Source organism: Colius striatus, chromosome 17 (assembly GCF_028858725.1).
Source record: "Colius striatus isolate bColStr4 chromosome 17, bColStr4.1.hap1, whole genome shotgun sequence".
Taxonomy (NCBI): Eukaryota; Metazoa; Chordata; class Aves; order Coliiformes; family Coliidae; genus Colius; species Colius striatus.
In genome coordinates, this window is record NC_084775.1 from 14,151,997 (window position 1) to 14,706,510 (window position 554,514).

Below are 554,514 nucleotides of genomic sequence, written 5' to 3' on the forward strand. Positions count from 1 at the left end.
TGAGATGAAGATGTTCAGGAAGGATTTATTCATATTGACTCAGGCAAATGTGTTCTGGTTTGGGGCAGAGCCTGAGAATTACTGAAGACAATTGTTCTTGTGTTTTACTGTGACCAGTTGTGGAGGGCTCAAGTAGGGGACAGGGGTTTGTGGAGGAAATGAGAGAAACCCACTTGTGGAGCAAGGTCCCAGCAGCTACGATGCACCTCATTTATTTTTTTTCAGTTTAGAGAGTAAGATTTTAAAGAAAAACCCAGAACCTCCAAAGGACCTCAGTATTCTGCATCTGAAACCAATCATTTTCCCAGTGAAAGGAGACAGCTGCTCTGAGCAGAGTTTGCTCTCATAAAACTTGGGGAATTACCCAAGTGAAAAGCCCAAACCAACTGAAAACTGTCAGACTCAGTAATTTTATTCTGGGAACTTCATAGAATAAATAGAAAAACCCCAAACCACTTAGAGAAGCATATGTTGGAATTCTTTAAAGGTGAAGAATGTGACAACAACATATTGTGGAAGTAGGATGCTCAGATGTGTGCTTGATTGATGCTACATTCAAAAGAAGAGCCAGAGGAAGAGGTGGGAGGGTCTTGGACTTGGACCAAGCGTGTTTGGATGAGCATAGAGTGGGTGCAGAGCTGAAGGAGCTTCCCCACCACTCTGTTTTTTTTTTTTTTTAAAGATAATTATTATTAGTAGAATTTAGAAGGGATTGAAGGGAAAAGTTTGAACTGGAAACCTCACTGGCTGACTTTGGCTGAAGAGGCAGCCTTGTGGGAAGCCATTCCTTTAAATCTCTTCCTTTATTTTTGCTGGAAGTAGGTCTCTAGATAAAAAAAAACAAAACAAAACCCTGTTGGTTTTGCATCATAAAGAAGAACCCGAGGTTATCTGAAAGGTTGGAGCACTCATGTAAAGTGGAATGTTGAAGTCCTTGAAGCTGACAGCTGGGAGATATCCTGGGATATGTGATTTTTTTTTTTTTTTTTCTGCAGATTTACAGCTAATCAGCTAATAATTACCTGCAACAGACTATTCAAAGGTAGAGTTACTAACTAGCGAAGTTACCCAAAGGTGAGAGTTATTTACTGTCCACTGTGGAGTGCTTTGCAGGACCCTCAATATTGCTTTAAAACAACAAGAATGTAGCTGCATGAAAGATGGAGGCAGATAAATTGGGTCAAGCTAATGCCTCCCTTCAAGTCCTTAACCGAGGAATAAATCCAGATTAAATGATGAATCAACAGCACCAACTTCCAGGTGAAATGCGTGCCAAGTCGTTTATTTATCGTTTATTACTATTGTCAGCTGATGTTAGAACATGGACCTATCCATTCACCTTTATATTTTGTCCTTTCCCACTTGTACTGTGCTAGAAAGAATCAGTATTTCTAGGAGAGGGGGGAAACATCCAAGGAAACAGGCTCAGTTATCTGTGAGAATGGAATGAATGGAATCTGTTTTCAGAAGGAGCCTAGAGGGTGAAGGAAAGGAGCTCACATCTGACTACACAAATATAACTACAGGTACTCCAACAAAATTCGGCTCTGGCAGAACAAAGAGCCCCAATTTCGCTGTGATCCTTGATTTATTAGCTCACTTTCTGTGATACATTTTCTGGCAGTGAATGGTCAGTGACTTTGGGAATAATTAAGGTAAAGACAAAACAGAGATTTGATACTTATAGATTTGCTGTGCAAAGGTCTTAGAAGGTCACAGAAGCACAGAAGGGTAGGGGTTGGGAGGGACCTCTAGAGATCATATTGTGCAAGCCTCCTGCTAAAGCAGGTAAAACCCCAGGCAGCAAAGGGCAGCCATTCAAAAGCTGGAAGGTTAGATCTGCAAGATACCCAAGGATTTAAAAAGTTCTCAGATTCAGAGGAAATGCACAGTTTGTCACATGATGACACAAGTGAAAGGCTTTTAAAGCCTTAAATCTAGAGCTCTGCTCTGGAAATCCCGAGTGATACAGTGATGTTGGGAAGCAGTCCTCAGAAGTCCCCTCCAGGCCAGCCTCTTGCTCAGGGACAGGGCAGAGATATCCCACTGACCAACTTCATGCTCAAAAGCAGATGACGAAAGAAGAGCCTGTGCAATGCTTCTGGCCCAGGTAAGACGGTGCAGTGCTGTGAAGGTGTCTTTCTGGACATTTTAACTTACTGGGTAAGTTGTGTTTAAGACACTTCAAGAAAACCATAAACCCTCTTTTAAGAAGCCTCTCGCTTCTTACACCTACACAGCAGTATTTCTTACCTCTGTAAAATGACAAACTGAATCCAAACCTCATCTAAGTTGTGGAAGCAGAGGGAGGGATGGGGGTGTAGACAGGGCAACTGCCCAGGTTTTGTTTGCTATGCTGGGTTTGAGGCATCCTCAAACCGAATAGGAGAACTATATGCGACTGGGTTAATTGGCTGTTGACTAAACAGCACATAGGGGTTGTTTAGCAGGCCCTGCAGGCTCTCCTGACATAAACCAGGCTCCATGAAACAATGTAGGGCTGTGAGAGCCCCATCCTGGGTATTTGCTGGGAGGAATTTACCCTGCATTCCAGCTGAGCTGCAGAACCAGCTGTAGTGCAGTGCAGGAGAGGAGAGGTGTGGGAAGCCCCTGAGCGGCAGGAAGCTGCCAGGGCTCTTCTGGGCTCTTAAAGGAAAGTTTTGGATAAATGTCTGGTGATCCCTAGTTGCAAAGCTGTTCCAGGAGAGCTCCAGGGCTGACATGGCTCCAAGTGGGAAATGCACATTTCCTGCCTTTGTGTGTGCAGTGCCTACAGAAACAGACCAGGGCCCTAGGAGTGTGTCACCAGGCTGCAGAACCACAGCCCAAGTGATATTAAGAGCTTTCTTCTGTTCTTTTGAGGCTTATAGGTGTGAAATGAACAGTTTTAAGGGTTATTTGCAATTTATGCTGTATTCTGTAAGTACCTTCTCTTGTATGTTAGGATTGACCTGAGCAGTCCCACAAATGTTCCAGAGTTTTTACTGAAATGTTCTTACTTAAAGGAAATAAGGGGACATGCACAGAAACACCTGCTCCTAAACTGACCACTGTTTGCTGTGGTAAAACATGTAGTGTAATGATCAGAGCAAACCTTAAAATGCAGCTACATTTTAGGTGTGGCTCTGTGATAAACTGAGCTGAGGTGACAGAGTAAGTGCAAAGGTGGAGAGATTATTCCCATGTGGAAAGGAAAAGTAATTTTGCTGGTAGGGAGTACTCCAACCTTGTGGTGAAGTGGCACGTTTCAGCACACATCCAACTCAGAATTAAAGCTGAGATCCAAGATGCAATTCTTTCTCTGTAATCCAAAATCCTGCAGCCGTCCTGTAACAGAAGGTCCTGTAATAAAGGATTGTGGACAAACACAGAATCTTGGAAGAGAATTAATATAGACATAACCAGCCCCTCTGACATTTATACTATGTTTATCAGGTTTTTAATCTACTTTATCAGGGCTGTCACATTCTTAGATCAGTAGAAATCCCCAGCCACCTCAAGTTCTGAGCAGGTTTCTCTGGAAACAGCAGGTCACCCACTGTGTTCCAGGTGTCCACCCACTCATGTATGAAACGAACAAGCAGGCAGCACCAATATAAACCTAGAAAAGGGCCATGTACAGCAGGCATGCTGAGGAGTCTCCACACCAAACCTTTTGGGTTGTTTGTACTCAATCCAAGGAAACTGGATCTCGCAGATACTCATTGTATGAGAAGACAGCATTGTGCTTCAGTTTTTACAGTGGCTTCACTCCTCCCTTTCCCTTTGTACCTTTTTAATCGCTTCCTTTCCCATTCTTTCTGCTTTTCCCCACCGTTTCAAAGCAAACCCGTGGCACCACGAAGAGCCCTCACACCTCCCGTGTCTCGTGTGTTCCTGACCCAGAGCAGGGCCCTGCGCTGTCCCACAGCCCCGGGGCCGCACTCCCGGTTTGCCAGTCACGCGTTTACAAGCGGGTTTATGAATATTATAGTCATTAACAACAACAACAACGCGTTATTGTTTGAATCCGACGCCGCGCTGTGCCCTGTCCCCAGGCCGCTGCCGGGCCCCGCCGCCTCAGCCCGGGCGTGCGGTCGCCTCAGGGCGCAGGTTCCTCTGAGGGAGCGGCGGCTCCGCCAGCGCCACACGGAGGGGTTTCGAGTTTTATCTCCCGCTCCCTCGGAACGCTTCAGGCTCTGCCCCAACACGAAGGGAGCCGGGAGAGGAGCGAGAGGCGCCACGAAGCGCCCGGTGCCCCGGCGGCCGTGCGACCCGTCCCCTCACGCTGAGGGGAGGCGAGGCGGGGGCGGGGCGGGCGGCGCGCGCCGCCTCAGCGCCGCGCCTGAGCCCCGCGCGATGACGTCAGCGGCGCACGTGGCCGGCGGGCCCGGGTGCGGGCTCGCGCCGGCGGCCGCGTCCCGGCCGCGCCATGAGGCTGCAGCTGGAGCGGTGCCGCGGCGAGTGGCGGGAGCTGGAGGAGGAGTTCCGGCAGCTCCAGGTGAGCGGGGCTGCGGGGGGCACAGCGGGGCTGCGGGGGGCACTGCGGGGCTGCGGGAGGCACTGCGGGGCTCGGGATGCCGCTGCGCTGCGGGATCGCCGGTGCCTCGCCCGGCTTCGCCTTCAGCGCTACGCCGCGCTGTCCGCCGTCGCCTCTGCTGCTGCTTCTGTCGCGCTGCTCTGCCTAACCAAGCCCTGCGCTGCCTTCCTCGGCTTCGCAGCGTGAGGACGGGCTCGGGGGCCACTCCCCCGCCGCGCTCTCTCTGCTTTCCCGGGCGCGCTGCTGCGGGCTGGGAGGGGGCCTGGCAGAAGCGGCGCCGGCAGCAGCGGTGCGCACCCCCGGGGGTGTCCCCGGCAGCCTTGGAGCAGCCTCAGCAAGAGGCTTCCAGGGGTGCGGAAAGGCTGATCTCACTCCCCGCTGCGCCCGGGAGAAGCTCCGGGTGGGCTCCGGGCAGAGCCACGGCGCCGTCGCCGCAGGCCCGGGGCGTACGCACGGAGCACAGCCGTGCATGGATGCACAGCCTGGCACAGCATCCCAGAAACAGCGCGGACTCCCAGCCAGGTGCTACGATGGGACATCCCAGACCAAACCACGGCCGTGAGGCACCCGAGAGGAGATGGGTCCTGCTGCTGTGGGACCTGGCGTTTTGGTGCCCTCGTAGCATTGCACAAGGAATGACACAGGCAACACCTACGCTGCGAGCATTGCCTGGCTGGAGTTGAATGTTATGTGCTGGGATACGAGGTGTCTAAGGGCTGCTTTTCCATCTTGCATTGAGGGACAGAATGAACTCAGAGCAGGGGCCAAGAGCGGGTTTTGCAAAACGCTTCTAGCTCCAGAAACATTCTCCATCCCGTGTGTCATCAATGCTGTGAAGCATACGCGTGCTTTCAAGCTTTAAGCCAGCTTTAAAAGGCAACGGGGTGCTCTGGTGCTGCGTGGCTGTTTGTCTCTGGGAGACTCCTAAACGTGCACTGCCAAAAAAAAAGGTGCCATTCCAGATTTAGCTAGTTGTCTTAATGAAAAGTCAGGTCAGGTTGTATGCTTGTTAACAGAAGGAAAGGTGGTGGTTGGGTGTTGAGGGGGATCACCAGCTGCTGTGGTTTTGTTGATCATATGTTTGCAGTAAATCCCATGTGTGCTGACCAGCCTTCTGGCAGAACATGCTGCTCAAGTCTGACCTAAACCACAGCAAAATGTCAATGGCTTATCCCTGCCTCGGTTTCCTCATCCACAAAGGGAAAGTAGAAGTGCGTCTCAGTGGGGTGGCAGCTGCTGGTGGCATGAGGTGTCATTGCCCAGTGGTTAGTACTGTAGGGGTGAAAAGTTGGAGTGGTATCTGTTATCTAAGAGCTTCAGGGCTCATGAGCAGAGTTTGTATCTCAATGCAGTGTTGCAGAAGAGGGGATATGGTTCTGTCTTGAGGATGGGACTGTGCTCCAGCTCCGTGAGCTGCTGATGGTGCTTAAATGTGCTTTGGAGAAAGACTTCCAGACCAGATTCAAGTCAAACCTGTGATGTGTTGGGGTAGAAACTCAACTGTCCAGTTAGAAAGTGCTTCAATGCGGGTGTCTGTTCATGTTTGCACTTCTACGTGGCTTTCTGGACACACTTGCAGCATCTTTTGCTCTGAGGAGCCTGGTTTTCACACCAGCTGTGAGATAGGATTGGGGTGCTTCCAGCTTTGCAAAGCAATTCTGGCCAGCCATATCTGCAGATTTGTGTAGTTTGGGTTGCCAGGGCAGAGCTGGAGCAGCAGCCTGAGGAAGCTCAGGGCTGCAGGGCATTGCAGTTTTGGGGCAGGGATATGGGAAAATACAGTTGCCCTGTAACAGCTTATTAATTTAAACCTTGCATATGAACATACAAATCAGATTTGGATTAGAAAAACGCCCTGTGAGGGCTCCTTGTGAACGTGGTGCAAGTCCTGCAAGTGAATCAACACTGACCACAGGCAGGGCTGTTGGGAGCGCAATGGAAAATAGACCTCGAGGTACCTCCAGAAAACACGAAGCTGTTGCAGCGTGGGGCTGCTGTGCTGAACTGCTGCCTGTGCTTCATCTGCGGGCAAATGGAGTGGCACAATTTCCACCTGTAGTTGTGGTCCTGGCACTGTGAAACTTGTATGATTCTATGATGATGAAGTGCAGAGACAACTCTGATGTCTCATGCCTTGGAGCTCTTCAACTCGAGGCAAAAATACACCCCTGGTGCACAGGTCCTTCCTGTTGTTTCCTGTGTGGAGAAAGAGCTTGGCCAGACCTGACCGTCCACTCAGGTATTTGTCCCAGGAGCTGTATGTGTTAATGAAAAGGGAGTGCTGAGCTCCCTGTGCTGGTGGTGGGTCCCTTTGTCACCAATCACCTCTCTTGATGAATAAATAACTTCCCTGCTAGCAGATGTTACATTCCTCTAAATACCAGTGTAATTTTGAAATCATTACCCAGATGTTTTGGGCCAGTGGTAGAACCCAGGAGCTCTCAACTCCCCTGTTTGTGTTTCCAGCGGAGCACTCAAACATTTTTTTGGTGAAGAACTTCTTACCCCCTTTGAACCAGCCTTTTAAAAGACTCTCTTGCGTGACATCTAGAGAAGCAGAACCAGTTACTGTGCAATCCAACGAGCCCTGAAGTCCTGCCCATGCTAAGCAAAGCCAAACCAATCCTGAAGCAGGGAGAGCTGCACTGCCTGGATGTGGTTAGTTTGGTTATTAAGGTTTTTAAATTGGATACTGGAGTTTGTTTTTCATTGCTCCTGTAAATAATCATCAGCTAACAGCCAGATCCTGATATATGAGCAGGAGGAGAGTAAAGATTTAGTTTGTATGATTTTAGCACCATGTTTGTGCTCTGAGAAAACTGGTGGTGGTCATTGCTGTGGAGGCAGACAAAGCAGGCGTGCAGAGAGCCGTTTCACCTGTGCTGTCTCTTGGCACTAACTCTGTTTTCCCAGTTATCCTAGGTCTTAAAATTTGCCCAGAGGGCATTGCTCAGTGCCTGGTTAGCCATTCCTGAGGTCTCCCTGCCCTTGGGAAGGTGGTGGAATCATTGCAAAGGGCAGAGAAGCAGAGCACGTTTATTCTGAGCAGAGGGAGGGGTGTGAGAGCAGAGGCACCTCTCGATGGGTTTGCAGCGGTCAGCATGTCCTTGTTATGGATGGTCAAACGCTAATTCAGGGCTTCAGGAGATCAATGAGCTGTGATACAGAAGTTCCTCTTCAGGAGCATCTAATGCTGCAGGAAGGGGATGGGTTAAGCTCTTAAACCTGAATATGGTGGTAGGTTGCTTAATCATACATGGAGTGAGATGGCAGCGTTGGCCAGGAGGCATCTAAACCCTCTGGTGTGGATTTGTGGCTGACTTTGTGTCTCTTTTCCCCCCCCACTCTGCTTCCTAATCTTTCTCTTTTTTTCCTCTAAATGTAATCTGACTGTGAAATCAGAGTTCCTGCTCTGTTTGATTTCATTAGTGTCCATTTAAGCCGTGTTGGCTCCATGCTGGTTTGGCATCGCCCCCTCCTTGCTTGTTTGCAGGGGTGCCTGTTGACTCCTGTAAAGACAGGGGTTTCCTTCAGAGGTGAGGATGAAATGTGCAGCCTAGAAGGGCTCTTCCTACCAATCATCTCCTCTTCTCCTGCAGGAAACACACAAAGTTTACCGGCAGAAACTGGAAGAAGTCACCAGCTTGCAGACAGCCTGCAGCAGCTCCATACACCGGCAGAAGAAGACACTAAGGGACCTGAAGCACAGTCTGCAACGGTAATGGGAGACCTGGAGAGTGGAGGAGGCAGAAATGGGATAGTTTTCCTTCCCAAAGGGCTGAAATGTTTGGATATTTAGAATTTTAATACACAATCTATGTCAAGGGGCTGAGTTTGCTCCATATTGTTCACAAGTCACTTCCATTTATCACAGCCAGGTAAAGCGTTTGCAACCCCATGAGATGGGGTCCTTTAAATAAAGACTTTTGAGGAAGCCTGGTATGGGTTTGCATCCTTGCAGTATGTGCTGTACACTGCAGGACTGTACAGCTTTTGGTCTGCCTGTTCTGCTTTGTTCCATAAGCCATGCTGGAAAAGTATCATCAGTCCTTGAAACTGAAGGTGTAACTCGCTCCTGGGTGGATTTACAGGAAGGATCTGTCTCTGGTTGCTCAGCTGATCCCCAGGAGCCATGGGCTGAATTCCTTGTGTGCAGGTCTGAATGCACCACCCCTGACACCACAGACTGCTAATGCTGCTGTGCACTGCTCCCTGTTTAACATTAATTGATAAAACCTCAGATTGTTGGTAAATCATCAGCTGTGTGTTTTGTAAACACCCTGAAAGGTTTCATCCTAAAGAGCTGCAGCCTCTGCAAGGGCAGTGCCTGAAACTGCACACAAAGTTCCCAAAGCAGAGGGAGTTCCTGCAAAAAAAGCACAATGTTCCCTAGGGAAGAAGTACAGGATCCTGTCACTGAGCTGAGGTGAAGCTGGTTGAAGTAACCTACAGTAGCATAAACCAGGCAGGGTAATAAAATCATGGTAAGCCAAATGGTGCTGCAGAAATACAGGAGCAAGGTGTGCAGTGGCATTGAGTCACACAGTTAGCTTTTCAACAGCGTGGATTTTATGACATTATTTTCCTTTAAAGGAGGTAAAAGCATGAACAGGTATATCTTGTTTCTGTGTTCTTGCAGGTGCAAGCCCAGAGCTAGTCCTGAAGAGTTTGATCTCATTCAGGAGATCAGCACCCAGATCAAGGAGAGGCAAAATGCCTTCTTTGACATGGAAGCCTACTTGCCAAAGAAGAACGGGTACGTGCTGCACTGGGGAGGTGTGTGTGTGCTCCAGGAGGCTGGTTTTTAAGTGTCTGCAGTGGTATTGTTCCTGAAGGATGATGTGCATGTGGAAGAAAAACCTGTAAAACTGAATTACTCATAAACCTCTTGCTGAGCTGCTGTGTCAGTTGTCCACAGCATGCATTAGCTGTGTGTGTATGTAGATGCAGTGTGTGGAGGCAGTGCAGGTGTTCTTGCAAAAATAAAAGTGACCCTGTGTTGGTGAGAGATTGTGCAGTTCAGTGTCACTCTGACGTTTTCCTCTGATAATTAGTTTAAGGCTAAATCAGCAAAAGAATTCTCTCTGTCCTTTTTTTTATAAAAAATAGTGTTTTCAACCAACTTAAAATGTGCCCTTTGCTTCCAGAGGAGCTGCTGGGACAGACTTCTGCCCGGCACCAAGGGCTGGGACAGACTTCTGCCCAACACCAAGGGCTGCATGATGCTGTGGCCCTTTGCAAGTTTCTCTCAGAAACCTTTTCTTCTGAATTCTTCCTGTTATTTTTGGGTTTGGACAGTGCACACCTCATATCTCAGACTGTAGCACAGAGAAAAGACCAAGATGATAAACCTTTTCTGTACCTTGTTGGAAATGCTGACCAATGGTCCTACATTTAAATGCTCTTCTGTAGTCTCTCTCTCCAGTTTGCCTTAAGCACCTACAGCAGAGGTGGCTTTGGCAGATATGCCAGTCTCTTCATCTCTGATCTGAGTCATACAGTCGTGTACAAATACAGTTACTTAGTGGGATCTGCTCTTGTTTTTTGTCTTCCAGCTTGTACTTGAATCTGGTGCTGGGAAATGTGAATGTAACTCTCCTGAGTAACCAAGCAAAGTAAGTGAGTGTTTCCATGCATGTGAAATTGTGTTTCTCTAGGGTCAGCCATGGACATGGGCTGAAGTCCAGAGACAAGAATGGGTTTCTTTTAGATCTGATAAAATGCTGACGATGGCCAACTCAGACCATGACAAAGGGCCATGCTGATGCTTTGTGTAGCTCCAATGGATTCTGTCCATCACTTGCTTTTAAGGCCAGTCCACCCTATTGCCTTATCATCAAGGGTTTAGGGGTTTAGTTTTTCAATGAAAAAAGGTACTGTGACTTCTAGGCATGTGATGCTCCAGAAAATGGAGATTTATTTTTCTTTAAATCTTACCATGGTAACCCAGAAACCAGCTCTTATGGGCTTCAGCCTTTGTCTTTCAGCATAATGGCTGTGCAGCCTGGATGGACCCTGCAGGCAGAGCGCTGCCTTTTGCCACTGGCTGCCGAGTTTCTAAATGTTTCAAGCAAAACTTCCATCTCAGGGCTTGACATGTGCAATTGTTATCTGGTTTGAAAAAAAAGTGAAGCCATGTTCTGGGAAAACACTTGTTTGTGCCTCTAAACAGTGGCTGTTCCCTTCCAGATTTGCCTACAAGGACGAGTATGAGAAGTTCAAACTTTATCTGACGATAATCTTGTTACTCGGGGCTGTCACCTGCAGGTTTATTCTCCACTACAGGTAAGGCTGCATTTCTACTTTTAATCAAGTGTTTTGAATGAGAATGTGCTGGCTTCAGACCAACTGTTCCCTTCTGTTAATGACAGTGAGAGGAGAGCTCTGGCAGTGTTTAGACTTTGAGTAGCTGGACAGCAGAACAGCTTTTGCACTCTTCAGCACTGGCAGAACCTGTATTTTAGCTGCTTGCTTTTCTTTGGGGTTTTTTTTTGGAGTCTCTTGTAAGCCAAGAGAAGTCCCATATCGTGTTCCCTGATCTGTTGTTTATCTAGCATCGTGCTGTGCTTGGGAATGAGCAGTTGGTTTGGCTCACAGGTTGTCCCAGGTAGGGACCAGCACCAGGCTGCAGCTCGGGGGTTGCAAAGGCCACAAGACAGGATTTGCATGAAATCAGACGTGAAACATTTTCTCTAGGTTGTGGTAAAGTGTCTGAGCACCAACAAGCTTCTGCTATTTGGTGGAACCAGGAAGGTGCTGGGAGTTGGGCACTCCCACTGAGGCTCCTGTGGGTCTGGGTGAATTCAGGACCACAGCAGGGAAGGATGGTACCAGGTACAGAGGTCGCCCCTTTGCTTCAGGGGTTTGGAAATGGCAAAATAAAGGGTTTTTTTTCCCCCCATGGAGTGTAATGCTCTTCTGCTCTTTTAGTTGATTGGATTTATATAGATCTCATAGAATCTCCTCATTGTATTAGCCTGGAAACACTTCTCTAAATTGGATCATCTACTGCTTCCATGGTGCTTTCTCTCCTTTGGAAGGAATTAATGTCATCTCTGCATACCTGCTTATCAGCTCAGGATCTGCAGTGTTGTGTCACGGGGCACTTCCCAGAGGAAAGGACTCAGAGTCTGGCTGTGCTGCTGCTGTGTGTAGTCCTGCAGGTGGATCAGAGATGTTGAGGCTTTGTGTCTGTGGCCTCACTTGGGCAGGTTTTCATTCACCCAAGGAGAAGGTGCAAAAATAGGCTTTTTTAAAAATTTTTGAGTGTGTCTTTATAATCAACAGGATAATTTTTCACTCTGTGTTCCTTCTGCTTGGCAGGGTGACAGATGAAGTGTTTAACTTTCTGTTAGTGTGGTATTACTGCACGCTGACGATACGGGAGAGCATTCTCATCAGCAATGGATCAAGGTACCGTGTCACCTGCAAAAACTGTTTAAACCATGAAACATCCTTAAAAGAAGAAAAAAAGCAACAGGAAGGGATTCAGCTTGGCACTAAAATCCAGTAAATCTGAGATGCTGATGCCTCTTTGTAGGGCTTCTTGTGTCCATCTCCCTCCCTGGTTGCTTCCAAGAGCAGATGTGGCCACTGGAGGTTTGGAGAGGGAGGAGAAGCTGCAGTTCCTAGAAGTCCATAAGCTCTTAGCCCAAGGTGTTGTTTTGTTAGCTATGGGTTTGTTGTAGCTGTGGCCTGGGGTGCAGCTGTGTATTTTTTGGTCCTGGCCATCAGCCCCGTGGGTCTCTGCTGCATCTCATCAAGTGTGAAGCCCGTTGCTTCCACCATCTCAAGATGAGGGCAGGAGGGAGTGTTTCTGGGAGTCTTGTCTCAGCATTGTTGGCTGGATGCTTCTGACCCTCAGTCCTGAAGCAAGAAGGGGTTTGTGAGGCAGACACTGGTGTGGTGGGAGAATCAGGGCCTTCCTGATGTTAAAAATGGGCTGATTTCTGGGAGCTGCTTGAGGATTCAGTTCCCAGTGCTGTATCCCAGCAGAGATGAAGCAGTCTCTTCTTCAGGCATGGCTGTCCCCAGGACTGCTGGATGTCTTGTTTTGGGGTGCTTTCCAAAGAGGGGAGGGATTCCTGTGGGACTGGGGATGAAGTGGTAAGAACAAAGCATGGGGATGTATAATTGCTTGCCTAAGGCCAGCAGAGAAACCTTTGAGCCTGGGCTCACTGCTTGGTGGAAGTGACTCAGGTACTGTTTTGTGTTGGTCACACACTTCTGGTTGGAAATGCCTCAAATTAACCCACTGTGTTGGCGTAATTTCCAAAGCAGCACTGTCTCTGAGGCAGCTCTTCAATTCTTGATTCTGTCTCACTGCAGCCCTTGTTCACTTGAATTTTCTGAGCATTTTGAGGCATTTGTGTCTAAAAGAACCTGGCACCTCATAGGAAGGAGTTGGTAACGTCACTTACTTGTGTGGCACGGAACAAAGAAAGGGTGTGTGGGCTGCAACTGGTGCATGGTTAGTCACTGTGGTACCTCATGCTGCAGGGGCTGCTGCTGCTGGAGAGCTTGTAAGATGGGCCCCAGTCCTGAGCAGCTGCAGATTCTTGCCCCCATCTCAACCATATTACCAGGACAGTGTCCCACAGCACCCCTTTTGCTTGAGTTAGGCTGTCTATTTCATTCCCTGTCCTTCTTCCTCTTCCCAAATCAAGATCATTTTTTGGCTAAAGTCAGACTTAAAATACCAAAATCCATGCTGCTTGTCTAACTGTTGCTTTTTTCTGTTCAGGATCAAAGGCTGGTGGGTGTCTCATCACTATGTTTCAACATTCCTGTCTGGAGTAATGTTAACGTGGTGAGTCTGCTCTTGCCTGCTCAAGGTGCTTCAAGCCTGTTCCATGGTATTTTCATCATCTGAGCATTTAAATCCAGCATGACCATGAAGCTGTGGTCACACAGGCACATGGCAAAGCATAAAGCAGCATTTGCCTGATGTTACAAATACGTTAGTGAGGTCTCTCCTCAGCCTTCTCCAGGCTGAACAGCCCCAAGTCCTGCAGCCTTTCCTCATGTGGAAGATGTTCCAGTCCCCTGATATTTTGATAGCCTGTCTGTCTTGAGCCAGGGAGCCCAGAACTGGACCCTTGGCCTGTGTCATGAACTACCTTTAGTTCAACCAGCCCCTGCTCCAGCCCCCAATCTGCCCCATCAGCCCTGCTTAGATTCTTAAAGCAGGCACTGCTGAATGGCTTTGATTGCTGCAGAGAAAACTGAGATAAGCAAATGAGTCAGAAGGGACAGCATTTATAGATGGTGGAGAGGGGAAATCTAACCAAGAGCATTTGCCACACAGCAGAGTTGTGGTGTGTGGCTGCAGCAGCCTCCAGGCTCCTGCTGGGGTGGAGTGGGCTGTGTACCCGCTGCTCTTGGCCTTTGCTAATGGGATCCAGCCTGAGAGGGAGGGGAAGGGCACTACATCACATGCTTTTTATCAAAGAAGTAAGACCTGCTTTGTATTTTGCTTTCAGGCCAGATGGACTCATGTATCAAATGTTTCGCAGCCAATTTTTAGCGTTTTCAATATTTCAGAGTGAGTAATTCTTACCTTGCTAACTCATGCCATGACATAGTTCTGTGTCTTACCTGCTCAGAAAACACTTCTGCTTGGTCAATACTGGAGTATTAAACTGTAGGGATATAAAGATAGCATAGACATACAAACTGTAATGAAATGCTGTTGGATTAAAGGTTATAGAAGTAGTTTGTCATGGTTCTGGAGAGCCGGTGCAATGATGTTTTCTCTTTCGGTCTCCAGGTTGTGTTCAGTTCCTACAATATTATTATCAAAGGGGCTGCCTTTACAGACTCCGTGCTTTAGGGGAGAGAAACCACTTGGATCTTACAGTAGGTGAGGTTTTCTGCAGTCCTTTCTTTGCAAGGTTTTTGTGTGGGTTTCAGGTGCAGTGACAAGGAGGGCTGTATGGTCTGAGGGCGAGTGCTGCAGAGCTGCCAACCCCCTGCCCTGCTGCCCGTGTCCAAAGGCAGGAAGGGGAGGGAGGCTTTTGTCCCCCTCCTCAGGCCCTGTGGAAGTAGAAGGCTCTTATCTCTGTAAGCTCTTGAGAGAGTTCAGATGGAGGTTTTGGTCATCCCCATTTTCATCCTCTTTCCATTACACCTTCAGGTCTATATTTTACATTGGCTGGTTACTGTGGGGCAGGATGGGAGTAACCCTTATAGGGTGCTCTGGGTGGGGAGGGCTGCAGTTCTGGTCCTGGCTCTTCTGTGCTCACTCTCTGCCTCTTCTGTTGAACCTTTTCCAGAAGGATTTCAGTCCTGGATGTGGCGGGGGCTGACGTTTCTCCTTCCCTTCTTGTTCTTTGGGCATGTAAGTTGGGGAATCCTGATCATCCCTCTGTGGAACGGGCCCTGCCCCCATGGTTCCAGAACCATCAGTGGTGGGTTGGATGGTTTGGATCACATGTATTAGCCAAATGGTTCTAAGGGGTCTTTTTTTTTGCCCTTCTTCCCTCTGTAGTTCTGGCAGCTATATAATGCAATCACACTTTTTGGATTGTCAAGGCATAAGGAGTGCAAAGAATGGCAGGTGAGTATTGGTTCTGCTTAGGAAAAAAACAAGGAGCAGGGGGTGAGGGGGTGTTTAACCACATCCTGAAAGATATTTGGGCATCTGACCCCATCCAAATATCTCAGGATGATGTGGCACAGAGTCTATACAAGAGAACTCAAAATAAATGTGAGTTACTGTAGGGAAACTTGCACCCACGAGTGACCACATGAACTCAGTGGCAGAGCATGTAAGGGGAAGAAAATACACATGGGTGAAGATCTCTCTCCATATTGTTCATATATCTGGGCTGCTGTAGGTTCTTTATGGCTGATCCATGGCTTACACATACAAAAATACTGTGACAAAAAATAATGACAGTGAATCACTTTAAAAACGTATTTATCCACTTTCTTGCCCCACTTGTAGGGATCCTTCCACTTGTTTTCTCAGTTGCTGTCACCTATCAGATGTGTCTATCCATTTTCCAGTTGCTCCTGTAGACCCAGATGAGGGCACACCATGCATGCAGTGGTGCAGATAACCTCATGGTCTTTACTTTGGTCATTTTGTTGAGGACAAACACATCTTCCTGCAGAAATGTGCCATTCCCCCATACCTGTGCCACTGAATGTGCTTGTAACAGAATATTAATCCATTAGATTGGACTTAATGGTTTGATTTCACTGGTGGAGTTCAGCAGTGTTGAATAACAATAAATACATAGTAAATACTAGTTAAATGGCCACGGTAAAAACCTATTTCCTGTTAACCCACATAGCTGGATGTATATTTAGCTGTGATCTACTTGGATCCCTGTGCTGATGGATCCCTGGACTTACAAGCCAAGTCCCAGCAGAGCTCACTTTAGTGTAGCCAAAGCAGCAGCCTCAGTTCTCACCTTTTGTTTTCACCTCCTTCTCCCCTCTCAGGTTTTTGTGTTGGCTTTCACATTTCTGCTGCTCTTCCTCGGGAACTTCCTCACTACTCTCAAAGTGGTGCACACTAAACTCCAGAAAAACAAAGAGAAAATGAAGAAGCTGTGACAACCCTTCCCTGTGCCTGGTGTGCAGGTGCTGGGGTTGGGATGGATCCTGCCAAACCCCAGCTACATGATGGATGGGCTTGGAAGGCCTCATCCGTCCCGTGGCTGGTGAAGGACATGGACTCTGCCAGCACAGACTCAGTATTAATGCAAGCATGGCTCTCCAGTCTGCACTCCTGCTATTTATGTATATTTAATACAAAATGTGTTTGCTTTTGAGGGGTTATTTTTCTGTATATAGAGCAGCATGCACCTGCCTGGCCAAGTGCCAGCCACTGGCAGAATGTAGGATCTATTGTAATTCCAATTTTGGAATGATATTGAACATTTTCAGTTTAATTATTTAAATCCTGGGTACTGGATTTGCAAGAGCTTATGAACACTCCAGGTTGATGAGTCCTGAATGCTGTTTTTAAAGGCATTTGTTTAAGGCATATTTTCAGTGGCAATACTGTGTGTACTGTGAAAAGAGGAAAAAAACCACCTTTGTACCATACTGCTGCTATATACATTTTTAAAAGGCTATTTGAAGAAGAGAAATCCTCCTTTGAAAACAAAACCAAGCAAGCAAAACCAGATTTTAAATAGCAGGGAAGTCTGCTCCCCCTCTCCCAGGGAGACCAGGTCATCTGTCCAGGCCTGGAAAAGACCTGAAATAAAACCATTCAATATGCAGCTGCTTCAGACCCTTTTTAATAACAAAGACACTGCCCTTTGGGTTGGTTTTTTGAACCATTTTTCCTTAAAAAGGTTTTGATCAGTGGTAATAAGTGCAGTTGTACTTTGGTTTGTGTTCTCAGTATTTTTTTGTGCTGTTCTGGAAAGGGGAGGACAGTCCCAGCAGAAATATTAAATACCTTCTTTAGATGCTGCACTTGTACCAGTAATTAAGAGAATGTAAACACTTGTTCAGGAGGATGGCAGAGACTGCATCCTGCTTAACTCCCTGTGCTGCTTGAACTTCAGCTTACTCATTGAAACAAGCTTGTTTTGGATGCTGTAACATCTGTAACGATAAGGCAGCTGCACTTGTGTGAGCTGCTCTAGGCACTGTCTTTCCCAACAGTGGGGGCTTCCTCTGAGATAGAAAAAAAGCCCAAATTGGGCAAATGCTTTGGCTGTCATCTGAAAATGATGCTCTTCTCCCAGCAGGTGTACTCATGGAGAAATATAGATGCATTACGGACTTGAAATGGTTTCATCAGTTCTCCTGTTGCTGTGAGGCTAGCAAAATCACCTTTGCAGTGTCACTGTCCCGTGGGCATGAACAATAAATTGCAATTTGCATATTTCGAGCAACTTCCCCACTAGCTGGGCTGTACCTTGCTCTGGTAACTTTTGACTTGCACATGCTGTCAGGGGTTTTTTAAATCCTTTGAACTCTATTTATGAAATGTATTCTTTCTTTTTTTTTCTTGTTGAGAGTGATGCTGGATCTGAGCAGTGGCCCTGGTTCTCCAGGGGTAGGGAACTCTGCACATGGTGACAAACCCAAGCTCTGCAGCATGAGAAACTCAGATTTAAAGATTCCTGCTGTGGAGCTGAGGGTAAACACGGCCATTTCCTCACATTTGATGTTTGTTTCATGCTGGGTAAGGTGAAGGGTGGTTCTGTCTTTGACAAATGCCTCCTCACTGAGAAAGGGATGCACAGTTCTTGCAGAGGTTTTTGATAGTCAAAGATGTGCACAGACTTGTGATTTTAATGTTTTAAATGATTTCCATTTCAAGCTTTGAAGGGAGTCACAAGCTTTAATTGAATCATAACAAATTAGGGGAAGAAAGAAAGAAACAAACAGAAAAGGCAAGATTTCAAGGATCAAGATCTCTTTCCCCTGCATCTAAAGTAATGATGATGGCTCGCTCCAAAACAGAGCTTTTTCAGGGTAAAGTTGTGTGAAATCTGTAGTACAATTCCCAGGCTCTGTGTGTGATGTTTCTCTAATAGGAGATTCCTGGCAGGCACTGCCTAATCTTTTTGGCAAAAGGTTGTGTCTTGTTACTGTTCACAGGTCCTATGTATCCTCCCTTAGGATGGGCTGTAGTTTGCCTTACACAGAAAGCTTTCAACAGCACCTGTACTGCAGAAACTGCCTTCCCCCTCATGGGTTTGGTTTCTGATGGCTACAAACTAGTAATTGTTCCTGAAATCTGACATCTCACTGCACAGGTTGTGGAAAAGATTTGAGAGATGTGTTGTGCAGTAGGAGCATCCTTCATCCTTACAGACAACTGACACCATCACAAAAGGGAAAATTTTAATTTCTAGCAGTAGAGATGAGACTTCATCAGCTCATGTAACATGAGTTAAATATTTCCCCTAGCATGCACCAATATTTGCATGTCATGTATTAAATAAGCTATGTAAGGTTATTGCAAAACTGACTTTACAGATAGTAGCTGCTTGGGAGTACTTCTGACTTTGAGTGCTGTAAATTAAGTATTTTCTATGATTCTCCACTTCTGAATTGGAGCAATTGATGTGTTTCCACTGATAAATATCACTTTCCATTACAGCAGCAGGCCCTGCAAGGAAAGCCCTAAAGCTACTGAGGCAGTGGATGCTCATCTGGGCACTCTGGGGACAGCTTGGGGCTAACTCACACCCCTGCCACCAAGTAAATTGAGACAGAATTTCACTTCTGTTTTTTCAAAGGTGCCTGATAAGCTGCTCTAACATCACTTCTAAGAGATGTAGCTTTTGTGCTTGAAAAAGACAGTAATTGTAGCTACAACATGCCACAATCTTGAAAAGTAAAAACAAACCCCCCAAACCACTAGTTAAGTCATATCACAGCAGTTGCTGTTTGTTGCAATTTCAACAGTGAGTCCAAGACCTGACTCATGGTTGTTTGCAGTGAGGAGCAAAAGTCAGATGGACAAAGGCACACAGCAGCAGTTAACGTTGGCAAAGGGCTTTGGAAACTTGCAGTGCAGTGCAACCCAAGTGCAAAAAATCCTAAAAACAATTAAAATACAAATCCTTCTAGGAATACAAACACATCATGAAAAAAAAAAATAAAGGTCTTTAGACTGTTTTTAAAACCTGCCTCATTTGCCTGTGGCACAGCTGATGCTCCTCCAGCCTGGATCACACCACTGAGCACACTGTCCGTTTCTCCTGGCGCCTGGACCTTTTCATGGCATTCAGTGCAAGGCTTGTGGCTTCTTTAAAAACTTTTTCTATGTTCTCACGACACTTGGCTGAGCACTCCAGATAAATTTCTGCTTTAATCTGCTGACAAGCTGCTTCTCCCTGGAAAGAGTAAAAGGTAAGAGATGATGTAAACCAAATGTAGGAGAGAAGGAAGGTGAGATGGGAAAGAAAGGGAATTATTTTGTATCATGAGGAAGAGGCTGCCTCAGAGTGTAGTGCTAGAGTGTAGCTGCCATTGGTAATAAACTGTTACATAAACTAGTGGTTTTTCCTCTAGGCCTGGCCTAACAGTCCAGTGCATTAGAGACTGAGATGCAGACTGACAACCAGTAGTGTGTGTAAAAATGTTCTTACTATTACATTCATATAAAAGAGATGCTGAGGTAGATACTCAAGATGTCTACATGGAGATGTTTTTTTCTTCCAGACTTGACATTATTATGTCAAAGTACCAGTGATGGGAGCAATGTCTGCTAATAACAGTTATGAAGGGAGCCCAACAAACTTGCCGAGGCTTACAAATTTGTAACAGTAATAACCCAGCTGTGAGAAGAAACAAGTATGAGATGTGTTGAGCCAAGAAGGCATAGTTAATAGTGTCCTTTCAGACACCCCAAGATATGCAAAATGCTCTTTAAATTTCTCTTTAGTACTAAAATTGGGTGGTGATTTGGTCACTTCCAGAAAGGACTACAGACAGCTGTTAGTGCTGGCAGTAATTTCTTTATCTGGACACTGTGATCACCTAATTTTGGAGTTATGTGTGACTGTGAAGAACAATGCCATTGGAGTAAGTGTGCTTTATCTCTTGCAAAGAGGATTTACCTGGTTGTAAGTAATGGGCTCCTGCCTGGAAGCCCTGAGCTTGCGCAACTGTTCTTTGTCTTTCCGAAGGTCTGTCTTGCAGCCGATCAGTACCAGCGGGACCCCTCTGCAGAAGTGATTCACTTCAGGATACCACTGATGGTAGAAAACCAAACTTTTACATCTGGCTTTTTTAAATTTTGTTAAACCAAAACAATACAGTCAAGGAACAGAACAAGCCTTCAATCCACGCTGCAATTTCAGAGTGTTTTAAAGTAGTTACTCTAGTGGCAAGGGCCCAATGTGCACTGTTTGCATTACAGAAACACTTAAAAAACCTACCCAAAGTCAGCAACTTTATAAAAAGACAGGTGGCATTTGTTGCTGTGCCAAAAGGATTATTTAATAGCTGTTTAAATTCAGAAGAGCTCCTCTAAAGTCATATTTAAGAGCAGAATTAGGACCAAGTCTTGCTTTGTTGTGCTGGTTAGCAGGAATGCCAGTAGAGACAAGTGGATGCCAACGCCTCTCCCCTGTGCATGTGATGGAAGTAGACTTGAATCTAAAATGCTGGTGTGCAATGTTGGTCATGTGGCATTTGCTACAGATAAAACAGCAATTTCAGCACTGGTGTTTGACCTTTTTAGTGTATTGCAGAGGCAGTTCCAGTTCTGAGCATTGAGGAGCCATCGAGAGGTGATGTCTAAGGTGACCTGCAGCTGAGTATGTGATGAATGATCTGTGCATCTAGACACCCAGGGTACAGGGCACTAAAAGTATCCTCTTTTTTATTTTATCTTGCCATATATTAGGCAGATGTGATTTATTTAAAAGGCTGAAGCAACTAAGAAAGCCTCTTACCTTAGCTGCTACATTATCATAGCTAGTGGGGTTCATGACATCGTAACAAATTAACACGACGTTTGTGTTCTGGTAAGAAAGAGGCCGTAGCCGATCGTAGTCCTCCTGCCCTGAAACACAGAGGATGTTCTGAATGAAAGAAATCTCTGTCCTTAACAAGCAGGATGATGGGAATATGTAAAGATACATGAGATCAAGACCAATGGTGTAACTGCACAGACTGCAAGTTCTCCATGCTTGTAAAGTATCTTCCCTTAAATGCAGGAGATTCCTCTTCACTGACAAAACTGCTGCTTTAGAATATCAATCATGTCCTTGGCAAGCTTTAATAAAAAGCTTGCTTTGTCTAACTGCTAAGTATTTAGAAGCAGTTCAAATCACTGATTGCCAAGTTGCTGCTCAAAAGCAAAATCAGCAAGAGGAACTGGACGGTCACTGATTAAAACATTTGCAACTTGTCAGTGGCTCCATTCTCCCAAATACATTTCCACATGTGGTTCTGTGAGGAGCAGCACTTTATTTGCTAGACAAGAAAGCTGAGGTAAAATAATCTTGGTGGTAAACTTGCTTTTCCCAGGCCAGTGAGCTGAGAGGAAGCAGAGATGAGCACACCGTGCCTTTCGCACCGCTGCTCATGGCAGCAGCGCACACGTGATTTTACAAGATGTGCTGCAACATGAGCCCAGCTTAAGTGGTCTTTGAAGCAGGACTACACAGCAGATCTTAGGGATGCTGGTGAATTCTGAAAAAGCAGGGGATTTGTCATACTTCTGATAAGGGATGTTCTAGCACATGCTGTGACAAGAGGAAGCTGATTTGCTTCAGACTCATACTCTTCCCCTTGCCCAACACAGGACTTAGCAGTAATTACCACACTGGGGTCTGAAGGTGTCTTGCTTTGAGAGGCTAAGTTAAAGAAAGCAGTGATTACCAGATATAGTTGGTAGCTCAGGGAAAAAAAACCCCAGTCTTTCTCATTCAAGACTTTTTTTCCAGCTACTTTATTAAGGAAGAAAACATCATTTAAGCAGCCAGTGGAAGATCTATCAGCCACCTGAATGCTGCCCCTGGACTTGGGTATGTCTCTGTGTTGCAGCGAGTTTCCAAAATGCCATTCCTTCCCATGACCTCCACAATGTACACACAGCACACAAATTGCCCTACCAGGGAAGTTCCACATCTCAAATCTTTGTAATGATATTTCAAATGAAGGGATGCTGAAAATTTCAGCTTGTCCCAACTTAATACCAATTTTTCCTGCCCTGGCACCTGGCTCAGTCCCATGTCACAGACTCAGCACTCCAGCCCACAGGCTTGTCTCCAGCTGCAATCTGAAGAATTGCAGCCTTATAGAAGGCCAATAATTCCACAATACTTTGGCCTCTTTCTTATTTTAAATGATGGGTTGAAATGCAAGTTATTACAAAGCAATCCTTACTGGATAAGCTATTACTTAGTTTTCCTGAGATGTCTGTAAAATAGGAATCTTAGGTTTGGACCACTCTGTACCTGAGCTCCCACAAGAGCAGCATGCTCGAGTGAGATGCAAAACAAAGAAGGATTGATCCCTCAAGGTTTAATCCAGAAATAATAGACAATTGTTGAAATTATACATGTTGTATAAATATTCAGAGCAAAGACTGTACTGCTTAGCCCTTCTTATTCTCCCAAATCCACCTAATTGTTTGCAACCGATTTACCATTCTGTTGCTGAGATAATCCTCTAAATGCATTAAACACATCAGGTGCCAAACTTCTTTTTTCCTTTCTAACTTCCCCTAGTGTTAGGATTTGTCCTGTTGGGATTCACACCCCTGAGCTTCTACCAACGTAGCTTGCAAAATCAAAAGGTCCTCCAAGTTACTTCTGGCAACTTGTGAGGTGGACAGGAGTGTCTCCTTGGAAGAAACATATTCATTTGCTTGGAATCAGAACATACAGCTAAAACTATACTAAAATATGCTGAATTGCAAGCTGTAGATATATCCCAGTGAACTGCACCTTCATCTTCAATATCAACTGTGCGGTTATGGGTGGTTTTAAGCAAACTGAGAAGATTAATGTATGAGAAAATGCAGCTGAGATATTCAGATTTTCAAATACAGAGCACAGAACAAGGTATGTAGCACACAGACCACAGGGGGAAGGTTAGATGGTGATTGCTTCATTTATATTATGGTCAGATGATTGCAGCAGTCACTTGGAGGGAGAGGAAGCTATTCTTTAAGACCTCAGATGCAGTTCTTCAGTTGCTGAAGTCGTAACAGGACCCAGATCAAGCTGTGTCTGAACACTGACATCCATCTCACTGAAAACAATCCCTTTCACCCCCTGTCTTTAAGTGTGGCTGATGAAATGCAAGAAAGGATCTGGGAGACTTTTCCTCTGTAAAGCTGCTCAGTCTGTGGTCAGAGATAATTTGGCACAGATTTAGATCTAGTAGAAGAGCTTTAAAATGAAGGAACAAGACTGAACCTAAGCAGTAACTGAATGTATATGCAAAGCCTCCAGGTGTGCTTCTTCAAGCACAGGTAGCTGTTTTCTTTCTCCAATTAAGAAAAAGCATTCTGTGGAACAACCAGTTAAATATATGCCTATGTGTGAGCATATCTGTGACTCCTCCCTGCCTTCCTCAATTCATTGTAGCATCAGAGACTCTGTGGTTTTTAAAGAATAAACTCTATGCAGCTGCATTCAGCTAAAATTTGCTAATTCTTTGCAAAGATCACATTCCTGCACACCTCTGTGACATCTTGTGTAACCCACACCACTGCAGCCAAGCCCCATGAAATGGAACCTCACGTGATGGCAAATGGGAAGAAGTGAAACCACAGGTCTCAGGCTCATGTGTGTGTTCGCCTCTGTCTGCTCTTCCTCACCAATTCACCACCAAAGAAGCACCAGCCTGTGTGTTGCTCAGCAGCCATCGCCAGGAAAGGCCAAACGACAGTCAAGACTTCCCAGCCTAGGAGTCTACCACTATGTGCTGTCCATCACCACCAACTGCCAACGGGTAAGGAAGAATGTAATAATATCCTGCCACCCACTCCAGACCAGCCAACCACTTCCTACACGTGACCACAAGTTGTCTGTAACACCCCACACTCATGGGTTAGGATGAAGACAGAACCATGCGACAGTGAATCTTCCCAGGCACACAGAGATGCACCCAGTCCTCTTTGGTTTGTTGTTCTGCAGCCTCCATGGGAGTACCATGGTTATGAGCTTTCCAGATAGGTTTTTTTGATACCTAGTTAAAAAAAAATCTTGAAAATGGACATTCTTGGCAGGAATAAAATGAGCAGAAGACACTTGGGCGGGGGGAGCACAGTTAAATGAAAAAGATGAGGGTTTTTTGTCTTCCTTGGGCACACCCTCCCTTTCAAAGCTGTGAACAATTATTCTGCATCAACTAGCTTTTAAAATTTCTCCTAAGGCCTCAGGCTGCAGTGCATCTGTCATTACAGACTGAAAAACCCTGCTGGAGGCTTCATGTGTGCTTCCTGCCAGTCAGAGCGAGCAGCCACAATGATGAGACATTACTTCCTTCCCAGCCCAGCTCTTTTCTTTGGTCTGTGAAAGTCCTGCACTGAACAGCATCAGAAATTGAACTTTGTGTCTAAGCTGCAGCTAAAGGAACAACACTGCTCCCCGAGTGTGTAAAAAATTACCTCTCAATGCCTTTGCCTCAGTTGAGCACAGCAAGAAATGGAAACTTTTAATTGAACATGCAGCTGCAAAGCCTGTTTGCAGAGGAGACAAGCGATGTTACAAAGCCTTTATGCATTGCATATCTGTACCACCAACTTCCTGCAACAGCAAGAGGTATCTCTGATGAGGAAGACAGAATAGTCTAGTACAGAAGTCTCACAAAAACTTGTTATTCTCCCCTTGCTCTTCTCTTACTGCCCTATTTGAGTTTAGATGACAGGACACAACTCTTAGTCCTAGTCAAACCCTTAAGGACTCAAAACAGGATGGGATTAAAATGTGTGCTGAAGTGTGTTTTTCCTCTAGAATAACTTCCAGCTTCAGAAAGAGGATGAAAAGCTGCTTGAATGACAGAGTATGACACAGGTTTGTAACATAAAACTATGTAAACAGCTTTGAAACAGAACCAAAACTCTAATCTTTGCCCTTCCCCAGCAAATCCCTTCACAAAGGTGGCAATGTCCCCCTCTTCTTTGCACCTGATGATCTTGATGTGAGTCACAAAAAGTGAAAGAAATTTAACAGGAAGGGAGGAGACAAGTGTCAGCAACTTGTAGTCTGGTGGCCATGACACTGCTTTGTGAGGTGAAATGTGTTTGGTTTTCAAGGTTTTCAGATAAGGATGGAAAGCAATTCCTCTTTCATGGCAAAGAACTCCACCAACTAGGCAACAAGGGCATCTCCCCTTCCCAAAGTGTTTTATGAGACACAGAATACACCCCACTGCTCTTCAGCAGGGCAGTATTTATAGCTATGAACTAAATATGGAACTTTCAGCTGAAGTTATATGCCTGAACGAAGAAACAAAGTAAGACAAGCCACCAGCACCATGCTGAATGTTCTCCAAGCCTCTGGTGGCTCTAGGCCTTGCACAGGGCTGATCTCTGTGTGATGCAAGGAGCTGGGCACTTCTGTCAGGCTTGCAAGAGCGTAGTGCTGCAATACCGAACTCACCCCACCTACCACCACTTCTGGACCCAGACCATGTTCCTTAAAGCTTGGAACAGACTCCAAAAGCAAACGTTGGAAGCTGATTTTCAATGAGCCTGCCAAGTATCAAGAACTACGTGACACTCCAAAATTCCACACTGACGGTGAACAAATAGAAAAACTCAACAACGTTCACTGTGGCAAGTTCTTTGTGCCAACAGCACACCATGGTGAGGAAATCCCTCTTTCACACTAGATTTTAGCCCTTCTCTTTTCTGTTAAGGCTTAAACACAAAAGCCTTCCCATTCAGCAGAAGCCACGTTATCCAAATTGCTAGATTGAAGAACACTGACATAAAAAGGTATATTGATCAATTGAGTGCTCAGGCTGTTACTGTACTGCAGTAAGGATTAGTGATAAAACTCACTTTTAGATTAAAAACCTGTAAAATTATCTATTCAGATGTCACATACAGTGTGGAAGATGTGCTTTACTACTATTAAAAATGAATATAGACTACATTTGCTTCTTTTTTGCCTTGGTGTAAATTTGGAACAACTCCACAGGCCTGAACTGAAACAGATGACTTACACTGAGCTGAAACAAAGCACGTGTCAACTTTAGGGTTCATTTAGGAACACAGCTGGATAACAGTCTAGGAACTTCAAATGAAACCATTTCACAAGTACCTGAAATGAACCTGAATGAACTACCAGCATTTTCAAATAACTCTTACTGCTACAGGCTTTTTATTTTGAACACAAGCTCTTTCGCTACGTGATCACACACGGCAGGAGATTAAAATATTTTCCTAGTTGATTATATTATACTTTGCATCCGGGAACTGGATTTTAATACCTTCAGATATGTTTGCTATTTGATACCATTTTCTCAATAAATAAGGTTGTTAGGAAAACGAACAAGTGCATGGCTAGAACTGCCATTAGACGAGCAACCCTTTTATTTCTGCAAGGCACAATTATGCAGGCAACAGCAAATGGCTGTTGTTTTGTTTATACTTCAATCTCCAGCAGCCTTTACTGTGGTATTATCCTACAAGTATGCTACTAAAATGAGACATTTGAAAATGTGTCCAGATTTACAGCCTTCAAATATTAGTCTACTTTAAGCTGACACAGCCAAAGCTGCAGGAATGGAAATACAGGCACGTTCTCAGGAGCAGCACTTTACACTGCTAAAATCAGTTGCTGCTTATCTGTCCCAAGTTATGAAAACCCGCGGCCGGGTTTGGGCTCAGTCCGCGGCCGGTGGCCCAGCGCGGTCCCATCCCAGCATCCCCAGAGAAACAGCCTCTGGCAGCCTGATCCTGTGGGACTGGGAAAATAGAAAGCAAGATGTGAAAACCCCCTTACCTGCGGTATCGTACAAATTTAGGGTGACCTCCTTTTTGCCCACCGTAACGCTGGCTGTATACTTCTCGAAGACGGACGGCGCGTATTGCTGCAAAGGGAAAAGGGACAGTTCTAGCTGGGACAAGCAGCTCCCAGCCAGCACCGGCCGCGTTACCGGGCGGCCGCCAGCCCCTTCGTGCCCCGGCCCGGCCGGGCTCGGCGGCGGGACAGCCCCCTCACCTCGGGGAAGGAGCCCTTAGCATACACCATCAGCAGCGACGTCTTCCCGCAGCCGCCGTCCCCCACGATCACCATCTTCACCTCTTTCCTGCCCGACGGGGCGGCCGCGCTCCCGCGGGAAGCCCCCGCCGCGCCGTCGGGCAGGGCCCCGTTAGCCGCCTCCATGGAGCGGGGCCGGGCGCAGCGGGGCCCACACGCTGCTCCCCTCAGCAGCCGCCGCGCCACGGGCGCCCCGGGGCGGGCAGGCGCCGCCCGCGCCCCGCCGGGGATTGGCCGCGCCGCGGGCGCCGGCGCCTCAGGTGCCTCAGGGCCCCGCCCGGGACCGCGCCGCCGCCGCAGCCGCTTCTCCACGAAGCCTCGACCTTCTCGGCCCCTCACGGCGGTGCGGCTGCCAGGGTCACTCGCGGGGCCCCGGCGTTGGAGTGGGCCCGGTGGGCGCCGCAAGAATAGTCCCTTCAGCAGCCTGTCAGGCCTTCTCCCGCCAAAACCCTTGGGGGCTGCTCACTCTCATCTTCCCGGTGAGCCTGAGGCCTGTCTGTTTTGCATTTACCATCCACCCACCGTATTGTCCACGCTTGGGTTGCTCATCCCTGACCAGTGGTTCCAGCGTCCTCCCCCACACTCCTCAAGGAGCCCCCTTGGACCTCAGGCGCCATGTCGGTTTACCTCAGGTACCTCAGGCCTGAGGGGATATCATCCAGTTCAGTTTCAATGTCTTCAGTGGCAGATCCCAGTCCTGGCAGCCAAGGGAAGAGCGTAGAACATGGCAATGCAGTGCTAGCTATGCAGAGAGGCAGACAACCCCTGAGCAAAGGTGAGTTGCTGCTTCTTTTTACTGTATTTATTGCTCAAGTAGGAACCCACAGCTCTGCTCAATCACTTAATCACCCAGCCCCTGCCATCCAAGGTGAGCTGGGGTGAAAATAAAGTGGAAGTTTACATTTTAATTGCAGAGGCGGGATGGCCTCAAGCACCTCCCTGGCATTGTTTTGTACAACAGCTGGATGTATATTTGTCTCTGATAACAGGTCAAGGGAGGAACTCTGTGTTTGGAGAGACCTACTCAGGTGCCAGTTTACTGCCATTCTGCACAAAACACTCTGTTTCTTTCCCAGCAGAGACTAACAGTGTGCTCGTCTCAAATAAACCCTTATCAGTTCTCAAAATTGACTCTCAGGTTTTTGAAATGTCACTTGTTGGAACAGCAGCAAGGTCCAAAGGCATGCTTGAGCCTGAGTGTGGCAAATCATTCAACTAAGGGAAGAAAAAATCACAACTCAGACAGGGCTTTGCATTTTCTCATGCGCAATTGTGTCACTAGATGGCCTTCTAGACCAAACGCAAACACGGCTGCACTCTGCATCCCGTTCAAGGAATGCCTTGCTTTGTGCAGAGGGCAAACAAAAAGCTAGAAAAGGATATTTTGGCGATATGGAGGAGGGAGGATGTGTAAATACCCAACAAAGTGTCCTATAGTTCAAATAATAATTAAAAAAAAAACAGCTAAATCCAACTCTATTTAAAGCTAAACGTTTTACTGAGGAAAAAGTTGAAACAGACGTGTAGAATACACAGGCTGTCCAAAAGATGCCTTATGAACTGCAATGTTATCTGGAGCACAGTAAAAGCCATCAGCTCCCGCTGACTGTAATGGCTAGGGCATTTCAGCATCACACAGGAATGAATGGCCCAGGGAAGAATTTTTACCCTGAAATGATTTATTTGTACCTGTCCCAAAACCAGCATCACACGATGTATGACACTATCAATGGATAGTATCAGAAGTTACAGACTTTGTAGTCTGTAACTGAGTACTGTAATTCTGGGGTTTGGGTTTTTTTCCCCAGTGAATATTCTAGTTAGCTACGTTCTTCTCTTTGGGGGAACTCTGAATGCTGTAAAAGTTCTTCATTTCCAATTTCAATTAAGCTCTTCTCTGCCAAGAGGAGTAACAGCACACGCCATCTGCTGTATAGTCATATTATTAGTTTTTATATGGGAGCATAAACTAGACAAGAATGGGGACCTGTTATTACTAAACGCCTTTAGAAATACAATTCTGAAACACACTCAAGAATTTTCTTGATCATACAGACCCCAGCTTTACAGAGACTGAAAAACCTCACAATAAGAACAAGTAGCCCCATTTATATCAAAGGAAATATTCATAAGCTTAGTTAAGAATGTGCATAACAAGACAGAGCCTTAAATATTTATTTTTGAACATTACCAGTGATATTAAATATTTGTGTTTTCAGTGATGAATTCCCACTACAGCATGTACAGAGGGAGAGGCAACGCCCTGAAGAGTTTACAATAGGAAAGGCAGACCTTGAAGAATGGAACTTACCCTGTAAGTACAGTGAATTTCTGATACGTTTCAGATGTTACCTGAGGGCAACAATTGTTTGTCACATGCACAGACCCTTACTGAAAGACATCTCTGCCCCACAGGATTTAGTGGGAATGTACAGGGCAGATAGGGAAGGAGAAACTGTGATGTAGGAGAGCTGAACTGTACTTTGCACCCACAAAGAGGTTATGGGTGACAGTATCAGTGTAAGAGGAGAAGCCTATGACAAAGCTAGGTATATGCTCAGGGTAAATCAGTTTATTTACAGAGCAACTATAGAGTTGTTTTGCAGTTGCATTTTTTCTCACAATCTCAAGCTTCTTTCGACTCTTGCTCAACCCTGGAAATACCTTTTTTCAAAATGAGAGCTTTGTCTGCTTGACTTTCAGCTGCATCTCAGTATCCATTTCTGTAGTGTTCCTTGCTGTTTCTCTTGCACATGCAGAGCTCTACCATCTGGTCCTCCTGGCCTGATATTTTACACACACGCCCCCACCCTGAAAAATCCCCTGGGCCACATGATTCACCATCTATTCAGACCTTGCCATGTGCCTGGTTTTTGTGTAGTAGCCCCTACTGATGTAAATCCCTTGTTTCATGAGGGCTCTCAATTGCCATTTTCACTGAAAGGAAGGTGGCTGTGACACCTGCCAGTTTCTAAGACCTCAGACATTATTGTATTGTTTGGCTAAGCAGGAACCACACTTTTTTTTTTCCCAGTGGGAAGAGCTGCCAGAAAGGTATTAACTTTCCAGACTATTGAGTAATGTGGAAAAATTATATTTCAATAAGAAAATTTCCTTTCTGCCTTTTCATGCCTTAGGAATATAGTTTCTGTTTCACTTGGCTAAAGTAGCCCATGCACTAAACTGGTGCAAGAATCTTTCAATAAACTCTACGTAAAATCTGTCCAAGTTCTAGCAATAGAGCTCAGAGGGCTTATGAAAGAAAACAGGACAAGGGGCTGCAACAGGAGGTGATGGCAAAATCAGACACACAACTCAGCAAAATCAGGTAGTGAACATTCAATTACTTTGATGTAGTTTGAATGGATTTACTTTATAAACTACATACTACTACCTATTGGTAGTAGTGATAAATATATATCTATAAATACCTGAGCAGCTATTTATAGGGAACATGGGGTATTTCCTTGGGTATGCTTTAAATCAGGGGCCAAACTCTATGGGCCAAACTGTATGGGCCAAATATGGCCTACCTAGTATATGCATAGCAAACATGCTGTAGTTGTTTAATCTCACTTTTCATTGGAAACCAAGTTTTTGGCTTTACAATATGGGGAAAAAAGCCCCATTTTACAACTTTGAAGAGTGTCAGTATGGTAACATCTTAGCCTGACACAGTAGCTGCTCAGGAGCAGTTTCAACTTTCTGTTCCTCAGAAGCGTGAATTCTCAAGGCAAGTTCTGTTGAAAAAATGGGTAATACAAGGTTAAGATGATTCTGTGCTTTTCTGGAACATCAAACACAATGACTGATCTCTGAAAAGCATGAAATGAACATGCAAATGTCTGCCAACACCACCCTAACTCTGCCTCCATGGATCTGGGCGATATGTGCATCTCCCAGATGTGCTGGCATGGCTTCACAGAGTGATGGGGAGGAATTTGTCAACACAGGCTGGCAGAGCAATCACAGTGCTGCTGGATCTCTACCTCTGTGCTGGTAAGTGAAGCTGGAGAGGGAGGGACTCAAATTGCCTTGTTTCAGGCAAGATCTGCAAGTTGTGTTTGTGTTGGTAGCTGTGTTTGGTTTTACCATGGGAACAATCAGAAGCAGCAGGTTCAGGAGTGATGCACAGGCTTGCTCATGGCTGAGTGAGAGTATTCAGATATGTATGAAATTAATCAGCATCAGATATTTTTCAGCATCCAGATCTGCAGCAGAGAATAAATCCCAATAATACCTGTAGGAAAATGGGCTGTAAATAGCAACACTGTGTTTTTACTAACATCCAACCCATCTCTTCAGTGTACACCCAGAAATCCCTCTGGCTTATGTCTTCCTGCGTTTTCATTACCCAGCACTCCACTTAACCCAGCAAGCACCAAGCTGTTGTTTTCTTCAAAATCAGAATGCTCTCTGCAGTATCTTTCTTCACATTACTTTTCCCTTCTCCCATTCCCAAAGTATGTAATTCTTGGCAGAGATCTTTTTTTCTAATGTACTTGCTGGTTCAGAGACAAGGGAGGGCTGAAAACAATCGGACTGTTAATTAGGGTGATCACAGCACCAGAGCACGAGTTGTAGTCAGCTTCTTTAGTTTATGCAGCAGGGGTAAGTATGGAGTATGTGAGTTTACTGTGGATGGCCAAATCTGGGCTATGCTCCCCAAAAGTTAACTGGTAGGTTCCACTAAGCTTGAAATGTGTGGCATGGCATTGTACTTTTTTGTGAAGCTTTTGAGAACCTCAAGTTTAAATGATCCCAGGTTTGGCTTGCTAAATATGCTTTCCACCATGTGAGCTACAGTGCAACCTGAACAACCATGTGTTTCTCAGTCATCCTAAGTCAAGCTTTGATCAGCACTTCAGTGCTGTACTGGCCATGCAATAGTCATCACTCTTGTACCTGGTCCAGGCAGGAAGCTCTTACACTTTTGGACAAAAATGTGGGGAAACTGGGATAGGATGAGAAGAAAGGGTGGCAGAGTGGGCCATGGGACACACCATAATTTCTGCCTGCTTTCTGTTGAATGCTAGAAGTACGAGGAGGGCTAAGCAGGAAGCACCTGCTTTGTTGTCATCAGTCAGGGAAGAAGCTCGTAGGTAGAGATGGAGGTTTAGCAGGAGACAGAGAGGTCTGTGGCTTGCCAGAGCATTGCTAGGCAAAGGACAGGCCCTGGCTGAGCTTATCTCTAACCTGAAAGTAGCCATTCACCTGGACAGAGCAAACCCTGCAAAGAAACAGCAATGCTCAGAGCAGGCTAATTAATAACTTGGGGCACTGGAAATCAACCCAGTTGTAACTGTGTCATGTTTGCTTTAGAGCTGTGATTTTTGGGCTGTGCCACGTTTGTGGGAGCTGGACAGGTTGATGGTGCAGACTGGTTTGGCTGGAGGTCCTTGCTGTGAGCCACAGGGGTGGGTCAGGAAGGTGTTTGAGCAATCGTGGCAGTGCTGTGGTCTGGTGTGTGCAGGGACACGGAGGGCAGCTCCCAGCCAGCACTGCTCCAGCTCGCAGCTCATCGCCAAATGCTGACTGGCCCACTGCCCTGTGCAAGCTCCACACCACTGTCTTTGATGGCATGTTTCCTGTGTGTTTCTCCTTTCCTACACACATTTCACCCTTCCTGTAACACCAGGCACGCTGTCAGGTTCCCAGTTGCTCATTGGGATTAAGCTAGTAGCTCTCATTTCTTAAGGTGGGGAGATTTCCTGGTTAAAACCGTTCTAATTTAAACTCACGTCTCTCATAAAGCTGAAAGTGCCCCTGTGTGAAAGGCAGATGAATCTACTTGTAAAATGTCAGTGCCCCTAGACCTTTAATGGTCTTAGAAGTCTAACAATAGTCTAACAAAAGTGTCTGTTCAAAGATACAGGACTCCAGACAAACTGAAGACAGACGCAAATATAGCATCCCTCTGAATCAGACATCTTAAGACAGAAATCTTCCAGGTATGAAACACATTGGGATGCATATTTCTCAAGTTTTTTATTGGCTTGGAATACACACACACACACAGAGAGCTCAGAGCAAATCCTTTCCACTGTAGATCTGTGTGGGCACCTCTGTCTTCCTTTTAGGACTCAGTTTTGGCCGCAAGGGAAAATGTTCTCAGTTGACAGGCCTCCAAGCAAGCCAGGGCTGGCCATAGAGGAGGGCAACAGCTGCACGAGCTTTAATTCCTCTCCCCACCCTCTTGTACAAATGTGCCACTCAGTCTTCTGTCTGGAGGAGCCAGGGAGAGGAACGTGTAGCTCCCCTGCCAGCTCTGCTGGCATTTCCTATTACGCAGCCAATTGCATGTTAGGTGATGAGACCATGAGGTATTTTTTAATGTGGGCAGCTGAGCAGTGGCAGAACTAGAATCTCTTTTGGTCACAACGCCCCCACAGATGTTCGTGACACTTTTGTTACCCTCCTTTATGCAACACATCAGGCATTTGTGATAATTTACTGCCACAGGAACCACTTCCTGCATGCTGCTGTTTGCAAGTCTTCTCGGAATGCTGGCAGGCATTCTGCAAGGAAAAGGAAAGACAAAGTGCAGGGGAAGGTGTGGGGAAGCAAAGGGAACTCTGTTTTCCATCAGCAGCTCCCAGAGGAGAGAGAGGGAGAAAAGCAACAATGGCTTTGCAGACTTAGTGGAAACTAACTTCAGTTAGGAATTAGCAATGGCCTGCTCTCTCAGAGGTTAAAACAATCAAAGTATGTGGAAAAAGTATTTTAATTTAAAACTTACCTTGAAAAAAGCAAATGAAAAATCTAAATCAGGTACAAAAATCAATTAGAAGCTAAGCAGAGATAAGAAGAGAGCCTGCAGGAACTGGATCTAAACAAAAGGCACGGGGCTATACAATGAGAAAACCACAAATGGCGGGGGTTGAAATGTAAATCCTACAGTTCACTGCAAAACGTGAAAGATGCTGTTGTATTCCACACCTCCTCTTCACAAGGTGAAGGGCAGTAATGAATCAAGCTCGTTGCCTCTCTTCCTGTATTTTCTATTTAATTATTCACAGGCTGTGCAAGTTCTGGTTTATTTCCCCTCTCCATATGCTGCACTCTCCTCCTCAGGTTTTTTTTATTCTGAACTGTGCATTTGGCCTCTCTCCCATTTCTTTCTCCTCAGTGTGTGCCCCCTGCTCTGCTAAGATCTGCTGTCTTTGTAACCTCTACTGTGCACATATGCTGGCTCTCCCTCTCCTCTGCCACCCCCTGCTTCTGGGCCACCAAGTGTCCTTTTGCTTCACTCCAGCATTTTTGCCAGGGGGCCCATCAGCCAGCCAGAAAAGGCACAATTTTGCTATGGCCACTGCTCCCGTTTTCATGCTGCCGGCTCCTCTCCACTGATCAAGGGGAACCGATGTAGCTCCTGTAGCACAGCTGATTGGTAGCGAAGGCAAAGATGGCTCTGCAGCTGCTTAGCAACTGGGAGCTGCTGTTATGCAGCAACATAGAAAGGCAATAGATGGCATGGCATTCACTAATTCTGCACGTTCTGACCTACTCAGCTGAAAACCATGGCTTGGTGGAGCAGCTGGGGCACTCCCAACAGTCCCATCAAAACATAAATCACGGTGAGGATCCTTCACTGCAGATTTGAGAGCAATGGTGACAATGTCAAGGGCAAAACTGCCTCAGTCTTGTGTCGTACATTGCTTGCATCACACCAGTTAGAAGAAACTGCTCTGATTTGTAAGCTAAACTCATTCCATTTGATCTTTGTCATCACTTCTCTGGCTTCAACCTTTTATACTCCATCACTTATAAGCAGAATGTTCCCTGTTATGTGCTGCATTTGTTGAAAAGCCTCACCACACAGGTCTCCAGCTACCATTGTATCTAGATTCCTCAATGACAGGTTTGCAGGTGCACAAGTATTTTAATGCATAAATGTCCTTTTAGATTACTTACTTATATCCTTGTTTCCTTTTGATGCAAACTCTGTGAGTGCCCAAATTCTTTTAATTGTACTTTTCTTTTTAAAAAACCAATCTGTATTGTTTAGGCTATGAAGCACTGAACTGAAATGTTTACTAAGTTGATGGCTTTAGAATGGTGATTAGACTTGCCAGCCTTCTTGATTTATTTCATGATTTTTATGAGCCTGAAAGTATTCTAAAAAACAACATTCTGTTGTACATTCTGATGGGATCACAGTGGTTCAATAGCAGCTGCATTTCAATAGGCAAGAGGCAACAAAAAACATTCTGCAAGTCAGGTGTTGAAACGGCTTCTTTATTCTTTTATAGCTTAGGAATGATTACATCTCAGAAAGCCCTCACTGCCGATCTTACAGAGGTGGCTTTGTCATAATAGTAGCAGAAAGAAACTGAAGAGATACAGTTTGAAAAGAAACCAAAAAACCCAGCCCTGGCAAATATCCAACATGTCCATCACAAGTTGTATGGATTGTAGATACATGTTTGTGCCTCTGTTGGGTATCACCATACAGCTCTCTGCACCCAGGCAGCCAAACAAGAGAGCAGACTAGTGATTCCCTGCCATTGTTCAGTGCTTACATCCCATACGTCCTCAGAGCATGCTGGGATACAGGTGAAATCTGTCAGGAGGTTGCTTATTTTGGCTGAGAAATCTCCTAGACAGATTATCTGCTGTTCTTAGGAAGAAATGAAAAATTTCATGGCAAAAAAGAAAATGATCAGGCACATACCCTGTTCATATTCCTACTCATTATTCCTTTGCTATTCTTAGCTTGGTTTCTTAAAACAGTCTCATGTGACTGGTGTTAATGTCATTTTTCCTCCTCTTCTTCCAATCTCCCAATCTGGCAGTGGGGAAGAAGTCCCAAATGTATTTAGGCCTTGAATGAACAGCTAAATAGAGTATGTAGTACAGGCATTACCTTGGTTTTGGGGAAGGGTAGGCAGAACTGGGCCCTGGCCCATGGCAAGGGGCACTATTGCAGCCTCTTGGCCCCTGTGAAGCTCCCAGCCAGCATGTTACCCCTTGCTCAGCCAGACAGAGTAAGCAAGCCTGGGAAAATATTGTCAAGGGGTATTTATGGACACAAATCCATGGGAGACAACAATGTTTCAAGAGTTTAGCTGCTGAGAGAGAAACTGTCTGACGCAACTGCAAGGCTCAGTGGTAAATGCTAACAGCAGTAGTGGGAGGTTTCTGCAAGAGAGAAGAGGTACCATACTTGAGTAGGAGAATATAAGAGGAAGAAGGCATAATCAAATGGATTAGAATCTGTCTAACAGCAAGGTCTTAAAATGCAGTTGTAACCACTGTATCCTAGAGCTATCACCTTTCCTTTATGGGTCCTGCAACTACCTTTTTTGGGCCTGACATGATTTAATGGCTATGTGATAAGACACTGTGGCAGGCAAATGCTGCAGCATGCCTCCTGGCTCCCTTCCAGCTCCTAAACTGGGCTTTCTTCCCATGAAAGTGGGGTGTGGTAAGAGGAAAGTGTACATCCAGAGCTCTTCCTCACACAATATTGACACGACTAAGGTCTACACACACCTGGAACCGTGAAACTCCTAGAGTGGAGACAAAAGCAGTTGTTTATCTGGAAGAAGATATAAAATCAGTACTGATGAAGTTTGTAGGTGATGCTCAACAGCAGCAGGAGGGGGGATTAAAAAGAAAAGGCCATTGCAAGCATCAATGCTGTCTAAGGATTTGTCCTTTTCAAGAGGGCCAAACTTAAAGCCTTACATGTAGAACAATGAGCACAAACCAATGGAATGGAGATGCTGTCCCAAGGAGCAGATCTGACAGCATTTTAGGAGCCGTGCTGGGAAACCAGCTGAACATGAGCTGGTGTAATCCCTGGACACCAAACAGAGACATCTCAGCCAGGAAGGCTGCTGGCATGGATATGATGATCGCTGATGACTCTGTCCCCTTCTGCCCAGATCAAAACAGTGAAAAACTAGAACATTCACAGGAAACCACAACAGGAACAATGAGAGATTAGTAAAGATGGACCCAAGGGGGAGCTCTGCAAGCCTGCAATGCGAGTGTTAAATGTTCAGTTGATGAGCCCCCACTCACAGCTACATGGGGACTGAAATCTGGTAATGGAGCATTCCTCCGCCGAGCAGACTGAGACACGGCAACATCAGAAACTGAAAGCAGAAACTAGACATGTCGAGAAAGGCATTTTGATTTCTAGTCTTTCAGGTAGATTTTGATGGAAACAATTTGCTAACTCCTACTTTACTCTTACAGCCCATTTAATAAAGAAAATCTGATATTTCTCCAAGATGCAGTTATGCTGCCATTAAATTACTTCAAATGAGAAAAAGCAAATTGACAAAAATCTTACAACCTGCGTAATGCAGGAAACTGAACCAGATGAACCTAGGTCTCTTTTGTCCTTCATAATCTATTAATCTAGTTTCCTTGCACAAGCAGTGGATTGTGACATGAAAACCTTCAGTATAAAGGATTCTGTGTACAAGCCAGTGTAAAACAAAACGTTGTAAACAGTCACAACCATTGTTTGGCAGAACAGCTGCATTTTTTTTATTTCACTTTGCTTCTCAATCTAATTTGCTCTTGTTGCAACACTTTGCCAAAGAAATTAAATCCCTTCTTATGGATAACAGACAGTGCAATAATTAGCATAAGAGTTTTCCACTTAACAATGCAGAGGAGGGATATTGTGGGCAAGAACAAACCCCTTTGCTTCAAGAATGTGCACAGAGTCACCACAAGCTGTTCAGACTAAAAAAAAAGGAAAGAAATCTTTTCTTTTTTTCTCCTTCTCCTGAAAGATCTCTTTCTTTCTCTAAACAGTCTCATGCAGCAAACCAGGGTCAACCTAACTCGAGTATGAAAGTCTGGTTTGACCTCTCTGGGATTCAAACACGCTGTACCAGAACATTTAGCTTTTCAGATACGCAGTTTGGCCACGAAACTGGTCTCAACTGCCTGGTGACTTTTAAACTACATCGAATATTACAGTCATTTAGAAACTCTAAAAACGGAAATAAGTTTTCAGCTCAGACTTACAAATACCATTCCCAGAAGTGCTGAGGACCCACACAATTCACTGGGTCGGCATGGCGGGCTCGCTGTACAACGCCTGCTGCCCCAGCAATTTCTGGCCCTGGTTTGCACGGCCGCGGCGCCAGGCTCATGCGTTAGGACCTCTCCCAGCTGGAGCACTTCATGGATTCTACCATCGGCAACGGCCGTCCTGAACAATGATTAATTGCAGACAAAGATCACAGTCCTGGAAAAATGCGCAGAGAAGTGCAAGTCCAGACAAAGCTAAGCTCCCACAGTATTATGGTCTGGCTGAATGGTTTCAAAGCTCTGTATTAGGCACAGCTAGTTTGCTTCAGGGTTAAAAAGATGAACGTTGAGGTTTAACTGCAGATATTACCAATATCCAAATGTCTACTTAACCATACATTTTAAATCCCTGGAAGGTTAACAGCCGATGCTGTTTAAATCTGCTCTTTTTAAAATCACTTCATGTGCTGACTGAACTCATTATGATGCAAGCTGCAGAAACGTTTCCATTACAGTTCAAAAACCCCCTGCAAACCCAAGAACAGATCTATACCGTACTTTGTTCCACACGTCGCCTGCGTCGGCCATTTCCAGGAAGCCAAAATGCTTTTCACCTCTATTGAGAAACAGCAGAGGAGCATTTTAATGGCGTTTAGCTAAGAGTAACGTCACCATTTCTTCCAAGTTTCCTAGCAGGCTATTATTTAAAGCGATTGTAAAGCAGGAGGTCTGTTGCAGGACTGGCGGGAGCAAGGGCCAGGCGTTCACAGACGGTCTGGCTGGACAAGGCGCGTTGTTCAGGCATCAGACTGCCATGGCTCCGACTGCTGCAGCCCTGGGAGTGGGCATGGAGCGCAGAGGTAGCACTTTGCAGCCAGCTTGGCAGTGCAGAGACATTTTTCCCCCCCTCCATGGAAACGTGTTATGTTTTGTGCGAACGGTTTGTCGCTTGTTCTCGACAGAGCCTGACCCGGTGAAGACCGGAGGGGGAGGGGGAGAGGAACGAGAAGAAATGAAGAGGTGAGCATTAAGCCCTCGCGATATTCAGAAAGGCACGGGCTGTGGTGCCTGTTTCATGGTAGCACCCTGCTCCCTCGCAGGAAAACACCCTGAGCCTCAGCACATAACCACAGCACAGGTTTTACAAACCCACGGAGCAGCTGGTCCTGAGCCGCAAGAACTGGCGGGCAGGGCGCACCCTGCCCCGCACATGCCGCTCCCGCAGGCAGCTTCTGCCAAGCAGCACTTACCTTCTCCCTCCCACAGCGTCCGCAGGACGGTCCTGCTCTAGCCTTACCAGGGAGGCCACCTTTCTACAAGTGTTTGCTTTTCCTCCCTGTCCTGCCCTCTGAAGTGGTTGCTCAAGCCAGGCTTTCCTAGCTCACCTAATTTGGGTCTGCAGTGGAGCACAAGGTACAACTTCCCGCTGAGCACAAAGCTCGTGAAGCTCCAAAATAACCCCCACGCCTCCACCCAGAGCGAGCTGCAGGAAAGTCTGCTCGGAAACAAAACAGGAAAAGATAAAAAAAGATTTAAAAAAAAAAAAAAAAGAAGAAAGAAAAAAAACCCGAGGCACATGTAACACCTCAGACGGCCGTGGCGGCTCGCACTGCAGCACAGCAGCCGGCTCCGCGCCAGCCCATGCGGGCCCGCGCAGATCGGCGCTGCAGGCCGGCCGGGCCGGGCCATCCCACCCCAGGCGCGGGCGGGAGGAGGCCGGGCGGCGACTACACCGACGGAGCGGCTGGGCGATGGCGGCGGGGGGGAAGGCCCAGGAGGGGCAGGAGAAAGAAAACAACAAAGAGCCATGTGACGAGCGGCGGGGACCGGCGGCCGCGCTCCCCCCGGCGCGTTGGCAGGGCGCAGCGCAGCCCGCTCGAGGCGACGAGGCTGCCGACGCCGCCCTGCTCCTCCCGCGGCCAGCGCTGCCTGCTCATTTGCCTGGCTTCCCCACTCCATCCCCCACACCCGCCTGGTTTTTTTTTCCTTGCGGGGGGGGGGGGGGGGGGGGGCTGTTGTTTCTTCCTCTTAATTTCTTTTTTTTCCCCTCTCTGCATTAGGCTACCTTCATCTTTTGGTATTTATAAAAGCAAGCGGGCAGGAGACTGCGGCGGGGGGAAGGGAAGAAGGCGAGGGGCGGGCGGCGTTATTTATAGGCACCCAGGGCTTCGCCTGTATTATGCGAGCTGCCTTTGTCCTCCCCCGCCCGGCCACGCCACCTCCCCCTCCCCGGCCAGGCTGGAGCGCCGCCAGCCCCGCCGCCCGCAACGCAGCCTCCCCCTGCTGCAGGGCGCTCCGCGCCGCGGCCATCTTGTGCGCGCTAACCGCGGGGAGAAAAAGCTGCCAGGCGCCCCACTCCCTCCTCGGCTTCGCCTTCCACAGCCCCTCACAAAGCGGTGGGGGAAGGGTGGGCGGGAAAAAAAAAAAAAAAAAGACAAAAAAAGGGCCATTCCCCTCCAGTGATCGGGACGCGAAGCGCTGGCAGGCAGTGGGGAAGAGCCCGCCTCGCCCCAACCCTGAGGAGAACGCGGCGCCGAAGGAGAAGCCATGATGGCGGCTACCCTCACACAACATGGAGCGCGACCGGGAGCGCCCAGCCTGCTGCCAGCCACCGCTCCCGGCGCCCGGGACACGGTGCTTCCGCAGGCTTTCACATAATAAACCCACCAGACTTCGGCGGGGAGGCCATTTCATGGGCTGGGTGGCTGCACTAAAGCACAACTGCTGTGAATATCAACTGCGTCACGGCTCTCCAACTGTAAAACTCAGGCTGCAAAGGGTCCCTCACTTGGAAGGAAACTCCCTCATTTTGGATTTACTTCCAGATCTCCTTTTTTCCCCCCTCTCTCCAAATCACTGCCTGTCGGTATGAAGGATTTTACAGAGCTTTTTAGTATGATATCCGCCATTAGGACTCACCGTTTTGAAAAACACCCTCCCCCCCCATTTTGTTGCTTTTTTTTTTTTTGGTCAAGCTTCTGTAATTAAACGGACAAAACATGTAAGGGATCCCTACTACCACGGCTTTTTTTTTTTAAATCAACCTCAGTAACATCTTACTGTTTGCAGGCAGATTCTTTTTTTCCTTTTTTCGTGCATTTGATTGAACAGCCACGTAACGCCTGCAATGGATTCACGGTGTCTCCGCAAAAAAACCCCAAACCACCAGGGCTGCAGACGACCAAGCACTTAATGCAGAAAGAGAAATCCCTCCCTGAAAATAAGACGTTTCAGAGACACTGGTAGATGTATCTGAAGAGAAGAAGATCGCCTCCGCTCACACAGACGACCATTAGGATCTTTCCACCCAGGACAATAACATTAGCCGCACAGGCCTGGTCTATATGTTTCTCTGCAAGGGCAAAAGGGTTTACTTACCCACGCACCATAGTTGAATGAAGCTCTGAAGGTGAAGTTGTTACTCTTTTCTACAATAATGGCTATAAATATATATGATCTGTATCACCACTTCTCTCGTAAGTTTGCAAGTCAAAGCGGATCCTGTTAAGGTAGTTATGGATTTTTGTATGGCAGTGGTCTAGTATCCAAAAAAAGAAAAAGGGGGAAAAAAGCTATAGAAAAAAGTTGTCCAGCCATGTTGGCTGACTGTACGCAGCGAGGACTCCTACTCGAGGCTTAAATCTACCTTCCTGTGGCAGATTTACTCTGTACATAAAAAGGACATTCAGTGTTTTTCCACAGAGCACGCAGACACTAAAAATATTCTCCTAAATAGGTTTAGGCTGCACATGTTAGTGTGAAATCACCTAGTTAACATTTACTGGTCATAAACAACTGCTAAGCATCTCTTAGTTAGATATTTTGCTTTATAAGTAAAATATTTCAAAAAGCATAAATTGGTTAACAGACAAAAACATAACACATGCAAATGAAGGCTTAGCAATAAGGACCACTTCAGTAACATTAACATGAAAACTACACTTAGCAAGGACAGAATGGATTGGGTACTTACAATGTAAGAGGAAAGAAAGAAAAAAAGCTTATCATAGTCAAATTGCCTCTATTTTTTTGCCAGAATTCACTATTCCTATGCCTAGATTTAAAACGTTACCTTATAAGCACCAAAGGAGTTAATAAAAATGGCCAGGAATCAAGTGTTTAATACAGGAGATACTCTCTAAAATGTATTGCTCAGTCATCAGCCGCATAAAGCTTAAAAACCCCCAAAATAACAACAAAAAAAATCTTTAAAAGTAATGTATTTGTTTTGTTGGCATTCGGAATTGTTAACTGCTGACATAGGGTGTGCCGTGACCTAGTTACACAAGACAAAGATGGATCCCGAATCATAAGGGAAAAAAAAATCCGCATTTGTTTTTTTTAAATTTTGTTTTGTTTTGTTTTTAAAATCTTCCTTTTCTTCAGTGAGTCCTCTAGCATCGTGCATTAACACCACCCCAAAGCGCTCCCCGCGAGTGGACGGTGTGGATTCACATGGCGGATCCCCCTTTATGGAACAAAGGAAAAGCCCAGTTGGCCATTTCACTCCACTGCAGAAAAATGGCTGCCTGGTCTCTTGGCCTCTCCTTAGCTGTCTGCTGAAGGATGTTTTTACACCGCCGTCTAATAACTCAAGCCCCATGGAAGCTGCTCGCCCATTGGCTGCGGCCGCCCCGCTGCCTTTAACCAGCCAATTGCCCGACCGCGGCCGAGCCGCCGCGGCCCCGCAGACCGAGTGCAGCCGCGCCATGCGCCCGCCGCGCTCCGCCCGGCTCCGCGCCCCGGCGAGCGGCGGCGGGACCGCGCCGCCCGGCCTTTAATACCTAAAACAAAATGGAAGCTCCCCGCTGATTGGCTGCCGCCGGCCCCGGACCTTTAATAAGCAAAACTGCTCTCTCCTTACCCTCCCCGCCAGCCGTGTGTCGCTGAACGGCGGCAGCCCCCTTCCCCCCGTCGCCATCTCCCCCCCCCCCGCTGTAGCAGGGCGGTGGGCTCCGCGCTCCGCCCGCCCCCGCGGCCGCCCGCTCCGGGCTCGCCGAAGTCTTCCCCTTACAAAAAAAAAAGGGAAAAAAAAAAAAAAGGAGCCAAACTTGTCCCACCTATAGGTCCATCTTGTTTAGAAACAGTTTGCGCTAAGGTAAATGCAGCGGGCAGATTCCACTCGCCCCCGCGCATGCCGTTAACCCTGGGGCGGGGAGGAAAAAAAATTGAAGGTCTCCCGGCGCTGGCCCATGCGGCGGCGCTCGGCGGCGGGGCGGCGGCGGGCGGCCGCGGGCCGGGGGCTGCGCGGCGCGGCCGCCGTGAATGTGCAGGCGGCGGAGGGCGGTTAGGCGTTCGCGGCGCTCGCAGCGGTGTATTGTGGGAGGCCGCCGCCGCCAGCAGCGAGCACACACAATATGTGGTGGCTCGCGAAAACGGGAGGCAGGAGCCTGGCGGCCAGCCCGCGCCGGTAACCGGCCCCATGTGAGACGGGAGCTCGCCTTTCGCCGCCCGGAGACGATCGGCCGCCGAGCGCGATGTCTTTCCGAGAGATCAAGGCGGGGGAAAAAGCCAAGCACCCTGAAGATCATGGCAAAAAGCAGAGTTCAAGTGAGATTGGGTCTTTTTTTTTTTTTTTTCGTCCTCTTCTTCTCCTCCTCCCTCTCTGCCTCTTGTCTGCCTGGGGTGGAGGGGGGACCCGGCTGGCAATTCCCCCATTTTGGGGCTTGCTTCGCGGTGGATTTCCTCCCTGCCTGGGTGTGTAGAGCGGGCGGCTCGTTTAAAAAAAAAAAAAAAGAAAGAAACAAAACGAAGAGGTCTTTGTTGAATATTTTTTTTTAACTTTATATTTTTCCGTGCGGTTTCTTTTTTTTTTCTTCCCCTTCTTTTTTCCTTTCCCCTTTCCTATCTCTCCCCCCTTCCAGGTTGGATCAACGGAATGGAGAACAGCACACAAGCCAGCACTTCTGTCGAGAAAAGAAATCACCATTGGAGAAGTTACAAGTTGATTATTGACCCGGCTCTGAAAAAAGGACAGCACAAACTCTACCGTTACGATGGGCAACATTTCAGCATGCCTGTGAGTGGGGGGGTCGCGGGTTTCCCCCATTGTGTTGTTTCCTTCCCCCCCCCCCCCCACGCCTCTGTCTTACCGGCGTTTTAGGGGCTAGGGGTCCCTCCGGGTCGTGGTGATCCCCACTATAGCAAATGTGTGTGGGAGGGGAGTCTGGGGGGGTACACACACACAGAGCCACCAAAGTTGCTGCCACCTGACACTCTGTATTCAACTGTCAGGAGCCCGAGAAGGAGCCCAAACCTGCGGCTTTATTTCTGTGTTTCCAATCTGTGTGCATTTCCCAGCAGTATTGCAATTCGACACGTGTGTGGATGTGTGTGTGTGTGTGTGCTTTCCCTTTCCTTTGAGACAGCTTCTGCTTCCTTAGGATTTATTTTTTCTTTTATTTGTGTCTAAAATTTCAAGCCCTGTTATTGCTGGTTTTGTGCTTTCTTTCCTCCTCAGAACTCGGGAATCGCTCCTGTTGACTCTGTCAGGGATCCCAGAATAGGGCGAATATGGACCAAAACTAAGGAGTTGGAGCTGTCTGTCCCCAAATTCAAGGTACTGCCCCAACTTTTTGATTTAGCTTTGTATTCCTGTTTATCTGGGAGCGGAGCTTCACTTGCAAATAGTTTAATGGACCACTTAAATGACAGTCATATTCCTATTAACATTGCTGTTTGTCAAACTGTTTAGCAGTGTTCCTCTTCTGTAAAGAGAATGAGAAATCAATGCATCTGCCTAATGAGACCGCTTGAAGGTTTTGGAGCTGTGTCTTGGGTGCTCCCCGGACAGGGGGCAGGGGAGGGGGACTTTCTTTTGACAGTACTGCTCAAAATATGTGTTTGTAGCCTGGAAGGGAACCGGTTCTAATGAATGACTGCAGCGGTAGAGGCTCTGTTCAGCTCCGGGGTTCATCCCAGAGTCTTGGAGGCAGCTTTCTTTCCCCAAAGTTTGCAGGATACTTTAACCCTCTCCCTCCCATGCCATCCTTATTCCCTCCCCCGTGCTCGTTAAGGATGCTGATTGGTTTTCCTCACCCCCCTGCCCCCCACCTTGTGCCTGTTTCCAGATTGATGAATTTTACGTGGGGCCAGTGCCTCCCAAGCAGGTCACCTTTGCCAAGCTGAATGACAACATCCGTGAAAACTTTTTGACCGACATGTGCAAGAAATACGGTGAAGTGGAAGAGGTGGAGATTCTCTACAACCCTAAGAACAAGAAGCACCTGGGCATTGCCAAAGTCATCTTTGCCACTGTCAAGGGTGCCCGGGAGGCTGTCCAGCACCTTCACAACACCTCTGTCATGGGCAACATCATCCACGTGGAGCTGGATACGAAAGGTGAGGGGGCACATTTCAGCCTCATGCGTCTGTGGTTTGCGGTGCCCCTGCCCGTCCCTCTCCTAAAACGAGAGGCTGTTGCAGCCCTTGAGGGCCAGGTGATGAAACATATGGAAAAAGAGTGCTCCTGTCCTCCTGCGAGCGGGTCTGGTTTCTGGGGCCTTTGCAAGTCACGTGGAGCCAAATGTGTTGTCTGTTGCTAGGAGACAGCCCTGTAATTTGCAAAATGCTGCTATCCTGCCCATCCCCTGCCTGTCCTCTGCCCCGGGAAGCCTCCCGGTGCTCCCCATCTTGTGTCCCAGGCTGGCCCTGCTTGGGGCCGCCTCCAGGAGCTGCTGGACCCCGTGGCACCTGGCTTATGCAAACTGGCGATTTTGGGGCAAACCTTGGCGCTTCTTGGGAGTCACATCTCAGGATTCTGGGGCTGGGTGCTGTGCTCTGCATGCCTGGCATTTCATTGATACTTAGCAGCAAACTCAAAGCTGGCAGCAAAAGAGTGCACATGCAGCACTTGTCCGTGTGTGTGCGAGTGTGTAACTGTGAGACAGTCTCTTAAAGCGACAGGAGCTCTGAGTCCTGGAGGTAACCAACTCTCAGCCCCACACCTGAGCCCTAGGGAGCCCAATAAAGTTTCTGGAAGTACAAAAGTGTGACATTTCACTGCTTTTTCTTTTCTCCAAGTGTGTTAATAAAGGGCTTTGCTAAAATGTGCCTGAGTTTTAGAAAATGTCTAAAGCAGAGGAGCTATAGATCACATTCCAGCTTGTACTTCTACATTGTAAACATGACATTGAAACTGGCTTGCTGCACTCTTTTCTTGGGAAGAGGACATTGTTAACCCTGGTTTCTTAAAAATGCTGACATTTTTGTTCTGTATGTAAAGGTTTCAACAAATTAGTGCACAACTGATAGAGGAATTGGTGTGCCACGTGTGGTAAGAGGGTATAGTAGGATGCCTTTGGACATTACTGATCACTGTTAGAAGAAAAATCACAGCAGCACTATAATGTTTTCTGTTGTGAGCTAAGCTTGACCTGTGTATGCTTTGAAATTCTAGAATAATTAATTTTTACAGACTCCTTCCCCTGTTTGTTTTGAAATTTGAGGGCAAAAATTACAATTAAGAACAAATTAACCATTTGTAGATTCAATAATAGAAGTTAAAGCTGGCTTGTAAGTGGTGGACATCTAAATGAGAGGCATTTTAAACCAGCTGATTTTACTTCCTACTTGTTCTCTGTTTATAAACTACTCTGCAAGTCTTGAACAGGCAGCTGTTGAAGCAGGTTGGCTGTGCATTGGGGAAGTGAGGCTGTTTTATGCTTCTCTTCCACGGGAGAGAACATCCAAGTTTTAGTTTCAAATTGCATGTTTGTTTTGTTTGCCAACTGTATGCTTCTGATGTAGGTTTCTTCCCCTCGGTTGCATCCCTTTCATTAGAAAAGAGTAAGGCTGTCAGTGTGCTATAATCTGTCAGAATCAAGTAAAAATGTTATTCCTAAAATAGCATTATCAGGTTCTTTAAAAAGAAATGTGTATAGTTGCAACATTTCATTCCAGTAGTCAGCTTTTCACAAGAGTAAAAGGTTGGTTATAAACTTGATATTTCATAGTCTAGAAAAAGGAATATTAGGAGCAAAAATGTCACTTCAGCTGTCTGGCCAAAGCACAGGCCTGAGAATCTGGAATTAATACATTCATTTTTCCCCTCTAAGGTGGATTCTCTGCCCCAGTTTATCCATCTACAGAATAGACACTTACCTGTCCTTAGAGGAAAAGATTGAAATCGTTTTGTGATCAGAGACCTCATTGAAAATGAGATCTAGGAAGAACTGTGAAACTTTCCAACAATTACTTTGCAGTTGTTTAAAACCAAGTTTTAAAGTAAGCTCAACAGTCCTGTATCCATATCATTGTCATCTTATGATGGTGGTGATGTGTGTTAATATTTCAAGCTCGTGTAGGGAAGAGGTCTGTTTTGTCATGACTTTAGTTGCACTAGAATAGTTTACATAGTTGAGGATGGGCCTCAATACCTTGTGAAATGAGATTTGATAACCAAATAGCCTCATCTGCAGCATTTATTCAAGATAAATGAGTCTCAGTACACAGAATTATGCAAAAGGGTGCTTTGCTTCCAGACTGCATGGAGTGAATTACTGGGGTTTGATGCTGCAGGACTTCCTCATGAAAGTAGCCCTATTTTGAGGGAGATCTAGCCTGAATGAATTTTTTGGGTTCGGGTGTTAAGTATGCCTTTATTTTTGCATGTGTTCTTTATCTTTCAGAGCAAAATTCAGACAGTTTTGGGGTCCGGTTCTGTTGGCTTTGAAGCTGATGACAGATTTCTTGCAGACTGCAGAATAAGTAGAATTGGGGGTTTTGTAGTAATGAAAAATCCAATATTAAGAAACTGGGTCTTTGTGGAATTTAGGAACAAAAAGGCTATAGCTCAGTAACAATATATTGGACAGTTTGCTTCTTGGCTTTTATTCTTGAAGGATGCCACTGAGCACACCTTAAACTAGGGGGAAAAAAAGGGTTAGTCGGTGTCTTTTTGGAAAAGCAATGTTAGCGGTTTTGTCCTCAGCATTCCCATGCACCGTGTTTGCGTTCGTAACAGTCAGTCTCTGCTGGCAAGGTGTGTTCAGAGAGCTTTCTGAAGTGGCTCTGGGTGTTGGCAAAGGCTTGTCCCTTGGGTGAGAGTTTCACTTCTCAAATCTGCAAGCTATTTGCTTGGCACTTTGGAGAGAAGGGAAGCTGCCTCTCTCCAGAAGGCATGGTAAAGAGCAGAGCTGACAAGGCAGGCTGTGAAGAGACAGAAGGCTTTAGAAACCTCCTTGTGTTGGCTGGAGAAGGGAGTGTCTGACTTCCCTTGCCCAGCAGATTAGGTGATACTTGCTCCTCTGTTGCATGGATGTAGCAGGTTGGAAGTGTCATGTCTGTGTCAAGAATATGTTCTTCTATTGGCTGTGTTACTCCAGTTTAATCGGCTCTTCCTTTGTGGTCTGTGCAGGTGAAACCCGCATGAGATTCTATGAACTCCTCGTTAATGGTCATTACACTCCTCAGACCCTTCCTGTAGGCACCGAACAGGATGTATCACCAACTGTCAATGAAACTCTCCAGGTATGTTTGCTTGGCTCTTTTTAAAACTAACTTTCTAGAAAACTCCAAACAAATACATCATTAAGAGTTTTAACACTTTTAATTTAGCTTCTTTTTTTGTCTCCTCGTAGTTTCAGTGGATGTTGCTAATTCACATTTAAATATAACTTGCTCATAATTGCCATAGCAAATGTAACTCTCTGTGAATGCAGTGCATGCAGCTAATTTGTATGCCAGTGTCTGCAAGGTAAGTGCTTTTTGTCTTTCTGAATGAAAAATACCCATAGAACCCACAGTATGTGCCCTATTAACATTAGAAATTCCTGTACTTAGAACTGGATCATATCTGTCCCCGAGATGAGATTATTCCCTTGAAGTCAGAGGGAATGATTTATGATGGTACAGTTGGCTCAGTGTCTGCAGTATGTAATCCTTAGCATGTATGTTCTTCAGCTTTGCTTAAAGGCTAAAAGATGGAAGAAATCTGATCTTGAATAGTGGCATTAGTTTTCCAGAATCTTAATTAGTCACTGGAATCAGTTGTTAATAAAAGCAGTGGACAGAACTCCTGAGGGCTTCCATATTTAGGGTATGATTCTCTAAATGGCTTTGTACAGTTACCTCCCTCCCTGTGAACTCCACTGGGATGAGAGGACGAGGGGGAAGTGAAGCCTGTGTGAAGTTGTCAGCCTGCCTGGCTTGTCTAAATGTACTTTGTCCCCTGATTGTGGCTTAAGAACCCACTCTGTGGCATCAAATTTGAAAGAGATTTGGCAGAGATTTTTCTCTTCTGTGTCTCTGCTTCTCTGCAGTCTTTTGGCTTCTTAAAAAGCCATAATTTGGTTAATTCTGTGATCAGATGTTTTCAGGACAAGTAGGAGCTGTACACTGAGTGTGAAAATCCCATTGATCTGAAAAAATAAAACTACTCTCACCAACCGCCTCAACAGCAACAAGACAAAATCCCAGTACCCATTTAACATCATAAAGAGGCTGATTCTTCCTTACCTCCCAGCAAGATGTTTTTAAAGGCAGCAGGGAAGCAAATAATGATTAATCTGGGAGCCCCACTACGGCATGGCTTTTCAATTCTGCTGGTTACACATCCCCAATAAAAATGGACAGGTTTGTTCTTACTACTTTTTCAGGGTTAACAGCAAAACACTTAATTGATGGTATCCCCCAAAGTAGTTCCTGCTGTAATTATCTTGAAAACTGTTTCCCTAGATATTGTGTTCGTGTATTATGTTATTATCCTGAATAGATTTTTTTCCCAATTACCTCTAAAATTACTGCCTTGTGAGTCTCTTCAACTGTTTGCATCACGTTCTTGTCACTAGAATCTGCCAACAAACTTGTTTGCTGTTGTCGAGAGTATTTTACTAAAATACATTTGTTTTCCCTGTCATGCAGAGTAGCAAAGGTGACAGTTTTGTGAGACATAGTCCTTGCCTCCAGGCCAGTCCAAACCCCACTGGAAAACACATCTACACCACAGGTGTAGAGATGTAGATTTTGGGAGGAAGCGTGTGGCTGGTTCTAGACCCTTTCTGTGAGTTCTAGAACAGTTGAGGAAGAAACTTTGCGATGTCCATGTGGTCGTGGTCTCTAGGGGGTCACACCAAGAGCAGGTCCACACTACTGAGTCGGTGAGATGTGTGAGTGTAGCAGGTATGTGAGAGCTCAGCTTGAGTTTTATGGTGCTGGCATGTTACAGACAGGTCGGTTTAGGGCTCTCTTTACCTACCAGTGCTTGGGAGAGGAGCAGCCAACCTGTAGTCTCACCAGTTTGCTGACTTGGCATGCTTTTGGGGAGTTGGAGTTCAGTCCTGCCTCTCTTGCTATGAGGAGGATTCTCACTGAACTCTTGGTTTGCATTATGGAAAGCTGATTCTGGTGCTGGTGATTAGTGTAGCACTGTCATGACTCAGCAGAGTCTGAGTTGGAGCAGGGCTGCTCCTAGAAACCCCCTTGAATGTGTGCCTATGAAGTGAGTTGCAGAGCAATTACTTGGCTACTCTGTAGGCTTTTGTAGAGTTTCAGTTTCAAATTGCATAACCAGTAGTGGTCTACCTGAGCACTTGTCCTTGGGAAGGTGTTTAGAAAAGTGTTCATGGCAATAGGGAGCTTCTTACGTGTTTTATACCTGTAGCCTTTTCCCTTGCTGTTACAGATGAATGTTTGGTAGAGAAGGTACAAGGGCCAGCTTCTTCAGCTGGACCAACACAAGCCCCTGCTTCGTAGGTTTGGCTGCAGGCTGTCAGTTTCCTCATTTGTATGTTTTAATTTGTTCCAAAGAAAGATAAATTGATAATTTCTCATCTCAGAATTCTGGTAGAAATTGAAAATGTGTAATCTAGAAGTATTGTGCAGGTCTCCTGTTCACTTGATGCTCCTGAGCATAGCTTATAAGGAATACAATTGTATCCTCTTTCTTCTTCCTCCTCTCATAGACAGTTCTTCTTTGCCTTCCTTTCCATTTTAAATCAAAGAGAACTGTTAATAATGGATCGTGATTTGTGTTTTCAGGGATGCTGTAACCTTTTTTTTTTGCCATGGAAATCAGCACAAACTCCTGGGTACTCAACACCTCTGAAAGCCAAAAGGATGAGACGAATATCTTTTTAAAAGTGTGTGTTTAGGTCCTTTTCTCCTTTGTTTCTACAGTTGACAGATTCCCTGAGGCGCCTGAAAGACAGTAACCTTTCTTCTGCGGGATCATCTGTTACCCCAAACAGCAGCACACCTTTCTCCCACGACACAGCCTACTCCAGCTGTCGGCAGGACACCCCAAACTCATACAGCCAATTTACCCCCCAGTCCCAAGGAACGCCTCACACCCCACGGTTAGGGACGCCGTTTTCCCAAGATTCCACCTATTCTAGTCGTCAGACAACACCCGTGTACCATTTTGGGCAGGACAGTGGGTACAAAGCCAGGAGACACGAAACAAAATTTACAGATGCCTACAACCGCCGACCGGGACATCACTATGTTCATAACTTGCCAGGTGTTTACCGGGGGACGGAGCATCAGTTCAGCACCTACAAATCCCATCAGCAGGAGCCCGTTCAGTTTTCTCACACTCCTCCCCTGAGCCACTCTAGTTCTTCGAGCTACAAATCTGCCTTCTCTCCCTACCAAGCACCAGCTGTATTCCCCCAGTCGGATGAGCAGCAGTTTCCCCAGACTTCAAGGGAAGCAGAGTACCGAAGACCTGCGCCACCTCCCACTGAGATGGTTGTGGAAAGCAGCGCTGCTGCTAACGTCGATTTTGTCCCGGTGAAGGAGAAACAGGAGGAGCCTCCGCCCCTGCCCGATTCAAACTCTGTTCCTGAACCGAGCACAACATCCTTCTCTCAGACTCCAGAGAGAAGCGAGACCCCTGGCACCCCCACCATGGAGTCAGAAATGCAGCATAACAGTTTAGACTCAAGGATTGAGATGCTCTTAAAAGAGCAGAGAACAAAGTTACCGTTTCTTAACGAGCATGACTCGGATAACGAGATCCGAATGGAAGGTAGCCCTATTTCCTCCTCTTCTTCCCAGCTCTCTCCCATCCCAATGTACGGTTCAAACTCTCAGCCCGGTTACAGAGCTCAGACACCTTCCTCACGCCCCTCCAGCACGGGCTTGGAGGACATCAGCCCGACACCCTTACCTGACTCTGATGATGACGAGCCCATCCCTGGGACAGCTTCTCTGAGTCAGAATTCCCGAGGGACGTCGGAGGCCAGCATGACTCCCATTGACCAACTGAGCAGGACTTCCAAAATTGAGACCTCTGAGGCTAAAGAAATGGTGCCTGGTGACCAGACTCCAACGTCAGAGAAAATGGACGAGGTAAGTGATCTGGAAGTGAATGATGAAGCTCCATGTGTATCCCTAGAGCTGGACAAGGCAGGGAATTGCTCTTTTCTTTTTGTGCTGTTAGAGCATGGGCTTCCTGGTGTTTTTTTTCTTCTACTCAAGGCAGATGGAAATGAGTTAGATATGGCACAAAGTGATAGTCTTAATCAATTTGCCAGTCTCCAGCTTTCCTTGTTTGTAATATCAGCCTGCTGCAATTTATAGCTTCGGGAGAGCTCAAGGACTGCACAAGCCACGGAGGTTTGGCCAGTGCTCGTGCTGTGTGAATGTCCTGAGTGTCAACAGACACTTAAGCCACTAGAGAAGTTAATGGAGCGCTTTCTGCCATTGCTTTGGTCCCTGAGCGTCGGGGTGGATGTGTGCACACACTTGCCTAACGGGACTTTCATGTTATACCCAAGTATTGAATGTATACTTTGTTTGATAGCTCTCCAGCTATTTATGCCATCTGGTTTGAATGGGAGACAGTTGCTGGGCTTTAATACTCACTTTGCTCAGTTGAAAGGGGGAGGTAGTTGGGTTGTGGGGGATGTGCTTCACCGAGTCTTCCAATAATAGACCAGAGCTTGCTGCCTCTACTGGGGCATTTGTGGCTGAAGGGACAGCGAGGGCTTAACGCTGTGGAATGGTGCCAGCAGACAGAGAAATTACGTTGTGTGGCGTGTCTGTTTGGGAGGTCTGTTGCAACAAATGTGAGTATCGCTGCAGGGGACATGTCAGTCCTATTCTGCTGTGTCAAGGAACAGTCAAAATACAGATCTTTGCAAATGCCTGACCCTTTTTTCTCAGTGTTTAAAGTAGTTGTGCAAGCAAATTAAACTGTTGCCCCTGGTGTGTAAGAACCCTGCAGTAAGGGGACCTCGACTGTCTGAGAGGATAGGTCTTGTGCAAATGTCCCGTGTGATATGTCAGTTTAACTTAGGAAAATTCGCTGGAGTTAGGTTGGCAGAAAGGATTTCCTTCTGGTCGTCTGCAGTTGTGAGATTTTCACCCAAGGAGTGACTGCATTTCAGGAGAGAAGGAGCTGCTCCTGTAGAGAGAGGCTATGCAGAGCACTTAACTGGAGGAAAAGCACTGCAGCACTAACACAGAGCAAGTCTCAGTGCTAAATAGAAAGCAAATTGTAACTGTACTGGATATTCGGAGATTTGTTACATGCCTTTCCAAACCTGCTTGTCCTTGCAATTGCCAGTTTAGCCTTTGAAACAATTCAGCTGCTTGAGGCCTCATTCATCACCTAGGCTGGCCCAGGCTCCTCTCTTGGGAGGCAAGTCCCTGGCCGGCAGGACCTGATGATGTATTAATTAGGAATGGAGTTTTGATTCCTTGAGCTTGGTCTGGCAGGCTTAAGAGAGGATACTCTTAGCTTGACTGAAAAAATAAGGAAGGCATCCGTCATCTCCCTTGCCTTTCTGGGCTTGCATCTGCTCTTGTGCAAGTGGGTTGCAGCCAGTTCTGTGCATGTTTAAGGAAGACGGATGAATGCCAGCATGGTATGTGGGGTCAGGCACTTTCCATAGCTGAGATCAGTGCTGGGGGACTGGCTGGGATGTTACATTTCTAGGTTGTGATATGGGGCAGCGGCATGCTGATGTTGAAGCCCATGTTAAGTCTTTGTCTCCCCTTAATGAGATGCTGGTGTCAGAAGTTCACGTTGATGGTCCTGTGATACAAAATGATAGAAATGCCTCCATCCTCTGCAGAAGTCAAAGATGGTTGCAAGGTCTCCATGCAGGTCGTTGCTGCCTTAATTGTTTCCACCTCCCCAAAAAAATTGCTGTTTGTTGTTGGAGCTGTTTATTCAACCTCCTTCTTGGTTACAAATCACACTAAGCTATTCTGGCATGTTTGAAAAGTTTCCTGTGCCTTTTATTGCTCCTTCTGATGCACAAAAAATGATCTCCATGTGTTTTTGCTTCCTTCCCGCCCCCTCCCCCCCCAGTTTTTTTGCTTTAGAAAAATACTCTCCTGGCTTCCCTCTCTTTAACTGAAGGAATGGAGCTGAACAGTGGCTTAACATAGGCTGAAATCTGAGCTGCAGCTTTCCAACTGAGTTAGAGAGAGGGCATTGAGTCTGTCTGAGGACTGGAAAGCTGAACCTCAGGCTTCAGCCTATTGTGATACCACTATTCAACTTTCAGTCCTTCAGAGACTCCTCCAGCAAAACAGAGGGAAGGCAAACCCGAATATTTCTAGTGACTTGTGTGGTGTGAGGAGCAGAGCAGAAATGATATATTAGCTTAGGGAGGACTCATTAAGTATCATAAGGAAGCAATAAAGGGCAGAGAGTTTGAACTTATTTACTTCATATTTGGCTCTCCAAGGCTTGGAGCAGCCCCAGGCTAGCTCCCTTTGGGTGGATGCTGTAGCTGGGAAAATCTCAGGGTTCATAAAAATGCCAGCAAAGTTGCAGGAAAGCTTTTCCTGAGACAATAGGTGCTTTTCAAGAATCTACTCCCGTTTCCCATCAAAATAAGCACGTTTTTTGTCAATAATTGCTAATACAGTAACATTTGTTCTATAGGTGAAGCTCTGTCAAATCGTCAGGCAAGTTAATCACCTCAGGCTTGCCATAAGTAAAGGAAGAAGAGCCAAGCTCCAGCAATTGCTCTGATTTATCATGCAAGACCCTGGAGTTTGATTTCAAGATCCGGTGATTCTCCTAAGCCAGAGCTTGGCAGGGAGTTTGGGTGTGGGAGAGGAAGGGTTGTGCATGTGTGTGCAACACCTAACTCTGGCTAATCTCAGAGCAGTGATTTTGGTCTGCTTAGCCAAGGATGAGTGCTGAGAAGTAGAACAGAATGAGATATGGGCATTACAAGGTAAGAGGAGAAAAGGGATCCTTTGCAAATGGCACAACCTGCCAGCCAGGAAGTTAAGGCAGAGAGGACTTTTGCAAGAAAGTAGAAGATGGCAAGGGAAGAAAACAGCTGATCTGCTTTGTGGCTTGAGCAAAAATTTTGAGGGTAGTGATATACAAACTTTTCTTCCTACATTTCTGAGGGATAACAAGGAAAGAATTGTCATAGTTTCTTTTTTTACAGGATCTTTGCTTTTTCAGAAGTGCAAAGGTTAAGTATGTACAGTTTGATGTTCTGACATCCCGTTTGAGCCAGGTCTTGTTTTTGCTTGGCTTGTTACAGGAAGAGGCCCTGCCTGTGTGTGCTGGGGAGGGTGACAGGATCACAACAAGTCACTTTGTTGTATATTGATGATGCCTTTCATGTTTGGGCTTATGAACGTATTGGTTTGTATGTGTAGCCTGTGTGTAACAGGAAGCTTGTATGATTGGCAGTGGTCTGTTCCCAGATTTCCTCCTGTCTTCCTGGTAGTCTAAGCACCTTGTTACTGTGGTGGGAAGGATGCCTTAAAAATGCCAAAGCTAATCATAAACATAAAGATCCTGAAACATGACTGAGGTGAGAGCAGTTCTCTTGCTGCTTGATGTGAAGTTTTGGGGAGCAAACTGGAAGTTGCACAGTAGCCATAAGGGTCCTGAAAGCCACTACTGTCACCAGCACTTCTCTGTCTCACTCAGCTGTTGTGACACTGCGATGCTGTCCAGGCAGAGAGAGGAGCTGCAGGGAGTTTCTCTGCCAACAGTACCTGCAGTGGTTGCCCCGGGAGCAGTTGATGCCCCTTGGAGCTGTACAGTGCAGGAGTGAGTTAGTCTCTTCCTGCAGAAGGATGCTGTCCTCCTCTACCCCACTCCTGTCCCTGGGCTGTGCGGGGTTGGAGGCAGTCCCATGTTCCTGGGATGTTGACAGGGGATTAGATGGAGCCTCCTAAAGATGAACCCAAACATAGTCTCCTAGGGGACGTTTCTAGGTGGGAGAGTGCAGAAGTGATTTATTCAAGGTAAATGCACATTAAGGTTGAGAAGGTAGAGTCTGAAGAGACAGGAAATTTGATACCATGGTTTCCACAGTAACTGTGCAAGAGCCCTTATGCCCATAAGTAGCTGTTATGTATGTATAATATCTATGGGTACACCAGGGCTCCAATTTACAGCTAGAGTGGGATTCATCATTTCTGGAGGGAGATGGGGGCAGTAAATGTTGGGGAATGGTTGCTCTGAATGTACTTTTTTAATTGAAGAAGAGGTAAAAACCTGAAAGCTCTAATTTATACCCAATCTCATAAACGCTTTTTTAAGTTCTCCTGCCTTCTGAGTTGTTGTGCCTGCAGTCATGCCTGACAGAGCCAGCTCCTAATGGAAACTCGAAAAATAGGTATATGTTATGACCATGAATTTCCAGAAATGCAGCCAGCCAATGCCCAGGCAGCAAAGATTTGGATGACTGCTGTGGTTTTATATGTGAATTACACCAGCCCTGCTAAACCTGTGAAGTCTGAAGTTCTGCCCTCTGTGACCCATGCACGGCACCAGTGAGAAGCCACAGGGACTTGAGGGGATCTTGCGGAGTTTAAGCTTGTTCAGGAAAGAAAGGCAACACCCAAATCCTTCAGAAATCCCTCAAAAGGTGATTTAAATACGACACTACAACTGGCCCTTTTTGAGAGCTTGGAGATCTGTTCAGCCTCCACATCCAGAGGAGGGAGTGTGCTGGGGCAGGACTGCAGCTCTGTCCCTTCCTGGGGTTGCTCTGGGCTGAGAGTCAGTTTCCATATAACCTGGCTGAGGTAAGGGTGTCCTGGCTTCCAAAGCAGTGAAAATTCAGGATGTTATCTTCCCTTTTATGTTTTTTAACATCTCTTTTTTTTCCCCCCAAGCTGATACTGTAAGATGACAGGCAGGGACATGATTTTACCACATGACAACCTGCTGCTCCTTCAAAAATGTATATGAAGTAGAGAAGTCTGTGTTTGCCAAGTTTTCTTTCACTTTTGACTTTATGTTTGTCTGCAGTTTGATTCTTGGAGCTCTTGCAGAGCTGTGGTTAGGAGAGCAGAGAGGGCTTGACCAGCCAAATGTGTTTAATATAGGAAGCAGTGAGAGGTAACAAGCACAGTGTCAGTTCTTACAGTGACTTTTTCAGAGCAGAGTTGCATAGGATTCACTTGGTGTTCCTGGTGCTGCATCTTCTAATACGTGTCTGCTCGTGGGGGGAAGAAAATGAAATAGAGAAACGTTTGACTGTTTATGGCTTGGGTTTTTTGGATACTTAACTTCAGTAGAATGACAGAACAGAGCTAGAAATGGTGAAATGCTCTGGAGTGTAACTGAAAAATAGAAAGCAGGCTGTGGTTGGGAGGCTGAGTAGTTCTTTCACTCTCTCATAGCAGGCCAAGACTTTGAGGCTTTGACATTTTGCATACCTGGTAGAAATGACATTGCCATCCTTTTTTATAAATCACTGTTGCTGATGATACTGACACGAGCTCAGTTTGTCTCTGTTTTACCACCAGTGACTTCTTGCAATTTTTCAGCTCCTGGTGGATTGAATATAGATATATATGATATATATTTTATATCATTAAATTGTTTGTTAATAGGTAGAGCACTGCTTAGTTTGTGTGTATGTAAGCTCTGCTTCCCTGGAAACTTAGAATCAATTTGCAATGTTTACCCATAGCATACAGATCATGGTGGACTAATATTTCCAAGTTTGGCCTCTGCAGACCATTTACAGCTAGAGAGCCCTTGGCATCTTTTTTGCTGCTTATGGAGTTCTTTCTGTTCTTTTCAACACTCAGGTTTGAGCAGTGATGACACTGAATGTTCAGATGTCATAAACGCAGGCTGTGGAGCCTCACATTGAAGTGACACATTTTCTTCACAGTTTCTCCAACCCATTATCATTCTAGTTGTGTTTCACATCTGATGGTTGTGAAAAGTGACCAAGGGAATGCAGACAAGTTACTTGGTGGCAGCGTGTGTTGCAACACGCAGTGACACTGAGCAAATGTGCCGGAGTGTTAGGTAATCAGTAGAAATATTGAGAAAATAATTGCTGTTAACATATTGTGCTGGCAGCCTCCAGAACAGCACTAATTTCTGGGTCTGGTTTGGAAGGAAGCAGCCGCTGTGTTCTATATGTGTCTGTGTCTGACACAGAGCAGTGAACAGACGAGCTCTTATTCAAATTTCTGCTGGCTGTTGCCTTTCCTGTACTCCTCTAAATAGGTACAGTTCATCAGTAGAGCCTTTCTTTTCCATATGCGTCAATTTTGAGTCCCGTGACTTTGCCATCCCCTCTTCTATTCATTTTAATTTTCAGTTTGGGGTACTTGTTTGTACCTAGTGAAAACAGGGCAAAACTCAAAATGAAACCCGTGAGTTCGTTAACTCTGCGCTTCACGTACCTGCCCACGAGGGCTCCTTTGACCCAGGCATGTTAACTGCTGGCTCAGGATTTATTATGAAACTGCAGTGCTTGCTTTTAGAAATGCCCATTCATCACGAGAAAAAGGTTGCTCAGATTTTTCAGCTCCTAAAACTAAAGCATTAAAAAAAGTCTTTTAAAATGTGTTTTTATTTGCTTAATGCCAGAATAAAGCCAGTGGCCGCTTTCACACGTCTCCAGCTGTGTAGACCGGCCTGATGAGGCCAAGGTGCATATAAAACAGCAAATTGGGGTTTCTGATTTCTCCCCCCGGGTTGGAAGAGCTTCATTCCTCTGGGCGTTGCAAAAGTGTTGCTCCGGGAGCAGTTTGAGTAAAGGAAGTTGTTCGCGGCTTGGGCTTCGGCAATCGCTCTTTGCATAGAGGGCACTGGGAGTGCTGCGCAGGCACAGCGCGAGGAGGAAATGAAACTGCTGCTCCAACTCAAAGCTGGCAGCAGTTCTTAGGGCTGGGAGGTTTGGTTGCAAAAGGGTCAGCCAGCTGTGGCAAAACTTCCAGTTTTCACTTGTTCAAACTTGGGTGTTTTGACTCAGGTACTTCTTAGTGGGATTTGGATTTGCTGGCTGCTCTGAACGTGTGTGTTTTGTAGAGTATGTAACTTGAGGAATAACTTTGTACTAAATGCAATTTATCACATGCCTGTAAGAGCTCTCCTGCATTCTGCCTGATCTCTGTTTTGGGCAGTAAGTCAAGGATATCATTAGGAAAAAGGCTCTGAGAATGGTGAGGAGGGGAGGAAGAGAAGAAATAGAGGTGGTCTCACCAGCATCCAGTCCTTCCTATCTTTCCTCCTTGCCTGCACCTTCAAGTATTCAAAGTAGGATGCCCTCAGGCTCACCACTGTCCAAATTCCCGCTATCAGTGAGTGCTGTGGCGTGGAGCCTTAGATAGAAGAGGGCTGGAGATGGCATAGGTTGGGTGACATGAAGGAAGGACTGGGTTTTGTTTTTCCTGGGGTTGAAACAGCCCTTTGCTGGCCTGATCGAGGAATCAGGTGTCTGCTGCTTTTATGGAGGATGTGGAGTGAGAGTTGCTTTCTTATATCCAAATTTTCCAAATATATCTGTGTTTCACAGTGTAGTTTTGTGCCTGTATCCAAGCTGATGTGTCCTTCTCCCTCTGTGCAGGATTAACATGCATTGCACATGCTGGGGAGATGTTCTCTCTGCAGCCCAGGAAGACATTGCTGAAGTAGGCGGCTTCTTTCCAGGTTTCCCTTCTCCCGAAGCAGCTTGTTATTTCTGGTGTCTTGCATGTCCCAGGCAAAACAAAATATACATATTTTTATATATTTCAGGCAATAGCAGTACTATTTGGTGGAAGCAGGAACTGGTTTAATGTTGGTGAACAGCTCTGGGAACAGTTTTCCAATCCAGTCCTTGTTGCTAAGCAGTTACCAAATGTGGTATTTTGGTCAGCAGATGTGGCTGAGAGTTTCCAGTGCAGGTGATTGAAATATTGTCTTTGAAGGATGCAGATAAATGAGAGCAACTGTTATCATGGTGCTACAAACATTTTGCTATTGTCTAGGAAAAAGAAAAATCACTTGGAAAATACAAAAATCCTCAGTACTGCACAAAATATTTCAAATGACAGTAAAACATGTTCAACCAGTAGATTCTTATTCATAAGCCATGGAGGTGTGTGCAAAAAGATGCATTTTTACAGGAGGATCTCAATTTATTTGCTCATTAGTACGGTGTCAGGTGGGCTTTATCTCCCAAAGTACATTAGAAAAGTGGTAACAGCAGATGACTTTGCAAACCTGAGGCCTATTCCAGGTCAGTGAGAAGGAGGCAGGGAGGTCATGTGGGTTTGGTGGCAAAGGGCAGCCTGGCCTCTGTAGAGACTTGATACCAGGGTTGCCTTTGAATTCCCTGGGAGTTGGCATTACACGGGGAGCAATGTCCTGGCTGCAAGACACCAGAAGTAAGCTGTGATCTCCACTGGGTTGGATGCTCAGACTTTGGGTTGAGGAAATCTTGATGCATGACTTTGTCTTGACTCATTACTGGGATGCATGTGCAGTAAAAGAGCTGTGGCACGAGGCTGCAGCCTGGGAAGGGCCCTTTGTCATGGCAGCTCTGAGTGCACGGTCCTCTGCGAGGACACTGGGCAGCTTCTGCAGCCCAGCTTGGCTGTCTGTGTATCTCTGGGATCACAGAGAATGAAGAAGCAGGCAAAGGAGATGAGAGGAGCTGCACATTTGGGTTTGTGCTGGTTTTTTGGGGGTCAACCACTGTGGAGTAGCTGCGGTTTCCACATGGCCTCTGTCTTTGCTCTGAAATGGTTTTTCAGTGCCCAAGCTAAAGCAAGCCTGAGCTTTAGATAGTTGCATGCCTTTAAAAAAAAACCCCAAAATCAGAAGGGCAGCTCCTAGTAGTATCAAGATTTCTGAGTTGGGATGGAGACTGTGTGAGGACTCGATTTTATTGTATGTGAATTTGGGGTTAAATGTACAAGTGAGTTATAAGAAGGATGAATGTTGGAACCTTGTTATTACTTGGTTCTTGGAGTATTTTTGCTCTTTTAGCTGAACTCTGGTATAGAGTATCACAGTGTGACTGTTCTAGTGAGACATAACCTTAATATCACATCCACTAAGTCTTGATTATAGTTTGTGGTGTAAGTACCACCATGCAGCTCTGGTGCTTCCAAAGGTGCTGAGGTTAAACTGTCCTAAGTAAAAAACCCTTTTATTTGCAAACCACTGAGCTAGTTGTTCTGGCACAACTGCTGAAAAAAGGCCTGTGCCTTCCAGGTGATCACCTGAATCAATGAGCAGTGCATGAGCCTGGAGCCAAGTTCAGCTGGTTTTGTGCCTTTCTTACAGCTGTTTCACTTGGCTCTTTAAATGAGTAACCTACGTTTTCAAGGGTTCACGTGTAACTTCAAACTAATGAACCAATCTAATGGAAAAGTTGCTTTAAACAGTGAAAATAAAAGCTGTGTGATTGAGAGTGGTTTAGATACATCTCCTCAGGTTAAGGACTGTGGAGATGCTGTACTGCTGTGTGCTTCTGCAGGGCTTTGCACTCATCTTGATCATTTTAGCAAAACTGTTTAAAGCAGGTATTAAGGAAATGTGTAAAATAAGTGTCTCGGGCACAGGGAGTCCTGAAAGAGCCTGAGGGTTGGGGTGGCCAGTCTGAGGAGCTGAGCATGGATTGCCTAGCACTGGCTGCTGCTGAATGGCTGTGCCCGTGTGTGTACAGCAATTCTGCTTGAGCAGTCAGCTGTGGTACAGCTTGATTACAGCTTCACTGCAAGAGAGAACAGAAAGAGACTTTAGACTAACTCATGAGTAAGCAAGGCAAAGGCATGTCTTTACCTTTCCTTGGTTGTCTGTGTCATTGGGGATGATTTTCCTCTAGGTTACCGAAAGACTGTCAGTGAGAGATGGGAGACAAAAAGCCCATTGGCAGCAAGGCTGTGAGGGGCGGTGCTCTACTGCAGTCTTTGTGCTACTGGTGACCAGCAGATGAGTACATGATCTTTTCCAGTAGTTGTCTGTGGACCTATCTTCCACTAAAGTCTGATCCATTTTTAAACCCATCTGCACTGCTGAATCTTTGTGGTATCCTGTGGCAATGAGGTGCACAGCTGAATTTTGCTCTAGGTGAAAAGTGTTTCCATGTGTTTGTTTTAAACCTCCTGCTTGCTAATGAGGAGACAGGTGGGAAAATCAGCATATGTTACCTCTTGACTCTTTTTTTGAATATTTTATGCCTGAGCAAGTGACAGTGAGCATACAGCCCAGCTGTGGCCTGTTTCCACTCTGTTAATTTACAACAGTTGTGGTTACACAATTTGCTTTGCATATAGTGGGCATAGTTTGATAGCAAAAGTTTGATATCTTCTAGAAGGCCATGAGAAATGTCACGTCCAGCACAGAGATTATTTTTGTTAAGGGATCAGTCAACAGCTGGCAGCCACAGGCATTGTGTTTCCATCACCTGAGGAGACTCATATGGGGAAAAATTTGCCTTTCCCCCACTGAGCAGGTTTTGGAGAGGGAGAAGTTAAGGGTATTTCTGGCAGGATATTGCTTTAGGCAATAGAGAAGGAAAATCTAAGCAGGAAATAAAACAGTGAAAATTTCAAGATGCCTCCAGAGAGAAGATCTGTAAGAGAAGAGAAAATGTTACCAAAGGGGAACTGTTTCTTGGTGGCCTCACCCTCATTTTTGAGGAGGAACATCTCTACTCATCCTCTTTAGCTGCTTGAAATAGGTTCCTGGGAGTGAAGCATTCCCTGAGGTCTAGCAGGGTTGTGATGCATCTATGGCACTTTGCTGGGAGGGACTTGTTAGCTTGTGTTGTAATGCTCAGAGAATGAGTGGAGCTTGCTGAGCTCATTAGGGTGTCAGTCATCATTTGTGGTCACTGCTGCAAAGGGCTCACAGTCTGGCAACAGCCTGTTAGAAGTTTTTGTCTTGTGAGCCTCTCATTTCCTGGGGTCACTCTTTGCTGTTGTGTCTCAGCAGGCCTGGAGTACTTGTACCCGCCTGGAAGCGGGGTGGAGGCTTCATCCAAAGTGGTTAAATGCTTTTTGTCAGACAGTCAAGGTCAGGTGGACTGGCTGATGGGTCTTCTCTGCAGAAGTTTTGCTGGAAATGTCAGAAACACAGCATTGTCCTGTTGTCCTATCCTGGCATGTCAGTGGCTGTCTCCAGAAAGACACAAGTTTTCTGCTTTGAAACCATACTGTGTTGCCACAGTGACTGCAGTCAAGATGACAACAAGGTCCTAAAGATCTTATGTTCCCTCTGTATGCTTTCCTAGTTCTAAAATAGTTGGTACTGGGGTAGAAAAGAGCTGCTGGGAGAAGACTAGTGCTAAGGCTGTGTGACCTCTCAGGCCAATGGTGGAGGGCTCACAAAATCTTAGCAGAAGTGTTCATGAAAGGGAAAGGTTGACCTAAAAATTAGTCTTTAACTTTTTTGCCTTGCTTGTTCCATGCTTTTTGGAAAGTAACAGCTAAACTTGTTTGGAGAGGACTGTTCTGAGTTACCTCCATCAGCTGTGGGCTACAGGCTCCTGGGTTTTCTTGCAGGTGCCAAGAGCAGTTGGGCCTCTTTGCTTCCCAGCTGCATGAACAAATCAAGACTGCACCCTAGAAATTCAGGGCAAGAATAGCTCAAGCTCTTGGAGAGGAGAGGGAGAAGCTGAGCTCATCATTCAGGATGCCTCTTGAGAAGGAAAGCAAGTGTCTGAACTGCTGCCTCAGGATATGTTAATGGCATCTGGTTCTGACAGCAGCAAGCAGAACAGCATTAAAAGATACTGATGAGTGATCTAACAAAAGCTCTTATTTTTTTCTTTTATCTGTTGTCCTTCAAAACCTTGATTCCTTCATTTCTGCCCTCCCTTCTGAGGAGACTCAATGTTGCCCAGGTTGCATTGTGGATGTCCAGGTCTTGCACATGAAACTGCTGTTGCTACTAATGTTGGAAATGCAGAACACGCTGAACAGGGCACTGAAAATGCTGCCATGACTGTAACAGCCACGTGGTTTCAGATACTCAGGGGTATAGTGGTGGTACATAAAAGGGGAAGAGTATCAAACCAGCCTATTTCTGCCAATTAGAACTTGTTTAAATACATTATGTGTATAACCAATTCTTCAATAGGTTGATACCAACTGGGAAGGGAGACTTTTCCAGGCTTATCTGCTTTCTTATCACCTTGTTGGTAGCAAGACCTGAATTCATGGCTCCATTTGACCTAAGTATCAACTAAGTATCAGAATAAGCTCAGGGGATGGCATGTGAGCTCCTGCCTGGCACTGAACTGTAAGGTATCTGTGTACTCTGTACTCAGTTATTGCACTTTTTAAAAACTTACAGGTGGACTCTGATCTAATGCTGCCAAGTCCCTTCTTTATCTTTGCTTGTAAAGTATTAGAGCAAAAGCTCTCTAGAAATCTGAGTGCGTTTTTACACATCGGTGTGAAGAGCAAAGCAGAGCACTTCAGAGTCATTTGGGAAACAAGGTCTTCATGTACCATGTGGTTTCTCCTAAATTCATTGCCTTTCTTTGCGTCTTTAGAGAGGGAGATGCTGCCTCAAGCTCTGTGTCTTTTGTGTGTGGACAGATCTTAGAATAAAATGTACTGATAGTAGCCAAGATGGCAGAAAAGGACAGAGAGGCCCCATTGCATGCTTACAGCCACCTTTCTCTTTTTCAGAGAGACTTATTTAGTTCCTCTGTTGGATTTGACTGCTGTGTTCCCAGGACTCTGCATCACTGAACCTGATGTCTGAAAAGAGCTTTACCTGGGTAAAGCCAGTCTGGCTGTATGAAAGTCTTTGGAAGAAGCAGAGAACATTCCCTGACTAATTTATCTGTAGGGGGTATTTTCTTGCCACTCTCCCATCCTTTTATGCATGACTTAGCTTCCCAGCGACTAAAGCCTTTGAAGTTAGATTGCAAATAGCTCTTCAGCTATCCCTTCCCCCCCATCTGAAATTGGGAAACCAGAACAACCTTTGCTGTGGGAAGAGTCTGCCTTGGTACATAGCTCCTCAATGCTAACACCCCTTTTTTTTCCCTCCTTCCTTTTCCCTACCTCCTCCCCCCCCCCCCCCCCCCCCCATAAAGAAACCTTTTGGGTTTTTTTTCCCCTTAAGATCTACTTTAGACTTGAAGGAAAAGGCCATGGTTCCAGGAGATGGTAAATCCAATTTTAGGGTGTTTCATATGTGATGAAAAACACTAGGGCTGCATGACGCAGCCCCTGAATTGGCACATGTTCGCCCTGCCAGTTCAGATTTGTTCACATAATGCAGAAGGGGTGACTATCCAGGCAGGCTTCACATCAAGGCACTCATGGGCTTCCCAGGAAGCCCTGAACTCAAGCTGGGAGCCAGTGACTATCCCTGTCTTGTGCTCTCACTGTATTCTGTGATATACCCAGTTGTACATCCACATTTATCTCGACTCAGATCTGTGCAGTCAGAGAGCCTGGAAGTTTCTAGTCTCAGCATTGATGAATGTGAACCCAGGGGTTGTTGTGTTAACCTCCACTCTTCCTAGAGCTGTCCCTGCAGTGGAGAGCCTCTTGTGTATACTGGAAGCCCAGGGGCAATGTCTGACTTCTCCAAATAACCGTTTGTCAGGGATCTTGCCAACAGGAACAGTATAACCACATCACATGCCATGAAGCTTACAGTTTAGAGCCTCCTTTTCCTTTTGGAAGAGAGAAAGACCTAAATTAAACCATCCCTTTTGGGAAAGCTAATGCACTTGCTAACAAACAGAACAAATTCTTCCACAAATTATTGCCCTCTTTGACAATTCATCTCTTCAGGCTTTTGACTGAGGCAAATCTGGGAGTTGTTTTCCCACTGGCTTAATTCCTGACTCTGAACATTGCAATCCTAGGAAGCTCTTGCAGTGAACTCCTGAAAGTCATGTTGAAAACCAAAGTGTGATGCCCTCTTGTCAAGATAATGGGTTTTTTAAAGTTCTGAATACTGGTTGAGTCTTTTCCCTTTGGGATTACATTTCTCAGGCCATTTTGTTTCTGGATACGTAAAGATCTGCTTACCTCAGACCACTAATCACACTGCACCTACTTCCCATCTCTGTCCTCTTTGCTTCACATCTAGTTGTCTGTCCTTCTCTCCATCACTTGCTAAAAAGTTTTTAGCCTCATGGAGGTGCTGCTTAAGTTTCTGACTCTAGGATTTATCTCAGTTCTTGGAAAGAAGAATCTGCATTGTTTGGTATAGCCACTAGAACTTCTACATACAGTCAAGTGAAAATAGACTGAACCTCTCCTGTCCAATTGCTGCGTTTATTTTTCATTTGTTTTTGTGGATTTCATGCCTGGGTCACATCAGGGACTTTGCTTTGGGATATACTGATTTAAGCTGCTGCTCTCTACCTTTGCTTGGAGACACTGATGTTATTCCAGTGTCCTGTGCAGAGAAGGCAGAGAATAATCTTCTCTGGAGTCTGAAATGGTGCCTTGAAGTGTCAAGACCCACCTCAGATGCTCAAAGCATATGAGGACCTGCAGGAAGCTGGCAGTGCAGATTTGCATGAGTCTGGGATACTGTCTTTGGCACTTCTGCTCACTGTCCAGGAGTCATTTTAGCCCATTTTGTCATCTTAATTTACTGCATTTTCTAATGATGGCATGGACCATTAGGCAGCTTTCCAGCTCTCCTACTGTCCCTAAAACACAAGTCAATTTACTTGTGTTTATGGCATCAGGAGACACTGGAAGTGAGTGAGGAGACCTGTTACCTTTGTAAGCATTAGCTCCATGTGCTGCTCCCTCTTGAGAGCCCTTCCTGCCATGCAATGAAAGCCCAGGTGAGCTCCTTCCTTTCATCCTTACAAATCCCAGCTTCTGGCATGTCCCTCTGTGCAGGATGGTCTAATTAGGGACTGGCACCTGAGGCAGCACATCGTGAGACACAAACAAGCACCGTGGTGGCATTTCTTCACCTTTGTCCCCCTGTTCTGGGACTGATGAGGACTTCTAGGGAATTCTGTGGTTTGAGGTATCGCCTTAAAGTTCCCTCTTGGTATTAGAAGAACTGAAGTGGTGTAATTTAGGCTGGTATTTACAGTGCTGTTTGTTTACAGTGAGCACTTGAATATTATTGCCACTTGTTTTACTCGTTGTGCAGCCCTGTAGGTGTGGGGAGGATTCTCTGTGCCAAAGAAGCCCTGCAAATCAAGTACCAGACCAAAACACAAACTGAGCCAAGGCACAGTGTATGTGTCAGGTAGGATATTGTCTCATAGAGGTTGAATTCTGTTTCTCAAGTAGTGAGAGATACTTTAGCAATGGATAATAAACCAAAACATCCAAATAACATCTCTCTCTCTCTGTGAGAAATCCTTGCTTCCTTTTTGTGGGACAGAGTGGTGAGTCCTTCACCCTGATCTGTTTGTTTTCAGCTCTGTTTGCAACCTTTGCCTGCAAGTTAAATTTACAAAGAGCTGTATAAATATATAGCTGTGTAAAAATCTTGCCATCCTCTGTTCTTGAGGTAGAAAGACACGTTGCTGAGGATATAATCTCTGATTCATACTATGTTAATATTTCCATTTGCCTGTTACTGAGTTGGGCATTTTATTGTAATGCAAATACACCTGAAAGCTGTCTTTGTCCCAGTTAAAACTGCCGTGGTTGCAATCTCATGCTCTGGATGGGTGCACTCTTAGCTGCCCAAAGGAGGTTAAAGACATGACTAACCAACCCGAGGCATCCAGGGAGGAGGCAGTAACCAAACTTCTACATCCAGGCTGCAGTGGTGAATTGCTGGCCAACATGAGCCTCCACAGTGACAGCGTGGTTGTCTGAACGGGCTTGAAAGCTCACCTAGGAAGGTGCAGGACAGTGGTTTGCTCTGTTTTTTTGTGCTATTGTAGCTAAACTGCTGGCAAACTGCCTTGAGTGGCTCTGGCCTCTCCCACTCCACTTCTGCAACACCAGTTAAGTACCATCCTGGTGTGTGCTCTTTCAGAGAGAGCTATAATTACAGTTAGCAAAGTTAAAATATTTGTGTATTGTCAATGCAGTACCGAGTCTGCCTCGTTCATGCCTGACACCATGAGGTGTGAAGGCTTAGCACAGTCCCTCTGCCATGTCATCCTGAGTGTTGAACTCCCAGTAAGCAGAGAGGACAGTTTGGAGGCTCTGCCAAGAATGTGTGGAACCTGCAAGCCCTTCTCTAGCTAAGAGCAGATTAAAAATGAACTCAGCAATAACTGTGAAGCCCTCACTGTGCTCTGGTCTGTACATTTTGAACAACACGAGGTAATTCACTCTGTCAGTGAAGTCAATGGTGGGATTCTCTGGGCCAAACGTGAATGGGCTTGTTTGTTGTTTTGTTTTTTAAAGGGTTTTTCGTTGGCGTTGTGTCTTTGAGGAAGAGTTGCAGGTGACAGGTTTGCATCCTCAGGCTTCCTTCTTGTTCTGGATGGTGTCATAGGAAACGTGGCAGATTTGAGACATCTCATTCTCTTTCATATTGTTCTGCCACAGGAGTCTGAGAAGAGAAAGTTGGGTGTTAAGAGAACTTGGGCTATTTTCACCCTGGGATCCCAGCGGATCACACTAGGGCTATTTCCCTCATCAAACAGAGTGTGGGCAGCGAGGAGCCCGACATGAGCTCAGCACAGGGAGGCAGCCAGAGTGGGGAATAGGAAGTTGGAGGAACTTAGTGTACTCTCAACTCTATCAGCAACTTGCTGTGCCACCTTGTTTGCTCAATTGTCGTCTCTTCCTTACCTCTGAAAGCTTTTCTTTCCCTACTTTTTTGTAAGGATAAAGGGTGAGACTTGCTCACTTGTGAAATTTCTACACCCTTGGATGGACTTAATCCAAAACCAAGTGATGACTGTCTGACCAGGTTATGAAAGCTTTTTGTCCAAGAGCCATTTCTGATTTTAGTTCTAGCTTTATTGAAAAGCTGCTTCTTAACATTTTAAATAGCAAAGATTTTCTGTATTAAATAGAGGGATTTAAAAGTTTTTGGACTTAGAGTGGTGTGGTTTTTGGGGTTTTGTTCTGTTTCTGTTTGGTTTCTGTGAGTGCAAATTGCAGCAGGTTTAAAGGTTTGTTGCTTCTTGCAAGCTTCGCTTCATTAAAGCTAATGACCTTGCCTTGTGCTGAATGCCATTGATCCTGCATTTCATTGTTCTGATGCTCCAGAGCTCAGCCAGGCTATGGGCAGAGTAGTTGATAGGTTCAGTGATGCAAGTTCCTACCTCAAACGTAAGTGACTTGGTACCCAGAATAATATTTAAGTGAATATAGCTTTAAGCTGATGGTATTCAAAATGTGTTCTGAAATTCTGGGTAAATTCTTTATCAGATGACCTTTTTCAAAGGAAATGAGAGCGTGTGAAGTTCCTCTGCCCAGAGGAGAGGTACCAAACGGCACATACAGTGAAGCTCACAACCACTGCACAGCCTCAGTACCCCTCTGGGTCAGGGAGAGAACAACCTCTTCACCTCTGGAAGCTGCCAGTTATGGATGCAGATATTAGGATGTAGTCTCTTTGGTTTTCTTCCTGTGGGTATGAATGTTTGGTTGCTGAATGTTGGGTGTCACTCCAACATAAGACCCCGTGTTCAGTGACTCTCTGCCCTGTCACTCTGCAGACTGATCCAGGAGTTAGATCTCAGGATGTTCCCTTCAGTTAACTGGAGAGACTCTTCCTGTGCTAAAACACACTGTACTGGCATTAAAGGTGGCAGTTAGCATTTTGGGTGAACAATGAGTGAGGCCATTTATAACCAGTTATGCTGACATGAGTCTCTCCCAACAAATTTGCATCATTAAAACACCTTTGGAAAAATGTGTCATGCGTATAATTAAATACCTGTTTTGCTAACTCTTAATTAAGGCAAAGTAAAGATGGCAGCACAAATTAATTTAGTTGGAAGTGGCTTTTCTCTCAGTGGGCTGAAAGGAGATTTTCTGGCAGTGTTGTGTCAGATGACCTCGGAACAGGCAGGTGAACTCCAGGACTGATTGACACAGCTTTTTTGACAGTGATGGCCGTGACATCCTCATTAGCACTATGTATGCCATGTATCAGCTCACTTTTTACACCTTGTGAGAGCAAAGAGGGAGGCCACCTTGGAGGTGGTTTCTTTGGGAAGGCAGTGTAGCTGCTTTTCAGCTCTACCCTGAGAGGTATTTGGTAGCAACCACAGTAAATCCAGATTCAGACAGGTGAATAAAAAGAAATTAATGTAATAGATTTTAATGGCTCTCCTTGGTTTTTCCTTCTGTACCTTCATCTCTTTCACTCAATTGATACCCACCTTTTCCCTCCTTAAATGACTGCTGTCACTGCTCATCTGCTTTAAATATTCATTCCTCTTAACTTTCTTTAAAGACTTCCTTGTAGATGCTCTTTTGGTTTGACCTCTTTCCTAACCTCGTGTATTCTTCCTCCTTTCTCCCCCCCTGTCTTTTTTATCTGTTTCTCCCTGACACTTTATCTTTCCCTTTCCATCTTGCTTGGGATAAAACTGGAGTACAGGTTGTGTTCACTGTGCAAGTGCAGGTGAGTTGTCAGCCCAGCATTGTAGGATGTAGGGAAGCTACATTCCTCAGAATGGGATGTGACTGCAATAGAGCAGCTGGGGAGAGGATGCAGGGTGTGAGACCCACTTAGAAATGTTAGCCAGATGTGGACAATTCAAGGAGTGGGTGATACAAGTTTTGGAAAGATTCAAATGCAACGGTTTGTGGTTTTTTAAAATTCTCCTTATTCAACTGTTGGTTTTAGGGTTTACAAAAGAGCCCTCAGAGTACCTCCCTGTGGGTAGAGATGCATGAAAGCAACTTGGCAGCTGTGGGAGAGTCCCCTCCCTGTCACTGTTAGCAGGGGGTCGATAGCACTCACTGCAGGCTTTACCAGTCTCCTGCTTTCAGCCCTTATATGAGGGTAAATTATGTTCTCCTTGCTGAGCTGAGGGATTGGGGGTTTTCACACCACTAGAAATGGCTTTTTGAGGGTGACCCGTGTGATGCGTGAGCTGGTGAGTTCCTGCTGCAGCAGAGGAATGAGGGGAAGCCAGGGCAAGGGGAGGTGCTAGGAAAGGAGGGTTTGCAAAGCTGCTGCTGGAAGCGTTGTGCTCAGCCTGCTCTCTGGTGGTAGCTGCTGTAGCAGAGATGACCTTTGATAAAACACGAAGCATTTGGTTTGATTTGGACAGTTGTGATTGCTCAGCTTCACACAGCTACAGTTCCTAGCAGAGTTGTCAATTCAACTGCTCTTGCTTTTGTCACCTTATCCCTGTGCAAAATTCACGGGTTAAAAATGAAGTCCCAGCAGCTTCAGGATGAGAGGTGCCAACAAAGCCTACTTCCCAGCAACTCTTCCCAGTGCAGGTTCTCCCCTGTCTGATAGGGCTGAGCTTTATCACTCTGTTCTTTCAGACTGGGGAGCCTAGTAGGAGGGCACACACGAGGCACCTCCTGGCACAAAACGTGGAAGAAATAGACAAATTTGAGATCTTCAGTCAGATTTGGCTAAAACCAGCCAGCAGGTTCCAAAACTCTTGCCAGGATTGGGATACATAGAGTCACCTGAAGATCCCTTGATTATCCTTTCTTACTGCTTCAGATGGGCTAGAGCCCACAGCATCCAGGGCAGGCAGGAGAGCTTTGGTGGAGTTGGAACATTGCTGCTGTGCTCTGGTCTGTGCTGATGAGCATGGGGAGGCTCTTTATTTAGATCAGCTGGTGGCAGTGTACAAACTCTCTGGCTTTTTTGTGCGAAGCTGTTGAGAGGAAGGATGTGCCTGGTGAAACAAGGCTGTCATGCTTGTAGAGAGCCTGGGAGAGAAGGTCGTGACGAATGCTTCTGCTCTTCAGTACTGAAAATAGCTGAGGGATGTTTGCTGTCACAAGAGTAGTGGGGTTTGACATTTTTAGCTGGAAAAAAAAAAGCAAGAATGGGAGAAGTAGTTTTGGAGAAGGTAGGTAGGACCCTGTCCTCTTCTTTGCTGACATCCCACTAGTAAAAGGTCAAACCATTTGTGTTTCCTGTATAAAGTGTCAGTGTTTTGAATACATCTTCCAGAAGCACTTGGTTGCTGTATTTCATACCAGGATTTGTTTTAACAATACCCAAGGGATGAGACAGTCATCTGTGTGGTTTTTTTTGTGCTGGAGGCATCTCCAGGACTGAAGTGCCTGCAGGACATAGGGTGCAGATGTGACAGTTTGCTGTTGAGGATGGAGCTAGCAAGTGAGGCCTTTCCATTGTATGGGACTGAATTAGGCAGCTTTGAGACTTCAGAGCAAGCAGACACCCTGTTTTAATCCAACTTCCCTCCCTTCAACAGTGGAGGTTGCACATCATTTTAGCATTTTCTGTTACCCTATACCTGTGTTTCTTGTGACTGGTACAGTATTTTGTCCAGGAACATGATGTAAGCTATGTCTGAGTACCAGCATTTCTGACTGATTTTTAAAGGCAGTTTAAGCAGATTTGGGCTTCTTTTTTCCCATGTGAATTGCTGTGATCTAGTCAAGACAACTTTTAGTAGCAGCAACCATATGGAAGTATTGTCATCCCACAATTGGAGGTTAAGAGTTGACAGCAAATGATCCAGGGATTATAATTTAGAAGCAGGGAATGTGTGTGGTGCAAATGAAGGAATAAAAACTCGTGGTGCAATGCACCTGTCAGTATTAGATACAAATAACAGATGAAGTGTCTTGCAGTGAAGGGTGTTTGAGTTGTGTGTGTTTTGCTGAGCACGGGAGCAATTCCTGTTTCACAGAAGCTGAGGTTTTTGTTAGGTTGGTACTGATGCTCTTTTAGAAAGCTTTTACCTCTCTGCTTCCCGAGGTCTGACGTGGAAGGGAAAAGCTTCAATAGGCACCAGCTGCTCCACGGGCTCTGTCTTTTCAGAGCATTGCTCGCTTTTCTCTGTTCCCAATTAAAACGTGTGTTAAACTTAGCTTTTGTTTGAAGCAGCCAGCGCTGTGTATTTCATGTAAAAGGAACGTGCTCCTCACCTTTTCTCTCTCTTTTAACACAGGGTCAGCATTCTTCAGGGGAGGACATGGAAATCTCCGACGACGAGACCAACCCTGCGCCCATCACCAGCGCAGAATGTGCCAAAACCATTGTGGTGAACTCCTCTGTCAGCAACTCAGCTGTGATGGCCCCGTCGATCCCCCCCTTGCCGCCGCCAGGATTCCCTCCTCTCCCTCCCCCGCCGCCACCGCCGCCGCAGCCGGGCTTCCCCATGCCCCCGCCGCTGCCGCCCCCGCCGCCACCCACGCACCCCGCCGTCACCGTCCCGCCGCCGCCGCTCCCGGCTCCCCCCGGGGTCCCTCCGCCTCACATCTTGCCTCCGCTCCCTCCCTTCCATCCCGGCATGTTCCCGGTCATGCAAGTGGATATGATAAGTGTCTTGGGCAACCAGTGGGGTGGCATGCCGATGTCCTTCCAGATGCAAACTCAGATGCTGAGCCGCATGATGCAGGCGCAAAACACGTACCAGTATCCTCCTTTCATGACGGGCCGGATGCAGTTTGTGAATCTTCCGCCCTACCGCCCTTTCTCGATGGGAGCGGCTCTTGGCCGTGGTCAGCAATGGCCACCACTGCCCAAGTTTGACCCCTCGGTTCCGCCACCGGGTTATGAGCCGAAGAAGGAAGATCCCCATAAAGCCACTGTGGATGGAGTCCTCTTGGTCATAGTGAAGGAACTAAAGGCTATCATGAAGAGGGACCTGAACCGGAAGATGGTTGAAGTGGTGGCATTTCGGGCGTTCGATGACTGGTGGGACAAGAAGGAACGTCTGGCAAAGGTAGGCTTTCACAGACTCTCTGCTGGCTCCTGGGAAGAGCTGTTTGTAGTCCTTGTGGATAGAGCTTGTGCAAGCAGGGATCTGGAACTGACTGGTTTTAAAAATGCACAACACAACCGTAAAATGTCACAGAAGCAAAAATTAAAGTCATAGACTAGTTTTGCTGTGAGAAATGGCGTTGCTTGAGACTGCTGCAGTGACCACGGCCCTGCAGCATGTGTTTGAAGACTTTCTCTGGCAAGAGGGAGTTTGCACACTCCCGGTAAATCCAAAGTCCACTAAGCAGCAGTCACAGGATGAGGCTGGCTGCTCCTCCAGGCAGAGCATGTGCACATGGAGAGTACTCTCCAGTGTGCTCCTTTCAGGAAGACAACCCAAAGTGCCTTATGCCCAGGGTTATTCACTCTCTGTCTCTCACCTTCTTTCCCTTTTCCCCCTCAGTGCAGCATTTCCAAGGCCTGACATTTTGCAAGTTTAGCTGAGTTTTATTTTGTTGGTCTGTGGCACTGCTGGCTGCCTCCAGGAGGGGGTTTACTGGCCCCGAGATCAGGAGACAAACGTGCAAAAGCTTTTTGCATTTAAGAGGAAGCTGAATTTTATCTCCAAAAAAACCCTAAAGTCAAATGCAACAGGAGTGTTTGAAACCACCAAGTTGCTCCTCTGTGTTCCCCACTTTTGTGTGATGAGATCTGGGGGTATTTCCAGTTCTCTGCACTCCTGCCTCCCCAGCACATGTACGCAGCAGCAAGTCACTCAAAGCCTGAACATTGGCCAAATACATCAGGAGTTCCAAGGATTAGTTAAGAAAAACTTTTTGCATTAAGTCTGATCCTTTCTCAGCCAAACTGTACCTCAGCCTGCAAACAGGTTTTTTATAATTACCATTATAGTCAATTATTGTGGGAAAGAAAAAGCAAACCACAACCTGCAGATCCATCTCCTGTTGCAGATGCCAATTGTCAGAGCAGTACCTTCAGCACCTGCTTTTGTACGCTGGTTGTGTGTTAACTCTAGTGCCTGGGAATACTCCCTGGCTATCAAGTGAGGTTGGTAATGCTGCTGCTTAACAGCTGTTTTATGACAGTGTAATTTGCTCTGGCTTAGAGCTGGCTGGCGTGACGTGTGCTGAGAAGCTCAGTCCCTCTCCTCCTGACTAATGCTCAGAGCTTCTGCCTCCTACCAGTGAGCGTGTGCTGACGGTTTTGGAGGAGGCTGCTGAGTTTCCAGATCCAAGGAGCAATTGCAAAAGCAGCAACTGAAGTGCCCAAGAAATTGTTTTTAAGTCAAACATTCACAGTGAAGAAGCAGGAGCAAGTCCAGGCAGGTCTTTAGCAGCTACTTGAGCTCTTTTGTATCCTGAACTATGGTTGGATTTAGTACATTCCTCCCTCACCTGGAATTTGCAACCCACTTTAGGAAGGGAAGCTGACTGTACCACAGCAGCTTGCCACAAATTATGTTGGGTGTGAGCAGTCTGATTGAAAATACAAAATTGCTACATGGAAAGGACTTTTGCTTTCTGTCCAGAAACAGAAATGCCAGAAGCATTGCTGGGGCAGGGCACTGCCTGGAGAAACCCCAGCCAGGCCCTGTGTTACTACTGCAGGCTGAAAAATAGCACAGATTTCACACCATCCTTCCTGTAGGACTGGACAGCCTCTGATGTTGATGTGGGTCAGGATTCCTTCTCAGGAAGCAAAAGCTGCCTGCTTTTGCCAAAGGAAAACAAAGTATGAATATTCAGCTTAAACTGTACCCTCCTGTTGCTGGTGTCTTTATGCACGTGTGAGGATGAGCCGTCTGCGCTCCTTGGTGGCAGCTGGAGGTCAGTTCCCCATCTCTGCCATCACACTCGTTTTTCTAGAAGGGACCAAGACCTCCAGGCACTGTTTGGGTTGAAATGACTTTTCAGAACAGGCTCTGCATCTCCATTTCCTTGCTTCTAACAGTTTCAATTGGAACTCCTCATATTTTTCCTTACTGATTGACAGTAGTGAAAGAAATCATATTATTCTTAGAGGTTTGGAAGTATAAATAAGACAACATATGTGCTTGTTCACTTTTTTCCCTTTAGAAATAAACGAGGCAGATTTGTAGGGAGAGATAAAATATCTTTTAATATCTGCTGTCCTTGGACCACCAGCTGCAGCAGCCCTCCTGTTATTTCACAGAGATCAAAGCTCATCTTTGGAAGCGCGTGAGCTCCACCATATGCCAGTTCCTACAGGAGGTGTGTCCCTCTTTAGTCACAGGCTTTGCAGGTCTGCTTTTTTCCCTGACCTTCCCCAGGCATAAGAGCAAGAAGCCTTGTGTGTTTTATTTTACCCCTGACTGACTGACAATGTTCAAGTTTAGTAGGACAGCAAATACTTGCTACACAATGCTGCTGGCAGCCCTTGAACCTTCAGTGACGCACAAGAGAGCAACACAATTTTCACCTTCCGTGCCTCAGTTTCTCTCTTTTCTGTGTGATTTTTTTGGGGCCATTATATTCCTTTAGAAGAATCCACTTGGGCAGCTGATTGGTTGATTGCCAAGGAGTATCTTGCCAAGGGTAGAGGGTGGGAAAGCTCAAGGTTAAAGCTGCTGTCCTAGGTCAGATGGGATGGAAAACATCTAGATCTGGGGTGAAAGCTGATAAGGAGCATGTTACTAGGGAATGCAGTACATACCATGGACCTTGTCTGCCTGAGCTAGGGGAAAGCTTTCCCTTGTTCCTGAATCTAGTGATGATTTAGGTGTGAAAGCCCGAGTAATGTGCATTAAGCAGAGTGCCAGGAGTAACCAGCCATCCCTGGCCATGGAGTGCTGCTGCCTGGATTCTCTGCTTGATATTCCCATTAGTCTTGTCCCTTATTAGCAAGAGAGTTGAGCTTAGGCTTCCTCTGTGGTGATTACAGCCAGCTTCAGCAAATTAGCTCTGTTAATGTCTGTAAGAGAAATCAACTTCAGTCAGTGTTACAGCACTGGCTGGTGCGATTCAACGTTACCTCCAGTGCCCTTTGCTCAAGAAGACTGTGACATGTCACCCTGTGTCCCTGCCTGCAGAGGTTTGAATTCCTACTCTTCCTTCACACCTCAACTCTGCTGAAAAGGAGTTTGTTGTGGCTGAGCTGACATGAGGCTTTGTGTCTAGTCATCGAAATTTGTAGACCCTTAGGTTTTCTAAGTATTTTGATGTTCCTGTTTCCCGGGATTGGAACCTTATATTATAGATATGGTTTATAGATTTATATGTATATCCAATTCTGACAGTTTTGTGAACTTAGGCTGTGATTTGTAAGTGATGTGTGTCATTTATTTATTTATTTTACTAAGTATATTGTGCTTGACACTGAAAAGAAGAAAGATCTTCCCAGCTAGAAGGTCTGAAGTTGCTTTCAGTCATGTGGGTTAGCAAATGAAAGCAGATAACACAGTGTTAGGCTGACTTACCTAAAGCATGCTTGAAGTATTTGTAAGAGCTATGTATGTAGCTCTCTTTTTTCACACAGCTGTGACCAGAGCAGATGGGCTCCTGCAGTGTTTGGGGGTTCAGGGTGGGGTGGTATATCCCAACTCTTTAGCTTCCCTTCAGGGTTCTGGAGCTTTGTACAGTAGCTGCTCCGTGGCAGCTCCTCCCTGACTGGAGGAATGCGTTCCCTTGGGCTGTTGAGTGCTGGATTAATGTTTATACCTTTTCTTCCCCTTTTATCTGTCCTTTTTAAGGCCCTTGCTTCAAGTATCTGTATTGGATTCTGATTGTTGGAAAGGTGGTAACTGTGATCCCCACACAAGGTGATTAAGAGACCTGAAATGAGCTGTGGGGTGCTACTGGGTCTGTTCAATTCCTTTGTCCTTTATTGTGAAATACTTTGGCCTATGTTAAGCTGCATGTGAAGGAAAATGAAACCGTAATTTTAAACACTCAGTGGTGGAGAAAGCAGGAGTGTCTGCTCTGCTGCCTGCCAGGGTGATGGCTCCAAATGCAAGATCACTTAGTGTCCCATGCTAAGCCACTGTTCCAGGACTCCCAGCAGTTTTGTCTTAATCGGTTTTAGGGTGTTTTGCAGAGAAAATGAGTTCTTAAAATGCAAAGGAGAGAAGGCTTCTCCAAGATGGAAAGGTCTCATTATCAAAAAGAGCTTTTACACCTTTTTCCTTTCAAGTGTGTGTGGCCATGTGGTGCATCTTTAGATGCCTTTAGCTTTGCCAAATGCCTGGGCAAGACAGTGATGTTTCACAAACCTCAGCTGTCTAAATGGTTTCCAGAGTTTACGTGCTTCACAGGAAACTTTCCCTCTCAAGTGTGCTTGCTTTGTTGCAGGCATCTCTCACCCCAGTGAAGTCTGGAGGAGAAGTGGAAGAAAAACCAAAGCCAAAGGATCGAATCACATCTTGTCTTTTGGAGAACTGGAACAAAGGAGAAGGGCTGGGATATGAGGGAATCGGCCTGGGCATTGGCTTACGAGGAGCCATCCGGTTGCCATCCTTCAAGGTAAAAACAAAGATCTGTCTGTATTATGCTAACATTCCCTAAAGGAGCATTAGGAGGACAGACTTCTTACAGGCTGTTAGCCCCACTCTGTGTTCACTGACAGGGTTGCTTCTGACAGCATCATTCATAACCCAGCAGTACAGGAGAACAAGAATCCTCTTTCCCAGCCTTAGCTTTTCATCTAGCACTTGTGGGGATTGTCTGCAAAGGAACTCCCTGCAGTCTTCATTTGGAATAAAACTTACTATGAGGTTCTTTAAGATGTCATAGTCTCGGGCATTCCTTCTGTCCTGCTACATCTTAGACACATGCATTTGTCTGGAGCTTTCTCTGTCATCTTCAAAGTACCTGGTGATGACTTGCCCCATGCTGGTACACAGAGTGTTTTGATGCAAATTGAAGGGGTAGAATTTCTTTCACAGTGAAATTCTGTTGCAAGAAAATTAAGGGATCAAGAGCTGTGGAAGTGGCCCTTGGTTTCTGGATCTGAAGTGGCAAAGTAAAGCCTTAGCAGTTTGCTTAAGAAGTTGATTTCTGTTCTTTCTATACTTTTAGCAATGCTAATTGTGTCTTTTGTTCAGGTGAAAAGAAAGGAGCCACCTGAAGCTGCCTCAGCAGGAGATCAAAAGAGGATCCGGCCTTCTACCTCTGTGGATGATGAAGATGAAGGTTTGCTAAGCACATTTGTTTCAAACACAAGAGAGGGTGCAAACCACTTGAATCCCTTTAAAATTCACAGCAGTGTGCTCACTTACAGTTAGGTGCAGAGTGAAGGGTCTCAGCCAAAACCCTGCTTCTCACAAAGCCCCGACCAGCTGGGAGATGTCTCCTCCAGATTCAGTTATCCCAGGTTCACTGATGGGAAGTTCAAGACCCACATTTGATGTATTGGCTCGTAACTTGTTTTAGTTCTGCTCATTCAGAGCTGGACACCCAGCAGAGGGAGCTCAGAGGAGTTCATGGACTGTTCAGGGGTGTGCTTGCAGCTCACTGGGTACCTTGTGGGAAAAAGCACCGCAGATGGCAGTTTGCCCTGCATTTGATTTCTGAAAACAAAGGTATTTGACAGAAAAATCTGTTTGAAAGTGTTAATGTTTTTTTTTCCCTGGAAGCAGGGAAGAGCAGAACTGAGAGAAAGCTTTGAACACACTTGGGTTTGTGTTAAAAAGTGGATTCAGGTTTGTTGCACCAGAAAGTTGATTCAGACTAACAGCTGCTTTCGAAGCCAAAGCACATCAGCAGGGTTGTGTCAAGCACTGAGACAGAACAAGCTTTAAGTTTACCAGTTCTGACCTCAGTCAGGACGTGTCTCCTACCTGCTCTGCCTATAGCTTGTCAGCTTTGGCCATCCACATTTTACCATCCTTGGCATTTCAACACCTTGCACCCAGTCTCACCCCCACTTGCTCTGTAAAATCAGTAAGCCCTGTGCTGGGGCCTCACACACCACATGGACACGTTGCTCCCAACTTTGATCTTCCCAATGAAAAAGCTTTTGTTACGTGTTCAACTGTTTCCTCCCCTTGCCAAGGTATTTGATGGCGATTTCCTTCTTGTTTTTGCTCAGAGTCAGAGAGGGATAGAGATGCTTCTGATACAACATCTGACCTGTCAAAGAAGGACGCTGAAGCAGTGGGGCTGAGGCGGCGACCAGCAAGGCCTCTGGAGCTCGACAGCGAGGGAGAAGAGGGAGATGAGACATCAGGGAAAGAGGAAGAGTCCTCCTCAGAGAAGGAAGAGGAGCAGGAAGAAGAGGGAGGCTTGGTGAAAGCAGCACCTGGCAAGGTGTGTTGGGTTGTGGTTGCAGTTTTGATTGCTGTCATTAAAAAGGGGGCTTAATAATTCCAGATGTGCAAAGTTACCTCCTCTAGAAGATGAGTGATCTCCTCTAGGGTCTGTCCTAAGAGAACCTCTGTAAGGTTGTTCCCTCTTTGGGTTCTCTGGTCAGTGTCCCTGGGAGTCACTGGTGATTGCTACAGTGACAGCCATGTCTCAGAGTTAGACACTGTTCATTTTTGGCAATACTGTCTTGCAAAAGGAGGAAGAGGAGGATGAGGAGGAGGATGAAGATGATGAGGATGAAGATGATGATGAAGAGGATGATGAGGACGAAGATGAGGAAGAGGAGGAGACAGGTATAGACACCAGTGACAAGGAGGAGGAGCAGGACTCTGAGGAGGGTAAGTGGTTCTAGCAGAAGCAGCAAGCATAGACTTCAGGTCAGATGTGATCTTCTTCTTGCATTTGTGAGCTGACTTTCTATTTGTGCACCTTCTATCACTGAAGGGGAGTTTTAGACCAGATAATCCATACATAATACACATACAAGCCTGTGAGGCTTCCATCATGCTTCAGTCTTAGATCTCCAGCCTCTGAGTGATCTCAGCCCAATTTGACAGAGGGGCAGAGGTCTTAAAGCCAGCTAAGTTTGCACTCCTTTCATGAAAGCTGTGTGGCTGGGAGAAGGGACCAGGTTTCAAAGAAGGGTAATTTACCTGCTAATAATTTTCTGTCCTGTCAGTCAGTTCCTGCTCTGAATGGTGGTAGTTTCCACATTGTAAAACTGTGTGTAAAGGTAGCAGAAACTCTTAGTACAACTCCAGTAAAGGTGGAATCCACCAAGAGACCCACGTGGGCAAGGTACCAGGCAGCACTGGCCCTGCTGCTCGTGGAGCTGGTGGCTGTGTGGTGATTGTTCTAGGCATCAAAATACATGGCTTATAAGTCTCTGCAAAAATGAATAAATTGAGACTCCTTTAAACCCACACACTGCTGTTGATGCTGTTTCAATGCTGTTAAGAGTGTGGAAGTGATATTTGCTCCTGTAGTAGACCCTGATTGTTTAATGAAGTCAGAAAGCAGAACTGACAGTAATTTGTTCTTGTAGATGTTGCAAGTCCCTCGTCTTCCAAGGCTGAAGTTGAGTCATCTGAGGAAAGTGAGGACTCCTCTGAATTTGAGTCGAGTTCAGACTCAGATGATGAAGATGAGGAGGATGATGATGAGGAGGAGGAGGAGGAAGAGGAGGAAGAAGTGGCTGAAGATCAAGACAGAGAAGCCATGGTTGCTGAGACAGTGCATGAACCTATTGCTCAGGAGCTTCCTGATGATGAGAGGGAGACTATTTTGGAGCTGTATCCTGTGGATGTCTACATGGATGCAACAGGCTTGGGACTCACAGAGCCAGCTTTGGCACTGAAAGATGAAGGCATGGAAGAAATCAAGGCAGGGGAAAGTGAATGTGGTGAAGTCCCAGAGTCATCTATTGCTGCTGAAACTCTGAAACACTTGGTTATGGAGCGAGACCAGGAGACAAAACTTGCTCTGTCTCCCATCTGTAGGCCAGGTATGGCTTTCCATCTTGTTTGGCATTTTAACCAGATTTCCTAGCACAGTATTCTCACAGCATCCAATATGCATGGTTTTATACTTCACTTGCTCTTTCTTCCTCCAATCTTGGCTCTAAGCTAGGAGTTATTTGTATGGGGAAAGAGGTCTGTGCTGAACTTTCCTTCCTAGTAAGGAGCACTACACAGGCTATCTGCTACTAAAAATAATGTGATTATTGTATCCAGAATCATCTCCTGGGCCAGTTTAGTGTCCTACAGGAACTGAACAGTTGTCATCTGACTGATGGGATGGATGGTGTGGTGCCTGAAGCTCAAGATAGAAAAGTCATGGCTGCTAAAACAGAACAGGAGTCAATGATTAGTGACTCACTGTTGACTCCCTTTGGTTTTAATACTAAAGCAGTATATGACTAGAAAGCTATATGGGGCAGGTGAATGGACTCTCAGCATTCTTACTGGTTCTTACTGTTATTATTTGTGTTTTCATTTGTTTTTTGCTTAGTCCTTGAGTGATACTCTGGTTTTCTGGAAGAAGGAAATTGTCTTCATTCAATACAGAGAAACCATTTACTAAACAGGTGCCTAAAGCTTGACAAATCCTGCACCTAGAGTAGTATTAACAGCTTAAAAACTGGAGCCAACAGGGAGAGCACGTGTAGTGTGGCCTGTGGTGTGAGCCTTGGGCAGGACTGGTGTCTGAAGATTGGGCAGTATTTTGCCACTTTGGAGAGCTGGAAATCCAGCTCCAAGTTCAGCATTCTTTTTGTGCAGCCCAGTCTGATTGTACAGGGACTCTGCAGTTTGTTCAGCACAAATGGAGAGTGCTTCCCTCCAGCTCTCTAGGCATTTTCACCTTTTGCTCTCCCAATTACAAGTGTTATTTTGAGCTACCTAACAAGATTCACTGTTGATTCCTTTTGGCCCTGGCCCTAAGGGAGTGAATAAACTCCAGATGAATGAGCCTGCTACAGAGAGAGCAGCATATAAATTGCCTCATTGTTGCCATCTGAGTGTCTCCTCGTTCATTGCAAGGGCTTCCCATTTCCTTCATACATCCTTCAGGAGTTTTACACTCTTCCTTTCCCTGCTTCCTCCTTGGAGAACCGAGGCCTTGCAATGAGTTCACCTTCCCATGCTGATAGCTTGAGGCTCTGACAGCTCTCCTCACCCACCAATCCACTAATTCTTTCTGTACAAAAGGTGGTCAGGGGTTTTGAAAGCAGAAAACCTTTGTTCTGGCCTGTGTTGTAGCCAATTCTCAAATTAATAGTGCATTTGTTTTATAGTCCATTAGGGATGTCTGTGGTAGCATCTAATTACTCCATACTCTGTGCTTCCAAAATGCAAAGCATTGGAGTTTTTAAAGCCTCCCAGGGGAACCGAGCTGTTCTGTAATTGTGGCATCTTAAGCATGCCTTTACTGGCAAGTGGTGAGTAACCAAGTGGAAGCAAAGCTCCTAATTCTCCTCTCTTTTCCACCTTTCAGAGGAAGAGTCCGAACCTGCTACCATGATGGAGCCAGAGGTGCAGGAAGGTCCGAAGCCTGAGTCTCAAGATGAGGGAGAGACGGTCTGTGTCTCAACTCCGGTGGGAGTCTTTGGAGAACCTCTGCCCAATAAAGGCAACTTCTTCAGCAAGGCTGAGGACAGCAGTTTAGAAGCTCATGTTAAAGCAAACCTGCCATCTGCAGTGGAGGAAGACGGCCGGCTGCCTCACACACCAGGGCGGGACGCCACGATCCAGTCGGAGACTGATACTGTTCTGCTTCCAGCCCACCAGGTGCCATCCTCCATCCTTCCTTTGCCATCAACTCCTGGTAAGGAAGAATCTTTAGTCCCTCCAGAAAAGTTCCCTGAGCAATTAATGGTGACCAAAACACCTGTGGAAGAGGAGATTCCCAGGACCCCTGGGCGGGACATTTCGGCCAAGTCTTCACACCCGCTTGCAAAGTCACAGAGCACGGACACTGTTCCAGCCACGCCGGGAAGCGACGCTCCCCTCACGGGAAGCAGCTTGACCCTCAGTTCCCCACAAGTCCCCGGGAGCCCCTTTTCCTACCCATCCCAGTCTCCTGGCATTAACAGTGGCATTCCTCGGACTCCTGGGAGAGATTTCAATTTCACACCTACTTTCCCAGAGGCTGGTGCTACCATTCCTTGCCTTCTGTCTGGCAAGAAGCAGTCAGAGGAGGAGCTGGACGAGAAACCCTTTAAAGAGCCTCTTGGTGCTTCCCTTATGATCAGCATGAACAGTGTTCCTTCCCCTATCCCCTTTGCCAGCCCCCCACAGGCAGATTTCCACACGGACATGAGTTTGCCACCTGATGAGCAAATGCCAGTAGCGGCCCTGCCGTGCATGCATGGAGATGGAAGAATGCCCATCGAGGAGTGCAAGGCAGAAGTAAAATCTGTTTTACTCTCACCAGAAGTACCCACTGGTGCTTCTATTCTTCCTCCCCCACCACCACCTTCTGTTCTTCCCAAAAGGAGGCCAGGTCGGCCAAAACGGTCACCACCTTCTGTCCTCTCCTTGGATATGTACTCGGGCAAAGCCATAGAACCTCCTCCCGTGCCAGTGACCTTGGTGGGAAGTGCTGTGGGCAAAGAGCTGTTGAGTGGACATCCTGACGCTTTCTATGGACTGAAAGACCCTGAAGCTGTCACCCTGGACTTCAGGAATGATGGTTTCCATGAAAAGATAGCAGCTGAGACAGTTGCAGAGAAACTGCCGTTTAAGGAACTGGAGAACCAGTGGAATGAAGACTTCAAGGAAGAAGAAGCTCACGCGAAACCTAAAAGACAGTGGCGAAGGCAGAAGAAGACATCTGAGGACCTCCCAGCAATTCCTTCCCCTGAGTATTCCCCACCCCGACCTCAGTTCAGGCCACGCTCCGAGTTTGAGGAGATGACCATTTTGTATGACATCTGGAACGGAGGCATAGATGAGGAAGATATCAAATTCATGTGTATCACATATGACCGCTTGTTGCAGCAGGACAATGGGATGGACTGGCTCAATGACACCCTCTGGGTATTCCATCCTTATATCCTTTCTCACTGGCACTGTTACACAGCATGTGTAAGATGCACTTGGGTGGTCATTGTGTAGGACTTGCAGTGCCAAAGATCTAAGCTTGTTGGTGGAGGAGGCATTTTGCTTACTAGAATAACAATTGCTTATATCAGCAAAGGGATTTTAGAATGTCTTATTCCCTGCAGCTGCAATACAAAAACACTGCAGAAGCATCTGGTTTTGCTGCTTTTTCAATCTAGGACTGCAGGGAGAATCTGTGTGCACCTCTCCTGGGGAGGTTTCCTTGCTAGTTTGAGAAGCTTCTGCCTGCATTTAAACCAGATTTTTTTTCAGCTTGCCTGTGGAATTTCTGGTCTGCACATACAGGTCTTCAGCTTGGGGCTAAAACTTGCTGTAAAAATAATCTCACCATCTGTGCCCAAAATGATGAGTTAGTGGTGCTAGCAGCTTTAACTTGCTTTGAGTTGGAAGTATTCATCAAGGCAATGGTTCCCAAGCAGCACATGGGGGACTGGACAGGGGAATGAACTGTGAGTGCTGCAGCAAGGAGTGTGTGTAGCACAGGCTGAGGGAAGTGGGGCAGGGTCTAGTCCCCTCCCTGCCCACTGCCTGCTAATCAGCAGCATGTAGGCTGTAGCTTTGAATCTTTCATAGAATCAAATAATTATTTTGGTTGGCAAAGCCCTTGAAGCTGCTGCAGTCCCAGCCCTCCCCTCACCCTACACAGCCCAGCACTGACCCACAGCCGTCAGCCCCACGGCTTTGGGATCCCTCCAGGGCTGGGCACTGCCCCAGCTCCCTGGGCAGCCTGGCACAGGGGCTGACACCCCTCCCAGGGAAACAGTTCTGCCTCAGCTCCAATCTCAACCTCCCCTGGGGCAACTTGAGCCCATTTCCTCTTACCTTGTCATTCATTGCTGGGGAGCAGAGCCCCACACCCAGCTCCCTGCAGCCTCATGCCAGGGAGTGTCAGAGAGTGCTGCTGTCTCCCCTCAGCCTCCTCTTCTCCAGGTTCAACACCCCCATTCCCTCAGCCCCTCCCCAGCCCTTTGTGCTCCAGCCCCTTCCCCAGCTCTGTGCCCGGCTCTGGCCACGCTGCAGCCCCTCAGTGTCCTTCTTGTAGTGAGAGGCCCAAAATTAAACACAGTACTTGAAGTGTGGCCTTTGGAAGCATTTTTGGGAGACACAAGCTGTCTCAGAATTCTCTGCATGTGTAGAACCACCAGTAGTGATCTCCAGAACAGAGCCTAGAAGGCTGTTCTCATAACCTAAGAGCTCTCTGCTAGTGTTGTTAGGAAGGTTATACAGATTGATATGTTAAAGAACACAAATGCACCACGTTGTGTCTTGCTGGAGATGGTGTGGAGTTAAAATATCTCAGCCCTTACTCCTTGCAAAACATGAAAGCAAAAGAAAAAATAAACCCCAAACTGCTTAAAATAGTCAGTGATGTGATTCCAACAGCAAGTGGAGCTCAGTGCTGAGCTGTGCGTTTTTATCCTTTCTTTCTCTGCTCCTCAAAGAGCAATGCCTAAGATTATCATTTCCTCCCTTTTCATACCAGTGCAATAGTCTTGAAATAGATTTTTGTAATTGTTTAAAGGAATGCATCATCACCAGTAATTCTCAGTCTGTGTCAGCCTCATTTGGGGAAGCAGTTCCAAAACCAAAGTAGTGGGAGTAATTTGCCCTGCAGTGGTGGGGGCCCACAGGCAGTGAAAGGCAGAACAGGGGGGCTCAGAGTAGGCCTCACCTCTGACCTGCACTGCAGTGTGTTTGTCAGCTTACAGAGTGGAGCTATTTGACATCTCTTTCCCTGTTGATAAGGATTGTTGTAACAGTAAATTCACAATCACTGTTTAAACCATTTAAGAACCTTCTGCAGGCCGTTGCTGGCTCAGCCCGTGCTGTGCTGCGTGGTGGGTGTGCAGGTGCCTGCAGGGTTCACCTGCTTTGCAGCAAGCTCACATCTCAGCTGCTGATTTCAAGGACATCACCTCTTGGTTTTTTTATGGTCCCTCTGCTTCAATTTTCTTGTCTTAAGGGTATGTTATGCCTCACAGGGAGCATTTTTGGGTAGATCTCAATTGTTGTAGGCTTCCTGGCTGTGTTCTTTGGGATGAGCTGCCAGTAGTACAGCTCTACTCTCCTTCCAGATGCCAAAGGCTTGAAAATGCCTTTTGCTATTGAGTCTGTTCCAGGCCAACTGCAGGCTTTCTTGGCTGATCAAGGCACTGGGGTTTAAAACATCTAAACAGGGTCTTACCCTTCCCCTCAGGGTCTGAAGGAGCTGATTTACTGAGACCAGGGAGACCAGCATTTCTCTTCAAGCCCTTTGGGACGAGGAGCATCTCTTGCCCATCTGTGTTGCTTCTAGTCCTTGTTGGTGAGGCTGATTGCTGCTGAGAGATCAATGCAGTGTCTTCAGGGCTTGGAGTGGCTGCAGGGAGTTTCTAGGGATAGAACAAAAGCCTGTCACTCAAAACAGAGAAAATGATACATCCAGATGGCTGGACAGCTGCTGTCTGTGTACACAGAGGGTGCTGTGGGGAAATACTTCCTCAAACAGGTTTCTCTTGGCAGCTTAACCTTTTTATGTTTAAATTCTCGTATCTTAAAGCATGCAGCTAAGAAGGAAAGACCATGCTTGGTTTTCCTGTGGGTGTGTGTGCTTCACTGATGGCTGTTTGGTTTTCAATAGCATTGTTTTGGGTGTTTTGTTACAATCCCACCCAGTACCTTCCTCATTTCCCAAGCTCCCAGCATTAGCTCCACATAGCTAGAGCAAGTTCTGTCTGATATCCGTTGGTGGCTGTGTTCCTCCTTAACTTCTTCCCACCTACCAGCTTTTCTACCCCCAAGAAAAAGAAGCGGGACGATGGGATGCGGGAGCACGTGACGGGCTGTGCACGGAGCGAGGGCTACTACAAAATTGATAAGAAGGACAAACTGAAATACCTCAACAACAGCCGAGCGTTTGCAGAGGAGCCTCCAGCTGACACACAGGTGAGGATGTGTCCTGTGCTGGCTGCCTGGATGTGAGTGAATTGGGAGTTGGTTTCACGCTGCGTCATGTGCAGTGGATGCTTCCTGCCTTTTGGTAAGGGGACAAGTGAAGCTGTTGCTATGCCTGTGCTGGAATGGTAGTCCAGGAGCTGTTAGGGAAGTGTTAGTGTTTGATGTGGGGTGTTTTAGGAGGCCACACATTCTGCAGCAAGGTGCTGTAGCACGAGGGATTGCTCACAGGGAGGCTGCAGGGTGTTGGGTCAGCTTTGATCACCCATTTGTCCTTTCAGGGTATGAGCATCCCTGCCCAACCTCATGCTTCCACCCGGGCTGGCTCTGAGAGGCGGTCAGAGCAGCGCAGGCTCCTCTCCTCCTTCACTGGCAGCTGTGACAGTGACCTGCTCAAGTTCAACCAGCTCAAGGTAGGTCACTCCGTGGACTGCTGCTTTGCACAGGGGCTGGTTGGGAGCAGGCTGAGGCCAGGGCACGGGGACCTCCTGCCGGTTTGGCCTTGCCTTGGTGATGGCACCGCTGTGTGTGCCAGAGGATCGAGTGGTACCTGTCTCTCCTGTACTTCATGTAACACATCTTGGTTAAAAAACACAGCTTAATACAGCAGGTAATGCAGATAATTAACTAAAGAAATAGGAACAGAGCAGTCACAGGGAAAACGCAACACTTAGGCCAGTGTGCTCACTTGTGAGAAACAGGGACTTGAGCCAGTGAATAAATGGCTTCAAGTCAATCTCAATTACAGAGCTTGAGCCTTAGGCAGAACCAGCAGGGTTATGCAGAGCAGAGACTTATGGCCTCAAAGGGTCTGTTCTTCCCAGTGTGTGGTCAGTGGTAAAAACCTCAAGTACTCTGACTCTACGAGACCTCCCATGGGCTCTGTCCTGCCTTCCTGTCACAGAAGGAAAATCAGTCAGGCTGAAGTATGTCAGCACTGCTTCTGGCTTGGAGCATGCTGCAGGTGCTGGCCCAGGGATGACTTTGCTCTTTCTGTGCTGTGGCTAATTCAGGGTTGGGGTTTTGGGGGGTTTCTCTTCACACAGTTCCGAAAGAAAAAACTAAAATTCTGCAAGAGCCACATCCATGACTGGGGACTGTTTGCTATGGAGCCCATTGCAGCTGATGAGATGGTGATTGAATACGTGGGGCAGAACATCAGGCAGGTAAGCTGGACCAAGGGGTGAGACCAGCTCCAAAAGAAGTGCTTGGGTATGAGTGAGGTTGGAGTCCTTGTGGTAGTTACATGAGCTAGGCAGAGGTTGGCACGTGGTTTGGTGGTACCAAGGGTGGAATTTTCAACAGCCCATAGAAACTAAGCACTCAGATCCTTGGGAGATGAACTCTTCAGAAGCCCATCCTGAGCTTCTGTGTCTTCACTGTGTGTTCTCTGGGGAGTGTGGGGGATCCTGTATCTGTGGAGTGGCACAAGCCCAGCTCAGGTGAGCGTTGTGTAGGTCTTTGCTCATAGATGTTCTGCAGTGTGTCCTGACACCACACATGGGTTTTTAACCTGTAGGTCATTGCTGACATGCGTGAGAAGCGCTACGAGGACGAGGGCATCGGCAGCAGTTACATGTTCAGGGTGGATCACGACACCATCATCGATGCCACCAAGTGCGGCAACTTCGCCCGGTTCATTAATCACAGCTGCAATGTAAGTGTCACATCTTTGCATGCAGTTGTACTCTGACATGCTGATAAACCCATGGAGTCCTTGCTGACTTTGGCTGGGGCCACGTTTCAGCAGCAGCAGGGGCCACAGGGTTATGATTAAGTGTTAATGAGCAGGAGCAGATCACAGTCTAAAGTAGCATAAAGAGATTTGAGAGACCTGAGGAATGAAACGTGCAGGGGCATGGAGTGCACACACAATCCTGATTGTGTTGAGGGACACTGTCCAAACCTATCCCAACTAAAACCAAATGTCAGCATTGTTATTCTGAGGGGACAGACTCCTTCTAGTGTCCACGTGGGTAAGTATTCTCTGCTCCAGCAGGCAGAGAAGCTGCTTTCCCCTCTGCTCTGTGCTGCGTTCTACACTCAAAGACTTGACTGTCTGACCAAGTTATTAAGCGTTAGTTGAGCTGCTCTTATCCTGTGACAACTTGCAGGAGCATCACCCCAGCTCTTTTGCACCATAAATGAGCAGAGTGTGCATACTTTGGGGAGGCACAAGGAGGGCTGCTCTGTTTTCTGGCTTTGTGCCACTCTCAGCTTCCCCTGGGTTCAGACTCTGGAATTGTGGCTGAGACTGTCTGGGGAGATGACTAACTTGGCTCTACTTTAGCTTGGAGTAATTGTGAGGAGTCTGGGAAGCTGTGGCTATGGGGAGCCTAAATCCTTACCTGTTCTGTCACCCTTGCAGCCAAACTGTTACGCTAAAGTCATCACGGTGGAGTCTCAAAAGAAGATTGTCATCTACTCCAAACAGCACATCAATGTGAATGAGGAAATTACTTATGACTACAAGTTTCCAATTGAGGATGTAAAAATCCCGTGTCTATGTGGCTCTGAGAACTGCAGGGGAACCCTGAACTGAACTTGAGGTTTCTCGTCACACTTGCACCTTCGGCCGTGTCAGGACTGTGGTAACCAGGTGTTGGTTGCACTTTGCCAAAAAAAAACAAAGCAAAAAGAGGAAAAAAAACAAAAAAAAAAAGGGAAAAAAAAGGAAGAAAAAAAATTAAAAAGGAAAAAAATAATTTAAAAAAAAAAAAGAGAGGAAAAAAAAACCCAAGAGAAGAAAAAAACCCAAACAAGCAAGTTTCGCACTTCTGCCAGGATCATGGATGAAAGCAACAAGCGCACACGCTTACCAGGACTGTTCATGTTTCAGGTGCTCTTTCCTTTTCAGATCCAACACGCACACAAAAAGGTGATTACCGTTTTGTGGCATGGTCTATCCAAACACTAGCTTCTCTGTCCAGTCCCTACATTAATGCTCCCTCGTGGGATAATGGTACCTTTATTTTTAAAGCTGTTGTTATCAACCTTCATCCTTCCGTAATTGCTGCTACCTTTTTCTCGTCAGTTTTGTTGGTTGAAAAAAGACATTCAACGTTTAAATGTGAAGCAGAGACTGAAAATGCCATATGGGGTTTGTTGGGAGCTTGATTGGCTGAAATTGCACAGATTTCTCAGAGTAAGCTGTAAATAAATGTAAGGTTGGTGTTACAGAGCAAGCCAGAGGCTTGAGGGTGTGTGAGTGGGGGTGTGTGTGTGCTTGGGGGTGTGTGTGTGTATGGAGATGTGTCCACAACAAGACTAGAGGTGAACTTTCCTGCCTTTTCCTTAGGGATGAGCCTGAACAAGTCCCCTCCACCAGACACCCCAGGGCAGAGCCAGGTCAGCTACAGACCTCAACTTAGCGCCTTGGGCTCATCTCTGATTTTCACAGGCCATGCTGGTATGTCGGGGGATCAAAACCTCTGCCACCCATACATGGGAAACACTTGGATCCTGCAATCACTGGGAAGAAGTCGAGTCAGTTGTGTAGCTGTAGCATCGTGGCCCAGCCTGTGGCCTTTGGGGATACCTGTTTCTGGGAGACTGGTTTGTTTTGTGTGCAAAAAAGAAGCGTGAGGCTGAAGTGGAGGACTCAGCCCGTGTCTGCACTGTAGGAATCTCACCTTCCTTGTGAGTGTACGCTGCAGCCCGCCTTTGGAACAGAGTTTTCTTCCTGTAGTTGGGAAACAGGCTGGCGTGTGTCTCATACTCATTTTTCTTGTTGTTTTGTCTGCATTTCCCTGCCCTTCCAGCATTTTTCAGTGGAGTATTTGCTCTGTCCTTGAATGTGGGAGATGCCTCCTGTGATAGGAGCGAGCTGTGCTGTGCCACTCTCCTCCCTCTGTTACTCAGTAACTTGGCAGGGGGTGGTCTCATCCCTCCAGTAAGAGCACGGTAAAAGTGTCCCCAAGAGCAGACTGTGGGAGCAATCCTGTCCCCCTCCCCCCCATCTACAGCATGAAAATGAAATCTTCTCTAAATTTGGAATGATCTGTTTGACACATTTTGTCCTTGCAGATGTGCTGAGGTGAAGGTTGCAGTTCTTGGAGAGGTTCCAGTTAAAAAATGGGGCAAAACACCAAAGAAACACTTCTTTGGGTGTGATCTGGAACTGTTCCACAACAGTTTAGGTACAGACAGGATCAGTGTTTCAACCTGCTTTGAATTTCTCCTGCTTTAAAAGTAGAGGTTAGTTGAACTAAGACATTTTTAATTGGCTTATAAGGGGAAGTTGCAATGTCATTATGAGATGGGAAGATTTTCTGCATAAGTAAATATCTCCCCATGGAACAAATTGCACAGCTGTTTTCTTGTAGCCTTTCAAAATCAGAGATGGTTGCTGTACAACCACAGCTCCATGATCAGAAGTTACAACCTTGCAAAAGAGTTTCCTGGAAGTTTTTTCAGCTGTGACGTGGGCCTGGCAACCCCACACTGCAGAGCTGGGCTCCTCATGTAGGTTAGACCCTGCAGAGCTGAGCTCCTCATGTAGGTTAGACCCCCTCTCATCTGAATTTCTTCTTCAGACAAAAAGGCCTGAGAGAACAGGAACACGCAGACTGCTTCAAGCTGCCTTAATACCACCTGTATTTCTGTCTGAGGGCGAGGAGATTGTTGCTGAGATTGAACAGTCCATAGTCTCATCTCTGGGTTTGGTTTGGTTCTGTTGTTTTCTCCCTGCTCCTCTTTATAAATCTCTCCAGCAATTGGGTAATGACGATCCAGAACTTAAAATTATGAGAAGCACAACTGATTTCTGTGATTGAACGTTGGTTGTAACTGCAGGAGCAGGAGCATTTGGGAGTTAAACCAGCTGCTCAGTTTCTTTATTGTTCAATAAGGTTCATCTTGTTGTGTTGACGCTCCAGTTGGCATCTCTACAGCTTGGCCTTTTACTTTGCAAGCTTTGGAAATGCACAGAAGTGTCCTGGGTCTCAGAACTGAAGCCCCTGCGTGCAGCACTTCTGCTGACGCCGTTGGGTTTCTTCCTCTCTGATCCTTCAAACCAGTGCATTAACGGTGGTTTTGTGGGGGCAAAGACACCCTAAATGGCCCAGCCCCTAATTACCTGCTGACAGCTTTGTATTTCCCAGCATACCTGTGTGCTCTGGATGGGATCAGCCCCTGTAGTTTGCCTTAATCTTTGTTGAGGAGATGTAGGGAGGCAGGTCACGGTCTTCTGAAATGAGATCATTGGGTTGCAGTCCTTCACGGGGTTTTTGGGAGTACCAAAGGGATTTGTGTGCCAAAGACTGTGAGCACCTAAATGACTTGGGTACTTCTGAAACTGCCTGTAAGCCATCCCTTTTTAGGATCTCAGACAAATAATGTGGGTTCTTGGCAGAGCTGAGCTCCTGGAGCCCCCCAGGAGGGAACAAAGCTGTTGGGCCCACCAGCACTTGTGAAAAATCCCATTAGTCTGGTACCAAAATCAAACCCAAGGCTTCTCTTTTCTTCCCCTTAGATCTTGGCTTGCAGAGTCCTACCTGTGCAGTTTTTGTCTCAGACTGTGAAGCTGCCCCATCCCCAAAACAGATAATTTTACAGTGAGAGTTTTAGGTCTGGTTGAGTTGATTTCCACGAGCTGCCGCTGTGGCTGCCCCAGCCCTGAGAGCCAGCGGGTTTCATGGGGCAGGCCAGCCCTGCAGCTTTGGAAGGCAGCCCTCTGGAGATGCCTCTCTAATCCCTCTGGGTACTTTGGCTCATGCTTTGAGAGGGGTGAGATGAGAGGAGAAAGGCAGAAGGTGTGTGGCACACACCAGCCTGGACCAGAGCCCACGGTCAGCACAGGCACCCCATGGAAGTAGTGACAAGGCCTGGAAAAGGAGCTCACCAGCACATGCTGCTTGACAGAGATTGACTGAAGTTTTCTTCACTGAGAAGCCTGTCCCCAGTTTGTTTTCTGTTAAATTGAAACCTAAGACAGGAGAGATATTGACTGTGCTCCCTGTATCTTGCTGAGTGAAGTGACCCAAGAGGATAGTGTAAAAGTTGTGGAAATGGGACCCAAGTGTGTATTTTCCCACCGTGCCACTGGCCTGGGCTCGAGGTGCCTCTGCAGTGAGTGTTTGAGGGAGCACACTCTGTGCTCCCAAATCCCAACACCTTCATCCATCCCTTCAGTTCCCTCCCCTGTCTGCCATCCCAGGTTGGTCCCTGTGAGCGTGCTGTGACTTTCAGGGGGCCAGGAGGGTAAGGGGCTCACCTTGCAGATATTTATATTGTATAGAGCAGCTTCTTTCTACCAGAAGACAAAAGCATTTTTAAACTCCAGCAGAGTATACAGTAGTTTCAGTTCTGGTTTTTGTGACCTTTTTCAGGGATCATTTCAGTGCATTTCTGTATAAAATAACAAGGGAAAAAGAAAAGGATTTTGAAGTATCAGCCCTGCATCCTCTGTACATAGGCAAACACAAGAATCTTCTCTTCAAACACCGTTTCTTGTAGAAACATGTTGAAATTTTTTTGCTGATTTCTTTGTACTTCAAGAGCATGTAAATAATTTATTAAAGGTGACTATTGTAATTTGGAGTTCTTTTTAAACAGATCCCAGCTCCTTAAACTGTTGTCGGGGAGATGGGGAGGAAGAAGGACTGAGGATAGCAAAGGAGCTGGTGGCCTTTACAGCTTGTGTCAAGCTTTGTATAATGTAAATTCTGTACAAATGTGGGGTTGTTTTCCTTTTGTCAAATAAATAGATGGAATTAGAAGCATTAAGAAACTGAAGACAAAAAAAAAACTTGCCAAGTGAAGGCGGCTTCTCTCCCTCCCCCAACCCCTCCCCATCTGAAATGTGCAAAATCTATTTATTTCAAGCGAGGAAATGTGTACAGTCTAATAGACAACCTAAAATGTATTTAAGTGAGTTTGCAACTGGATTCTTTTCCATTTAATATTTGTTTTGTTTTTATGAGTTTCCTCCTTAATTGCCACTGTAGTATTTGTCCAAGGGAAAAGAAACACATCGAACGGGACACTCTAATCGACAACACGGGGCAGTTTGAAAGGCAAACGAAATGGAACAACACCCAGCTCCCCAACCCTTGTGGTTTTCTGGTTCCAGCAACAGGTTGTTTTAATTAAACAAAGGGCCTCCTTTAAAAGGGGGCAGGGTTCTAGAATGGTTTGCAACACGTGGAAAAACGAAAATGCAGTTTTTGTTAAGTTCCTTCCAAACCACCTCTGCTTGTGGAGATTTAGGATTTCTGCTTTTTCTTTCGTTAAGCAAGTTTATGAATTTAGGGATGTTTGTGCATATAGAATCTGTCACCAGTATGTATCTTGTTTTGAAGAAAGTGTTTTTGTTGTGGATGTGTCATGCTGTATATATTTGTTCATATTTTTGTGAATTGAATACTATGTACCATTGTATTATAGTAACTTTTATAAAGCAAACCATAAATATACTGACTTTTCTTACAGAAAAAAAACCAAATCATGTTGTGCTTAATGTGTAGCCAGGGCAGCTCTCAACACCCTGAGAGCTTGATGAACCAGACCCAGGAAAAGAGCAGTCCAAAGAATGGATTTTCAGCAGAGTTTATTCAGTCTGGTGAGCAGAAAGTGACTTTAAGTAATGTTAAGTAAGAAATATGTGAGTGATTTAAGTTTATGAAGTTGTCTCAGTAGTAAAAGTCCTTAGAGCCTTTAAGAGCTGAAGCACAGGCAGACCTTGGCCCCACCTGCCTCAGCAGTGCTGCCTGGGTGGGTGAGGAGTCCCTGCTCCTTCAGCCTCAGCTCTGCTTTTCCTGAGTTCACATCTGTTTTGTTTTGTTACCTTTATGGAGGTGAGAACCCTTAACTTAGGAAGGGAGGTTCAGGTGATGCCATGAGACTGTCAGGGCTGGGAGGCCCTTTGGGTTCTCTTTCTGTTGAAATGAGTCTCTTCAAATCTGAAATGAATTCTGTTGCCCGTGGTTTACAGGAGAGGGGGAGCTGCTGAGGTGGATTAAATCCTCCCAGCCTGGAGCCAGCCCGGTGCCCCTCCAGCCTCCCTCGCTGGGGCTGTGGCTGCCTGAGTGAGATGCTGCTCAAAGTGGCCTCTCTGAGCTTGGTCAAAAGAGATACCCAGAGCAGAGGTAAACAGAGTGGCTGCTAAGGAGGAAATGGAGGAGAGACCCTGTGCTGGAGGTAACTTTTTGGCTCCTGAAGCTGACCACGGTGGCTGGAGAGAGCCAAACCCCGCAGGGCTGGTGTGGGGCAGAAGGCTCAGCCTGGAGAGGGGCCAGAAGGGCTGCTCAAGCCTTGAGCAGCCTTGATGTTGGGAAAGGGGGAGCCGTGGTGGGTGAAGCGGGGCTTTGGAGGGCAGATGTGTGATAGTGGGGAGACCCCTGGGCACCAGAGACCCCAAGATGTGCTTCAGCAGTCATGTACTGAGGTCTGAAGCCTCCTTGGGGAGCGTTTGACCAGCAGCCACAGTGAACAGAGGGGAGAGAGGCTTCAGCCCTGACACCATTAACTTACCAGACACTCGAGCTGTGACAGAAAAGGGTTTTATTGTGTCGGTGGGGAAAGTCCTCGTACAAAGGACAGTGACAACACCAGACCAATGGCCAGAGGGTGACTTTGCACATGCAGCTCCAATCTGAGCCAAGGAATTGCTGCCAAGGCCAACAATTAGGTCCTGAAACATGGGAGAAACCCAAACTCTTCATTAATTCAGGAATGTACAGGTACTGGAGCAAGACTGCGTTGCCTTGGGAAGGCTGAAACATGTAAATTCGATTAAGTCTCATTCCAGATTGTTGTAGTTACCTTAAAACAATGTGTTTAATCTCAGCAAATTCAAGACTGAGTCTACAAGCAATTAAAAGCTTACAAATGGAGATGCACAGAGAGGCAAACACCTCCCTGCTTCCCTCCCGCAGCTTCCCATGGAGCTCAAATTAACAGAGAGCTTGGGACAGACTAAATTTAAGCCCTCTCAGTTGTTTCTTCTGTCTCCCTCCATAGCTGCATGTCTTTGGCACGTGCTTTAACTCTGCCCTTTGTTAAGAATTGGGTGGTTTGGATCTGATTAAACTGCTTTTGAAGAGCGTGTTTGCCATTTCCCACGCTCCTCCTCCCCACAAGTCACCGAGGGCAGCTCCAGAGGTAGGTGGTGAATTCTTTTACATCTCCAACTTGGCAGCAGCTTCCCTGGGTTTATGACACTTAAGTCTGGGCTATTTACCAAGACATCAGCCGTTTCCTGGTTGGTTTGTGAGGGCAACATTGGCTGCCACCCCTCTAGATGCGCTTGGTCTCCCCGTTGGGCTCCAGGACTGTGAGGTTTCCTCTTGCATCCTGATCCATTTCTATCGCTTCAAACAGAGACTTGAAGTTCCCGGCACCGAAACCCTGCGGAGACCACAACGGGGTCATCAGCTCACAAAGGGCAGCACCAAGAGCTGTCTGAGGGATGCTGCTGGATGGCTTTGAGGTGCCAAAGCCAAAATCGATGTGAAATCCCCAAACCAACCTGGTGGTTGTGTCGCTGGATGACTTCCAGGAAGACCGTGGGTCTGTCTTGGACTGGTTTGGTGAAGATCTGGAGCAGATAGCCTTTCTCATCGAAATCCACCAGGATTTTCAGTTCCTGGAGGAAAGACACAGGGCAACAACTCATAAAGAGCAACAGAGGAGCAAGAGGAACCCTCTGCATCACCCACATCTCTGCAAGACATTCTGGGGAGCTGGGCCAGCCCTGGGCAAACCTTTTCCCTCTCAGGCTGGACGGACTCACCGCCAGCTTGTCGATGTTCTCCTTCACTTTGATTTTGGCAGTTTTCAGCCTCTCCCGCAGCAGCTGGTAGTAGCTGGATGGCACATCCATGAACTGCATGCCCCGCTGCTTCAGGTTGGTGATCTGCAAGGCAGGGGAGACCCCAGCACGGGTCAGGCTTGGGGCTTGTTTGTGAAGCCAAGAGGCTGTAGCAGGAGGGCTGGTGTTGGCCAACCTTGTGCGTGGGGACATGTCCCAGCTCCTGACTTTGGGCACTAGGAATGGGAGGGCCCAAGATACTCTCTCCAGGCAATGCTTAGAGTCGGCCACTGAGCAAGGATGCTTCATCCCACTCTGACCCCCAATACTTCTGGAGGCCCTTTGGAGAAGAGCCCAAAACCAAGTTCTCAACAGCAGCTGGGCTCACTCCAGACCAGCCTCTGCCCAGGCTTAAGTGAGTGATGGGCTATGGTGGCTCAGCCCAGTAGCCCAGGTCGCCTGAGCTCCCCACCAGTCACCCCCAAGGACAGCACATCCCATCAGGGTCCCTGCAGACCCCAGTTGCTTTAAGCTGGAGGGACGAGCCTCTGCCAGCAGCTCGCAGGTGCAGGCAGGTCCATTTCCAGTGACTCACTGGGCAGTTGATCCTGGTTATAAGACAGCCACAGCACAAAGCTCAGCCTGCCCGAGTCCTTGTACCCTGATGGGGGTCATAGTCCACCACCACCACCCTGTGACAAGGGCCATGCCTGGTTGGTTGGGGTGAGACAGAGCAGGCTGGGACAGGGAGCTGCCTGGGGCTGCACTCACCGCTGAGATGATGTCAGAGGTGTTGAGGGCGATGTGCTGGACTCCGGCCCCTCCGTAGTAGTCGACGTATTCCTACAGATAAAGAAATGTCACTGCCTGAGCAGCAGCACAGCTACACTGGTGAAATTGGGTAAACCAGCTCTGTCCAGGCAGCTCTCCAGAGTTTGACAGCCCTTCTCAGATCCCAGCCAGAGCCAGGGCTGCCTTCCAGAGAGCCACCTTAGAACAACACATCTGCATTGGCTCTCAATCACTGACCACTAGGTCCTTTTGTTCTTCACCAAAGCCCTGCTGGAGGCAGTGGCAGCCTGATGCATCAACCAGCAGCGTGTGCTCACCTGAATCTGGGATTTCCTCTTGCCAAGGGCTGGCTCATTGATGGGCATCTTAATGGTCTCTTCATAGTTGGTGACCACGATGGAGCGCAGGGCGCTGAACTCGGTGTGCAGCTGCTTGTCATCCACTGACCAGAACCGATGGAAGAGCAGGTTCTTCTGGTACCTGCCCAGGCCACAAAGGGCATGTTCAAGTCCCTTGCTCTGTCCCCACACTAATGAGCCTCTGCTCTGGCTTGATGAGCCTTAGCTGCTGACATTGGAGGGGATGAGAGCAGTAGAGTGGTGCTGCTGCTTTATCCCACCTCCTGCCAGCCCTCCCCGTTCTTACCAGTCTGCCACTGGGACCATCTGGAAGTCAGGCTGGTTCCCCACAACGTGGTCAATGAAGCTGAGCTTGGCACTTGGTCTGTGGGAGGAAGCCAGGGGTGGTTCTCAGTTGGGCTCAGGGGCATCCTGTGGTGTGGGGGGCTCTGGAGTGAGGTGTTGGGGACCTGTCTGGCTCCTTGCTGAGACAACCCACTGGCACATGGTGACAAAGAGCCACGCAGGACCCTCTGGAAAGTACTCACAGCTTTGGCAGCAAGGGGTCCTTGAAGAGGGGTGGTTGGTACCCGGGTAAGAAGAGGCCCTTGTAGTTGATCTTTTCTATCAAGGTGTGTGTGGTGTCACCGTACTGTGAGAGAGGATAAAGCAGTTGCATGGTGACCTCATTTTTTTGGGGCCCTCCTGGGTCCAGCCTGCTCCCACAGACCCAGCTCTGGCACGGGGGGCTCAGCCTCCACAGCTGCCCCGCTGCTTACCGTCTGGATCACCGCAAACTTGACCTTCCCAAATTTGTCCTCCTCCACCCAGGGCTCCTTCACCACCACAGCTCCACGCTCCTTGGCTTTCTGGGCAGAAGGAGAGAGACCCCATCCTGCCACAGCTGTTCCTGGAGCTGGTGGAAAACATCCACAGGCCCTTCCCAGCTTCCCCTCCCCATTTTGGAGTGGGTGCAGGAGGGAGCAGAGGGGCTGCCTACCTGCACAATGAAGTCACAGTCCTCCACTTCAAAGGCAATGTCCTTCACACCATCACCATGCTTCACCAGGTGCTCCCCCATCTCTGCCCAGAGCAAGAGCAGCCATGAGCATTAGCAGAGGTGCTTTGCTCCACCACAGCCATTTCCCCCTCCATCCCCCCATGGCACCTACCCTCATTCCCTGGGTTGAGAGCAGATGAGAGGACAAACACAATCTGGCAAGGAAGAGGAGGAGAGGTGAGGGATGGAGAAGCAGCAGCGTGGCCACAGCCCCAACCTGGGGCAGGAGCACTGCAGGCAGAGGGTTTAATGCTGCAAACTGGGTTTTGTCAGCACCCACGTGCCTGTCATCGGCTCATCTTCCCCCAACCTCTGCCCTGGCACCTCTGCAAGGTGCACCAGCCCCCTTACCTTGTCCTGCTTGATGGCATGTGAGACCACCTCCCTGCTGCCAGTCTCCAGCCCCCGGTAGGCCAGCTCCTCAAACCCCAGCTTGTTGCAGTAGTAGGATGCAGCCTGTGAGCAGGTGAGAGCCACCCCGGGTGAGGCTGCAGTGCCAGAAGCCCCCAGGTCTCACAGGGCTCCCCAGGGACCCCCCAGCCAGGGCAGTACCCACCAGCCCGTGGGGAACAGCCACCATGGTGTGTACATGTCACACATGCACATGTGTGTGTGTGTGTGTGTGGATCCACACTGGGGGAAAAAAACCCAGATTGAGTGGGAAGAGCTGCTGGCCAGGGGCAGGGAGGACAGTGAGCTCAGGGCTGGGACACAGCCATCAACAGGCAGGGACCCGATGCTGAGGGGGAACCTTTCTGCCTGTCTCCTGGTCATCTGCCCATTTGGGCAAAAAGCAGCTCAGGTTAGAAGCTGAGGGAACTTTTAACTCTCCAGTCCACAGCAAGAGATAGAGAGCAGCTACCGTGATGCCCTGTCAGCTCTGCAGCTGGTGGCCACGGCTCAGTGGCTCAGTGCCACGGGTGCCCTTTGCATTTCCCAGCCCCCTCCTGCACACACCCCCGGCAGCCGCCCCTCGCCTTGCGCAAGGCTCCCCGGGGCCGTGCCAGCGCTGTCCCCCACGGCCAGCACCCGCTGTCACACGTGCCCAGCTGCCCACAGCCTCTCACCTGCTTGGCATTGCCGACCCAAAAGGTGATGGAGTGGAAGTGAATGAAGCGGCCTCGCAGGGGCTAAAGGGAATGAGAGAACAGGGCTGAGAGCTGCTGGAGCAGGGAGAAGTGGTGGCTGCAACCCCTCAAACCTCTCTCCTGTCAATGCATCCAAATTAACTGGGCGAAACCTCAGCTGCTGCCCCGAAACAATGATTTTCCAAAGCGCTTTCAGTCAGGTCCCGCAGGAAGGTGCAGCTGCAGGCACAAAGGCCTGGGTCACCCGGGGCTGCGTCCGTCCCAGTGCTCCCCGTGAGCAGCCCCCAGAGCTGCCCACTCATGACCTTTGTGGTGTTAAAGATTAATTCTCCCCTGACACGCTCTTACACAACCAGCAGCACAGAACAAATCCCCCTTTGCTCTGTTCCCCACCACTGTCCGACCCGTGGCGCTGGGCAGCCGCCTGCCACGTGCACCAGCTGCTTGGAAAGCGCTTTACAGGGGGAAAAGGTGGCAAAGAGGTGCAGCATTTGGAAACAAAGGTGGCAGCAAATGAGAGCTCTGCGTAGGCACTGGGGCTGCCAGGGAAATACCCGATGTCTCCCATGTGTTGCTCTCCTCCCGAACCAGAAAGAAGAAGAAAACAGGTCTCCGCTATCAACACTGGTTTACAATGAGGAACCATGTCCTGTGTGGCCCAGCCAGAGAGCAGTTTTGCTTCTGATTTTACAAAGCAATCAAGGAGTAAGGAAGGAATATCATTTGCATTGACATGGCTGATGTTCCAGGCAGCAGGGCAGGACTGTGGACATGAACCAGCTCTTACCTTCTCTCCCTTGTCTGTGTAAGATGTCTGAAAGAAAGAATCAGAAAAGAGAGCTGTTAGTTCAGGAAGGTACCTCAGCCCCCAGGGGGCTCAAATCCAAAGGTCAGTGTCTGAGGCACAGCTCTTCCACACAGCTTCCAGCACAGCCACTAAAACGTCTGAATTCGAGCAGAGATTAAACCCAGAAAAGCTCCCAAGACATCTGTTGAGCCGCAGATGTTTGAATTCATTCCCCTCACCATTTTTTGTGACCTGGTGATGTGACAGCGGCCAAGAGACCGTGAGTCCAGGAGGGCATTTGATATACCGGTGGGACGCCAGAGGCTCCTCCTCAGCTCCACCTTCTCCCACCCCCAACCTGAAGCATTTGTGACCCAGGGACGTGTTTGGTTTACCCTGGGAGCACCGTCCTGTGGGCAGCTTTCTGGAGCCTGTCTGTCACATCACAGGGTTAGACAAGTAGGGTGGTGAGTGTGCAATGTGTGAGGCTCTGTGGTGCAGGAGTCTGCTAAGCCACAGCAAAACCTCCCTGCCCCCGCCATGTGCGTTGGGGCCACGGTGGGGTGATGTAACCACAGCAGCACATCCCTCCCAGCCCAGCCGCCTGCCCCTGCGGGCGTTCACCCCTTCATGGGGGACGTGTCCCGTGGCAGCCAATGCTGAGCCAGGACAGTTTGTGTGCAGAGTCCAGACATGTGTCCAGGCCATGGCTGGGAGAGAGGATGAGTTAGAGCCTGGGTGGGATGGGGGAGGATGAGCGTGGGGGTTTGGGTGGGTGCCAGTGGGACAGAGGACAAACAAAAGGGTGTGTTGGTCATCGAATCATAGAATGGTAGGGGTTGGAAGGGACCTTTAGAGATCATCTAATCCAATGCCCCTGCCAAAGCAAGTCCAACCTAGATCAGGTCACATGGGAACGTGTCCAGGTGAGTTTTGAGGACTGACAGAGAAGGAGCCTCCACACCCTCCCTGGGCAGCCCGTGCCAGGGTTCCCTCACCCTGGCTGGGGTGGAGTGTCCTGACTCTGGTGTGGGGCTCTGTCACCTGCTGCCACACTCCCCAGGGGACATGGGTGCCATGCACTGCCCTGGCACATGTGCTGAGGCACAGGCTGAAGCAGGGCCAGCAGCAGGGCCACGCTCACAGCTGCACAACCCTATGGCAGCGACAGCGCTGTGCCACCACCAGAGCTGTGTCACAGCCACCGCCGTCTCACTGCAGCTCACCGCCATCACGGTACCACTCCATGTCACTGCCATCACGGTACCGTGCCATGGCACTACTGTGTCACTGCGTGTCACCGCCATCACGGTACCACTCCATGTGACCGCCACCGCGGTACCACGCCGTGGCACTACTGTGTCACTGCGTGTCACAGCCATCACGGTACCACCTAACGACACCGTCACTGCTGGCACCTTACACCCGCACCCGCCCCGCTGCCCCGCGCAGCGCCCGTGGCCCCGCCCACCAACAGTAGCCACGCCCCTCGCCCATAGCCCCGCCCACCAGCCATAGACCATTGTAACCACGCCTGCCAGCGTTAGCCCCGCCCCAAGTGAAACCACGCCCACCGATCTTAGCCACGCCCCCGACTGTAACCACGCCCATCTATGTAAGCCACCCCCGATTATAGCCCCGCCCATCGGTGTTGGCCCCGCCCATAACCACGCCCACCCGCCTTATCCCGCCCCCCCCCGACCTTGGCCCCGCCCCCGAGCTCGCTCTGTCCCGCCCCCGCCGCCGTGACGCGACGCCGTTTGTCCGCTGCCGGCCGCCGTCCGCCGTAGCGATGGCGCAGCCCGGGGAGAGCCGTCCGCTGACCGTGCGGGACGTGCAGCAGCTGGTGCGGCGGAAGGACGCGGTGGAGGCGCAAATCAAGGCTTACTACGAGCTGCTGGACGCCGTCAGTGCGGCGGGGGGCGGGGGGAGGGGGAGCGGTGCCGCTTCGCCGGCTCACGGCCGCCTCTTGCCCCGCAGCAAAAGGGCGTCGGGATGCACGAGGCGCTGGTGGACGCGGAGGGGTTTCCCCGCGACGACATCGACCTCTACCAAGTGCGAACCGCCCGGCACAACATCGTCTGTGAGTGGGGGTCGGGCCGGGGCCGGGGGAGCGCTCCCCGGCGGCCGCGAACGCGCCCAGCCGGGCCGCGGGGGGCCGGACGCCCCCCCGAGCGCCGCCTACCGCCAGCTCCCAGCCGCGAGGGTGCGCTGAGGAACAGCCCCTGGGCACAGCCCTGCGCTGAGGAACGGCCCCTGGGCACAGCCCTGCACTGAGGAACGGCCCCTGGGCACAACCCTGTGCTGCTCCGCTGGCTGCCCATGGTGACGCCCCCCCACCTCCCCTGCAGGTCTGCAGAATGATCACAAGGCCCTGATGAAGCAGGTGGAGGAAGCTCTGCACCAGCTGCACGCCCGGGAGAAGGAGAAACATGCGAGGGACGAGGCAGAGGCGCTGGCTGAGGCCATGGGCCACAAGCAGAGCCTCCCCCAGGCCTTTGCCAGGGTGAACGCCGTGACGCCGGGGTCTCCTGCCAGTATCTCGGTGAGCTGGCGGCGTTTGGCAGCCCCTGGGGAAGGCTTCTGGGCACAAAGAGAAATGCAGGTGGTTTTGCTTTAGGGAGGATGTGGGGGCTCTTTCCTGGGAGGTTTCCAAACCTGGGACTGGGGCTGTAGCAGCTCTGCAGGGCCCTTCCCACCCCACCATTCTAGGAGTCTCTCTCTTGCTAATAACTGGGAGTAAGTTGAAGGTTTGATTAGGCTCCTCTGCTTTTATTTCTTTGTCATGCTGTCCCATGAGTAGCCTGGTCACTTGGCAGGTACAGTGTACAGTTCTCAGCTGTATGGCTGCACCACACAGCTCCTACCAGGCCTCACTGAGCATTGCAGCCTCAGTATTTATCTTCCCATGAAACAGGAGAGATGAGTGAGGACTTCCTTCTGTCTAAGGACAGGGGGGAGGTGAGATGCAGTTCAGTTGGCTAAATGGTGAGAGAAGTAGTGTTGGAGCACATCTCTCTCCACGTGGCTGAGTGGAAGGTGAAGCTCCTGTGGTATTAACTTGCTTTGGAGAAGGCAGATGCTCATGTCTCCTCTTTGTCTCTCTGTCCAGGGACTTCAGGTCGATGATGAGATTGTGGAGTTTGGTTCTGTCAACATAAACAACTTCCAGAACCTGCAGAACATCGCCACGGTGGTGCAGCACAGCCAAGGGGTGAGCTCATTTCTGCTCTCACTGCCTTCTCTGTTAGCCACAGCTTTTTGTGTGGAACTGGAATCTCTGGGATCATCATCTCCGTGTCAGAGACAATGTCAGACTCAGTCTGTGCTCTTGTGGCCTTGTTCTCTCACAGCAGTGAGCTAATTCCTGCTGGACAGAAGAGAGCTGAGAGGTGTGTGTGCTCTTTGCTGTGAACATCAAATTGACTGTTCTCCCCTGGGGATGCCCTGCAGCAGGAGGCTGTGTTGCTGAGCTGCCTTTGGCCAGAGCAGCTGCCACAGCCATCAAATGCTTCATAGAGGAATCTCCTGGGGATGTCTCACACAAAACACACTCTTCTTTCAGACCTGGCCGCAGGGGTGGGAACGGGCGCTGCTGAAGAACAGCCCACCCTGGGCCTGATGTTCTCCTGGTGCTTCAGCAAAAGAAGGAAAAAGAGAATTGACTTGGTGCTGGAATGTTGCTATCTATTTTAGTTCTCTTCTTGTTGTTAATCTCCCTTTCAGAGCCCCCTGAGCGTGACTGTGATCCGCAGCGGCAAAAAAGTGCATGTGGGGCTGACTCCGAAGCGCTGGGCTGGGAAAGGCCTCCTGGGGTAAGCTGCTGTTTCACTTCTTGGAAGGGATGAGGCTTTCTCCCTGCTCAGAGCACGTTTCCTGCAGCCAGGTCAGCTCTCTGCTCTGACAAGAGTTTTCTGGCAGGTGCCAGCTGAGAGCTGGAAGCTGTCAGTTTTGCACAGAGGTATGGGGAGGGGAGTTGTGTCAAATGTGAGCACAGAGAGGAAAGGCTCAGTGACTGTTTTGTCCAGGAGACCAATGGAACAGGGTTGTGGTGGATCTGATTGATGCCACGTCAGAGTTTCTGTGCACATTTGAGAGCTGAGACTTTACTGTTTCCTTCTCTTTCAGCTGCAACATCGTCCCCTTGCAAAGATGACCATTCCTTGGAAAACAATAAAGCTGAAGTTTGTGCCTGCTTTGTGGACTCTGAGCTGGTTTGAAGATTTCCCTGTATGTTTTTACTGAAGCTTGTTGCAGAGGATATGGCCTCTGGGTGCCTGACTTGCAGAGCCTTCTGCAGAGGTTCTGACAAAGCAGGGCCTGCCTGCAGTTCAGATCTGCATTGGTTGGTCAGCAGTCGCTTGCAGAGCTGCAAGAGGTGGCTTCATCTCTTAACACCTTGTGTCAGTTTGGCACGAGGCAATAGAAAGACCCAAACCTCATTTGATACAGGCTCTAAAGAGCATGAGAAACTCTTAACCTGGTGATAATAGAACATTCATTTTGTTTTTTTCTCGGAATCCCTCCCTGAGCATCTCGTAACAGATGCTAAAAACTCCTGCAGCTCTTCTCAGTGTCTTTCAGAGTAGGTTACAGTCAGGAATTGCTCAAAGTTGCTACTTCCCTATCTTACCACAAGTTGTGAAGTCACTGAACATGATGAAGCTTTGGAACACCTGATTGTTTTAAGTTAAATGAGACAAGGGACAGGGGTTATAATTCTACTTTGATTTACTTTCAGTAGTTCGTGTAGTTGTGATTACAAGACCCTGAAGCTGGCTCCTCAGTGTTTAAAAAACTTGCTTTGTGTGGGAACTCTTTGAGGAGATTTTGAGGATTGTTGGTTGGTTTGAAGCTTGTTTCCAGTTGAACTTCCCAAAACAATAAACCCCAGTAATGCCTCTTTCCATTCTAGAAGCTGTTATTTTGGGCAATACTCCGGGGCCAGGTTGGGTGGGTTAAACACAGATCTGCACAAAGTCATGGCCTCCTGACCTTCCAGAGCCAAAGCCCAGGTCAGGTACAAGCCTTTCATCAGTGCTCATGAGCAGGGTGTGGTGTAAGCAACACATCAGGAGTGATTCCATTCTAATTGTTATTAACCAGACCTGAAATAACACTGAGAAAGTGACCTAAACCCCAGACTGAAATCACTGGGGGTTCTCTGTTAAACTATGTTTTACTCAGTGTTTGTGTTCCAGCATCCAGTCCCAACAGAGCAAGATCTCACTGAAGTGGTAAGACTTCAAAGCAGAGCTCCCTGCTCAGTGATCCCCCTGGCTGCTGCAGCAGCCCCTGGCCCGGTGCCTTGGGTGAGATTGTATCTCAGTAATCCCTCTCACAGCAGTCTCCCCTCATCTTCCAAGTGACTTTAAAAGGGCTGCAATGTGGCATTGTGTTGCTCCATCTCTTTTGTTGAGGAATAACTGAGCATGGGAGGTGTTTGGGGACCCTGTGAACCCTGCCTGGCTTTCCCAGAGCAGCTGTGAGGTGAAACCTCTGCTGCCCACCTTCCCCAGGCACTGTGACCCACAAAAGCATCTCCCAGATCCCCCAGGAAATCCCTCTGGGAAGCAGTGGGATATCCCTGTCTGGTTACAAGGCAAGAACCCCCGTGGAGGGGGTTGTTCTGCAGGAGGGATGAGGTGAGTCTCTGCAGGGGACCACAGTCTCCACAGATGGGTGTAAAACAAGAATCCTTAATGCATGTGTCAGGCTGGGGAGACTTCTGGGGTTTTTCTGGCAGAAGGGGGAGGGAGATGTGTTTGTAGTGCTGCTGCAGTTCCTGAAGATGTGGCTGTACCCACAGCTGCAATCTGCCCCTCTTTTCTCCCCAAGAAACAGAATGTAGGTGTAAGTATGTGATGAGCTGGGTATGGATTTGCAGCTGGAATGTCAGCCCTCCAAGGGGCTGTGTGCTTGGCAAATGTGTCTGGGGATCCCAGCTCTGGCTGGCTTTTAAACCTGGGGCTAGATACCAGTCCAGGAGAGGAAAAACACTGTTCCAGGCCTTTGTGTTTGTGCCTCCTGTGATGAGATGATCTAGAAAACCCCACCTTTCTGTCCTGCTCTTGAAATGAGGCTGGGGGTCAGGCCAGCCCTGTCAGCCAGGTGATTCCTGCTCTCAGGGAGCTCGTTTCCCTCCCAGCATGGAGGGTGTCTGCATGCCTCAGGCAGCCCTTGGCTCTGCCAGGCTTTTGTAGAAGTGTGTCCCCAGCCCTCTGCCTGGGTGTCCTGTAGAACAGGTTAAACTATCCCAACAGGTCTAATAAATGGAGATTATGCTGCAGAACCTGCTGTGGTAAGTTTGGAGCTTCCACCCCACTCAAACCTTCTGCAGCAGGAGTGGAGCAGAAGAGGAGCTGCTCTGAGCCAGAATAAACAGGAGTTTTGCGCTGGAGAGCTGAAACTCCTCCCTGTACCCTGTAAGGCCAGGGAAGGTGGATGGGATCCTGCAGGGTGGGAACTGCCGTGTCTGAACCAGCTTCGTGTGCAGGTGCTGATGCACACAACGAAGCCGCCTTGTTGCATCTACCAGAGATGGGGCTTAAGGACCAAATCCCTGCTCCTGGAGCCATAAAGCTCCCTCATTTCGAAGCAGCTGAGTTGTGCCGTGGAGGAGGAGCCGAGAGCAGCCGTTTTGAGGCCGTGCCCCCTCCCAGCAGCCTCGTTGGGTCGGGTTGATGATGGGAGCTGCTGTCCCAGCTCCTTCTCCTCTCCCAGCTGGGTCTGAGCCTTGTGCTGGGCAGAAGGAAAAACGCGTCAGGTTTAGAAAGTGTTGTTTGAGCTCAACAGCGAGGCTGAAGGGAACAGTTGGGGGTGCTTAGAAGCGATCCCCCGTGCTGGTGAAGGCGAGAGGCCGCTGTGGTCCCTGCAAGGGGTCCCTGGGCAGGGAGCTGAGCGCCAAGGAGGGACGTGGCGGTGCTGGGGTGCGACCGGCGTCCAACGTCCTCTCTGCTCGCCCTGCTGAGGGTGCCAAGGGAGCTGAAGCCGCCCCAACCCCCTCCCGTGGGGGAGCAGTGGGTAAAGAGCCCTCATCCCGCTCCCCGGGCAGGAGGAGCGTCGGGTCCCAAAGGGCTCTGGCGATGCCGGGGGGGTGAAGGGGTGTCACAGCCACGAGCAGGATTTGGGCTCGGGCAGGGCAAAGGGCACAGCTTCGGGCAGGGGCACGGCCCCGGCTCTGCACGGCAGCCGGGCAGAGGGGCCCGGCCTCTCCCCGCCCGCGGCCTCTCGCGTCCCCGGCGCGGCCCGAACCGGCGCCGCCGTTGCCCGGGAACGGCTGCACGCGAGAGGCCGCGGGGCCGGAGCCACGGTGAGCGGCGCCTCCACGGGCACAGGCAGGACCCCGGGACACAGACAGGATCCCCGGGCACAGGCAGGACCCCGGGCAGAGACAGGATCCCTGGGACAGAGACAGGAGCCTGTGGCGCAGACAGGACCCCGGGACAGAGACAGGACCCCCGGGGCAGAGACAGGAGCTTGTGGCACAGACAGGACCCCGGGACAGTGACAGGACCCCGGGGACAGAGACAGGACCCTGGGCAGAGACAGGACCCCGGGGACAGAGACAGGATCCCTGGGACAGTGACAGGACACCGGGACAGTGACAGGACCCTGGGCAGAGACAGGACCCCGGGCAGAGACAGGATCCCTGGGACAGAGACAGGAGCCTGTGGCACAGACAGGACCCTGGGACAGTGACAGGACCCCCAGACCGGACTGTCAGGGGCTGCCCGGGGCTCTGTTCCCACTCTCCCGTGAACCTTCTGCACACAAGGTTTCGGTGTTGGCTCAGACCTGTGAAGCCAGAGGTGAGCTCAGGAGCAGCCCTGCTGCTCACGGTGACGGTGACAAAGCCCCAGGTCCGTGCCCAGCTCATGGCAGATGGATGGGGACCCATCTCAGCTGCGGTAACTGGGGCTGTGCTGTTGGTGCTCGGTGGGAGAGTTGCTGGGGTTGAAAAGGAGCTCGGGAACCTGTTTCCACGGGTGTCCTTTCCCCTGGCTGTGGTAACTTCCAGGCCCTTGTGCAGCCAAACCTGGGTGGGGGAAACATTTCAGAGCATCTCTGTGCCCCAGCTCTCTGGAGGGAGGGTGAAGGTGAAGATGGATGGTTCACATGAAGTTTCCCTGGAGGAGTCAACTGAGGGAAGAGCAGGAGTAAGCAGCGAGCCCAAGGAGACACCCCAGGATGGACAGACAGCTGAGGAGATGGCTGTGCTGCATGAGCAGGTGAGAGCAGTACAGCAGCAAGCTCTGCCCAATGCAGGCTCTGTGAGTATGTCCTGAAGCTCCGGGAGCAGGGGGTAACACCTCCCAGATGTCCCCAGGCTGTCCCCAGCGAGGCAGAGTCCCCACTGCTAGTGGGGCTGGGCAGATGCAGCATCTCTGCTTTGTCTCAGCCCAACCATCAATATTTACTGAGCACTTGAGCTGCCTGAGAGTTACATGAGCCCAAGGGAACCCAGTCATGCCCCTGTGCTGAATGAGATGTTATCTTAGCTCCCTCAGACACAGGAATGGTGCCCAAACAAGGTTTATACCTTACATGAGAGATTGCTATAAGGAAATCAAGTAGCTCTGTGGGGAGGCAGAAGCTGCTGCCTCTGACACCCCTGGGCCAGGCTTGTTCAGCCTGGAGAAGAGAAGAGTGAGGAGGGAACCTCATCAACACCTGTAAGTACCTAAAGAGTGGGTGTTGGGCTGGGTGAGCTCTGCAGGGCCCTTCCCACCCTCACCATTCCGGGATTCTGTGATTCTAGGGCTATGTAATACATTTATTCACAGCTGTTGAGGGGCCAAGGAAGGCAGTGGTGGGATGTTTTACCCTCACTTCCCATCTGCTCACCAGGCAGCATGGTGAGAGCTGCTGGCAGCAGGGTTGGGATTGCTGCAGAGCCCTTTGCAGCTACTTCAGTCCCAGGACCCGATTTCCCTGGTTTTAACTTCAATTTGCCATCACTCTCTCTCCAACCTGTGCCCCATTGCAGAGATCAATAACCATGGCATGGGGAATAGTTGGAGCATGGACAGTAAACAGGACAGACTCTTTGTGTTCAAAGGAGCTGGAGGTTAGTTGTGGAGGAGAAACTCAGGCATCTTATTCCAGGTAATAGGAGCTGCCTGGGAGAGATTCTGGTGTGATACACAGGATGCTGTGGAGGGCAAGTTTAGATGTGCAGAAAGAGAAGCAGAAACTGGTGGGAAACTTCCAATGGCATTGTTTTCCCTGGAATAAGCCTATAGGTAGTTTGGACAGGAGCAGAGGAGTATCTTGATATTGAAGCCTGCCCTGAGAGTGATGTAGGCTGGATCTGAGATGTGGGGGTGCATTCCCTCTAGCAGCAGGGCAGCCCCTGGCCAGCCCAGCCCAGGAGCCAGCATACACCAAAACCTCTCTCCCTTTCCAAGGACCTTCTTGCTGCTGCCCAGGAGAAGGAAGGAGCACTGGAGGATGCTGGAGAAGATGCAGTGTTGGGTCACCTGTGGTCTCCTTCAGAGACTGGGAGCACCCTGCCCAGCAACTGGGCTGAAACACAGGACACAACCACCTCATGGACTTCCCTGGGGGAAAACACTGCTGAGACACCATGTCTGGAGGATGCTGAACCCCTTGGACCACCCCCAGTGCTGCCTGAGTCCAAGGAGACTGTTTCCAGCCCTCACTCGGGTTGGGGGCAGCAGGAAACACAGCAGAGGAGCAGGGAGGACAACCAGCACGATGGCTCAGCCAGCTTGGTGTGGACAGCCAGGCCAGGGATGCTCTTTCAAGAGGACAGGCAGCCCAGCCTTCATCCCCTCGTGAGTACCAGTGGGCACAGTGTCACCACAGTGGTCTGCACAGCACCCGAGACTCCTGCCCAGTTGTCTTCCATCACTCCAGAGACTTCTTGTGGGGTTTTTTTTCACCCTGGCCACTAAGAGCCAGGAGCTGTCTCTTCCCTGCAGAGCCTGTCCTGGGTGTTGGGCTACAACAGCAGCCTGGCTGTGCACAGCCTGATGGATGGGGAGGACCTGGTGCTCCTGTATGTCTCCTCCCACACAGTGGTCATCCACGACATCCTGAGGAACCGGCAGCACCACCTGCAGGTCTGGCACACAGCCCATGTGTCTCCCTTGCCCTCCTCCTCCCCTTCTCCCACCCTCTCTCTCCCTCCACCTCTTTCCTGCCTGGAGGAGCAGCCCATGCAAAGGAGAGCATCGTTTGCAATTCCCAGCCTGTGTGGTAGAAGGGGCTTTGTGTTAGACTCCCTCAGGGAGTCACGAGAACACAGGAGAGGGAAATGGACTCAGAAGAGCTTGTGACAAAGGGGCCATAAAAGTTGGACTGGAAGGGTGAGAGTGCAGGACCTTTGGGAGAGGAGGCAAGGGGAACTCCTGAGCAGAGCAGTGTGATGGATGCTTTCAACAGCCACCAGGTCTGGAAGGTGTCTCCATGGCACTTTGCTGCTTCTCTTTCCCCAGGGCCACACAAACGTGATCTCCTGCCTGTGTGTGAGTGAGGACAGGCGCTGGGTGGCAACGGCTGACCGAGGGCCAGCTGCTCTGGTCATCGTGTGGGACTCCTTCTCTGGGTAAGATCCCAGGAACCTCCTCTTTGGAAACCTCCCATGTGCAGTAAATTGTTTGGGACTGACTCCAGCCTCAGCTGAGAGTGTATCAGGAGAAACACGGGGACAGAGTAAAGCAGCAAAGGAGCCTCAAGCAAAGCCAGGGCTTCATCGTTCTTGTATCCTCACAGGACACTGAGATGAGGCTGAGCTCCCCCAGGTTAACAATGATGTCACACCTCCAGGCTGTAGTATTTTCTTAAAAGGCCACACACAGGTGATTTGTTTCCCAGAGCCATTTCCTTGGGAGGAAGGGATGGAGAGGACATCGAGCATCAGCTGCAGCAGTGGCTGCTCCTGGGGCTGGTGTTTGCCAGCTCCCTGCCCAGCACACAGGGCTGAGCTGTGGAACCCAGGCTGGGCTGTGCCACAGCTTTTCCCAGGCCATTGTCACGAAGCCCCTGAGCTGCTGTGAGTACCCAAGAGGACTTTTCTCCATAGGATACCGGTCCGAACCATCTTTGAGAGTCGCCCAGAGGAGGGGGTCAGTGCTATCGCTATTTCCCACGATGCAAAGTACTTGGCAACCATTAGTGCTGGGACAGTGCAGGTAAAGGATGTCTCTTCTTCCATGGCTTTGTGAGGGGGATCCCTGGAAGGTTTTTCCCAGTGCAGCCAAGGGGAGGGATGGGGGGGATTCAGATGGAGAGAGGGGGAGTGGGTTTGCAGAGTGATGGCTTGTGTTTGCTCAGCCACTGGAGGAAAGAGCTGGATTTCATTGAAGTGGATGCTGTGGAGCTAAGAAAATGGACCTTAAGTTGAAATAAAAGCTTCTGACCCCAGTGAGCTTTCATTGAAGCAATTTCTAGTGTCATTTTCTGAAATACAGCTCTCCACTGCCATACTGGGGTTTATCCTGTTCCAGCCTTTTATAACCCCTCATCCCCTGCAGCTGGAGGGAATGGGATTCACCTGACCCTGCTGAGCTCCCAGAAAGCCACAATGTCCCTTGGGTTTTCCCTTCTCTGCCAGAGGGTTTGTGTTTGGAATTGGACTTTGCCCACAGAGGAACCCCTGTGCAGTACAGAGCTGAGGCTGGAGTTTGGGTATCAGGTGAGTGACCATGGCTGAGGGGTGCAGAGGAGTGTGACTGGGCTGGGTTGGGCAGCTCCATCCTCCCCTGTTCCCCCCCTGCATCCCCCTGCCCCATGCAGTACAGGGCTGCTGGTACTGGAGATGAAAGAATAAGCAGAAAGCATTGCTCAGCTCAGCATCAACGTGTTTCTCACCTTTTCATTTCAGGATTATGTCGTTTTTAACCCTCAAAATCCCCACGAGTTTGTCAGCAACAGCAGAACCCAGGTGCTATTTTACCTGTGGGTAAGTAGGGAGGTGGGAAGTTGTGTTTCTGGGACCTGATGTGCTCCCAGAGGGTCGGGAGCAGCACAGGGGGCTGGGTGTCTGCCCATGGCTGGGGTCACATCGCCTCAACCCTCTCCACTCCCTGCCCTCGAAGGTGGTCTGGGCAGAGCATTGCTCCTCCTCCTCTCCCACACTGGGGCTTTTGTGTGCCTCAAGCTGGTTTGAAGCTTTTGGGAAAGAAGGAGATAGAGGGAGAAGGTGTTTAGTGCACTCTGGAAGGTCTTGAAGCCCTCCTGCCCCAGCAGCCCTGCTTTGGTCACCACGGAACAAGGCCAGGCCCAGGTGATGGGGAGGAGACACACTGGCATTGCAGTACCACGTCCCAAACTCCTGTCCTGAGTGTTTTCTCTGCTTCCCCAGGATGATGGTGGTTTGCAGTATGGAGCACCACTCCTTAGCAGGAAGGTGAGCATGGGGAGCACCCCAGCATGTCACCCTTTTGTCTTTCCTCCTGGCAGCAGCACTGGCCATGTCCCCAGCCCGTCCCTCTCGGTCTCCTGAAGGGTTAAACCAGGGCTGCCTGAGGCCAGGAGAGCCTCTCCTCCCAGAGGTGTCCACATCTTCTCCTGGGGCTCTTCCCTCTGATGCTCCTGCTGTGGGATAAGGGAGGGAATATCACATGAGGGACCAAGCAGGAATGTCCCTGCTTGTGGAGGGAAGAGCCAGTGCCCAGGGTGAGCCCACGGCCTCGCTGTTCTCTCCACAGACCTTCAGGAGCGTAGTGGGACACTTCAGCCAGTCAGCGTTTCATTTTAACAGCTGCCAAGCTCTGACAGCCACCTCAGCTGGGAAGATGGTGGTGTGGGACACTGGGGGTCCCTGCAGCCCCTCCAAGGAAGCTCAGGCCAAGCCACACCGTGTGAAGGCTGCCAAAGTGGTGCCCCTGCAGCAGCACAGCCTTACCGTGCTCGAGGTGCTGGAGAGGTAACACACAGCAGTTTTCAGTAGCCACAGGTACAGCCCTGGGACCCCTCAGCCCCAGGAATGGCAAAGGTGATGGAGATGAACCATGGGCAGGTTGATGCTGGTTTAGGTCACTCTGCAGCCTGGGAGGACATGGGAAATTGAGGCAGGAAAGTCGCTGCTCTGGCTTCTCCCAGCAAGGAATTTAGCTGAGGGAGCAAAACAAGAAAAGCTCCTGGGGATCTGGGGTAGCTGAGAGCATGGACTGGCACGGTCAGGAAGGATGGTGGGTGAGTCTTGCTCAGCCTTCGGGTGTTTGCCGGCAGAGGGAGCAGAAAAGCCACCAAACGCCTCGACAGCCTTGGGGACGGGGCAGGGGAATCGGCTGGGACACGGCAGAGCCTGGTGTGCTCTGCACAGCCCTGGCCTTTCCCCCTCTACCTCTGCATGGGGCTCTTCTCATGCACTTGTGCATAGAAGAGGGAAAGAGGTTTGCTTCTGCCCAAGGATGCTGTCCAAGAGGTATCTGAGAGTTCCCAGTCAGTGTGTGGATGAAAAGCTTTCCCTTCCTTGCAGCTGCATCGTAACAGGTGATGTGGAAGGTCAGGTTACGCTCTATGACGGGCACCTGCAGCTCCTCACCTGCTGCAGCCACAGCAAAGTGGGTCCCATTCGGTCCATCTCCTTCTGCAAAAGCCCTCCTGATGCTCCTGACACCTCCTCAGCCTGCTCCACCTCCAGCAGCCAGCCCTTTGTCACCAGGTGAGTGCCCCTGTATAAACCCAGGTCTCCTCCTGCGTTTGCCCTGTGGCTTGAAAGCTGGAGGGATGATCAGCTGAAAACTGCCCTATGGGCTTCTGCCTCGACTGAAGCAGGTTTCCAACCCTGTTCCCAGGGCAGGACAGGGTCAGGGAGAGGAAATGCCTTGTCCCTGTAGATTTTCACTTCAGATATTTGTCCCACTTGCCCACCAGAGACAAGCCAAGGAGGTGTCTCCTGGGCAGCCCCCCGCTGCCTGCAGGCTCCAGGCATCTCCCAGCAGTCACCAAAACCCACGTGGGTTCCAGCACACCTTGAATTGATGAAAAGTCTTGTGGCAGGAGAGAAGCATTAACGTGGGCATGGGGAGGATCTCTCAGTCCCAGGACACACAGCTCCTCTGCCACATACCCAGCACACCAGGCAGTGCTAATGCCAAGCCTCCAGCTCCTGCTTGGCCCCTTAATTCCCTCTTTAAACCCTCCTCTTCCATGGATGGCTATCTCCAGTTAGATTTTATCATGGATGAGCAGTGGCAGTGCAGGGGCTGCCTTGGGAGTGATGGCACCAGCTCTGGGTCACACCACATTGACTTGGGACATCCCCAGAGTGGTCACTGGTCCCTCTCTACCCCTCTGCGTGTGATGTAGCTGTGCTTGGGGCTTTATAGGATGTCTGCAGGCCAGATGAAGCTGTTCCATGGCTCCATCCAGCCTGTAAACCATATGTCTGTCACTCCTGTTAAGGCTCTCCTGGCAATGTCTGTCCTTAGCTGCACATGTTTTCCAAAGAGCCATATGGGACAGATTCCTCTCCAGCCTGGAGCAGTGCCCTGGGGAATGCTTTGGTTTTCCCTTCTTGTTGTCTTGTCCCTCTTCCTGGGTCACTGCTGCAGCTCCTCTGGGCAGCACAAAAGGCAGAAAACCCAAGGGGAAGCCTTGAGTCTGCTCGTCTCAGCAGGCTGGTGGGGTCAGGCAGGGCTGAAGAGCCCAGCAAAGGCAAGCCAGCAGCACAGCATCCTGCAGTGCCCCAGCCAGATGTGCACAATGATGGCTGTCAGGGGCCAGCTACCAACAGGGCTGCTGTTTCCCCACTCATGCTGCCTGTGTGATGCAGCCACACATCAGTCTGTGCAGCTCTTGGATCTCTGCGTGGTCCTTTCTTGACCTTTGAACTGGACCCAGACTTTCTGTCCTCAGGTGGACTGAGGACTGTACATATTTGTTCTGTAACATGTATAATGATTCAGATGCCTTCTTTGCACATCAGCAAGTATGCAGAGAGACCCTCTTTGCTGCACTATGGCTGGAGTCAGAGGACTGGCCTCTGACCTCGCCCATGGAAGCACAGTCAACATGGAGCCACTCACAATGACTATTCAAAGTATCTTCAATTGCTCATTTGTCTGTCTCACACACCAGTGACTTGCTAACAGCAAAACCTACCCAGATGTCATTCATACTCTGGCTTGCCTACCCAAGTAGAAAATAGAACCAGCTCCAGTGTCTTCCTGTGGAGATTTACCAGGTCATGAATACAAAGTGCTGCCTGCCTTGAGGTCCAGAGGAGTTTATTGCATATTGCAAAATCTAAGTGGCCATCCAACTAAGTTGCCAAAAAGAAGCTGATTAGTAATATAGCTTGGAGGGACAGGAGCCAGCTAGTCTGATTCATCAAATTCTGTTTCTCTCACGCTATACAGGAACTTTATCCTTTCAACCTCTGATGCAACCGTGCTCCGTGTTGCAACAGACGGGACAAGCTCTGCGAAGGTCCTGGAAGAGGCGAAGGGAGCTGTGAGTGCCATCGCCTGCCACCCCCGGAGGGCACTGCTGGCTCTGGGCACCCACTGTGGGCTGCTCAGGCTGTGGGACTACCAGCACACCCAGTACCTGGTTAGCAGGATATTCCCTGGGGCCAGCATCCAGTGCTTGTGCTATGACCCTGAAGGTACTGTGGCCTCCCAGCCTCCCCCGTGTGCCAAGCTGGGAGGAGCGGCCCTGTCGTGAGAGTTCTCTGGCAACGCTTTTCAGGTTACTCTCTGGCTGCTGGTTTCACTGATGGAAGCATTTACATCCTCGATGCCATTTCCCTTCAGTCCAGCTGCAAGGAGTTCAAGTTCTCCCGTGGCCCTGTAACTCACATCAGCTTCTCTCACGACTCTCAGTACCTCGCCACTGCCGTAAGCTTGTTTTTTCCTCTCGGTGATTTGCGTGCAGAGCTTTTGGTGGGACTGGGAACTCTGGCCATCCTGTGTAAGGCATGTGGGGAGGGTTGGCCTTCCCCTGGGGTTTCATGACTCAAATGCTTTTCCTGGCTGGAAGAATGACTCTGTGAAAACGTCAGCAGTCCCAGGCACTCTGCAGCCCTGCTGCTGGCACCGTCCCATCGCGAACTTCAGGGACAAGCCTTAGCTCTGCATCCATCTGGAGAAAGGGCTGGAGCAGGGATTTCCTCCTGCTGGTGCAGCATGAGGGGAGGTTGCTCCCTTGGTCCCACATCTTGATGTGGAAGTGTTGAAGCCTTTTGGCACAGAGGTTGTAGCAACCTGTGAGGATCTGTACAAAGAAGGAGATTCCCCATTCGTGCACAGACACCAGGGCACAGCAGTGGGAAGTATCTTCCTGGTGATTTCTGGGGACTCACTGAAGTCGATTTGCTGCCCCTCTGCTGTGAGAGCACAGTGGGGAATGGCCTCCAGCCAGGTAGGATGCTCCAGCCAGTCTGAGGGCTGCTACTGCCAGAATCCACCTGCCCTGTTGTTTTAACCTGGCTGTGACTCTTAACATTCCTGGAGGGGACTCACCTTTGCATCGTCATTCCAGGATGAGAAAAACTCAGTGACTGTTTACAAGAGGGTCCTGCAAGAGGGGAGCAGATGCTGGGAACACTTAGCAGGGCTGCACTCCCACCACAGACCCATCCGAAGCATCCTCTTTGGGGTGCAGTTAGACAGCGACGAGCCCAGGCTCCTGAGCCTCGGGGAGGATCGGAGGCTGGTGAGTCCCTGTGGAAGTCTAAAGGGCAAGGGAGCTCTGGGGTTAAAGTGGTGGTGGTGGGGCTGGACAAAGCCATTGAGCAAGACTCAGCCTTTGATTCTGTAGCTCCTAACCCTCTCCCCTGCAGCTCCATCACAGGAGGCTGTTTCTCAGCTCGGTCATAGGGTTGATCTGCCCAGGGTTCAGGGCTGAGGCTCTGCCACTGCAGGCTGCTTGCCTCAGTTGCTGCAACAGATGCTAGACTCGGTTGATCTATGTCCAGGATGCTGACAGATCACAGGGGAGTTGCTGTGTTTCCTTGTTTTCCCTACAGGTTGAGTATGACCTGACCAGCAGCAGCAAAGACCACTTGGTGGTCTTGCACAGGGACTGGGTAGAGCAGACTGCTGTGCCCCTGTGCTTGGCCTGGTACCCACAGTTCAGCAACGAGTCCTTTATCCTCACTGCCAACAACTGCTACAAAATGAAGCTCTACAACACAACCACCAAAACTTGCAGGTAGAGGAGAGATTTATGCTACCTACTACTGCCTGGGAACCTCATCCTGACTGTATTCTCTATCTAATGCCTCCCTTACTCCCACACATGAGCATGTGTTTGCTCACCCACTACACAGATCTTGGGCTGACTTCATCCTTGTGTCCATCCTGCTGTTCACTAACTTGTGGCTGCAGATGGGTCTCAGTCTGCCCAACGTGTTGGACTTGAGACACAGCAGCTGGACATCAGATAGAGAGCCCACAGGAGCAAAGCACAAGGACTGAATGATGACCCCTGAGCACTAAATTCCTCTTTTAGTCCCAGTGTGGTCACTTCTAGCCATAGACTCTGTCCTATGCTGTCCTCAGTCAGTAGTACAAAGCCTTTGCCACCACCACACTTCCCCTTATCTCCCCATCCTTGTGCACAGCAGTTGTTCAGAGAGGGGAAAAAGTGTTGAGAGCCCCAGAATGGATGACAATGTTGTTTGCCTTTAGAATGACCGTTTTGGGACCAACCTATGGCTCCCCGTTGGAGAAGATACAAATCCTTCCATCGACAAACACTACGGACCCCCAGAAGCACTATCTGGTGTACATCACAAAGGACAAGGTTTGGAGCCCTGTCTGCCCCAGCTCTACAAGAGTCCCCACTTATAGAGGTGGTGGTCCCTGAGGGGAGTTCTCTGCAGACAAAACCATGTGTAGGCTGGTCCTACCTGAGAGCTGAGCAAGCTCCTGGGAGGAGACAGTGCTACCCTGGTGTGCAGTCCTCCTGTGGCACTCCCAGGCTGCCTCTTTCCTTACAGGTGGGCTTGCAGATTTTACCTGTTGATGGCAACCCTCACAAGTCCTCAGCTTTCATTTGCCACCCAGATGGTGTCTCTGACCTTGCCAGCTCCTACGATGGCCGCTACGTCTTTACAGCAGGCGGGAACGACTGCACTGTTATGAAATGGGAGGTCAATCTAAAGTAAGTACCACAGAGATCATGGAATGATTTGAGTTGGAAGAGACATTAAAGATCATCTAGGTCAAACCCCCTCCTGTGTGCAGGGACACCTTCCCCCAGATCAGGTTGCTCCAAGCCCCATCCAACCTGCCCTTGAACGCTTCCAAGTACAGGGCAGCCCCAACCCCTGTCCTCATCACCCTCACAGGGAAGAGCTTCTTCCTGACATCTAAATCTCCTTTCTTTCAGCCTGAAGCCGTTATCTCTTGTCCTATCACTATATGCCCTTGTTAAAAGGTGAAAGCAATCTTGTTATGGCCTTCCACAGCTGCTTGGCAAACACAGCTGAAGCAAATGCTCCCCATCACACTGAGAACGAGGCTTTTGTCCTAGAAGGTCTCTGTCCAGAAGAGTTAAAGCCAGGCTTCCCAGTTATTTCTGCACTGATGGGTCAGCCAAGCAGAGTGTACATGGGGGAGCATTTCTTTGCAAGGCTCTCTTGAGCTTGGGTCCTTTTGGGGCAGCTGACAAAGCCCTGCAGCTTTGCTCTCCTTCCAAAACACCGTGTCTGTGACCAGGCCAACAAACTGCATAGGGTCAGCCTAGATTGCATCAACCTGTCAGGTCCCAAGTAGCTGTGTGGAGTGGCAGCTGAAACAGAAGGGATGCACTGTGGGGGGACTTGGCTCCCCTCTGTGTGATGTAGCCACATAGTCAATGGAGGGAATTAACCCAGCAGCCCTCATAGGCCACAGAGTCTGTAAAATACTCCAGTCAGGGGAATGGCAGCCAAAGAGTAAGAAGATGAACAGAGGATTTTCTAGTCTATGTAAGGGCCTGGCCAGTGTGATGGGGGATTGTCAGGGTTAGGCAGGGGATCAGAGGAGAGGCACTGGCTGCAAGAGGAGCATATGGGGCAGCTGCTGAGACCAAAGTGTCTGCTCTCCAAATGGGATAGGCCAGCATTTACTAGGAAATCCCCCCTGCATTTGAGGACTGGATTTAGGACAAGCCACCTTAATCCTATAAAGCTTTGCTTACATGAGTAAATGGACTGCAGTAACTAGGGTGGCTGGAGGAGAGAAGGCTGCTTTTGCAAACAAGGATTTCCAGGCTCTGGCCCAGAGCAACAGTGATAAACCCTGCCAGGCTTCTCCTGCCTTCCTCTGTGAGTGTGCAGTTCCCTCTGCCAGCTCCCTCGGGCAGCGGTGCCAGACGTGTGCTCCTGCGTGGCAGGTGGGTAAGGAAGCAAAGGCAGGATATATGTATTGGTCTCTTTGCATGTGAAGGACTAAAGCTGGAAGCTGCCAGCTCAGCATAGAGCAACTTTTAAGGACTGGAAAGGGAGCTTAGCCCCCGTCAGAGCTAGAAAGCACAGCGTGGCATGTGCCCTGTGAGTCTGTGCTTGGGCTTTTTCTATCCAGCATGTCTCCTGGATTCTGGCAAACCACCCCCATGGGAGCTGGCTTTTAGCTCACTCCTGTGTTTGCTTTTTGGGGTGTACCTGTGAAACACCATTGCCCCTCACCTTCCTAGGACAAAGGCTTCGTGGTTAAGATGTGCACTGGTCCTGTGTAAAACATTTCTTGCAGATACTGCTTACTCAGAGGAAAGCTCAAAGGGTGCTGAGCCAGCTCACCTTCATGTGCCAGAACAAAGGAAACCTGGATGGGAAAGCAATGGGCTTATTTATTTTCTTTTCCACTTTGTGTGGCTGAAGCAGTCGGGGGTCAGAGTAAGCCACACTTTAAGGAAGGCAATAGAATATAAATGACCCTTCCTTATAATGGTTGGCCAGGGTCCAGGCAACATTGAATCTCTATGTAATTTGTTTGGGGAGTGAAGCTCTTGATGAGCTAATGATCATTTTATTGCTGCTTCTGGCATCTTGTGCATCTCCACTGTGTTTAATACCCAAATAACCTAATTATGGAAAAATCTCCACCAAAACCCAAGCACGAAACTCACAGAAACTCCCGTGGAAGCAGCGCTAGAGGTGCCAGGCATGGGGTATTCTGTAGCAACACTACCAGGCTTGGTTTCCTTTTTCATCTGCACAAGCTGAACAGATTCTTTTGGCTCCAACTGCCTTTGAAACTGAAACAAAGAGGTGGCACTGGGACGCTTTCAGTTCGATGTAGGCTGCACCTGCGACTCGGGCACCCACCACAGCAGAGGGAGACTAATGGATTGTACTGAGTTGCTGGGGAAGAGTGTGTTAGCTCAAGGAACAGGGAGCTTAAGTGAGTTGGTTTATTGCAAATACCAAGCCCCAGCCCTCTCTGCATGTTCAAAATGCTGATCTAGCTAATTCATCTCTCTCAATGTCTCTATAAGGAAGCAGAAAAGCTAAATGCCAGACACGAAGCTCAAGTCCATGGAAAAGCTCCTGGCTCCCAGCCCTGTGCTCATTCCACTAAACAAGAGGACCATTCAGTAATAATTAATTCCCACACTGTGCTATTGTATGTAAAACCTGGGGATGAAATACGCTGTAGAAGTGCAGGCTGATGATAAAGCAGTACATGGTTCAAGGCAATGCTTTTCTTTCCTGAATTCTAAGGCCCAGAGAGTTTACTTATCTATTGAAAGTGCCTGTGAACAATGAGCAGAGAGGGAAACGTGAAAGCTCTCCTCACATGAACCCTTCTGGTACCTTCTGTTCTTTGCTTCTGGCAGTGCCTTGGATGCTGCTTCTTTCCTGGGTGGGAAGGACTTGATCCCATTCTACAACCTACTGGATGGTGGCAGAGAGGGCGAATTCTTCAGGGTAATTCCACTCACAGTGAACACTGTCTGACAACATCAGGTTGGAGTTTAAGATTCATTTATACAAGCCTGACATGACATGTCTGTATTGTCCAGCCTGCTTTTAACAGCAATCTCATTGTTATGCCTGTTAGTAGATCTTAAAAGGAGCCTTATCTTCTGTGCCTGTTGGTAACTGAACTTTACAGTGTTTTGCTTGAATCCCTCCCAGGAACTGGAAGATTATTTTTACTATGCACAGCTGCGCAGCCACGGTATCGACACGCTGGAGACCAGACAGGTGTCAACATACATTCCCTTGGAGGAAATCCCTTCTGTAATGAGAGCTATGGGATTTTATCCATCAGAGGAGCAGGTCAGTCAAGTGGTTTTATTGTCCATATTACAGGGGAAAAAAAAGAACACGTCTGATTACATTTAGCGAGTGTCTCGAGGGTCAGATTCTGACCACTGTCATGCTGGGTGGCTCCAGAGTATATTTGCTGGCTTGCAATGTATTTAACCTGCTCTGCATCAATATATTAGTGGTCAGAGTCTGGCAGCAAATTCCTCAAAGACTAATGATTCCTCCCTAGAGAGCTGGGCAACTGCAGGGGCAGGCTGAGCCAAGCTTGAGCCTGATGGTTCACAAGTGTTCAACAACAGATGAACTCAGGGTCTTCTGGAGGTTGAGGGCTCTGTCACCACTCCAGAAGGTGAACTGAGAAAGTTGAGGAATGAATCTTCTTTTGGGTCTTGAGCAACAGCCTTCAACTTTCCAAAGCCCATGAGCTGAAGTTCCCTGTGTGCAAGCAGTGATGTGCTTTGGTCTCTCTGTGACTTCTGCTGGTGGCTGAGCTACTTTCTGTGCAGAGTGTGGTTGGTGGGCTGGCTGTGGGCCATGGAATGAGTCCCTCCAGGTCAGATGGAGACCAACCAGAATGTCCTGTGAGTGTTACCAGCGTGGGTGGGAACATCCATCTCCATGCAGTCACTCATGTGGACATTGACAGAGCCTCTTTTTCTTATTCTGCCTTGGACTGAAGGAATGATTTTAGATGGAGACAGCAGCTTTTATTCCCCTGGAACTTAAAGCTCTTTCATAACTGATAAACTCTGCAGAGGCTCTCTCTGAGCTTGCCTTTCAGGTTGCAGCAGCAGAGCTTCCTATCAAACATTTCTCAAGAGCTTTTTAGATTCAAATTTTACAATAGACAAAGACAACTGATTTAATAAGGGTGCTGCTTCTTCCCCTTTTGTGGCTGCTTCTACAAGGCAGCTTGTATTGTATACAAACCTCATTTGTACTGTTGTAACCCAGTAAAAGGGTAATTAAAGCACATAAAAACCCCCTGAATCTGATGCAAGGAAGATTTAAATTCGAACCTCTCTGCACCAGCTACAGCCCTTCCACACAGGAGGGGTTCTCCCAAGGGAAGCAGTGCGAGCCTGTGCTCCCTTTGTCATTCTGCGGGGGAGGCTGCGTTCATCTCTGCCGTTGCACAGGAACCCCACAGGCTGCTGAGCTGGTGCTGTGAGTCAGTGCCACCCCATCTGCCCGACCATACGCTCTGCCAGGAGAGCCAGCAGATGGGAGGCAGGATTTTTTTGCCATAGCCACCACCTAACAGACTTGCTTTGGAGCCCCTGCAACCAGCAAATGTTCGTCTGAACCGCGATTGCCTCGCCCTGGTGTCAAGCTGTGGTGTTATCCCCTTGTACTTTGTTAGATCTTTTCCTTGGGTTATTACATTTTTGCCTCTTGGGGACAGACAGAACGTATTCCCCTGGGAAATATCTCTGGAAGAATAGCTGTTAACAACCCATCCCCTGTCCTAAATCAAAAGGAAAAGAGCATTTCATGCATGGAAACACAGGTGCTAAGGTGTTGTGAAACCAGGCACCCTGCAGTTTGCTTCTTGAGGCAGGCGGGCCAGGATTAAAATCCAGAGAGAAAGTTCACCGTTCACCTCTCTCGAGTGCTTTAACGAAGGAAAAGAAGAAAGGAGAAGAGGCAGCTTGGGCTGACAAGCAAAGCTTGTGGGAATTGGTGTTTTTCTTTTGTAGTTCAGTGGGGCTGATATAAAACCTAATCCCAGATCAGCCAGAGCTGAGTGAAAATGACTGTTCTTGCCTGGCGTGTCATTCACTACAGGAAAGACATGAGGCTGAGATTTCCCTCTTCCCCAGGCTTCCTTCAGTGGAAAAACTTGTGCCACAAGGACAAAGCCCCAAGGCTGAATGCAAAGTCCTCCCCAGGGAGATCTTGCATCAGCTTCCCTTCCCGGGGAGCAGCAGGCTGGGTAGGTGCTGGCACAGGGAACTCTGCCGGCGTTTCTCTGCTGCCCGTGTCTCTGTGAAGGGGCTGCCCCTTGGAGCACGAGTACAATGAAGGCATGGAGCAGATCCTGCCTTTCAGACACACATCTGCACAGCTGCCAACTGGGCTGCCTCACAGCACCAGGTTTCAGGAAAGCCACCAGTATCCAGCTCTGTGCTGGCCTGTTTGCCTGAGAGATGAGTGAGCAGGATGTCAGCCCCACTGGGCAAAGTTTGGGTTGGGCTTGTGCAGTGGCAGAACTGCACCAGAGCTGTGTGGGATAGGCAGAGGAAACATTGCTTATGGATGTACTGTGTGCAGCCTGCTTATGTCAGGGCTTTAATACACGTGCTTTTGCAGCAGGGTGATATTTTTACTGGTTTGTGGTTTGCCTGCCCACTGTACCCAGAGTGGAGAGAGAGCTGAGGCACAGGTACCAGCTGCGAAGGCAGAGTGCTAGTCACAAGAAAACAGAGGAAATCCAAAATGACTACAGATCTGCTACCCCTGTCTTTAATACCAAAACAGTGAGCACATACTGCTGGCCACATCCATCCTCAGCTAGTGGTGTTCTGGTCAGCAGTGGTGTTCAGTGTTGGGGCTTGTTCTACTTAACATCTTTACCAATGAGCTGGATGAGGGGATTGAGTGCACCCTCAGTAAATTCACTGATGACAGTAACAGGAAACAGCCTCAAGTTACCCCAGGGGAGGTTAAGATTGGAGCTGAGGAATAATTTTTTCCCTGAGAGGGTTGTCAGGGCCTGTGCCAGGCTGCCCAGGGAGCTGGGGGAGTCCCCAGCCCTGGAAACATTTAAAAGATACATAGCAGAGATGCTGAGGGACGTGGTTCAGTCGTGGGCTTGGCAGCGTTGAGTTAATGGTTGGACTTGATGATCTTAAAGGTCTTTTCCAACCAAAATGATTCTATGATTCAGCTGCTGAGTCCTGGCTCATTATTGGGATTCAGTCACAGCATCTGAGGTACCAGCATGCACGCGGTTACGGTGCATCGGCATTCACAAGGCCAGAGCTCACCTGATACCCCCCCAAGAGGAAAACACACAACAATCCGTCTCACCTTGACCTTTAGATTGAAGAAATGTTAAACGAAGTCAAATTCAGCAAATATGTGGATACTGGAGAGCAAGTGACACGAATCAATCTAGAGGATTTGATCAAGCTGTATGTAAACCACCGACCTGCCTTTGGCTTGTCAATGACAGAGATACAGCGAGCGTTCCGGGTCCTTGGGTACGACAACGAGCACGGAGACAAAGTTATCGACAGAGGAAACTTCCTGCTGCTGCTTCAGAGCAGAGGTGAGTTATTTCTTTTCTAATATTAGTTTTATGCTTTCTAGTTCTGTCTTCAATTTCAGAATGTATTCACTGCAGGAAAAAATGAACCTGGAACCAGGGCAGGCGTGTGGAGCCACCTGTGCTCAGGTTTTAAATGGAGTAATCGCATCTATGGTCTCAGTTGCACTTCTTTTCTGCCTCTGGAAATCTCTGCTGGTATCTTGTCTGTTAAATGGTGAGCATGGATCTTGGCAAATTATATCCTTCTTCCAATAGACCCTTTTCCTGAATCATTGTTCCCTCTCCCAGTCACACAGTCTCCAGAAAGGTAGGATAAAACTGAAAGAAGAGATGGGCAAGAAAGGAGGGATGAAATAGATCAGCCCTGGACTGAATTTACAAGTGAAAGGCTGAAAAGAGGGGATGGTTTAGTTCAGATGAATCGGGGAGAACACTGTAAAGGTGTGTAAAAATACCTTATGGCTAATGCCACAGAGAATAACAGACTTGTATTTATTGTCTTGCTCCTGTTGTAGAAGCAGGGAGCATTTAGTGCAACTAAGCATTAAAACAGGTATAGGGAAAGGGTGTTTTACTCCATACATCACTTGGTAAAACTCCTTGCCACAAAGATCCTTGGAAACCAAGGATTCAGCCAGCGTGAGAAGAGTTAGTTATACATGGTGTGAGCTCCCATAGATAGATACATTAGATAGAACAGTTTCATAACACATCTATAACCTCATGCCTGAGGGCATGAGCCAGCCACTAACTGGGAACAAGTCCACATCCAGGATATTGCAAGACACTAGATCAAGACTTTACTGCACCTTCCTCTTCCTCCTCTGTGTGGAAATGGCTACAGCTATGACCGTGGGGCTGGGTGGGACCGTGGTCTGCCCTGTGCCAGGAATTCTTCAGTGGGAACAGAAACTCGAGCCTCTGCAAACACAATGTAGCCTGAACAGCCACCTGCATCACCATTTCTCCCTTTGATAAATATTTTTGCCCAGAATGCAATATACAACTTACCTTGGGATCAACATCCTCCCATGTTGGGATCTCACATTCCAATTGGCAATGTGTGTATCTCTACCTCAGAGAAGCTGAATCCTCTTCCAAACTGTCCTACTGTGTTTGCACACTGTTCTTGTTCAAACTGCCTTCTAGTTTTTGTGCTAATGACATCGTGACCCAAGCTGGTGTTGCTTTGTTGTGTACAGGAGAGCACATGACAGAGGACGAGCTGGCGCAGTGTCTGACCACCCTGTTGGGCAAGTGTCCCAGGGGAGGAGGATCTGACCCAGACACCTGCCATCCCTCAGGTATGGGATTAACATTCCACCCAGCACAGAAGCAAGATCCCTTCACAACTAGAACAACTGAAATTGCAGACCCATTACCCTCTTAGGCCAAGCGCTGTCAAAACCACTCAGATGGGACTGCAGAAATAGTGGTAGATCGTCCTTGATCCGTGCAGCCATTGTACGGGTGTGTCTAAAAATAAAAGGACAACAAAATATAACTGGGACTCGATGACATTGCTGTTTATCCACTGGCTCAGAACTGAAATCAGAAACACACGAGTGGAAGGTTGAGATGCCAAAGTCCACAGGCAAAACTGAATCCTACACAACGCAAACGTCACCCAGGTGGCAGTGCCTGTTGTAACGGAGCTGTTGATAACCACCGTGGTTGTCTACAGTGTCTGTCCCAGTCCACACCAGTTTGTAACAGCAAATTACAGCCTTGTTTTCAGCCAAGCAGCATTGCCTGTTGTAACTGGAACTGCGGCGAAGTGCCACGTTTTGGTACAATCCGTGTCCCAGTGCAGGACAGCATCTGGTTAGGTTGGCTGGCAACAGGCTGCATGCAGCGAAGGGGCAGCTCCTGAAGGGAACTGCCTAGCCCTGCAAAGCAACTTTGGAACCCCTCAATCCCTTGGGATCCTAAAATCACCTTGAAATCTCTAGAGTGTAAAATCCCTGGAGTGAAGGAGACACCTTCACCCTTCTGAGGCAAGGACTTAGTGCAAGGTGAGACTCACAGCCTCAAGGATATGACAGATTCAATCCCTGATAAGAATGCAACTATTAAGCTAGTAAACCAATACTTGGTCATTATTGCTTTGTACACCTTTAAAAGCATTCCTTCCACTTGCTGCTGCTTATACATTTTACTCATCTGGAAAGCTATTTTTACATTGCTAATGTGTGTTTTGTGGTGGTGTTACTGCTCTCCAGGTGCAGCAGCTTTGGCTGAAGAAGAAATTCCAGAGGAAATCACAGCAGAGATATTTGTTACTCACATTCTTGGCTTACCTATTGCTGAACCAGAGAAGCGGGACATAAAAAAAGGAGAAAAAGCTGGATCTTTGGTCCATGAAGACACAGAAGCATCGCTGCCATGAGGTGTTCTGGTCCTTCCTACTTTCCATTTTCCTCTTCTCAAATAGCTTAAAAACTGGTTTATTAAAAATTCAAGATCATATTGTTTCAGATTAATCAAACTCTAGAAAAAGGTCTTGGTTTAGCACATGCCACAAACCTATGGGATCAAACCTATGCAGGGAAACACCGGGGTGGCTCTACAGAATAAACCAGTAGTCATTGCATTGTCTCCTTGCATTGGCCACCTCATCCTTGGCTGGAAACTTCCTAGAGCTCATCTCAGGTGGGTTTCTGCCAGATGCAGTCTATTTTAATTAAGACAGCATTTATTTGTGAGACCCAACAGCAAAAGAGCAACGTTAAAAGTATTGTATCGATTAAACTCATTGATAAATGTAGTGTACAGAATGCCTGGCTAGCTTAGAATGGATTTGTAATGATAAATGCAACGGAGCTCAGTGAAGAAAGGAGCATGGTGTGTGATACACACTAAAACCAGGTTCCCATTTTGGCCTTTAGAACTTACTTTTTCTTTCTGAAAATAGCAGTTCCAATTAGTAGTTTAATACCAATGGGATGGCATCTTAATGTGTTTGTATAAACAGCGTAATGAGGCTGACAGAAGTTGCTGCAGAAAGATCAGTGAAGTGCTGTTGAACAGGCTTCCTTCTTTACATCGTCCTCAGCATCAATTTGAATAATAACGTAGGCCCTTCAGAAGCGTTCCTTTCCGCGGCAACGTTGTTTAAACGGAGCTCGCTGTCAGGTACTGCTGAAAGCATCGGTGCTCGTACAATCAGCACAAACAGCATGGTGTGCGCTGGGTGCCAGTGACCAGAGCACGCTGGATACGTGACAGGAGACGCTTTGACAAGGCAGATGTTTTGCGTTGCCGATGCCCACGCTCCAGGGCTGCAGTGTCACAGGAAGGCGGATAAGGGCTGGCCGGGGTCGTCAGGCGCCAGCCGGCTGCCCGGGAGCGGGGCTGTGCTCCGGCATCCCCGCGCCGAGCTGAGGGCGAGCAGGGCGAGTGGCCGGTGCCCGTCACAGGGAGAGCCGCTTCCTACCCGCACAGCCCGAGCAATGCCGGGGGAAGGGGCAAGTGCGAGCCGCGGGGTCGAGCTCCGCCTCGCATGGGCACCTCTCCTGCGGGAGGCCCCGCCGGCCGCCCTCAGGCAGCTCCTCGGCGGGCTCCGCCGGTTTGTGAGCGCCGCGGGCAGCCTCGGGGCCAGGCGTCCGGGTTTCCCCCGGCCTCTTCCTTCCCCCGCCCTCACTCTTCTTCCTGCCCCTCGACGAGACCCCGGCGCCCGGCTCCGCGTTGCCGCCCCTCGCCGTCCCCTCACGGCGCCCGTCCCGCGCGCCGGCCCTTTCCCGCGCTGCCCCCCCCCCGCGTCGGCCCCGCCGCGCGCGCGGGCTGCCGGCGGCGGCGCGGGGCGCGTGCGCAGTGCGCGGGCCCCGGCGGGCGGGCGGAGCCGAGGCGCGCCGAGCCGAGCCGAGCCAAGCCGAGGGAGCATTGTGCGGGCGGGCGGACGGACGGACGGACCGACGGACGCCGCGAGCAGCGCCACATTCCCCGCTGAGGCCGCTGCCGTCCCCCGTCCCCCCCCTCCCCCAGCAGTATGTCGGGCCGGTCGGTGCGGGCCGAGACCCGGAGCCGGGCGAAGGATGATATCAAACGGGTGATGGCGGCCATCGAGAAAGTGCGCAAATGGTGAGCGGGCCGCGCCGCGCCGGGACCCCGCGCCCGCCCCCCCTTCCTGCGCGCCCCCCTCCCCGCGCCCCCCGCGCCGTCCCCTCACGGGGCCGAAGCTCGCCGGGCGGCCGCGGGGGGCGGGGAGCCGGCGGCACCCAGAAGCCATTTCGCTCTTGCGAGTCACATGAAGGCGGCGGCAGCGGCGTGTGAGGGCGAGAGGCGGCTCCATTGTGCGGCCGAGCCCCCTCTCCCACGACCCCCGCCGCTCCCCAACGACCCCAGCCCGCCGCACGGCGGATCCTGGGCCGGGCCAGGCGGCGACGGGGCGGGCGGGCGGGCGAGTGGCGGAGCGGGCCGGGCTCCTCCCGCCGCCCTCCCCTACAAAGGGCCCGGGGAGCGGGCCTGGGGACGCTCTCCTGCCAAGTGTGTGTGAAACTAAAGCTCGAAGAAGTATTTCTGTAAAAAGAAAAGCATTAAAAATGTCCCTGTGAAGCGCGCAAGAAGGTTTTCTTTCAGTATTACACATGTATTTATTTACCTTGCCGTTCAAGTTGCCGAGGTTTGCACGTAAGCGCAGCAAACCCGAGCGGGATCGTCAGCGGACGCTCAGGTGGTTGTAAATCCCGAGCGCAGCGTGTAATTGTCGCTGGAATTTGTTTTAAATGATACAATTAAAGGTTGTACCCCTAGCGAAGTATTTCCCTTTTGTTAGGCCTTGAACGTGTTTTTGGCATTTTCCCGCTTTTGTCTCTATTTTCTGCTTTTGTTAGGAAAAAACAACACGAGGTGTTTAAACAATACAGCAAAACAGTCGCTGCGATGTTCTGCAGAGTGGGGCCGGGGGTCTTGGGTGGGATAAAGAGCAGTGCCAGTGCGGCTTGAGAGCGAGTCTCTTTTCTTCCAGCAAGTTGACTGTTCAATAGTCTTTGTGTGTGTATCTTGTACTTTCTTTAAACACCTGAAATCCACAGGGAGCTCCCTTGGATTAGCGTTAGTCTGGATAACTCTGCTGTTGCGAACTTGGTAAAATAAGGGGGCGCTTGTATTGCCATCCACAGTTGCTTTCATTAAAAGAAGAGCGAAATAACAGAAGGAAACGTGTTTGTTATTGGGGTGAAAAGGATTGTTGCGTTTTAAATGGCCTTGAGCACATGAATGGGCCCGTTGGCTCGGGCCGGACAAAGAGTCTGGACGCGTGTCCAATAACGCAGGGCACGAGATGGGGATTTCAAAGAATTCAGCCATTGTGCAGGGAGGCAGAGCAGCCCAGCCAGCGCTGTAGGGTGGTTTCAGGAACACTCTTCTATGTGTTGTTTTTAAGTGCTGTTTGCTGACTGCTGGGTTATCTCCAAAGGGGTCAGAACAATGTGTGGTGGTGTGACAGGACTTCTATTCCAACGGGAGAGTTGTTGGATGCGTGGAACTACTTTGTAGGTATTTCATTCACGAGTGCAGCGTGCTTCCTCTGAGTCCTAGTTGGTGGATTTCAGTGAGGAGTAGAGGCAGAAGCCTGGCCATTCAACAAAATGTGTAATTGTTGTTTTTTCTCTTGGCAAGGGTTCTCTGCCATCATGTCAGTTGCTATGGCTTCCTCTGTCAAACAGGAATCTTACAGTATAAATAGATTTTTGTACATTTTAACCCTCCTGAGAGACAACTTGTTTTCAAGGGCTTCTGTACAGAATCATGCAGAATTCTTTTGATTAATGTCAGACTTTTTTTGTGGGTGTGCATCTCAGAAGTATTTACCTCAGCCATTTCTTATTATCTTAAAGGAATCCTAATTTGAAGGTAAATCTCATGGTTCCCCCCTCCCCCCAAATCCAAGTGAAGCACGGTGGGAAATTAGCAAAAGAGATGCTGTGTCTTGGGGTTTTAAATGCTTTGAGAAGACTTGGCTTGTTAAATTGAACTTTACACATTGGCAATTCCTGCATCTTCAGAACAGCCACATAGGCAATTTCCAAGTGTGCAGCTTCATTTGCATAATAGGAGCAATTTGTTGCCATCCACAGCTCTTCTGTGGAAATGCAGCCGCTGAAGATTAAAATACCTTGAGTCTAACGTTGCAGAGAACAGAGTTTTCTGAGACTTGGAGCACAGCGTGCTGAGGGTGAGCAGAGAGGCAGACCGAGCTGTACGCTCTTCTGAGCAGGCTCTGGTGTGTGCTGCCCAAAGCTTTATCAGTCTGCAAAGGTGTGCAGCAGCTTCGCTGTGTAGTGTTACTGAATGCCTGTACTGCCACATCCATGAATGTGCCTGTTGGAAAGCAATTTCCATGAGTGCAGACTTTGTTCCTTAGAAAATGAGTGTTCTTTCTTAGACAGTGAGCCCTTTGATGCAGGTGCCCTATCTTCGTGTGTGTTTGTAGAGCGCCCGGCACTTCTGGTATTACTGGAACTTAGTAGTAAACAGTGAAGTTGTTACGTTTTTATCTTGAGATTAATGTAGTCATATCTCCTTTGTTTAAACTACTCTCATGAATGAACATCTGTTTCAGAAAACACATAGCACGTGTCTTACAGAATACATGGCTGTGTTGTGTTTGTGTGGCAGAAACGTTACATTTCCATGGCTAAGGGGCCAGTTCCAGTATTTTTTAACGTTATGATTTTTCTTTTATTCCATTTAAAAAAAAATAACCTGAGATAAGTTTATCTAAATGAACTGTGAAAAGCCCAGGATTTGGTTTGGTCTTTAAAGATTGATGGGTGTGTGTAGATTGTAAAGGAGTTCTCGGAAAGAGAGAGGCAAAAACTGTTGTAGCTTCAAACAGCATTAGAAAAATACTGGAAACACTCTTGTTTTAGAAAATTCCAATGTATTAAATGAAGGAAAATGCAAACATTTTGTAAAACACAGGTGATGGGCTGGAGGCAAGTGTAAGGTGGTAGGATGTCTTGGAGGGCAGTGAAGTAATTTGCGTGGGTGTGTAGCACTGCTGAGCTTTTGGACAAAGGTGCATTTAAGGATGAGGTATGGCATGGCTGATGGAGACAAGCACCTTGATTTAGAGAACTTGCCTTGTCTTTGAATTGCAGCATCTTTGCAGAAGTGCTCTGACCTTTTTCTGCCCCATCAAAGCCCTGATCTAGGGAGAGTGATAGTACGTTATGAGGAAAAGGTGAACCGGGACAACTGATAAAAGTACTTAAAGAAAGTGCTGTGTGTTTATTATGGCGTGGAATTGGCTGTGAAGGCAGATAGGATGTGCCTTAAAACAAAGCATGTCGTATAAATTTGAGGAGCAAAGTCACCATGGGCAGTGTTACCCAGTACCATTGTTTTGGGATCAATAACTGTGCCTTGTTGGAGAGGAATTTCTAGACCATGCTGCTGTAGCTTTTCAGCTCACTGTCTCCATTCAAGACTTGCTAAAATATTTTTGTGTGGTATGTAATGCTCTGAGACTGAGCTTCTGCAGATTTTGCTGCTCTTGCTTCCTTCTTAAAATAGGCTTTCACTCTGAAAAGCAGCTATGACATAGAACTTCTTAGAGTGATGTCTTTGGAAAAAGACTGCTACTACCAGATTGCCGTGCTAGTTTAGTCTGGCTGCATTGCCTGTGTTTGATTTCCTGCTAAGATTGTAGTTCAAGTAGTGGCAGTTGAAATAAAAATACCCAGTGTATCTGCAGGAACTGTACTGAAGCACTGTAGTGGCCAAAACACGCTGTTGTCATGCTTGACTTGCCATACTTTTTTTTCTGGCTCATGCTGCTTTGTTTTTGAGCCAGGATATGCTCTCTGACTTCAGTGGAAGTTGAGTGTATGTTAAAAGGTAGAGTTTTGTCATGCCTAAGCCACGTTTCTCTGTCCTGTAAGAAAAAGTGCTTGTTGCAGAGGGGAACCTAGTAGCACTTGCTTAAAAACATGCTGGCCTGTCCAAGTTAAAGGGAACTGTAACTTGATGCACCACATTTAGATAAACTGGGAGAGAAGCTGTCCTTAACCATTAGTCTTTGTCCATTCATGCTACATGGTATTTTATTATATTTGCAGTGTGGTCAAGAGACACCATGTATCTTTGGGTCTGCTTGATGTTGGTCACTAGACAAACATCTCCGTGGCAATGGGTGTGCTCTGAAAAGCAAGCCCGTGTTTCAACAAATCTCTCTTCTATTTTTTTTGTGCATCTGACAGCACTTTTTGTGTATAATAATGGCATTTTCTTTCCCATTCCCCTTTCTCCTTTGCTTGATCCCACAGGGAGGTCATAATTCTGTGATTTTCACCAAACTCTGTTGCAATGCAAGTGAGTGTGATGTGATAAATTCAGCATTATGACGTCACTTCGTGATCATCAACAGAAGATGGGGTATGTGGGAGCACATCCTTGTGTCAATACAGATCCCTGTGATGAATGATAGTCACGGTAAAAGGCCATACAAGTGTGAAAGCCTTCCCTTGAATGATAACGTATTGGCAGTAAAGGCTTTCTGTGTCTGCCATCAAATGTTGCTAGCACTCATTTCTGCTGCAGAAGCTGCCTTAATACTTTATGTATAAGTGTAATATACACTGATGTGTTTGCTCACAGGTATATTACTTTTATACGTGGCATTTGATACTCATCTTTGGACCTTTAGTGTTAATATACAAAATATAAATGTATTTAAGAGTCTTGGGCTATTTAGAATGGGGAATTGAGTATCTAATTATGTAAGTTCTAGGATATTAGTATGCCTCAGGCATAGGCACTAAAGAACTGTTGATACTAATGCTTACCCTACGTATCCTTGGCTGTCCTTTAAATGCTGTGCAGATATGGTTCAGAATTTTAAAACACTTTAATGCAATTTGAGATGAATGTAAGGGTTTGTTGCTGTTATATTGATTACTTTCTGAATTTGCTATAACTAAAACACATAGATACTTTGAAGTGTGGAAGATTAAAGGAAAAGCGTTATTGTGTGTATTTTACATTTTGCCCCTTTCCGGTGTTGTTGCTCCTGAGTCATTTTTGGACAATCAGGAGAAGTCTCAAACCAGAGAAAATGCTTTATTTTTAAAAAGCTGTGGAGATTGTCAGCTAGACATGGGCAAGTTAAGTTGATAATTGCCACATTTTCAGCCTGAAAGAGTTCCATCAACCACCTTTTCCAATCCACCAGTCAATAATGAGATCAAAGGTGGAATCAAGGTATTCTGGTGAGGGTCTTGGGATGAGTGGGTTCAACAGCAGATCCGTTTTGTAGACAAGAAAACAGGTGGAGAAACTACTTAAGTTTTCACAATGAGGTGAGCATGGGAGTTCATGAATTCCTCGTTCCTACTCTGGCCTTTGTTCAGCAAGCATACTTTGTAGTTGGTGCAGCATTTAGCAAAGTTACTGTTCTGGGCAGCATCAGTAAATTGTCATTTCTAACTAAGTTAAAAGACAAGTCCCTGATCAGCTTCCTCAGTGTTGGTGTCTTTGCACAAAAGATAAAAAGCAAGTGTTCAGAGCAGAAGTGGTTTTGGGGGTTTAGGGTTTTTTGTTTTGCTTGGTTGGTTGGTTTTTGTTTTGAAGTGGAAAGGCAGTTAAGTGTTACTGATAACATTCAAAGCTTTATTTGCCATAAACATCTGAAATCCTGAAAGTATTTTACCCTGTTGATCTTAAATGTCTGAAAGTCATTACGTCTCTTTGTCAATGAATTTGTATTTGTGCTGCCGATGATTTTACTGAGTTTCAGGGGAGATTGTCTCTTTTTTTTCTTACTAATATTTATATGGTCTTAAACCTTCAATACTGTAAATGCTTACACATGTGAAATATTTGAATAATAGCAGTGTGATGATGGGTTTTCTTTTTAGCAATGAGTGTTTGCAGGACTGGGATGTTGGTGTACTTCCATCATAAAATATCCTTATTCCCGTTGTTTTCTGAATTACTGTTTATTGAACTCAGTAAAAATAAAAATCCCTATAGCTGAGGGTACTTAAGAAGCTCAAAATAATTAAAATGTCAGGGCTAACTTTAATACTAGAAGGAAAAAGTTACTAATATAGGTTTCCTCCTGTGTTCTACAGTCTGTCCAGTGAAGATGCTGTGTGAGGCTGCTTTGAGATGCTAACAGGTATCTTGAACTTTTGGTTTTCCAGTGCAGCATCTCTAAGTAATATTTTGCTGTAGGAAAAGACTAAAATCTTGATATATATATATTTTTAAAGCATTTATTCACCTCTCCCCATACCCAAAGCAAAACCCCAGCTGGTTTGATTACCATAATTTCAGAGGTTTTCCAAAGTAGAAATAAGTTGAGTTTGTCTTGTATTCTTAAAAGAAAGAAATTCTGTCATGATCATCTCTTCACAATTAAGTATGCTCATTATTGACATGCCCTCATCTCCACTGTCATTTTTATCACATCTAGCAGTAGAGCTCCAAATTACTGTCAAATTGGGTTTTGACATACTTTAGCCATCCAGCATACTCAATTGGGTGTATCTAAACATATTGAGGAAAAACTGTGCTGCACGAAGAGCAGTGGGAAAGAAACGAATCTGAAATAGTCCCGTACTTCAATTAAAATATCCTTGTGGACAGATCCCAAACTTACCAAATTGCTAGATATAGCCTATTTTTTTTTTAGCAGGAAAGTGTCTCTAAGGGGAAAGCAAGTAAGATTGGCTTTAGTAGCTAAAACAAATAGTCAGGAGGATGTTTGTGGCATTTGTACAATGTGGCTACTTTTGATTCTGGAAACCCTTTCTAAAAATGGAGCTGTTACATATATATGTTTGGAGTCACATCCAGCTTCTCCCATCCTGCAAAGAACATATTTTTTTAAAGAAAAAGAAAAAATCTATACCTGGATCCCCAACCTATTACTTAGTGTGCTTTTTAAACAGAAAGATGCTTGAGATCTCATGCCAAATTAATTTCAGATGTTCCTGAATATTTAATGGAATTGGTCTTTGTTGTTAACTTTTAATCGATCCATTTGCAGAGCCACATTACAAACCCAGGAACCAGCAGTGGTAATCTGTGACCTGAAAACTGATCACAGAAATGTGATGAAATTTCTCTGGCATCGTGGACCTTCTTTGAATATTCTGATGTAAAGAGCTCAAGGAATTCGTCCCTTAACTAAGCGTTCAGCATCCTTTCCATCTCCTCGCTCTGTGTGACACCCTCCAGCCAAATTTCCTTCACAGTTTGTCAATGTCATGACTTCATGGCTGGCTGGCAGGGGTCTGCACAGAGTGCTGTAGGTTCTGCTTTTTCCCTCTCTGATAGCCTCAGCCTTTCTTTTTCCAAAAGAGCTAGGCTCACCAGAGTCTGAATACTGCATCACGGCACATATTGTTACCAGCGAGGCTGTTAGTTCTAAGGGTAGGATTTCAGAGCTGACTGACAGGAGTGTTGAGTGAATGTTAAATTGCTAGCAGCAAATTTCTACCCCAAACCAAACCTCAGATGGTCAAAACGCATTTAGATTTCTAATACCATTAAACAGCTTCATTACAATCAAAACACACTGGTCTGTTTAAAGCCTCTCTGCTGTCTAGAAACTTAAGTGAAAATTGTAGGCATTAAATCTGCATTTTCAATAGCTATTCTTCTTAACTGTATCTTCAATCCAGATCTTATTACTGCTACTGCAGTTATTCACTTAGTCAAGTAACAGCCCTGAGAAATCTGGAGGTTAGCAGTGCTCTAACAAGTTTTTGAAATGCAAAGAACAATTTGCACAATGCAGTGCTAAAGACCATGTAATAGAGATCATCCTGCTTAATAGCCTATTTAAATCCTTGACAACTTACAATAGTAGATCACTTTCTTTTGAATCCAAGTTTAACTTCTCCTGCATTGTAATTTTATAGGGAGAAGAAGTGGGTGACAGTTGGCGACACATCCCTAAGGATTTACAAATGGGTACCAGTAACAGAGCCTAAAGTCGATGATGTAAGTATCTTGCAGATCTCTTGTTTGTTTTTTTAAGATGTAGACACTCATGTTTAGGGAAGGTTGAAAGAAAAATGCTCCTTGTTCTCTGAGTCTTTTAAGCTGAGACTGATGTGGGTCTTGCAAGCACTTGTGTGGAAGAGCTCTAGGGAAATCGTTGATCTCTACAGAAAGTGATGGTGATGGTTCAGTGAGTAGCAATCTTTCCAGAGTCAGCTTGGATCAATTCTCTGATAACTGTTGAACCATTTGGCTTGAAACTGATTTTTGAAACCATTCTCTCACATAATAATTGGTAGGTGGGGAGGGGAAGCTAAGGCATCGACTGCTTTCCCCCTCTATTCTGCCTGATGCTTTAAAGGAAAGTAGCTTGTTTGGAACAGTGGGAAGAACGTATTCCATCTGTGCATCACTGCTGCTTTACACAAAAATAGGTGCAAAACACTGGACTGTATTAGGATGTCCAGCCCATGCAGTATAGCAAACATGCTTCTATGGCAATGTGTGTGCATGCATCTTGTTTACATTCCTGGTGTGCACTGTTCATGTGCTGTGCCACAATGATGTGGCACAAAAAAAGGTGTAAACATCAAAGTTGATAGGGCTCACAAATAGTTTTTTTCAAAATGAACATTGCTCTCATTTTACAAATGGAAATATTGTTATAGAGAGAAAACTCATCCACTGTACCACAGTAAATTACTGATACAGCAGAATGGATACCCTAAGTTCAGTACTCCTTACCTGGCCTGTCACGTGGGGTTTTTGACTTTATTTGAAATAGGAATTAAGACTTATCTAAAAAGAAATTACTGTGCTAATAAATGTGTAAAATGATGGATTTTCAGAGAAGACAGTGTCGTGATCTTATCTTACTCAAAGTCCAGATTCAAGACCTATTTTTGATTAGTGTTGTTTTAACTGAACTTGTTTCTTTCTGTACCTTTGGTTGTACCACAGATTTCCGTGGCTGTCAGAGCTGTGGTAAGGTTCTTGTATTCTTCCAGTGCTTGAACAGCATCTCTGAGAAGTAACCCTTTGTGAACTGAAGACCCTTTACAGAAACTTGTTCATTCTTTCCAGTTGTCAAATGTTTGGTCTTCATTTTATTATTCAGAATACAAAGAGAGGGAAAGCTGTGCTATCTATGTGTGAGAAAGAGCGTGAGATTTAGGATACTTAGGCTCACAGCTTTTGCACATTGTTTTCCTGCAATTAAGCTGTGCCAGCATGATGAGTACCATAGAACTTTAAAAGAGAATTTCTGGTAAGTTTCTGGGTGAGTTTTCAAGGTGATTGGTACCTGCAGTCAGATTCTCAGTTAAGAAGAATGGCCTTATATAACTACCTCTGTGTGCTGAGTTTAACTGTATTTTTTTGAGCCATCATCTTTAGGTTTAGGCTTCAGATTTGCTGAAATTGGGATACTTGAGTTCAAGATCAGTCACTGTAGTGTCCTACAAGTCACATTCTGTTCATTACAAGTAGAGGCTGTTGTGCAGCTGCAGTTTCTGCAGGTGTGATGTTGTAAGGTTTCTATCTCTTTGCTCTGGAAGTTCTCACAGTTAAAACAAGTGCATCTATTCTAACATGAAGTATCAGGTAGGAGTCCTCTTGGCTATTTAATTTTGTTGTGAACATCCTTTTGCATTTGATTTCATCCACCTGTGAAGGAGCAGACAATATACTTGCTTTTTTACTTGAATTGGAGAAAAGGATCTTTTTTACTGCTTCACGTTCCAAAAGGAAGTTGTCTTTGATTTTAGTGAGCACAGATTAGATTACTTCCTCCCATCACATGTTGTTCCTAAGGCACTGATGTATCTTTGCACTAGAATTAGCTAGGCTATTTCATCCTAGTTTTGGGAGGCTGTTGTAGAACCTCACCACATTGATGGGTGAACCTTTCTCAAAAAACCTTTCCAGCTGGAATTGCCCACAGTCGTGTTTCACTATTTCCCTTGTGGCAGAAGTGTCCCTTTTACCTTGGAAAGAAACCCAACAACCAAACCTGAAAGAGACTTTTGTCCCCTCTCAACTTCCATTTTGCAAAAGTAAAGAAGTCCAAGAGCCAGGCTTTTAATTGTCTTCTCAGCAGGCAAGCAGGATCCTCCAAAAGCAGTGCAGCTGCTCTTTCTCCTGTGAGGCTGATTACGTCACCTCTTAATTGAAAATGCTGCATCCCTTAGCAGACTTTCCACGTGATGGATGCCACTGTCTCTCTTCCTTTGTTTTGATGCTTACAGTCTGTACTGTTGTTGGGTCATGAGCATGTTGTGACCCATTGTTCATGTAGGACCATCTGGCTTGTGCTCTTTGTTCTAGGCCAATCTGTTTTTTCTTAATCCATCTTTTAGTTTTAATGAAGAAACAGCATTAGTTGTAGAGAAGGAGGAGTTCTCTGCAGAAAGAGGTAAAAAGCTGTCTCTTCAGTGTTAAAATTCTAGATCTTTTATCATTCCTGTTGTCCATGCATTGTCTAGGGGTATTCTACAAGCTTTCTCTTATGAAAGGAAAAGGGTATTATTGCCAACTTTTGTACTCTTTACAAGAACTGTGCAGTTGTTTGAAGATGGAAAAACATATTTTTGCTGTTACTAGAATTTTGGGATAAAGACCTATATATCCTGTGCTTTGTGTCATGGAGAATACAAGTAGAAAAACAACCCTGCAGTTACTGGGACTAATGCATTATTGAGAGTGTCAGTTGTTACTCCGTTGCCTTTATTTCTCACTTGCAATGGAGAGAGATGCTTACAGAAGTAATGAGTGGGAAGTGTTTTATGGATTTCTCTTCATGGCAATAGGCTCATTTGTTTGTGGTACCTTTTGTTTTTTTCAGAAAAATAAGAATAAGAAAAAAGGCAAAGATGAAAAATGTGGCTCTGAAGTGACCACTCCAGAGAACAGCTCCTCTCCAGGGATGATGGACATGCATGGTGAGTGGGAGAAGGTCAGCCCCAGTTATCCTGTTACACTGCTGTGGAAGTATAACCTAACAATGTCAAATTCCACATTGCTCAGAGGTATGGACAGCAGTGTTTAAGTCAAAATGAGAACACCATCAGATATTTACTTGGTACCTTGGACTTCTCTTGTGTGGATGTACTAACAGTTGTTTAAATGCCATAGGTGTTTGGATAACAGTTATGGCTGAGAGTGCAGCACTAGTTGAGCTGATAGGAGGGCATCACTTTTTTCAGTTTTATTTGCATTTGTATTGCCTTGGTCAGGTCATTTAATTCTCTTAAGTCTCGTTTCTCCCATCCATGAGGTGAACATACTACTTGCTTTTTTATCATCTATCACTCGTGGTTTTAAGCCATACTGTATAATTTCATGATAAACTCAATCTGATCTGTCTTCAAGCTACTCTGAAAAGAAACGATCCCATCACCAGTTATGTTTTTGCAAAGTCCTTTGAATATAACAATTGTACAGATGCAGAGGGAGGTAGATTGACTTACATGCTGGTATTTTAACTAACAGTGTTTTACTGGGTTAGTTTTCTTTAGGGAGCAGGAGCTTCCTTCTCAGTTAGAGCTTCCTTCTCAGTTACTCATTAGTCTTAAAGATTACAGGAAGTTGCACCCTACTGCTGTCCATAAAGTATTAGCTGAGATACTTAAACCACCATCGTTGGTTTTAACAGGAAGAGGGTACAGGCAGAATATTTCCTGTTAACTACAGAAACATGATCTATGGTGCAGAAAGTTAACTGTGATCCAAGTTTTTGTAGGCTAGAGATTATTCTGGACAATTATCACTTTGAAACTTTTGGTATTGGGACAAGAGTTTACTTGGAAGGTATTTTGTTGTGGGGCATGGGGAGTGGTTCTGGGGTTCTTTTTGACCTTCAGGGCATACTTCAAAAACTGTTCTCATCTGAAAGTTACAGTAATGGGTATTTGTAAATCTGCACCATTAACACCTGATTAGCCCTGTGTTACACAACTACAAAATGAGACTGTCTTCTGTTGATCTGTTTTACTCATGTTGCATCTCATCTCTTTTGGATGAGACCCGAGTAAAACATTCTTGGTGTTTATGTGTGATATTAATTAGAGCTGTTTTACAGCATAAGCTGCCAGAGCAAAAATTGTGGTGATGTAGCAAAAAAATTAGATATAGTCTTAGTCTGCTTGTACTTGATCCCCAACAAGTTGCACTATGTCATGTGTCAACAGGCAATAACACTGGAATAATATAGAAGAATCAAGATGTGTTTTTTATCTTGCCACATTAGATTTCTTGTTTTTAACTTTTCTGTTAACAGATGACAATAGCAACCAGAGTTCAATAGCTGATGCTTCTCCAATAAAACAAGAGAACAGCAGTAATTCAAGTCCAGCACCAGAACAGAACTTGGCAACACAAGCAGACGGCACTGAAGTAAAGTCTGATGAAACTCAGACAGAAGCAAAGGAGCAGCCTGGTTCAGAAGGTAAGCTGAAAAGCCCATCTTCAAAGCCAAAGAAAAAGTACTGTCTTGTAGTATATCCTCTTTTTTGTATACTTTTTAAGAACTGAATAATAACAAGAAGTAGGTGGTTTCTGAATTCTCAGCCTTGGTGTGAAAATGGGCTGTAATTTCTCTGGCCTACCAGTGGTCCTTCCACACAACTGGAGAGGTCAGATTGACATTCAAGGTCTATTCAGAGAGGAAACAAACGAAACAGTTGGTTTGTTGTTGTCATAATCTCAGTCTTAGAAATAATTTAAAATCAATTCTTTAAGATGGCAGCTACCATGTAATCACAGAAACCCTGGGAAGTGTTACTTCTGTAGATCCAGTCATTATCTAGTGTGAAAATAACATAAAGGTGAGATACTTTGGGATTAATTGTGTAAACTTTAAGTGTTCTTTTTTTTTTTCCCCTTAACCCTGCTAGCTGTTCAATCAAGAGTTAGCTCTGATTTCTGTGCCAATTTTCTAAAAGCTTTTCAAGATTGTGCTGCAGTTGTGCACAGATTTAAGATCCATGTGGGTTCAGAGCTTGTTCTAAACTTCACACTGTTTTGAGTAATTGAAACATTCTCTGTACTTTTGAGAAGGTAACTTTCTTTATCCTGTTATAACAGATAAAATATATCCTTAACACCATTCTAATTACTTGGTTACAGAATTCTTCTCATAGCAAAGCAATTAAATTGTGTCCTCCTGATTTAGTTCTTGGCTCAGTAGATCCACTAACCAATTTAAAATTAGAGCTTTTTATCTTGGTGCTACCAGAATGGTTAAGTATGTTACATGTTGTCATTGTTAGTTGTGGTTCATGTTTTGACAACTGAATCATCTCCAGGTAAATCCTTCAAAGAAAATCTCAACTAGCATATTCAGTCATGTTAAACAGTAAGGATTTGCTCCTAGGTCCAATATTGTCTGAACCTGCTTGTGTGAAGTTGTTACATAGCACACATGCTCCCCTGACTAAATTTAGGTTCAGGGAGAACCATGCCAAATTCTCTGGATTAGTTCCAGAGCCAGTTACTGTAAAATGAAAGGGAGGAGTAATGGCAAAAATTACCTGTTATTAATGTGGGGTTTTTCTATTGGTTATATGCAGTGTTTAAAAACCATTAAATAATTCTTTATCTACCACAATGTTGTGATCACTCAAACCCCTGAAATTGTGGCATTGTTCAGCTGGATGGGGTTAAAGACCTTGTACTGGCTCTAAGTTACTACACTGAAGTCAGGGAGGTTCCATGAAGCCAGGGGACAGTTTGGGTGGTCAGAAACTCCTAATGGGAGCTTCTTAAAGAACACGGGTGCACTCAAAACATTTTGCTGTGTAAACAAGCCATTGCAGGCATAGGAGGAGCTTGGCAGTTTGAAATATGCATCCACTTGCCCAAAGGTCAGCAGCAGTACGAGTGGTAGCTGTCAGAAGCAACTGGAGAACACAACAGCTATGAAAGCTGCTTTAGGTGTGTTTTTGTCATGGGGAGATGGGCACATCAGAGTGCTCCCGAGCTCAAGTTGCAACAGACACATCAGAAATTGAAATTGGAAGTTCATTCTGACCCCTGGGACTTGTTTCTTTATCAGCATGAACATGCTTTTCTGGTGAGACGTGGAAAGGAAGATGATTCTGTCCAAATTTGCTGAGTTTGATCTTTGAGACTGCTCATCACAGGCGTCACCTTGTCCTGAATTCAGTCAGAGGAACTTTCAAAAAGGCTTGTGGTGCCTTTTATACACCACAAAAGTACCCATTACTTGCTGGTTGTGTCATCTTCGTTTAACCAAAGTTGTCTAAAAATCTCTCTGGTCTTGCAATTCTCTTCATCTAGAATAAATTCACATGTTTCTTGAGTCAGGGCCCTAATTCATTAAGTCAGAAAGGATTTTGAAATGAGCTGAAGGAAAGAAGGGTTCCAGTCCCTATGCTGCTTATGGTATAGACACTGAAGGAAATGTAACTGACAGTCTATCCCTTCTGGGACCTTTAACCCTGAGTCCTCTCTAAGTCTTGCTTTGAGAGAAGGGTTTAAAAAATCAAACAAAAAGAGCCTCAGTAAAATTGGAAGTGGGTAAGAGGTATTACAAGCTGGAAGACTCCTCTACAAGTGTGCACCAGAATTGAAAGTTCTACAGCTTTAATGGTTAAGGCTGAATTTTAAAATCTTATCTTAAAAGCAGTATTGAGGAAAAAAGGAGTTTAAATATATGGGTGAATTTTGATTCAGGCAACTGTTTTCTCTCTTTAGTTGCAGTTTTAGATCTGTTCGTTATCAGAAGTTGGCTACAAAAAGCAATTGCCTTTTAATACTGATTTAAAGCAAAGTTTTCTTGCATTCAATCCCTTTACAAAAATTCAGTGTTCAGCTTTGCTTGCCGATAGCATGGACACGGGGCTGTGCCAGGGTGTGTGGGAGCTTAGCTCCCTCTACGGACTGACTGCAGCATTGTGTCGTGCTGGCAGCATCTGCCAGCAGCCAGTGGTTGTGGCGCTGCAGTTTGAACTTCACTCATTCATACAGTTGTTAGGTATGTTATCGTCAATGTTTACACGTGGGTGAAATGGATATGTTTGGCATGTTGCTAATAGAAGACATCCTAAGAACTCCCGTTGAATGCTTTCATGTGTTTGTTTACAATCATGCCTTGCAATTTCAGATACGTCTGATGAACAGAATTCACAGTCTTCAATGGAAAATTCCATGAATAGTTCAGAGAAAGCAGAAATTCAGTCCTCTGGGGAAAACGATATAATTACAGAGGCATCTAAAAACTCTCAGGTAACTTGAAACTCAAAAGCCTGATTGGTTGGAATTTGGAAAAGAGTAATTTTTAGCCCCCTCCCCCCCCAAAAAAGGAAGAGGCCAGTTGTGTAGTTAGACTGATTTCCAAAGGTGAGGACAGTGAAGCAGCTGTAGGGTATGAGGTGTACGTCTGTCTGGTTTTGTGGTTGATTTGATCAGCTTTCTGCATTTCACATAATTTGAACAACAAGACTAGGTTGGTCTGATTGACTTTTCAGTTTCCTAAACCTGTGTTAGTTTTGTAAGGGAATACTGGACCTAAGGGGCTGGACAGTCTCCTTTGAGGACCGTTCAGAAGTAAAATACCTTGTATAAAAACAAAGGCCTACATCAGTTAGGAAAGTTAATTTTCATGGATTCAGTGGATGAGATGTTTGAGTGTTTACTCCCCATTATACTGAAACTATCCATGTGAGTGGGTGAAAGGCATCATTCTTGCAGTTGTCCCCCTCACACCACGATCCTCAGGCAGAGCACTGCTCAGTCCACTGTTTCTCCTTGTGTGTGCTTGGCTTGTTTCAGCACGCACCTTGTGTGTTCTGTCCTGTAGCGATTGCTTTGGCTACAGTGTGCACTTGGTGTGGGTTGTGCTCAAGCGTGGAGCTGAGGGAAGTCTGGGATAACCATGCCTCAAAGCTCTCCTTTGGAACATTCACTGTGGTTTTTAACCAGGAACTAGGGTTTTGCCCTTTGTAGATGACAACAAGCGTAAAGATGTCGAGGTAAGATGTAAGTAGAGAAGTGATTGCAGGAAGCAAATCCACTTGGTCACATCATCCTCGTCCAGGGATGCTTTGTTGCATCAGGGAGTTTGTTCATACCTTTTGTTGAATGTCTATGGTGCCTGAAGTTCAGTACAATGATAACGTGGTTGTTTTTCTTTTCCCCCTCATTAAGGACTCTGAAGGAGTGCCACCTTCTAAAAAGATGAAAGTAGAGGCTTCCCAACAAAATGTTGAAGAGATTTAGACTATAGATTTTTCTGGTCAGTTTTTATGTAAGGTACATCAGTGGGCTTAATTATAGAACAACCTTACTTAAGCATCTTCTCTTGGATGAGGACAGAACTCCTAACTTTTCAAGTTACCAAGCAAAAATCCAAGAAAGCCTAACAAAGGTTTGACTTCTCAGACACTGAAAACTTTTTCCTGTGAAACAAACATTGAGAACTTTTAAGTTACTGTCTCTGAAATGGTTGGAGTAAACAACTCAGGAGGGGTCTACGCACTGTTTCTAAAGTCAAAATTACAATTATGTTGCTGCTGTATTTTTTTTTCATTTCTCTATTTAACATTGTAAGATATTTAAGGATGGTACAGGTCAGGTATTAGCTTTCATGTGAAGTTCATTGTTCTGGCGTGACGTCTGCTTTTGTTTCGTGCCTTGTGTTCTGAAAACAGTGCTAACTTTTAAAAGTTGTTTTGCAACTGTCTCCTTTGCCAGTGGCCTATGTTTGTATCATGCCATGTAGTCAGGCTTTCTTCTTTTCTTCTTTTTTTCTCTCTTTCTTTCTTTTTTGTTTGGGATTTTTGGTTTGTTTTTTAATTTTGAAATCCCTGGTGCTTAAATTTTTAAAACAATACAGGAAGCCATTTTCACTCTTGGAGTCCAAGGAGAAAAAGGAGCTTGATATTTTCTTTTAGCAGCTATAGTGGAGATCTTTTATTGAATGCATGGCATTCGCAACTGTAAATTTGGTCTTCGAACTACTTAACTTCATCAGAAGTGAACAAGATCTGTCTACCATTTATAGTCCAGATCTGAATATATACTATAACACAGCAGTTAAAAATACTTAGGTGTTAGGTCCAGATCTCTGTACTGGGTACAACTTGCTTTACAGAAAAGTTCCACTATGTACATAAATAGGATCAAAGGGATTGATGCACAGTGAACTTATTTTCAATTGGTCTTTTTTGATATTGTGTTTTCACTGAACTGGATTTCATTGTACTGTTTCTTTATATGGTGTTTACTTCTGTTCCAGGTTAGCATCACATTTGAGGTCTCTTGTTCTTTTTTCTTTCAGCAAGTCTTGTAAATAAGCCTTGTTTCCATAGTCCCTACATCATGGTTAGAGATAGTCCTTGTTTTTCCATTATGTTGAAGTGTGCTTACGCTAAACTTGATCGAAAGGCACTAAGTAGGTGCAGCTCCCTTCAAATTATGGCACGTACAAGTGCAGAACCATCTGCATCAGGTCACAAGGGCCTGATCTTACAATGGGATTTATACTTCCACGGCAAGCTCTTAGTTAGAAATGACTGGAGTCGGTAGGAACCGCTGATTTCTCCCTTCAGGACACACATGCACGTGCACACGTGTGTATGTACACGTTGCTGGATCGGGCCCTTGCTCTGTCTTCACTTGGTGTGGGAGGTGGAACTTGTAATTTAAAATCCAGTCTCACAGCTATGAAAATGGTTGCATAGAGTTTGTAAGCTAAGAACTGTAAATACTTTTTTTTTTTCTTAAATGAAAAACCCAAGCAAACCCCAAACCTGCTTCCAGGTGATGCATTTTCATAATCAGCTCTTCATTAAGCTTATTTATTTCGGAATTCTCCAACAGTGAAAATGGCTTGCACTTAGACTACTGCATTGCATCTGCAATTACCACTTTATTATGAAAAACAATGGGGGAAGCAGGGGGGAGGGAACAGAGGGAGGGAGGAGAGGGGAGCCAATTACTGACCTTCCGTAAGCTGTTTGTAGGATTGAACTCCAGAGAACCTGTGACACTCAAGTTTCAGAACTTTTCCTTTCTGTTGAAATAAAACTTTTGGGATTTTAACTGAATAAAATTTGATTGCAAATCACTCATGAAAACAGTGTGCTCCCTAATAAGTTATTTTTGTGGGATTTCTGGTCTGATCATGAAGTCCATTAACGTTCTGAAAATAAGGAAATGAGGAGCCAAAAACTATGTTTGCACAATATATGCAATGAAACGGTAGAAATTGACTTGTGTGTATGCCTAAAATGTGGGTAACTGCTCAATGACGACTGATTTGTATGTATATTGCATTCAGATTGAAGTGATATTTTGTGAGAAGTTCTATTGATATATTAAATGGGCAAATCTAGAAGAGATTCAAACTTTGAAACTATTTTTGCTTTACTAACTCTTTGTTGTTGTTTTTGATGCTAAAACAAAACAAACCTGATGCCACCTCCGACAAGCAGTCGTGTTTACTGACCCCTATCTTCGGGTGCGTCGCAGCAAGCTTTTAGTTCTGATTTTGTAGACGTTTCCAAGGGAGTAAATAGACTTTTCATTTAGGAACTTAATTCCTGTACTTTAGGAAGAAATAAAATATATAAATAGCACTAAAAATACCTCAAATTTTTCATTAGATAGAAGCATTTATTGGCATTATTGACATCGTCAGGTTTAATTATAAACTTCCTTTTCTCTCCTATGGCTTCTGCTCAGAACTGTTCATGGTTCTGTGCCTCACAAGACAAGGCATCATAATCATATTCCTCGTGGCTTTCTTTCTAACATAGTAATGCTTTATTTACAGCTGATACAGAATGCATTCAGAACTTTGTTTTTTAACCAGAGATTCTAGTGACAACAGACAACTGAACACGCAGATAGATTTGGGTTCCTTAGACCTGTTATTGTCAGTCTCTAAGGGAAGAGACTTTGACATTATCTGGTATGAAGAAATCCAAAATAGTGTATAAGACTGTTATTAGTCTTTTTTTGAAGTGCCTGATAACATTTATGGGCCAACGGATGTGATTAAACACATTTTAATGCCAGAAAGTACAGATGGGACCAAACCAGAACATGGAATTCAAATCAACTTGAGGTTTGAAACCAGATCTAAATCCAGCTTTTGTTTTGCTTTTTTTTTTTTTTGGCTTGGACCTATCTCTACCAGAAACTTGTTTTATGAACTCACTGTAAAATGGTTTATTGAAAGCATTGAGACGTGGAGCAGGAGGAGAGATGGAATTTCCTTCGAGATGACTGAAAGTTCGCATACAGCTAATGTTTTAGAAATAGTGCAAATATCAAGAAGTGCTTCCTTGCTACAATGCTGAATGTTGGAGCTTCAGTTACAAATAAAGACAAAAAAAAGAGGAAAAAAAATAAACTAGAAGCAAGTGAATTAGCTGAGTGTGTGGAACATGTGGGACGGCCTTCCGAAGAAGAGATTTACTCAGCCAAACATTTTATAGCAGAACTATTCCTTGGAATTTTTATGCTTGGGAAAGTAGTTGTTAAAACATTCCAAAAAGTGCTGGCACTTAGAAAACAACAAAAAAAATGAATCAACAAGGCAGTATAAAATATTGGTTTTGGGTGGTTACCTTCATACATAAACATTGTCATGTTTTGGAATGTTCTTTCTATCTAAGGGCCTGTTAGAAGGTGTAAAGAGTTTTTGTTTTCTTCAGTACCTAATCGTTTTCCATCTTATGATTTGTGTGTGTGTGTGTTGTACAGCAGTATAATTTTTCACTTATTTATTCCATCGGTAGTTATGGTTTGTACAATGTACAATGGTTTCATTTCAAAAATAAAGTAAAAAAAAATCACAACATGAATGTTGTCTGAATCATTTTTTTTAAGCCAAGGAATTTAATCACAGTTTGGTGTGTTTTTAATGCAAAATAAACTTATGGTGTTATAATCTTTCCAATGTGCATTCAGTGGTGGTGCATCGATTGGTAACGTGGAAATGATTCACTTTTGAGTGGACCAAAGGTGTCTTGATATCACAGCAGGACACTGAGGAGTGCTGGAGGTGGTGGTGGTTGTAACAACAACAAACAGATAGGTATGGCCACTGTAATTACAGCAACCTACAGAATAACTTGCTAATTTAAGGTGCTTGGCTAATGTGGTAACTTAAATTGGAGGGAGGAACACAGAGTGTGGAAACACACTTCAGTTTGGAAACATGCCCGAGTCCAGTGCTAGGAAGGGTAAAGCTCCTGAAGAGTTTTGGAAAGATTCTTTACATTCAAGACGGATATAAAGTGTCCAGCTTATTTTTAGTGTTCTGTGTGCTGTGTCCCAAAGTAGCCTCTGCAATTTCGGAGACAGCTGAACTGGTCTGCTGGCTCACTGCTACCAGAAGGCAGCTTGCTTGCTCCCAGCAGTGTCGTTATCTCCTTTGCATTTACTGGTATGCTCACAGCATCCCATCATCAATAAGTTAAACATTTGTTAACCTGAGAAGAAAACTAACCTTTTTCCTTTTCTTTTCTCCCCCCTCCCCTTCTCTGGATTAGTGAATTAAATCAGCAGGTGTAGATAAAGGAATTGTATATAGCATGGAACTGGAGAGAGAGAACAGAGGTAGAAACAAGGATGTAATTCCAGATGGGTCCCAGGAGGAAAGGCATCTGAACAGGTAAGGTCTGTGCCAGGAAGGGGGGAAGGAGTGAGTCACAGCCTAGCCTGGCAGCAGGGCAGGGTGCTGGGGCTGGGCCCTGTGGTTTGCCTGGGAGCAGGACGGGAGCGGAGCGGTGGTGGGATGGCTGGACTCCCAGTGCCTGCAGTCAGCCCCACAGGCTGAGGCTGGAAGATTCCTTCAGCTCTTGCACCTCATCAAACGCTTATCTTCCTGTCTGTAGATTTAGGAGGATAATCTCTTACCACTAAGTGTTGTGGAGTATGTTGCAGGTATATTTTTCAACAGCTTGAATGTCTCTGTGTGCATTCCAGTTGAGTTCTAAGTCAGTAAATGGCAGTCTCCTCCTGTGCTGAAAGCCTGTGCTGTTGAAGGAACATCATCAGAAGACTGTGGCCTGTGTTTCACCTTGCACTGCAGATGGATTAAAAGAAACAGAAAAAGCATGCTCAAAAAATGCTGCTGCAGGGCCTTAGTGTTTCCTGGTGCCTCCTGGATTCCTTACTGGGGAGGAGGAGAGGATAGCTCTGAGTCTTCACCTCTTCCTGATCACCTAAATGCTGATCTTAAAAAGGCAAACCAAGAGGTCTGTCTTCAAAATAACTGCATTTATTTCATTGATTTCTGTTCATTATTTCTTTAATTCTTTCCTTGCATCTGCCTTATTTGCACTGAGGATGACTAGAGGAGAAAACCCTCAGCTGCATCAAACCTTAGTCACAGGTGAAGACTGCTGCCCCAGTTTTAAATGCTGGGCTGGTGAACTGCTAACTCTTCTTAAAAAATGGCATTGCCACCTAGCAACCTTACTTAAACAAGTTACCCCTGTTTTCATACAGGAAGAAGCTAGTGTGGCTTAGAGTGGTGTGAGGTACTGTCTGGCTCAGATCTAGTTCTTCACAAACTACATGTAAAAAAATAGATATTGTAAAACTGTGAATGTGGTTTTGAAATACCTGGGGTTTCTGGTACTGGAAGTTCTCCCAGTGAGAATGCCCTGATGGGAGGTAGCATTGCTTTTGGTGTTTTTTCCTTTTTGAAAAGATTTCTTTAAACCAGTGTTCATGTGAGGTAGCAATAACCAGCTCTGAAGCTGAATATGACAGTAGCCTTTTCTTAAGAATTTTAATCCCATGTGATGCTGACTAAAGAGATGAACATTAGTCTTGGTTTTTAAAGGTTTCTAACAGAGCCCTCACATGATGTGGCTGTGCCTTACTGCTCCTGTCGTGTGTGGGGAAGTATTTGAGTAACCATTCCTCCCCTAAACACAGTGATCTGACTTGATTTCACGCTCTCTGATGGAGAATATTAGATCAATGCAAGGGTGTAATTGTGGTATTGCAGGAATGCCCCTTCCTTCTGTGCACAAGACTTGCTACCTCTGTTTCGAGTTGGCCTTGATCTTATTTCTGGTTTTACAAAGCAGAAGAAAAGTAGCATGTGGCAATTTAATGTTTGGGAGTATGAGAGATGGAACCATGAAACTTTTGTCTCAAAGACTGCTTGCCCAAGTGGAGACGTGCCGTTGTCACAGCAACGACCACCGTTATCACCTGCTTATCAGAAGTAGCACCCTGAGGAATGCGGCTCCAAGGCCAAGGGGCCCCAGACTTGCAAAGCCCCCTGCAGTGCAGCAGTGAACAGAGCCTAAAGAGCAGGAACAGGGCTGCTTGGGGGAAGATGCAAGGCTCATTGGTGGGAGATGGAATCGTGCCAAAACTTCATTGGGCACTGCAACCCTGAACAAGAAATTAAAGGGCCCGTTGAGACAAAGCCTCAGCAATCCCCACTGCTGGAAAGACGGACTGGGAGCCCGGGGTGCCACGGATCCATGGTGGTGACTATTCTTACAATTCTATCCCCAATGCTTGCTATTTAATTTCTGCTTTACTTTTTCTCTATTCTATTGATACAGTTTTCTACTTTTGATAATAAAAAGCTGCTCTGTATATACAGCATTTGACCTCATTGGCGTCTTAATCTCATTCTTGGCATGGCAATAAAACCTTCCTGACATCAGATTGGGACAGGGCTTTTTTTTCCCCTCCTGCAGATGGCTTATGTAGAAGAGTCTTCTTTTTTTTTTTCCTTTTGAAGACGAGGTCCTAGAACTGAGATAAGCAATTTTAGTATAAATGCTTTGGAGTGTGCCACCTAGAACACAAGTGCTCTCCTGGTAATGGAGCTTTGCTCTGCAGGGCAAGCTAGAGATCTTTTAGCTTTGTATATACACGTGTATGTAGATGGGTTGTTGTGGTGTAAGCTGCTGTTCTCTTCCCAGACTAATACATCTACTAACCCTACTGCTGTGCTTTCATATTGACCGTGAAATCTGATCTTTACTTACCCTGGAACAGTTGTGCTTGGCTGGTGAGGTTCATCTCAGTCTTCTGACCACACTGACATGGTCTTTAGCCACCTGGGCCATCCCAGCCTGAGGTGCTGAGGGGCCACCCTGGCTGAGCCTCGCTGGCTGTCCAACATGGAGAGGTTCTTTTTTTCCTCTTTTTAGTATCTTTTTGGTGACTTCCCCTGAGGTAGAGCTCAGCCACCAGAACCAGCTGGATGTATGAAAGTGCTTGTAAAGAGGAGACCTGCCCTTCAGGGAAGCATGGCCTTTCTGACTAGGGTAAGGGAAATGATCACTGCTCCTAAAATTCTATTGATCTGTGACTGAGGTGATGGATTTTGTTTCTGTAGGTCCTTGGCAGACAGGACTCCAGCCTCCCAGCTGCCTCCCACTGCATCCCCTCCCCACCAGGCAGGAGGCAAGCAGGGGCAGGCTGCAGCACGGTGACACTACACACAGTGTGAAGCATCACGCTGGGAGTGCCTTGGCAGAAGGTTCCAAGCATCCCCAGCACTCCCTGGATCTGCTGGACAGGCCAGGATAGAGAGCAGAGGTTAACTGCAATCAGGACCAAGATTTCCACGTCCCTCCAGTAGCCCAGCCTGGTAGTGAGTGTGGGCTCCTAACGGGGAGTGTTTGGGTCCCAGTCCCCTCCCCTGTGACTCTCAGCGAGCCTCCCTGGCTTGGATGTTGTGTTTTGCCATTTCTTTTGCCGGCAGCTCCACCTGCTGGCACCTGCTCTGCCCTGTGACCACCCTGTCCCCAACACCAAGTCACTTCTCTGCTGTCACATCCCTAAGTGACCAGAGACAGGAACACAGGGCTGACCAAGGAAGACATTTAATTTGCTCAGCTGTTGCCAAAGATGGATACAAAGGAATCTTGTACCCACTGAGGCAGGGGAGAAAGTCTTCTACATGAGAGACGAGTGAAACATGCATGGAACATGTTCTCCAAGGACTTTTACCTCCTCTTCATACGGTGCCATCCCACGGGATGTGCCAGTCGTTCCAGCATCTTGGATGAGGAAAGGAAAAAACCGAGAGACTGCCATGAGTGACCCCAGCAGGGAGAGGCACCATCCTACAGCAAACACAGCCCCAGGAGCCCAACCCGGGCGTTCCCTGCACTTGGGAGCGAAAAGGGGCTCCGGTAGCTTCATGTGCATCGGCAGAAAGCGGCCTCGGGCACGGCAACGGTGGGACGGGCCGTCGCTGAGGGCATGGGGAGGCGGCCCGCGCGGCTGAGGCGGCAGCGGGGGCGCTCCGGCGCCTTTAAGCGGCGCGGCGGGGCCGGCCCGGGGCGGGGCGGTGGCGGCGCAGAGCGGGCGGCGGGTTTGGCCGGCGGCGGGCGGCAGCGGGGCCATGGCCGCCGACGTGTTCATGCGGCCGGCGCGGCTCCTCGGGGCGGCGGGGCCGCTCTCCCCCCGCACGGAGCCCGACGAGGACTCATCGGACACGGACGATGGGGGCACCTCCCCGGGCGGAGGGCGGCGGTGCGGGCCGCGGCGGGGGCAGCCCCCGGGCCCCCAGATCATCCACTCGGGCCACTTCATGGTCTCGTCGCCTCACAGCGAGCACCCGCCCAAGAAAGGCTACGACTTCGACACGGTCAACGAGCAAACCTGCCAGACCTACCAGTTCGGAGCGGCCCGGGGCGGCGGCGGCGCCGGGGGCCGCCTCAGCATCGACGCCTCCCTCACGAAGCTTTTCGAGTGCATGTCCCTGGCCTACAGGTACCGGCCGCCGCCCTTAGTCCGGGGGCGCGGAGCGGGGGCGGGCCGGGCCGGGGGCTGAGGGCGGCGCGGAGGGGCCGAGAGTCTCCCCCAGTGAGTCACGGCCGCGGGGAAAGCCCCGGCGCTGGGCATCGGCGAGGGGAGACGGGAACCCGAGGGTGCGGTGAGGGGCGGGGGCGAGGCAGGCGAGCGTGGCCCTTCGGCCGTGTCTCCCCCTCCACCCGCCCCACGCGTGGGTGTCCGCGTCGCTTTTGTTTTCAATGAACTTTGGGGTCCTTGCGGGCACTTTCCGTAGGCCGTGAGAGCAGGGCGGCAAAGCTTCGCCTCAGCCCTCGCCGCAGGTGGGTTTCGGGTGCGCGCAGGGGCTGTCAGCGCGGTGTCGCCGAGGTCGGGTTGAGCGTGTGGGGCGAAGCGGGACCTCGTCCCCGCGTGGGAGTACGCGCCGCCCAGGCACGCTCAGCCTGGCCCTGGAAAACGCTCAGCATCTCACGGCCAGGCTTGAAGTTAGTGGAAACATCTAGTGCTGAGGAGTCTCAGGAGAAATCCTTAAAGGGCAAAGGAAACGTTTGTGTCCCGGTCTGTGTGGAAACGGGCCAATTTTTGGCTTTTTCTTTTTTTCTCCTTGCCCAAGTTGAATTTTTGTGACAAACTGAGGGAAGCGGGATCTGTCATTGTTCCCTTTGTTCCGGTGGTTGCAGCTGGCAGTAGCACTTCCTGGGTTTATCTGCGCCTTTTGCTCACACTTCAGTTTTGCTTTTCATCTTCTTTAATAAGGCGTTATATTCACGTTTACCCCCTTTGTCTGTCGTCCAAAATGGAGGCACAGCTATGGAATAGAAGTGTTTTTAAAAGATGTATGCCTGCCTGAGCCTTTTGTTCCATGTGATACAGCAGAAATTGGATCCAATCTGATGTTCTCCGTTGAGCGTATTTTGGAAGTTGATTAAAAGGAATGATGGATAACGCCTCTGAGCATATCAACAGAAATATTTGCTTTCATTTATAGGAGCCGTATTGGCTTGCTAAAAGAAAATTAACATTGCTCCCTCCAATTTCCTCTATTTAAGTATTGCTCAATTAAGAGGAAACAATAGAACTGTCTGTTCTTTACAGTTAGTAAGAAAATGTTGTGTAAGTAATCTCATTTTGATACTCTTTACTAAGCAAGTTATTGGTTACTTGCAAGAGAGCAAGTCTTGGGTAAGGTGTGTACAACAATGGGCATCAATTCTTTGTATTTATGAAAGAAGAACAAGTATAAACTGAAAAATATCCAATCAGCCTCTATTGTACAAGCTGAGAGGAACGTGCAAAGGAAACACAAGTATTAGGAGGGGCAGAACTGGACTTCTCATGCATATTGTCTCATCAGCCTCTTATCAGCTTTATGTTGTGCTTCCACTAGTGTATCCTTGGGGTTTTGAAACAGGATCACATGTAATGCAGAGGAATAGTTCAGCGGTGTTAATTTGATAATATCTAACTCTGATGTAGATGCATAAATTGAGAACTAGGTCTAGTGTAGCAGAAATAATTTGTTGATGGTAGTATGAGGCAAGGTGCAGAAAATATCTTCTTCAAGGAAAAGCATCCTTAATACCTTGGAATAACCCTTGGCTACCTTAAGGTTTGCTTAGTTGCAGCCATGAAGGATCGTGCCCGGATTCAGCCTGATTACTCGATGGCTTTGTGGTAGATTGAAGAAATTTGCCTAACCAATTGTGAACTAGGGTCTAGAAAGGATTAAAATAATTCTGGAAAGTCTTAATTTGTGGGATGGTGAGCAGGGTACAAAATGAGGAGTCATTGCTATGTAACAAATGATTGACTAAGCACATAGGGTGAACCTTTGTACCTTAGAAGGGGTCTCTCTGTCCATATCCTCCTCAGAGAACACACACCATGCAGATAGGCAGCAACTGCCTTTTGTGCTGTGCTTCCAGTTTGATTTGAACTTGGCTTATAGGGCTGTTTTCACTGCCGTTGCCTCAGTTGTATCTTTCCATTATTGTCTGTCTGATCTAGCACTGACAAAACACGCAGATTCTGTGTTTACATTTTTTGTGCTGCCTTTGCTGCCTAGAAAGGTTGGGAGTATGGAAACCAACACTGAAAACTGTGAAACAGAAAGGTGAAGAAGTGTGGCTTTTACTTACTCATCATTTTACTACACCTGGGGTAGTGCAGCTCTGTTAAATACAAAACCAAGGAAGTTGCTGTAACAGAGCTCTGTGTGTAATGTTTATTTACATTTGACACCCATTGGTAGCATTTCAGTGTTTGAAGCTTTAAAAAGAAGCTCTGAATAATGAAATATCCATTAGCTTCACCATTGAGCTGAGAAGCAAAAGTTTGTGTAGATTCCCTTGGTCATTACCTGTGGGATGGGTTATGTTTGACCAGATTTATGCTGGATCAAGTTTGGGTTCATGGTGTAGCTTTTAATTGTGCTTTAAATTTGTTAGAAAAATGTGGATTTGTGCTGTTAGCTGCCAAACTTTATGATAAAAAAGGCTATTTCTGAACATGGTTATTCCCTCATGCCTTTGAGCAGTTCCAGCTAACCTGCTTGTGGTTTTCGTCATAGCTGTGTCAGTCACGTACCCAGTTGCACAGGTTTAAAATCCTGATTTCAGATGAGCCATTTCACAGGAGAAAATATGACCATAGCATATTCCCTTGTACAGTTAGGAGATTGTTTTAATCTTCTAAATCAATAAGTTACTTATAAACACTAGGGTTTACAACAGGTATCACGTGGGCTGTGCATTATCAAAATGTCACCTGTTTTTTCATGAGATTGATTGTGGGAATCGTACCACACCGAGGAAGGTGAAAGAGGCCTGGTTTTCCTCTTTTGACCCCTTCATCTCAGCCATTTAAAACCATGTGACCTTGCAGATGTTGATGTGTGTAGGTAGCTGGAATTGCTCTATGGCAAACAGGACACTTAAATGTACAAGGATTTGCAAAAGTATGCTTTCTGAAAACGGTCTTTGCTGTTCATTCTAAAGAGAATCTATGCCAATGGGTATATGGCCTACCATGGTTGTTAAGCAGAATTAAGTCAAATGATACATGATCTGGATATTTAATTTAGTAAAGCCCTTTAATATCTTTACAATGATACAAATAATTCCAGTACCCAGTAGTAACTTCCCAAAACTGACCTGTGTTCTGAAATGTTCCAGCCATAGCATATCGTGAAGTTTCTTTTCATAGACTGGGACAGAATGCTTTTTTCTCTTTGTTTTGGAGAGCTCTTGTCTTCAGCATAAGAATAAAGTTCATCTCCTTGTAGAACTGAGGCTGAAGGCTTATGTGAAGTGAAAGTTACGTTTTCTGAAAGAACACTGTAAACTGTTTCTTGCCCTAAGAGGCTGTAATATGGGGACGTTAGATTTCCCTGTGGAAAGCTCTGCTTTGGGGACAAGGACCTATAATTTGTTTAAGGTCCAAACCATGAAATATGCACTTGGAAATGCAGATCTGTATAGTCTGAAGTCCACGTGTGGAGCTCTGAAAAACGTCTGGTGGGAGTCTTGTGCTAGTTCACCTCGAGGGTTTTGATGCTGAGGTGGTAGAGAGGTAAATCATGCTGGAATGACTGATGGAGTCATTGCAGGGAGTGGGAAATACAATGTATTACTCCTGGAAAAAGTAGATTAGAGTCGATTCTTGAGCTGTTTTCTCTAGGTGTTAAATGAATGTGACAGTGCAGACTTCAGTTAGTATTTACCCAGCATGTCTTATCTGTGCCCTGTAAGAAACCAAGGTTGATGAGGCCCTGAGACCCTACGTCATTAATTTTCCTTATGAAGATTACCCTCTTGCACAGTGCTGGGGAGATGATCTCTGCAGCTTAGACAGTAGGCATTGCGTGTGGTGATGTACATCACGTAAACAAAGCACAGGCTTCGGGAATTCTTGCAGTTACTGCTCACACTCGGTGTGAGTGGTGGTTTTATTAAACCTCTGTTACATACTATTAAGTCAGTTGATGTCCATCTTAGGGGTAGGGTATGATGCGGGAGATGAAGATGACTTTGTAGGCTCATTTATTAAGTAGTCTCTGAGTTTTCTCACCTTCTAATAAGAGCTTAAGGAGCATGCCAGGTGCTGTACTTTAGGTAAGAGTGTTAACATTGGCATCATATATGTTGTCTAAAACCATCTGGATTCTCCTTGTTAAAGTTGCACAGAACAGAGGAGTAGGGTCAGAGAACTGTGACAGCATCTACCTTTTGAAAAGCCTGCCAGGTCATTTCTAGATCTCATCTCTCCTCTTTAGCAATATGACCCCTTCACTTCATGTAGATGTAAGCCAAAAATATTCCCTTCCTCCATGGGCTGACATTAGGGATCAACTTGTTTCCAAAGCACCTTTGCCACATATTCTTTGTTAATGCAGCATGTGTTTTGGGAAGTTCTTGGCAATGGTGATAGGAGGTTTGAGATGAAAAACTTCCAGAATGTAGTTATATATTTCACATGCTGCTTGTAGACTGCTCTGATAAAAACACTATATTCATCCTATGAATTAAGCCTAACTTGAGCAGAGTTCCATGTTAAACATGGTTAAGGGTCACTTCCAAACAAGGATGTTGTATTCATAGTGCAGTGTGAATCAGGACATTGTTACTGAGCCTCTTACCTTGCTTATGTTAAATGCTTGGTATAGTCACAAGCTTTTAAGCTCTGTGTAAGACACACTTTTGAATTTCACCTTGACAACCTTGAACCTCAGAAAGGTTTACAGAAAGATTGCTGAGCTGTTCTCATTTCAAACATATATTTATTTTACCAAAGCAAACATTTCATGGTAGTTTGAAAGGGCCTTGATTGAAATTAAGGTTTTGATGTCTTCAGGGCTACACATGATTTACAGGGAGAAAAGACAAGTTCTGTACACAGACATCTCCATATGGGGCCAATTTTTTTTGTTCCACTTCTGGGTATTTTGGTGACTGTGAGACCACAAGGTTTTGGTGGTTTCTTTGCACCTGGCTGTGTAGTGTGTTACCACAGCAGTGTGGTGTACAGTGCTTTTCATTAAAAAGCACATGGTTGATAATCATCTTTTGATGTACCATTTGGTCTGCACGTTTTGGTTTAGTTCTGTTGTGTTTTCAACAGCAAACAGATGTTATTTTTCTGACTTAAATATGATGTGGGTTTCGTAATCATGAGTCTTGATGAGTTGTTGAAGTAGGGAAGAGGGAGCTAGTTTGTCCTCAGATTGCCAGTTCTCAATAACTCTTGAGAGATCTGAACAAAAGCTTGGCTGAACTGTGGAGTTACTTTTAGTAAAAACTTTGTGTTGCATGATTATGATGTGCTTTGAATGGAGTTTGACAGTGACAGAAATTAACACATTGATTTCCAGTTCTCTCCCCTTCACCTGTTTTAATTCCTCTTACCACTGAGCAGAAAGTAAGTAAAGCCAAGAAACCCGAAATTCAGCTCTTAGCTTTACTCATGTTTTTCCACATACTCCTTTAGTAGGTCACTGAATCATTCTTGTTTGTTACTTTCCATGCAAGAGGGGAAAAAGAAATTCCATTCTTTTGGAAGGCAGAGTTGATACACAGTCACTTGAGCAGCTGCTTATCTGTGTGTCCTTAAGCTATGATTAGTCTTAATCAAACAAAAGGATATCTAGTGGTGCAGCAAGCAGTGGTGGGGAGGAATAAAGGGAGCTTTGTAGCCATACTGAGCTGATGGCCGGGCATTTCTGAGATGAGAGGGGCGTTTCAAATTTGCACACAGAAGTACAGAGTGAACTGTTCAAAGTTCCTCTGTGTGAATGCAATTTTGCCCCTAATAGCAGTACTGAGATACATGTTGCAAAGAAGGAAGAGTTGAGAGGGGAAGGAGCAAGGTTAGAAGCTCAGTGAGACTTGGAGTAAAATTAAGAAGATCTTTGAGGAATGCATTGAATGAGTTGGGAGGGACATGGTGTGCTGGATAGTGTTTACAGAGGAGGTCACAGGGATGGAAACAGGAGGAGGGGAAAGAGAAAGATACTGTGAAGTTCAAGTCAAAGAAATGATCTTTCAGCTGATTGTGTGGGTTTGACCCAGGTTACAAACTCATGGAACACGTGTGAGTGAGGATATGTTCAGTAGTAGAGCTAGATGGGATGGCAGCAAGGAGAGGGAAGCCTTCTGGGATGTTGTGGAGAGGAAAAGAGGTTACAGTTGTGTTTATAAGAGATCTGATAAAATAGACCAAGGTGAATGGATAATGATGGGCTGGGGAGAAAAGACCCTGCCAGGGCAGTACTGTTCAGGACAGGACAAATAGGTATGAAAGAAAGGATGGTATGGAAGGTAAGAGTATATGACAGAAGGTGTGTCTGAAGTCAGAGAAGTCCAGCATTTCTTCCCTGAGCTTTGATCTGTGATGGGAGAGTAGATACAAAACACTTGATGAGGGTGTGCCTGATAGAGTGTGAGCTAGATGGACTCAGTTACAAAGATGATTGTGCAGTAAAATGGGGGCAGGAGAACTGGGGTTCCTAGTTTGGTTCTTAATGCTACCTTGTTGGCTCTTAATGCTGCCTTGCTTCCTTCTGCTGTTGGAGAGGAAGGTGTGTGTTTTTAAAACATAACAAAAACAACACAAGTATCAGCTTGGAAACTTGGACCAGTGTGGATTTAACCTGGTATTTCATTTTTAATTAACAGACTTGAGGCTATATGCTTGCTACTTCCTTTCCTTTGTATGCAGAAATTAATTGCAGTTACAGTTTTCCTCATCAGTCCTTTGATAGTTCAGCGTCACTGGCACAAGCAGTTTCTTTAAAGACAAAACTTCTAAGCTACTTCTGAGGACAAAGACAAGCTTTTAAAAGTCTTTGATGGCTATAGAAATATTTTACAGCTTTCATACAATTTTCCTTTCACTCTGGAAAGGAAACCTTTAACATGTCTATAAAACAATTATGAAGATGATTAGGAAAAAGTACTTGTTTCAGTTGCCTCCAAAGAAAATAGAGTTGGTTCTTTGTGTTTGAGACAGTGATGGAAAAACCTGAATCTGATTGTTTTTAGTGCAAGCCAGAGCTACACTATTGTCACAGTTTCTGAAGCAGGAAGGCTTGAAAAATGGGGTTAGGAAAAGCTAGGTTTTCCAGAAATTGCTCCTAATATTCTAAACATGATCTTTTCAAAATCACTTTTTGTTTGTTTGCTCAAGTGGGAGTTGGAAGGTCACTTTTGAGTGTTTGTTTTTAATGTAAAACTTTCTGTCTTGGTGCCATTCATAATATAATTAATATAGACATGTCTTTATAAGTAAAGCAGCAATCACCATTGGAAATGTTCTAGTGTGTATTTGTCACAGCTTATTTACTTGTGACACAAACACAAAACTTTTCACTAGCCCTCAGTTTCTTGGCTTGTTGATCCTAGATAAATCAGTTAACTGCTTTTTCTTCCCTTTCTCCTTTCTAAAAATGACTAGAATAGTCTCAAAACTTCAGAGACCCAGATATGTGTACTGGCCTTTTTGAAAGGGGAAAACACAGGCATGAGGTTTAGAAGGGAGCTAACATAGGAGTCTAAGAGGAATCTATATCAAAGATGTCACCAGTTACAAACTTAAATAATACAGGAAAGGAGACAAATGGAAGAAAGAATTTATGAGGAGAAGACGAAGATGTGCAGCTTACTGAAACCTCTGTTAGAAAAGCTCCTGGCTATTGTAACTGATGAGGAACCCTACAGATGCAAATTACAGGGTAATAAAACCAGACTGGTATTTTAATGGTAACCATAATGCTTCTGGAAGGCAGAGTTCTGCTGACTGCCTTTTGGCATTCGCTGGACTGCCTTCACCTGCTCCCTTCCGTGACTGGTAGTTGTGGTTCTGAGGCATCATTCATCTCCTCATGCGGTGGCCAAGGAAGCAAATATCTGAAGCATCAGCTCTGAGTTCTTGAGTCAGTTGCTGATGTTGGCCTTCCAGAGAATCTAGAAAACCTTTCTGCTTTTACAGCAACAGGAACTGTATTATTCATAGAGGAACTTGGATTTTTCACCTGTGGAGAATTGTTTTGTTAGGCTTGGAAGTCCAAATGGCATCGGCTTCACTGAGCTGTCAAACCCTTAATTGCCACGTGAGACACCAAAAGGTGGTCTTGTTTTTGTTGGTGTTGAGTGGCATTTACTTGTATTAGAGATGGCTTGTGAATAAGAAGTGTTGAGCCTCAAGAGTGACCAAGGGAATGTGGAGAAGATCCAAATAGCCTTGCTGTTGTGCAACACATTCACCCTTCTTGAGAAAGAGGATTGCTGTTACTAGTTTTGGAAGTGAGGCAGCAGCTGCATTGTTTATACTTGGGTCTTACAAATCTGAGGGGAAGGTGACAGCTTGCAAGTCTGTCCTGGTCTGAACCCTCTGTGGTCCTCTGCCCTGCTTGCCTCCTATAAAATATCTACCCTGGTATTCTTCTAAAGGGTTCCTGCTTATGTGGGTGCTTCAAGAGCTTGTGTGAATGCCAGAGCCTTACTGCCATTAGAATAGCTGTGGTAAATACAAAGACTTGGTCCTGGGGCTGTGTTCTGCCAGGCTGGGTGCAAGAGGTGTACCAGACTCTTCTGTCCTGTTGTGTTGCATCTTGTTGCTGCTTAGAATAGATCTGCAGAAACAGGATGAGGCCTTTTCTTTTCAATGATCTTTCCAACAGTGAGGCCTGTTAGTCCTCGTATATCAGCAGGGTTTTTTTAAGTTATACATCTGTGTCACGAGATCCAAGCAAACATTGCAGAAGCATGAAGGACGCTTTTGCTGCTGGAATCTGTCAAGTTCATTGTTTTCAAAACTCTAGCATGGGATGTTTACTCGAAATCCTGGTCTCTCCCTCTGTCACTTTGTTTGCCCTCCCTTCTCTCAAGGTGCCATAGTAACGGGTCCTCTGTCTCCAGCAGTTCAAGGACGCATCAACTGATGTGACCTTGGCCAGCATGAACTGTGAGAACTCTATCAGGGCTCCAGTGACTTCTGTGTCCAACAGCCAGAGCACTTCCCCAGCACACGTGAGCTAGTTGCCCAAAACATTCTTCTTGTCTGCATCAGCCTGTCGGTGCCAGGGGCTTTGTCACCTTGGCAGCAAAATTCTAGTATAGGGCAAGGGTTAGACTCAAGCCATCAAACTGGGAGTGGTGATACAGAGTCCAGGCCTGTGTGATGGTGGTGGTTTATCTTGGAGCAGCTGGAATAAAGTGACATTGGGATTTCATGATAAACCTAAATATAACTTAGACCCTCTGTGTTTAGTTACTATCTGGCAACTGTGTGTTGATGTGAATACGCCTGGGAGTCGTCACAGGCTGTTCTGTTGAATTCTTTTTGCTGCATCTTGCATCCAGATTTTAGGGTGCTGTTAAATCTTTTCACTATTGACACCATACCCAAAGGGACAGGGACCAAACAGAGCATGAGTTGTGGAAGAGCCTCTCAGTTCTTTTTGATTCTTCTTTGAAGTCCCAGACCATTCTTCACGATCTTCTTCTGCAGACTGATGCTTTTGGTGCTGTGGTATGATGCTTGGTGTAGCTTGTGTTTGCTGTTGAAAACTAATACTTTTCAATGTGTGAGAAGCAGAAGTGACCAAGAAGGTAAAAAAAAAGAAAGAAATGCAGATAAAAAGGAAAACTAAAAGTTGAAAAGGAAATCTCTGGGCTATGGGCCAGGCAGCTGTTAGAGATGAAGTGGCAAACAAGAAGAGGCCAGTGGAAGATCATGTTGGCTTCCTTTTCTGCTGATCAGTGTATATGGATATTATCAGCTACCACATTTCCCAGAGCAAAGAATTATGTGACTTGTAATTTTCTAGGATGGTTGGTCTCTGCTCATTCTGATTAACTTCTGAGGGTATGGAAGCTGTAGCCATGTGTATAAACTTATCCAGGGTAAGCCAAAGTCTGCTAATAATATTTACAGTGATAACTGCCTACAGCAGGAGAACTCTCACTTGAGTGAGAGGCAGCACCAAAAAGTACTGGTTCTGCTAAGCTGCATTGTGGATTAAGGAATGGGCTCTACAATTTGTTTGACTGTTAGCAGCACACAAAGGTCTGGATGTTAATGTCATGCTTCTCCTGTCAGCTCATTGTGTACAGCCTACAAAGAAGGTATAAATGTTTCCCTGTATTCATTCAGCCTCATGCATGTATCTGCATGCATCCTTCAGCTTACTCCAGCTTTCTGTTTGCTTGGTAAATATCTGTTCCTGACAGGGAGGAGGCTGAGAGAACTTGAGTAGAAAATATGAAGGTGGGATGTGTGGGAAAGCGTGAAGCAGTGAAAGGGAACAATCTACTTGCTTCTACTCTTTTAACACAACTTTTGAGAAAGAACATTGAAGGGAGGTGTGGTGAGGAGGGGAACAGGTTAGTGACTTGGGAACACACACAGAAATTACTTTTCTGGGTTTTAGGATCTGGATCTTTTAGAAAGGAAGGAAATACTAGGTCAAAGGAGTTGAATGTGGTTGTGAAATACTTTAAGCTGCTGCAGAGCCAGAGCCATGTTGTCAGCTTATATCAGCTAAAGCTAGTGTTGGGATGGGAGAGGTGACTTGCTCAAAGGTGCAAATATCCGCGAGGAGGAAACTGCACTTATTTCAGGTAATTAGCAACCATGGTTGACACCTAAAACCTGTTGAAAACAGAAGCAGAGATTGTGAAATAGCCAAGTGCCTAAAGCAGCCTATCCAAAAGCTGCAGCATCTGAATTGTTGCAGTAGTCACCATTGTGGCTGCTCTCTATTAAAAATGTCATTATCCTTCTTCAAAGCACAGACTTGCCAAACCAATGCACATATCCAATTCACACAGATTTGGGCGGGGGGGAGGGGAAGTGTCTGTAAATACAGCAAAAGGAGAAATAATGCAGTTCTTCCAATTCACTTTTAGAGAGTTAGTATAGTAGTTAATGTAATTTACAGCTGCAAGGGACTGAAGAGGGCTTCTCCTTAGGGCTGGAGGGAGTGTTGTACAAACACTCTTCCTCAGGCACCTACCTGTGGCCGCTGCTGGAGATCGAGTATGGGGAAAGATGGACCTTTGGCTCAACCTGTATTCTTACTGTATTCTTACAGCTAAAGCAAGTACTGGAGTAAGCTAGCCAATGTTTTAGCATCCTCTGGGAAAAAGCTCCAGGCAGCACTTTTCCCTGTTGGATAACTGTTTTTTCTTCAAAATAAGAAAAAAATCAAAACTACAGCTTCAGAGTGCTCTCATTTGATGGCTCTTGCTTGCTACAGAAACATGTTTTCTTCAGGACAGCAACGTATATTAGCAGCATTTGGTCTCTGGAAGCTGCAGATAAGCCCAGTTGGTGTTGCTATGTGGCTGCTCTCTGTGATAACAGCTTTTGTGCTGCTGCCTTCCCTAACCAGCTCCCTGAAGGTGCTGGATATTCCGCTGTATTGGCCAATATGTTTGTGACTTGAATGACTCACATCAGAGTGACAGAGGGGTAATCTGAAGTCAGACTGCATGGGAATAAGAAACATTCCTGTGTTCTGGTCCGTCTCTCTTGCTACGTGAAATAGTTAACCCTTCATAGGAACCATGTGATTAAACTTCACTCATTTACTTTATGAAACCAGCAAATGTTACTGAAGAGCACAGCTCAGCTGAGAGACTGTAAGCAGATGCACACAAATCTGCAATAAAAGGCAATTCATTACTGTTTCTAGTAAAAGTTTTGGTCTGTGAAGGCTGTTGTTTAGGGGCCCAGCATGGATCCCATCTGTTTTCAGTATCCAGTCATATAAGTAGAACACTTAAATCTCCAGTAAAAATCTTAGCAGAGCCTGAGGAGCCTAACATTTTTATTAGCAGTTTTTATTAGCTCATCAGTAGCCTTGAGGTCTGACCTCTTCACGTGGTGATTATGGCTGTGTGGATATAGCAGGGTTTTTAAAATGGGAAGATAGGGCGTAGGAAGTTTGGAGAGATTGCTTCTCTCTGTAGCAAAGAGCGTGTAAGAAAATGTTACTTACCTTTGTTTTGAGCGTTTGAAAGGACTCTACAAAGTGAGGATTGGGGCTGGTTTGTTACAGTTTTTGCCCATGAGAAAAACATGACTCAAAGAAACTTGTGTGAGGGTCATTTAGTGATGGGGTGGCTTTTTGGTTTTGTTTGTAGTAAGATTCGGGAAAGTGCTGATATTGTCATGTGTTTTACTCGGGAAGTCATCACTTGCTTTGGGATATAAACCATCTCGGTCCATTTGAAAATGTGTTTTTGGTAAGGAAAGGGGCTAAGTCAGTCCAGCTGTGTCTTTTAACTAGTGCCCAGGTGAATGATGTGAGAATTTCCGAACCATTGTGCTGGTAGATGTTGAACCATGGTGGAGCAAAAGAGTGACTTCATAAGGTTATACTGCAATAAACCCAAGATCTTTCTCAGACACTCACTGCAGAGAGTGAGGTTAAATACTGCTTTATAAAGTTAATTGCTATGAAATATTTGTGAGTGCCCTGGCTGTGGTGAGCATAGTGACCAGAACCACCATCATTGTAGTCACAAGCTCTACTCTTCAGCATGTCTGTAGCCACTTTCCTAAGGCCAGGGCTGATCCCCTCTCCATCTGTGTGTGGGAACCAGGCTTCTCCCTTGGCCTGCCAAGAACAACAAAAGTCATCTGGGAAAAGTGTGGTGACAATTGTGTCAGGAGCATTAGTATCCTTCCCCACACACACCCCTGTGTCCCATTTAATTAATGAAGGGTTACTTGCACAGCCTTTCCTGAAGGACAGATTTTCACAGCTCCTGCTTGAGCTGGTGACCCAGAGGCAAAGGTCTCTTTTCTGCTATTCATTCTCTGAATGTTCAACCTTCCTGGGAGGCTGTGGTCTTTGCCTGGTGAATCCCAAGACGTTCATGGCTGTACTTTAAGATGTGGCTGCTGCTGGAGCAGGGGCAGGAGGAGCTGCCACTTCACAGGTCCATGTGACATTCGCTTCTAATTGAAGGGCTGGTTTTGGCGAAGGCATTGTCAAAGCATTTGTTTGCACTTTGATCCAGCAAAGCTGTAAGCAGAGGCTTTTCCTGTGGGGTGAGCATGTCCTTCTAGAGGTGCTTAGATATTATTCTTTTTTTTTAACTTTTTTCCCCTCATTCCACTTCAGTTTTTGTTAACTCTAGAAGGGATATTCTCTCTACATTATTTTTCTATGGCATTTTTTTGATCTTTCAGTAGTAACACAACAGTGCCTTTAGTCTGCTTTTGTCTTTTGTGTAGTTTCTGGTTCAGCTTTTATGTAAACTTTGAATAAACTGTATGTTCTGTTTCAGTCCTGATTCATTAATAACTGAGTTTGGTAAGAAGTCTCCTGTTTTCGTGCTGCAGGGAGCTGGTTGCAGACAGCTGGTATGAAAGCTTTGTTTCACAAGAGGACTGTCTCTTCTTTTAAAAACCCTTCAGTTGCTTTCAGAATAAGATCCCTGAAGTCTAGCAGTATATTTATAGGCTAGTAATGTTGTGCAGACCATGTTACACTATCCTCCATGGCAGAAGTGCCAGTTTCGGGTTTCTCTGCCTGTTGAGCATGGTAAACAGCTCTGGGCTCCTGTGTGCTGCTGCTGCTCAGAGCTGTGCTGATCTGCCACCCTGATAGGGTTTGTTTGGGTTTTTCAGAAGCTCTGCGTGTGAAAAGTCTTTCAACCATAATTGAGGTGCTTAAAACAAGGTCTTAGATCACACCTTGATCAGTTTATTCATCTAGGCTAAGGCCTCAACGTTCTGATAGATCTCGACTTGTTCATAGCTCTGTCTGTACAGGAGGGCCCTTGCCTGCAGCCATCCTTTTCAATGAGAAGGAAGGTGCTCTGGGCCACCTGTGTCAGTTGCTGATCACCTGGGTCAGGAAAACAGCTCCTTGTAATGAATATTCTGGTTCTCAGAAGTTTGATTAAAAGCCAGTGGCAATAATCAAGTTTTAGTAAGAAGTGGAAAGACTATGAAAGAAGCAAGTAGGATCGCTTCCCATTGTCATGAAGCTTTTCTGAAAATGGACAGTTCCTTTTCATCATGTGAGAGTGCAAGAAACACTTAAAAAACCAAGAAAACACCAGTGTATTTATCTGATATGAATCTGTTGATGTATTTGTCAATACAAGATGTTGATCATCATCATCATAACAGTTGATAGCAGTAGGAAAGCTCTTCTGCCTCCTGGCTGAGATTTTCTAAGAAAAGATCATCCATCGTGATAGCCTTGTCATGCCATCTGCAGCATCATTGGATAGATAATGTTTCTGTCACCAAAATTCTTTCAACTTTAGTCAGCAGGAAGGTGAGATGGAGAGAAGGAAGTGATGGAGAGGAGGAGCGCATTGAGTGCAGTGGCTTTTTTTCTGGAAGAGGAAGCCTGCAGTGGGGCAGGATGGTGGTGCTGGAAGGAAAACTGTTGGTAGAGATGCTGCAAAGAAAATTAGGTAACAGCCCTGACTGCTGCTGATCACAGTGTGTTATTAGCTGCATCACGGTGTATTACAAGGTCGCAAGGTATGCTCAAGCTGATGTTTGTCTTCTCCTTTCAGGGAGAAATTAGAGCATGTGTTCCTTAAACTAAAGTTCCCAAGCTGGTTGTGTTAATAATGGTTTTGACAACTCTGTGAATGATGCTGGATACTTGTTTTCTGATCATTCTGGCCCAGGGCAGAGCCCTGGCTGAGCTACAGGGACCTTGCAATCCTATCACCAGAGAGAAGGGGAACTGGAGAGGGAGCTGGATTTGAAGTTTTGTGTCTGTAGCAGCTTGGCTTCAATACTTAAGACTGCAAGTTGCTGGCCAAGAACAGCTGTCTGAAATTCTAGCAGTGGGTTTCATGCTTACTGTTTTAATCACAGAGATGATATGATTCTTTTGTTACAAGGGTCAGTCCTTTAAAACAGGAGACTACACTGTAGAAAACATTGAAAAGAATTGACTTCTCACCCTCCTACCCAGCAGTTACTGCTGGCAACACTGGTAGCACCTCTTGTTCTTAAAGTAGCCCACCAATCCCTAATGTATAGATGTACCTTTGGTTAACTGTTTCATCTAAACTTTCCCATGTCTGAGCCTGTGTTTTTGGATGAGAAGATAAAGTAGTTTCATCTGTTCCACAAATAAAACTGAAACAAAATGTATTGCTCATATTTATTTTTAAGTGAAAACAAAGAAGTTCCAGTCATTTTTCAAAGATTACATTACCCCAAGGGCTGGAGCAGCAGGGCCTTGGTGAGGAGGTGGCCTGTGTTCCAGTGGAGTGTTCTGTCCTGCAAAACTGTTTCTAAACTTGGTGAGATTATAATTTTCTAAGAAACTGGAGATGGCAGCTAGTCAAAACAGTGATCACAGAAGTGGTCAGCAGGAGGTCAGGGAAGGGAATGGAATGCAATGTTGCAAGCAAATGCAGGCATGTCCTCTCACATTGGTCAAAGCAGAGAAGTGGATAGTGGAATGTTAATAGATCTGTGCCTCACTTTCCCACATGCATAATAAGGGTAAAAGCACCATGGAAAAGCTTATGAGGAATTTAAATAATGATCTATATATCGAGGGATGAGCACTGAAAAGCAAACAACATGAGAGGCCACCAGTGAAAGTGCTGAACATTCAGAATGTGCTGTGTGCTTAACATTCTTCTTTAAACAGAGGCTTAGGATATAGACCTAAAATAAAGGCTTTTAGCAACAAGAAACCTGTAAAAATACCTACCTATAAGTTCAGATGCTTCCTGTCTTTTGTACTGATTATCTATACTACCATAATTTTCCTTTTATGTAGGATTTAATTGAATGCCAAACATGCATCGATGGTCACTTCCAAATGAGATTTGAACTGCTCTGTATAGAGCACATGGTAAATATGTACAGTGGAGGTTCAAGCCCATGCTTAACCCACTACTTCTTTCCAAAATAGAACTTTTTTTGTAATGGAATGCTTAGAAATTGGGATAACTTTCACTTTGGATGCTTTCCACATCTACGTCTATTCAGCCAGGAAAATGACTGACAGATTGTGTGTCTCAATGTTTTGTAGCAGAACAGAAACTTTGGGTTGCAGTGTTTATTTAAACAAAAATCAGAGCAACTTCCTGTGGAGTTTATTTTTTATATAATAAGCCTATATTACAACAAAAGTTTCGTAACTTTCTTAACTGTAAGGTTTTAACTACTGATGATGTTTACAATGATGCTTGCTTCTAAAGGAAGGTTTGAAGAAGACAGACCCAAGGATCAACGAGAGATTTTGCTTGAGAGTTAGCAGTGATACCTGGTGATGATGAGGCCTATTTCTTAGCCTTTTGACTGAAATATTAGTGATGTTACCTGTGAAGCTTTTTCTGTTATCTTGCTGTTTCAGTTCTGTAGTAAAGTGAGTCGATGTGGAACAAATGTCTGAAAAGCAGGAACATTCTAGAAATATCCTTTGATTTCTGACTGGAAATGAGAAACTATCTAAACATCCTGGGTCTTTAAATAGATGCTGGCTGAAGGACGCTGTAGCCTCCAAGTCTCCTTGATATTTGTACTTTTCTTTATGTTCCCATTTGCCTTGTGCTGTTCCAACACTCTTCACCCTTTCATAACTTGCATGAGAGCAGCTTCTGTTGAAAGCATTTCTCCAGTGGTCCTTCCCAGCTTACTGCAGGTCTTCCTCTTCATATAGCATATCTTGGCCATGTTCTATTTGGCTAAAACTGCAGCACAAAACTCTTTTCCATGATAATGATGGTGTGAAAAGCTCTTGGTGTAGATGTGATAATACTCTCAAAGTATGAGTTTTTTCAGCTCTTTCTTCTCTCTGAAGAGGCTGCAGTACATTGTCTTGGCAAAGCACAGGACTTGCTGGTGTAAGCCAGGGTAGTGCTCAGCATGCCACAGTACTTACTGGGGTCCATTTGTGAGTTGGCAGTGTAGACACAGTGTGTATCAAAGCACGAGCCTAGACACTGCAAACCTTTGTTTGTGCAAATTAAGGTGAACTTTCAAACTTCACTTTAAAATAACTTTCAATTTGTAAAATAAATTAATTAAGGCTTACAGTGCATTTGTTGGGGCAGGAATGTTTGTTTCTGGTGTGAGACTGATCTTTTACTTTCCTGTTACTTTTCAAGAGGCGCATACCTCAGCCTTCCTGGGTGAAATCAGTCTAGATAACACGTTCCTTGGCAGGTGTTTCAATTCCAGTTTGCCAGTGGATAACTTGGACTTTTGGTTTTTATTTTTCCAACACTACTTAAGAGGTAATGCTTATGATGGAGGAAAAAGGTTTTTCCATTCAAGTCTCTCTGTCTTCAAGATTGAAGTGTAATTTTTAGGAGGAGATGAATCAAACAGTGGAGAGGGTTTGGTTACTTTGAAATGTTTGATGTAACTTTAGCAAAAAGATCCCTACTGTTGTTTGTGGAGTGTGAGCAATGTAACATCCTTCCATGAACTTGGAGTTTGCTGCTGCAGCAGGATTTCAGGTAAGGAGGATGAACTAAATAACCAAGAAAATGAGCTGCCCTAATGCTTGCTTTTAAAATGAGCTCTGTCTGGGATTAGTATTTTAGGGCTGCAGCTGGGATTAGCATTGTAGGTACAAATAATAAGATGCTAAAGAATGGCTTCCTTGCAAGTCCTGCAGACATTCACTTAGTGTAGAAATGTTTTTGTTTCACTTGCCTGCCTCTTTGCTCCAACACACAATACATATAATCTGATTCTCTGAATGAACCTTTGTTTGGGGAAATACTGTTAGTTTTGGCTCTTGGAGAGCTGAGCTGACAGACCCAACTCCCCAACAGAACAGATTGGAGATTAAAAAACAAACTAAAACCACGCCTTCAAAAAAAAAACCGCTGGGAAGAAGCCAAAAAGTTCCTTTTACATGTTGCTGAAAAAGCTAATCTATTGAGCTACTGTAACATCAAATTGGATTTGTTTTCTCTTGCTTAAATTAAGAGCCTCATTACCATCAGCTACAATAACATGAAAAATGTTAGACTCTGTCAAAAGATTGCATGATTGTGTACAGGAAGGAAAGGGGAGAAAAAGGGCCAGAGGAAGTGGGTTTTGAGGCAGGAGGTAACAAGGCTAAAAAGAATTACTTTAGCACAAAGGCACTGGGAATCTGTTAACTAAACAGGAAAATGCAGTTCATTTCTGTAGCTTGTCCCTGTCAACTGAACTTACTAAACTCAAATTTGGAAACAAAATAAATTGCTCACAGCCATAGTACCACAAGACCCCTCTGGGCTGTATGAGAAGTGATTCTTGCATGTCTGTAGTAGCTCCTTTTCTTTTTCTTTGCTGTGCTTCTGAGAATATATTTGGGCAGCAGGGTCAGGCCTGTGGAATCTGAGCTGTGGCGCTCAGAGGTTTATGTTTAAATTCCATGTACGATAGATCTAGGCCAGGTGTTATCCGAGCACACAAGAGAAAAAACAACTTCTGAGCTAGAGAGCCAACGCTAGCCAGGGATTTTCCTCGTCCCTACATACCAAAACAAGTGAAAGATGAGAGGGTGGAAATGAGGAGTTTACATGCAGAGTATGGTGAGATGTCAAAATCTGTGTCCCACTTCCAGTGCTGTCACTCACGCTTCATAGCTGTGGGCATATAATTCCATCTCACTGTTTCCTTGCTTTCAAGCAGAGATCATGCCTTTCTTCCCTCACAGGGTACTTTAAAGACTTCTTATTTTGTGCAGCATTTAGTTCACTACAATTGCAAGCAAGAGAAATGGCCAGCTGAAATTCCTTCCTTAGCAATGTTTACATGTCACAGTGTGGGGAACGATCTTGGTTTCTTCCTGAATGGAGGAATCACAGAATCAAAGAATCTAAAGGGTTGGAAGGGACCTCAAAAGTTTGGGTTGTGGGTTTTTTTCAGGCAGATATTTACAGCAAAATCTTCCCTATCGTCTTCTATTAGAAAAAGATTTGAAATGTGATGCAGTGGTACTGTTTTGACCATCCTGAGATCTGAGGTAGATAAAAAGTGGGGAACTGCAAGTTGAATCAGAAATGGCTTAATAAAGCATTCAAGCTGTATAAAAAAAATGTAGGTTGTACCATACTATGTGATATAAGATGTGTTCAGGTCACTTAAATCAAGGTTATGCAAGCTGACCAGACCAGCTTTCTGAGATTGTCTTGTTTTGAGTGGAATTTATCTTGATATTTAAAACCCTCATTCTCTGCTCCTTCAATGCTTTGTGTAGAAATCAGTATTTCTTGCTAGCATTTCTTAATGTTAGCTAGTAATGAAAAGCCTTCAGACTTCTTCTGAGTTTGCACACAGATAAGTGTTCATATCCAGAGGGTGGTTGTGTCATGTGGTTTTAGGCTGACCGAAGCCCATCTTAAAAATCCTCAGATTTAAGGGAGGAGAACAAGGATTCTTCTGTCATGAATCATCTTATATTAGAGCTTGATCATGCTTCTACTGCTGTCTGCAGGAGTTTTTCCATTGAGTTTATTGAATGTATTTTTCAGTGTTAGAGAGCTACTGGCTCAAAGTCATCTTAACAGCTGGGAATGGCATCTCACGTGCCTCATGCTTGTTAAGGAATACAGTCATCCATTTGCCTTGTCACTACTGAGTCAAAAGCCTCTTTTGGCTCGTTCAGGACTCAGAGGTGAAAGCTGCAACATATGGAAGTGGCAGCCTAAATTGTCTGCAGCTTCTCTTCTGAAAACACTGTGGCTCCTCCAAAGCACTTCAGGTCTCCTGCATCCAAGGGGAATTCAAGCTCTCTTGTCTGTTCAGCTGGAGTTTCTTAGTTGTTGGGCTGAGATCAAGTCACTTGAGGACATTTCACCTCAGGAGGTGGAGATTTCTACATGGGAGACTGATCTGAGCTACTGCAATGTACCGCACGTTATCCAGCAGATGGCTTTCAGCCACTTTGATTTGATCTGTGTTTGACAGCGATGAGAATATGGAAGTTGTATATTCCTCCATCATTACTTACATGAGCCAACACATCCTTGGTAGCACAGGCTGTGCTTCTGGCAGCAAAGACCTCTGCAGAATGCAACTGATAGCCTAGTTCCCTCTGAACTCCTCTCCTTGGGTACCATCTGTCAGCACCAGCTTCCCCTAGGTCATGCCACTGGCTGGTGTGGATGCAGGATTTGTTGCAAGCCTCCCTTGGGATGCTCTCCTCCTCCCCTCTTTGGAACCAGCACTCCTGCAGAGTTGCTGCAGTCATTGTAGAAAGAACAAGGACCGTGTGTGCATTCACATTCTGTGTTTGCAGGTACATTGTGACCATCTAGCTGGTTGACAAGTTGCTCTGCATTTCTTGTAGGAGCTGGTGTGGGTTTAGGAGACAGGTAGCTGACAAGAACAGAAGCCTCTGTATTATGTTTTTGCTATTGTTGTCATTTTGCTGATTTGAAATCTTAAGATGGTTTGCAGTTAAGCAACTGCTGTAAGTCACAGTGTTGTTCAGGGGAATTGACTTTCCATTGACTTTGGAATTTGGAGTAGTGTCTAAATATTGTTGTCAGCTTCGTGCTGATTCCACTGCACTGAGGCTGAAGTCTTTTCACTTATGACCTCAGTCTGGGCTTGTGCTTTGCTCCCATGGGAACTAAAAATAATAATTATTTTAAGAATAGTTTCTTAATCACTTCCTTCTTTTGATGTGCTACTTTTGTTTACCATTTTGTAAGAATGTAATAGAAAAAGTTTTAAACTATGTGTATGTTGCTTCTAGTTTTAATTGACTCTTTGATGATGCAGAGAGTGTACAAGAATTCATTACAGTTCCCCTAGTTTTTTTGTAGAAAAGCACATGTTATTCTGAGTGAAGATTATTAGAGTTTTGTTTCTTTGACAAATTATCCAGTTGCACAGAGCTATGGAGAGATGAACATTAAGTTGACAGATTTCTTAGTCAAAGGCATGTGGGTATTTCGTCAGCGTTGGAGATGCATCAGCATGTTAATCTCCTGTCTCCAAACTGTTAATGTACATAGGAGAAACAGGAAAACATGTGTTTTAATCTGCATTTAGAAGGAATGATAACAGAAGGTATGCAATAATTTTGAGACAGAGCTGACTGGGTGGTGAACACTGGGAAGGTGATGAGAGAGTTGGAGAGATGAGGGAAATATTAAACAGATGGAGATCCACCCTCTGCTCTGACCCACAGCAGCTGGATAACAACGAGATAAAATACTTTATAGATTTGGAGATGTTTCCATAAACTGAAAGTGTCTTAAAACTTAGAAGTAGGCTAGAAACAGAAGAGCTTTCCTAGACTGCAGTGAGTTACAATGTGGTTATACTGAGTGTCTTGGGCCCCTGCTACAGAGAATACACAAGTACATTAGTAGTTGTTTTTCCTATTCCTTGCTCATAGTTTACATTGTTTGTTATCACTTCCAGTCGGTGAAATTGCTTGCTCCAGCAAGTTTATATGCCTTAGAGGGAGCCAGTGTTCTGTCTTGTGTACCAAATTTTGTTTGTCCTTTATTTCTTCTCAAGCACAGGATCCCAAAGGCTGCAGCAGAGCCTTACACTGAAGGGGCAGCTGGGCCTCAACACAAGACTCACAAGCTCATCACTTACCTGTGCTTTCACTGCTGTGAATTGTCCTTTTAGTGCAGTTGGTATCTGGTCTCTACCCTTGCACACAAAAGCATAATGATTTACTTCTAAAAGAGGATGAGGAGGGGGAAAAAAACCCCTTTTTACTATTGGGCAGCAGCTCATTTGATGGTGATTTAACCCATTACTGCAGCTGGGATTGTTTGGCTGAGGTGTGGCATTTGCTCTTCTATTAGCAGTTGTGACAGTTGTTAGCAAACACATGAAAACATGAAATATTGCAAACTGGACTTGTCTCTGGCACCTAGATCAGGAAGCTGTGGACAGCATGTGGCAAAAGTCACTGGCCACACATGGCTACTTGTACTCTTCCCTGTTGAGAATTTTAGGGGGATGCTTTGCCTTGAAAGGTGTGTGAAGAGGAAGAAATGAAAACAAAATGATGTGCTGTCTGTTTTGTTTCAGTGGAAAGCTCGTTTCACCAAAATGGAAAAATTTTAAAGGCTTGAAACTTCAGTGGAGAGATAAAATCCGTCTCAATAACGCCATCTGGAGGGCATGGTACATGCAGTGTAAGTATCGGCCTTGGTTGTGTCACTTGCTATGAAATATTTGACTAGAGACACGTATGTAGGAAGCAAGAGTATTGAAATTACTAATGCAAAGCTGCTGAAGGCTCAGAGGCTGTCACAACAGTGCCATTGGGTCAGTGCTGTCTACACAAAGTCTGCGCTGAGCAGTCAAAGCACAGCCTGAAATCTGCCCGTGTCTTTTTGGTTATCTAGAAGGAGCCATGGCTGGATTTCCCCCCCCCCCCCACATGTTCCCATCACCGTGACAGAGTTCCCTGCAGAGCTGAACGTGCTGAACACTCACCTTTCTGTTGCAGACCTGGAGAAGCGCAAGAACCCCGTGTGCCACTTCGTGACTCCGCTGGATGGCTCCGTGGATGTCGATGAACATCGGCGGCCAGAGGTGTGTAAAACCTGAGGAGCAAACCAAGGAGCTCCAGAGTTTATAACGAGATTTGTCTGCCAAGTGTAAGAGCAGCACAGCAAGTCTTTGATCTGTTGTCTTTATTTAGAAGGAATCATTTAATATAAAACAGACTGAACCTACTTTTGTAAGTTCATCACACTGAGATGATCAAGGTGCAAGCAGAAGGACATTTGTTGTCTATGTAACTTATGTCTATGTTCTAGTTTAATGAAACATAAGTCATAGAAGTGCAATTTGAATAGTTAAGATTTTAACAGCCACTGCTCTTGTCTGGCTGGAGATTGCTGAAGTCAGTGGGAGACCAGAGTGTCAGCTGCTTTCAGGACTGAATCAAAGTCACTCTGTGAGAGTTTCTTGTGATTTATTTAGTTGATCAAGCGTTATTTCAAGACAAGAAGCAGTTTCTTTGTCTAGGTAACTTCACATAACTTCCCCAAGAGTGAATATGAGTTTGTGTACTTCTATTCTTGTGCTCTAGTAAACATAAATGAAAACTAATGTCTGCCCTCTGGCTCCTTGCAGAAAACCAGTGAAGCCCTTGGTGTGACAATATGTGACTGTACAGTGTAACTCTAGAATAGTTTATAACTCTTAAGGAGTTCCAGATGAGTTTTTGGAACCAACTCAGGTTTTTGAATTAACAGTATTGATGTTTGTGTTGAAGAATGACCCTTGAACCCAAGAAAGTTGCGTTAAGTCTTTCAGTAGTCTGTTGTCTGTAACTTTTACACTACTATCTGTAAAACATTAAGACCCACGTTGTTCTGGCCCTTTTCTTGCTATTAGTATGTGACTTGCAAGGTCACTCAGCTCCCCAAGCTGGACATCAGATTTCTATTGCTTTGTATCATTTTTAACAGCTATTGTTTATGTGTGTGCATGCTCGTGTAGCCTTGGGAAATTCTTTGCTTGTTTTCTGCAGAACAGGGTATTGTATGATTCATATATTATGTTTTAGTAAATTAACTTTAAAGGGCTTTTTACCATTTCTTAACTACTGGTAATGATTGAGCTCACATGGGAGATGCTGACAATACAGTCAGACATCATTTCTTGTTTGTTTATTGTGGGAAAGATGAAGTTAGTACTATCAGATTTGCTCTGTTATAACTGAACTCTGGGGCTGTGGAGGCTGCTGATACATGAGCTCAAACAGAGTCAGCATGCTTTCTTTTGCATTTTTTATGCCTGAATATTTGCTTGGAAAATTGTTGAACATTAAGCCATTGTGTGATTCTGTGTAATTCCTGGTATGTGTCTGTGTTCTCAGGCCATTGCAACAGAAGGGAAATACTGGAAGAGAAGAATCGAAATAGTTATCAGGGAATACCACAAGTGGAGAACATACTTCAAGAAAAGGGTCTGTTGGTTTGCATAATGAAAACAACTTAATTGAACTTGATCAGTATGTTGTTGCTTTTGGAGTTTGATGTCACTTTTGCTAGCATGCAAGAGTACTTGGATGATAAGCTAACACAGGCATACTCATCTCATTAGCCCCCCTTAACTAAAAATTGTTGTACATGGACATGATTGTGTCTTAAGTTTTGCAAAATCACATCTTCTACTGGCATATACAAGACCTATTCTGACTTCAACATCTGTTTTGTTTTCCTTTTGCAGTTACAGAAACATAAAGATGAAGATCTTTCAAGTTTGGTCAGGGTAGGTAATCCCAGTGATAAGTGGCAGCATTTATGCTTGTAGGAGCTGCAATAAGTAACAAAGCTGTAACGTGCAGTAGCTTGTATTGATTAAAGTCTAAAGACAAAGATCTTGTTTAAGTCTTAATTAAGGTTAGACATCTTAATGCTTCTGTACCTCAGAGTAATGTAAGATTTGTAGCTTAAATTGGGTGGAGGAGAGGTTGGATGTTAAGTGCTGTGACAGAAGGAATGATAATCAATATTGGGTACCCAGAAAGATGAATCTCTGAGGAATGGCACATTATTTCATCTTATAACTCAGTTGCAACTGGCACTACTGCTTTGCTTGTCTAACTGGATCTGTGAAGATGTTTGTGTGCTACACATTGCAGATCTTCCTGCTGCCCACAACATGAGCAAATAAATGCCAGGATCCTGAAAAAGGCGAAGTGTTCACAGGAGCAATAGTATCACCATTTAGTATGCCCCCAAAGCCATTAGACCTACTTTGGGCATAGAAACTGATGGTCAGAAGTTCTGTTCTGGGTTTTTGGTTGGTTGTTTTTTTTGGAGCTAAGCATAAGTTTGGATCTGTTCCAGTTTCACACCTCTCAGCTGTTTTGACTGTGAGCTCCAAAGCACCACCATGGTATGTTGGTTTAGTTACAGCTGCATGTTGGCTTAGCCACAAGAAGCTGACTGTGTGCCTTTAGTGTGCAGCAAATGCAAGGCAACACAATTCAGCTTAGCCCATAGTGAAGGACAGGTAAGACAAGTCACATCATGTTGTTTTTCATGGGCTAAAAGTGCCCACAAGAATATCAGCATACCTTCTGCAAAATCAGATTACAATCACACTTCACTACATTTCAGAGATGCAGATACACTTCAAGATAGGAGTTGTTTGTTTTGAGTTTTTGCTGGGCATGTTATTTTAAACCTTTACTCAAACCATCCTTAAACTGTGGGAGCAAAACCAAACATACAATCAATGAAACAGAGTGTTGATGAAGTTATTTTGTCTTATATCCTTCTAGTCAGCACCTGGTTTTTGGGCACAAACCTTTCCCAGACTGTCATGGTGTTCTACTGAGGTTTTCTGTTGTTGCACAAATCGATGAGCTGAAGTTGTTGATGTGTTAGAAGCACTGCTCATCTGTTTCAGTGTGCTTGCCTGGCTCATAAAGGAGAGCTGCTTTCTCTTAAAATGTGAAAAATAAAGACTATACCAGGCTGCTTTAGTATCTTCTAGGCGGCCTGACTTTTCTTCCTTTCCTTTGGCAGGATGATGACGTGGTTCTCTGGCAAAAAAGAAGATATGGCCGAGAAACGCCGGTGCCAATGGAGGAAGGCAGCCTCTTGGATGCAGATATGCTTATGTCCGAGTTCACCGACACGCTCTTCTCCACACTCTCTTCACATCAGCTGGTTTCTTGGCCAAATTCCAGGGACATAGGTATTTGTTAACTGTTAGCTATGTTGCAGTGGAAATCTCTAGGACAGGTCTGGTTTGTTGCTTTGCTGCTCTTCTGGTCTCGCCGAAGAAATATATCTTGCTTTGCTGATACAGATAAAAATAGGTCAGAGAATGAAGCTGTCTTAAACTTTGTAGGTTATGGAATCCCAGTTATTAATCCAAATTGAATTTCTGTCTTAGCTTCTTACTTGTTGCTCTATCATTGTCTTTTAATATTGCTCTGAAGAGCAGCATTTACCTTTAGCAGTGGTGAAGGCATTGTTACTTACCTCAGAGCATGTCTGTGTGTGTTTTTAAAGGAGTGCCTGTGAATTTCTCTTTAGATGTATACCTTAGAACAAGTGCAAGCCACATCTCCTGTACAACAACCCCAAGAGATATACAGTTCTGTCAAATGCTCTCTAACTCAAGGCTCTGACTGTCTGAGAGGACAGCATCATCCTTCCTGCGTGGATGTCTAGGCTGTCTGAGCAACTCCAGAGCAACTGTAGTTTACATGAAGTACACTTGAGGCACAATTAAATTGATGATGGTTTATTCTAAAATAGTGTGCTATGGTTCAGATTGTGCTTCCCAGATAATTTATATGTTGTGCAGCAGGGGCAGGACAGGAGGTTGGGGAGCAGGAGGCATCCAAGCTTGGCAATCCCTAGTTGTTTGTCAGAGCCTTCAGGTTTCACCTTGTTCCATTTCACTAACTGAAGGTTTCATTCCCCGATAGTTTTGATTTCAGAACTGTGCTGTAGTTTCTGAAGAAAAGCAGATGCTCAGTTGATTTCAGCAGCAGTTTTTCTGTAACTGTCTTGGCCAAGCCTGGCTGTAGAGAGTGTGTTGGTGTTCTAGCCCAATGCTGTATTCCTACTGTTGTTACTGTGCGAGTGATGTGAAGCTAATCTAACCTGTCTCCTGATTTTTGCAGCACACTTAGGAAATGCTGACATGATTCAACCAGGGCTTATTCCTCTCCAGCCAAATTTTGATTTTATGGATACTTTTGAGCCTTTTCAAGGTAAGAGTCATCTATATAGTAAATTAGTTTCTCTAAAACTGCAGTGGTTTATGAAGTAGTTTTTAACAGGAGATTAAATGTTGCAGATACACTGTTAAAAACAGCATTTAGACCTTAAATCATTGAGTAGTTAAAGACAGAACATCAGATGTGGGCAGGAAGCCTCACAGAATCACTGTAAAGCTTCTAACTTATAGTGATCACTATAAAGTATTTAACACTTTTTAAGGATGAAGGAAATTAACACTTTGTTTGCCTTGGAACGTTTTCTGGTACTCTCAAGATTTACACATGACATTAAACTACTACTGAAAACTGCATTGAGAAGCAGCTCTTGGCTGGCTGTGTGTAGGTGACCCTTAAACAGCAAACTGAGTTGTTGTTGTTGTTCTTAGCTTGAATGAAAGTTAAGGAAGTCTGCCCTAAAGAGATGAGTTCCTCTGGAAGACTCAGTCAGTGACAGTTGTATGAAGCGAAAATCTTGTGATTTCGTTGTTTGTTAAATAATATTGATATTCCTGTGAATTTTAGTATGTGTTGTACCTTGAGTATGAAAAGTAAGAAATTAATAGGTGACTCTTCATATTCCAGATTTATTCACGCCCAGTCGTTCCAGTAATTATTTCCCTTCTGTGTCTGCTGTCAGCTCAGCTACAACAGACAGCAGCAGCCATTCTTCCCAGGTAAGGCAGGTTCTCGCTGTCTGACACTGACTCATATCAGACATATGTGCTACCAAGGCTCTCAGATGTGAGCCATGTCCTTCTCAGAAGGAGCTCAGCCAAGAGTTTCAGGGGTCATGTCTGATCCTGCGCTGTTTCCCTTTTGTGCCAGTCTCCCGTCCCGCCGTCGGGTTCGCTGCCCAACACGCTTCCGGCAGGGAACATCAGCGACGGACTGATCGCTTCCTCAGTACCTGCTCCTGTCATTCCTGATGTTGGCACTGACCAGTGTTCCAGCATTAGAAGCGGGGAATCTTTCATCCAGCCAGCAGACTTCACTCCCGACTCGCCTCTCAGCGGGCCACAGACGTTTATGCCAGTGTTTCAGACACCCTTGCCACTGCTTCAACCTGCAACACAACAGCACCAGTCCCCGTTGCCTGCGGTGCCTCTGAACTCTAGCTTAAGCTCTCCACCACCTGCATTTGCTGCACCAGAAACCCAGAAGTCTGGCCTCTGTGAATCTACAGTTATCACCCACACAGCTTCTGCTACGTTGACCCACAATGCCCCTGCCACCACCTTCAGCCAGAGCCAGAATCTTGTCCTGGCAACGCAGCAGCCAGGTGCAGGAGTGCCTTGTAACCTGGCTTTCCAGACTGCTGTCCTGCAGTGGCAACCCCGGCCCCAGGTGCAGTCCCAACTGACATTTGCACTCCCCAAAGCTGTTCCTCTGGCCAGTGCTGGGACAAGGCCCAAACAGTCACAAAAAATAGTGCCTGCTCCGAAGCCTGAAACAGTGTCCTTATTGGTAAAGAATGCCTTTATCACCCCAGGTAAGAAGCACTAGTTGATGATTCTATGGTTTTGTTTTCTGAGTGGGACTAGCAGGAGGGAAAGACCTTGCTTTACAGAAGAATTAAAGGTACAGCTTTGAGGGTGTCCAAGGAACCCCTGAATCCAGGGGGATGTGGCTATAGTGTTCAGTGGGGTGCTCTGGACTGCTGTGAGGATTGGAAGCAGTTTAGTTGTGTGTGGAAATCTGACCTGTGAAAGAGGGTATCTCCTTGTAGAATATGTGCTGGGCTGTATAGATGCATCGGCACATGGGATGAGTAGAGCTTTGTGCTACTGCCCCAAAGAAACCTTGTTTTTCATGTTTAATGTTGTTTCTGGTTAGTTGTGCCCCTCAGAGAATTCAGCCACAGTAGAGTTGGAGATGGTGGCTAAATAATGTGAGATGGAGAATGGCAGATCTGTTTGTGCCATTGTCTCACCTGGTTGCCCTGGACAAATCATTGTGCCTGCCTGTGCATCATCATACTCTGTGAAACCAGGGGCACTGGTTTACATCCTTTGGTAATAACTTTGGATGTTTTCTGACGTTTGTCTCAGATGTGCCTGTAGCTCTTTGGGTACAGTGTTGACTAGAGAGAGGCTGTTCAAGTGAACCACAGCACTGGTCCAGATGGAAGTGTGAGACTGTGCCTCTCATCCACCATTAGTGCTCCCTAGCAGGACAAGGGTGATGAGAATCAGCCCTTGCAGTGGGGAAAGACTAAGAACAGACAGAGGGAGCTGGAGATCTTTTGTCTCAAGCAATCTGCAGACTCTGGAGATGCTGTCAGGAGCACGTGGCTTTCAGTTCTTAACTAACATGCTGAGACCTCCACATTGGTCATGATTGTAGCCATTGGCACTGCACAAGGCTAAGAATAGCAAGAGGGAGCAGAGAGAGCTTTGCTTGTGGTGGTTCTTGTGGGAAAGCTCCCAGCTAGAGCAGGACAGGCAGTACAACTTTTTCTTGAGATTATTGCACACTGTTTTTAGACTTATGCTGGCTGAGGCCCAAGTGACTTCAGACACCTGAAATGTGCAACAACAATCCAAGAAAAACCCTGCCTGGAGGAGTATTGTTAAATAGGCTTTGTCCAGGAGTAGGTGTGTCTGCCAGGGCCTGGCTTTGTGGTAACCCACCAGGAAAAAAAAAGGAATGACAGGAGAACAAACCCAAGGATCTAATTCTAGCACATCACTGGGAACAAGTCAGTCCAGGATTAACAGCACTAGGCTGCTAATGGCAGTGTTTCTGTCTCTAGGATGTTATAAGGTAAGAGACTGTGTATCTTCAGCAGTCAAGGCATGCATTTTTCACCTAGCATTGTAGGCAACTCTCATTTTCAGAAAACCTTTGCTCCTCACTTTCTTAGTGCTTCTTAAGTTCTTTGTGATCCCCATATCACTTTCCCAGTGCTTCATCAGTTACTTCTGGACTGTCACAGTTAAGGTAATTCACACCACCCAGGTGTCCAGTTCAGACTCGAGTCACCCATCCCTCATGTGCTCTTTCCTACCTTTCATGCACTTTTCGATCCAATAGTGATTTCTGGTGTGGGATCTTCTAACATCTTATTAGATTCCTTCTCTGTCTCCAGGCAGGTCATTAACTGTTCATTTACCTTAAATAAGCTTTAAGTAATTTAGCTTAAATAAGTTTTAAATAGAGCGAATTGCTCAGAGTCAATCATTTAGCATTAGGGCACAGGGATTAGGCTTAATGTTGTGTGATTTGATATTCTGTTTGGTTTGCATTACCTCCTTACCATGTGTAGCTAGAGTAGCTGAAGTCTTAGGCCCCAAGCTGTGAACTTTCACCCAGACATGCTGAACTTTTACCTAGTTAAGCAAAAGAGGGCTTCCAGAACCAGTGTGAACCAGAAGATACAAAGGCCACAACTATCAGCAGAAGCTGCAACTTGACAAGATAAGAGTGACCTTCCTGGAGACAGAGAAGGAATCCAATAAGGTGTTAGAAGATCTCAGACCAGAAATCACCATTGGACCAAAGAGCACATAAGGGGTGGATGCAGAGAGTGTCAGCCTATATTGCCCAGGGATTTCTTTGTTTGGGATTCCTCTGCAGAGGCACACAGCTTGAGCTGCTCCTACTGCTGTGCTACTCAATTAAATGTCTGTCTTTATGGAATCTGGTCCCTGAAACTCTGCTGTGGGAAACTTTAGAGTGTGAACTGCAGGGATAATACCATCTGAACCCATGGGTGAGTGTGTGTCAAGGAGTCACTTGGGGCACTCTTCTGTACACTGGAACTGCCCCCTGCAAAGGGACTCGGGTCCTAGCAGTGAAATCTCAGATGGTATGAAAGTGACTCCCTGAGTTTGAACTGGCCATCTGTACAGTGTGAATTTCCTGAGTAAGCTTGGTGTAGTTTTCTCAGAAAGCATACAGAAGCTGTGTCTGCACAATTGTTCTCTTAGTAACAACATAGGATGGTTAGTCTCTAAAGTCTGGGCAAAGAACAATGTCAGCATTAATGCCATGTCAATAACTGTACATCTGCATTGGTTAAAATGAGATGTTAACAGATTAATGTTAAACTTGAATGCTGTAGTGGTGAATAAAACTTTAGAGGGAGGATCCTGATTCCTGTCGTGGGGCAAGCTTCCTCCAGAGCTTGTTTGAGAATTAGGACTTTCTCTGTAGAGACAGCTGCTGCTGTTCACAATGATCTCTAACTGTAACACCACAGAACTTCTGTTTTTTTAGCCTATTTTCTGGAGTTTTGGTGCTGATTCCAAATCACATTTGCCTTGTGCTTGTGTGTGATGTAAAGCAGCTGTAAAACCAGACAGTGGAAGAAGCTAGTAGAGTGAAACTGTGTGGAAGATAGATGTAGATATCCAAGGAACCATGAAATATTGAATATGCATCCTTCATCCTTGGTTTCTGTCACTGACCCTTTCTGGGTCAGCAGGACAAGCCTGAAATCCAAAAAGTATAGATGAGAGGAGGGGTGAAGATGATCCTCCTTCTGTCAAATCCAGCTCTGATAGAATGAAGACACTTTGCACCTTCCTGATTTGCTAGATACCTCTGTAAATTCGCCTTGAAACGGTGACAGTGATGATAGAAGCATCAGAAGTACCTGGTGTGTTGGAGTCCTGAGTACTGGGTTGATGGGATTGAGATTACCAGAAAACTGGCAGCACTTTATTGCAGTGAAATAGTCTGAGAAGGGCACCTTAAATCCTTCAGTCCATTCCCTTATTGAATAAGAAGTTATTTCATACAAAATAATCTTCTTTTTTTGTGTCTCATTAACTATTCTGACTTGTGTTCTTCAGCTGCCTTTCAGGGACAGTCCAGAGCTGTGATTGTAACTCCAGCACCTATAAAAAGAGAGGGGATTTTGACGCCAGCCACGTCTCAGTCTAATGTTGCAATTGCACCAGCTGGAATTGTCAGAGTAAGGAGAAGAAAAAAAACATGTTTGTTTTCTAGGCCTGTTGTTTGCAAGTAGTCAGAGCCTTAATGCACTCAGGAGTGTAACTAGTCCACTAAACCTCCCCTATTACCCAACGTATGCATTTGTGCATTCAGCATCGTGGTTGAGTTTTTTTTGAATTGAGCTACTTTATGGGCCTGGAAGCATTATCTAGTCTTCACAGACTCTGTGCCACACAACAGTGAGGTTACAAAGAGGCATGTGTACACAGTACAATGAATGGGGATGGTTTGTGCCTTTAAGCTAGAAGGAACTCGGGATGCTCACCTTTCCATTGATGTGTTGGAAAGCATGCCTTGAGTATATGAATGGGTTTCCCAGTGTGTTGGATGCAGGAAGATGGGGATAGTTTTTAGTATATTGTGCTGTTGATGTATTGTTACACTGCTTTAAGTTATGAAAGGATACTGGTCTCCTGCCAGAAGTCTGACTTTAGTGCCTGCCAGTTCCATACGTGTTAGCCCTTGTTTCATGTCATCAGATTGTTAATCGTGTATTAATTTGCTACTTTTAGTGAAAGGCAAGGTAACAAATCTCTCTCTCTCTCCCCCCTCCCCTTTCTTCTTTCTCTCATCCCTTCTCTACCTCCACCCCTGCCCTTGCTGCTTCCTTTTTCTTTCTCTCTGTTTTTCTCTGTGCTATTTCTGTGCTGTTCCCAGGCTCCCAGGGTGACGGAGTTCCGTAGTAACATTCTGGTTGGTCCAGCACAGCGAGCACCAAGTAGTCAACAAACCCAGTCCACAGTCTCACATCTCTTCTCTCCTAGTATAGTCCAGGATGTGTTGGTAAAAGGAGAGCAAATCCCTTCCCACAGTAGCAGTTCACAAGTTCCCTCACCTACACCTAGTAAGTTAGAAAGCTGTAAGCATTCTCTCTCTCCTCCACATGTCAGTGTGTTTCAATTGGTTAGGCAGGGCATAAATGGGCCTGGATAATTTTTGAAGGAAAAGCTTTTTAGGCCCTTCTACCCTCCAGCTTTGGATGCATCCAGTGGTTTGCAGTTTTTGCCTTGAACTACTGTGCAGCATTCCCACATTTTGTGCTTCCTGTAAGTGACTCCTTTCTAAAAGAATGTGCAGTCATAGTCACCAACAAATTAAAGCTGTCTGAAAGGTATCTGTGTAAAAAGTGCTGAATAGATTCTGTTGTTCGGTATCTCATAACTATAGTTTGGTTGGAGGATCTCAGACACAGTCTTTGTTAACAGTAGGTAAGTGCAAAGACTCCTTTTGCATGCATGTTGATAGAGAGGTATCTGGGCTGGTTTGAGACATATGCTGGTTTTGCTGGTAAGTGGTTTGGGAGTCTAGCAGGATGATGGATTTGCATCCTGTGTGTTCAACGTGCCTTTGAAATGTGTGTGTGAAAGGAGTGTTAACATATCACCATTAGAGATGTGTTAGCCTTGTGCTGTGAAATACTAAGCTTTCTCAGCAGTCTTGACATTTTCTAGCACGTGGTTGCTGCATCAATGAGTATAATCTGGTTGCTGACTGCATTTCAGTTCTGACTAGAAACTTCTCAGCTTTTACACTTGCTACAGAAAGTTGTTTGTTAATGTGATTTGTCTTTCTTCCTTTGTGAAGGCCGAGACTGTCAGAATTCAGGCCAAGCTTCCCCCTGCACCTCTGAGCAGAGTCCCAGTCCACAGTCTCCCCAGAACAGCTGCTCAGGAAAACCTGCCACTGACTCCAGTGTGGCTGCAATTAAGGTGTGTGTCCTTTCCTTTGAGGTGCTTTTTTACTTTGCCTCTGTAGCTACTTTTCTGCCCTGATGTCTGAGCATGGACTAGAGAGTAAGTTATGCATCAGGAACAGTGGAGTGTTTGTGCCTTAGGCTTAGCTTGCTCTGCATCTCTGCTGCTCTGTTCAGTTTTAAATGTCAGACTAGCACCTACTCTTCTCAGGGATGTTGCACTAGAGGGGCCGGGCTCTGCAGGTCCTTATGGTCATGACAGCAGTTCCTTCTATGCCTCACAGGAGTGTTATGACAGGTCTCAGTTGATTTGGTCAAAGGTTTCAGGCTTAGTTTTCTAAACTATGGCTTTTTGCCATTGTTCTGTTGGGGCTCTTCAGTCTGCAGGGCTCTGGCCATCGCTGAAGGGGGAGTTCTTGACCTGCTGTATTACTTGCATGTCTCCAGTGATGCTATGCTGCTCCACAGAGAAGCAGCTCCACAGACTCTCCCAAGTTACAGCTGTAAAACACTTCGAGAATTATTGGGGTAAGATCTCGGCGGTCTAGAGATAGAATCTGAAAGCTTGGTTGTACCTCATACACAGCTGACCTTGTCAGAACACTTTCTGTGATGGTATGAGAAACATACCCACAAAAACCAACCAATGCAGGACCATCAGCTGTAATTCATTTGTTTGTGAGAGTGTTACTGAACCATTTTGTAAGTGCCAACCCCTTTTTTGGCTTCTCTGCCTTGGAATAGCTTGTGAGTTGATGTCAGCTTAATTAGAAAGGTAAGTTTAAACACTTGCACTCAATTCTAGTTCTGTAGCAGAGCAGAAATAGAATTGCCCCTTGCTCCACATACTGCCAGTTACTGAAGTTTGCAGTTATTTGCTCGGCATAAATGCTCACAATCAGTAGCTGCATCTTGTTCTTCCTGCTGGAGAGCAAGGAAACAAAAGAGCAAACCATTAGGGCTGGCCGGTGGTGGGAAAGTGGCCACTAGATGGAGGACTGTTCTTAAAAGTGAGGACACTGCAACGAGATAGGCTTTGTAGCCGTTCAAACTCGCCTGCTTTCACAGGGCTTGCTTTGGCTGTGTACTCTTGGTAACACTTTGGTACAACAAGAGGGAAATATTGATGTTTGCTAGCCTCTAGGTGTCTGTTCTTTTGCTCCTCTGCTTTGATAGGTAGGCTAAACAGTTCTGTATTGCTGGGTAACGTTGCTTTTTTCAGTTTGGCAAAGCATAGATCTGCAAATCTCAGTTCTGCTCTTGAACTTGCATTTTCTGTTGTTTTAGGCAGCTGCTTCACTGCTTTATTATATTGTTTTCCTCCATTATAAAATGGGGTGATGGTGAGCTACCCCCAGAAAGCTTAGCATTCTCAAATGCATTCTCAAAGTGCAAACTCATTGTCTTGCAAGGATTTAGGTGGAAATAACTTCTGAGTTTACAGTGCACAAATGAAGAAGCTAATTCCTGACAAAGCCTTTATCCTCAGGGCAGGATAGAGCTGTAGATTCTTGTTTCTTTTTGTGTTTGTCAGATATTTTTGTGTAGATATTATATATGTATTAGGAATAAATAGTACAGACTGCTTTAAAATTAAAGGCTTCAACAACACAGTGACATGCATCAAAAATGGGAATTTTACTGCAGAAAGGGAAGTTGTGTAACAGTCTTGCATAGGAATTTTTACTTTATAAAGAAAACCTCCAAGGTTTAGAATTTGCTTTAATACACTTGGGCACTTGTTTAAATAACTTAGAGTTATTTGCAAATCTATGGTCATGTGGCTTTAACTGGAAGACCATGAATGCCCCAATCCAGTGAAAATGACACTGGGAATTTGAACAGCTGAAATAGCCATAGGAGTGGAGTGGTAAAGGAGAACAGCATAGACTGAGCTGCCTTTGTTTGTGCAGAATCAAAGAATGAAGCATCTTTCAGAACAAAAACGAAGGTCCAACATCAAGACTGGTTTCAGCACTCTGAACAGCTTGGTTTCAGCCAACTCCAAGTTGGTAAGTACTGTGGCAGCACAAATGGTTTAATCGGAGTATAAAAAGAGCCATTCTAAAAAGACCTGTCAACTTTAGTGTCTTCTCTGTTGCCTGAGAATGCCAGTCAGTGAAAATTCTTGAACTTTGAAAGGAAAGGGTGATAAAACCATGGCTTATAGTCAAAAGAGCATGTGAAAATGGTTCCTTTTTTAGACACTGTTCTTCTGATGCGGCTTCAAATGTTGAACAAGCCATGTCTGATGAGATGCTGCAGCTTTAAAGCCAACAGGGAAAGAAGAACAGCTGATCTTTGCAATCCTTGCTCTTGGGACCCCAGTCATGAAGATTTTTGTCATGTTTGATGCCTTTGCATTTACTATTATGTCATCTTTATTTTCACATACTGGCATTTTATACCCATCCTGGATGTCATCATAGCTGGGCTTGAAAAAACCACAGTCCAGGCAATATTAGAAGCTTATTCTGCCTGATCCATGGGCCAGCCAAAAGCCAGGTAGATGCTGGGCCTGGCTTAATACACCTTGACACTTGGCCTGAGCTAATATACCCACTTATGAGCAGAACTTGTCAGCTCAGGCTTTATGCCACGCTAAGCACAGCTGTGCTGTGTTTGGTCAGCTGAGAGGACAGCAGAGCAACCTCGTGTGCCTGCAAATACTGTTCAAACATGTCAGTGAGCAAAAAGGAGAGCAAAACTGTCCAGTGAAGGTTTTAAAACATCCTTTGCTGATGAGATCTCTTCCTCTGAGTAGGAGTTAGGAGCTTGGCCAGTTCAGATGGTTTTGAAAATCCCTCTAGGACTCTTTACATCTAGTATCACCCAGCTGCCTTAAAGAACTTGGAACTGTGCTCACTCACAGCCTTGTAAATGTTCTCAGAGGGTTTTTTTCCCCTCCCACCTGTCTTTTGTGACATTTACAGAGAAAAATATGTCCCACTTGACTTCTCATTGTCAAAGGACTTTGTCCAGATTCAGACCATATTCTGGCTGCACTGGTTAACTTATTTCACTACATTGATCTCAAAATGCTTGAAACAAACTTGTCTGCACAACAACATTCTAAATGTCCTTTAAATACCAGTAGCTTTTGGAACATGGAAAATCTGAAAGCTTATTGTGCAGCACGTTGATTTGTTTACATAATGTTTATAGGTTTATACATTTAGTACTTGAGTTGTCACAATTCCACTTCCTAGTTTGAATAGTCAGTTTGAACCCTGGCCAGCTTTGCAAATGCAGCTCTAGTCAAATGGCTGCTGCTATTATTTCTCTAGTAGAGATTTTGAATTTGTTCCTCAAAACTGAAGTGTTTTAAAAAAGGATCTGTGACATGCTTTGACTCTCCTTTGGTGACAGCTAGAAGGTGTTACCTTCTGTTTAATTACTTCAGGTTTCCCAGACTAAATAACCCTCTATTGTCAGCTTCAAACAACGCTTCTCACAGCAGTGTGAATCTGTCAGCAGATGCAGCACGTCCTGCGCTACTTGTGTAAGAATTGTGAAGGTTTTTAAGAGGCTGGGTCATGAAATTAAACACTTGAAATTGTTGGAGTATTTCTTTCAGCAAAGTAGCAAAAATGTGATTTGTGGAAGAAAACAACCACTGCAACTGCATCTCTCTGTGTGCAAGCAGGAGTCAGAGAGATGAGTGATTGAGTACTAAGTGTTTTTGGCTCTGCCTGTCTGTGCTTTTGCACACTCTGAAGGAAACTTAAGATGCTGAAGCGCTTTTTTTCTGGGTGTTACAGCAGGTTAGGGGCAAACTCTTCATCTGTCTAGATTTGTTCCAGCAAGTGAGCTCTATGTTTGTGTTTGGTCTAGATCAGCCATGCAATCACGCTCCAGAAAACAGTAGAATATATCGCTAAACTACAGCAGGAAAGAACACAGATGCAAGAGGAAACCAGGCGCCTTCGGGAAGAAATCGAGGAGCTAAACGCTACCATCATGTGAGATCTGGGGAGCTTTCTGTCATGAAGCAGAGCAGCTTGAATGTTGCTTTGGCTAACAACAGGGAATGTTTGCCTGGGATGTCATGCCAAACAACAGATGGATGTTGAACCAGAAGTAGAGTCCTTACCAATTTCTAAACAGAGCACGTGGTTGCTGTGGGATGGCACTGGTAGCAAGTGGTGTGGATTTGCAGCAGGCTCTGAGCATGACTGCACAACAGTGGCAGCATCAGAAAAGATGCATCAGATCAATTAGAGTAATTCTGAGAACAAGCCAGTGGCCATGGGGATTTTTTTAAAGCTAATTTTCAAACACTCCCGTTCTTCATGGTGGCTTTGCTGCTGTTTTCTTTCCAAATGCAGTCAAATTTTATAGGAAAATACAATTGAGTGCATAAGACAGGAATCCTGGAGCTTGCCACTGTCTGAACATATCTCTGATAAGTCACTTCACCTTCCTGGTGCCTCAGTTTCCTCTGTGGGTTTACGATAATTATATACTATTGCAAAGCATGTTGAGGACCCCGGTGGTTTTTCTTCCTTCTCCAGAAGCATTAGGCCTTGACTTTCTGTTAGAATTACCAGCAAATCTAAATTCTTTTTCTTTGAAAGTATTATGATGCCTGGTTTGGTTTTATTTTAAATTGATCTGTTTCCTAAGAATCTGCAACATTTTCTTCTGTAACATGGCTCAGGAGTAACTCTGTACTTTTCCCTGACTCCTCATATTAATTAGATATTGAAATCTACTTTGCTCTGTGTTATACTTTGTTTTCAGTTTTGTTGCTTGTAATGAGAAATGTGTAGCAGCCTGAGAAGTCACTTTGCTGTGTGAATATAGACAAAATTGATGGGAAGACAGTATATATTCCTAGCAACAACAGTTACATTCTGGGGGGGTCATGCCCTGGGAAGCCACCTCTCTCAAGGATGTTGGAGATACATGCTTTTCTCTTGCTATAATTTAGTCTGGAAGAGAAGTGTGTCCTTTCTCATGGTGATTCTGACCTCAGAACATCTTCTTTTCAGTTCTTGTCAGCAGCAGCTCCCTGCTACTGGGGTTCCCATAACACGGCAAAGATTTGACGATGTCAGGAAGATGTTTGATGAGTATGTGAGAAGCAGGACCCTGCAGAACTGGAAGTTTTGGATTGTATCCTTTTCTGTCGACCTGCTGAACTTAAGGTTTGGTACTAAGAGCCAAGAACTCTGGATTCTGATGCTGTAACTTTAAGCCAAGTTATTTAAATGAGATGTCCTCGGTTTTCATTCACATCTCTGTTGATAGGAGTCCTCACCTTATAGGCTGTTGTGCAGCAGAACTTGTTCACCTTACAGCATGGGAGGTAACTTGAAAGTAAAATGCAAATACAGAGGCAAAGTTTTCTCATTGGGTTATACTGCAAGAAGTGTTTAATGGACTGCTCCTGTAACTGAAGCTCTTGTAGTCTTGGAAAAACTGAGCACAGAATAACAAAGACTGGAGGAAAAAAATGCTACAAACAGTTGCTGAAGCTGTTGCAATGGCAGTTTGAAGAACTTGCATGTTTCTCTTATTTCTCTTCTTTTTAAGTTTCCAGTTTGTCTTTTGTTAAAAGTGAGTCAGTTTCCCTTTACTTCTCCAGTGCTAGCAGCTGTGCTTGTCAGGGAATGAGAATGCAGGAGGTAGCGAGACATAAGCTGAATGGAGCCAGGCTGGCTGTGTTTCTGCTGTGCTCAATACATTTAATTAGTTTGGACCAAACATTATTAGCTTGAAGCAGTTCAGAGAGATTGGTAATTAGCAATGAGTGGTAGTGTTGACCTTCCCTTTTCTCATTAAACTTCCCAAGTTCACGTAGCTCTTTATTTGTACTTTATATTCTCTGTGCCTGTGTTCTGTGCTTGCTGTTTACCTGGATAACATGAGCATATATGTGCATCTTATCCATGCATGAAATACAGCATTTTAAATACTTTGATATGTGAAAATGCTTTCTTTGGTGTTCCCTGGTTTATGTTGGCCCTAGAAAGACACCCTTCCTTTTAACATCCTTTTAGGAAACAATTCTTAGCAGTATCTCATTCAGTCTCTGATAACTTAGAGCTGCTGCAGCTATTTGAGCCTCTGGATTCTACAGCACTGTTAACTCTGGAATAATTTCAGGTGAATTATGAAAACAAAGGTGATATAAAAATGGAAATGGTTATTTAAAAACAAACCCACACATGGTTGCTGATAGGAAGGTGTGTTTATTTTACGGTGCTCCAAGATATTCAATAGCTCCAGGATTTGGATGCTTCTAGAAAGTGGCAGATATGATCAGGCATGAAGATGCAATTTTGGGTAGCTGGGCTTTATAGTATATGGGGAACAACAAAGACTTTTGCAGCTGGTGAATGAGAAGGTTGATAGGCAAAGTAGTGTTCCCAAACTTCCCTTTACAAGTCAGGATGTAACTGTGAGGGAACAGTTGTTCTAACAGCTGCATTGAATCCTTAAAACACGCTGACACATTTCAGAATGTCTTGCAGTAAAAGCTGACAAGGTCCAGGGGTGAGTTCTAGTAACAATCCTAATAATAAAACCTCCTCATGAAATGACAGAAAAGGGCAGTTTCATTACAAGTATGAAAAAAACCAAAGTTTCTGTTGCATGTAATGAGTAATTTGTTTTTAGACTACAGAGATAACTCAAGAGCAGAGTACTCTGGGATGTTAGAATGGCATGCAAATCCCCTCAGGTATTCCAGGCAATTGTTGGACCCATCTTGATTGTCAGCCACAGGGAGAAAGATGGGGAGTGCATCACAATGCTACATTCTATTCCTTCTCCTTCTGAAGGAATAGAGTGAAAGGACAGATTCTGAGCTTTCAGATGAGTTCTATCATCTAACCAGCTTCTGAAATAAATATGCCTGTAAGCTGGAATCTAATTGGTGAATTACCATGACAATGTGACAGTAAGCTGGTTTGAGTTGGAATATGGTGACCCTTCCAGGAAAGCTCGTCTGAAAGCCTGGGAGATGGGGACAACTGAGGCTTGTGGTGAAGCTCTGTATGTTTTAATACACTATGGGGTAAGAATTCTGTCTGCTCCTTTTCTGCCAGGAAGGTTATTTCCAGCTCCAGACCCATCCTTCCAAGCTGTGGATAGTGAGCCAAAAGAAAAGCCTGACAGTGCTCAGCTTGCTTGTTCTTCTCCATATAGATATAGATCAGAAAGTAGTCCTTGGCATGAGGATCCTTACCACACCATTAATCATCTCTGAGGATATGTTTATGTGCTTTGAGGTCTTTGTTTAGCTGCAGTAGCAGAGAACTTGAGTGTTTGCTGAGAAATCTGCCTGAGAAATTGGCTGAAGACTTGCACTGTTGGCCTGTGCTGGACTCACTATTGCCAGGCAAGCCTCATCAGGTTTCTCACCCTGGATGCATCTGTGGTGTGCTATGAAAAGTGGTGGGATTACACTAAAATTCCTGTATCCTTTTGGTATGAAAGCATCAGTGTCACATGAAAATGAAGAAACTGAACAAATTACATGTATGTAGAGGTTTCAGATGCTCGTGCACTGGCAGCAGTGCCACAGTGTGCAGGTGGTTTGTAGAAGATCAGGTGAGGTGTACAGGAACTCTGCAAAAAATAACAAGCATCACTGGGAGGTTCCACTTCTAAATGTACTTTAGTGTTACTGGTTCCTTTTTGAGATGTTGCAGTCCCTCTAGGAGTTGAGGTCCATTTAACAGCCCTTTGTTTTCCCTTCAGACCGAGCTGTAGTTTCCTTTCCCATAGAATGTTTGGAGTTCCTCCTTTGTTGTTGACCTTAACATTTGATGATTTGCAGTTCAGCATTATTATAAAGCCACTGTTTGAGTCTTTCAATGGGATGGTTTCCACAACAAGCTTTAAGGATCTGAATCGAACCGTGATGGCCTGGTTGGATGAGCACTGTTCTCTTCCTGTTCTGAGACCAAGTAAGTGAAGTTCTGTCCAGTGGTTATTCCAGATCACAGGAAGTGAGACCATATACAGTCCCATTTCTTGGAAGTCAGAGGGTGACAAAGCAAGCACATGATGCTCAATGTGACTTCCAGTTCCTTTTTGTTATCTCAGTGGAAAAATAAGAACATCTTTTGCCCGTGAAACAGTCGGTTGTGTGCTTAACTCTGAACAGAAGAGAAAGCCAGATTGCTGAATATAGGGTTTTAAACAGCCTCAAGCTGCACTTAAGTTTCAAGTACTCCACTCTAGTTGGAGTAAGTTTGGCAGTGTGATTTCTCTCATTATGAAGAAAGACTTCTGAGGTTTGTATTCAGCTTCGGAATGACCTTCTCTTTGGACATGATTGCTGGATTCTTTCTCCCTTGCAATTCAGTGGATATTTACAGTTCCAGGTGCCAAGTGGCACTTTCTTTTGTAGAAACAGCTGGGATTTTTTGAAGTCTCACATCTCAATTCTTTGTTCCCTGGGCACAGTTGTTGCACGTCTGTTTGTTGCTGTTGCTGACTATGGAGGTGTGCAGTGTGAATTTCCATCATTGTCATGCATAACAACATATCAGTGCCTGCACACCAGCCTGCATGGATCTCTTTGCAGTCACACTAATGGCTTTTCTTGGTACTTCTCTGATTCTGTTTTGTAGTGGTGCTGAACACCCTCCGGCATCTGAGTACAACCACCTCCGTTCTGTCAGATCCCTCGTGCCTGCCCAAGCAAGCTGCTGAGGCAGTTAGCAAGGATGAACAAACCAGCTGGTGAAACCTAACAGCCAAAGACAATGAGTTAATTACACAAGGGGTGGAGGACCTGCCAGTCTGGCAGCCTGGCGAGTCTCCTTTCAGTTGGTGCACTTTAGAAAGAATTCTCTCCATCACCCAAGATGTTCAGGGCATCTGGCTCTGCCTTCAGAATACATGGAAGTATGATGCAACGTTGTCATAACAGTTTGATTCCTCTTCAGTGCTGTGCTGTACTCTAAGTGAGAAGACACCAAGCTCAGGAAAATGTAGCAGGTTTGAGTCCTGCAGGCAGCAATATCTCTCCATCAATGCAGCATGCATCTATATGCAACAAATATTTCTATGAAACACCTTCAAGTACTAAGTTCTCTGAAGTGTAAACCTTGTCCACCAAGGAGTGTTCTCTTCAAGGGGAAGCATACTTTTGATTTCCTGAAACAAACTGTGCTTTTCACTTTGTTTTCTGGTGTTCAGTTCCATTTGTTTTACTTGAATAGTGAAAATTGTTAAACAGGATCATTTTAAAAACCAAAGGAGAAAAAAAATCTGTCAGTGATGTCAACTTGTGGCAAACAATAGTAGAATTGATCTCAGGCTGTGTTCTGTGTCTTTTTATTTTAATGAGTGTATCGTTGCACATGATCAGTTGCAAGACATGCTTTATTTTCTAGCAAATAAAGTAGCTGATTTGTATCATTTTTCCTGCTGTAGCCATGGCAGGTGAGTAGGAGGCTGTGCAGCAAGTGCAAGAAAAACCATTTTGTATTGGATAGGTTCTGCAACTAGGAGAGAGACAGGAGTTTCATGCCTGTGTCATGAGACGGGAGTTTCATGCCTGTGTCATCTGTGAACTGTTCTCTTGCACGCTGCAGAGTTCAGCTGCCTTCCTCATCAAATGCACACATATACAACACACCCACAGGTAAATGTAGTAGTGCTTCAGAGACAAGGATTGAGTGAGGAATTGGCTTTTTTTGTTATCTCAGAAACTATATCAAACCACACAGACTTGTCAGTTCTTTGCTGCTTTGTCTTATGTGCTTGTTCTTTTTGCCTTCTATGTGAAAGACCTGAAGGACTTAGCTAACTTTGGGCTAGATGGGAAGGTTGTGTTCAACAGGAATTACACAACATAGAAGAATGTTTAAAACCTGAAACACTGCATAACATTTTCTGTGACAGTCTCAGCAAGTACTGTGCTGTGCTGCAGATAAGCTTAGTTTCATTACAGCAGTGATGGTCTGTCCATCCTGAGATTCATTCCAGCTGATGGTAGTCTGGAATGGTCCTACTGCCCTTGTAATTCCACTCATTACTTGATTCTGATTCTTAAGAGCTATGCAAACTCTGGGTACCTCCTCTTGTTACCTCTTCTTGAGTAGTTTTCTTCCAGTTTCAAAAGCAGGCTGCCTGGAGGTGATCAGCAGGCTATCCCAGTGCTAAAAGGAGGAGCAGCCTAAAACATTTGGGCATTGCAGAAGCTGAAATTGGGGTCAGTAGATTCTCCTTCAGGGGCTGTAGTTTTTCCTCAGTGCTATCCCCAATCTTCTCCACTTGCTGGGACAAAGTTTAAAAAGAAACAAAAGGCCTGGGGAAGAGGAATAAGCACAGGCAGTAGAGGGGTTTCTCCCCTTTTTGTCCTGGGATTCTGCAGCTAATGGCTCTCGTTGCAGTTTGCTTCCTTGTGAGCAGAACTGCAGCAAGAAGAAAGCATGAAAGCTTCTCTCCAGGATCCTCTCCCTGAGCAGAGATATTGTGAGTTGAGGAACTGGGGGCTCAAGGGGATGACTGGGAGGGGAAAGGAGCTGAAGAAGACAAAATGGCATGATCAGCATGCCTTTCTGCAGCTGTGCAGGCAAATGAAGAGATGCTCTGTTTTGGGGGTTTTTTACAGTGGATCTGACATATCTGAAGTTTGTGGCACATGTGAAAACATGGAACCAGCAAAAGCCCAGGCCTCAGCTAAGGAATAGCTTATTGGAATAGTGTATAAAGATTGTCATAGTGATTAAATAGTAGGTGTTTTTGAGGGGGATCTGCCTCTAGGTCTTCCACACATAAAGTTGTAATCAACTGAGCAGCATCCTTTGGGATGCACCTGGAGTCAAAGTGCTGAGTAAGTGTCAGTTCTTTTTTAAATCCACCCAATTTTTATCATTGTGAACTTGGTTCTAGTAAAGTCATTTAACACTGTGATTAGCTGGGGAGTGTCCCTCAAGTTCCTTCTGTGCTGGGCTGTCTCGTTGAGATGCTCAGATATCAACACGCTTCTGTGCGTGTTAAATACGTATCCGGTCTTCTAGCAAGAAATCAGTAGGCAAATAGCCCAAGAAGAGACTCACTTATGTTTTCACTCTACTTTTCAGATGAACAGATTCCATAACACCTCCCCTGCAATGTAGTCTCCTTGTCAGGCAGTGATTGTACTTGATTTTTACCTTTCAGTGGCATTAAGAGTTTTGTCTTGACAGGCAAAGTGCATTACATTTCAAAGCCCAGGGAAGTCTGGGAACTTCTGAGCTTAAATCCTAACATCTCAGATCTCCCTGAATGTATTGGAAGCTGAAAAGGGACCTTAATGGAGTAGGAAGGGGTAATGTGACTGAACTGCTAAAAGCTTTGTCCATTAGTAGTTTTAACCTGGACGTGGATGGAAGAAACATGGTGTTCATTGCACCGTGAACTGGTTACAACTGAAGGGCAAGTGCTCATTTTAATAACCTGTGGTGGAGAAACAAGCTCATGGCACTATTAAAAGAGCAAATCTTTACACAGTAAAGAGAAAAAAATTAAATCAAAGATTGCTTACTTAGGCAGAAGTGTAGGAGGGAGGAAAGGAAAAGTGAAAAGATACTTTCCATGTAGTGCAATTACCAGAAATGATGTGGCTGCTCTTTGAAGCAATGATTCAGTGTATTTTTGTCAGCCTATTATTGCAAGTCAGAATTCTTTTTATCAGTCAACCTTTGAGACACTTTGTTTGGAAAGACAGGAGGAAAAAGCTGGTTTGTGTCTCACATCTGCACAGTAGAGCTGATGGGGATGAAAAGAGATTGGCCACGTCTGTATGTATTCCTGCGTAGTTTTCTGCTGTAGTTTATATCTGAACTGCTTAGTCTGTTCTTCCTTATTCATTGAGGAGTCCAAATTTCTTTCTTTTTTAAAACCCAGGAAGTCTCACACTTTCTTCCTTAACTGGAGTGGTCTGATTTCTGTCACCAAAGTAAACTTAAGCAAGCGGAATACACGCTGCCTCTGATGTACACACAGATACAGATGGTGCACGTCTGTCTGCACTGAATTGGTGCTAAACCTTTCCAGAATCCCCACAGAGCTGAATACAGGTCAGATTTGGTGAAATCCAACAGATTGCATTCCCTAAAAGGAGTGGTTAGGTGAAATGTTTATGGCCTGTGATACACACAAAGTCGATCTGAGATTGTCTGGTGGTTCTTTCCGAGCTCGAGTTGTATTAATCAGTGGATTGTAGATGGCCCCACTCCAAACTTTGGACAACTTGTGCATTATCTGGGGAAGTTCTTAGATGCTCCTTGTTAGCAGGAGGAATAAATGGTGAAAGTCCAGGAGCCAACTAGAACTAAAGAAATGACTTGAGCAGCAGGAGCAGAGACGAGTGCGTGCTTCATCTTGGCAGTCTGATCTCTGCACAAAACCAAAGGATTCGTGGTGAATACCATTTGACTTGGGTTGAATGTTCTTCCATGCTCTTTCTAGACCCTTTGGGAAGCCTTCACTGAAGGGAGACTTACTAGAATGTTTCCATCTGTGCCTTAGGTGTTGGCCTCGTGTGTGCTTCTCGTTTATCTGAAGTCACACATTCTTCCCCCTAATACAGTTCTACGTGGAAAATTCAGTGAATTGCCAAAGCTGGGGCTTCCCTGGGTTGTGGGAGGATCTTATCTGCCTGACATTACCATGCCCCTTTGAACCTGGGGTTGCAAAAGTGCTGTGTATGTGTGGAAAAAAAATGGTGTCTTTCCTGCTGACTGCAATGTCCTTCCCTGCCATGTACACGAGCACACAGGTACACGCTGCCAGGCCAGAAGCTCGACAGAAACCCAGCACATAGCCAGATGCTTGCCTCTCTAAGCCTGGAATGGCTTGAAAAGCAAAAGGGCTGTCAAATTGCATTGAAAAATAGCATCCCTGGACTTTGTATCTTCAGGGGTTTTCTGTTCCCTACTGGGGGGCTGTGCACATGTGGTACAGGTGATGGGGCAGGTGAAGTTTGTTTTGGTTGCTTTTTAAGCCTCAAACTCCTGAAGAACAGTTTGGGAGCAGGAGAGGGAAGCTCAGTGCAAAAGCACTCAGTGAGGTAATGCTCTTGTAGTACAAATTATTTGAAAGCTCTTTCACTTTCTGTGTTGCTGGTGTAGATAATCCTTGCAATGATATTGACAACTAGAAGATGCTGCTGAGAATAGGATGGGCTGGTAAATATTTACACATCTTTCTTTCTTCCTTTCTTTTTTTTTTTGTTCCTTTCCACATTTATGACATGGAAAACAACCCAAAATCTAAAAAGCTGATGACACTGTTGGATGTGCTTTAGGGATTCAGTTGTAACACTCTTGGAGGACGATGGACAACTGCTGGTGATGTTTAAAGAGGTTTTTGATGAGGGAGACAACAGGGGTTTTGCTGTCACTCGTCCTCAGTTCACACACTTGGGTTTCAGAGGACATCATTTGTTTTCATGTTTTTGTTTTTCATTTGTAGGGCCCCAATATTGTTCCCACAATGTCACTTAAGGCCTCAGGTTCCCTTTTGTTTCATTCTTGGATGGATTTCCTGGTCATTTACTGTGTTTAGAGCAGAAGTGGTAGTACTGAATTGTTGATTGATCCATAAAACTTGATTCAGTGACATAGAAGCACATCTTAGGTGTGTAATAGGATGACTTTCTAGCCATGGTCTGAGCTGCTTTTATATCTGACCTTTTCTGACATGAATAAGGTTTTGAATCAGAAGTTACTACTGTTAGGAACAAGCCTTTTAATTACCAGTACAATGAATCAAATGCTTTTTCTTCATCTTCTAACCTTGTATTTAAATGTGTTTCCAGTGAGTGGAGTTTATCCTTGTTAAAAGAAAGCAAAGGGAAAAGAAAAGCTTGGAGGTGTGAGGAGTTGAGGTTGTGCTCTTGCTTTGCCTAGGCTTCCTGTTCCGTTGCATGACACAACTTCTGTTGTGCTGTTGGTATGTAGCACTTTCAGTAGGTCTGTTCAATTGTGCAATGCATTTTTTTTATATTTACAACCAAAACAATAAAGGTTATTTTTTGGAAGAAACCGAGTGCAGCACCTTCATTTCCACTTGGATGTGGGCAAATGGTAAATGCAGTTGAGGAGCAGCACCCGCCACCCTTTTTGCAGCTCTGATGTGGTGGCAAGGGTTTATTCCCCTATTAACAGTGCCCTTTGGGATCTATGTGTTTGACTTCCCCATTGCAAGGTTTATATCATCTGTTGAGCTTCTGAAGCTGGGTCTCCTTCTAAGAAACTCTGTGCCCTTTAAGTCTTTCTTGACAGCAAGAATCAACTCAGCTTACTTGGAGCTTACAAGTGATTTCTTTTGTCTGTATTGACCACAGCTGGATTTGCTCTGTGCTGGGTTGTTCCCTGACCCACTAGAGTCAGGAAAAATCCTCCACTGAAGCACCTTCGAGGCTGGGAATGTACCAGTGGGTCAAGTACCATCTCTACAGGTGTCTGCAGACTGTACATGTTTCTTCACCTCAGAGAACCACTGAGTCTGCTCTTTCACACTTTGCTTTACATAATTCTCAGACTGTATTGACGTTCTGAGGTGCTCCCAAAGTGATCAGACCCTTGTTGTCTATTGGATTAAGCACAGCAGTGAGAGTGAGCTCTTTTGACAAAGCAGACAAACATCTGTACCTACTTCTAACAGGCCAGTAATGGAGCCTGGTGTTTCTCCAAGATGCACCAATGCCTTGAGCCCTGACAGTCTTATTTTCTCGCAGGCTTGGATTTGGGGCCCTTGGCTGATGAACTGCCTGGACAGTGGACTCCACAGAGCAGCACTGAGGTTGGATAACAAGGTGCTTCCATGGAATCAGTGTCAGGCATTTATCTGCTTAAGTCCATTTAAAAAATGAAAGAGATAACCTTTTACCTTTGCCTTGAATGACTGGTCTGTGGTTTTCCTTGGTAGGGCCCTTGAGCTCGCTGTGCCTCAGCTGCTGCCTCATTGGGGTGCCAGATTCTCTCATCTCGTGGAAGGAACGTTGGGTGACTCAGGCTATAGGTGAAGTGAAAGGTAATAGTGAGAAGAAGGATTTTATTTTAAGGTCATGGCACAAGGGTTGATGCTGGGTAATGTCATCCTTGGATTGGTGGCTTTGAAGTGACATAGCTGATAAGAACTGATGAGTCAGGCCTGTGGTCCCAGGAGAAGGCATAGCAGTGTATTTCATTTGTTTAGTAGCTCTAGCTTGATCTCACATATAAAGCATTTTGATGGGGGGAGGCAGTGAGTAACAGTGCTATTTAAACAATGATAAACCAACACTTCAGCCTGACTTCACTCTCAGCCAGGCCCTTACAAATGCCAGTGTTATTGCAGTAATGCTACCAAAGTTCTCTGGGTGGAAGCTGTGGCTGGAGAGCACTGCTGCTTCACTCCTGATGCAGTGGTGATTTCAGTTAGGGGACACCAGCAGTTGGTGTGCCAAAAGACAGCTATTGAAAAGCCTTCTTTTTGTGGCTGATTCTGCTAATCTTTGGGCATTTGCCAAAAAAATGGACCTGCATTTGCTGCATGGAAATGATGCCAAAGGGTTGTGTGCACTGCTGTAAGGGAGTTGGCACGTCAGTGGGCAAACAGCTCAGGGCTGTGTGTGTAAGAGAAGAGAGAGCAATGTCCACTACATCTGTTTATTTATTGATAAATGTAAACCCTCAGGAGCTCCTCTGTGCCAGTTCTCATCCCTGAGGACTTTCTCCTCCTGAGCATGCTCATCACCAGAAGGTGGGCAGACAATGAATAGTGGGGTGTCAGGGAAGCTCCCTGTGTGCAAACACAGAAGAGTCCCTGTTGTCACCCAGAGAGGTGCTTTAACATGTTCCTGTCTCGGAACAAGGTGTGTGTATCACAGCCCCTAACACCTTTGCATCACTGAATGGAAACAAACCCTCAAAAGATCAGACTCCTCACACCCCTCAGTCCTGCTGCTCCTTGCCTTTTTGACTGTTCCTACACCACCTGTCTGTGACTCCATCTCATTCCTGAAGCCAACAGCTTCATTTTCAATCAGGATAAATGGGAAACACTGATGAAAACTTTACTCACTGGCTCCTCCAGTGAGGAACTTAAGAAACAAAACTACTTTATGTCTCTGAGTAAAAGTAGGTGGGAAAGGAGGATATGTATTCCATGGAGGATATATATTCTATGATATGTGCTGGTTCACATATCTTTAACAGAAGGACCAGAAACAACTATTCCAAATTGCCCTTCCACAAAACACTAAGTGTTCAGTGCAGAAAAAGTACTGTAAAAAAGAACTGCATGGGAGAAAGAATCCAGTGTAGTTATTTAATCTCACTTTAATTAAATTCCAGGTTCTGTTGAAACACAATGACAGAAAATGAGTAAAACCATTCACCTGTTAAGTAGCAAATACTTCATTCATCCCTTTTATGTTTTAATACTCAAAGTCACACAAAAATCTGAATAAATAGAAATGAAATAATTGCTTAAAAACCTTCATAAATACATATAAACTTATAAATACTGCTCACTAGCACAGAGGTACAAAATCAGTCACTGACAAGCCACTTCTCTCCTGAAAGAATAACTGCAAGGTAAAAATAGAGATCACATTGGAGTCACTGGAACTGGGCTCTCCTGTTTGCTGCTTTATGTCAGGTTGGTTGATTAAACCAGCCTGACATTGGTCTGTCCTTTTTGCATGCTGGTGCAAATACAACAGGGTAAGCAGTTGGATAATAAATACAACCAATAACTTAAGACATTAATCCTTTAACTATTAAATTAGGTTGTCTAGTGATAAGGTGTAGAATAGCAAGGACATCATCAGCATTGTTCCTGGCATCAGACTGATCACTGCAGACAGGTCACAGCCAGCTCTCTAGTACCTTACAGTTATTTTTTCACCCTGGCTCATCACATTTATGCTGAAGAGTATTTTTTTGTTGTGTTTCGTGTAAATTGTTCATATTTCTGTAAAACCTGCCAGATGTACGTCGTTGGCTTTTTCATCTCCTGGACCTGGCTGTGATCCTCCTGCAGATCCTTGTTGTTGCAGGTGTCATATGCATCTCGTTCACTCAGCATCACACTGAGCTGGATGATGTTTGCATCCACAAACTGAGTCACGTTCCTACCACAGAACAACTCCATGTCACTTCTCAGGTTTTGCAGAATGTTGTAAAAAGCATGGAAAGCACAGCAACCAGCATCAAAAGCTGGGCATTCAGGTATCTTCTTCAGCATGTCTGTGGCTGGGGAGGGAGTTTGTAGCCAGCTCCTGTTTTTGGTTGTGATGGGGCTGCAGGTGTTCTGTAGGGGAGGAAGGGGAGAGAGAAGTTACTAACCTTTAGTTTTACCTCATTCCTGGTAGTCACTTCGCATTTCAATCTCTAAGACCTGCAGTCTGGGTGTGCTTGGGGGGGTTTTGGTACTGTTCAATAGCTGTCCTGACACCTACACTCCCTTTACCAATCTGGGACTAGGGTTGTGCAGTACTTTCTGTCTTAATCCCCTGCTTGGCTTTGTTTGCAGCTTTGGTAAGTCTTGGTTGGTTTTGGTTGGTTTTTTTCTTTGCCATAAAGGCAACTTTTACTCATGCAACAGATTTGCTTTGGCCTGAGCAAATTCTTGTCTGTTTCAGCAGAGATGGTTTTGATTTCAAGAATGAATTCAGGGGAAATGTTGACACTGATTTACAGGTTCCCAGGAACTGAAGTTTGTCTCAAGCATTGGCACTAGGGTTCAGTGCACGTTCTACCACGTCCCAGGAGAGGATGGGTGAGCAGGACTTTTGACAGAAGTGCTCTTCACTGGCAATTCTCTCAGTATTTCCAACTAGTTTCCTCCAAATCCCAGATCTGACTGTTTTCCTCCTGCTTCAAGCCCAATGTGACTCAGGAGGAACACAGCATTTAGTCTGGAAGATCACAGCTAGCAGCTGGGGCAGAGTTGCCCAGGCTTTCCTCAGCTGTCCTAGACAGTGCTCCAACTCTGCCCTAAAACAGTGCAATGCAAATGCTTTCCTTCTTGTAGGGACTACAGAGAAGAGGCTATTTCAAGTTCTAATCCAAATATGTCTTTTCTGATAGCTTTTCTAGTGCTTTATAATAATTGAAGAGATTTGCCCACAGACATAGAGACAGCAAATGCCCAACAGTACTTACGAAGCTCCTAAACAAGGCGGTTGCTTGCCTTTCTATCACTGATGCCAAGGGCTTGATTCTGGTAGGGAAATGATTCTGCCTCTGTCCTGCAGTTTTGCTTTCTTCTGAGATGGCACTTGGTGCCAAAGAGCCCAAGGAAAGCAGTGAACAGAAGAGGACGACTGCAAACCTGTTGATCTCTGCAGTCGGTCGGAGAGGGGAAAGACAAAAAGAAAGAATACGATGGTTAGTCTCAGGCCTCTGCATCACTGCTGCAAAACTTCCTGGGTCTGTGCTGCATTTCTAAAGCACCCCAGGCATCAACTGGCTGAGCTACTGCTGAACATCAACCCCTGCAGCCTTCCAAGGCAAAGCTGCACCCACCTGCTCGGCGTGGCATGGCCAAAACCTGGCTGGGCGTTGGAGTGGAAGCTGCTGGTTGCCCGGAGTGCTGCAGCTGCATTTAAGCGCCCTGGAGTTCTGCGTCAGTGGCTCCTCCATGGTTTGGGGTTTTTCTTGTTGCTGGCAGATGAGCATTTGGGGTTTTTTTTCTTCTTTGCAGAGATTACATCGAGGGCTGGTTCCGATGCGTCGGCCCTGATTGTGATCTCGGTGCAGTTTCAGGCTGACACAGACGGTGCCGTAGCGGCTATTGGACTGGGAGTTCAGGATGCTTGGCTCAGCCATCCCATCTCAGTCCTTGGGCTCTCCAAAATGTAGGATTTAGAACATCAACTGTTGGGGTTTTTAAGAAATAACCATGAGTGGAGCACACGAGCACATTGGTGGTGCCAAAAGCCATCGACTTGCTCCTGTGGGGTCAAGGTAAGAGTGGGGCAACGCAGAGAGTGCAAAAGCTGTGAGGAGCTTGTGTGCAAGACAGGTCAGGCCTCAGGGAGAACACACAAATCCTTTTGCTGGATGTCTATAGATCCCCATCTCCAAGGTGTGACCTCCTCATGTAACCCAGCAGAGCTTGTCCAGGATCCAGCCTCCCCATCTCTGTGCCCCAGCTCCTGACTCCCCTCAGGGTATTTTCCATCTCCAGTAACTCAAGGCAGGAAATTCTCATCCACACCAAAACGAAGAAAAATCACTCCTGGGCTTTACAAGTGTGAGGCTGTGACCAGAAGAGGCCCTGCAACACTACTGATAGGACAGGAAAGAAGGCAGAGGACACCCCTCTGCCCGTACCTGTGTGAAACAGACACATACACACTTGTGCTTCCCACCTCGGTGCCTGAAAAGTAGCCAGAGATTCAAAGGTGAGTGGGTGCCATGTCAGCAGAAAACTTTTGAGGAGCAACTTCTGGGTGTCAAAATAATCAGTTCTGTGTTCCCTGTGAAATAATCTCAAAGCTTAGTGTGTGCATGAACTCCTCTGTGTGCCTGGGCCTGGCACCAGAACCCTGCTCTGGGATGAACTTGTTCCCAAGGCTTGAGATGGGAAAGGACATTTCCCCTGTACCATGTTACACTGAAACCTCCCACCAGCCAGGAACTTCAGGCCTGGGTTGTTTGCCTGAAGCCATAACAATGGAGAGTCACAAACTGAGCTGCAGGGGAGCCCCAGGCAGTGGAGCAGAGGGATGCAGCCATCCCCCAGGGATGGATTTCTTCTTGCACCACCCATGTCCCCAGGTGCTACATCATGCAAACAAAGAGAATGAGTTATCATGGCCTGTGGCCACAGAGTGCTGGAGAAGAGCCAGAAAAGGACCATTTGGACAGACAGAGTTTTTTAATGGGTATTTTTATGTAGGAGTAAAATGGAGAGATGTTTCTTTGGGTGTCCTTTAGGAACATCCCTGCAGAGACAAGGATCGCACAGACACCTCCTTTCAGGTGGAAGGGTGATCTGGAGGGTTGCTTGTTTGGAAGCACCAAACAAGCAGCAAGGTGCAGCTGGTTAGTGCCTTGCATTGCATTGCAAGACAAGTGAAGGTGTGTGAGCTTTGCACATACAAGATACCACTGGGCATCTTGTGCTGCCAGGCCCCTTCCAGCCAGGGCAGGCAGCTGAGGAATGGCAGCCAGCCTTCCTCCTCGAGCAGGGAGCATCTCTGACTGATGCCAACAGGGCCCAGTCATTTGCAACAGTGATATGAGCAAGAGAAGCAGGATTCTTACAGCTTGGCTTTTCCACCAAACACAGTTCAACCACGGGTGCCACTCTTTCAGAGATTTTTAGCAGCTGTGATTTCTGCAGAGCTGAGCAGAGCAGTTTACCTGGTTATTCCACTCCCTGGCATGCTGCTGTCTCTTGGTGTGTGCACACTCTGCACTTTCCTGTCCTTACACAGCTGTGATAAGCTGCTGAGCTGATAAGGGAGCAGATCAGTGTCTGTCCTGTGGAACCCAACCTGAGTGGAAGTTCAGTTTTCTACCACGTAGCTGTCAGCTGCCACAGAGCATCTGCAGTTGGTTTGGTGAAGTTTTGATGACACAGGCTGCTCTGCAGGCTCCCTGAAATGGAATTTGTAGCCATTGCCTCAACACCTATCACTGGAAAAACCAAATAAACCTCAGAGAGAGGAGACCTGCATCTGACCTGAGAGAGCTGTGGCTTTTGTTCCTGGGGCTCCTCTGCTCTTTGGAAGCGTAGGAGCTGATGATTGCAGGTGTGAGCTTTGTTTTCCGATGGCCTTGCACTGCTGGGACAGTGGTGACCTGTGACTCAGCAGCAGGGCTGTTGCAGCTAATGGAGAACTTGACTGCTTCTTCCCCAAAACCTGAGTGACACTCAGGATGGAGATAAGTGAAATGGCAAATGCCATGCCACGAGCCCTGGGACAGGGCTGATGGAGGATGGAGCCAGGCTGTTCTCAGTGATGACCAATGATAGGACAAGAGGCAATGGGTATAAGCTGGAACAGAAGAGGTTCCAAAGAAATACAAGGATGAATTTGTTCCCTGTTGAGGTGAGGGAGCACTGGCAGGGGCTGCCCAGATGGGCTGTGGAGGCTCCTTCTCTGAGACATTCCAGCCCAGCTGGATGAGTCCCTGTGTGCCCTGCTCCAGGTGATACTGCTCTGGCAGGGGGGTTGTACTGGATGAGCTTCCAGGTCCCTTCCAACCCTTGAGACTGTGACTCTGTGTGCAATGCTGCATGAGGCCACCTGCCCTTTCCCTGTTGGAGAGCAGCCCCCAGAACCCAGCAGGAGATCCCAAACCCCAAGGATTTATTGCCAGCTTGGGGAGCTCAGCGTCCTCCTCAGCTCCCTGCCGTGGCCTCCCTCACTGAGCTTGGTCCCAGTCCCCAGGGCACCCGCGTCCCTGCCATCTCCTAGCAACAGGGACACAGGCCTGAGGCAGGGCAATCCCTGCCTGGCTGGGGCTGGATGGCGGCACCTGGCCGCTGCAGCCTCTCCGCTGCCGTTGTGCAGCACCTGCAGCGCCTGGGGCTGCAGGACTTCCCCTGCGGCCTTGGCAGCTGGGTAGGAGGCTGGAGGGGTCTGTGGGACGTGGCAGAGGGGGGCTGTGATGTGTGGGACTGTCACTGCCTCTCTGCTGTCCCTCTGCAGAACAAGTCTCGCTTCAATGCGCGCGGGAGGCCCCGCGGCAGGCCGCCGGGGCCAGCGGGGCAGGAGGAGGCTGTGCCGCCGGGAGAGGAGAGCCCTGAGGCACTGCTGCAGCTGCTGAGGGACAGGCACAGCCCCTGGGCCCTGCCTCCAGCCTGCAGCCCCCAGGAGCAGCTCCTGCGCGAGACGGCCGTGCTGGCCCCCGAGCTCAGCCGCCGCTCCCGCCTCGCCCGGCTGCTCCGCGTCCTGCGCCTCGTCGGCAAGGGAGTAAGTGTAGCTGCTGGTGCTCAGAGCTCCCCAGCTCCAGGCCAGGAGGGAAAACACCCTGGGGAAAGGACACCTTCCCCGTGCCAGGGGCGTCCCGGGTGCTGCTGTTGCACCCGGCGTGTCTGTGTCACACGGGCATCACGTGCGGTGATGCTCTGGGACGCTTTGGGCAAACCTCTGTCTTTTCAGGTGGAGGAGGTGGATGAGGGTCTGTTGCAGTTACAGCAGCTGGAGGAGCTCATCCTCAGTGCCAACCACATCAGCAGGATAACCTCAGCCAACCTGCCCCGAGGGCTGAAGGTGAGAGAGCAGAGCAGGGCAGGACAGGAAAGGAGGCGGCATCCAGAAACACAGCACAAGATGTGGCTCAACGGACTGTCAGCAATGGCTCATTGCAAAGGGTGTTTGTTGTTCCCTCTGTCCTGGGCAGGTCCTGGAGCTCTGCTGCAACGCTGTGGCTGATCTGCAGGACCTGTGTGTTCAGCCTCCTCCGGAGCTGCAGCACTTGGGGCTGGGGTACAACAGGCTGAGCAGCCCTTTGCAGGACAATTACCTCACTGCAGTCTTCTGGTAACGCCTCAGGCTGAGCCTGGGCTTCTGAAAGGGAGAGGGGCAGATGGGAACAGATGATCTCAAGCCACCAAGGTGGCCCATGTTAAGAAATTGCAGCCCTTCAGCAGAGTTGTTTCTCTGCTCTGCATTTGATGCTCTTCCTCTGTTCACTGTCTCCTGTCTCATGCTTAGTCCTGGTCTGCAGCCAAGGTGTGAAACAGGGAGATCACCTGGAGATCACCCTGCCCACCACAGTTCCTCTGTCCCTGCCCTTCCCTTCACTCCCTTCCCAAAGCCCCTGCTGGGACCCTGCCCTGGGAAGGATCAAAAGCTTCATCACCAAATGTTGCAGTGGGATGGTTGATGAATGCTGAAGGAACATATTTTTGAGTTGTGGGGCAAACTGACAATGGGACCACGTGGCTCAGGAACCTGGAACTGGCTGCTTAGGACTGTGTCACTGGCTTTCCCAGTTTGACCCAGTTTGTGCTCTGTTTTTGACCCAAGGCAGTAGCTCTCTGTCCTCAGCTGGATGCTGTTTGCCTAACCTTCTTCTCTGGGTTCTCTCTTTAGGCCAAATCTTGTCTCCCTTGACCTGAGCTTTAACAGCCTCACAGATCTGCTAGGGCTGGTCTCCCAGCTAACCAGTCTGCAGAAGCTTCGCATCCTGGTGCTCCAAGGGAACCCCCTGGCTCTCATTCACACTTACAGAGGCTTCCTCGTGGACAGCCTGCCCAAGCTCTCCATCCTTGATGACATCCACATAGGGCCTGAGGAGAGGCAGCAGTTCTGTGGTTTGGCAAGGCAGCCAGGTGAGCCTTCACCTTTGAACTCATCTGTGATTCAGGAGCTGATTTCATTGTGGTTGAGCTACAAGTCCTCAAGGCAGACTCTGGATCCAATACTGACTTCCCTCTTGCCTCAGCTCACGTGGAGATCTTTCTCTGTGCCTTTTTATCCGAGTAGCTCAGGTGGGGAGGCAGGCAGAAGTCGCTGCAGCAGTGTCATTACAACCATCATAGTTTTAGCTTTACTTGGGTCCCAAGATTACAAGAACTGCCCAGTCCTGGCCTCAGTGTCATGGCCTCCCTTCAGCTTTGCTTCCTAGACACCATCTGGTTTCAAACCAGATGTGCATTTCCCTCTGGAGCTGCTGAAAGAGGAACATCTCCAGTGGGGAAGATGCTCAGATGGGTGCTGCACTGTCAGCACAAGCGATGCCATCTCTGCACATCGCTGACTGCCAGCAGAGCAGCGGGCTGGGGACACCTGGGGGTGAGAGGCCTCTCTTGATGGTTCCTGCTCGTTGAGTTTATGTGCTGGATGTGCTCTTGTCTGAAATGTTAACCAGGGAGGCAAAGCAACCAAGGCAGGAGATGTTTTGTGTGGCTTTGGAGTGACCTCGTGTGGCAATGGCTCGTCACAGCGGTAGCACAGGTTGGCAGGGAAGGATGCCAGGCGGTGGGATATGGAGGTTTCTGCATGCCCTGTGCCTTCCTTGCTCTGGCAGGAGCACCCTGCAGCTTCATAGCAGATTGTTTTCCTTTTAGAGCTGATCAGAAGCGAAGCACGAGTGGTTGTGAGCATTGGGGAGGTCAAGGGAGTCCCTGATCCCAGCACTCGTCAGCAGCTGGAGGTTGGCTCCGGGGCTCCGATGGTCACCTACAGCTACTGTGTGACCTATGAGTTTGCAGAGGGAGAAGAGATGGAGGACAGCAGCAGCACTGAGGTTTGTGTGTAACTGAGCTCCTGAAAGCAAGGGGGACTTCACCTGCAGGCTGCAGAGCGAGGCCGCTCATAAGGACCTGGGGAGGGCAGCAGCAGCACCGGGGACAGAACTGCACAGCCACATCTGGCAGGACAAGTCCCTGCTGACCACATTCCCTGTCCCCCTCAGGGACATGGCCCTGCATGTGGGAGTGCATTCACAGCCTCCCTCCTGCTGACTGCAGCACACTCCTGGCACTGGTGCCCCTTCTTCCCACCATGAAAGGGGGCTGGGGAAGGGCATTTCGGGGACAGCTTTGCCCCCTGATCCTGATGCACAGACAATCAGATGTTCTTTGCCAAGAGCTCCCTCTCTGTTCCAGGCAACAGGACTCCAGCAGCATTCTGTGGTGGCCATCCTGGATGTGGACAGTTCTGCTGGGGACAAGAGGGAAACAAAGGGCCATGAGGAGCCCAAGACCCACTCTGGTAACGAGGAGTTATAAATCCCCTGCCCCATGACTCAGGGCAGCTTTATGGCTCTTCCTGGCATGAGACATCCCTCAACAGTGTTGGCTACAGCTGGGCTGTTACAGAGTCTGAGGGGTAATTAATTGGCACTGCCCATGTCCCAGGGGTTCCCTTCTCCCCTGGGGAAGGAGAGATCTTTCCTCAGAGGGGTTTTTTTGTGTCCCTGCACAGCAAAGGTGTTTGTCACTCCTGGGAAGCCCTGGGCAGACACCATAGACTGCAGCTACAGGAAGGAGCACACTGCCAAGGACTTAGTGGGACTGAAGTCCTACCTGGAGACTGGAACGATGGTCTCAGTTGTGGAGGAGAAGGTGAGTGTGTGGGTGAAAGGGGAAAGAGCTGGTGGGAGGCTCAGCAGGGGCATTGTGTTCTCTCTGGGAGGCAGCTGGGATGGCAGGGACCCCAGACCAGGGTCCTGGGGCATCCCAGCCCCTGCAGCACCAGCTCCTCTCTCTGGGCAGGTGCTCTCATGGCCTGTCGACGCTATTCCAGAGGAAAACGTTGTCAAGAAGGGGAAGGCGAAACAGGGACAGATGTCGAGACAGAAGGACGGTGCCAAGGTAGGATGCTGGAAGAGAACAATGTCCAAACACCATCTGAGCTGCAAAAATAATGATGGAGGAACAAAGGTCCTTCTCCTGGGCCAGTCTGGTGTGTCAGAGAATCTCTCCTCCATCCCAGACCTCTCACCAAAGTCCCTCCTTGCTATGGGAAGAAGGCAGCAGCAGTTTTACACACATCTCAGTCTGGATGCAGTGGGGGGCAAAGGGCTGGGTCAGGGTTGCTTTCTGTCTGATAAGCAACAGACAGAACCAACCCTCTGCTGAGGCTTGTCCTGGTGCTGGGGCCCTGCAGGTTCCTGCACCCAGGGACAAGAAGAAAAAGAAGGAGAAGCCACGTGAAGTCCGCAGTGACCCTCCCATTCGGAGGACCCTGGGCAGTGGGAGAGTGACCCTGGAGGCCCTGCTGGCCACCACAGACCTGCTGGCAACTGTGTGTGACTTTGGCATCCTCATCACTGAGCAGCCACTGCAGCCACCAAGTCTGGAGGAGAAGGTAAGGGGCAGGGCACTGAGGGAGGGCTGCCAGGGCCCGGCAGTGCCAGGCTGGGCTTCAGCACGTGCTGCCCTGCAGCTGGCACGGGCATCCCTCCCATCCATCCCTCTCCATAAAATGGGACTAAAATAACCCTGCCTGAGCACTGACCATCACTGCTGGGAGCACTGTTTAGTGCTGGCATTAGCAGTGAGGACTGCTAGGTTCTATAAGCCAAGACTGAGAAGAGAGATGAGTTGATTTTTCCATCTGAGAACGTGAAGGCAGCCGCTCGTGCTTCCTCTGGCGCTTTCTGTCTCGACACAGCAACACACAGGGTCTGCACTGACACTTTCTGCTTCCTGGATTCTCTTTTCTGAGCAACTCCACCATCCCACTTTCCCTCTCCCCCTGTCCTTCGCCCTTTAAATCCCTCTGACAGAACCCAGATGGCGGCGGCAGTCACAGGACTGGATGCAGACACGGATTTCAACACAGCCTGACTGCAGCAACATCTCTCTCCACAGGACAGGAAAAAAGGCAAAGACAAGAGCAAAAAACCAAAAGCAGAAAGCCAGACGGCCAGCAGGAAAACCACAGCGTCTGCCAAAGGTGAAGGAGGCTGGAGCTGGGGGATGGAGGCGGGTGGTGAGCGTGAGAGCGGCCGGGGCAGTGCTCACTCACATCCTGAGCCCCGGGCTCTGAATGCAGCCATTGACTGCAGGGGCTGGGAGCTCACACACCTTGCTGACTCCGGGTCTGAACAAGCACTGCTGGCCATCCTGGGAGCCACACACACGGCCTCCCAGCTCTGTGTGCCAGGGGAGAAGGGCAAAGCAGCTTCTCTGGGTGAGAGCTGAGCTGCTGGCTGTGCCAGAGCCTGGGCTGGCGCTGGGGACTCTGCTGTCTGACGTGCATAATAAACCCCTCATCCAGTTCCAACTCACATCTCAGAGTACTTTGCAGAGGGGATTATTCTTTCTGGTTTAGAGATGAGATGCAGAGAGAGCCCCAGCCAGCCCAGGAACAGCCCCTGCTGTGCTGTCACCCGTGATGAGCCCATCCTGACGGGTGTCCCCTGCTCCCCAGGGCAGAGCCCACACTCTGCTCAGCCAGCAGCATTGCTTAAGCCACTGGACAAATACCTCACCCTGCTTCTTGCAGGTTATTTTTCCAGCAATCTTGTTTTGACTACAAAAAGAGCAGTGCCAGCACATTGGAGGGGTAATGCAAGAGCAGGAGGAAGTGGGGGAGGGAAGGGGTGGCAGGGCAATGCTGAAGAAGCTGCTCATGGATCAAGGAGAGCCCTGAGCAAGCCAAGACTTCCCCACCACCACCCAGAGCTACCAAGGGAGCCTTGTGTCCCCACTCTGGTGTCAGATTTACTCACTAACTTAAGGGAGCAATTAAACCCCTTCCCCAAGAGCTCTGGGATGCTTCTCCATGCCCTGTCACCCATGGTGAGGTCCCCATCTTTGGGGAGGTTCTCAGAGCCCAGGCAGTCCTTGGCTGTGTGAGTGCTTGAGGAAGCCTGATGGCTGTCCCAGCTACCTGAAAAGAAGGCAAAACTCCTTCAATGATTGTTCCTCAGGAGGAGATGTGTGTCTGCAGTATGTGCTGAGGCTGCTGCTGAAGCAGGGGGCTGCTGTCAAACAGCCCAAGTGCAGCAGTGGTGTTTGTTACTTCCTTTCCCCCGCAGTGCCTGTGGTCAATGTGTGTGCAGGAGGTTCTTCCCTTCAGCCTGAGAGAGAACAAACCCCTCGTGCAGGGGGTTGTGTGGCCAGAGAGTGGGGTTGGGTGTGCAGAAAGCTGCTGCTGATGCAGGAAACCCAGAGTGATTAGACACTCATGCTTCATTTGGTGTCCCCTTCTGCCTGTGCAGGTGGAGGCCACCCAGCTGCACTGTGAGGCCACTGAGTGCATGGCTCATACAGTGTGCACCCAGAGCTGTCACCCGGAGCTGTCAGTGTCCCGTGGCTGCACACGCTGCCGTGACTCACGGCTCTCACAACACCCTGACTGCAGCTGGGGGCCCTGGGCTGGGACAGCCTCTGCCTGCTCCCAGAGGCACCTAATTCCATTGTGGCTGTTGGGCACTTGCTCATCACCCAGAGAACAGGAGCTGCAGCAGTGGCCGTGCTGCCAGGCACAGGGCTCCCAACCCTCGCCCCGCTCCAGCCCCATGTCCAGGGAGGGTCAGGGACTCACAGCCAGGAGCTGAGGCTGATTTGCATCCCTCAGTCAGCAAATGCACACAAATAATCAGTCCTCTGAGAGGGATTGGGATCCCTTCCAGACAGCTCGGAGAGGAAAGGCAGCAAGCTTTGTCTTGGGCAAACACTTTGCAATGTCTTCCTAAGTAGCCTCACTTGGGTCTCATTTTACCCCACACTTGGCTTTCCAGGATCTTTGAAATTATTTCTCTCTGCAGCATTTTTCCTCTCCCCTAGGAAACAACAAAAAGCCCCAAAGTTCCACCCAGAGGGGTTGCCTGCTTAAAGATGCTTTTGGGCTTCTTACCCCAAGTCATATTCAAATAGGTTTTCCCTCCAGGCCCGGAAGTTATTGCTCAGGGGTGGGCATTCCCCTCTGCCAGCTGCTGCTGATTTACTCAGCCCAGACACTGACAGATTTACTTCTTTCCCCAGGAAAAAGAAAAAGCAAAGACTCTGCTGAACTGGAGGAGGGTCAAGGTCTGCAGCCCGTGCCGCTGACGGTTCAATTCCAGATGCATCTGCTCCGGTGGCCCTCAGCAGCCGCTACCCAGAGCCAGGAGAGCATGGCCAGGGCAGCAGGGAACGCTCAGTAGCAACAGAGTGAGTGGGAAATAAAACCGGTGGGAACACAGCCGAGTCTCCAGGGCTGGGAGATGTCACAGGGCTCATGGCTGTGTGGGCAGGAGCTGCAGCGTGTGGGGGCTGCTGTGCATGTGTGGAAGGGGGGGGGGTGCAGGATGGGGTGTGCAAAGTGTTATGAGTGTGTAGGATGGGTGTGTAAGGTGTGGGGTGTGCAGGATGGGGTCTGCAAAGTGTTATGAGTGTGTAGGATGGGATGTGCAAATTGCTACTGGTGTGAAAGGTCCTAGGGGTGTGCAGGATACGGTGTGTAAGGTGTGGGGTGTGCAGGATGGGGGGCTGTGCATGGTGCAGGGCTGTGCAGGATACAGTGTGCAAGGTGTGGGGTGTGCAGGATGGGGGGCTGTGCAGAAGGGCTGTGCAGGATACAGTGTGCAAGGTGTGGGGTGTGTAGATACGGTGAGTAAAGTGTGGGGTGTGCAGGATGGGGGGCTGTGCATGGTGCGGGGCTGTGCATGGTGCGGGGCTGTGCAGGGTACAGTGTGCAAGGTGTGGGGTGTGTAGATACGGTGAGTAAGGTGTGGGGTGTGCAGGATGGGGGGCTGTGCAGAAGGGCTGTGCAGGGTACAGTGTGCAAGGTGTGGGGTGTGCAGATACGGTGAGTAAGGTGTGGGGCGTGCAGGATGGGGGGCTGTGCGTGGTGCGGGACTGTGCGTGGTGCGGGGCTGTGCAGGGTGCGGGGCTGTGCAGGGTACAGTGTGCAAGGTGTGGGGTGTGCAGATACAGTGAGTAAGGTGTGGGGCGTGCAGGATGGGGGGCTGTGCATGGCGCGGGGCTGTGCAGAAGGGCTGTGCATGGCGCGGGGCTGTGCAGAAGGGCTGTGCGTGGTGCGGGGCTGTGCAGAAGGGCTGTGCGTGGTGCGGGGCTGTGCAGAAGGGCTGTGCAGTGCCCGGAGCCGGTGCGCAGTGCCCGGGCTGAGCTCAGCCCCGCGGGGCGGGTCCCGCTCCTCGGGCGGCGGCTCCGCGGAGGCTTCGCACCGGAGCGCCGGGCTCCGAGCCCGGGCTGCGCGTTCCCGGCCGGGCCGGGCTGGGCTGGGCTGGGCTGGGCTGGGCTGGGCTGGCTCCCCCTGGGCTCCCGACCTCGCCGGCAGCGCGCAGAGAACGCAGCCGCGAGGGAAGCGCCGGGAGCCGTCCGGGCGTGAGCGCGGCCGTGGGAGCTGCGAGCGCGAGTGGAAAGCGTAAGTGTTGCGGTTCACAGAGGGCTTGTCTCCCTCCGGCGGCACAGGGCTCTGCACGGCAGCTCACCATGCACCCCCGCGCTAAAAACCTGGCCCTTTACGCCTTCTCCATCACGCTGCTGGGCTGGGTCTTGTACATGAAGAAAGAGGCAAAGCTGGCGGCGTCCTCAGCGAGCCAGAGACTGGATCCAGCAGGTCACAGCCCCACTTTGGCTCCGGGCAGGGCTGAGCCCAGCAGGTGTTTGCCGAACCTGGCCCTGGCCAATTCTTCCGTGGCCCTCCCGGAGCTTCACCGTGTTTTCTTGACGTACAAACACTGCCGGAGCTTCCCGGTGCTGCTGAAGCCTTCGAGGTGCAGTGAGGACACCTTCCTCCTGCTGGTGATCAAATCCTCCCCCATCAACATCGAGAGGCGAGCGGCCATCAGGAACACGTGGGGCAAGGAGATCGCCATCGCCGGCAGGAGCATCAGGCTCGTGTTCCTCCTGGGGCGCTCGGAAGCCAACGTCCAGGTGCAGCCCCTGCAGCAGCTGCTGGCTTACGAGAGCCAGGAGTTTGATGACATCTTGCAGTGGGATTTCCTCGACAACTTCTTCAACTTGACCCTGAAGGAGCTGCATTTCCTGCGCTGGTTCCAGGAGGGCTGCCTGCACGCCAGCTTCGTGCTGAAGGGCGACGACGACGTCTTCGTCAACACTTACAACATCGTGGAGTTCCTCCGGGAGCTGGACCCCGGGCGGGATCTCTTTGTTGGGGATGTGATCAGCAACGCCCGGCCCATCAGGAACACCAAGGTCAAATACTTCATCCCAGAGTCCATGTACACAGCCTCCTTCTATCCCCTCTACGCTGGTGGAGGGGGATACGTGATGTCCAGAGAGACCGTGCGGCGGCTGCAGAGCACCGCGGAGCACACCGAGCTCTTCCCCATAGACGATGTGTTTGTGGGGATGTGTCTGGCAAAGATGGCAGTGACCCCAAAGAACCACCCTGGCTTCAAGACTTTCGGGATCCAAAGACCTTTCAATCCCTTCGACCCCTGTTTGTACAAAGAGCTGATGGTTGTGCACAAACTGAACCCCACCGAGATGTGGATCATGTGGACCCTGGTGAAGGACGAGGGCATGAGGTGTGCGGCGGCGGTGACACGCAGCCACAGCAAGGGCTGGAAAAGCAGCTCCTGATGGGCACAGAGGGATTGGGACTGGTGACACACACGGGGTACTTAAACTAGAAATGAGCAGGGGTAGAAATGTATCCTTTACTAACAGACTGGGCTTGAGCAGGGGGGTTGTTTCGCAGTGAACCTTTCTCGGTGGGTTATGGAGCAGTTGAATTGGCACGGGGTGGGGATGGGGCCGTGGCACAGGGGGCTCAGCTCGGTTCCTGGGGCCAGAGGAAGCCACAAGTGCCACAGGGATGTGAGTGAGTGGCCACCTGCCATGGAGGCTCTGCAGCACCAGGGCTGGTGTCTGACCACCAGCCAAATGCAGACTTGTGGAGGGAAGTTGATGACTAACGAGTGACAGAGCACTTGAAATTACTTGGAGGGGTGGAACAAAGGCCAGTGTGTGCTGCTGGGTCCACTGCAGAGCAACTCCAGTGTCCCAGGCCAGCAGTCCCACAGGCCCTACCCAACAGCAGGAGGAAAGGGAGTGAAGTGGGGAAAGGAAAAACAAACCACCTCAGGAACATATTGCCTTAACACAGCCCCATGATCCAAGGGACTGGGCTCTGGCTCAAGCCCTTTGGAGTTTACAGGAGTTTATTACAGGTTTATTTGCACTGGAAACTTTTGCACAAACACTTTGTGATGAGGTCTGAGAGGAGCAGTGTGTCCAGGATGATCATGGTGATAGTTGCTTTTGGTGTTTTGTTGTTGTAACGTGGGGTACAAATAAAACACAGTGCTGAAAAGTGTTTTCACAGGAGTATTCTTTGATCTCCTGAAAGCTAAAAAGCAGAGAAGGCTGAGATCTGATGCTGGGCATTTGCATTAAGGAGTCATTGATATCAAAGAGGATAAGGCTTTGTGGCCATGGAAACTCACCACTTCCTTTGCTGTGAGCAGCTGCCTTTCTCTGCCCCGTGCACAGTGTATTGATAGAGAAGGGACTCCCTGGTTAGTGCACTGGAGTCACTAGTTTGAGGAATGATCAAATATGAGGCCAAGATTTGGTGATGCTTTTGTAAAGCTTGTGAGCGTGAGGGAGCTTTGCTGCTGGGTCAGGAGCTGCTGTGCTGGGTGGGAGCAGGAAGCAGCTGGGAAGCTGTAGGTGAAGGTGGTGGGTAGGGAGGAAGCATGTGATGGCAGAAATCAGGGCACTTGGTGGTGTGCTGTTGTCATTGCTGTCTCTAGTGCCAGCTGCCCAGCATTCACCACCCACCAGATGAGAGCTGGGGCTTTCAGAGGTGCCTGAGAAGTGCTTCCAGGAGGTTCTTGATTGCAGGCAGAGACTGAGAGCACCCCAAGAGGAGGGGTGTGAGGAGCTCCCAGGGCAGGCTGAGGTGCTGGGGTGGGCTGGTGCTGTACCTCAGCCTGAGGGACTCTGGCACCACTGCTGCTCCTCCTTTGATCACATCCTTTGGGGCACCTGGTTCTAGGTGCCACTCACCTGAGCTGTGTCTGTGCCAGGTGCAAGTAGGTGTTTGAAAAGAAATCGCTCTTCCAAGGTCCAGCCTGTGTGTCCATCCCCAGCATGGGCCTGTACAAGTTGCTGCTGTGTTTTCTCTCCCAGCAGCCCTGACAGGGATTAATTAGTTGTACCTGAGAGATTGTCTGCAGCTGGTCTCAGTTGGGTTGGGTTTGTAAACAAGGCTGAGGGAGGAGCTGCAGCAGAACCTCGTTGCTGGGCAGTGCTGCTTGTTCCAGACACAGTGAGTACCCTGCTACCCTGGCAGCTGCTGGGACAGCACTTTTCTGATCCTAACCAGATGATTCCAAAGGCAAACTCAGTAACATAATGTAGAGTTGTGATGTTATGTCTGGTGTGGGCTCAGGGGTGTGGGCCAAGCCCTGGTAGCTCCCAGTTCCTGGTAAAGGTGTGGGGCTCTTTTCCACCCTGTTTTGGAGGTGATACAGAGCCACTCGTGCTCCTCGCTCCTGTTTGGACTGAACTGCTTGGTTTCTGTAACGTCTGAAGCTTTGGTGTGTGTGGGTTGAGCCTGTGGCTTGGGAAGTAAGAGCAGAGGCCTCCAGTGAAACAAGAAGTGGGGCAAAGAGGGGGCTGGGAGCAGGCTCAGAAAGGGGAAGAGTGAGCTGCTCTGCACTCCATGCTACTCTGTCTCAGGCCACCTCTGAAGCCTCCTCTCTGCCATGCAGGCTTTGCAGTGCATTTGGGGCCGTGGCTTGGCAGACATCCTTAGGCTGAAGTTTCTGATAAGTTGGAGCAGCTGTGGTTAGAGGCTGATCTGAAGTTGTATTTGGCTTTTGAGGGTGTGGTTGTGATGCTGCTGCAAAGAATTCTCTCATGGCAGTGGGTTCTGGGGGTTTTTTCCCTAATACTCCAGCCCACAGGTGGGTTTGGGACCCCCTGGCTCCCACACAGCAGCCTTTGGCACCCTCCTGTGAGCTTGAATTGTGGGCTGTGCTGTCTGCCTTGGATACAGCAGCACCCAGTGAGGAGCAGGAGTGAGGAAGGAGAGGTGGTTTGTTCATTCCTGTGCTATTTAATCTATACACAGAGTGCTGGGCAGCTGAGATTGCCTTTGTTCAAGAGCTGGCAGAATGAGACACAAGCACAACTCAGTTTAGTCAGCCTGGACAGAGATGTAGTGATGTAGTGCATCAGGTGTCAATCTGTGGTGAAAACACTATGACTGTGTGTGTTTTCTCACAAAACCTGATGAATAGGAATTGACTCAAATCAGCAGTGACAAAGGTCTAGTGGATGCTGTTCTCCAAAGCAAAGCTTGTATTGGCTGTGCAGTTTGTATTGCAAATGTCACATTCAGCTGTCAAGTTAGAAAATGAAGATGGTGAAAGACACTTGTGGTTCTGAAGCCTGCAGTGAAACATTAAACTTGCAGAAACAGAGAGCTCAGATCACCTTCCTGAAGCCTCTGCTGGAAAGCATTCCTAAATGTAAACCTCACTTTTGCTCACTTCTTTGTAAAGGTGGGGGGAGCAGCTGCTGCACAACTTTGTTTGTAACCACAGTATCTTGACAATCAAATCTCCCTTTGCTTCCTGGGGAAGGCAGGTGCATTGCAAGGGGTGACTCTTAAGTGCAAGAAATGACTGTAGGGAACTGCAAAACCTGATTCTCCTGATGGCAGTGAAGTGTCACTTGGTGCAGCTGACAGACTCGGGGCTGGGACAAACTTTGAAGTTCAACACAAAACAGTCCCTAATCTCTTACCTGAATGGGGACACCCACAACAGATGCTTTTTGCACAGTTTAATAAAGGTGTCTCCTAACAGACATCATTTACTTCACAGGTTTAAAAACAGTGACTTTTAACTACACTTCTTTGGCTGATGCCTGGTCTCTAAGTTAGAGCTCTCACAAACATGTCCCAGGAGCAGCAGGACCCTCCCAGCAGCGACACAATTAACAACAAGCTATCCCTGACAGCCACTTTCACATTTGCATAGTTAAATAATTGGATCCTTAGGTATTACAAACATGATAAGTTATAAACAACATCAAGGCCTTTCTGGAATCGACCTGATTCATAAAGCAACCCTGTTTGGGGGAAAAGAAATGGAACCACAGGCTTATTTCAGCACTATCCCACTATCCCATGCTTGATCACCCTTCAAGTGATCAGCTCCCGTGTGTTCTGTGGTGACACTGAGGTTCTTCTCAGTCCTCCCGTAGATATGGGTCCTCAGCTGCCTCTGGGCTTCCTAAAACACCCTGTGACAATGAGGGGTCCTCTCCTTGAGCTTTGATGAGCTCTTCTGTCTGAGCTTCTGCCAATTTGGTCTCTGCTTTCTGGGAGAGCTGCCGCACCTCCTGCACCTGGGACTTCACCAGCTGGATGTGGCTGCGAGCTGTCACTGAGGCCTGGTCTGCACCTGGGAGGGAGGGATTTAAATACCTTGGGTGAGAGGAGCACAGAGCAAACCTCCAGTTAAACAAGCCATTGTCTGTAATGATCATCTGCTTTGCAAAGTGTTTCAATGCCTCTCAGGCTGTATTAATTCTAAATGCATTTGCTGGTTACCTTAACCAACAATAGGAGATCTTTTTGCCCCTCTGGATTCTTCCCACCCCAGTGGGTTATGGGCAGTGTCTGGTCAGAGCCATCAGCCTGTGCTGGTGGGTTTGAGAATGAAACCCAGCCCAGCCATTGTGTGCCAGGAACTTTCAGTCCTTGTCCTGTCCTGGCACCTACCAGCAGTGGGAATGGCTGTGGCACTGTGCAACTCAGAATCCCAACACGTTCTGTGTCTTCTTCAGGCAGGTTTGACACCTGTATACTCATCACTTTCCTCCCCTTCTCCACTCAGTGTTGCCAACTTAGCCCATAACTCAACCTCAGAGCTATCAAGTCTCTACACTTCTCTGTGGAAGTGTGTATTGAGGGAGAAAAGACTCAAACTGCTCTGTTTCCTGAGTGAGAGGCAAATACTCTCCCTAATAAAAGTGAATCCAGCTAGAAAGACCTGCTGGGCCCCCTAGGTAGCCTTATTTCTGTGGCTCCCAGAACTGTGTTTGAACACTGCATTAAAAAATGACCAAATACTTCCCTCAAGCATGTTTTAGCTTGGCTGCTCTCCATCTACACCACGTGTGAAGCTCCCAGGCCCAGTCCTCAGAGTGCTTCTCCTAGAGCTGCATCCAGTAAAAGATCAGAAGTTCTCAACATCTCTAAAATCAAGGAACTAGTTGTAATTTGGTGTGTGAACAATTTACATTCTGTGTCTCTCTCAACTGCATTTCCATTCCTAAATGCCTGGGGAAGGAAACTCAGCTGACTTCTGCTTGTGCTTACCTGACTGATAGGCAGCTTCTGCGGCCATCTCTGAAAGCCGCACGGCCGTCATCCAGCTGGACTCCAGCCTCAGGTACTCCTGCTGTTTTGTTGTCATCTAGAAGGAAAACAAAGATTGCTTAACTAGATGGAACAGTATCTGAATGCTCTTGCAAACAGTGTCTTTGGGGGAAGGTGAGGAAAGGACTTTGTGAGCAGAGCTGTGAGTGGAGGGAGGTGAATGCTTACATCGACTCTGGCTCCTATCACCACCTGCCAGATTGCATCCACCTCTTCCGAGTTCAGTTTCCCAAGAAGATTGGCATATTGCTTGTAGAGAGACACCAGTGTATAAACTGCCTGCAAAGGAATCATTTCACACAAGGAGCTGACAGTCTGGTACAGCTCTGATGTTGTCTCAGTGTTAATGAGCAAAATTGCTGAATGGTTCCAGAGGTGCTTTGCTCTTGAGTTCACTGAAGGAGGCCCTGGCAGCGTTTGCTGAGCCTAGCACCTCTCTCTATATGGGTATCTATAGATTATACAGAGCTGTGGATAGCATCTCTCTACATACCTGCTGTACAAACAAGGACGTGAACTGGAATGCAAATGCTTTACTCACGTTGTCAGTTTTAAATTAAACACTCTTGTTTCAGATTGATCTCACTGATGAAACTCAGGGTCATGGCCTTAGGTGTGGGCACAGAAGGTAAAGAAAATACCTAAGAATGCAGGGTGGTGTATCCTACTTTGTACACAGGTATTCAGTAACTATTAGAGGAGTTTCTTTAGCCCCACTTCTGAGACATGGATCATTTGGCTTGAGTTCAAGCTCAAGCTGCAGTCTAACAGAGTGAGCCCTACTCCACTGTTTCCCAGGGGCCTCACATCTTCACCCCCCTTCCAACTTCTATTTTAAGCCCATTTTAAGTGAGTTTGGCAAGTGCAGTTAGTGCTGAATGATTCAGCATCTCCAGTATGGACTTGCTAGCAAGGTGTGTAACCTGTCACTTACCTTTGTGTATTCTGTCAGTGCTTCAATCAAGGCGTATGTTGTTTGGGAGAGCAGGGTAGAAGTACTGTCTGTTACGAGGGAAACTGCTCTTTTAATCAAGGCCTCGTTACTGAGAGAAGCTGAGCTCTCTTTCTGAAAGAGAAGGGCATTCTGTGGGATCTTTACACTGACTTTCATATGGATGTTATGAGTAATAACTAACAGAAGCACCACTGTTTGCTACAAGGCAGCCCAGCTTGATTCTCACTGCTGCTTTGCCCTTGTAAAACAAAGCAACTGTTTTTGTCAGGTGTTATTGAAGGTGGATGTTGCCTTTCTCATTTCTCTTCTGTGACAATGACAGGTTTTTTCTGTAGTGGCCAGTGCCAGGACAAGGGGTCAGGGGCACAAGCTGGAACACAAGGAGAAACTCCTTTGGTGCTGAGGGGAGGGAGCCTTGGCCCAGGCTGCCCAGGGAGGGTGTGGAGGCTCCTAAGGATGTTTCCACATTCCTGTTCCCCCTGATTGAGGGGAACCTGCTTTAGCAGGGAGTTGGGCTGGGACAGCTCTACAGGGCCCTTCCAGTCCCCACCATCCTATGATATGGTTTCAACATCTGTGATCCCCAAAAAGGATCAGCATTCTGAGGGCAAGCAGCAGTTCCTAAAATGCCTAAGCAAGTGGCTTTGAACACTAAGCTCAGATTTGTAAGGAGCTGGTGCTGTGTGACACGTTACCTCAGCCACAGGGACTGCACACAAGGCCACTCCCAGCCCCACGCCGGCCACTCGCTGCCCAGCTCTGCTCAGCCCAGCCAGGCAGCGCCTGCCAGGCCCGGCCAGCACAGGGAGGCTGTGTCTGGAAATGCAAGAAACAAAGTGAAATGCAAGGAATGACCCGTGTGTGGTGGGAAATGGGTCTCCCAGGGGAGAAAAGCACACATAGAGGCTGTTCTGGGTGAGCTTGTCTAGTACAAGCACAGTACTAGTGCATCATTAATCCTTTGGGAGAGGAAATGTATCTTGTAATGAGACACTGCTACCAGCTAAAAGCTTCAGGGTGGTGCATGGCACATGCAGGTGGGACTGGCCATGGTTTGCTGTGATCCACGTCGGGCCTCCTGCAGCCAGTGTATTTACATCCGCGGCGTCAGGGCCCGTCGCTGAGACACTCGAGCAGCAAAACACGCGCTCTCAGGCACGAGAACGTTGTTGTCTGTGGTGGTTGCACAGCAATGTGCTGGACACAGCCGGCCCGTTTCCCTCCTGTGCTCTCTGACCCACAGCCCAGCAGTGGCGAGAGCTGAGCCGCTACCACAGCTCCGCGGGCCGCGCCGCTGCAGCCGTGCCGTGGCGGCTGGACACGGCTGAGGCGCCTCCGGGCGCCGCGGCACGTCGGGGCAAACAAGGCGGGCACGGGAGGGCAGCGGCAGGGACCCCCCCAGCGCGGACGCTTTTGCCTCAGCACTGCAGCCCGGTGAAGGGGAGCCGGAGCGGGGAAGTGAGGGGGGGAGCGGCCGCGGTACCTGAGGAGGGAGCAGCAGCCGCGGAGCCACCGGCTGCCCGCCGCCATCTTGGGAGTGGGTGCGGCGCCGGAGGTGACGTCAGCGCGGCGCGTGCGGCGGCCGTTGGCAGGAGGCGGGAAGGGCGCGCGCGCGGCGCCGTGAGGGCGGCCGCTGCCCTGAGGGACATAACGGACCCACACAGCAGCTCATCAACCCCCCTGCCAGAGCAGGGCCACCTAGAGTAGGGCACGCAGCAACCCGTCCAGCTGGGTTGGAATGTCTCCAGAGAAGGAGGCTCCACAGCCCATGTGGGCAGCCCCTGCCAGTGCTCCCTCACGATGAAGTTTCCCCTTGTGTTTCTTTGCAACCTCTTATGTTCCAGTTTGTACCTGTTGCTCCTTATCCTGGAGGGAAATTCCCCAGGACTCTATTTCGGGGTTTTAGAGAGCAGGTATTCCTTATTGCTGGATGCACAGGGGATGGTTCCTCCCCTGGTTCCTCCTATGGTGTATGCCGTGTTGCATCAGGCAGCGTTCATGTTACTCTGTTATTTATATATACACCCATTTTCCTTCAGAGTGTTGATGCATAGTCACTGTTCTCTCAGAAATTACTTATGTGGGGTCCATCCCCGTGTGCTCTTCATTACAAAGAGGGGCTTTGGGGGTCTTGAGGACCCTCTGGGGGTTGTTGGCTTGGTGTTCCTTCAGTCCAGAGTCTGCATGTTGTCAGTTCATTTAACTCATTTCTTTCTCACAATTAGCAATCCTTGCCCACAAAGTTTTGATGTTTTAGGTTGTGTCTTAGTTTGTGTCTACATCTACACCCTGGATGCCCTGAGGTAGCTGATGTCTGTATTTTGGATGTTAAGATAGCTGAAGCTGGAGCAAGCACAGCTTAAAGCTTATGAAATTAGGGCAAAACTGAGTATGCTATAAAACCATATGCATCCCTTCTTCCCTGGGGTCAGCAGCTGCTCTGCCATGCAGATAACAGTGTCTTGGTACCTGCTGTCGTGGGCCTCAGAAGCAGCAATGGTGTTGGGAGCTCGCAGCTCAGGCCACACTCAGCCAGTGCCTCTGTGTTACTGTGCTCAGAATCACCTGTCAGGCCAACCTGGCTCAGCAGAAACTAGCCCTCAGCTGTGTGTCAGTGAGATCACACTCACTGACTTGCCTAGCTTCTGCTCCACATCCCCCTGGGTTTAATTTGGATTATCTTTTCAAGAGCATGCAGTGCTGCTTAGCTTTTAGCTAGTGAGGCCCCCCCAGCTTCTTCAGCAAAGGTTTCCTGGAATAACTTTACCTGAAAGGCCTTGATCAGTTAAATCTTACTATCAGGAATTCCTGTCTATTCTCTGTGAAGAATGGTTTAGTTTGAATGAGGCACTGCTGAATCACAGGCACATCTTTTGGCTAACTCCATGTTTTAAGCATTTACTGAAAAGCCTTGCACATTTGTTTGGTGTCTCTCCACCCCATGACCTGCCCCTTATAAAAGTGCAGGGAAACCTTGTGCTGGTTTGAAATGTCTTTTCCCAGGAGTTCTAAAAGGAAACCCACCCCAAATTACAAGTAATCTCAGTGATTTCAGTATCTCTGCCTTCACACCTTTAATGAGGCAGAGTTAGACAAGGCAGGACTTGTTTATTGGAGATGTTGCTAGTGTTTGGTTTGAGTTGCATCCCTCAGGTGCCTCTGCTGTGCTCTGCAGGCAGGGTGTGGGGTGGAAACCTCAGGAGAAAAAACTACTGGGAAGCTTTGAAATATTTCAGGGAACAGGGGCAAATGTCTGAGAGAGATTTGAATCTGCAAGAACCACAAAGATCAAAGTGTGTGCATGGGGATGCTTCTCTTTTTTGCCTTTTTAATCATTATTCGTTTTACATAAGAAAATAAGATTGTAATGAAAGCAAAGGCTTGCAGGAGGCAGGGACTGCCATCCCGTGTGCTGAGCAGATGCAGAGAGGAGCTGCGTGGTGCAGGCTGCTGGCCCCGGCCAGCGTGTGGCTGCGGGAGCAGAACAGGAGCTCTCATTTAAGCACCAAGAAGTATGTTGTCCAGCCGGCGAGCAGCAGTGCCCCGACGAGCACCGTGTAACTGAACAGCACGAAGGCCAGCAGCTCCTTCAGCACCTTGAGGAAGTGGATGGTGAAGGAGTCGGGCATGGTTCTCCCCAGCACTGCGGCAGGTAGGGTCTCTGGGGCTGGCTGCTGCCGTGCTCCTCCTCGGGCTGTAAGCAAAAGGATAGGATGAGGCTTTTTGAGCGAGGAGACTGAATTTCTCTGTGCTGCGTGGAGAAACAGCTGTGTTCAGGAGGGTTAATGGCCACTTGCCCTTCTAAGAAGGTTGTCAGCATCAGGCTGGACCTGCATGTGCTTGTTGAGAGCCCTGTATCAGGTTGCTGGGCTGTAGTGTTGAAAATGAGTTTGGATATCTGATCAAAGTCTCCAAATCAGGACTGGCAACTAAGCAAATTGAAATATAGGCACACAGGCAGCAGTGTCCTGTCAGTAAGGGGCCAGAGGCCCATTGCAGAGTCTTTGTCCCTGTGTGAGTGGCTGTGCATGCAGGAAGCATCACCCTCAGAGTGGTCGCTGATGGTGCATTACCAAGAGCGTGTTCTGATCAAAGTGGTCAATTCCTCCAAGGAAGCCACCGTTAATATTTAATGATATAATTGCATCTAATGGAGATCCTGGCACAAACTGAGCCTTTTGTTTGGGACTGATGAAAACTGGGGCTTCAATACAAGTCTTGCACAGGCAAATATTTATATCTGATGTTAATAATAACCTTTAAATGAGAGGCAGGGATAAGGTGCTTTAGAATTCATCTTCTAGCTGGATTTTAGAGTCACACTTACACATACATCACTTCAATGTGACTGCTCGTTTGCTAGTTTAATATAAAAGCTGAACTCCTTGACAAAAGTTGTTGTCTCTTTAGACTTAAAGCTGTGACTTTAGACCCATGTAAAAAATTCTACCCTCCAATTTACATGTTCTTTTGCTCATTGTGATCATAACTGTGCCTGATAACAAAACTATTCCCACTCTTGGTCAAGCACCTACAAGGAATTTAAAACTAGACTTGAGATAACGCTAACCTAGAGGGATTAGTACCCTTCTAAACAGTCAAAGTAAACTGAATTCCCATCCTACCACTTGGAATATTTTCTTTAGAGAGCTCTTGTGCTAAGGAGTTCACTTTTTGGTGTTAATAAAGAGTTGAGCTGTTGCATTCCGAGCTCAGGCACAGGGACACACAACAGGAGCTATTTCATTTTAAAAGCATCATGGCTTCCCAGCTGGGCAAAGCATTGATGGTTCCTGGCTGTAGGCTTTGTGTGGCATCTGAATAGCTAAAAAATAAGAGAAGTTGATAAAGAATAAGCTGCTTACCCAGGTAGATGATGGACCCTACTTCGTAAAGTTCCTGTTTCTCTCTAGTTTTGTTCTGCAGCTGTGCCTTGAATTTCTGGCTCCTCAGCAGTTTGTGCCGTAGGTCGATCCCCTTCTGAGCCGCTCGCCGGGGAGCCAGGAGTAACGAGGGTGTGTGTGCAGCCTGCACGAGGACTAATGCACTAGGTGTGGCCAGGACCAGTTATTATATGACATAGCTGCTCTGTACAGCGTGGAGTGTGCCAAACAGCTCCCTGCCCCAGAGGGCTTCTGGCAGTGGGAGTTTGTGAATTTAAGCACCATGGCTTTGTGGTGCCAGGTCAAAACATTCATTGGTTTAAATTTGGGGGGTGGGGTGGGGGGCTGAGTTCTAACAAAGCATCGTGGCACTTTACAGTTTGTATTCTTGCAGGCTCTCGTGCCTCCTGCTCCATCCTCAGCCCCTCTGCTCCTGTGGGCTGCTCGAGGAGGGGGATTCCCACATCCAGCTGGGGATCGGTGCACATCAGCAGCACAGCAGTTACAGGAGGGAGCTGTGTGGGCTGACGCAGGCTCTTATCAAAAGGACAGCCTCAGCTCTGTGCCTTCACTACTTGGCTGCTCTAGCTCTCCCTTGCACACCCAAGAAGTCATCCCTGCCTTTCAGAGAGCAAGCACTACACCTCCTTTGCAGCAAGGAAGGAGGTGTAAGCTATCTATCTTGTTTATTTTTAGCAAAAGTGCTTTCTGATGCTGCTGGATGAAAAGTGAAAGTCCTTTGGGGTGGAGGTTGGATGATGTGTTGGGGTGTTTTTTCACTTGTAAACCAGACAAATGCAGACAGCAGAGACAAGGAAGGGTACATATTGCAAATCAAATCTCTTACCTACAAAGATATTATGATGTAGAAAATGGCCCCTTAATTTAATTAGGCCCTCTCGTTATCAAATTATTACCCACATGGTCAGCAAGGCCTGAGACAGCAGCAGAACATAATGAAGCTGCTCAGGAAGCCTGTTAAGTAGTAATTGCGTCTCCAGAGAATCCATCAACGTCAAGATGGCTTTTATCTTTGGTTGTTGTTGTTGAATAGTTCCAGGAAAAGACTTTTTTGTGGTGTCTAGGTTGAGTGTCCACATGGCTCCATCTCCATGGTGGTGCAAGCTACAGTTTGCAAAATAATCAGCAGCAGTGTTGTTGGTAAATAAAAGTTGACCAAGTGTCTGGCATAAACTGAGTAAGTTTTGCCTGTGGTCCAAGTGAAAAGGTAAGCAGGCTGCTGAATTGGTGCTTTGTGTGGTTTCCTTTACTCACTTGTGGGGTAGGTTTTATGTGTCATTAGCTTGGTTCACTAACTAGCTGTCCATTTCCTTGCCATTAGTTCAATTTTTAAGATTCAAAGTAAAAAGGAAACTATGACAGCACAGAGAGCCTTGAGGCCAAGCCCAGGCCACGCAGTAAGGATCACACTGTTTCCTCCAGAAGTCAGGACATCAGAGATAGTTCTGCTGTAGTATGTCGGGGCACAACTGAATGTAATGAAGGGAGAAGCTTCTGGAAAAAACATCCAGTTAGTAGAAAAATAGTTTAAACTGAAGTAATTCAGTTGTCCTGGGGCAGGGAGGATTTGGCTAGTCCAGTGTGTGGGTTTGTTTTTCTCTTCCAGGACAGTGTAAACACCTTCAAAAAGAGCTCAAATACATGTTTATTTTATTCTGAGAAGCCAACTGGAGTTAAACAGCCAGAGGGGCTCTGGAAATGGGGTGACTTGGCAGGACTGAGTCTTGCAAAAGAAAAGAAGAGTCCAAAACCCCCACTCACAAGTGGAACAACTTCAAAAAGTGAAGGGTTTTTTTTTTTGGGGGGGGAGGTGGAGTGAGGGGAGATGACACAACACACAGTTTGCATTCTGCAGAGTTACTAAGAGCAGAAAGTCTCTTTGCTAAGAGAGTGAAGCCAAAGTGTGAAGTGGGGTATCTTGTCAGTTGTTTTTAACTATGAGTGAAATGCAGTGAGAAACTGTTCCCCCAGCCTGTTTGCTTTTCAAGCAAGTGAGTCTATTGCCAGTGCCCAGGGAAGGGGCTGAGGTGCAGCAGCAGAGACCCTCCTCTGCTGTCCCAGCCTCTGGCCATTACCAATCCTGCATCTTCTGGAGCCCGAAGCTGCCCCTTCACACAACAGCTCAGCAGCACCACAGCCCCAGCCATCACAACCATGGAAAATTCCATGTTGTAATTCTGAGCTCTACACCGGTTTGTGGCACCAAGCACCACAATTTATAAACTGAACAAGGGGGGGTGGGGAGGGGGTGTGGAAAAAGTGTCTGTTGTAAAGCCCCTGTTTACTGGGTCACTGCAGGAGCTATTTTTGGCCCGAGGGCCATGCAAGGAGTGGCTGTGTGCCTTCAACCATCAGCTCCTGCCACGCTGATGCAATTCATACTGTGGAGTAGCTTTCCAGACTCAGGTGGGTATACCCAGGACAAATAAGCCACCTCACACCCATCCCTTCAGAGGATAATTGAAGTAAAAGGCTCAAGTATCTCCCTCATAACTTGGGTGAAGCTTCTAATCCAGTGCAGCAAAAAAAAAACCCTTTGCTGATTCCCCTTCACAGCAGTTTCCCCTGTGCAAGCACAGATCCAGTGCAGTGATGGAACACATCAGGCATCAGAAAAACAGACTGGGAAGATTGGTATGAAATGAGGAACAGAAAACATCCTGCCTGCTCAGCACCATGGGAGGGTAAAAAGTAATCACATCCCCCCCTACAACTAACCTCAAAAAAGCAGCAGTTTGCTAACCAGATGGCCCAGGGCTGATCCATAGCCTCACTGCTTTGTTTGCCAATTCAGACCATGAGCATCTCTTTCTCCCAGAGTTTGTTTCAGGGGTAGTCTTTCAGCACTGCTTGGCTACCAGGAAGTCCCACCATCAGCAGGAACACAAATGCAGAGCAGGATGAAGGTAACCACAGCAGGAGCTGTCTCAGGAGAGCTTCTTTCAGTGTTGTGTTTCTCTGACATCCAAGCAGCCGTGCCAGAAGACAGAAGCTGATGAGCCCGTCTCTCACCACAGAGCCTAGAAAGGGGCAGGCTCCAGTTTTTCCATCAAGGATTTGATCCAGCTTGTTCCATTGATCAGTTTTGTAGTGGCAATGACATATTCTGTGCCTCCATCTTCCATTTGGGACAGAAATCTCAGGGCAGCTATTTCTGCATAGGTCACACCTCCCAGGAAGAACACCAGGGTGACTCGGTTCTCACCCTGCTGACCTGTGTATTCAGAGACATTCACAGCTTGGGTTAGTTTCCTTTTTTCTGTTTCCTATCCATCAACTGTCAGTCAAACTCAAAATGACCTTAACCTAAAGACAGCAGGTGAATCAGAGGAGAAACCTATTGGGTGGGATGACAGGCTGGGGCCTAGAAACACAGACTCAGCTCCCAGCACTTGAGTCCCTGCAGGATGTGCTTCTGCTGGCCCAGGCTTAATAGGAGAGTGATGCTGAGCTCTGGAAAGTAATGCTCCTGATTAAAATCACACTGGAGGGTCTGGGGTTCTTTTAGTACTCTGATGAGGAGTTAAACATTCAGGTCTCCAGTACTTTCAATGCACATGGTGCTGTGCATTAACAGTGGGCTGAGTCTGTGAGGATGTTTCAAAGAGACCAGGGCTGTCAAAAATGAGTTAGGTAGGTCTAAAACTGCAGTGGGAGGGGGAGGTGAGAGATGCCTGGACTCTGCCAACCTTCATTTCAGTCTGTCTCATTCCAGCCTAACACAGGTGCATCTCCCTCTGAAAAAGGGGGAAAACAAAGCAAAACTTACGCTTTTTCTGAAGGCCAGTGGGCAACTGCTGCCTCTCCTCAAAATGGGGGCCCGGCAGCATCTTCAGCACCTCCTCGATGCTCCTCCAGCCTGGCCGAGCCAGCAGCTGAGCCAGGCGCACGCTCAGCGGCGCGTAGCCACTGTACACGTAGGAGATGTCGTTGGGGTTCTGCAGGAGAGAGCAGAGTGTGAGCAGCACCACAGGAATGCAAACAAACACCACACTCTGGTTAAAAATGATTCCCTGCTGCACATAACTCTGTGGCATTAGGGGTAACGTTCCTTGCTGAGGTGCCCGTTTACCTGCTCGTTAACATCATCCATCCATAAGCGCAGGGTTTTCCTGATGGTTGGGTAGTTGTTCCTGCCACCTGTCTGAGGTTTCAGGAGCCCAGCCTTTTCTAAGTTGTTTAAGGTCAATATATGTTCATAGCCATAAGTCTGCAAGATAAAGAACTCCCCTTTAATACCATGGCAGTAATCCATGGCCAGGGAGTTTAAAACAAACAAAAGAGCAAAAAAGCAAAGATATTATTGAAAGGGGTGGGGTTTTTTTAAGAACTCTCTAGAGTGTATCCCACTTTGTGTCACAATAGCAGAAAGTGCAACAATATAAACCTCTCTGCATCTCTCTACCCACTGTAAAACCCATCTAAGCCCCTCCTGAGACGTTCCCATCACCCCAAGCAGAAGCCCCAGTGCTCTGTGCATAGTGGCCCTCAGCACTACCCACGCATAACGTGTGTCTGTCCACGGTACAAGTGGCTTAGGGCTGGGGCCTGCATCTGGATGTTCCCAGGAATTTCTCAGTCCAACAGTTACAGCCCAACCTGGATAATCTCTCTCTTGTAATGGTCCAGAACCTTCTGCTTCAGTCCACTGTTGCACACAGATTGCAAGCAAACGAGACGCAAGATCTTGATTAATGGATGTTTCTGAGCTATGCAGTCTTCAATGTAATTGTTGACCTATTAAAAAAAGATGTATAAGCTGTTCAAGTGCCTAGATCACCTGGAAAGAAAGATCTAGCTTTCCCCACTATCCCCCAAAAGAGCAAGAAAGGGTGCAGCTGCTCTCTAGGCAGCTGTAAAACAATAATCCAGCACTGGTTCCACCTAGTGTCTTTCTCAAGCACATCCATTCCAGAGCCAATAGTGAAACTGTCTGATGCACTGGAAAAATACCGATTAACAGTCTTAAATGTTTCAGTGATCCCTCCCAGCCCTGTACAAGTCAAAGCAGCACAGCTGGAAACATCTGCATTACAGGCATCAATAGGTAACTGGAGCCTGGCAAAGCTTTGACAGTGCAGCCCCATCTCAAAGTACATTCAGCAATGTGTGTCACTGGGAAACAACTGCACATGTGCAAGGAAACGTGTGTGAGAGCTCACAGCCTCAAGGAAGGACACAGACATTGCCTAGGTCAGGTGTTTCCTCACTCAGAGAAATCCAAATGGAAAAAACCCCACAGAGAAATACGTTGTTTGGTGTTTTTTAAGACAGTAGTCTCCAACTGTCGTTATCTTCTTACCTTATCTGTGTCTATTCCAGACATGAACTCTTGTTCCACTGTTAAATTATCAAAGAAATCTTCAGATGCTTTGAGAAAAGAAAGAAAAAAATCAACCACAACAGCAACTGACAGTGTTTTCTACATTTACATTTTACACAGAGATGCAGCAGGATGGAGCAAAGCCAATTTTTGCCAAGCTGAATGATGGCCATCGAGCTGCATCTTGCTCCATTTAACTGTCAGACACTGAACAAATACTCACTGGTGATGTCTTTGATGAGCTCTGCAATGGAGGTGTGGTTTGCTAGAGAACTTCTTGCTGCCTGCATGTGGGGCAACTGCGAGACAAACTGTTTGATCTCCCCGACCGTTTTCGCGTGGTGTCTTTCCTAACAAAGGAATCCATTGCTTAGCTCAGCTCTTGTTCAGATTAACAACGTCATCAAGATCATTTTATCAGGAAAATGGGGTTTTTATTGTATCCACTGCAACAGCTTAGATATGCAAAAGACAAAAGACTTCAAATGCTTATGCTGAAGTCACAGTGTTACCTGTAACAGCACTTTGATCACTAGAAGATCATAAACCCCAGGAGCATCAGACCGGTTTTCTTCATTTTACCAGTGTTGCCAATCGTTTTTCTCCACCTTTGTCCAATTTCAGCCATCACTGTCTGCTCCTCAGTTTCCCTACCAGCAGAACTACCTTTTTCATGCAAAGATGAATGACCTTGCTAGCTGCCAGTAAAACAGGCAGATGCAGCTGGAGACGAGGGACATTTCCCCTCCAAGGAGCAGCAAAAGGTGCTGAGGAACTGGGTTGGCAGGGCCCATGACCCTTGTGAGCAGGAGCCTCCCATTCACTGTACCAGGCTCCCAGGTTTTGAGCAAGGATCTGATCTGTGTGCAGGCTTCAGCACACAGAGCAGTCCAGAGGTCTGTATCTCATTTGGGCGACTTGTCTTTTGCTGCAACTTGGAATAAAACTAATAACTTGATTCATATGTGAAGGATTTAAATGGGCAAGTGCAGGCAGGAGAGTGATAATGATGAAGGATGAGATTTAAGAAGTCCTGTGCTGGGCAACGTGCTGCTGTTTCATTATCACCTGTTACCTCTGACAATTGCTTAACATTCTTTCTCTTTTTTGAAACAACCAGTATGAATAATCCATCTCTAGCACCCTCAGCACTAATACTGCAGTTAACAGACATTTACTGGGCACACAGGGTACTGCAGCCTCATCTTCAGTGTGGCAGAAGAGGTAAAAAACCCAAGGAAATACAATCAGTGTAATGAATTCTCTTGAGAATCACCGTGAAGTCTGAAAGCAGAGATAGGGGAATCTCGGTTTCTTTTTGAATCAAGAGGATGTTTTCAAACAAAACCACAAACAACCCCCCCTGCACTCTCTGGCTTTGTCCAATGTGACACCAAGCATGAATTCACAGGTCAAACCTTCTGTAAGACAACTGTCTCTTTCACATTCCTATTGTTTCTAATGCCAGGCAGAATTCTCTATGTACATTCTGGTGGTTTGTTTCTCAAAGCCTTTTCTCTGCATCCTCAGAATACAAAGAGAAAGGGACTTTTCAGTTACCAGGTAAGAGCAGCAACAAAGTGCAAGTGATGAGTGTGCTACAATTAACCTTTGCCTGAAGCAGCACCTGACTGCTCTGCAGACTGAAGAAGGCAATTTCTGTGTGGGAACTGCAGGCACACACCACAGAAGTGTGGCTTAGGCTTCCCCTGAGACAGGCTTTTAACAATGAGGATAGGAAAAGCCCCAGAACAGAGAAGTGAGCATTATTACAGGATTCTTAAGAGGAGATCTGACCAACACCTAACTCAGAACAGTCAGAGAGGAGCTGATCTCATCCTAGGGCAGGAGAACAGGCTGAGGGGGCTTCTGAAGACCACCTTTCTCTGGGTGGCAGATTACCGTGTGACAACAGCTTGAGATGCCAGTCCCAGTCCTGTTGAACACAGACTGGGGCTTATCTGGTGACAAGGATGCCCAGGGGACACACAGTTGGATACAGGCCTCACCTCAAAGGCTGCTGAGATGATCTTGGCTTTCTTGCTCAGCACTGACCCCACAGCATTGAAGTTCTTGTCTCGGATTTCAGCGTACAGCTCCTCAGCAGAGTTCAACTGGAGCTTCTTGGGTTCTGTGGGGAGATCCTTCGCACCCTCACCCTGCTTCTTCGGGACAAACTTCTCAGGAGGGAGTTTCACATAAGCTACCAAATGGCAAAGAAACAACCTTTATAAGGACTGGAACTTCACCACCATAAGTTAAACAGGCTGTGAAAATGTGTGCTCTGAGCTGGAAAGGAGCAGCAAAGCTCCTATAAACACCCAGCTGACTCGGTGTGCATGTGTTAATTAAGAAAGAGTCTCCCTGTACTCACCCTGGGACCCAGAGACCTGTACAAACATCCATGATCAGAACCCTGCTTCGGGAGGGGTTTGGAGGCTGCCTTCCAGTCAGTCCCCAGCACAGCAGGAGGCAACAAAACCCAATACACACCTCTGGAGTTTTTCAGGAGAGCTCTCAACGGCCTTTCACGAACGGTTCCCAGGCCCCGAGAGCAGCACGTGAGCCAACCAGGCTGGAGAGTGCAGGCACACACATCTCTACTCCACACTACATTGTGCAGGCCTGAGCCCTCCCCTCTGCAGCACTCACTGTTCTGGATGCCATAGATCTCATCTATCAGCCCCTCGTAGGTCAGCTGCGTTGCCAGTGGCGTCAGCAGGTCCACGTTGCGGTCCAGCAGCAGGAGGGTGTCAAACACGGGGAAGATGGAGTTCTGGCTGCCGGGGAACTCGCGCTTCATCCTCATCATCATGTTGGCCACGTGCTGAAAGCAAATCACCCTGCTATGGTTATGGTGCAGCCCACAGCAGATGGAACTTCTAGGCCTGAGTAGCACACGCTCATGCAGGTATGGGGCACAGCAAGGGAAGGGGATGGCAAGAGGTACAAGAGCGTTGGCAGGTTGGGGCAGGAGAAGGCCAAAACCAGATGGATTTCTCTGCTGCCCTCTGCAGCTTAGCAACTCTGAGACTGTGGCCAAAGCACTGGGTTCATCTCAAGCTGCTCCCTCATTACAATTAAACTGCAGGTTGATCAGAAAGAAAGAAACTAGAGGGAGTTATAGGGAGAGATGAAAAAGGGAAGGCACGAGCAGCAGGTTACACATCGCCCCCTTTTCCAGCCCTTCCAATACCAACAGAGCAACTAAGTGTTAAAACTCCACAGAGAAGTGCTAAAAGCACAAAGGCAGTGTAGCTGTGAGCAAAAAGCATAAGCAAGGAGATAAAATCCCCTGACAGACTTCTAGAGCAGCAAAGATGGTTCCTTTGGCCAGAGATGACAACCACCTGATGGCCACAATCCTGAGATCCCAGGATGACAAGGACGGTTTGCGGCTGGATTCAGAAATCCCCCCAGGTCCCTTTAAGCAAACCCCCCTTCAGGCAGTTCCAAAGGACAAGATGCAACGTGTGTCTCACCCTGGCACACTCGCCCTTGCCAAAGATCTGCGGGATGGTTCCGTAGAGAGCCTGCAGCGTCATCAGCCCCTTGGCTGCGTGGTACAGGCTTGTCTGGTCACTCTCCAGGTAACACTCCTGAGCAAAGAGAAACATCCTGATGGAAGGTGCCAGTCAGACACAGCTGCTGCCACAGCACAATGTGGTCCATGTAAACAGCTCACAGGCTGGAGGAAAACTACGGCTGTTGGCAAATATGGACCTTATCTGGCCTGTCACTGCATCAAACCACTTATGAGACTATTTCTGAACCCTACACACCACTCCTAGTTGGACAGAAAGGAGCAAGAGAGGCAAAAAGTGACTGCAAAGAGCTTCTCCCCTGATGAGGTCAATCTGAGCACTCACCACCTCACCAACAAGCATCTGAAAGCCCCATGTGTCCTCTGGGCTGTGTTTATTGAGGCAGAGAAGCCCAAAGAACCTCTCCAACCTTTCTGCCTCCAGATGCAGCACTCTGAGGAAACAGGACACTCAGCTGGTGTGTCATATCTGACAGATCTCCAGGCAGATCAGTGCACAGCATCAGGCTGGAGGAACCAGGGCACTGCTTTGTGTGGAGATTGCTCCATCAGAGCTCAGCCAGGAAACAGAGCAGTTCAGGCTCAGGGCAGCACTTGAGACAGGCCACACTGGTTGGGCAAGGTCTCTGATCACTGACAAATCCCCCCAGAGGCTCTATACCAACCAGCAACAACCCCATAAATCCACACAGACAAAACAGTTCTTACCTTGAAGGCGCTCTCAGACTCCATGGACAGCAGATCTCCATCGAAGGGGATGAGGTCCAGGCTGTACTGCTCTCGGTGGATGAAGGAGCCCAGCACACCCTGCTCCTTCAGCCACTGCTCACAGAGCAGGCTGCGGCGCGGCACGAACAGGATGTGGAAGTCCCTCTGGGGAGAGCGGCCTCTGTCCTCCCTGGAGCAGCGACAGGCAGGAGCACAGCGAACGTGTCTCAGCCGAGCAAGGAAGCAGCAGGGAGGGGGCACAGGCCGGGGCACCGCATCCAGAGGGAACAGGAACGCTGGTCAGGCCGAGCCCGTGCCCTTCTTCACCGGGAGCCCCGGCTGGTTCGCTCACAGCGACACCCACGAGCCCACCCCCCGGAGCCGCCTTCCCCCGCCGTGCCATACCTCAGGACGTTGTCCGTGATGATGTCCATCAGCTCCAGCTTGGGCCGAACGAAGAAGATGATGTTCTTGACGTCGGCCTGGGGCAGGCGGCCCGGCTTCAGCGTGAACATCTTTTCCACCTCGTGTTCCTAGGCGGAGGCGAGGCCCTTTACCCGGCCGCGGGGCCGCTGCCGAGCCGGGGCCCCGGCGCCCCCCGCCCCCGTTACCTTCAGCAGCGAGTACTGCGCGATCAGCCCGAACGGCCCGGTCAGGTACTCGTCCCACACGATGGCCTGCGGGGGGGCGAGGCGTCAGGCCGGGTTCCCGTGCCCCGCCCGGCTCCCCCCGAGCCCCGCGGCCGCCCCCAGCCCCGCCCGGCTCCCCCAGCCCCGCGGCCGCCCCGAGCCCCGCCCGGCTCCCCCAGCCCCGCCCGGCTCCCCCAGCCCCGCGGCCGCCCCGAGCCCCGCCCGGCTCCCCCAGCCCCGCGGCCGCCCCGACCTTGGAGCCCGCGCACTTGTCCAGGAACTCGCGCAGCTCGCGCCGCCCGGCCTCGCGCAGCGCCGTCAGGTTCACGCGCCCGGAGCTCAGGTGCGCCGCCATCGCTGCCGCTCACGTGACGCCGCGGGACACGTGACCGGGCCAGGCGGGGCCGGGCCGCGGCAGCGCCCCCTGGCGGCCGGCAGCGAACGCCGAGGCCGCGCTCGGAGGGACGGCGGCGGCACAGCGCGACGCGAGCAAAGGCCGCTCCCCGCTGAGCTCAGGGAGCGCTGGCAGGCGCTGCCCACACGGGCTGTGGAGTCAGAGAAGCACAGCATGGTGGGGTGGGAAGGGAGCTCCAGAGCTCATCCAGCCCACCCCCCCCTGCAGAAGCAGGGTCACCTAGATCAGGTCACACAGGAACATGTCCAGGCGGGTCTTGAAGACCTCCAAGGAAGGAGCCTCCACAACCCCTCTGGGCAGCCTGTGCCAGGGCTCCCTCACTGAAACACTGAAATAGGTTTTTCTTATGTTTAAGTGGAACTTTTTGTGTTGCAGCTTCATCCCATCACCCCTTGTCCTGTTACTATCTACTATAGAAAAGAGGGATGTCCCAACCTCCTGACACCCACCCTTTAGATATTTGTCAATGTTAATAAGATCCCCCCTCAGTCTCCTCTTCTTCAGATTAAACAGCCCCAGTTCCCACAGCCTTTCCTTGTATGAAAGATGTTCTGTACCCCTGATCATCTTGGTGGCCCTGCCCTGGCCTCTCTCCAGCACTTCCCTGTCCCTCTGGAGCTGAGGAGCCCAGAACTGGACACAGGACTCCAGATGAGGCCTCTCCAGGGCAGAGCAGAGGGGGAGAAGAACCTCCCTCGACCTGCTGGCCACACTCTTGATGCACCCCAGGCTGCCATTGGCTTCTTGCCCACGAGGACACGTTGCTGGCTCATGGTCAGTTTCCTGTCAATCAGGATAGATGGATTGAATGTAGACATTCAAACACTCCTGGACGAGTTCCTGTGTGACCTCCTGCTCTGCCAGGGGGTTGCACTGGATGATGTCTCAAGCTCCCTTCCAGCCCTCCAGCTTGTTTCTGCACAGGTTTGCCCCAGGCAGAGCCTGTTCCCTTCCTCCCCCAGCTCCAAGACACAAAAACACACCTTGTCTTTTTTTTTCCAAAATATAACTTTAATAGATATCTGCATATATACACACCCACACCACACAGAGAGAGAAGCTGAAATAATGCAGAAACCAGGGCTGCCCCCAAAGCCAGGTGTGGCAGCAGACAGGGGCTGCAGCTCCCGTCAGCACCTTCCCAGCAGGAACCACAAAGCTGAAACATTTCTCAACCCAGTCCAGTGTGAAAAAGGGAAACAAAAACCACCCAAAACAAAAAGCTTAAAAATCTAAATGTACAAATTCAGCTTTCAAATGGTTTAGTGCAAATATGAAAATTAACAGCATAATTTTAAGGTATTTAAATAAGCTTCAACAGAGCTCTAAGTGCTTCCTTCCTGTACACAGCTCCCACGGCAGGAGCCAACAACACGGGGCATCTCCTGTAAAGAGCGGCAACCAACCCAGAACCTGGGGAAAAAACAGCATCAAGCCACTTGTTAAATCCTTTTATTTCTATTTCACTTACTAAAGGGAGATGGGGAGGGTTTATTAGTGGAGGAGCAAAGTATTTCTCCACTCCCTGCTCGTGGAGGGGCCGGGCGGGCGCAGGGCAGCGAGGGGCTGCGGCGAGGCCGGCCCAGCCCTGACATTCAGCACGTGCCGATGCTGGTGGTAGGAACGGTGTGAGGCGGGTGCAGAGTCCCTCAGGCCTCAGAAGGTCTCGTCGTCGTTGCAGTCGGCCGTCCAGTGCCCGAACATCTCGCAGGTGTCGCAGTAGGGCCGTTCCTCCCTGCGGCTGCCGTGGTGCGCCGAGTGCGGCGGCTCCTCCAGCGCCTGCGCCTGCGTCGGACAGTCCTCGGTGTCGTGGAGGTCGAAGCAGCCGCAGATGTCGCAGAAGAGACGAGGTTTCTTCTTTGACAGGCTTTCCTCCTCGCTGCAGGAGTGACAGAGGGGCAAGTCAGTCCCTCTGCAAAGGCGCGAGGCCTGCTGCCTGGCCTGCCCTGGTGACGCCTAATTACCGAGGCTGAGGAAACACCACGGTGCTCAACAAAAAACCCCAAACAAAACCACTTCTGAAGCCCTTGGGACCCCTTTGCAGTACTCCCATATTCCCTTTGACTGTAATTATTTACTAAACAAACTGCTCTGAGGGAATATTTGCAGATGTCTTTTAAAAGAAACACAGGGAATCCCAGAATGGGCTGGTTGGAAGAGACCTTCAACATCACCCAGCCTCTTTGCTCTTGATGGAGGATATCATACAATCATAGACTGGTGGGCATTGGAAGGGCTCTGCAGAGCTCACCCAGCCCCAGCCCCTGCTAAAGCAGGTTCCCCTGGATCAGGGGGCACAGGAACGTGTCCAGGTGGGGTTGGAAACCTCCCAAGGAGCCTCCTGAAGTCACAATAGATAAACAGCTCTTACTTCTATTTCTCTGGACTGGGTTCCCCCCATCTCAGTGCAGCTACCTGTGAGCAGAGACCCTCCTGTTTCACTTGGAAAGGGCCAAGCTCAACAGTATCTGATCACAAGTACATCAGTGTCTGTGATATCTACATCATTTTGCATCACCAGGTACATCTCAGTAATGAACCTAAAACAGAGGCTGGATTTAATCACTAAGTTCAAGAGAAAGCTCTTTTGTCCCTCCCAACAGTTGAGCTCAGGCTGGTGCATTGTGCAGCTGACAGTGACTGCTGCCAGCAGTTCCCTAAACACAAGCCAGGGTTTCCTCTAGGGTTTGTACCTGTCATAGTTATTGATCTCCTCCTCGTTGCCATTGAGGGCTGCTTCACACATTCTTTGTATTTTCAAGTTCAATTCTTCATTTTTCCTCTGCAGATCTACTATCACTGAATTCAGGAAGTCAATCTGTGAGAGTGAAGAAGGACAGTCAGCAGGCTGGGGACTGCCCTTCAGAGCTGGGCAGCAACAAAGGAACAGCCCTCTAAGCAACACCTGCAGATCTCTGTTACCTCTGACAGCACCCACAGAGCACCCAGGGAACTTCCCCAAGGACCTCTGAGACCCTCAGTGCAATTTTCATCCAGGGAGCTGAGCACTCCCACCCAGCCCCATGTGTCTGAGACCTTGGTGGGTCTCAACCCACCCTCAATAGATCAGGTTTTCTTTCTAAGGTTACATTTTGAACATAAATGCAGGAATTCTGATCACACCCCAACCCTAGGGTTAGTGTCTCTGCTCCTCTGAACCTGCAGCTCTGGTGGCTGCTCTCAGCACACAGCATCTCCCAAAGCTAGTCTGGGCCACAGAGATCAGCAGGCCAGCATTGCAGCACCACTGCCCTGAGCAATCAATGCCTGGCAAATTAACACCATGGATAAAAGAAGCCAAGTAGTGGAACCAACCTCGTGCTGATTGGAAGGAAGGGATGTCATCAACAGGTGAATTCAAGGAGGCAGAAAAACAGAGAGATGTTAATGACACTACTTCTGACCCCTGTCCAGACTAGGAAGGACATTAATCAAGATGACTGACATTAGTGATCTAACAAGGACTCTCATATGGAGCTGAAGGTGCTTCCATTCTGTGTACCAAGCACATGGTAACCGAGAAACTTCCTCACCCCACTGCTGCCAACCCTCATTCTGAGTGAAGTTCTGCAACTAAGAACCTGAAATACTTCCCCAATATCCCCCATCACTTGATTCTTAACATCTTCTGTCACTATTTCTGTCACAACAGAAATCTGCCTGTTACAGTCCTGATGTACCAAAGGCAATTAGGAACTGTCTCTGGAAAAACATTTCACTCTGCCTTAGACAGCTGCTGGTTTAGCATCCTGGTGTTTCAGATCAAATACCTGCTTCTCTTCTACAGTTTCATCTTGAAGGAGATGAGCAGCAGTGTCACCTTTAAAGAAAAAGCAACAAAACCAAACAAGGTGTAAGCATCCAGTAATCTAAATTACAACACACACCCCGGTTTAATCAGAGACAGGAAGAATGCCAATGGTCTGTAGTCTCCATAACAATGCCAATGGTCTGTAGTCTCCATAACACTCTCATTGCTTTCTCATCACTGAACATAAGCTCTGGGGTAGGGGCAGCTTGGCAGGGGACTTGTTTTCAGCACTGCATTCCAGAGCATGGTCAAGACTTAGGAGAATACAGAAGCTGCACATGTAGGTGACAGTTGATGTTGGCAGATCTGCAAGGAGCTCAGACTGAGTGGTGCTGAGATTCCCAGTCCTGTGCTCAGGTAGGTGCTTTGGATTTGATGCCTACGTGTTACTCTGCAGCTACAGCCAGGAAAACCAACATCAGCCTGTGAGAAGCTCTTGCACAGAAGCCACACCACAGACAGGATGCAGTTTTGTGCCTTAAGCACGTTTGTCTCCTGCCAAACTGCCTCCTGCCCCAGTGTGGGGGGGTAGCTGGTCAGTTCCTTCATCCCAGTCTCGTGTGTGTGCCCTTCAATGGAAGAGTCCCAGTTCCCAGCAGGTTCAGTTAACTCTCCTTTTAACTACCCGGTGAACAGTTGCAAGAATTGACAAGATGAAAGCTGAAGGCCCAGGCAGTGAAGAGGCTCTCTCACTTACCTGAGGTCATTACAGTTACAGGCTGTTTGTTGTTTTCCTTGAGTTTTTGCTCCAAGTTCTTCACCTTTTCCTCAAGTTTCAGTTTGTCAGACTCCAGTGACTGAACCACAGACTGCAAAGTTTTTGCAGAAGCATTTTCTCCACGGAGCACCGTGATCTGTAACAATGATTTGAGACTGCTTGGGCCTTCCAGAGTAAAGTCAGAGCACCAAGGCAACATCCCCAGGAGTAAGGGCTAAAGAGCCACTGAAAATGCATGCTGGAAGGCACTCAACTAGACACAGATACCTATAGACTTAGTGCTAAGCCTTAACTCTGCTACATTAATACACAAAAAAGAATCAGGCAGCTCTTCAGCAGCAAGAACACAAAGCCACATGCTTCCAGCCATAACCTCATCTGAAATGAAGAATCATCCCACTGCTCCTCATTTACCTCATTTCTGAGTTTTTCCAGTTCCTCATCTTTCTGTGTGATCAAGGCACTAGTAACATTGATGGATTTTTGTAAGGATGCTCTCTCTTCATCAATTTCTTTTTTTAATGTTGATTCTCTAGAAGAAAACCAAATACAACCAGAAATCACCTCAAGAACAGGCTGCTGTGGTTGCCTAAAGGAGCTTTATTTCAAGCATTAGACTACTGGAAGAAGTGGTTCTTCAAAAGCAGATTTCAGTTCTCTACTTGACTAAGGTTTTATATCTCTACAAACATTTCAGGTGTCACAACTGTGGAAACAAAGCAAAAAGTTTACCTAGGTAGTACATGCCAGACTGCTGATCTATCACCGTATCCATTTGAATTTAAAGGAGCAAGTTAATAGACTGGGGAGATACAGGATAAACAGACATGTTGCACAATGTTCCACAAAACCTAACTGCAGAGTTTTGTTACTTCTTGAAAATTGTTATCAAGCAACAAAACACACATGCAAAGCTCATTAAACAAGTTGTCATGCAAAGCGTGGATGATGCTGGAGATATCAGCTGGTCCTCACTAATCCCAGTGACATCATTACCTCCTGAACACGTACTTGGAGAGATTCTGGGCCTCTAACAAGTGCTTCAGCACAAAACCATGTGGGATCTGTTTTACTTCACTCTACTAGGAGACATGACTCCTGCCCACAGATCCTCTCCTGACAGTCACCTTGAGGCGTCACAGCTACAACATCCTCACGCTGATGCTGAGTGTTCCTGCCACGCTGCACAGATGAGTCACTGTCCTGTCCCGACGTGAGGACTGTTGCCACAAAAGTTCCTCACAAGTGTAAAGGCTTTTGTTTAAAAACTAAATAAATCTGTGTTTGCTTATCTAGAGCTTGCTTTCAGAGCCCCAGGCAGTGCCCAGCAGCTCTCTGAGCTCCCACTGTCTGTGATTCCCCACATCGTGGTCTCACGACCACCGCAGCGAGCTGCTTCTCTTCTTACTAGCCAAGTGGGCTGAGGAACCACTGGGCTACTTGAACAGGTATCCACTACAGGAAAAGCACAAAGTAGCAAATGCTTCAAAGGTACCAAGTGATGTACTGATTTAAGTAACTCAACTACACTGCACCCTGTCAGGACTGCTGCAGGAGGAAGAGCAGAGGCGTCCTTGCGTGACCCCGCTCTGTAGGTAGGGGATGGCTGTTAAGTTCAAGTGGAAAAGTTTTCATAGCCATGATATCTGCAGTTAGTGAGAGCCATGATACCCAGACCATGAAATACAAGAAATCTCATTGACTCAATAGGAAACTCAACAATGAGAGCAACAATTAACACAATTCTTTCATTGTTAAGATTATACTCAAGGAATGGAAGCAGCAAGTGGAGAATCTGGGGTTCAGAAAAGCTGATGCAGCTACCAAACAACCACCAAGAAAGTTGGGTTTGGTATATTTTTACAATGAGAGAATTAATAGGAACACAACAAATTGCAGACTGCACAATCTTGCCTTTCAGTACCAGTTATCCCCTGCTAACAAAACCCCAGAGGGCAACAGCGCTGAACGGATCTCACAGAGCACCAAAAACACCTCAGCAACCTCAAGTGCTCAGCAGCAGGACTGCACACAGGCTCCAGCCTGCCCCTTGGTTTTAAATGCTTTGCTGAATTGGATTGAGAGCAACAGGGTGGAAAGAAACATGCCCCCAACACAGGGGACGCTGCTTCCAAGGGAGCTGCCCTGTCCAGTCTCAGCTGCAAATCCAGCGCTTGCTTGAGGCTGGGGAAATAGAGAGTACAGCTGGAAACTGCTGCTCACAAGCTGTCCTGCACCTGAGACCTCACCTGGGCTGCCCCCGGCTGCACAAGCAGCTCTTAAAGGGCAGATGGAAACCTCAGTGACTCACCCCCTGCTCAAGAGCTGGTTTTTATAGCCAATGTTCCCACTTTTTGGTCAAATCTCTAAACATCTTAGAGAGTGAGACCAAACATAAACCTTCTGTACAGAGTTGGGTAATTTGCCACTGATCTGACGTTTTTCAACCACCACAAACACTGAGGTGGCTGAAAAAGGCAAACAGTTTGTGAGCAGGTAAAAACACGTTTGTAAATTCAATACAGGAGCCTGGAATACTGTAACACAGGGGAGAGAAACAGGAGAGGAAAAGAGGAGGGAGAACAAGAGGAGGGGAAAAAGGTCCCTGCACTGTAGCATTGCTTTTACCTTTCCCAGGGCAGTCTCCCCAGGCTGGAGGCCCTTTAAAATGCTGAAACTGGAAAACCTACAACTACTGCAGGTGTCTGTCACTACTTACTTATAGGTAAGTGTGGGTGACAGTTCACTTCCCACATCAGCTGAGATCTTATCCTGCTGACACACTCAGCTCCAGCATCGGCTGTGGGGGCATTCATGAGAGACAGCAAACATCAGGAGCAGATGTTGAATGTGGAACAGCCACAGAGTGAGAACTTGCACAAAGAATCTTGGGGAAACTGTTTGTTTTAGGAGGGGGAGGGAAAGGGGAAACTGATTTGGTGAACTACAACTTTTTCCCTGTCAATTCAAGCCCAAAGAATCTCCTTTTCAGCCAGCAGGGACTGAAGAGATCAACAACTACTCACTCACACACCATTGGAGAGCTCCACTTTCTGGAGGAGGTTAAGCCATGTTCCAGCAGTGTGTGAACAGTCATGGCAGAGGGTGGTTTGTGTTTTGTTTGAACATTAAAGAAATAAAACGACCCAGATTCTTCCCTTACTACCAAAATCAGAGATTCTAAGAATGAAGCAAATACCTTAAAGTGTTACTGGGCAAGCTTTAAAAATGCAAGATAACAGGAACCACGTTAGAAACATGGAGTAGAAATGTAAAATACTGTAAGGAAGAACTACATTTGCACCAAAGGGCTTCTTTTTGTTTTCTCTTGGTAAAAAATAGAGGCTTCTCTTTTTACTACATATCTACATGTACAGCTGAATATTGTACAAAACAAAAGCAAGACACCAAGGGACAAAGGCAGCCAAAATATGTACAACAACTTTACTTAAAAAAATGAAATAATCATTGATTGTAACGTGGATAGACTTTCTTGAGTCTTACCATTAAAGACACACAGATATAGCAAAGGAAGCAAAGGGTAGGAAAGGGAAGAGAGAGGAATGAGATGAGTATCCAGAAGTAGCGCAAGCTCAAAGACAGTCAGACAGTTACAACCCACAACGAACCTAACGAGCTGAAGTAACACAGAACCCCCTTAGCTCATAAATATCAAGCTCCTGTCACCCCCAGCTGGACTGTGCCATGGAGGGAGCTGCTAAAACAGAGGAAGAGAATTCCTGTGGGTGGAAGGAAAGCAGGAAAAGCTACTGCTACAGATTTGACCTCATTGAAACAAAAAGATGTCACTCAGACCAAAGGACATCTCAGCAGCAGCTGCAGTGGAAGCTGGGAACCCAGGGAGACTCTTTTTCATTTCATTTGCTCTTCATTCAGCCTCACTTTGTCTTTAATTAGCAAATAACAGCATTTGCTGGTGTATTTGGAGCCCCAGCCCCCTGCAGCCTGTGTCCATCAGGCTGTTGCTGTTACCTGTTTTATCCTCTCTATTGGAGTTTATTCAACACTGTTGAGGAATGTCCTTAAGCCAGTCACCAACTCAGGCATCTCAGTGTAACCCACTGTTGCAATGGCAACATTCCCTTGAAGGATTTTGTCATTATCAACATTATTTCAGGCAGCTCACACAGAGGAAAAACAGGAGAAGGAAAAACAGAGCAATGCACCTTTCTTTTTATAACTTACTAAAGAATCTGTCTTTTGAAATGTGAAACACAACTGCTGGGAAGCACTGCAGGAATCTTGGGTCCCCACTCCCTCCTTCCTTCCCTCTACCAGAGGGAGTTACACTATTGAAGTGACATGGTTTAAAACATGTTAAATAACAGGCTGTAAACAGAATCCTCAGCTGTCAGCAGTGCTAATATCCTCCTTTCTCCTCCCTTCCTCCACATCAAATCTGCTGGAGGTGATCCTCAGTTAGTGTAAACACACGAGTTATGGTGGATGTCAAACGGTCTTTACACCAGCTGAAGATTTCACACTGTGTCTTTCACCTCATCTTCAAAGAGCAACTTCCCCTTGTGCTATTCTATGGGAGTGATGCAGGTCACAGAGTTGGGTACAGCTGGAGGCCTGGCTCCAGGGATCCCAGGGATCCCACTCTTCTGCTCTCTGAGGAAGCTTTAGACAGCAGCAGCGATGCAGCATGGCCCAGCTCGAGCAACAGGGCATCAGGAATAAAAGAGGGCTTGGGGTCTGGTGCTGAGCAGCTAAGGCTGTGCCTAAATCCAGGGGATCGCAGAGGGGCTGGTTTGGTTTTCCTGGGACACACTCAGTGTCTCAGGGAGCTGTGCTGCCTTCCAAGGGATTACAGAACTGCTCTTGAACAGCCCTGAAGGCACTGGGGCCCTTTGCCAATCGGCTTCATGCACATACTGCAGAGAGGCAGGAAATTCAGTAACTTGGGACCGTTTCTGGGACAGCTGAGTTTACAAATGGATGCCCCCATCAGCCAGGACAAAGCTGGTATTTCAGAACAGTGCTGAATGAACTGCAATAACCACTGCCAGCAGGACCCCAGCATCCACATCATGGCAACAAGCCTCTCAGTGCTGAAGAATGGCTGCTTTGCTTTCTTTTTTCCTCTAATAACAATCCTTAGCATCCCTGTGTTTTCCCATCACCCTTTCAGAACTGGAGGGCTCAGATCTGCACCTGTGTGTTTTTATCAGACTGAGGGAGGATCCAATACTCCAGAGCAGACTAAACCCAAACACTAAACTGGTTACTGACAATGAAAAGGACTACAATGCAAGAGGTGCATAACTGAGGAGGAAATGGCTAATACTGCTGCTCACATCAACAGTTATGTTTCCTTCTCACTTTTAATAAAGCAAACGTGGAAGACACCAACTGTAATCCAACAACCTCAGCATTTCCTACTAACGGTACAACAGGAAAGAGCCACTTTCTTTGCAGTCCTTTTGTATCACATTTTCTGCAGGACTCTACAGTTCAACATGCAGCAGAAAAACCCAACTTACCTCTTTTTCATCTCTAATAACTGGTTATTGAGTACTGATCTTTCCTCTTCCAGCTAAAACACAAATACAGAAAGGCTACAGTTAATACACTAAGGATTGTTTCCTTAGTAAAATACATCAGGGCATCATTATCATCACAAAACAAGCACAGGACAGGCTACAGAGCCCAAAAATCCTCCCAGTAATTGACTTCCTACTAGGACAGCACGGGCACACAAACACAAATTGGTCAGTGACCAGATCTTGCAAGGGACTGGTAAAGCTTTGTACAGAATCTCCAGGTCCTGTGAGGCTGATATTGCCACCTACAACATTTCTGGGTCCTGTGCACAGCCAGGAGAGCCCTGAGCCTCTGTGCCCTGGCTATTCACTTTAGCCCAGTACTGGTGAACAACTGGACTTGCTGCTATTCTGCCCTGGATAATTTTGCTGCTGATCTGTTTTTGTTCCTGTGCTGCTATTTAGGGATAAATTATTGATCCCTAAAGCTGTTGGTCTGGTGTTTGTTACTGGTAACTCAGCACCTTAAGCCCTTACAACCAGTAAAGCCTTCCACTGAAAATGCTGTTGCTGCAGGTTCTGGGGCTCCGAACTGAGAAGCACACAGGGGGCTGGGAAAAGCAAACCAGGACAACCAACTGTAGTTTGTACAACACCAAAACTGTAAAGCCTCACCACAGAAACTGGGGGAACTGAACTGCTGAGGTTAAGGAATTAAGTATTTTCAGGCCAATTCATTATTTTCCTCCCCCTTCCCTCTTACTCAATGGCCAAGTCAGCAATTACTGCCCTGCAGAACTGCTTACAGCAGCAACTACCTGTGCCTTGACTTTAACACCATCTCTGTTTAGATTTCCCAAGCTTCCAGTTCATCCTCAAGGTTAGCAAGAATATAATGGAAACCTCAGAGCTTTAGAGCTTCCAAACCCCTTTGCAGCTGCATCGAGTCATGCTCAAGCCTCAAGCAGCTTTGTGGTAGGAGGGGAGATGTATTTTTTACCTTTAACAAAAGCTGGACCAGCTGGGTTAGGAGATATTTCTACACTTTGTTTCCAATGAAGTGAAAATGCAAGTGTGAGGCTTCCAAAACCCCACCAGAGCGAATGTGAAGCCAAAACAATTCCCTGAGCACAGTATCTATCCAAATGTGAACCTTTAATTACAAACAGCTAATTATGTATGGATCAATATGGAAAAGCACCCCTCAGCATCTTTAGCATAAGACACTTTAACCTTTAGATGTCAGGATAAATCATTCATGAGAGAGTATTCATTAATTTTGCAAAGTGTGTCACATGTAGCCACAGATTCACTAACCCAATGGACTAACACACTTAGGGAATTTATACAGTTACCATAGCAACTGCCCAAAATACTTCACACATATGTGCTGCCTTTTGGGCTGCATTTTCATAAGCACACACACATAGGAACTCACCCAGGCTGAAGCACTGCCACATTCTGTACCTGCCTCCCTACTGTCCACTGCATGAAACAGCTCCACGAGCAGCCCTGCCCTGTGTTAAACCTCCCCAGGGCCACCACAGGCACTTGCTCTAAGAATCAAATCGAGCAGTTCTTCATGGTAACCTTTTCCCACTCCCCACAGGCAGCCTGAGCCAAGGAAGCCCACAGCACACTGAGCCTGGTGCTAAACACAGTGATGTGGACGTGGCGGTGGGGATCCCCCAGCCTGTGCCAGCCAGGTTGTCTGTGGGAGAATCCTCGAGGCTGGCTGCTCTTCTTGCCATTTCATTGAGAGAATCCAACAGAGCCAAAGGTAGAACAAGGGGACTGTAAGTTTAGGTTGAGTAAGATCCAAAGGGAATGTGGTAACAGCCCTGCTCCTTGGGGTAACAGCAGGTTTCCTGACCAACAATGATGGCTGGCACTTCACAGGCTGAAGACAGGCCAGGGATGGATTTTTAGGAGCAATGAGGAAACTGAGAGGCGAGGCAGGTGGAGCACACACTTCACCAAGGAGAGCTGAATAACACTGAAGTGAGAAGAGTTGCACTCAGCTGGGTGACTCTCAGGAGGAAACCTGCAGTCTGAGTGATACCATTTTGCCTTTGTTCCCTTTGCTGTGACAGAGCTCCCTGGAATACCAAATGCCTCTTCCAGCCTTTTAGGTCACAGTTCACTAGATCTGAAGCCACCACAGCTCAAATAGTATGTTTAGAAAATGCAACAGATGGCATTCCCACATTTCCAGAATTACACCATCTTCCTTGCAGAAGAGGACATCATGCAACAGCAAAGGCTGCAGAAGGCAAACAGAAGCCCCAGCAGATCTCCAGATCTTTGATGCTGGAGTTGTCTACTCACAGGCAGAAAGGGCTATGGTGCAAGTGAACTGAGGATACTCCAGTTTGCAAGATGACTGACTAATCCCTGCACTTCAAAGACTGCAGTTTTCTATCCTGGCAATGAGAGGAGGATCCCTGCTGACAGATCCATGTGGCAGGAACGCCAGCAGGACCTTCACAAGGTCACCTGGAAACAAGCAGGACTGAGACTGCAGTGACCACAGTGGCTTCAAACCTCATGGGCCAACGGGTCCCTTCCCTTGGGGACCGTCTGTGTATCAACTCTGGCTACAGACAACAGGCAGAAAGATTTGACCAGTGCTGCTGAATCCTTTTCAAATTACAACTCTTTCTGAAAGTGACAGGTTGCTTCAAAGATTCTGAAGTAATTTAAGCAAGCCTGTGGGAGTGGGGAGCAGAGCTTGCACTGGCTGCTCAGGATGACAGTGTTCTCTTACCACACCACTACTGAGATGCAGCATGAGTCAGTGGCTGAGCCCACACGTCTGGGACTCTTGTTCAATCTCCAAAGGCTCTTTAGGATGAAGCAGCTCGTGCATTACTCCTGTCAGCAGCCAAAAGGGTTTAGATACTGGCCAGATCTGTGGTCACCCATCCTCAGCCGTTCCAAACAAGATCCTTGGGAACAATCAGCCTCTTGGCTCTGAAAGCATTAGGCTTTGTGGCAGGATGGAAGAGATCTGCTCCACTGGCATGGACAGCAGGCACAGCCCTCTTCTGCACAAGTGCCACCTCAGAGGGCAACAAACCCACACCTTCTATGTTCCTGCTTGTGGAAAAGATCTTCCAAAGATGCCTTCATGGTGTGACTGGCACCAGAACTGCTCCACCAGAACCAAACCCACCACATTTGACAGCTGTAATTCCTCTTCTGGCAAGTACCAGTGCCATAAGCTGTGTAGCTCAGCCCATGCTTTCAGATCCCAACAACATGTTCAAAGGCAATAGTAAAAAAGTATAAGAGAATGTCTTTTTCTCCTATGAAAAAGATGTTCCATCAACTGCAGCCCTCCAGCACCCACTGCCTGGCTGCAGCACTGCTCGTGCACACACACAGGATGAAGTTTTAGCGAGTACACACGTGCACAGAGCTTTTAGAGACAGCGCCCAAGCCAGCAGTTTTAAACCTCTCCTGAAATACATCCTCAATCATCTATTCAAAAACCATGTATTTAGTGGGAAGGGAGAGCAGGAATAAGCAGGATTTAACAGCCAGATTTCCTTAGTACTTTGTAGATGGAGATTCTCCAGAGTTGTGTAACACAATCACTCCCGGCAGAAACAGCAAGTGTCTGCCGAGACATTTGGCTAAAGCATATTTCATCTTTGCTCATTCCTGAGCCTCCCAAGTGTCCCTCACAGGTTACATAACCTTCTGCTATCCTGCAACCTCCCAGTGCAGGTGGCTCCCAGAACAAACTCCTCTTTCAACCCCAGACATGCAGCGCCATGTCACCCCGGCGCCCGCGGGCACAGCGCGCGCAGCCCTTGCGCCACGGCTCCCGCCAGCCACCAGCCACTCTACCTTCTGATGACTCGTCACTTCGTCCCTGCTCCTGCCCAGCTCCTCGGCAAGTTTCACGTTCTCCTCTCGCAAAGCTTCGAGCTGCTGGGACTTCTGAGCTGCTGCCAGCTTCAGCGCTTCGCTGCGAGGACAGAGAGTGCATCGTTACCATGGGAACCAGAGCGGCGGCAGAAAACTGGGGGAGAGATGCAGCTCCACAGCTCGGAAAAATACACCCAGGTCACGTGTCTGAGGGGATCCATAGGAACGGTGACGGGCTATACCTGGGATGCACAGGGAGAGGTTTCACCCTGGAGAGCGGCAGCAGCAGCACAGAACTCCTTTTCCTCTATGAGATACTCAGTGGGATGGAAGGGAAGCTCAGGCTGCTGGCTGCGCGTGCTGGCAAATGCCTGGGCTCAGAAATACAGGGCAGGGCTTGAGCAAAGCCTTGGTGAGGTTTATAGCTGAGACTTGCTCAGAAGTGGACTTTGCAGCCAGAGGTAAAACACAAGAATTGCTTGGCAGGGGGCAGGGGAGAAAAAGAAGACAAAAAAGAAGGCAAAATCAAAAAGGTTTGCACAGCTGCACTTATTTAGCTGCTCCCTGCAAGGTCTGACAGCCAAAATGTACCAGAGTGGGTGAGACCACAGGAGGTACAAGAGGAAAGTATCTGAAGTATCTGATCTATCCCATTATTTGATTGTCAGAAAACTGAAAATAAGACAAAACAAAAACTGAAGAAAAAAGGAAAAGTATTTGCAGGTTTCATTGTCAGAGAGTCACAGACTGGTTCTGGTTGGAAGGGACCTGAAAGCTCAATGAGTGTGACCCCCTGCCATGGGCAGAGACACCTTCCACCAGCCCAGCTGCTCCCAGCCCCATCCAACCTGCCCTTGAACACTTCCAGGGATGGGGCAGCCACAGACTCTCTGGGCTTCACCACCCTTGCAGGGACCAGCAGCTTCCTTACATCCCATCTAATGAGCCTGTGTTGCTACTAATGTCTGAAGTTGCCTTAAAGGAAGTTTATTTTCAACAAATTCTTGAAAAAGATGTTTTGCCTGCCTGTAACACAACTGACCAACAAGCCTCTGTAAGGTCTGACAGTGTCTTATAGAACTGAGAGAAGCCTTAGTCACTGAACAGCTTCATTTCACCAACCAGTACATGTATGACTGTTTTGTTTTCATAAGAAACCATCTCAGAGCTCCTCTGGGCCAATATCACAGAGTTCAGCCCTGCCTGGAATATCAGAAGTACTTTCATGACCGTGGGAGGTTGAAGAGCCCCTGAAGCCAGAAACTTCAAGCACTTCAAAATAGAAAAGCTCTAGGGTCTGTTGCTGGGCACATTGAAACACATGGAAGACTGATTCATTTTTCTTCAATTCAGCACATAACAGCACTTGCATTTTCCAACCATTTCTTCTGTCTGGTCTTACCTTGACCAGCTTCCAGTCCCACCCTCCTAGACTGGATGAAACAGTCAGCTCACATCACTGCACACCGACTCAAACGACCGTGGGATGCAGCTACTTGCTGATGCAGGAACATACCTATTTTTAACCCTGATTGTTTGCTGAACTGCAGCACTAACCAGTTCTCCTCTTTTTGCTTTCAGCATTAAAGCACAAGATTCAGGGCATTGTAAAAAGCAGCACAGAAAACACCAGGCTCAAACTGTGAAATGCTCCCTCCCTGTGTTTAGTGCCCAGGAACCTGAGAGCTGCCAGTGTCCTCAGCAGTGTGAATACCCAACTTCCAGACAGTATTGCTGCTCTTCTTCATCCCAGTTTTACAGGGAAGGCGTTTTACAGGGAAGGCTCTTTTACAAAGACACCAATGTCCCTGCAACACTCTCCCACTTCCAAAAGGCACTGCTCTAGAAGCAGCACCACCTCCCTCCTATCACAGCAAAACTGCAAAGGAGAGCTGAGGGGCAAAGACAAGCTGCCTCCACCAGCTGACCTCTCAATGGTGTATTCTCTACCCACGTTGCTGCTGATCAAGAAATGCCTCTTATCAAGGTAATTCTTTACTCTAATTAAAAGAGAGCAACACACAAAATAATTGTGACAACAAAGATCAATTAAAAATCAACTCAACAAGCTTCCACCTGGCCACAGTGTCTCATACCACTGATGACCAGAGACCACATGCAGCAATATACGGCTAAGGTTAACCTCAAGAACAACAACTCCAAACAACAAAGTGATCAGGATCATGGAACACCTTTCAGTGCTGAAGGTTTTCAAGGATCTCTCCTCTATAAATAACCTCTGCCTGACAAATTACAGCCTAACATGTTTTGTTTTCCCATGAAACCAGAGTCTGCCAGCCCTTTGCTGTTCCAGCATTAGAGCAACTTGTCTGGAAATCATGATTTTGCCTTGTCCTTTCCCATGATCTAGGTGAACCTACTTCTGCAGGGGGTTGGACTGGATGATCTCTAAAAGTCCCTTCCAACCCCTACCATTCTGTGATTCTCTGAGCACAAAGGCAGCAGGAATTGCTCACTGAATAACATCCTTCCTCAAAGGAGGCTGCTGTCTGTACAGCACACAGGGTTTGAAAAGCAAGCAACAAAACCTGCCAGTCATACAGAAACTGAGCATTGACTCTGTGTGATTTCCTTCGTGCCCTGTCTTCACCTTGGTTCAGAACTGGCATGAAACGACTGCTGAAACTAACAGGAATAACAATCAGCCAAAGCTGCTCTCAGCTCTCATTCCATGAGTCAAGATACTCTTCTCAGAGTACAGGTGGGAACAGAGATCCTTGATGTCATGCACTGCACCTCTGAAAGGTGGGGGACGTGTGGCTACTGCAGGGTTGCAGTAATCAGGATTTTTATTCATGGTGGCACACTAAAAGCTCTGATACAACCAGATTCCACTGGGGAAACGATTTTGTCTGACACTTTGCAGTCAATTTGATTTGCATGATGTTACACATGATGAGCTTGTGGTACATAAGAGGTAGTTTCTCAAACAATAAGCAATTAACTCCAGCTTTACACACTGTATGTAGCATTTGCATTGTACCAGTTGGAACAGAAATGCAGAGTGAGGCAATGGGAATAAACTCATCAAAGCCATCAGTGAAAAATAAATGCAGCACCAGATGTTCTGTGGAGAAAGTCACCTAAAACCACTTAACGCTGCACTCTACTTGTAAAGAAATCGAAACAGAACTTCTTTATGCCAAAGCTTTTAAAACACCTCAGTGCCCTCAGGTGGCAGAGCTCCACACCTCCTCCAACAAACCACTGCAAACAGTGCTCAGGGGAAAGGATTTGCTTCAACATCCTTCAGCAAACCAGGAGCAACATTCTCATTTCAGATTTTATGCATCTCCAACTAATATTTCATTTTGACCTAATACCTGCTTTATAAAGTGAGGATCCTGGACAGATACTAAAAGACATTTACTTTCAAATGGAAGGCAAGTACACAGCAATGCTTTAACAGATGTAACATTGAAATACTTACAATTCTTTTCTAAGTTCTTCCACTTTCTTGTTCTCCAGATTCAGAAGCTCTTTTGATTTATTGAGTTCCTCTTCATTTCTCAGATTGTTTTGTTTAAGCATGTCCAACTTCAAAAGGAAAAAAAACCCTTGTCACACTAATTAAACTACACAGTTCTTAGATATAGCACTCAGAGAAGACATTCTGTTCCACCTTGTCATCTTTAGCCCTTAAATTAATTCAGTCTCTCTGTACTGAGGAGCATTTGTCTAACAAAAACTGTTACTAGCCTCTCAGCGTTCAAGCTGAGCAGCACAAAGAATTCCAAGTCCACTGAAGAGCAGCTGACAGTAACCTGATGCACAGACCCTGAGAGCAAAGGAAAAGCTCCAAAGTGCCTCCATTTCAATCCTCACACAACTTACAGCACTTGAAAAGAAACATCAAACTGTAAATAAATCCTGAAGTGCTTATTTTACAATCAGCTGCTTTCTTCAGCTTTATTCCTCTAATAAAAAGTTCTGCTTTCCCATACCTTAATATCTGAGCAACAGGAGGTTGAATGTGGGGCTTGCACCCATAAGAAACTGAATTCCTTTCAGAGATCTTCTTGCACAGGACAAACACTGTACATCTGTTTGCTGAGCCTGCATCTACCACATCAACGTGGCAAGCTGGCCAGCCTCATTTGTTCACGTTCAGGGACACATTCTATTACATAAGAGATTATCTTCCACCATTCTCATGGCATTACAGGACCCTGTGGATTTATTGTTTTAATCCAGAGAGGGAAGCCCTGACATTACTGACGTCACTGCTTTTAATTCTGGAGTCATCAGGCCTCCTTGGAAATCATTCCTGTTGCAGCACAAGCTGTGGCATTTAGATTGGCCCAGCTGTTCACTACCTGGTATTATGGGAGCTGCAAAAGATGAAAGAGCCATCAAAGAGGCCACAGGGTGCTTAAGATCTGCAGAAAAGTCACCAGTTAAGGTTTAGACAGAGATTAGTGAGGACATTGTTCCCTTCTTTCAAGCCTGAAGCATCACACAGTGGTAGGAGGACACAGACTGAGAACATGTCCCTGGAGACACTGCTCTACAGGCTGGACTGTGAAGATCCCAGGGACAGTTGTGCCCATGTATTTGTACAGTGCACAGCTGAGGAGAATCTGTGCCCTGTCAGAGCACAGGTCTGATCAATAGGAAGTGGGGAAAACAAGAAATGATAAGGTGACATGTCAAGATCACAAAGGGGATGATGTACAGTGCATTACAGGTGACAAAGGGAATGGTAACCTCTGTGGGGCAGGAGTGCTGGCACTCTGAGCTGTGCAGCACTTCAGAGTGTGAAGCTGCTCCCCACACTTGCCACCACTGGTCATATCTCCACACCTTCCCCAAAGCTGTACAGCAAAACTGATTAAGCCTCAAGTCAAGCCCATGCCTCTTGATTCTGAGCTGCAAAAGCTACTGGCTGTAGCATCCAGAACTCCTGTTCCATAGGTTGGGTGTTTTCCCCTTGCTGCATCAATATTTAAGGGACATGACCTTATATGCTCTGAATGTATTTGAAACCACATGCAAAATACAAAAGAACATGTCCTGTGGCTAGAAAAAGCACCCAGATTTTCCATCAATATGCACTCATCCAGCAAGTTTTCACAAGCCAGCCACAGCTGAGTACTGTGGTGGGAAAATGCCAGAACCCCTTCTTGCCCAACCCAAGTCTCTGCAATTCAAAAGCTGTTCCTTACAAACAAGGCAAAACCTTTCACAGAAAAGCACTGAAATGTAATTACTTCATTCTGCAGCTTCTCATTTGTCTGTCTGGAGCTCTCCAAAGAGGCCAAAGTTTCAATCTTTTCTTTGTGAATGGCATCCTTCTCTTTGGTCACCTTCTCCACAGTCTGGAAAACATCTTCAGCCATTTTGGCAGCCTACATATAAAGGGTGTGGTGAGGGTGGGGAGAAAAAACCAAAGTGTTACCAAAGGGACCTCTGCAAGCAAAAGGTGAGCCACCATACTTTATGCAGAGCTCCAGGCTTTGCCAGCTGCTTTCCAATGAAGCAAAGGCTTCAACTGGGAATATTTGCATTTTGAAGCTGCATAAAGTATAAAAATAGATGGACATGAGGAGATTCAGTTCCATGCAGAAACAGATCATAACCCCATGCTTGGATCTCTTCATTTTCAACCCCTGGATTTCTAATTACCACCACTGTGATTGCCCTTAGATTTCCAACCACTTCAGACAGTAGTAGTTCAATAAATATTCACCTCCAACACTCTTCTATTCCCAGAAAATGTGGAATAATAAAAAGCTGTTAAAGATTTGAAGAAGAATGAAAAATCAGAGGTAAAGCCAATTACTTCAGTGTTGTTCATTATGCCCCCAGAAAAGGAAACACTTAACAAGACTATTCCAAGACCTAGGCAGGCATAGCACATTGCTGTAGGATTTCTATTCCAATTGGTTATTCAAAGTGATTTTAAAGGCTTCATGTCACACGAACTGAAATCCAAACTGCTTTACAGAATGTGTTGGTGGTGAATACAAAACACTTCTGTGAATAAAAAGAACACCAGAGTTGTCATTGTCTTTAACAGATCAAGTCCTCAAGTGCAAAGCCAGATGGTTCTCTTAAGCTGCTTTTTATTCACTTGCACTTACAGGAGCAGGACATTAGTTTCTATTTTTTTGAGCAACTCAGATTTGTATGTTTGTTGTAATTGACCTTGAAATTGCACAAAGATCTGCTCTATAACCTTATCCCTGCTCTAGCTTGTAAGCTGCAGAGTTGCTTCAACAGGAGCTCCTCAGTTCCTCCTACCACACTCAGGAAACACAGCTTCCTTTTATTCACAGTGTCTGTTGTTTTCTTGCAGCATTCAGCAACAACGTTGGGTGTATACTGAAAGATGTTTTTACAGATGGAAGTGTCTATCACACTGTTACAACTGGAAAAACCCCAGAGTAATATATTGAGGGAGACAACAATTTCAGCCTGTTCACAATGAGCTGAAGTGCTGATTGTGCAACGAAGTGCAGAGGAAGCCATTGGGTTAGTGCTCAGTGTTAGTATAACCATACTTGACTGTTTAACTACGTGTTTCGATACCTCAATCTTTTGAGCTACTGTTTGGGCCTGGAGAGTCTCAATTTCTTTTAGTTTCAAAGCCAGATTGTTCATCTCCTCCTGCAGCGTCTGATTTTTGCCCTGAGACACCAGCAATTTGCCTGAGAGGTCACTATTAGTTTGTTGTAAAAGGGCTACTTCCTCGTGCAGTTTATCATAATCCTTGGAGAACTTCTCCCTTGCTTTTCGTATTTCTTCCTTGATGATGGCCAGACTCTCCTGTTCAGCAAGCAGCCCGTCATTTTCCCGAGGTAATTTTATCCTCTCCTCCTCCATCACCTCCTGCTTGGGTTGAGGAGCATCTGGCCTCTCAGAGACACAGCTGTGCACATCCTGGGGCTCTGCTGTCCATGTAGCTGAAGAAACAAAGTCCCTCTGCAGTTGCTGGCTACTGGAAGCAAGCTGCTCTAACTCTGCACGGACAGCTTCTCTTTCCTTCATTGTTTCCATCAGCTTAGTTTTAGATTTTTCTTTCTCCTGAACTAGAAGTTCTTTCTCAGTCTGAAATCCTTTATTTTTCTCTCTCAGTTCTTCTATCTCCTTCTCTAAGCAGCTGATGTTGCTTTGAAGCTCTGCACGTTCCATCATAAATGACTCCTGCTCGTGTTTTCTAGCTTCCTTTTCTATGGTTATATTTTCTTCCATCATTTCAACCTCTCCACTTAACTTCTGACACTTCTCTTGCAATTGATCCCTCTCTCTGGTCAGCATTTCCCTGTCAGAGGAACAGGCCTTGAATGAAGATGACAGGACCTGCTCAGCCTGTGATACTGCAGCCAGTTCACTTTCTAACGCTCTTGTGGCATCCTGGGCCTCTTTCAGAAGATCTGAAAGGTCACATTTAAAGGCTATTAGCTCTTCATTTTCTAGAGCCTTCTTACTTAGTTCTTCCTTGAGGGCTCCAATGGAATCTTGGAGCATTGTGTTCTCTTGGGCCAGAGCTGTCTTGGCTGAGATGTCCTGTTCATGTTCTCTCCTCATATCAGAAAGTGCATTTGCAGCAGCCTTGTTTTCATTGAGAAGCTCCAAGTACTTTTTCTCCAATTCACTCTTCTCTTGGAGAAGAGCTTCATTGTGCTTTTCAAATTGCAAGGACTTCTGACAAATAGATTCCTTTTCTAGGTTCAGTTTGTTAATTGTCTCACTAAGGACACTCTCAGCAACCTGAGCATCCTCTGTGGCCTTAGCAAGCTGCTCACTAATCACCTTCTTGTCCTTTAAAAGTTGCTCCCTCTCAGCCAGAAGCCTTTGCTCCGATGAAGAAAGAGCCTCTTTCTCTTGAAGTAACTGAATACACTCAGAACTGGACCTATCTCTCGAGGCCTTCGTTTCCTCCAGAAGCAGAGAGAGACTAGCAAGGGAATCCTTCAACTCCATATTGTCCTTCACTGCTGTTTTAAGCTGTTCCTGCTCAGCCTCCAGCCGTGTTTGCATCTCTTCCGTCCTCACTTTCAGTGCTTGGCTCTCACTGACTGCATTGTCTAAACTCCCACGCAGCTCTTCCAGGCTTTTGAGGAGCATCTCCTTCTCAGACTGCAGGCTCTGCTTTGTCTGCAACAGACTGTTCACTTCATTCTTTAAGGCTATATGAGCATTGGTAAGATCTGTGTGTTCACCTAGGGCCGAGTCTCTCTCTGCAGTCAGAGTTGCCACTTCTTGCAGCAGCTCTCTCTGTTCTCTGGCCAAGGCCTCACAAGAACGTTCCAGCTTCTGAATAACATTATCTTTGTCTTTAACAGCTGCATCTTTCTCTTCCAAAAGTTTCTTCTGGTAATTCTCCAGCTCTTTCCTTTCCATGCTGTGCTTCTGACACATCACATCCATGGCATCTTTGTTGGCTTGAAGTTCTTTCAGCTCCTGGAGCAAGGCTGACTCTGAGGACCGCAGAGCATCATTTTCTTGAACCAGCTTCAGGAGGTCTGCCTGTGCTGCCTCCCTTTCAGAGAGTAATTTGCTTTGCTCTGAAATCAGTGCCACTTTTTCTGTGCTTTCCTGCTGGCTTTTGGCTTCAGCTTCTTCCTTCTGCTTAAGGATTATTTTGTTTTCTGAATTAAGTTCTTCATTTCTTGTCTGAAGTTCTTCTTGGTCTCGTTGCATTAATGAAACCTTTGATTCCAATTCTAGAAGCTTTGATAACAGGGAACCTCTCTCTATTTTTAAAGCATTCCCCTCCTGTGCCAAAGTCTCTTTTTCTGATATCAAATCCCTCATCTTGTCTGACATTAGTTCAATTTCTTTTCTGGCTGATGCTAACACAGAGCTTAAGGACTAAAGAAATAAAGGCAGGGAGAAGGGAAAACAAAAATGGAGACAAGCAGACAAATGAGAAATGTGGTTTCAGGGCAAACAGACCTATTGTCATCTCAGTTTTAAAACAGTGTATAGACTGACACACAGTCCCTGTGCCAACTGGAGACAGCCACTCTGATATTTCATTACAAAACACCCACCATCCACAAGAACACTTTGCAGTGGTTAAGGAATAAAAGAAACAACCACTGTTTGAAGGTTCCTTCGTACGAGGTTTGATCTTGGTTCTAAAACAACTCTCAACAAATTTTCTGAATGTCAATTGCTTCATGAGAACTTCAGTGAAACAAAATGCAGGGAGTTATATCAGACCCTGACTTCCAGATCTCAAACTCACATTCTACAGATAATTCTCTTTGTGATTCTGACCAAAATACACTGTTAAACCTGTTTAATTCAAACCACCACACCAGTGGTGTATTCACAGTTAACCTGTGTGCCAATTCATACACTAAGTATTTTGCTAAAGCACAAACCAAAGATTCCAGCAAATAACTAATAAGGGATGGAAGCAAGCAATAACATTGAAGGAATAGGAGAAAACCCAAGTTGCTGAAGTCAAGCTACACACCAAACAGTATGTTCCCATATTATGTGCAACTACAGGACAACATTCCCAGTGTCCAGCACTTCAAATGAAGTAGTTCACAACAGATTTGAAAATTCATGTATTTAAAAACCAGGGAATAACATTTGGCTCCAAGTGACTGTGCTGAGCTAGAGATCTTATGAATATTTATGTTAAAGCCAAAGACCTGTATTTCATGGTTTCTGGTGTAATCCAGAGAGCACCAGCTAGCTGTGTGTGCCTCTCTTCCCTAACTCATCTACCCTGGAAGAGTTCAGGAAGGAAACACTGCAAAAATCTTAGTGAAGCCAAGCAAAAAAAATCCCCAGTAAGGCACTGAAGCAGAAAGATTTAAACTTTACACAGCTTGCAGAGTAACTAAGTGTACATACTTTGGCCTGTTCTGCTTCCTTTTTCAGCTCCTCAGCCTGTGCTTCTAACTCCTCATTCTTCTTCTGTGCCGTTTTCAGCGCTGCTTCTGCATCCAGCAAGTTCTGCTTGAAGCCTTTGATGTCTGCATCATGTTTAGTGATCATCTCAGAAGTTTCCTTTTCATACTTTGCCTGAAGATCCTTATACTCATTTTGGCCAGTCTCGATCTGCTTTTTCTGACAGAAGATAAACCAATTGAAACAGAGTTAAAGCAGCAGCAGTACAACACTGCACAGTTACCCGGCTTTTAACAGTCCTTACCATGCCCAGTAGTTGATCCTGCATATTTTTCAGTTCTGCTTGATGCATCTTGAGAGTTTCTTGCTGACTCAGCTCAGCTTTCTGTGTTGTCTGCTCCACATTTTTCTGAAGCTCAACAGCCTTTTCATTTGCTTTTGTAAGCTCAAGCTGTATTTGCTCCAACTGCCTAAAAAGACCGAATACAAGAACATTGCTTTTTGCTGACAGCAGAACAAGCACAGAGATGAAAAGCTCTAAACTCTGCTCAAGTTCTATATTCTGTCCAAGCATTCAGAAAGAGATTTCATTATTTAACATATAGAGAATGCTGTGCTAAATCAAACACACATGAGAGGGATGAAGCATCTGCTCATGTGCAGAGCAACACATCTGCCAGTCACTTTGCCCCCAGTCTGAGGTTTTGTGACAACTATTCCACGTACAATTTGGATTTGAAACAAAACACATTTTCTCTTGTTAGACGAAAGTGTGACTCAAGTCTTTTCCATATCCACATCAACCAAGCTTATCAGGCAACCAAATACTTCAGAAGCACAATCACCAAACATTCTGGATTGTTAAAAAGGTGGTTTGCTGGGAGCCAGGAGAAGCATCTTGTGTAAGAACTTGAGAACTCTAAATGTTAGATGCTCTTCAGATCACTCTGAGGATTGGATTAATTTAGGTTGATGGAGTAACTTCACTTGTCACATCAATGTGACACTCAGGAGCATCTTGTTCAGCTATTTCCAAAAAGATAAAAGGAGAAGCTGGGGAGTGCAGGAGTAGAGAATGAAGGTGGAAGTGCTCTGACAGTGAGGGGATACCTTTCTTTTAACCGCAGCTCGTCGTTCATTTTTGTAAGCTGGGCAGAGCTGTCCCCTGAAGATTTCATGATTTCTGCAATATCATTTTCAAGTTTGGCTTTTGCTTCAGTCAGTTGTTGTTCTCTCTCTTCTCGCTCCTTCAGTTTCTTCTCCATCACTGAGCAAGACAAAGGTTGTTGAGTAAATTTAAGAGAAGGGACATGCAGAGACTAGCTAGAAAACGATAAACAGAGCAACTGTGATGCTACTCAGACCTTGCCAGTCACCCCTGTACAACTAAAAATGATGGCTGTTTGAGCTTTGAACTGTTAACTGCAGCAAAAGGTTAAGAACTTTTCAGAAATAGCAACCAGTGAAGAAATCTTTGTTTCAGAAGTGATTCACTTCAGGCCATGAGCAGTGGGTATAGAGAGCAGTCAAGCAATACAAAGAGAGGTACATAGGTCTTGCAGGTGAGACAGCTCCTCAGTTATTTAGTAGAGCAGGAAGGCAAACAATGTAAACAATATGAAGCTAAGAGGGAAAAAATCACCCAGTCCAAGGCAAGCACTGCCACCAAGGGCAAGAGCAGCCCCTGGGCTGACTTCTGCAGTCCCAATAATGCCACAAAGGGCTTGCTTACAGGGTACACAATCATTCTTCATTTCTTCCTACATTGGTTTTAGACTGAGATGTACAACTAGAAAGATAAACCAAAACTCCCTCCTGCGAGACTGGAAGGAGGAAACAACCAGACTTATGTGTAGTCTTTCTGATGGCCTTAAAAAGGAAACACTATTGATAAACAGCATTTCTATGAATTAACTACCTTAGGTTTGTAATGCTTCAGTCTGGGCCCTAAGCCTTTATCTGGAGTCTGACCATTACAGCACTTGCAAAGCCAAACAAGAATCTCACTACTGATAAGCAATGCAATAGTCTTATGCCTTCCTGCACTAGCTCCTTACCATTACCATCACCTTGCCACTACACACTGTGCCATAAAAGCTGTTTGCTGCCTGGGGAGGAGGCTTTCTGTTGAAGGCATATGCATTTGTGGAAGCATTCTATGTTATGTGGTGAGCTGAGCAGGAGGTGGAGGAAAGCACAAAGCTGAGGCATTTTTCAAAACATTCCATTTTATGACTTCCTTACCAGTCAAACTGGACTTGAGTTGTTCCAGTTCTGAAGACATGAGTGCAAACTGCTCTTCTTTTTGGTTTAGCTTTTTTATTGTTTCTATGCAAGTAAAATTTTGAAAACAAAAGTTAGTGACTACTCAGATGGAAACATCCCACCTGCTTGGAGAGGCTGCAAGTAACTGTCCTTTCCATAGCGGCTGAAACTGCTGGTACCACCAGGCTTGAATTTGAAAGTATATGAGGAAAAACCCCTTTGTTTTGCAGCATTTCTTTCCAGCTCTGTGTTTAGTTTAGCAGCAGACATACCTTGCATAGTTTGTTGCACCTTCTCTGCTTCATCAGCCGCGCTGGTAAACTTTTCTTTCTGAAAAATGGATGCAAAGCTAAGGTCAGGTTTGGTAACAGCAGCATAACTCAACCACTGAGCTTACACTGGGTATGTTTCAAGTCCAAAATAGAGCAGTCTTCACTCCTATCATAAACAGATCTGAAAATTCTGAATGACAGTTTAGTGTAGATACATTCAGCAACATACACCGAGATTTGTCTCTTGCCTTGGTTGCCAGCAAGTCCCTGAACTTTCACTGCAGCCACAGAATCCAGCATAGATATGATTTATAGGCTTCTCAACATAAGAAGCTATCCAAGCTGCTCTCAGGCTGCACAGCAGACATCTGCAACCTTGGGATTCACCTCATATCAGTGTTCTGCAGCTTCACTAGCAGGGCGAGTTGTAGACTGTGAGGAAAGGGAAGGATACTGGGGAAGAGAAGAAGTGAGCCTCTTCCACACACTTCAGGTATTTCCTAGTGCCAGGGACAGGTTTTCTGACAGGGACAGTAAAACCTAAACATGTCTTTTTGTTACTAACTCTTGGTGATGTTTCTCAGGAGAATCTCACCCAACCACAAAATCCTTGCAAACTTAATTGGATTTGCAAAATGCTGCTTATGATTTGGTGGAGTTTTGTTTCAACAAAACACCTGATAACACAGAACTCAGGTGAAACAAACACTCCCCTCATTCTGAGAAGAAGCCACAAACCCTTGGCTGCTCCTTCACGAGTGGAACAGCTTTGAGACATTTTGCTGTCAAGAGCTGATCCTCAGATTTCACTGACACTCTCACCACAAAAACCAAAATCCAAAGGAAAAAGCCAGAATGTCGGGGTGTTACTCACCAAAACTTGAAGTTCCTTTTCCAAAGCATCTTTAACTTGATTTACTGCACTCAAGTTTTTCTCAAGGTCAAGAAGCTTTTGCTCTTTGCCCTGCAGTTCTCTGGCCAGATCACTGGCCTAATGAAGGTGGTGAAATGGAGTAAAATAAAATCACAAACATGAATGGGAAAATCAAAAACTGAACCTGACAGAACATTCAAATCACTGTAAGATGACAAATTAAAAAAGACAGAAGAAAGCAAATGTGATGAATTAACTGAGTGAGGCTGATTTCCACTGATGACTATGCCACATCACAGAAATCATTACAATTTAGTTCTCCTGCAATTAATGGTGAAAACATCCTTTAGTGGCAAACATTGTTGAGTACATTCAAAACTTCTGAACAAAGTTACAGCATTAGTTGACTGACAGCTTTAGTTCTGTTTAAATTGGATAAGTTTAACACTCCTGATTCAACCATTCAGACCAATACATACATGGGGATGAAGTTTTTCACAAGGCTCTGTACCACACTTGAGGTGGTACAGAAATCCAGGGTGGCCTCAAAAATAAGAGTCAAAAGGTCTGCAGAAATGGAGTCTCTTGGAACCACGTGTGAGGAGTTTAGGAAAGCTATTTCCAGTTACTTCCCCACTACTCTCACAATCAGAGCTCTAGCTTGTCAGGTCACACACAGGTTGGGGAGGTAGAGGGACCCCTAAAATGAAATGATAGCTTCACACTTCTATTCCCAGCTGTAGTGGAGGCACAGCTTTCAAGTACTGAATACCATGCTGTCAACTTTCAAGAGTCATTTCATCCAAACCCAAGAAAAATCTTGGTAAGATGTATCCCACTGCAGTCTGTGTTTCAAAAATGCTGTGGAACAGAAATGCTTTGCCCAACAACATCACTGACAGCCTTGTCTTAAAGAAAAGATACATCAAGGTCTTTTTTGCTTGCTTTGGTTTTTCACAGCCTCTTCCATCATCTAATGAGAGACAAGGCAGTGAAGATACAAGGGAAATATCTCTATTGAGTCCCAAGTCACTTTTATCTGAATACCTCTGCCAAAGGCAAAAAGACTTATCTATGAAGAGATTCCTCTCCCAAATAAGCCAAACTAGCATTTCCCTAACAAAAAGCTTCCAGCAGAGGCATGAGGAAGTTTGCAGCAAGAAAACACAGAAATAAGGGGATTTTCTTTTGCTTAGTGGTGCAGACTGAGCAGGAGAAACCTGCTTAGAGACTGCAGGACCCAGTTAATACTTTCTCTAAGCCTCCTCAGACGGTACCACGACACACATTCAATACAACTCTTTCTTTCTGTGATGAGTTTGCCACAGCAGATTAAAACAGTACAAATGTAAAATAAAATCAAAAGTGAAAGGATGGATGTTGATACAAACCTTGCTACTTCCATCAACCTTTTCAGTCTCTAAATTCTGAATCTGTTTCTCAGCTGCCTCAAGCTGCTTGCTAAGTTTCTGGATTTCCAATTTACCTTCAGAATTGGCTTTCTCAAGTGCAGCAAGGTCCAAAAGCTTTTCTTCAGCAGCTTTGATCTGTGGTGTAAGACTATCAATAACTTTGGTTTGTTCATTGCACTTGGCTTGCAGTACCTCTAGCTCCTTTACCTTTATTTCAGCTTCCTGCAATTTGTTTAAAGTGTCTTCCATTTCTACTAGATGCTGATCTTCCACACTTTCCAGTTTGGTCTTCAGGCTTTCCAGGTTTTGCTCTTTCTCCTCTGTGACTGCCAACAGTTTTGCTTTCAGTGATTCAATCTCTTTCAAGTGCTGAGATTTTTCACTTTCCTGCTTCAGTTTTAAATTGGACATTTCATTTTCATAGTCTACTTTCATCTTCTCAATCTGACTCTTCAACTCACATTCTGCTGTCTGAGCCCCTACACCTTTGCTGAAAGAACCTTTTAGTTCTTCCATTGCTTGCTGATGGGAGGCGATTGCAGATTCCAGCTTTGACTTCCACAGCTCTATCACATCTGAGTTCTCCTTGTTGGCATGATCAAGTTTAGTCTTCAAGGATTCATTTTCTTTTGCCATCCTCTCATTTGAAGCTGCGAGTGATTTGATCTCTTTCTGCAGTGCTTCTTCGTTGACTCCAAACTTCTCTTTCAGTGAATTCATCTCATTCTGGTGCTCTTTGCTAACTGTTGCCATTCTTTCTTGCAAAGAACTTATTTCTTGCAACAATGAGAGAGAAGTGTCTACATCATCGATGTGTTTACTAGACTCTAACCTCCCTCGAAGCTCTGCTACTTCCTTCACCCGCAGTGCCAGGTCTCTTTCTAGTTCCATGATGCGAGACTTCTCTGATACTGTGGCCACCTACAATTAACAGTGTTGTAAGAGAAGAAAGAATTACATAAGATGGGTTTAATACAACGGACATTCAGGCCTCACTCAAAAGAAACCACTGAATCATGAGTGTATTCCTAGCCAGCATTTTGGATGAGAACACCTTCCAGTTCCACTGTCAGCTGTTACTAAGGAGATTCTAAAGAAACCTCAGAGTAAAACCAAACGGTGCTTTTCCATGGAAGGCTGTGAAACAAGAACAACTGTTGTTTCCTTTACAAATAAATGATGGCTTTTAAAACCAGGAAAAAATGTCCACATCTTCATATTGCACACATGCTATATTCTTCCTAAAGGTGGAATTTACTTATCTTTTCCCCCTGAAGATACTGGAAAGGATGACTTGCCAACAGCTTACAAACTGTGCTTCTGGGGATGATCATTTAACAAAATGATTCTCAGATTTGAAAAAGGAGAACCTCAAGGTCTTTACTTGTTGCAATAACTGCTTGCAAATTCACCTTAAGCCAGCTGTGAGACTGTCAGAGAAAAATACACACATTTTAGCCTATAAATGCTTTGAAACTCCTTCCAAATCCTCTCCGTTGTTCCCTCTGAAGAAGTGTCCTCATGTTACCTGAGCTTTTCACTGACTTGATGCAGCTTGTGGTACTGAAAACCATGCAAAGCCACCACAGTTATAACTAGTTTGGAAGATATTGTTTCAATCTCCTTATGATACCAACATCCTGAAAAAGATATCACTTACCTGCAGTTCCTTTTTAAAAGCACTTACAGTAGAGTACATTCTTGGTTTTATAGTATTTATCCCTCTATCTGTATCTCTGTCCTTATCAACTGACACCTGTCAAACTTCTGACTTGGGACAAATATGTCCAGTAACATTTTGACAGGTAATTAAACTACTAATGCTGCTGGGATAGCCATGAAAGGATTATCATGGGTAGAAAAAAAGAACTACAAAGCCACTGCAAACCATGATTTAGCAAAGCAAGTAGTACAATAACTATGTAAGACCTCTGAAACCAAGCCTCAAATGCTGTTTGTGTTAAAAGCACTGGCAGCTGATACTACTTTTTTGTTTAATGAGCTTTAATATCTCTAAAAGCAAACCACAGGACGTTCCTTTTTGTTAATTCAGTCCCACTTGCTAATTTTGACTTGGATCCAAGTATTAATTTTGCAGACACCTTACCTGAAATCTGAAGAAACGAGTGTAGGTGCACAGGCATGCACACACACACCACTGAAGCTCAAAATTAAGGCTAATTTGTAGTGTTCCAGCTACATCTCTAACAGGTACTGCTCAAGGCAGGAGCAAGGGTCTGTTTCAGCACGTGTTACACCCAGCAGACTGTGTCATCAGAAATCTTCCACAACACAAATCAGTCTTGTTATTTAAATAGTGAAAACCATTACCCTAGTGTCTTCTAACTCCCTCTGGAGTTTGTCAGCTTTGGTCTTTTCAAAGAGCAGGCTCTGTTCAAGCTCCTTAATGCGGGCATGCTCCAGTTTGGTCTGCGTCTGTTAGTAAAAAGGGAAAGGAAGAGAACACAACGGTGCCACCATCACATGCCAGCACAAAAGGAGGGAGCCACATGCAGGCCGTGCTGCCAGAATCTTCTACCAATGATGAGCAGAGAAGATGCAGTGGATAAAATGAACAGGGAAATGCTATGGATGAGAAAGATGGACTGAAAGTGTAAATGGACTGACGTGTGAAAAAAACCAAACATGAAAAAAACCACAAACGAAGAAATATGAACAAAATAGTTTCATGCAGCTGAGTAGAAGTTATTTATCAGTACATGAAGTTTTCAGCACAAATTAGAACACTTATGTAAAATATATATATGTGTATATACATCTGTACCTGTTCTAAGAGGATGAAAGTCCCTTTCCTTGTCATTCCACTCACTTTAATGAACTGGGCTTATTTTAGAAGTGACTCAGTTATTAACTAGGGGACAAAAACTCACCACTGAAGCTCACGTGACAAATCAAAACTGTTAACCTTTTTTTCTTTAAATAGTAGCTGTATCTCAAATCTCAGCCATAAAAATTCTTGTAGCCAAGACCTGGAACATTAAGGTTCATTGTCACTATTGAACTATTTGATTAGAAAGACAGTGGTTGTCTATAATTGCAGAATCTTCATAGTTTTCCTCCCTCTTCCTCTTTCAGGATGGAAGCAAGCAACAAGTTAAGATTCTCCAAAACCAGGCAAAACAACTGAAGCAGGCTGGTTGCTGTAGAGTTATTGAAGTCTAGATACATTCAACAAGATGTGGAAGTAAAGGTGGGAGGGGGGAAGGTAAGACCTTTGTAATTCTAATAGGTTCCTAAAGAGAAGCAGAAAGCAGATGAAACTGAAGTGAGCAGATACCTCCTGCCTTTTGCTTAGAGGTAGATTTGTTTCAGCAAGAACAGAGATATTGGATATTTTGGCTTGATACCCAGATGCTCCTGGAAGACCTCAAGAACATGAAGTTTGAGAGATGCAGCTAGTTCAGATCTGACCTGCTCCTCTGAACTGGGGAAAAAGGGCAGGGAGAGAAGAGAGAAATACAAAGAGGTAAGAACCAGGTGCCATTGCTTACTTCTGAAGTGCCAACATTTGAGTACTGTGTCAATCCTGCCAGGTTCCTTAGTTTAAATTTACTCAACAATCCAAGTTAAAAGGGTTAGAATGTATCATTGCTTTACTGTGTCTTTTCCAGAAAGAGCAGCTTTTCAGAGCTTACCCACACTGAGAGTAAGGTAGATATCCAGAGGAGACTGAATGAAGTTGAACAAGTGTTTGTTAACCAAAGAAGTTGCATCCATCAGTCTTGATGAAAGTTCTTCACACAGTTTAACTGCCACAGTTCATTTTCTGCAGAACAAAGAAGCACAGTAATCCCCAAACCCTATGAACTACTAAGAACAGGTGAGACTCCTGCAACCTGAACAGCCACCCACTGAACACTGGGCTGAAAGAACTCAAGAAGGCAGGAAGACGTGTAATTCCAATGCCACACACTGCCACAGGCACACAGGCAGTGGGCACACAGCTGGCAGGACACTGTCTCTTCTCTCATCTTTGTAATATGATAGTTCCAAATCCTTACAGAACTGTGTTATTTATAGAGTGACAAGCTGATTAGTACTGCCTCCAAACCAGCTGCAGCAGTTAAACGATCTCATGTAGTTTCTGTGGAGCAGTGGGATGGGGATGAGCCTCTTCTTTCGCGTCAGGCTTGTTCTCCTTCAAACACAGCATTCCTTCTGACAGCATCAAGTTATCTTCTGCATGCAGATGTCTGGCAGTTTAAGTTTCTAAACATATTTTTGCAGCTGAAAACAGCTGGCTGGTTTTCTATGTGGTTAGGAGGTCCAAAATGTTAAAATCCACAAACACTGAAAAGTCGCTTCTTAGATTTGTCTGGTTGAGAAACTCCACAGCACGTTTGTTTCTCTGTTAGTGGAAGACCTTCAGTGTATATGGGGAATAAAACCCCATGAGAACATGGGATTAGTGGTTTTGCCTCCCACAGGCTTTGAAAATGGCAAAAATGCTCTAAAGATAAACACCATTATTCTATAAGTGGCTATAATCCAGTCTCCTCTCTGAGACAGTTCAGTGTTAGTTCTGATCCACAAGAAAACCAAGTCTGAAAAGTGACCTGTTTCAAAAAACTGAGTATTCAAATCTTCCTTGCTCTAATTCATCAAAGAGATTCATTAAAAAGAAACCCCAAACCTGATGGCTGCACAGTTCTCCCTGCATGACTTTGCCAATATGCTATGCTACATAAAACCCAAACCACTCTGATCAGATGCTGCAAAGATCAGATACACTGTCATGGATTTCTGGGGGTTATTTTTTAATCCCATCTCTTACACATTACAAAGGGAAGTAAGTTCAAATCCTATCAAAAGGGAAATAAAATACACATTGAAAAATACTCAGAGATCTTTGCTGGAGACCTTTTTCCTCCATTTAGGGCATGAGGGATTGTCCTTTAAACAAGTCTGATTTCCAAGGGACAGGCTCCAGTTTCCCTGAGGTAAAAATCACTGCAAAATTCTCAATAGCTCAGATTCTTCTCCTGATCACGTAGAGAGAAATAGCTAAATGACTGTTTGCCTTTGAGGAAACCCAAAGCAGAGTAAGTGGAGAAGAGCAGAGTTAACACAAAAAGAGGAGAATAATTTGATTGTCAACTTTAACTTGGATGAAAAGAAAAACAGAAAGGGAAAAAAAACCCAAACCCAAGAACACAGGATGGATGTTCATCTCCTCCAAAGCTCTGCAGTTAGATTAAGAGGGACAGGGAAATGAGACGAGCCTCAGTCTGCCTTGAACCTCAAAGAATTCCACTCAAACTTCAGAGACCAGTCATCAGCTATTTTCAGCGCTTTCCTTTCACTGCACTTAAACCTTACTGCTAAGTTCTCCACCAACAGCTCAAACCGTGACATTGTGCTGAAGCCATAAACACAGAGAATCATTTCTAGAATGGGGCATGACGACCTTCAGCCCCTTTGTGCTGGGATAACAATCACAGAACACGACCGAGATGACAAAGCATTAGCCTAAAAACTAAATGATCACGCGCTTCTCTCCTCTAGAGCATGAAGATGTCCAATTCTTTACAGAAAAAAATCAGAATAGGGAAATAGGGAGTAAAGAGAGGATTAAACAAGGAGTGCACAAAACAAGAGAAAGGAAGGGCACATGCAGATTTACTTCTAACACACCGTGAGCCTGATTGGAAGCCTAGAGGAGACCCGGATCGCTGAAGTAGCTTCGCAAAAGGAACACCTAAGAATGCACAGCAGGAAACCAGTTTTAGTCTTGAGAACTTCCTATCTCAGCTGGGGATGCAGCAGAGGAGGCAGCCTGGGGTAAATTTTCCTGAGTCCAAACAGAGAGGGTGTTTAAGTTCCACTACTCTGAGCTATGGAAGCAAGAGGGCTGCTGAAACATCTCGTAAGGCAATTCCTGATATCCAGTAGCATATGGTTTTCCTACATAACTCAAAGAGAAGCTACATGAAGATACAGTAAATTCAGACAGCTTTGTACAGTGCTGCTTCAGATGCTTTTAATCATCTCTCCCCTTGGCATTTCATGCCAAAAAAATGAAACAAAGGGAGGTGTGGAACACATCATTTTTCTTCCCCTTGGAAAAGTGAATTGGCTAATTGCATCCTGCATCTATTGAACAGCAGTAGGAGCTCACAGGAGGACATGCAGGATTTTGAGAAGAAAACCACTTAAAATCCCATATGTAAATGGAAGACATTTCAACATCCCAGACAAACATTTTCTACAAGCTCCCATGCTCTTCAATTAGTTGCAAAGTTTTGGACCCTAAAGAATTCTAATGACACATTTGCCCTCCCTCCAGTTAATGGGGATTACAACGTTTAGTCATTGCACACATTCTTTTCAGCAAATGTTTAATTGCTCTGAAAGCAACATGCACACAAGTACTAGAGTCAATGTTTCAATAACAGATTATGCAGTTAGTGAATAAGTGTAAGCATTTTCTGCACACAATCTGTTAACGTGGGATGTCTCTGCACATTTAAGTGCCCTCTTACATTTTCTGGGTCTTCCGAAATCTGCCTCTTTCGCTATCAGTAAAAGTCAAAAACAAAAGAAACAAAACATATTTCACCTGCAGACTGAGCACTATCATTCCAACACAACAACAGGAGACATGGCATTAACTTGAATTCACTTGAAACTCCTGACATCACCCAACTTGACAAACCAGGGTCTTTAAGATGGTTTGCCGGGACTATCAGTGGATTTAACAGAAAAATAAATAACTGAAATTATTCCATGGACTAAACAATAAAAGGAGCATTCTATGAAGAGTCTAGATAGGTATCTTAAAATGAATGGAAGACTCAAATAAAAGAAATGTTATATGAAATGAATACTTCCCATAAGGCTAGCACTTCAATCAGAAACTGCACAGAAACACGAGTTAGTTAAGTTTGCACTTTATGCTGCACAAGAAGTTCTAATATTTTTCTGATTAGACAACCAAGTAGAACAACTAAAAAACTACCTTGTTTGATTTGAAATGTGGGTTAAAAACAGTGTTCAAATATCTGAGAGTAATCCTTCACCAAACGCTTTCTATTCTGATTGCGTAATAACATTCTGTTTTAGCACAATGTTATAGTTATACAAACAACACAAAGATAACAATTGCACACATGAACTGCTGTTTACATGTTGTGTGCAGTAACTCTCAGGACAAAATCTCCTTTGTTAATCCATTTGCCCTAATGAAAGCACAAGGATTACTTAAAAACTGAATGGAAGACAAACAGGAGTTGTCTTCAATGTTCATTTTCAAAGGCATAAAAATTATCTTGTAATTTCAAAACATGAACATTATTTTTTTGGTGGTGGTTACTTTTCATACCCACAGGTAGAGTTTTCTGTGAATTGATTTAGTTACTCTAAGCAACTGGAGCCATTCCACAGTGCAGCCCTTGCTAAAGCGTGTGACCGAAAGAAGGCTGCGACCCTGCAGTGTCAGCAACTGGGACTCACTGCCATGTGCTTTGCATGACCAGTATTGCAGCAATCATTGCTGCCTTTCTCTGCTAGATAACAGTACATTTCACCTGAACTGAGTGTATTTCTGTGTCCTGTTCTATATTCTCTCCCCCGTTTACAAAGCTGACGATGTTTTACCTCTAGGTCTCCTTTGGTAATGGATTCTTCTTCCACACGGAACTGAAGGTCTTCAACTTTCCTGTGGGGACAATCCATTAAAATTCATGGAACTTGGAAAGAAAATGCTTTCAAGCTGCCTTTTCAGTGGAAATCAGAACTACAGTGACATCATTCTGATTGTACCAGCAAACTGTCAGAAACGTTAAAGAGAAATCTCACAGGAATCAGACAGAAGGAAAGCCCTGTCTTTAACATACAGTCACTGACACAGTAAGGCATCAGTCTTCCTGCAGCTCTATTTCCTGATGAGTTAAACAGAACACCTTTAAGTCATCACTTATTCTCCCATTTTTCCACCTTCCTGCATGTTCTCCAAAGGGGTGACCCAAATGAAGTGTCTGATCTCACATTCTGTATATTCTGCCGTTCACCAAAGCAGCAGAGTGAGGACACTCACGATACCCACGGGCTTTCTAGGAGTGCACTGGTCAGCTTGCATCAAATTGCTAGCATAGACAAACATATGTTGGGTGTCAACATGAACTGCACCATGCAGAATGGGAGCACAAGCAACAACATTGCCTTGCCTTGCCCATACAGGAACCTTAGGACAAGAAGACAGAGGTGAGAAGCAAACATGTGACTTATAATTAAGTTTGTAACAAACTATTTCTTCCCTCCTCTGACTCTGGTATACCCCAATGATCAAGGGGCCAGATCTCCTTTTCCCCTTGATCCTTGTTGCAGAGGAAGAGTCAAGTCTGTGTTTGTTCCTTTGATTCACACACGTTGCTGATGCCTGCAGCTTGGCTGAGAGATGCAGGAATCATTACATCAAAGGAAGTTACAAGTGATAGATGGCTAAAATAAAAGGACAGTAAGAACTTAATACTGGAAGTGTCTCACCAATGTGCTTTGGGAAACGGAGGATTAAAGATGATTTGACTTCAAGTCACTGCTGAGACTGACTTAATACATATTACAGGGAGCTTTCCAAGTAAATAAGTCTAGACTGGTTGGGAGGAAGGAGAAATACTACATCAGTGAAGCTGTGAAATGTTCTCTTAGCTGCAGGACACCACTTGGGTGAAGGGGCAGCAGGCCCAGAGCGGCCCAGCCGAGCCGCGGCCCTGCCGCGCTGCTTAGCAACGGGCTGAAGGTGAGCTCAAGGCCGTGGAGGATTGCAGTACAACAGCCCCCCACTGACCTGGCACTCAGCAAAAGCAGGTCTGCAGACAGGCTGCCTGTGCTGCTGCAAAGCTGGCCTGGTTGGGGTTTTTTTTTTCACCTAAAACCCTACTGCATTATTTTTGCAGAGAACATACAAATAATCCCAGATCTAACTCAACTGTGTTTCCAGCATGAGCAGTAACAGAGTGAGTCCCACACAAAGGCAGCATGAAAACTGTAATGGCATTGCCAAGGGTTTGCCACTGCATTTTCTCACCTCTGAATTCTAGTTTTAGAGGTTTAGAGGTTGACAGCTGAATGATCTCAGGGGAGCACACAACAGGCACACTACAGGGCAGATGTGAGTGTCTATTAAATAGACTCTGGCTCTTCAAAAGCATTCCAAATCCTCCAAAACAAATTATCAGATTAATTTCCTCACCTGCCCTTGACCCAACAATTTATCAGGTTATTTCCTAACCTCACCTTACCTACTTGGTCATTTCAGTTCCTTTCCTCAAATGGTTAAGAAAGGGAATTAGAAAAGACAGTCACATTAAGAGCTTTAATGACTTTCCTGTAAGAGACAGACCTTACCCAGAAGCATGTGACTAACAGTAATAAATAATTCACAAGAGAACTGTCAATTCCTAATCCAGCACTGTCAGGAAAAGAGATTATCAAGATTTTCACTTGAAAGTGGAAGAAGAGTGTTTCAAGAAATCAGGTATGATCCATTAATCTCATATGAGTAGAAGTAAAATCCTTCATAACAGAAAGCAATCCTAAAAGGAACGAGGTCATGAAATTCAGCTATAAACACTAGTTAAAGTAAGTTCACTCTCTTTGGCATTCCCTCCCCAAGTTTAAGAGGGTTTTAAAAAATGATGAACTTTAAGGAATTGCAATATTATTTTATACAATAATTGCCCATATTGGCACTATTCAAAATTTGTTTCCTATTTGAAAGTCACCACAGCATTTGCTTTTAAACAGTTATACTAATGAAGACTGATTTGGGTTACCTTTTTTCTTCCTCAAGCTGATTGAGCAGCTCCACTTTCTCCCTATCAGCAGCCTCCACCATAGCTCGTAGCTGGTCCATTTTTGCTTCCATCTCCAGTACGTGCTAATCAGCAGGAAGAATAAGAACAAAATCTATTAAGGTGGGCAATATATGATTTTTTTTGCAAGATACCTCAGTAATCACAGTTTTTAAAGTGATGGGCCAAGGGACAGGGATGTTACCACACTCAAACATGTATTTAATAAAAGATTGTAAAGATGTGTAAGGAAGTCCAGCAAAAAATGAGTTGAACAGATTTGTTATCTCACCAAGCCCAAGATCCTAAAAGGAAGATCTCACAGGTACAGACTAGTTTTAGAAAACAATCTCTTACAGACCTTTTAAACAAGAAACCACCATTTGGGACATTAAGTCAATTGTATTAAAGGCTCTATCTTAAGAGTCACTCTTACCCGGTCGTGTCCATCGCGAACAAGTGCTAATTCCTGCTCTATTTCCCCTACGTGACTGGTTGCTTTTGCAACTTCTGCCCTCTCCAGGTCTCTTTCTGCCAGGAGCTGCTCAATGTGTTGCTGCTTCTCTTTCAGTGCCTCCTGTAGGGCTGTGGTACCAGAAATTTTTCTTGCATAGCGGGAAGACGTTTCTGTCAACTTCACAAAGTAAATAGGTTACAAATCATTCTGTATGGAGTGAAACAAGGGCTTATCTCCAGCCTCTACAAACACTGGGTTAGTAAAGCAAATACTTTTTGTAACCTAAGGTACCTTTTCCCTTTCCATTTAAATTGCTTCATTTTCTACAATTTAACAAAGGCCATACATGCCAGTAAGGCTGCTCTGTAGCAACCACTAGCTAGTGTAGGAGACAGAAGGGTTGAACTGAAAACAAAAGGCTGGCCTCAATCGAAGGTTTGCCTAGCAGATGCACACAAAGGCCAGCTCATTGTGTTTCTATGCATTTGTTCTGCATTAAAAAAATAAAGGAAGCCCTTTAGCAGGTTAAAAACATGGTGCTCTAGTTAGTAAGTCATCATCTTGGGTCATCAGCAACAGTCTAACATTTATAAATGCTCTAGCAAAAGCTTTTGGAACTCCATCTAGCTTTTGGCACCTCTGCTATTGCAATAAAACACTCAGGATGAAAAACATTTACCTTGACCTAAAAAGCCAGCCTTTACAGCTAAAGCCCTGTGAAGAACTGGGGTGACAACTGGTATCACTTAGAATTAAAATACTTCTGGGAAAAAAAAATCTGAAAGGTTAAAGATTATAGATCAAAATGAATCAATCTGGACAACTACAGCTAAAATGAACCTGAGGGTTTTCTCTAACCTTGTTTACTGAATGGAACCAGTGTCAGGGGAGATTCAGCACAGCCCTGTCTTTTACTTCCTCAAGAGTTTTTGAGCTAGTAAGGAAAGTAAATAACCTGAAATTATGTAGTAAAAGTGAGTAATAGTTGTGAAAACTGCAAAGACCGTATTAAAAATATATCCAATTCAGAATATAAAAACTGAACTATGCTTAACAGTTCAGAAATTTATCTAAGTATTAAATGAGAATGACATCTCAGTTAAAGCCGTATTTAAAACAAAAATCAATACACAAAGTTTGCTCTGTTTAATGGTATAACCCAGGAATAGGAGCACGTATCTTCCACTATCCTTTTGGAGATCAAAATGTTGAAGAACAGTTGCCATATACAGGCTGGAATGCTGGTACTAGACAACATCCCCAACAGAAAACACAACAGAGACATACTCTCCTGTCATCACAAAAACACACTTCCCCTTCTGTTACCATGATTGCTATACAATCTCTTCAACTTGTCTACTCACAGCCTTGAATAATATGTCTACGATCCATTGCAAACGCTGTATCAAGTGACAGAAAAGGTACAATAGAATAAACCATCTTCCCCTGCGATGATCAGAGTAGCTGGTTCAGATCCTCTCATTCCTGAACACATTCCTTTCTAACAGTTCTAAGCTTTTTGACTCAAATTTAACCTAATCCTCGATTCCAAGAGAAATCAAAAACGTCTCATCAACTTCCTTCAGGTTTGGAAATAAATACAAATTGCATCAGACAGCCCTCTTAAATCATGACATCATCTACTTCTGGCAGTTAGTTGCTTTTCTTACACAGGAAGAAAACAGCAACAGCCCTTAATAATGGAGGTGGCTATGTAGAAGCCCAGTCATTTCCAGGTAAGTTATAATTTTCCTACAAACTGGAGCAAGAAAAGTCTTCAGTGGCAAAACTGATTTCAGGAAATCCTGTTTCTTCAGCACCTTAACTCTTACAGCAAAAGTGTCTGAATCATTTTGATGGTCCTTTTCCCTTGGATGGTAACCAAATGCTCACACTGCCTCAGAGAGTTGGAAGAAACCTGGAATTTTAATTCTAGAAACAACAGACCGCAGAAGCTTTGTATTTTATGGCCCAAAACATGCAGAAGCCCTGGGGAACAATGCAGGGGCAAGAAAAGCAAATATACTGTAGATGTTTACAATGTGTAACTGTATGTTCCTGCTGCTCAAAGTGTCACAGCATGTGGAATAAAATGTCCATATCAATGCCTCACCACCAGCTCAGAAAGGCTGCCCTGAGCTATGGCAGCACCCCATGTCAGTGCACCCATTCCAGACTAGAGGGCACTCAGCAGCTTTAAGTGCAACTTCCAGAATGGATTAAGTAATCACATCCCCATGCTTGTGCCAAATAAAAACCCCTTATGCTTTTTGTGATAAGGTATTAACCCCACTGCCCTGACCAACTGTTGAACTTTGTTTGCTTGTAATCTGCTTCAGTTCTGAAGGACTATGGTAAGTCACCTCTTGCACTGCACCTGCTGGTCAGTGGGACTGTATGCCAGCTAACCAGGTCCAGATTAGAAAGAGGTCACTCCCACTGATGAGAAGTATTTGTGAACTTTTGTTTTAAAAAGGGAAAAATCTGTGTAAAAATACCCAGTCATTTCCATGCTTTTAATTGCCTTACAAGAGAGGCTTTTTAAATTCAGCTTTCCCAGAAGATTTCCGTTTTACTGCTGCAGCCCAAGATCAGGACATTTATATAACAGCAACTTTCACAGAAGCCACAGTAAGTGTATTAGGTGGAATTAGTATTGGGTTACAATTCACCTGAGCCACTGTATTTTGCAACATTTACAAATTCATAGGATTATGAATTCATAGGATTAAAACCAAATCTAAAAGAAAGAGGCTTCTTGTCAGCAGACTTGACAATTGCTACTTCTGTATTTCTCAGTTGACTCATCTCTGTAACAGTAAAGAAAATCTTTTACATTTCAGACAATTTGAAGCTTCCTGCTTAATAAGCTTGATCTATGGAAGCTTTAGCTCATACCAGATCCTCAAACACAGACCCCACATGACAGAGGCAGTGCTAGGAAAATGAACAACTAAATGGAGATTCCAGTCAGAGAACACTGATGCCTTTTCAGTTTGTTGGCATCACAAGCCCCTTTCTTACAGCAGTAACTCAGCCTGAATTAACTGTGTAAGCTTAAATATTCAGCTACTCTTCAGGGCTAGCTAAGATTTCCTTCTTCATGCATGCTTTGAATGAAAAAGAGAGCACAATTAAATGCACATTGTGCTCTGCCGAAGATCTGTTCTATTCTCAATTTACGCACGTAGAGCACAGGCAAGTGCCACGTGGATTCCTGCTTGGGAATGTAAAGCATGCAATAGAAAAAGAAGCTTACTAGTCCTGTACGGCTTGGCTTGCTGCTTACTGAAGATGCCACAGAACTGAGGGAGCTCAGGGAGGATGCACTTGGACTCCGTTTCAGGGCTGTGGGAGTCGCAATCACTTTTCGCACAGTTGTCTTGGCTTTCGCTGGTGTGGTCGAGGGGAATCCAATCTTTGTAACTTTGTGGACTGGAGCAAACAAACCATATCTTGGCTGGCACTGGAAATACCTTTAAAAAAAACCAGTAAAGCAGACAGATGAGAGTACTACATTAACTTCTGTCTTTCCAGACAACATGGTCTGTCTTCGCAGAGACTCCTAGGTCAACAGTCTAGAAGTATTACAGACCAGGGTAACACCCAGTGACAAGACCTGTATTAGACTGCAATTTTGGTTTTAACACTTGATTTGGAAACAGGACTTGAGGCTGAAAAATACAGTAACAGCAGACTTCTGAAATTCAACACAGAATACTCCTGAGCTAGAGCTCTTTGTTTCCTAGACACTTCACAGTTTAACTTGTGTAGCTTTCCTCTTTGATGAGCTGCCTCTCAGTTGCCAACAACAAATGTGACAACAGAGTTAAAAATAAAATCAGATCTTGATTAAGTCAAGGAGCTTTATACTTTACTATAGACATACCTACACATCTATGCATGTGTGATTATACAGAACATATCTTTGGTTACATAGAAACAAAAGCCACTTAACAGTCTCAAGTTGTGATCATCCATGTTAAGGCAGCATAATCCTTGTAAAACCTCTGTTTAATGAGTTAAAGGACTGTTCTTCATATCGAATAAGAAAAGAATATTAAACTGTGATGTGAATTAATGCTTTGAAAGTGTGACATTGGAGGAGGTAATTATACTGCTCCCAGTCTTCACAGTGGGGCAACTATTGGTGTAGGAGCTTTCAGTTCCTGTGATGCAAGATTTCCCTTAAATTCAGCTATTAGATACTCAGAGATATTTCCTTAAATGAACATTCATTCCAAGCTGAGAAACCAAGTAGACATTCAAAAAGCAGGCAATTGTGTTTTCCATTACCAGTCTATGAATAAAATTCACATGGGAGTAGGAGAGAGGAACTAATCCCATGTACATGGGGTTGGTGCAGACTTTCAGAGATGTGTAGGCATCATAAAATTCAAATCAGTGTCTAATGATGCCCCATCATCAGCAGACAGTCAGGTTTACAGCCTACCTACCTCCCTTGATTTTGTTTTTCATTTAAGATATTAAAAAACCAAACCAGAATCTTGATACTACATCTTTCAAGAGGTTGCTTATCTGATGGCAGACTAACCTTGTTCCAGCAACAGCTCCATCATTCTTTCCCAGAGGCTCATCCAGTTCTACTCCACACCATTCCCCTTTAGCAAAGTCAGTTTCTCCCAAGAAACGCACAACTCCAGCTTTTGTTCCACCAACCTGAAGCAACAAGACACACAGTTAAAATGCCAAATAGAGGGGAAAAGCTTTCAGCATAATCACATTCACAAAGCACATTAATGGGGTGAGGAGTTCTTATTTCAAGCTGCACATTCTTTTGCCAATGAGTTTGTTTTCATGTTGAACACATCTTCACAACCAGTTTTTTTACAGAAATGGAGAGGGAAATAACAAACCCCTAAACCCACTTCCCTAGCACTCAGTCCTGTCAAATTTTATACTCATGACTGAAGGTCTCAACTCTATCAGGTGGTTTGATATGGCTATAAGAGTAAAAATGTTTGACAAGTGTACTGAGTGCAACAGATCTGTACTAGAGTTTCACACAAATTTCTATCAGTAAATCACAGATGTGTGAGGAAAAGTAAAAGAAATGAGAGAAAAGTATTATTTTCTCTACAGAATAGTTCTGATAACTACATAGTACAGCCCCTTGCATTTAGAAAAATGATATAAATCATGATGCACAGCACTTTACAAAACTGTAGATGCAAACATCTATTTGGATTCTTAGGTAGGGGAAAAGAATTTACTTCTTCCACAAAAAAAAAAAACCCAATCCAAACCCAACAACACATAACACACCCCCAAAAAACCCCAAACTCAAACACTCCTACATGGAAAGGTAGAAATCAGTTGGTTTATAAGTTACTAAATATTCATGGTCATTCCAATTCCTGGCAATGTCTGCAAGACACAGCTTTTCATAATGCCCTGGGGAGGGAAGAATTAAATTAGGTGAAGAAGCAAAAGGTGTTCAGTGTGGTTGATACTTGCCAAGAAGGGCCACAAGCCAGAATGGCAGGATTCCTGCAGGTCAGAATGACAATTTGTTGTGCCCTATTTGTGTGAAAATCTGTTCAGCCTACATCTAGCATTATGAAAGCAAGCAAATGTTATGAAAACCTCTTCAAGAATTCATTGAATTCAACATGGATGTTTCCAGGGCCATTGCTTTTATTTCCACTTGTGCTTTCCAGCACACATTGTACAATGAAGAATATCTTACAGGCTTGGCAGAGAGTTTGGATGTAACCAGCTAAAACAAAGACTTCCATTTCCCTATTTATATATTGAAAAGTAAATAAGAATTTCATAACAATTTTACATTAGACCTCCTATTTCTTGGGGAGAACTTCCCAGGATTACCAGAGAACAAGCAGCTTCCAGGAATGCAGGACAGTATCTTGCATCCAAGCACTGTGTCCACAAAGTACCAAGTTAATGCTGCCACACACCTTTGTGCTCTAGTTACTGGCTCATCAGCTTCCCAAAGAGACAGCTCTAGTAGCAATGCAGGGCTTCAGCTGACAAGAAAAATAATCCTAATCCACATAAACCTCAGAAAACCTGGAAAGAATATTTTTTTGTCTTATTAAAATAAGCAAGCTGACAGGGAGATGTCTTTTCCCCTTATTTAGGTGGCGGTTCCCCTTCTCTCTCATTAGAGGCAGTCTTGAAACACTATTTAATCTGCAGATCACCTTCATATCTTGCTTTATGTGTCACTAGCTAATTATTACTCTTCATTAAATAAAAATACTGAAAGTTTACAGCTATTGTGACTCAGCCTAATATAGTAACCAGCAGAACACTTGGTATTTGGTGTTCTTGGCAGTGAACAGATAAACTTCCCCTCTCAAAACACAAGCACAGGTACTGCTTTCTAAAGAAAGAATTGTAACCAGGCAAAACAGCCACATGGAATCCAGATCTCCCTGGCACAGTGGTGAAGAGAAAACATACACCACCATTAAAATATTTCCTGAGAACTACCCCTTCAGCCAACACCTTACTCACCTAACCCACAAAACCTACTTTTTCATTAATCTAAGTACAAACATCAAAACAAAATTTAACTGAGTAGTGTGAGAGAGAAATCTGCACATCTGCACTCTCAGCCCATGCTACACCTTACAGGTTGTCCTCATTCATCTTCTAGCAAGTACAGGGATTTTGTGGTTGTTTTTTTCCTTTAAGGATAAATTTGTAAGTCATTTTTAGGTGAAAAGGATGGTTAGTTCTGTATGTGCTGCTCCCCTATGCAATTCTGTACTGTTTTCTGCCTGAATAAACAGAATTAAATCAAAATAAGCTATAAAAAACTCATTCAAGAAATTAGACAGGAAGCTAGAACAATAGCCTAGATAAGGAGCATCCCTTCAAAGACAATGGTGAGTTGCACAGAGGGATTCCTCAGCTCCTTTTACAGAAACCCTCAGCCAGGCCAAGGAATTTTATTACAGCTTTGTGGAGTGGTGTGAGTTGGGGTTTGTTTGTTTGTTTTGGGGTTTTCAGTGAGGGGTTTTGTGTTGGTTTTGATTTTTCAGGAGTGAACAGCGTGACTCTATTGCCAAAACTCACAAAAAAACCTCTTTCCATGGTAGTTTAATGGGGTAGGGAATATGGGAGCTATCTGAAGCGTGGTAGTGCAAAAGGAGAACTACATGCAAAGAGTCCCAGAGACAGCAAAAACTGTTGCAATCTGTTCCCTCCAACTCAGACTGTAAATAAACCTCTAGGTAAGTAAACCTAGCTCCAGGACAAAACACAGTCAATTTGGGTGCTGAATATTCCTTTTTGCTTCATACCTTGTCCCTGCTCATCTTCCACATTTAGGTAAAAAAATGTATGGAATTCATTGTGATGAAACTGCATCCAAGTCACAAACCAGGAGACAGGACCCGGCTGAAAAGCTTTGGCAGTGTCCAGGGTGCACTGAACCTGCTCCAGCAATGGAAGTGGCTGCATATGGGACTGTGACCAAGGCCTGGTGGGAGTGAGCAAATGGAGGAATTCATATCCTAAGAACATATGGGGATGCACATGAGATCCCCAGGAGACACAGCGATGTGACTACTCTTGTAACCATGGTACCAGGGTTATTTTAAAACAAGATGCAAGGAAGAATGCCAAAGAATCTTTGTTTTTTTTTCCAAACCTTCTTTGAATAACCAGCTACTCAATTTCTGCTCTCTGCAAACACTGAAATGTGTATCCTTACCAAGAGTAGGAATCCGAGTACACTGTGGCAATGCTCACAGCATCTAACACACTTCTGCTTGGGTTTAGGCCAAAGTCTTCAGATTTAAAGACAGGGTCAGCATTGCTCTCTAAAGTCTGAATCTACCGAATTACTTTCAGTCATTCACAGACATCTGCTTCAAATGGGATGTTTATCACCAGCTGTAATGAAGTACCCTGCCTGTGACAACACACCCACCTTGAAAGCATTTAGGAAAATAATCACCTAGCCCCTTGGCAGTGCAATGCCAGGTGCTGTTGTACAGCACAGTATGGTAAAGGCTTTCCTATACATCAAAGCTGCTGTACATACACAGACCTACACTTAGTGCTCTAAAGAGGAAAAAAGATTAAGATGTGATTGCACTAAACTATATGGCAAAGAAAAAATGTTCACAGAATGAGAGCATTACAATTACAGAAAAAGTATTAACCACTTCAATTTTGAGAATTATAGCCAAAAAAGGTTAAAAATCCATTCCAACAAACAAACAAACACTCCTAGTTGCATTTGCCATCAGATCTGCTTCCTAGTAGTTTATGAAAGACTAAAATAAATCAATCAATCCCAGTTTCTAAAAGAAACAGGAGAAAAAGGTTTGTTAAAAAGTTTCTAAAAGTGACATGGGAAAATGGGGCAGCACTACTATGAAGACAGTTTTCTATGACCTTCACTCCCACTAAGGCAGGTCACTAAATAATAGAGTAGAGAAAAGAACTGCCAGACCTTTTTTAGTCAGTTATCACACTCAATATAGTCAGGCTGTAAAATACAAAGTGACAATACAGCAGAGAATCTAGGTTATGCTGTGGGTCACTGTCAGGTGAGGAAATTCACTTGGAATTCACTAGTGTCACTTCAAATGCATGGAAAAAGTGATTAGATTTGATCCATCAAACTATAACAAAGTTTACATTCATTTGCTGCAATGTAAAGTGAAGCAGCAAAATGGGTTTGTAAACCTGGAGCAGTTAAAACGTTCCTTATGAAGGCACATCACACGAGCATGCCAAACTTTGTGAGAACCTTTGCAGAGCTGCTTTTCCGAAGACAAGCTGAAGTAGGAAACAAATCAACTAGTGTAATCCAGGAAAAGAAAAAAAGCCAAAGAGATGGTCTGACTCAGAGCAGTGAGCAGCTAAAAGGTGAAAAACAACTGCTTGTCTTCCCTTCTGCACTTATTTATGGTGACTCTTGAGAAGTATCACTTGGCTACTTCTATGTTTGTCACATAGACTGGGCATCTGCAGAACCAAACCACAGCACATGTAATATGCTGCACTTGAAAAAGCCAAAAAACACCCAGACAAACAAACACTGCCTTTGAAAACCCTGGGATCTGCTAATCAGAATCTTTCTCTTGTTTCTCACCATTTAGAGGAACCATTTAGAGATGGCAAAAGCAACTGTATTTAGTTGATTTGTTCACCCATGCAAGGCCAGAGGGAACCATCAGGTCATCTCCTCTGGCTCTCCTGAAACAGGTCTTTAGATCTCACCTGGTTACATCTCTAATTAACCCTGTAACTGTACTGAGCTAAGCCCTATGTGTTGATGTTTTCAGATCTGAGCCACACGCTCCCACTGACAGTCTATTTTCATAGTTAATCACTCCATTGTTAGAGACATATTTAAATTTGAAATAAAACAAATTTGACTGTGGCTTCTAGTCACAGACTCTCATCATGCTTTTATTTGGAAGATTATAGAGCTCTTCAGCAACCATCCACCATGCATGAACACACCTTTTAAGCAAGACACCTCTCTCCAGCAGACAGCTGCCCATGGCTGTTACGTTACACAGCTCATGTTTTGAGGTTTGTGAACTCTGTTGTTGAATGCAAAATGCAACCAACAGCTTGGCATGCTGGACATGAAATAAGTCCCTCCAGATTGCTCCATATATACTGTTATTTGCCCTTCTGACAGTCCGGAGATTTCATCAGGAATGATATAAAACTACTTCCAGAGCACAGATCCAAGTGTTGAATAGTACTAGCACCTGATTAGCCCCCAGAAAAATCACACCAGTGACCATATTCAGTGGTGGTACCAAGCAAACAACATTGGGTCTTTTGGGATGGGGTGGGTAGGGTGGGTGTTTGCCATCTCTTGCCCAGTTTTTAAATACATCTATAAAGCTCAATGGTAATTTTGAAGTCAGACTGTTAGCTAGTTCTCAAATTCTAAGAGGAAAAAACCAAATCCCACCACACAACAGCTTTCTTCATTAAATCCACAGCTTCAGAGACGCAAGTAAAATGTATATGACAAAGCTGCCACAATTTAGCTTGTCAACAACTGTTTGTCAGTTTTCCCCTCATCTTTTTTTTCTGATATCAGGCAGTCTAGCTTCAGATTCTCCTACTTTCATTTAGAAATATCTGCATAACATCCAACACTTAATCAAGGCAAGACTAGAACAGTGCTAGAGTATCTACCAAACTTTAAACTGCCCTCCATAACTCAGCTTTTTCAACCCACCAATTCTGTGATGCTTAATGATGCCTGGTTTCCTGTGGCATTGGATATTATGGTTGAATGACTTTGCTCTCTAAAAATGCAAGGGTGACTACAGCTATTTCTATTGATGGGAAGTATTTAAGCAAGGCCTTGACCATGTGGATTCTCTGACGTGCAAAAATCTGTGAATGCAAATTGCAGCTTTTCCAAAATGGGTGGTTAATTCCCTACCTCCTGTTTGACTGTTTCCATGAAACTTGTAAGAAATTATCTTTGAAATCTCTACCTTTCTACATAGTTTGGTTGCAGTCGAGTAGCAAGTTCAAAGGCAAGGCCAAAGTGGACAAACAAGCTAATGTGCACCAAGACACACAGATACGGTGCTATCACACAACCCTTCACTTCCAGGAGAGAACAGCTTAATAATTAAAAATGATCTGCTATTGAGGTTCAGTTCACTCAGCTCATTCAGTCACAATGGAAGCAAAACAAAAAGCTAACAGCAATCCCATACTACAAAAGTCACATGGGACTCTGCCACCACACAAAAAAAGCAAAGGCAAAGATTAAAATAAGTAAATAAATAAACTGTTCTTTCCCCTATCCTGTGTTGAAATGAGCAAGGACAACATGTTCCTGGATACCACTCCCCCTGGGAAGGCAGGGGGAGGGGAAAGGAGACAGGGAGTCCACACACACCAAAAAACCAGTCTTGCATGAACAAACTATTAACAAAGCATGTGTAGAAGCCACCTATTGCTGCCATTATCCCAGTAACTCGTATGCAATTTTAAGGTCAATAAGGAATTGCCAAAACAAAATGAGTCACAGTTAGATAGAGCTCACACATTAACTGAACGTTTATCTATGAGAAGATCAGCAACAACATATCCTGAAAAATGCTTAGAAGTACCATTAAAAGAAAGCTCTAGTTTGCACAGATTAAAATCACCCAGATAATAAATCACAGACAAAGCCTTTGGACACCTGCTATCCTTCAGCTGCGCCCTCATCCACACACCTCCTGCTGCAGCAACCACTTAGCAAAGTAATGCACATTATACATTACAGTATCCAAAATAGTAGGTCTAAATACACATACATGTAAGAATTACTTTCATCCTTGACTTAACATGACAAAGCCTTCAAAACACCTTACAGTCAACCCAGCTTAAGGATAAAGCAAAAGCATGATTGAGCAGTTAAGCGCTGAGGTACATTTGCAGTCACAATAAATGAGGCTGAGGACAGGACACAACAATTGTGCATTCTCAACTTCCACGGTTTTTTTTCTTTTCTGTCCTCATAAGCTTTGTGCCAAGATGGTTTTGTATTGCTTTAACTGTGACATTGCCAACGAACGTTTGTTTTTGTAGCTTTAAATACCACCACAGATCTTTAAACAGACTGAACTCGGAAATGCATTTTCTATTCAGAATGTTATAGACACCTGAAAGTGGAAAACTTAATACCACATGGGCAACACAGCATTACTTTTAAAGGGAGAGAATTCTCTCTACATGGGAAGTTTCCTTCCCCCCTCATTGCTTTTAAGAGTCCTGGAATTTAATCAGTTGACAGACTTACGTCATGTTTACTTGGAGATAGGTTACATGGGTGGAAACAAATCTGACAATAATCTCCTATCAGTCTCTGCCTGTTACATCACTAAAGAACTTTGAAAGAAACAACAAAGCAAGGAATAACAAAGTGAGCAGTGTAAACCAGACAATAACAAATCAGATGTTGCTCATGCACAGAGAATATCTTTGCAAAAAGGCCACATCAGCACAAGCCTGTAAATCTAGTTTGTGACCTTTTGTGGACATATGGACAGAGGCCCAAGTTACAGCTTTACAGCTCAGCTCCAGAAGCATCAGATCTGGCAGACCATGATGAAGCTGTAACTGGTTAAATGAATGAAAGCACTTTAATCTCTTGAGCAGGCTAAGGCCCCTTAGGTTGATAAGATTTTTTTTTAAACATTTATTTATTTATTTAAAACACAGCATCTGGTCCCTCCAAGGAAAAAGCCTCTCAAAGCTGCTTCAGCCTTTGGTACTGCAATGGCTGTCACACAAAGCACCTTTCCCCCTTGTTCTTCAACTAGTTGGGGTTGTTAGGTTGGCTAGCTCAGGGGGGTTTATTTGTTTGTTTGTTTTTTAAATCACTGGGCTCTTAAGAATCATTTAAGTGCTTGCAATACCAGGGCAAACAGGTTCTCCCTCTGCCACTCAAACAGGAAACAGAAACTGGCTTAGCCTGAAAGTCATTTTCTGCATTAGTTTTCAGGCCTTCTCTCCCCATCTGGTTTAGCACCTAGCAACAACAATTCACTGGCACAAGAAGGAATCACTTTTTGCATAGGAATTCTTATGCATACTAGCTTCAAAATGCTGAACCTGTAGCCTAATTTTCAACAGGCAAATCAAGTACAGTTGTGTTACAGACCCTGCACTCTGTCATTAACCCCGTGGAGGCAGGAGGAGTGCAATGAAGGAAGTGCAGATTTCCACATCAACAGTCCTGCTTCAAAGCAATCTCCAAATAGGAGATCAGTCTGCCCAGAGTTAATGTTCTCTCTCTAAGAACTAAATCATATCCAGATTGCAGAACATACTTCCGATATTAAGAATGGAAATTACAGTTAATACAGAGCTATTTTAATTACTTTCTACATTAATAACTTCTCTTTGGTTTAGCTGCATTTTTTTCCCAGTAGAAGTTGTACATCAATGCAAAGAACGAAAAGCTAATGATAAGGAATTACCCAGCAGAGATCACAACTCTTCACCTCCCCATATTTTCAGCATTTCTGTATATTAAATGAAATATTTCCAAATCCCTGGTCATGAAAGGGAAATTACAGTTCAGGTTCAAGTCAGTTAGGCAACTAAGTATATTCTTGCTGAATATGGCTCAGATATACAGGGATTTGAGGGAGACAGACTTCTCATCAGATGTTTCCAAGACAGCAGAGAGCTTGTGTGCTGTTTTAACCCAATTACTTTTGAGAAGGAATAAACTACAGAAACCTAAAGGACCTCTTGTTTTACATGGGAACACGCATTTTAGGGTATAATACTTCAGCCTGTGTATTCACTTCACTTAGTTTGATTTGCTTTGACTCATCCAGAACGTCAAAGAAGAGGACTCCTGACAATGTGAATTGCTCCCTGATTATTGTGTTTCCCTTACGGACATTGCTGTCTACCACGAGCTATTTTCTTGACGTTTACATCTCGATTTAACAGCCTGGAACACATCTTCAAATTGAGGGGGGTGTGGAAAAAGGGATGAAGTTGTAGCTGACTCTAGCAGCACACCTACTACAAGTATTGTTTTTCTGTAGGCACTCCCCTGAAAAAGGAACCCTGCTGGCTTTTGCATCATTCCATCTCCACATCTGTTGCACTGCTCAGCACTAGCTAACAACAGATACTCTAAGCAAGCCTGCCATTGAGACTACAGGAGTGATCTCCACACAACTCTACTTGGTTTTTGCAGGGGAATCTCTTTTCTCTGACAAGCATCTGAATGAGTGTCCCTAACAGTTTGAATTCAACTACTGTTCTTCCTAATGTTATCTTAATTAAGGAAAGATTCTGTCAGGCACCTGTCATCACACCAAAATAAGTCAGAGGTGGATACATTGGAAGCTTCCTTTATTATTAAACATCTGCACCTTTTTAAAGGCATCAGTTCTCTGATGGGGGGGTGAAATTGTACACAAGGAACCATATAGCATTAAGTAATTCTAACTTTAAGTGCACAAAAGACTGGTGAACCAACTAGAGATCTATCCACACAAAACCAAAGACCCTGCTCTACAGCCTTAAATACCTCTTCAAGATTTCTTTGCACACACAGCCTTTAATCAAACTACCTCATCCCAACACCACTGGCTATGAACACCTGATGCAGCAGTTTGCTGTGCAGAGGCAACTGTGAAGCATTCACACCTTCTTCTCTTGTAGAGCAATAGTACAAACACCTCAGTAGGAACTGAAGAATGTTCCAACAACGCTTAGCTACTGGGAAACATCAGTTTGACAAGCCTGAAATGCTTTGAAGCCAACATTTGAGATCAACAAACTTGTGCCAAATTTACATTTGTGTAATTCAAAAAAGAAGCAGAGTTCAGATACTGATTGGTAAATGCATTTATCTGACATTTAAACAGTTGTCAGAATGGCCTCTTGTTTCTTGATAACTCAGATTGGGCAGAAAAACAGCAGTATGATTTTGCCTTTGTTGTTAAAGGTTGCCAAAACCAGCCAGCTGCCAACTAAAAAACCAAACTGAACAGATCAATTTAAGGTAACTCTTATTAAGTACATTTTAAAAATCAAACTTAGAGGGAGGAAAAAAATGAACAGATTTAAATACTTGAGTGTAACACTCCACACCCTAAGATCACACAACAAGATCAACAAAGTCAAGCCACATCTGAAGTCCATTCTAGAGTGTAATCTTAGCTGATGAGCTACGTCTTACCCATCTATGAATTTGCCCTTAAGGACATACTTTTCCAGTTAAGTATTTTAATCAGACTCCCAAATGAGCTTTTGTCTACCATAAACTCATTGTTCTGCTGAACTGCAATTCTACACTGCTGGAGGCTCAAGATGCAATTCTCAGCAGTTGTTTTCCACATATATCCATAACTATCACGGCATTGCTATTACTAAGAACCTTCACAAAGTATTTGACAGCAGCCAGTCCAAGCTGCAAGAATTGATGAATGTGGGCATTTATTTTTGCAATGGTATGGCCACTTCTTAGTGGGTGTATGTCAAATCAATTATCAGAAATGACCCATGCTCTATTACATTGATCCAACTATACAATGTATTTATGTAATAATTATTACATATAATATTATACGTAAAACAAATACTTGTAAAAATGTTTAACAACACTTAACTCCCTTTTAAAAGAGTGAAATGATACATCAGCAGAAGCATTTATGGAGATTTAGGAAGGGCAGCCAAGTAACATGGCACATCACCAACAGAACACGTAATTCCTGGGTTATCAGTGGCGTTATGTGACTACTTCTGTTCCTGCCTATCACTACTCAGGGGAACAATCAATTATTGAACTGCTAGGTTTCTAGAGACACGGCCTTAAACAGGGCAAAAGAGCTGCAGGGAAATCTCACAAGCTTGAGGATTTTATTAATATGACTGGAGCTCTTGAAGTTACAGAAATATAAACTACAAATATTGTGTTTAACACTGAATGTCTGTCTTAAACACTGACAAAACAGAATAGAGTAAAAGCTGCCAAATTAACTATTTTGTCTTGGTAATGCAAAGATCTTCCTACAATATGCAACTCTGTAGAGCTTGTCTACAGATAGCATTCAATGAAAAGAAAGCTAGAGTATAAATCTACATGATCCTGCCCAAGCTTTGAACATCACCAGAAGTTACAATTCATCAATCAATCAAAAGAAGATACAGAGGCTGCAAAGGAATCTTACCAGAACTCTGTCTCCAATTTTGAGCTCCCTTTCTCCTTTCTTTAGTGAGCCAGCTTCAGAGAGATTTGATATAGATTCACTGGCAGTTTTTGAAAGATTACTAATCTGAGAAGGAGTTGAATGCTCCTTAGCAGCAAGTGGTGAAGTTTTCTGTGGGATTCCTGACGGGGGAAGCGCAGCAGCCGATGAAGACACCACACTAGCAGCTGAAGTGGAAGTTGGTGATGTAGCTCTAGAAGCATGAGCTGTCTGTGTACCATTGGCCTCATCTTCTGTCAGCACTTTTCTTGTCAATTTTGATGGTCTTGTAAATATTCCTCTCAAGGGTTCACACTGGAAGTAGCGAACTCCAGCCACAGAGCCATCATTCTTACCAATTGGTTCATCTAGAACAATCCCTGCCCACTGTCCTGGAGCAAATTGCGTTTCACCAAGGAACTGAATAAAGCCAGGTTTATTTCCATTGACCCAAACACGCTCCCCAACTCTGAAATCATCCACAAACTCTTCATGTGCATCTGCAGTGGTTGTGCTTGTGGTCTTTTCACTGGAAACTGCTTTTTCAGCTGGAGCTGCAATCAAGCACAATGAGAAAGCAACATGAATCAAACACATTAATACTTCAGAGAGCATCATTACTTAGTTTCAGTGTAACAAGCATTTGGAAAAGCATAATCTTGGAAAGGAACAGCATAATTCCAAATGTTCTTACTGATGAAAGCACTGTTATCTCTGGACTACAGTAATTCAGAACCGACAGAGATTGCACTTACCGTAGGTGTTGGTAAAAACCTCGTAACAACTACAAGTCTTACCTCAAAAACTACCCAATCATTTTTATCATGACATGGTTTATGCAAGGGAATTTGCCTTGACTGCATCCAATTACATTCTTGCATGTCATACACATCATTTTTTTAGGTCAGAAATACAAGCAAAAATACTCCAGTGTAAATAGTAAAAACAGTGTCTGCTCCCAGCTTTCAAGACACTTCTTGTTAGAAGATAAATAAGCAAAAAGTTAAGATATTTCAATATTCCTTACCAGCTGTAACAGATGTAGGTGTTTTCAGCAATGTACTCCCATGCTTGATGGTCTTTGAAGGAGCCTTAAGGCCACTTGGTTTTAACATACTCATCTTTTTGCAATATCGGCGTGAATCTTCTTCGTCTGTGACAACTATCTTTTTCCAAACATGGATACAATATATGATTCAAGTTTTTCCAACTCTAGAATAACCCTGTATACAAAAATATTAGACATGAAACAAAAGGAATCAGTATTTTAATTCCTGCAGAAGAGATTTCTATATCTACACAGATTATGTGTATGAAATGAATAATAAAAGATGCTTCACAATAACAACCAGAAGCATTTTCCACGACAGTTATTTCCAAATCCTTATCTTTTCAAGGCCATTTCCTACCAAAAGACCCCAAGTCTGATCCTAAAACATAAAAATAACTCACTTCACTGAATGCTGCTGTATTCCACTTGAGCTTAAACTCAAAGAATGTTTTAAGAAAGAAAAACCAAGCCCCTAACAGCATTGCTGACACTATACTTAGATATAACTACTCTCTGCAGACTACTGTTTTCAGTCACATTTTTCAAGTTGTTGCAATATCCCAGCAAAAACAACTTGAGAGCAGAGAACTGACTGCAAGAGAAAACAAGAGAACCAGGAATCTCAGGATAAGGAAAAAGATAAGTTTTAAAGAGAGATTGGAACTGCAAAACTAAACCTGATCAACAGAGTTAGATGATGAGGGCTAAAAAGTAAACATCCACCTCAGCTGTGTGTGATCTTTTAGATCACAAGATCCACTGGCTCGCAGTCCCCAACACAGTGCCCCAGCTCTGCTCCTCTGGAGAAAGGAGGAGGGACTCTTCCCTGGGTTGCTAGGATAGAGCCCTGCTCTGACTTGGAAGCAAGCTATAAGATTCTCAGGGAACTATGTCATGAGGGTTTTGCCACAGAAGGCATCTTCCTTCTGATTACAAAAGCTTTAGAAAGGCTCTTTCCTCTGTAACAAAACACCTTTTTGCTGTAAGGTGAGTTCAAAGGCAAACTGTAAGGTCTCCCAAACACCTTTGAAAGCACAAAGTGTTCTGCATGAACACAGCTTGGATATTTTCTAAGTCTTACATAAAGGCACTGACAGAACAGCTATGCTCACTTAAAAAGAACCACACAGCACACATCTCAACAAAAACCCGAAGGAAACAAAAAAGGAAACACGGACATGGAGCAATAGACTGTTTGCTCAGAACATGACCAACAAGATCTTGGTCCCGTTGTTTACTCAACATTTTGGCCTCAGTTGGTACACATGCACAGGCAGAAAGCTGGGCAATTGCAAACTTCCCAAACCATTATTAGCAGTGTCTAGGTACATGTTCTAGACACACAGTAAAGGCAAAACAAACACTGGGGAGAGCCTGCCACACTACAAGAAGGAAGACTAAAGTGAGAAGTCAGCTGTATCTTTTACCTACGGGATAAGTTTTATCTCATGAACAGTCAGCACATTAGTGTTCCTAAAAATCAACTGTGGAAAAAAAATAGCAGACACATTGCTTTGTGAGTCTAAATAACAAAGGAAGCATTTCTTCCTGTATTTCAAGATCAGCCATGCTAAATTCGATCCATTTTCTAAGAAGTCTGCAATTCTCCATTGTTTTTGCAAGACGGATGCCAGCTGACTATTAATTTTTAAGTGAGAGCTTTCATGTTCATGAACACAAAAGCAGAGTTAGCTCTCCAAAAATCAAAGCAGAAGGACAGAGATGAAATACGAGTAAGCCATGAGAGAACTAACTGGGAGGCTGACAGCTATACACAAGAACAACTAGAGGATCACAGAAGATGTCACTTCGGACACATCAGGAATGCTGTGGGGGATTTTTTCCTCCCTCCTACTACATACCTGCCCTGCCTGCTACATCTGAATGCATGACATTTCCTCAGATTTTGCTTTAGAAAGAGCCTGAAAAGCCCTCCTTTTCTCTCCTACATACATGCTACCTACCTATTCCCTCCCCTCCAATGTCACAATCTCCATGCATGCCTCCATTACTTTCCTCAACCCATCAAAATTCATGGAATGGAAAAAACTGTACAAGATAAAGAAAGATTTTGTACAAATAGAAAAATACAAGAAGTATCAAAGTCAGTTAATTGCAGTTCAGAGTCTTCTCTGTCACTGCTAAACACCAAATGTGTGGAAATTCAACCACCTCATTGCACATTCAGCTCAGTCATGGATTCACACAGCCAGAGCCAAAGGGGATGGCAGCAATGAGAAACTCTTAAGTCCAGCTTAAGGAATAGTGCAGTTTATCAAAGCAACAGATTCTACAGGTTCTTGTGGATTGCCAGTGATAGTAAACTGTCTGCAAAAGCATGTGCAAATATTGAGATGAATAATACAGCGTGAAATCAGAAAAGCAACTCTACAGAGAGATAGAATTCTAAGTTTTGCAAGTAGACACTCAGTGTAATCTGGATCTTACCCAAAGGCATCCCTATGGAGGCAAAGAGAGGTTCAGCCTGTTGACTGATCCCAGGAGTCAGAGGCAGTCTGACTTCCCTGATTTATTCATCATGGTATTTTCCCTCTTAAGTCATTTTTATAGTATTTTTACCTTCAAAGTGGAGCCTGAGTGACTCTGGTCATACAGACTTTCATTATGATTGGTGTAAAATTCTCTCCCTTCACTTTTAAAGGTATAGATTGAGAACAATTCAGAACACAAGCTTAGTGAGGGGTGGTTGCACCTTGGAGGCAGGTAGCTGTTGGGATGAAGGTGTGTTTTGGTATTGTAATAATATTATAACCAGCAAAGTTCACCTAAAGGACAGAATCTTATCAAAAAATGACAGACTGTTGGCCCAGAGTATCAAACATCCAGATTATCAGTTCCACAGTACCCTGTAGTTCTCCTCTGCAATAACTCACAGAACCTGGCCACAGAGTCACTCCCTCCCAGCCTCTGTGCTGGTTGCCCAGGGAGCTGCTGTGGGATGGATTTCTTGCATAGCAGGAACCATTTTCCATGTTATACTTTTCCTTAATGTATGAACAATGCTATACTTTTAATATAAGTTTAATTTCTAAATTCTTTCCAGTAATTATTCCACACAGCAACCGTCCATACTGTGCAAGGACAGGTATATCTAAAAAGAAAGCCCAAACACTAAATTACCCCCAAAATTACATTTTACCAGTTTCAAAGAATTATTTATTAATAGATGTTTAACAAACCTCTGCTCAATAGACAGTGAGAATGTTCTAACATTGCATTTCTTGGCTTGGGATACTCATTCATATTTTAATCTTGCTCTCCACAGTCATGGGTTATATATTTTGCTGTGTCATTTGCTTCTCTTAATATACAGGCCTGAACAAGGCCACAAGTAACACAATCCCTTGTATCCTGGTTTCAGAGATACTGAAACTGTAGCTTAGTTTTGAAAACTGCTAAATATAGGCAACATATTTTTGTAAATTACTGCCTTATTGCAATAGTGAAAATGCCAACGTTGGGTCTTTGAGATAGGACCTTTATAGTGGCATTTCCTAATAGAATCCATAAAACACTGAGAGTACATAAATTTGCATCAAGTGATTTTAAGCATTACACACTCCAGCATTTCCTAACAGGCTCCAGATGTCAATTACCTCATTTTAGATCTTGAGAGAGCAGCTAGCTACTTGTCTCAATTTGTTCTCTTTCCTTCCTTAAATATGTCTCAGCTCTCCTGAAAAAAAATCTTTATAACCAATAGGCAATAACATTAAGTTTCTCAAGAGACCATATCAGGAACCTAAGGAAACTCCCAGGAAGAATATGATGATACACACTACTTCAGTGTGCAGAAAGCCACAAGTTCTAATAATACCATAACTGAGCATAAAAAAGAGGGTTTTAAACACAAGCTTTACACTTGTGCCATTACTGGGAAATACATGGTTTCAAACAAATGAAAATGCATTACTAAGCTGAGAAGAGATAGGGATTCTGCTGGCAAATATAACTAAAGTGTAACCAAATAAATTCTGAATTAAAAAAGCAGAATATTGTCCAACTGTCAAAAAGGAATTCCTACAATGAAAACAGCTGTCCACCACCGTTTCTTTAAAGACTGTGTTTTCAATAACCAGTATTCCAAAAAGAACTAAGCCACAATTGCATAAGAAAACAGGGGGAAAAAAAGTCTTGTGTCATGCCACTGAAGAACTTTATAGTCACAAGAACAATAATACCAATAGTTCTTCAAGCTTCACTGACACCTGACAAGCATGCTGCCACCACCAACCTCTCCTGTCCTGCCTCAGGACAAGTAGGGCTCTAATTAAAACACCTCATCTGATACAACACTTGAAACAATGGCTTGACAATTTAAGGAAGAAATGTTTGCCAGCATCACTACTTGCAAATACCATGAAGCAGATGTGGTGTTTCCATGGAGAAAAGCAAGTTGTCTGTCCATTTGGGATGGAAACAAAGAGGACATTCTAGAACAGAGCAGCATAATGTTTGAATTGACTCAAAACAGGCTGCATAATCTCTGCTTGCTGCATGCAGACACACGCAGGCTGGCTCTCTGCAGTGCACTTTGAGGCTGGAACACTACTCTCGTGGTTTATTTGTATAATGAAGTGAAACAATTCTTTTACTCGATGATCATCCGCTCTCGGTCACACAGGAGATTGTCACAACATTTCAAATTAAAAAGATCGATATTAAGCTTAGTTAACAACATGAAGAGACTGAAAAATGCCTTTCAACGCCAACACATTTCTAAACTAGAACAAAAAGAGATTACTTCAATTTGCTAATTCTGCTCAACACTGCAGTGCTTTGCAGAACACACACAAACATTAAGACTTACAGAGTAAACATTCTGTAAAGGTTGTGTAGAATAGGTAACTGCTGAAAAATCTCACAGGGATCTATAAACAGAGTAGATCATACACAAGCCCTGTGGCACCTGACTAGTACTCTAGGTATGTAGAACACAAATTCTGACAATACTATGAAGAAAGTCAACTGCACAAAACGAGTAAGAAAATCCCTTCTGTAGAAAAGTGATATGTAAAATAAACTTCAAAGACCACCACAAACCAGCAGCTTTCCCCAGAGAAAAACAAACTCACCACATGAAGCACTATGTTTGAAATAGCAACCTGAACAGCACTTCTTAAATAACTCTTGATGTTCATACCGCTGTTGCCAAGCTTTCAGAAGCCCATGAATCACTCCTCAAATATCCTGGGAATGGTTTAGAGAAAGTAACTCGGAATTTTGAACCTGGAAAGTTTTCTGTTCTGGCCCATGAGGCACTCCAAGAGCTTGGACCCTTCACAGACACAAATCCTAACATTATTGCCATTTTTAAACTTCAAAGCATGTAAGCATCTTCTGTATGATTCAGATATAATTCTTGTTACAAGTCTAAAAGTTGGCTGTATTTGCAGTCTCCTGGGCTACTATTGTGCTTTGTTTCACGACATTCTAATTCAGCTCATTCCAGTCCAATCCTATACAACCATCATATGAATTCTAGAGAGGTTTACACTTCACAAAGGTAAGACTCTATTTTAACCAGACACAACTATTAAATTAATCTTTTGCTCTTCTGAAGTGCCTTCAAAGCCACTACCAGGATGACTCCAGGAAATTACTGTTGTATGCGAGTTGTATATCTCCAGTTTAACTCAAAATACACTTCACTTTTGCTGTCATTAAAACACAAAACCAAAAGCTTGCAGTAAGTTGGGAAGTAAGCCCACTGGAATGACATAGCTCTTTTGACAGTGTCATTGATTTGACTTGACATAATTTGAAAGAAGAAGTGGATGACAAATTACTCAAACTGAATCACATCTACCCAATCAGCAGCAGAGGTACTGAAAAATCTCACTGCTCTATTTTAGAGGGCATTTGTTTAGACAAACATTATTTAATCTGAAGCCACTGATATGTTTGGTGAAACAAAGACACCCAGAGGATATTCAAAACAGCCTCAACACTGTAACACAAACACTATGCCTTGTCATCACTCATTCCACTATCAAGCAGCCATCACACCACAGTGTAAGGACATCCCCATAAATAGTTGCTGGTTTTCTGTAACTTCAAAGAGTGAATCTCTGCTTCTTTAAGAACTCAGAAGACACTCTTACTTTCTTGCACACTTAGAGGAACTGGGGAAGAACATGTTGTTTGGGAATTAATCCAAATGCCTCACGATCCTCATTAAGGATGTGGCTGATCTAGAACTCAACCAGACACTTCAGATTTGTTTCTTAATCCAGATGGACAGCAGATGCTGTATTTCTGTATCATGGAGATTATCTGAACTGTTTTCTGTGGGAGCTCAAAGATCCACAGCATATTCAGGACTAGAGACTTTCCGATTATCTTTCATCATCAGGGCTTTTATGGCAGCCAGTCCTTCATACAAATCTGGGAGGTTTTTTGAGCCTGTTGAGTAATTTCAACTAAAAAATGTAAAAGGAAGGACATTTCTCAAAAGAAGACAAATTCTTCTAAGTGTCACAGAAGTAGGCCAACTGGTAGGAAGGAGACTTGTGTTCAAATAGTCCTGAGTCTCCCGACAACTTAGATCAGACCATCTCACTTCTGAAGCAAAATGGAAAAACAAAGCATTGCCATCAAGACATTTGGTGGAAGGTTATCAGCATGTTTAGAGATCATATCAAATTTGCCTATAATATAGTTCAAAAGGCAATCATTATAAGACACAAATCCACTGAAAATTAGAGGGGTTTAGTGACATTGCCAAGTTGGTAAACAAGACACACATGGCTGTTTTTCTACCTTGGGAAGTGGAAGATATTCACTGCAAACTGGATAAACAGGATTCTCTCTGCATATGCTTGGGAAGAGAAAAGGCAGGGTAAATGCCTATAACTAAGAAACTGTACTAAGAACAAGATGAATCAGATCAAAGATAGTAAGAGGCTTAGGACCTCAAACCATCAGTCAGATATTACAGCAATGCTATGAGGAAGGTTAATTCATTAAAGCTTCTGCTCTGCCTATAGATTTTAATTCTGCATCAAGGACATCTTATTCTGTAACTTGCTATGCTTGCTAAATGCCTTGAGAACCTCAGTAAAAACATATACCACTGAAACACAAAGACTTAGACTGCTGAATACAAAGCACAAATAAGGGAGGATGCCTGTAACAGTAAGAACTATTTTGGACTAGCAGTTTGTGAGCAATTTTTTTCTCCATCTATGTCACTATTTCTAGACACAGTCTGTTCAATTTTTAAAGAAGATTCCCATCTTTAATTAATGAGGAAGAACTGATAACTGTTAAAAAAAAGCTTTTGAAAGAAATCACAGAAAATACAATGTAAACTCTATCACTTGAGTTGCCTCTATACACGTCCATTGTAAAAACATCACTGCTAGAGTCTATAAAAAGATCAGAAAGCACATGATCCTCCTCAGCACACATCATTCTCTACAGGATGAGTCAAGCTGAGAAGTGGAAAAAGTTTCCATCTGAGAAAGTAAGTTACTGCCACCTCTTCTGAGAACCCCACCATCAATTCTTACTACTTTTCCTACTTTTTCCAAGGAAATGCTTGTCTTTCCCAAAAGCCCCCATTTTGATAACAAGAAGAGCAGTTCCTTTGACTGTCTGCACTGACTTCTGGTGATAAGGCACTTGAACCATCTCAGGAAGTGCATTCAGTCCACAAAAACAATGATGATTTTGGAACAATACAACATCAAGTTGAAGTTATTTGTGATCTAAAATTTAAAAGAAAGCTTGAGAAGGAAAATGTAATCTCCTGTCAGCCTCAAAACCAGATGCTTGTAAAGGAAAACACAAGGCTTCTCCCTAATACAATTACAACTGAGAGAGTGGAAATGAAGATGCTGTTTTTATAGTAAGAATTTAATTTTGATAGACTTGGGTGAAACTGTAATTGTTTCACACTCTTTGAAAACATCAAGTCAGCAATCCCTTTTTAGCTCTCTGTGTTCTTAGCCTTTTAAATTAGCACCATGACTGCTACATGGCTGGCATATAATGAAGTAGAAGTCCAAATACAGGTCCTAGATAAATACTACTGTGATTGAGTGGATGCCACTGCCAAGCAGAGAAGCACAGTGTCAAATAAGTTAACTCTTATCAAATACAGAGCTTCTCTCTTTGCCTTACAACTTCCCCTCAAAATAAGCTAAAAACACAGACAGTGAGATGAAAAAGATCAGGAAAACTGAACAGATTTTAGTGCTGTTTCTCCTTGAAACAGCAGAGTGAAGACACGTCTTATAAACTAAAAGAATGCATGGTACTATTCACCCAAGTTCCCTCTGTTTGAGTTTGTACAAACAATTGATGAGACATTCCAGGTGGAAACAGTTAGAAGTTAGGATGCTAACAGCACAGTCTGTTCAGGCTGTTCTCAGATACATCTTCTAAATCAAGGGCCAGAAGCTAGATACCTTTTGTGGGTATTCTTAAGAGTCGTACCGCTCTAAGTTATGCAAGCTGAATATCACTCTGCAAAAATATATGCATGTAGAGGACAGACACAGGGACAAGCACAGATGTATCAGAGGTTTGAAGTCATGCAGGATCATGATGCTGACAGAGCTGGCTTCAGCTCTGCCCATCAAGAACGAAATGGTTTCCCCAGCAGAAACTGGCATCTAGCTGAGGGCAGCTGAGATTACAGCTAATGCAGTATATAATTGCCTTTCATTAAATAACAAAACACCATCCATCTGAGGCATTTCTAAACATGCTGGTCCAATAAGGATTCCAGTGCGTTACTTTTTATACGTGCCAGCAGAGCCAGTAGTCCCTAAGGAATGCCAAAAGATTAAACAAGAGCTGCATTCATTCATGGTCATCATGTTCAAACATTAGAAAACTTGCATTCAACATACAGAGTTAACATTTGACCTGAATGTTTTAGAGAGAGGGAAAGAAAAGCTGTTTTGAAAAATCACATTGGCAAGGCAGACTGCCCTATTTCTTTTGAAGGGAGACCTACTTTGAAAGATTCTCAGTCACTCCCAAGAAAAACTTTAACGGGACTAAAAGGATAAAGGGAGGAACACTGCAAAAATCCTCTGATCTGCCCAAGCTCAGTAAATAAAGGCTGTCCTGGGTATTCACATTCAGGAGATGGCAAACAGACACAGCCTGTAGCTGTAAAAATCTACAGGAGCTCTAGAAAGTCACAGCAATCAGTACCTACAGCATTGTTTCTTCCTAGAGCATAATCCCATGAGGAAAAGGGCTGTTCATTTACTTCCTACCATGTACCTCTCTGGTGAGGATAAAAGACTGCTGCTCCCCACCACGAAAGCTGAGATCTTCTCTTTAAAAAAAACACACCAATTACATAAAGCTATCCTTTTTTCCTCCTCCAAATAAAACCCACCTTTTGATCCTAAAAGCTACAACCATTTGAGGTCACATTTCCAAGCTTTTTTGCTTCAGCCAACACATCCCTTTAACGCTTTAGTGCGCTTAAGCAGAGGCTGAAACTCTTCCAGCACGTGTAAGGACCAGACAGGAAGAGAACCCCAACATCTCACTTAAAAACCCACTAATCCTCTGCATCTTTTTCAACCATTCTACATTCAGCATGGAAATGAAGATGTTCTGTACCTGAAGTTACACATTCCTCAGTCTCAGAGACGTTGCTGCTGGGGCACGGGGAGAAGTTATTTACATTTCCTCTACAGTATCTCGTTTGCTATCTCATTATGTGCCATAGCAGGTGCACAAGACACGTGCTTAAGCCACGCTCTGACATGGTTAGTGCCAGAATTATACACATACTTCTGCTCTTTAAAGAAATTCTTCAGAAGCAGTAGGCACAAAGGCGTTTCCTCTTTTGCACCTCTTTTCTTCTTTCTACTTATTTATACAGATGTCGTGTTTTTAAATCACTCTGCTCAAAGATCTCAGAGTAACCTGTGAACTTCCATAAAACCCTACCCATTCGGCACACTGGGTAAGCACAGTCAGGAGTGGGGAGGAAAGAGTCTTTATTTCACAGTCATGTTTTTAATCACGAGCACACGCAAGCACAGCCTAAATTTTCTTCCCCACGCTATGTTTTAGAAGAGATTTTTTGTGGTGTTGGCTTTTGTTTTTAATTATACACACACACAAAGGCATTACAATGAAAGGGAAAACTCACTCTTGAATTTAATGCAGAAGGAACCATGTTAACAGGTGAGTAACAGCAACAATTAGCTTGTGCCCCATGACAGCTCAGGCACAGAAAAGACAACACTGCATCACCTCTAGTAACAGCACCAGTGATATAGCGGAAAGCAGGAGGGGCCTACAGCATTGCCTGTGCCTGGGGATCCCACAGCTCTAACCGTGGCCATAAACACAGCAGTGAACTCTGGCTGAGCCACGTGGAACCGTGGGGCGATACAACAGCAGGCTTTGAAAACACAGGGATGGGAAGCAGACACAAAAACGCCAACATAAGTTATAAGCCAAATCATAAAGAGGTAAAATATCAGCACGTAGGTGTGTGAGAACTGCAAGCCAGCATTTACCATTAAATGCTCTGACTCCCTCTCCCCAGCATCACCCATTCAAGCCACCCATAACTAAACCCAGCCCTACATCTTTTAAGGGCAAGACTCGAGAAGAGACTGCAGGTAAGACCCTCACGAACCACGGAGACACCCAAGGGTGGCAGGAGGCGAGGCCGAGGAGGGCCCCAGGGAAGCCGCACCCCCACAACCGCCGCCTCCGAGTTCACAGCGAGCGGCCGCCCCGGGAGCAGGGCGGGCAGCCGGCCGCGTCCAACCCGGGCAAGCCGTACAGGAGTGGAATGAGTCCGCCGAGCACACGGCTCGGGAACCAGCCAAACCGGCTGCTGTCACCGCGGCCCCGGCGGGCCGGCGGGGAAGCACGGGCACGTGTGGCGGAGGCTAACTGCGCCCCGCGGGGGTGGCCACCCGCCTCCGCTCCCGGGGCCTCGCCCCACCCTGCCCAGCATCGCCCCTCCGGCGCTGCCCGCCGCCCTCAGCGTCCCACCGCCACCGCCGTCCCCTCAGCGCCGGCCACGCCGCCCCCGCGCTCCCTCACCGCCCGCCGCCGCCCCGCCGCGGGCACAGCGCGGCGCCGGGACGGGAAGCGGAGGCCCCGAGGCGGGAGACGGCCGGCGGGTCCCCCCCGCCCTCAGACGGCGCCATCGCCAGCCGGGCAGCGCCGCCGCCCTCCCCGCGCGGGCCCCGCCGGCGGCCTCACCGCTGCCGCCCTCGGCTCCGCGCCGCCGCCTTCCCCGGCCGCAGCTCCTGCCACTGCCGCCGCCGCCTCCTCCCCTTCTGCAGCGGCCGCGGCACCTCCCCGGCTCGCAGGGGGCGGAGCGGCCACACAACGTCTGCGCCCGGCGGGGTCCGCGGCACCGCGAGGCGGAGACTGCAGCAGCAGCAGGAACCGCGCCTCCGTCCGCGCCCGTGCCTCGCTCCCCCGCGCTCTCTCTGCGCCCCCTCCTCGCCTCTTTCTCCCTTTGTCTGCCCCCTACCCCGCTTTGTTCGCCGCGGGGCAGCCCGCGGGGGTGGCCGCCGCCGCTGGGCAGAGGAACGGAGCAGCTCTCCTGGGTTGGACCGCCTTGCCGGGCGGGGGAAGGGCGGGCAGCGAGGAGCCGCCCGTCCCGGCAGCCCGTGGAGCGCCCAGGCAGCGGGGCAGGGGGCTCCGAGCACCTCGCGGAACGCGCTGCGGCAGCAGGCAGGGGGGAAAGGGTGGGGGGGAAGAGCTAGGGAGGTAGGAAGCACATAGCTCTTAAGGGATGAATAACTTCACTGTCGGCTTTTCTCCATTTTCCTTTTGTGCAATGCCCAGAAATGTATCTTTCCTTCTCTGAAGTACTGCATAGTTCAATTTTGCGTTTGTCAAGTAGAACCTGGCGTTAGCCCCCTGTTAAAGTTTAAACAGCTGTAGGAGTAGCTCCCACACCATCCTCAAACATTTAATACCAGTTTTCAAAGCTCAAGCTAAACAGCTCTGCTTCACTCCTCTACCTCGTATAAAAAGCCAACAAAGCCCAGATAACTGCTGAATTCATCACAAAGCAGACCACACTTTGCAGGCTCGCAGAACATTTAATTTCTGCATGATGCCATTTGAACAAAAGGGTGATGAGAAAGCCATTCCCTTGCTGGAGCCTGATTGCAATTTGTGCTTCATTTTGGATTCATTCTTTGGCATTAATCCAGCATGGTAAAGCACAAAATGGTGTGATGCAGTCCCTCAATTAACAGGTTTCAACTGGATCAGTATTGAGCAATGTTTGTTAGAATTTCACTTCCTAAACATGAAATAGAATCTCATACCCTGGCCCTTAGATGCAGCAACAGACACTCAACTCCATCTACAGCGTTACCTCTCCCTGCAAAATATGACAAAGGTTTCTCTGAACAGGATTTAAATATTGTATTTAGAAGTGCAAGGCCAGTAAGTGACTGCTTAAACAACAAAAAAACACCTTGCAGCCCCTAGCTATGGAAATAATGCCTAAAAATTGCAATTAGGGTAAAAACGAGACCGCCAGACTAACCTCACAGAACATTTGCCCCAAATGCCTGCTTGTTTGCCAGTGTGAGATGTGAGCCTTTGTGCTTGTTTCTGCTGTCACAGATTTGAGCTTTCTGTATTGATCTAATGCTAATATAAAATGTTTACCCCTACACATTGATTCCATCATTTTCCTTCATTAATTCAATACTGTGTCTCAGTTGATTTGTTACCATGTGGGCAGACTTCAAGTGCAGGCAGTGCAATGCACAACACTGCAAGTCTTCATAAGCAATATTAGACTGATGTACCTAGTACAGAGCTCAGCAACTAGAAGTTGGCTTACTCTTGAAGACAGGAGCTATGAGTCACAGCTTTGCACTGCTCCTGTAGAACTTGTAATGAAGTGCAAGCAGTAAGTAACAGCAGGGAAATAATAGACAAAAAAACAGTTCAGTGTGTGAGCAGCTTTTCTTTACTCTGTTGCAAAGCTGAAAGTGTCCTGGTACTAAGGCAAGAATTGAGAATGATGTCACGGACCAAAAGCTTCTACCCATAAAGTGAATGTGCCACTGAGTTTTCACGTAATTTCCTAGTAAACAGAACCATAGCTTCAAGATCAAAGTTGTCTTGTAGGAAACAAGGGAGTTAGTTATCCATCATTCAACCATTATCAAGGTTCTCACCATGAAAAAGTTCCTTTAGAGCAACTGTAACATAAGTTCATCCATAAGTCAACCCGGAGGTTGAGACTGTGATTGTAACATCGAGTGTGTCTGCATCCAGTTTATAGCAATCATTATACAGACAGGATCCTCATACTATAAAGGGCTAAGAAAGCCAGAATAACTTTGATTCCAGACCTAGTGACTCTCTTTTCTGAACTGCATGATTAGATCAGGCAACACACAATAGACAGACACTTTCATAACTCCGTGGAAGCAGGAACTGCTGAATGCTCCAGGGAAGGTCAAGACACTAACATTACTACTGTCATCCTGGCCACAAGTGTAAGGCCCACTTGAGAATTAAAATCATTCTTTCCAGTGATGCAGGAACACCACTTGAAATAGTCTGTGTCCTTCTTTAGATTTGTGAAGGGTCCAAAATCATTGAAGCTTTCAGAATAGCTCAAATGTTGTTCTTCAAGAACTGCATTTATGGATAACCTGACTTAAGGAATCCATTTTTATATCCAATGGGGCATATTCACAAAAGTATGAAGATGTTGAGTATAGGACTATTTTTTTCCCCTCTGAATGATCTGTTCTACATACACATTTGACAATTCCTCTACAGAACTGATGGCTGCACCTACTTTGTCGGTCTGCTACACAAGACAAACTCCCAAGCATTTACACTACTTTTTCTCCCCAACACAGGTAAAAAAACAGAGAAACAGTATTTAAACTGAGTATTTGGAGAATCCTTTCTGCATGTACTTAAATTCACAATAATGTTCATCTTGATGATGAATGTTGAACTTCACAGGCAAAAGAAGCCAGTCTATTAAAAAAGGTGAACTATGCAAATCATTCTACCACTTACATAAATACCAACAAAAGCTGAATTCTCACCTACAGAGAAACAAAGAAGGGGGGCTGTTCCCATTGAGAGTACTGAGTTCTGAAGAAAAGGTAAATGAGTTTTTTATTCAGTCATTGGATGTCAGTTAAGGATATTTAATAACATATATTTAGGTTGAATCTTTGTTACTTGTAGTTAACTGAAGTTAAAGAACTGTCCAGTTGCCACGCGTTCATTACCATGTTATTAAATCCATCCTGTTTGTAAGCTTCTCCAAAGATCCAGGCCAATTCCTGCCTCTGACTCATCCCCTCCCACCCCCCAAAAGGTAAAGATGACTCTACAATGTATTCTTAGGAGCAGCATCAATCTTCAATGGCATTTACTTACCACAGGCAATGCAGCCGTGTTGCTGAATGAAGGCACTACGGAGTTCCACGACAACTACCAACGCGTTCGAAATGCTTCAATTAAATTTGAGTTTCCTCCTCTTCTTCCTTTTTCTTTTTTGCTATCCTGCCTTACAGCTTCTTAGCAGCTAGCATCTCTTTCAGATATCTTCTATCATCTCAGCTATTTCTCTTTTAACGATGTTTTAAATGAATTAGGCTGTAAAAAAGCAAGCTAGAAATTCACACCTTTTTAAGTGACAAGACTGATGCCCTGACTATTTTGTACAGATTAGCTATTTTTAGATGTGCATAAGCATTTTTAAAGACTTTTGCTGTTGCAGATGCTGTAAACAAGCACGAGCACTAATGCCAACAGGAATCTGTGGGAAAAACTGAGTGATGCCTGCTCACACTGTACCCACCTCATTACAAATTCGATTACTCATTCCTTTTAGTAAGCTCCAATCTAGGTTATTATGCCACACCCATCACCATGAGAATGTGACTTAGAAGTACCAGAGATATTTTGCTATTCAGCTTTTTCTCAGACCTTGCAGTGTGATCTGATTGCAGTTTCAATAGACAAGAACCATTTAAGTAGTTACATCTGGCAGATTCAAAAAAATTCCCTGACAAGCATCTTCAGGGCTGCAGCATTATACAGCACTTGGCAGGGACAGTGAGGCATAGATAAATAGCTAGGAGATCAAGATAAATTCCTAACCATGAAAGAAACAGCAGGGATAACATCACATCCCTAATTAACTGTATGTCTTACAGCAGAAGTAAAACCAGGAGTTTTACTTCTTGGTTCTGCTTGATCTTCTCAGAGCATTATCCATACTATGCAGACTGCCACCTCCACAGAAAGGGACAATTAAAAAGACACCTCAGAGTGCCCAATGTTTTGTATGATTGCCCCTATTTCAAATCATACAGTTCCTGCCACTGTCTGTTCTGAGGCCAAAACACATGCATTACAAAAATTAAGACAAAAGTAGGATTACAGGAGCTTTCACCATTGCTGCCCCAAGCCCTGCCTAATCGTGTTTGCTTTAGATACCAGAAGATACCATCTTCCAAAAATGGAAAACACCTCTATCTCAAAGTAGTTTCTGTGAAGCAAACACAAGAGTGGCCAAACTGATAAAGCAATTTAAAATTCAAAGCCTTGTAACATATTTAAACTAGAGTTTACCACTAAATTAAAAGCCATGTTGTTGAAATTACTTCACTTTACTCAAACACCTTCAGTATAAACCTCAGAAGCAAGTTAACAGCCACTTTAAAGGTAAGTCTGAGAATTTGTACAAAGATTGAAGACTCATCTCATCAACTGGGTGGAAAGGCCATTTATTATGAATTTACAGTGAACACACAGAGCACTAAAGGGTACTAAACCTATGAAGATGATTTTCATCTTGTGGTTTCTGTAAGCAAGGCAGAAGCACACAGGTACTCCAGTAAAGTTGAGGCTGCACATCCTGCTAATGAAGCAGCATTTCCTAAGAGCTATTAAAAAAAGATCTTCTGAGGTGTGGAGAGAGAAGGGCGTGTTTAAAATATGAGCACCTCAACACACCCAAAAGGTGTGCACACTTGAAATCATTACCTCATGCCCTGCATCACATTATCATCCACGTGTGAATGATGCAGCACCCAGCACACAATGGCTTGTGTAAACTGTCATTACCAGCTTTTAACTCCATGGCAGGAGGAGGCATGGAGAAACCACAAGATCTTTATATGCTTCCCAATACAGATTTCTTTGCAAGTGTGTAAAAGCTGGAAGCAATGTATGATTTTGCTGCCATTCCTGTTACAGAAAGCAATACTATTTCTCCTACAAAATACATATTAAAAAAAAGCCTTTTGTTTTAGCAGAAACAGCCAACATTTACCTTGGTCACCGATTTCCAAACGCTGCCAGAGAAACTGAATGGTGCAAGATGTTCTTTCAGCCTCTTGAAGCAGTTCCTATATAAAGACACTTTGCTTTTTCCATTCCTGTAAAGATTAGAGACAAAATAGAAAAGCTTTAACTCTCAAAGCCTGGGGTTCTCTGAAGCATTCAAATGCACTCTACTAATATCTCATATTGTAAAGATCTTTAGGAAACAAGTACTATCTGCAAAGCCAAGAATTTAAAAGAGTAAGGTCAGTCTCTGAAGTTACCAAAAGCATCTCTGAACATCCCCACTTCACAAGTCTCTACTTGAAAATACTTTGGGTTACTATGCATCCCACTTGGCTGGGAAGCCCTTTTTACCTGCATCTGTATAAAAGGCAACCAAATATGGTTTAGACTAGATGATCTTTCGAGGTCCCTTCCAACCCTTAGGATTCTGTGAAATGCTTTACCGGCCCCAATGAATACTCTTAAGTCAATCTAGTACTCCCTCTGTTGGCAATGCAAATCATGTACAGCCTTTCACCTACAGGCTCCTATGAAGACAAAATGGAACAAAACAGTGTTAGAACAATCAAGCAACAAAATTATAACTGGTAAGAATTAATTGAAGCTTTTGTAAGTGGGAAGTTCTTTACATTATGAAAATCAAACGCTATGGCAAGGTTCTATTTAAGTAGCTGAAGTGATCTGAACAGTTTGATTACAAAAACCTGAGCCCAACAGCTGTGACCTTTCCTAAGACATTTAGCTTCACTCATCCTCATCAGCTTGTTTTTCTAATTCCAAAAGAAATCAGCAGTTTGATGGCTGAGGACTCAAATTACAAACCCAAACTTTATATAAAAGCTCATTTATTAAACCTCTGTACACAACAATGAACATGTATTGTATGTACAGCAAGTTTACAGGAAGGACCATGTTACAAAAGATACAGTGGTAATTAAAACCGACCCACATAAATAGTTTATAAAAATATCTGAAATGGTCAAGATAATGCTGGTAATCCCTGATTATTTTCATCAAATTGCCAGGATTTTCATGTGGGGAATTTCCATGTTAGGCCTTTTTAAAAACATTCTGAATATATTAAACTTATCTACAGGATAATTAGCAAAATGTATAAAGAACAGATTATTGTACAAAGAACAGATATTAAAAAAAAATCACCAATCCACCTGAAACTCAAGGACAATATAAATCTTAGCCAAAGAAATGAACAGCTAACAACAAACTCCTCTTTTTAGAATTTCACATATTGGCAAGGAAATCGCTCTTAAATCAACAGTCCTGTTATTCCTTAGTGGAAGGATGCAATTAGGGGATATACTTTAGTTTCTGGCTGCATTGGTGGGTCCTGGTCAATATGGAAGCCCTGCACTGACTTCAATTCCAAGGAAGAACGGGGCAGACTTGTATTCATCAAGATTTTCTCCTTCCCACAAAAGGAGGAAGGTTACCAGAGTCTGTAAAAGTAGCGAAAGGAAGAGAAGGAAGCAGGGACTCAGACACAACGAACCAAAGGAAGACCAGTTAAGATGAAGTCTTTTTCTTTTGCTGGTTTCTTGGAGAATTTTTTAACACACTTCTTATTCTCAGATAAACACCTGTTGATTCTGCCATGTTTTCAAATTCAAACGGTGTTATGCCTGCAGCAAACTTGCTCATATCAGGAACAAGACTGGAGTTCTTTGCAGAGGGTTCAGTGCTTGCAACCACTTTATTACTCCCTGTATCTTCTCCATTGTTAATCTCGCTGTTAGGAGCAGGCACGGTGTTATCCAGCAAGCCTTCTGAATCTGCAGTATCAGCATTTTCCTTTAAGTTAAGTAAACCATCTCCTGCATTAGGACTAGTGACAGAATGTTCATTTTCTGGTACCTGTTCACTGATGTCAGAAAACCTAGTTTCCACTGTAATCACCTGCTCAGATGACCGTACTTCAGCAACAGGATCTGCTTCGTTCCTACATGGTGATGATGTAACAGAATTTCCTGTTAGAGGTGTACCAACAGGGATATCAGAGTCACTGTTTGTGCTTTCTGCCTGCTCTAATGCTGCCCAGATTAAACGCTGCTGTTCCTCTAGCTCCTCCAAGGTCAGAGTATCCTCGTCCATGATGGAGTCCACTATTTTTGGCTGAGGAATATCACTAGAGGGATTCACTGGTGGAGTAGTCCGAGGAAGGGGAGGGCGGGTGGGTGTTGAAGGTTGAGGTGGTGTAAGATTTGGTGGAGGTGTTCCTTGAGGTAAAGGAGGAGGAGTTGGCATTGATGGACATCCAGGTGGCAGTGGAGGTTGAAACTGAAAACTGTTAGGAGTTTGAGATCTTTGTGACACTTCCAGATCTGAAAACAGATTAAAAGATACGTGTTAGAATCTGAAATTTGACTAGGACAAGAATCAAAGTGATGCTGTTCTGATTAACCAGCAGACTTATGTCGTCATGTCCTTGGTTTTCAGCTGAGATAGAACAAACTTTTTGAAGGTTTTAACATCCACTGAAATGGTGAGTCTGGGGATTTTAACTCTAAGCCATTCCATTTTATTGTTTCTTTTCAAGGTGACAAAATACTATTGAAGGTACTCAAAACAAACCTTTTCCACACGGAAGCACCTCCTCATAGGAAATCCAAAAGGAAAGACACAAGTTTCCCCAGCTATTCTAACACTTGAATATTAAGTCCTCATGTGAGTTTGACTCATTTGTAGAAAGCTGTGAGTTTGTAACTTCCTATGTCATTTCATCTAAATATTTAAGGACTTTAAGGTCTTCATAACAGAAGTTTCTTTAGGATGCACCTTAAGGGAAGAGATAGGAATTTGTAACCTAACACTCAAATCGCTCTGAGCACATCTGAAACCTCCTGCCTGGTATTGGAAGATATGACAATCACAGCAACAGAAAATGCATACTGTAGAGAGACTCAGATGCAATTAGAGCAGGACACATATGCTGTATGTTACCATTTACATTAATTACCACCATAATGAATACTAACACATTGGTTTCTCTTCATGAACACTGGCATTTCCATTCAGAGCAAGTTACTTTTAAAATGAAAACCTGAAACTAGGAATAAAAGCCTTGCAGAATAACTGTACCAGAATCTAGGTCCATGTCAGCTGCTGGTAGCTCCAAATTGTCCTCTTTCGGTCGTTTTGAATGATGAGACCTTGACTGAGATGCAGCCCTTTTATTGCTAGATTTTGGACTTGGCTGAAGAGAAATTATCCAGGAAAACAAAAGAAATTAGTATTAAATTGTACAAGGCAACATTTGCAGCTGTAAAAACATTTAAAGCAATTACATAACTATCATTTGATGATCCACTGTAAAAACTAGACTCTGAAGTTTGAGAGATTTAGTGCAACTGAATAGAACTGTAATCTTGTTCAGGATTAAGGCTGATCTTGTTGAGGTTTAAGAAAAGACTGTCTGCATTCCTACCACAGGATAACAATCAAGTTACCAACCTAGACATCTAGATCTTACAAGACCATCACAACTCAAGCATTGCATGTGCCTTCCTGGCAGGCTTAGAATTGACTGTTAAACTCCATGTGGCATTACACTTTGAGACTGAGAGCAGAGCATACATCTTCCATCCTCAACTGGAAGCATTCTCTAGTAGGTAAAACTACGCTAGAGTCACATTAGAGAAGACCTAGGAATGATACAGGATAGGACTACCATGTGTTTTCTCAAGACACTATAATAAGATAACTGAAAAACATGACTAAGACTAGGAAGCTTTTCACTTACCAGGGAAGTCTGGAACTAAGACTGGTTTTAGGCTTTTTTCACAAGCATTTATAAAGTGTTGCACAATGGAGATCTGCTTATATGAACTGAAATAATAGAACTTGTTCTAACAAAAAGGAGCCTCATGTTTAGAACAGTTAAGTCAAGCATCAGTATTTCACACCTAGGAGTATCAATAACACAGTATGTCCCATTATGCAAAAAAAAGATGAGAGATCACCATCAGCTACAGGAACAACAAGACTTTTTTTGGCAAGTAACAATGAGATATATTCACCGCATGAAAACTAGAAAGGTAGTTAGCAAAAACATCCTTCTGCTGAGATGGCTGCATGGGGATGGAACCAAACATCTGCCATTCCTACAGAAGAAGAAAAGAGAAATAATATTGCATATGGTTGGCTAATAACACAACAGTGAAACTTAAGAGAGAAGCATCGAGACTAAAGCCAAGATGAATTTGAGTTGATGGATGTCAGGTTAATGACATCAACAGACCCCAGCCCCAAACCAGGTGCTTAAAAACAAGAGCCTGTTGAAAGAACTTACATCTGGGATTCCACTTGGAGTGGATATATTAAAGCCTGGATAGTTTATCAGCTTAGAAACGTCATAAGTGATGTGTTTTGGTTGGTGAGATCCTTCATCTTCCATTCCATCATCTATAAGAAAATCTAATTATTATCAATGCTAATTAAGAATGTTACTGAAAAAAATCCATTACCAACTTCAGAATTTGGCACCATGATTGTTCTCTGAGATGCAGCATAAGTGTTATTTAGTCATCAGTATAAAGCTGGTAAATCACTTGGTAAGTTGGATTGCAAGAAATGTATTCTGTGCTTCCTGATGGTCTTATTCTCTTAAAGTATACAGCCATTTGCTAGTCTGGCACAGTTTCACAGGCCTCTGTGTTCTAAAGCAAGGGTGAAATCACATGGACAGAGTCTCCATCTGTGCAATCCAATCATTAGAGAAGTTGTTTCACTGTCACATCACTGGGGAGTGTTTTTACATGACCTTAGAAAACTTTCCAACTTTCTCACTTTTCCATGAGGAAGACAAAGGTTTACAAACTACATACTTTGATGTCTCCTGAACGGGATGCAGCCAGTAAACAGCTTACAGACATGAATTCCCCACACATTCCTTACCTTTTCCATCATAAAGTGCAAGTCCTGAGTGCTCCATTTCAGCCTCCTTGAGCCAACCTGGAGGATAACCCAGCTGACGCATGCGATATATAAATGGAGGAAGACTCTTATCTGTGACACCAAGTGCATCTTGAAGTTCCTCACTGAGTAAAGAAAACAGAAAACAAAATATCCTCCAGAAAAATCCATAAATGAGTTTTGACAACAGAAAGCTAAGAACACTTTGCTGAATTTTAAACTATCAAGTTAAAATAACTTAAGTTTGAGCCTGTTGATCACAGGTAAAACATCTTTAGGTCAAACCCAGCTCTGATGTTAAAGATAACTTCTAGAACTTTAATTTCTGATATGCTTAAATAGTTTATGAGAATCAGTTCTACACTGAGAACAACTTACTCGTTACTTCTGACTCTTAGCCTTAGCTGTATCTATCACAATGAGAAGGGTGGAACTTAACACTACATTTGCTGGTGATTTTTTTTACTGCTGTCATATGACATCTAAAACCACTTTGATTAGAGAGAAGAAGAGAGGAAGGGACATGCAAAGCTCAACATCTTCAGAATTTTGTATGCATTTTTAGTTAATTAGAAACTTTAAGATATTTGCAGTCTGAGTAGCCAAAGAGCAACATTTATCTCTGTACATTAGGGAAAGTGCCAAGGGAAAGAGTAGGACTATTAAGCCAGCAATGAGTTTTCATTTTAAAAGCATCTGAGCAATTTATTAAACAAAAGAAATTCAAACCTAATAAACTCATAGTTAAGAGGAACACATGGACTGAATAAACTCTGGAAAGTAACATCTGTCAATCCAAAGGTACAAAAGGTATTCCAGAAAAGCAGTGCAACAGCTAATAAAAGAGATACCTGATTACTCCTGGCTTAAATTTTCCAAACCTCTCTTCTACTTCTTCTGCATGATAACGCTGCTGAAAATTCTGATTGCTCGCTTCACCACAGGCTTCCAGAAACTCCTTTCTCTTCTCACTTATACGAGCTGCATTTCGTGGCTTAAAGAGAACACCATTGGGAAATGTAGATCTGGACAATTTATGTACTGCTTCACCCACCATAAACTCAGTACTCCTTGCCCTCAGCATGCTTAACTGTTTATCACATTGGCTATGCGACAGAATTACAGATGGAACAAAAACTATGTACCAAAAGCCCCAAAGTATTTGCACTGGATCTAGCAGAAAGACTGTTCAAACTGAAAAATGGCCCTCCATAAATTAAAGGAGACATTCCAACCATTAGCTTAAAATTAATTTACCTACTGACTTAATACATTGGAGTTTCTAAGTGTGAACAATGTAATCTAATCAACAAAGATAAATGACCTTTTGTACATCTTGACCCTAATGCACCTAATTTATTTAATTGTACAGTTACACTGAAACAATTCCTGGAGAGCAACAGCCTTTGGAATACTGACAGAGACTTTACCTTTGGACAGTCTTTCATCTGATGGTCTTCAGAACCACAATTGAAACAATGAGGTTTTGGCCTGCTTAAAAAATGCACAAGAAGTTAAGCCTGGAAATCACTTTGCAATGTTAAATGCACTGAATTATTTCAAATCTTGTTAGAGTTTTAGTTTTAGACTTAGAAAGAAAAAAAATGGGAGCACTGATTGCTGATTTCGTATGCTGTCTTCTGCTTCTCTTAAACAGGCTGCTTAATGTCAACCTTCAAGCCACAGTAACAGTAAATATTGGTATTTCACAGTCCTAAGAAGACAAGAAATGAGAAACACACAGGCACAGCTTTGAGGAGGAGAGACAGTGGGGAGAATACACATGGTGAGGACAGAGAGCCATAACTATAGGGGAAAGGTAGTACTTTCAAGCAGTAGAGCTTTTATATCCCCTATCACAGAGATCTATTTCTGCAAGGGAATAGAGTAGTCATAGAATAATTCAAGCTGGACCTCAGGAGATCTCTCTCTGAGTCAGTTACAAGATCAGATGATACTGCTCAGGGCTTTATCCAGTTGAGTCTTGAACACTTCTAAGAATGGAGACTGCATAACCTCTCTGCGCAACCTCATCCAAGAATTTACTGTCCTAAAGGTGGAGCAGCTTGTCTTTGTATCATGCCACAGACAGAAAGGTATTTGCTGGAGGATTTCTGCTTAGATATGTAAACATTTGCTTAGATAATGCCAATAAATGAAAACATAACCTACATCCTAAAGCTTATGCTATGTCTAGAGGAAGGGAAGTGAAGGTGTTTAAACAGTACTTTTAACTCTAGAGTACAGGTAAGGAACTCTTCAACTGGATACCCCTGAAGTACACTAATACCTTTATTTTTCCTTTCATGCCCATATCAGAGGCCTGAACCTTTCCACAATACTGAGAATCAGTTACCAGAAGGGAGGAGAGCTGACTACTTCTCTGGAAAATCCACAGTTCTAACAAGTTATGCATTTTGTGAAACTGTGCACTGAAAACCTGGAACAGAACCACAGCTGGATTCAAGTTTAATTCACTATGGCAGCCAATATTTTCAGCATTACTGGAGGGAACATAGATCCCTACCTCTTACAAGATTTTAGAGAAGTATTTGTTTTCTGAACATTTATTTTTCCTGAATTAAGACAGGAACCAGAAGTGGAGACAAAAGGGTGAGACAGAATGAGTGTTCAGGTCAACACCCACCCCTTCCCCAATCTCTTTACAGTGTTCAGAGACCTTTGTGGTGATTGAAGTATTTTATCACAGCCCCATACCATGAGCACAACCCTCCAATCTGCTTTCCATTCACACAGTAGCATTTCTAATCAAACCAGAGTTTAACTCAGCATGCTCCTTTATCTTTGAAATTCCCACTCAAGGCTTGCCTGGCCTTCATAGCATCTGAAATCAGCGACCACACAGGCTCCCATAAAAGCCATACAATCAACTTGGTCTGTCTTAAAAGCCTATAAAGTTAATTAGGCAGGGATTGTTCTACAAAACAGTAAGAATGATGACAATATACCAGTGCAAGGATGACAGGGCAATCACTAAAATGACAAGCAGCAGTATCACAGGGTATAAACTTTGTAGCTTTTACACATTGATTTTAGGTCCTTCCTAAATAAAGTCAACAAACAAGAGAGACCCAATGAATGCAAACCTCAGCACTGGTTCACTTAAACTCACTGCTCAAGTATTTTCAAAGGTTTAGTATGCTGAGGAATAATCACAGTGCACAATTGAACTTTTCAGCTCAAAACTTTTACATTTAAGAGTAATACAAACCTTTTTGGTTTGACTTGTATTTCTTGTCCATCTAGGGAGAGAATGTGGCTGAAAACTTGCTGATATCTTTAGATTTCAATAAGGAACTGCTACTGGATGAAGCAAAATTTCAGTCTTGTTTAAAATATCAGTGAAAAGCTAAAAGTGCTTTGAATACAACACTGACTCTTCCAGATTAAGGTACAGATGGGTCCTTGCTATGAAGTCCATAGTATAAAACTGGAAATAATTGACTAAGATGGGCTTGCATTGTTTCCTCCTACACAGTTTTTGCCCAGTAACCAATTTTGTTCTTTATCAGTGCCTGCTAAAACTACAGCCTTCTTGTTTATAGGCAGAAGTTTGAGGCTAAAAGCTCTGAGATGCTTCACAGCAATCTTACCAAAAACATATTTTGGTAGCATTTCAAAAATATAACTCACTTCTCAAGCAGATGGAGACAGCTCACATCATGCTACTTGTGTTTGCTTTTGGACTGCAATGTGCCAGTTGCTCTGCCCATTTGCCTAAAAACATGAGAAGGCAAGAGGGCTGCAAATGGACCAGCATTTCCATTTCCAACTCATCTGAGTTCAAAAGCACAGCAGTTTGCAGAATCTAAGTGCTGCTTTTAAAAAGAAAAGAAGCCAGAATCAAATGGATGTGTTAATTGATTTCAGTACTGTGGTCATTTAGGAGCACAGTAACTGATAGACCACTTCACTCAGAAGGAAGTGCTACTGTAGGCTTAATGCCACCTATTGCTCTAAAGAACGATGCAGTTAAGCACATTTAAATAACAATATCAAAGCTAAGCTGAAAGTACAGCCACACTTGGAATTTTAGCAGAAATTCTTGTTAGGCATCTACTTCCTTCATCTAGAGCTTGGGAGAGAGTACAAATATCATTTGGAGAACAGGATTGACTTAATGCACTGTAACAGAGACAGCTTTCCAATTGTCAAATTACAGCACAGTGCATACACAGTCAAAGAAAACCCAAGTTGGCCAGCTTACAAATCTGCAGGTTTTGTTCAGATACAAGTAATTTTTTAACACTGGGAAATGACCTTTATTACAAACTTGGTAACTAGATACTGCAGAAGTTAACTGAGAAATTGGCTCTTGTCCTGACTCCTTCTGGGGCAGAAGCAGTACTGGAGAACTGAGGAGATGACCTCACTTGAGAAATTTCTTGTCCAGCTTCTTTTTGTCATGAAGGACTACAATATTTAAAAACACTTTTCCCAGCATTTCTGTCAATTCCACCTTTCAAATACTGTCTTTAACAGTAGAGAATCAACTTTTAAATGGATGTAAGTTAAAAGCATTCCATAATTAAATTGTATTAAAAGACTTTCCTCTGGCTCCCACTGTGGAACAACATAAAAAAGGACCTCGTAGCATATTTGAGTTTGCCAAACCCTTTTCTCCTCCCAAACAGCAGATTTTATGGAGGGAGAACACCTAGCTGTATCTGGAATGAGCTGTCACTCCAAACCTGATTACAGACTAGCTGAGGAAATCTCTGAAGTCACAAGGTAATATTTATGGGGCTTAGGCATTCACTCTTCCCAAGCACCAGCCTTCCAAAAATCAGTAAGACAATCCTGTCAAAATACTTGTATGTTTGCAGTAAAAAAGCCTTTAATGACCCATTAGCACTTTTCATCGCTAGTGACTGACAAGGTTTTTAGAGACACTTACAAACTACTGAACAGGATTTGAGTTCAATTTACCAACTGGCATTCTTTGGATTTGACAAAGGAAAAAAAACCCCTTGTTTTAGTAAACAGGATACTTAGGTATTTCCCATCCTTCTGTCAGCTGTGGATTCTCATTTAATATGGGCTGTCCCAGTTTATCGAGACAAAAATTGGAAAAATACAGAACACTTCCTACAACCTGTAGAAAAAAAGTCAGAAAATTGTCAGAAATGTGTCAGTATTTAGGGCAGATTGGTAGCATTTCTATACATTTACACTCCTTGAAATACTTCCAGGTTTTTTGGCTTTTTTCCCCCACTCTGTAACAATTTACAAATACACACCCACATCTGCACAAATATTTTTTCCACTCATGTAGCCAAAACATGCTGCACTTAACTGCTATTGCACTGATAAATGGAATTTAACCAGATCTTATTCTATATTGTATATTGAAATAGGTAGAATTAGAAGTCAGACCTACCATTGAAGAGTACATAGTCAAAAACTTACACTAAAAGCTTCTTTATGTTTTTTAACAGAATTTGAGCTTGCTGTTTTACAATCCTCTTCCAGTAGAATGCTGGAGGGCTGACATGAAAAGTAAAAATGCAAATCATTAGTTAAAAATAATAGTCAACAGAAGAGCTCCTAAATAACTAAAGCATGTAAAAGGCACAGAACGTAGAGCACAATTTCTATTCTTCCATGAAACATTAGTTAAACAGTAGGATGGAGATATCTACATTATTCATAATGCTTTTCCAAAGTATGACACAGCTCATTTCTAATGTCCTGGCAAGAATTCTGCTACATAAGAACATCTTCATTCTGATCTCAAAAGCCAAGAGAAAGATGGAGAATAATGTGCCATTCCACCAGTTCATTCAAAGTGAACATCAAGAAAAACTCTGAACTCTAAATTAGGAGAAGAGTGTGGAAATTTCCAGATTGTGCTGTCATGCTCTTACATATAATCAAAGTTGGGAGAAATATAGTCAGAAGAAGATGCATGAAGTTTGTATCTCACAGTCTCTTCTTGTATTTGAACCAAACCACTGCTTTGTCTTTACACAAATTTTGCCAGGACAAATTTTCAACAATAATTTTCATGGGGAGATAAAAGAGATTGTTCTTTGTCCTGGTCTGCTAAATCTTTTGAACAGTTATACAACATTTGTTTTGATAGCTATTTGATTTGCAGTTAAACAGGGAAAAACATCTATCACTCATCTACCTAGCAGTGCAGAATTTCAATATTCCCCATTCTAAGGATGCAAGGGAAGGAGCACCTAGTAAGTACCTGTGGCTTAACATTGAAGTGTGTTTTCTCTTGTTCACTTCTTTTCTGCTCTTCGTATTTCTGAACTAAATTAAAAACAAAATCTTCAATTTCCTGATGATACTGCCTGTGAGGGAGTGAAGGGGTACACAGAGATGGAGACATGAGCGAGACTGAAACATTTTTACTGGTCATTATTTACTAAAGAACTTAGGAAAGGGGCAGTCAATTTCTTTTCCAGTTCTCCTCCCAGTCTCCAGGATGTGAATGCAACCTTTGATTAGAGAGTGCCCTTACATTAGTGTGGCAAAAGAAATCAACTCAGAGGCAGGGAAAGTTTATTTTACTGTATTTAGCCACAACAGTCATGAAACTCAAACTGCTATTCAGACTCACTCCAAGTCTGTGCAACTCACGTTTTAGGACAAAAACAGATGTTTACCAACAAAAGCAACAGACCTCCTGCCATACTGCTCCTTACCCTTTCCCCCCTTGAAGCTTAAGTTTGAAAGAGACAGCCATCATTTGGGCAAACACTGACATATCCAAACAAACAGTCCCATTTCCTCACAGGATTGCTTTTTGTTGGAAAGTACTTACTTAGAAATTACATTGTTCATAAATAAAATCTGTAACAGAGGTCCATCAACTTTGGAGTTTTCCACTGAAATTCCACTAGAAGGACAGAACAGAGACACAGATAATGGTTACTGTAGTAGCTTTACTGTAAATATTTCCTTTACTTTAACACTTACTTTACCCTATCCATTTTATCATGACAAAAAGTCGAGTCCACAGAGAAATATGTGGCCAATAGAAGTACTGTTCTTTTAACTTAAACAGAAATCATCCTCTTCCAAGCAAAACAGGTTGCCTGGTACAAGGTGGAAGTGAAACAAAACACTACACCACACTACAGAAGTTTTCTTTTAACTGTAGTAAACTGTTACAAAAAGATCTTACTTATTCAACAGTTTTAATGTGCTTGCTGTCATTGCTGAACTTTACAAGAAAATTGTTTCCCTAAAGGCAAGGTAAGTTTCCTAAACACATACACACAGATAAATAAAGTTACAACAACACACACTAAGTTCTTGATACTCCAACCTAAAAGAGTTTTGAAGAATTATAAATGGCATTTCAGAAGCCAAACACCTACACAGGGACCAGGATACAGAAAAACAACGTTCCCAAAAGATGGGACAAGACACTGTTACCTCAGGCAGCTTTATCTGGGACAAACTCTCAAACACACAGTGTTTTAAGTCAGCTTTAACATACCTAGGACGAGTCAGAATGTTCAGCTTCCTTTTAAGTTCCTGATGTAAATCTTCTGTTAAGGAACCATCACTTTGTTCAGAAGACACAGAGTCACATCTTAATTAACTAAAGGGTGAACACACAAAAGAAAACCACTAACACAATTTCCACGGAAGAACAAGGGGGATTTTAGACCCTCCTTTCCATCGATTGCTTAAAAAAGTAAACCAAACCAAACACACACATCAACTGGAAAAACTCAAGAAAACACAAACCGGTTGTGTTGTAAAAATATCTACACTCACCTCAAAAAATATCAACAGCAAGACACACGCATTTGTACACAGAAAATAAATTATAAAAAGCAGTTCCAACTCCAGCCCTCCCCTCTAGGAAATCATTCACAGTTCAACAGTTTAAAATGATTTCTAGCTCTGTTCAGAAAGGATTCTCTAGATAAATGCACAACTCTTTCTTTTCCTTAGAAAGACACAAAGAAAGCGTCCACCGTCTAGGGTTTTAAGACTCATCCCAGCACTCAAGACCTCCACTACCTCCTTGGCCAGCGAAACGAAGCTGGCACAGATCTGGACGTACTGAGGAGAAGAGTTTTCTTTCGCAAAAACTTCCTCTTAAGGGACAGAGGCAGAAGCCAGGAAAGCCCAGTCACCGCTCCAAGACGCGGGCTCGCGGCGGCCCAAGCCGGCAGCTGCCGGGGAGCAGCTGCCCTCTCCCCGCCAAGCTCATTTCTCATCCTTCTTCGGGACAAGCCGTGACTCCGACTGCCTTTTCCCACAAAAGCACAGGGCCTGGCCGCGCCAGGGCCCCGGGAGGAGGGAACCGCCGGAGCCCCCCACACCGGGAGGAGGGAAACGCCGGAGCCCCCCACACCGGGAGGAGGGAAACGCCGGAGCCCCCCACACCGGGAGGAGGGAAACGCCGGAGCCCCCCACACCGGGAGGAGGGAAACGCCGGAGCCCCCCACACCGGGAGGAGGGAAACGCCGGAGCCCCCCACTCCGGGAGGAGGGAACTGCCGGAGCCCCTCACACCGGAGGCTGCCGCCAGCCCCTGGCGCCACGGCTGGCCCGGAAGGGAACCAGCGGCAGGACGGCGCCCGTTCCCCCCGCCCCGCCGAGCCCGTCCCGCAGCAGGCCCTGCCTCTGCCGTTAGGATATTCTCCGCCCGGAGCCGCCGCACCGTCTCCTCACGCTCCAGCAGCCGAGCACAGAGCTCCTCCAGGGCTTTCTCGGGTCTCTCCTCCTCCTCCTCGAAGCTGAGGGGAGGCGGTGGCGGCGGACCGTCCTCTTCTTCGAGCTGCTGGAAGAGCTCGCGGTCGCCGAAATCCACCTCAGCCGCCATCTTAGGCTGCAGCAGGAAGGGAGGGGCTTGGGGGTGGGGAACTGGCGCGGGGGCAAAGGGCAGCAGGAGCCGCCGCTCGCAGCGGGAAACGCCGGGCGGGCGGGCCCTCGCCCCTGGCGGAGCCGGGGAACCACAACTCCCAGCATGCCCCGGCCGCAGCCCGCACGGCGGCGCCCAGCCCATGGCGCGGGGCGCACCGGGAGATGGAGTCCGCGCTGGGCCGGGCGCGGGGCCTGCTGGGCTGGCGGCGGCGCAGAGCACGCCGGGACGGGGAGGCTGCGGAGGAGACGCGTCCCCAAAATGGGAGACGGGAGTTCAAGCTGCAGCAACCGGCTCCTCCGCCTGACTGGGGTGGGGGTTTTCTTCAGTTCCTCTGCTGAGAAGGGAGAAAAAGAGCGCAGCAACAGCAGGATGCAGGAGAAAAGTGTTTGTAAGTAGGCTGTCTGCATCCCGCTCCAGAAAGGAGCGCTGCTCCTGCTGAGGCACAGAGGGAACAGCCTCAGGTGCAGGCATGCCTGCAAAAGCTTGTATCATCTGCTACAAAAAGTGCTTAAAAGTACTGGAAAGTGTGTTAAGTATGAGCAAGGGGATTCAACATTGTACCTTTCTGCCTGAGGGTGGTTATCCCACTCTCCCTCCTGCAATGCACAAGAATCAAATTGACAAAACTCATCAGCCATTGAGTTCCTGGGTGAGAAATGCTGGGAAGCCTCAGCTCAGGAAAATTTAAATGAGCAGAGCACAAAACCCCACTCTGACTTCCACAGTCTTCCTGCCATCTCTTCTGTAAGAGTTTGGCCCAAAAGACAACGTAATTAACATAAAGATCTTAGAGAAAAAAATGTCTTTATTAACCAGGTTTTTTTGCACTGGATTATGTGCCTATTGGCCCAGACCGCTAAATAACATCTACACAAGGTTTCTTTCATGTTTCAAGAACTGGAAATAACTGTACAAGGTTAAAGTACAAAAGTACACAAGACAGTGGACACGAAATATCCATGTATGAGTTTCTCCCATCTGCTGCTTGGTTTGAAAAGTAGAACTTTTAACTAAAAAATACTGTCCTTCCAGAGTTCTGTCAAGTTTAATGGAAGTGGGTATAACCTGATTACAACACTAACACCAGTATCACTGCTCTGATATTTACAAAAAAATTGTATTTTTCAATAAATTAAAGTCAATGCAACACCCATGCAAGCCAGAATGCCAGCTTTTTGGTGAACAAGGACCCAACATTTTAACAAGAACCTTCCGCAGTCCCAAACTTTAAAAGGGCTTTTTTGTTTGTTCTCAAACTGCATCCATTCCTCGCATCGAAGATGTAAAGCCCAATCCCATTCCTCTTTGTGTGTGAGTCTGTGATCTTGCCATCTCATACTGTGCATCTAGATTTCTGAAAACCTCTTCCTGTTGTTTCAGTGTTTTGTAACTCTCTTCATCCACGGAACTGCAGCCAGCTTCATCCTCACTCTAGAGAGTAAACAGATGTTAGCAGTGCAGGAAGCAAGGTGCTCATACACCCCAGGTGGCCTAAACCTAACACTCCCCCCTCCCTCAAACCACAGTAAGAATTCAAGCACTTTGTTTCCTTGCTGCAGTATTCTAGTGTAGTTTTCCTCTAGCTGACAAGAAACACATGTAGAGGCCTTTATTCAGATCTTTTCTCTAATGCCTTCAAATAAATGTCTGCAGCTAACAACTGCTTACAGTGACCACATACTGAAATTCTGGAGTTTTAACTGAATTCAGAATTGGATGCTGCTTGGGAACTTTAGTAAGGTCTTAACTACACCAGGTAGTAGCATGTTAACATCTTCACTGGTTAAAGTACACTTTAAAAAATTCTACAATTAACAAGCAGCATAATGACACGTGGAGAGCTCTTTACCTTAATGCCCATCAGCTTTCTGAACTTGACATTTTGGTCCTTGTTTCCAAAATTTAGTTTTTCCCATATTTCTGCAGACTGTGATTTATCCTGTTCAAGTTTAAAAAAAGAGAGATGTATCACCTTTTAATGAAAATTTCCATTAATAGCATGACACAGTAGCAAGCAAAAAAGCAGTACTAAAAATGAGCCCACGGTACAGTGCTGGCACAGCTGGAAGCAAGAGGTTTCCAAGTCACATCTCACATTCCTGCAGCACCCTCAGAGAAACTCTGAGGGAAGTCTATAACCACTGGTTTCAGAACCAGTATCAGCAGGCAAAACCTGCTGCAAAAATCCATTAACTTTCTGAAAACCACCACATGAGCCTTTTTAATTTAGTGACTTATACTTCATTTCATGCAAGAGCATTTTTGACACAGCAGAAGACTCTAAAGGGTTATTTGTATTTACTGATGACAAGTTACTAACAAGGTCTGCAGACTTGGTTTTAACATCTGGAATTGGACAGCATATGATCAAATCAAAAACCTCTACAGCCACAGAAAAGAGTGGTCAATTAGTGTTTCTATAGCTTAGCCATCTCTTTTCAGTAATAAGATACCTTCCTGTATATGATATTTAATTGCAATTTAATTTACAGGCAACCTGACAAAAGTAACATTAAAGATACAATCACATCTCTTCAGTTTTATGATATTAGTTTTCCTGACATCCATTTGTTATTGAAGGTCTATTGATACATTGTTCCTTCACTCTTGAAGTTTTACCTTGTGCTGCTGGCAGTAGGGAAATTTTGTAACAAATATGAAAGTAATTTTGATGGAAACAGCACTAACAAGCAAGTGCAAGGTGTTTCCAAACAAGTTTCATGAAGGTTAAAAATGTAACGTTACCCCTTCCTTTTTGCCTTGCCAAAGCATCTTCCGCTTTTTCTCCTGCTCAGCAAATTTCATTGGATTCACTGCTGCTGGGTTGTAATAGCTAGGTACAGCTATTCCAGTCTCTGCTAGTGCTTTTGCTTGTAGTGCTGCCATTTGAGCTGCCATTGCTATTTGAGGAGTTACTTGTGTTCCCGATGCCAGAAGAGCAGCCACGTTAATAACAGAACCTCCTGTAGCTGCAGCAGCTGAAGAAAAAAAAGTAAACTGCTATCAGACAGTAAGTTCAGGATTTAGAACAAAACAAAAACACCCATAAAAACCCCATCCACTAAATAACTTATTTCTGATGAAAATGTCTGACTAATATATGCATGATACATGTTCTAAGAAATAAGTCCCCAGAAGTGAAACTGAAGTACTTTGTGCTTCTAAATATCTCGAGCTGATAATAGCTTTCAAACTCCTCCTTAGTGATGCTGAAAACCAAGGACCATCATTTCCCCACATAACATACAACATTTTTTATTGTTTTTTTTAGGGTTTTATATTTGTGTGCTTACTTTGGTTAGTTTTTAAACATCCTCTAGTTCTAATACACAAGTAAAACTGACAATTACACGAAGACAACCTGCAGATCTGTTGGACAGGACTGCAACACTCAGCACATAATCCTGCACTACATTCCACTCACACTAGGAATTAATGTAATGTACTTGGATCTACCTGCAGCCATTTCCTGTTGCTTCTGTTTTTCAACCATTTCTTTCTCTCTCTGTTCTTGCAGTTTCTTTGCTCTTTCCAGTCTAGAAGTAAGTACACAAGAACAGCAATATTCAGACATGCAAAATCAACAGCAGTAACTTCTTTACGTCATGTATCATTACAATAGCGATGATTTCTGACCTTCTGGCTAATGCTTCCTGGGCATCCATAGCTGTATTTCGCCCCCGAAAAGGTGGTGGACTTGGGCTTCGGCTGTGACTCCTGCTGAACCTTCGTGGCTTTTCAATTCTCTTCTTTCGCTCTCTGTAATCAAATTTAACAGACTTGCTAAAACAATGAAGGTACATTTATACCTTAACTTTTCATAAAGTACTCCATCACAGCTCTGAAATAGTTTAATGATTCATTTGGAGTGCTCTCAAGAACAGCTTTCACAGAGATTACACCAGGACCATGTAACAGTCACAACTGCCTTGTAAGAAGAGCTAAAACTGAAGATTTCCAACTGCAAAGATACTACAGAAGCGTAATTCTGGGTACTCATTTACCCTCTTATACTTAGTGTTTAGAACACAGATCTGGTCTAGAGACTTTTCTTCTAAAACCTAGCAACAAAAAACATGGCATAACTTTACCATGAAGACAACTGCAAAACTGTGAAGTGAATCAAGGTGCAAGAACACTTTAAAACCATAAAAGATCTCACACCACTGAAGTTCTGTTTCAAATGAGCATTTTGAAGAGGCTCAATTTCAAAACTTGAAAAGTACTTGGAGAAATTATTTCTCCTCTGTACACTCTTTACTAAATGGGCTTTGGACAACTGTCTGAGGGAGGCTATCAAGCTAAATGGGAGAGCTGGTTTAACCACATAGGATTTGCCTTGGGTTTGCTCTTGAGAAGGACAGTGCTGTGTAGAGAACTATGAAACAGACATTATCTGGAGCCTGTCAATCTGAAAAGCAGTCCAGTTAAAATGTATTTTTAAGCAAAATGCCACAATATCCAGTTCAATTCTCCTTTAGTAGCCTCCTCCCCAATTCCTTGCAAGTTGAAGTTGCTCTTATGGCATACGCATCTAGTCTCATCTAAGCAACAGCTGCTCAAAAGACACATCTGAAGTACTATTAGCAGTATTTCTCCTTGCCAGGATCACTGATATCTACATTATAAGACTTAAGGGTTTATCCCTGTTTTGAACCTCTGACACTGATACTTTAAAAAAAGATGTCACAGATACTTAAAGTGTCCAGCAGAGCTTAAATTACAGGAGCTATTGCTCACATTTTCCCAGATTTGCCATAAACAGTAAGCTGAGATGCACAAAGATGTTTCTGCAATTTTATACTTAACTGTTATTACCAATCATTTGAGATAATAGCTAATGTGACAGCAGCCACTGCAAATGGCATTCAGATATTGGGGTCTTCTGTTTGCAACTTGGGCAGCAACTACAAGCATCATGAAACACAGACTGAAGTTACAAAGAGATCCTTGTTTACATGACAAATCTGGTAGAATACAAAGGAGGCAAGACTTATCTTTTCATAGAAGATGACAAGATGCAGATTCAGGCACTGGGAAGTGACAGATCTGCATTCCTGAGATAAGATGTAATGCATGTTTCAAAGATACCTTCATTTTCCCCGTGCTGACTATTGTAGTTTGGTCTTGTCTTTGGTCTGATGCTTTACTGCACTGGTAAACCAAGGAAATAAATATTTGAGCTTTTGTATTTAAGTATTTCCATTTGAAACAAGTAGATGGTGTCAAGTTCTCCACCTAGCAATTAATCAGAGCAATGCCACAAAAGAACTGCCAGGAGGGTCTACATGCTCACAGAAGGATTAGTTTAAATGCTAGTGAGGATAGGTGACTTGTAAACCTGTGCTTAAGATAAAGCAATGAACCATCAAAAGAACGTCCAGGCCTACTAGTTACAACTGCTTGTCAAAGCCTGTTAACTGTAACACGAGGAATATTTCATTCCATCGATAAGGGAATTAATTTCACAGTTCAGTTTTGACAGGGCAGGCTGCCACATAATCTTTATCTGGCTTGTGAAGAATTTTTCTTGAGGTTTGCCCCATAATTCTTTCCAAAGACTTCATCTAAGCCCAAAACTTGAAAAATGTCCTAGATACTGTTAAAAAAAGACTACTGCCTAACTTATTTTCCCTCTCTAGGATTTGCAAAACAAAAACAGTACTGATAGGAATCCATTTCTTTTAAGTACGTCAATCACTATTTAACAAGCCATGTTTCTGGTTGAAGAAATTCCTAAGCTATGACTATCTGTTTTAGTTCCAGTGTTTTGGGTTCTGTTTCAGGTAATTCAAATTCCAATGCAGAGGCAAAAATCTGTTCTAGGATGTGGCTTTTCATTACACACAAAATGTTCAAAGGTATTTAAAAACTGTAAGTGCATACCATCTATAATAACTGGAAATAATGGGGAACTGAAGCCTTACACATCACACTGAAGGTGGCTTCAACATCATGAAATGCAATTAACATGTACACCATTGATGACCCAGCTCTCTTCAGCTGAAAGTTTAGTGGGAAGTGTGTACCAAAATAAAGCACAAACCATGCAATTCAACTAGTTCTTCAGAAAGGTAAGTCTTCTTAACAGTTTCACAAGTGATGTAGCATTACACAAGTATGCTTAAGATACACAAGATTCTTAATCCTCCAACAATCCACCATAAAGTTGAGTAGCCACAACCAACTTCTACACCATTTAAATATGCAATTTAAAACACTCTAGTGAAAGTACCACTAAATGAACTGGAATACTGGCAACACTTTCTCCAAAGGGACACTAACTTGTATTCAATCCACTTGTTTTACTTACAAAAAGGAAGGAAAATACACAACTGTAGCAGTCATTAAGTAGTACTTCAGTTTATTCAGAAAACCCTGCAGGGCATTAAGATCGCAAAGGTCACATGTACAAACACACTCCTAACTACACCAAAATACCAAATGGTTCACCAGTACTGGAAAACCTCAATGTGTTCCAAGGGAGGCATGGATCTCAGCTCTGTCAGACCAACACAGAATAAGCCAATACGCATGTCTAGCTAGAGCATTTCAGTCTGTGCTTCTAGATTTTAAGTTTCAGGAAGAAATGGAAGTACCCAAGACAGGGAGAAAACACAATAAATATTCTAATGCTGAACTTGAGAGTTGGAAATCACTAACACAGAATAGTACAATCCGAACAAAGTCCACCTGACTCAAAATTCACCTTAACACCACACTCTGCCACTTCACAGAAAAAAATTAAGTGAACTTTGTGGATCTGCTCAGGATTAGCCTCTTGTCAGTGTATCTGCTCTGACAACGATTCGCAGTTAAAACTTCCCTTTTATGCTACATACACAAAGAAAACAAAATAAACACAAGTATTTTCGAAGTAGTGTTTTGCCCACCACACTACTCTTGTATCACACACATGGAAAGGTTAACTGTTCTTATTCTGTAAATAGTAAAATCAGTTGTGGCATAAGAAGCCACAAGGAGATTGAAATGGAAAGCATTACTGTTTAAAATAAGGGTTTTTTCTTCTATTTTATCAGTCTAAAGATCTAAATGGTTGGTTTATAAGACAGTCATTAAATAACTAGTTAGTGTTGTCTAATTGCTAACATGAAGTCACACTATGAAAAGACAAGAATCTGAGGCACCGTCTGAGACAAACATTTCTGTAAGTGTACAAAAACTACCCAGTCCTCAACGCATTGTTATCAATACAGCTGAAAAATAAAGCTAAAGCCATTTAGTCACATTAAACAGACATTAACTGTCAAACTCATCATTCTTTTATAGCATCACTAGCTTACATGGAAGTTTACACTTACCTGCTTCTACTCCTAGTTCTGCTTTTACTTCTACTTCTATGTCTGTGTCTAGATCTTGATCTAGAGCGAGATCTCACACGCCGTTTTCTCTCTCTGCTGCGAGATCGGGATTTTTTCCTATCACGACTTCTACTACGATGACGTCTGAAACACATGTCCCAGATTTTTACATACATTCTCATGTTTAAATTCAGCTTCCACTCAAGGACTGAACATTCAGGTCCATTACCACAGGGCAAAAATGTATCAGGCAGGGTGGGGAGATCACAAACTACACACAGAAGTTTATGCCTGGAACAGTTTAAGCTGTAAGACTTGCAGGTGAAATGGGAAAGGAAACAAACACTGCTACCAGCCACAAGAGACAAGTGAGTTAGGCAGTTTACACAAACACACACACTCATTAGTATAGCTATTTTCAGTTGTTCATTAAAGTGTCATCTCAAACAAACACAAGGCCAAATTAATCTGATGCAGGAGTCTTCAACCTGAGGCAATAAATCTCTCCTCCCCATGGCATTGCAATACCTCAGGGAAAAAGACGGCCAAAGTACACAGTCCCTCAGCGTATCATTAGCAGAAGCTTGTTCCTTGCTATCATGTTTGCTACAGATCTTTCAGCTATGAGCAGAGCTGGCTGAAAAATTCTGTTGGTAGCAACCTCTTTGTCTCAAGCAGTTCTCCTATCATGCCAGTGTGCCAAGTGGCCTACTATGCAAGAAGGCTCAGACAGCACCATCTCTGGGTAAGCTCTTGATTTAGGAAGTAAAAAGTCACAAAATTGTTACAGTATATTTTCTTCTCGTCACTAACGATGGGGAACATTTCATACACTCTGTTCATAAACTTTCTATACTCTGTGTACTAATTACAAATACAAGACAGGTATTTTGTTCTTTTACTCAGAACCGATCTGAAAAAACCCAAGTAGCAGAAAGCATACTGTCCACTGAAAACTCAAGCATGCAATATAAATCAACACAATATAGTAATACAATGGAGCTGTATTTCAGAAGTCTACACAAATTCCAAACACAGGCACTTAGAAAAAAAATCAGCATATCAATCAACTTACCTTTCACGTGACCTGGATCTTGAATGACTTCTCCCTCTTGATGCTTTTCTCTCTTTGCGTTTATGTCTATCCTCACCATTTTCAGATGAATTTAGGCTATCTCTTCCCTTGTCAGAAGAATGTTCTTTGTCATTGTGGTCTTCAGATTTGTGCTTCTTGGAGGACTTCTCTTTGGATTCATGTCTTCTTGCCTGTTTTAAGAAGAAGTTGGTTCTTTCAGGAAAATAGTGCAACAAAGAGAGTTAGTATGGGTATCAGAAGATAAAAATGATAAGTTGTGATGCAACATTAGTAACCTTAGGAGTGTGACTCAATCATGAGTGATGGCTATTTTACCTAATGCCACCAAATACTCAGTTGCAAATGCACTCTATAATTTTTCCCCCTTTCCCCTCCCCACTGTCTAAAGGATTTCTAAAGCATCAAGGTATTCTTACAGTGTTTCCATGTAAGAGCTCACAGTATTCTAACAAGAACAAACGTTATTATTGTCTCCTTTCCAAACATATAGTATCTATCTGTAAGTACTTGACGATTTATGAATATGCATATACACACTCACACTTATTTGTAGTGAATATTTAGTTTTTGCCTAAGTCTAACATGTAGAAAGTTACTAAAATCCATACGTAATTGCAGACATACATCATCTTGCTTTTAGAAGTAAAACAATTCCCTAGCCATTAGATAATTAATTTTTAGAGTAGAACTCTCTTCAGTAACTTCCAAAAATCTTTTAAAAAGAAAGTACTAAGTTCCATGGTTGACATCCCATTTTTAGTATTTAAAACTAATATGCATCATTGAGACCTCTCACAGTAGTTTTAAGTTAAAGATATGCTGCTCCACCACATCACAATCTCTTCCTGCAGTGCCTCTTAAAAAAAGATTCCTTTTTATAGCCGCAATGCCAAAAATACTTTGCAAGGTCAGGCCTGATTTTTGCCAGTGTTTTCCTTAGAGACTAAGTCATGACATCAACACCTTTCCTTAATATATCCAGCTTATTTTCAAATCTGTCTATCACAAAAGAATATTTAAGTCTTACATTTAAATAACATTTTCTTCCAAGTCACATCTTAAGCACAATACGTTCATTTTAGACTAAAACTAAATTCTTCAGAGGTTTTTTTTCTTTATCTAAGCTTGTTAACTAGTCAAAAAAATCTTTCCTATAATCATAAATATCTCTCGAAAGAAACAAGTCTGGAAGAGATGCTATAATAAGCTTACACTCACTTATCCAAGCCTTTCTAGCTCATTAATATATATTGACTTCAAAATATATTTCAGTGTAGTTCATAATAATGCTTTGTATCTTTCCTGGTTTTACAGTATTTTATTAACTCCTTATGCTACAAAAAAACACATTCAAAGTTTGAGATGTTATCTGTACAATAATGTTCTGTATTTATATATGTAGTTGTTCTGATATACATATTAAAAAGAATTACTAATATTCAGCACTTAGTCTACAAAGGGCTTAATTTTGTAAATGAATGTAAACGGCAAAATCTACTGTAGGATAGTATTCCTCATTTGTTCACTCTGTGAAACTTAGCAATTGCTAAATAAACTGTGTAAGATTAGACCAAACAGCATGGCAAATCACTGGACATCATTTTAAGTAAGGACTTAAAAAGAAATATCACTTCAAAAAAGTTTCATGTCTTTTAAAATCCCGTCTTCCAGGCACACACTAATAAACCACCATTACATCCCATAACGGATTCAAGATATTTTTAAGGGAAATATGAGTTTGAATGACTAATAGTTACCTTATCATGAAGTAGGCTTATAATTTTGCTATCTGAGTCTGCAGCGTCTTCAGTTCAGTCTCTTCGCGCATTAGCACGCTGAGTATGATTTATTATAGAAATGTTATCATGTGAACTAAACAATATATTCAATTTCACAAAAACTCTCCTAGATTATTTTTCTTTTCCTCTTTTTTTTTTCTCTCCAAACAGAGCTTCCATTGGAATGAGGGAAAGAGAAGTTCCTGACCTGGGTTAAAAGTCCCTCATCTGACCCAGCCTGCTATTGCCCCATGTGGCTTAAGTTTCTTTGTGACTATTTTGATGCTCCTGGTTTGCCTCATTTCTTCGCTGGTAAGCCAGTTATTCATATGATATGACTGATGCTGTCGCTTCTCACTCCCCTAGATACACACACACATTTATTTAAAAAAGAGACAGTCCTCTGACATTTTTTCTGCTACTGTCATGTCTCCATCTGACTCAGCTTGTCTGCCAAGCTATGACAGTCTTTCCAACTAAAGAATGCAATAAACAGACCTCGGTCAGGTGGGGAATTATTTTTAATATACTTAAGTAGATTGGTAAGTTTAATTGAAAGTCCTGAACATTGGCCAGGAATAAAGTCACTCAAGGCTTTTAGTTAATGGAAGCTCTGTTAAAATCATCAAGAACACCATTCTACTTCTCCATATGAATTCTTTCTTTTGGCTGTTTCCACAAAAAAAAAAAAAAAGAAAAGAAAAGAAATTAAGTTACTAGTTTCTGAAAACATTTTTCTAGCAAACTATTACCTTGTCAATATGAAGGCTGCAATCATGCTTCACTATGAAAGGATCTCCATATTAAGCTTAAAGTTTCCAATTTCAATGTACTTACCATAAAGTCATTTCTATAGGTTTACACATATGTGCATTACTACAAGATACTTTTATAAGAAGTATTGTAAAATTACCTAAACACTACAAAGTGTTAATTACCTCTTTGCTTCTGCTTCGGCTTCTGTGTTTTCTTCCTTCAGTATCTGTAGAAGAAAACATTTATTTTTATTTACCAAGCGAAAGACATCATCTGACTATAATCTTTTTAATTCCTTTCAGTTATTCCACTCCCCAAAATCAATAATAGATATTTAAAAAACAAACAGCACTATTCAAATAGTTAGTGTGGAAAGCAAACTAGCTATTTCCAGCTCTTTGTTTGCATTTATTTAAGCTCCAACAGTGAATAAACAGCCCATGTCAAACTCCAGTCACATTCTTCAGACAGGTAACCTTAGTTTTGTTACAACCACAGAAAAGGATGCCTATCTAAGTGTATCTTTATTAAAATGAAGACAGAGTACTACGGTTTTCTGTTCAGTGTTCTTTCTCTGTACTTCCTCAAACACTGACACCATTAAAACTGAAAGTTTCAATATAGCACATTTCAGACAAAACCAAAATTACTAGCTCAATTTTTCCCCCAATTCTACCAGAGCTAAGTCTGTGTATTTATTTTTTCCAAAACTGTTTTACAGTCATTTCAGTTCTACAAGCACACAGCACACACTAAACACCTTTACTTATATGAAGGCCATACCTGACTTCCGTCTTCTTTCTCTTGACCGTGAGCGTGATCTTGAATAATGATGCTTTGATGTTCTGGGTGAACTGGAGGCATCTGATTGCTCTTTCTTCTTCTCTCTTTCTGGAGTGGACTTTTCTGGGGCTACTCCATCTCGTTCTGTATCACTACCCTACATATGAAGACAGAATGCTTAAAACTCAAACACTTGGGACTTAAAACCAAGAAAAACTATGTACTGAGTATTTCCTCTGAAGACATGCTTAAAATTGTCTGTAAAGCTAATCTCATGAGTGACTATCCCATCACTAGTTAGGAAATAGTGTGATAGACTTGCAGTGAACCATGTAACTGCATACAAATTGATTTTCCAAGACTTTATTAAGGAGAAATAATATAAATAGTAACATTTTGCTCTGCCACTACATTAGACTGCACCTTACTGAAATTCTCAGAAGTGCACGGGAAGAGTAAGACTGAACTCTGACCCAGAGTTTTCTCTAAATGGTGGTGTAGTAAGTTAATTATGTAATTTTAGTCATGTGAAAGTTAAAAGGTAAAAGTCAATACTGTCCCAACACATTTAAGGCACCTCACAGGTTAGAGCATTACAAAGGCATAGCACAAAATCCCCCACAGTATTTTGAAATACAGAGTGAACTCTGAAGATAAATGAAAGGAGTATATTGCTTTAATGTTTAGTGATATGAATAAGGAAAATACTATCTCTATGTGAATGTGTACTTGTATGAGAGAACATACAGGACACATTCACCTGTCCCAACAATATCTGTACCACAATTTTTCTTAGATGACAGACAACAAGAAATTGCCTCCATCCCTTCTAAACCTCGACCTAGGAGGATTAAACTCAGAAACTTATCTTGTGTAGTCAAGACTGTTTTTAAGAGTCATTGCTGAGAGAATTAGGTGCATACAGTGTAATGAAAGGACCAGAAATGAACAAGTACAAACTGAAAAGGTGTGTTTTATGCCTTTATAGATTCATTGATCTCTTGTTCTGATCCTACATGGAAGTCATAAATAAATCCCACAGTTGCAGAAGAGTTTACTAAGGATACGATTTGGCCCAGAAATGCTGTTCATAAAGACAATGTAGCAGAGGACTCAAACTTGTATAGTTTTCTACCAGCCACAGTTTTAAATGCAAACTGAACATGGCACGTGAAACGTCTCAAATGCTAATTTATATTCATCACTTTGAAAACAAAGTAGTTGGTTTTTCAATGACAACGTATACTAGAGACTGTAATGAGTATGTTGTGTACTAAAGGTAGACTGTCTTATACATGCAAGTCTTTGGATTTCTATTTCAACCACTATTGTTTAGTCCACCAAATTCTTTAATTATTTACATCTACATGGATAGGTTTATAGTAAAATTTCTTTTTAAGACAGAAAGCATCTGTTAACTTGTCCATTTGCATGTATGTATACCAGTATCTAGATCGAAACACACCAGCATATGGACAAGGGCACTGACCTCTTCTGACTGTGTCTGCAGCAGAGCTTTAACCGTAGTCTCAGTGACATTTCTGAACACTATCGATACACCACCCATCATCTCAAAAATTTTAGAAGACTAGATAAAGAGTAGGAATTTATTCCCCTATTTATCATCTTGGCTATTATGATCTTTGGCTTTCCACATCTGTCATCTGCTTAGCTACAGTTCTTCCCCTTCTATTCAGTCCCTCCCTCCTTCATCTAAGGTTAAAAAAAAAAAAAAACCCAGCCAGAAGTTCAAAGGGCATTTTGAGATTTCTATAAGTTGATATTTTGAAGTTACTTGAGAAAGATAAGAAGAATATCTAGTAATAGTCAAAGTTAACTGTGTTTTTACCATAACAGCAAACTGAAATTGAGCCCCCTAACACATTTTCCAAGGCTATCGGTCTCATTTACACACATTCTTGTCTATTAATGTCCTTGTGCACTGCACCTTACAGAAACCTCTTGACTCTTCAAAACCAGACAGTAAGATAGATGGCGAGACTATTCTCAGTTCTTAAAGTACATGTGGATTGGCCACAGTCTCATGGTTTCACTAAACAAGCCTCTCATGACTAGCTTAAAGGAACTTATAATCCAAGTACAAAAGTACAAGCCCATAATTCTCAAAATCCTTTTACAGAAAATAAAATTATCTCTTTTTAACAGGTTAAATTACATAAACCAGAAAGGCAGCATTAAATAAAAAGATTCATTTTCTCCAGAAGTTTATGATCCTCTTGTTCTGTTTCACCACTATCAAACGTTCACAATGAGAACTTAAAATATCTGATTAAGCACCACAATGTACTCAAAGTCAACTTTGAAGAGTTTTATCTCTTTGGAGGCAGGCTTGTTTGGTTTGAGGGTTTTTTGGCACTGAAGACTGTTTAATAACTTTGGAAAGAAAACTGAACAAATCAGGTTTGATGACTACTCTTACTGATTCTTCAACTGAGTTATGGGACAAACACTCATATGTGTTACAGACAAATTTTAAGAGAAACTGAAACGACATTCTTAGGCCGCGTATGACTATAACGTACAGTGGTAAGTACAGTAAAGGCGTTTAGGTATTAACGATAAAAACCGGAGGGCTGGGGGGTAAATAGTTAATCACTCAGTACAAAAAGATGATTAAAATAGCAGTCCTATAACGAAACACAAAAGAAAAGTAACAGGATGGAAAGAGCTACGCACACAAAACGACCCTCTTTTCCTCCATTCCCACAGAACCTGCGCCCCACATTCCCTACGAAAAACAGCCGCTCCCATAACCCGTCCAATGCCCTCCTCGGCCGGGAAATGACAGACTCTTGGCCACAAGACCTCTTGGCTTCTCTTCAAGGCTAGAGAAGTAAAATAGAAACTTCTGGAAACAGGGGGAGAAGTAATGGGTGAAAAGCGGCCACCCCCTTCCCGAGGCCCATCATGGCGCCGGCAAGCGAGAGAGCGGCGGGCGCCATTTTGTGTCTCCGCGCACACTGCCTCCCGACCCAGCCCTCCCCGCCTCACACGCTCTTCCCTCCCGCCCCGCGGCAGCCCCCTTCCCGATTCCGCTCCCCTGAACGAGAAAACGGCGGCCAACGCCACTCACCGCCATGGCCGGAGGACGTCGCCACCCCTGGACTCCTCACAAGCGCTCCCACGCAACCACAGCCGCTGCGCTCCCGAACCGAGGCGCCGCGCCCCGCCCTCACCGTCCCCTCAGGCGCCCGGATGGAACGCGGGGCGGGGCCTGCAGCAGGCTGAGAGGCGGCCGCGGTGCACGCTGGGGGCGGAGACGGGTTACGCGGTGTCTTAGCAACGGCTCCGTGCGCTTTTGGAGTCATTTTGTCCCCAGGCTGCGACCCGTAGCGGGAGCCCAGACTCCCGCCAATTTGAAAGGTTGAGGCGGCTGAGGGAGCGCGGAACGGGCTTGTCCCCAGGGCCGGGGGCAGGAGGTGGGGAGTGACTCGCGGTCTCTGCGGGCAGGGGTGTTCTCTGCGGGCAGGGGTGTTCTCTGCGTAGTGGGGAGGGCTCTCCGGCACTGATTTTCCTTCAGCTCCGTGTGCGAAACCTGTTCTCGCCAAGTCGCATCCGGCGGGGCCCACTGGGGACACCGGCTCCGAGCCGCGTTCCTCCTGCGACTTTGTCTTTTCTACATTTACCTGTATGAGACTTATGTGCGACCCCTCCTCCTACACACACAGTCACGATCGAGTCAGGAAATCAATAATTTGTTCGCGATCATAGGCCGTTTTCGAAGCTGTTTGTTTTACAGCGTGTTCCTTAAATGTTTATCACAGGTAAACATGTGGAACGATATTGAACTTCTTACAGTTGATGACACAAGGTGTGAGCAGCTCCCCGTAGGTTTAGGACACGAGTGTGGAACTGCGTTGTACCAAGTGGATACACTACTTCAAATCACATCTTCAGAAAAGGTAGCATTTACCAAAGCTGTGTTCTTTGTCTTAATAATTACCAGAGTTCATTAGTCATATTTCCTAAAGGGTTTCAGTTATGATATACAAAACCCTTTTTTCTTCTTAGGTCTCTGTTAATCCACAGTTGTCTGCATGCAGCTCAAGGGATGGCAGTATTATTGTTGTTGACAGATCAGTGACACTTCTTGACAGTTCTGGCCAGTCTCTTCAGATGCACATTCAGTTTGGTATGTTAATTTCTTTGGGATACCACAGGAAGCTAAACTGACTTTTAAAGTATATATGTTAGGTTTGTACAGGAAAATACAGCAAGTATCTTGCATATCCTACTAGCCTGTAAAAGGAAGTATTGTAATAAATAATAAAAGAATGATGTCTGGTTCTATACACAATTAACTAAGTGCTTCTCTACAATTCCTACTGAATTAGGAATAATGGATAACAAAACCAGTTTGTTTCATCAAAATAAATTATTTCAAAGAGATCTGGGATGCTGAACTGTCCACTTCCCTTGTTTCAAATGTGAAGGACTATTAAAAACAAACCTTAACATCTAACACTTTGCATGGAACTTTTCAGATACTAATGTGGATGTAGTTGGTATGTGTCAAGAAAAGCAATTTCTTGTGGTTGGTGAGAGAAGTGGCAATTTCCATCTTATCCATATACCATCAAAACAAACCTTGCTAACTAAGGTACAGTAATTTTTCTATTTTAGTTTTGCCTTCTCAGAATTTCTTGAGTGGTTTTTTTTCCTTTCTTCTAAATATTCAAACACAAACATTCTTGTGTTTTTAATACATCTACAAGTAAGAACAAACTGATTCAAGGGACACTTTTGTTCCCATAAGTAAACAATAAGCAAAATGCATTTAAGAATGGCATTTATAAACAAGAACCAGTTCTTCATGAAAGGAAAGTTTCAAGTTAGAAATGATGATATTTCGTTGAGGGATTGTTTTGGAAAAACTGTTTCAGTGTTGAGGTGAGGGAGCCCTGGCCCAGGCTGCCCAGGGAGGGTGTGGAGGCTCCTTCTCTGGAGGGCTTCAAAACATACCTGGACATATTCCTGTGTGACCTGATCTAGGTGGGTCCTGCTTTAGCAGTGGGCTTAGACTAGGTGATTTCTAAAGGTCCCTTCCAACCCCCACCATTCTGTGATTCTATCAAAATACAGAATAATCATCTAATAGTCTTTATATTGATTCAATTCCAGATTTTAGCTGAAAAGTCTTCAAGTGAAAAGACTTACTTAAATCTCTTTATTGAAAAAGATAAAGCAGATGCAGGTAAGAATTTGATTCTTTTACCCTCCCTTGCCTCAATTGTTGTGCTTTTGTTCCCCTTTAATATCTCTCAGGGAAATAATAATCAGATATAGCTTTACTTTGCATTACACCCATTAAATGCACTTTTCTGAATGCTTCCCTGTAAAGATATTTAGTTCTCATTAGTTATTTTACTAATGTCATAGAAAACAATGATGAGGATATAATACCTCTTTCTTTTGGGACTGTGCTAAACATGAAAATGCTCCAAAAGGAAGGATTCCCTCTCTCCTCCTTCTTTAGATTTTAGTAGTTCCTTTTCTTCCATAAACTGCCAGCCATATTATCACCATGTAATGTATTTAAATGTAGTTTTGTCACAAAACCAGAATTTGCAGCCTAGTGGATGCATAAAGAAATCATAATTTCAAATAAAACTCTTTTAAGATGTACAAACAACTTCTCTGTTGAAAGTGACAAATGTTTTGTTTAAAAAAATCCTCATCTATTGGTCAGATTCTTTTTGGTTTTGTCAATAATTTCACTGCCCTTTTCATAAGCAAGTAGTGTCTTTATGGCTACTGAATTCCTAAGTTTGAAACATTTATACTGGATTTTTTTTAGGTGTCTATCACATGTTCATTCTCACACACAATGGATTCTTCTGCATTTTGTGTCTCCCACTTGCAAAAACACAGGAAGGTAGGATGGTCTACAAACCACTTGGGAGTTCCATTGGAACAGGAAGAGCTGTATGAAAAGATTCTTTTCCATGCATCTTTCTAATGAGAAAAAGATACTGAGTTGGGATTATTTATGTAATCTTACTTTGTTATAAAAAGAAAATCAACATACAGCTCATTCTGATAATGACATTACTTTTGTATTCTTCCAATAATACCTTTAGCTTATGTTTCTCCAAGTCACTGCTTTACACAGAGTACTGAATACTCTGGAAGCAGGATTTTAAGCTATAGCCAGTCTTTACTGAAGAATATTGGCAATAACTTAAATGTTTAATGCTCTAGAAGTATAGTTATTAGTTATTTTTCTGTAACTCAATACTGGGATAAATATAGACCCCATGAAAGTGTTTTTCAGCTCAGTCAGGTTAGGATTAAACTATCCTATATGGCATTTAGTGGCTTTTTTCAATGTTTTTTTAACACTGATTGATTTTTTTTTAATGTATTTTTTAATATAGCAATTGACAGAATGGACATGATTACAGCAAAGCAAGTAAGTGCAGGGTTTGTAAGAAAACTTTGCTCTGTACCTTTCATTGGCTACTTACCAGTCTGTTGTTACAACTGTGATTATTTTAACTGTGATTATTCATTTTTCTGTACATGGGGCAGTGAACAGTTCAAGGTTTTTCTTCCACTGATTGTGTAAATAACTCTTTTCTTTGCCCTTTTGTTTACATTCCTTTCATCTCCCACCACACAAGTTACAAGGACAGATAAAGACAGCTTTCATTTCCACAGAGGAGTATCACGGCCTTGGCTGTCAGAATTGTGTGATAAGCAACTCAGCAAACCAAATCCATTTGATAATTGGGGTAAGTACTAAGAATGTGTTTTACCTCTAAGACATTTTGTCTTCTATTCACTGTAAATTTGAAGGCTATCTGTTTTGCAATCTGTCCATATTTTTTTCTTGTAGGGGAACAACTACTGTCATTTCAAAACTTGGTGTGTTCTGATGGATGGGGGAAAAGCAGTTTTCTCAGTTAATCACTGTGGTTCCCAGCCTGAACAGGCTGGGTTGTTTATAGTCTTATCCCTGAGCTTAGAGGCAAAGCCAAGGCTGGCAAGAATCTTCCAAAACCAAACCAAAAAAAAGCCATGTTTTGGACTAGAAAGAAATTCTCTGAGTTAATTGACTGAAGCCTGTTGAATTCAATGCAATTTTTCTCAGAATATTCAGCGTACATTTCATTCAGGTTTTATGTTTTGCAAGAATGGAAAGTGTATGTTTTGAAACAGCTTGTTTTTAGAAGAGCCAAAACTATTTGGGGATCCTCACTGTAACAATTACTGTGGAAAAGGCCAGGCTTGAAATAAGAAAGGAAAAAGCTAAATTAAGATAAAAGACCCAAACAGTATTTTTCCAAATAACTTGGAATAAAGTTCGTTCTACAGATATTCAAGTGGTTTTAATCAGTTAAAGATCAATTGTAGATGCACATCTGTCCATGGCCAAATTTCTAATGTGTAACCCCATTTTACTTTGCCTTTCCTACAGGGTAAAGGTGATTTTGTACTCTCCAAGTGGGAGGTAGATGCTACCAATAACCTGGTGTCTGTTCAAAGTTTTGCTGATTCAAGTCTGATCAAAGGTAAAGAAAGGCAGGTTTTTTTTCATTTTCTAGACTAGTATGAGCTTCCTATTGAACTGTAGAAACTAAGATGGTTTTGGTTATTTCATTGCTTTTAGTAAAAACATATATACTAAGTGGAACACTTTTGAGAGTGTAGAGCCAAAACATATGCTTTGAAATTATTGCTAACTAAATCAAAAGCCTGACTAAGCTAAACTTCTCACAGATGGAGGAGGTTCTATGAGGTTAAACATCTGTAGTTTTTCAATGCTTTTGCTTCAGATACATTTCTCAAGTAAAATAATAACTTCATGTGACTATGGATATTTTTTAGATGCAGCAAAACTTCAAGTTCTTGACAATCTGCTGTTTGTTTTAGATACAGAGGTATGTGTACTGGTTTGGTTTAGCCTTCCTTTTACAATGTTCTCGAACCAGCTTATAAAAACATTTTTTTAAGTAATACCTTTAAAATATGTTTCTATAAAATAAAGATGCTCATATTTACAGAGGTTCTTCATTTTACTGTGAGGTTTTTTTATTCCTAGTCATTATTTAAACTATGGGATGTGTTCATATTCTGCTCAAAGACAAAAAACATCTTCTATGAAGACAATGTGAAATCCATACCCAATTTATTTTTCCCTTTAACCCTAGAATGTTTTAAGCATGTGGGATGTTTATTCTCTTACTCTAATTTGCGATTGGCCTTCAATACATGTCGAAGAATTTCTTCTAAGCACAGAGTCAGATTCTTCTCCAGTCATATGGTAAGTGAAGCATTGTAGCACCAGTGTTGAAATGTGAAAAATAGTCTGTTGTTACAGGAAATGTGCCACAAACATTTGAGTTTCTGTGGCAGTGAATTCATAGAAACCTTTGTGGAGATCTTTCTAGTCAGTAGGACAAAATAATGGGACTGTAGGTATCCTTGTCTGTGTGTTGTAGGCAAAGAAAACCTTGGTGCTTTCTGCTCTCTCTTCATTTATGTGTTGTTTCTGCTAAGGAATCTTGCATATAACCTGTATCATTTAGGCAATGCTTGTCTCAAAGTGTATAATGTGGCTTACAAGTCTGATGTTATAAAAAAGCTAGACTGTCAGACAGTTGAGTAGGAATCTTCACTCTGCAGGTAGATGAGGCAAAATCTGGACTTGTGTGTACTGGTTAAAATATTTTTTAAATGATGGCAGTTAAGACTAGAAGACAAAACTCTTGGCCCTTTCTGTTGCTCTGTGCTAGTTTAAAAAACTAATAATAGATCCATTTGAAAAGCTTAAAAATGTAAGAACTTAAATGTATGTCCTCTACATGCTAAAATCCTGTTGGTTTTGGGTGCATTGTAAGGTTTTTAAGTGTAGCAGTTCCAAGGAAAAAGCAATTTTCTAAATCTCAGAAGGAAGACCATTTCCCAGTTTTAACATGAGGTTTATACAGTTTATTTTGCTTTCTTTTTTCTCTTTCTTGTTCTGTAGGCAAGGGCTTGCCAACCTCAAACTGATAGTCATGACAATACCAGATGACAAACAGGTATCATCTCTTTATCTGTGTTCTGTTCCCTAGTTGTTATCCAATCACTCACAGGAAAAGAAGCAGGGGGGAGAGAATATAAAAAAAGAAAAGGAGATGGCTAGATGTCTGGAGCAGACAGAATTCTTAGGAGCTCAAAGTCAGAACTGAAGCATGACCATCCATATATCAGAATACAGCAAGGGAGGTTCTTGCAATATTTTACAGTAGCAAGCAGGGCAAACTACCCTAATGTTTGGGGGGTTTATGGCTTGTTTGAGGTTGGTTGGTTTGCTTTTTTGTGATGGTAGGCAGGTAGGAGAGAGCAGCAATTTACTATGGTCTTACATACCTTCAGGGATTTCTGTAGAGCAGTACCTGATCCATTTACAGTCAGTATCTGCCTTCTTGTACAGGTAGTGGAGTCAACTAAAGTAGAATGTCAGGATGAACATTATACCATTTTTTAAAATCAAACCTGTCTGATTACACACAGTAGGCCTGTATATAGAGGCAACATGTAACACTTCATTAAACCTTCTCAAACTGCAGAGATCTGCTTTTTCATGAAAATTGGTAAAAGTGCTGTCTTTCATCTAATCCAGAACCCAGGAATAATTCTGCAAACATCACTCTCACAAGGCTACGAGGAGAAAACATTCTGACTTGTTTGTTTGCTTTCCTCTTCTTTAACAGATGAGAAGTCTGATGGTTTTTGCATTGCCCACTATGCAACTGCTCTATTCTTTGGAAGTGTCTGTTGTTTCTTCACTTGTTCAGAGTGGGATTGGCACAGTACGTTTAGATTCTTTTTCTTGTTGTTGTTTGAAGAAATATTGTTGTCTTAATAGGTAAAATTATTATTGGTCTTAGATTAGAACCAATTTGCAGGAACTATACAAAGAAAGAATAAATTATGTCCCCAGAAGGGTTGAGAAAAGATACAGTATACAGCAAACTGAACAGTTTCATTCTCAGCCCAGGTCTATTGCAATGTTTAATACTACTGCCAGTTGTTCTTGATGCTGTTACAGCTAAAAGCTGGGTAAGTTTGAAGTTCTCTCAGCATAGTAAAGTGCTCTGGATTTATTTGGGATTTATTTAAGCTTAGATGGGAGAAGTACTTCTTTTACTGTTTTAAAGTGCTTTAAAAACCATTTACAAACCCCAGCAAAGAAAAGGGAAAAGCAGCAGTTTCTTTCTAGATTAAGAAAAACTTAATGCATTACAGTTGTGCTTTCTTATGGCTGATTTCCCTTATCACCCAATGATTGCTGTCATTGTATACTACAGGATACAATATACTTCTTGGAAGGAATTCATGAAAAACATCAGATGTAAGATAATGTTTTGTTTCTTACTGGATCATTATTACATAAATTGGCATGTGACTCGTATATGTAGTTGTTTCACACTTGATAAACTGAGAGTTCCCTCTCATCCTCAGACCCTCTGAAGGCCCAGTTTCTATTGTTGTGATGAGAAGTTTGACTGAAGCCTTGCCTGAAAATAGGTACTAGTTTATGTGGAACACTATTTCATTATTTATCTGTGGTTTGGCACTTCTATTGAAGCAGAATACTTTTATTTCACCCCTAGACTAAGTCGTTTACTTCACAAACACAAATTCACCGAAGCAGAGAATTTCGCTATTCAGTTTGGACTAGATGTGGAGGTAAGACGTCCATCCTTGATAAATACATTTAGAGACTACTTAGTGTAACTGAACTTCTAAGTAATATTCTGGCCCTATAGTGCAACAGAAGGTATTAAAAGTAGCACAATTATAGTGGAATGTTACCTTACAAAGCAACTTGAACTAAAATGTAGAGTTTTCAGCTGAAGACTGTCTGCTTGAAGCTTAATTGCACTGAACTGAAAATTGTGTTTCTGGTTTTGACACAGCTTGTGTACAAAGTGAAAGCAAACACTATTTTAGAGAAACTGGCTTCAGCTTCTGTTGGGAGTTCTGGTCATGAAGTCTGGCTGGATCTTGTGAATGAAGCCAAGGAAAATCTGCAAAAAATTCAAGTATGTTTTTATTTCTACCATCTTTCTCTAATAAAGTAATTAAAATTAAGGAGGAGCTTGGAATTAATTGGAATTGTTTCTTTATGCAAACAGGACAGCCAGTTTGTTGTGGATTACTGCATAAATGCTCCATGGCCACTGTATGAAACAACTCAAGAGATGTTGAACTACGCTAAAGTCAGAGTAAGGGGGTTTGTTTAAATTGTTTATGCTCATTCATTCCTGTTACATCCTTCTGCACAGCTTGAGAGGGAAGATATCTTCAAACCAGTTACAGTCATTCAAAAAGTAAATGCATTATAAATTGTATGTCACCAAACACAAAGAAGCAGCAACCCATGTTCTAACCTTATTATTGCTATTGCTTAAGGGCAAAAAAGAACTTGGAGCTTTATCTCTCACATCAGAAAGCAGGTTTTAATTTTGAAAGTGGTCTTTTTAAATATTCATTTCAGGACTAAAAGCATTTTTTGTTTTCATTCTTTTAGTCTTTCCTGGCTTAGCAAACAGACTCAGAGAGATACATACTATCTGTCTTAATTAAATGTATAGTACTTTCTGGCATGTTCTACGGGTACTGAGTTTCAACCAAACCATTTCCTATATGTTTCAGGTATTGAAGAAAGACGATAGAACCATTGCCTCATCATCTGATGGGGATCCTGTATCCATAACTGAGGTGAGGACGAACTTCTTGGCTCCACAGTATTGTATGATAAACAATGACAATGTAGAGTTTTTTAAACTGTGCCACTATTGAACTCTAAAAGTCTAAACAAGGTTATATTTTATACTATGAAAGAGAACAACAGTAATGACAGGTTTCAGAAATCAGCAGTTCCTTCAGACATAGATTCATTTTGAGATGCTCCAGAAACTGGAAAAAACTGTCTTATGTGCTTTTGGCTATTCCATTTTATTCCTTATTAAGTCCTATTGTATACAGGAGACTGGACAGGCTTCACCCACCTTCAAGAAGAATCAGTGTAAAGTGTTTACAGAATTGAAATCTTTGATGAATACTTTATTAAACAACCTTAATTAGCTGAAATGTTTAATTTTTCTACATTCTTTCTGCTTCTGATGGTTATTTTAACTGGGGAATATGACTTCAGTAAGCCAGATATTGACCTTTGATCCCTTTTCTGTGTTCAGGTATTGAAAGCTCAAGCAAGGCTTACAACTTTTTATGGAGCTTTTGGACTACAGAAATTCAGGTTGGTTTGTTTCTTTGTCAAGATTCAAAGTAAATGTAATAAATTAATAAATTCCATTTAATACTGACATGTGACAGTAACAGAGTTTCTTTTCCTCCTCTTCTAGTGGTATTGCTTGGACAGAGTTCTTGAATAATGAAGACATTTTCAAGAATATAATTTTGCAGCTACAAGAAGGAAATTTACCTTGTGCACAGTACCTGTGGCTTAGGCACCAGGTGAGATGGCACAGACATCTCTGGTATTGAATGAGAATGTCAAGTCTCTTAAATTTTCCAGCCTTATTTAACAGTCAGACATTTGCAGTTATGAAACAACTGGCAAAGAAGCAAAAGTCTATGGCAGAATCTCATCTATAACCACACTGGTTATCTGTTCACCTAGCTCCTTAGAAGGCTGAGTTTCTTTCTGATTGAGGAATAAACTTGTATATCAGACAAATATCTCCTCCAGGTATCCGTAATTGTTCTGCTTTACTATTTCAGGCAGACTTTGAAAGCAGCTTTGATGAGAAAATGCTGGAGAACTTGCTTAATGCCATCCATTTTGCTGTTCCTTTGAAGGAACTATGTTTGTGGCTTAAAAATGTCGTGATCCCTTTCTTAAGAAGAGTTGTGCCAAAGGGACAGGTAAGTTTGACTTCATAAATGCAAAATGTGCTTTTTTTCAGGCTGAAATGATTTCACAGGCAAACCTCCAGACTTTTTTTTTTTGGATGGTAGAACCTTGTTCCTCTGTGCTTTGTTCCTTTTCCCCACAGTTTGCTTTTTAAAATAGTTCTTTTAAAAACAAACTTCTAATGGCAGCTTTTGCTTTAATAAATAGCAGAACTCTACCTAGACTTGTATCTTGATATACTTGTGTGTTTTTATTTCAGAAAATACTAGCAAAATGGCTGGAACAAGGTGCTCGAAACCTTGAGTTAACTGATAAGGTAAGTCATATGTCAGAAACTTTGCATGTCTGGTACTTCTAGATATTTAATACAGTTGACTGACATCAATTATTTTGGACAGGCAAATTGGCCAGAAAATGGACTTCAAATGGCAGAGATTTTTTTCACAAGTAAAAATCAAGGTGAAATGGGACTGACAACCTTTGGCCACTCAACTCCTTTGGTAAGAAACGTAGCAAATGTAAGGATTTCCTACCAAGAGACTTCAGAACATGTGCTCTGTGCTAGATTTGGCATGGCTGATAATTAGGTCACTGTTGGTTTTGGTGAAGGCTGACTTAATTCCATGAGAGGAAGAAACTGACATCTAATCTTCTTGGGTTTAAAGATTAAAAAAACCAATAATAATATACTTCAACACATTAACACTAGAGTTCCACTGTAAAGAGAATGTCAGCTGTAGGTACATTGTCCCTAGCTGTTTGTCTTAACCTGTCCTTAAGACTTGCAGTGCATGAAATACTTGTCTCTCTTCCCTGGGCAAGCTCTACTAGTGCAATGCTGTCTTTGTATTTAGAAAGAATCTTTTTCCTAATGCCTTACCAGAAACTTCTTTGCTGCATTTTAAGTCAGCTACACTTGTCTTATACCAGAGATGCAGGGAATAATTTGTTTTCTTCCTGCTTATAACAGCACTTAGTGGTCTTGAAGATGGTAGCAAGTCCTCTAACATCTCATTTCTAATCACTGTTCCAGAGATGCAGTGACTGTGAAGAGGTACATCGGTTAAAGAAGCTGGTAAATGATTTACAAGAGCTGATAAATCTGTACAGAAAATACAACTGCAGGCTGGCACTCTGTGATTTTGAAAAGGTAATTCTGTAGACACTTCAAAACTGCTTTTGAGTGGTGGAATGTTCTGAGAAGGAGAAAAGTCTTGTAGCATGCAATTTCAGGTCAGACAAAAGAGAAATCCTGATGGATTAGTTGGTTAAACTTGTGTTCATAATGGGCTAAGACTATTTGATTTGTGCTTGTTACAAACTGTTTCAACTGTGGTTATAAATATCTAACCTGACAAGATACTATGAGAAGACCTGGTTTAAGCTCCATGATTTGCTGTTCATTACAGATTGCATATTATGGAGCAAGCAGTAGAGACAGAAAAACCAGAAGTACAACTGAACAGTGAGGGACTTTGTAAAAGAAAGCTTTTGTTTGAACTAAAGAAGGATGCCAGTTCTTGAAATCATGCAATTGATTTCAGTGGACACTGGATGTTGCATTGTTTACCAGAGGTTTAAAGGATGAGGTACTAACCTGCCATTGTTCTTCTTGCTGCCCAGGAAAATGCAACTACTATTGTGTTTCGCATGTTTGATAAAATTTTGGCACCAGAGTTAGTTCCAACCATTTTGGAGAGGTTTATAAAACCCTACCTGTGTGAACATAACCTACAAAAAGATGAGCTGCTTCTACAGTATATAAAGGTATCCATTTTCTCTTTCTTTTGAAGAAAGCTGTTTAAACAGAAGCAAGCAGAAAACAAATCTGATTACCCTTTTTATTCACACTTGAATTTTAGGATCAGGCATTACCACATAGAAGATAGCCAAATCTGTCAATGTTAAAAAACTCTTAATTTTTGTTTATAAGATGTTCCTATCTTTTCTGAATTCAAACATTCTAATAACCTTTACCAAAATACACAGGATTTGCTTGAACGCTGTCGTACACGATCTGCCTCGGTGTTTGAAACTGCATGGGAGGCAAAGGCAATAGCTGTCATTGGCTGTATCTCTGATACAAATGTGAGTATATTTTAGAAAATAGCCATCAAGTGGCTCTGACATATCAGTTCAGAATGAAACATAACTTAGCTAAGCATATGAGTACATTTTTACGTGAGTGGCATGAGGAGGAACAAATAGTGTGCTGCCTTTTCACTTTGTAGTTGCCTCACCTGTGATGTTCTTTGCCTGAGAGTTTGATTGTGGTTTGGATGCTGTAACATGGAAAACTCACCAACCTTAATATGTATGAAACTCAGGCTCTTGAGTGTCATAAATTACTGTAACTATTTTCTAATCTAACTTGACACATCATATTATGATAATGAATGCCCTTTCTGCATGGGGAGGTGGATCCAGGAAATAAAATACATCCCTAGATAAGTCAATCCCACATGAACAATACTGTAAGAGATTATGTTGTAACTTATTTTGAAAAGCTCTTTATCTTCCTTTTATAGCTGAAGTTTGATGCAGTTCTACAGATAATGCATGGTGCTATGGTACCATGGAGTGCAGCAGTGGAGCAGCTGGTGAAACAGCATTTGGAAATGAATCATGTCAAGTAAGGCAACATCCCCAGTCTGCACCCTGGTTCTGGGTGTACTTTCAATTAGAATTCTGGCTTTTTTTTCAGTAGTACTATGTATCCCATGTAGTATGATGAATAAATCACAAAGCTGTAGGTAGGAAATAGATTAATAACAGTCTAATTTGTCCATAGAGTAAAGTTACTGCAGGAAAGTTACCGACTGATGGAGATGAAGAAGCTTTTGCGAGCCTATGGGATAAGAGATACTAATCTTTTAAAGGACAAGCAGATGATAATGGTAAGTGAGCAACATTACTTTTATTTCTATTAAACAACAACCTCTATGCATGTATTTGAATGGGGTATTAGAAAACAGACTTTTCGAAGACTTAGCAACTAGTAGCTCCCGAATTTTATCAATACCCGTTTTTCTTGTCATGTTGGGACATATTTTTTGCCTGAATCCCAAGTTTTTTAAGAATTAGCAGACTAGCTTAACTCAAGCTGGAAAAGTTCCTCACCATCCTGTGGAACCAGATAAATCCCCTGAATTTTAAGAGCTCACAGGATAATTCTCTTCCCTAAGCCCAGTCTTCTCCTAGTTATGTTTTACTCCAGTTTTCTCTAGATAAAATGTTTAAACTTCTAGGTAACTTGCTTGGTATGAGCTCTACAATTACTATACAGAGGTAGTGTGTGTATAAATAAATTCCTTGGTTATCCTGTTCATCAATAAACTAAAGCCCTTACCTGTTCTCCTTTTACAGAGACTAGTGAAATACATTCTTAAACAAGATATCCCTACTTCTTTGGAGGATGCTTTGAAAATTGTAACAGCATACATGTTGCCCACTGTGGAAGTCTATGTTCTGAGGATGATAGACCTGATTGACAAAGAAAGGGTACTAAATACTTCATATCAGTTAATCTCAGAATTTAAAGACACTGAGGCTGCTTCTTCCAAGTTAAAGTTCCAGTTTAGCAGAACCCCCTGAAGTTATCTTAAATTACATTGAGACCCTAACTAGAAACATCCAAATTTGCTTGCTACATTATAGTAGGTGTGATTACTCTTACTGGTTGTCTTCCCTGGATCTCTTTGACCTGAGAAAAGGAGGCTTTTTAATTAAAGGAATCCAGTTAACTTCTCTGCAAAATAGTGTTGCTCAGGTTAACATTTGTTCTGGTTTATTAGCACATGCTATTCTTGATAATCATACTGGTTTTAAAGCTTTGCATAATTGCCAATGACCAAAACTGCAGCCACTGTGTCAGAACAAGGACATACACGTAACTTAGCTTTTCCAAAAGCAAATGTGCTTTTCATTTGATCATTTCTGGTTTCCTTTCTTTTTTTTCTCTCTCTCTTCAGGGAGAAGAATCTCTTACTCTGTTAAAATCTCTATCTCCTGCTGAAGCTGAGAAAGTTGCAGAAAGGTTGACTGTGTGGGGAACATTGGTACTGAAGAATAAAGCAGATAATTCTGAAGAGGTATCAAGTCATTGCACATTGTAAAAGCACATGCACAAATTGTTCTAAATACTATTCTTACCCAAATGCTTCATAAGAGGTGGGAGATGCAGATATAAAAACTAACCTTTTCCTTTCCCACAGCAAAAAACACAAATGTTTATGACAAAGACACTCGTGGAAATCCTTAAGTTCTTGTTCAGCATTCAGAAAGGTAAACTACAACTCTCAAACCTTGCATTTTGTTTGTAAATGGAGGCAGCAAGTAATTGTTTTTCCCCCTCCAACAGATGATCCTCTGAAGAAAGATGAATGTGAAGCAAACCTAAAGATGTTTGAAACACTTGCTACCCTGCAAGTAAGTATCTTCCTGGCTTTTGCTTTACTGTAGTTATTCCAGTTGTTCTTATAACATGGATGATATGAAAAATTACCTGTGTTTACAACTTAGATTAAAAGGTTCCTTTTATCAATTGACTTCAAGAGATTCTAAGGCTAATCTGGCAATTTAGATAGTGCCTGGGAAAGTTCCCAATTAATTGGTAGAAATTAGTGAAGTCAACTTCAAGCTGAAAGTATTCCTGTAAGAATGAAACAGGACACACAAACAGCTAACAACAAACCCCAACATAACATTTTGAAAGCAACTCACGTGAATACAAATGTATAATCTTATGTTTTTTGTTGCAGGAAGATTTTGATGTCTTCATGTCAGTTGAAGACTACAGGAATCCTTCACTGATGTCTAAGCTTCTTGAGAGTCACATAAAAGCTTATGAAGCTGTCAGATCTCTGTCAAAGTCTCGTAAAGCACAAACAATTAATTGTAATTCAGAAGATGGTAAAACCAAGAACCGTTCTACTGAGTCAAGGTTGTACAGGTTGGCTTTGCTCCTGCAAAGATCAGAGCAAGAACTGGGAGAAAAACTGGCTTTGAGAGCACTAGATGCTGGGAAGGTTGAAGATGCTGTAAAAATATGCAGGTAAAATGGCAGAGGTTTTCTAGATAACTTAAAGATAACTTCGCAGAAGTAGATGTAGAGCAAAGGAGTGAGGTTGTTTGGTTTAGGGTTCTTCTTTTCTCAAGACGAGTGTTTAAGCATTATGCTTACAGTGCTTGTGTGCAATATTGAAGGTAGAGTTAAGTTGCTGTCTCTGAAAATTGCCATGGGTTTTTGCTATAACATGATTACCAAGGAAAAAATTCCCTACACCTTTATAGTGAGAGATAAGTAGGGCACAGTATGAAATAATCATTATGAGAGCCTAAAAAACTGTTGTACACTAACTGTATGTACCATGCCATGGTTTCTAGCTGGTCTCTGCCTCATGCTTAGGTTGTCAGATAATTTAAACTTAATAAAACCTCTTGCTAAAAGAGAGGAGATGAAAATGTTCAACGTGGTTCTTATCATATTCTGTGTGCTTCAGTGTGTATCTCTAAGGTAAGCTCCATTGTGGTTTTTTCATTTCCATCCCAGTTTGAGTTGCAGTGAGTCATAAAGGTGAAATAAGTAAAAGAGAATTAAATAATTAGAACAGAATGTGGCCTTAAGTAAGAGCTCTAAGGATTGGTTTGGTTTTTTTTTCAATAGGGAGTTCTATGAAAACCACTGTAATGAAGAGACAGGAAAGCTGCTGTTTTCAGCATGTCAAAGGCTTTGTCATATGTTGGGAGCTGATGTTCCAATGATCACTCCTAATAATATAAATCTTCCAGCAGTGATCTATGAGATGGCTTGCCAAGCAGCTACAGTATGTAGTCCAGGTAATTACTATATCATTTACCTGTGTTCATGTTGGGAATCCAACTTTCCAAACAATACTTAAGAGAAAACAAAGTTAATTCCTTATATATGCCTCTAAAAACAGATGCTGCAAAAAAACCTGTTTGTTTTCAATAGAAAGAGTGACTCTTCCACTCATAGAATCACTGAGGTTGAATAAGTGTGCTAATGAGCTTCATATTTTTACAGATTTACTATTAGATTCTCTGGAACTCTGTAAATATACTTTGGCTGCCAAGGAAGTTTACAGACAGTGCCAAATAGAAAACTATGGATTTACAGCAAAGGTATTTTCTGCAAACTGAAATGTATTTTTTAACAAATGCAATGTCTTGACTGACTGAACAATGTTCACTTTTTTTATGCCTTTTTTCTCCCATTTCTCCAGCAATATTTCTCCAGCTCATCTAAAAAGCAAATAACTGAAAAAAAAAAAACAAAACAGGTCCACAAATAAAAATGTCTCTGAATATGTGTGTATTTCAGTGTAAAGAGTAAACTACTTTGAAAATTAAAAGCTAAGTAGTAAAGAAGTAAGAAACTAAGAAGTAAACTGCTTTGAGAATAAGCATTCACCACTTATGTTTCAGTATAATAAATCCTGCTAATGTGACTGAAAACATGAGTGATTTCATTGAATATCTGCTGCCAGGACTGGTAGAGAACACAGAGAACTGACTTTAGGAAAGCTTGGTTTGTGTTTTTAATAGGCAAAAGATGGCAGGAAGAGTTTGATTTTTAAATGCAGGTATTTGTAAAGCTTTAAGAAGGATCAAGTTCTTGAGTAGCATCTTTGGTTTTTGTTCAAGTCAAGCAGTGCTTCAGGCTACATGAAATGAATGGGCTCTTACAGTTTGAGTGGAACAGATGAAGCATATGTATGCACAGAATAGTGTTTATCCAAAAAGTGATCTGTTAGAAAGATGTTTGCTTGTAATAGATGGCCAAGAATGTTTATGAAAGCATCCATTAATTAAGGATGCACATTGTCTATACAACTAAATAACTGTAATATTAAAGAGAAATATGGCCCCTGTAAGTAGGAAGTGTCTTCAATGCTCCTGGCTACTTAACGAAAAGCAGTACAGCCGAATCCATCTACAAACAGAAGGTCATGTTCTATTGCTGTATTTGAAAACTGGAATCTCTTGCAACACTTTGTAGACTTATTAGCTGTTCTTTTCATTGTGTGTGCTTCTGACAATGTTCTTATTTAGACAACATCTCTTGGAGGAGATAAAGATCCTTATGAAGAGTGGACTTATGATGACTTCTTTAATGAAGATGGGATAGTTCTTGATCCACAGATAGCTCTTCCAATTGCCTATGAAACTATCTCCTGTCTTCTGCCTGTTTGTGGTAAACTATCTTTTCTGAACATTGAGCCAATGTAAAACAAGGATTTCATGTTGAGTTTTGTCTATGAATATAAGTAATTCATCACACTTGTGGAAATTTCCACCTCAGGAATCTCAATTAGACAGAGTGGGAGAAATATGCATTGGGGGATGGGTATAGAATGTAAAGATGACTGAAGTTTGTTCTGGTTCAGGAAGACTCTGAATGACAAATACCTGAAGACATGGAGAATGCTCTGGAGAAGTGTTGTTATAAACTTGCCCTGTTCTTATGATCTTCTCTAGATATCTTCTGGTAGCCACTAGGAGACAGGATTTTATCAAGATGAATTTCAGCTTATTCTAAAATGCTTGTGCTTGTGTTAAATACCATTGTAGATACACACAGCTGTGTGAAAACAGAACTCTACAATGTTATAGATACTGAAAAAAGACACTTTCATCTCTCTGAAAGCAGCAATGAGTGTTTAAAAAGTACTTCTTTTTAATACTTCTTTCTATAAATGCACATAATTGCAAATACTGTTGCATAGTGATGCACAGATATAAAGGATGTTCTTATTTGATTGAATAGATTTATTACCTTCACAGATGAAGTGTTTATGTTGTCTGTCTCATCAAAACAAAGGGATTTACACAAAGACTAGTTACTGAAAGCTGTTGGTTTGTGTTTCTTTATGCATTTGAAAAGATATTCCCTCCTAGAAAATAACTTCTGATTGAGCACAGTTCAAACCAGCAGCCCTGGCTCTTAGAGTTTGTGTGTCTTTGCTTTATATACTGTCCCTGAAGTATGTTATTTCAAAGGTATTTCCAGGCTTCATAGTGTTGCTGAGATCTTGGCATCCTGCTGATTTGTATCTGTCTGCCTTTCAGAGAGCAAGCTGTATCCTTTGGACTCCACAAGCCTGGCAAACTGTGCATTTATTAAAGGTACCACAATGGCAGATTCACCATGCTGGAAGTATAAACCAGACCACTAGAGAACATGAGGTTTAAATTAAACCTATGCAAACATGACTAATTCATAGTTTTTTTAAAGAGATGCCTAGATGTTCCTCTTAAAGACAGATTTGGGGGGAAATAGCTTGGTTCAGCACAGACAACAGCAATTTGGATATTAATGGCTACTATCGAGCCATGTGATTAGAAGCATGTTGTCAAAGCTTCCACTTGAGTACATAAGTTAGACCACTGTGAGCTTTTCCATTAGAGCTTTTCCAAGAAGATGAACAACTCCTGTTTTTTGAACTAAAATGAGATTATATTCAGTTAAAAGCCCTGAAAATGTCAGGTTTCAAAGGGAACTGGGACTGACCTTGTGTCATAAATTCAGTGAAGAAAAGGAGAAACTGCTCTGATATTAGCTCCAAGAACAATATGCTTCATATAAATACACTAATTACTTTCTGGGGTTGTTTCTTTCTGAAATACATCACAGGACAGAACCTTCTCCTGCCAGCTGGAACTCCTGTGAGCGCAATGCTGCAGAGCCTCACGGAGAGCAGCCAGTGTGAGCTGGCTTTGCGGCTAATAGTCAGTTCATTTGGATCCTGTCTTCAGCACGGGGTATCAAATAACATGGATTTGTCCCTGAGTGAAAAGGTATGGCAAGGATGATGCTGAACTTTGCTGAGAGTAAATCTTAAAAGCATGCCAACTATTAACAAGTTCAGAGTAGCTTTGTAAGAATTTGATAGACATGGGAGCTACTGCTGTGGCTTTTTAAGGATTACCACCCCTTGATGAGATGTTGATTTGTGAAAGGAGCTGCTAGTTTCTTCCCTATGGACCTCTGTTTCTCTTTGTAAAGTATGTTTTCTAGTTTCTGCAGGGAGGCCAGCAATAAAATGAATGTTAGTGATGGTTCATTATGTTCTTCACATTGTTTTGTCATTGGTTACTATGGGAAAGGTTGCAGGTAGAATATTCAAGAAACACTCTTGAGTTCAAAAGCACTTTGAAACAGAAATCTTTTATCTATCTAGAAGAGATCTTTATAAGACCTTAATTCAACCTGAAAATACAATTACTATAGTACCTCCTATTGTGCTACAAATAACAAGAGAAATTGGAGGCTTAGAATTCATTTTTCACCATGTACTGTCTTCTTTTTTAATACTAGCTACATGATGGTGATATACTGGCTGAAACCAAAAGCTTTCTCATTGCTATGAAACAGAAGTGTACTTCAGTAATTATAACCACTATCCTCACCTTATTACACAAGGTAAGAATGCTCTGAAAAGGGCATGAGCCCTTTTCTTCTGCTCTATCAAGAAAGGGGATACACTTCCTAGCTGAAGGGAGTTTAAAAAGTCATCTGTAAAAGCTGCACTGTACCATTTTCTAAGGCAGTTGAGGCTTCTCATTAATTTAAGGGCCAAATGCTCCTCTAAATTACACAGTACTGTTCATGTGTTTTGCTTTATAAAGCAAAAGAAACTCATTAAGTTTCTAACTTGTTCTTTTCCCTTTGTTTTTGTCCTGAAACACAGGTCTTCAACTGTCGTCTCATAGATCAGAACCTGGCACTGGGATATTGCACAATATTGCCCAAGGCAGATGTGTTCAATAAGCTGTGGGATGTCATAAACAACACATGGCAAAATTACAGAAAAGTTTGGGTAAATTCACAAGGCTGTGTATTTCTTGCCATTATTAAGGCTATTGCTGTTTGACAGGTTCCTCATCACTGAGAGAAATGCTACTGTGCACAGGCAGTGGCTGTGTATAATTAGTGTGATGTAAGTCCAAGCACTAGGTTACCTCATCATGATTTATTCTAAAGCTTGAAATTGTTTATTTCAGGTCCATCATAATTTACACCTGCATTATACTTTGGAGAAATAGTTCTACTTGCCAGCAGTTGTGAATGGAATGAACAAATACATCTATTAAAATATAAAGGAAGATGGGAATTAAAGCATAACAAAGAAATGGGGAGGATAAATGATGTGAACTTGGAGAAAAGATGGTGCCTAAAAACTACCTTTTGTATTAGTTTTCCTAGTACAATTCCAACAAAATATTACTGAGAAAGAAACTCAGTTTTGAGCTGCCAACTCAGGAGACAGGGTAATCCTGATACTATCTTCTGTGAGGTTTCTTTTCATTTTACACACTTGTAAGATCATCTGTGACTTGTTTCAAATTCCTCTAAGGCTTTAGACTTTAGGATTCTCAATTTTCATATGATTTATCATGCCTGTAGTCCCTTCCATTCTCCCTCCTTTCAGGCAGTAGCTCTGGTTGGAGCTCAGCTTGCTGACCAGTGTGGTGAAGCAGAAGAAAAACAAAAATTCCAAGAATTGGTTACTGATGCAGAATGGGGTATCCGACTTGGTGACCTGGGGGTAAGCTTTATTGTATTTGTTTTGGAGCTGTACTAACTGATTGTCAGTGTACTCCAAGATGTATTGTGATTTTTAGATAGATTTTCTATCCAAATGTAAGGAAAGATGGGGCTTTGTTTTGCTTTTAACTTTTCATTCTGCTTGTCTGATTAAATAAACTTCAGAAACTGGAAAATGCAATAATTGAGGGTGCTACAAAAGAACTTCAGTGCTTAAATACTGTTTGGCACAGGACATACACTGCTTTTCCCTGCTTTCAAAGTGTCTGGATAGACACTAAAGAAAATGTAAAACGTGAACTATATAAGGAATTTGGCTTGATATTGAAACAGGAGGGAAAACTTCCTTGTTCTGGGCTGCCCAGATGGGCTGTGGAGTCTTCTCTGGAGACATTCAAACCCCACCTGGATGAGTTCCTGTGTGACCCACTCTAAGAGGTCCTGCTTTGGACTGGATGATCTTCCAGCCCTTAAGATTCTGTGATTGTCTGAAAGACTTCTTTAGGAAGAAGATAAAATGTTTCTTTATCTGTAGATTTCTTTCGAGACTGTGTTTAGACAACCACCAGTAAGGAAGAAGGAACTCATAAGGACACTGGTACAAAACCCAAAAGTAGACACAGATCTCATCTTGAATTACTGCAGGTAATAACTGAAGCAAATCAATTATGCTTAATTGTTGCTGTCAATAATAACCATGCCAACTGAAATCCATTTGGATTTCAATAGACCCCAGTTAATAATAATAATAAGCAAATGGTTTTGTTTGTTTTTTAAAAGTGTTAATCAGAATGTGTACTGTTCTCTGGTGAAATTATTTATGAGGAGATAAGCACATTGCTGACACCAAAGGTCACAGAGAAAATTATGTTCTGTCCTGTTCTAGTACATTCATGCTGGACAGTGATGCTGCACTGCAGCTTTGCATTGAAACACTCCTTCTCCAGAATGCTAATACAAATCATGTTGAAGATGACTCTGCAGAATGCAGCGAGAGGCAACCACACTCCACATTACTAGCCAGAGCACTAGAAATAATTCCTCTGCTGAAAAGCACAAAGGACCTGATCACCAGCCTCAGTGGAATATTGTACAAGGTAAAAAAAACCAACCCAACATCTAAAAAAGAGAAAGGGAAAAACAACACACCAAAACAAGCAAAAAGACTCCTTGAAGTATGCATCTTGTCTGAACTGCTGCATGTCACCTGAATGACAGATAAAGAATTGCACACAAGTTTCAAAAGGTTGTTTTTTTCTCCAGATTTCCCTAAAGTATGTAAATTGTAACTTCCAGTTTTCTACTTCTCTAGGGGAAAAAAAACCAACAAAGCAACTTATCTGATTTTCTTTAAAGACAAAGTCTTGCTTCCCAACTTCCCTTTATAAAACAACCAGGAAATAATCAAACAAAACAATCATTTCTACATAAGACAGCACACTGGGAGTATTTCAAAATGCTACATTAAAAATAGAGGAGGGAAACAAAGTGTGTATCTTGGAAGTTTTCTGTTTGTTTGGATATTGGCTTTGGGGTGGTTGGTTTTGTTGAGGTTTGTTCTTTCCATCTTTTCACGTTTGCTCTTTCTGCAATATTCTGATGGGTTTTTTAGGATTCAGGCCTAAGAAGTGGAAGTGCTTTGTTTTAGAGAGTTATGTCACAATGTTTGCACTGTTTCCTCAGTCTGAAGTCGATGTGCTTGGTGTTAAAATTAGAAAAGGTTAACTCAGGTGTATGTTTTTATAAAACAAATTGCATAAGATCTTATAAAACAGATCATTATTTTGAACAGCTTGACCCTTATGACTATGAAACTATTGAAATTGTCCTGAAAGTGATACAAAGTGCTGATGAGAAGAACACCAGTATCAACCTGAATCAGGTATGTCCAAATGTGTCACTGTTACCTTGCTAATGACATCTCTCTTCTGCCTGTTGTGTAGCTATACAAGAGCCTGTTGAAATTAGTTGAATTATTCTATCTGCACAGCTCTCAGTAAGAAAATAGCAATCAAGAAATAGCAATCTCTAGCTGTTTCTCAGCAATAGCTCAGAGCAGGGATAAAAACTCTATAGTACATACCAACTCTGCCAAGGAAAACCATGTGCCTCCAGGACTTGAATGTGTTTACTAAGAGGGTAAAGAGAGAGAGAGAGAGAGGGAAGTCCTGTGGCTTTTTTGCCTTTTCCTTATTTTGTTCACTAATTTTTTCCTCCTCCTAGGCTTTGAGCCTCCTCAAACATCTGGAATCTTATGAAAGAATTTCTCCACCTGTAGACCTCGAGCACCAGTATGTTTTAGAGCATGTGATTCCCTTATCTCCAGCTGCTCAGACCAGACTGCCCTTCCATCTGATATTCTTTAGAACAACACAGTGTTTCTGGAACATTATATGTACGTTCTGTATCTTTTATGGCTTGATGTTTGTGTGATTCTCTGCCATGTGTGAGCTTTAAAGTCCTACAGCATATATTTGATGCTAATTGTATTTCTTTATTAATGCAGTTTTCATCCCAAATGCTTCTGAGAGCACTCATGCTCCCAAATTGCTACTGGTGAGGTAACTGGTTTCCAGTGGAGCTGAGACAGTATATCCAACATATAGACAGAATTCTGTCTTCAGATTATTTTCTTAGGACCTCTCAAATACCAAAGTAATCCACATACCCTACCTCCCAGTTCCCACAGTAGATAATTAAGATTGTATTCTTTCTCTCCTATGGAGGTCTGCATCAAACAATAAACACAAAGTGCTTAATTTCATAGAGAAAGCTGCAAACAGGCTGTGACATTCTCACAGGCAGCTGTCTTTTTCTTTTCAGCTGCAGAGCTCAGTGAGGAATCCTTCCCCACACTTCTGTTGATTTCCAAACTGATGAAGGTAAAGGAACAGCTTGAAAGAATTCATTTCCAAATTATTCTTTCTACCCCTCTCCAAAAAAATGCCCTTTTTTCTTTCTTTTGCTTGATTTTGGCCTCACTACAGCACTTCTGAAAGCTCATCTCCTGTTTCTGTAGGTGTCACTGGATACTTTACACATGTCTGCAGCTCGGCACGTCTTTGAAAAAAAACTCAAATCAAAAATACTTGAAATGAGAAACACTGGATATACATCTGTTGTTAACAAGGAAACAACTAAAACTGTGCAGACAATTCAGTCATATCTGCTGTCTATAATTAATCCAGAGTGGGCTGTAGCTATTGCTCACAAGATTGCACAAGAATTTCCTACAGGTAAGGCATGTATGTGGTGGGATGATGTAAGCCAAGGAGGAGAATATATTTGAGAAAAGAAAAGGAAACTTGTGACCAAACATTTGTTCAGTATCCTTGGATAAAACACAGGGAAGCTGGAGAACAAAAATGTCTTTGTCACCTACATTAATAGCTAGAACAGGCATCTTATAACAAAGCATCACTATTAAATCCTTATTTCTCTCCTTTTAAGCCACGTTGTCTTGCTTAAAGCTTCTGCACATTCATACCATTTTCAGGCACATTTTCAAGCAAAACCAACCATTTCAATCAAACTTAAACTAGCATCTCTGTTACCCAAATCCAAGTAGATGATACTTTTCTGCCCATTAGATGCAAGAGCTTTCCTAATAGTTTAAATAGCTTCTCATTTTCTTTTTAAATTCTCAAATAAAATGCCTCTTCTGTGTCCTGTGGAAAGGTTTAATGAAAATTTCCTTCATTTCCTTCTTTCCCCTTTTTTTTCTTTAAAAAGGTCCTGACCAAATTCAGGCATTGAAACTCTGTCTCTATCTAGCTAAGAAGTGGCTAAAGAATACTACAGCTCAGGTAATGGTAAACTGCTTGCAAGACTCTTGTGTAAGAGGGTACCTAATGTTACTGTTTTCTGTTTTGAATAGTGGTGTGTAAATTGTACCTTAACCAACCCTGACAGGGAAAACACTTTCTTTTAGGGAAGTGACCATGTCAGCCCCTCAGAAGAACCCTCTCTGTCCAGTAACATTCTCCTGCTCACAGCCTAAGCAAAAATTAGGCTTACAGTTCTTGAAGGCTGGACAAAAAAGAATACACAGTTAAGAATGTGTACATTTAAGTGTGTGCATTTTTCTTGCTGCAGGGGAATGAATTGGAATCTGTTCCAGCTGTTAGATCAATAGCATTATTAACTCTGGTTTGAGTTCCAGGACTCCTGAGCTATTTGTAGTACTATATATAAAGGAAGTCAGCTTTGACTGGATTCTCAATTTCACACAGTTGGGAAAGGTGAATTAGAATCTCACCCTTGCTTATAAACATTAAACTTGACATAGAATCATAGAATGGTAGGGGTTGGAAGGGACCTTTAGAGATCATCTAGTCCAACCTCCCTGCAGAAGCAGGTTCACCTAGATCAGCATGAAACTGCTGAGACACAATAACACCCAACAGTTCTCTCATACTTAGTCACATCTTTGAATATAATTGTGTCAAAATTAAACTGTAATTCTAGCAGACAAGGATTAACCTTGAATCTTTTTTTCATCTCCATCTTACCTCAGAAGGTCTCAGTTTTACATACTGGTGCATGTGGTACATATTTGGTTTGGCTTTTTCACAACATACCTTTGGTTACAGTTTTGAGACGTTTTCCTGCTAGAGCAGCATGTCTCTCTACAGAGAACAATACCTGATCAACTGAAGAATAGACCTCACTACCCAAGACTATAGAAAAATCATCTTCATTTGTAGTGCTTTTGAGTCAAAGGATGTTATTTTAAATAGAACTGTTGTTTTGCTAAAGGATGACTCACATGGAAGAGCACAACTCCTACAGAATAAATTGTACGTGCAATATAAGCGATCAGCAACGGAAAACGTTCTAATAACTCATAACCTGAACACTGCAGAGCACTTAAAGTCTATTGGGAAACCAGCAAATCTTATCATTTTGCTATATGAGCACCACAGTATAGACCAAAGAATCCAAAATCCAACTGGCAGAGATTATCCAGGTGAGTATCCATCATCTCGCTTCAAAGGAGCAAGTTGTTCTTTAAAAGATGATGAGCAAGATGACACTAGCTTGTAAATGTCTCTGCCTCTGTATGTAGATATCCATATGGCAGCAAAGGAGATAGCTGAAATTAATGATTTGGACATGAACAAAATTTGGGACAAACTGCTGGAGAAGTGGCTGTGTCCAAGTTTACGGCCCTCAGAAGTAAGTCATCACTGGAGGTGTGGGTTTGGAGAACAATGGCCACCTCACTTTTCTCATTGCTTTCCATATCCTTGGAATCTCTCATCCTTCATTTCTTTTTGACAGTGAAGTTTATTTACATTTGAAGACTGATAAAATGTGTTTCCATCACTTTCAAAAGACTAAGACCAATTTGCACAATTTGCCTTTAGTATGAATCTATTTCAGATGCACCTGAATTCAGACCACTAACAATGACAGTACCTTTCTGATATTAATGCACACCACTGTCTCTAGTGAGAATGGTTTGAAATGCTTTTCCTTCTCTCTGTTCAGAGATTAAAATCTTATCTCTGATACTACACTAAGGATGTGCAGGCAGCCTGAAAGGAGTAAAAAAGTTGTTAATCTATTATTCTCATAAAACACTAATTCTACAATCAGAAAGAGAATGAATCCTCTCCTGTTGCAACTTAGCTAACAGAGTTAATTGCTGTCTGTGCACCATCCAGCTGGGTGAAAAGGCCAGGGAGGAGGCATTGTCTCTGCTGCAAAATACCAGTTAGCAAGCTGAAGAATGGTGTTGGCTGCCAAGCATGTCACTCTGTCCTTTATTTAACTGTAAAACCAGAATTCCTCTCCTTGGCTGCATTAGCAGTGGTGCCCAGCTTTTGAGACAGGATTTAAGCAAGAATATGATCCAGCTGTTTATTGAAAGAATGTAGAAAACTCTGACAACAAGATTTTCATCTCTCTTCACAGAAAACTCAAGAGGTCTTTGGAGACGTGCAGGAAGATGAAGAACTCCGAAGGTCTGTGTGTTCTCTCACATGTAACATGGCCAATTACTGTTATCTTGCAAGTTTAGCTGTATCTGGCTTTTTTAAGAAACCTAACAGTGTGTGTGACTGAGAGCTCACTGTTGAGGACTTGTTTGGTTTTGACAACAGGTTTGAATTGTCAAATGCTTCTCTATGCAATGAAATGCCATTTGCAACAACTAGACATAAATGTTTAAGGGTACCCATTGGGAGGTTTCTCATAGTTTTCCATACCCTTGGAATTTCTCACCCTTCCTCTCTTTCTGGCAGTGAAGTATGTTTACATTTGAATGCTGATCAGTTGTGTTTCAGTAGCTATGCTGCACTTGTATGAATACCAAATGCATCTTTGCAGGGTTATCTATCTGCTTCAGTCGCGCTCGCTGGATTATAGTTCAAGAATGCTTTTTGCAATTACAACATCTGCCACATCAGTAAGTTTCTAAATTGTTACTTTAGCTTGCTACTTACCAATTTTGTACCTCTTATTACAAGTGTTGTCTGCCTAACTGTACAGGTTTCAGCCCAAGGTCTTTGTATCTGTATTTGAGATAGCTATAGGAGCTCTGTGTTTCCACCACCACTTTGGGAGTAGAACTATCATGTTCATTGAACTTTGCTGTTGACTGTCAAGAGCAGCCCTTGAACTCTGTCTCTTCTACATGTATAGTTTATATTATCTGTATTATAATCACAGATGTTGTTTATCTAATCTAAAAAGAACTTAAACGTTTTCTAGAACGTGCTTTAAGCCAGTGTAACAGCACTTGGGGTGGAATTAAAGCAATGTTGGGATTGTTCTAGCAGAACCTTAACCTTCAGTCTTTCACACTAAATGTCTTTGTGATACTATATATCACAAATATTTTTCTTGCCTGCACTAGTAGTCTCAAGTCTAGAAAACTACCTGTTTTAGCAGTGTTCTTTGAAGTGGACAAATATTTCAGCTGGTTACCATAAAAGCTGTACCACTCTGTGCCTTGGCATAGATTTCCACTAAATGGAAAAAAAATCTCTGAGAAAGGATCATACTAGGCATATATAACCCTCTTTCTAGTTGTTCAGCCAGTTGTTCTGACTTTTCACTGTTGGTTTTTTCCCCTCTTTCAGCCAATTGGTGCAACTCAGTTGACATTTGCTCACAGGAGCAGAGCACTGAAGTGTCTGCTCTACTTGGCAGATACCAACACTGTGGAATCACTCTTCAAGAAACCCATTGAGAAAGTAAAGTAAGATCAATTTTCCTTAAGGTGTTCCTTAATAATGGTGTTTTGTTTGTCTTTAACAGCTAGTGAAAAAAAAATAATCATATATTTGGAGAATTATTTTGTGCCAATCTGTTCTATGAGCTTTTAAAGTCTGTTTCTGAAGAGGTCTGTTTTATGAGCTTCTAATGTCTATTCCTGAAGAGCATAATTCACTGTAATGCAGTCCAGTACATCACAGTCCCAATTGGTGAACCTGAAAGGAATATAACATAGAAAATGCTTTGTTCCAGTTGATATAGATTGCAGTTTCTTCTCTAGTAACTGTAGTATTCTGTTCATGAGAGTCCAGAACTGGTTCTCTTGCAAAGACATAATCCTCTGCAAGAACAAGGAACCAAAACCCCAGCAGAACAATGTTGTTTCTTTGAAAATATCTAAAGGAGTTTCTGTGCTGATGGTCTGTAATTAGAGACTTCAGAATGGAAGGGATGTTTTCAGAGTACGTCAGACCAAAGAGCTCCATGGGAGTTGCTGGAGATACACAGTCTCTGTACCTGAATGAAATTTCAGTTGTAAGAGTTGTAGTAGCTGCTTTCTCTTTAGAGATGACCCACACCATCCATCATTCAGATAAATGAGGTTTCCCTAAGCAATTACCAGAAAGTTTTTTACTTCATTAAGATCTCCATCATAAGTACAAATGCAGTCTACATTATTGTTTCTTTAGAGAACAACACTATTCCAGCATCACCCTGAGCTCAATCACGTGAGCTGTAATTAACAATCCCTATGAATGTTACTAACTCTTGGTTTGGGGGGGGACTTCTATTTTTTACAGGTATTTTCTAAAATGCTGCATTTATCTGGCAGAGTTTGAAGTCTTGAATATTCCATATACTTATGAATCCTTTCATAAGAGTCCCAAGGAAGGAATGATTAAAGGGCTATGGAAGAATCACAGCCATGAACCCACGGTATGATGTTTTTGAAGCTGCCTGGACTCATACCTCATGCTTTAATATGAATTAAATATGAAGAGGATATGAGATTAGAACAGCTGTGACTTATGTCAGGAATAGGTTTTAAGTTATACTCCGCTTAAGAATTTGACTTTGGCAAGTACTTTGTGGGATTTTTCTGTTTTCTTTTACTTTCCTCACACGTACAAAACAATTTTGGAAGTGGACTGGTTGTGGCCTTTCAGGAGTTAAGGGTCCCAGCAACACTACAATCATCTGAAGTTACACTGGCAGGCAGTGCAGGTCTGCAGCTCATGAATGTGTGTTAATATACTGTGTGTCCTTGCTCTCCTTCAGGCTGTCAGGCTGGTGACAGAACTTAGTCTAGAATACAAAGTCTACGATTCCCAGCTGTGGAATGGCCTACTACAGAAACTCCTTGGTTTCAATATGGTAAGGAATTTCTAAGGTTCTGCAGCAAGGTGAGAAAAAGGGAGGTTTTTATCCACTGATTTCTAAAGAATGGGACAAATACAGAAACTAAACTTGCTGTGAATGATTATCAATAATTTACATGGTTAATTTGAGCTCTTAGTTAACAAGCTGGTGAAGCTCTGAGGAATTTGTGCTTCAGCAGTACTGCTTGAGAATTTTCAGCTTAAGTAGTTCTAGTTTGATTTCTTTTTAAAGGCAGAAAGCCTTTCAGATGACAACAGTAAATCCTATGGTAATAGATTGAAAACTTTCTTCATATGATAATTTGACAACATAAGGCACACATTTTTGCATGCAAATATACACATGCACACCAGCTGTGTAAACAAACACACAAACATTACCCCTACAATGTATTAGTATAGTAATCCTGATTTTCTTCATTCAGAATCTGAATTACCTCTGATTGTCAAGCTTTATGTAATGTTGCCACAGCCTAAGGAGGTAACAGATGTAGCTGGCAGTGTGGTTCTAGCAGGGACAGGTGCTGAAGCTAATTTTAATGGAATGAAATTGAAGTACTAGTTGCAAAGAAGGTAGGATCATTGATTTTTCAGCACCAGTTGCATTAAGACTATTGGAAATATTGGGTATTTACTGAGACATCATATGCTGCTACTGCTTGTGACAATGTGATTCACTAAATTCTCAATCACATTTCCATAGGCACCAATTACTCCCCCCAAAGGAACAGAGGTGCCTTGAGGAAGTGTCAGTTTGCATCCTGCACTTTACTACCAAATCTATAGCACTTTATAATGATTTCTTTTTTCAGAGTCAATATCTAAGAAGAGTTTTGGTAGCAATTACTGGGATTCATTCATTATGGGAGGTAAGCAAATGCTCCTAATCTTATTCTTCACCCAACAGGAATTTAGCATCCTATTTGTGTGTTTGTGAACAGCAACCATCTGTGACCTGAAGGGTCTGTGACATGAAAAGGTTCCTTTGGGATGACTATTTTTATGACAATGCAATACACAGATGAGCATCACTATTAAGCACTGAAATAACACATTTTGAACTTGCAAACACTTCCTTGGAGGGGTTTGTAAAGTTGGACAGAAGAATTTTGCCATCAGTCAAAATATATCAATATCTTAGACTATGAGGAAAGCAATGTTAGGGAGTAATTCATCCAGGATAGAAAGAAAACTGACAGGGTTCTTCCACCTACAAGGGGTCAGGGTGTCTGTGTTTGTAAGTACACTTATCTGCAACTGTATTTGGCTCTTACTTTAAAACTTTGTTGTCAACAGATTCCCAACTTTGGTCGAGCCTGGCGCAGTGTGATTCTGTCACCACTTCTCACAGGTAGGTTGTTATTACCTATCATGCTTCTGTAGTCACTTGGTTACATATTTACTGTATCATGTTTTCTTTGTTTCTTAGCTTCATGTCCACTGAGTCCTAAACAGTCAGAGGAATGTTGTGAGTGTTTTGTGATTCTGCTCAAGTAAGTAGATAACACATCCCACATTTTGATCAGAGTGGGACTGTCTGTTTGTAATTTCTCATCAGACAATCTGGCCTGGAACGTGCTCTGAAAACTGGGGAACCTGAGGCATGGGAAGGAATCTTTTGCCTCTTGTGGGAATGGTCAAGATCAGTGCATGCACCCAAACAGAAATGCTGTACTTGCACACAGATTGTTGACATGTTCTGTAACTTGAGACCTTGCCTGATTAACCTGCACTGGGAACTGCTCTCCAAACTGGAACTTGGAATCAGCAGCACAGACTGCTGAGAACCATTTTATCTGCAAAGTTGCTGCCCCTACAAGGGATATCTGTCCCATTCCCATCATTTTTAAAGGACTTATAGTCTTAGCCCAAAATATAGCATGTTTCCTAAGACATTAACAGAGTATAAGAGAGAAAGAATTCATTTTCCTGCAAGGAATAAGCCTGGCACAACAAAAATCTGATAGCTGCACATCTCTAAAAGTGGTGTGCTTATGGTATAAATGTTGCAAGCCAGCCTGTGCATAAACCAGTTTTGCAGTGCCTTTACAAAGTAAAAAAAGCACAATAAATTATTGTTCAGCACAATGCTGTGACCTGCTCAAGAGAAGAGCCAGAACTCAGAGAGCCTGACTTCAACCAAAAGTTATTTAGAGAATACTGGAAAGGGATCCAGCTGAAGAACATGACTGTCCTACTGTGCATATACACATGTCAAAGCATTACTCTCAGCACTTGACCAACACTTCACCACAAAACAGGGCCTTGGTGTTTAGAAAAAAGAACCTGGAGGTGAGTTTGGGTTTTTTAAGCTAGAAAACTTGCATTCTGTGAAAGTTCAACTCACAGAGCTTGGCCATTTCTTAAAATGGGGTAAAAATATATTGGTTGATCTGGCTTTAAAATCTCCATGCACTTCTGTTGACACACATCATGGCTGAGAACTTCACTCCTAATCTTCTTGTGCAGATGTCCTGTTCTGGCTGACTTGGATGTCATTGGAATAGCTAAACAATATGCACAGTTGGACCTTCCAGCTTTTGCTTTGGGGTGCCTGCTGTTGATTCCTCAGTCTGAGAAGCGAGAGCAGCAAATAGAGGTAAATAAGAACTTTTGTGTTGTCTCTGGGCAAGGGAAATGTCTTTAAGCATGTTACCTTCATCAGGAACTGTGAAAGATGGTAACTTCTCATTCCAGTGTATTTAAATATGTCACTGCTGACAGCTGTTCAGCATCTTCCACCCACATAAGTTATTGCTAGGAATTCACCCTTCTGAAGGAGACCATGAGAACATTTCCTCTTGGTTTGAGGGGTTTTTTTAAAGCAAAACCAGCTATCTTCAAGTCATCCTCAGCAGCTTTGTCATATGACTTTGCTCTTTGTGGGTTTAAGGATGTTTTATGACACCACATAAAACCCATTGAAAAAACCCTACAAAATTCAAGCCAAAGGCATATTCCTGCCAGAGCCATGTGAAGCTGATGATAACATCTATAATTGCTGAGGAGCTACCAGTGGGATAGTTTCACATCAGACTGTAAGAAAAGTACTGAATCCTACTTCGGAAGAACATTGAGTGAAAGCTCCTGACTTCTTAGAAAGATTCTTCTTGTGCATTACAAGTTTTGATGGAAACCTTCTGCCTTAAAGCCACATCCTCATTATTCATGTCTGTGGACACTTTCCTTTGTCTTCTCATTTTCCCAAATTCCAGCATTAGTGTAAGACACTCAATCTGCTGGTAATGAGTCAAAAATATCTGTAACAGCTGCAGCAAAACACCCTTTGAGAGTTGAAAGCAATGAGCATCACCACTCTTTCAGTCTGGTTTGATACTTTCATGCTTGAACTTCCAAGTATTAACTGTTCCTGAGTAAATCAAATACTTGCTCTGAAGGGAGACTCTAAATCATTCAGAATATTAATGGTTTGTCACTTACTTTTGCAAGGGCTTCTTGTCAACATGTAACACACAAACTGTGCTGCAACAAATAGATGAACACATGAACGCTGGAGAAGTAGTGGCATTTGCTTCTCAGGTAAAGAAACACAATTTACTTCACTTGCCTTTGACTCAAGAGGTTGTTTGAGAGGGAAGTGTACAGCAGCACTGCTGCTTTAGTTTCCTAAATAAATGTCTTCAACAAAAAGCCTAAAAGGCTTATAGAAGTGCACTCTCTCCTGCCTGGCCTTGGGCTGCCTTCTTAAGGGCAAGTTTCTTAACTCCCTGCCCTGCTTGAATCTTGAGATGAACCTTCACTAAATCTGCTGTGTCACAACACTAACAAAGATTCAAAAGCACATATTTAATGTTTCAAAATGTTCACAGTTTTCCACTGCTCAAATTGACAGATCAGGTCGTTGGTTTTGGACAGCATCATAAACAAGCAGCAATATGAAAAAATCCTGAAAACTAAGTATTTCCCACTGTTGAAACAACAACTGCTGAATACTCATCGAATGAAGGAGCTGGTGGATTATTTTGCCAAAAAGAATTGGTAAGTTAATAACACACAGGTGGTACATGACTGACAGCAGTTACAGAAATTGAACCTCTACTTCCTCTTCATTGATTTGAAGTCATGGAGATTTTCTAGGGCTTAGCCTCCAAATAAAAACCTCACTTTACTACTTTGCATGTTTAGGGTAAAGTTTTACAGTGTCATTCAAGCCAAAGGAACAGCTTCTGAGCCTGGGCTGGCAAGCACATCAGATGCAGTTACAATAGCAGAAGAAACCCAACCAAGAAAACACTTTTGCTTTGAGTCACCTTACCTTCAGATGAATTCACCTTCGTGGCATTATGGAGTCACAGCTTCAGCAATAAGAACACTGAAAAAATAAATGACCTGCCTGTACTCAAAACTTAGGAATTAATGCTTTTGCTGCTGAGCTTTCCAAGAGGTAGAAATCTCTCTGATGTTCTACTTCAGTAAAACAAAAGGTCCTCTGCTGCCAGGCAGTTCTCAAGTAGTGACTCCCAGCACTTAGGCTCATACCACACAGCTGTGAACTTGCATTTACCAACTGTCCTGCAGTCAAAGAGGGGCAGGAACCAATACCCAGCTGTTCAAATTCTGGTATATATTGGGTTTTCTTAACAAGCACAGGTGAAATGTTAAGCTTGTCACAGCTTGTTTTCCTCTACTGGGAAATGACAGAACCTGACTTCAAAAATGTGATATCATCCCTTATCACCTCAGTATATATGGTCTGAACTCTGGGCTTTCTGAGAGCTTGTTGACAAAGTTGATGAACTTTTGCTTCCTACAGCATTGACGATGCAACAGCCCTAGTTAAAGAATATCAGGAGAAATGTGGGAATCCTGCTGTGGCAGACATACCATCATCTGATCTTCTGAAGGTGAAACAAACTGCTTCTTTACCTCATGCCGTGTTCTCCTTGTTTCCTAAACAGGTTTTTCACTTAACATTTAGCAAAAGTGTTTGTTAGCTGATTTATTTTAGTAAGACAGATGGTAGATAATCAAATATCCCTTTATTCATTCAAATAATTCATTTTACTTGAAGCAAATCTGTGCCATGCTAAGCCTCATGCTTGCAAGTACTCTGACAGGTCTTAGGATTTACCTCCCATTTTCCTAAGCCCTATCTATAATGTCCTCTTAACCTTCCAGATGTACCTGAATGGACCAGAGGAGACCTGTGCACTAGAACTGTCCTCAACAAGGTCTTGATGGACCTTTTTCTTTCCTCCTTCTGCCAGCAAGATGCAGGTTGGCCATGGAGAAGGCTCATTCCAGTCAGGTGAACGCAAAACTAAGACCAGAGCTTTCCACATTTTTAAGTTGACAGTAGAATCTCCTGTGTCTATGCAGCAGTCATGTTCAGATGCAGCACTTTGATTTTTTATGAAGGCTTAAAGTTTCTTTCCTTTACTTCTGTATTCCTCCATCTTTCAGGCTGCTGAGGATGACACTAAAATGTCCTTCTCACAAACCTAACCCTCCATAACCCTGCAGAGTTGTGGTAAACTCCTTTTAAAACCTGGTGGTTACTTCATGTAAAATACACTTTTTAGACAAACTGTAATTTTAACTGCAGTCAGCCCAAATAAACTGAACCTGTGTATCAGTTTTGTCCTTGGGGTATCCTATACCTTCCTCTAATAATGAAACTTTCAGTGCAATGATGTTCCACTCACAAACCTTCCTTGAATAGTATGTGCCAAGGTTCTTTTTGTATGTCTACAGCAGGGTAAAGCAATAGGTGTGTGTTTCACTGCATGAAATAACAGGCAGGCTGAAATGCTTTGTCTCTAAGGTAAAGGAGGTTTATTTTGGACAGAAGTTACTTATGACACAGAAGTAAGGCTTCCAGCTGATCCCTTAAGTTCCATGGAAAAGCATTAGTTTAACTCAAACCTTCACAACAAAGGCAGCACTGCTACAGCACTGGGAAAAGTCATAATACACAGGGCACCATTCTGAATTGTCTTCCACTGAAGAACAAAGATGAAACTCTGGGTTCAGTGGAAAGTTAGCAAGCAAGCATGAGAAATGAGGGCTGTTAAAAGTCAGTTCCCCACAGCTGTGAGAACAGGGTCTGGGCTGCTTGGCCAAGCCCTGGTTTAGTCTGCAGGGGCAGCACAAGTGTTGCACAGAACTGCCTTATTTAAAAGTCAAAATGCAGCTAGATACAGTGTCAGATACAAGCTGTACATTACAAAAAGGCCTCTGCACTGCTGATATTTTATGAATCATGGCTTCGTTAAGTCTATAGTGGCATTTGAAACTGCTTTGATTATAAAAAGGTTAAGCTTACAGTAGTAGTTTTCCTGTAGGAAGCTTTAACTGTAGCCTTTCAGAATCTATCAGTCTCTCCATTTAACATTCCAAATTAACACAACATGGCTCCAGAGCCCCCATCTCTCTGTTCAAGCTCTTCACAAATACCCTTTAGCAGTGAGTCACCAAACCAGGGCACAAGGCTTTTTAAAAGCAGCTCAAACTGCTGCCTTCTTTCCTAACACCAGTTCACAAAGCTTGGGTTTTCTATGAAGTGGAGTTTATTACAACATTAAGGAACAGTATTTAAACAGTTACTTTAATGGAATATTTTACAAATCAATTCATACAGAGAAAAGCAAAACACAATGTTGTTTTAAAGTTATTACTAATGAGCTACATTGTGAAGCTGTTAGTAAGTGTAGTACTGTAAACTAGCAATCAAGTATTGCAGTAACTTGCAGTTCAGAATGAGATGGTAAGAATATACCACACGAGCAAAGACACCTTTTAAGACTTTTTGTACTCAATTCTTTCTACTTTCACATCATCTCCAATTAGCTGATAGACATATGTAACTACTGTAGAAGCCTGGATGTCCATCAGCACAAATGAAGGAATGATGTTGCTGGAAAGAGAAGAAAAGCATCCAATTAATTGTGTGGATATAATTGCCTTAGCAGTGTCTCACTGCTACTTAACAGCAATCACTCCGAAGAAAAATGGGTAAGGACAGTAGATGAGATCTAAAGCTTTAACTATTTCACTCTCATCTGTTTCAGTCAAGGAGATTTAGTGAGTAATACCAGCCCTTCCCCTCACCAGCATTTAAAACAGAAACATCAACCTTCCCAATGAGTTCTGTACTTCAGTTTTGTTATCTAAAAAGAAAATCCCCACAGATATTTCCCATACTTTACTTACTTCTCTAAGGCATGATAGGCTCCTGTAGCTGATCCTGGGTTGATATAGAACTTGTTTTCATGTTCAAATGCCTCAAATTTGTGTGTATGTCCCGAAATTAGGATGTCCACATCAAACTGCCTTTGTAGCAGTGCCAGGCTGGCCATATCACCCCAAGGAATAACCTGATGGCCATGAATCAGCCCAATTTTGAACTGTCCAACAGTTACAACTTTCTGTTCAGGATAATTCAGGTTCTAGGAAAAAAACACAAACCCAAATCTCAGATTAGATGTAGAGATTTACATGTAAAAACAACTCTGTGCAACACTGAGGGGGGAAAGCTCATGGGAATACTCAGTGCATTTGGCCCTACAGCCACAAAATAAGAGCTACAGAAGCTGCTTTGGTGGATACTGAGGTAGGGTGTAAGGAACCTGAAAAGATCTGACACCAGCAGCTTCTGTTTGTTGGAGTCCAACACACAGCCAAGTACCCAAACTACTCATACTGATGGCAGGTGAGAGCTTGCAGTGCAACTCCCATTACTGACTGCAACTCCAACTCTTTTGCCCAGTTTGCTTTTATTACTCCATCACCTCAGTCTGACCACACTGACTTGAATTACAAATAATCCAAATGGTGCTTTTATGGAGAAGCTGCACATAAAGAAGTCACTATCAAGGGAAGCAGCTACCTCATCAAAGTCCCCTCTGACAACGTGAACGTCCCCAGCCAGGGTCTTGAGGTAGTCATAGGTGTCCTTGGTGCAGAGGTTTCCTGTGCAGAGGATGTGTTGGATCTTTCCTGGAACCAGGAGCTTTTTGAATTTGGCTGGCAGGCTGTTGCATCGGTGGGGAATGTGAAGATCTCCTAAAACTAACACCAACTGAGCAGGTGTCACGACAGGAAAGAAAGGTGGTTAACACAGCCTCATGAAGACAAGAGCCACTGGCAAACAGAAAGCATTGCAGGGTTTTCTTCAGTGTCATAACTCTGCACTTTGATGCAAAAGCTACTAAAGTAAGAATGAAATGGTGATGGGACACTGATATATTGTAGGGAAGATTGGGGCCTTTACTAACATAGAATATTATCCTATGGGAAGAACCTTATAAACTCAACACTCTGTGAAAGCCACTGCAAGGTGTAACAACAGGGAAGTGTCACTACTGGCTGTATTTTATGCAAATCTGGGAACTACCATAAACTATCCCACTTTTTCTTGCCCTCCTTCAACACAAAAGTAAAGGGGGACAACTCTACTCCATGTTCTAAAGCACAGAACTGGCTGAACTGTGGCCACTTCTCTTTAAATCTCCTCTATCAGAGTCGTTTTCTACTTTAATTGACTTCTGCTTTCTTCCCTAAAAACAAAACCCCACAGCAAATTTGCACCACGTGTTAGTAACTGCCCAGGACAGGAAGCTTGTTCAGGAGTCCATAGAGTAGGAACCACTGAACAACAGGTTAAGACTTAAAACAGCACCAGGGCACTGCAGAGAAGCATCATGTGGTCACAGTTTCAGTACAGTAGATGCAAGGAGAATACAAATTGAATGGGGGGGGGCTTCAAAATTAAGGATTCAGATAAAGTAAGGCCACAGTTTAACATCACAAGCTTTAAGTCTGCAAATCAAGCAGCAGTTAATGCAGGCAAGGCAGCAATAAATGAATTATGCAAAAAGGGCATGAAAAGCTCTATGAGGGATGGTGTGTGATGATGCTGCTACACTGTAAAAACACTGCACCTAGAGACCATCATCCCTTGATGAACAGCTCCACATTGAACAGAAATTTACCTTCCAACCATAATGCTTGGTCAGTAAAACAGCTCCTAAAGTGGCAGCCATCAAATGTGCTTGTAAAAGACATAGCCCAGATAGTTACACCTAAAAGCAACAGTACCTATGCTCAGGAGTTACCTGGCTTAATATTTGCTTGGTCAATCTTTAGGCCAGGCAGCTGTCTCCAGGCTAAAAAGGCAGAGGGGGGGTGGGGATGTGGGGTTAGGTTTTGGGGTTTCTTAATTAAGAATGTCCCAGTGTCACCATCAAAAGCCATCTGGGGATCAGATGGCTGGAAGTACCAGTAAGGCAACACAGGAGGTTTTTAATCAATGAGCTATCAATTTAAAACTAACCTGGGAGAGAGAAACCAAAGGTTTTGATGTTCCCTCAAGAGCTTCCAGTGAAAAATACCCTTCCTAGCATCAGTCTAGAGGTGACACAATCACAGAATGGCAGGGGTTGAGTGCAAGTCAGAAATGGCTATCCAATTCTTTTCATTATTAAAGGGATTTTGACTATTAAAGTGGCAACAGATTCTTTAAAGCTAAAGGCATTAAAGGACACTCAATCCCAGTTATCTAGTGTCTGACAAGCTTATGCAGCCACTTCAAACAGCCAACCCCACTGACGTGGCTGCATTCAACACTGACCATTTCCTTTGCTCAAAAAACCATCAAGCCCCATATTTCTCCCCCCCCTCCCCACCCATGTTTGAGCTCCCATTAATAGAAGAAAAAAAGCTTGGCAAAGCTACAGCAAACAAAACCGAGTTAAAAGCACTGAAGTGTGCTTTGCTGATCACGAGTATCTGCAACATAAACCATCAGCAAAGACTGTTACAACATCTGGCAACAGAGGTGCAACCTCGAGCATGGTTTGAACGGCAGCCCCCCGTTCGTATGCACCACCTGGCATTCGTAGTTAACATCCACAAGCCCTTACCACCGGTGTTAGCAACAGCCAAGAGGAGGAAACTTACTCTGTGCCCAGCCTGATTGGAATGAAGGAGTTGATTGCAGACGGGGGGGGGGGGGAAATGAAAAACAGGGTGAAACATGATCAATGTTAAAACAAAAAGAAAGCAACAGAAAAACAGAAAATAAGCCGAATGAACAGGCAAATCATAATTAATGACCTGTCGGTGTTACGGAAGCAGCGCTAAATACAACCAAACCCCTGCAGCCGGCGGAGAGGCTCCGCCGCCCCCCGCAGCCCCGGCAGGCCTCAGCGCCGCGGGGCTTCACCTCCCCCCCGCCCCTGCAGCTGACGCAGCCCGCCGGCCGCCGCGTTTCTGGGCGCCCACTGACACCAAACCGTCCCCGAACCCGCGTTCACCGCGGCCGCCGCCGCCCCGCGCCGCCCCGCAGGCCCGACGCTCCGCGGCCGCAGGAAGCGACCCCACGGGCCGTGGCGGCGTGCGCGGGGGGAAGCCCCGGCCGGCGGCGGCGGGGGCAGGGCAGGGCCGGGGCGGCGCGGCCCCGCCGCTCACCATCCTGCTCGGCGCCGCGCTCCCGCACCGCCGCCGCGCCCGCTCCCGCTCCCGGAACCACGCCGGCGCCAGCCTCCCGCTACGGCGTCTCCGAAGGCACACAATAGTCCGGAACGCGCTTCCCTGCGGCTGCATCCGGGGCCTGGCCCGTAGCGCGCCGGTTCGAGCCCAGGCGCCGCCGCGGCCTGAGGGGAGCGGCCGTGGGCGCCATGGAGTGCGTGGTGGCCGGGGCTCACCTCCGAGGTACCCGCGGCCCCAGGAGCGGAGCGGCGGCTGTGGGACACACGGGGCAGGCCAGCGCCGCGGGGAGGGGCGGCCGGCGGCCCTCAGCTGTGCCCTCAGCTCTGCCCCCAGCTCTGCCCTCAGCTCAGCTGTGCCCTCAGCTGTGCCCTCAGCTCTGCCCTCAGCTCAGCTCTGCCCTCAGCTCTGCCCTCAGCTCAGCTCTGCCCTCAGCTCTGCCCTCAGCTGTGCCCTCAGCTCTGCCCCCAGCTCTGCCCTCAGCTCTGCTGTGCCCTCAGCTGTGCCCTCAGCTCTGCCCCCAGCTCTGCCCTCAGCTCTGCTGTGCCCTCAGCTGTGCCCTCAGCTCTGCTCCCAGCTCTGCCCTCAGCTCTGCTGTGCCCTCAGCTGTGCCCTCAGCTCTGCCCTCAGCTCTGCCCTCAGCTCTGCTGTGCCCTCAGCTGTGCCCTCAGCTGTGCCCTCAGCTCTGCCCCCAGCTCTGCCCTCAGCTCTGCCCTCAGCTGCGTTTGCCGTCAGGGGCTTCGCACGACGCCAGACGAGGCATCAAGCCACGCCACAACTGAGGAGCTGCCTCTTCCTCGTCCCCAGGGGCATAACGGCGTTTGTCCGTGGGGCAGCACGCAGCCTCTGGAAGCTGTTCAGGTTGGAGAGCACAGGGCTGGGCTTGTGCTACTTCGAGGTGCAGAAGCCGCTGGTGTCTGGGCGCTTCCCTGCGCACGCTCTCCTCCTTCCAGAGGCCCGACTAAAGCTCCCCCGCAAACTGTGCCAAAGGCTGTGCCAGGGCAGGCAGAGGCAAATATTGACACCCACAGCTGGTTTATTCTGTTTCTTGGGGCTGTGCCTTCACTGACATCCACTTCCCACATGCCCAAGACCTGCAAAGGGGGAATTTCTCACCTCAGTGTTTCGGGTGATTGGATCAATCAGGTCAGGCCAGTTGAGCAGAGGGAGGGATGGCATTTGGGGTGTGCCTCATCTGAGGCAGCTTTTGAAAACATCAAGGTGTTTGACAGCGAAAGCAGAGTGTTTCCCAGTATGCCGTGGGTTTTCTTTGAAGTGCCGTAAGGAATATGCAGTGCTTCCTCTTCTGGAGAAAACGCAGTATAGCTTTTAACCTGGAGTACATGTTGCACTGTTTTCTTTCCCTGGTAGTGTTTGGAAGAGCAGTCCACGCCATAGCACGTGTTAGTGACGAGTTTTGGTTTGACCCCACTGAAAAAGGTGTAAGTGAACTTGATTTACCATCCTTCTGAAACCTTCTTGTTGAATATCGTGTTTTCCTACCAGCACCCTTCAGTCTGAGTTACATTCTCAGCTTCCTCCACTTCCAATATGGACAAATGCCCCGTTTTCTGTAATTACAATGGTGCAGATGACATCATGGAAGATTCATTCCTACTCTGTCCCAAGTATTCTTCAGGCTTTTTGTTAACCACGCTGAAGCTTGTCCAGGACATCCAGATTAATACCAAGGGGTTTCTTTCTGTTGTCATGGGTCAAAAGGTTTATGTTTTGTACCACATCAGGAGCTGCCTCTAAACAACATGTTTTTGTACCAGTATGACTCAACAGGAAGAACACATCCATTAATGTGCCTCTGTTTAATCAAACACCATTGCCAGCAGAATTCAGGTTTTCTCTGGAGGTTTCTTAGTTCTCCTTAACTTGCTGGGAGGCTGGAAAATCAGAAGTGGACAATGTTTCTTTTCATACCTGCACAATTTCTGAGCTGCTGGTTGTGTCTCTGCTCATTTGGCTGTACAATGGGGACCCTCCAAATGCTCCAAACACAGGGCTGAGCTTTGTTTAGGTAACTCACACTTCAGGGCAACTTAAATGTCCACAGGTTGGATTCCTGCATTGTACCAGTGACTCCTGAGCAGTGATAGTGAAGGTGGTGAGAACAGGATTGTGTGCAAAGTGCAGCTACATTTACTTTGAGCTGGATCACACATAAAGGGTTTGTGGTTCAGGGATGGTCCTGAAGCACACAGATGGGGGTTTTGTGTTAAAGGTTTGATGTGAAATAGCTTTAGTAAGTTATTTTACTTATGTTTTCAGCTTGCCTTAAGATCAGTGAATTCCTCAAGGTCAGCATATGCTTATGTCTTCTTCTCATCCATGTTTTTTCAACGTTACTGCTGGACAGCTCTGCCTCAGCCATGTCAGAAGGGAAAACAGTTATCCCTCTCATGTAAACTGATAATTAAGGTACATCTTAATGGGTTATTGTGCACAGCTTTGTAAGCAGCAAATCAGCCCAGTTTCCAAATGAAATGACAGGGGCAGGCTCAGAGAGGCCCGTGGATGGCTCTGAACTCCAGCACTTCTGAGCACTTCAGCCCAAGAGAGCATCAGTGTTTAATTACCTTTAGAAGTTGTGCCTCCTGAGCTGTGCCCTGAGGTTCCCACAGTGTGAACCAGCTGAGTCTTGGGGTGAAGGAATATCACACATTGCTGCTGCTGGGCTGCTTCTCCTGTGGCCCCCAAAGCCAGAATGAGCCCAGAGAGCTTTGACCAGTTGCTTAGCAGGTCTGCTGGCCACAGCTAGGAATAGTGGGTGAGGATGGGGAGGATCAGCATCAGCTGCCTTGGTGGCTGCTTACAAAGTGGTTTGGGGAAGCCATCAAAGCTTGAGTTAAACTATGAAGCTGGGGACATAATAGTGCAAAGTCACTCGGTGATCAACCTCTGCACTGATTTCTTGGTTTCTTCTTTTCTTTACAGTCAGTTCTCCCTATATTCAGATGTGTAAGTGTGCTGGAAAGGAACGTGGAGAAATGCAGCATTTCCACAAACACCACTGGCCACCACGTAACTTTTCAGCTCCTCTGCAAACATGGTGAGTGACAGGTGGAAGTGACTTTGCAGAGACAGGAGCAGTTTGGAGCGGCAGGGTAACACAGTATTCAGGGTAATCATTAACTGGATGTTATTGATGGAACACTGTGCCAAATGTCTTCATCACTGATACTTGGCACCTGCATTATTAAATGGAAGCTACAACAGGGTTTATCAAACCAACATGCTTCAGCTCAGCACTTCTGCACACTGTGTATTGTCACCTGCTGCTTAGAGGTGAGGGGTAGGCTGGAGTAAGTGCTGAAAGCTGTGTTTTCTATTTGTGGGTGAGTCACTTGGCTACTTTCTCTACTGAGATTTCCTAGAAGAACAACTCCTACTGAAGAAACCCCCACCCCAGCACGGAGCATTCCAGAGCAGGGCTGATCTCTGCTCCTCTGCACTTAGGTGTCGTGAAAACCTACAACCTGACCTTTCAGGAGTGTGATCCATTGCAGGCTGTTTTTGCAAAGCACATGTGTCCCAACATACTTAAAGTCCACTCCAGGTAAGGGATGCAAACATATCATCTCCTGGAATAAAACCCACCACAGAGGAGGCAACAGTGGTGTCATGGCCAGGGACATGGTCCCAACCAGTGGGCAGCGGGGGATCAGAACTCACACCTCTGAGCAACTCCCACCTATGGCAAATGAAGCAGTGCTTTAGTTTTACAGGCACAGAATCCTGTGGGGAAAAGTACCATCTTTTTTAAAGCAATGAGGCAGAAGTTCTGTACTGAAAAGCAGCTCCTGGGAGAAGCTGAGATGTAGCTTGTCACTGCAAGCAAAGGCAGGGACAGTTGGACGCTGCTTTTCCTGACAGCGCGTTCTGTTCATCCCCTGCTCTCGTTGCAACAGTCAACTGTTAAAGGTGGAGAAAGATCTCTCTGCACAGATGTGATGTATTGTGCTTGTAAAAGGTTATGCAGCTTGTCAAACTGCAAGCTTTTGAATAAAGAGTGCAGGAACCTGAGGTTTGCTCAGAGTTGTGAGATACGTGTATAGGAAGGCAGCAGCGACACCTGGATCTGCAGGGCTGCTTTGGCAGCACACACAGACAGTGAGGCTGAGGCAGCTGGGGCTCTATACCTTGGAGAAGAGGCGCCTGAGGGGTGACCTCATTCATGTTTACAAACACATAAAGGGTGGGTGTCAGGAGGATGGAGCCAGGCTGTTCTCGGCAATGGCCAATGACAGGACAAGGGGCAACAGGGACAAGCTGCAACAGGAGAGGTTCCAAAGAAACACAAGGCAGAATTTGTTCCCTGTTGAGGTGAGGGAGCACTGGCAGGGGCTGCCCAGATGGGCTGTGGAGGCTCCTTCTCTGGAGACATCCCAACCCAGCTGGATGAGTCCCTGTGTGCCCTGCTCTAGGTGGTGCTGCCCTGGCAGGGGGCTTGCACTGGATGAGCTTTCCAGCTCCCTTCCAACCCTTGAGCTTCTGTGATTGTGTGAATTTGCTTTCCTAATTCCCAGCTGTAGTTTAGATTTCTCATGTCCCTACTGCTACATAAATCAAATGAACAGCCAGAGGTTGTTGAGATTTTAATGCTGAATGAAACATTACAGGCTGCTGGCTGATGTAATGATTCACTTTCCGACCAGTCAAGAAGAAGTAACCTTGGCAGTTACTCCAGTGCAAGTTTGTTTCAAGAGTTACACCGAGGAGGACAGGGGTAAGAAAACTCCAACTGTGAAACCATGTTGGGACTCTGAAACAGGTGAAGTGAAGGAACAATGCCTCACAGCATAAATGGAGAATGCATTTTGTGGCTGAGTTCAGATTTAAAGCCTCCTGCCACCCTCTGCTTTTCACCCATTTTAAGGGAATCTGCCTCCACTGATGTTTCCCTGGTGTCAGTGTCAGAGACCAGACTGACATTAACGATGCCGCTTGCTGGAGGCTTGACCAGGGGTGATGACTGTGCTGCAAGAGCAGCAGCATGGCAACAGGCAGGGAAAAGGAGAGAATTGTATGCTTTAAAGGAGAACTCTTTAAATCTGAGTAGCAAACCCACAGAATGGATCCCATCAGGGCCAGTGTAAGGGCAGGGCAGGGTGCTGGGGGCTGAAGCCTGGTTTGCTGTGCAGGGCTGTTTGCAGGTCACCATCTGAGATGGAGAACAAGCCAGATTCTTGGTGGGTGACTCAAACTCATTGTAAGGATCTAATTGTGTTCCTGAAGTATAGGTTCTTGTATATCATCTAATGAAGGGATGTTCTTCATACTCTGAGCAAAGCTGAGGATAATGACCTGGAAAAAGGGGATTGCCTGGAGTGTCGGGGTGGGGACTGTGCAGGGAGCTGGCTGGAGGAGTGGAGAGGAAGGAGGATTCAGGGGGGGAAAGGGAGTGAAACAGGGAAGAAACTACTGAAAAGAAACACTAAAAAGAATGTTCTTTGAAGGACAAATTCTGTTTAGAAACAGACACTTACTGTAAATCATTGTAAGAAAGGTAAAAATGGGATGTGATCCCAAAGAGCCAAACCCCAGAGGGGGAAGAGGAGGGACTCGAAGCTTTGTTCTCATGGTGTAGCCTGAGATGCACCCTGCTGCCCACAGCAGATGTTCTGTGGGCACAGAACAGGGCCTTGGAAGGGATCCTCTGGTGCTGCACTGGGTTTTCCCACAGTCAGGTTTAACTTTCAAGGAAGAGATGACACCTTGTGCCTCAGCTTGTTTGCACATGCACACAGAGGGCTCTGCCTCGCAGGGGCGGGCGGGTGAGCTGCCAGTGTGTGTGGGTACAGCGTTCAGGGATGTCACAAGAGGGCTTTGGAACACCTGATGGGGCTGAGAGGGGAAAAAAGACTCCTCTTGAGCAGAGAAACTGAGGATTGGGAAGAGTTTGTTGTACTTTGCAAGCAGCCTGGCTTTGGAAGGGAACCAAGTAGAGGCTGCTGTTGGAGCTGCCGAGGGTAAGTGCCCTCTGACTTTCTTGTTACATACCTAATGACAACTGTGAGGACAACAGGGAGCAGCTGAGCACCTGAGACTGAACCTCTGAGACTGAGCTGCTTCCTGTTGCCACTTAAGAATTATCATTTAAAACAAAGGACCTAAATCCACCTCCATTGTCCACTGATTGTCAGAAATGAGGCTTAATCAAAGTCCTGTGGCCTTTCTACAGCAGCTGGGAGCGTGTTTGTGATGGACACCCTCAGACAAAGCACTTGAGCAGGGAGGGGGTCAGATGCCCCGGTGGAACAGGCCAGGTTCTGTTAACAGCCATTTAAACCTGCAGCAGGTACTGCAAATAAAGCCAGGGGTTTCACTTTAGCTATGAAAGAAATGCAGATGCATATTTACTGCTGTTGGTCACTGTAACAACAGGACTCTTTGTTCAAGTGATGCTGGTGTAAGCCTCATAGTTCTGACCCTGGCTTTGCTGAGTTCAAACTTCACTCCTTTGAGTCTTTGACTTTCTTGTCAAACAGATTTTTCAAAGACCATGCTTACTGAAATCCAGCTCAGCCCAGAGGAGTTTGACTACTTTCAGGTTGGAGTAGATTCTGATGTGACCTTTTGCCTTAAAGATTTGAGGGTAAGCAAGAACCTGTCTTGACAATAAAACATTTGCCTTAGTATGCAAATGACCAGGACACTGCTGAGGGGCCTTGGGCAGTTCCACAGCCCCCTGCCCCCAGCAGGGTGTCACCAGGACCCTGTGAGTCCCCCCTCAGAGCCTGGGCAAGGCAAAGCAGGCGTGGGAAAAGAACAGAAACGTGGTTTCTGTGTGGGGCACACAGGGGTAACGGGGAAGGTGGGAAACATATGGCAGCAGCAGGAGCCTTTTACCCTCTTTTTACCAATAAGCAACAGCCAGAGTAGATTCACCCCTCCAGTGCTCCTCCTTAACCCCCTGCCCCTCCTTCCAGGGCCTGATCACCTTTTCAGACGCCGCCGGTGCTCCCGTCTCCATCCACTTCCACGGATCTGGGAAGTATGTTCTGGCACCCACCTGAGCAGGAGCGCTGCAGTTTCAGCCCTGCAGCTGATGGGTGTCTGCAGGGCACTCAGGGCATTGCCCTGCCACAACAGGACAGAGCTTTTCATTCCATACCAAAAGCTGCCGGGACGCTTCAGCTGCCAGGCCAGTGCATGCAGTGGTTTGATTTAGTAGCCTAAAGAAACAACACATTTTCTGCTTAAAAATAGGATTTGAACAGTTTCATATTTAAAGCTCTGCTAATTTGACTAAATATGGTGTAGCATGTGCTCACTGGTGCATCTAAACCCTGAACAAGAAGCCATCTCACTGTCTGCAGCAGCAGATCTCCTTGGGTATTCAGCTTTTCAGAGGCACTTTTTAACCTTTATGTAGACATTTGCATGAGCTGTGTTGCCTCCCACGTGTGTAACCCTGTGTGCTGTTCAGTCTCTGCTTATCTGTGTTTAGGCCAATTGCTTTCAGCATGGAAGATGTGGTGCTGGAAGCCAGCTTCATCTTGGCCACGCTGTCGGAGGCCGAGGAGCCGTCCCGGGGCCTTTCCCCGCGGCAGGACAGGTACCAGCGGCCACGGGGGAGGGGGAACTGCCTTCAGAGGAGGAAAAATGGCAGGCAAATCAGACTGAAGGTGGAAAAGCAATTAGCTCACGCTCACAGGGTATGAGGGAGCACTGTAGGCATCTGTGCCTTTGTTCACAGGAACACTCTGGCCTTGTCAGGCTCAGGAGCAAACAACTTCTGCTTGCCTTTATCTCCACGGGGTTCTGATGCAGTAGGAGGGGAAAGGAAGATGGTTCTTGAGAATCTAAAGCCATAATGCTTTCATTAGCAGAAAGTCAAGACACTCTAACAAAAACACACAGAAGCCAGTGACTGACCTGACCTCTTCTCTCCAATCAGCCTGAAGGGACACCTGGGCAAACCCGAGAGAGCCCCGGTGGGTAAGGACAGAGAAGCAGCTGCTTCCAGAAAGGCCCTGTGGGGTGGGAATGCCCCAGGCACAGTGACACCTGCGAGCCCTGCAGCCAAAGGAGAGGTTCAACACAGGGCCAGAGTCACCCCCAGAGGGGCAGCGGGCACGGCTGTGAGCGCGGCGCGGGGGGCAGAGGCGGCAGAGCCCCGCTGCCAGGAGGTAAGGGAGCTGCTGCCCAGGGCGGGAGCCGCGCAGCCCAGCGCCACGGGGAGCAGGGGCTGGCTGCAGCACAGCTGCCCTGACCCACCACTGCCAGGTTTAACGCTGGCACCACTCGGCTGGCAGAGGAACTCAAAGCCTTTGTCAGCCCACAGTAAACGTGGCAAAAGCTTCAGAAATGACAACCCCCCCTCCTCCCCCCATTCTCAACCACGGGCTGTCTCTTACCTCTGTAACTCATCCGTTTTCCAGTTTCATTCCTTGTTTTTTGGAGCAGTCTCTTGTAAGAAGGACGCCACCAGTCAGAGCTTCCACAGCTTAGTGACTGCTAGTGACACTGAAGAGGATGCTGGTGGTGTGCAGAGCTCCCAGGTGCTGTAGTGACGAGTGTAAAGGCTTCTGGGGAGCTCCCCACACCCCAAAGCGCAGCCAATGCGGTACCTGGGGAGCTGCTTCTGGTTTGAGTTGAGTTGCAGTTCAAGTCAGAACTTGCTGGAAACTGTATTCTGAGGTGATGTGGGGACCTGCATTTCACATACCTGTTCAGCCTGGGAAGGAAGGATCCAATGGTGCCCCTTTCCCTTTGTGCAAGGCAGAGCCAGGAACAACAAAGGTACCAAGCACTGGGTCAGCTCCTGCTGCTGGGTGCAGGTTCTGCCTTCAGCGGCCGTTTGTCACCCCCCAGCACGGGCACAGCCAGGCCAGCAGCTGTGGCTGAGGTGGAGGTGTGTGCCTGGCCCAGTCTGCAGGCACAGGGAACACACCAGTGACCACTGGGGCCAAGTAAGCTGCTGGTGTAGCTGCAGGTGCTGGGAAATACCCGGCTCCCCTCTGGCACAGCCACATGGGGTTGCTGTGCAACAGCCTGTACTTCTGGAGCCGTGTGGAGGTGGCAGCTCAGAGTAAGCAAAGTTGTCACAGAAATGCATTTAATAAAAGTGATGTCTGAAAGCATGACTTCAGGAGGCTTTTCTGTTCCAGGCTTGCATTATTTCCCCTCCCTCCCTCCCTCCTCCACTGGGTCAGGGACAGGGTGGGATTGCCAGTCCCCCTGGGAAATCTCCAACCTTTGGTTCCATCTGCCAGACCCCAAGGGGCAGGTTCACTGTGTCCCTCAGGGGTGGACTGAGAACCCAGTGCCCCAGGGAGGGTGGCTGTGTCATCCCTGCAGTGACCAACAGCGGTTTTGCAACCAACTCGAACAAACCCCAAGCCCAGGTTTTAGTATAAATACTATATTTATTAAATATTTGTACAACTCCTTTATGTACAGAACTATTCCTGCATAAGTTATACCTCAGACATGAAACTCACGTAGGTGCCTCTCGGGTAAGCATAGATGATAGTCTCACTTGAACAACAACAACAACAACACAGCCTCCTCGTTAGGGACAGACTCTGACCAGTGTGTTTGCCTTTGTAAGGACTCACATCACACAGACACTTCCTCCACACATGGGCTGGCTTTCTCCCCAGAGAAACCATCTCCCTGACCAAGAGAAGGAGATTCCCTCGCCAAATCCTTCCCCACCTCTGCCAGACCCTCACCTCTCCCTTCTCCTTCACTCACAACTGCCTGGTCCCAACAGCAGGGTTTGGTTTTGGGGTGCTTTTTCAGCCAAACCTCCCTCCTGAACACAAAGGGAAGCTGCATGGGGCAGGTTCCCCAAAGACAGCCGCCCGAGTAGCGAGGAACCACAGGGCTCTGCCACCTCCCGGCCCCCTGTACCCAAACACCCCTCAGCGCTGCCGCAGGAACCCAGCCCCTGCCCCTACGTCCCTTCCTCTCCCTTCAGCTCCCAACCCAGAGGCAGCCTGGGCTCCTCCCTCACTCCCCTCCACCTCAGGGGACACCTCTCCAGCACCTTCCTCTCGGGAACAGCTGCAATAACCTGCCTGCTTCGTGCCTCATCGAACACGGTTTGGAGAGCCCGGCCCTGTCCTTTCCTTTCCCCCAGCTCAGTTGTGCGCAGACAGCTTCAGTTCACAGGAAGAAATTAGGTTTGATATGTTCAGAGTGCACATCTTAAAAAAAAACCCAACAAATCAAACCCAACAAACCAAAAACAATCAAGCAGTGTGATAAAAATATCAACTCTTTATAATACAGTATTGCTTTATAAACAGATGGAAAAGCTATAAGCTTCACTGGTCTTTGGTGTGTCTGGTGAGGGATAAACTCAGAGTTGGGAATCTAAATCCAAATTTGTTCTTTACTAGGGAAGAGGATCATAATCAGCCTGATGTGGTCTGGGGCCACGTCAGTGCCGGGGGGATAACGAGGGCTGGGGGCAGGGGGGGATAACGAGGGCTGGCCTGAAGGTAAGTTAAAGTTCAAGGGAAAGAAGAATTGATCAAACCTGCTCTAATCAAGAAGCATTGAGTGTAAATACTGGAGAAGAAAATGTCAAGACACCCAAGATTTGAGAGGGAAACGTCCCCCCCCAGGCGCCGTGGCGCGGATACATTCCTCTGACAGAGAGCAGACGCGGCTGGTTCAGCCTGAAACGACGACCACTCGTGCACAGTCACCCACTCAGGACTCACTGATGCTTCTCCCTTCATGTAACCCTCCCCATACCCTCACCAAAATAGTATTTTGGTCAAGTTAGGGTAAGTTAAGGCATTTTGACAGGTAATTACAAGGTGATTTGAAGTCGAGAGCGAACACGACGCCGATCGAGGAACAGCAGAGAAATCACCGAAGAGCTTCCAAATGAATCACGTATTATAAATGAAATGCCTGTTACAAGCATGATGCATCGAAACACCATCAGTGACATGTACATGGTACATGTTAAATGACCTTAAATAAAAGCTCCACAAAGTTATGTAAATATACAGTACGAGTCCACAGAAAATGTCTTTTAAACAGGTTGAGGTAACCTCAAACTCAAACAGTTTTAATACAATAAACCAGGTAGTAAAAATCTCCTTTGAGAGCAGGAAAGATTCCTTACTGACCAAGTTTAACTGCACTCACCTAAACAGCAACATTACCCGACTTTTTATATATAAAAACATGGCTTTAATTTATTTCTACGTCCTTTTCTACCAGCAAAAAAGTTAATGAAAAACTGACCAAAAATATATATATATAGATCTATCTGTATCTTTACAGCTGTGAGCTCTGGGCACGAACCTCCCGAGGCAAAGGGAAAGCTGCAGCGGGGGCACAGGCGGCGGCTGCTGCCACGGGCAGGGAAATGTCGTATTGCAAAGTGGCTGTCGGGGAGCTGTAAACATGGGGCAGGTTCCTTCGCACGCCCCTGCGCTCCAGGTGCTGAAATGGACAGGGTTTGGCTGATCATTCGTTCGTAGTTTCCACGAGGTGCTTGTGTGAGCAAGGGGAGGATGCTGTGGGCAAGCCACAATGGCCATTCCTAACACTAATTCTGCTGCTTTGGGTGTTGATCTGCTCTTTGTGTAACCTCCCTTCCCGCACCCCTGCTGTAGCGTTCTCACCCTGCGCTGGTGAGAGGGTTAAAGGGGTGCCAGGAGCTCGGCTGGGGCCAGCTCTGCTCTCTGAAAGTTCCCATCTCAGTGGGGTTTTGTTTTGTTTTAGAACAAAATAATCATCATTATCCACAGGCAAAACACCCAGCTACCGGCCCGCTGGGGATGGATGATCTGCTGAACTCTCAAGATCACAGTTAAGCACCTGAAATCACAAAACACATTTGCATCCAATATAAGTTGAAGGAGGGAGGGTGTTGAAATCCCGTCCTGGAGGGGCTCAGGGGCGACACGGCGCGTGGCGAGAGCGGGATGTGCACGGCAGGGAGGAACCTCCCGGCAACCAGAGCCCAGGCACACGAAACCTCAGCTACCACTGGCACAGGACTATGCTCACGCCCTGTGATGAGCAGCAGTACTAGTGAATAGAGCACTGCACCCTCTCAGACAGGTTTTACCTACGGAATCTAGTGTGGAAGGCGATTAAACCAACGCTGCTCCTTCCAAAGTCACGTTTCAAACGCGGTGACGGCGCGGGACCGACCCTCCCCCTTCGAAGGACGACGACGACGAAGCTCTGAAAGACATGCTGCAAGCCTTGAGCTCCTCTGCATCTCGCTGGCACATGAGGACCAGTGCACTAAGGAGGGCTTCAGTTGGGTCTCAAGCCAGGCAATGAGCTCGAGAGCCGGCCGCCGACACGGGCTGCGGAGGAAGGGAGGGATCCCGCCAGCAGGAAAGTGGCCGGGGAGGAGGAGACCGTGGGATCTGAGCCCCGGCAGCTCAGTCTGTGTACTCGGCTACAATCGAAAGCAGGACGGTGATGTCATCTGGTTTGCCCCCTGGGACAGAAGAAAACCAAAACTACTTCATCCAGCCACGGCACATCATCACCTCCCCTGTGACCTTCCCCCCTGGATAGTTTAAACACCCAGACCCTGTTTTGTGCAGACATGGAGCTGTGCTCTCTCCACTGCCCTTCCAAAATGCTGCTGAGGGTGGCTGTGACATTGAACCCAGCAGAAAACCTCCCCTTTTGAGCAACAGCGAGCCCAAAGTGCTAAAAGGAGCCCAGAAGCTTGAGTGCTGCTGGCAGAGCACGGAGCCTGCTGTCTACCACACCGGTTCTTTAATGAACAACCCCCAGGAGAGCTTCGTTATCCACGGGCTGCAAGAAAGTCAGGGGCTCCTCAGGACTCCCTACTGTAAATCCAGCCCCTCTGGGGCATCTGGACTGCAGAGCTTACAGAAGCCACTGAACTTCACAGTGGTCACTTCTCAGCCCTCGACAGCCAAAGCCACACACTCCAGTGCCAGAGGGACAGCCCAGAGTTCCCGTTACCCAGCCCCTGCAGCTTCACCACTGGATGCCTGAGCTTTGCACATCAGAGCCCAGGCTCCACGGCTTTTGCCTCTGCCCTTAGGAAAGGCACTTGAAGGCCTTGCAGCAAACCCTGTCCCTTTTGACACAGAGGCACTGAGCACACCTTGATGAGCACAATTACTTAACAGAAAGGTGTCTGACAGGACTCTGGACTCCAGCAGGTCTTGGTGTCTTCCTGGAGCCTGGCCCTCTGCTGCCAGCCACTCTGGCTTCTCATCAGACTTTGGAACAACAGAACTTCACTTTGCTTCAGGTTTCTCAAAGGTAGCAGGAGTGGGAAGAAAGTACCAGCCTTACCTCTCACGTTCAGCCCGTTGTCACATGCAAACTGTGCAAAGGGTGACATGTAGGTGGGGTCATAGGCCAGCTCGTGAGCTTGCTCCGCGATGCTCCGGGCAGTCTGCTGTATGCTCTCGTAGTTGGAGTTCTAAAGTGATGAGGGAAAAGAGTTGATTCTTACAAGAAAGTCTCCTGCTGGTGTCAAAGATCCCTGCCAGAGCTCCCTCTCCCAGAGCAGGGCACCAGTTGGTTATCACCCTCCGTCCCAAACGGAGCCCTCGCCATCTCCTAGGCTTTACAGATTTGGGTTGGAACTGCAAAGCTTCCCTCCAGGCCTCTGCTCCCTCCCAGCAGCTGCAAGACTTGGTTTGGGAGAATTTAGAGAACTCAGAAACTGAAAAGACTAACACCAAGAAGAGACTGAAGAGCCTCCCCAGCAGAGCAGTGGCTCTACTCAGAGCTCCCAGGGAAAGAAGCACCCTTCCCTCCCTCAGCTCATTCCACTTTCCCTTGAACAGCAAATCCTGCTTCTCTCACCTCAGTCACAAGGGTGCCCTCAGGGAGAAGGGGCACTCGAAAAACTAGATGAGACAAAAATGTACTGAGCACACAGACTTTCCTCAGACTGCATTTGAAGGGCCACAGTTTTTGTTTCAACAGCTCTGCTCCTTTACTCCAAGGCTTTTCATGCTCAAGCCAGCGTGACACGCCAGCCACTGCTCTTCTCTTTCTGTTTGGAACTGTTGTAAAATGCTTTGTCCCTTCAAGGGTGCCCCACAGTTTGGGGAACTGGTGGGTGTTTCTGTGATTAACTTCTGGCTGAACCTCCCGGTGCTTTTCTCAAACACACCAAAAGGTGGAGCTCAACCTTCTCCCTCTCGGGAATTCCACCTCCAGGGCCGAGCCCTGCTCACACCTTCCACTGCTCAGCTTCAGCCCTTCCTGCTGCACCCAGGGGAGGGCAGCGAGCCACTGGGGACTGCAGGGGGACAAGGAGGCTGCCCGGTGGGCAGAGGCCCCGTGGACCTGCCCTCTGTCTGACAGCACCTGTAGCTGCAGGATGGGAAGAGGCCAAATTTGTTTCCCAGCACCCTGTAATTCCACATGTTCACCTTATTTGCATTTCAGAGCAAAACCATTTCCTCAGGGAGGTTATACATACTGAGATCTCCTCTGTAAGCAACCAGCCTCCAGCTAAGTGTTCTCATCCCAATTAGAACATCTGAAAGCACTTTTAACAACCAACATTTGTGGTCACTCACCTGGAAGAGCTGCCAGGAATTTGGGGGCTGTTTTACAGAACAGGGCAGATTTTCCAGCAGAGGCACCCCACAGTTCAGGCAGCTTCAGACAAGCTTCACAACATTAAGCACACACACACATCACCCCCTCTAGTAACCCAGGAGAGAATGTTATATTCTCATGTAGATGATCTACAGCCTGCAGGTACTGATGAAATACAGCTTGTGAGCAGCTGGCCCAGGGCACTGCCTGCTGTGAGCATCTCCCCCGGCTCAGGGACACAGTTCCAGCTGCCACTCAGGACATTTATGCCCAAGCTGCTGCTTCTGGCCTCAGGCTGGGTGCAGACCCAAGGGGTCAGAGCATTGGGCTCAATGTCTCTTTCCACTGCTCACCTGTGAACAGGCACTTGGTGGTGGGTCTTTTATATATAAACCACAATCGTTACTTGCATAAAAGGCAGCAGCAGTATGAGGGATAAGCAGTGTGAAAGATGTGAGATGTTCAGGATCCAGACAGTTACCTTCAGCTTTTTCAACTCCTGCAGGATCATGTAGTCAGGCATGTTGTCAAAGAGCCCATCTGTTGCAGTCAAAATAATGTCTCCAAGTTGGACATCAAAGGAAGTACTATCAGCAGCATCAGGGCTGTGAAGATGACAGGGACGTTAAAGAAAAGGGCTCCAGCTTTCACTGAGACACCAAATCCTGTCAAACCACACAGGCAGCTTTTGTAACTCACTACCGACACGTGTTTTGCTTCAAAAGGAAGAAACAGTCGCTAACTGTGGAGCTTCTGCAGCCAGGTGGCTTGTCAGGAAAGCTACAACAAAGGGCTGTGATGGCAAACAGGTGAAGTTCCAGGCTCACACCAAGGATTGGCATGTAAAACTCCCAGAGGAATGATCCTGCACGCTAATCTGCCTGGCAAGTGTCTCTCCATGGGAATCATTAAGTAGAGCAGTAGCTCAGGGCTTCCTTCTCCCTCATCTTACAAACCTAAGAGCTGTGCTTGCAAGGACAACTCAGAACAGGAACAGCCAAAACCCTGCAGGAATTGAAGCACTTTCAAATGCAATGGAATATGAAACACCTCTGGAAATTGCTACCAGGAGACCATAGTGGCTGGTTCACTTCTGTGACCCATTACACGATACCAAGGGGAGGAAAGATCCACTTTGGCCATGAATATTGCTGCAAAATCCCATTCTCAGGAGCAGCACACAGCCAGCCCTTTGTTTTCAATTGTTCTCCAGGGATCTTTGTCCCTTTTTTTAAGCTGCTGCCCCCTGTGCCACTTGGCTGTGCCAAAAAGCACAACAGCTGATTTGCTCCTGTAGCTCCAGGGGGGTGAAGAGATTCAGGACCACCTGCCTTTTCCCATATATAGCCAAGTTTAACATTTAACTGGGAGAACAAATTACTGGAGTAGCATTTAGACAACAGGCATGAGTACTAATTAATGTCAAGTGCAGTGCAGAGACTAGCCAGAAAGCTATAATCATGATTCAGGACTGAAGTGTGGGAGCTTTCCTTATTGTGTGATGACTCAGATGACTTTGCTTTCCCGACTTCCACTGGACATTACCAATCACCTCTGTGCTTTCTGGGGGTTTGTCTTCCCATGGATGACACAGCCTCCAAAACAGTAACATGTTTATAGCTGTGGAATTTCAAGCAATCGTTTCATTTCAGTCTGATCAAGAGGTTGGGTTGTTTAAGGGTTGTCATTTCAGAGTGCTACCCCAGCTTACCCCCTCTGCAGTCTTATGATGAAGAAACCAAACCACATGCAAGAAGAGTCAGGAGTTCCAACAACTTAACCAACATCTTCAAAATGAGCTATTTTTGGCACTCAAGTGATAAACCTTACTGCTATTTCATGGAATCATTTAGGTTGGAAAAGACCCTTAAGATCATCGAGTCCAAACCTTGCATCAAACACTTCAGATGCCTATTGCATTCCCTGCATAGCACAGTCACTCTCCTGAGATCCCTTGATCATCTTCCTGGATTCAGAAGAGGGATGTCACTTCAGGGGGTTTATAGTCACTCTCTGAGCTGTATTTTAACACATCTTTGAAAGCAGATTTGGGGTTGTTTCCTTTAGATTTTACATTATTGGTGAGGCTTCCCAGAGCCAGAAGACAGATCAGCCTGACATTCACAGGGGAAGACACAAGCACAAGTCTGCCTTTGAAACAAGTCCTTTCTGTGAACAGATTGTCCTTTCCCAACCCTCTCATTTCCCAGCTGGGTGTTCAGCCAAACAGAGTGGCTGAGGGTTTTTTCTGCTGGTTTTGGTCAGATACAATATGCTGCAGGAAACACAGCTACTTGGAAACACGAGTTACAGTCACATGTCTCTGGGCTTTATTCTTCAAGTACTTGCTACCTCCCTGCCAAGATTATCTAAATTAGAGTACTCCAAACTGGTCCCAAGAGAGCACAGACTGGGATTGGGAAGACAGACCACTCGTGGAGGATGGCCAGCACACAGGCCAGCTGCAGCCTCACTACAGCAGCTCCAAGGAGCAAGGGTTTTCCATGGATCAGAATGTGCCCAGTGCACACCACAGACTGCAGGAACAGGCCACCATGAGTGAATAATCATTAGCCTGATAGGTTCAGACTGTGCAACAGCCTGTGAAGTTTAAGCACCAGGTGAGGAGTGTTGCCATCACAGGGCACAGGTTGATACCTTTGGGTTGGATACATGCTTAAAGCCCAGGCTGCACTGCACAGGGAGCACAGCTGCAGCCTTTGGGGAGCCCATCCCATACACAGATGAACCATTTAACACCTTCTCTCATCTTACCTGTCACTTAAGACAACTCCTTCTGCTTCTGGTGGAGCTATGGACAGTTGGAAGGGAGTGTTGAAGTAATGCTGCTGCTCGTCAGACCGATGTACTACTTCTCCTCCTCTGACTACCAGGAATCCAGAATCTCCCAAGTTGGCTGTGTGTAAACGGTGACTTGTTCTGTCCAGAACCACTATACAGGCTGTACTGCTCCCTGCAAACACAACAGTGACTGCAGTTGGCCTCACACAAACTGCTGCTTCTTTCACTCATTTCATTCCTAGGCCAATGACTCAAATACTTATCAAAGCTTTAAAACCCAGGAGAACTGGAAGCACTCAATAAAGCCCAAAGCAACGTGTGCTAAAGGCAGCAAAATGGCACAAACCCCTGCAGCACAAACCACGATCTCTGATTTGAGCTTACCTTTGCTGCTTGGGTTTTGGTAAACACATGATATGCTGACAAATGCCTGTTTTCTTGCCACTTTTATTTACAGTTTCCCATCCCAACACATGTCAGCACATTCTGCCACAGGACTGGACTCACAGATGTCAATGCTGGGTGCTCTCCACACACTTCCACCCAGCAGTTGTAAATAAAACACCTCGAGTAAAGACCTGCTTGCAACTAAGTGCTGAGTATTATTGCACTACCCCTGTCAGAGCACTAAAATGCTTTTTCTTCTGTAGAGGTCTCTTGTGTTTAAAAGAATAATAATCCTGTCACATCCTCAGGATGCCAACTTCACCAGTCTAAGGAAAACATGTTTCAGACACAAATACTGCTCCAGATTAAAGTAAGACAGAACAGAATCTCCTCTACTTGTCAACGGTGCTCAGAACCATCCCAGCCATGCTTGATGGCACTGAGGAATTCTTGATTGATTCACTGGGAAGCAGCCACCAACTCTGCTTATTGCACAGATACCCATCTGCAGGCTCTGACCTTCAGAGCAACCAGCAGTCACAACTCCAGCAAATGGGACAGCACATGCTCCAAAACTTCCCTTCCCAAGGAGGGTGAAATACACCTACAGCATTTCTGCTTTTCTGCTTCTAACCTAAGATCACTGTCTGGGGAAGAGCCTTCATCTTCCATCCTAGTGTTCCCCCAGCAGAAGTTTCCAAGCACAGCTAGGTGTTAAGACAGACCACATTAACTGAACTCATACTCAGGCTTCCTCGTGCAGAAGCCAAACTGGCTCTAGGGATCATTTATTACAGCATCACCTGTTCCAGATGTTTCCCCTCTCACACAGGGAGTTCCCTGCAATGCCCTCACACCTATTTAGTTCTCTAGTGAATACAGAGAACCCTCTACACTCCTAAGGAATGATAAGTCAAAGCAGCATCTCAGGGAAAACTCAGATTTTCTGTGTGACAGTGTCCAAGGTGGTTCTGCAATGTCAGAACAGGGTTTAAACAACTGGCCCAGTTCCTTCCTGTTTCAGTTTTGCTTTAAAATACGTGTCAAATTCAGTTCTGATGAACTAAGAATGAAGGCTTAAAGCACAGGAGCAAGGAAGAGTTATTGCCTAATGAATCCTCCTTAATGAAGTCCTCTCCCTTCACTGTGTTTTAAATAAACTCTAAATGCTCCCTGCTGTGGTAATTCCAGGGTTTTATTTCTACTTCTAAAAATACTGTTCTTGGTTAAAGGAGAAACACTAAGGATCATTAGTTTCAAATTCTAACTCTATTAGCAGAGTGTAACTAGGAGGCCATGTGTGGAATGCAGATCTTGTGACTCAGCATATGTTGCTCTTCAGAATTGGAAAGGTCAAGCCAAGCAGGGCTGCCTCCATGTACACAGCAGTTGGGAGAGCTCTCACCAGCAGCACACTTTGGGGATCACAGCCAGCTACATCTGCTTTGCACAAACAAGCACTATAAAACACACATAAAATCCTCATGCCATTACTGACCACTGCTATTTCAGTGACACTTAAGGTCACTTCTGAGGTTCAAACCTATTCTTTAGGCATATAATGCGAGAACATCTGTTCCACAGCTCAGCAGACAAGTTAAATATAGCTTCCACAGCACTCTTCTGGCACAGAAGTTTAAGGTCAGGTGAGAAGCATGCATATCATGCAGGGTAACACTTTCTTGGTGCATAAGAGGCTACATGCCCTTTAGAAAACTATTCTGTTTTCAAGGTTGTTAGCTGAGGCCAACTGTTGCCTCTCTCTCTGCTCACTGTTTCCCAAGGCAGCTGGATGCCCTGGCTAAAATCAGCTTTTGACACAGAATCCACAAAGCATCTATTTTAGTTTGCTTTCAAAACAATCCATAATGAAACTTTCCCCCCACCCAAGCTCTATAAAAATAATATACAGTACCAGTGGTTGTATGACACAAACTGTTCGAGTCAACCAATTAGGTTTAAAGATTGTTGGACATAAAAGGCAACAAGAGCAGCAAGGGAAGGAATGAGCAGAACTGCAACCAGTTATCATCAGAAAATAGTTTTGCTCTTATAGCTTAAGCAAAAAAGCCACAACCAAGCATTAAGACTTCTCAACAGAGATCAGTTATTTATACACATGTACCAGGGAAAGGAGTGCACGTGCCAGAGCAGAACTCATTCTGCACACTGGGCAGGCAGCAGTGAACCCCCACCCTTCACACACAAGGGCTGTTTGCCTTTTGGTTTTAATGCATAGATGCACACAAACATTCCCTGCATTATCCAAGACAGTTTACAACACACAAGAGAAGACAACTGCATTTTTGGTTAATTAAGGTAATTGCCTGCACATTTGCTGTGGAAGCTGACAACAGACTTAAGCAACCTTCACTAAGTTTATGTCTAGATAACACACAACACAGACACGGTTCATCTCTTTTTGCTCTTACCAAGCAAAGGAACTTTGTTCTGCAGCAGCTCACAATAACCTGCAGTGAGGATCCCAACAGGATTACTTGGTACAAACCGTCCTTCCTTTACTAAACGTTCACATGTTCGCATTAGAGTCCCTGAGAACTGAGAAGGGTCGACCCCATAGTCTCTCCAGCCACCTACACCATCTGCTACCCCTAGAAGAAAACAAAGAAAATGAGAGTTACATGAACACAAATGGTTTCCAGGAAAAGGGGGGTTAGCTTTTGACATCACTTAGGATATTCAGTAACTAAAAAACAGGACAAAGCACCCACAGGAAGAACATTTTTGGTGGAGGAAAAAACCTGTTTCTAAGCATTTGTAAGATAACTTCTGACATCGGCTCCTGGACAAACCCCTCAGTGTAATCCAAATTACTGAAGAGAAGGTAAAAGTCTAATGCTGAGAACTCCGTGAGGGGGCTGACTTGGTTAGAGAACAAGCAATGGTGGATGTGGGGAGACGAGGTGGGGGTTTTGTCAGTTACAAATGTGAAGGTTGTTAAGACTTTAAGCACTATAGAAACGATAAAGAAACTCTTCCCCAGCAACCCAAAGCTTCTTCTCAAGCTCTCTGCTCACTGAAGGATAATGCCTTCATTGGTAATACCAATTTGTGTAGAAACTGCATTTCCAGTGTATTCAAAAAGAGATGAAACCAGCACAATGCTGGGACCTTCCCCTTCCATGCAGAGTCTTCTGCTTCCAGCTTCAGCCAAGCAAGAGAATGAAAACTGACTATGACCCAAGTCAACTTCCATTCAGTTGTTGCAAACAACCTCCATATCAGGAAATTAAACCGAATCTCCCCAAGCTTGGGAAGCTTCTGAGCAACTGCAGAGGCAAATAGCAAAGATGCACAAAGAGGGGTGGGGCAGAGGGAGATAAGCAGCAGGTATGATGTTCTGCTGGTCATTTGCCTGATGTATTTTCAACTTCCTCAACTGGTTTTAATGTCAAAAGTAAAATACAGGCTGAAGGTATTATTTATGAGAGAAAGATGTTTCCATTTGGAAGTTTTCCCCAAGGTCTGTTTGATCCCCAGCACGCTTCAAGCACAGGTTTCCATAACAGCATAAAGCTAAATGAATATGTTCATGATAAAAGCACAAAGAGCCCATTCCAGAGCTCAGACTGTGCTGAAGGACAACAGGCTCCTCAAAAACAAAATGCCACTTAGCAAAGGCAGGAAAATTTGCCCAAGAAGGTAAAACTAAGTTTTGCTCATCTCCAAACACCCTTCACGTCTGACACCATCTGAAACCCAGAGGAAGCTTTAGAGGTGACCTTGGCATGAACTATAATCTGACAGAGGGCTATAGCCAGATTCTCAACAGCCTATCAACATTAATCAGATTTCTCCCAAAAATAGTGCACAACCTTTTAGACACCTGCTTTGTCCCTTCGCTTGCTGAGGAGAACGCTAGAGGAAGGCAGAGCCTTCTGTTCACCTCCTCAGAGAAGACCCAGGGAAGAAGCTCGTGCAAAGGCAAGCCTGGAACTCTCAGAAATGCCTTTTCTGGTTTCTCCCAGAACAGACTAATCCTCTTTTGATAGCTCCCACAACTTCAGGTTGACATGGAGTAACCCTTTGCTTTCTGCTGCCACGCAGATGAGCCTAGAGTAAGAGATTAAGACAAAGTTCTACATCTAGAACTTGAAACAGAAACTGAGCTTCTTCACGTCAAGTTACCAGATAGTTAATGCAATGAAAAGATGATGTTTGACAAGGACTGACCGAAGCTTTTGGCTCCTGTGGTGGTTACAAACCCAGCTCATCAGAAGTTACAGAGGCCCCTCAAGCAACCAGTAAAACATTTTTGCATCAGTCTTCCTGGGAAATAGTTACACAGAAACACTACAACATTAGCACAGAGTACAAGAGGGCTTCAGAGCCAGCACTTGAGAAGGCTTCTATCAATACCAGTTTCCATTTTTAAAGCAAAAATAAGAGTATGCCATCTGATTTTCTTGCTCACTTCTTACTCCAGGCAGGAAATCTGAATCCATCACCACAGCAGCACACTCCATGCTCTATCTTGAGCCATGAAATGGCTTTGTCTGTCTGCCTTCCCGTCTGCTTTTGACAGGCTATAAACAGCTTTAAGTACATTCTGCCAGTGCCTTCCAAAACAATTATCCTCTAGACAGTCCACAAGCAGAGACTCTGACTTAGCTTTGTGCTGGTTAAGAGAACAGATTGTCTGTTTAAGAGTCAACAGGACAGTTGTGATTCCTTCTAAGCCAAAGGACCATGGCATCCATCAGTGGACTCGGAGCTGGCTGTCACTGTAACACCTCCACAACACCTTACAGCTCCCTACCTCACCACAGCTGGCACCTAATTCTTGTCCTTGCCCAAAACTCACAAAGTGGGGGTTTTTTGCAAAGGCTTGGAATTTTTCCCCCTTATTTAAAAATGAAACACCCTATATCTTTTAAAGATGATAGGTCAGCTCAGTCAACTTAAGCTAAATGACCTTGTTGGCTCCCAAAGCACAGATGATCAACAACTACCAGAGCAGCCAAATGCTTCCTCCTGCTCGGCACACAGTCAGCAATTACTGCAGCCACTGATCTCAACAGCAGGCCATAGGCAAGCACACCCAAGGAGCCCTGTGCCCCACAGTGCCACCTAGGAAACATCCACCTCCATTGGTTTTGCCTTAAAACAAGGTTTTTACATTCCTGGAGATCTTTAGCCATCCTGTCTGACCTTCAGCATGGTTTTAAAATAAACCCAGTATCTTTATACTCTACACTCTCAACATAAACTCAACACTTCTATGGGAAAGGAATAGACACTTTTAAAACAGAGTGAAAAACTGCCACTGAAATCAATGACATGGAAATCAGATAAACTTCAGGAAAACTTGGTGGTATTTGATATACAGCAAACAGGGAACATTCTGTCTATGAGAGATTCTAAAGTCCAGAAATAGCAAGAACTGAAAACTCTACTCATCAGAATGGACTGATTTTCATACAATAGCTGCTGTCACCAAAGGAAAATGCAAAGGTAGTGCTACTGGCAGTATCAATGCCAAGCCCTATTCACTTTCATTACTTCTGTTTTCATCTAAGACAAAAAAAACCAATGTCAATATTCACAATAACAACTGTTTTAGCAGCTCAAAAAGATGACTCAGGTTTTCCTCTGTTTCACCATAAAACATTAAATACTGTCTTTTAGTATTCACTATTTAACTTGAACCATCTCACCAGACATTTAAGATGAGCTGCATGGCTGAGAGCTGCTGCAGTGGAACTGTACACACAATCTTTGACTTTTTTCCCCCCTGAGCTACTCAGTAAATCAGAATATTTTATGAAAAGAATATTTCTATGGCTGTTCCCCATTCAAGCCTATGCAGGATGTGCACGTGACAGTGAGATTCCTGTGGCTAGATGAACAGCCACTGTAAATAAAGCAATTGGAAAGATCACAGCAAATTACTTCAAAGGAATAAATGCTTCTCAAGTATTTCCCTGTATCACTGAGACCTTTCAGAACCTTTGAGAGTTAACACTCCACTGCGTTGCCTTCTGCTGGAAAATACACAAATACTACTGCCAGATGAAATACTCTCTGCATGTGTCAGTCTAAAATCTGACTCTCACTTCTTGAAGATTCAGTGTATCGAGATGTCTCACAGAGAGACACTCGCAGTGGAAGTTTCAAGACAAAGCACAAGTGACTGAAACTGGGCGAGAGAAGATATTGGCACTGAAACTTGTCACAATTCTTTTCAAAATGCTAAAAGCACCTGGGATAAAACACCAGCTGACATGCAAACCTAAAGCTGTTCTGACTGCCAACACCAAAGTTTGACTACAGAAGCCCAGGGAACAGCCAGCCAGTGCTGAGACGACTCCTATGTGATTTTCACCGCACACTTTTAAGTCAGACCCAGTTCGGAGTAAACATAAACCTGACAGGCTTAAAACGTTCAGAACAAAACCAGGACACCAATCAAACTCTGTTAAACAGGAATAGTGTTATAAGTGGAAGTTCTGGCTAGCTGGCAAACTAACCTGCCCATGGTCAGAGTCCAAAAGCATCACCATTCCAAAACCCTCTTGAAAGAGGGATACTTGCATCAGCTAAAAATAGTAATGGCAGGCAGAGGCAGCAGGCAGACACCCAGATGCCAGCAGGAACTCCTTTTGCATGCAACCTCAATTAACTTGGTAAGACACTCCCCACATCCTACTGAACTTTAAACTACCTGAGATCCTCACCTGAACTGGCAATGGATCACTGAATATCAAAACGATGCATTTGTGACTGAATTCATTTCACATCAAATACAGGAGAGAGGGTAAAATGGCAACAAGCTGCAATCTGCCTACCATACAAGTTTGAAATACTGCACCTAATATTTGTCAATATATCAGGCTGGAGATAAACTGATAAGATTTCCTGTTTTATCAGTGATGAGATAAATCACATACCTAGATTTGCTGTCCATCCAAAGTGAGTCACATGCCCAAAGCCAGCACTAACTCTCCTAAGCAGCTTCACTGGCAGCACCTATGGGGGACCACAATGCTATAGCCAAATGGTATCTGTTCCTCACCTTGAGGTTTCAACAAAGAAATAACCTAAACACAAATCCCTAAAGGCAGATTGCATGTGACTGGTAACTAGTTGCTAAAGGAAAGGTTACTTATTCACACTGTGCACTTCAAAAGTCACAGCAGACCTTAAACTACCCTTGCATGAAACAGAAAGGTACTGGAAGAATAACTGGCTGTGTGGTAATGAGGAACAAAAAGCAAAAGACAAAGTGAGGGATGATGTTGAAGAACAAGCTGCAGGAGAACAAGACACTGAAAACTTTAAGTCGTACATCATCTTCAAGTAAAAAGCAGCAGTTTTTGTCCTCCACTATCCTGTTGTTTTCACCAGGTAGACCTCTCATCCATCTTATTTAGGCCTGAGAAGTCACTCTGTAGATTTTGGGAGCTACAGGAAAATGTTAAACTATTACTTACTTCTGAAAGCTTTGTACAAACCTCCCTACATAGTTATAACTATTTCGTTTCTCAAGGTGTTGAGCAACCATGGAACTTATTTTGCAGGTGAACTGCTACTGGTGGTTGGCACTTAAATGATGAAAAGGCCCAGGTACTGTAGAGAGACAGCAGCTCTGCTGAAATGACCTACAGCTTGAACAATCTCAGGCTCACAGCAGCACAGACGAACCAAGGTAACCGGCGGGAGGTTTCTGCAACGTTTCCTGCAACATGGGTATGATTAAAGCCTCACCTACTGGATTGTGTTCAGCTTTGCTTATTTCCTCCTCTCATTTCTGACAGAACCTGCTTTTAGTTCAAGCTAATGGAAAACTGTCCTCTATCAACAAGTGTCAATACTGCAAACCCTGATCAGAGCTGGCTGTGTGCGACGCCTCTTCCAGAAACGGTGGTAAAGAAAAACCAGATCTTGGTTTCATTCTCAGAAAGAGAGCTGCCCCATTTCTAAGAGGTAACATTCAATGCCACTTCAGAGCAGCTCTGCTGACATTTGGCTTAGCTGTACTGACAAGCAGGTCAGGGAATATGATTGCTGATGGGGATGTTTCTCCATCTGTAGTTTCTCTACAAATGGCAGCACTTACACCCCCATATTAAAACTTCACCTGATCTATAGCACACTAAGACAGATGCACAGTCTTTGTTTTCAAATCACTAATTACTCCCTCTAAGATGTCCTGAGTTCTCCCACTAGAGTAGGTGAAAGGCAACTCTGAAGCAAGCACATGACTTGCCTCCTTTAGTGTGACGAGTGGTCTCTTTCACAGGCATGATACCAAATAAACCACTTAACATAGCCTTACACGACTCTCAGGCATTGAAGGAAGAATCCCTTCCTCCTCTAGAGCTGCCAGAACAACCTTGACATTTCAGCTCCAAACCCTTCTATGTTTTGTAGTTCACTTTTCTTGATGACAGCAAGACTGATAATACTCCAGGAGAGTTTTTACATACCTCCTATGCAGGCTGCTGTCAAACTAACTTCATTCTCAAACAAAGAGCAACTCCTTTCAGTTCAGAACAGCCTCCTTACAACATCACTCCCCTCCCTCTCCTCAAAATCACTTGTTTTTAAAAAGCAAGCTTTGCAGCAGATAGAACTGTCACCAAACTTTCACTTTGCAGTGGACAAAACAGTACCCTGCTGCCAGATGAGGTTTTTTTTCCTCCTACTGCTGTAGGAGAGAAATAGTTTGGAAGACCAGTCAAGTCATACTAGCTACACCCAAATTTCTACCCAGCAGAGACATTGTATAAGTGATGCTCTCACTGGATGCGCATTGGTTGCTGTAATGTTTCAATAATGAGTCACACAACAGCTTGGAAAAATCCATAGAAAAAATAGCAAAGACATCAGGAACCTGATAAGGCAGGAACAAGCAAGAAGAGGCAGATCCCAACAATAGGAAAAAATCAATCACCAGCATGAGACATCTCAACATTTATAAAGAAGCTTCAGTGTTTGGTTTTGTTAATGAAGTGCAATTACAAAAGATTACGTTTTGCTCCCCATGCACTAAAAATCCCACTGGCATGGTAATGAAGAAAACACAGAGGGGTCAAGTTTCTGAAGAGTTTGGGGTTTCAGCTTTGAAAAACTGTATTTCTGTCCTCAAATGTCTGGTAGAACACAATGTCTACTGAGTCTGAAGAAGATATTGGAATATTCTGAGGACCTTGACAACCAAGACATTGGCAGGGAGCATACAGAAAGGTACAATCTCACAGAATCCCAAGGGCTGGAAGGGATCTGGAAAGTTCATCCAGTGCAACCCCCTTGCCAGAGCAGCACCACCTAGAGTAGGGCATCCAGGGACTCATCCAGCTGGGTTGAAATGTCTCCAGAGAAGGAGCCTCCACAGCCCATCTGGCCAGCCCTTTCCAGTGCTCCCTCACCTCAACAGGGAAGAAGTTTTCCCTTGTGTTTTTTTTTTAACCTCTTCTGTTCCAGCTTGTACCCAATGCCCCTTGTCCTAACAGCAAGAAGGAAACAGGTCTGAATCATAAAGCTCTACAGATTGAGCAGTAAAGCCATTTCCTTTCCTCAAGATAGATCCCAAAGGAAACATCCTGCTTCTCAGGTTCTTGTTTCTCACCGTGCTCAGAATGAGAACAGGCAAATTTAACAGGGATATCCCAGACAAAAAATAAGAGACAAAACTCTCAAGGATTCAAGTACACCTGTAATAGGCCTTAGCAAGCCTTTGGCAACTACGGGAGGGCTGAAAAGAACATGAATCTTTATAAGGTTTCTGTTGATCTTGCTATGAAAGGATGAAGCACAGACTAGAAGACACTTCAGCCTTTAAGGCTATACCATATACACACAACAAAAGAAGTGTTTAGCATGTTTGTATCTGCTATAAACACACTGCCTCCTCAACTCTTGTTTGAGCTAAGAAAATGAATCCCCAAGCACTAGTGCCAAACTGCTGGGAGTAGCTCTTTCACTGTTCCACCACACCCATATCCATCCCACACAGACCTGCCTCCCAAAGACTTGTTCTAGAAAAGACTGGCACAGAAGAATTTCCAATCAATTACCTGGTATGGCTTTGTCACTGATGACTACTAGGAGGGACTAACTCTAAGTGAAACACTTGAAATTTACTGCTACCCAAAAGCACTCTCACTATGCCTGTGTTCATCATGTTATCTAAAACCACATGAGCCTCTTCAATAAACCAATGCTCAAAGATGAAGCTGGAAAAGCAGGAGTTCAGCTCTGTTCTGTTGAGATGCAGAGTTGGGAAGGTGTTGAGTTAGTACAAAATGTGTGAGGGTCTTTAAAAAGTAAGTACACAACCTCTGACTTGTGATGAGAGTAAAAGGTCTTGAAGGCAGGAAAACACTGGTGCTGAAACTCTTTTTGGAGCAGTGCAGAAGAGCTGGTTGAGAAAGGGAGAGCAAAGAGATGATCACAGCAGCAAAACCATGGAGAAAGTTATTATGCCTGTAAGCTGAGGAATTATAGATGAAGAAAAAGCATCACCTTGGATTGCATCAAAATCCACCCTGAGCACGAGGATGTCTGCAGGATGTACAGTGGTCTTAGGTTTTTGGTATGGATATCAGAAAAGCAATAAAGAACTAGGATGGAAATAGCTACACAGGGGGGGAAAAACCAACAAATCCAACAGCTTTTCTATGTATTTTCTTTTTCTTGGTACTTAAGACATCCTGATCTGAAGCCTTCTTTGCTGTTTGATCCCTAAGTGGAGTTACAATTCTGTTTGTTTTCAAGTTGTCACAAAAAATTAACAAAGACCAACTGAGAAACCCAAGTGTCTTGTTAATTCCAGCAGGAAGACACAACAAGCTGTAGGTCCACATATGGTAATTACCAAAAATGGCCAAAACCCCCAAAACATAATCTAATGGGTCTAAATCTACCAACCCTCCCAAGCAAAGATTCCATCTCTAAGTGAAGAAGAGTCTGTGTTCCTCTTATGGGCAGACACTGATTGCTCAGTTATTTATCAGTGCTGGCCTAGAATGAACTTTAAAGGCAGCCAACCTTAGTCACATGTTAAAGTTGTCCAACAGCTAATTCTAATCAAAAAAAGTTTCTCTGTAACAGGCATAAGAGAAAAGCTGTAGAGTATCTCAAATTAATTGGCCAGTTGTTCACATCTCCTTGAACGCTGTAGCATCACCCTTAAGAGCAACATCTCCCTTGAGAATAATCAGCAATCCTGTTACCTAGCACCAAGTTACAGCTTCCTGAAAAGAAAATGTCTCAGCTATACTGAAAGGCAACTAAGCTACAATGACAGCATCAAATAGTGAGGAATCAGCAAGCATTGTCACATTATGATATTGCAGTACACTTTTAAATGAAAAACAAACAAAAATATCCCCATAAACATATTAAAAAGGTATCACCAAAAACACCCCCAACAGGGACATGGGGAGAGGAAGTCTCTGGGTCCTTTTAATGTCAAAGTTTTGGTGAAAATTTACTTCTGTCAGTTTCTCAACAGCTGACTTTGGCAGAGTGTCTGTTAGCCAAATTTAACCTTGACTACACAGGAGAAAGGTCAAGCACTGTCAAAAGCAATGCTGCTCAAAACCTGAAGATTCCATTGATTACCTGTAATTAATCACACCTTCTAAAATCTGAACCCTTAAGACTCGTTTCACACGTGAACCCAAAGCAGAGACTGCAATCAGGACAGAACAAACACTGCAACTGAAGTCTGACATTTGAAACCAGCCTCAATGTCACTTTGCCTTTCGCTTGACAAGGACACTGCACACGTTAAAATCAGGAAGTGTCTGTTTCAATGATCTTTTCTGGTGAAATGCAGTACATACACGGCGAGCCTGGAGAGGTGTTAAAGGCAGAAAGCGATACACACTACATGCAGTTTCTCTGGCTCTCGGAGGCACCAGGCACTAGGCCTTACAGGCACCTACAGGTGAAACGCCAAGGCTGGGCCCCGATTACCCCATCTCAAAGGCAGGCTGAGCGAGGCGGGTGTCGTGCTGCTGTAAAAAAAGCCACGAGCTTTCCTTCGAAACTGAAACGAAACCCCGAAAGAGAGCTCAGGCTGACATTTCCAGGCGGAACCGGCTCCTTTGTCTGCGCCCGAGGGCTGAGCCGCTCCGCCATGTGCGCTCCGGGAGCGCAGGTCGCGACACCCGCGCCGCAGCCACCCCGCGCCGCGAGCAAGGGCCCCGCCAGCACTCACCCAGCACATCTGCCGACCGGTGCCGAGCCACGAAGCAGGCGTCATCTCCGTAGCACATGCCCTTCTTGAGGATGCCCTTGCGGAAATCCTTGCCAAAGCCACAGCTGGCTGTCACCAAGCTGTAGTCACGGGAGTCGGTCTGCGAGAGGCCGCCCAGGACTGCCCGGGCCACCAGCCTGCCATAGGACAGCACCGAGAACATGGCGTGTGGCGCCCAGCAGCCGACAGCCAGGAACGCGGGGAGCCACCGGCGCAGCCGCCTCCTGACCTGCGAGAGCCCTCCGCAGGGAGCCAGCCTTGCCCTGCCCGCCGGCCGGCTCGCCTCGGCCTCCGCCGGCCCGCGCCGCGCCGCCCCGCTGCCCTTCCTCAGCCCCGCCGCCCCTCACGCTCCGCGCGCCGGCCCCTCACGACCGGGGCTCTGCCGGCAGCGCCTTCGCCCTCCGCGCCACCACTTGTCCCGCCCCCCCCCCGAGGGGGGCCCCTGCCTCCTCCCCGTCTAGACCGGCGCTGCACCCGCGAAGGCCTCCGCGAGCGCTGCCGCCGCTCCGTGCGGGGCTGTCCCGGTCAGAGCCGCCGGTGCCCGCTGCGCCGCCCCCGCACCCCGCCGGCCGCAGCCGCCATCTTGGCCGCGCGTGCTCGCGGAGCCCCGGCGCTCAGCGGGCGGGCGCCGAGGTCAGCTCCGCCCCCCTTCCCCGGCGCGCATGCGCGGCCGCGGGCGCCCGCCCCTCATTGGCTCTCCGCCGCGCCTCATTTGCATGTTGCGGGACAATAACAGCGGGCGGCTCCCGGCAACCCCCGCGGCGGCGGCGGCTGCGGCACGGCGGGGCGCGGGGGGGCTGCGGAGCCGCACGGCCCCGCCACGGCTGCGGCCGCCCAGGACACGGTGCCCCGGCGTGATGAGGGTTCGGGGTGTTTTCTTTTCACCCGTCATTACGGCAGTTACGTTTTGGACAGCGGGGCCGGTGCGGCTGCACCTAACCCAGATACTTGCCCTCCACACCCACATCGGGCCGCGTGTCTCGCGTGCTCCGAATAACTTGAAGGGACTCGGTGGCCGTTTGTACTTTGTGGCTATTAAGGACGGTTATGTGAGTCACGCCACACAGAAATGGCTCAGTGCAGGACAAGTCAGGCTGCTGGGTTCTTTTCCCCCGGCGGGGTGCAGTTGGGGAGAGAGCCAGCTCCCTGTGCCACGTGATGTTTGTGTGGTTTCTGTGGAAATTCACGAGAAGTGCTGAGAGTTAAACCCATTTCTGGGTAAAGGACGTGAAATGCCCAGCAAAACCCTCACCATAGGGTGCAGTCATCACACAAAACCCACTGTAATAGTTGCAGGTGGGCATGATGCAAAGGCAGCGAGCTGGGGTTCTCCCCAGAAAACTTGAAGCATAAAAACCCCACCACGTTCAAAAAGACCCGTTCTTTACCTTCGGCAGCTTGTTTTTTTCTATGCCACATGAAGCTATGCAAAATGTCCTGTCCCTTTGGGAGTTTCCAGCAGGTAGCTCTGCACAACCTGCACAATTTCATGCTTCCACAGGCATCAAGAGGCTGCTGCTGCACTACAGAACCCCAGATATGTACATTACAAAACACTCAACGGGTGTAAATAAAGTAGGTGTGAAACCCAAAGCCCAAGCTAACTCCAGGGAAAGGAAAAGCTGTGTGGCATACTCCCCAGCCCATGGGGAATGGTATTAAAACACCATCATTATAACAGCCTTAAGAGACAGGAGGCATTTTGCTTGCTCTGTGTCTTGATGGAGACAATATTACACCCCTTTAAACTGCTAAAGGCTTAAGCAAGGCATGACATTTTTACACCTAAAGCTGAAATTGCATCCAAACTGATTAAAAAAATGCACCTGCTCATTAGAATGGAGAGAAGGAACACAGAGAGCAGCCCAGGCCCTGCTGCAGTGAATTACGAGACTGCCACATAGGTGACTTTGCCAGTGTGCCTGAGATAGGGTGTGCTGCTGCCACGGCCCTTCAGGGTGTGTGAGAAGACAAATAGTACTTGCAAGGTAGCTCTCAACAGTAAGGTTACTGCCTCACCTCCTCCCCTGTCTGTAACAGAAAAGGGAAGCACATATTTTCAGTTTGCCCTGCAAAGTCATCCAGTCTTCTTCCTCCTTCTAGGGTAAGTCCAGCCTGGCCTAACCCTCTTCTCTTTAATGCAGCAGATTTCAATGCTGTTGACAGTGCCAGGGTGCCCTGAGGCAGCTCTGGTTAGCACAGGGGGGTCTGTCCTATGGTGGCTGGGTGTGCATTGCTCCTGAGCCTGTGATCCCCCACCACACATCCCACTAAACCCCAGTTTTCCCTGCCTCATCACAGTGTGTTTCCCAGAGCTGCAAGGGATGCTCTTTGCCAACCAGCCATGGCTTGCAGATTCGCAGAATGGTAAGGGTTGGAAGGGAGCTCTAGAGATCACCTAGTCCAACCCTTCTGCTAAAGCAGGTTCACCTGATTGACAAACTCCATACAAGGCTGTCAAACACACTGGCTGAGCATGACTGGGTGTTTTGGTAAGAGCTCCAAGGCCAAGGCATGCTGTGAGCAGTTCACATTCCATCCTTGCTCAGCCATCCAGGGCTGCTCAGACTACACCATTTACAGGATAATTCATAACCTTTGCTAACTTGAGAGTTGGGAAGAGAGTTGAGAGTTGGGGCTTGAGAGTTGGGCAGAGAGGAACCTCATGAGGTTCAACAAGGACAAGTGCAGAGCCCTGCATCTGGGAAGGAACAACCCCATGCACCAGAACAGGCTGAGGGTCAAACTGCTGAAGAGCAGCTCTGCAGAAAGAGACCCGGGAGTTCTGATTGATAATAAACTAAATATGAGCCAGCAATGTGCCCTCGTGGCCAAGAAGGCCAATGGCATCCTGGGATGCATCAAGAGTGTGGCCAGCAGGTCGAGGGAGGTTCTTCTCCCCCTCTACTCTGCCCTGGTGAGGCCTCATCTGGAGTCCTGTGTCCAGTTCTGGGCTCCTCAGCTCAAGAGGGACAGGGAAGTGCTGGAGAGAGGCCAGTGCAGGGCCACCAAGATGATCAGGGGTACAGAACATCTTTCATACAAGGAAAGGCTGTGGGAACTGGGGCTGTTTAGTCTGGAGAAGAGGAGACTGAGGGGGGATCTTATTAATATTTATAAATATCTAAAGGGTGTGTGTCAGGAGGTTGGGACATCCCTCTTTTCTGTAGTAGCCAGCAACAGGACAAGGGGTGATGGGATGAAGCAGGAACACAAAAAGTTCCACTTAAATATAAGAAAAACCTATTTCAGTGTTTCAGTGAGGGAGCCCTGGCACAGGCTGCACAGAGGGGTTGTGGAGGCTCCTTCCTTGGAGGTCTTCAAGACCCGCCTGGACATGTTCCCATGCGACCTGATCTAGGTGACCCTGCTTCTGCAGGGGGTTGGACTAGATGATCTCTAAAGGTCCCTTCCAACCCCTACCATTCTATGATTCTATGAACTCCTTCATGATGCCTCTATACCCAGATCAAAAATCACCATAGGTTTTCATTCAGAGGCTCACTCCCCTCTGGTGAGCCAAAGAACAACTGTTTTTAATGAACTAGGACAGAACAGGTTTCCTCCCTGTTCAGTATCAACCCTGATAGATCTCCCTGTAAATCCCTCCCAGTACATGCCCTGCTCTCTCACTGTTATTCTTGTACCCTGAGAGTCGATATCCTGCCAAGAGATATTTGTTTAAAATTCTTGAATGCACAAATTTGGCACAAAAACTGGAGCAAAGGGCATCCCCCTGGTTACTGCAGTTGGGTGGAATCTTCCCACCTCAAAGTCCAAGATCCATTTACATCAGTTCATTTAAGCTGCAAAACAAAATGAACCCTTCCTGCTCAGCTTGCTCAGAGCAACTAATCAGTGCAGCAGGGAGCGTGAAGCACCAAGCGCTGGCCGGCCGCTGTCATCAGCTGCTGAAGGCACAAACGGGTTTTCAGCTTGTATTAGGCCTGATTCACTTGGAGCTGACGTCAATCCTCCCTCCCAGCTATCTCAGCCTTGGGATTGGAGTATGATAAATATTACCTGTAATGCCATCTGCTGTACAAAGACAGCCCAGGCTTCTCGCTGTTTGTTCAAGGGCTAGAGCAGGGTTGTGCTAGAGCAGAATGCCGTTTGTTTCAGCCTGATCTGACTTTGTTTTGACTCTGATTAAAAATGCCTGTCCACTTGAATTTTTAAAGTGATCTGCCACAGAGTGAAACCAGTGTTTGCCTTCAGCAGATGAAAAAGCTCAAGACAGCACAGTTGGCATCAAACAGAAAACTAATGTGGAAAGGGTGATACCAGGCTTCTCCACATGGAAGCAACAAGACAAAGAGTCAGAAGATCACCATCTCAGGATTGAGCAACTATGGACTATATGACCTCTAAAGGTCCCTTCCAACCCCAACCATTCTATGCTTCTAGTGCCCTTTTAAAATTATTAATCATCTCATGTTGATAGGATAAATTAACATATCTGTAATGGAGAACATCACTTATGAATGTCCTGATCTCGTCCTGCACACTGTGGAGTTTGCTCCTCAGAACCTGCTTCAGAAGACCAGCACAAGGGGTGGTGGAACTTCTAAAATGGTTTTTCTTATGCTTGGCTTTTGTTTTGCCTTTCTTCTCTGTATGACAAAGGTGGGGGTTTTTTTTATGTTTTCTTTCAATTTCTTTGTGCAAGGACTTTCCTCACTGGATTCTCTTTGTGTGCACGTCTTTCTGGACAGGCCTCATGACTTTATTGAACTATCACATCTTACAGTTAAGGAACTCAGTCAGTTAAACAATAAAGAGGGCACTAAAATGAACACAACAGCTGTGTTCATCCTGTTTTTCTTTTACAGCAAGTATTGGAGACAGGGTTAGGTGAAAAGAAAACAAAAGTCATGAGAAAACAGATTAATGACATTCTACTTTGCTGTTGAAATGTCGAGTTCTGTTCTATTTCACTGCTGGATACAGTAAGAAATAATACCTCCTCATTCATCCTGCTCCTGCCCACATACTTTCAGGGTGCAATCTGTGCTTGGGAATAGCTGGCAGGTTTCAGCAAGGCTTGGTTTTCATCTAGGAGTCTGGTCCCTTGTGCACCATCAGCTTTGCAAAGTAATTCTGGAAGCAAAAAGAATGTATTAAGTGATATTTTCCCTTGTGCATTGTCAGCAGCTCTTTTTACTGCTTTTAAATGCATCAGAAATGTATAAGCTAACAAGCAGGGCTGCTTTAATGTTAATTATCTCATGACACTGCAGTCAAACAAGCGATATAGAGGACAGAATACAACTAATGATGATCAGCAGCGAGCCAAGCACCACTCTTCCTCCAAGCCTGCCAACTAAAATCCAAGTTTCAAAACTTGCAGGGCTTCCAGGTATGAGCAAAACACTTTTGTCCTTGTGAACCCAGTTTATGCTGTGTATGGGAGATTAGTCAGGGAAGTTCAAGGGGCTGTAAGCACAGTAAGTCAGCTTCACCCAGAGACAGGTCTGACCTCAAATGCAGGGCAGCAAAGGAGGGAGCAGCCACATGCTGCTTCCTGCAGGCCTGCCTCTCCCAGCTGGGACAAGCACCACTTGCCAAGACTAGAATTCAAACTCCAAAATCCCTCAAGCAGGAGGATGTGGAAACTTCCCTCATTTAACAGTGACAAAAGGAAAGAGCTTCACTTGCCTTTTAAAAGGCAGGGAAACAAGTTTCCTTTGCATGCCTAAAGGCCTCCTTCTTCTTGAGAAGCTGCAAGGCTTCTAATTCTGCTAGCTGTGAACAGATCCTGGGCTGACTTCTAAAGCCTCTGCCTCCCTGCTTTATTAAGACACTAGAGTTGTCCTGAACATAGCTATGGATATGCAAGCCTACATGAGTAAACTGGCAAGGTCAAAATGTTTCTCTGCTGTGGGACAATGAAACGTTACTGCTTTATAAAGATTCCCATGCTTTCCTCCAACTACAGGCACCTCAACCTCTAGAGCAGTCCTGGCATAGCCTTAGTGAGCAGAAAAAAGGAAGTAGTCCTATTATGCCTGTTTTACAGTCACTTTATAAAATGGAAGCTCAAAATGGAAGTGTGCTTGAGGTTACTGTTATTCTTCCAGCCTGAAAAAGCCCACAACGCTAGTAACACCGTTTAGGAGGCCTTATTGAAATGAATTGTGTGAATGTTTATGATGGAATCAAATTAAACTCAGGAACAGCAAAGAAACAAAGAGACTAAACACATTAGTTTTTCTTCCCCAAGGAAGAAGGCAAATAGAGTAACCTTGGGGTGCATTTAACAGAAGGAATGCAGAGTGTAGGCCCAGGTGAGACTGTTATTGCATATAAGGCACACAGAGGTGTGAGGTACAGTGGACTACCCTGGACTCTTACCTTCCTGTCTCCATGTCCTTAGAAGAATGAGGTCTTTCCAAGGGGAAGGATGACTCCAGGATTTTGCCATGTGATGTGGAGCTATTTCAAATCCATCCTAAGTTACCAGCTCTTTGATAATAGCAATTGACCTTGGGAGCCTTGCACTGCTGAGGCAGACAACAGCCTGCCTTGCATAACTCATCAACACCTTGCTGAAGAACTGGCTCCTGTCCAGCAGAGGTCAGTGGGATGAAGTAACAAAGACATGACACGTGCTGTGGAATGATTTCAGTCTTCAACAGAAGCTGCAACATCTCCAACGTGCTAAATTTGCATGCTGGCATGAAGCTGTGCTGTTCAGATGTTGAGCAGTGGACTGTTAAACAGAGAACGTGCCCTCTTGTGGCCTTAAAGCTTTTGTCAGCTTCCCTTCACGGTGGTGGGACAGAACCTGGTCAGGAAAAATAAGAAACTGGGTAACAATGTGCTTGTCATTTTGGTGCAAGAAATAAAAACGTTGTGAAGTTGCCTTTGATCAGGTAACACAGAAAACAAAACTTCAGCACGTTTCAGTTTAAATAAAGTCCTCTTAGATGGAACTGAAACCTGAATGTTTGTGAGGGAACTACAAGGAATTGGCATCATCACTGCTTCAGCTTATCCTAGTATAAAAATACCTTTATATATTGCAAGATTACCAACAAAGACTTATTAATAGGATCCAAGGCATCTTCAAAAGGACACATTTCCAAGCCTTTAAAACTTAGTTTGTTACTTAAAGTCGCAAAACTCGGCCCAACACAGGCTCACAAGGGCCACTGCCCACGGTTGTGCACGGCCTTCCAATAGCATCTTCGCCCAAACCACACCCGTGGCTTACACTTGGGTCACTTCACTTGAAGCATTTCGCTGCTGCCCGTGGCTCGGTACGGCGGGGCCACGGCCACCCGCCTCAGCGCCGCGCCGGGTGCTGCTGAAGGGGCTGCGGGGCACAAGCGGCCGGACAGACAACGCCGTGATGGCGAGCAGGGCGGCCTCACGCCAAGCCACGCCCCAAGGCGCAGTGTGTGGCCGCACCTCTAATCCCCCTGCGCGGAGGGAGGCGAGAGGCGGCGGCCAGCCCCGGCCCGGCCACGGCGGGACCTCACCAGCCCCGGCGGCTCGCCGCCGCCCGCCATGCCGCCCCCTTCCCATGGTGCCCCGCGGCGCCGCCGCGGCCCGTGATGCCCCGCGCCCTGCCCGTGACGCGCCGCGTTCCCTGGCGACCGCCGCCATGGCGGCAGCCCTGGGCTTCGCGGCCTTTCTCCTTCTCCTGCCGCCGCTCTGGGCAACGAAGCCGAGCGTAGAGCCCGCAGACGGTTCTGCAAGCTCCGAGGAGCCGGCAGACACACGCGCTGCCGGTCGGGCGCGGGCCCGCAGCGGGCCGGTCCCGGTCCCGGACGGTGGGTGGCCTGTGGGGCGGGATCTGTGGGACACGGGCGGCTCTGTCCGGGTCAAAGGGAGCCCTTTGCCCGGCCTCTCTTAGGCCTCATTGTGCCCTTGTCCCTCTCTGGCTACCGCTGCAGCCGCTTGGGGCTGGGGCAAGGCTGTGCGCGGCTGTACTTTCGGCTAACTTCTGATTTCCCAGTGTTGTTGCTGTTTCAGCTTCCCTAAGATTACTTGCCAAATTAAACATGCCCCAGTGCATGCCTCCTTAGGGAAAAAGAGACTTAAATACCTGATCCCAGAGGCATAACCTTGCCATCGAATCATCCGTGTTGAAGCCTCACTTGTTTAGCGGGTGAGCTAAAGATTACAGTGCTGAAGTCACCTAACAGAACAGTCAGAGCTTCGAGAAATCCCTGGATACTGTTCAGATGGTCAGAGAGCATCCAGGAGGGCACAGAGAAACGAATAACGTCGAAGCTGAAATAAAAGAAGCCCTAGTAATGAAAATAAGCATTCTTGAATGTCTTTCCCACAGAGTGCTGATTTCAATCTTCATTCTCTGCTATTCTTAGCTCTGGGGTTATTATAGAAAAGCAGCTCTCAAAAAGCAATTCAGTGCAGTCATATCTGTACTTGGGGTTTACAACCTAGGAATGTTTCAAGAAGTTGCCAGTGTATTTCTGTACTTGGGGTTTACAACCTAAGAATGTTTCAAGAACAGTGTATTTCATCCAGGCAGTTTACAGTAGTGCTACCAATTACTCTGCAGTGTTGTGATGATACAGAAAATATGTGAGATGGAGCGAACAAAACAATTGAATAGTCAACTATGGTTATGTTGGCACATCAAGAGTATTACTGGACCCTGGGACATGCTCAGTATTTATAAACATCTCTGCTCTATCAAAATGTTTCTGAGACAAGCTGAAACAATAATCATGCCTGATTTCTCTCTTTTCTTTCCTCTGCAGGGCTGATTTTTATGCCTTCAAAGGTCCTATTAAGTTGCTTTTTCACAGGGAGCACACCATCAGATTTTGCCCTTGATTTCATGACTGTGTTCCAAATAGATTTGCTAAGTAGCAGAGAGGATGGCTTTTAAAAACTGCTGTAAAAAAAGGGAGCATGTGAATTTGGATGTAGACTTTTGACCCTTGTCAAAAACAAGGCGAGGTGAAGAGTGGAAGTGTTGGGGAACATGCTGACACGTGTAAAGTTCCAATTCTACTTTAAATCTCTCCTCCAGTTACCAAGCTGTGTGCTTGTGATCTCTTGGTGGCACAGTGTGATGCCAATTGCTGCTGTGACCCTGATTGCAGTGCAGAAGATTTCAGTCTCTTCACTACGTGTTCAATTCCTATTGTCACGTAAGTGGATAAATGGGGGGATGAAATACAAACCCCTGCTTTATTTGCTGTGTGTGTTTCTAAGTGCTCTATCCTCTTATTAACCCTGCTCCCCCCACCAGTCCAACTCCTGTCTGCCCATTCAGCAATCCTTCCTGCAGCAAGCCTGTAAACTTTTGGCCTCAATCAGGTAAAATAGCAAATTGGCCTCCCACTTGTTTCTCTTTCACTTATTCCCTCTTTTCTATACTTGTGCCAGTCCTTTCCTCTTGTTCCATTGTGCTGCTGTCTGTGGGTGCTTAGGTGGTGATGCCTTCTGCTGGGGGAAGAACAATACATCTTTAGGCTTTCATCAGGGTAATGCAGTGTCTGCAAGTTAAGAAAGCTGATACCAGGGGACCATCTGGCCACCTGCATAGGTCATCAGCAATTTATCAGTAACCTCTTTCATTAAGGTTTATGATATCAGCCAGAAACTTGATCAGCTCAGGGCTTAATGAAGTAGTGTGAGCATCATTCTGATCCTAGTTTTACAAGTCAGCATCCCAACCTGCTGCCTCACAGCCAATCTGTCACTTCACAAACAGTAAAATGTAACATTACACCAATAAAGTAACGCTGAGAGATGTTCCTTTGCCACTTACACCTTCACCCAAGTTCTTCTCAAAGAGTTCAACCTCACTTCAAAGTCCTAGTGTAAAAAAAGCCAAATCTCTTGGTGACTTGTCAGAACAATAAGTGCAGCTCTTCAACCCACCTTCTGCATAAATTATGCCAAACTGAACTCTGGGGTTTATTCTTGGTACTTTGAAATTTGAACTAGGAGTCATCCCAGACTATGGTTTCTCATTGTTCTTTCACACAATGACTACTGGCACCCATTTATAGATAGTTCCATCAGAAAGGGCTAATCACCACCTTCCTGAGTGACACTTCAATTATCTCAGGTGACTGTTCTTTGTCAACTAGAAATGCATAAAATGAAGCTGTGTTTCTTTCCCCAACTTCTCTTCTATAGAATGTTCATTTTGCTTGAAAATCCCTGGGATTTTCAGTGACTGCAAGTGTTGTGTGTCTCATTATTTACAGCTAGATTTGGATACATTTGCATAATTGTGTTAGTTACTGAAAGGCTTTGACTGATGATGAGTGAGAGGCTACTTGGTCTCTTGATACTGCAGAAAAAGGGGGTGTGATTTATTACATGATCCTAGTAACAAATGCTTTGCCTCATGATAAAGTTAAAAACTCTCTTCTAAAAGTCATTTCAATTCTTCACTGTGTGTCCTTGCCTGCTTTAACCCTGCCTAAGCACCAGTTTCACAGGGATCACCATCCTCCTCCATCTAGCATGTAGGACACACTCAGGGGATGAACTGGCACATTCCCTGTGCAGCCTCCTGCAGTTCTGGGCTGTTGTCCATCAACTCATGGCACATCTACAAATACTTTTGCTAGGCTGGGTGAGTCATTTCACCTCCCTCATTCTCACCCTACCATTTCTTCAATGTGCATCTCAAGTAGGACTTTATTCCCTGCCTACTCTGGAGTGGGTGGTATTCTAATAGTCACCAAACTGACCTTTTTTCCTCCCAAGAAGGAGCTTCCACACCCTCCCTGGGCAGCCTGGGCCAGGGCTCCCTCAGCTCAACACTGAAATAGTTTTTCCTGATGTTTAAATGGAACTTTTTGTGTTGCAGCTTCTTTCCATTACCCCTTGTCCTGTCACCTGTCTTCATGTTGCTGCTCATAGTTTCCTCTGCTAGATAAAACCTGTTGGAGAACTCTTATTCACTACTAAGCACACAGTGCAAAACATTTAAAGGAGGAACAATTGCTATACAAATTGTGTTCAAGAAAGTAATTGCTGTAGTGCTTTTTTTTTGATGCTGCCTCAATACATGGAAAGCACTTCACAGGAGGTTTACAGTGGTAACCTCTGGTGGTTTGTTGATTTTGGAACTGTTGTTTGCAGAGGGGACAGCCGGCTTTGTAGCCAGAAAGCTGCTGTATATTCACTTGATGTTGAAGCAAATCCACCAGAAAGGATATTTAAAGTAATTGACCAAGTCAATCCCAATCTTTTCTGCATTCATGCTACAAACTGTAAGTAGTATTGTTGCCAATATTTAGCATTGTGTTACTGTTATAACTTTAGTCTATTTCTGGTACCTAAAAAGCTTAAGAGTAACTAAACCTGTGAGAAAACTGGTGATTCTGTATGCTCACAGCCTTTATGTTGCAATCCTTTCACTTGTGTAACTATGGGGTGAAATCACCTCAGAGTCTTCTGTTATAAAAAACAGTGTGGTTTTGTTTTTTCTTTTCGTGGTATAATTCAGCAGCTGCAATAAATCACATTTCAAGTTGTTTCATGGGAAACTGACCCCTTCCCCCTCTGTTTCTGTAACTGCAGTAGTCACCAGTGGTACAAATCTGGCTTTGAAGTGACTCACAGGGAAGGAAGAAGCAATCAGTACTGTGTTCTCTTAATTATGACCATGCACTAGTCATAATTAGCATGGAAACTGTAAACACTATTGACAGGCTTTTGTTTTGGAACATCTGATGCTGTTAGAAAGTGTGATTTGGAAAGAAATGGGCTCTTTCTGTATGTTTGTGCTTTCATGGATCTGGGTGAAATGAAGAATTAAGATGCCACCTAGATTTTCCCTTAAAGCAAAGTTGTGTTGATATTTCTCTGTGGCTGAGTCTTTAACAACTCTGTAAGGAAAAACTATCACTAAATACCATTTCTGGTATCTTTTTCTCGTAAGAGCTCTCAGTCTTTAAAATGTTTTGACAGACAAACAAGCACTTTCCTTCAGTACCCCTGAAATGCCTACTTCTGAAAACTTTGATGAATTGCTTCAGAGGTTTGGAAGTGCTACATTCAGTGCTGAGCCTGACAGCTGGAATGAGAACACAGATGCTCCAAATCCTTCTGATGCAAATGAAACTAACAGATATGAGGTAAATGATTGTCTGATTCAATTAGTATTAGATTGCTCCATAAAAGAACAAGAGAGTGTTGTTTGCATTTGATTTTTAAAGCAATGCAGCTCTTCTGGAAAAGACAAGCTTTAAATATGGAACTGTAAAAATGAGAAGTGAGGTGGTTTGTGTGAGGTGACAAAAAGAGAATCAGAATTTAAAGACCTCTGAAAAATAAGTAGCTGTTTTGCTACTGTAAAGCTGTTAGCAGTGGCTTAAGAGCTGCTGCACAAAGTAGCAGAGAGGACTGACAGATATAGTGGGAATTAGTACTTCTTTTGTTCAGATTTATTGTCAGTATAGATGCTCTTAAAACTTTCTGTGGGCTGAAACACACCTATATACTTGGATATGTTGCTTTATTTGGCAGTATGGTGTTCCTATACAGACAGTGGATGCATTTCTAAGGCTACCCAGTCCTGTTGTCTCCTCTTGGTGCTCTGATGCGAATCCTGCAGGTTGGAAAATACATTTGGATTCTAGTTTATTTTTGTTAGAGTGTTGAGCTCAAGTCAGAGCAGAATAATTGCACATACCTCCCTGTAAATTGAGATAAAGATTCATGAGCAAGTGTTTTTCAAATAACTGCTGTTTCTCAGGGTTGGTTTTGGGTTTTTTAGACAGAGATGGGAAGTTGTGATCCATCTATATTAACCATTCAAAGCTGCATATGTAAATCCTGGAGAGTCTTGTTAATGGGTTGTTTATCCAACAATAAGGCATCCTAGTTACCATAACTGAGTTAATAAAATAGTACAAGGGTGACACCATGAGGGAAGAGGTTACTGCACAAAGCAAGACCTAACTGGGCAAGATGTCCCTCTGGTATAACAAGGTTCCTTTTAACATCCTGAATACAACTCTGAGCAGATGATCAGGCTGCAGCTCTACATTTTAACCTTTCACACAGTTTCCTGAAAATCTGCCAAGGGGGAGTGGGAAAAAAAACCCCAAAAGAAGGCACAAGCCAAACCACACACCTGCATTTTCCAGGACCTACTGTTGTGGTTAAATGTGGTATCATAACAGTCACAACGATGCTCATGGGAAAACTGAAGTCCCTTGTGAAAGGAAAACAAAACCCTTACAAGATCTCAAAGCTCAAGTCATAAATCTTCTCCTAGCTGTTATTAAGCTTCTGTTTTTAAGAAGTAATATTTCATCTCATAGCATTTCTCGAGACTCTAAGAAAGTGCCATTCTTTATAGCTCACATAAAGCCTTATCTGCAGTGATGCCATTTACCTTATACCTCAGGTTCTTATATTGGTTTTTCTTTCTTCATTTCATAATGACTCTCCAATTTCATTCAGTAATACTTTGTGACTCTTTTTTGTCCCCAGGGTTTTTAATAAACCAGGCTACAAAATGCATTAGATCAGTAAGTGTGGAAAAATGTGGCACCATTCAAGCAGTTAGTATGCTGTTCTATATCAACTCCAGCATTTTAGCAGTAAGTATGATCTAAAACAGTCATAGAGCTGACCACTGAGATTACATCTCTCTGCATCTCCAGAATTAAGGGACTTCTGCTTATGAAAGGATGTAGTGGTGTATTTGGATTGTTACATTTGGGGGTTGGGGGGGAAAAAAAGGCCCTATGCAACACACTGTTATACAGGCAGCCTGCTGTGACTTGACTGCAGGCTTTAGGAGCAGAAGTATTTACTGTTCTCTGCTTAGCCAACAAAAATAGTGGTCTTGAAGAGCCAAACTTGTGTCCCTGAGCTCGTGCTTGCTGCAGCCACAGCAGGTTTATGCTTTTGTGCATGTTCAGGCTTTTCCAAGAATCCTGTTACCAGAGTGCATCATTCTAAGGTGGGTGGGTTTTAAAGAGCTGGGAAACCTTTGTACTCAAAGAACCTGTAAGATTTAATCCTCTGCAAACAAACCTCTCTTACAAGCCTCAGTTTTTAGTAATGAGGTAATGCCCAGGCATGCTGAGCCTTCCTTATGCTCCTCAAAGGACGTGACTCTACCCCACTGAGAGCAAATTTGTTTGCATTCAGCCTCCTACCAAATCTAGTCTGGGGTTATTTTTCAAAGCTAAGCTTATTTTCTCTTTTTTTTTTTCACTTGGAGGCTGATGTATAAATAAATCCCCTTTCCACATACTCAGGAAGATAAAGAAATCATGCATGCAAAATTGAAACAGGAATACATGATACCTGAAGCTGGTAGCTCCTTCCAAGCTGCCAGAAGTCCTCAAGAAACAGCTTCCTCTCCACCATTCTAATGGGTTTGAGTTATGTAACTATTTAAATGAGTTTAATTAGCACTCTCCAATGAGTGACTGCTGACAGACCCCTTGCAGTCCCCTCACAGATTCCAACAGCAGGAAAGGAGTCGTTCACACTTACACAGTTGGGCTCATTCTCCTGATCAGGCCCTCCTTGAAATCAGTAAAGGTTTGCTCACAGATGTTACCTTTTCATCATCCCACTCTGGAGAAGGTGGAGAAGAGCTTTGAGTGTTTCCCTGTGCACCCAAAATTAGAGTTCTTAGTGGCTGCAGAACCAGAAAAGAGGAACTGTGTGGTTCAGCACAGGCTCCAAGCAGCTGAATGGATTTGAGTTAAAAGATGACTTCCCCCTCCTCACTAGAACAGAACATGTTACCCAGGTGCTGCTGCCATTTCCAACAGGCCAGCACAGGAGAGATCAGTTTTCGGGGCAAAGTACATTGGATGGTCAGGATCAGAACCAGAGAAGGTCAAACAGATGCTAGAGATGATCTGTTGGATGCTCCCCTTCCCCAAAAGGGATGTGGCAATAGAGAAGTGACTTGGTGTTGGGGACAGCGTGGTCACAGGGCAGAGCAGGTGCCAGCAGGTGGAGCTGCTGGCAAAAGAAATGGCAAAACACAACATCCAAGCCAGGGAGGCTCGCTGAGAGTCACAGGGGAGGGGACTGGGACCAAACCAGGCTGGGCTACTGGAGGGACGTGGAGGTCTTGGTCATGATTGCAGTTAACCTCTGCTCTCTATCCTGGCCTGTCCAGCAGATCCAGGGAGTGCTGGGGATGCTTGGAACCTTCTGCCAAGGCACTCCCAGCGTGATGCTTCACACTGTGTGTAGTGTCACCGTGCTGCAGCCTGCCCCTGCTTGCCTCCTGCCTGGTGGGGAGGGGATGCAGTGGGAGGCAGCTGGGAGGCTGGAGTCCTGTCTGCCAAGGACCTACAGAAACAAAATCCACCACCTCAGTCACAGATCAATAGAATTTTAGGAGCAGTGATCATTTCCCTTACCCTAGTCAGAAAGGCCATGCTTCCCTGAAGGGCAGGTCTCATCTTTACAAGCACTTTCATACATCCAGCTGGTTCTGGTGGCTGAGCTCTACCTCAAGATGTTGATATAAATATGTGACAACATGTCACAGACTTTACCTGCATCACCCTCAGTTCCACCCCTACCTTCCAGCTCAGAAGGTAGATGACAGACTGGCCTCTGTATCCTGCCATAACTCCTTGCTGCATGGTCAGAGTCCAGCTGTAGTGTCTGTGCAGTCACTCCCATGATACACAAGTTATTGTAATGATAGTTCAACAGGCAAAGCAGTTCAGCCTTAACTGCTACTTATAACAGGTCAGACCTTTGCTATTGTCTGAATGTGTTCTTTTATTCTCCTCTAGGTGCCCAACTCAAGTCAGATGGTAAGTGTCCTCCTCAATTATTTGGATCAGCTGGGGCTAAAATTCTCATGTGGTTCTAGTCAGTGAGTTTCTCATCAGAATAGGGACTTCACAATTCTATCATTTGCTATCAGTAATGATACCTAGCAACTCCAAGATAACAAGCTACCTGCAAACATTTAATGCTGATGCACTCATATAAAACCCTCTCTAAGGAACTCTCTAGTTGCTTCAGAAATAGATCCTTTTGTTGATCTTCAGTGACACACATACCAGAGCAGTTGTTCAGAGGATTACTGACTGCTGGCTCTGTGGAACACAACCCAGAAGGGTCACAAATGTAATAATACAGAAAAAAAAGTGCCAAGAATAGTGATACACAAGAGTCCTAAATGACCTAAAAGTCTTAAATGACCTGCATTTGTTTTTCAGGTAAATATTAGTGTCCAGTCCATCACTGTCCAGTCTCTGAATGGAACACGGACTTTACTTAATGGTACTGATGTCCTCAGGCTCCCCATGGTTTTGGATGAACTGTGCATAAATATGGTTCTTGGGGTAGGTATGACAGCTCTTGTCCTCCTCATGTTTGATGGAAAGCATGTATGCATCAAACAATTTCTGCTTCACAAATGACAAAGAGGTGAGAAAGGCCTTGCAGAGTTGCCATACATTGTGACATCTCCAAAGCAAAATGTGACAGGAGAAATGCTGACTTTGGGATGAGGGAGAGTGTTTTTGCAACAGAATACCTATGTGCAACATAACATGGAGACAGGATGAAATCCTCCTCTGTTCTTACTGTGTGTGTATGACATGAGACAATAACTCTACATTTTGCTCAGGAGGAGATGACTTCAGGCATGGTGGTGGCAGAGACACAGGAGCACACAGTGCAAATCATCTCATCCTTTCACCTTAAGTAATGAACACTGGGCCTATGCATAGCAGAGGTTTATCAAGAAGGCAGTTTTGAAGTGGCTCCAGCTCCTAGAGGACATAGTATCCTTCCATCATGTAGCTGAGTGTTTCTTAGGCAAGGAAGAAAGAAAACCACACTTAGATAGTTTTCAATTCCCTTTTTTGTCTTCTAGCTTCATACTTTTATGTTTTGCTCTAATTAATATCTAAAATGTTTCATTTTCAGGTGAGTTATCACATTACCTACACAGACACAGGAGAAATAACAGAAGCAGCTGCTGCTTTTGTCTTGGGGGCAATTAACAAAGAAGCACTTTCAATAGAGCAGAGCTTTGAAGTCAGCTTTACTCAGGTAACTGCTGGAGATGTTCTGGATGACTTGCTGAAAGACATTTAATTACAAAACTTATTAAACTTGAATCAGAACAATTGTTAGCAGCAAGGTAAAATGTAACTTGCCCTGGATACACAAATAAGAACTGGGCAATAAAAGGTCTCCAAAGTCTGTTCTTTCACACTGAAGTCATCTGGTGAGTCTGTGTAGCTGTATCCAGGCAAAGCAAAGCCTCCTCTAATGTTAGAGAGCTGTTACAGCCTTACAGAGCAGTCTCACTACTGCCATTGTTCAAGGCAGTTAATGATCCTAAAGAAGTGAGTTATTTCTGTGTTTTTCAGCCATTTCAAGTAGAGGAGAAGAACTAATGCTGGGTGTTTGCCTTGCAGGTAAACACAGAGCCAGTTGCCCTCAGTGGGAATCCTGGTTACATCGTTGGGCTGCCCCTCAGAGCTGGCTTCTGGTCACAAGGATATCCTTGCCCTGGGGAAATTTTCTTAGCAGCACTTCTTCTGATCCATCTTAGAATCACAGAATGCTAGGAGTTGGAAAGGACTTTTAGAGATCATCCAATCCAACCCCCCTGCCAAAGCAGCTCCACCTAGATCAGGTCACACAGGAACGTGTCCAGGCTGGTTTGGAAACCTCCAGAGAAGGAGCCTCCACAGCCTCCCTGGGCAGCCTGGGCCAGGGCTCCCTCCCCTCAGCACTCAAATAGCTTTTCTTTATGTTTAAATGGAACTTTTTGTGTTGCAGCTTCTTTCCATCACCCCTTGTCCTGTCACTGGATAGAACAGAAACAAGTGCTGCCCCAACCTCCTGACACCCACCAGTGAGATATTGTAAATATTAATGAGATCCCCCCTCAGTCTCCTCCAGACCGAACAGCCCCAGGTCCTGCAGCCTTTCCTCATAAGGAAGATGCTCCAGTCCCCTGATCATCTCACCTTTACAAACACTTTCTAGTATGGACATCTATAAAATGTACCTGCTCTTTACCAAATGTGAAAATGTGCTTTATTGGGCTGTGTTTTGAAGCAGCAAATGACTCAGTCCTGACTGCAGCTTCCTGGGACTTACTGTGAGCTAGATTTAGACCTTCACTGTATGCTCCAGTGCACTCTTTCACTCACTGACAGGAGTTTTGAGCACTTTCAGATCTATTTTAAGGTCAGAATGAAGGATTCTTTCTTGGTGATATCCATCAAGTACCGAATTTCCCTTTAACTGTGTGTTAACATCTGGCATCATTCAGAACACCAACAAATACAGTCAGCTTACCATTCTGCACAGTACCTCCAGCCAGGACTGTCTGGCAGCACAGGGAGCCAGAACCCCAGTGTTGTTTGGTTACAACATGATATCAGGCTGTACATTACGGTAAGAGGACTTCATTGATTTATCTCTCTCTGCCAACCCTTCCCATTAGGGTCTGTTCAGGTCCTGGGACATTTATACAGCTGGAGGAGTATTGGGACTGCAGCATTGAATTATTACAAATGTCATTTAATTAACAATGATCTTTCTCTTGACAAGATTCTGGACAGTAGCTGCTGCAGCCAGAAGGCTTGAACAGTGCATGAGTGCAGAGAGAAATTATGACTGTGCCAAACTGAGGGGTTTTGTTTTAACTCATCTTTGTTTTACTGGCAGAATCACAGCAGCCATGAAATGCCAGCCCTTGACTCAGACCCTCCTGGATCTACTGAAGGGACAAAGCTTTCCTGAATATGTGGCCTCATTTGGAAATTCTCAAGCCCAGGATGTGCTTGACTGGGTGCCAATCACTCACCTCCACTCCTCAGAACAGGTGAAGGTCACACTGCTACCACCACCCCCCTTCACTTTCACTGTCCTCTCTCCCAAGATCTGTACCTGCACTGCAGCATCAGCTTCTCACACCTATGGTGGGGGGGCGAAACAATTACAGAAAGAAACTGGAGGGAAGTCTTCCTGAAATACTCACAAATGAGGAGTTTCATTCTTGCTGGAGCAGACAGGGTTTACTTTGAATCAAGCTGGTGTCCAGACACCTCAGTTATGGACAACATGTTAGATACAAAATGAGTAGTAGACACAGCTCAAAGTCTTTCTGTAAAGATGGGGTGAAGCACAAAAGAAGGCTGAAAGAGTGAAGTACCAGATCATTGTTTCTCCTTGGTGCTCTTGTGCCAGGTTAGATAGGAAGAATCCTTTCCAGCACAGAACAGTGTGTTGGTGGCAGGCAGTGCTGCTTGGCATGTGCTGAATGTCAGCACCCCCTCACTGACAGCTTGTATAGAGGTTTCTTGCAAGCTTTTGCAACTGAACAGTGGATGATTTCTGTAACCAGAAACTTGACAGTTAGGGAAGAGACACTTACACTAGTTAAGGTTGTAGGTTTCGACATTCTGCCCTAAGCAGAGTGAAGGATTTTCTCCTGTCCCAGCAGTATCACTGAAACAAGTCTTCCTACTAAGAAGACCCTGTGCAGGATGGTGATGAAGAGCCAAAGTCCTGCCTCAGGTAGGACAGAGTCCTGCCTGAAGTGCAGTGACAGTTGGTCTGTCACCTTTGGAGAAGCTGCAGGGACAGCCCTGAGCCCAGGCTGCAATCACCTCTGCAGCCCCAGGGCACAGGCATGGCTTAGTTGCTCAGGTAACCTCCTGAGCTTTCTGGAGGCATTCTGCCAGTTTAATAAGATGAATAATGAACGTGGTCACTTCTGTACAAGTCAGCCAATGAGAGAATTTATTCCACTTCTCAGAGCTCGTGCCAAATACCAGTGTCACTTGAAATAGAAGTGAAGTGGACTAAATATGGATCCCTGGTCAATCCACAAGCCAGGATAGTGAATGTTACAGCAGCAATCACTACCACCACATTGATGCAGGTATGTAATTCCATTACAGGACTTAAGATAAAAAGAATGGCTTGTTTTGCTCCATTATCAGCTGTGTGACAGTGACCCACTTAATCTCTTTTATCTAAAGGGACCACTTCATAGTAGAATGTATTAAACCCAACAGCTTCTGTTCCAACTCAAACACAACTGTGGGTAACTTGCCAAAACACACTGCAATAAAAACTACACATCACTAAGGAAATGTTGAACTGTATATGAAAAGAAAACCCCAAACTCATCACAAATAACAGCTGAAAATACAACCCAGGCTGAACAAAGCAGCTGCACAAAGAAAAGACTGAGGCTGATGACCACTTGTGTTTTCCTTGCAGCTTCCCTCAGGAAGGGAAAGGACTGTCCCTGTAACAAGTTCTGTTGTTTTCACTGATGTCTCTTCACCTGCAGAGCCTGGCTATAAAGCTTGGCCCACCATTAATGTCAAGCTACCATTTGATTTCTTCTTTCCATTTGTCTAAGGTAAGTAAGCATCCAAAAAAGGGCCAAAGTTCTGCTTTTTAGCCCCTTTCCTAAAGAAGTGAGGTTTATCCAGTCACTGGGATGTGCCAAACTGTCGACACAACAGTGACCACAGGAAGAAAAGGAGAGCTCTTGAGAGGGTTCTGAGGAGTTTTAGGGCAGGGCAAAAACCCCACATTAAGCAGAAATGTTTGCACTGTGAACTTGGTGGTGGCTTTAGCTGCCAGTCAGCACAGATCCAGCTCCCAGCTTTGCAGCACGTGGGATGCTCTGAGCAGTGCTGGGCTGAGGCAGGAGGGGAAGAACAAACAGCTCCACAGGAAACTGGGGTTCATTATGCTGTGAACAGAGCAGAGCTAAATTGTTAATTAATCATGTGCTAGTAGATAAGGCCTCTGCTGGATCTGTTGTCATAGCTGAACAAGCCACATATTTCTGGCCCTTTTTCCCCAACCACTAACTAATTACTTTGCTTTACAACTCTGCCCAGTGAAGTGATGCTCTCAGCAAAGCCCCACAGCCCTTCCAGCTGCCTCTGGCTCAAAGCAATTGGAGACACCACCTACAGTCACCACAAGATTCCCACTTATTGAATCTTAATAGTCTCTCCACAGGGACCTTCTGGAACCTGAAAAAGTTCCCATTGTGTTCAGCCACCAGCCTGGTCCTTTGGAATATGCCCTAAATGGCTTTTCTGGAGCCTGTTGCCAGCACTCCACTCACCTGCAGCTCTTCTTACCTATTCTGAATTCTTTTAATGTGCTGATTTATGAAGTGTGGAAACAAAAGAACTTTGTAGCCCAACAGGCTGCAAAAGGACCCACTGAAAATGGAAGCAGAGATGAGAGAACACAGTATCAGAAGTGAGATCTGCTGGGGAGAACGGGGCATTGTCTGACGTGAGGCGACACTTGGCCTCTGTTTTGGTACCAATCTGCTTGTCAGCTAAAGGAGTGGTAAGTGATATAAATAACCAAGTGGCACAAGCAGCAACAGAAATGAGGAAACTACCAACAAGATGAAAAGAATGGTTGGCAAAGAGGAGATGCACTGCTTGAATGGTCACCTTCTAGAGAAGAGGTGACCTTTCCAGCCTGGCTCCTTTGCACTGCAAATTCCCATGAGGTGTTGCAAACAGAGAATGTCATCACACAAATGAAATGACTTAAAATAAATGGTGTTCTCATGCATGTCCAGCTTGTAGAGATGTGTCTTTATTAAATTATCATGCAGTTTGGACTGTACAGCTGTACAAGCAAGGCCTGATGAAATCAGTTTCCAGGGAGCACACGGAATCCGTTTCCCAGCTGATCCCAAGATCTAATCAAAGTGTGGTCAAATGGAAAAAGGTGTTTACAGACAACACTATACAAGGGAAAGCAAAGAGCCAGGAAAACCTGTCAGGACAAACTGGTAAGACTTCAGCACTGCATTCTCCAGGGTAGACTTTCCACCTGGAAGAGCTGGGCTCCTATTTCTGCTCGCTGATGAGTCCGTGTTGCTTTAGTATCTTGTTAAGCCTCTCAATTTCTAGCTCCTGTTGGAGACAGGAGTCAAATCATTAACAGAGCACTTGCATTTCAGCAACAGGAAGATCTATAGGAACCTGGGAAACTATTGTAAGGTATTTCACTGCAGTAAAACAGGGCAACCTGGCTGAAGTAAGCCAGAGGTAGCCCACATCCCTTGGCAGGAGGCAGCTGAGGGGAGCGAGGCCATTCTCCAGCCCAGCTTCCTGATGGAGAAACCAAGCTGAGAGTGGCAACCTTGCAAAAGGATCCCAGGGGAGCAGCCAGCAGGTAAACCTTGCTGAAATTCAAAGTTCTCACCTTCTCTATGCAGCTGTGTTCCAGTTGTTCAGCCTTTGTTGCCAGTTTCAGGTTTGCTTGCTTTAGCTTGGCCACTTGTTGTTCCGAGCGGGTCTTGACTGATAAAATGATTCCTGGGGAACAAATCACAGTGGGTTCATTTCACAGTGTAAAGCAGCTGGGAGCAGGAGGCCAACAGTACCCAGGCTCTGTGCTGAAGGAGTTAACGAGCTCTGGCTCTGTCATCTTCACACCACCCTCCCCAAGGTGCTTTCCTTAATGAGGAGGGTTTTTAATTAGCCACCCCAGGGATCCAGCTAGCCACACTCTGCTGGGAAGAGGCAGCCTGGCCTCTCAGCTCAATCCTATCAGCCACACCATCATTCAAACCTCTGAGTCTGCAGAGCCTGGGAGGGATGTAACTGGCAGTGATGTTGTCAGGAGGGGCTGTGCTTGGGGGGTTTCATGCAGGGGGGAGCTGTGCTCTGACCAGGCACATCATGGTGTGATGGAGGCTTTGGCTTCACCTTGCCCAGCTGCAGGAAGGGCAGGCAGTTCCTCGTGACAGCAGAGGTGTCACTTCTCTATTGAAATATTCTTAAGGTATTTCATGTGAACTCAGCCCCCACAGCAAAGGCATTTTCTTCCCACCCTTTTCTGGGGGGGGGGGTGTGGGGGGAAATTAATTAGAGCATTGAGAACATCACGTTCTCCCTACCCACAGAACACTGTGCAGGAAGGCAGGCACTGATGCGTGCCCCTGCTTCTAGTGCTGCAGGCAGCAGCCTCAGGGCTTCATTTCCCTGAAGACAAAGCAGAGAGGCTGCTGATTTGCATTGACACCATCAAACAGCCCCCACCTGCCCCTCACTCAGCCCCTGTCCCACCACAGCCCCTGCAGGCACCGAACCGTGCCCAGGCTCAGACACAGCACCCAGAGTGTGGGGCACCTTGGTCCCCTGTGTTGCTCCCAAGCAGGCAGGCATGGCACAAAGCTTGGGGGGAAAAACAGGTGCACCCAAGGAGAAAGGGATTTACTTGTAAATACAGTGCTGCTCTCAGGCTCAGAGAGACTGAGGTTCCTGTGGTTCACGTAGCTGGACACGGATCCTGTCTCTGACTTTCACTCTGAACTTAAGCAAGCCCTGAGCTGCTCTCACATCTTCCCTCCTCCCGTCACTGCTGCCCAAAGGACACGTCCTCCCTGTCACAACAGCAGTGGGGGCTGCAGCTGATGGACAGGGCCCCAGACACCCTTTCCTTTTATTCCAACTAAAGGACTTGGAGTTGCACCAAGTTTAGAGCCTTCACCCAAATGCACTCCTGGGCACTGGGCAGCACCTGATGCACCTCTGGGCACTGAGCAGCACCTGATGCACTCCTGGGGCACTGGGCAGCACCTGATGCACCTCTGGGCACTGGGCAGCAGCTGGGCTGAAGCTTCCTGCAGGAATTTGGGATAATCCCATTGCCACTTTCTTCCTGGAATCCCAAAACCTCTTTCCCAAGGCAGAAGGAGGCGTTTCCAGCTACACTTGTGTCAGAGGTGTCTGAGCTCACACCTGTTTGCAACCATCTCCAGCTACAGCAGCAGAGTCAGTAAAGCCTGACTTGGGGACATTTTATACTCCTCTTTTTACAGTGAGCTCTTTGAGTTCAAGCAAGACAGACCCAGCAGGAGGCCAGGACGGTCCCTGCAGCATCCCTGGAGGGGATGAGAGGGTTGAAGCAGCACCCCCACCGTGCCATACAGCAGCCTAAGGGCAGAGCTTTGCCCTGCTCCCCCCTGGTAAACTGTTGCCAAAGGGATCCTACAAAGCAAAGGCAGAGAGTTTAGAGCAGGGAGCAGAGGGCTGAGGCTGGCAGAGGCTGCCCAGCCACGCACACCCACCGTTGAGGATCCGCGCCACGCGCCACAGGCGCAGCAGGATCAGCAGCCCCACGGCCTCGAACTCGCGCTCGCGGAAGATGAGGACGACGTCCAGGATGAAGGACACGAGCACAACGACCCCGTCCAGCACCTCAAACTTGTGCTGGAAGAACTCCCGGCGGTACACGAAGATTTTAAAGCCAACCTCGACCAGGAAGATGGTTAAAATGGAAAGGGAGAGGTAGTGGAAAACCTGAGGGGGAATAAAACCAGGGTGGGTTGAAGGGTGGGAAGCCCTGGGGTGTGCACACGAGTGGGACAGGCTGGGACACCTCCACGGCTCAGGGGCACCTCTGATTCAGCTCTGCAAGGAGAGCTGGGGACTCTTCTGCTCTGAGGGACAAGCAGAGCAAGCACAGCTGAGCAGCCAGTGGCTTTGGGTAAGCCAAGCCAGGAGGTGCAACGACAACCAGGAGAGCAGCAAGAGCAATTCAGCTGTGCTGCAGCCCAAGGAAGCACAAAGCTGCTGCACAGACCAGCAGGGGCTGAGCCAGGCCCCCACACTGCAGGGCTGTCACCCCAGGCCCTGCAGCACCTTCACTTGTGTGCCTGCAACTGCAGGGCTGAAGGGCAGAGTGCTGCTGGTCCCACCCCATGGGCTTTGAACACCAAGGAGAGGGAAATCACAGTTCACACTGATGCTCTCCCTGCATTTTACCTTTGGGGTTATGTGGTATTTGTCTGGATGGATGATTTTCAGGTCCATCAGCAGTTCTCCAAGGACCAACAAAGCATCCAGGATGACCAAGCAGACAACAAGGATCTGTGGGAGGAGAAAAACTGACATGAACCCCATCCCAGCACACACAGATCAGCCAGAGCTGAGGTGCCCTTGAGCCACACATGCCCCGAGGCCCTGGGCTGGACACTGTATGTCAGGGAGCTTTCTGTTGCTCCCCCCAGGATTCCCCCTCCCATGGCTCCTGCTCAGGGTGTTGTTCTGCAAAGTCTCACCCACAGGAAACCAAAGGTCTTTCCAGAGCATTTTTAATACACTCACAGAACGGTTTGGTTGGAGAAGCCCTTGAAGCTGCTGCAGTCCCAGCCCTGCCCAGCCCAGCACCAACCCATGGCCCTCAGCACCTCAGTCCCACGGCTTTGGGATCCCTCCAGGGCTGGGCACTCCCCCAGCTCCCTGGGCAGCCTGGCACAGGGGCTGACACCCCTCTCAGGGAAACAGTTCTGCCTCAGCTCCAACCTCAGCCTCCCTTGGAGCAAATGGAGCCTGTTTCCTCTTGTCCTGTATATTAGGAGGAGAGATGGCTACAGCCTCCTGTGAGGAAGCTGCAGAGAGTGCTGCTGTCTCCCCTCAGCCACCTCTGCTCCAGGCTCAACACCCCCATCCCCTCAGCCCCTCCCCAGCCCCTTGTGCTCCAGCCCCTTCCCCAGCTCTGTGCCCGGCTCTGGCCACGCTGCAGCCCCTCAGTGTCCCTGTGGCAGTGAGTGAGGGGCCCAGCACTGACACAGCCCTGGAGCTGCAGCCCCTCAGTGTCCCTGTGGCAGTGAGTGAGGGGCTCAGCACTGACACAGCCCTGGAGCTGCAGCCCCTCAGTGTCCCTGTGGCAGTGAGTGAGGGGCCCAGCACTGACACAGCCCTGGAGCTGCAGCCCCTCAGTGTCCCTGTGGCAGTGAGTGAGGGGCCCAGCACTGACACAGCCCTGGAGCTGCAGCCTCCCCAGGGCCCAGCACAGGGACACAATCAGTCCCTTTGGCCTGGGTTTGTTCTGCCTCACCTGAAACCTGTGGGAGCTGAAGAGTTTTTTCATCATGTCCTGGAAGCTGACGTGGCTCCTGGTGGGCTCCAACTTGATCTCTGAGTCTGGCTGCTTCTCCCCAGCCTCCTCCTCCTCCTCCCATTTCTGATAGTCATTGCTCCACTGCACGGGGTCGTCTCCCACCACAGTGAAGTGCTTCAGGTACCTGGACATGGCTCTGGATCAAGCTGGCATCCCCCTGCCAAGCTGAGGGACAAGAGCAGAGTGTCACCTCCCTGCTGGAGGCTGACAAAGCCGCCCAGCCTCCCTCGTTTCCCCACAGACAGAGGGTGATGAGAGCGTGACAGCGGCTTCAGACCCGGCCACGGGAAGTTGCTTAACGGTGGTGCCGCTGCTTTGCATCAGCTCCCACGGCCACCCACGGCCCTCCCTGGGCTCTGCACACCCCCAGCGCTGCTCCAACACCAGCAACTTCCCCAGGAGCCTTTCAGAGCCCTCAGAGCCGAGCACGGAGCACGGATTGCAGAGCGGCCCTTGCCTCACAGCTCCCGATGCCAAAGGAGGCGGCTGCCGAGCTCGCTGGAGAGAGCTGCTGTGCTTCCATCAGCCCCTGCTCGATGCAGGTCAGGAGCTGACAGCGGCTCATTCCCTCCCCTTCATGGGCCCTCTCACCCCCCACAGCACTCCTGGTAGCCTTGGGCCTGGGATAAAGCCTCTGCTGTGCTGCCCGAGCTGCCCTTGTCTCTTCAAGGGGCCGCGGCTGCAGCCCCGCGGCCCTGAGGCTGACAGAGCCAGCCTCACCCTCCAAGGTGAACAACAGCCAGAATTTCCCCTCAATAACATTAAGGCCCCCCTTTTATTTCAGCCTTTGCAGGCAAAACAAGCAGCTGCTGCCCGTGTTTCAGCCTGGCTGCCCTCCCCCAGAGCCCACCTCACCCCCGGGGGTCCCGGTGTCAGCACCCAGCGACGGGCAGGACCAGCCCCCAGCCCAGGGACCATCCCGCGGCAGGACAGGCTCTGCCTGAGCCTGCTCTTGTGTTCCCCTGTCCCAGCCCCGCCAGCTCACGCTTCCTTCGGGCATCCGTGGCCGCTGGAGACGGCCCCGGCCCCGGCCCCAGCGGGGCTCAGCCCACCCAAAGCCGCCCGCGGGGCTCAGCACGGGCTGCTCCTGCCCACAGGAGCTGCCGCGGGGCTGCCCGTGTCCCCGGGATGCTGCCCCGTGTCCCCGCACGTCCCGAGGGAGCGGCTCCCCGCGGAGCTGGCTGCTGGGACAGCGGGAGGGCTGCGGACACGCTCTGCAGGGGATGGAGATGGCCGCAGGGACTCGGTCACCTTCCCCCGCAGCCCCCGGGCGCTGCGCGGAGCTGCCCCGGCCACGGGGCCGGTCTCTGGGCTCGCTCGGCCCGCGGGGCCCGGAGCCGCCACCGGCGGCCGGAGCGACCGGGGCCGGGCTGTGGCTCCAACAACCTGCCCGTGCCCGCACCAGCGGCCGGAGCGGCTCCCGCAGCGGGACGGGGCGGCCCCGGGGGGGGCTCCCGCCGCAGCCCCCTCGCTCCAGCACTGTCGGGGGCTCCCCAGCCGCGGCGCCCCCAGCCCCGGCGCCCCCAGCCCGGTACCGCTCCCAGCCCCGGCGCTCCCAGCCCCGGCACCGCCCCGAGCCCCGGTACCGCTCCGAGCCCCGGTGGCGCCCCCAGCCCCGGTACCGCTCCCGTGCGCGTCCCGGCCGCCGCCACCGCGCCGAGCCCGCCCCGCCCCCGCGGCCCCGCCGCTTCCCGCCGCGCTCCGGCCGCTCCCCGGGGTCCCGGCTCCGGCGTTTTCCGCTTCCGAAGCTTTTGTGTCGGGTCCCCGCGCTCGCTGCGCTGTGTCCGCGGGCGGGAGCCGCAGCCCCGGCCCCAGCACACGCCGGGCCAAGCTCTGAACTTCTCTGGGCTGTGTTTAAACTTTTTTTAGGGCTTTTTTGTAGCGCCGGGACCCCGGGACGGGCGTGAAACGGAGCGACACGGATTAACCCCGCGGAGCCGGCGCTGGTCCAGCGATCAAAAGGATTGCAAAAGCCTAAACCCCAGAGATTCGGCCTGGATCAACCCGCCTCCACTTGCAGGCTCATGTTTTATCAGGAGGCCTCTTCTCGTTTAGGTTTTTCCCCGCGTTTCAAACACGAGCTGGTGTGGGGAGTGTCCTGAGCAAACTGAAGGATCAGGGACCCGCCTGTGCCACGTCTCTGGGGGACGAACCTGGGACATTTCTAACCCTCCCCTAATACAGAAACACCTCTCAGATTTTGCACTTTGAAACGCTCGAGACCCTTGTTTCTGGGGAAGTTTCCTCCTGGAGAGTGCCCAAAGATCCCCCAGAACACAACTTTGTGGTTCCTCATCCCAAAGCCCCCAGGTCCCCCCTCATCCTCCCCCCCAGGGCACTGGGGAACAGCACAGGCAACATCCTCCCAGAGCTCCCAACCCCTCACCACCACCACCATCATCATCATCATCACCAACATCATCATCATCAACACTGACTCACAGACATCAGCTGAGCACCCAGGAGCAGGATGGCAAAGGAGCAGCTTTAGAGCAGGAGGGAGGAGTTTTATCCTGGGAGTTTCCAGCTAATTCAGGTGTTTTGGTCTCAGCTGCCACCAGTGAGCACCAGCACAACCAGGCAATGGTGGAAAGCAGCAGCTCAGGGCTGGAGCTGCAGGTGGGACAGATCTCACCAGATCCAACCTCCTTTTAAAGCCTGGTGAGTTTAAAGGTGAATCCAGCCTTAGGGGACTGGAGCAGCTGCCTCAGTCCGGGGCTTCACCTTAAACCTCCTCCCAGCAGCTTCAGCTCCCAGTTTCTACCCTTCTTACAGGGACAGGATGTTTTTAACTTCCACAGGGACAGCCAGGTCTGGTGACATCAGTCTCTGCTCTGGGATGATGGGGGTCAGGCCCCTGTGCCTGAGCTGCAGAGGGTGAAGCCCAGAGACTCCCCAAAGCACTGGGGCAGAACCCAGGGCCACCCCCAGGACTGCCAGCAGCCACCATGCCCAGAGCAGGATGGGGGTACCAGCACCTGAGGGGCTGCTGCTGCTGGGGGTCAGTGCCAGGCACCTGATGGCAAAGGGGAACTGGGGCAGAAACTGACCAGTGCAATGAAGGAATTGGACTGACTCTTACAAAGAGCTTTTTAACTTAAATACAAATGCCTGTGGAAACAAGAGCCAGAAGGATGTTCTCAAAGGCCCTGAGGCTCAAGCCCTTCTTTGCAAGAGGTGGGATGGAGAGAAAACCCGTTGTCTTGGAAAGATTTTGACCCCAGGAACCCTGCAGCTGCCTCAAACCCCTGAGGACACGCTTCATGCTGTGCCTTGCAAGCCACAGCTTCACCCAAGAGCACGTCCATGGCATGTGGGGGCCCTTCAGCACAGGGTGGAGGCAGCTCAGCCCCCCACGTTGGCCCTTGGCCCCTCCAACACCCCATCACAGCTCAGGTGCTCTGGCTGTGGGCTTCCCACACTCCACAGCATTGAGGAACCTGATGCTGCTGCACCCTCAAGCTTTCTTTTTTAGATCCAGTTCTCATTCACCACTCTCATTCAGAGGTTGATCATCCACACCAGGGCCTTGTGTGCCTGAGGCTCCTGTAGCCTCCCAGAGAGGCCTGAGCACCCTTGGGGAACAAAACTGCTTTGTTGTTGGTTTTAAAGTCCTGCAGCTTCACATAACAACCCAGAACTGGCAGCCACAACAATGGTGACACATCCTAAAGCAAACCAGGAGCAATCAGAGGTGACCTGTGCTGGGAAAAAGCCTTTTGGCAGGTAGATGGCAAAGAGAACTCATTTAATCTCAAAGAAACAAAAGAGAAGCACAGAACTGCCCAGAGGAACATCCAAATCAATGGTGCCCCAGACCTTGACACGTGTCTGTGAGAGGTGGGTGTAGGGAAAAGGCAGAAGATGAGGACTGAAGAGAACTTGAGTTTAGCACAACTTTCCTGGACCTTTTGCACAGATCTTCAGCCAGGGCTGGTCTCTCCTTGCTCCAGGCTGCCCTTTGCACAGACCTCAAAGCTGTGGGGCTGCAGGGAGAAGGGCCCTGGGAAAACAACCCCACCCATGGGTGTGAGACGTGCCCCTAAATGTGTGATCCCAGCCTGTGGTGAGAGCAGAAGGTCATCCTTCCTTCCTGCCTCTACAGGAGGGCAGGAGCCCTTCTGCTCTGGCCTCGGAGCCGTGGGACTGCTCACCCCGAGCAGCTGGGGAGGCTGAGGGAGGTGAAGCAGCCCAGGGGAAGCAGCCAAGCAGAAACCACACAGCCCAAAATAGGGGCACGTGTCACTCACACGGCATCTGAGGAGAGACAAAACACACAGAGAGGAAAAAAGGTGTGACAGGGCCACGCAGAAGGGTTGGGGAGCTGGTGGCTGCAGAGGGGTTAAAGCATCCCTCCAGAGATAAGTCAAGTAAGAGCCGGTTCCATGTGCTCCATCACTGAGTGGATCAATGAGGGACTTCACAGGTGACTGTTTACAAGGAGGGAGAAAAATCAGAGCTATGAAGAAAACCACAAATGTGATTTAAAGGGTGAAAGCCTTTAACAGGCAATCTGGCACCTGAGCTAATGAGCTCAAAGGTCACTGAGAGGTGGTTGATTAATCAGCTTTAGAGGGAGGAGGAATTAAGAACCCTTCAAAAAAGGCCCTGATCTGGCAGAGAAACACATTTAAAGCTTCAGATCAATGGAGATGCATTATCAAGACAGCTCTGCTCACTCCACAGCAAAGGGAAACCCCTGAGCTAAGCAGGGGGCAGAAGAGCTGCTGCTGCTGCGAGTGGGCCAGGACAGAGACCAACTCCTTCGGCACCAGGCCCCAAAGCTCAGCCCTGGGGCCATTTCAGAACAAACCCCATCCCATCTGACTTCTCCAAATCTTGGACTGTTTTCCACAAAGCACAGATGGCAGTGGTGCAGCTCCCTCAACTTCCCTTCTTCGTCCCTCCCTCCCAAGGGAGGAACACATCCCTCCCAAGTCAAGTGACAGGACAAGAGGAAGCAGCCTCAACACGCACCACGAGGGGTTGAGGTTGGAGGACAAATTTCTTCCCCCCAAAGGGTTGTCAGCCCCTGTCCCAGGCTGCCCAGGGCCCTGGAGCCACTCAAAGCCGAGGTGCTGAGGGCCACGGGTTGTGTGGCTGTGGCAGTGTGCGACTTGATCTTAAAGGTCTTTTCCAAACTCAATGACTCTGTGATTGAAGCCCGAGCAGTGGATCTGAATCCCACACTCCTGTTTAAATCAACCCCACCTCAGTGCTTGTGACTCAGACAAATCCAAACTGAGAAGGGCTGGGTTTCCAGAACGATTTATTTCTCTAAGTCAGGTCCTGGGGCAGCAGGAGTTGTGACAAACCAACACTGAGAGGATTTAACAACTTCTTCATTTAATAAGTGAGTTTTCACTCCAGGGTTTTGTACACTGTCATCTGTTCCAAAAAGATCAGTTCTTAAAAAACAAGATTCTGTGAGAGATTCATAGAAACCAGGGATGGAGATCAGCAGCCCTGGCTGGCTCCTCCTAACAGAGTCCTTAGGCTGAAACACACAAACCCCCTTCAGGGTGGCTCCAGAAGCGTGTGGGGCCCTGGCCCTGGGGCTCTGCTGAGCACACCAAGCAGCATTTTGGAGTTGCTGTTCCCAGGCAGGCCTTGGCTTTTCTCTCCGAGGACGGCGTGGAGGGGAGGCCCTTCCAGCTCAGGGTGCTGGGCTGGGTACAAACAGTTTTCTAAGCAAACTTTGGCTTCAGGAAAGAGACTCAAAGACTTAAAAGAATGGCTTTAATTGTCATTGCAAGTGTTGAGGGCCGTGTGTCAATGAAATATACATCATTACCAGTGACGCTGGCGAGGCTGAGAGGTTATTTCTAACGCTGACAGCGATAAAACTGAAGTGTCCATGAGACAAGACATTAAAAGCAATCCCTTTAAAACAAAACAACGTAAAAAAAATGAAGTTCACAGTGGTTTGTAGCAACAGCATGTCATTTCCAACAGGCAGCAACTCCTACTCTCACGGCACACTAGTGCCCTCTTCAGATCCTACGGGAGAAAACAAGCGTTTACACTACCGGTGGGACAGAGCAGGAGCCGCTTGTCCATCAGCCACCACAGGGGAAGATGCTGTGGAGTGTACAGTGGGAACACCAACAAAAGGGAAGGTTAAAACTCGTTTTGTTTGGGTTTTTTTTTCCTGGGAGGGAGGAAGAGTCTTTCATTTGCTGTTCCAAGCAGCAAATGCCATTCATCAAATCAAAAGGAAAACCACAAACACGTTACCTATGTTGAGCAAGCTGAACAGTACACGTTAAAAATGGAGCTTATAGACTATCATACAAGTCCCAGCAAAGCAGTGCCCAAGAGACTATTTCTTGGCCTGTTTTGTGATCATGCCCCTGGGAGGTGTTACAGGTCTGCTGGAGTTGGGCTTCTTCTTCTCTGCAGGTTTCAAAATCTGGAAAGAGAGTTCAGCCAGTTAGCAGAAGTTTTGGTTCTGTTGTAAGCAAACCACTGACTCACTGGCAAAGGTGTTGCAGGGGCATGTGGAGAGGGCATCAACATGCCAAGAAATCCCAGCGTGGTGCGGTGGGAAGGGCCCTGCAGAGCTGCTCCAGCTCCAGCCCCTGCTACAGCAGCTTCCCCTGGCTCAGGGGGCACAGGAACGTGTCCAGATGGGGTTGGAAACCTCCTGAGAAGCCTCCACACCCTCCCTGGGCAGCCTGGGTCAGGGCTCCCTCACCTCAGCACCAAAGGACTTTCTCCTCCTGTGCCAGGGGCACTTTTTGTTTTCCAGCTTGTGCCCATCACCCCTTGTCCTGTCCCTGGCCACCACAGAACAAACTCTGGTCCCATTCTCTCACCCCCCACCCTTTAGGTATTTATCAGCATTGCTGAGGTGCCCCTGAGCTCAGGCTTCTCTTCCCCAGGCTGAACAGCCCCCGGGGCTGCAGCCTTTCCTCCTCACACACATGTTCCAGCCCCTCAGCACCTTGGTGGCCCTGCACTGGCCTCTCTCCAGCAGTTCCCTGCCTCTCTGGAGCTGGGGAGCCCAGAAGTGGACACAGGACTCCAGATGAGGCCTCAGGGACTCCAGATGAGGCCTCAGCAGGGCAGAGTAAAGGGGGAGGAGAATCTCCCTCAACCCGCTGCCAACGCTCTTCCTAATGTCCCTCAGAATGCCACTGGCCAAGGGCACATTCCTCCTACAACACAGGGCTTAGAGTAGCTGAGGGGAGAGCTGGTGCCAGGGAGAGCAGGCTGAGCACTGAAGGATCATCCAGCTCCAGGCTACAACAGTTCATCTGCTCACCCTGATGAGGGCTTATTGCATCTGTGAAGCTGGGAGTGCCCTGTCTGCAGGGGGTGTCTGCAGGGATCTATGAGTCACACACTGTGGTTCTATTACAGTCCAGCATCAGTTCAAAATGGAGCCAATTTCAAGGGCTACTACAGAAACCAGGAGGCAGAACCCTCAGGTACTGTACCTGAAACGAGCACATTAGAGTTTCATCCACACTCATCATGGCACCTGCATTATCAAATTCTCCACAGTAATTTGGGGCAGAGAAGAGAGTTACCAATTGCCTCTTTGCAAAAAACTCATATCCATCTTCAACAACCTTTAGAGAGAAAAGCAGAAGCGTTAGACTGGACTCCTCCTTCCTGCCCAGGTGCCAGGCAGCTTTAACAGAGCCACAGGCTCAATCACTGGCTACATCTAAAGGGTGAGTTCCAAACTTTACACCAGAACAGGAAGGCTGCTGCAGGATGCAGCTCAGCAAGAGTCCCTCAGCAAGGAGGAAAACAGGATTCTGCCAGGTTCAAGGCAGCCTTGTTCGGGTATTAAGGAAAAAATGCTCATACAAGGGTTGTTAAACACTGGGACAAGCTCAGAGAGCAGGGTCTCATTCCTCAGAGGTATCTAGACTTTGGCTGGACAAGCCCCTCTGTGCTGGTTTGTCCTGTGTCCTGTGTTTGTCCTGCACTCATGTGCAGGGTTAGGCCAGGTGAGCCCCTTGGGTCCCTCAACCTGAGCTATTCTGTGGTTTCATGTGCCACATTAAAATACCTGATGAGCTCTACATATGAGATCCAAATCATGTTTATGGAGAAACTTTGCAACCACTTCAGCACCAAAGGTGAAGGAGACTCCTCTGTCATTCTCCCCCCAGCCCAAGACATCTTTGTCAGGGTCAGACCACAGGAGGTCACAGAGCAGCCCCTGATCTGGGACATCAGTGGGGCGCATAATCCGTCTGATCTGTTCCATGGACTGAAGGTCTGGTGACAAGCCTGTGAAGAGACACACACACATCTCAGCCCAACGTGGCTCTGCAAGACTGAGGGATTCAGTCAAGACAAAAGAGATTTGTATTCCAACTGATTCCCCATTGCAATTGTAGGTAGGCCAGTGGCAATGCTGACTTCTTGAACCCAGCATTTGTTGGCAAGCTTTTGGACCAGGAGCCAAGGCACTTTCTAGAAGCCTCACTAGATAAGCAAAGCCACTTCCACCTTTTACAGGACTACAACAATCTCACTGTAATGTTTTGCAAGTGTCTGTTAAAAGAGCTGTGAAGTACAAGAGGTACTAATATCAGCAGCCACACAGTGTGTTTATTTGACCCATCAGGCCAAATAAAACCCTACAAGGATTCTTTTCTCAAAAGCACAGGCTGTTAAGTGTGTCTTTTGGTATGGAAGGAAAAGCAGATCATTGTGAGTGGAGGTACAAAACTATCAGCTCAGTGATTCACAAAGCTGACACTAACCAAGCTCAGCCTCACCTCACCCATGAGCCAAGGCAGAGAAACCCTCCCCCCCTAAACCCACAAAACTGCCAGGACTGATCCCAGAGTGTGACTAGTTTCTCCAGCACCAGCTGAGGAACTCTTACTTACCCCCATGACAGCAGAAAATTTTCTCATCCACAATAGCTGCAATTGGTAAACAGTTAAAGCAGTCTGTGAAGGTTTTCCACAGCTTAATATTGTATCTTCTCTTACCTGGAAGACATTTTGGAGAAAAAAACAAGTCAATATGCTTTTCTAAGACAACCACAACCAACCTCAAGTGGCTGCCTTGTGTTTACTAAGATCTACAAAAAGTTACTGCTAAAATCCCTACACAATTCATCTTCTCTGGTGCCCACTGACAGACTTGAATGGCTCTGAGAAAGCTGCAAAGGGCTCTCTCAGCATGACAGAGCACTCTGAGGACAGCAAGAGTCAGTCCAACACAACGACACACCACTGCTGGCAGTCAGACTCTCCAGTCCCAACTTGGCTCTGGAGAATTATCCCTCAGAGAATTTGATCCAGTCAGAAAATGCTGCCATTTGCTGCTTTCTGCAGGGCAAAGGCAGCAACTCCTGGAAAGCAGAGTTTCTTTACACTTCTGCTGGTGCTTTACCACATAAAGTCTCTCTAGGCAAAGAAACAGGACTGACAAAATGACACTGCTACAGGTTCCCCTTCAAAGGGACTCTCCCAACAGCTATGAACCCTGAACACATTTGCAAGAGATGACTAAGCCTGTGATTAATCTCTGAGGAGTCAACTCTGAAATACCACACATCTTTGTTTCCTCACTGAGAACAAGACATGAAAGTACATCTTGTAAGCAACAAGACAAACATGTCCCACCAATCAAGGGAATGCTTCAGTGCCCAGTTAATTGAACAGTTTCATCCCCTCTACGTTATCCGGGTTTATTAAGTCACACCCTTTGAAACACAAGCATATGTTTCTACTTCACAGCACAAACAGCAAAACACTCTCCATGCCAGCAGGCTTCACCTCCAGCAGAGCCTTTGGTCAAAAGGACCACTTGTGATGTCAAACATATCCAAGCACAGTCCTGTGTTAAACAGCTGATGTGATGGTTCAAGTCACAACCCCCTGAAAGCTGAAGCCACTGAAGGAGTGAGTGCCTGCTGCTCCATCCCAGCACACATCACACCAAAGGCTTCACACACCTTCTGCCCCAGACAGGAAAGGAAATGCTGCTTTTGGCCAAAGCATTAGTGCAGTAGGACTGCACCTGGAGAAGGTGGAAGGCTTGTTTCTTTTTAACATCTCAAAGTTATGGGTCTTAACATGAAGGTGATGGTAAGGACTGTAACATAACCACAAGAAGGAGCAGCCTGTTCTCCAAGTTACAACACAGGTATTCATCATCATCCCTCAGCCCAAGGACAGAGGTGAACTTAGGAAAGCATGTCAAGTATAATTCTCCCATCTCTCCTTAAATGACCTGACCACACACACCAGGGAGAGCTGGCAGCTCATGTAGCAGAGAGTAAGTAGAATTACCCCCTTTCATGCTGCTTTGTACTGCAAGGGTCGGACTCCATGGAGTCAGGGACAGAACATGGGCCAAAGGCCCCCCGAAGGCCACAAAAGGAACTGCGAGTTCAGAGAGAGCCCTCCAGCACTGCAAAGCGAGCACCTCCCCCCTGGCCTCCCAAGCCAAAGATGCACACAGCCTTACTACTTACATTCATCATAAAATCCATAAATCCTATTGATGCTGGCACATTCGTGGTTCCCTCTGAGGAGGAAAAAATTCTCTGGGTATTTAATTTTGTAGGCCAATAGAAGACAAATTGTTTCTAAAGATTGTTTTCCTCTGTCAACATAATCACCAAGGAACAGGTAGTTGCTTTCTGGTGGAAAACCTCCATATTCAAAGAGTCGAAGCAAGTCATAGTACTGCCCGTGGATGTCACCTGGTGAGGAGTGAGAAACGACACATCAGTGACCTTCTGCTGCACCTGGGGACTGATTCTTAAAGAATCCTTTCTCTAGGAAAACCTTGCCATTAGGTATCACCCACTTAAACATCACTTCATCTCAATGTGTCTGAATGAGCACACTGAATTGGACATGCATGTAATGCAGTGGCTAACTGCACTGAGGTGAAGGATGCAGCTACTTAAACACTCACACACGTGTAGAACAAAATCAAGACTCTTAAGAAAGCAGCTGCGTGTTCAAATGAAAATCTGACCTCTCATTAAAGCCTCTGAGTAGTGGCTGTGAGACCAGGAGCCTTTACCTCCTCCCTGGTATCTCCACACACTCATGGAAAAGTGGCCACGTGGGGCATTTGTTTTCCTTCCTACCAGCTCTGGTGTTCTCTTGAAACACTCAGCAATCCAAACCCCAGCAGTGAGGTTGTACTGAAAATGAAAAGGGTATTTCTGCTCTTGATTTCAATCATGGGTTTGTTTCTGACAAGCAGAGTGTTAAATCATTAAACTACCAATACACTGAACAAGCAACTTCAATTTGAAGTAAATCTTCCTTGCTGGAGTAGGATAAAACACTGTTTGCTGCAAGCTTTCTCAAGTGCACTTGGTGAGGGTTGTGCTTGTCAAACCACTGTTGACTCTGAACAGCAGCTCCAACAAACCACTGTAGTTGTTTCCCCTTGTTCAGTCATGACTGGGCCAATCATTATTTCACTGATGCAGAACATCTCCTTTCCAGAACTTCACGTGAATCCCTTCCCAAGAGAATGAAAAGGAAACTGGACACGTTACTTTTTGGGTTTGGATTGCTTTGGTCTCCACTCCAATTGCCATGTTTGTTACTCCCTCCCTGTTCCTAAACATCAGGCAGGGGTTTATTTTCCCTTGTCACAACCATTTACCCCTTCTAGTGTTAATAAGTGACAACAGCACCTGGCCTTTGTTCTCTGCTTAAGGTGTGGATTTAGCTGACACCTCCCCACCCTTCTGCCAAGTATCAAATGAAAATCACAGTACTCACCACAGATCTTCAGTGGAGCTTCAAGTTCTAGTAGAATAGGCTGGCTCAGAAAGATTTCCCTGGATTTCAAGCACAGCCCTCTAATTTCATTCTCTTGCAGCTGGACATTTTTGCCTGGTTTTGATCCTCGCACTGTCAGGAGGAGTCACAAGTCCATTATCAAAATCAACAAATCCCATGTGTTATTTTAAGAGCCTGACTAAATGCCACTGAGATACAGAACAAGAGACACCAGGGCAATAGCAGCCTGCTGAGGTGACACTGCACTGCTGTGTCACCAGAGGAAGGGGACTGTGTTCTGTCTCAGTTGTATGTTCCTTGTGTTTAGCAGAATTCACAGCTCAACACTTCCCCCGTTAAATGGCACATTTTAAATAGCATCCCTTTAGTTCTATTTAGTTCTAAACCCCATCCTGGACAACATGACTATATCTATATATGCATTTCTAAATGAAGCAGTGATACACTGGTTCTCTGGAAAGCTGTCTGAAGGAAGCTTGAGAAAACCAAGTCTCCCATTTAATCACCAACATCAAAGCTCGAACATGCAAGTTCCCCCAAACCTGCCCAAGACAGTGTCTAGACAAACATGACTCCAGCACCACCAGTCAGTACCCTACTGCCCCAGTCTACATTGCCTTAGCAGCCATGAAAGAGAGACACACACACAGTTTGAAGGTCAGAACTATACAGAAGGAAACATTTTTGGATCACAATGACAGAACAGCTCTCATCATCACTGCCTTTGAGCACAGTAAAGGACAAGCTGGTGGGAGATCCCTCTCCCAGCCTCACACCACTTGCTCCTCCAAATCCTTCCCCTCCCTCCACTACTGCTTCCATCTCCCTCACTGCAACAATTCTCCATCACTAGTTCCCCTTGATAGCCATTAAAGCTTTCTTTCCTAGCCCAGGCAACAAGGACATCAGCTTGGCCTGAAGTTTCTGCAGCCACACCAGCATGGCTTTCCCTCCTCTTATCTGCCACCCACCCTCCCAATTCACTGCCCAGAAATACAAATGACATTTCTATGGCAGCAGTGCAGTAGCCATGGCTAAATGAAACACAACAGTGTTTATCAGGGTTAGGATAAGACTAAATAAAACACTGTGATTGAGCCATTACTAGTGAAGCTGATTGTATTTTGGTGTCACTACCAGTGACAACATGGAGCACTGATAAGGCTCAAGCAAAAACCCAACCTGTAACAAATTCCAGTGAGATTCTGGAAGAAGAGCAATTATCTTCTACAACAGAACCCATTAGCTGAGCTGTATCAAAGCCCAACGACCTCAGAGCTTTGGCCCCAGATGCCTGGAAACACTCCACCAACACCTCCAGAAACACAGTCACTACACTGGCAACTTACTGAGTCCAACTTGAATGGCACTGAGGCTGGAGTCTATGCTCTTACCCAAAAAGGCTCAGACTTTAGTTGCCAAAAAGTGCAAGCACCGAGCCCTGAAGGCTCTCAAAGACAGGAACCTACACAATGTTATTTAGGGATTCAGGAAGATAATCTCCCAGGCACCATTTCAATCTAATTCCCTTGATACCGGGAGAGATCTGGAAGCTACAGATGACTCAAATCTCAGTACCAGCAGTGTAAGAAATCCAGAAGGGAGAAGTGCAGGAGGAAAGGCTGGTGAGCAGGGCACGAGGTATGTTTTGGGAAAAGCAACAACTCAGTGTTACTACCAGAACAACTCCATCCTGCACACTCACTCCCAGACTCCTGCCAGCCCTGACAATCCCCTTAAACTCACCAGGCTGCCCTACAGAATCCTCCCCTGAAACACACCAACTGTATTCAAACAAGCTTCACCACTAACCTGCGTGCCAATCACAACACATACTGACAGTGCCATTAAGTTAATCGTAGGTCAGAAGTCACGGCCCTAACGTTTGCTTTCAAGCCATACACACTCCTTCATTCCTCACTTGACACTGACATTTACATGGCAACCCTGGAATTACCACAAAACCTCATGTCTTGTTAAAATATTTGAAGTAATGAAGCACATAAATGCAAGCTAAACCTTTTGTCACAGCAGCTGATCACACACGAGGCCTTTTCAGCCACACAGGAATTTTTTCATCCATAGTCATGTTCCAAACCCTCCCAAAGCAATGGGCAAGCTACTAAAAATGCCACATAGCCAGAAGTGATAAGGAACAGAAATGTATAGCATAAAGAGATCAGCTGGCTGAGTTATAGATGTGAAATGTTATAGCCACCTTTGTTTTTGAGGTAATGCATTATATCTGAGAAGCCAACTTGCCAAGCTTTGGTCTTGTTAGAAATCACTAAAACCAAATCCTCTCACACCCATAAATTAAAAGGTATAAAATATTACACAGAAGATGTAATGCACTGAGTCACCAAAGCTCATGAATAAATCATCTGCATTCACTTTTTGCTGAAGATGAAATGTAAATCTCAAAACTGACTGTTCCTGACACAAGTTTCCTCTTTCTCCCATATATTCTGATTAAACCAGCAGAATCTCCATGCAGTTTTAGTCATCTGCCTGCAGAAAACCTTGCCAGGACACAAGGATGCCTTGCTGCCATTTGCAAGCTCACAAGCACAGACACCAGAAGGATGAAAGAACAGGACAATCTGATTCAGCTCTGCAGCACAGTGTCTGCCTGCCAACGACACTTCGACCACTTTCATCCACCATGGAAGCAGCACACAAGAAAGGAGAGTGATCAGTTTCTTTTAACATTGACCTATATATCTGAAAAAGCTGGAAAATCAGGGCTTTTTTTGCTTCAAAACAATCAAATCTGCAGCACTGCACATTGGTTTGAGAAATCTGTATTTTTAGCATCAGGATTTTCTCATCCACAATGAAGAGCTGGCAAGGAAATGCAGGATGTTCAGTCTGGTTTCTCTGAGTCTTCAAGCTTAGTCTCCCCTAAAAAAGGCAAAAAAATAACCCACTATGAAAAATATGCTGCATTTCCAGCTTCATTTCTCTGCTTTTTGGACCAAAACAGGGCAGCTTGTAGAGATCAGACAGTACAATTCTAATTGGCAGCTTGGTCATAAAGTCAAAAGCCCAGCTCAATAGTACTGTACGTGCCCGTTTGTTCTCTCGGTGCATAACAAATAACCTCTCTCAGAAATGACAGCCTGGATCTGGGGAATGGCAGAGGAACAAGCTACAGATTCATCAGCTGAGGGAGGGCAAAAAGCAACCAATTTCAAATGATATTTTATTTCTGCCTTGTCTCAGAGTAGTGCTGCACTATTTCCAGGCTGATAGATTCCCAGCTGCTTTTGGGCAGAGATGCTCCTGTTCATAAAATAATCATCTCTCAGGAGTTTGAATTTCAATGCCCTGTCTGGGCAGCCTTCTAACAAGTGAAACCTTCTCCAGCCTACAAGTGTTGGAAAAATAAGCTCTCCACAGGACAGAAAGACTCCAGAGAAGATCCCTCCATGAGCATGGATGATCTCTGCAGAGGTGCTGACTTGGACACAGGCTCCAACTATTAGTGTTGCTTTCCAACACAAGGACAAAAACCACAGCTGATGTTGACTCTCAAATGAAGCAGCATTACAAGCAATCCAGCAGAGAGGGAAAGGAAGGACAAGGAAGAACACAAACTTAACAGCTCTCCGGTTGTTTTGGTGCCAAACAGAATTAGCACAAAGGGTAGCTGCAGCTGCCAGGAGTTTGATACCATTTGACATCTGGGATAAGTTTCAGCCATTTATTTGGAAGGGTAAATGTGTCAAGAACTGTGGGATCAAGAAGGTAGAACAGTGAGGAGACCAGATGCATGTAGAGCAAAGACTTCTATATGACACCCACTATGAGCAGTGGCCAAGGTTGGGTTTGGTACAACACAATCCTTTCCCAAAAGCAAATACTATTATAAACTAAGTGTATTTGCCCATTCTAGGTACACATGAAAGGGATGGATACTCAGCAAAGTATTCAAAACCAGCAGAAAACGCAGAGCCACCAGGAATGTCAGTGATCCAAATGTCTTGTTTTCCTTCAGCATGGCATTAAAAGCAGCAGCTGAAGTGCTGTCAGCTGCAGGGATGGAATCAAGGTTATCTATCAGCAGGTCACTTCATTCCTTTGGCTCATTAAACAAGTGCCTCAGCTTTACTATCCTTTACATCAAGATGGCTGCAATCCCAGACACATTCCCACAACTCTTGTGCTTGTTTTTCTGCTTGTTTTTAGCAGTTCCTGATGACTTTCACACTTGGTTTTGCACCATCAGCACAAAGGGGATCAGTAACTTGGAAGTGGTTGATGTGAAAAGGTTTTCCTGTGCTGCAGCTCTACCAACTGTGATCACATTGCTTCAAATCCAACATCAAAGCTGAAAAGCAACTCCTCCAGGCACAAGCCTCTGAAAAGAAAGAGAGCTGGTCTCCTTTTTAGCAGCACATGAGTTCACAGCAGCGTTATCAACCACAAGATCCTGCAGGACTGCAAAGCTCTCATCTTGGAGCACAATTCCATGCTGGAGATGGCTCTGTAGTGACAGCTACTTGTGACAATCACAAGAGATGACAAATTCCTCCAGTGATTGGACTACAAACACAGCATTTAACTGACTTGTCTGAATCCACAGCACTCAGGAATCTAAGCCTCATCTTTCAAATGCTGAGCTCATATATCACTTTGGAAACTGCTGCAGCACAGCAGGAAACAACGAACATTTAACCTATACAAACTATGGAAAATTAAGATGATTTGAGATCAAAAAGTGCTGCCTATCTGTTAGAAACTATCACAGCAGCCCAACTCATCACCAAGTGAAATCTGACCACATTTCAGACCCACATCTGGGATAATCAGACACACACACACCCCCCAGCACATGAAGCAACAACCCTTCAGAGCCAGGCAATGCTGTGCTTAGCAAAAAGGTGAGAAAAACCATCAGAGAACTGAAGTTGTACGAAACAGCCTTCTCTACTGCCAGCAAAAGTGGAGCCACACTTTTTGGCTCAACTATTTTTAATAACTGGATGATCCTCTTTCCCCATTTCAAGCAAATTAGAGAGAATATCTCCTTGACAGCTACACAACGGGCTTTGCCAGGAATAGAAATCTGGGGGTGTACAAATAGGAAAGGTTGATAATTTAGTCTTTTTGCTGATTTTAGTGCACACACCAGGATTCCAGCTTTCAGCACAGCTACCACCACTCTAGCCTTGCATGGCTTTAGCCAAAGTAGCCTCCATTCATACTTAGCTTTCCCTGAATAGCATTTGCAGAGGCTGCAGCATGGAAAAGCCTTAGAGAAACACATCTCAACTTGGGTTCCACTTATGCATATTGAAATTGCGCCATTTTACCCTGTTAATTCTCCTCACCATGGTAAGACTACTACATTGGAATCTTTATCTCTAAGCATGTTACTGGGAGGACAATTCTCAAACGAGACCCTCCTTACCCCTAAAGAGCTGCCAACAGATTAAATGCAGGAAACTAGATGAAGAGGCTCAGGTTAAGGAACAGCATCTGACATGATGCAGAGAGGAAGCCACGTTCACCCTTGGGGCATCTCAGGATTTGTCATTCTTCACCTGTAGCACAGCAGCAATTCTGCCCTTTTCTGGAACCCTTTCCATGACCAGACACCACTGATTTTCCATCTCACACGGAGCTTTTCTAGCACCACCTTGCTTACTGGCAGTTCTGACTGCACAGACACACACACATGCAAGCTCAAAACCAGAAAGTTACTGCCTACAATACTCCTCCTGGAAGGAGAGAAGTTTGCTCTCGTGTTTGCCCCTTCTTACTCCTCAGTAAAGTAAGTTCCATAAAGATTTGAGCCTTTATCCCTTACAAGGGACACTCAGGAAGCGTTTCAATACCCAGGGCAGGATGCTGCCCTCTCCTACACTGGGGAAGCTTTACTCTTGTGAAAGTTGATGTTACCACACTTACTGAGAAGTGAACAAATTAGACAGCCTGTACCCAGGAAATTGCTCCTAGCAGAACACAACTCTCCTTAGTCAAGCAGGTCACAAATGTAGACTCAATTACAGCAAAAAGGAGCATCTTCAATGTTTTTATTGAACAGCTTGCCAAGATGGAGAACAGTGAGACCGAAAAAGGGGTTTTATGACATTTCATTGCCAAATGGCTTTGTACTATAAACATTTGGAACAAGAAATACTGCTCAAATATTGACCTTAGCATGAGAAGCTAAACATCCACTTCCAGACCTTTTCAAAAACAAAACAATGATTTCAGCTAACCAGGCTTACACAGGTGGGACAATATCACTTCTCTGGGGGAAAAGTCAGAACAGTGCGATTTGATCAGAGCAGTCAGGACAGAAAGGAAGCAAACCTCCATAACAAATACATTATTCACATTCCACACTAGGAACAAGACAAAAAGTCATTCCTTCTTCACCCTTCCCTCTGACCAGCAGCTCACACTCACAGCTGCCCAGCAGTACAATGCTGAGGCAGATGATTAGAACACAGTGACCTGCTCAACTCTCTGTTCTCCCTGATTTGAAGCATTTCATCAAGTACCTCCCTAACACTTGTGTTTGTTACCTTCAAGGAGGAAGAGACAAGGCCCTGTTCACATCCTTTGCATCTTGCTAGCAAAATCACCTTTTTGAACTATGGAAGCGCAGAGTTTCAAGACAACTGTCATGAAACACCAAATTGCTCCAAAAATTCATGCTTGCACAAGGATTTGGGCAATTCAGTTTGGGAGCTGATAAGTAACACAGGTTTGGCAGGGTTTTCATGCTGGAGTGTGATTTTACTCTCTGTACAACATTGTCTGAGAAGGGTTATCACTTGAAACACTTCTGGGCACACCACACTGTGCACAACTACCGCTGCACAGCTGGTCTACCAAAACAGACCTGAAAAAGACCTTCTACTTTGCCCCAAATCAAAGGAGGAGGAGAATCTTTACACCCCCTGCAGGTGATTTTTTTCCCCTCTCTTTCATACCACACAGATCTCCACCTTGGCAGCTCATTCCTGTCACCTTCCCAGACAGACATCATTCCAGGGAAAGGAGAAGTCCAGTGCATTTTAAATGACCAAAGAGAATGGTGTTTACTCAGCAATTCACAAGTTAGCATTTGACCCAAAATGCTGTGTTTGCTACAAGGCACTATTATTTTGACCTTTCTGGGAAAACAACCCACAAGTATCAAAACGACCAGCTGCCACCAAGAGCCATCCTTACTCTGTTACAAATATCTTTGCAAGAGACATTTCAGAAGGAACACAAGAGAGCAGGAGCACAGGCTACGAACACTGGTCACTGGTCTAAATCCTGAAAGACAATCACTGTCTCAAACAGTCCAAAACCACAGCTGAAATCTCAATACAGGAATTTCAGTTCAGTTCTGGCACCTGATGCAACATCAGGTAACATCTTTGGGTGCACAAAGCACCTCTTAAGACATCTTGTCGGGAAACCTTTTAAAGCCTGATTCACAAGCCACATCTCCTCCAGACAAGTAACACAGACATCAGCTGGGTAAGAACAGAACCTACTGACATAGTGCAGCTCACTTTAAACAAGAGAAACCATTCAGAATCATTCCAGTCTCGTTCTAGGATTATCTTAATCCACATGAAGAAAATCCACTTTGGCAAAACTGCACTAGGTACACTAGAGGGGAATCAAGGAAGAGTTGAAACTGACGCCTGCAACAGAGCTCAGCATGTATCAGGATGTCCCCAAACACGGGGCATCCAGGCCCTGGCACCTACAAATCATGCTACCAGTTTCAGGAAAATCTGGGTCTACATTTACCAAGAGAAGCCCTTAAAGAATTTCAGCCGGGGCAGTTCACATTGGTAACAGGCCAACCCCAAAACGGATCACAGGAAAAGCCCGACTGCCTTCTCCTGCTTCTACTTCAGTAATCCCATAACACATTTACCAGGCTTGGAACTCCAACTAAGTTCTACAACAGCACTACTTTTCCTGGGCCTGACCTTTCGCTATCCAAGCCAGGACACAAACAAAAGCTGGCAAGAAGGAAAGGCTGTCCTGCAGCTGAGCGGCCGCCCAAGCACACGCCGCAGCTGCGTGGGGCCGAGCCAAGAGAAAAACACAGCTCCTCAAAAGCACCGCCCCACCAAACACCCCCCAGGGCAGCGTCTCCCCGCAGCGGCCGGCGAGGAGAAGGGGCGGCCGGCGGGTCCCGACGCGGCCCCGGCAGCGCGCTGCGAGCAGGGGGCAGCAGCGGCGCGGCAACACGAGCGCCGCGGGACAAGCCGGGCCGCGGCCATGAGCCGCCCGCGCCGGCGGCTCCGCACGCACCAAGCCTCGGCGCCTCCGGCTCCGGCCCACGACGGGCTCTGGGGGCACCGGCCCGGCCGCCCCCCGCCACGGCCCCCCGCGCCGCGCCCGCCCCTCACCCTCCAGCAGCCGTTGGATGATGCTGTCGATGTTGAGCTTGTCTATATCCGCCATCGCCTCTCAGCGGCCGGGCGGACCCCGACCCCCCCCCTCCGCTCGCCGCTCCGCCGGCGCCACTCCTCTCCGCGGCCCGGCTCGGCTTAGCTCTGCCTCCGCTCCTCTCCTCCCCGCTCTCCTCCTTCCCGTCCCTCGCTTCCCCCCGCGCCCCCCTCGGCCGCCGCTCTCGGCGCAGCCGCCACCGAGCAAAATGGCCGCCGCGGCCCCGCCGAGCTCGCGCGGCGCACGGATCCGCGGCGCGCGCCGCAGCGGGAACGCTTTGTAGGGCGGCCGGGGCGGGGCGGGGCGGCGGCGACCGGCGGCTGTGCGTGCCCGCCACCGCGCGATCCTTCCGCCAACGCCACGCAAAATAGTGCGCTGCTGCCACTGTCCGCTCCCGCCGCTGACCCGGGCTCCGGCCCGGCCCCGCTCAGCCCCGGCCCGAACCAGCAAAGCCTTCGGCAGCTGCTTGTGGCGGGAGGCTTGGGCTGTGCTCGGCCTCGTGTCAGCGCTGCCTCCTCATGGCTCCCGCTCCGAGGCTGTGGGGCGTGTGGGGTGTCTGGGCTTTCCCCCTCCCCAGCCCGAAAACAGGGCGAACAACGCCAGAATCCCAGCCTGAGCTGCCATGGCCTGTGGGCTGAAGGCCTGTGGGGCTCACAGGGCCACGTTGAAGCTGGGAAAGAGGCGCTGGCCCCTTCCCGCTCCCTGCCAGCCCCTCAGCGAGCCCTGCGCGGGCCTTGCCGCTTCTGCCATCACCAGCTTTCAGAGCGGACGCTGCTGCCTGCTCACTGCTGGCCCCGTCACTCACGACAGTTGAGCCCTTCAGCTCCTGAGCAACTTGAGACACGAGTCTCCCCCCCTACAAAGACTTATCAATATCAGATGTTTAGCCCCTTGAAAGCCTTAGGGATGCAGAAGTTAGCCTGCTCTTCCGAGAGCATCTGTACAGTTTCACACTTCTGCTGTTGTTTTACTTCACATGTAGCTCTGCCTTAGCTACGAGCAATTAAGTGAGGTTCTGCTCCTAAACTGGATTGCATTTGCTAGGGAGATGGCCTGTGCAGGCCTTTCCGCTTTTCACTTTGCATCTCTGATTGAATATTGTTTAATTGCTTTATTTACTCCTACTTCAATTTGCAGGGATGACTATGTCAACCTCTTTCCTCCTCCTTTCCCTTCCCTGCATGAACTGCTCCCACGGCACACGCTGCATTCCTCCTGCTGACAGTTATACAATATTCATAACAGCTTATTACCGTGGTGGAGCCAGAGCAGAGTTCAAGTTCATGAGGGTGATAAAGCAAAGGCCTTGCAGTCTCAGCACACGTTGGATCCTCAGCACACCTGAGATCTGCCAGGAGGAAGGAGATAAGCAGACAGAGTGTCTGGAACACAAGAGCTTGCCCGTTGCAAAACGCAGCTTTAACGCTCCACTTCCCTGAGCAAACGCTTGTTGTACCCAGCACGCCCCAGCCAATATGTTAATCTTAGTCATGCTGCTGCAAGCCCAAAGTAACCCCGCTCAAGACAATAGAGTTACTTCAGATTTACTTCAACGTGACAGCCTCTGCAGATTTACATCTATTTTTGTGCTGCACCTTCCCAGGGTACAGCCCTCCCCAGCCCTTCGGCAGCGAGTGCTCGCCTTCAAATCCTTTCTGGTCTGTGGGGCAAATTGGTCTCTTGGACTCTGCTGACTTCTTTAAAAGGGAAATTGGTCGTGTGTTTCCAGAACAACTTTCTTGGCCTTGTTTTCCTTGCTGTAAATCTCTTTTATCTCATCCTACAGCTGTGACCCCTTTTCCAGGGACAAATCCTTCAGGGACTTGAGCACCTTTACATGGTGCTGAGTCCCTTCCACTCCTGGGAATGCTCTGGCAAATGGGGTGGTGGGGGAGAGCCCAAAACCATCCAGGCTGTGACCCAAGAGCTGGATACTGGAAACATCGTCATTCTGGAAGGATCCGACCCTTGAATAGCAAACTGGCTGATGAGGCAGAGATATTAAAACCATCCTGCAGAGTGATCTTTTTAATAAGCTAACGTTTCTCTGCAGGGAGTAACAAGCCTCACCCCACACCAGCTTCTCTGATTAGAAAATGGACTCTGCCAAGGTGTTATAAATATCCTCAAACTATTTTGCTGCCCAGTGGTGCTCACAACAAGGATTTCTTTCTAGAGGGGGAACAATCAAGGAAACCCCTTTGTGCTTTGACTCTGCACACGGACTCGAGCGTTCCATCATTTGGAAGCTTAAGGTCCATCTGTTCCTTCCTCTTCTGTTTTGTCTACAATGTGCTTTCTAGTTTGCTGAACACAAGATGATGTTGGGTTCCTCTCAGCAATGGCTGTGATGTGGTGGCTGCTGCCTGTCCACGGGCAAAGGGAACACAAAGCAGGAAGGCCCAGGAGCTGGCTGTGGGGCCAGCAAGGAAGGGGAGGGAAGGGCAGCTCCTGGGCCCCAAAGCGCTGCTGGGGATGGCGAAGCCGGGGCTGCTGCTTCCCAACGGAGGGAAAGGCTTCAAAGCCCGAGGTTATGGGATAGATCAGACACTGTCTCTGCAGGCTTCACCAGCTGAATGTCTTTAATATGGAGAACCCCGTACGTGGACGTCCCTTCATATGGAGACCCTTCCACACAATGATGTCATGAGCAGAACCCTCCTACATGGTGATGACATGAGCAGAACACTTCCACATGGTGATGACATGAGCAGAACCCTCCCACAGAGTGATGTCATGAGCAGAACCCTCCCACACTGTGATGTCACACTGATGTGGTGGGCACCAGCCAGTGCCTGTTGCATAAAGTGCAGAGCACTGCAGGGTGCAGAGCAGAGCAAGCAGCAGATGCCTGACGGCCTCTTGCCTCTCCTCTCTTCCCTTGCGGAGCAAGTGGAGGAGTGTTCTGGGAGAAATGAAGCGTTCAAAGGTTGAAAGTGGGGCCCAGTCCCAAAGGAGATTACTCCAGAGCCACTCTGGACTATCTTCTCAAGGGATATCCTTTTTGGATCTCAGTTTTGAGGTGTGTTGGGCCAGGCAGTCAGTGGGGAGCCAGGCTGGCTCTTGCCAGCAGGCTGTGGGGCTGATTCTGCCTGGGCTCCTGTGCCAGGGCTGAGGCTGTGGCCTGACGTCGGCAGCTGGGGGAGGCAGGGGTGGGAAATAGGGCTGGGAAGGGCTTTTGGTTGGCAGCACAGAGCTGAACGTTTGCTCCAGTGCCCAAACTGTCCCTCTCTCTAGCAGCGGCTGCCGTCGTCCTTGAAGATGGCTGAGAAGACGGTTGAGGCTGAGATGAGGCGCCAGCACATCCAGTTTCAGACAGCGCTGGACAGGAAGAAGTTTTATGCTGACCGTGTGAAGCAGCGACTGCAGGCGCAGCGGTGAGTGCAGCTTCGCTGCCTGCCCTGGGCTCGGGAAGTTCCTCCCTGCCCTGGGCTCGGGAGCTGGGGACCCTGGTGCTGGGATGGCGGGGGCTCAGGACCTGCTCTGGCCCTGCAGCTGGGATGTGCTGAGTGGCATTTGTTGTACCGTTTCCACAGAGAAGAGATCAAGTCCCTGACTCGGGAACACGAAGACAGGGCCTTAACACTGGCTCAGATCCTGTCGCAGAGAAACGCTGAGCTGGAGGAAAGGAAATGTGAGGAGCTCCAGCAATGTTTGCAGGCCAAGTATCAGTATGACTTACTGATCAGGGAGAGAAAAGCCCTGTTAGCTGACCTGGACAAAGAGGTAAGAGCCTGGCTGAGCATGGTAGAGCAGAGAGAGTCCCAGAGCGAGCCCTAGGGCTGCAACTCCTCCATGTCAAAGGCGTTGACTTCAGGCCTTGAAACTTAAAGCTGCCTCTATGTGTGTGTGTGTATGCAGATCCTGGAGCTGGAAGAAAAGGTGGCAGTGCAAAACCAGAGAGCAGTGAAGGTGAGGCAAGCCACAGATATGTCCAGGCTGGAAAAGCAGAAGGAGACCCTGGAGATGCAACTAAACCACGTAAGCAAACACCTTGCAGAGCTTTGCAGACCATGTGTGGGGCCACGCTGGGGCCTGTGTGCAAAAGGCCTTTTGCTGGGGCCAAAGGGAAATGATGCATTTGGCTTTCACAATGTGCATAAAGGCCCTGGCTTGTTCCCCTGGCCTGATTGCTGCCAGAAGGTCTCCAAGGCTCTTTCCAGCTGGGTGACCTCAGTGCAGCCCTTGTGCCATGCCAAGACGCCGGAAGGTCTGCACCTGTGTAGTGATGAAACCGAGCTGCCTGAAGCCACCTTGCCCTGGGTGAGGGCAGCATCAGGTCTCTGCCATGAGCAGCCTGGCCTGCTGATGCCTCCTGTGTCTTGAGGAGGGTGGTGGTACAGGGACAACTTCAACTCTGCAGCTGTGTCTGTCCCAGCCCTGGCCAAGGGTTTTCAGCAGAGACTTGAGCCCCAGGATCCTGCAGCAGCTCCAAGCCTTTTGCTTCTCTGTCTCCAGGACACTGTTCATTTTGACACAATCGTGGCCAACAATCGGGAGATGCAAGAAAACAATGAGAAACTGCAAGCTCACAAAGCCATTCTGGACAACTGGTACCTGAAGCACCAGCAGCAGCTGCAGGATCAGAGGAGGAAGATGATCACTGCTGTGATGGAGTCCACAGAAGCCTACAGGCAGCGGTAGGTGCCCCTGTCCAGCCCCTGTGGCAGAGGCAGCACTGAGAGGCAGAGCCAGCGGGGACTGTGGCTGTGAAGAGAGAGCGATGGCAGCTGCAGAGGCAGGACTGACCAGGGGCCCATGGCTGCTAAGGGCTGGGGGTAGCAAAGCCCAGAGAGCTCTCCCTGGGCTGCTGGCCTTGGGCTCAGGCAGCTGCATGTGGAGGGGAGCTGGGCCAGGTGCCCAGCATCATGGGGGCTTTCCTGGCTCAGGCCCAGTGGTGCCTGGGAAAGGCCAGGAAGACAAATCCTTCAGCTTAGGCATGGTGTAACCTGCTGCTCCCACGTGCAGGAAGGAGACCCTGGCCAGGATTTCGGTCATCGAGGAAAGACACAGCAAAGACGCTGTTCTGTTCAAGAATGAGCTGCAGGAGCGGCAGCGTCTCCGTGAGCACAGGGACAAGTTAAGAAGCTTCATGAGCACCAAGCTGGCTGATCGCTCTCAGCTGCTGCAAGAGGCTGACAAGAGAAGAGGTATGAGATGGGAGCAAAACAGATGCAGCTGGGAGCACAAATCAAGAGGTGCCCCTGGGGCAGAGGCAGGGCTGGGAGAGGCTGGGAGCTGCCCCTGTGGGCAACCTCTGCCAAGGGCAGCCTGTGGCGACATCACAGCCTGGGCTCTGTCTGTCCCTCAGCCTTGAAGGCAAGAGAGCTGGCCAAGCGGAAGAGAGACGTGGAGGCAGTGTACCAGCATATACAGGAGATAGCAAAGGATGGCAACATTGAGGAAATGCTGAAAGACTTCAGGAGGAATGAGAAGAAAAGCACTGCCCTCTACAACCATGCCATGAAGCTGGTTGATGAGAATGAGAAGCTGAAGCGGTTGATCAAGGATGTGGAGGTGTGTTCCAGGCTAAAAGTGTGTCAGTGCTGCCACCGTGTCCCCTGGAGAAATAGTGCAGCAGCCAGGAGGGCCGAGAGCTGCCTGGGAGCTGCGTGGGGCTGCCTGGAGTGAGAACTGCTGCCTGGTGTGGGGTGCTCAGCTGCCCTCCTGGCCCGGGGACAGCGGTCCCCAGAGGGCTGGAGTGGGATGTCCCTGCTGCCGGGGTGGGGGTCCCCAGGCTGGCTTGGGCCCTTGTGGTGGGCACTCAGCCAGGGCCCCCTGCCTGTGCTTGTGTTGACACAGGAGGAGATGTCGGCCATTGTGAGGCAGGAGGAGGACGCTCAGAGCAGGAACCTTCACATTCTGCAGGAGCTGGAGGTACAGCAGCCAGACTTTGCCTGTGTGAGGGCAGCAAAGCCTTGGGTGTGCCAGCACATGTCCTGGGCACTCTGGGCTGGCCTGTGGCTGCAGAGCCTGGGCAGCAAAGGGCCCTGCCTGGGCTTTGGCAGCCCTGTCTCCCCGGGCAGGGGAGAGCTGCTGGGACACCTGACACACACTTTGCCAACAGGACAACCTGGCACAGAGCTTCGTGGCAACCAGCAAGAGTGAGAGCAGATGCCAGTTGACCAGAGAACAACTGGACCAGCTGCAGCCCGTCGTGGCAGCTGTGCTGGAAGCTGTGGGCTGTGAGGCCAGAGAGATCCTGTGGCAGCTGGGAGCAAAGGGGCAGGTGGTGGATGAGAACCTGATGCAGTGTCTGGGTGAGTTGTGGCTGCCCATCTTACCAGGCCCTGGGCTGCCAGCCCCCGCTTTCAGGGCCATCAACTGAGCTGTCCCACACGGGGTCCCTCCTGTGGCACGGGCTCGGGGCCACCCGCAGGCCCTGGGCTGGGGCATGGGGCGGGTGGGTGCGGGCAGGGCCCGGGGCAGTGCCTGGGCTGATGAGGCTTCCTCCTCCCGTCCCTCGCGTGCAGAGCTCTTGGAGAAGAGGAGCAAGGAGCTGCTGCTGCAGCAGGCGGTGCTGGAGCACATGGAGGGAGCTGCTGCGGGTCGGCCCCGCTCCGCCTCCGTGGTGTCCGACAGCCCCAATCTGCTGGAGGAGATAGAGCAGGCCCAGCCCAGCTTCACGGTCCCTGGGATGCGCAGCGTCCCGGACACCATCGAAGCCTGTGAGTGTGGGAGCTGGGAGGGTGGCGGGGCCGTGGCACTGGCCATGTGCCAGCCGTGGGGCGGGCGCTGAGTGACGTGGGGCTGTGTCGCGCAGGGGAGGAGCCGCTGGAGCGGGAGCAGCTGCGGGGGCTGGTGCTGCAGAGCCGGGAGCAGCAGCCGGGCCCGGAGCCCTGAGGTCCGCGCCGTGGTCTCCTCCTCGTGGCCTCTGGCAGCCGTGGATTCCTGTTCCCCCCTTCTGAAGTGACTCGTGCCTCTTCGACTTTGACCTTTGCTTCCTCCCTGCTCACCACTCTCCTGCCTGGGACCACGTGCTGCGTTTGGCTGCTGCTGAGGGAAGGAGCCAGCCTGGAGGAGCCATGGCAGTTTGCTTCGTAGTCTGGCTCTGGGGACAGACTGCAGAGTGCACCCTTTGCAGAACATACGTGTAGAATAAAGTAGTGACTTAAAGGAATTCACTGACTGAATTGCAGCCGTGGCTGAGAAATGTAACGCTGAGCTGAGAGCTGCTGGCTCATACCAGCGCATCTGGGGCCGAAGCGCTCCACCACAGTGCAGGGGACAGCAGGCAGTGGGCCTCCACAGACAGGAGGACACCCAGGGCTGGAATAGGTCTTTTAAGCAACCAAACTTTAAAATAGTGCAGGAAGAAAGTAAACTGAGGAAATGTTGGCAGCTTGCCTTGTTCTAACCTGTTGCCCATGTTCATACTGCTGTTCAAATAATAGATGGTGTTTGTCTGGATTGACAGAGCAGTGAACACAAAGCAAAAAAAGGCTGGGAGAAGAAGCACATGCTCTGCCATAACTGTCCCCACGAGTCCTCTCCAGAGGTCATGGCTGGGAAGGCATCTTACCAGCAGGGCAGGCTGAGCAGTGGCTAGGACATGTGTCTGTTGGGGTTTCTGGGCCACCCCAGGGCTCCTGTGCAGACCCCAATAGTGAGCAGGTCTTGGGGGGGATCTCTCCATCAGGCTTGTCCTCGGCAGCTGTCTCCGTATCACCGGCCCCAGCATGTGCTGTGGCTTTCCTTTCTCAGGAAAGTCAGTGACCTTGCCATTCCTTACACCTCCTGTCTGCCAAATCACTACTGTAAAAGAGAGAGAAGTTCAGCTGAAAATTACTGCTCACTTTTTTATAGAAGAATATGGGATCTGTTACATTCCAGCTGAAACCCTTCCAAAAAGCCAGGTGGGACCTTTTCTATATATGTCTAAATTATACCATTTCTTTCTACGACAACAACAACAAAATGAGCTCTGGCATCTCTCCCCCACTGCAAAGGACATTTCATTAGAAGCCACGCAAAAGGCAGTCAGTTGGTCTCAGCAGCAATTGCACTCAGCAGTACAATGCTGAGGCAGATGATTAGAACACAGTGACCTGCTCAACTCTCTGTTCTCCCTGATTTGAAGCATTTCATCAAGTACCTCCCTAACACTTGTGTTTATTACCTTCAAGGAGGAAGAGACAAGGCCCTGTTCACATCCTTTGCATCTTGCTAGCAAAATCACCTTTTAGAACTATGGAAGCACAGAGTTTCAAGACAACTGTCATGAAACACCAAGTTGCTCCAAAAACTCATGCTTGCACAAGGATTTGGGCAATTCAGTTTGGGAGCTGATAAGTAACACGGGTTTGGCAGGGTTTTCATGCTGGAGTGTGATTTTACTCTCTGTACAACATTGTCTGAGAAGGGTTATCACTTGAAACACTCCTGGGCACACCACACTGTGCACAACTACCGCTGCACAGCTGGTCTACCAAAACAGACCTGAAAAAGACCTTCTACTTTGCCCCAAATCAAAGGAGGAGGAGAATCTTTACACCCCCTGCAGGTGATTTTTTCCCCTCTCTTTCATACCACACAGATCTCCACCTTGGCAGCTCATTCCTGTCACCTTCCCAGACAGACATCATTCCAGGGAAAGGAGAAGTCCAGTGCATTTTAAATGACCAAAGAGAATGGTGTTTACTCAGCAATTCACAAGTTAGCATTTGACCCAAAATGCTGTGTTTGCTACAAGGCACTACTATTTTGACCTTTCTGGGAAAAAAACCCACAAGTATCAAAACGACCAGCTGCCACCAAGAGCCATCCTTACTCTGTTACAAATATCTTTGCAAGAGACATTTCAGAAGGAACACAAGAGAGCAGGAGCACAAGTTACGAACACTGGTCACTGGTCTAAATCCTGAAAGACAATCACCGTCTCTAACAGTCCAAAACCACAGCTGAAATCTCAATACAGGAATTTCAGTTCAGTTCTGGCACCTGATGCAACATCAGGTAACATCTTTGGGTGCACAAAGCACCTCTTAAGACATCTTGTCAGGAAACCTTTTAAAGCCTGATTCACAAGCCACATCTCCTCCAGACAAGTAACACAGATATCAGCTGGGTAAGAACAGAACCTACTGACATAGTGCAGCTCGCTGTTTCAACAAGAGAAACCATTCAGAATCATTCCAGTCTCGTTCTAGGATGATCTTAATCCACATGAAGAAAATCCACTTTGGCAAAACTGCACTAGTTATATTCCGGCTCCGGCCCGGCCCCGACGGGCTCTGGGGGCACCGGCCCGGCCGCCCCCCGCCACGGCCCCCCGCGCCGCGCCCGCCCCTCACCCTCCAGCAGCCGTTGGATGATGCTGTCGATGTTGAGCTTGTCTATATCCGCCATCGCCTCTCAGCGGCCGGGCGGACCCCGACCCCCCCCTCCGCTCGCCGCTCCGCCGGCGCCACTCCTCTCCGCGGCCCGTCTCGGCTTAGCTCTGCCTCCGCTCCTCTCCTCCCCGCTCTCCTCCTTCCCGTCCCTCGCTTCCCCCCGCGCCCCCCTCGGCCGCCGCTCTCGGCGCAGCCGCCACCGAGCAAAATGGCCGCCGCGGCCCCGCCGAGCTCGCGCGGCGCACGGATCCGCGGCGCGCGCCGCAGCGGGAACGCTTTGTAGGGCGGCCGGGGCGGGGCGGGGCGGCGGCGACCGGCGGCTGTGCGTGCCCGCCACCGCGCGATCCTTCCGCCACCGCCACGCAAAATAGTGCGCTGCTGCCACTGTCCGCTCCCGCCGCTGACCCGGGCTCCGGCCCGGCCCCGCTCAGCCCCGGCCCGAACCAGCAAAGCCTTCGGCAGCTGCTTGTGGCGGGACGCTCTGGCTGCGCTGGCTCCGCAGCGGGAACGCTTTGTAGGGCGGCCGGGCCGGGCCGGGCCATGGCGGCAGAGAACGGCTGCAGCGATCCTTCCGCTCGCAACACGACAAATAGTGCGCTCTGAGGGCGCCAAAGTGTCCCTGTGAGGTGAGGGAGCCCTGGCCCAGGCTGCACAGGGACGCTGTGGAGGCTCATTCCTTGCACGTCCTCAACACTCGCCTGGACGCGCTCCTGTGCGACTTGATCGAGATGGGACCTGCTTGGGCTGTGGGGTTGGATGGGATGGTCTCTAAAGATCCCTTCTGACCCCACCATTCTGTGAATCACTCGTTTCACACTTCTGCTATTCTTTTGCTTCACATGTAGCTGAGCTACAAGCAATTAAGTGAGTTTCTGTTCCTCAACTGGATTGCATTTGCAAGGGAGGTCTGTGCAGGCCTTTCTTGTTTGGGAGGACTGTATTTTACCACAGGGTCTTTCACATTTTTGCCATGCGCACATAAAAAACTACCCGAAACTGTTTTGTTTGGACAACAAAGATTTCTTTCTAGAGGGGGAACAATCAAGGAAACCCCTTTGTGCTTTGACTCTGCACACGGGCTCGAGCGTTCCATCATTTGGAAGCTTAAGGTCCATCTGTTCCTTCCTCTTCTGTTTTGTCTACAATGTGCTTTCTAGTTTGCTGAACACAAGATGATGTTGGGTTCCTCTCAGCAATGGCTGTGATGTGGTGGCTGCTGCGTGTCCACGAGCAAAGGGAACACAAAGCAGGAAGGCCCAGGAGCTGGCTGTGGGGCCAGCAAGGAAGGGGAGGGAAGGGCAGCTCCTGGGCCCCAAAGCGCTGCTGGGGATGGCGAAGCCGGGGCTGCTGCTTCCCAACGGAGGGAAAGGCTTCAAAGCCCGAGGTTATGGGATAGATCAGACACTGTCTCTGCAGGCTTCACCACCTCAATGTCTTTAATATGGAGAACCCCGTACGTGGACGTCCCTTCATATGGAGACCCTTCCACACGATGATGTCATGAGCAGAACCCTCCCACATGGTGATGACATGAGCAGAACACTTCCACATGGTGATGACATGAGCAGAACCCTTCCACACGATGATGTCATGAGCAGAACCCTCCCACACGGTGATGACATGAGCAGAACCCTTCCACACGCTGATGACATGAGCAGAACCCTCCCACACTGTGATGTCACACTGATGTGGTGGGCACCAGCCAGTGCCTGTTGCATAAAGTGCAGAGCACTGCAGGGTGCAGAGCAGAGCAAGCAGCAGATGCCTGACGGCCTCTTGCCTCTCCTCTCTTCCCTTGCGGAGCAAGTGGAGGAGTGTTCTGGGAGAAATGAAGCGTTCAAAGGTTGAAAGTGGGGCCCAGTCCCAAAGGAGATTACTCCAGAGCCACTCTGGACTATCTTCTCAAGGGATATCCTTTTTGGATCTGAGTTTTGAGGTGCGTTGGGCCAGGCAGTCAGTGGGGAGCCAGGCTGGCTCTTGCCAGCAGGCTATGGGGCTGATTCTGCCTGGGCTCCTGTGCCAGGGCTGAGGCTGTGGCCTGACGTTTGGCAGCTGGGGGAGGCAGGGGTGGGAAATAGGGCTGGGAAGGGCTTTTGGTTGGCAGCACAGAGCTGAACGTTTGCTCCAGTGCCCAAACTGTCCCTCTCTCTAGCAGCGGCTGCCGTCGTCCTTGAAGATGGCTGAGAAGACGGTTGAGGCTGAGATGAGGCGCCAGCACATCCAGTTTCAGACAGCGCTGGACAGGAAGAAGTTTTATGCTGACCGTGTGAAGCAGCGACTGCAGGCGCAGCGGTGAGTGCAGCTTCGCTGCCTGCCCTGGGCTCGGGAAGTTCCTCCCTGCCCTGGGCTCGGGAGCTGGGGACCCTGGTGCTGGGATGGCGGGGGCTCAGGACCTGCTCTGGCCCTGCAGCTGGGATGTGCTGAGTGGCATTTGTTGTACCGTTTCCACAGAGAAGAGATCAAGTCCCTGACTCGGGAACACGAAGACAGGGCCTTAACACTGGCTCAGATCCTGTCGCAGAGAAACGCTGAGCTGGAGGAAAGGAAATGTGAGGAGCTCCAGCAATGTTTGCAGGCCAAGTATCAGTATGACTTACTGATCAGGGAGAGAAAAGCCCTGTTAGCTGACCTGGACAAAGAGGTAAGAGCCTGGCTGAGCATGGTAGAGCAGAGAGAGTCCCAGAGCGAGCCCTAGGGCTGCAACTCCTCCATGTCAAAGGCGTTGACTTCAGGCCTTGAAACTTAAAGCTGCCTCTATGTGTGTGTGTGTATGCAGATCCTGGAGCTGGAAGAAAAGGTGGCAGTGCAAAACCAGAGAGCAGTGAAGGTGAGGCAAGCCACAGATATGTCCAGGCTGGAAAAGCAGAAGGAGACCCTGGAGATGCAACTAAACCACGTAAGCAAACACCTTGCAGAGCTTTGCAGACCATGTGTGGGGCCACGCTGGGGCCTGTGTGCAAAAGGCCTTTTGCTGGGGCCAAAGGGAAATGATGCATTTGGCTTTCACAATGTGCATAAAGGCCCTGGCTTGTTCCCCTGGCCTGATTGCTGCCAGAAGGTCTCCAAGGCTCTTTCCAGCTGGGTGACCTCAGTGCAGCCCTTGTGCCATGCCAAGACGCCGGAAGGTCTGCACCTGTGTAGTGATGAAACCGAGCTGCCTGAAGCCACCTTGCCCTGGGTGAGGGCAGCATCAGGTCTCTGCCATGAGCAGCCTGGCCTGCTGATGCCTCCTGTGTCTTGAGGAGGGTGGTGGTACAGGGACAACTTCAACTCTGCAGCTGTGTCTGTCCCAGCCCTGGCCAAGGGTTTTCAGCAGAGACTTGAGCCCCAGGATCCTGCAGCAGCTCCAAGCCTTTTGCTTCTCTGTCTCCAGGACACTGTTCATTTTGACACAATCGTGGCCAACAATCGGGAGATGCAAGAAAACAATGAGAAACTGCAAGCTCACAAAGCCATTCTGGACAACTGGTACCTGAAGCACCAGCAGCAGCTGCAGGATCAGAGGAGGAAGATGATCACTGCTGTGATGGAGTCCACAGAAGCCTACAGGCAGCGGTAGGTGCCCCTGTCCAGCCCCTGTGGCAGAGGCAGCACTGAGAGGCAGAGCCAGCGGGGACTGTGGCTGTGAAGAGAGAGCGATGGCAGCTGCAGAGGCAGGACTGACCAGGGGCCCATGGCTGCTAAGGGCTGGGGGTAGCAAAGCCCAGAGAGCTCTCCCTGGGCTGCTGGCCTTGGGCTCAGGCAGCTGCATGTGGAGGGGAGCTGGGCCAGGTGCCCAGCATCATGGGGGCTTTCCTGGCTCAGGCCCAGTGGTGCCTGGGAAAGGCCAGGAAGACAAATCCTTCAGCTTAGGCATGGTGTAACCTGCTGCTCCCACGTGCAGGAAGGAGACCCTGGCCAGGATTTCGGTCATCGAGGAAAGACACAGCAAAGACGCTGTTCTGTTCAAGAATGAGCTGCAGGAGCGGCAGCGTCTCCGTGAGCACAGGGACAAGTTAAGAAGCTTCATGAGCACCAAGCTGGCTGATCGCTCTCAGCTGCTGCAAGAGGCTGACAAGAGAAGAGGTATGAGATGGGAGCAAAACAGATGCAGCTGGGAGCACAAATCAAGAGGTGCCCCTGGGGCAGAGGCAGGGCTGGGAGAGGCTGGGAGCTGCCCCTGTGGGCAACCTCTGCCAAGGGCAGCCTGTGGCAACATCACAGCCTGGGCTCTGTCTGTCCCTCAGCCTTGAAGGCAAGAGAGCTGGCCAAGCGGAAGAGAGACGTGGAGGCAGTGTACCAGCATATACAGGAGATAGCAAAGGATGGCAACATTGAGGAAATGCTGAAAGACTTCAGGAGGAATGAGAAGAAAAGCACTGCCCTCTACAACCATGCCATGAAGCTGGTTGATGAGAATGAGAAGCTGAAGCGGTTGATCAAGGATGTGGAGGTGTGTTCCAGGCTAAAAGTGTGTCAGTGCTGCCACCGTGTCCCCTGGAGAAATAGTGCAGCAGCCAGGAGGGCCGAGAGCTGCCTGGGAGCTGCGTGGGGCTGCCTGGAGTGAGAACTGCTGCCTGGTGTGGGGTGCTCAGCTGCCCTCCTGGCCCGGGGACAGCGGTCCCCAGAGGGCTGGAGTGGGATGTCCCTGCTGCTGGGGTGGGGGGACGGTCCCCAGGCTGGCTTGGGCCCATGTGGTGGGCACTCAGCCAGGGCCCCCTGTCCTTGCTTGTGTTGACACAGGAGGAGATGTCGGCCATTGTGAGGCAGGAGGAGGACGCTCAGAGCAGGAACCTTCACATTCTGCAGGAGCTGGAGGTACAGCAGCCAGACTTTGCCTGTGTGAGGGCAGCAAAGCCTTGGGTGTGCCAGCACGTGTCCTGGGCACTCTGGGCTGGCCTGTGGCTGCAGAGCCTGGGCAGCAAAGGGCCCTGCCTGGGCTTTGGCAGCCCTGTCTCCCCGGGCAGGGGAGAGCTGCTGGGACACCTGACATACACTTTGCCAACAGGACAACCTGGCACAGAGCTTCGTGGCAACCAACAAGAGTGAGAGCAGATGGCAGTCAACCAGAGAACAACTGGACCAGCTGCAGCCCGTCGTGGCAGCTGTGCTGGAAGCTGTGGGCTGTGAGGCCAGAGAGATCCTGTGGCAGCTGGGAGCAAAGGGGCAGGTGGTGGATGAGAACCTGATGCAGTGTCTGGGTGAGTTGTGGCTGCCCATCTTACCAGGCCCTGGGCTGCCAGCCCCCGCTTTCAGGGCCATCAACTGAGCTGTCCCACACGGGGTCCCTCCTGTGGCACGGGCTCGGGGCCACCCGCAGGCCCTGGGCTGGGGCATGGGGCGGGTGGGTGCGGGCAGGGCCCGGGGCAGTGCCTGGGCTGATGAGGCTTCCTCCTCCCGTCCCTCGCGTGCAGAGCTCTTGGAGAAGAGGAGCAAGGAGCTGCTGCTGCAGCAGGCGGTGCTGGAGCACATGGAGGGAGCTGCTGCGGGTCGGCCCCGCTCCGCCTCCATGGTGTCTGACAGCCCCAATCTGCTGGAGGAGATAGAGCAGGCCCAGCCCAGCTTCACGGTCCCTGGGATGCGCAGCGTCCCGGACACCATCGAAGCCTGTGAGTGTGGGAACTGGGAGGGTGGCGGGGCAGTGGCACCGGCCATGTGCCAGCCGTGGGGCGGGCGCTGAGTGACGTGGGGCTGTGTCGCGCAGGGGAGGAGCCGCTGGAGCGGGAGCAGCTGCGGGGGCTGGTGCTGCAGAGCCGGGAGCAGCAGCCGGGCCCGGAGCCCTGAGGTCCGCGCCGTGGTCTCCTCCTCGTGGCCTCTGGCAGCCGTGGATTCCTGTTCCCCCCTTCTGAAGTGACTCGTGCCTCTTCGACTTTGACCTTTGCTTCCTCCCTGCTCACCACTCTCCTGCCTGGGACCACGTGCTGCGTTTGGCTGCTGCTGAAGGAAGGAGCCAGCCTGGAGGAGCCATGGCAGTTTGCTTCGTAGTCTGGCTCTGGGGACAGACTGCAGAGTGCACCCTTTGCAGAACATACGTGTAGAATAAAGTAGTGACTTAAAAGAATTCAATTGAGAAATGCTTTGGTGACATTCCTGGGAAAGCTCTGTGTGAAATCTCTGTCCCCACTGGTTTGGCCTCACTGTACAGTAAACAAAGTGGTATGATGAGACACTTTGTTTACTGTAAAGTTGCTCAGGACCTGGCCATGTTTAGAGAAAAAAATTCTATAGAGCATCAAAGAATCATTGTGGTTGGGAAAGACCTTTAATGTCATGGCCGCGGCCTGGCTTGTCCCGCGGCGCTCGTGTTGCCGCGCCGCTGCTGCCCCCTGCTCGCAGCGCGCTGCCGGGGCCGCGTCGGGACCCGCCGGCCGCCCCTTCTCCTCGCCGGCCGCTGCGGGGAGACGCTGCCCTGGGGGGTGTTTGGTGGGGCGGTGCTTTTGAGGAGCTGTGTTTTTCTCTTGGCTCGGCCCCACGCAGCTGCGGCGTGTGCTTGGGCGGCCGCTCAGCTGCAGGACAGCCTTTCCTTCTTGCCAGCTTTTGTTTGTGTCCTGGCTTGGATAGCGAAAGGTCAGGCCCAGGAAAAGTAGTGCTGTTGTAGAACTTAGTTGGAGTTCCAAGCCTGGTAAATGTGTTATGGGATTACTGAAGTAGAAGCAGGAGAAGGCAGTCGGGCTTTTCCTGTGATCCGTTTTGGGGTTGGCCTGTTACCAATGTGAACTGCCCCGGCTGAAATTCTTTAAGGGCTTCTCTTGGTAAATGTAGACCCAGATTTTCCTGAAACTGGTAGCATGATTTGTAGGTGCCAGGGTCTGAGATTATTGCTTGGTTTTTGAGAAGGCCTGGAAGTGGATGTTTAGCTTCTCATGCTAAGGTCAATATTTGAGCAGTCTTTCTTGTTCCAAATGTTTATAGTACAAAGCCATTTGGCAATGAAATGTCATAAAACCCTTTTTTCAGTCTCACTGTTCTCCATCTTGGCAAGCTGTTCAATAAAAACATTGAAGATGCTCCTTTTTGCTGTAATTGAGTCTACATTTGTGACCTGCTTGACTAAGGAGAGTTGTGTTCTGCTAGGAGCAATTTCCTGGGTACAGGCTGCCTAATTTGTTCACTTCTCAGTAAATGTGGTAACATCAACTTTCACAAGAGTAAAGCTTCCCCAGTGTAGGAGAGGGCAGCATCCTGCCCTGGGTATTGAAACACTTCCTGAGTGTCCCTTGTAAGGAATAAAGGCTCAAATCTTCCTGCAGGATCTTGTGGTTGATAACACTGCTGTGAACTCATGTGCTGCTAAAAAGGAGACCAGCTCTCTTTCTTTTCAGAGGCTTGTGCCTGGAGGAGTTGCTTTTCAGCTTTGATGTTGGATTTGAAGCGATGTGATCACAGTTGGTAGAGCTGCAGCACAGGAAAACCTTTTCACATCAACCACTTCCAAGTTACTGATTCCCTTTGTGCTGATGGTGCAAAACCAAGTGTGAAAGTCATCAGGAACTGCTAAAATCAAACGGAAAAACAAGCACAAGAGTTGTGGGAATGTGTCTGGGATTGCAGCCATCTTGATGTAAAGGATAGTAAAGCTGAGGCACTCGTTTAATGAGCCAAAGGAATGAAGTGACCTGCTGATAGATAACCTTGATTCAATCCCTGCAGCTGACAGCACTTCAGCTGCTGCTTTTAATGCCATGCTGAAGGAAAACAAGACATTTGGATCACTGACATTCCTGGTGGCTCTGTGTTTTCTGCTGGTTTTGAATACCTTGCTGAGTATCCACCCCTTTCATGTGTACCTAGAATAGGCAGTCTCTGTGAGACATGGAGCTGGGGGTCCCAGCAGTCCCTGTAAGGCAGATGGTGAGACCCTGGCTGCAACTTTACTCCATCCTCCTTTGTGATGTTCCTCATGGAGACACTCCCACACTGTGATGTCATGAGCAGAACCCTCCCACACTGTGATGTCATGAGCAGAACCCTCCCACACTGTGATGTCATGAGCAGAACCCTCCCACACTGTGATGTCACACTGATGTGGTGGGCACCAGCCAGTGCCTGTTGCACAGAGTGCAGAGCACTGCAGGGTGCAGAGCAGAGCAGGCAGCAGATCCCTGACGGTCACTTGCCTCTCCTGCTCTTTCCTTGTGGAGCAAGTGGAGGAGTGTTCTGGGAGAAATGAAGCGTTCAAAGGTTGAAAGTGGAGCCCAGTCCCAAGGGAGATTACTCCAGAGCCACTCTGAATTTTCTTCTCCAGGGTCATCCTTTTTAGATCTCAGTTTTGGGGTATGTTGGACTGGGAAGGTAGGGAACCAGGCTGGCTCTTGCCAGCAGGCTATGGGGCTGATTCTGCCTGGGCTCCTGTGCCAGGGCTGAGGCTGTGGCCTGCTTTTGGCAGCTGGGGGAGGGAGGGTTGGGAAATAGGGCTGGGAAAGGCTTTTGGATGTCAGCACAGAGCTGTAGGTGGTTACAAACCGCTGGAGGTGCTGTTGCCATGAGCCTACTGTGCTGTGCCGGCTCTGCTGTCTGCCACTGCTGGTAAAATTTCTTCCAGTGACCAAACTCTCTCTCTAGCTGCAGGCATCACCCCCTGTGAGTCAGAGGGTTTCGGACTTCTCTGGGAAGGGGAAACAAAATCTGGTTGTGGCTGAGATGAGGCAACAGCAGATCCAGTTCCAGAGAGCGGCGACGAAGAAGAGATGTTATGTGGCCAGAATCAGCCAGCGACTGCAGGCGCAGCAGTGAGTGCAGCTTCACTGCCTGCCCTGGGCTCGGGAGCTGGGGAGCCTGGTGCTGGCCTGGTGGGGGCTCAGGACCTGCTCTGGCCCTGCAGCTGGGATGTGCTGAGTGGCATTTGTTGTTCTGTTTCCACAGAGAAGAGATCAAGTCCCTGACTCAGGAACAGAAAGATATGTCATTAATGCGGAGACATATCCTGTCACAGAGAAATGCTGCGCTGGAGGAAAGGAAATGTGAGGAGCTCCAGCAATGTTTGCAGGCCAAGTATCAGTATGACTTACTGATCAGGGAGAGAAAAGCCCTGTTAGCTGACCTGGACAAAGAGGTAAGAGCCTGGCTGAGCATGGTAGAGCAGAGAGAGTCCCAGAGCGAGCCCTAGGGCTGCAACTCCTCCATGTCAAAGGCATTGGCTTCAGGCCTTGAAACTTAAAGCTGCCTCTGTGTGTTTGTGTGTGTGTGTGTGCAGATCCTGGAGCTGGAAGAAAAGGTGGCAGTGCAAAACCAGAGAGCAGTGAAGGTGAGACAAGCCACAGATATGTCCAGGCTGGAAAAGCAGAAGGAGACCCTGGAGATGCAACTAAACCACGTAAGCAAACACCTTGCAGAGCTTTGCAGACCATGTGTGGGGCCACGCTGGGGACAGTGTGCAAAAGGCCTTTTGCTGGGGCCAAAGGGAAATGATGCATTTGGCTTTCACAATGTGCATAAAGGCCCTGGCTTGTTCCCCTGGCCTGATTGCTGCCAGAAGGTCTCCAAGGCTCTTTCCAGCTGGGTGACCTCAGTGCAGCCCTTGTGCCATGCCAAGACGCCGGAAGGTCTGCACCTGTGTAGTGATGAAACCGAGCTGCCTGAAGCCACCTTGCCCTGGGTGAGGGCAGCATCAGGTCTCTACCATGAGCAGCCTGGCCTGCTGATGCCTCCTGTGTCTTGAGGAGGGTGGTGGTACAGGGACAACTTCAACTCTGCAGCTGTGTCTGTCCCAGCCCTGGCCAAGGGTTTTCAGCAGAGACTTGAGCCCCAGGATCCTGTAGCAGCTCCAAGCCTTTTGTTTCTCTGTCTCCAGGACACTGTCCATTTTGACACAATCGTGGCCAACAATCGGGAGATGCAAGAAAACAATGAGAAACTGCGAACTCACAAAGCCATTCTGGACAACTGGTACCTGAAGCACCAGCAGCAGCTGCAGGATCAGAGGAGGAAGATGATCACTGCTGTGATGGAGTCCACAGAAGCCTACAGGCGGCGGTAGGTGCCCCTGTCCAGCCCCTGTGGCAGAGGCAGCACTGAGAGGCAGAGCCAGCGGGGAGTGTGGCTGTGAAGAGAGAGCGATGGCAGCTGCAGAGGCAGGACTGACCAGGGGCCCATGGCTGCTAAGGGCTGGGGGTAGCAAAGCCCAGAGAGCTCTCCCTGGGCTGCTGGCCTTGGGCTCAGGCAGCTGCATGTGGAGGGGAGCTGGGCCACGTGCCCAGCATCATGGGGCCTTTCCTGGCTCAGGCCCAGCGGTGCCTGGGAAAGGCCAGGAAGACAAATCCTTCAGCTTAGGCATGGTGTAACCTGCTGCTCCCACGTGCAGGAAGGAGGCCCTGGCCAGGATTTCGGTCATCGAGGAAAGACACAGCAGACACACTGTTCTGTACAAGACGGAGCTGCAGGAGCGGCAGCGTGTCTGTGACTACAGGGACAAGTTAAGAAGCTTCATGAGCACCAAGCTGGCTGATCGCTCTCAGCTGCTGCAAGAGGCTGACAAGAGAAGAGGTATGAGATGGGAGCAAAACAGATGCAGCTGGGAGCACAAATCAAGAGGTGCCCCTGGGGCAGAGGCAGGGCTGGGAGAGGCTGGGAGCTGCCCCTGTGGGCAACCTCTGCCAAGGGCAGCCTGTGGCAACATCACAGCCTGGGCTCTGTCTCCCTCAGCCTTGAAGGCAGAAGAGCTGGCCCAGCGGAAGAGAGACGTGGAGGCAGTGTACCAGCGTATACAGGATATAGCAAAGGATGGCAACATTGAGGAAATGCTGAAAGACTTCGGGAGGAATAAGAAGAAAAGCGCTGCCCTCTACAACCATGCCATGAAGCTGGTTGATGAGAATGAGAAGCTGAAGCGGTTGATCAAGGATGTGGAGGTGTGTTCCAGACTAAAAGTGTGTCAGTGCTGCCACCGTGTCCCCTGGAGAAATAGTGCAGCAGCCAGGAGGGCCGAGAGCTGCCTGGGAGCTGCGTGGGGCTGCCTGGAGTGAGAACTGCTGCCTGGTGTGGGGTGCTCAGCTGCCCTCCTGGCCCGGGGACAGCGGTCCCCAGAGGGCTGGAGTGGGATGTCCCTGCTGCTGGGGTGGGGGGACGGTCCCCAGGCTGGCTTGGGCCCTTGTGGTGGGCACTCAGCCAGGGCCCCCTGCCTGTGCTTGTGTTGACACAGGAGGAGATGTCGGCCATTGTGAGGCAGGAGGAGGACGCTCAGAGCAGGAACCTTCACATCCTGCAGGAGCTGGAGGTACAGCAGCCAGACTTTGCCTGTGTGAGGGCAGCAGAGCCTTGGGTGTGCCAGCACGTGTCCTGGGCACTCTGGGCTGGCCTGTGGCTGCAGAGCCTGGGCAGCAAAGGGCCCTGCCTGGGCTTTGGCAGCCCTGTCTCCCCGGGCAGGGGAGAGCTGCTGGGACACCTGACACACACTTTGCCAACAGGACAACCTGGCACAGAGCTTCGTGGTAGCCAACAAGAGTGAGAGCAGATGCCGGTCAACCAGAGAACAGCTGGACCAGCTGCAGCCCGTCGTGGCAGCTGTGCTGGAAGCTGTGGGCTGTGAGGCCAAAGAGATCCTGTGGCAGCTGGGAGCAAAGGGGCAGGTGGTGGATGAGAACCTGATGCAATGTCTGGGTGAGTTGTGGCTGCCCATCTTACCAGGCCCTGGGCTGCCAGCCCCCGCTTTCAGGGCCATCAACTGAGCTGTCCCAGACGGGTTCCCTCCCGTGGCACGGGCTCGGGGCCACCTGCGGGCCCTGGGCTGGGGCAGGGGGCGGGTGGGTGCGGGCAGGGCCCGGGGCAGTGCCTGGGCTGATGAGGCTTCCTCCTCCCGTCCCTCGCGCGCAGAGCTCCTGGAGAAGAGGAGCAAGGAGCTGCTGCTGCAGCAGGCGGTGCTGGAGCACATGGAGGGAGCTGCTGCGGGTCGGCCCCGCTCCGCCTCCATGGTGTCTGACAGCCCCAATCTGCTGGAGGACCTTGACTTGGTTCCGCTGAGCTCAGAATCCGTCAGCCGGAACCTCGTGGCCGAGACCATCGAAGCCTGTGAGTGTGGGAGCTGGGAGGACGGTGGGGCCGTGGTGCCAGCCGTGGGGCGGGTGCTGAGTGACATGGGGCTGTGTCGCGCAGGGGAGGAGCCGATGGAGCGGGAGCAGCTGCGGCGGCTGGTGCTGCAGAGCCGGGAGCAGCAGCCGGACCCCGGTGTGGGATTCATTCTTAAGCAGTGAGGAAATAAAGCCTTGGATGTGTGAGCTCCACCTCTCCCTTTTCACCCTGTCTGCTGCTGCTCTGGCAGGAGCACGCTCCCTCCCGCGGGGGCTTCCAGTGTGTGCAGGGGGATGTTTTGGTGTTGGCCTCTTCACCTGGTGAAGCTGCAGCCAGAGGCAGGAGCTGCTGCTCTTCTCACCGTGCTGTTCTCTTGCACAGCCAGTGTGCTTCCCATTGTTGGCCACCATGTGTGTCTCTAGGAGATGGGGACCACAGGGTCAGTCCTGCACCCTGCCTGCTCCAAGGGGCTCTGGTGGTTGCTGGAGGATGAGCACACTGGGTGGTTGCTCCCTGCGAAGCTGAGAGGGACAGGCTGCTCTGTGCTGCCTGGAGTAGGGCTGAGCTCTGTGCTAATCCTGGGCTGATGGCGCTAGATTGTTGCTAGCCCCAGCCTGATGTGACAGAGCGTGTTTGTGGCTGACAGCTTGGCCAGGCTGGATAACAGCAGGACAGAGGAACCCAGGAGCACGCAGGGCCCATGGGCAGTGGGGCTGGGGGCACAGAGGTACCGTGAGGACACGCTGTGCAAAGCCCCAGCACCTCAGGGCAGCACGGTCTGGGGGTTGTGGGGGCACAGAGGGACTGGGAGGACACACTGTGCAAAGCCCAAGCAACTGGATTTCCTCCCTCCAGAAGGCAGTTTAATCTGGATGCCATTCATGTGTTCACCAGGAGGAGGGGCAAAGGGCCCCCCCCTTGCCATGTGACCCAGAGAGAGGTGATGTGGCAGTGCCTGCCCTGGCCCCCAGCGAGGCCTAGTCCTTCTCTTCACCGTGTGTGATGACGTGGACGAGGTTTTTGTAGTCGAGGTTGCCAGACATGTCTGGAGGGAAGGCTGCAAACATCTGATCAATCTGCCAGGAAAGAGCCAGCATGAAAAGGTGGCACAGAAGGGGGGTTTAAACTAAGAGGAGGGCTGGGGTTCTGTTCAGGAGGCTGGCAGAGGGTGGGAAGGAGCTCATACCTCTTCCTGGGAAAACCTCTCGCCCTGTGTCATCAGCATTTCTTTGATGCTGCAAACGAGAGTGGAGTGAGCACCTCAGTGGGGCTGCCCACCCTCCCCCCCCAGCCCCCACAGCACTCACTAGGCGGATTTCAGGCCTTTCCCCTCTGGATCAAACACCTTGAATGCGTTCAGGATGGTCTCCTCTGGGTCAGCCCCTGCGGATGACACAGCCAAAGCCATGGGAGGAGGAAGAGGAGGGCAGCTGCAGCCTCCTGCTTGCTTCAGCCCTCAGAGGGACAGGAGGGGGTCAGGGTGGGGAGTGGGGGGCCCAGCAGCAATGCTGACCCTGCAGCTGGGGCCTCGAGCAGGGATGGGGATATGTAGAGCAGTGGATGGCGGGTTGTGCTGTGCCCACAGAGCAGCCTCTGTCACCACCCTCCTGCCATCCCCCTGGTATCTAATCTCTTGGGTGTATTTATAGAGCTCCAGGCACAGGCCCTTGAGACTGTGGAGCCTCCTGGGGATCTGTGGGGAGGCTGTGTGCCTGGGGCTGGCTGAGGGATGCAGGAGGCAGCTGGAGGGGCCAGGGGACCAAAACCCTGCTGTAGCCAGTGCCCTTGGCAGGCTGGCTGTGCTGTCAGCAGGCTCAGAGGCACTGCATGGTCTCCCCTCTGAGGATGACACTTTTAGGGTGACACCTTTTTGTGCTGTTTCCAGTGACAGGACAATGGGTAACAGGCACAAGCTGGAACACCAGGAGAAACTCCTCTGGTGCTGAGGTGAGGGAGCCTTGGCCCAGGCTGCCCAGAGAGGGTGTGGAGGCTCCTCCTTGGGAGGTTTCCAACCCCACCTGGACACGTTCCTGTGCCCCCTGAGCCAGGGGAACCTGCTGTAGCAGGAGCTGGGGCTGGATGCCCTGCACTTGGGACTGTGGGTATTACAAGTCAGTATGAGCTTTAGGGTGCAGGGACCCCCTCCGGTCAAGGTCCATAACACTGAGTTTGTCCTTTCTGCAATGTCTTGGCATGGGGAGGCATGGCAGGGAGAGGGCTCAAGGCCAGGATTTGGAGGACAAGGACTGGAGCTCTTGAGAGAGGGTTTTAAGTGGTGATCTCACCAAAGCCTTTCTCTTTGCGGTTGTGCCCAGGCGTCACCCTTGGCTGTGGTGTGGGAAGCATGTTTGCTCTGACCCACTTCCCAGGCTCTGCACCCTCACTGGCACCCCCCAGCTCCCCATCTGCCCTCTTACCCTTGAGTTTCTCCCCAAACATGGTGAGGAACACGGTGAAGTTGATGGGCCCTGGCGCCTCCTTTATCATCTCGTCGATCTCCTCGTTTTTCACATTGAGGCGCCCTAGGGCAGAGCAGAGTGGGCTCAATTTCCCATCCCTGGCCACCTGCAAATGTGTGCAGGCCTCTGAGCTCTGCTCTGCATGCTGGAGGCTAAATGACACACCATGGGAGCTTTTCCCTGGAGGTTTTCCCCCGCCTCCTCAGGGAAGCAGCACAGCCCTGAGGAGCCACCTCTGACAGAGTGGCAGAAGTGAGGATGGGAGAGGACAGAAACTAGGCCTGGTTTCTTGAGCTCTGGGATCACAGGAAAAACAAAGAGGTTCCAAAGGACTGAGCTGTGCTGCTTCCTTCCCTCACTGCCTCATGGATCAGCTTGCTCCAGCCCTCCTTGGAAGCAGTGTTGGGTCAAAACTGCCAGTGCTGTGGTTCCCCGTGGCCTTCAGTGTCAGCAGAGAGAGTGAATGTCTGCATCCTTTGACCTGAGGTTGGGATGGCTTTGGGACCATGAATCCCACTAATACCCAGATCCCCTGGGCACAGCCAGGTGCTGCTTAGCATGTGAGAAGTCAGGGAGCACCCCTGTGTGTGAGGTGTCTGTGGTCCCTGTGGGATAAGACACCTGCAGCTGTGGGACCTCATGGGCTACCAGAAGTGCATGTGCATCAGGAGCTTTTCTGGAGATGCAGTTAATTGCTGGGGCTTGCTTAAATGGAGGCTCCCTGCTGGTTTTTAACAGGTCTAATGGTGTTGAAGCTGTTGGGGAGGGGACAGGATCCTAAAAGGGGGCTCACCCAGCGCAGCAAACGTGTCTCTCAGATCTGCCTTGTCGATGAAGCCGTCCCGGTTCTGATCCATGATGGTGAATGCCTGGAAGCACAGGAGGAGGGCAGGGAGAGGGAGACTTGTCACCCTTTGCAAAGGCTTTAGTACTGCTCTCCTCCTCCCTTCAACTTGGATGGGACAAGGGCACTTTGAGCCCTCCCAGGATGGGGCTCTGGGGTCCTCGGTGAGGGAGCAACAAGCATCACCCTAATCCAGCAGCAGCCCTGGCCCCTGCACCCTTGGATGATGCAGAACGGCAGCTTCTGTGGCAGCCCAAACCCTGAACGCTGTACAGGCTCTCTCCTTGGCCAAAACCCTCTCAGCCTGGGGTAACACCAATTGGAGAGGGCAGCCTGAGCCATCAGCTCCCTGAGGAGGACTGGAACCTGCACCAGTCTGTGCCAGCTGTGCAGGGGGGTAAATCATGAAGAGCTCCTGGCACTGCGGGTTAAGAGCTGTCTGGGAGATGTGCCCCTGCTCTCCTGAGTGCTGCTGGCTGCTCTGTGGGTGAAGGCTCTTTGGAAGCTTTGGGGCAATGCCATATTTAACACCGTGGCCCAGTTGTTCTCCCTTGTCCGCCGCAGCCCCTCGCAAGCGGGTCGGCTGCCTCCCGTCCCAGAGCAGCTGTCGCGGATCTGAGAGAGCTGAAGGTCACATTGCATCAAGGACCCTCGGCCACTTCTACCAAACCCACCTACCTCTTTGAATTCCTGGATCTGGGCCTGCTCAAACATGGAGAAGACGTTGGAATTGGCACCTTCAATCCTCTTCTTGGCTTTCTTGGGTGCCTGCAGGGGGTTAAGGATGTGTCACTAACTCACTGGCTTTTCATGGTTGTGGAATCAAAGCATGAAGGTACCCTGTTCTTAGTCATGGTCACGGTGGCTCTGGGCTGCTGCTGCCTCTGTGCTCTCATCCCTAGGTGCCTGGGGGTTTCCTTGTGTGTAGCTCAGCAGCTCCAGGCACATGTGACCCTCTGAGATGCTGAGAGCCACAAAGGTTCCTCCTTAAACTACAGCTCAGTCTTTGCTTTCCTGATGAGTTTGGCCAGATAGGTCTGAGCTGGGAAATTGCTTCCTCACCAAAGGCTACAGCAAAAGGAGCAGCACTGGGGTGAGATGTCCCTGAGTGGAGACTGGAGCTGGGGAAGGTGCTGCTGAGGTTGCATGCAAGGGCTGCAGTGGTTAGGTGCTTCCTTACCCTGCTCTGCCTCTGGGCTAAGAGCACAGTGCTGCTTAATCTGCTGCTTAATCTGCCCCCTCCTGCACTCAGCCTTGAAACAACCAGAAAGGGCTTGATGTAAAGAGACCCATCCCCATCCCACTCTGCCCATCATCCCTCATTCCCACAGCCTTTCCCTCTAACTGGGGGTATCTGCCAGGAGGAGGCAGAGTGGGAGGATTTTGGGGGACACAACAGGTTTTCCTCTCACTGCATGGAGGAAAGGAAAGCAGAAAGATGGCATTTAGACCCTGAAAGGGTCTGCCCCTGTTAGAAAGCTCTGCTGCTGTGGAGACACCTCCCTGTTCCCCACTGCATGCTGCAGCCTGCAGCTCCCCCACTTGCTCACCCTCTTTCCAGGGACCCCCTGGCAGACAGATCCCTGCCTGGTAAAGCTGTCCTGGTGAAAAAGAACAATGGATTTGGGCCCTTCCCCCCAGAGCTCTGGGCTCTCAGTACTCACCATGGCTTTGTGGAGCTGCTGCTGTTGCTGTGAGAGGCGTCTCGGAGGCAATCCCTCGTTTCCCCGGGGCTGAAACAATAAATACACCCCACCCTGGGTTAAAAATAACCCCATGCCCACTTTTGGCTGTAGTAGGTAAGTTAGCCACCCCCAACCCTGTTGTCTCTGACTTTGTCCGTCCCTCTCTCTGTCTAATCTGGAATAGCAGCTCGTTGTTGTCGCCGGCTGACGTGACACGTGAGAGTTTCAAGGTTAACAAAGTGCCTTGTGGCCCCACAGCTCCCATCAGGCTGGGGATGCTGCCCCACAGCAGGGACTGCAGGGGAGCAATCCCATCTGTGTTTGTCACTCAGCTGGGGATGGGCTCTTCCCCTCTGCTGAGACAGGGAGGATTTGTCCTGGCAGGACTCCCCAGCTACCATCCTCCAGGCCTTGGGATGTGAATTTTTCGCCATGGCCCTTCCAAGCATCTTTGGGAGCCTTCATGCCCTGTTGCAGGGGTGATGTGGCAAAGCTGGGTGCTGCTTGGCTGCATGAGGTGGAGGAGCCTCATTGTCCTGGAGGGGGTCACAAAATTCCAGTGTGGTGGGCGTGGGAAGGGCCCTGCAGAGCTGCCCCAGCCCCTGCTCCAGCAGGTTCCCCTGGCTCAGGGGGCACAGGAATGTGTCCAGGTGGGGTTGGAAACCTCTGGAGCAGGAGCCTCCACACCCTCCCTGGGCAGCCTGGGCTCCCTCACCTCAGCACCAGAGGAGTTTCTCCTTGTGTTTAAGTGGAACTTGTGTTCCAGCTCATGCCCATTACCCCTTGTCCTGACACTGGCCACTACAGGACTACCCACCCTGTAGGGACTGATGAGCAGTGCCTGGAGGAGCAGAAGAGGCTGACTGACAGCCACCCCATGTCTGCACAGATGGGACCATCCCGCTGCAGCAGCTCATCTGGGAGCTCTGAGCTGAGACCAGAGGCGGATGCTGAGCTCCCACACAGGCATGCAGGGCCCCTCTCTCATGTGTCACATCCCCACCAAGGCACCTGTCACCCGCTTAAGCCAAACACTTGCCCTGCTCCCGGCAGGATGCACACAATTCACTGCCCCCATCCCTGCCTCTGGCATCCAGTGTGGGGACACATCCTGCAGCACTGGGCTGCTGCAGCTCCTCAGCACAGAGCTTGGCACGCCCACCCCAGCCAAAGGCTGCATTTCTGCAGCAGGAACCACCAAATCTGTGGGCAAGGCAGGCAGCAGCCCTGTAAAACCTCTGCCAGGGTCACCACCACCCTCACAGAGCTGAACCACTGTGGCAGTTCTGGCTTGTCTTCTGTATTTTTAGCCTGTGGTTTTTATCTCCCCTCCCTCTCTCCTTGCCCTGGCAGCCTGGGCATGCTGGGTGGGAATGGGCACAGTGCTGCCCAGCAGCTCCCCTGCAAGCTCTGCCATGGTCCAATGCCTGGGGCACAGGGAGCTTCTGCCCTGCGTTCTCCCCTCTGCTTGACAAGGGGCCAGTGGGCAAGTGGAGAGGGCTGGGCCAAGGCTGAGAACAAAAGGGAGCATGAAACCAGATCCCTGGAGCTCTGGGCTCTGCCCAGCCCCTGCCCTTGCTCCTCAGAGGACACAAATACCGTGTTTAATGGCCAGCACTCACTGCTGGGTTGCACCTTGTCGCCTGCCGCTGCTGAGCCAGGGAGGATGGCACTGCAGGGGGAAAGTGTGCAGGGAAAAGTGCCTGGAGAGGAGAAAATCCTGACCCAGGAGGGATTGCTTCATCTGTGCTGTGGCCTCAGTTGCCCCAGGGGAGACTGAGATTGGAACTGTTTCCCTGGGAGGGGTGTCAGCCCTGTGCCAGGCTGCCCAGGGAGCTGGGGCAGTGCCCAGCCCTGGAGGGATCCCAAAGCCGTTGGAGCTGAGGTGCTGAGGGCCAGGGGCTGGTCCTGGGCTGGGCAGGGTGAGGGCAGGGCTGGGACTGCAGCAGCTTCAAGGGCTTTTCCAACCACAGTGGTTCTATGATTCTATGACTTGGATGGAGCTGCAGCTGAGAGGAAGGATCTCAGGATGGCTTTTGAGGTCTGAGCACAAGGGCTGGTGAGAGAGCCGAAGGGCAGAGTTGTGCCCCAGTCCTGCAGGCACAGCCAGGGATGAGTGGGGTCAGTCTCCATGCTGACTCTCCCTCCTCCTGCCAAGCCCAAGTGGATTCATCAGCCAGCTGAGCCCAAACTCCTGAATTTGTGGCATTAAAATCATAAGCATCAGGGAAGTGATGAGGAGCAGTTCAACGGGACTGAGTGTTCATGGAGCCTGTCCCCAGCTCTGTGCCTGTGCTGGGGCATGGCTGGTGGCACAGGAGGCAGCCTTGGAGCCACAGACTCTCCCTAGAATCAGCCTGAAAGGGGTCAGACCTCAGTCTGTTCCCAGTGCTGCCCAGGCTGTGGTTGGGGGTGAGATGGTGGCTGGGGGCTGCAAGGGAATGGCTGCACTGAGTGTGGCACAAAAATCCTGGCCAGGGATGGGGTGCAGATGGCTGCCTGTGTTTCTGCCATGATTTGTAAGACTGTGCATCTGCTCTGCTGCTCACTTCTTGCTGTCAGACATAATCCTCTGCGATGCACAGGCTGGATCCTCCCTCCAGTGAGGATCCACGTCCAGCCTGGGGATGGAGGCAGCTCCAGGTGCATCTTCCCCTTCCTCTGCCGTGGTTATTGGGGGACTTGGTGGCATCCAGGAAAAGCTGAGTGCTTCAAATATATATCTGTGTGCCTGGAGAGCTCTGTGGTGAACAAAAGAGCTGTTGGGAAGTGGCTGCAGCCTGTGGATGGGTGGCAGTGAACAACACAAGCATCTGTGTCGTGGCAAAACCAAGCACCATCCCTTCTTATCTGCAGAAGAGCCCGTGTTTTACATGCAAAAGCCTTTCTAATTAACAGGACAGCCCCTCTTGAGCTCCATAAAAGATGGAGTCAGAAAGATTTGATTAACCCTGGCTCCTTCCAAGGCTGAGCCAGACGTGAGCCAAGCCCTGCCCATGGCCCAGAGCAGGCTCTGTCCATCCCAGGGACTCTGCCAGCGCTGTGCTCACGGCAAACCCTGACTGTGGACATGGCCAGAGCTGATTTTGGGGTGGCCAGGCCCCAGGGCTGGGCGAGCAGGGCCGTGTCAGGGTGCTGGGCTGCTCCACAGCCACCCTGTGCAGCTGCTCCCTCCACCACGAGACCTTTTCCTTCTCAATCTTTCTCCAACAGATCCTTTTTTCCCCCACCCTTGCAATCATTTGACTAAACTAATACATATGTATCCAGGCCAGTGCAGCCCCATTCCAGCCCACGTAAATTACCTCTGACCAATCCATTCCCTGGGAAATCGATGCATTTTAACACTGGATAATATTTATGGGATTGAATGTTTTATTGAAGCTAATGCAATTCCCTTCTATTTTGTGCATTTTTATTAAACTAATGCATTCTAAATTAAACTGTTGTATATTAACTACAATGGCTGCTGGTACTTACAGTAAAATAATATATGTTTGCTGCAATCAATACACATTCCAAACCCAGGGATTTCCAGTTAACAAGGCTGTATCAAATATAACAGATGCATGGAGCTGCTTAATTTGATGCTTATATACACTGGCTGGTGTATTTGTTTATTGGTAATGATTACTTTTAAAAGGAGGAAGCTTATTAAAGGTAGAAAGATGGATTCCTGTGCAGCTCAGAGCTGCAGTTCGAAGCTGGCTGTGGTGGTTGTTCTGTCCCCAGTGCTCACACCGAGGGGGTGGCCCCTGTGTCCCCGTGCTGAAGCCCATCTCTTCTGCCACTGATGGCCTCTGTGCCCCTGGGCAACACCCCTGTGCCTCAGTCTCCATTGGACAGGGGTTTGGGGACACTCTTATTCTTTGGGCTTGACGTTGCTCATCACACTCTGACCTGCAGCCCCTTTCTGCTGGCAGGAGCTCTCAGGAGTCTTCAAGAGCTTTCAAAGGGGTTTTTCCAGCTCCCCTTGGTGCTCAGAAGGTTTCAGTGTTTTAACAGCTCACTCCAGACAGACTTAATTTAACAACTTTGCCTGATTCAGCTCCATTTTCAGCTGGAAGGATATATCACTGTGGTAATGGCCAGGAGGATTTGCCCAGCTCGGGGGTCTGGGAAAGAGTTGCCACCTTCCAAACCAACCTTGGGCTGTCTGGCCTGAGGACAGGCAGGTCTTGGGGACAAGGATGGCTGAAAACCCCAGCCCTGAGGTGCTGGCCCTTCCTGGGATGTGCCTGGATGTGCACTGGATGTGGCCCCAGGAGGAGGGGGCTGTCCTGGCTTCCCGAGCCGGGGTGTTGACAGGGGAAGGCCATAAATAGCAGCATTATCCACTGTGCACTTGGCCCAGCGGCGCCAGAGCTGAGATAATTCGGGAGAAGCAATAAAGGAGGAAAATTAATTAAAGAGCATGTGCTAATTGTAGGGAAAATGTGCCTGGAAATGAGTAGCCCTGGCAGAAATGTGGCTGCTGGAGGGGCCCTGGCACCCTGCCCTAGGGCACCCCAGGGGCAGCGAGGGCTGAGGCCGGGCACAACTCAGTGCATGCCCTGGGGTGGGCACTGAGGGGTGATGGAGGGGTCTGTGCCACCCCTGCCATGCCCCAACCTACCCTCCAGTGCCCCTGTGTACTGCCCATGTCCCTTAGGGTGCTCCTCGGGGGGGTGGCAGTGGTGTGACTCGTGCTCCCCTCACCCTCCCCTCAGTGTCCCCTCATCCTCTCCTCTCAGTGTCCCCTCAATGTCCCCTCATCCTCCCCTCAGTGTCCCCTCTCCCTCCCCTCAGTGTCCCCTCTCCCTCCCCTCAGTGTCCCCCTCATCCTCTACTCAGTGTCCCCTCAATGTCCCCTCATCCTCCCCTCAGTGTCCCCTCATCCTCTCCTCTCAGTGTCCCCTCAGTGTCCCCCTCATCCTCTCCTCAGTGTCCCCTCTCCCTCCCCTCAGTGTCCCCTCACTCTCCTCTCAGTGTCCTCCTCTCTCTCCCCTCAGTGTCCCCTCATCCTCTCCTCTCAGTGTCCCCTCAGTGTCCCCTCTCCCTCCCTTCACTCTCCCCTCAGTGTCCCCTCTCCCTCCCCTCACTCTCCCCTCAGTGTCCCCTCTCCCTCCTCTCAGTGTCCCCCCAGTGTCCCCTCACTCTCCTCTCAGTGTCCCCTCTCCCTCCCCTCAGTGTCCCCTCTCCCTCCCCTCAGTGTCGCCGCCGTGTCTCGCCCTGGGGACGCGCTGCAGGTACAGGCAGCGGCCGCCAGGTGGCGCCATTGTAGCGGGCGCCGCCGAGCCCCCGCGGCGGGAGTAGAGTGACGGGCGGGAGAAGGGGACGGGGCAGAGGGCAGCGGGGCAGAGGGCAGCGGGGCAGCGGGCAGCGGGGCAGAGGGCAGCGGGCAGCGGGGCAGAGGGCAGCGGGGCAGCGGGGCAGAGGAGACGAGGGAGATAAGGGAGGGAAAGAAGCAGAGGCGACAGGGACAGGCGGGAGAGGAGGGGACGGGAGAGGGGCAGGAGGAAAGGAGCGGGTGTAAGGGAGGGGAAGAAGCAGAGGGGAGAGAGGAGAGAGGATGAAGAGGGGCGAGAGGATGAAGAGGGGCAAGGGGCAGGAGGGGAAGAAGCAGAGGAGAAGGCAGAGAGGGGGCAGGGAGCTAGGAGAGGAGCAGGAGGGAAAGGAGCAAAGGGAAAAGGGGCGGGAGGAAGAGGGCAGGCTGCACAGAGAGGAGATGGCCACGAAGCTCCATCACCTGCAGTAACGGGCTTCCACGCTCTCCAACGGATTAAATCGTTTGTGTAAAATGGGGAGGAGGCTGGAAGGGCCCCGTAAGCACTGCGGGGGCCAGGCAGGGCCGGGCATGGCACAGGGGCCCCTGCCAGGGTCTCCTAGATGAGGACAGAGCTCCGGGATTCCACGAGGGTCTTTCTTCTGAGCTCCGGGCCGGCCTCAGGAGCTGCCCCATCCCGCTGGCCCGCATGGCATTGCTCCCTCCTGGCACTCCCCTGCCCATCCTCGGGCACAGGCTCCCCATCAGCGCTGGCACGCGGCTCCATGCCCCCGCCAGCATCCCCCGCCGCCGCTGATGCGGCCGGGCCGCCGCACAAAGGGCTTATCGCGTGGATCGCAAGCGGCAGCAAGGCGAGGATGGATCAACGCCTGGAGTGGGAGGGGGCTGAGACCTCGCTGGGTTTTGTGCTCGGGTGGGTGTTTTTTTTTAAGTACACAGAAAAGCCCCTTCCGTATTTTAATTAAAAGCCTTTCAGGAGAGGAGGCAAGGGGCTGCCGTTTACAACGGGCTATTGTCAGGCACACAAAGCCAACCGTGCTGGAGACAAACTGATTTATTAACCTGCACGTTGCAGGGCTCCTCGAGGGGGGTGAGTCCTGGGGGGTGGGGGACAGAGCTCCCCCTGCTCTCCCTCAGGGCAGTGCCCAAGGGGACATGGAATATGCCAGCTGGAAGCCCTGTGTGTGCCACAGCCCCTCTGCTCTTCCTCATGGCTCCCATTGATTTATTAATGATTTGGCCAAACAGAAGCATTCCTCCAAAACCCACAATTTCATTTGCTCACCAATGATACCAAGTTAGTTTTATTTCTGATTTATGAGCAGGCTCCTCTATTCCCTCAGCAGCAGAGCAGGGGGGGATTTATGGGCATGAGATCAGCTTTGTGGGTGCAGGGAGAAGGTTCCTCTCGCTGGGACTTGTCTCTGATGGTGCCCAACAGCAGGCACGTGGAGCATCTTGGTCACGAGCAGACAGAGTCATCCATGCTTTTGGCACCAAGAGGATACTTTGGCATCAAACAGCAGAAACCAACTCTCACCCCAGCAAAGACCATCCATCCCACATGGGTTTATGGATCCAACCTATAATCAAACCTCCCCTTGTGCATGGCTCTGAGAAAGGGGTGGAAACAGATTCCCATGGAGGGATTTCCTCCTGCTCCCTGCACAACCTGTGCTCTCACCACTGGCTAATTGCAGCCTCATTAAGCCAAAGGTGAAGCACCTGCCCAGCACCACCAGCAGATCTCAATCTCATCACAAATCTCAGAGGTTTGAGCTCTCCAATTTTTGCAGCTTTAGGGGTTAAAAGAGCATCTATCTATAGCAGCTGGGTTCCCAGAGCACAGTTGGGTGCTTGATGTGTGTGTATGTGCCTGAGCAGGGGCAGTGCAGAGGCACCTCATGGTTGGGGTCTCAGAGCCTCCACGGAGTTTGCTGTTGATGCCAATGGGGTTGAGGCTTCAGCTCAGTAATTGCAGACACACCTGAGGTTCACCAGTTCCAGGTGGATGCTTTTGCTGCAGCACTATGAGGATCTGCTGTGGGAGTTCTTCTCTCCAGTCAGCTCTGGTGATGGAGAAGAGGCTAGAGCAGGGCTCCCAGGAGCATCCAGGCTCTCTCTAACACAAAGTGCCTTGGCTCTTGCAAATCCTCTCTTTGAACTTTGGATTTCTCTTGCCTTGCTCTTCTGCCTGAGGCATTTTGCACTTGTGGGATTGTGAGCAGCTCTGAGCTTCTCCAAGTGGAAGAGATGAGAAGGACAAGATCATTGCCAAGCTGTTTGTGCCACTACACGGTGCCAAGGTCACTTTGGGGGTCTGTCTTATCCCTTGGACAGTTGTACTGGCTCAGGTGAACTTCAGACAGCAAGAAGGGAAGGAGCAGACCTGTCCTCGCTGCTGTTGGAAGCGCCTGCAGAGCAGGGCGCAGTTGGGAGGATATTCCCTTTCTTTGGTGACTCCTGAACTTAAATTGTTGCTTTTTAGTGGCATCTCAAGAGTCCTGCAGGATGACTCCTGAGCTGCAAGGTGTAGCCAAGCCCTGGGGTGGCCAAGAGGCTGCTTTCACCCCAGGCACATGCAGAGAGGCTCCAGTGCTGCAAGATCTGCTGCAGGGAGGGGAGCTGAGAGTTTTGGGAATGGGACAGTGAAGGACTCTGAGTGACAATTGCAGAAGCACTCGTCCTGGTGGCCATGAAGCTGGATAACAGAAGCTGCTGGGATGACTGACCACCTTCCCCACACCCCCTCTGAACAAAGGTGACAGGTAAGATGGGGAGGACCTGTGTGCTGGTAAATCAGGGGGCTGCTGCATGCAGCAGGGTTTCAGTAGCAAAGCAGTGTCCACTGCTTGAGCGCATCTCCCTCCGTGGGGTGAGGGGCCCAGCTTGCCCTATTTTGGATCTCAGGGAGGGGAGCTGGGCTGTGGGTTTGTGTCACAGCCTGGAAGGAGCTCTGGGCTCTGCCAAACGCCAAGGTTTGCACGTGTCTGCACGACAGCTCAGGGTGGTACCTGCTCCTCAGCAGCGATATTCAAAGATGCTGCACTTGCTTGCTCTGCAAATACCTGCAAAACGTACCCAAAGGGGAGGCTCAGCCCTTCTCTGCTCCAAAGTGCCGCTGCCAGCAGTGCTGGGGGCTCTGGGGTGCAAATGCAGCCCGGCTCTGCTCTCAGGTTACCGCTTTATCCCCCCCTCGGGGAAACTGATGCTCAGAGCCCTGGCTCTGTGCTGCAGGACATGAGGCGACTTGGGGTACAGACAGTAAAGCTCCCGGGTCTGTCTTTGGTAGAGAAGCAAGGAGGGTCTTTTTGGACACGTTTACTCCTGCCCAGGTGCTGCTGGCAGGGCCACGTTCTTCTTTTGAAGTTGGATGAATTTTCCAGAGCCTGAGGCTCTTAAGTTGAAAAAAACCACAGTCCTAAACCAGGCTGAACGTGGCGATTTGTTTTTCTCCTGGCCATGTTTGCTGTGGCAGTTCCCATCGGGGGCAAAGGTGCCGAACGAGTCAGGGGGAGGGAAAAACGAACCTGAAACAAAGTTGAAGCGGCGGCTGCCCGAGGGCGATTTCCCATCTTCCCGCGGCTGAAAAACACCCCAAAACCCTCAAAAATCAGCAGCACGGAGGCTCCGCGCCCCTCCTGCGCGGGAGGGGGGCTCCCAAAGCCCCGCGGGGGGCCGGGCCCGGGGGGGACCGGGCCGGGGGGATGCGCTCGGCGGCGCTCGGCGGGGCGGCCCCGCGGGGGAGGGGGCGAGGCGGGGGGGCTCCCGCGCGTGTCCCCGCGCCCCTCCGCACCGCCGCGCTCCCGCAAGATGGCCGCCGACGTGGGATCGATGTTTCGATACCGGACGCGGTTTGATGTCCGCCGGCTCCAGGTTTGGTGGCGACGGCGGCCGTGGGGCTGGGGGGCACGGGGGGGGGTGTGTGTGTGGGGGGAACACGGGCGGCCGCCCCCATCCCTCCCTCTCCCCCCCCCCAGCCTCCCCTCCCCGCCCTCCCTCCGCCCGCCCTTCCCCATCGATAGGTATCAGAAATTGATCCCCGCCGCTCTTTGTTCGGCGCCGGGAGCGTGGAGCAGCGGTCGCGGCCATGGAGCCGCGCAGTCCCGGCCCCCGCCCCGCCGCCCCCGAGGTGACAGCGGGGCCGGGGGGGCGGCGGCCGCTCCGCCCCGGCGGGAGGGAGGGAGGGAGGGAGGGAGGAGGAAGAGGAGGGAGGGAAGTTGCGCGGGATGAAGTTGCGGGGAGCGCGGTCCCCCGCGCCGCTCCGCCAAGTTTGTTGCGGTTCCCGCCGGCGGAGCGAAGCCGCAGGTGCTCGCGGGCTGCAAAGTGTCCCCGTGTGTCACCCCCTCGCCCTTTCCCCGTTGGCGGGGGCGGCTCTGTCACCGCGTCCGCGGCTGATGTCGGGAGCCGGGCGGCAGCGGGACACGGGCTGGTGATGGAGCTGCCGGGTGCGCGGTGCCCGGGGGATGGCGGAGCGGGGCCGGCCGGAGCCCCGCCGCCCTCCTGCCATTGTTAGCGAGGGCCGGGGCTTTGCGAGGCCGGGGCCGGGGCTCGGTCAGCCCTGAATGCCGGGGAAGGCGGTCGGTAGCTGCGAGCCGGCGCTGCCAGCCGGCCGGGGCGAGGGCTGGGTACCGGCGTGCGGGACTTGTGATGGATGCGGCGGGAGAGAGGATCCTTTGTGGCTCTGGGCAGGTCACGGATGCCGTATCCCGCCGTAGTGCCCTCGGTCCGTGACATTAACGGTAAGTCCCTTTGTTAACGCGTACGAGGGGAGGTTTGGCAGGGGATGCCGACAGTTGGTGACCTTAAATAGGCACCTGTGTAGCGGGGAGGCGGATAATTAACACAATAGCTCTCGCAACATAACGGGATGAAGCCCAACCTGGATCGACTACAAAAGCCGAAACGCTCATTTACATGGATATTAAATGGCTTTATCCCCGTAGGATATTACGGAGTTTAAAGCGTAGAGCGCTTCGTCGGGGAGTAAACAAATTGAAACGCGATTTATGGGGCTCGGATACTGTATCAGCAGTCCCAGCATTTAATACATTTTGGCTTTTAAGCAGATTACGTGCTACATCTGTGATAGGCGACCCTAAAAGTAACGCAGGTACGGCGGCGGGTCGGCTGATGACTGCTCATGTAGGGCATCGTGGCCGGGAGGGGATTACGGCTGCAGCGGCGATCCTCGCTCCTCTCGCTAATGACTTTCCCTTGGTTTAAAGACAAATATTGGCAGCTACTTTTGCGTGGGGTTTGTCGCGGGGAGAGGAGGGGGGGACACAGGCGGCTGTGCCGGAGGGAGGGGAGGGGAGGGCTGGCAGGGGGTGGGCAGCTCGCCTTCCTCACCACGGCTGGAGGGAGCAGCGGGGATTGACTTCTGTCCAGGCAGCACTTCTGGGATCACGGTGGGAAAGGTGACCTTGTGCCAGCTTGGCCTAATGCCCTTTATTTAAAGAAACAAAAAAGGAGGGGGGGAAAAAAAATGAAAACAACAACGAAAAGAGAAACAACCCGGTTTTATCCTTCCAAGAGCTTTTATTTTCCTCCTCTCCCCTTTCTTTTTCTTTTCTTCCTTTTTAACGTTTGTGTGTGAGCAGCTCTGGCCTGGGGCTGGCTGGGAAACAGGCAGAGTTTGAGCAGCCCTGATGAATGATGGGCATATGTAAAACATGTAGATAATGTGCTCCTCGGCAGCGCTGTAATCGAAACGGCGTTGAGCCCTTTTATAGCAAATAGTCTCAGAAATGAGGAGAGATAAAATTCTATCAAAGATAATGCCAGGCATATTTCACTGGGTTATGAGATTGGTTTATTGTGTACATTACTAATGCAGTATTTTTTTATGGCTTTCTTGTGTCTAACAGTCAGAGAGGGATTCGTACCTTTACGGGGGTTTGGTGTTTTAATTTGCTCTCCGTTTATTACGTCCTGGTTGGTGCTGTTTGCATTATACCCTCCATGTGCTGGCTGCTGCTTTTAATCTAACCCATTCTGTGTTAAAACAGGCAAAAAAAAAAAAAGGGGGAAGAGTTGTGAGCTGCTGATTTGGGATAATAAATACAACAAGGAGTCGGGGTGTGGGGGGGAGAGAGAGAACGAGTGATTATAGCCATCTTTTATAGATGTCTTCACATCTCATTATGCAGATGAGCTCTGGCTATATGGCCTCAGTGTCTGGTTCCTCAAAATGAAGAGCATTTTATTTATTTCCCTGTGATGCAAATACTCTCTGTGTGCCAGGAGAGGAGTTGGGCAAAAAAACCAACTTAGTCGGTGGCTGTGCCGGGTGGCAACGTGTTGGGAGCCTCTGAGCACCGTGTGGCTGAGGGATGGTGGTTTTGCTGCTCAAAGTTTAAAGGAATGAGAGAGAGAAGGAGGGGGGAAAAAAACCCCAGCCCAACAAAACCAAGCCACTGCAAGTGTGGATGTGATTAAAATATTATAACCTTATGATATTCTGAAGTGCATAAATTTTACATATCAGCTACAGAGGGAGTTTAGACATCCATTAAATGATGTGACAGCTTGACTTATCTAAATGTGCTATCATTTAACAATGTGTCAAAATTCTTCTTTATATAGATGACAGCAGTAAATAAGCTATCAGTCCTCTTGGCTGAAGCTTTATTCCTGGAGCTTGGACTAATAAACTTAACTGCACTCTTGTGGAGCAGCCCGTGGGCAGGATAACCTCAGGGAGGAAGCCAAGGTGCTTTTGGGGCTGTGAACGAGGGGAATGTCACCTCTGCAAATCCTCTGGGTCCTAGGTGGCTTTTAGGGATCTTTTGGAGAGCCTTTCAGTTTCCTCCAGCACCCAACACTAATCCATCCCCACACAATGCCCGTGGTCACTGTGCCCAAGGGGCAGAGAGGGGAGCTCGAGGGGCTCTGCGTGTCCCCATCTCATCTTTGTCTTTCCAAGCTGAAGTCTCAGGGTTTGTGTAAGTGCAGTCTGTGCCTGGGGTTGTGCTGAGGAGCACTGTGAGGCTGTGACTGTGGTTTGTGCTTTGCAGTGGCTGCAGCTGCTCGCTGTGTGTTGGGGCAGGGACTGTGTCTGGGCTGCAGAACTGTCCTGTTTAAGCAATTCATGTGAGTTTAGGAGAAGTGCCGTTAATGAAGCCTGGTTCTCGGCAGGTGTCTGCCCCATGATGGGGTTACCTGGTGTCTGATAGTCGTGTGCTCCTCTTGAGAGGTTCCTAGAGGCCAATGTGTTCCCAGTGATGCTTTTCATGTCAAATCTCCACCATCTCCTATTATGATTGTGCTTTGTAGCCCATCTCTTGGAAGGGACACTACTGATGCTCCCTTCCTTCATCCAGGAGCTCCATTTCCTTAGAAATGTAGGTCTGTGGCAGCTGGAAATGCAAATTCCTTCCATCTAACACCAAGGAAGTTCAGCTGATGTGACCACCAAAGCAAAGCTAATGCTCCAGCATGGTCTGCTCAGACCTTGGCAACTGGGGGACTTTGTGTGACTCTGGATGTCACCATCAGGGACCACTTTGAGATGTCCTCTTCCTCCACACCTCCCCCACAGCTCCTTCCATGGACAGGCTGAGGTGCAGCATCCGTCCCACATCCCCCTGTTCCCCCCCAGGGAGGCAATACTTGATATTCCTGCTATTTCCCAGTTACATGTGACAGGGTGCAGGAGATGAGCCGTGTTCCTGGTCCCACCATGATGTGTTGAGCACCAGCAGAAAGTCCCACTGGGAAGTTCCTGCAGGGAAATGCATCTCCTTTTCTTTTTAATCTGTGGCTGAATAATTGAGATGCTGCCAGACAAGAAGAGAGCTGGAGAAAATGAGAGTTTATCTTTAGCTATGCAGCTCTCACTTTAGAAACTGGTGACCCCAATTCCAGCCCAAAGAGTGACTTCTTCCCTAATTAATAAATCCATTAATTAATTGTGTGCGTGCTGCAGCCCATTAGAGATGTAAGCTCTGGCCTCCTGATCCAGTTTAGTGGATTCTCTCTGTGGCCTTGGAGGGAGGTGGAGGGGAAAAAAAAAGGGATTGAGACCAAGAGGCAAATAGGGCACAGGGATGGAAATGTAGTTTGATGTGGAGGGATCAGCCTTGACACATCCTGGTGGGTTGGTTACCCTGCTTGGAGATGGGCAGGGGGACAGCAAGCAGGGAGGAGAGCATGGAGCAGGGGCTCACAGGGTGGAGGCAGCTGGTGGAAGCCAGCCTGGGTGATGGAGCAGCCTCTGGCATCGATGCCCTACGTGGGGCAGGAGTAGGGGACCGCTTCCCTGAGGTCTCCCACTGCCATGAGTTTGGCAGGGCTCAGCAGGGTGGTTGTGCTGCAGGTAGAGCTGAATGTTAAAAGATTTGGTGATCTGAATTATTATTTATGACCAGATTAAGCAAACAGTTCCCTCCCAGGCTGGGAGTCCTTTAGGAGGCACTTGCTTAACTAGCTAACCTCAGTGGAGCATGCAGAACTCGCTATTCATCTCCCTCCATATGTTGGCACAGGAGCTGCTCCCCTCAGTTAATTTTTCTTGCTGTCTGCAGAGACTTCAAATAAAAATGCAGCATAATTGTTGTGTGTTCTGGTCCCATAGCTGCTGTGTTCTCTGCTCAAAGACAAGTTAACTGTTGGCAAAAGAAGCACCATCTTTAAATGCAGAAGTGTTCTGTTGCCTGTGGATTTGGGGCAGTGGAGTGGCCTGGCTGCTCCCCTGGTTTCACCTCCTGTCTTTGCTGGTTGGTTTGGGTTCCCAGGGCTGGCTGTGTGTGCCATGGCACAGCAGCAGCACTGCTGCCCTCCTCCCTCGGGTGCTGGTGCCATCCCTGAGCTGCTCAGCACTGGCTGTGGGAATTCCCACCTCTGGAAATCCAGGGGATTATCCTGGGAGCTGCCAACATAATGTGGCAAGTAGAAAATGTGGGGCCATTGTTTGCAGGGAGGGAGGGTCCTGGTCAGCTGTTGCATCCTGCTCCTGCACAGCCTGCCTGCAAATGCCATGGATTTAGGGTTCAAAAGCAACAGTCTGGGCTTCCCCTCCTTGCCAGACCTCAGGATAGACACCTCACCACAGCCCTCTCCCTGCATTAGATTCCCTCTCAGGTTGGAAAAGGCACATTAGGAGCATCCATTTCCCACCCCTAAAAAAAAAGGAGCTCTGGGTGAAGTTTCTCAGAACATTTTGTACCATCCTATTCCTATTACAGAAAGATGTAATTCCCCAACTTGGGAGATAATAAGCAGGTATTGACTGCTGCTGGGGTCATTATCAAGATTTATTCAGTCAATATGGCTGCTTGGGTCAATAAATCTTGATGTTGATAAAGGAGGAATATATACTTGCAGACTTTATTAAAAACTTTTCCCCTTTTGTAACACTTTCTCATGTGTTGCTTTAGGATCCATGACTGAGTTTTCCTTCATTACCTTTTTTTTCCTGCAGTACCTGCTTTCCTGCAGCTTTTGGTTTGGTTTTTTTGATGTGTCTTGCCAAGGCAGCATAAGCTGGGAAGCAGGATTTGGCCCTGCTCTGATCCCTCCTCCCCTTGCCTGGCTTGGCTCTGGGAATGGGGTTGAGAGGCTCAGGGGTAATGGCATCTGTGGGTGCCTCATCCCATCATCTCAGGGCTTGGTGAGGGGGGAGGATGAGGCTGAGCAGGGGCTGTTGGGGTAAAACTCAGGATTCCTGTTCCCAGCCCACTGTAAAAGAACAGGATCATGCCCCCTTCCCCAGGGCAGGCTGAGGAGGGTCTGGGATGCAGTGAAACAGCCGTGATGTTGGGTTGGGCTCCAGCTTGATGCCTTGGACAGGGGCTTCATGCCTCAGTTTCCCTGCTCCTGGGGTGCAAGGGAAGGGGTGTTCTGGGAGACCAGGGTTTTGAGGTGAATGATCCCAGGAGAGGCCTGGCAGTTGTACCTGTGTGCTTGGCCATGGTCTCCTTCAGCAAAGGACCCTCAGCAGGGTCTCGTGCCATTTTGGTTGCCCATGCAGAGGCTCCCTGGGGAGCATCTCTGCAAAGAGCTCTGGGCTGTATCAGTGCAGTGGAGAACTGGCTCTTGAAGCCAGCAAGCCACCAGCTGCAGGGGCTCATCAGCAGAATCTAACCAAAAGGCTCAGAGAGCCTGGAAAGCTCAAGTGCTTGTTATTTGCTGCAGTGCTGGGTAATGAGCAGGGGCACAGGAGCATCTCACCCTTCCCAGCTCAGCCCTGGCCAGTGCTGTGGGGGCAAGAACTGCTCAGGCTGGCAGGCAAGAAGCTCAGCAGAAGGTCAGCACGTGATGATGGGCTCCTTCAGCTCCATCTGTGCACATCCCCAAGGTTGGCTGTGGATGCCCAAGAGCTGCTCTGCAGCATCCCCAACCACGGGTGGGTTTTTCCTTCCAGCAGAGCTTCCCGATTTCAGGCAGCAGAGCACTGACACCTCCTCCCAAAATGCCTTCAGCACCTTTTTCTTCTCTCTTTCTTTAACATGCCCTTTGCTGTGTGATTCTTTGCCCCCCACTCCTTTGGTGTGGCACCGAACGACTTCCCCCAGAGCTGCAGCTGGACCCCAGAGGATCGCTTGAGCTGCGGTTTAAGCGTGGCTGCTTGACTATGAATTGCAGGGAAAGGGGGGCTCATCCTGTGATGTGGGCTCCTAAAATAAAGTGCCTAACCCCTTTGAACCCCCCCATGTGAACGTGTCTGTGCTGGGAGCCGGGCTGAGCATGAGCCTGCCGTTGCCTCTGGTAACGCTCCCGTGGCTTCACGCCGGAGTCAGGACCTGGGGCAGCCTTTGTTTTTCTTCCTTGGGGATAACATCATCAAGTATTACCTGGTGCTGGCAGCGGGGCTTGTAATGTGTGGTGTAAGCAGAGCTGCTGGGGCCGGGCTGGGATTGCTCAGCCTGGCTGCAGAGGACGTTTGTTCTTTATTAATCAGGGCGGTGGGGAGAGCTGCCCTCGGCTGCTGCGGCTCTGGAGCGCTGGGCCAGCGCTGCTTCATCCCTGGGAGATGCCTGATGGTTACCCCTCTCGTCTCCCTGGGGGTTTTTTGGGGGTAAGGGGGAGTGGTGGGGGCTGGGGGTGCAGACAAGGGATGGGGTGGACTCTGCACTGTGGGGATGGGGTTTGAGGGAGTGATGTTGCCCGAAGCCTCCCGTGATGCCCACGTGCACTGCAGTGGCTGGGATGGGGTGATGGAGAGGATGGTGCCCTCCAGGAGGAAGGCTCTTGGGGACCCTCATACCTCAGCTTCCCATACCTCCCCAGGATGGGGGTTAAGCACCCTCCCTGACAGGGCTGAGCATTGCACTGGGTTGGCTGAGGTCCATCAAGCATTAAATTGAGTGCCTGATGTCTGGTGAGGCTCTTCCCTGGGGTCTCCTCTGCTGATGCCCCTCTCACCGTGCTGCTGCCCCCTCACCGTGCTGATGCCCCCCTCACCGTGCTGATGCCCCCCTCACCGTGCTGATGCCCCCCTCACCGTGCTGATGCCCCCCTCACCGTGCTGATGCCCCTCTCACCGTGCTGATGCCCCCTCACCGTGCTGATGCCCCTCTCACCATGCTGATGCCCACCTCACCATGCTGGAGCAGGCTGCCCTGTCCATGCCATGCCAGTTCCCCTCCTCTGCCTCTGGTGATGGGCTGCGTGCTGCTTGTCCCAACCATCTCTCAGCTCTCCCCAGCCCCAATCCTGGCAGAGCTGAGGGTTGACTGGGGCAAGTGGATGCCCAGGGCTGACAGGACCCAGGCTGGAGCACAGACCCTGGCATCTAGGCCAAGTAGTAGCCATCCAGACCCAGCAGCTTCGCCCGCTCCCTCCTCCGCTCGGCACGTGCCGCAGCAGCAGCAGCAGCAGTCTCCTGCCACAGCACTCTCAAAGAAAAGCAGCTAATTAACATTATTCTTTAATTATTGCCTTTATCAACAAGGGGTCTGGTTTATACCAGCAGGATAGTCGCTTTCCCTTCCACTACCCAAGCGAACGCTTCAGTTCCTGTTGCTTTTGAGACGAATTCGATGTCATCTGCCCATTGTCACTTAATGGGGACACTTGGGTAATGACTGGGAGCTCCAGCCCTGTTTAGCAGCACTGTGAGCATGTAATTTAGCCCCTTAGGCAACAGTACTTTGGAACTCTCTGGATAGTTTTGAACTCTCTGTTCTTAATTAAATATGCAATTTTTCACGGTAACCAGGTTAATTCTTTTGTGTTGTGTTGTAATACTGTTAGGAATTTCCATCGTTCTTATTAAACATTATTCAGGCATTGTGGCTTCCATAATTAAAAAAAAAAAGGAAAAGAACAAAGCTTGATTCACTCCTCTCTGCTCCCTGGTTAATTTATCAAATGAATTTTGCAAATTTCTCTGTTTCTCCCCAGACGGCGTGCCAAGTGTTTTAAAGGGGAAGGATTTAATTGCTCTGTAGGGATTGGTTGGTTATGAAGGATTTGGCTGTTTGATTAGTAAACCCTTTTGGGAATGGTTTAATGCTCCATGATCTTAAAAATTGTCTGATTGTGAGGCTCTCCAAGGATGTTTTCTCTTTTCCTTATGTATGGCAACAGCTTCGCACAAGTGTGATTATTAGGTAGGGAGGAGGGAGCAGAGGGGTAGGTGCTGGGTGTCTCTGACTGCCCTGGCAGTGTGGTGATGATGATGGTGGTGGTGAGATAAACCAGTGGCTGTTTACATGCATCCCCAGCAGATCATGGGGATGGATCTCTGGCTGTGCCACCACGAGGCTGCTCCTGGGCAGGGTCCTGTGCTCAGGTTCTCTTCCAACACTTGTTCCCCAATAAACCTTCTCATATAACATAATTATATGGAATATCTGATTTACTGAAGAGCTGTGTTCTGTGTTCTCTGGCTTGCTGTGTCCCCCTGGGCAGTGTCCCTGTGAGGATGCTGAAGTGCACAGGGAGCATTCATGCAGCCCTGGAGTTGTCTGGGCAGGACTGTGCATGAGAAGGGATGTGGAGCTACAGCCTGCCAGGGGTTTAATCCAGGTACCCCATAGCCAGGGAGCTTGTAGACCCCCAGTCTGGGAGCTACACAGGCAATCAACCCCCTCTGACTGCAGTGCCTGGGGATGTCCAGCCAGAAGCAACCTGATCTAGGTTGACCTGCTTCTGCAGGGGGGTTGGACTAGATGATCTCTAAAGGTCCCTTCCAACCCCTACCATTCTGTGATTCCAAGCCTTTAACTGGGAGGCTTTAAAAGAAAAAGCAAAGGGAAAAACCAACAAAAATGCTCTGCTTGTGTTTTCCAGTGGTGGGGGTTGCTCCTGCTGCCAAGAGGGAGCTATGCTCTGCCCTCACAGCCCCAGTCCCAGAGCCTTCGACTGAGAGTTGGATCCCAATGGATGGAGGTGATGTCTGTGAGCTGATATCGGGGTGAAAGGATGGGCTGGGACTGCTGTGCTCTGTCTGTGTGATACTGGCACACAGGGGGTTTGTTGTGGGGCAGGAGGAGTTTTGCCTCCCACCCAACACGTGGAGCATCCTCAGGAGGCGCCGCTTGGGATGATGCTGCCCAGCCAGGATCGATCGTGGCCGGTCTGAGGGGGATCCCCAGGGCTTATTTGGGCTTTAAGGAGAGGTCAGAAGGTCATTACACTCATAAATATGTTATGATTTAAGAGAGGAGCTGTTGCTAACCTAGAGCTTGGTTTCTGTGGTGCCAGTTTTCCCCCCTTCTGGTTCAAGCCTCTTACAGCAGCTGGATCAACCAGCAGCACCTGGGCAGCTTGGGATTGAAAAGGAAGCATTCAGCAGTGTTGTGATGGGGATCTTTGCCCCCAAAACCCCCCAAAACCTGCACTTAAAACTGCCACTTCTTTTCTTCCCTCTCCTGAAACTTGCAGAAGGCTGTTGGTGTGAGGTTTGGGGAGCCAGGGGTTGCCTCTGTGGCTCAGTTGATGGTGATCCCGGCTCGCTTCAGGTGCTGATGATGGTGTGGGGTGGGAGCCTGAGGCTTCTCTGTGTCCTGGCTGCTTTGGAGTGAACAGGGTTATTTTGGGGAGGCATGAGCCAGCAGCACAGGCTCAGCAATGGGGCCCTGGCAGAGCTGGCATGACCATGAGGCAAGATCCCAGAGGCAACGCGTAGGGTAATACCCAGAGTTGGCATCAACCCCCTTGCTACGTCTCCAGCATTATGTAGAGCAGCATGGGGGAGGATTCCAAGTGGGGCCTGAAGGATTCTAAGTGGGGTTTGAAAAAGAAGGATGGACATTTTTAGAAGGTGCCAGTTGCTCCCCCTGTTTCCCTGGGGCTGACCCAGCGACGTGAGGCTATGGCTAAAGCACATGCAAACCATTTGCTCAGTGGTGGTGACTGGAGGGAGTCTGCAGAGCTGCTTGGCATGGGGCTGCTCCTTCCAGTGCTGTGCTGAATCCAGAAAGTCATTTAAAAAGCAAGATAACCATTCCCCTTCCCCCCTAAAAAAGGAAGGAGCAGACATTTGCAAGGCGAAGGCGAGCAGACGCCGGTAATGTATTCCCAGGCATGACACAGAGTGGCAACGTGTCATGAACCGTGTCCCCAGGGACCCCTGGGTCTGTGATATTGGCTTTAACCCCCACCAGCTCCAGTCAGGGTGTAAATTCATCAGGCTTACGGGTATTGCTCTTGGACTACTGAATAATTTACAGTTGCAGAGCCCAGCCAGGTTCAGGTCATCGGGGTTCATGGGTTAATAACAGGTTTGGTTTTTGTTGTCAGCAGCTGCCTTGATAACATATGAAAGAATCCTATTCTGTTGATTAGATTTTGAAATGGATCAATTTTTAATCAGCAGAACATCTGACTCACTCAATAAGAGCAGCGTGGTGGAGACAGGACGAGGGGCTCGTTATTTACGGGATTGTTTGTTTTTAGTGATACGCAAATCCTCGCCGGGGCTGGAGCTCAGCCTTTGCCTTCCCTCGCCCCTGCTCCCCCAGAATAAAGCATCAGGATCAGCTGCAGCCTGGCACCAGGTATTTTGCTTCATCTACTGATTGGGTTGGAAATCCATGATGCTGCTCAAGAGCTCCGAGGGCACACACTGAAGCTTTGATTTAGCAATCTGTTGGTATCGATGGGAAAACATTTACTTACCTATCACTAGGTTTGACATATAAAGCCCCTGTGTGGGAGTGCTGCTTGGCTGAACCCCTGAAGGGAGTTTCCCTCCCTGAGGACCTGGAGAAGCACCTTGGAGATGAGTTTATGGGTGCTGGGAGAGCAGGAGTCAGAGCCCAGCGGGACACACAGGTCCTGGCCACGTTCCTGGGTGCGTAGTTTCAGAGGGAGTAACTTGGATTTCATGGTTAATACTAAGAGAGCTGGATCCCCATTAAAAGTTAAACACTGGGTGAGGACCTGGGCAGGTGCTTGCTTCAGTTTTTGGTTACTCTGGGCACAAGGAGCCTCCCAAACTTGACCTGTCGCATCTCACCTTGATCATCGCAACCGTTTCCCTTTGTAAAGACACGCCAAGAAACACCCCGAGTTTCTTTCATCTGCCTCCTAAATGGAATCCACTGGGTCAAACTTTGGGCTTGAAGCATTAACTGCTATAAGAGGACTCCCTGAAAGCTGAAGCTCTAATTTCTGTAGTAACAACAAAGAGGTGAAAGTGTGATGAGCAGAAGTTTGGGGCGAGCTGCCTGGGCGGCTGTGGCTCCAGGGGACGGGCTGCTGCTGGAGGGCACTGACAGAGATGAGCACTCAGTGCTGATGGCAAGTTGCATGGCTTTGCCCTGGCTGCTTGGGGATTTGACTTTTAAAACTTGTGCCTTCTGGCAGTCTCCTTAACCTAAATAAATACTTTGCCTCTTGTCAGGCCCTGCAGACCCCATGGCTGGGTGGGGGCTGGCTCCTGGCACCTTCTTTTCCTCCAGTTCTTTCTTTTTGAAAGAGTTGCCTCTGGTTTAAAATGGGGTGTATTTAGGAGTTTATAGATATAGTTCTTTGTTGGTTTGATGAGGTAGTGATTTAAGCACCAGGAAAGGTGTGCTGAAGCCTCTGGCTGGTGGTGGGGAGAAGCAGCTCCCTGGTCCTTCTGGGTTCTGTAGCCTGATCCAGCCCTGAGAATCCCTGAAGGTGGGGTGGGAAGGGCCCTGCAGAGCTGCTCCAGCCCCAGCCCCTGCTCAAGCAGGTTCCCCTGGCTCAGGGGGCACAGGAACGTGTCCAGGTGGGGTTGGAAACCTCCTGAGCAGGAGCCTCCACACCCTCCCTGGGCAGCCTGGGCCAGGGCTCCCTCCCCTCAGCACCAAAGCTGTTTCTCCTTGTGTTTAAGTGGAACTTAAAGACTGGCCCCATCCTCTCGACACCCACCCTTTAGGGATGGATCAGCATTGGTAAGGTCCCCTGTGTTTGCTGAGCTTTGGCCACCACCAGCATCACTCTGAGGTCTCTTTGGGGCTTGGCAGTTCCCACTGTTATGACAGAACCATAAGCCCAAGGGCTCATTTCTAGAGCCTGGAAGCAACACTGCAGGTAATAGGTGTTTGATGACAGCCACAGCACCAGTTAATGGGCTCTCACACCCATCAGCAGGCATGGGTGATACATCAGGGTCTGCTAAAAAACATTAGCAGCCCCAGAAGGTTAAATATGCATATTGTATCATTGCTGGCAGCTTTATTTTCAGGAGAGCAGTGGGTGTCACAAGTTCATGACTTCCAAATGAAGTTTATTTTAGTGCTCCTCTGAGCGTCTGCTGCTTGTTTGCTGAGAGGAGTTGAAAGGAAAATGATTTTGCAGAGCAGAGGGGCAGCTGACCTGGTTTTTGTTTAATCATGTGTGCTTAGAAAGCATTGATGGAGGTGATTGGTCTTCAATGTCCTTTGCCAGGCAATGAGGAGCTGCCCAGTTCTTGTGCTTGGGAAAGGCAGCAGTTCCTCTGGTAACTTATTAACCTGCAGAACTGGCCTTGTGTTTAGCAACTGGGTAAATGAATCACTGCTAGGTCCCTGGGTTTTAGTGTCATTGCTCCAGACAGGATTGACCCAAAACTGCCCCAGGACTTAGTTCAGCTGGTTGCTCCTCTGCAGCTCAGGATTCATTTTGGGTCTGTGACTTTTGGGTCTGTGGAATGACCAACCCCACGTGCTGTTTGAAAGCTGCACTGGTTTGATCTGGAGTTCCTGACACCAGCACATAGTCCTGTCCTTTTTCCTCTTTGATTTTTAATCCATTCAGCTAGGTGTAAAGCTCCAATAATTTTGGGCACCACAGGGTGTTTGTGTTCGTTAGATCTTGCTGTGGAGGATGTGCAGATTGCCTTTTGGCAGCATTCCTCTTCTCCTTACTCATCACTTGCTCTCTTAATGAAGAACCCCCCTTCCTACCAGGATGCACGACCTGAGCCTGGGATGCTGTCTGTGTTTTGGTCTCTTTTTTTTTCCCAGGCTATTAATTAAATGATAACAGAGCCCAGCATCTCTTTATTTAAAGAACAGATGGAGCATCCTGAATATTAGCATAGTCCTGGCTCTGACAGCACCAGCAACTCCAGGGGCTCAGGGTTTGGATGTGCCCCCCAAGGACCATGTTATCAGGCAGGCAGCAGGCAGCAGCCCCACGGGATACTGTTCAGCAGTGGTGCTGGCTCTGCCACTCAAAATTCCAAGGGTATTGTTAGGTAGAGGTGAAATGAGGTGCTTTTCCTGACATCCCTTCCCATCCCCAGCTCCAGAGAGACAGGGAACTGCTGGAGAGAGGCCAGGGCAGGGCTCCCAAGAGGCTGAGGGATGGGACATGTGTGTGAGGAGGAAAGGCTGAGACCTGGGGCTGTTCAGCCTGGAGAGGAGAAGCCTGAGGGGGGACATCACCAATGCTGCTCAATCCCTAAAGGGCAGCTGTGGAGAGGATGGGGCCAGTCTTTGTTCTGTGGCCAGAGGCAGGACAAGGGGTAACGGGCACAAGCTGGAACACAGAAGTTCCACTGAAGCACAGGCAAAAACTCCTTTGGCTGATGAGTTCTGGGGGTCCCTTCACACCTCCACCATTCTGTAGCTGTGTGATCCCATGGCTGAATGCTAGTGAGCTGCTTCTGAAAGCACCTCTGGGCCCTGATGGATTGTAACTGCCTCCCTCCATCTGAGCCAGCAGAGTCCATCACACCGGTGCTGGCAGCTCTGTGTCTGCCCCACCTCTGTGAGCAGGTCACGAGCCAGCCCAGGAGCTGCAGCCTTTACCCTTATAACCAGTGTGGGGTGGGGGTTTTAGTGACAACTGCTTTATAGGGGATGATCCCAACCTGCTACCTGATAAAGCTCTAACAGACAGCAATGCAGGTGCTGGCTGCTGAGCTCAGCCCAGGCTGGCTCCTGTGTCTTTGCCTTCGCTGATGTAGAGCTGCAGTGATGCATTCATGGATGCAGTGATGCATTCAGGGCTGCAGTGATGCATTCAGGGCTGCAGTGATGCATTCATGGATGCAGTGATGCATTCAGGGCTGCAGTGATGCATTCAGAGCTGCAGTAATGCATTCATGGATGCATTGATGCATTCAGGGCTGCAGTGATGCATTCATGGATGCAGTGATGCGTTCAGGGCTGCAGTGATGCAGTCAGGCCTGCAGACACCATTGCAGAGGGTCCAGATCAATCACCAGCAAAATCCCCACCTTTCCCTGGTTTTGTCTCTAAGTGGCACCCCATTTAGCACCTGTGCTGTTTCCCTCCCACACTGATTTCTCATTGAAATGCCCTGTTTTTCCTTCTTTTCTTAAGCAGCCACAATTGATAATTTAGCTCTGGATAAAGCAACCTTAGAGCTTTTTATTTCTCAGAGGCCAAACATTGATGTTGTGTGAAATGGGAGCTTTGTATGGAACTTAGCTTCCTGAAAAATTTATTTACTGTGCCTGTGATCTGCAGGAGTGAATTGATGTTTATCTATAGTGGTTCTTGCCAGGGAAGAAAAAAACAGCAGCAAGCAGCATAACTGCACTTTCTTGGGAAGCCTTGAAAGGCCTTTTAAATAAATGTCTAATAGTAGGCTCTCAATAGCAAACAGCCAGCTTGATAGGCAGTGTACAGTATATTATTAACTATAAGCAGGCTTAATCTTTTTCTCATGTTTTAGAGAATGCTTTAGAACCTTGTGGCCAAAGAATTGATGATGGCCAGGTATTTGAAGCTAAGCAAAACGATCCTGCTGGTACCACAGGGAGATCAATACTGCTGGGAAGCGTGTGGGGCTGCCTGCAGCTGCCCAGCTCCTGCTCCCAGCCCGTGTCCTGGCAGTCCTGCATGCACAGCTGGCATTTGGGTGACGTGTCCATGGTCTGGAGGTTTCCCTGGAGAAGGGTGCTTGGTGGGGGATGGTGGTGGTTGTTTATTGTCTGTTGCAATCGCCACGCTGGAGCTGGGGCCTCGGCATCACGCTGGAGTTTGTTGTGCTGAGCGTGTGCCAGGGCTCCCTCACCTCAACATCAAAGGGGTTCCTCCTCGTGTTTCAGTGCAACTTTTTCTGTTCCAGCTTGTGACCATTGCCCCTTGCCCTGTCTCTGGCCACCACACAACAAGCACTGGCCCCATCCTCTCACCACGCGCCCTTTAGGGATTGAGCAGCATTGGTGATGTCCCCCCTCAGGCTTCTCCTCTCCAGGCTGAACAGCCCCAGGGCTGCAGCTTTTCCTCCTCACAAACATGTCCCATCCCTCAGCATCTTGGGAGCCCTGCCCTGGCCTCTCTCCAGCAGTTCCCTGCCTCTCTGGAGCTGGGGATGGGAAGGGATGTCAGGAAAAGCACCTCATCTCACCTCTACCTAATGATGCCTTTGTCATTTTTAGCACCCATCATGCAGGTGGGTGATGGAGCCACATCACAGGGCAGGATTTGGGCAGGGTGGATGGAGCTGACTCACCTAAATCTTTCCTCTGCTGCACTTGGCACAAAAAGTAGCAGAAGTTTTCTGTCCAGCAGCCTGTCATAGAATCACTAAATTGCTTTGGCTGGAAAAGACCTTTCAGATCATCAAGTCCAACCATTTTCCCCCAAGATGAGTGCACTGAAATCCCTGTGAGCCTCCAGCCACCACCTTCACTCACAGTTGGAGGTCTTTGCCCTCACTGGGTGATCTCAGCCCTGGGCTTTGCAGTCGTGTTTTCCTGCTCTTCCTGCCCGTGCTGTGGTGGATCCTGGGAGCTCTGTCCAGGAGTCAGGGAATCAATAGATGGTTAAGGTGATAAGCAGCTTTTCTACAAACCAATTTTGCAAGAGGAGTTTGCAAAGAGGTTAGTGGAGAGGATCTGTATCCTCACCCCAAACGGTTCACTCTGGCCCAGAGATCACCTCCCACCTGAATGAACCCGGGAGCATCCTCGGCGCAGCTCACGGCCGCTCTGCTCCTGCTTCTGTAATCTCATGTGGCCTGAGGAGTGAGTCTCCTTCCTCCAGAGAGAGCATCTGGGGGGAAATCAGAGAGATGAATATGCCTGAAGGCAATACAAAATGAAAGCAGCAGAATTTGGTCGGCTGGTGACAACATGTCGACGGTGTCAGAGCCGCAGCGGTATTTACACAGGGATGAAGTGTTCCCATACAGCTCCTCCAGCACAGCCAGGTCTAAGCAGGCTTTTCTCTAATCTCCACCATGGCTGACTGCTGCTTCCAACTCTATTTTCTCTTGAGCAAACATATTTGTGCCCCCTGTCAGATATCCTGCAGCCCATGCACAGATCTCAGCATGGCTGGGGGGATGCTGCCGTGCAGGGACACCGTGCTGTCTCCTGGCACCAAGCATGAGTGGCCCCTGGTCTGATGGCACCTGGTTGCTGCAAGAGCTGGATTTGGGAGGAATGTGCAGGAGCAGGGAGTAGCACATCTCAGGGGTGTTTCACCAAACCAGTTTTAGTCACCAACAGCTACTGCATGGCCTTTGCAGAGGAGATGAAGCTGGTGGCACTTGTGATCTTCTGCAAAAGCACTCTGTGTACGTGCTGAGCTCTTTAAGACACGATGCAGCTTGCTGCTGTCTCCTTTGCTATATGCAAGGGGTCCCAGCTCCCTCCTGAGGCTTTGGTGACCTGGTCCTGGTTTCATAGCTCGCTCCTTGTCCTCGTGGAAGTCCTCAAACCCTGCCTGCTCCTCAGGGCTGCCTGGCTGGAATGTGTTTGTCGGCACCCCATGGAAAAAGTCAGCTTGGGCTGCTGTTCATTGGGCTGGTGATTTAGTCGAGGGTGTTGTAATGTTCCTTTGGTTCACCCCATCCCTGTGCATCCCCATCTCTCCTTGCCCAGGCTGTGAGGTGGTGAAGGTGTAGGCTTTCCCACCTGCACATTTGGTTTTCCATGGGCAAAGAGATGAGTTGGTTTACATTTTCTGGCATTCCTCAGGCTTGACTCATCTTTTCCCACCTCCAAGGCCAGGGATATCCCCTAAACTCTGCCTGCAAACCCAGGGCACAGGGGCTGACAAGTGAGATGAGCCAACAGCAGCATCCCTCCTCCCCTCAGGCAGTGGTTCTTTATTTTCCCTGTTTTTGCCATGTATCAGGTGGGCTCTCCCCTTGGCTGATGCCCCTCAGAAGGATCACTGTGGGATGCTCCCCTGTATCTCTTGGGCTATTTATCCCTGTCTGGCTTCGTTATGCACCCACAGTTGAGATGCTCTGTTATGTTGGTTTTTGTAATCATCAGGGGGAGGCTGCTTCAGGCTGCTGATTGATAGAAACATCTTATCTCCTCCAGTCAAAGTGTCTCTGCTTTGCGTGGTAATGAAATAGTTTGACACTTTGACACGAGTGTCAAACACTTTCCCAACGATGCAAACAGCAGAGACTTTGATCTAAGTGCAAACTGTTTTCATTACAACAAACACCCACCCCTTTTATCTGGGAAAGAAGGTACAGGGTTTTAATTAGTGCTAACCAGCAGCTGCTCTTAATGGGTTTTAAAATCCAAGTATAAGGACAGAATAGTGAAGCTGTTATGTTGTAAGGCAGCCCCAGTGCTGTGGAGGGAAATAAGGGAGGTGGAATATGAACAGTGTGACCCCTAAACACGAGAGAGCCCTCCTAAAATAAACCAACACCAATCTGCTCTTTTTTTTGGAGCTGTTCAGGTGTGTTTCTTCCCAGTATTTCAAGTGAGAACGTCTTCAGAAATGCCTTTTCTGGAGAAAAATGCATCTTGTTTTTCACTCAAGTGGCATTTCCCATGTAAAGGAACCACTTCTGTTCCCTTTCTTTTCAGTCTCTCCCCTGATTTTCTCCAGGCCAAGCCTGGAGGTGTTTTAAGTCCTGATGGGAAAGCTGGAGGGGAGGACTCTCCAACATACCCCAAGCTGACAAAATCCTGTTCAGTCATGAATCAGGAGACAATTTTGAGGAGAAATGGGTAAAGTTCCTACCTGCTGTAATGATGGTGGTGGTAGGCAGCACACACTGTGCCTGGATTTGGCCCAAGTAATGTCTAATTAAACTCAGCAGCACCTTTTTTTCCATGTTGAGTGTTGGGTTTGTGCACAAATACCCGACAAGCAGCTGAAGGGAAATTCATGTGCTGTATGGAAATCATTAGGTTACAGCAGATCCTGAGGTTTACATGAAGGTTTGCTCTTTCCTCTCAGCCACAGCCCAGGTGCTGGGTTTGGTCTTGTTGCTTTGTGAGTTTTGCTTTTATCTATTTTCTTAGAACACCTTGGACTAGGTAATTTTTGTAGATCCCTTCTCATGTCCTTTCCCTTAGAGTGGTTTGGGTTGGAAGGGACCTTAAAGACCATCTTGTTCCAGCCTCCCCACCATGGTCAGAGACATCTTCCACTAGACTAGGTTGCTCCAACCTGCCCTTGAACACTTCCAGGTTCCTTCCCATGTCCTTTCCCTTATTTCCCCTCCAAGCACTGGTGCAGCAAGCACAGCCTGGCACTGGCAGCGTCGTGTCCCTTAGGATGTGTGACACCATCAGGCCATGGCAGCTCCCCTGAAGAGTCACCATAGATCCTGGGCAGCTCATCCCAGAGTTGAATACTGGGGACAATCCCCTTCTTGCCTATCCCACCCCATCACCAGCTGGGATCCATCCATCCCAGCCACCTCACTGCCACTGCAGGGTCCTCAGTGATGCCCAGTTCTGGTTTGTCCCCTGCCCTTGGGCATTGCCCCCTGAGACATCTCTACCCAGAGGAAGCACAGAGGGAGTCACACACAAACAGAAGCACTTAATTTAGTACCTCCTTAATTAGCACAGCAATTCCTGCTTCTTGCCTTCCCCCCTGCCCTCTCCACACTGGAGAGAAGCAAAATCCTCCCCAGGAGATGCCGTGTTGGGAGATGAGAGGGGATTTGGGGCTTCATTTTAGCCAGAACATGTGGCTTCTTTTCAGCTGCTTCTCGAGTCACGGTGGCTTTGTTACACTTGAGGAGAGCAGAAAGGAAAAGAAACCCCCCAAAAAAAACTAGAAAGGCAGTGTGGTTGAGATGCTATCTCTCCACAGAGCTAGGGAATTTAATCCAAGGAAGCTTTTGCGAGCCGCCCGGGCTGCGGCGGAGCCGGAGAGCTCGTGTTGGAGATTAAACCTCACGTTTCATTTTCATACACTGTGCTTAATCCAATAATGATTCCGTGTTACAAACAGCAATAATATCTTTCAGTATAGTTAATCAAAAGAGACTTAATGCTGTCACTATTTATTAACCTTTGTTGAAAAGCAAGAAGTTTTCCTGCTAATCTGTGATTGTTGCTCTTGTCAGGCTCTGTCAAGTGCAAACCAGACTTGGCATTCGTTGCAGCAGGGAGGGTGTTGCTGTGTTCTCTGCTGTCTGCTGTATCTGACCCCTGTGCAGGGTGCTGTGGGTGCTGAGGGGCCAGGCTGGCTCCCATCCCCATATCTGCAGCTCACAGATGGGTTACAGCCTCATCTGCTTGCTCAGGCCTGGGAAGATGCTCGCCTGGCACTGGGGCAGTGACACTGGGAGGTTGGGTGTCTTCTAGCAGCTTCCCTTAAAGCTCAGGGGATCCCCACACCTCACTGCTTGTATCCATGGTGAGGGGAGGATGGTGCTACTGGGCTGACCAAGGGATTAAGAAGTTTTTGTGAGGATGCAGCAGCTGAGGCACAGGGAGGTGGTTTGTTCCATGTGCCTCAGCATCATCTGGTCCCTGGCAGAGGCAAGCAGGGGGCTGCCCTTTAAATGGTGGCCCATGGTGGCATTTCCCAGGATGGTGTCTGGCACAGCTGGACAATGCCAGTAGCCACAATGTGGGGTTTGGGGAGGGAAGCACCAGAGGATGTGTGGTTTTTGAAGCTCTGCTGTGATAAAAGGTCAGTGCATGAAGGAATTTCAGCCTTCGCTGTTCTCCCGTTTGTCTCCTGTTGCAGAGAGGCTGGTGCTGGAATTGGCTTGTAGGAGCACCTGGAATTAATGAGCCAGCTTGGTGCTGTGCAGAAATCAATGCTTCCTGTATTAATTGCACTCTGTTCGAGCTTCAGCTTTTTATTCTGAGTTATGTAGTTACAGGGAGAGATGTCTCTCTTCAGCACAGCCCTCGGTCCCATGGCAAAGGGTCCTTGTCCCTGTGCCCATCCTGCCTGGCTGTGGGTGGCACACAGATGCCCAGCACCAACCAGAGCAGGAATGCCAAACACCACAGCAAAAACAAACCCCAAGTCACTGCTGCCTGAATCAATCAATCCCTGTAATCAACTAAAGGAAGAAACCACTGGTGATGGTGAGGCTGGGCACGTATCTCGAGGTGGGAATGCCACTGGCACCCAGTTGTGCTGGTTTGCAGTGGCACATGGGTGAGCAGCCCTCTGCAGAAGGCCAGCAGCTCCTTGCAAGTGGGTTTGCAGATTATTATGCATTTATCTGCAGGTTATTCTGCACTTATTTGCACATTATTTGTCCTTTCCCATCACCAAACACCCATGTGGATGGACAGCCAAGTCCCCCAGACACTCGGGCTTCAGGAGCTGATTTGGAGGCATGGGCATTGCTGTTTGTTTGAGGGTGGACTCACACTGTGCACTCTCCTGATCTCAGCTTGGGGCTCTCAGACAGGTGCAGTGGTTTTTACACAGAGCCATGAAGAATCCCACTTTGCTAATATCATTAAAGCCTAAACGTGGTGTTTATATTTTTAGCAAATTGTTCTTTATGGTATTGATTCACATGTAATGTAGTCCTTGCATGAATAACTACCATAAATCTGGGAGCATTTATCATCCAGAAGAGCTGCAAACTCAGTCAAACCCTTTTATTTGTTAGTCACGACTAAGGGACTGAAGCTGCAAGGTAGAGAGTGAAATGTAAACGGTATTTGTTGTGGCCAGCTGGTTGATCTGTGGTAAGAGGTGAGGGTTAAGATAATTTGGCAGAATGAGAAAGGGAGAAATGGTGATAGATGATCTGGCCTGTTGGTGTTGGGGATGGTGCCTGCCTCTGCCTTCCCTGCCTAGAAATTAACTTCCCTAGCTGGAGAAATTCACTTTTGAACTCAGTGGCTCCAAAGTTTTTCTCCCATTTCTCATCCTTCATGGATAGGCAGCAGGGACAGGCACTTGTTTGTTATCCTATTGACACTGAGCCCAGGGAAGCTGGGCTTTGTGAGCCCAGGGCTTGCAGAGCTGGTGGCAATCCTGTTTGGTATTTGTGTGACAGTGATTGTCTGAAAACACCCCAAGTCCTGAGCCCTCGCTGGTGCCGTGTGCCAGCCGTGGAGGGCTGGGGTTTGGAGGGCTGGAGGAGGGCTCCTCGTGCTCCATTTAGCCCTTTACAAGAAGATGATGGACTGTCCACTTGGGACTTGTAAAAAGGCTTTCACAATAACTTTAGAAAGCCTGATGCCTCTAGTCCTGATCTTCAATTTAAAGGAAAGGAATCTTTTCACCTCTCCTTCTTCCCTGTTCCTCCATCTGACTCTCCCAGACCGAGGTGCTTCCCAGCTTGCTCACGGAGCAAAGATGTGCTGAGCTCTTTTCATTTCTGATGGAGAGATTTCTTTCCTAATAGAAAGAAAATCAAGTCAACGCTGGAGAGCGTGCACAGCAGTTTACCACGAGAGGAGGAATTAATCAGTCTATAAAGTTCAAACTGTACAAAGAGGGAAAGGGGGGGAACCCCCCCCCCAACTGATCAAACACGAGGCCCTTCTCTGAGATGCAAAGATAAAAGCCTCTTTTCCTCCTCGAGCTTCTCCACTATTGGCAGCCAGTGGGATCAAGACTCTCCTTTCTTTCTGGTGTTTTTTTGTTGTTGTTGTTGTTATGGAAAGCTGGAGATAATTAATGTTGTTGAAAGAGGGGCCGTTGGGTTGGCGTCTAGCAGGCTGGCCCCTGAGTCTGGCATCTTGGGAAGCAGCAGCGAGTCGGGGCCGGGGGGAGACGTTCCCCGCCCATTGAACAGAGCAATAAATAATATCGAGGGAGAGAGAGGGGAGGGGAGGGGAAAAAAGCATTAAAAACATAGATGCAGTGCTGCTGGTGGTGCTTGAGCCTCTGTTCTCTGGCTCAAGCTGATGAGCATTTGGGATCTGGCAGCATTCACCTGGTGTTACTCCTTTAGATGCTTCTTTTCAGGGCCAAACACCTGCAGACCCAGCCTGGATGCTGATGGGTCCTGAGTTAGCAGAGGAAGGCTGTGCAGACCCAGGAAGGCTGTGCAGACCCACTTGCTGCGTGTTTGATCTCTCTCATCTCCTGAAGCTCGTTTGGATGTGTCCTATTAGAGTGCTCGTGTTCAGCCTGCCTGCACTAATAATCAATAGATGTATGGTCACCCAGGCTGTTTATGTATCTCTTCTATCAAAGGCCTGACAACGTGAGATCAGGATGCGAGCAGGCAGGCTCATACATCCAAAGCCATTTAGAAAGTGGGATGAATTAATTACTGCCATTAATGACTGGGGAGAGACTTTAGGAAGCTTCAGCTGATGGTTTGGTGCCTGGAGCACAAGAGAAGCTGAGGAGGTGTGGTATCTTACGGTGCTTTGTCGCTGATGTTTCAGCTCAGTCCTGGGATGCCGTGGTCCACGGGCCACATCTGATCGGGATCTGTAAGGTGTGAAGAGTCCCTGGCAGGGAATGGACCTGCTTAAGAGACACATCTAAATGCCTTCAGATTTAAGTATAGCTTTTCCCCACTCACTTGGATCTTTCATCAGCAAACCTCTCCCTGACACCCCTGGCCAAGCATCCCTGCATGGCCCACAGGCTGTGATGCTCCCTGGTGTCCCACTGGTGTACCAGGGCTGCACCAGCATCGTTACAGCCCAGGAGCTGGGGCTGGATTTGCCCCATCCAGCTGTTTGCTCAAGACTGTGTTAATTATGATCATTTTTTTAAATTGCTTTGGGGGTCTTTCTGTCCTTTCTCAGCCCCTTGAAGGAACTGAGACAGCACAGTCCCATCCTCCACTGCCTTTTCCCTTCCAGTTAGTTATTATGCAGCATAACCAGAATTGCTCTCAGACAGGACTCGTCAGCTATAAAAGACACTGGCAAATTTTATTAGTTGACAGAAGGCCTTGCCTTTTTTTTTTTCCCCTTACCTTCCCTCCTGAAAATATTAAAAAGTCATTTTAGTTTAGAAACCTAATTTTAATTTAGTTAGGTTTTAATTTAATTGAGCTTTTAAATTCATTTTCCAGCAGAACTCAATTTTTCAAGTGTAATTTGATGCCGTCAGTGGCCATAATGTTTAATGTCCTACCTATAAATTGTGAGGATGGCTTTGAGATGATTTACAGGATTCAGTGGGGGATGAAGCCGTCTCCTGGCCCTGCACACGTGGCAGAGGCTGAAGGGAGAATGGTTTTATTGTGGCAGCCTCAGCAACCAGTGCTATTACCTACAGAAAGATGAGGAAACCTTGGTTTTCCTCCTGGCTCAGCACTGGTTTGGGTTGAATGGTGAAGAGAAATGGTCTGTGCTGTGTGGGGATGCTCCAGGGATGTTCCTGGGTACTTGTGAGAAATGGTGTCTGTGCTGTGTGGGGATGCTCCAGGGATGATCCTGGGTACTTGTGAGAAATGGTGTCTGTGCTGTGTGGGGATGCTCCAGGGATGTTCCTGGGTACCTGTGAGAAATGGTGTCTGTGCTGTGAGGGGATGCTCCAGGGATGTTCCTGGGTACTTGTGAGAAATGGTGTCTGTGCTGTGAGGGGATGCTCCAGGGATGTTCCTGGGTACTTGTGAGAAATGGTGTCTGTGCTGTGAGGGGATGCTCCAGGGATGTTCCTGGGTACTTGTGAGAAATGGTGTCTGTGCTGTGAGGGGATGCTCCAGGGATGTTCCTGGGTATTTGTGCTCTGCCTGTCTCTGTTGGGATGGGACCAGGGGCACCTCCAATGAAGGCAGAGAGTGTTTGGGATAGCAACATTACCCCACAAACCCATGTGCTTTCCAGAAAATGAGCTGAGCTCTTTCTGAGCATGGAGTGGAGGTGACAGCTGACTGCTTGGTGGGTTTGGGGGGGTTGAAGTTGGGGTAGGCCCTTGGAAGATACCTCGTAATTGTGTACAATACCATCCTGATTTCACCCATTGGAGCGTTGCATCTAATTGCTGGATTAGAGAAGTCTTCAGATCAAATATTGAACATTATAAATGGGGATAAGATGATTGTGGTAATGGCTTAATAAAGCAGGGGAGGTAGTTGAGGCTGTCTGCACACAGCTTTGGGTTGGGGCCAGATTGATTTGGCGGGGGAAGAGAAACCCCTCGGCGCTTGGGAGAGCGTGGCCATGGGAAGGGTTTGATTTTCCTCTCCATTTTGGCTTCTGAGTAGTAGTAGTTGGCTCCTTTCGTTGTCTGGGGGATGTGCCAGCCCCTGGGAATTCCTGCCTTGTGGAATTTGTCTGCTGGGTTCTTTTTCTGTAGAGGAAGTAGCCTGACTGTGCATTCCTGGGTGGGAGAGACAGGAGCATCTGGGGATATCCCCAGTGTGGGGTTTGGGGAGCCTGGCAGTGGCTGTGCCTGTCCAGGCATCACTGAGGGGGGCAGGTGGTTTTGGCTGGCTCCATTGCCTCCCTGGGCAGCCTGGCACAAGGGGCTCACAACCCTCTCAGGGAAAAAACTCTTCCCAATACTCAGTCTAAACCTGCCCTGGTGCAACTTGAGGCCATTTCTCCTTGTCCTATCAGTTGTTACTTGAGCAGAGCCTGACCCCCATCTCACTGCAGCCTCCTGTCAGGGAGTGTCAGAGAGTGCTGCTGTCTCCTCTCAGCCTCCTCTTCTCCAGGCTCAACATCCCTATTCCCTCAGCCCCTCCCCAGCACATTTGTGCTCCAGCCCTGGAGACATTCCAGCCCCTCAGTGTCTTTTTTGGAGTGAGAGGCCCAAAACTGAACACAATATTCAAGATGGAGCCTCACCCACCCTGAATACAAAGGGACAATCACTGTCCTGGTCCTGCTGGTCACATTACTCATATCAGACACTGGAGAATCCACAGGGGAGATGTCTGCCATAGCTGCCCTATGCCACCATCCTCCTGTGCCACCATCCTCTACTGCTTCTCCTGGTGTCCCCACACCCACTGTGTGCTCCTGCCTGGTCCAGATGCTCCAGGGAGGTGTCTCCCCATGTGAATGCCCCTTGCCTTGGTGCCTGAGGTGACTTCCCCTGGGCTGCCGGGGTGCCCGTCTCTCCCGGCGAGGTGCCATCGCTGCCCGGCGTCCCCCAGGTTGTCATGGTTACTGAGGCATGGGACCCCAGGGACCAGGCTGGGAATTAATGGCAGCCCAGGATAAAGGATTCCTGTCTCGGCCGAGTTGATGGATTACATTGATGTGCCATTTGTCATACCGTAATTGTTCTGGCAAATGTAATACCCACTAGTATAAACATTGTGCTGCTTTGCTAATAAAACTGAAAATAGGAAGAGAAAGGATGATGCAGTGTTATGGTCAGTTAAAGAGACACTGCCTCTGCTCTGCCCCAGCAGAAACCTGCCCTGGCCTGCCCACTTCATCCATGGCAGACAGGCAAAGCGGCCAGTGAGCTGCCCTTGGGATGCACGTGCAACTGGGGCCTCTCCTGGCATCACTTTGTCCATCACTGCCTTTGTCTGGAGGGGATAGACACCTCCTTAGCTCCCTAAATGAGCAGGTGAGGAGCCAGGGACCCTGAGGGTGCCTCTGCTGGGGATTGAGCTCCTCCCTCCCCCTGCCTCGCACAGACTTTGCCTTGCAGAGGTGAATGATGGCTGTGGCACGTTTGGCATCCAAGGGAGTTGCTCCTGCCTTGATGGGGCTTTATAAGGAGGGGGATGTTTATGGTGTGGTGGGTGCTTTCCCCTTGTTCAGGGGGCATCAGAGTGTCTGTCCCCCATCCCGTTGGGAGCAGCCAGTGCATGAATCCTTGGGTAGTTTTGCTTTCTGGCTAATCAGTCCAAGGATTAGGAGCCCAGCAGGGATTTCAGCCAGGGCTGAATGGCTCATCCCCCTGAGGATGGAGGTGATGGGGAGGGGCTGGAGATCCCCTCCAGCCACTGCAACTCCTCAGCAGTGGGACCCTCTGGGACTTAGGGGATGATCTGGTGCATTGTCTCTGCAGCCACAGCTCAACTGGGAACCTGGGCATGAGGCTGTGCCCGTGGGCTGGAGAACAGGGGCATCTCCTCTTTGTCTTCTCCCATTTCTCTGGCACAAAAAGCTACAGGGAGGAAGAGTAGGAGGAAGAGCAAACTGCCCTTCTAAATCCTGGGGTAGTTCAGAGGCATGGTGGTTTATACAATCCTATCTCCAAATGTTTTTAAAGTTTCTGGTTGACCTGATTCATAGAAAGAGGGGGAGAGTGGGGGGGAAAAAAAAGATAAACACCCTTTCTGTGTTTGCAGTCATATGTAATTTTTATCTCTTGACCTTTAAACGTAAGCAGCAGTAAAATGAAGAACTATGGCAGTCATTTAACACCCTGCCTGTACTAACTGGTTTCTGCCTGTGAGCCGTGGTTTTAAATTGGCTAATGCAGAATACTTGCAGAGCTAATAATAATTCAGATTCCTCCTGTCAGCTATTCCAGTTTCATGGGTAATTTAGTAGTTGAATAAATTTTTAAAAAACTTCATTCCTTCCCCATGCACTGTTATGAATCAGTGGATGGTTTACCATTGGCAGCAGTAACTGTAAGAAGATTTAAATTGCTACTGAAAAGGATTTGAGTGAAGGTAATGTTTTATAATGTTCTAAGCCATATGCACTACTTTCAGGCCTCATCAGTTTTACATTGATTCCTAGTGAAGTGTTTAATTGCATCATGAATGCAATATAATTCAGTTCTTTTTGCTAATATGGTATATATCTCAAAGTGATATACAGCAGTGACAGGGAAGGCTCGGGGTTTGCTTAGGGTTTGGGAATGGGCGTGGATATGCGTGGGAGCTCTGCTCTTGGGGTGACTTCTGGGCTCTGGGTTGAGTGCTTGGTGCTGAGAGCTGCTGGCTCTTCTGGGATGTCTGCATGGGCATCAGCAGGTTGGGAGGGTTAAAATATACGTCTATTTTAAATATATGTTGCTGGAGCATATCCAGAGGTGGGCAAGGAAGCTAGGGAAGGGTCTGGAGAACAAGTCGTATGAGAAGTGGTTGAGGATGCTGGGGGTGTTGAGCCTGGAGAAGAGGAGGCTGAGGGGAGACAGGAGGCTGCAGTGAGCTGGGGGTCTGTCTCTCCAGTGGTGAATGACAGGACAAGAGGAAGTGAGCTCAAGTGGCCCCAGAAGAGGGGGCTGACCTGAAAGGGTTGTCAGCTCCTGTGCCAGGCTGCCCAGGGAGCTGGGGGAGTGCCCAGCCCTGGAGGGATCCCAAAGCCATGGAGCTGGGGTGCTGAGGGCCAGGGGTTAGTGGTGGGCTGGGCAGGGTGAGGCCAGGGCTGGGACTGCAGCACCTTCAAGGGCTTTAACAACTAAATGATTCTATGAGCAATATAAAATTTACATATGAATAAGTATATATATAGTCAAAAACATATAGAAAATGTGCTGCTCTTGCAGCCTGGATGCTGTGATCTGTACCAGTGCTCAACAGGCAGCTCTGCTCTGGCCCTGGGGTGTTTCAGTCCTTCCCAGAGCAATGGATCCTTCCCATGGTGGGTGATGGCATCTTGGAGGCACGGGCACGGTGCTCTCAGAGTGTCGTGGACAGAAACCTGCTTTCATCTTAATGTGAAGACAATTTATTTGAGTCCATGAAAGAGCTAATGAGTGCTGCAGCAGATCACTGAGCGTTACCCACTGCCAGCCACGCTGAGTCGTGAGGGATCGGCTCCGCAGCCGCTCCGGCGACAGCCCTGTGCTGACCCTAAGGTCCCTCTGCTCCCTCCCCACGGGGCAGGGACTTTCCCTGTCCTCCTTCCTTTCTCCCTCTCTCTGCTTGTGCTCATTACAGCTTCATTAGCTAATTAAAGCCTGGGGCTGCGTGCCCATGCTGGAGTGTGTGGGTGCTCCCTCTGTCATCCTTATGGGGAAACTGAGGCAGGCTCACTGCAGGCCGGGCTCTTCCTGCTGGAGGATGCCAACTCTCATGGGTGTACATGCTGAGTGGGGCAGCCCTGCCTGGCTGTGCCCTCCTCAGGGGCTGGGAGGGTGATGGGGGAAGGTGGATGAGGCCCCACATTCGCAGTGATGCCGCTGAAGGCGGCTGCCGGGGCCGGGCCGCGCGCCGGAGCCTAATGTGATATCAAAGTCACTAACATGATTAGGCTTATATATCATATTAGGGAAAATGAGTACTAATTCAATACAAAGTACTAATTCAGTAGAACAGAAAATTGCTGAGAGAATAGAAAATTGCTGAGTGTGCCGAAGCTGGGCATCGCTCAGAGATGTGCTTGGTGCCTGCCTCGCGCTGTGCCACGGCTGCTTGTGGCAGTGGTGGGTGGCACAGTGCGCTGGGGCAGCGTGCAGCATCCCTGGGAGCGTGGCAGTGCCAAACTGGGGAGCAGCTCTGGAGGTGGCTTTGCTGAGGAGATGAGGCGAGAAACCTCCCTTTGCTTTTGAGCCCAAAGCTCATGGCCTGGGGCTTTTTTCTACAAGAAAGACACTGAGGGGCTGGAGTGTGTCCAGAGCTGGGGGAGGGTCTGGAGCACAAGTCTGATGGGGAGCAGCTCAGGGAATGGAGTTGTTCAGTCTGGAGGAGGCTGAGGGGAGACAGGAGCACTCTCTTCACAGGAGGCTGCAGTGAGCTGGGAGTCGATCTCTTCTCCCCAGAAATGAATGACAGGACAAGAGGAAAGGGGCTCAAGTTGCCCCAGGGGAGGTTGAGGCTGGAGCTGAGGCAGAACTGTTTCCCTGAGAGGGGTGTCAGCCCCTGTGCCAGGCTGCCCAGGGAGCTGGGGCAGTGCCCAGCCCTGGAGGGATCCCAGAGCCGTGGAGCTGAGGTGCTGAGGGCTGTGGGTCAGTGCTGGGCTGGGCAGAGGAAGCTGTCTGCTGGAGGGAGTGTTTTAAGATGCTGGCCTTTCCTCTTGCATGCTTCATGTCTCATTCCTGGCCCAATGCTGAACTTGAACTTCCAGAGATTCAGGGGAGCATCCCTATCTTGGAGACCATGACACTGCCGGAGGCTCCCTGTGGTCCAGCCTTCCTCCTCAGCTCTGGATTCCCCACTCCTCCTCAGGGCGTTTCTGCCTGGGGATGTTTCTCCCTCCACAGCATTTCAGATGTGATCCTCGCACCGGTTGCTGCTGCAAACTGGCTGTGGAGTCTCCTGCACCCTGGGATAGCCCATGGCACCAGAGTGGGTTTGTGCTTTTGGCTCAGGGAGCGTCAGGAGCTTGGTGAGAGGCAGCTGCTAATGCTGAATCTCCACGATAGGCTCTTTGGTTTAATTGGATTTCTCTTTCCCGTTACTATTGCTCGTACGAGTTTTCAAGCCACGCTGTTTCCCAGAGCCTTGGCTCTCTCTCCATCCACCACCACAGTGTAGGGGACCCAAATTTCACTTAATTTCACTGCTGAATAAGGAATTTTCATTGCAATTGAATGCATCCACTGTGGGCCATGTGCAAGGCAGGGATAGAACAGGGTCCTCGGTGCCTGACCCTGCATGTCCCCCAGTCCCACACCTGTGGGCATAATAAACGTGGCTGGTTTTGGAAAATGCCTGATATTTACCTGGTTCAAAGAGACCCATATCTGGGACACACAATGTTTCTGTACTAATATGGTAGGAGAGTCTTATTGTATTAGCAATTTTCCATCAGATCATGTCATATTAGTATTGTATTGTATTAGTATTTGTTTTCACTAATGTGATGTGAAAGTTGCTAATATGATAAGACTCCTGCATTGTATTAGTGAAAACAAATATTAATATGATAGGATGGAAAATAGCTAATAAGAAACTAAGTTGCTAATCTGACGTGATGGATCTCCTAAAGGAATTGGTTGTAGCTTTTCTGTACTTTTCCAGAACCACCTTCAACCCTGTTCAGGGGGAGAAGGGAAGGCAGCAGCACTGACAGGTTTTAAAGGGATGAATCCACCTCAAAAGCAAGAGCATCTCTTTTGGGCTTAAATCCACCTTTTGTTAGGGGTTGGAAAAAAATCCCATGCATGTGGGAAAGCCCATCTGTGCCGAGAGGTCAAGCTGGTACCCAGAAAGCCGGAGCAAATCTGAGTTTAGAGGGAGCAGAGCCGTTCCTCCGTGGGGCTGGCGGCTGCCCTGAGCTGTGGTACCAGCCTGGTCCAACTATGACGAGATGTACCCAACAATTTCCTAATTTCATTTCATTTTTCCTTAGCCACCAGAGCAAAATATCAATTTGTGACACAGCGAGGCAGGGTAGGTGAACCAGAGCTAAAGGAAAATAAACATTAAACAATTATTGGAATTTAGGTTTATTTAAAAAAAACCCCAGCAGGGCTGAGGGAACGAGGCACCTATTAGCAGGGAAAAAAACCCAAGAAGCTATTGGGCTTTTTAACAACATGCTGTTTCTTGGCGGAGGTTGGGATTTGGGCTGTGCACGCAGTCGTGTTATTGATTAAAGATGATGTAGCAGCAGCACAATTATATCACAGTTTGCGCTCGCCGCGGTGGTACCATTGGCCTCTCGTTTGTCTGTTGGAGATGGGTTTGTTTGCTTTTCCCTTCCTGGGGGTTGCTCTGATGGGTTGGAGTCCCTGCCCTGGGAACTGGTGGAAGACGTCTGGGGGGGATCGGGGGACTTGGTTTGGTCTCGGGGGTGGAAATGTTTTTAATCGCTTCTCGTCCCTTCACAGAATCAATCACAGAATCACAGAACCTTCCAACCCTTAAGATTCTGTGATTCAGTGATTTTTGCATTTCATGGTGATTCCACGTTCTGCCCTTTCAACAGCAGCCATGCAAACAACAGAGGGAATATTGTGTTTTGGGAGGAATTGAGCTGCCCGGTGTGGATCCATGCTCACCCTCCCCCCTTCCACTGGTGTTTCCTTGAGGTCAGGGTGGATTTGGCCCCGTGTTGCTGCAGCTGATGCTCGGGGTGCCGTAGCAGGGGAAAAAAACCCACAAGGTTTCAAAGCATTTCCAGAAACTTCTGCACACAGGTATGAAGAAAGGCAAGAGAGAGGAGCTGGGCACGGGCCGTGCGGTGCGCAGGAGCGAGCGGATGGCTTGCGGGGAGCGTGCATCTTTGAATCAGTCTATAATGCAATCAATTCTGTATATCCCCAGTGAAACAGCAACATTTATTTAACGTCTTTTATAGAGCAGCTGAGTTTTATCACAAATCACATTCCATTTCTATTCATCGGGGACCCCTTGAAGGCTAAAACGCACTTACTTTCCTCCGAGGAAGTTTACCAATTCTTCAATAAAGCCCCATTTGCCTCTGTATGTAAAATTGACACATTTATTGAATATTAAACATTTGCTGGTTGCTGTTGTGCTCCTTTCGACTTTATCTGCTGCCCTTAAAAGTCGTTAAGGGAAGGATATATCAAAGTTGCAACAAAGGCGTGTTTATGGATGGAGAGAGGATGCTCGGATCCAACGGAGAGGCTGCTTTATCCCATCCAGCGGCTCCATCCTCGGAGCAACCCCTTTCCCTTTGCTCTCTTGGCCATAACCATTTGGCAGTGGTTTTTCTCTGATTATTAGAAAGGTTTTTCTGTGCATAAAAGCTGTTTCCTATCGAGTGCTGGGCGGGGTTGTGCCGGTTTGCAAAGGATATGCTTTTCTAACCCGGAGTCAGTTGAGCTAATTAGCAGGAGGTCCAATAAAACAAGTTTTTCTTTTATCACAGTTACTAAGTGCTGTTGTAAATCAATTAAAATGTATTCTAGTAATTCTATTTATTTTTTTCTTTTCCTTGGCAACTCTGTTTAAAGAAACACCAAGCCATTAACAGTGTTTTGTGTGTGCTTGTGTGTGTGTTACTGCAAGCATATCGAACCGTCGCTGTCGAGCTCGGCGCTGGGCACAGGAGTGTGCCATAAACCCCTTCTTCTTCCCCCAAGCCACGTGAGTCTCTGGCCATTTAATTAGAGAAAGGGGCAGGTTTTTTGGAGGTGATAAGGAAGGAATCTGCTTTTCCTTGAAATGTGGATATTCCCTCCAGTGGTTGTCCTGATTCTGAATTGCTAAAGGTGCAGCTGTGTCCTTTGAGCGCGTTCCTGGTCGTGTTGCTTTATGGGGAGTGTTAACTGAGGAGGATGTGAGAGCGATGTTGTGGTGGTCTGCTGATAAATGGACCTTTAGGTTCATTCCCTAAAGGCATCACAACCTCTGTGTGGTGGGGCAAACCTCAGTGGCCAGAGGAGGAAATTTGCCAGGAAGAAACTGGGGGTTCAGCCCTTTCTGTGAGCTGTTGCTCCTCTCTCTCGTTCCCCACCTTTTCTGTAGTTCACAGTGTTTTGAGGAGGATTTTCAGACATGGGCCAACTCATCCTGCTTTAGGGGTAATTTCTCCCAATGCACTGGCTAATTGAGGAGGCATCATTAGATGGAGAGATGGCTGTTTACTGATGGCCATCTTACAGACCCACATGCCCTCTCAGCCTGGAGAGAGGAAGGGGCTCCTAAATCCCATACTGACAGGAACATCCTCCCTGCTGTGGGTTAGCTCTTCAGCTCCATGTGGGATTGATGTTGGCAGCATCGTGTTCCCAACCCACCAATGACCATGCTCACAAAGAGTGAACTCGTTAATACTTTGCTGAGCAGCAGGATGGGACCAAAATATTGGGGTTGGAGTTAGAGAGTTTTTTTGCTAATGTTACCAAGAGGAATGCTCTGGCAGGGGGGTTGGACTGGATGGGCTTTCGAGGTCCCTTCCAACCCTCGAGGTTCTGTGATATTTAGGGGTTAGTCTGTTGTTTTTAAGGATGTCATTTGGTTCCTCCTTTGGAGCTGTGGGGGTGCAGTTGGCTGCAGGAGGGGGCCTGGCTCCCACTTTGCTGTGACTGTAGCTCCATCTCTGGATGCTGAATTAGAACACCACGTTGGAAAACTAATCTCTCAGAACCGAGACACCCCAAATTGTCCCAAATGGAAGAAGCGATGAGTATGTAGAGGAGCGGCCCCCCCTCTTTGCAGCAGAGGCACTTGTCTCTATTAATTTATGAAGGAAGCTGGCATAATAAATGTCACCTCAACAGAGCTCCAGTAAACGTAGCTCATCTTGAGTGCATCATAAAAAGAATCTAGGGCTGCCTCTGAGCCGCTGCTGCCTGGCTGGAGGAGCAGCCCCTCTACCAGGGATCCCACCGCCACCACGACCCCCATCCCCGGCAAGAAACAGCCCAAAGCGGCACAAACAACCTTCCCAGTGCAGCGAGAGGCTTTTCTTTATGGGTGAGGGAAAGTGCTTAAAATGCTTAGAGGGAATAAACAGCTTTTAATGAAGTTACATTGCCACATAATGGGTATCATAAAATTGCCTTCATAGTACAGGGTCCCAGGATGGCTTTTATTATCGACTGAGCAGGAATCCTGTCTGTAAAGCTCCGGCAGCTGCAGAGAGGAGAATGCAAAGTCTTCTTAAATTACCTGATTGAAATAACCGGCAAATATTCTGCTTTGCTGCTTTGTTGAAGGCAAAGCTGCCTTTGGGGTGGTCTGTCAGACCTGGTTTGCAGCTTCTGAAGAACACAGGAGTTTCATTGCAGCAAAACAGATGTTCATCTTGTTTCTCTATCGGCTGTTTGATGAGAAATTTATTGCTCTTCTGCTGGGCTGGAGCTCCTCTGCTGCGGAGTCTATTAGGCAGCCCAGGAGCTGGCGGGGAGCCAGGGAAGCGGCGTTTTGATGAAACCCATGAAAAAGCCTCGGCTCCGAAGGCGCCAGCAATAATGCATCGGCTAGACTCTCCGGATCGGGGGCGATTGATTGCCTGTGATTTGATTTATTGATCAATACCCTCAAATTTGGCGTCTGAGAAGCTGAACTAATCTTTAACTGCTGTGAACATCTCTGCCTGGTGGAGAATTAGAGCTGATAAGGAATGTATGAAAGGAATCTGAGCTTATCTTAATCACACAGTGCCCCTGCGCTGCCTGCGCCGGGGCGGGAGTGGATGTGTGCAGAACACAATCACCAGGCAGAACAGAGCAGATCTATAAATTGATGGAATTCAAAGCCTCCAGCATCGATTACCATTATAACAAACAGTGGCGCGCTGAATGTCTGATTATTTTTAGACAAAGATTCTGTGCTCTCAGCAGCAATTTTGCTGATGCTGTCACTGTGTCAGATGTCTGTTGTTGATTGCAATTAGATGCGATACAACAACAAAAAAAAATATAGCGTTTAAAACTCTCTCTTGCCTATAGTTTTATTTCCACTTATTAAATCTCCTCCTTTGTTTGCCTCCTCCTAACGTCTGCAGCTGGATGAAATATTGCATTACCAGAAGAGATCTCTTATATTCAGTTGGGTATAATCACTTTACAGATCATTGGATTATATCTGATATGGTTCAGATAATCCTGGGGAAATGTGGGACGTTTACTCTGCCTTGGTTAAACCTGCCCTGGTTTAGGGGTTTGGATGCCGATCTGCATAACATTTGGGTTTCTGAAACAGGTCTGCAACCCTCCCAATGATCTAATTCTATTAAAACACTAATCAATTCCCCGTGACGTCAGTCTGCTTTCCTGCCGGTGCCGAGCGCTGGGTCCAAGTGGATTTATCCTGTCCTTCTGAAATGGCTTTTGGAGCAGTCACAGCCTCAGCTTTAATGGTTTAAGGAATGAATATCCTGGAAGGCAGCGGGGAGCCAGTCATGCAGGGCTCTGTGGTTTGCTTTGCTGGGCTTCTTTGTGCCGGGATCTCACCATTACCAAGTGCATCCATGGGTTTGATGCTTCCCGGTTTGTCTCCGGTGCTGGGGTGTGGCTGAGGGGCCGTGTTTGGGACTGGTGGGTTCAGCTGGGGAAATGTGACTGGCCAGTGGCAGTTTCTGAGATAGCTCTTTCCGAGGGAGAAAGCTCTTTGGAAACCATTCTTGAAGCCCACAGGAGCGCCGTGGGGCCAGTGGGTTCACGCAGGGATGCAGAGGCATTGAGAGCAAGGGGCTGAGCTGGCTCTGCGCACCCCACGGTGATGCTGGTGCAAGATATTGGGGAATTTCACGTTTTTCTTTGAGCCCAGCATGGGGGGGAGCGTGGGCTTTGCAGTGTGGCAGAGCAGTGGCCATGGCCCTGGCCCTGACCTGGCTGCTGGGGGAGCAGGAGGTCTCCTCTTGAACGTGACCTCATCTTGCACAGACACACACGGCTCCGGGGCTTGATGGAAAAATGCGCCGCGGCGGAGGAGTTATGTGCTGCTGGCAGCTGGTGTTTTCTTTCTTTGGGAAATCTAATATATTGATTAGCTTTCTTCAGAACAGCATCAATAAAGTGTATAATGGCATGGCTGGTGCCTGTGGCGTCTCCTCCCCTGGTCTGAGCCCCCCTGGAGCCGGGAAGGTCCTTGGCTGCTCCGTGTCAGGCTCCATGTCCTGGCTGTTCCTCCCTTTCCTGGCAGCATTGCTCTGCCCAGCAAACGTGCTTGGCCAGACACCCTGGTCCTCTGCAGGGAGGTTATCCCAGGCAGCCTTCCTCCTCCTCCTCCTCTTCTTCTCATCCCATGCCTCCATGGTACAACTACAGCTTTGGCTCAACCAACTCCAGCACAGAGGCACTTGGCCAAACCCTGGCAAATATCTTCAGGGTCCACTATGCTGTGGGGCACAACCATGATGTCCTCCTGGTCATCCCCATCCCTGGGCAGAGAATGTCACCAGCAGAGCCATCCTTGCCCAAGGTGGTGGCACTGGCAATGACTGACTGGCACTGTGCTGAGTGTTCATTGCACCCTGGGTCCCTTCCAGGAGTATGTGGGTGCTCTGCCCGTGCCATCGTGGTCCTGGCACAGTACAGAGCCTGCCGGCTACAGCCTGGCCCATGGCACACGGATTGCTGCTCCAGCCCTGCGGTCGTGGCCAGGGAAGATGGAAGGAGATACCTTTTCCATTCAAGAGTCTAAGAGAGCTTAGAGGGTGGTTTATTGTCATTTTTGTGGTTGGTTTTTTTAAGGTGATTGATTGCAATAATGAATGGAGCCCAGAAACTGGCTGCAGCTTGAGGCCAGCTGCTGGATTTAAAGTCCTGGTTGGCTTCAAAACCTCTCAACTACTTCAGCTCACATCTGTAAATTATGCAGAAAGCAAGTGAGACCTTATTTAGGGCTCTCCCAAGCCCAGCTCTGCCCTCCAGTGCCAGTGCCTGGAGGAGTGGGTGCTTTGCATTTTTATTATACACTGCTGGCTCGTTTCTTTCTTTGTGGTTCACTGAAGAGTGAATCCGTCCAGGGACGTGGCTCGTTCCACCATGCAGTACCTGGCCATCGTGTGGCAGGTAAAGGCAGCACCAGGATCCATTACAGGTGCTTTTATTTCTCTTTCCAGACCAGTCCATTTATAAAGGGACTGGAGGAGCATCTTAGTTCCCCACTGCCCTGGGATGGAGGTGGCCAGGCTACATCTCACAGGCCAGGAACCTGGAAGGGTTTTCTCTGCTTCGTGAGAGTCTTGCTATGAGCTCATTTCAGAGCGAGATTTTTCAGGGCAAATTGACAGCTGATGACTATGGGAAGATGTTTTCAAAAGGAGAAACAATTTACAATAATTAGAAATTTATAAAATGTCTTTAAACACGGTGGTAATAGGGATAAGAAAACACTTGCTGCAATGTAATCAGTTATTAGCAGCTGATCATTTATCTCGATGGATAGTTGCTGCTGGTACATGAGACACGTAATAAAAGGACTCTTGATTAACTAATTTGAATATCTTTTGAGAACAAATTCTGAGTTCTCTTTTTTCTCCATTGTAACGGATCCGTACATCTGCGAGAGAAACCCTGAATGGGTATGGTAATGAATATTCTGCTGGAAGTGTAGCCCTCCAATGCTGCCACACCAGCCCAGCCCCGGCCTTGGGAAGCCACTCTAATAAGGAAGGGGCATTAAGGAGGCTGTCCAGGAGGAGCTGAGGCCGTGGGATGCAGGAGAAGCGTGGCAGGGAGTTTGCCGGGGTGGCTGCAAGGCTGCATGATCCAGGGAGGCAGGACCAGGACCAGAGAGGTCCCTCTTTGGCTTCTGGGAAGGATCAGGATAGTGAAACAGCAGGGTGGTGGTGCTGCCCATGAGCAGCCACCAATCCAACCCCTGAAGTGGCATCCCTTGATGTGTGGGTGTTTTAGGAAACTCAGCCTTTTCCCAGGGATGGAAATGTGTTGCACGTCTCAAATCTGCCCTCTGTGAGATCCCATTACGGCTCTTTTGATAACACACCATAAACCTCGATTCCATTTTAGATGCTGAGGCTTTGTGGCTCAGCATCTGTGCTGTAGGACCATGAGTTACCCCTGGACCTCCTGGCACAGGCCCCAGGGTGACTGGTGGCAGCAGTGGGCCCGATCCCTGCTCCCTCCCTGCAGCTGAGCCTGTGTCTGCCAGCGGTTAAAGGATATGGTCACACATGAAATCATGACAAGCCTGTATTTCCCTTCCTGGCTCAGCAGGCAAAGGGAGGAGGTGGGTGCTGGGTGAATTCAGTGGGGTCTGGTCCCAGCCCTGTTTGGCTTCTCTGACAGCTCGCAGAGCCCGTGAGCTCAGCGGTGGCTCAGGAGCAGTTCCTGCTGCCTACGGGTCATTCATTGTCCTCAGCTACTGATGGACTCCATTCAAATACCTCTCCCTCCTTCTCCCCTCCCAAATATTATGATTCACATAGTGACTGAAAGCAGATTCCTTTTGTCAGCAAGAGCCCCAGATATTTTACATTTACGCATCATTTTCTTCCCAGGATCCCAATTTTCCCCGTCTCTCGTCTCCTCCGTCTCTTTTTGTCTCAGTCCCTGACCAGACTGAGCCTTAGCTCCAACTCCATCCCCTGCCATCCCCTCCTGACACAGCCAGCGATGCTGCTGAGGGCTGGGGAGGACTGTGGGGTTGGGAAAATGATGCTCAGAGATGTTGGCACAGCTCCTCCTGAGTTGTATTTACTGCAGTGAGGAGCAAAGTCCACGCAGCTGTGGATGCAGTTTACAGGTAATTAAACTCAGCTTGGTGGGGATTTAAACATTAATATTGATGCTAAAGTTTTTAATAAAATATAGAGGGAGAGAGAGAGAAAGAGGTATCGATTCCTATTGGCTTTTCATTTTTCCTTTTCTCCTGCTTTATTGTCACAGGGAAGTGTTGGTACATTGGTGAGCGTGTAACAGGGATGTCTGGTGCTGGCTTGGGGGTCTGCAGGTGAAGGCAGATATGATCCCAGAAGGACAAGCTGGGGAAAACTGTTACATGAGGGATTGATCTGTATGGTGAGGCCATTCCTAATGATAAAGTCTCCTCTGAGCCTCCTCTTCTCCAGGCTGAACATCCCCAGGTTGCTCAGCTGCTCCCCTTCAGACTTGTGCTCAAGCCCCTTCCCCAGCTCTGATGCCCGACTCTGGACATGTTCCAGATCCTCAGTGTTTTTTCTGGAGTGAGAGGCCCAACACTGCACACAGTATTCGAGCTGCAGCCTCACCAGGGCCCAGCACAGGGGGACAATCTTGCCCTGCTCCTGCTGCCCACACCATTTCTGATCCAAGCCAGGATGCCCTTGGCTGCCTGGGCAGGCTGCTGGCTATCAAACCCCCTTCACAACCCGTGCTTCCAAACTGCACCAAAGGCCGTTAAAAAGATGCTGACGGCCGTTTTTCACTCCCTGCTTCTCTCTACACACTCAGGACTCAGGTTTATCTGCTTTCTTGCCAATATTTTTTTATCTAACAGTGAAATATTTATATTGTCCAATAAAAGGCAGTAAGCTTGCAATCTCGTGCAAATTCATTTGAGACCAGGAGCTTTGTTGTCTGAATTTTACACCCAGAAGTGACCCCTGGTAATTGGCTCCATACATCTTTAGCAGCATGGATTTACATAAGGCTTAGGGGGTGATTGATGGCCAAAGAGGTCACCTTGCCAGCCCCATGGCTCATCTAGCAGGGCACGGTGGTGGCTGCTCAGCCCCGTGTCTCCTCCTCACCCCCTTCCCACAGTGGGTTTTTGGTGGTGCCAGGGAGGAAGGAGCCAGTCCCATGTGATTTGAGCTGTCACAGCTTAAATCACCACAGGACCAGGGTGAAAGGCTGACTTCAGGCCGAGCGTGGTGGCCACGGGCCTGAGGTTTTGGTGGGATATGAGGCTGGAGCACAAAGCAGGTCCTGCTGCCGGGCTCAGCTGCTGATCCCGATGGAGCTGGAGCTCAGGGCTCAACTGAGTCCCCTCCCAACCTCCACCACCAACACCTCAGTCCCCAATTTATCACAAAGCAATTAACAGCCTCCCCCCTCCCCCTCCCGCTCAGGTTTTACTGTTCCCATCTCTTCCCGCCGTCTGCAGGGCAGTAATTAGAGTCTGTCTAATGAGGTTTCCATAGCAGGGGTATGTTCTCTCACCGTATCTCCCCATCAGGCCACGGTTTTGCCATGGTTTATGGTGCCAGGGTACATTTCTTTCTGGCTACTTTCACCACAATGCAGTGGGACAGCAACCCAGGGCACCCCCTGGCACGACCAGGCCGCAGGATTTACCGGGGCGCGCCGGGTCACTTCACCTCACGTCAAGCCCGGCATTTGTGAAGCGGTGTTGAGGGCTTTTTTTTCCCCCCTTTTCCACATTCCACTAAAATTAAAAAGCCATCTATATCTTAAAAACCTTATTTATGAACACTTAAGCATAAGTAAGTCATCGTTGGATGGCTTCCCTCCCCGCTGATGGATGGAATCTGGCACCGGGGTGCACCGGGAGGGAAATCTGGCAGCACAATATGCTGTGCCTGACTATTTTGACACTCGGAGTGTGATGTTTTTTTTACAGTTACTGATGAGCTTATGGCACTGCTCCTTTTTGGAGAAGCGAGGAGGAGGCTGGGGCTGCGAATATTGATTAGCAAGCCTCTGATTATCTCAACAACCCTCTCGGCCTACCTCTTCTTTTGCGGGGAATACAGAATCCCTTCAATTATTCATATCAACCCCCTCGTCGATATTGCCAACGCGCCGTGGCTGCGTGCAGGAGAGCAAAAGCAGTTGAGGGGAATGATATTCCTACAATTCCTCTTAAACCACCTTCATTTTCGTTGGTCCTTCTCCTCCTTTTGTTTTTGTTTTGTTCCAGGAAAGGGTTTAATTTTGCTGCTTGGGCAAAGGCCTGTGCCCGTGGCAGGGGGAGCGCACACGGCCTCGGAAACGTTTAATTGAACTCAGCTAGGAATTTAAGAAGAATGTACCTGAGATACAGGAGATTTGCTGTTAGAGAATTAACTCAGCAGGACAGCAGATTTCCCTCCTTGGCAACTAGATTTTTAGGAGCTGTAGGTGTAAGTGGCTAATGAGAAGGGAAGCTAATTAGCCACAAAGACAAATTATAGCCCATAACCTTAGGATATGGCTCTCGCTGTCTCTGGTAGCTCCTTTGGATAGGCAGAGTTTTGTCAGGGCAGGATGAGGGCTTTGTTGGGGGATGCAGCACCCTCCTGGATACATCCCAGCCCTGTGGGAGGAAACTTGGAGAGTTTGGAGGCGTTTATAAAAAGCAAACGTTGGGCGCCGAGATGCTGGCACCCAGCTCACAGCCCAGATGGGGGGAGATGTGTTGGTTTGGAAAAAAAATATATTAAAAAAAGATGAGAAGGGAAGGGGGAAAAAAAAAAGAGCAATTCTAAAATAGCTTTCCTCAGAGGCTGTGTGGGGAGGGGTGTTTTCTGCCTGCCTGGGTGGGAGGAAAAACCGGCGGTGTTGTAGGGGGATGCTTATAGGAGAGGTGGGGAGGGGAGTGGGTAGGACCTGCCCTCACCACTGTGGTGCTGGGCACAATCCTGGCCCTTTCCCACCTCATCAGCTCTTGACGGGGTTGAAATAGGAAAGAGAGAGCCCTGGGAGGGACAGACTGGATCTGGCTTGGTGTGGCCAAGGGTCACTGTGGCCAACCCTTGAGGGGTTTCTGCAGATTATAAAATCTGTCTGCTTTGTCTCCCTGGCTAGGACTGAGTGGTCCTTGTGCCACTGACACCAGGGCTGATGGCCCTGCCTCAAGAGCTTCCAGACAAGGGAAGGAGTCAGCACTGGCAGGATATGTGATGGTGTGGTCAGGGTGTAATGGGTGAAGGAGCCGGGCACCAGGGTGGGATGACATGGTCCCAGCCCCCTACTATTGCTGCAGAAAACATCTCACCTCTGCATCCTGATGGTCCCATTAGAGACCTGGAGGTTCTAGTGGACAGCAAATTAAATGAGCCAACTGTATATGCTCTCGTGAGCAAGAAGCCAAAGGCATCCTGGGGGCATTGAGGAGAGTGTGGGCAGCAGGTCAAAGAAGGTTCTGCTGCCCCTCTGCTCTGCCCTGCTGAGGCTCATCTGGATCCTGTGTCCGGTTCTCGGCTCCCCAGCTCAAAAGAGACAGGGAACTGCTGGAGAGAGGCCAGGGCAGGGCTGCCAAGATGCTGAGGGGATGGAAGATGTGTGTGAGGAGGAAAGGCTGCGGGCCTTGGGGCTGTTCAGCCTGAGAAGAGAAACCTGAGCTCAGGGGCACCTCAGCAATGCTGATAAATACCTAAAGGATGAGTGTCAGGAGGTTGAGGCCAGTCTGTGTTCTGTGCTGCCCAGTGACAGGATAAGGGGTAGTGGGCACAAGCTGGAACACAAATAGTTGTACTTAAATACAAGGAGAGGCTCCTTTGGTGCTGAGGGGAGGGAGCCCTGGCCCAGACTGCCCAGGGAGGGTGTGGAGGCTCCTTCTTGGGAGGTTTCCAAGTCCACCTGGACACGTTCCTGTGCCCCTCGAGCCAGGGGAACCTGCTTTAGCAGGGGCTGGGGCTGGAGCAGGTCTGCAGGGCCCTTCCAGCCCCATCATTCTGGGATTCCTCCAGCCTGACCCAGATGCTCCCCAGCCCCTACTCTGCAGGTGCTTTGGCTTTGGTGCCCAGCACTGGGGAGAGATGCACTGCACCTCAGGATACCTCTTCCTCTCCCCAGCTTTTTAATGCTCTCTGTTTGGGGGCCGCTTTCTCTGCTCCTCTAATGTGCTTCGATGGAAACCCCTGGAGAGCTGCAGCTACTCTGAGCTTGCCAGCAGCGACACATTAGGATCTGTCATCTGCTGAGCATTACCTGATTTTAAATCTGTCTCTTTGGAGCTACAGAACTGCATGAGAAAATATTAAAGTAAACAATAAGTGGATTTACACAAATGTGGCTGATTTCCATATTTTTCATCACTTCATTTTATTACTGGGGTTACTGATATGCTCATTTATTTATAGGGCAATCCAGTATTGATTCATTCCGATGCGCTGTGCATAAACACATAAAAGAGAGTGATAACAATAGGAATACGTTTCCAGTCTTTTAAATACTGCATTTTTTTTCCAATAGTCTTCATTAGATCCACTATGAGGAGATGAGCTATGTCCTGTGGGGAGCCCCAGCCAGCCCCTCACACAAGTGCCTCTGGATTTATGGGGGTGTAAGGAGGAGCGGGATGCAATTCCCACCTCAGCGGCAGCAGCTTCCCCAGCTCAGCCACCTTCCTCCCCCCACCCAAGGTATTTTTATCGTGGGGGGTTTGGGACATTTTATCCCCAAGGGTGGGTTCTGCACCCCTGAGGTCAGGATTCTGGGCTGCTGCAATGTCAGGTGGCAGGATGGAGACCAGAGTGCTGCTGCTGCTCCCAGGCAGGGCTCCTGGGGGTCCTGATGATTCTTTTTTCCCCTCTTTTTCTCCCTCTTGTTTTGCTTTTCCTCTCTTTTTTGTCTTTTCCCCTTTTTTTTCCTTCTCAGTTTTCCTTCTCTTTTTTTTTTCTATCTTTAAAAATATTCCCCCTCTCTTCTTCCTCTTTTCTCACTCTTTTTTCCTCTCATTTTTATCTTTCCCTCTTTTTTCCTCTTTTTTTTCCTCTTTTTCTCCCTTATAAAAATATTCTTTCCCCCCCCTTCTCTTTCCCTCTTTCCCCCTCCTTTCCTCAGATCTTTAAAGCCACTCCTTTCATACATTTTTTCCCCTGCACAGCACACTTCTCAACCCTCCCCATGAATATTAACCAGGGAGAGCAGAGTGCTACATCACCTGCGTCACGGGAAGGAGCCCATAAAAGCAGGGTGATGAATGACACACCTTCCCCCTCCTCTCCTTCTGGTAAATGGGAAAGGGAGAAAAAGAAAGCCACCCCATCAAACCATTTTGAAATATTAACCCAGGTGCTGGTGGATGGGTTTTTTGAGCTCTTTCTCTCTGCCATTCCCAAATACATCTCATATACATTTAGGTTCTTATATAAGCCTTCCCATATCAATCTTTTCCTTGAGGAAGGAGAAGCAGAGCCAAGAGAATTGTACCCGCAGAGAATAAACTCACCTTCTGCTTCCCCCCCTTCCCTGATTAGCTAAAGGGCAGTTTCTTTCTCTCCCCAAGAGCTGCAGTTTAATGGCAACAGCTTGAGAGGGACAAAGTTTGAATATCCTTGCGACGGAGAAAAGAGCAAAGCGAAAGCCCTGCTAATTACAAAAGTTGCTTTATGAAAGATAATTCAAAGCAATAATTTAGCAAACATAATCAAGTAGCGCAGATGGGGATTTTGATGAATAGTTTGCAACATGCAATTAGCAGCTCTTGCAGTTACATATCATTAACCCTCAGAGCACAAAAATTATTTTCTCATTATTAGATGAAAAGGTAAAATTAAGCTGACTAGACAGTAAAGGAACAAACTACAATTAATTACCTTCATTTATTACAGTCATTATTTTAAACTTTTTTGTGTGTGTGGTTTAAACTCTGATAGATGGATGAAAACATCTAAATTAAAAGTTTTGTTCTGCTAAATGGGAGGTGAAGCTTTGGGATGCTTGTGGGTGCAGCCGCGTGTTGGGGTCAGTGTGGTTCCATCCCAAAGATGGGGACCAACGGGAAGCCCCTTTGTCACCCAGCTATGTCCATGCCAGGGGTGCAGAGCCCCACACACTCACCCACAGAATCATAGAATGGTGGGGTTGGAAGGGACTTTTAGAGCTCATCTAGTCCAACCCCCTGCAGAAGCAGGGTCACCTAGATCAGGTCGCATGGGAACATGTCCAGGCGGGTCTTGAAGCCCTCCAAGGAAGGAGCCTCCACAACCCCTCTGTGCAGCCTGTGCCAGGGCTCCCTCACTGAAACACTGAAGTAGGTTTTTCTTATGTTTAAGTGGAACTTCTTGTGTTCCTGCTTCATCCCATCACCCCCTGTCCTGTTACTATCTACTATAGAAAAGAGGGATGTCCCAACCTCCTGACACCCACCCTTTAGATATTTGTCAATGTTAAGATCCCCCCTCAGTCTCCTCCAGACTAAACAGCCCCAGTTCCCGCAGCCTTTCCTTGCATGAAAGATGTTCAATACCCCTGATCATCTTGGTGGCCCTGCACTGGCCTCTCTCCAGCACTTCCCTGTCCCTCTTGAGCTGAGGAGCCCAGAACTGGACACAGGACTCCAGATGAGGCCTCTCCAGGGCAGAATAAAGGGAGAAAAGAAGCTCCCATCCCCTCCCTGAAATGATTTTCTGCAGGAAAATCATTTTCCAGGGAAATAATTATGGGGGACTGGTAAGAAATCCATCCCTGCTTGGAATGAACCCACCCTGGTGGCACCTTCTCACTCTGATGGCTGGAAATCTTTGAGCTGCCTTGAGTTCGATGCCGAAGCCTTTCGTTTCGGCTCATGTGCTGGTAGCAGATGGTTTGGAGTTGCCAACTGTCAGCAAATGCACTGAAAAAATAAATGAAAGAGGGGAAAAAAAAGGTAAGAAAAAAAATACCCAACCCCTCAACTAAATCAGCCAGGGATAAGGGAAAAAAGAGTGCATGAAATTGTGTTGATGAGGATGGTAAAGTAAGCTAGAAATAAGCTGGGGCTGTGGGAAAGGGACAGAGGCTGTAGGAAGGGGATGGATGGGGACTGTAGGAAGGGGATGGACAAGGGCTGTGGGAAAGGGATGGACAGGGGCTGTGGGAAAGGGACAGGGACTGTAGGAAAGGGATGGACAGGGGCTGTAGGAAGGTCATGGACAGGGGCTGTAGGAAGGGGATGGATGGGGGCTGTAGGAAGGGGATGGACAAGGGCTGTGGGGAAGGGATGGACAGAGGCTGTGGGAAAGGGATAGGAGCTGTGGGAAAGGGATGGACAGGGGCTGTAGGAAGGGCATGGACAGGGAGTGTATAAAGGGGATGGATAGGGGCTGTAGGAAAGGGATGGACAGGGGCTGTAGGAAGGGGATGGATTAGGGCTGTAGGAAGGGGATGGACAAGGGCTGTGGGAAAGGGATGGACAGGGGCTGTGGGAAAGGGATAGGGGCTGTAAGAAAGGGATGGACAGGGACTGTGGGAAAGGGATGGACAGGGGCTGTCAGGGTTTATGCCAGTCCAGAGGCTCAGCCCAAGAAATCCCATGGTGTGGAGAAAGCAAAGAGCTCGGGCCTCTTCTCCCAGAGATGCCGATCAAAAAGGCGGGGGGGCAAAACCAACCTAATGAGCTGAGCATCCTCTGCCTGTACTCTCAGGAACTTTGCCAAAGCATCATTGAACTTGTCAGGAAGTATTACAACAAAATTAAGAACCAGCAGCAATTTCCCTGCGTTCGGGATCCTCTGCTTTATCAAGTAAATTATTAATGCCCTTTTTTTTGGCCGTTAAGCAGTTACTTGCAGCAGTCTCGGTGTATTTCTCATTAGAAATAACATCATCTGAAGAACTTCTATTGATTCTTTTTTTCCCCCCCTCTCTCCTTTTCTTCTTTTTTTTTTGGTTTTAATCTCCAAATCATGAACACCAACAACATATTTCTGGGACGTTCCCTTTAACTAGAATTCTCGGGCTGTATTTTTATGTTATTGATCTTTTGGATGTGAATTGCTTCTTGGCCTTGTGCAAACGTTGTGAGCTGCTTCTGCCTCGGAGGAACGGGAGGGAGGGTGAGGGGGTGATGGGGGGGTGGGGGTGGGATGGGTCTGCAGGAGTGCAATGGGTTCTGTTGGTGTGCAATGGGTTGATGTGGGTGTGCAATGGGTTCATCTGGGGGTGTGATGGGTCATGTAGGGGTGTGATGGGTTCATGTGGGGTTGTGATGGGTCATGTAGGGGTGTGATGGGTTCATGTAGGGGTGTGATGGGTTCATGTGGGGGTGTGATGGGTCATGTAGGGGTGTGATGGGTTCATGTGGGGATGTGATGGGTCATGTAAGGGTGTGATGGGTTCATGTAGGGATGTGATGGGTCATGTAGGGGTGTGATGGGTCATGTAGGGGTGTGATGGGTTCATGTGGGGGTGTGATGGGTTCATCTGGGGATGTGATGGGTCATGTAGGGCTGTGATGGGCTCATGTGGGGGTGTGATGGGTTCATCTGGGGATGTGATGGGTCATGTAGGGGTGTGATGGGTTCACGTGGGGATGTGATGGGTTCATGTGGGGGTGTGATGGGTTCATGTGAGGATGTGATGGGTTCATGTGGGGATGTGATGGGTTCATGTGGGTGTGCAATGGATCTGTGTGGGGGTGTGATGAGTTCACATGGGTGTGTGATGGGTCCGTAGGAGTAAAATGGGTTTATGGGTGTGCAATGGATCTGTAGGAGTGCAATGGGTCTGTGTGGGGGTGTGATGGGTTCACGTGGGTGTGCAATGGACGTGTGTGGGTATGTGATGGGTTTATGTAGGTGTGATGGGTTCATGTAGGTGTGTGATGGGTCCATAGGAGTGCAATGGGTCTGTGTGAGTATGTGATGGGTTCATGTAGGTGTGTGATGGGTCCATAGGAGTGCAATGGGTCTGTGTGGGTATGTGATGTGTTCATGTAGGTGTACAATGGGTCTGAAGGAGTGCAATGGGTCTGTCAGTGTGCAATGGTTCTGTGGGTGTGCAACGGTCTGTGAGTATGTGATGGGTTCATATGGGTGTGTGATGGGTCTGTGGGTGTGTGTGAGTGTGTGGTGAGTCTATGGATGTCCTGTAGGTCTGTGCATGTGTGTGATGGGTTCATGTGGGTGTGTGGTAGGTCTATGGGTATATGATGGGTCTGTGGGTGTGTGTGAGTGTGTGCTGGGTCTATGGATGTCCTGTAGGTCTGTGCATGTGTGTAATGGGTTCATGTAGGTGTGTGATAGGTCTATGGGTATGTGATGGGTCTGTGGGTGTGTGGTAGGTCTGTGCACATATGTGATGAGTTTAAGGTGCTGGTCAGACATATGGCACTGGGAAGGCAGCGAAGGACCCCGGCACAAGCCTGGCACACGGTGGCTCCAGCCCCCATCACTCAAACTTCTCCCTGGGGCGAGCAGCTCCCTCCCAGGCCCTCCCTCCTCCCTCCCCTCCCTCAGCTCTCCCTCTCTCCCCTATTTCTTTACACATCAGCAAAAAAACTCGAGGAAAATAGCGAAGGCTTGAATGTATTTTTTCATCAGTTCCCTTCACCATTCGGGGTCTCTGCTGCCGCTTTCTCCCCCGACAGCTGTTCCTCTCCGCTCAAAAAGAGCTCATTTGTGGTTTACTGCCACCAGTATTTAGATGGAAATAACCCACTACTTATCCCACACTTGATCTCATGGATATAAGAATAAACTCAGCGCCGGTGCGCCGCCGATCCCGCGCCTTCGGCGAGGAGCTGCCGGTGCCGGGAGGGGCCCAGCCTGTGCCGGGGTGGGGGTGGGGGGGGAGGTCTAACCATTTTGTCAGTCAATTATCATAATATTTCTGCTTCCAAATGTTTAAAAAGTTGGCTTTGGAAGGGTATAATCATGGCACAGAGGCCAGCCTGACAATAGTAATTAATTAGGCTATTAGGCATTCTGCAGTGATAATTGCTTTGCTGGAAAGTCACCAGCCATGAAAGGGACCCGGCGCGTACATGTAATTCATCACGGTGCGGCTGCCGGGCCTCACCTTGGGCATGCCGAGGCTGGGGGAGGGAAGGAGGGAGGGAGGGAGGTGGAGGTGGGGAAGGGAGAGAGAAAGGAATCGTGTGTGGATCTTGAAAGCAGAGGCAGAGCTCCCCGAGGGCTTGGAGGGTGGGGGGAGAAAGGTTGGTGGCGGATCGGCCGTTGGAGATGGGCGCCATGGTGATAGAGGCAGTGGGGATGATGCCATCCCGGCCCTGCTGAGCCAGGGCTACCCTGAGGCTGCTCAGCTCCCTCATTTTTATCGATATTAGAAGCTGGAGATTGGGAAGAACCTTTTCCCTGAGAGGGGTGTCAGCCCCTGTGCCAGGCTGCCCAGGGAGCTGGGGGAGTCCCTCATCCTGGAGGGATCCCAAAGCCGTGGGGCTGAGGTGCTGAGGGCTGTGGGTTGGTGCTGGGCAGAGTGAGGGCAGGGCTGGGACTGCAGGAGCTTCCAGGGCTTTTCCAACCCAAATGATTCTCTCATTTTCTCCTCTTCTTAGCAGGACACTGGTGACAATGCCCTCACATAGGGGAACGGGGTTTGGTCCCAGCTTCTGTCCCAAGAAAGCAAAGATGTGGTGTTTTTACTTGATTTTAGGGCTGATGTGAGGCTTTCCCAGGTGTTCATTTAGCTCTGTGTGAGAAACAGGTTGGAGGGAGCTGCTCAGGCAGGAATCTCCCCTGGCATTTTGGTCAATTATCCCCATCTGGAAAAGGTCGCTCAAAACTCTAAATATCTTGTTTTCACTGATATTTCCTTAAAGTTTAGTGGGACTCCAAAAGAGCAGAGCTGACACCTGGCTCACTGTCCTGCTCATCTTCCCTGCCAGTGGTGCCTGGCACTGACATGGGTTGAAGAGCCACAAGCTGGCAAGGGAGGATGGGGCTGCTGAAATAGCCCCCAAATGCCTCCTCACCAGCAAACTGCAGGTTCTGTGGCTCTGGTTAAGTTTCTGGTGGTGGTTAATGAGTGAGAAGGTGTTACAGGTGCAGCTCCCAGGATGGGGAGGGCTGAAGGAGGGCTGAGCAGCTGTTTGACCCTGTGTGTGATCCAGGAAACCTGGGTCCATGCCCAGTGAGCCTGTGGCCAGTGGCTGTGGAGAGATGAGGTCTGCAGGACCATGGCCTGGGGATGTGGCAGGCTCCTGCCCACCCTGGAGCCACAACATTCCCAGTGGGGGAATGGATTGGGAACTGTTTGGGTTGGAAAAGCCTTTGAAGCTGTTGGGAGTCCCAGCTCTCCCCTCACCCTGCCCAGCACCACTAACCCCTGGCCCTCAGCACCTCAACTCCACGGCTTTGGGATCCGTCCAGGGCTGAGCACTCCCCCAGCTCCCTGGGCAGCCTGGCACAGGGGCTGACACCCCTCTCAGGGAAACAGTTCTGCCTCAGCTCCAATCTCAACCTCCCCTGGGGCAACTTGAGCCCCTTTCCTCTTGTCATTCATTGCTGAGGAGCAGAACTGTGCCCTCTGCCCTGCCAAATCCAAAACATGCAGCAAGTGGAGTTGGGGGTCACAGAGGGCTGATCCCATGGAGCACCCCTGTACCACAGCTGTATCCCTGCATCCTTCCAGACCTCCTGGGCACATCTCCCTGTGCCAGCCCAATGCCAGTGAGCCCAGCAGGCACAGCCCTGTCCTGCTGCACCACCCCAGCGCCGCCGCTCGCCGCTGCCTCCCCCCTCCCCTCCCTGCTTTAGGATCGTTATTTTAAAGCAGCCTGGAGCCAAAGTGTTTTTGCAGAACGCTGAAGAAAAGCCCCCAGGTTCCTCCTGTGCTGGAAAGGTGTCGCTGAGGAAGTGGGTTTGTGTCCCAGACGCTGTGAAAAACCCGGCTTATACCATTTGAACAATAGAAAAATGATCTTTGTGCTCCAGTGCCTGCGAGCTTTGGAAGGAGAAAGAGAAGGAGGTTTGCTCAGGTGGCTGCTGGATTACAAATGAGCTGTTTTGCTTTGGGTTTGAATGACAAGCAATCACAATCCAGCCTGGCAGGGTGAGCTGGGAGCTCCGGCGGCATGGAAGGAGTGGGCAGAGGGAAACGATGCTCTGGCACGTTGGCTGTGTGGCTTGGGCTGAGGCACCAAGTTCAGGTAGCTTGATAATTAGCTCATTGGTGGCTCAAGAGTGGTTTAATTGACTGTCTGCTCTTGGTAATGGTGTGTCTGCCAGCATTGAAAGCTGAGTGGGCACCTCTTCCTCCATCACGGCATGGTGTGGGTGCCCAATTTGGATCAAACAGGGCTTTTCCCAGCTGGGAATGAGTTGCCTCCACCCCCAGCTCCTGCACAAGGGCTGGCAGGGACACAGAAGTCTGTGTGTCCCACCAACACTCCATCCCATCTGCTGCAGGTGGGGCTGGGTGTGCTGGGGGAAAGAGGGGACAAAGTGTGCCAGAGCCTGGTGGGAACCAACCTGCACCCCGAGGTGTCATCATGCCTCAAAAAATTAAGGGGAATAAATGATTCATGGTCATAAATGTTGAATGGGAGCACGTGGCAGATGAGTATGTTGTTTGGTTATTAGCAATGCAATGTACCATCTCCCTGATGCCACTCTGGCACTCCATCAGCTGAGGGAACAGGGGTGTGAGCAAGAAAGTGTCTTGGTGCCAGTGCAACCATCCCTTCTGCTCATGACTTACTGAGAGAGTTGTTAGGGCATCGGAACGGGCTGCTTGGGGAGGTGATGAGGTCTCCATCCCTGGAGATATTTAAAAGGCACATAGCTGAGGTGCTGAGGGCCATGGCTTAGTGGTGGGCTTGGCAGTTTGAGGCAAGGGGTTGGACCTGATGAGCTTAAAGCTCTTCTCCAAGCAAAATGACTCTGAGCTGCTCTGATTCTTTGACCACTGTGGGCGGGTGGCTGTGGAGGGCAGCGTGCCGGCCACGGCCCGGGGAGCACAACAACAGTCAGGGGCCTTTATTGCTTATTTAAGCACTGACATTAAATTGTAATCTTCATTTACTGAGAGCACATCAATGATTCAGGGCCAGGTGACGTGTCAGCAGCGCGAGGAGCTCAGCCAAAGGCAGCGGAGCTGTGCCAGGGGGGCACCCGTGTGCCATCACTGCTGACACCCGTCCCACCGATTCCTCCTCTCTGACCCTGCCTTGTTGTTGTTGTTTTTTGTTCCTTTCCATCTCCCTGCAGGTGATTGCACTTAGTAAGAGAAGCAGTAAGGAGGCTGAGACGGCTTTCCTGAGCATTTACAAGCAATTCCTCGAAGCTCCAGGTAAGCAGCGAGGCGGTGAGCTGAGCGCTTAACGAGTCGCGTGGCCGGCGCTCGAGAGGAGCCAGCGAGGCGCATGGTGCTCTGCAGAGACCAGCCGAAGACAGGAGGAGTGGAAACAGCTTTTGCCATCGCTGTGTTTCAGCCCCTGAGCCAAATGCATCTTGACATTAGGAAAGGAATACATTTGCTCAGCCCTTGTAATAACACCGCGGCTATCCCCGGTTGTCTTTTCGACGGTAAGTTAACCGAAAGGGCCCAGCAGCTCAGGGATGGCTTTTTCCCCACTCTGCCTGCTGTGGAAGGGTGTAAACCCCCTGTTCAGGTCTTGGGAGGGGGAAACTGAGGCACGGGGGCTGCCCTGAGGCTTGTGTTGGCAGAGTCGATGCTGGGGGCCGGGTGAGGGGCCGGGACCCCCCTCCCCGCAGTGTCGGGCACAGCAGCACGGAGCGTCCCCCCAGACAGAGCTGCAAACGGCTGAAGATGTGCAGAAGGGCTCCTGCAGGGCCACTAATTCATTTTCCAGACATTTAGGAATAACAAAATGTTTTAATGATTTCTTAGGGGAATTAGGGAGACATATTTTTGTCCTCATTAAATTTTCCTCTGTGCTACAAGAACCAAATGTCAGCTCGGTTTCCAGATCCCAGTTATTTTCCCTCCCCACCTCCCCCCGCCGTGCTCCTGCTGCTTGCTCGTGTGTGCACAGGGATGCACACACATGCACACCCCGAAACTGCTCCCCTATGGCCTCAGCACCTCTCCTCCTCCCTTCACTCTGCTCTCCTGCAGCAGCCATCTCCTGCCCACCCCCAACATCCTCCCAGCCGTCGCTTTGCCCCCGTCTGTTACATGTCCGTGTGTCTCTCGACAGGAGAACTCTTTGTGGAATACTTTACAAGCGCCACATAAGTCCTGATTCGACATTTTTTGCTTTGAATGGCTGCTGTCAACACAAATCTCTGGCAGAGACTGTAACGGAGCCTGATTGCTCAGCAAGTATTTTGATAAGTGAGCTGGCTGTGTGTCTGTAATTACGGGAGAAAACCGTAAATCTTTTGGATATTGTTCACACAGATGTGGCGTGAAGGGAAGGGGGGGAAGCAGTAAAATGTGTTAAAAGCATAATTAATGTCATTGTTGTTGGGGATGATTTGATTTAAGGCTGACTTTGACTCGTAGAGGGATTCGTAGGGTGCCGGTGGATGCGTTGGAGCAGGTTGGGATGGGGTGGTGGAGGGAGGTGTGAGAGCTGATGGCACCGTGGATGTGCCATGGATGCCGCATGGGTGTGCTATGGGGGTGCCACGGGTGCCCATGGATGCCCTGTGCTCCTCTTGGAGCCTGGCAGCAGCGTGGAGCACATGTCACTCTTCAGCACCCCACCATGGAGACCTCTGCTGAAGGGGCAGGGGCACAGGGCTGAGCTGGTGGTCCCCAGGGAGGTGGGTGCTCCCTGGAGCTGCCCATGAGAAGCTGATCATCATAGAGTCATAGAATGGTAGGGGTGGAAGGGACGTTTAGGGATCATCTAGTCCAACCCCCTGCAGAAGCAGGTCAACCTAGAAGAGGTCACATAGGAACATGTCCAGGTGGGTAACCCAAGGCAGGCAATGAGCACCCAAGACACCTCCTGCCCCATCCCACCATCCACAGTGCTGCTGTGGGGGTTTCCAGGAGCAGGTCAGACCCCATTCAGTGTGTGGAAAGGACCCAGTGCCCTGTACCAGGGCTGAGGACAGCACAAGGGACCTCTGCCCACTGCCCCTGGCGCTGCTGCAGCACTGCTGGTGCCACTAAAGGCAGCCAATAACGCCAGCTAGTGGCAGGACTCATTATAGATGCCTTTTTCTATCTCTAAATATCAAATGTGTGTCTGTATATCTAGTGAACAAGCATGTGGAGCGATAGATAAGTGCGTCTGGGCAGCCAGTTCTGCTTTCTGACAGGAACTTGCCACCCTCAACATGTGCCACTGGGCTGTGGGCTGGCAGCACCGGAGCGTGGGAGGCCCCTGGGGCCTGTTTTCAGCACGTACATCTCTCTTGTCCCTCATCACCAGGCTGGGGCAGCTCACAGCCATCCCCTCCTTCTCTTTGGTATGGGGGCTGAACCCCTGCGCTGTGGGCAGTGCCCCGAGGCCTGGCCTGGGGCTGGGAGCGTGGCGGCCATGGCGGCAGCAGGCCATGCGCTGAGTCTCGGGCGTATCCTCTCTGCAGCCCTGCAGCACGAGGGTGGATTTGCTGGCAGCACCAGCACGGTGTGAGCTTGGTGCCTGGTCCCAGCAGCCCCTGGGTGCCTCTGGACACCTCACATGCGGTGCCAGAGCTGAGGGCACTGTGATATTAGCGTGATGTAATGAATCCGTTCGGCATCAGCGCTGCCCCAGCTGATGGAGGAAGCAGAGCTGGAGTGCTGCTTGTTCTTTTCTCAAAGCCCTGCTCCCCACCACTTCACCCCAGGCTGTTGGCTCCAAACAGGGAGCAGAGCCCTGGGGAAATTCACAGGAGGGGAAACACTGACCTGAGGGGAAAACTCCCAGAGCTTTATTGCTTGGGCCAGTTCCTCCCACGTTGTTTCTCGTCGTGGAGATGAGAACAGTTGCCAGTGTGGATCGAACGGATCCTGCCCCAGCGTTTATCCCTGTGGAGGTGGCTCATGGGCTGGCACAGAGCCCCTGCGGCCAGAGGAGCACGGGAGGGACCCCCGGTCCCCGCTGCCTGTGAGCCGGGGCCCTGGAGCACAGGGTTTAATTGGCCGTGTCGTTATCTCAGCTCATGTACTTACGGGTGTTATTGATGGCTGTGAGAGCATCCAGCCTGGTTTGGGGCTGTGCTGCATCGCTGCAGCCTCCTCTGATAACTCCTGCGTCCTTGCATGGGGAACCAGCCTAGAGGATGCTGAGGCGAGGGGTTGCCTGAGCAGCCCTGGGGAGTGGGGTCCCATCCAAGCCCGTTTCAGTGCCAAAGCCAGCAGCATGCTGGCAGGGCTCAGCACCCATTGCTGGATGCATCCCTATGGCCAGGATCTGGGCACAAACCTTTTATCCCAGTGTGTCCACGGGGTCTCTGGTGTCCAGTGGAAAGAAGAGGGGTTGTTCTCTGTCGGGAAGGATGCTCCAGGGCCTTTTGGTGTCAGCATGTGGGGCCTGGCAGTCACTGGTCCTGTGGGGGAGCCACACAGCAGGTGCTGGGGCCCTGTGCCCCTATGGGAAGGCAGCAGCAGGTTGGTGGGACCCCAAACCCCATCTTGGGGTGCATATGTCTCAACACTGCCTGTTTTCAAGGAGCATTCATGCTGGGCATTTGCAGTGAGGATCCTGGGTCATATCCTGTGTTTTCCAGGCAGCTTCACCCCAAAGATACCCAGTGCTGTGGTCACTCAGACCACCCCAAATCCCATGGCATGGCCACAGTGGTGCCAGGCCCCTTCATCCCACACTGCTACCACCTTCAGCTGGGGACTTGCTGATCAGCATTGCTGCTCTGGGTCCCGTTTGGAGCAGAGGCAGCCAGTTGTTGGATTTCTTTTCCCTATCACCACTACTATTTTTTACCCTTGGATGCCTGCCACTCATTTGTGTCGTACAGCAGCACTCCCATCTCCATCCCACTTCCCTGTTTGTCTAACTTTTTGACCCTGGAGAATTCACATCTATTTTCTTTCTTCTTCTTTAAAAAAAAAACAACCCAAAAACACAACCCAGAAAAAAAAAAAACCCCAACCTCAAACCTATATTAACCTGGCTCAATAGGAGGCATTTTCTTGAACTTATTAAAAAATCCAGACTTGTAAATTAATTTGTTCATGTTGTACAATGGCAGTGCAGATGGACTCATTAGCATGCACACAACAAATAATTATAGATGAATTTTTAGCTGGCCTGCTTAATGGGCTTGCTGGGTTAATTATGTCAATGTATAATTACATCAGCCCTGGGAGACATAATGGCACACCCCGCTGAGCAGACACTAGCTAATGATGGTGTAATGCTGACAGAGGGAAGACGGACGGCTCGGAACGCACCTGCTTACCTCGGCACAAACCGCCATTGTCTGCGCCGAACCGGGGCTGCGGCCGGGACGTGGTGCCCCCCGCAGCCCTGATGGCCCCGACGGCCCTGGGGATGGGGATGTGGGACCCAGGGGTGGCGCTTGGTTTGAAGCGGGGTGTGGATGGTGGGGTGGGTGGTGAGGAGGGTGGGCAGTGGGGAGGTTGGAGAGGGTTGGTGACGGGCGTCTCTGCCGCTCACCGCCGCACCCCGTGTCCCGCAGACCCTGCTCCTGTGCTGGAGGCTGCCCGGAGCCTGGAGGACCGGCTGCAGCAGCTCCAGCGCCTCGAGCCCGAACCTCCCCCTCTGAAGGACCTCAGCTGTCCCTGGAAGAAGCACCCGGAGCTCGCCAACACCAAAGGTACCCCCCTTGCACAAGGGTCCCGAGCTGGGTGCCCCCACGTGCCTCGGAGCATCCCTGGGACGTGTTGGATCTCACCTGTGACACGTGTGTCCCCCCACAGAGCACAGAGAGGGGCCAGCGCCAGCGGCCCCGCTCCCCGGCATCAACGGCAAAGCACCGTGCACAGAGGCTTTGCTGCAGAGAAATGACTCAGAGAAGCAAAAGTACGTGAGTACCGGGGTCAGGGTAAATCCAGGGTGCTCTGGGAACATGTGGGTGTCCATCTGTCCTTCCCTCACCTCCTCTTTGCTGTCGGGGTTGAACACAGACATATCCTGTCTAGAAACCTGCTCTTGGGCGTTCTGAGCATCTGTCTGTCCGTCCATTCTCCAGTCCAGCCCGATTCTGGGCAGCAGAGCTGGAGCAGGTCCCTCCTGCCAGCCCCTTGTGCCACCTCCCAGGCAAAGGGCCTTGCTCTGACAAATGGGTTAACTCCAGGTCGGTGGATGAACCTTGTTAAATGGCCTTTTAATTTGGAGGCTCCCGGCTTTCCCGGCGCCTTCATTGTTATTCCTTAAACATGCTGCACCGGGAAACAAATGAGGAATCTTTAAACCCTAAATTGCAGATCTCAGCGAGTAAGTTCCTGGCAAGTGCAGGCTATAAATAATGCAGAATAACTTTTCCCTGATTGCTTCCCCCTCCTATTAATTACAGGCAGGGGTGGGCTGCCACCCGCCCCATCAGAGGGATTTCAGCCACAGGGATCAGGGACCATTTTCAGCCCAAAGTGGGGTGGTTTTTTGCACCTGGGGCTATAAGCCCCTTAACCCCAGGGGGTAACATGGCTTGAAACTCCAGAGAGAGTCCAGCTGAGGGCTATCAGGATGCTGAGGGGACTGGAACACCTTTCTTATGAGGAAAGGCTGTGAGCCCTGAGGCTCTTTAGCCTGGAGAAAGCTGAGAAGGAACCTTATCAATGCTGATAAATACCTAAAGGGTGAGTGTCAGCAGGCTGAGGCCAGTCTGTGTTCTGTGCTGCCCAGTGACAGGATAAGGGGTAATGGGCACAAGCTGGAACACAAATAGTTGCACTTAAATACAAGGAGAAACAGCTTTGGTGCTGAGGTGAAGGAGCCCTGTCCCAGGCTGCCCAGGGAGAGTGTAGAGGTTCCTTCTTAGGAGGTTTCCAACCACACCTGGAGCTGTTCCTGTGCCCCCTGAGCGAGGGAAACCTGCTTTAGCAGGGGGTTTGGCTGGCTGAGCTCTGCAGGGCCCTTCCAACCCCACCAGTCTGGGGTCTGTGGTGCCTCAGCACATTGGTGATGCCCGTCTCTCGCAGGGGGCTGCAGGAAGCACAGGTCACTTTGGCTGCTCGGCTGGGGGAGGCAGAGGAGAAGATCAAAGTGCTCCACGCAGGTAGGGGGATTGGGGTAGAGGCCACTGGCCATGGAGGGGGCAAGCTCCCACTCCATGCCTCACCTTCCTCTTCCCAGCGCTGAAGGCCACCCAGACAGAGCTGCTGGAGCTGCGCTGTAAATACGACGAGGAAGCTGCGTCCAAGTAAGTCACCGTGATGCCCAGAGGCTGAGCTGAGCAACGCAACAGTGTCCTCGTGGGCAAGAAAGCCGAGGGTACCTTGGGCTGTATTAGGGAGATTTTGGGCAGCAGGTTGAGGGAGATTCTCCTCCCCCTCTGCTCTGCCCTGCTGAGGCCTCATCTGGACCCTGTGTCCAGTTCTGGGCTCCCCAGCTCAGGAGAGACAGGGAAATGCTGGAGAGAGGCCAGTGCCAAGATGCTGAGGGGATGGAACATGTGTGTGAGGAGGAAAGACTGCAGGCCCTGACACCTCTTGCTTTCTCATCACAGGGCAGACGAAGTAGCCATGATCATGACAAACCTTGAAAAAGCCAACCAGGTGAGCTGGGAGCTGGCACCTACTCTGCTCTGGGGCTGAGGGGTCTCACCCTGGGTGCTGCACCCACCACAGCACCGTGAGCATCTATGTGGGCTCAATGTCTCTCCCCAAAAATGGTCCAGGGTGGCTGGGCTGTGGACTGGGAAGCTCTACAAAAGGTGGGGTTCTGGTTTCCTTTGCCCTGTGGCTTCTCCAAACCAACCCAATGTGAACCCCTGCCCCATGTTGGGGGTCACTGGTGTGTTTGGGTTTCTGCCATGCTCCATTTGCCTGCTCGTCCTCACCTCCAGGCCCTCCTGGGTGTTTCATACTGCCAGGTGTTGATTTCTAGTGTAATTACTTCTGGTTTTATCCAGCCTTATTCATTAGTTTCATTTAATACTGAAAATGTAGGTACAGATGGATGATAAAAGAGACTTAAAGAGCCATTTGCATGTAAATATGGCCTTTTGGGTGCAAAAAGCAATGTGTGGGAGGTGGTGGCCAGGACCAGGAACTCTGTTAGGACTTGGGGAGCCAAAGTGCATGGAGGAACTCATGGGGTTCATGCTGGGAGCAGGATGCTGAGGAGGGCAGTGATTTGGTGCAGATCTTGGAGCCTCTCTCTGCCCTGTGCCTGGCCTGATGTGCTTTCTGCTCTCTTGCAGCGAGCGGAGGCGGCGCAGAGGGAGGTGGAGAGCTTGAGGGAGCAGCTGGCAGCCGTAAACAGCTCCCTCCGCCTGGCCTGCTGCTCCCCACCCGGCGCTGCTGGGGTGAGAGCACCCTCGGGACTGCACCCCCCCAGGGCTGAGGGCATCCCCCACAGCCAGGAGCATCCCATTGTGCTTGGGAGCATCCCCATCATAGCCAGGAGCATCCCACGGTAGCCAGGAACACCCACCCTGGCATTTTCAGGAGCACCCTGTTGCATCCAGGAGCATTTGGGAGCAGCCCCAAATGATTGCCCATGATTGAGGCATTTTTGCAGCATGGGGCTGGTAGCATTGGCCATGCCCCACCTGCAGCCCCAGCCTCCTCCAGGGCACCACCCAGCAGATGTACCTGGGAGACCTGTGAGGGCAAAGGAAAGGTCTGTGCCTCCCCAAGCACAGGGTCACCTCAACCCTTCATCCCACAGGGCTGAGTCCTGGGCTTGCCTGCTCCCTGTGGGGACATGTCTGGTGAGGAGGGTGGCCCGTGTCCCCACGTCAGATGGCTGGGAGCTGACAATGTCCCCTCTCCCGGCAGGACAAAGTGAACTATTCCATGTGCTCAGGGTCGAGGCTGGAGACAGCTCTGGCTGCCAAGGACCGGGAGATCCTGCGGCTCCTGAAGGATGTCCAGCATCTCCAGAGCTCGCTGCAGGAGCTGGAGGAGTCTTCTGCCAACCAGATTGCCGAGCTGGAGGGGCAGCTGGCTGCCAAGAACGAGGCCATCGAGGTGTGTCCATGGGGGCTGAGGGCATGCCGGGGAGGTGGGGACGTGGGTCTGGCTGTGCTGGGTGTGCACCGGGAGCCAGCTGCAAGGATTCCCTCCTCTCTGCTCTGCAGAAGCTGGAGGAGAAGCTGCAGGCACAGGCGGACTACGAGGAGATCAAAACGGAGCTGAGGTATGGCTCAACCAGCATCCATCCACGCCTGCTGCCTGCCCGGCCCCCGGCCGGCTGGGTGCTGCGGGCACCTGTGGCACACTTGAGGGCAATGAAAAGCTCTTCTCACTGAGTCATTCCCCCTTGTCTCCCTCCCAGCATCCTGAAGGCGATGAAGGTGGCCTCTGCCAGCTGCAGCCTCCCCCAGGCAAGTGCCGCGGCGCGTGCCGACACGCTCGCTGGGCTGTGGCACGCGTGCCAGCCCTGCCGCCGGTGCCCACGCCGCCCCATCCCATCTCGGCTTGGCTCCTTGCAGAGCATATCGAAGGCAGAGGAGGCCCTGCTGCTGGGGAAGGAGGCTTTCTACCCCTCCCAGAAGTACCTGCTGGAGAAGCCCAACCTGCTGGCCAGCACTGGTAGGGTCACCAGATCCCACTGGGAGCAGCATCCCTGGGAACGTGGGTGGCAGGGATGGATCCTGCCCTGGCTGTGGGAAGGAGCCCAGAGCTGGCAGTGGGATGAGGGGAAGAAGAGAGGGTGGGATGCCACCTGGGGAAACTGAGGCAGGAGATGCTTTGGTGCAGGGGGTGTGCCAGGGCCACTGGCCAGGGGTCTCTAGCGCGTCTCCCTCTCTCTCATTCATCTCTAGAGGAAGATCACTCCGAAGACGAGTCGGGGAAGGAGTCGTTGGGCATGGAGCAGCCGTACCCATCCCCCCAGCACGCCCCTGCAGACGAACCCACCTCTCCCACTCCCCTCCCGCCCCTGCCCGGCCCTGGCCTGGCCCCCGACGGCCCGCGGACTTTCCCGCTGTCCCCGTTCCCAGGGGGCGAGCAGCTTTCGGGGGACTCCAAGACCCCCCAGCTCCCACCACCCACCTACAAGAGCGAGAGCGTTGTTGGGGGGCCGCCCTTCCCTTCCACCTTCTTTGGGGCCAAGAGCGGGGCCGTGCCCGGCAGCACCGCGCCGGCCGCCAGCCCTCCCAGCGAGCCGGCCGAGGGCAGCGCCGGCGGCCCCGGCGACGAGGAGCAACTGGACACAGCCGAAATCGCCTTCCAGGTGAAAGAGCAGCTGCTGAAGCACAACATCGGGCAGAGGGTTTTCGGGCATTACGTGCTGGGGCTGTCACAGGGCTCCGTCAGCGAGATCCTGGCCCGGCCCAAGCCTTGGCGCAAGCTGACAGTGAAGGGCAAGGAGCCGTTCATCAAGATGAAGCAGTTCCTGTCCGACGAGCAGAACGTGCTGGCCCTGAGGACTATCCAGGTGCGCCAGAGAGGTGAGTGGTTGGGGTGGTCCCTGTCCCCAAGGCAGCAGCGGGTGCCCCGTGCTGTGGTGGGGATACCTGCCAGCCTGTGATGTGGCAAGTCAGCGGTGGCACAGGGATTGTCCCTGGGATTGTCCCTGGATTGGCACAGGGATTGTCCCCAGCATAGCCCTGCTCGTTGCAAGGGTGGGCTGGAGCTCTGGCAAACGATAGCAATTAACAACAGCCTGTGGTGGAAGCTGCATCCCCGGACGTGCTTTACTCATTTATTCTGACAAGTGCCATTTAATTATTCATCGGGCTGTTTCGTGCCGTATGAATCAATGTGCTGGGGAATATTTTGTTCAAATGATGAAGTCTCGGTGCTGTGGGGACTCGGTGTCGTGGCAGCACTGGTGTGGTGTGGTAATGCCTGGCTCTGGGCTTGGCAGCTCCCGGCACCATCACAGCCCTGGTGGCTGCTCACTCGGGTCCCTGTGCTGGCAGTGGGTCTGGGCCATGCAGGTCCACAGTCCATCCACCTGCTGCCATTTCAACTCAGAGGGCTCAGATTTATCTCCTGGATCTGTGTTCCTGTGCCCCCTGATGAAGGGGAACCTGCTTAGTAGGAGCTTGGGCTGGAGGAGCTCTGCAGGGCCCTTCCAACCCCCACCATGCTGGGATCCTGTGATCTGATCCAGCACTAACCCCTCACGCACAGAGCCAGGAGGGCACAGTGCCAGGGATGGGGGATGTGGTCCCTGTGTCTGTGCCCTGCACCCTGTGTGCCAGTGTGGAGCAAGTGCTTTTGCATGGGCCAAGTGGGCTGGGAGGTGCCACGCCAGAGGCGAGAGCCGGCAGCCGTGGCTTCAGGGGGCAACTAATCGGGAGTGACACTTGTCTTAAAACCAGCATCCCTAAAAATAACTGAACATGAGGAGCAGTAAATAATTCCTGACACACAAGCGGAGCTTGTAAAACCAGCGCCGGTGACAGAGCTGTTATCCTGCCTCTTTGATCAGGTAGCATCACACCACGCATCAGGACGCCCGAGACCGGCTCTGACGATGCCATCAAAAGCATCCTGGAGCAGGCAAAGAAGGAGATTGAGTCGCAGAAGGGAGGTGGGTGCCAGTGTCTGGGTGGCCCTGGGGGTGGCTGAGCCCCTGCTCTGCCCCTGCAGGAGCAGCAGAGGTTGGGTGCTGTGTGGCTGTGGGTCCCACTGAGACACCCACAAAACCTGCAGCATCTGTGTCTCTCCCTCCCTGAGGAAACATTATCCAGCCCCTGCCAAGGCCAGCACGATCCTGGGCTGACTCTGCAGCTGGATGGAGCAGCCCTGGCAGAGCCAAAGTGGGTTTTTGAGAGGGCATTTCCCCTGCTAACATCCACAGAGGAGATTAGGGATGTGATGGGGAGAAATGCTGGTAAATACAGTTTGGGAAATGAGTCCCCTGGCATTGGTGTTGGTCTCTGGGCTTTCAGGTACTTTAGATCTACTCCTCCCTCCCCCTCTGCCCCAAACCAGATGATTAAATGAGGAAGTGTGATCCATCTGGCACGAGGAAGCATTAAAGCAGCTGTGCTCACAGTCAATTACATGAAAAGAAATACATTAGAACAGGTAGTCTGCTGAGAAAGCAGAATCCTGGGGAATTGAATTAGGCAGGAACGGTGGAGGGACAGACTGGGAAAGCAAACGTGTCTGTCTATTGCCATCAATGGTAACGGGATTTGGTTTGCAGCTGCCTTTGAGCTGGGGCGGTGGTGGCTTTTGCTGTGTGGGTGCTGCTGGTCCT

The 554,514-nt window shown here is 46.9% G+C and overlaps 30 protein-coding genes and 1 long non-coding RNA gene across 63 annotated transcripts in view; 16 read left to right on the plus strand and 15 right to left on the minus strand.

Moving 5' to 3' along the window:
• The first annotated feature begins 4,383 nt into the window (after positions 1-4,383).
• TMEM120B (transmembrane protein 120B) lies at positions 4,384-17,113 on the plus strand. Of its 2 annotated transcripts, none has more exons than XM_062009950.1 (12): positions 4,384-4,480; positions 8,119-8,237; positions 9,159-9,275; positions 10,075-10,134; positions 10,709-10,804; positions 11,843-11,932; positions 13,263-13,328; positions 14,002-14,063; positions 14,289-14,381; positions 14,794-14,858; positions 15,009-15,077; positions 15,971-17,113. In XM_062009950.1, exons 1-12 carry the CDS (start codon positions 4,412-4,414, stop codon positions 16,082-16,084), a joined length of 1,020 nt encoding a protein of 339 aa, XP_061865934.1. In that variant the 5' UTR covers positions 4,384-4,411; the 3' UTR covers positions 16,085-17,113. The 2 variants fall into 2 exon arrangements, with proteins under 2 accessions (XP_061865934.1, XP_061865935.1); XM_062009951.1 differs by having other exon boundaries at positions 15,009-15,081; positions 15,971-16,047.
• Positions 17,114-17,782: 669 nt separating this feature from the next.
• Positions 17,783-27,357, minus strand: RHOF (ras homolog family member F, filopodia associated). The gene is made up of 5 exons (XM_062009703.1): positions 27,139-27,357; positions 26,920-27,007; positions 20,905-21,014; positions 20,065-20,199; positions 17,783-19,338 (listed from the first exon to the last, which is right to left on the minus strand). Exons 1-5 carry the CDS (start codon positions 27,301-27,303, stop codon positions 19,174-19,176), a joined length of 663 nt encoding a protein of 220 aa, XP_061865687.1. The 5' UTR covers positions 27,304-27,357; the 3' UTR covers positions 17,783-19,173.
• Positions 27,358-35,401: 8,044 nt separating this feature from the next.
• On the minus strand, positions 35,402-41,390 carry LOC133627096 (uncharacterized). 6 transcript variants are annotated; one of them, XM_062010262.1, is made up of 5 exons: positions 39,761-40,190; positions 39,561-39,670; positions 38,734-38,791; positions 38,170-38,356; positions 35,402-36,318 (listed from the first exon to the last, which is right to left on the minus strand). In XM_062010262.1, the coding sequence occupies exons 1-5, from the start codon at positions 40,132-40,134 to the stop codon at positions 36,283-36,285; spliced, it is 765 nt and encodes a 254-aa protein (XP_061866246.1). In that variant the 5' UTR covers positions 40,135-40,190; the 3' UTR covers positions 35,402-36,282. The 6 variants fall into 6 exon arrangements, 2 of the variants coding, with proteins under 2 accessions (XP_061866246.1, XP_061866245.1); XM_062010261.1 differs by having other exon boundaries at positions 39,561-40,190; XR_009819943.1 differs by having other exon boundaries at positions 35,402-38,356; positions 39,426-40,190.
• A 2,004-nt stretch (positions 41,391-43,394) lies between these two features.
• SETD1B (SET domain containing 1B, histone lysine methyltransferase) lies at positions 43,395-95,397 on the plus strand. Of its 3 annotated transcripts, XR_009819939.1 has the most exons (19): positions 43,395-43,725; positions 44,040-44,194; positions 44,636-44,734; positions 45,246-45,516; positions 48,533-48,645; positions 51,292-52,467; positions 73,335-74,111; positions 78,418-78,588; positions 79,170-79,257; positions 80,156-80,373; positions 80,627-80,768; positions 81,476-81,934; positions 83,425-84,981; positions 87,811-87,977; positions 88,268-88,399; positions 89,033-89,152; positions 89,506-89,643; positions 90,355-90,864; positions 91,285-95,397. XR_009819939.1 is itself a non-coding variant. In XM_062010259.1 (18 exons), the coding sequence occupies exons 1-18, from the start codon at positions 43,653-43,655 to the stop codon at positions 90,526-90,528; spliced, it is 6,030 nt and encodes a 2,009-aa protein (XP_061866243.1). In that variant the 5' UTR covers positions 43,395-43,652; the 3' UTR covers positions 90,529-95,397. The 3 variants fall into 3 exon arrangements, 2 of the variants coding, with proteins under 2 accessions (XP_061866243.1, XP_061866244.1); XM_062010259.1 differs by having other exon boundaries at positions 90,355-95,397; XM_062010260.1 differs by lacking the exon at positions 43,395-43,725 and adding an exon at positions 43,805-43,872 and having other exon boundaries at positions 90,355-95,397.
• A 1,103-nt stretch (positions 95,398-96,500) lies between these two features.
• Positions 96,501-101,823, minus strand: HPD (4-hydroxyphenylpyruvate dioxygenase). Of its 3 annotated transcripts, XM_010202784.2 has the most exons (13): positions 101,803-101,823; positions 100,995-101,057; positions 100,279-100,383; positions 100,040-100,082; positions 99,868-99,950; positions 99,647-99,736; positions 99,416-99,519; positions 99,175-99,252; positions 98,847-99,009; positions 98,509-98,580; positions 97,720-97,842; positions 97,456-97,572; positions 96,923-97,334 (listed from the first exon to the last, which is right to left on the minus strand). In XM_010202784.2, exons 5-13 carry the CDS (start codon positions 99,946-99,948, stop codon positions 97,224-97,226), a joined length of 939 nt encoding a protein of 312 aa, XP_010201086.2. In that variant the 5' UTR covers positions 99,949-99,950; positions 100,040-100,082; positions 100,279-100,383; positions 100,995-101,057; positions 101,803-101,823; the 3' UTR covers positions 96,923-97,223. The 3 variants fall into 3 exon arrangements, 1 of the variants encoding a protein (XP_010201086.2); XR_009819921.1 differs by lacking the exons at positions 100,995-101,057; positions 101,803-101,823 and adding an exon at positions 96,501-96,618 and having other exon boundaries at positions 97,168-97,334; positions 100,279-100,307; XR_009819920.1 differs by lacking the exons at positions 100,995-101,057; positions 101,803-101,823 and adding an exon at positions 96,501-96,700 and having other exon boundaries at positions 97,168-97,334; positions 100,279-100,307.
• Positions 101,824-103,547: 1,724 nt separating this feature from the next.
• Positions 103,548-106,711, plus strand: PSMD9 (proteasome 26S subunit, non-ATPase 9). Its single transcript, XM_062009911.1, has 6 exons — positions 103,548-103,708; positions 103,783-103,885; positions 104,154-104,347; positions 104,915-105,016; positions 105,529-105,617; positions 105,931-106,711. Exons 1-6 carry the CDS (start codon positions 103,595-103,597, stop codon positions 105,956-105,958), a joined length of 630 nt encoding a protein of 209 aa, XP_061865895.1. The 5' UTR covers positions 103,548-103,594; the 3' UTR covers positions 105,959-106,711.
• A 3,196-nt stretch (positions 106,712-109,907) lies between these two features.
• Positions 109,908-128,643, plus strand: CFAP251 (cilia and flagella associated protein 251). Its single transcript, XM_062010340.1, has 21 exons — positions 109,908-110,033; positions 111,213-111,602; positions 111,750-111,890; positions 112,266-112,375; positions 112,853-112,961; positions 113,384-113,464; positions 113,654-113,731; positions 114,134-114,178; positions 114,480-114,697; positions 115,253-115,438; positions 117,138-117,385; positions 117,469-117,617; positions 118,261-118,434; positions 118,748-118,932; positions 119,412-119,526; positions 119,723-119,886; positions 122,545-122,635; positions 122,846-122,989; positions 126,026-126,254; positions 127,457-127,558; positions 128,477-128,643. The coding sequence occupies exons 1-21, from the start codon at positions 109,908-109,910 to the stop codon at positions 128,641-128,643; spliced, it is 3,252 nt and encodes a 1,083-aa protein (XP_061866324.1).
• A 1,441-nt stretch (positions 128,644-130,084) lies between these two features.
• Positions 130,085-148,123, plus strand: BCL7A (BAF chromatin remodeling complex subunit BCL7A). The gene is made up of 6 exons (XM_062009886.1): positions 130,085-130,334; positions 138,128-138,209; positions 141,052-141,148; positions 142,486-142,653; positions 145,333-145,454; positions 146,376-148,123. Exons 1-6 carry the CDS (start codon positions 130,243-130,245, stop codon positions 146,445-146,447), a joined length of 633 nt encoding a protein of 210 aa, XP_061865870.1. The 5' UTR covers positions 130,085-130,242; the 3' UTR covers positions 146,448-148,123.
• A 6,414-nt stretch (positions 148,124-154,537) lies between these two features.
• Positions 154,538-202,287, plus strand: MLXIP (MLX interacting protein). Of its 4 annotated transcripts, none has more exons than XR_009819949.1 (17): positions 154,538-154,940; positions 176,964-177,070; positions 177,388-177,473; positions 178,768-178,857; positions 179,121-179,162; positions 180,428-180,599; positions 181,540-181,629; positions 182,221-182,312; positions 182,464-183,127; positions 186,435-186,556; positions 187,255-187,441; positions 188,182-188,306; positions 190,204-190,302; positions 192,125-192,252; positions 193,285-193,440; positions 195,346-195,716; positions 196,080-196,170. XR_009819949.1 is itself a non-coding variant. In XM_062010363.1 (17 exons), the coding sequence occupies exons 1-17, from the start codon at positions 154,570-154,572 to the stop codon at positions 196,992-196,994; spliced, it is 2,745 nt and encodes a 914-aa protein (XP_061866347.1). In that variant the 5' UTR covers positions 154,538-154,569; the 3' UTR covers positions 196,995-202,287. The 4 variants fall into 4 exon arrangements, 2 of the variants coding, with proteins under 2 accessions (XP_061866347.1, XP_061866348.1); XM_062010363.1 differs by lacking the exon at positions 195,346-195,716 and adding an exon at positions 196,879-202,287 and having other exon boundaries at positions 193,285-193,408; positions 196,080-196,209; XR_009819950.1 differs by lacking the exons at positions 192,125-192,252; positions 195,346-195,716 and having other exon boundaries at positions 193,285-193,408.
• Positions 202,288-209,717: 7,430 nt separating this feature from the next.
• On the plus strand, positions 209,718-216,798 carry LRRC43 (leucine rich repeat containing 43). Its single transcript, XM_062009644.1, has 12 exons — positions 209,718-209,813; positions 209,901-210,164; positions 210,354-210,464; positions 210,595-210,734; positions 211,290-211,528; positions 212,267-212,445; positions 212,807-212,912; positions 213,126-213,265; positions 213,416-213,514; positions 213,810-214,010; positions 214,517-214,601; positions 216,638-216,798. The coding sequence occupies exons 1-12, from the start codon at positions 209,718-209,720 to the stop codon at positions 216,796-216,798; spliced, it is 1,821 nt and encodes a 606-aa protein (XP_061865628.1).
• Positions 216,791-219,938, plus strand: B3GNT4 (UDP-GlcNAc:betaGal beta-1,3-N-acetylglucosaminyltransferase 4). 2 transcript variants are annotated; one of them, XM_062009989.1, is made up of 2 exons: positions 216,791-216,805; positions 218,042-219,938. In XM_062009989.1, the coding sequence occupies exon 2, from the start codon at positions 218,090-218,092 to the stop codon at positions 219,203-219,205; it is 1,116 nt and encodes a 371-aa protein (XP_061865973.1). In that variant the 5' UTR covers positions 216,791-216,805; positions 218,042-218,089; the 3' UTR covers positions 219,206-219,938. The 2 variants fall into 2 exon arrangements, 1 of the variants encoding a protein (XP_061865973.1); XR_009819911.1 differs by lacking the exon at positions 216,791-216,805 and having other exon boundaries at positions 217,930-219,275; positions 219,746-219,938.
• Positions 219,939-222,098: 2,160 nt separating this feature from the next.
• Positions 222,099-226,530, minus strand: DIABLO (diablo IAP-binding mitochondrial protein). The gene is made up of 6 exons (XM_062010296.1): positions 226,463-226,530; positions 225,675-225,795; positions 224,959-225,090; positions 224,193-224,303; positions 223,965-224,061; positions 222,099-223,044 (listed from the first exon to the last, which is right to left on the minus strand). The coding sequence occupies exons 1-6, from the start codon at positions 226,507-226,509 to the stop codon at positions 222,830-222,832; spliced, it is 723 nt and encodes a 240-aa protein (XP_061866280.1). The 5' UTR covers positions 226,510-226,530; the 3' UTR covers positions 222,099-222,829.
• Positions 226,531-228,277: 1,747 nt separating this feature from the next.
• Positions 228,278-232,692, minus strand: LOC133627020 (uncharacterized). 2 transcript variants are annotated; one of them, XM_062009715.1, is made up of 2 exons: positions 232,602-232,692; positions 228,278-228,673 (listed from the first exon to the last, which is right to left on the minus strand). In XM_062009715.1, the coding sequence occupies exon 2, from the start codon at positions 228,606-228,608 to the stop codon at positions 228,474-228,476; it is 135 nt and encodes a 44-aa protein (XP_061865699.1). In that variant the 5' UTR covers positions 228,609-228,673; positions 232,602-232,692; the 3' UTR covers positions 228,278-228,473. The 2 variants fall into 2 exon arrangements, with proteins under 2 accessions (XP_061865699.1, XP_061865700.1); XM_062009716.1 differs by lacking the exon at positions 232,602-232,692 and adding an exon at positions 229,845-230,036.
• VPS33A (VPS33A core subunit of CORVET and HOPS complexes) lies at positions 231,511-240,451 on the minus strand. 2 transcript variants are annotated; one of them, XM_062009712.1, is made up of 13 exons: positions 240,341-240,451; positions 240,070-240,135; positions 239,864-239,991; positions 239,459-239,648; positions 238,689-238,805; positions 237,859-238,033; positions 237,216-237,409; positions 235,430-235,556; positions 235,186-235,253; positions 234,483-234,620; positions 233,956-234,093; positions 233,653-233,821; positions 231,511-233,097 (listed from the first exon to the last, which is right to left on the minus strand). In XM_062009712.1, exons 1-13 carry the CDS (start codon positions 240,440-240,442, stop codon positions 232,904-232,906), a joined length of 1,806 nt encoding a protein of 601 aa, XP_061865696.1. In that variant the 5' UTR covers positions 240,443-240,451; the 3' UTR covers positions 231,511-232,903. The 2 variants fall into 2 exon arrangements, with proteins under 2 accessions (XP_061865696.1, XP_061865698.1); XM_062009714.1 differs by lacking the exons at positions 231,511-233,097; positions 233,653-233,821; positions 233,956-234,093; ... (1 more) ...; positions 235,186-235,253; positions 235,430-235,556 and adding an exon at positions 235,721-236,490.
• Positions 240,452-241,941: 1,490 nt separating this feature from the next.
• On the minus strand, positions 241,942-307,654 carry CLIP1 (CAP-Gly domain containing linker protein 1). 5 transcript variants are annotated; one of them, XM_062009643.1, is made up of 27 exons: positions 307,313-307,408; positions 296,066-296,261; positions 295,021-295,592; positions 283,899-284,023; positions 282,603-282,819; positions 279,323-279,520; positions 278,869-278,972; positions 276,692-276,752; positions 275,578-275,610; positions 271,406-271,510; positions 269,054-269,995; positions 267,663-267,779; positions 266,789-266,846; positions 266,496-266,579; positions 265,362-265,518; positions 264,556-264,721; positions 264,255-264,470; positions 260,967-263,252; positions 259,646-259,783; positions 257,866-257,972; positions 254,394-254,514; positions 250,539-250,591; positions 245,446-245,563; positions 245,011-245,167; positions 244,273-244,322; positions 243,196-243,320; positions 241,942-242,381 (listed from the first exon to the last, which is right to left on the minus strand). In XM_062009643.1, the coding sequence occupies exons 2-27, from the start codon at positions 296,157-296,159 to the stop codon at positions 242,159-242,161; spliced, it is 6,627 nt and encodes a 2,208-aa protein (XP_061865627.1). In that variant the 5' UTR covers positions 296,160-296,261; positions 307,313-307,408; the 3' UTR covers positions 241,942-242,158. The 5 variants fall into 5 exon arrangements, with proteins under 5 accessions (XP_061865627.1, XP_061865624.1, XP_061865623.1 ...); XM_062009640.1 differs by lacking the exons at positions 260,967-263,252; positions 275,578-275,610; positions 307,313-307,408 and adding an exon at positions 307,590-307,654; XM_062009639.1 differs by lacking the exons at positions 260,967-263,252; positions 275,578-275,610.
• Positions 303,537-310,864, plus strand: LOC133627008 (proline-rich proteoglycan 2-like). The gene is made up of 3 exons (XM_062009645.1): positions 303,537-303,578; positions 306,642-307,326; positions 310,839-310,864. Exons 1-3 carry the CDS (start codon positions 303,537-303,539, stop codon positions 310,862-310,864), a joined length of 753 nt encoding a protein of 250 aa, XP_061865629.1.
• A 2,379-nt stretch (positions 310,865-313,243) lies between these two features.
• On the minus strand, positions 313,244-326,274 carry ZCCHC8 (zinc finger CCHC-type containing 8). Of its 4 annotated transcripts, none has more exons than XM_062009932.1 (14): positions 325,979-326,274; positions 324,825-324,865; positions 324,144-324,218; positions 323,565-323,670; positions 322,775-322,852; positions 322,357-322,460; positions 320,577-320,642; positions 318,775-318,835; positions 318,196-318,338; positions 317,327-317,469; positions 316,722-316,834; positions 316,450-316,533; positions 315,512-315,626; positions 313,244-314,754 (listed from the first exon to the last, which is right to left on the minus strand). In XM_062009932.1, the coding sequence occupies exons 1-14, from the start codon at positions 326,162-326,164 to the stop codon at positions 313,940-313,942; spliced, it is 2,130 nt and encodes a 709-aa protein (XP_061865916.1). In that variant the 5' UTR covers positions 326,165-326,274; the 3' UTR covers positions 313,244-313,939. The 4 variants fall into 4 exon arrangements, with proteins under 4 accessions (XP_061865916.1, XP_061865915.1, XP_061865917.1 ...); XM_062009931.1 differs by having other exon boundaries at positions 318,775-318,838; XM_062009933.1 differs by lacking the exons at positions 320,577-320,642; positions 322,357-322,460; positions 323,565-323,670.
• Positions 326,275-326,993: 719 nt separating this feature from the next.
• RSRC2 (arginine and serine rich coiled-coil 2) lies at positions 326,994-341,155 on the minus strand. 2 transcript variants are annotated; one of them, XM_062009840.1, is made up of 10 exons: positions 341,036-341,155; positions 337,942-338,098; positions 337,341-337,384; positions 334,604-334,794; positions 333,529-333,672; positions 329,843-329,965; positions 329,663-329,742; positions 328,952-329,184; positions 328,056-328,145; positions 326,994-327,637 (listed from the first exon to the last, which is right to left on the minus strand). In XM_062009840.1, exons 1-10 carry the CDS (start codon positions 341,039-341,041, stop codon positions 327,458-327,460), a joined length of 1,248 nt encoding a protein of 415 aa, XP_061865824.1. In that variant the 5' UTR covers positions 341,042-341,155; the 3' UTR covers positions 326,994-327,457. The 2 variants fall into 2 exon arrangements, with proteins under 2 accessions (XP_061865824.1, XP_061865825.1); XM_062009841.1 differs by lacking the exon at positions 341,036-341,155 and adding an exon at positions 336,382-336,459 and having other exon boundaries at positions 334,604-334,816; positions 337,942-337,988.
• Positions 341,156-341,301: 146 nt separating this feature from the next.
• Positions 341,302-375,582, plus strand: KNTC1 (kinetochore associated 1). Of its 3 annotated transcripts, XR_009819927.1 has the most exons (65): positions 341,302-341,381; positions 341,727-341,864; positions 341,974-342,094; positions 342,447-342,562; positions 343,084-343,156; positions 343,760-343,837; positions 344,340-344,374; positions 344,586-344,696; positions 345,383-345,476; positions 345,793-345,845; positions 346,116-346,228; positions 346,934-346,988; positions 347,664-347,762; positions 348,261-348,304; positions 348,415-348,480; positions 348,567-348,642; positions 348,873-348,998; positions 349,092-349,181; positions 349,612-349,677; positions 350,154-350,215; positions 350,322-350,433; positions 350,701-350,844; positions 351,093-351,149; positions 351,232-351,333; positions 351,867-351,983; positions 352,457-352,600; positions 352,823-352,921; positions 353,362-353,465; positions 353,625-353,730; positions 354,200-354,334; positions 354,805-354,924; positions 355,048-355,117; positions 355,194-355,261; positions 355,594-355,886; positions 356,499-356,671; positions 356,880-356,977; positions 357,908-358,049; positions 358,925-358,981; positions 359,490-359,653; positions 360,174-360,278; positions 360,547-360,675; positions 361,288-361,404; positions 361,939-362,048; positions 362,290-362,500; positions 363,196-363,285; positions 363,627-363,798; positions 364,227-364,285; positions 364,423-364,639; positions 365,136-365,209; positions 366,162-366,372; positions 366,472-366,581; positions 367,323-367,372; positions 367,737-367,815; positions 368,492-368,610; positions 369,428-369,563; positions 369,906-370,001; positions 370,819-370,875; positions 371,303-371,357; positions 371,436-371,499; positions 372,476-372,605; positions 373,457-373,546; positions 373,860-374,005; positions 374,781-374,871; positions 375,146-375,275; positions 375,431-375,582. XR_009819927.1 is itself a non-coding variant. In XM_062010191.1 (64 exons), the coding sequence occupies exons 2-64, from the start codon at positions 341,733-341,735 to the stop codon at positions 375,203-375,205; spliced, it is 6,693 nt and encodes a 2,230-aa protein (XP_061866175.1). In that variant the 5' UTR covers positions 341,302-341,381; positions 341,727-341,732; the 3' UTR covers positions 375,206-375,582. The 3 variants fall into 3 exon arrangements, 2 of the variants coding, with proteins under 2 accessions (XP_061866175.1, XP_061866176.1); XM_062010191.1 differs by having other exon boundaries at positions 375,146-375,582; XM_062010192.1 differs by lacking the exons at positions 367,737-367,815; positions 369,428-369,563; positions 369,906-370,001; ... (7 more) ...; positions 375,146-375,275; positions 375,431-375,582 and having other exon boundaries at positions 368,492-368,590.
• Positions 375,583-376,518: 936 nt separating this feature from the next.
• Positions 376,519-380,587, minus strand: VPS29 (VPS29 retromer complex component). 2 transcript variants are annotated; one of them, XM_062010233.1, is made up of 4 exons: positions 380,438-380,587; positions 377,856-378,047; positions 377,180-377,415; positions 376,519-376,883 (listed from the first exon to the last, which is right to left on the minus strand). In XM_062010233.1, the coding sequence occupies exons 1-4, from the start codon at positions 380,570-380,572 to the stop codon at positions 376,766-376,768; spliced, it is 681 nt and encodes a 226-aa protein (XP_061866217.1). In that variant the 5' UTR covers positions 380,573-380,587; the 3' UTR covers positions 376,519-376,765. The 2 variants fall into 2 exon arrangements, with proteins under 2 accessions (XP_061866217.1, XP_061866218.1); XM_062010234.1 differs by lacking the exon at positions 380,438-380,587 and adding an exon at positions 379,928-380,122.
• A 56-nt stretch (positions 380,588-380,643) lies between these two features.
• On the plus strand, positions 380,644-389,513 carry RAD9B (RAD9 checkpoint clamp component B). Its single transcript, XM_062009646.1, has 11 exons — positions 380,644-380,680; positions 381,827-381,897; positions 382,736-382,885; positions 383,402-383,516; positions 383,924-384,023; positions 385,087-385,193; positions 386,956-387,062; positions 387,397-387,461; positions 387,918-388,025; positions 388,368-388,599; positions 388,852-389,513. The coding sequence occupies exons 1-11, from the start codon at positions 380,647-380,649 to the stop codon at positions 388,978-388,980; spliced, it is 1,218 nt and encodes a 405-aa protein (XP_061865630.1). The 5' UTR covers positions 380,644-380,646; the 3' UTR covers positions 388,981-389,513.
• Positions 389,514-389,818: 305 nt separating this feature from the next.
• On the minus strand, positions 389,819-411,011 carry PPTC7 (protein phosphatase targeting COQ7). Of its 2 annotated transcripts, XR_009819918.1 has the most exons (7): positions 410,382-411,011; positions 400,624-400,803; positions 397,778-397,976; positions 395,484-395,607; positions 393,737-393,866; positions 392,518-392,897; positions 389,819-392,260 (listed from the first exon to the last, which is right to left on the minus strand). XR_009819918.1 is itself a non-coding variant. In XM_062010030.1 (6 exons), exons 1-6 carry the CDS (start codon positions 410,581-410,583, stop codon positions 392,839-392,841), a joined length of 894 nt encoding a protein of 297 aa, XP_061866014.1. In that variant the 5' UTR covers positions 410,584-411,011; the 3' UTR covers positions 389,819-392,838. The 2 variants fall into 2 exon arrangements, 1 of the variants encoding a protein (XP_061866014.1); XM_062010030.1 differs by having other exon boundaries at positions 389,819-392,897.
• A 4,113-nt stretch (positions 411,012-415,124) lies between these two features.
• LOC133627021 (uncharacterized) lies at positions 415,125-417,942 on the minus strand. Its single transcript, XR_009819883.1, has 3 exons — positions 417,637-417,942; positions 416,775-417,207; positions 415,125-415,520 (listed from the first exon to the last, which is right to left on the minus strand). It is a non-coding gene; the product is annotated as an uncharacterized LOC133627021 (long non-coding RNA).
• Positions 417,943-417,986: 44 nt separating this feature from the next.
• TCTN1 (tectonic family member 1) lies at positions 417,987-431,960 on the plus strand. 2 transcript variants are annotated; one of them, XM_062009740.1, is made up of 15 exons: positions 417,987-418,198; positions 419,431-419,551; positions 421,506-421,636; positions 422,337-422,503; positions 422,895-422,982; positions 423,867-423,976; positions 426,155-426,175; positions 426,587-426,712; positions 427,302-427,427; positions 427,799-427,881; positions 428,649-428,789; positions 429,063-429,219; positions 430,156-430,281; positions 430,626-430,770; positions 431,385-431,960. In XM_062009740.1, the coding sequence occupies exons 1-14, from the start codon at positions 418,030-418,032 to the stop codon at positions 430,767-430,769; spliced, it is 1,710 nt and encodes a 569-aa protein (XP_061865724.1). In that variant the 5' UTR covers positions 417,987-418,029; the 3' UTR covers position 430,770; positions 431,385-431,960. The 2 variants fall into 2 exon arrangements, with proteins under 2 accessions (XP_061865724.1, XP_061865723.1); XM_062009739.1 differs by having other exon boundaries at positions 417,988-418,198; positions 431,374-431,960.
• On the minus strand, positions 431,955-437,980 carry HVCN1 (hydrogen voltage gated channel 1). Of its 2 annotated transcripts, none has more exons than XM_062009742.1 (6): positions 437,927-437,980; positions 436,242-436,469; positions 435,167-435,271; positions 434,470-434,701; positions 432,600-432,712; positions 431,955-432,307 (listed from the first exon to the last, which is right to left on the minus strand). In XM_062009742.1, the coding sequence occupies exons 2-6, from the start codon at positions 436,434-436,436 to the stop codon at positions 432,242-432,244; spliced, it is 711 nt and encodes a 236-aa protein (XP_061865726.1). In that variant the 5' UTR covers positions 436,437-436,469; positions 437,927-437,980; the 3' UTR covers positions 431,955-432,241. The 2 variants fall into 2 exon arrangements, with proteins under 2 accessions (XP_061865726.1, XP_061865725.1); XM_062009741.1 differs by having other exon boundaries at positions 437,891-437,951.
• A 3,576-nt stretch (positions 437,981-441,556) lies between these two features.
• Positions 441,557-456,598, minus strand: PPP1CC (protein phosphatase 1 catalytic subunit gamma). Its single transcript, XM_062009702.1, has 7 exons — positions 456,436-456,598; positions 448,037-448,168; positions 446,761-446,991; positions 445,163-445,267; positions 444,331-444,554; positions 443,747-443,881; positions 441,557-442,716 (listed from the first exon to the last, which is right to left on the minus strand). Exons 1-7 carry the CDS (start codon positions 456,488-456,490, stop codon positions 442,627-442,629), a joined length of 972 nt encoding a protein of 323 aa, XP_061865686.1. The 5' UTR covers positions 456,491-456,598; the 3' UTR covers positions 441,557-442,626.
• A 1,691-nt stretch (positions 456,599-458,289) lies between these two features.
• LOC133627050 (coiled-coil domain-containing protein 63-like) lies at positions 458,290-463,596 on the plus strand. The gene is made up of 11 exons (XM_062010046.1): positions 458,290-459,143; positions 459,713-459,852; positions 460,012-460,201; positions 460,337-460,456; positions 460,934-461,115; positions 461,444-461,625; positions 461,787-461,992; positions 462,278-462,352; positions 462,543-462,735; positions 462,949-463,143; positions 463,239-463,596. Exons 1-11 carry the CDS (start codon positions 459,141-459,143, stop codon positions 463,316-463,318), a joined length of 1,566 nt encoding a protein of 521 aa, XP_061866030.1. The 5' UTR covers positions 458,290-459,140; the 3' UTR covers positions 463,319-463,596.
• Positions 463,597-467,266: 3,670 nt separating this feature from the next.
• LOC133627131 (coiled-coil domain-containing protein 63-like) lies at positions 467,267-471,833 on the plus strand. The gene is made up of 11 exons (XM_062010341.1): positions 467,267-467,743; positions 467,960-468,099; positions 468,259-468,448; positions 468,584-468,703; positions 469,181-469,362; positions 469,691-469,872; positions 470,034-470,239; positions 470,530-470,604; positions 470,795-470,987; positions 471,201-471,395; positions 471,491-471,833. The coding sequence occupies exons 1-11, from the start codon at positions 467,636-467,638 to the stop codon at positions 471,568-471,570; spliced, it is 1,671 nt and encodes a 556-aa protein (XP_061866325.1). The 5' UTR covers positions 467,267-467,635; the 3' UTR covers positions 471,571-471,833.
• Positions 471,834-474,426: 2,593 nt separating this feature from the next.
• LOC133627009 (coiled-coil domain-containing protein 63-like) lies at positions 474,427-477,971 on the plus strand. Its single transcript, XM_062009647.1, has 10 exons — positions 474,427-474,515; positions 474,649-474,838; positions 474,980-475,099; positions 475,259-475,381; positions 475,577-475,758; positions 476,087-476,316; positions 476,428-476,633; positions 476,924-476,998; positions 477,189-477,381; positions 477,595-477,971. The coding sequence occupies exons 1-10, from the start codon at positions 474,427-474,429 to the stop codon at positions 477,969-477,971; spliced, it is 1,785 nt and encodes a 594-aa protein (XP_061865631.1).
• A 795-nt stretch (positions 477,972-478,766) lies between these two features.
• MYL2 (myosin light chain 2) lies at positions 478,767-482,870 on the minus strand. 2 transcript variants are annotated; one of them, XM_062010041.1, is made up of 7 exons: positions 482,757-482,870; positions 481,771-481,860; positions 481,042-481,117; positions 480,207-480,311; positions 479,097-479,172; positions 478,976-479,024; positions 478,767-478,865 (listed from the first exon to the last, which is right to left on the minus strand). In XM_062010041.1, the coding sequence occupies exons 1-7, from the start codon at positions 482,868-482,870 to the stop codon at positions 478,767-478,769; spliced, it is 609 nt and encodes a 202-aa protein (XP_061866025.1). The 2 variants fall into 2 exon arrangements, with proteins under 2 accessions (XP_061866025.1, XP_061866026.1); XM_062010042.1 differs by lacking the exons at positions 481,042-481,117; positions 482,757-482,870 and having other exon boundaries at positions 480,207-480,331; positions 481,763-481,854.
• Positions 482,871-491,857: 8,987 nt separating this feature from the next.
• The window catches only part of CUX2 (cut like homeobox 2), a 68,841-nt gene continuing 6,184 nt past the window's right edge, over positions 491,858-554,514 (plus strand). The window contains exons 1-14 of one of the 2 annotated variants that reach the window (XM_062010094.1): positions 491,858-491,919; positions 543,515-543,596; positions 547,868-548,005; positions 548,109-548,211; positions 549,330-549,406; positions 549,484-549,550; positions 549,857-549,905; positions 550,553-550,657; positions 551,133-551,324; positions 551,435-551,493; positions 551,632-551,680; positions 551,789-551,888; positions 552,122-552,748; positions 553,738-553,839. In XM_062010094.1, coding sequence (XP_061866078.1) covers positions 491,878-491,919; positions 543,515-543,596; positions 547,868-548,005; positions 548,109-548,211; positions 549,330-549,406; positions 549,484-549,550; positions 549,857-549,905; positions 550,553-550,657; positions 551,133-551,324; positions 551,435-551,493; positions 551,632-551,680; positions 551,789-551,888; positions 552,122-552,748; positions 553,738-553,839 — 1,792 coding nt within the window. In that variant the 5' untranslated portion in view covers positions 491,858-491,877. Of the gene's footprint in view, positions 491,920-530,370; positions 530,464-543,514; positions 543,597-547,867; positions 548,006-548,108; positions 548,212-549,329; positions 549,407-549,483; positions 549,551-549,856; positions 549,906-550,552; positions 550,658-551,132; positions 551,325-551,434; positions 551,494-551,631; positions 551,889-552,121; positions 552,749-553,737; positions 553,840-554,514 lie in introns of those variants that run through there. The other variant, XM_062010095.1, reaches the window with a different exon arrangement.

Coding starts and splice junctions, on each gene's coding strand:
- TMEM120B (XM_062009950.1), top strand. CDS start 4,412: ATGAGGCTGCAGCTGGAGCGGTGCCGCGGCGAGTGGCGGGAGCTGGAG. Junction 10,135..10,708: donor CTCCTGAGTAACCAAGCAAA/GTAAGTGAGTGT, acceptor GTTCCCTTCCAG/ATTTGCCTACAAGGACGAGT. Junction 13,329..14,001: donor TCTGGAGTAATGTTAACGTG/GTGAGTCTGCTC, acceptor TTTTGCTTTCAG/GCCAGATGGACTCATGTATC.
- RHOF (XM_062009703.1), bottom strand. CDS start 27,303: ATGGAGGCGGCTAACGGGGCCCTGCCCGACGGCGCGGCGGGGGCTTCC. Junction 27,008..27,138: donor CTAAGGGCTCCTTCCCCGAG/GTGAGGGGGCTG, acceptor TTCCCTTTGCAG/CAATACGCGCCGTCCGTCTT. Junction 19,339..20,064: donor AGCCCATTACTTACAACCAG/GTAAATCCTCTT, acceptor TACTCTTTCCAG/GGAGAAGCAGCTTGTCAGCA.
- LOC133627096 (XM_062010261.1), bottom strand. CDS start 40,134: ATGGAGTGGGGAAGCCAGGCAAATGAGCAGGCAGCGCTGGCCGCGGGA. Junction 38,357..38,733: donor CAGGCGACGTGTGGAACAAA/GTACGGTATAGA, acceptor ATCATTGTTCAG/GACGGCCGTTGCCGATGGTA. Junction 36,319..38,169: donor CACTTCTGGGAATGGTATTT/GTAAGTCTGAGC, acceptor TCTCTCTTGCAG/AAACCTCCCACTACTGCTGT.
- SETD1B (XM_062010259.1), top strand. CDS start 43,653: ATGTCTTTCCGAGAGATCAAGGCGGGGGAAAAAGCCAAGCACCCTGAA. Junction 43,726..44,039: donor TGGCAAAAAGCAGAGTTCAA/GTGAGATTGGGT, acceptor CCCCCCTTCCAG/GTTGGATCAACGGAATGGAG. Junction 44,735..45,245: donor TGTCTGTCCCCAAATTCAAG/GTACTGCCCCAA, acceptor GCCTGTTTCCAG/ATTGATGAATTTTACGTGGG.
- HPD (XM_010202784.2), bottom strand. CDS start 99,948: ATGGGGGAGCACCTGGTGAAGCATGGTGATGGTGTGAAGGACATTGCC. Junction 99,520..99,646: donor AGTTTGCGGTGATCCAGACG/GTAAGCAGCGGG, acceptor CCTCTCTCACAG/TACGGTGACACCACACACAC. Junction 97,573..97,719: donor AGAACATCGACAAGCTGGCG/GTGAGTCCGTCC, acceptor TCTTTCCTCCAG/GAACTGAAAATCCTGGTGGA.
- PSMD9 (XM_062009911.1), top strand. CDS start 103,595: ATGGCGCAGCCCGGGGAGAGCCGTCCGCTGACCGTGCGGGACGTGCAG. Junction 103,886..104,153: donor CGCCCGGCACAACATCGTCT/GTGAGTGGGGGT, acceptor CCTCCCCTGCAG/GTCTGCAGAATGATCACAAG. Junction 105,017..105,528: donor TGGTGCAGCACAGCCAAGGG/GTGAGCTCATTT, acceptor TCTCCCTTTCAG/AGCCCCCTGAGCGTGACTGT.
- CFAP251 (XM_062010340.1), top strand. CDS start 109,908: ATGGATGGTTCACATGAAGTTTCCCTGGAGGAGTCAACTGAGGGAAGA. Junction 110,034..111,212: donor TGGCTGTGCTGCATGAGCAG/GTGAGAGCAGTA, acceptor TCCCTTTCCAAG/GACCTTCTTGCTGCTGCCCA. Junction 112,376..112,852: donor GTGTGGGACTCCTTCTCTGG/GTAAGATCCCAG, acceptor TTTTCTCCATAG/GATACCGGTCCGAACCATCT.
- BCL7A (XM_062009886.1), top strand. CDS start 130,243: ATGTCGGGCCGGTCGGTGCGGGCCGAGACCCGGAGCCGGGCGAAGGAT. Junction 130,335..138,127: donor ATCGAGAAAGTGCGCAAATG/GTGAGCGGGCCG, acceptor GTAATTTTATAG/GGAGAAGAAGTGGGTGACAG. Junction 145,455..146,375: donor AGGCATCTAAAAACTCTCAG/GTAACTTGAAAC, acceptor CCCCTCATTAAG/GACTCTGAAGGAGTGCCACC.
- MLXIP (XM_062010363.1), top strand. CDS start 154,570: ATGGCCGCCGACGTGTTCATGCGGCCGGCGCGGCTCCTCGGGGCGGCG. Junction 187,442..188,181: donor AGTTCCCTCACCTACACCTA/GTAAGTTAGAAA, acceptor TCCTTTGTGAAG/GCCGAGACTGTCAGAATTCA. Junction 193,409..196,079: donor AGAACTGGAAGTTTTGGATT/GTATCCTTTTCT, acceptor GATGATTTGCAG/TTCAGCATTATTATAAAGCC.
- LRRC43 (XM_062009644.1), top strand. CDS start 209,718: ATGGCGGCACCTGGCCGCTGCAGCCTCTCCGCTGCCGTTGTGCAGCAC. Junction 209,814..209,900: donor CCTGCGGCCTTGGCAGCTGG/GTAGGAGGCTGG, acceptor GTCCCTCTGCAG/AACAAGTCTCGCTTCAATGC. Junction 210,465..210,594: donor ACCTGCCCCGAGGGCTGAAG/GTGAGAGAGCAG, acceptor TGTCCTGGGCAG/GTCCTGGAGCTCTGCTGCAA.
- B3GNT4 (XM_062009989.1), top strand. CDS start 218,090: ATGCACCCCCGCGCTAAAAACCTGGCCCTTTACGCCTTCTCCATCACG.
- DIABLO (XM_062010296.1), bottom strand. CDS start 226,509: ATGGCGGCGGGCAGCCGGTGGCTCCGCGGCTGCTGCTCCCTCCTCAG. Junction 224,304..224,958: donor CACTGACAGAATACACAAAG/GTAAGTGACAGG, acceptor ATTCCTTTGCAG/GCAGTTTATACACTGGTGTC. Junction 223,045..223,964: donor AGAAGCTGCCTATCAGTCAG/GTAAGCACAAGC, acceptor CCTCCCTCCCAG/GTGCAGACCAGGCCTCAGTG.
- LOC133627020 (XM_062009715.1), bottom strand. CDS start 228,608: ATGCCCGACTCCTTCACCATCCACTTCCTCAAGGTGCTGAAGGAGCTG.
- VPS33A (XM_062009712.1), bottom strand. CDS start 240,442: ATGGCGGCGCACCTGAGCTCCGGGCGCGTGAACCTGACGGCGCTGCGC. Junction 240,136..240,340: donor ACAAGTGCGCGGGCTCCAAG/GTCGGGGCGGCC, acceptor GCCCCCCCGCAG/GCCATCGTGTGGGACGAGTA. Junction 235,557..237,215: donor TCATCTCAGCAGCCTTTGAG/GTGAGGCCTGTA, acceptor TTCCTTTGTTAG/GAAAGACACCACGCGAAAAC.
- CLIP1 (XM_062009643.1), bottom strand. CDS start 296,159: ATGAGTATGTTAAAACCAAGTGGCCTTAAGGCTCCTTCAAAGACCATC. Junction 279,521..282,602: donor AGCCAAGCCGTACAGGACTA/GTAAGCTTCTTT, acceptor TACTTTGTGAAG/TTGACAGAAACGTCTTCCCG. Junction 275,611..276,691: donor TTACCAAAGGAGACCTAGAG/GTAAAACATCGT, acceptor TTTTACTGATAG/CGAAAGAGGCAGATTTCGGA.
- LOC133627008 (XM_062009645.1), top strand. CDS start 303,537: ATGAGTCAAGCTGAGAAGTGGAAAAAGTTTCCATCTGAGAAA. Junction 303,579..306,641: donor AAAAGTTTCCATCTGAGAAA/GTAAGTTACTGC, acceptor CCCTCTCCCCAG/CATCACCCATTCAAGCCACC. Junction 307,327..310,838: donor CCTCACCGCTGCCGCCCTCG/GCTCCGCGCCGC, acceptor TTGCTGTTGCAG/ATGCTGTAAACAAGCACGAG.
- ZCCHC8 (XM_062009931.1), bottom strand. CDS start 326,164: ATGGCGGCTGAGGTGGATTTCGGCGACCGCGAGCTCTTCCAGCAGCTC. Junction 320,643..322,356: donor GAAGGATGGGAAATACCTAA/GTATCCTGTTTA, acceptor TGAAATCTAAAG/ATATCAGCAAGTTTTCAGCC. Junction 315,627..316,449: donor ACCTTTCTAGTTTTCATGCG/GTGAATATATCT, acceptor ATTTCTCTTCAG/CCAAGTCCAAAATCTAGCAA.
- RSRC2 (XM_062009840.1), bottom strand. Junction 329,966..333,528: donor AGAACTAGGAGTAGAAGCAG/GTAAGTGTAAAC, acceptor ATTTGATTACAG/AGAGCGAAAGAAGAGAATTG. Junction 329,743..329,842: donor CAGGAAGCATTAGCCAGAAG/GTCAGAAATCAT, acceptor ACTTACTTCTAG/ACTGGAAAGAGCAAAGAAAC.
- KNTC1 (XM_062010191.1), top strand. CDS start 341,733: ATGTGGAACGATATTGAACTTCTTACAGTTGATGACACAAGGTGTGAG. Junction 353,731..354,199: donor AGGACAAGCAGATGATAATG/GTAAGTGAGCAA, acceptor CTCCTTTTACAG/AGACTAGTGAAATACATTCT. Junction 369,564..369,905: donor ATCACAGCCATGAACCCACG/GTATGATGTTTT, acceptor GCTCTCCTTCAG/GCTGTCAGGCTGGTGACAGA.
- VPS29 (XM_062010233.1), bottom strand. CDS start 380,572: ATGCAGCCGCAGGGAAGCGCGTTCCGGACTATTGTGTGCCTTCGGAGA. Junction 378,048..380,437: donor GCGCGGCGCCGAGCAGGATG/GTGAGCGGCGGG, acceptor ACACCTGCTCAG/TTGGTGTTAGTTTTAGGAGA. Junction 377,416..377,855: donor TCAGAGGGGACTTTGATGAG/GTAGCTGCTTCC, acceptor TTTTTTTCCTAG/AACCTGAATTATCCTGAACA.
- RAD9B (XM_062009646.1), top strand. CDS start 380,647: ATGGAGTGCGTGGTGGCCGGGGCTCACCTCCGAG. Junction 380,681..381,826: donor GGCCGGGGCTCACCTCCGAG/GTACCCGCGGCC, acceptor TTTCCCTGGTAG/TGTTTGGAAGAGCAGTCCAC. Junction 382,886..383,401: donor CATGTAAACTGATAATTAAG/GTACATCTTAAT, acceptor TTTTCTTTACAG/TCAGTTCTCCCTATATTCAG.
- PPTC7 (XM_062010030.1), bottom strand. CDS start 410,583: ATGTTCTCGGTGCTGTCCTATGGCAGGCTGGTGGCCCGGGCAGTCCTG. Junction 400,804..410,381: donor CCGGTCGGCAGATGTGCTGG/GTGAGTGCTGGC, acceptor GTTTTCTTCTAG/GGGTAGCAGATGGTGTAGGT. Junction 397,977..400,623: donor GAACAAAGTTCCTTTGCTTG/GTAAGAGCAAAA, acceptor TTGTGTTTGCAG/GGAGCAGTACAGCCTGTATA.
- TCTN1 (XM_062009740.1), top strand. CDS start 418,030: ATGGCGGCAGCCCTGGGCTTCGCGGCCTTTCTCCTTCTCCTGCCGCCG. Junction 422,504..422,894: donor ATGAAACTAACAGATATGAG/GTAAATGATTGT, acceptor TTTATTTGGCAG/TATGGTGTTCCTATACAGAC. Junction 428,790..429,062: donor ATATCAGGCTGTACATTACG/GTAAGAGGACTT, acceptor TTTTACTGGCAG/AATCACAGCAGCCATGAAAT.
- HVCN1 (XM_062009742.1), bottom strand. CDS start 436,436: ATGTCCAGGTACCTGAAGCACTTCACTGTGGTGGGAGACGACCCCGTG. Junction 435,272..436,241: donor TCAGCTCCCACAGGTTTCAG/GTGAGGCAGAAC, acceptor CTCCTCCCACAG/ATCCTTGTTGTCTGCTTGGT. Junction 432,308..432,599: donor AACACAGCTGCATAGAGAAG/GTGAGAACTTTG, acceptor TGTCTCCAACAG/GAGCTAGAAATTGAGAGGCT.
- PPP1CC (XM_062009702.1), bottom strand. CDS start 456,490: ATGGCGGATATAGACAAGCTCAACATCGACAGCATCATCCAACGGCTG. Junction 446,992..448,036: donor AGCTCCACTGAAGATCTGTG/GTGAGTACTGTG, acceptor ACTCCTCACCAG/GTGACATCCACGGGCAGTAC. Junction 445,268..446,760: donor TTATGGATTTTATGATGAAT/GTAAGTAGTAAG, acceptor AATGTCTTCCAG/GTAAGAGAAGATACAATATT.
- LOC133627050 (XM_062010046.1), top strand. Junction 462,353..462,542: donor ACATTCTGCAGGAGCTGGAG/GTACAGCAGCCA, acceptor CTTTGCCAACAG/GACAACCTGGCACAGAGCTT. Junction 462,736..462,948: donor GAACCTGATGCAGTGTCTGG/GTGAGTTGTGGC, acceptor CCTCGCGTGCAG/AGCTCTTGGAGAAGAGGAGC.
- LOC133627131 (XM_062010341.1), top strand. CDS start 467,636: ATGAAGCGTTCAAAGGTTGAAAGTGGGGCCCAGTCCCAAAGGAGATTA. Junction 469,363..469,690: donor ACAGAAGCCTACAGGCAGCG/GTAGGTGCCCCT, acceptor TCCCACGTGCAG/GAAGGAGACCCTGGCCAGGA. Junction 471,396..471,490: donor CCCGGACACCATCGAAGCCT/GTGAGTGTGGGA, acceptor TGTGTCGCGCAG/GGGAGGAGCCGCTGGAGCGG.
- LOC133627009 (XM_062009647.1), top strand. CDS start 474,427: ATGAGGCAACAGCAGATCCAGTTCCAGAGAGCGGCGACGAAGAAGAGA. Junction 475,382..475,576: donor CTGAAGCCACCTTGCCCTGG/GTGAGGGCAGCA, acceptor CTCTGTCTCCAG/GACACTGTCCATTTTGACAC. Junction 476,634..476,923: donor GGTTGATCAAGGATGTGGAG/GTGTGTTCCAGA, acceptor GTGTTGACACAG/GAGGAGATGTCGGCCATTGT.
- MYL2 (XM_062010041.1), bottom strand. CDS start 482,870: ATGGGGTTATTTTTAACCCAGGGTGGGGTGTATTTATTGTTTCAGCCC. Junction 481,861..482,756: donor AGCAGCTCCACAAAGCCATG/GTGAGTACTGAG, acceptor AACCCCCTGCAG/GCACCCAAGAAAGCCAAGAA. Junction 479,173..480,206: donor GTTTGGGGAGAAACTCAAGG/GTAAGAGGGCAG, acceptor TGTCATCCGCAG/GGGCTGACCCAGAGGAGACC.